Genomic DNA, 534118 nt, shown 5'->3' on the forward strand with positions numbered 1-534118 from the left:
AATATAAATAACAGCAACTAAAGTACTATACCAAGTACTTAACTTTTAAAATTAAAATCTCGTATTACGTATTTACAAGTTAAGTCAAGTACTATCTGTTATTTATTGGGCTGGTAGTATATTTTTAGTTTAAATATTTCCGGTATAGTAACATAATAATAGTACGACTAGTCCCACGTCTATTTTGTTTATCCGATCGGCTGATCACTAATTTTATTGTTCAAGTACATTTAAATAAATTCTCAAGATTTTAATGTTTTTAAACGCGTGCAAGAATCGACGACACGGTTCTTATTTATTTTACTCTTATTCTTAAGATCTTTACATCAGTAATAGCCGATAAATCACACCACCGTACGACCGGAGCACGTACTCAGAGTTTTTATTTCGCCGCTCCAATTCTTAACGACAATCATTTTTTTTTCTTTACTTATTTTTTCCCTGCACCGGCTATGTTATGCTGTTACGCTACGACAAAACAAACTTTGTTGGGTTATTCTTGTTTTTAGATTTAAAACATTTACGGTATAGCGTTAAGATGTTTTACTTCCAGTTGTAAACTAGACCGAGTCTAATCAAAAGTATTATTACTAAATCTAAGGACTAAATTATTTTTTTTTTAATACTAAAATTAGATAATATTTTTTTAAGTGATTGTTTAGGTTCACGGTCGCTTGATTTTTTTTTTTTTAGCAGAAAAATTGAAAAATGAATATTTAAAAAAGAATTTTTTTTTTTTTTTTAATATATCTCACGGTAGACGGAAAGAACAAAATGACACTGGATATTATCCCAGAATATACTCAGTGATATCTGTGAAGAAAAAAAATTTCAGATAGTAGCTAGTATAATCCAGATTATACTGGGTGATATCTGGATTATACTCATTGTAATCTGAATTATAATGGGTGATATCTGGATTATACTCATTGTAATCTGGATTATACTAGTTACTATCTGAATTTTTTTTTCACTCGGTGTAATCTGGGATGATATTTAGTGTCATCTTGTTCTTTTGGTGTAGACTTACAATAACAATCACAAAAATTTTTCAATGAGTTTTCGAGCTTTTAATATTGACACAAATTTTGTGGTTAAATGAGTCTAATAAGCCAATTAAATAATTAATAAATTAAAAATAAAATTTTTAAATTAAATTTGTATGGTTTAACTTTTGTGAATTATTAAAGTGAAAAATTACCATTTTTTGTTTTTTTTTTATCAAAAAATAAATTAGTAAATATGCGATAAAATATTTTTTAAACATTGCGCGGAAAGTTTTTTAAAATTTCTATTTTAAAAAAATTTTTTTTGGTTTAAAATTAATTAATAAAAAGTGTTTGCATAAATTTAGAAATATTTTTTTAAGAAGAAATAATTTTAAAAATGTCAATTTTTTTAATAATTCGACTTTTGATGAACTTTAAAAAAAAACCCAATTTTTAATCATAAAACAAAATAATTTCTAATTTTTTTTTTTTAATCAATTACTATATGCTAAAAAATGTTTAAAAAAAATTGCAATTATACTTTTTAAAAATTTTTTTACATTAAAAAAAATTTTTTTTGTCGAAAAGTATTCTAAATATTGTTAATAATTACAAATTGACTAAATTCTCAGTGATTTCCTGAAAACTCACTAAAAATTGTTGCCTTTTAATTTCGATCTGGATCTTGTATTTCTTCGTGCACTCCGAAGAGTGTAAGAACATTCGGGGAAAGGAAACCTATAAATTAAAAGTCCGCTGGCAAATGAGACAGGAATAAATGGAAGAAAAGAAGAAACAAGTCTGAGAGAGAGGGGAGGATAAAATTGAAGAGAGAAAAAAGCACGGCTTGGATTTTGGAGTTAGTATAACGGATAGGAGCGATAAAGATTATATTTCTTAGCTGTGACTCTGACCCGTAAACTACGAAATCACTTCTAATTTATTGGACAGTGGAATTGTTTGCGTGTGTATTTATTATTTATTAATAAATTCTCATATAAATATATCCATACATATATATCTATGTAGACGGAGATGTGTTAAGTGTTTATTACGAAATGACTAGCCTTTTTAGAGATGAAGATGAAGATGAAGAATGGGACGAGTTTATTTCGCCAATAGACTCTGCAATTACTCGCGTCGATTCTCTCCCGAGAGTTATTATTTATCTCGTAATATGTTATTGCTGATAACTGATAATTGATAATGTGAGAATGTGTTTCATGTATTTAATTTATTTAATGTAAGTTTCCGGAATTCACGTCCGTTTTATCCGCTTTATCGTTTTGCTTTTAATTAATTATTAATTATCTGTTTAAATTTTTTTGTGATTTTTTCCCTCAACATTTAAGTGAATATTATTCGCAACAAAATTTTTTTTAAATCATTATTTTGGTAAAAAGATAGTGTTTATAGTTTTCTTCTTTTTTGTGATTGTTAGAATTAATTTATTATTAATTATTGGTAAAGATATTCATAAATTATCACGATGCTAAAATTGACAAATTTTTAGGATTTTTTTTTTGATAAATAAATTATTGTCTAGAAATTTTTTATAATTCATGCAATTTTTTAAAATATTTTAATTAAGAGATATTTGTACTTAAAAATAAATTATGGACAAATTTTAATATTAATTATTATTTAAGAATATTTTATATTAAATATTAACAAAAAGTTGTATTTTCACTATGAAAAAATATAAAATTAAATATTTGTGGTGTATTTTTCTTGGTTCAACTTAATTTTACTTAAGTCAAGAATTTTTAGCCTTGAAACTCTTCAAAATTATTTTCTTGATATAAGAATTTTTTTCTTATTGATTCAAGTTAATTTTTTTTTCAGTAAGGTTCAGGCTCGGGCAATTATTGGGCCAGCAAAGGCTTGATTGTCCAGTCTTGGCTCAAGCTTGGGTCGCTAATGAATGGCCTAGGCTAGATTAGCCAGTCTTGGCCCAGACATGGGCCAATACAGGTACGCCGAAGCTAGGTTTGCCTGTACTGGCCTAAGCTTGGCCCCTTTGTCAACTCTGGGAATTTCCTGCATGGGATTAATGGATATTTACTAAATTTTTAAAAATCTTACACAAAAATTTTTTTTATTAAAAATATTGTTTCCAGGATTAAATCAAAAAAGTTTATTAAAAAACCAGTAAATTATATAAACATTTGTAAAAATAAATATGCGACTCGACAATATCATAAACTGTCGGTGAATACCTACCGCGTAGTTAAAAATAAACTCAACTGATGGTTCAATTTGTTCGTTAACGAGCCGCGTCGGTTCCCGTTGCTAGTATATGTATATATGTATATTTTATTTTTTATTTTTCAAAAGTATCATCTTTCTCTCTTTAACGTCGCGGTAATTATAATATGAAAGAGCGATAATTCAGCATCGGGAGGTAGAGTAACAACAGACACAAGTTAAAGAGAAGTAAAGACTCTAAAGAAGAAAGAGAAATAGAATAATAACTATAATAACAACAACTACAATAATAATAAGAAGAAAAGGAAGAATTGATGAAGAGGCGCGGTAAAATTCATCGTGGAAGCGACGAAGCGTCTCAATCGTCTACCGGCACGCTGCCTCTTACTTTAGTGAGGATAAAAACCAAAGAAAAACAAAATGAGAAAGACAGGAGGCCGAGGAGGAAGCCCGAGGTTGAGAGGAGGGTGTGCAAGATGGAAACAAGATTAAAAAAAAAATAACGAGAGAGTAAGAAGCCCCTTCCTCCTTCGCGGGCGGTCCGTCTTTTCTCTTTGGGCTTGGGTATACACTATCGACCTCCGGGTCTTCACTAACCGGGATCTTTCTGTCGTTTACTTTAATATAACTTACATTAGCTGCTCTGCTGCCCGATATTCATACGCTGATTGTCTGTCCGCTCTACAGTACAAGTCGAGGTTGTACTTCATTGTACACTCTATACTTTTATCCATTACTCTTACTTTTATTATGTCGATACTTTGTATGCAATCTCTTCAGTTAGGCTTTATATTACTACGTACTGTTTGCCTCTCTTCAATTACTGTGAAACCACATAAGAGAAATTATACTGCTTCATTATATGCTAGTGTTATTTTTAATAATTATTCCTGACTAATGGAAATTTTTGGTTACAGATACAATTACACTGTTGATCTTCTTCTGGACTGTGACTAATTAAAAACACTTTTGTAAGGAATCGAGCGGCTTTGGGTAAACTCGAGATTTTGTTACAGAGTTTGTCATATTTTTGTAATTTTGTTTATTTTTGCTGTTTTAAAGGTCTGTAGGTTTGATATTAACAAAAAAAAATCAAATTTGTCAGTAATATGTTCAAGAAGTTGGAAGAAAATCAATTTTAGAGAAAGTACTATCTATGTTTGACAAAATGGAGGCTTGAAAGACAAAATGGTGGCACGCATGCGCAAACTAGGCTAGTTATAGTTCCATTTTTCACAATTTTAAGAGTAGAAAGGCAACAATTGAGTATCCCGTACACTGAAAAAAAAAAATTAACTTGAATTAAGAGTAAAATTTTTGAACCAAGAAAATAATTTTGAAGACGCTCATTGTCTTGGATCAAGACAAAAAATTCTTAAATCAAATAAAATGTACTTAAATCAAGTGAAATTTCTTAATTGAAGAATTTTTTAACTCGAACCAAGAAGATGAAATTCTTCAAAATTATTTACTTGATTCAAGTAAATTTTTTTTCTGTGTATTAAATGAAATTATTGAATCCTTCAAATGTAAATTTATTTTTAATAAAGGAAGTAATTTTAGTAAATTTTTTTATTGCTGTATTCTTGATTAAAAAAAAATAATTAAAAAATATTGAAGGTAAAGAAATTTGAATTCTTCTTAATACTTCTGAATAATTTAATAATTTTGAAGTTCTTCTTTTCTGGAAATTTTTTTATAATTATAATTCGATTAACATTAATTTTAAAAAAATCTCCTAAAATATAAGATTTTTTTTTAAGAAGAAATTTAATAATAAAAAAAAATTTACAAATGTTTAAAATTGAATAAAATAGTAAAATTATTAATAAATATTTTTTAAACAAAATTTATAAATTAGAATTATTTTCCATTATATACATTAACATTAACTGCTTAACTATTTTTTTTTCCAGGTTAATAGTCACCTGGAATGAATCCCGTATTAACATAAAAACTAATTGTAGTCAATTACGATTCTAGGGAGATCAAGCAATAATTGTCGACTCAATATTACAAAATGTGTTATTACAATACATGAAAAAAGTTTCCTCTAGTCAAGTCGTTTCGTTACACGTAGAATTAATTACGCAATAATGTTGACAAAACTTGCGTAAATGAAACAGCAAGAGGGCAATATCAAGCATTTAATAATAGAATGCAAGTCATAGTACTCCTACTTTTTTTCTCTTTCTTATTCACTATATTGGAGTGAGTCCGTTCATTATTGAACCGACGAGGGCGGGTTCCCAGAACTGCTCGGGGGCGTTCGATAAAAACACCTATACCTGCTGCATCTGAGTTACTCATCGGCTACGAAACCACTGAAAATAGTCCTGGTGTCATCGGGATTCGACGGCTCACTTGTTGCAGTTTAAATCCATGGAATGAGTAAGAGATTTCAAATGCCGATTCAGAAAGATACGCAACTGCCAAGATTGAAGATGTAAACTTAAAGATGCCATTCCTTATATTTATAATGGAAAAGGGGGCGTTTTGTTATTATTATTCTAGTAAACTCACTAATTCAAATTCCGGCGAAGTTTATAAATATTATGCATATTTTTATTTTTGTACTTTTTTATGTCCTTTGGGATCTGATTTAATCTTTAACATGATAATAATAAAATTAATTTCAATTTTTCGAAATTTTAAGTTCATTTTTTCAATTAGAGATTTTAGTTAAGTATTATAAAAATACTGTTGCACAGTAAAAAATTTTACGTCAAAAGATTTTTTGGTAAAGATTTTAATGTTAAATATTTAACACTTTTTTAAGACTTTTTAAGACAGTAAAAAGTTTGGACAAAATACTTTCCATTTTTTCCTGGAGGAAATCCATTTAACCCTTTAACTTAGAATTTGAAGTTAAAAATTTCAAAAATTATATTTTTAGCTAAATAGATTATAAAATTTTTTTTTTCTTATAGTTTTGCTTGTCTTCTGTCTTGAAAATCAAAAAATATAAAAAGATCGATAAGAATATTGTTTGTATGAATTAAATTTTCAACAAGAAAACTTTCTTATAACTTTTTCGTATTTTTTATCTTTATCCCAGAATTTGAAGTTTGAAATTATCGAAATTTAATTTTTTGTTGAATATATTATGCAAAATTTATTTTTTTTTTTATTGAAAATAAAGAATGCAAAACAATTAATGAGAAAATTTTTTGTAGGAAATTAAATTTCCAACTACAAAAGTATAGTTTTTACATATCTTCAATTCTTTATCTGGAATTTAAAGTTTAAAATAAAGAAAATTATATTTTTAGTTAATTTTAGGATAAAAATTTTTTTTTGTTCAGTTTTATTAGTCTTTCGTCTTTATAATTATCGTTAAAAAAATTATTATTATCATTGACTTTTGTATACCATACTATTAAACGGAATTTTCAATTATTTTATTTTATAAAAATAAATTATCGATAATTTGTACATGAGTTTTTTTTTTATTATCCATTAAACACTCGTGGAATATTTTTTCCTAATAAGTGGAAAGGTCTAACATTATGATAAACTTATAAAACACAATTATCTAATATAAATGCATTAAATTAATCTTTATTTATTTTATTGCTTTTATAAATTATTTATAAATAATATATTAAAACTATCAAACATTAAAAGTACACATACATTTTTTCAATTAAAAAAAAAAATTATTATCTGAATGAATTAAAATTTTTTAAAATACTATCACTATATTTTTTTTATTATTACATAAAAATGTATGAGAATTATCAGGAATTCAAACTGACATGAAGGATACACAGTTGTTTGTTTACATTATATTATACAATATAATAAAATAAAAAAAAAATATATTTAACAATTTAAATAAATAAATATTAGATTTTAATTATTAGGAGAACATCACGTGTAGTGGAGTGCAAGTTCAACGACTCCGGAACGATCGATGAGAAAAGTGAGGAAAAAAAAATGTTAAGAGGACGCTCCCTCTACTAACTCAATACTAAAGTGTTAAGTAGAGTACACTTGATGCCGATCAGCTAAATTATTTTTTGCTTTGCTCGTAAACTGTCTTGTAAAAAAATTTTCAGTTCTGGGACTGCAAATTTGTTTAAAAACTGTTTTAATTACTCCAAATCAGGTAAATTATTTATTTCAATAAACAATAGTAATTAATTTACTTTTTTTTTTTTTTTTTTTTTAAATTCAGGTTATTGAATTTCACCAATATTAATTATTTCATTTTTTAGCGGGTACAATGCGGACAATTGGCCTGATCTTCTTGTGCGGTCTGACTTGTGCGACCTTGGAAAAATCACCCCACATTGTTTTCATCATTGCGGATGACTTGGTACTAGTATAAGCTTCACATAATTATCAATAAGTACTATTGCAATTATACTAGCTTAACTATGCATTGTGTTCCGCATAATAATTTAAATAGTTATGAAAAATTGTAATTATCAAATTTAAAAGTTTTTTTTAATAATATAAATTTGATAATTTTAGTTATTGTAAGTAGTAATTATTCAGGTGTAATTGCAATAATATTTACAAAATATTACTTATCAAATTTTTATACTAGAGTTTAAGATTAAAATTAATTTATTCGATGATTAAGTTATTATTTTATTATATAATCTTTAATTAAAATTATTATGTCAGTCATTAAATGGCAGGAGATTTGGTATTGAATAATTATTCGCGGAAGAAGTTTAATTTATGTAAAATAAAATTTACTTATTGCTAATTTATTAAATTTTTATTATTTCAGAATTTTTATGCTAACTTTGAGAAGTTAATTAAATAATGAGTTGGTATTAATTAAATTTAATTAAAAAATAAATTTCTTCGCCTTTTTGTTATTTCTTCCTTGTGAAAATTTTTTTTTTGGAAAATCAAATTAAAAAATGACAACTTATAATTATAAAAGAAGAAAAGTTTAATTAATAAAAAAAAACTTCATAAAATTGAAAAAGTTAAAATAAAAATTTTAATTGTGTTTTTATTTTTATATTATTGATGACAAAATTTCTTCACTAGCTTTATAAATAAATTAAACAATAAATATGTGATCAATTGAAAAATCAATATCTTCCTAAAATTTTGTTATTTCTTCATTCTAATATTTTTAAGACTTGAAAAATTAATTGTATTTTAAAAATTATTTTATTATAATGTATTATAGTATTTTATTGAATTAATAAAAGTATAATTGCTAAAAAGTAACGCAATAAAATTAAACAAATAAATGTTAAAAGAAAAAAAAAAGGAAATTAATATTTCACTTTTATAATTTAGATGAAAAATATAAAAATATATCATGTAAGCAAACTATTCGTAACGTGATTGGTCAAATATATATCATAAGCATGAAAATATATATAATGTTATTTAAGCGCGCGTTTGCGCGCGTAAATTTAAATTCTAGTCGTAATTTTAATTATTATACAATTCTTTTACGAAGCTCAAAAAAAGAATAAGTCAATAATGAATCAAAATGATAAAAAATTTTGTCATTTCTTCCTTGTCAATTTTTATAAACTTAAAAATAAATAAATTATTAAAAAAACAACTTATAATTTATTGTAGAAATTATAAAAACAAAAAAAAATTAATATGCAGTTTAAATGTTCTATAAATAAATAAAAATTGATTGAATTTTAATATTTCTTCTTATAGGGATGGTACGACGTAGGATTCCATGGCTCAGGAGACATAAAAACGCCTAATATAGACGCCCTGGCTTACACAGGAGTAATTCTCGACAGATACTACGTAGCTCCAATATGTACGCCATCCCGAAGTGCGCTAATGACTGGAAAATATCCAATTCACACTGGAATGCAGCACGGAGTGAGTTAAAATATTTATATTTAACAATTGTAGCATTTAATTTAACAGTTACCAAGAAGAAAACTAAAAAACAATTTAAAAAACGCAATACAAAGGTAATCATGGCAGCCGAGCCGTGGGGATTGTCTTTGACGGAAAAAATTCTCCCGGAATACCTGAAAGACCTTGGGTATAAAAATCATATTGTTGGTAAATGGCACTTGGGTCATTACATGAGAAATTATACGCCGACGTATCGCGGCTTCGAAAGTCATCTCGGTTATTGGACTGGTCATCAAGATTACTTTGATCACACGGCTGTTGAATGGGTACGTATTATAAAACAATAAAAACAAAGTTACGATCATCATCTTGATCTTTTATTACGTATATATTCTTCACCATACCATTGTTCGGATGAATTTACAGCCAGACTGGGGCCTGGACATGCGAAGAAATTTGGAGCCGGCCTGGGATCTGCACGGCAAGTACTCAACAGACCTTTTCACTGAGGAGACTGTCAAAATAATTAACAATCACAACCAAAGTGATCCGTTATTCTTGTACCTTGCACACGCGGCAGTTCATTCCGCAAATCCGTACAATCCTCTCCCGGCACCTGATCAAGACGTCGCTAAATTTCAACACATCAAGGATTACAAGCGCAGAAGGTTCGCGGCGATGCTGAATAAATTGGATGACTCTGTCGGTGCGGTTGTTTCCGCTTTGAAGAAACAGTCTATGTTGCAAGATACCGTTATTGTCTTTACGACAGACAATGGGGGTCCTGCTGCGGGGTTCAATGATAATTCTGCCTCCAATTTTCCGCTTCGTGGCGTTAAAAATACTTATTGGGAAGGTAAATATTGCTTGTATTTATTTTTTATTTTATTCAATGCAGGAAGTTTTTTTTTTTACCAATTTTAACCTTGAAACAATGTTAAATATTTTATAGTTAGTCATCGTACCATTATTGACATTGTTTCAAATTTATTGTATACATTAATAACTTTATAGTAATGTAAAATTATATTGTATTGTTTTAAATATTAAATTTAACTTTAAAATAGAAAAAAAAAATTTTTATCCATACTTTATATATATTAGATGAGTTTTAAATATATATCTTCAACTTCAAAACAATGTAAAATATTGTACAGTATAGTCTTCTTAAAATATTTAAACCATAATTAAATTTTTGATCGGTCATCCCCAAATTTCAATTTTTACTATTCTTAAAAAATTCAGAAAAATCAAAACAAGTAGTAAAAAAAATGTTTCTTTTCTTTTTTTTTTTTTCAGGCAGTCGCTATTCTATGAAAAATTTTTTTTTAATTTTTCCGTAGTTCCAACTATAGCGACATTACTCTAGATTAATAATCTTTTTAATTTTTTTTTTATTTGCGATTGTTAGGAGGGTTGTAATCGTGGGTATAGTCAAGTGCCAATTTTTTAAGATCTCTCCCCACTTAATCAGCGGCTGATTTTTTAAATTTTCAATTTTTAAAATTTTTTTCTGTATTCTTATAATGTCAACAAACAATTTATAAAAAAATGCAAGTAAAAATATTGATTGCCTTATTTTTTACGGCACATCAAAAATTACCTGAAATTTAATGCTTCTAAACCAGAATACCGCCTTAATAATACAATATTTTATGCTCCAATGCATTGATTTATTTTAAAACATTATCAAATATAATGATATTAAAGTTAGCTGTCACTTGATCATTTTTTAATTTTATTTAACAAAAAAATTTGTTCCGAAAAATTCTTTTTAAAAAATTGGATTTTTAATTTATTAAAATTTTAAAATATCCATTTTTTATGCAGCAATTTATTTATTGGAAAAATTATTCAAATGATTAAATATCGGCTAAGTGAATTTTTATTCAAATATAATTCAAACGCAATTGTTAAAGTTAGCTACAAATTTATTTGATAAAAAATGTTTGATTAAATTGAACAGGTGGAGTTCGAGGCACAGGATTAATATGGTCAAAAAAATTATCAGAACCCGGAAGAGTTTCCCGAGAGCTGATGGACATCACAGACTGGCTACCAACATTATTAACAGTAGCAGGTGGTAATAATTCAATTCTACCCACAGCTATTGATGGTATTGACATGTGGGAGTCATTGAATAATAAAGGACCGTCACCGCGGCGAGTCGTTGTTCACAATATCGACGATATATACGGCGCAGCAGCGATAACTGTTGACGACTGGAAGCTAGTGAAAGGTATATCATATATTATCGTCTAGACTTTCGTCTCGTATTTAGAACAACTGTCTATCCCAACAAACGTTTGTCGAATAACAAACCATCGTTATTGTAATTACTAATTACATACTTTTCAGGTACGACTTACCGCGGAACTTGGGACGACTGGTATGGATCTTCTAGTTGGGACATACCTTACAATACCCACGAGGTTATAGAGAGTTCCGCAGGCTCTGCTGTCACCGATCTGGGACTCCCACTTACTCTTAATTTAATTATCAACTTACGGGAAGAGTCCCAGGTCGATTGCGGTAAGAAGAATACCACGCTGGCTAAATGTCGACCTCTTGTCAAGCCTTGTCTCTTTAATATCCGCAGCGACCCTTGCGAGTTCAACAACCTCGCAGAAGCGTAAGTCGCTTATCTCAAGGATTTATTAAGCTTAAGATTTTCATCAATCGTTATTACCAATAAAATTTAAATGAGTTAATGCTTTTCTTCTTTTATTTTTAGGGATAATGAAATGCTTGTTAATTTAATGGATGTATTGAACAAAGTTAATAAAACTGCAGTGCCACCCAGGAAAGTTGATTCTGATCCTCGGTCAAAACCTTCGCTTTGGGATCACACTTGGACCAATTTTGGTGACTATACTTCGTGATTATTTCTTCAGGGAATTTTGTTGTCCATAAGTACTTTGCCGCATCTGAAAGATAAATTATATTTTAGTTAAATATTAATAAAAAAAAATAGTAAACTATATTTTTTAAAAATTATTTTTGAATTTTTTAAATATTTTCATAATTAAGAAATGACCTTGTATCTTGTGAACTATTGACATTTTCAAAGATATAAGCTCATCCCGATGTTACACTCATCGAGACCTTTCATTTGAGTACCCACATGCATTTTGATATATTTTTGATATATATATATATATATCAAAAATATATCAAAATGCATGTGGGTACTCAAATGAAAGCTCTTGATGAGTGTAACATCGGAATGAGTTTATATCTTTGAAAATGTCAATAGTTAAAAAAATACAATGCAATTTAACAAAAGTCATTATTTAATAAAGCAAAATTTAATTTATTTATAGTTCATAATTCACGGCAGTCACATAGTGACTGCAAGGTTGCTAGTGATAATAATAATTATCATATAGATTATTTTTCAAACGTATTTTTATGTTACGATTTTCTTTTAATTATTTAGCAAATTTAAAAATCAAATACTTCATCAAAGCTTATATTTTTCTCAATTCATTAAAAATATACAAAAAAAAATTTTGTTAAAAAAATTAACAAATAAAATTAAAAAAAAAAAATTAACAAATGTTACTTTTCTTAGGAAAATTAACACAATAAATTATTGTTAAAAAAATTAATGAATAAAACTTTTATTAAAAAAAAGTATTGTTAATAAATTGAACTATTTATTTTTTTTTTTACATATAAAGTATATACTATGGCGTTAGGATCGGTCAAATGGTGCCAAAACTTAACTATAGTAAAATTAGTACAATAAAAGAATAAAATTTAATAAAATTAAAATATCAATAGAAAAAATTAACATATTTCTCATAAATGTAATACAAATTGTTATTTATAATCTATCGTAATGGTATATTAAGTATACTGCGAGAGTGGAGGGGGTATTAGACTATGAGAAGGTTGGCGCAATGAGCAGAGTGTGTGCGCTGACACACGAGTAATGAAAATCTCTTTTACTCAATTTATAAAAATAAATTTAATTAATACAACATTGAAAATAATATTGTGATTAAAAAATAAGTAAATGCAAATATTTATTAACGAAAAATTACTTTTAAATGAAATAAAAATTAATTACTTGATCACAATATTGTGTGAAATAATAACAGGAAGAAGATATTAAAAATAATTAAAAAAAAGTCTAATTACCTGCAAAGTGAAGGAATCCAAATAAGTCCCGCAGTACAAATTTCTTCTTCAATCCAACAAGAACAACGACAAGTTTCAAGATTCCAGTACATATTTTCTTTAAGCGAACAATCGTACATCTCGTCCATATTAGTGCACTGACACAGACAGTCGTCTGGGTTGTACTTCTGCCGGGAATTGCAATCAGACGCCATAAGTTCGCAATCGCATCTGCAATTATAATATCAATTATAATATAACATAAAATAATAATAAAATGTTGGTAATATTCCGGGAAAAAAGGAAGGCGATAAATAGAAGCCACTAAACCACATCCTCTACTATTTATTATCTTATAAAAGAAAACATCTATATTTATCCTCGAAATAATAAAAAGTTGAATAACTTACTTGCATCTTGTGTGTTTATCAACATCGAGTTCCCAGCAAGGAGAGTGTAAAGACCCAATTTGCATTCTCTGTACCAGCACTCGGATACTAACTGTCTCTATAGGCATACAGGACTGACTCTCATGACCGCATCGTCCGTCGCACCGATCTATTAAGATCACGTCGGGAATATAAATGTATCCCGGGTCTGGAGTCAATTTAACCAGCGTCTTCCGGGGCTTGCAGATTACTTCTTTCCCCATTTTGCTTAACGTTTTAGTCATCCCACGGCACTCTATTATATCCAGGGTACAGGTAATATTTTTTATTGAGCACAGAAAAAAAATTTTAGAATATTTTTAACTTTCAAAATTTTTACTTCGGTCAAAAAAAGTTAAAATTGAATGTTTTAAATTTTTGGCTATAAAAATTGAATTAATAGAAAAAAAATTTTTTTTAGCATTAGTTTTTTAGCAATTTATTCAAAAATAATTCAACTTTACCCAGTAATATATAAATTCAAAATCAAAATTTTCAATCTCAATAAAATAATTTTTTTTCATAAATTTTCCACTCTCAAAAATATTTTTTTAAAGCCAAGATATTTTTCTTCTGTGCATTTATTTATTATTCAAATTATTTATTTATTATTTATTATTTATTTATATATTTATTTATTATTAAAATAAAATTATCAAGAGATTTTAATTGACATCATCAAATCAAGTCTGCTGATACTTAACTTCAATTGAAATTAAATAAATTAGTGAATAAGAAAAATGAATAAACATACCTACTTCTCTCCCAGGTTTGCTCTTAATTTTCTCCGTACTGGGTTTATCATTTCTAATAGTAACATTAGTTTCCGGTTTCTTGGCCGCTGATCTTACTTGGTCTGTATTAAATAATATAAATAGACATATCTCGTTTAATATATTTAGTTCGACTATAAAATTGAGCTTAGAGATAAGCATAAATTAAGTTATAATTATTGATAAAAATGTGAAACTTACTGTTATACCTCGGCTGTTCATTCATAATTTCAAAGTAATCTTGTCCCCATACAGCATCGAGGTCATTGATTAAGATTAAACTCAAGAGGAAAATCATATTCATTGTTTAATACGTTTAATAATATATAAACTATATATATATATATATATATATATATATATATATATATATATATATATATATATATATATATATATATATATATAGATATATTTATTTGTAAATTATGAATATTGTTATAACATGCAATGAATATCACTGTAATTATTGTTTTTAAGCTTTCAAAGTTACTTAGCGGTACTAAAACCGCGAATTTTTTCACTCGTATTTATACTGTTGGCTATCAACTATTTTTTTTTTTTTTTTTTTATATTATTATTTGGTGAGGAAATGGATAAGGAACGTAAAAGAAATATTTTATCATTCAAATCCAGTGTATTATTATTAATCAAGTTTATACATAAAGTTATTTTATGTTTCAATTTGTAGATTGGTAGAAAAACAAATAAATTATCAGACGGTGGCTAAAATGTGAGAATTGGATCTTCTCTGTGATCCAGTATGTCTGGAAAAAAATTGCAATTATTGATTATAAATTATCAATTATGTAATTAATATAATTAAGAGAGTAAAAAAAATTTTGTTGCGAAAAACAATTATTTATACGATAAAGTGATTTTTTTTTAGTTAAATTTTTAAATTTTAAATAAATAATAAAGTTTTTGAAAAAAAAAAAAAAAAAAAAAAAAAAAAAAATGTTAAAAAATTAGATAAAAATAAAATATTGAAGAAATAAGAAAGTTTTTATAAGATTATTAAAAAAAATATTATAAAATTAAAAAGAATGAAATTTTTAACAAAAAATTGATTTATTTAAAAATTTTCTCTTCAGCGTATTTATTTAGTATAATTGATATGTTAAGTAAAATTTATTATTATTGAAAAAGTTTTAACCTAAATTTATGCCTATTCAAAGTTTCATATCCTTTTCTAGGATAGTTAATTTATTACGACAAGTTTAAGGAGCCGTTATAAATGGATTAGAATTTCGCGCTTTATAAATTTTGTTCATTTATTTATTTTTTTTGTGCATCGACACTGCCATTCTAATGTATCGTATCTCACAAAATTTAACAAATTGCCTTTTTTTAAAAAATAGAATCATAACAATATTGTGAAAGTCATATTAAAAATTTATTAGTTAAACAGTTTAGTAACTATTTTTAAAAAATTATTTTCAATCGTCGGATCTCATTTAATCATTGTTAAAAATGAACCGTTTTTACTTTCTGCAGTAAAACTTTATAGATGTGGAATATGACGCATTAGAATGGCAGTATCGACATATAAATAAGCTTTTATATCGTATATTAATCCAAATAACTCAGAGAATAAGTAAAATTTTGCGTATAAGTAATAAGTAAAACTGCTATTTATTTATTATAAAATAAGTTTCTATTGTTAAATATTATTAAATTTGGTACAATTGTAAAATTCGGATCTTTAATTTATGTTTTTTCTTGGTTTAATATTTTTTTGACGATAGTCAACTTGTTATCTAAATAATTTAAAGTAAAAGCGAAATTTTGTTGGCATATTTTTTTTTTTTATTTAAAACGGGATTTTTATAGTTAAATTTGATACCATTAATATTTTTACCTAATTTAATTTTTTATATTAAGTTTTGGAAGAAATTTTGAAGTTTGTTAGCTTTAAAAATTTTTTCCTTGACATTTTTTTATTAAATTATTAATAATTAATTTTTTAGTAACAATATTATTTTCAAAATTTATTTTAAAAGTCTCCAAACTATTAATGTAACAATTTGTAATTTTTTAAAATTAATAATTACATATTTAATATTTAAATTATAAAATTTTTTTAAAACTTTGACCTATTTTTTAACAATAACATTTTGAAATTAATAAATACCTTTAGCGATACTCCACCACGGCAAAGTAATATATGTAAGGAATGCATTGAGAGGAACGGATTGCGCTCTGCGAGTTTCCTTCCAAAAGTGGAACGTCTGAGTAAATCCCCGCATTGTCCAGAGCGGATTATAGGCGCCATCATCCAGTTCTGCCAAATGAGACCAAAACAAATCAATAAATAATTTAGACTTGAGTAAATAAATTAATGAGAAACAAAAAAATAAAATTGACCTAGGTCAATCCCTCGTAATTCCCGCAAACGTAAAGTCGTATCAGTTTGAACAGTTAATAAGCATTGCAGAAACATTTTAATGAAAGAAGAAATATAAAGCATTAGTGAAAATGGTGGAAGCAATGGCAATGATGTAGAAAAGAAGCAGCGAGTATTGATTTTATGCATTGAATAATAAATTCTTCATTTAATTTCAACGCATTCTCTTAAACTGATCATTAATTAGACAAAGTAATTAATAATTTATAATTTATAATTAATAATTAGCGATTAACTAAACCGGACGAGTGACGATGAGGGAATCAGAGAGGGATATCGCCCATAGGTCAATAAATATTTATTTTTTCGTTAATTTCTTCATCAGACTGCTAAAAATTTAAGGTGTAAGATTTAACCATCCGTTATTCGCGTTAGTGAAGGAGTTTCTGGATATTTACTTTTATTTTAAATAATAATAAAAAAAAAATTAACAGAATTATTGAAAAATTTATTTATTATTCATCAAAAAATAATCTCAGATCTGAATTTTTAATTTATATTTTGTTTTATTGATTTTAAATCAAGATTTAATTAAATTTCTGTAAAAAATTCACTTTTGAAACTGAAATCAACTTTTTCCACGGCAATTTTTATGATTTTTTAATAAATCAATTATTATAAAGAAAATTTATCAAAAAATACTTCTTACAAAAATTAAAAATAAATATTGATGTAATTTTTTATTTCATTTGTTATATCAAACTAAAAAAAAATTATTGTAATCTTTAAATCCGCATTTTTTAATTTCTTAACAATTAAAAACCATTTTTTTATTTTTATTCAATAAATAATTCACTTCGCGGAGTTTTTTTATAAATAATATAAACAAAATTTTTTACGGTGTAATTTAAGTCTTTTTATTATTTAATTATAAAAATTTTGATGAAAATAAAAAATTGTTCAACCAACAAACTATCAGAATTAATTTTTTTTATAATTTGAATTTTCTATAACAATTTGAGCGCTTAAAATAAATTTAGCAAAAAAGCATTATGGCATTTTTCTTAAAATTTTTTTTTTTAATTAAAAGTTTTCTTAAAAACGTTTTCTTAAAATTTTTTTGAAATTTTGAGTGTACAGAAAAAAATGTTCTTGAATCAAGTATATAATTTTGAAGAACTTAATCTTCTTGATTTAAGTAGAAAAATTCTTGAACTAATAAATTTTTCTTGTTTTAAGGAAATTTTACTTGATTCAAGAATTTTTCGTCTTGATTCAAAGAGGCAGCACTGGTGCGTGAGAAAGAAACCAATAGCCATAACCTATTGGTGTCTTTTTCTTGCCGACGAACGTCCTTAACAATATCCAAATTTTCCACGCATGTGAGGGAAGGTTAAAATCAATATCAGACACCTTAAATTTTTCCAGTGCAGGGTAAATGTTTTCAGAAATAAAATTTACCCTGAGAGCCGGGGCGACGCGGGAGCTCGCACCAATAGTAGATCGCGGTGCCATCTGGAGTGACCCGATGAGGTGGAAGAGGGTGATTCCCAATAACACTGCCAGACAACGCGCGTCTTCGCCGTCTTCTTGGTAAAGTCGCGCTCTGTTTATGCGAAATGTTAAACACTTTAGTAATTTTAGCGTTTGCATTTTTGTCTTTCAGAGGCTCGCTGCGACAGCTCTGTTCATTGTCATCCTGATCTTCCAAGTGTTCTTTATCGAGACTGTCGTCATCTCCGTTGGCTTTAACACCATTGGTTCCATTAGTCTTCCCGTTAACGTCCTCGCGGCCATTAATCAGCCCGTGCTTCCGTATGGCGCCCAGAATCTCATCGTCGCTGAAGTAGCGCCGCGCGCGATGGCGTCTCGAAGCTTCGCGAAAGTTCTCATCACCGTCAAAGTCTTGGTGATTATTCCGACGCTCAATGTTCATAGGGTAGCTCGTTATCCGATGATTGTCGTTATTACTGGAGTAACCCAGAGGAAGTTCTTCTTTTCCGTGGACTAATATCGCTCCAGTGTCAAGTTTTTGCATTACATCATCAGTCAAATGCTCGGGGGTAGATGCTGCCACCACTGACTCACTGCCTACTTCGATATTGTGGTGACGACGGTGTCGACGCTTTGGAGTTCCTACATCGTGATTATTACCACAAAATATTGTTTTTTTATGAGCCTATTACTCAGTTATTTTCACTTTATGATTGTTATTATTATTATTGTTTTTATATAATGGTAAAAAAATTAATTTGAGTTAAGAAAAAATTTTTGAACCAAAAAAATAATTTTGAAAAATTTAATCACTTTAAAAAAAAAAATTTTTTTTTGGTTCAATATTTTTTTTCTTAAATCAAATTAATTCTTTTATCAGTTTAGCAGCCATCCGTCAATTATGTTACTTAATATTTATTTATTATTAATATATATAAATCAATTTTATATTAAAAATTCAAAAGTAATTTTTTAGCTTCACGATTACTTTTTTTTTTTAGCATGAAAAATTGAATAATTAATAATGAAACTTTTTTTTCAATTAATTCTAATATATAATAATCAAAATTTATAGAAATAAATTCTTTAATTAGAGTATTTTTTTTCCATATTTGAAGTGTAAAAAATAAATTTAAAAAAACGTCAATTTTTTTCCAAAAATTTTTTTTATTTAAATTTTAAATTGTCTTTTATCGAAAAATTGACATTGAAAAAAAAATTTTCTTTCATTTAATTACTTTATTCTTGAAAAATTTTTAAATAAAAATTTTCAATTATAAAGAAGAAAATTCTGATTTTAATTTTTACGAATTCAAACTTATAACCACGTTGTACTGTATTACAGACCGTGAAATTAAATCATTACCAAAAAAAAAAAAAAAAAAAAAATTAAATATATTAATGTAAAAAGAAAAAAAAATAATTAATAAAATAAGTAGAAAAAAGTAAAATTCATACCATAATTTCAAGATGGCCTAAGAGTAAAATAACAATAGTAATAACAACAATAAGTAACAACCCCGAGTAATAAACTCACCGATAGACCTTCTAGGAGAAGAGCGTTTATCATTTTCACGTGAATTGGCCGAAGAAACTTTGTCTTTAGTTATCGGCTTTGAAGAGTCGCTTCGGTCTCTGGAAGAGGATGAACGACGTCGCCTGGAGCGAGGGCTTCTATTCTCTTTCTGGCAAACCGGGGACGCGACCCGGCCGCCCCAGCTGCTAGCTTGATTCTCAGCTACAAAGTAAACTCTTATTTTCTTATTCAGTTCTTTCTTCCTTGATTGACAGGATCCTCAATTTCTATTTCAATTTCAATCGTACCACGTGTGTGTTTGCCAAGGACTAATATTCGGTCGGGCCAGGAGGTGAGGGTACGAGAGAGAAGAAGAGAGAAATTCAACAAAAACAAACTTTAAAATAATAAAAAAAAAAAATTGTTAGATTAAATTGAATGTTTTTTCTTAGATTAATTAATAAATCCCGATAAAACGAAACTCGTCACTCGTTCGTTAGTTTTCTGCCTTCTCCGCTGCCGCAGGATTGGAATCATGCAGCTTTGCATGCAGTGTGATCGAATTTATGTCTAATTATATTGTTTTTATAGTTGTTATTGCACTTATAAAAATAATTTCGTTGAATAACAAAATACGGGAGTACAGAAAAATATGTTTTAGTAACAAATAAGTTTACTTGTAGTGATAAATTGATACTTTTTTTAACAAAAAATTTTTTTAAGTGTGTAGTTGTGATTGTAATTGTAAATAATTTATGTACAAACATAAGAACTACCGGGAACTAAGGAAGCGTAAGTGTAAATCTTGATGGATAATTTCATTGCTTCTTCTCTGACATCTGCTCAATTAAAAAAAAAAAAAAAAAAAAAAAAAAAAAAAAAAAAAATGTCGGTCAATAATTACCGTCTCGAACATCCCCAGCCTCGATTTCATTCAGTCCGTTGGCCATAGAGTCGAGTCCTTCGTTCTCGGAACGAGCTTTGGTGCTCACTGCGTCCGGCTTGGTTCTCCAGCCACCGCGAACAAAGTTATTCAGGTTAGAACTCGGGTCCGAAAGACGGCGCTGGTGGCGGTACATGAAGATTTCTTCGGCGTCGTCCCAGTCTGCATCCCAAAGGGCGTCGGTTACCGAGTAACCTGGTTCTGAGGTCGGAGTTTCTGCGCCAGAACCTTTTGGCTTCGTCACTGCCATTTCAGCGTGACCTTTCCCTGAAAATCATTTTTATCTATAGAAATTACCAATTTAGAAAATTAAAGGGGAAGATTAGTTTGTTTGTAAATTATAAATAATTTTCGGAACTGTTGATAACAGCTTTTAATTATTAATCAGATTATTTGATTATTAGAAAATGTAGGAATAAAAATAAAATGACGGGTTGAAGAATATGATTGAGAGAATAATTGTAGTACCTTGAGGGCCTTTCATACGAACAAATTCAATTCTTTGTGAAGAAGCTCCGGAAAAAAGTCCGAATGTCATTCTTTGCGCCATTTTTGTACTGAGGCTTGACTGTAATCATTAATCATTTAATTAATATTTTTTATTTGTAATTATAGGTTATTTTTTTTTTAATTTTAGAAGACTAAAAATGAAGAAATGACAAAAAAACAAAAAATTAATTCTAAAATTAATTATCGGCTCACTATTTAATTTTTTTTTTTTAAAGTTAATATAACATTTCTGTGCGGGTAAAAATTAATTACTAAATTTTATAAATTAGCAATAAATTTTATTTTGCATAAATTAAAATTGTTCAACCAATAATTATGTTAACTTATATTTTCTTAGAAAATCGAACGCGCTTTGCGCGCTTCTGTCAAAATGTTTATCATCGTTAATTTAATTAAGAGCGGTTTATAGTTAATTTTTAAACGTGTTCTGCTCATGTATAAGACAAAATTTCGAAAAAAACGCTTCACTTTTCGATAAATATTTAAATTATCTATCGATAAAAAAGTGTAAACCCTTTTTAATCAATAATTTTACAAATTTTACTCATTAATATTTAACCGTTGCTATGGTGACCGTTGCCACACAAAAAAAAATTAATTTGAATCAAGAGAAAAATTCTTAAACCAAGAAAATAATTTTGAAGAGTTTCATTGTCTTGGATCAAGACGAAAAATTTTTGAATAAAGTAAAATTTATTTAAATCAATAAAAATTTCTTAGTTTAAGAATTTTTCTACTCAAATCAAGAAGATGAAATTCTTCAAATTTATTTACTTGATTCAAGTTAATTTTTTTTTTCTGTGCATGGTAACCATTGTCAAAGTTGTCACCATAGCAACAAAAAGCGACTACAATGAAAACGTTACATCAACTTTTTAATAAAGGATTTTATTACGATGATATTGTGATTAATTATCCAAAAAAATTAATAAAAACATACCCGAGCATCATAGACTTTCTTCAAAGCGTCATATCTGATAGATCCAAGAAAAATAACACCTTGAATAGCGCCTTTGCGATCGGAAGCTACCAACTCGACACAAACCATTTCTCCATCTCTAACTAATATATCACAGAATACTTCGTCAAAATTATCAACCATGAAGCATATATGTGGATAGGTCATTTCTTCGAGGTCGCCTTTGGCGTCCATGCGACGGCGACTTGGACTGGCATATACTTTTTGCGAATGTCTCCTGAGTACCTTCAATCAAATTCAATTCTAATAATTATATTCCTCAATATTTCTGCAATTAAAAATTCACCGAAAAGCTTACTTGCAATTCCTTGGGGCTAGTGCGAGTGCAAATCGCCAAAGTGAGCGTATAATTGAACTGGTGGACCACCAAATTAAGATAAACAGTTTCTTCCCAGTCAATATCTGGATCTCCGATCGGCAGTTTCTTGCTGTCCTTACGAAAGACCTCAACTTCAGTTTCAAATTTCGGCATATAACGCGATGAAGTTTTGATGTGCTTCTTCCTCACAAAGAAGAGAAGGTCGTCATCGTCGATTCTGTGCTCGCCTTGGAAGAGAAAGTACCTGACGAAGAGGTCCATCCAGTAAGTCGTGTTTGGAAGAACCACGAACCCAGAATCTGCGAGGTAACCATTTATCATTAATTTTTATCAAAATACATTATCGAAAGTACAATTAAAATTAATCAATACACAGAAAGGATTAAATTAAATTATATTATCTACAATACGAAATTTTGAGCGCTAATCATCTAAAATAGTAGTACAATTTGTCCAAATATTTTTTGAAAAATATGGGCAATCTTATAACAAGAAATTCATTTTTTATAAACTTTAAATAATTTTATTTTTTATTTAAAGAGATGAAAATTTTTTTCACAGTAACTTTTTCATTAGAAAAAAATTTTTTAGATTTGAAAAAAAATCAATTTTTGTTAAACAACTTGAAAATTTCGATTCAAAATTATTTTTTTGGATCTTGAAAACTTTTTTTCAAAAAGAAAGTTACTGTGAAAACAATTTTGATTTTTTCAGCTAAGAAATTTATACTAAAATTTCCAACAAATTACTTTCTTGTCACAAAAATGTTCATTTTTTTCAAAACAAATTTTTTCTCTCAATTTAGCTGATTTTGTTATTATAACAAAATTTATTCGTTGCCTGAACAAAATTTACTTGTTGCCTTGATTATTATTTATTTCAACAAAATAATTTAGCTAGTTTAACAACAATTATTTATTACAACTTACGATTTGTTATCAAAACATATAATTTGTACCTATACTAATACAACAATTGATTTTTACATTTTTTCTTAAATTATTCTAACAAAAAAATTTTTTAGTACTTAAATAAAAGTACAATTAAAGTCAATCGACAGTTTATACATAAATAAGCCTAAAATTTACCATCTTTCAGCAGCTGCCTCATCTCCTTGGTCCTCTGAAAGTTTATCTCTTCAAGCAACAACTCGAGCATAGTCGGTGGCCTCGGAACACCCTCGGAACTTCCAGAACTCGCCATGATTTTAACAAACAGCGGGTTGTTTCTTGTAATTCTCTTTCACTTCATCTCAACTCTTTTTTTCTTCCTCGCATATATTTATATTGTTCTTATCACATGATATCACAAAACTTCAACATCTATTATCATTATTTTTATTTATTAGCACACATATGTATCATGCTTATTGCGCTTGCGTGTTACCTGGACGCCAAGCCCTTGATGAGCAATAAAAACTAGAATATAAACCGGGTGTTTTGTTTTATAAACAATTCCTGGACATTTTCAACGTGTTTTTAATTAACTTGTTATGGACACTGAAGGAATGGTTCCACTTCCCGATCACGTATATGCCTCATCGCCGAGAATATTAGATAATTGATGTAACTGGTTTTAAACGGGTGCCACAAAGTTTCTCTGTGCTTTTAGTATTATCCAGTTGTTTATCCTTCTCGCGTTCACATCATTCCTCTCTTCCTCTTTCAATTCGTAGATTATTAAATTTACCCGCGATCAATATGCGCGCGCAGGTTCTATCGCTTCAGAGCGCGCCACCGATCAATGTCGCTTTATCGTTTATCATTACGGGAAGTCCCTTTAGGTATTTTGTTACCTTTCGTCGTTAATAATATTCCTACAATTATTTTGTTGGTGATTTTATCATTTATTTATTGTATTTTATTGAGAGTATAAAATTTAATGATTGTTATTTTGAACTATGGTAAAATTAGATTTAATAAATCGTAAAATAATTTGTTTGTACAAAATTGATATGAAAATTATCAATTAATACAAGAAAATTTTAATTTTTAATAATTATAATACAAATTACTTAGTACACAAAAAGAAATAAGTATTTTTTGCTTAACAATTACAACTTAGGAAAGTTTTGATAAAAATTGATAATATTGGATAGAAAAGAATTTTTTTTTAATACTTTTTAATTTTTATAAATTTTTAATGAAAATTAAAAATTATTTTAAGCGATTAAAAACTGAGTGATTTTTAATTGTTGAAATTCTCTTTATGAATTATAATTTTCTTATAATTTAGCGATTAAAAAAATTGGAAAATTCTAATTTTTTTGAATCTTTTTGAAGATTCAATAGAATTTAATTATTATTAAATGATTGAAAAATATTTGAGTGTATTTTAAGAAATTTAAAATTTTTTAATGATCCCAAGTCTTTCATCAAAAAACTAATTTGTCTATTAGTGATTAAAAATTATTATAAATTATAAAGAAAAATTTTTTTTGTATTTTTAAAAAATTCTGAACGGCAGAAAAACAGGGGAAAAAAACAAAAAGTATTTTTTAAACCGCCGCTATTTTGTAAAAAAATTTTTTTTTTTAAAACGTTTCGTAGTGCGATAACTAAATCCTTCCTCTTTAATGATTATTAATTGTTTTATATTTAAGGTCCCTGGAAGAATTAATATCCTGCTCACCAAAATATGCCATTTTTTCTTCAGTCTTCACTTTGCCGGTCTGCAGTTTTTTGAAATTTGATTTTTTTTTTAATTTTTTAATGTTTTGTACTTTTTAAATATCAATAAAAAATTTATAAAAAAATGTACTGTAAAAATATTTTTTTTTTTTTTTTATCGCAACCGAAAAAATACCTAAAATTCGGGCTTCTATGCGAGAATACCCCTTAATTAGTCATGAATTTTATATCGTAATTTTTCTTTCGCGATTTAGTTAAAATTGCAATGTAAAATACAGTAAGAATTCTTACATAATGTTTATAAGAATAATAGATAATTTAACATTCAAATAAAATAACAATTTAATTCTTATGGGTTTAAAGAAACATTTTTCTATGCTAATATTGAAATAACTCTTATGTAAATGATAAAATCATTTCAGTGTCAACACAGAAAAAAATGTTTTTTTTTTTCATAAAATATTCTTATGAAAAAAGATTTCTTTCCTAATTTCCCATCGGTATAATTTCTATATTGTCATAGCAAGTTAAAATTGAACATAAAAATTATCGTAGAAAATAAAAAAAATATCTATTTTTTCTTCTTAAAAAATAAAAAAAAAATTCATAAAATTAATTGCAAAAATTGTAAAGAATTATTAAAACACTAAAAATTAAAAAATAATTTACTTATACAAGGAAATAAATAAAAGTAAGCAGTTTATAAGCAACTGTTTACAATCGAAAAATATTAAAATTTATCTCGGGTCAACAGTTACAAGATACACTGTGACCTAAACTAGTTCCACTTTTAGAAAGTATCTCCATCGATTACACCCATAAAATAAAAATAAAAATTCAAATATTTATAAAAAAATAAAATAAAATAATTTATTAAGATGATTGTTAATCAGTCAATAAATCTATATCTAGGAGATAGCCACCAGAAACGGCTTTTTGTTGATACTTGGCCTACGCATCCGTTTCATTATCGCACCCACGTGACTGATAATTCACGAAGAAGCAAGCTTATGCTCCAGTCTCTCGTCTTCTTTCAACAGACTTCGACGCTCCTAACTCTGCGAATAAATAACAAAGTTACTTAATTATCAACAAACAGCTTTAAAGTTTCAAGCAAAATGTCTTGGATATTAATTTCGGTATTGTTATTGTTACCTTGCTTTGTTAATTTTATAAGCGCATCCTGTCTGCTGCAACCAGCTCCATTTATTACGACCTCACCTCGCACTCCTGGAGATGGCGGCTTCAAGATATCATTAAGTGGAAACAATTCCAAGTATATTCCTAATACTATTTATTCTGTCAGCATTCGAAGTAAGTTAATCATTTTTTTCTAAGAAGAAAACTTCATAAATAAATATAATAATAATAATATTAGTTAAAAAAGAAATTGAGAAAATAATTTTTTATAATATTTTGAATAAAAATACAATTTTTGAAATTTTAATCGTCAAATTTTGGGGTAAGGATTGTTGAAAATTAAATTTTCTACAAACAAAAAATTATCATTTAATTCTTTATATCTCTCATCCTTTAATGAAAAACAAACAAAACTTTAAAGGCATTCCATGGTGATTGCTGGGACGTTTGACTCTAGAATTCCATCAATTATAATCTATAATTATGTGACTGAAATTTACACTAAAGTAAAATTTATCTTATAATACAGAAGAATAGCTAATTAACAGCATCCCTTTGTGAAAAACCTCGCCTACTTTTTAAGTTTCTCGTAATTATCATTTGACTGCACAGTAAAAAATTTTGCGTCATTGCTTCAAAAAATTTTGTGTTAAAAATCTTTGTCTTAAATATTTAACACTTTTATGGGTAAATTTAACATTTATGATCTTAAATTAACACAAAAAAGTGTTAAATACTTAACACAAAAATTTTTACTGTGTGAGTGTGACTGGTGGGACATTGAAAAATCCTTCTCTCTTACCGCGGAATGCTTAAAGTTGAATTTCAATTCAACCACTAAACTTTTAAAAAATACTTTCCTCTCAATATGAAATTAATCCTACAAATATTCAATATTGTGAATAATTAGACTGATTACCTACGTAGAAACAATAAAAAAAATTTGACAGTGAGACAGGCATTTGTGACTGGTGGGACAAGTACAAAATGTGTACATGAAGTTGTTTATTAAATAGACTTTTATATTATTTCAATGTTAGAAACATTATTGTTTATATATTTAAATATAATTTATTTGGGATAATTAAAAAATAGAAATACAGGATTTAACATGCTGATAACACGATCTGGAAAAACATAGGTGTTTATTAATAACGAACATAAAAAAATTAGAATTTTCCCATTTCGCATGGAACGCCCCAAAACTCATAATTAAAAGAGTTGACAAAATAAAAAAAAAATAAAAATCACTGTTGTTGAATAAAAAAAATGTAATTGATTAATAATAACAATTCCAGGTAATCCAGCTCTACTGTTAACAAATCCCACAGCAAACATCCCATCATTTTCCCGCTTCCGGCTGATAGTAGACTCCCAGCATTCTCCAAATAGCCCGGTATCAAAAGTGGGTTCATTCCAGCTCTACCCAGATGGCTTAACGTCATTTGACGAGGATTGCATCAACACAGTTATAGAGTCCGTCGATTACCCGAAGTCAGAGGTCCAGGTGATGTGGAGATCGCCTGCAGTGGGCTCGGGGTGCGTAATTTTTACAGCGATGGTGATGACAAGTCCTTCTGTTTGGCACGCCGCGGATGGAAAACTTGTGAAGCATTTCTGCGAAGCAAGTAGTGATGACATTGCTAGCTCCGACGACCAACTTTGCTGTGCTTGCGATGAGGCCAAGTATTCTGTAAGATAATTGAAGCTAAATTACAATGTTTTAAAATTGTCTTTTAAAATTTTGCATTTTAAAAGACAATCCAAAAAAAAAAAAAAAAAATTAACTGGACAAAAAAAATTTTCTTGAATCAAGTAAACATTTCTTTAGATTATTTGTGTATTTTAAAATCGAACTGCTGATTATCCAATTGGTGGCTTTAACTAGAACTTGAAGGAGTAAAAGAATGAGAGTAAGATAAGTTAATTGTGGCTTATCATTTATAACATTATAACTCACACTCTTGATAGTCAACCTACACTTATCTCAGACAACTTACTTGGACTTGCATATGTGATATTACAGCTAATCATGGAGGGAATTTGGTCGAAAACAACGCATCCCAAGGACTTCCCCTTCTCGGCCTGGCTGACGCACTTTAGTGACCTAATTGGAGCTTCTCACGAGCCTTCTTTTTCATTCTGGGGAGCTGATCACATCGCAACTGACGGATTCCGGCAATTGGCAGAGTGGGGCTCAGCTTCTGGATTAGAGGCAGAGTTGAGGGCCAAGTCCCAGTACTTGAGGACTCTGGTTAAAGCTGCGGGACTTTGGTATCCAAATGTCAACACCAACACTTCCACTAGTTTTCGGTAATCAATTGGTTATTTTTAAAATTATCGCATCTATATAATTAAAAAAGTTGAAATAATTAAGAGATTAAAAAAAATTTTATTTTTGGACAATTTATCCAATTAAAATTTTTTTTCATAGTTAAATTTAGTATCATTGATAAAATGATAAGGTATTGACATTAATTTGTGAAATTTCAAATTTTCGGAGTAGTTATAAATAGATTAAAATTTTGCGCTACACAGTAAAAAATTTTGCGTCAATGCGTCAAAAAAATTTGTGTTAAAAATTTTTGTGTCAAATATTTAACACTTTTTTTTGTTAATTTAATACAATAAATGTTAAATTTACTCATAAAAGTGTTAAATAATTAACACAAAAATTTTTAACACAAAATTTTTTGACGCAATGACGCAAAATTTTTTGCTGTGTATTTGTTAGGACAAATTAATTTTTCTATGACAAAAAATAAATTCTAGTTGTTATTTGAATTTTATAAAATTGATTGTATTAGGGTTGACAAAAAGCACCCGTTGTTGTCAGTTGCTTCAATGCTGGGACCAAGTCCTGACTGGGTGGTAGGAGTAAGCAAGTTGAACCTCTGCGAGCGCGACTGCAGCTGGAAAAAAAGTGTCATCATAGACTTGTACCCCTGGGATGCGGGAACAGACAACGGAATCTCCTATATGTCGCCCAATTCCGAAACAAAACCCAGGGAGAAGATGAAGCCTATCACAACTTTATACCCCGAGGATCCCAGAAGCCCGTTTTATGACGCGACCGGAAAACCAATGCTGCCCCTTGCTAGATTATACATCAAGAGAGAAAAAATAATTGAAAGGAGGTGTGATGAAAAACTCAAGGAACAGATTGCTGAGTTTGAAGTCGCTGAGAACACCGAAGACACTTCGCGACGTAAGAGATCTATTTAGAAGTAGTTATTGTTATTATTATTATTATTAGTGAAGAAATTAGTATTATAGAAAGTATTATAGAAAGCAAAGAGAATGTTATTTATTTACAAATAAATATTATTGTTAATCAAATAATTAATTTATTTATTTATTGCTTAGCTGAATGCGCGACAACGGATTACTCTGCATGGTCTTCTTGTTCAGTAACTTGCGGTAAAGGGCTGAGGATGAGGACGCGCTCGTACTTAATGCCGGAAAAAGCTCAAATGTTTAATTGTAATAGACAATTAGTTTCTAAAGAAATGTGTGTTGCTAGTGTTCCAGAGTGTTCGTAAGTATTTATTCTTATTATTATTTTAATACTAAATTAATTTTCTGCTAAAAAGACTATATTGCGAAACAAATATCATTAAAGCGGATAAAAAAATTTTTGTTTTTCCGTTAATAATAATACAAATTTATTTTAAGCCTAAATATGAAAAAATAAATTTTTTTAATGATAACTTCGCGGCAAATTATTGTACAGGCTTTCTGATTCCGTCAAATTTAAGGGCATTAAATTTTTTAAAAGAGCATTTGAGTGAAACAATTGAAAAAAATTTTTTTGAAGCCCGTAGACCTTTTTTTAGACGAAAAAAAATTTTTTAGGATTTTTTTAGACCCAAACATGATAAAAAATTTCCATGGTCGTATCTGAAAAATAGATACTTAGAGCTACAATTTGCTTTTATTGTGTTGTACAATCATTTTTCTCGGACTTACATCTCGTTAAAAGTCACCAAAAAATTTAGAATTTTTTATGAAGGTGAATTCAGCAGACAGCTAATTTTTAGATAAATGTTAACTTGATGATTGTAAAAAAAATCAAAAAAATTGTGAAAATGTCCATATGAATTTTTTTTATACTATTTCTTCTGTAAGAAATAAATTATTAAAAAATGATCAGATATCTATTAAATTCACACTTAATTTTTGTGACTAGTGTATAATAAAAATAATTAAATTCCAGAGATGAAGAAGACGAAAATGACAACGACAACTTAGCGGGAGTAGACCCAGTCCTTTGTGAAGTAACTGACTGGTCCGAATGGTCAGAATGTTCATCTACCTGCGGCATAGGCTTCAGAATGAAGACCAGGAAGTTCCTTAACAAAATGGGCCGCAAGAAGTGCCCCCTTGTTCCGGTAGTTGACAAGGAAAAATGTATGGGTCCACCATGTCCTTCTGGAGGCGAACTAGTTGACCCGACGTGTCCAGTCACCGATTGGTCGGACTGGTCGCCCTGCAGCGCTAGTTGCGGTAAGGGAGTCAAAATTAGAACGCGGCTTCTGATGGTCGACCCGTCGCGCCAAGAAGAGTGTTCTGCTAAGGTGGAGCACATCCAGCAGCGCTCTTGTCTGGTGCAGGCTGATTGTACCTTCGATATGGCCACCGCGAAGGTCGTTTGCATGGAAGAAGCCGATGTTGGTCCTTGTCGCGGATATTTCCAGCGCTGGGCTTTCGATCCAAAGAAACTCACTTGTATGTCTTTTGGCTACGGAGGCTGTCGGGGAAATCGCAACAACTTCTTGACTTTTGAAGAGTGCTCCAGCACTTGTGGAATTGTCAAAGCTGCACTGACTGGCCAGGAACCATCTGGGCAATCTGTGAATTCTCAGCCTCCGCCGATTGACTGCATGGTTTCTGAGTGGTCCCCTTGGTCACCTTGTAGTGTTACCTGTGGATCTGGAAAATTAACGAGCTTTAGAATGATAAAGGTAGCGCTTTTTTTTTTTTTTTAAGTTCTTCCATCGGGAAGCGAAGGAACTTATTAATTAAAATTTAAAAAATTATAATTGTTTAGTTTTGATTTGAAAAAAAAATTTAATTAGTAAAAATCGGAAAATTTTTTAGATTTTTTTGACAAAAAAAAAATTATTGTCGTGAATTTGCCGTAAAATAGAAAAATTTGAAAAAATGAAATTTTAAATTGTTAATTTTTCAGTTTTTTTTATTTAAAAAAACCAATTGACCGTGAAGCTAAAAAATTATCTAAATTTTATTAATATCTTGTTTAACTTTACAGAGACAACCAGAAAATGGCGGGCGTCCGTGTCCAAGAAAGCTCAATCGGCGCGCAAGATGTCAGCTTGCTCCTTGTGAATAATTATAATCAATAAACAGCAACAACAATTAGTTAATAACTTAAATTACAAATTTCTGCTCAAATACTTAATTTTCCACAAAATAAATAAGCCATAATTACTTTTAAATAATTAATAATAATTTTTTATTGTAATAATAATAATTACAATTCTTTATGATATTAATATAATAAAACGCGACAATCTGCGGTTCGATATTGTGCGTTGGTTTGTATTTTTTTTAGATAACTAATTTAAATCTAATTGGAATACAATTAATATATCTGGCGGTTCTTGGTCGCGACGACAACGTCTCACCCACCAGACTTAAATAAGTATCTGTTATTTTATTTCTATTTAATTGATTTTTCAACAATTCTTACATCATCGTCTAACTCATTCTACTCGACGTTAATCTAGTAATCGACAATTATTTTCTTCGGTAATTTTTAACAATAAAATTTTAAGTCAATTGGTAAAACTATTGTCTGTAATAAAATCAATATTAATAATAATAACAATAATAAATATTTTTTTTAAACAAAAAAGGTAAAGGGAAAACTTAACAATAATTATCGCAATGAAAAAAATTTTTTTTAGGATTACATAAGACAAATTGTGGTAAAAAATTATCATGCTGAAGGAATGAAAATTGTTTTTAGAGTAATTTTCTTGATGAAAAAAAGGTTGGTAAATATTTTCAAGTGCACGGACAGAACAAGATGATACAGGATATCATCCCAGATTATGCGGAATGAAAAAAAAATTTCAGATAGCAGCTAGAATAATCCAGATTACAATGAGTATAATCCAGATTACAATGAGTATAATCCAGATATCACGCAGTATAATCCAGATTACAATGAGTACAATCCAGATATCACGCAGTATAATCTGGATTATACTAGCTACTATTTGGAATTTTTTTTCACTACAGATATCACTGAGTATAATCTGGGATGATATACAGTATCGTCTTGTTCTTTCCGAATGGGGTCAACCATTTTAAAATTCATTTTCTTTAACGAAATTTTTATCTGATTTTATTAATATAGTTTTTTTGAAAAATAAATAAAAAAATGAACAATTAAAAAAAAAGTTGATTATTGGAATTTAAACAAATTTTCAAAAAAATTTATAAATTTTTTAGAAAATTGTGATATTCAATTTTGTTTTTTTTTAATTTTTCGTTTTTTTATGTACTTTACAAAAAAAAATATATCAAAAAAAGGTAAAATAGAAATTTTATCCAAAAAGATGAGAGTCAAAATTTTTTCCAATTATTATAATTTTTAAATGATATTGTTATAATAAAAAATTGATCGTTATTAAAACAACAGATTGATTTAGCGGTATTACAAACTAAATTGTTATTGCAGTTTGACTCATTCTGTTAAAAAAACTAATCAATTTATTACTAAAAAAGTAAACTAATTTTTTTATAATATTACAACAAAATCATTTTAAACAGTGCGATCATAATTAGTTTAATAATTAATAGTGATTTATCGAGTTACAGCATTAGCAGTCGTCATTAATAAACTGGCAGTTGTAAACGCTTGTGATGCTCGAATGCCATCACTACAATGATAGATAATACATTTACAGCGTGCTGGTGAAAAAATACGTATTAAATATGTTTTTATTAAACAATCGCGCGATTTAATTAATACATTTATTTGTTTACTCTGAATTGATTTTATTAAATTTAATTTAAATGGCGAATTATTGATAATGTATAAGATAAATTTAATCTTTAAACCTTAATAACTTATTACTTTTAAAAAATGGAACGGCGCCTGCGCGCTTATTAATTAATATTCTTCTTTATCATTAATAATAACCTTAACTATAATTATATTTATAATTTATAATTTATAATATAATATAATATAAATCCATTTTGTTTGAATTCAATAAATCATTATTATGTTAATACTTATATATTTATAAATAAATAATGGTATTTTGTTTTGTAATTTTTTTTATTTAAGTTAATATTGATTTATTTATATGGATTAAAAGCACCGAGTCAATTTGATTGTATCGAAGCCTCAGAGCCAGCCGGAGGTGACATCACGAATTGTCTCAATGCCTGGTAGTCGCTGCAATTGTGTCGCAGAACCATTTCTTTTTACGCTTGTAGTAAGACTTTGAACTGGTACTGCATCCCTGGAGGTTGTCGGGTGACCTACAAAACTTTCTTCGGTTGTTGAAGGACTCATCGGTTCGACGTTTATTCGCACATCATCGTTTTCTTCAGCAAAAAAAATAAATAAAATTGTTACATTGGTTTTTCTTATGGCTTATATAAATAAGCCTAATTAAAAATATTACTTCAATTCAAAAAGAATATCTATATATTTTTCAAAAAAAATCTTTTTGAATTTTTTTTTAAATCCTTTGACTCATATTTTAAATCTTTTGTTTTAATCAGGGATTAGTGTTGCAGTGTCAATCACAAAAGTTTTATTTTAGATGCACGGAAAAAAATTTTCTTGAAAATTTACTATTAAATTATTAACGAGAAAAATTATCGGACTGTATTTTATAATCGTGGGACGCTAAGACACTGCTTTACGATTTACTAGTGACAAAAATACTTTTTACAGTTTTGTTAATAAAATTTACCGGAGTTTCCGGTGAAAAAAAATTTTTTGCAGCTTGCCGCACACATGGAATATAATCATTATTGGACAAATTGTTATAAATTAATTGTAAGCCTACGAAAGAATCACCAGTGAAATAATTATGGGACTACCATAAAATTGCAGCTTGAAATAACATTTTTAAAATTGAATTTTTAGTTTTATATACAATATTTACATTTTACAATGTAATTTTTACAAAAAGTCGAAAAGTAAAAAAAAAAAAAAAGGAGTTTAGATCAAAGTAAAATTTAAATATTCAAATTTTCTTAAAGAACCTTAATACAATTTTCAATTTTTTAATATTTTTATATTAAACGTCGATAGAAAGAAAAATTTTTTTCTGCACTCGACAAAAATAATTTTAATAGTCATAAATTATTTTTATTTAGAATTTTAAACAATAGAATTTATAAAATTCTAATTTATACAATTTTATAAAATGGATTATTTTTTCATATAAATAAAAAAAAATTGACAAATTCATTATAAAAGCCACATTTTTCCTGAAATATGAATTTAAGGACCAAATTCATAAAAAGAAATTTTTTGTACGCCTATTTATCTAAATTAAAATAAATTCAAAAATTTTTTAATTGACAGCTATTATTTACCATTGATTTTTAATTATCTTATAATATTATCAATAATTTATTATTTAAAGCAAGAGTAGGCAATTCTGGCATTAAATTTACGCGCCTCTATCGGAACCGCTCCAAAGTATTTTGTAATTTAAGCAACTGAATTTCTCCTATTAACGTTTGTTGATAGGAAGCGTTCCTAGGTCAAGACTGCTTACGAGTAGCTACAGCACGAGGCTACGATAGATCTATATATATAGATCTATATAAGTAAAGAGTATTAATCATCTAAAATTAGGATTATTAGTGAAAGATAAGAACCTGTTAGGAGCTTTTGGATGTTTTGAATGTTATGAACGTTATGATGATCTATATTATTTTAGAAATTTCTGTAAAATAAGGATAAGAACAGCAAAGGTAAGAGTTAAGCTCTTAGAAGAATTAAAAAAACTTTCAAGGCTTAGGGAGGCTATTCCTTTGCCTTACGAATGTGTTTTAGAAATAGTTGAGTTCTTGAGTAACGAAAACTTGGAAAGTTTCATCAGTTCGTTTTATACTGAGTTTTCTATCAATTTTAGATAGTTTACTTAAATTTTATAATATATTTACTTGTAATTATTTGTAAGAAACATTTTTTTTTGTTTTTATATAAATTAATAACTAGTTTTTAATTGTTTGTCTCATCATTTTTAGATAATACTGCTTTTTTGTTTTCATTAGAAATAAAAGCACGATTTTTTAAATTAAGAGTCACAAGTTTTTTTCTGGTGGAAAATTTTTCCAACTAGCATCCGGAGAAAACTCATTATAATTTTGTAATAATTAATTGTAATTCTGCAACAATTGATCCACTAACAAATGTAATTTTTTTACAGCTGAGAAATCTTCAAAAATATTTTATTTTATCGGACGGTTTTTTTCACTATCATGAGATTTCAATTTTTTTTCAATAATTTCAATTTCTTCACATTAAAAAAAATTATTGTTTATCAAGCTAGAGCTCCGGAAGTTGAGACTTTTCTTTAGAAATTTCCTCCTCTTTAAGGAACTTTTTTCCGATTTTTAATATCACCAACAGTTATTGAGTTATCTACGAAAAACTGAGATTTTTTATTTTGGCTATGTTTTTTGTTAATAACAAATTGAAATTTTCATCAAAAAAATTAAAAAACAACATTATTTTCAGAATTTAATTCCGCATCGACTGAGTGATTGTTCATATTTTTATCACAATTTATAAAATTTTTACTAGCAAATTTACACAGGGTTCTCACTAAAATTTCTGTTACTATTTAACATGGTAATGGTTACCATTCTACATAGTAATAAGTTCTATTTTTTTTTCTCCGTGTATATATATATATATATATATATATATATATATATATATATATATATATATATATATATATAATTTGTATAGAGTGAATTTTTTTAATTTTTTTTAATGGAGATTTTCAAATAGGGGTAGTTTTTAATATTAAGTAACAAAAAAAAATTATTCTTATTAATTTTTACCGGTAAAAATTAATGGTACTTTTCTTTATTTTTTTGGGTGTTGTTTGTAAATAATTATTCAAAAAATTTAAATTTAATCAAGCATTTCGAAATGTCGTACAAATATTGCTATTAGCGAGATAAATTTTTCCAGTGTTAAAATCGAGCTAATTTTTTAGAGTACAATAAAATATTCTAATAGGCGTATTGAAAAAAAAAAAAAAAAAAAAAAACTTTAAAATTCCCTTGATTTATTTTTTTAGTGAAGTGATTTGTTGACTTATTGAAGCAATATGTACAGACTTGTGATGTAGATTTTAAGTAAAACCTCCATTAAATTAAATCTTGACAAAAAAGAGCGTTTTTGTCTTTTTTAGATATAAAATATCTTTAAAAAATTTTGAAAAACTCACCGAGTCGTTCACTAACACTAACAATCTCGATAGTATCAAGACTGGGTTGCTGACTCTGAGTAGAATCGTGCCTTCGGGATAAATTATGCGCAGAAAGATCTGGACTGCGAGCCGGAACACTGCTGGCTCGATGGAGCTGGTTTTTGGAGGTGGTCTTCCTGATCGCCGAGGAGGCCGAGGAGTTCCTCACAGGAAGCGTCGACAGGCTGTCGACGGTGCTCGCGTTTTCGCTGGTGATCGCGGGGGTAGAAGCGCGGGAGGCGGAAAACTTTTTGCGCTTTTTCCGGAGCGCTGCCAGGGCTGGGCCCAGACCGTGGGAAAACACGTGGTGGTTTTCGGAGCGACCGTTTGTGTTCTGCTGACTCGCCGTCTGGGAGTGCTCGTGAGCAGATGGAAGCTGTGGGCCGCCGTCCAAGGATGACTTTGAGTCTGATGATCCCTCGGAACGGAACCCGCCGTCTTCGGAAGCTGGTGGGTACATTGAGTCTTCTGATCGCGATCTTCCGGCTGAAAAATATCGTAAATTTTATCGACTCTACACTTTTAAAATTATTTTTAATTTATTTAATTTTTTCAAAGTTAAATTAACTTTACATTTATTCCCAAATTTTCACAGTGTAATTATAGGCAAGCGGTATTTTCTCGGTAAGTAAGTTATTAGATCATTAATAATCCTCCTTGAAGTATCATTAATGATACTCTTGGTATGTTATATGTTGCATGTTAACTTCACAGAATTAAAATTCAAATTATTAAAACGAACTTCCGAGCCAGTTATTTTAAAAATTAAACCTTATGAACCGGAAAGTAACTTGTAAGCTTGTTAAGTCCCTACTAGAAAAGTTAGCAAAAGCAAGTTCACTGGGTAGCATATTAATGAGTTGTTATTTATTATTAAAAATAACGCGTTGTTGTTAATAAAAAAAAAAAAATTCTAAAATTCGTATTTTTAATAAAGAATTCAATTTTCAGAAGAAAATTGCTATCCAAAGAATTGAATTTCTTTTTTTTTTTTTTCATACTCTGAAAATATAACATTCCGATTAACTTTTTAATAATAAACTAAAGAAAAAAAATTTGTTGGATATTAAAAATTTCGAAAACTATATTAATCTCGCTTATCAAAGTTTACATAAAGAAAAAAAAATATTTCTATTTAATATCAACAGATTCGGTAGAATCTGGCGCCAAGTTCCGTTCTCAAGCCAGACTACCGAGTGTGTATATACCGTAAGCAGAACGGTTTTTTGAGGTTACAAGTTTTTTTTTCAAATTTAATTTGATTTTTTTTTTTATATGATATTTTACTTGGTGTGCGTTATTGTGTACTTGAATTTTTTTTAAGTGTCCTAGTAGATACATTTTAGGAATTTCATAAAAAGTGAAATATTTCGTAACTACGCACACTAAATACGTTCCAAAATTGTTTCTTTTAATTTTTAAATTTACAAAAAAATTTTTTTTAATTTTCGAAAATCATATACAACCATATCGGTTACTTTGATTTTTTAATTTTTTATTTTATATCTTTTTGTAAGAAAATAAAATTTTTTTTCTTAATAGTCTTATGAACGTGGACTTGGCGCGATTTTTTTTTACAGTGAAACTGTTTTTGTTCGGATTTATTAATTCGCAATGATATATTTTTTTTAACTTCTTAATTCATTTTAAGATTATTAAGATTATACAATAACTATAATGTACTTAAAAAAGTATGTACATAAACTTGTATCTTGTGAAATATTGACATTTTTAAAGATATAAGCTCATCCCGACATTACACTCATCGAGACCTTTTATTTGAGTACCCACATCAATTTTTCATATATTTATATAAATTATATATATGTATATATGAAAAATATATCAAAATGCATGTGGCTACTCAAATGAAAGCTCTTGATGAGTGTGACATCGGGATGAGCTTATATCTTCAAAAACGTCAATATTTGAGAAATTACAGAGCAATTTAAAAAAAGTCTTAATTATTTAATAAAACAAAATTTTAATTTTTTATAGTTCACAAGTTACGGCAGTCACATAGTGACTGCAAGGTTTCTAGTTATTATTAAAAATGAAATAAAATTTACCAATGAGGCGCGAACGTGCTTTGGCAGCTTCAATTAAAGTTCCCCATCGCCGCTTGCGAGATCCGTTGCGTGTGCATCGATTTTGACGATTGCTAGTGGTCAGCCCCGGAACGCTGTTGGTGCTGATGTGATGAGGGTTCTTCCTGGGGGTGGTGGTCGGCCCGAATATGCTGCTGAGGGTGCTGCCAAAGAGTTCCTGGTTCTCGGATTCATCTGGAGTTTGCTGGAGGGAGGCGATGAATTCAGCGACCGGCGCCAAAGTTCCGCTGCCACTGGGTGGCTGAGGCGCAATATTGAATCCTTTCATCAGCCTCCGCTCTTTCTGGCGGTTCTTTTTACCCCCGGCGCCTTTAACAGTCAGTTTAACAATTCGCTGGTACCTCTTTTGGTATCGACACAAGCGACATATTTAAAGACATCATGCAGGTCATAAAAGCGAGGGTTTGAATAGTGAGTGCTATGCTACAGGATGAATACAAATAAAGTATTTATATTGATACTCTTTTTACTTGACAGAGAATTGTTATTTGTCATTATTTTATAAGTATATTAGATATTAATATTGAGTGTTTAAAGAAAGAAAAAATAAAATTTTTTTCTTTTTGATGAGATCGAAAAATTGAAAGTAAGAATAAAAATAAAAATTTTGGTCTTCACGGAAAGAACAAGATGACATTGGATATCATTACAGATTATACTCAATGATATCTGTGGTGAAAAAAATTTTCAGATAGTAGCTAGTATAATCCAGATTATACTGGCTGATATCTGGATTATACTCATTGTAATCTGGATTATACTAGTTACTATCTGAAATTTTTTTTTACTCGAGATAATCTGGGATGATATTCAGTATCATCTTGTTCTTTCCGTGTTAATTTGATAATATGAATTTTAATTCGAAAAAAAATTCCAGTTGTCAAAAAAATAGTTGTCATATCGTCAATTAATGAGTCTCAGTTTTTTTTAAAACAATCCTGGGAAAAGTACGATTGGTATTTAATAAAACGTTCGTTTGAACGTCGGTCAGTACTGGGTTTGTATGTAAAATATACAAATTTTAAATGGTAATATTTCAAAATTTAGTGCTGCAAGGACTATTCAAAAAAATTCCTGCATATAAAGGCTACTTATTAGTATAAGTACTTAAAATTTCAAAAAAATTTTAACAAAATGGTTTTTTTTACGGAATGTCCTTAATATTGATAGTTCTTATTTTTACCAAAATTTTCATTTTTGAACCCCGTCAAAAAAAGAAAAAAATTACTTTTTTATTTTTAACCACCCTTAAAAATATAAAATAAAAAAAAAGTGAAGATGAAGGAGTGCAGGAGGGATACTGGGGCTCACCGGTACCGGTTCCAGAGGACGTAGACGTGTTCATCCCCGACTTCTTGAGGATCTCGATGAGCTCGCATCTGAACGCACTTATGTCTTGCTTGATTTCGTTGACATCGTCTTCGGTGACCCCCTCGCCCTCGGTCTTCCTTTGTTCGACTGTTACATATCTTCTAACCAGATTTCGCATGATACTTTGATACCTCAGATCCCGCTCCGACGCCTGTTTCGCCTTACGCTAATGGAACGAAATTAAAACTCTCCTGTTATGGCTCATCAGACAGTTCTGGATCACATGACTTTTATTGATCTAATAAACTACGCTTTTTCATTATTTTTTTTTTAATTTTTTCATCATTACCGACTTTTATCTTCAAGTATTTTTATTTCAAGCTCTTTATTCTCCGCACGTCGGGATATCGATTTTAGATATCACCGCTTAAAACCTTTTTTACTTTTTTACTATCTCCGGGAACATTTTTAGTTAAAGTTATACGAATTACTCTTGTATTTATCTCTTTGGTACTTTTTAATAATATTTTTACTTTTTTTTTTTTTCATTATTTATTGCTCACATAAATTTTTATGTGTTTTTCAATCATCTCTTCAAACATCAATCATCATACATACAAAGAAGTAAGAGAAACAATTGTGATTTTTATTCCACTATTATTATTTATGAGTTAAGTTTCTAAAATTTAATAATAATAATAATTACAAATTTTTAAGTAAATTTTTTAGATAAGGATTAAATTTCTAGTTAAGAATTTAAAAAAAATTCTTATAAAAAATTTTGCTCCTTTTCTGTTTAAAAAATAAGCCTTAACTCAAAATTTGAAATCAAAAATTATAGAAATTTTATTTTTAGTTGAAAATTTAATGAAAAATTTCTTCTTATGGAATTTCGCTTGTTTCTTATTTAAAGATGAGAGATACGAAAAAATTGATGACTTTTTTTGTAAAAAATTAAATTTTCTACAAAAAAGATTTTTTTATCATTTTTCCATATCTTCAATCCTTAGTTCACAATTTAAATATTAAATTTCAGAAATTATATTTCTAATTAAATGTTATAAAAAATTTTTCTTTGAGAAGTTTTGCTCATTTTCTGCCTCAGTAATTAATAAAAATAATGCTTATTATAATAAGATTTTTAATTTAATTAATTTAAATTGAAAAACTGAACAAAAAAAAATTTACCCGAATAGTTCTCATATGTTCTTTCTTAGCAGCCCTGCTGTGTCCACAGAACTTTCTGTAAATCCACTGTCCTATGTACCACATGCTTTTAGGTGTCGGTATGATATTGAACGGCGGTGGTACAGTTCCCCCTTCTTCGAAGTAACTGATCCATAATTTGCTCCGCGCAAACTTCCATTCAACGTCCGCACGCTCCTATTGGCAATAAGAAGACGGAACAAAAAATGCATTAGAGAGATGTGAGATGGATTACAATTTTTATCCACTAAAGTCTTCTCTACCACACATATATATACTGGATAATATAATACTCAAGCTACATAATAGTCTCGTTCTGTAGCAAAAAATAAAATTGCCGTGTCACCGTACCACAAAGAAACATTACCAAGTACTATTTTCACTCATAATATTTCATGTAATAATACCGAATATTAATATCAAATGAAAAATTTATTCATACTCACGGATATCAGCTGATACGAGTGATTCATCATAGCGATCAGCAGATTTAATAATACAACTATATTTATAACCGAGTAAGTACCAAACATCAGCATGCCCCAGAACCGCGTGAACACTTTAATTCCGTCCAGTTCAAAACTTTCGAGGTCAATTAGACCAAATACTGCCCAGAACAGAGTTTGTATTGTTTCAAAAAGGCTGAAAATAATTATAAATCATTTATTTTATTATTCATCTGTTTATTTTATTTATTTTCCTTTTTATTAAAAATCCGAGATACTCTTAATATATTTTTTTTATTCATGAACTAATGAACAGTCTTCAGTTTGTAAATCTAATTCTCTTCATTGCTTGCATTGAATATAACAAACTTCATTTTACAGATAAATTCTTTTACAATCAGAAAATTGAAGTAAAAAAATAAAATTTATTATTGCAAAATTTATAAAAATTATTTTTTGAAATTAGTGTACACTGTTAAAAATTTATTAAAAAATTAAAGAATTTAAAAGTCTAAAATTTTTGATAATTTTTTTTGAAGTGAAATTCACCCCAAGAAAAATTTTATTTATATTATTCGTTTGAAAAATTACAAAAAGTGTCTTTAGAGATTTTAAAAATTAATTGAGCTTCTTTTATTTCAATTTGAAAAAACAAATAATTTTTTTAATTAAAAAAAAAGTTGCTGTTTCTTCATTTCAGATTTTTTTACAATGTATCAATTTAATTCACATATATATTAAAAAAAAAATAAATAATGGTTTCCGAAAAATTATTTTCGAAAGTCGTATATACAACCAAAAACCATTAGTGTGTTAAAAGAAAAAAAAACTAATCCTCAACTAAAATAAATGATGTTTATTTTAAAAAAGCTCGAGCTTAAAGCTAATCGCGTTCACTTAAAATCGATTATCTGAGTAAATACTAAGTTCTTTTATAGGAAACTTCAACGGTATTGAAAATGTCTAAAAAAAAAAGAAAAAAAAAAAAAAAAACATTGAAACATTTTAAACTGTTGTTGGGAGAAAATTAAAAAAATCATTGAAACTTTAATAATGTTTTTCTGTAAATATTTAATTTATATGAGTAAAAAAAAAATATTTACTTGGCAAATCGTCTCCAGACGATACAAGCATTGGAATCAGTGGTGGTGTTATTATTACTGTAAGGATAGTTTGCCGTAGGGCATCTTTTTTTCTCCATGTCCGCGTAGTACCAGAGCAGCTGATTGAGCCCTGATATAAATATAATAAAATAGAAATCGGATTAATTATAACCTTGGGTTAATGCTATAAACTCCTTAATTAACGTACCACTCACCACAGGAGAATGCAAATAGGACGAGTACGTACAGGAAGAAAAACTTCATAATATCCATAACCATCCTTGAAAGTGATACCTGAAGTGGACCCAAGTGGGGATTTACTGAGAAAATGTACACCAGCTTTAGCGAGCTGAAAAAAAATAACCAAGTTTTATAATTATAATTAATAATTAGTGTCTTTAATGCCGAGAATTAATCGCTTAGCCAGACTTATTATTTATAAACACAAAAAGACGTAATATCTTTTTGATTATGCAGTATATATATAATAGAACTTTGATAAAATTAAAGTTCAAGGGAAATACTAACAAAATTTAAGCTGTAAAGTTTTCAACTCCGAAGTTTGGGAGGATTTAAAAGTTCTAATTTTGATTTAATAAAATTTATCGAAGTTTTATTGCATTGGAAAAATTAACTTGATACAATAAATCTTGAACCAAAAAGCTCACTCTAAGAAATTGAATATTTTGAATCAGAAATTGAAAAATTTTTGATCGAGATTATTTTGAAAAATGTTTTTTTCTAAAATTAAACACAAAAATTCTTGAAAAAAAAATAATATTCTTGGCTTAAGTAAATTTTAAGTAAATTTTTTTTTGGTTAAAAATTGTTCCTTTCAAATCAAGTAAATTTCTTTATCAGTATATCCCTTACCATAATTGAACGTATGTCCTACAAAATATTTTTTTTTTTTTTAAATAAATTGATATGATCACCTGAAAATATTAGCAGCCGAAAAAAGACCTTCTGAGATAAGCATAGGATCCCAAGTGTCCCATTGCTCTCTCTGAAGTTCAATGATCTCTCCTAACTGCCCCTCATTTTCTTTTTGCACTCGGTAGTAAGCAACGACCCTGAGAGCGACCGTGGCAACGTACAAGGAATTAGTGACAAAGTCAATGACATTCCACATGTCATTAACGTACTCCTCCAGTCCGACGTCCCACAATTGTTTAACTTCTGACCAAATAAGCCCTGACACCCACGCCAGGATGAACCTGTTACACAACACATAATTGCGTAATTTAGTGAATAGCTTACGAACAATCGATAAAAAATTTGAGCATAAATTTTTTCCCTGCAATACTTGCCATTCAACGAGAGAAGGCGCTGCTCCTCTTTTCGTCGGGGGTATTTTTTCGGGCTCATGCTCTGAGTAGTCGTCACTGCTCCAAAGTCCGAGACCACTTTCTATCCTTTGGCTAGCGAGTATCAGCATGACTGTTAATAATAATAATAATAAGCAATGTTTGAGTTCAGGGTTGAGCTAAAGTTTTATTATATTTAAACTCCAAGAATTCATTTTTGGAAAAAAAAAATCTTGGTAAATTTATTAGGGCTTGCTTACAGAGAAACGTGAAGTAGGAAGCCGAGTGGCAGATAAATTTAATAAAAGGCTTCCTCATTGTTTGACCGAATGTGCTGTGAGGCGCAATTATGTATGCAACGCTGAAAAACGGAAACAAAATTCCGATTCGGACTATTTCTAATACTTGGAGCACCATGTTCTTTCGCCGAAAACCTGGGAGCCCTTCGTACCAGATTGATGCTAGGAGCTGTTGCACGTTCGGGTGAGCAACGAACTGAAAATAAATAACTGTTTACTTGGATACTCAAAATAAACTTTTTTATTCGAGAAATTTTTTTTTTTTTTTTTTTTGTAAATGAAATAATCAAATTTTGTATTTAAGTTTTTTTTTTTTTTTATTATCAATAAAAGTCTTGAATAAGGCACTCAGGGGTATAAAAAATTTTTTTTGATAAATTTAGATGTTATTTTATTTTATTTCTAGCCAATTCTTTATTTTTCGGAATACATTAAAGAGATAAGTTAATTTTTAAATAAAAAAATTAATTTTTTTATTTTGACTGGAGATTTCTTGAACCAAAAATTTAAAATTTTTGTTAGAAGAAAAAATTGATTTTTAATATTCGAAAATTATTGTTTAAATGTTTTTTGTATTCTAGAGAGAAAATTTTTCTAAAGAGTATCGACTGAAGATACTAATCTTTTGAGCCAAGAAGTCGGAATTCAAGGTAAGAAATTTTTTAATAAAAATAACTTTATTAGTTTTGTTTAAAATAATTGTTTTTAGATTGAAAAATATTTTCTAGTGTTGCAATTTCATAAATTTCTTCTAAAAAAATTAAAAATTAAAAAAAAAATGCTCTGTCATTCGATAAATTATTTATAAATTTATTTCTTAGCAGAGCTTTTTTTTAATAATAATAACAATTCTTTTTTGCACTTCAAGGTAGTAGAGAGATTAATCAGCTATTACATCAATTTTTTTTCTTTTTTATATGAAATTGATTCAATAGCGGTCTCTCTCCCTTAAGAGCGTTTTTTTAAGAAAATTTCTCTTGAATCAAGAAAGTTATTTTTTTTTCTTTTTATCAGGAGAGGTTTCATCGCAGCCTATTACCTTAATTACTTAAAAATAAAATACCTTTTTTTGACGGAGTTTAATAGCTAACTTCAATCGATTCAAGTGCATACGCTCGCCGTGTTCGAACGCTGGTCCCGTGGGGTCGTGATTCAGAAGAACTTCCAGCTCGTGAGAACTCCTCGTGTGATCTAGGAGTGCAGTAGCAAAATCTTGACACTGACGTCGAAGTTCCTGGAAATAAAGATCCGGATAAAGGAATCGGGATAAATTATACCCGATTGTTGGTGATGCTGCAACGGCGTAAGAGGATGAGAACTTTGACAAGTCAATTTAGATTCATAGAATCCTCGATATTCTCGGTTTATATATTATGTCATAAATAACGATAATGACAATAGTCGTTAAATTTTATTCACACCTGGTACTCGCATTTGAACTCGTGCTCAAGAAAAGACAGCCGTCGTAACTCCCACGACAATTCGAAGGCTGTTAGAATAGGATCTTTGGAAGACAAAGCTATCAGCGAGGGTGATGCCAGCGCTCTGTATGCATTTATTCGGCTCCGAGAGTGTCGCAGCGAATCCTCCATTCTTGAGGTTACACATTCGTCACATCTAAGTACATTTATTATTTATCAGACCAATTCCTTCGGGGATTTTACTTTTATTTATTATTCATATCACTTTGTATAATTGAAAATAGTTTTTAGAGTAATTGTTTAAAGTATTAGCCCATGAAAATTTTAAAGTAAATGTAGTTACATTTTCTTTAATTAAAAAAAAAATTTGGAGAACATTTTTTAAAGTTAATTTTTGACCTTTGAAATATTATTTATTTTTTGGGATTATTTTATTCTTGATAAAGTTTAAGAAAAAAAATTTATAATTTTATAATTTAAACATTTTTATTTTGATAATTAATTGAGGAATATAATACGATACAAGAGGAATTGTAGAATGATTATTTTTTCATTGAAAAATTTTTTTTAAAGGTCGAATACTGTGAAAAATTGAAAGTAAATTAAATAAGAAAATAAATAAGCAAAACAAATTAAAAAAAAAAGTTTTATTGGCAAAATTACTAATAATTACATTAAACAATTTATCATTTTTTTTTTAACGTACATTTATATTTTTATTAAATTAAATTTATTTTTTTTAATTATATTTTTCTTAAAAATACTATTTTCTATTTTTAATCAATGAAATTTAAAAATAATTGTTGACAAAAATTAATTTTTATTTGGAAAAAAATATAATTAAAATTTCAAGCAAAAGCGTAAAATTTTAAAGCATAAATTTTAATTTATTTTAAGAAATTGTGAAGAACTTTTGAAAATTTTTTAGACATTTGTGACTTTAAACAATTTCTCTTTTTTATTAAATTTAAAATTAAAAAAAAATTATGATTAAATTTAAAATTTTAAATTAAAAAAAAATTTATGATTACTACTTATAAGTAAAAAATCTTACCCACAACGAACATCATGTGGCATCGGCAAAACCGAGCCACGATCCAAAAGTATTTTAATGATTTCATAATTATCCCGATGAGCCGATAGAATAAGTGGTGTGATATCTGGCGTAAAAGTTGCCGTGTCTGGATGAAGAGCTTCCCAACTCTGTTGTTGATGTTATTGTTGTTATCATAAACAAAGACAAGTGTAAGTTTAATGCCAGGGTTAGAACGTGGAAAAAAGTCGGGTAAAGTTAGGTAAGCTTGCAGTAGCAGTAAGTTTATATCAGAAAGTTTAAAGTATAAATGCATAAGTATAAATAAAATTAGTATAAAATAATAAATGATAACTAAAAGTTGATAAGTAAAAGACATAGATAGTATACTGTATAAGCACCAGTGATGAAGTGATTGTGCTGCATGACAAACAAGTTTTTTATTGTTTATTATTGTTTTCTTCTTTTTATAATAAAAAAGTAATTAAACAATAAGTGAAAAGAACAAGCTACGAACGGGCATATGACAAGCAGATGACACAGCCGAGCCGCTTACGTGGGGATCGCCTTTTCTGTGGAGAGTCTCTTCGTGCTCGAGAAGTACCTCAACAGCTTCCACAAATTCCTCGGATATTGCGTGTAATAAAGCATCTTTAGTGTCGACCTTGTATTCTATAAGAAGTTCTACCATCTCCAGATTTTCGTTGTCTATCGCCATCAGCAGTGCCGATCTTCCCAAAGGGTCCACGCAGTTTATTTTTATCCATTGGTCATGTTGAGCTCGAGTTAACATTCTGTTATCATTGTCGATATAATTATCATTATTATTATCCATCATTCATTAAATCAGGTCCAAAAGGAATTAATTAAATAAAAAATCAGGTTGAAAATTATTTCACACTTTACTGCAACGTTTCACCAACATGTAAGTGTTATCCACACATGTTTGTAAATTAATTTAATAAAAAAAAAAAATTAATTAAAAAAAAATTAATTTATTAAAAAATTAATTTTATAAAAAAATTAATTTAATAAAAAAATTTCTTAAACAAAATAAAAAAAATTTTTTTTTTTTTGTTAAATTAAGTTGACAATGTGTATTTTGACATGGTTTATTTAAACAATTTATTTATTTAATGTATGTATTTTAGATTGCCTGAAAAAGTCGGGATGTCCGACGAAACGTTGCAATAAAGTGTGAAATAATTGTCAACAATGCGTTTGCGATCTGATCAACCTGATTTTTTATTTAATCATTATATTTAAAATTATAAAACAAAAATTGGTTTATGTGCTCTAATTCAAGTTTTGGATCTTTAACTTTCAATTCAAAATACTGGGTTAAATATTGAAGATAGAAATATAAAAATAGTTTAACCCCTGAGCCCGAATTTTAAGAATAAACACTCAAAGTTCAAATAATACTTTTAAAAAGCAAAACTAAGTCAATAATAAAAACTACCCAATGAATTTTCCCGCGAGCATTATTTTAATGACAGCATTACCTTCTTACAGAAGCGACATCCCCTCGCTCGACGGCCAGAAGATACTTTTTTTCAGCCAAAGAAAGACTCTCCATTTCCTGATGGGGCCGCACTACATTCTCTTCTTCCATCATCCCATGGATGCTGTGCCGCTAATAATGTAGATAAAATTTTTATAGTACACAGTAAAAGATCCGAACCGTAACATTCTTTAAAATATTATTACAATTTAATCATAAATTTTTTTTCTTTTCATTGTATACTGCACAGAAAAAAAAGTTCATTTGAGCCAAGAAAATATTTTTCTTTCTAATTATTTTCTTGAGTGAAAAAATTTTTTCACTCAATTTTTAGGGCGGCGCTGCTTCCCTAAAGTATTTAAAAATCTTGATCAAATATAAAAATTTATCGTATCAAATATTTATGATAATTTGAATTAAGAAAAAATTACTTTTACCACGAATAGAATTTAAAGAAAAATTTTTACTTCGGTCAACACAACTTCGGTCTTCCTTCAGGCACCCGAAAATTTTTTTGAGCCAAGAATTTCGTTCTTTAGTCAAAAAATTTTTCTTTCTGTGTTATGGTATAAAAAAACTATGAAAATTTAACGACTTGGGACAAAAGGAAGTAATATAAGAACTACTAAAATTTAGATTCTATACGGGTAATATTTTATAGGCTGTATTGACCAAATGATATCAACAAAGACAAAGTACCCGTATAGAGTATCTCTATAGCTTATTAACGAAATTGTATTAATTAAGATTGAGATCGATAGATATGGCTATTTACTATTTTAGTGATAAAATAAAAGATGATTCAAACAAAAAAAAAATTTTATTGCCAAAAAGTATATAACATTATTGAAAAAAATTATTAACAAATAATATCAATATAATAATCATTGACTCCAGATAATTAAAATGTATGAAACATATGTGTGAGTATGTCACACAATGTATACATACTATAGGAATTGAGAATCGCGGGGTGTGGGTGTGGCAATTCTCGACAATCATCGGGAGCGGCAGAGTAAACACTCGTCAGTGGCCTTGAAGAAATTCTTCCTCACCCTCACCCTTTATTCTCATCTCTCATTTTGTCTTATTCTTATCCTTGTGCTTTGTTTCGTCCAGTGTAGTCTCTTATGCTTACTCATACCCTCTTGGCAACCAGTAACGGGGTGTCCAGACACTCTCAAGGGGTTTAATCGTGCCACGCCTCGTCCTCCCTTACCGCCCTACCACCCATCGTGTAACGATTGACAGTTAAATTGTCAAGATTAAGATCTTTATAAGCTCAAGTGGCTATTTGACATTTTTATTAATTTTGTTTTAACAACAGTTACAGGAAATTTATTTTACGCATTAATAATAAAAATAATTAGTGATAAATAATTTTTACAATTGGTGTAAAATTTATTTTTGTTTCGAATTTGAATTATGAGTTGAATATTGGAGATATGAAAAAATTTAAAGAGCTTTCTTGTAGGGAATTTCATTTTCTATAAGAAAGTTTTAGATCAATTTTTTTTATTTATTAAAAAACGTTTAATTTTTTTCTTCAAAAATTTTACTGTGTATTCTCAAAATATGTACAAATATAGCCTTCAAATTTTAAAACAATTAACACAGTAGTTTTTTTTTAATTCCCAAAAATTTAATTCATAATTTCGAGTGAAATATTGAAGATATAAAAAAAAATAATAAAAAACCATTTTTGTGGAAAATTAAATTTTACACGAGGAAAATCCTTGTTAATTTTTTTTATCTCGAATATTTTATTAAAAATTTTGAATTTTATTTCAAAATTGAAAAAAATTATTTAGAATGAAGTAAAATAATTATTTTTAATTAATTAATTTACGATTACCGGTGTAATACCGGAGGTATAAAAAAATGAGACCTTTTTTGTAGCTCATTTAATTTCCGACAAGAAAAATCCTTATCAATTTGTCCTTATCTCCAATATTTAACCCAGAATTTTGAATTAAATTAAAAGAGTAAGAAAAATGTTTCAGAGAAAAGTAAAAAAAATTATTTACAATTCCGAATGAAATATTGAAGATTACGATTTTTTGCTTCGCGAGTAGATTGCAAGGGGACAAAATAACCCGGAAAGAAAAATAGGGTAGCAAAAACAAGAGAAATGACTGTAAGGTTCGCTAAGACTCGGAGAAAGCAGTGGCAAGAACCCGAGATAAATTCGTCATATTTTTTGCTTGTAATCTGTAGGCTTATTTTTTTCCGATGATAACGAGACGGGGATTGGGGTTAGCGGTAACGGAAGTCTAGCTCGGTTCCGAGATAATATCAAGGAGTCAATGAGAGGCAATAGAGCGAATAAAGGAAGGGGAGAAAATGGGGTACAAGTAGAGCGTAAATTATCCTATTCATATAATATGTGACCAAATGTTGAGAAAAAAAGAAGAAGCGACTGTCTGTATAACAAATTACGTACCTTGACCTTTTTATCGACATCGGGTTTCTCGAGGAAATTCGATGTCTGGTGATGATGATACTGTGGCATGGGAGGTGGAGGTGGTGGCTCTGGAGCTTCCGGGTCAAAGCTCACATGCTGCTGATGATGGTGGTGGTGAAGCTGGTGGTGTTGGCTCCCCATGCCGCGGAAGAATCCTCCCGGGCGGCCACTCAGGCTCATACGGGGTGTTCTCGTTGTCATCCCCAGATTCCCGATTGTTTCCTCACCTCCAACGCTCTCTTCATCTTCTCCCGCGCTTTCTAGTTTGTTTTATTGCAATTATATTATTATTTTCTCTTTGTTAACTTATTTATTTATTTTATTCTAAGAGAAAGTACACAGTAAAAAATTTTGCCTCATTGTGTCAAAAAATTTTTGTGTTAAATATTTAACACTTTTATTTGTAGATTTAACATTTATGGTGTTAAATTAACACAAAAAAATGTTAATTATTTAACTTAAAAATTTTTTGACGCATTGACGCAAAATTTTTTACTGTGTATGAGGAATAATTTTTTTAGGAACAGAAAAAAAATTTTATTATTTTATTGAAAAAAATTTTTCTACTTTATTATTATTATATATATTATTAAGAGAATAAGCAAAATTTTGTGGCAAGTGTATTTATATGATAAAATGGGTTTTTACGGTTGAATTTGATATCGTTGGCAAAATCTTGACCTGGAGTCGTGCCTTTTCATAGTTTCATATCATTTTCACCAATAGTCAATTTATGATGATAAGTATTCAAGCTGCATCCGATAATGCTCTATTTCTAGATAGATAATTAAAATGAGCTCATCCCTATATTACACTCATCAATACCTTTCATTTAAGTACCCACATCAATTTTTCATATATTGATATATATTATATATATAAATATATGAAAAATATATGAAAATGCATGTGGGTGCTCAAATGAAAGCTCTTGATGAATGTAACATCGGAATGAGCTTATATTGTTAAAAATGTCAATATTTAAAAAAGTATAGTGGAATTTTTTTTTGCTAGGATAGAAAGAAAAATTTAATTATTCTATTGATAAAAATAATTCATTTAGACACGATTGACGATAAATTTTATTTAGAACAAAAATCATCGACTTTATAATTTTTCTAACAGATAAAGCGAAGGTGCGATAAATTTTACGCTGCTAATAAACTAACTGCAATCATTGGGTACTTGATAACCCCGAACGACTGTTTGAAGGTACTCAAAATGTTATATGGAGGAATAAATATCGTGAATGTATATATATGCCCCATCTGATTCATCAATCTAGATCCTGGATACCGGAGGGGACACTTGTCACGAGACTAAAACCTAATCTACGTCCGATATGTCTTGATCAACTTTAGATAATATGTCTCGATAAACAAAAAATTAGTACTTTTTCCAGAAAAATTAGTTTCTTTTCGATCTCGATTACAGGATTATTGGCGATTATTTATTTGTAGTTTTTGAATCCTCACATTGAGCAACACGCAAAAAAACTACTTGACTCTTACATAAAAAAATATTCTTCTTAAAATTTTATTTTTCGGTTAATTGTCTCATTATAAAAAATAGTAACTAAAATTTCTCTAATTTTCTTTAATTTATCTTGCAAGAAAAAAATAGCAAGCTTTAAATTAATAATCAGTTAGATTTTTTTCTCAATTGAATTAATTTAAATTTATTCAATGACATTTCAAATTCGCTATTCGTTGGAAGTAATAGGTCAAAGGTTAATTATAAATGTCAAACTAAATCTTCTTTAATGGAATATTTTGTAAATATTGATAAGATTAATAAACAAGTAAATTTTAAACGATTCTTAACTTATTAATGTGACTATTAAACGATCCATTAAACAATTCGGTCTTTAGCAAAATAATTACTCAATGGATTGAAAGTTGCTGCGGCAAAATTTCGGATTATTTATTCAGGGTTTTAGTCCAGATTTAGGATCTATAATTTATAATTATCTGGATCAGTGTGTCAAAGTACTTCATGCATATATTTATAAAACATTCTAAAATTATAAAATTTTTAACGCAAACCATTCCAAAATTTTTTAATTCTTGAATTAATAATAATTGATAATACTTGTCATTAACTTTCAAGGGAAATCAATTCAAGATTAATTTTTATTAATTTACAAATTTAAAAATATCAATCTCCAAGTTCTTGATAAAAATTTTCTACAATAATTTATTTAATGAATTAATTAAAAACTTTTCTATATTAATAGTTCACAAAATCCAAGTTCATTTCTTAATTATTGACATTTTTAAAGATATAAGCTCATCCTGATGTTACTCTCATCAAGACCTTTCATTTAAGTACCCACATCAATTTTTCATATATTTATATATATTATATATATGTATATATGAAAAATATATCAAAAATGCATGTGGGTACTCAAATGAAAGCTCTTGATGAGTGCAACATCGGGATGAGCTTATATCTTTAAAAACGTCAATATTTAATAAAGTACAGTGCAATTTAACCAAAGTCATTATTTAATAAAACAATATTTTATTTATTTATTGTAACTGCAAGGTTGCTAGTAATTATTCTTTTATTATTAATGATGTACAAAAATAAAAAAATGATCATATTTTAAAAGTTAAATTTTTATAAAAAAAAATCTAGAAAGATTTGTAAAAAAAAAAATTGAGGGCAGATGCATTGTCATCAATAATAATATCAAAATTAGGAGGTCATAATTTTGGGGAACTTTCCTGACTTTGAGGGTGAATGCATTAAAATTGAAGTTTCTCTCCATACTTTCTATTTCTTCTCATACATATTTAATTTCATAGTTTGAACATATATAAGATCGTTTTGGCTGTCGCGCGATTATAGTCACGTAGAAATAGCTTATCGATGTGTCATGGATTCAGAGAAGCTATAATAATGTGAAAGCAGTATTTGAGTGTTGTTAAACTGGATCGTCGATCAATGCCTGCACTGAGGTTACAGTGCCCTGAGGTCATTGTTCCAAAGTTGCATGTCTATGACTATGACCTGCAAGGAGGAACGTCCTAACGTATAAATCGATACATATATACATACATACACAAGCAGTTGTGTACAACCACACCTGCCATTTTTCTCACAAGCTTCAACAACAAAATACGCTATTCTTAAAATATTGTAGTTTTAAGTTATAATATTCCCATAAATCTTCTCAAGTAGGACGTGCTCGCGTTCCAATTGAAATGTTATTTGTTTTTTTTTCTTTTATTTTTTTTTTAAGAATCTTTTTAAGTAGGCGGTTTGTCTGCGAGCCGATAATTTTTGCCGAAAAAAACTAGAAAAAAAAGTCGAATTCACAAAATTTTGAAATTTGTAATAAAATTTTACTAATTTTTTGTTTATAACTTTTCAAATATTGAATTTTGGAACATTTCATAAATTACCAAAATTTTGAATAACTAAACTCTCTCTCTAATGATTACTTACTCGAAGGAATTAATGCAGTCATTATTCTTGCAAGCGCAAAAATCAAAAATACAATGTCCAAAATTTAGTAAGATCTTTAGATTTTACATGTTTATTTTAACGGCTCTCACTTGTAAACTATTGAACTTAGGAAGATTTTATAAGATACCAAAATTGTAAAGAATTAAATTTTCTTTCTAATAAGCCAATAGTTATCATTCAAATAATTATTCTTAGTAATTAAAAAATAATTTAAAAGATTATAAATGATAAAATTTTTTCAAAAAATTTGTTTTGAATTTTAAGAAGTTATTTTCTTAAAAATAATTTTATAAAAAACACTTCAGTCTCCATAAACTCCAATAGAGGTTCATTTGGTCTTTGTAAGCATGTAAATTAAATTTTCTAAGCAAAAAAGCAGAAATTAATCAAATTTTTCTTGTAAGTAACAACTCAAAGACGGAAATATGAAAAATCTTGATACTTAGTGAATTAATTTAAATAATTTAGCATTTAAAAAAATTTCCAATGAATATTTTATTTATGAAAAAGCAGATAAGAAAATAAATCGAATCTCCAATCGAATTAGATAAATAACAACAAAGAGCGGTAGATAATTTGAAATTTAAAATTCTTAAGGAACGAATTGTGAAGATCGATAGATATTTATTTATAGTGTTGTTGGAAATATCGCAGGGAAATGAGAAGTTGGTTGACCCCTTGCACCTACAAACCTGTTGCTGGACGAACAATTTGAATCGTTCTAGTGCCGGTAGTCTTAACAACATGTATGTTGTGTGTGTCGTGTATTGTACCTGTCATATACCAATACGAATATTTGTGACGTATCTCTATTTGCTGTATAGAGGGTAAAGTAATGTATAAATAAATGGCAGTAGGCGCCCGCGAGTCGATCGTGATGCCGATTTAATCCGTCCCTTATTGCCTCTGCTTCTGTTTCTTATTTGATTTTATATATTGTGTATTGTAGGTTGTATGTTGTATTGCACTTTTAGATTTATTTCCTCCGCTGCTGGCTATAAGTACAATGGCAAGTACCGTGGAATAGAGTACGGAGTGCTGTAACCGGTCTCGCGAGGAAACAGCACAGAGCAAGTGTAAAACACGCGATCCAGAGCTTGCGGTTCTCGCTGGCGGAACCGATTACCCTCGCGTGCTTCACCGTATCAATCGATCCTTTTCTCCAGGTCAGTAATCCTGCTGACGGGCTTGCGACCTGAATAATCCCAACTCCTACATCCTACTCAGCCCAACTACCTCTAATTTAAGTTACATTATTTTTAGTTTTCGGCGAGAGGGAGGTTACATTTACAATCGTTAATCATACTTCTAATTAACATCAGTGTTTTATGTTTTGATAGAAAATAACAGATTTTTTCGTGGAAAATCGGCCAAAGTTTCTGTACGTAAATTTTATCGCTATCCTAAAAAAATTGTTTAAAATTTAGGGAGAAAAATTTGTAAGAGCTTTTAAATTTTAAAAGTGTAGGGGAATATTTTTTAATTTTTTTATGACAATTTCAATGGAAATTTTGATTTTGCCTTGAAATTTTGAGAGAAATTTTTTGATATTGCCATACACAGAAAAAAAAATTTACTTGAATCAAGTAAATAATTTTAAAGAATTTAATCTTCTTGGTTTGAGTTGAAAAATTCTTAAACTAAGAAATTTCACTTGGTTTAAGTACATTTTATTTGATTTAAGAATTTTTCGATATTGCTATATACATAATGTAGGTGTCTAAAAGATAATTATCAAATTCGTAACTTTTCAATTTCTTCAAAATTTCTATAGCGTCTTAATCATCAATACTTTTTTTATTCTTATCATTCTTTATATATTTTAATTACATTATTTATATAATTAAAATATTTATTACATTAAATTAGATCATAAATTCTAGATAAATTTTTCATACACACTCTATTTATTTCGCATATATTTCTTATATAATCTGAGTATATTTCACGTGAAACTCCGTACTCATAGATTTATTAAATTTCAATTATATATTGTTGATAATATTTTTTTTTTTTATTAATTAAGTATATTTAATATATACACATAAAGAAAGAAAATCTTAAAGAAGATCGAAAATTTCTTGAGCGAAGTTAAATTTTTTTAAGCCAAAAAAATTTTTTCTTGCTCCAAAATAACTTCGGTCTTCCTTAAAACTTTCTTGGTTCAAGAAATTTTTTTTTTTTGTGTATTTACATTTTATTTCCTTTATATAAAGTTAATATATTTTTTATCAACTTCATTGACTTCACTTTTGTCCTTGCAAAATATATTTTACATATACTTTAGATGGTGACAGGCGTTATTATCCTCGGACAAAATATTTTTAGATAAACACACACAAAATCCATGATAAAAAGACACAAGACAGTAACAAGCTTATGTGTTGGTTTACTGTCGACTATCATACTTCTTTTAATTATTGAATATGTCAGTTGATTACTTAGTGACAGAAATATTTCGTAAAGTAGAAAATTTTTTATTAAAAATCCGTATAAAGTAGAAAAAAATTAAGATTATAATACCAAAGTAAAATCAGCGAGAGATTGGAATAAGTTGAAAAAAGAAAACTTATTAAAAATTTCCATAGAAATATTTTCATTAAAAAATAATTAAATTGCTCAGAAAAATCGACGCAACATATTAACGCGTCTCATTTTATTAAATTACCTGGAAATAAATTCCCCGAGAAAATTTCTAGCTGCTCGACTACAAATGACATAAAATACTGTACTTAAGTACACGATGTTATATTATAAAGATTTCAAATTAAACACCGCGTTTCGGTTTAGAAGCATCTGGTGCGCTCAGTATAATGTCGCATCGACTCTAGTAAAATAAATTTATTAATTTATTACCAATAAATATTTTTAAAAAATCAACCGCAATAAAAAATAAAAAAATAAAAATGAATTTTATTTTTTTCTCAAAAGCTTACTTATTATTTATCTTTATTAAATTTTATTATGCAGATAAAATACCTCGAATGACTGATTCTTAGGAGGATAATAAACACGGCAGTAAAATGTCTGTTGAGTATCAAAGCTAAAAAAACAAGAGCTGCGAAAAAAGATAGTTTAATAACCGGATGCAGGAGAATCTAAAAAAATAATAAAATATTTTTTATTTACATTCAAAAATATGAGAATTTACAAGCGCCCATGAGTAGTTACAGCTCTTGTTGATCAGACATTGCCGTGAGCAGTTTTTCATCCATGCAAAATTTTTAGAATCTCTTTTTTTTCTTTTTTTGTTTATGCTCTCGTATATTATATATAAATGAGTAATAACAAAACTTATATCACGGATTCATTTGGAGCATCGGTTCCTTTAAACTTTTAACTGTTTTTGCCGGATAGAATACTTTGTACTTTTTATTTATTAAATATTATTTATGCTCTCTGTACTATATATATGACCATTTCGGTTGGTATATTAGCGGTTGGATCGCTTCAAGCGTAAATTAGTACCAGAAGCACAGGATCCAAACATTTAAGACTGCAGTTGACTTTTAAATGTTTTCAGGACTTATGACTTTTAAAAAGAGAACTTTTTCTTATTCTGATAAATAACTCCGTTTATTTTATTTTTTTTTCTTTACTTTTTCTTGTTAACCTAAATTTGAATTTAGTACGCTGATAAAAGGACTTTTTAGCATTGGAAAAGAGTTTTTAACATTCCACGATTATTTAATAAATATTTCTTAATAGTTAAAAATTTCTTAAGCTCCATTTCAATCGTGTACCCAAACTGCAGAACTTTTTACGATATAATTCTTTCCGTATATAAACGTAGAAAATAATATGCAATAAATCATAATATAAATAATCCTTTCGCGAAAATATGAGTTCAACGTCTGAATTGAGTGACATCCGGATTTTTATATGAATGTGTCTAAGCAAAGATGTGAATACCAGGATGGAAGGATTTGAGTAAAAGCTTTACCGGCGCTTGACACTTACTCCGGAGCTTTTTCTATGCCCGGTTTCCCGGGCAACCGGATACACACTTTCGTTCGCTCAATCCGAGGAAACTCATATCGTAGCTACACCGAATAGGACTATTATGTGTTTTTTTTAATTTTTACACAAATGGAAACACATCCTGAATATGTATAGAAAGTATGAAAGAACGAAAAAAAAAATTGTTCCATATTATAAAGTCGAGGATTTTCGCGCCATTTGATTGTCCATTTGGTGAAATGACGCTAAATGCTTCCATTTTTATAATGAATCCTCGAGGAGTCTTAAAATAAAATCCCCCGTTAGTCTTCATTATTTTTCTTGCATCGAGGGCGGGGTTTTGCTTATTTTTCGGCGAGCAAATATTTATTTTAGTAGTTAAGCATTCGGTCGTTAAATGTTTTAGAGCACCAACTGATAACGTGGCGACTAGACCAAAAATCTCATTAACTGAAGTGATAATAATTGAATTTCTCTTTCTCGGCATGAAATGCTTTAGAGGTACTCTGACTGGTCGCTTTAGCGATAACGCCTTTTATTTTGTCACCTTTGTTTTCGTTTACTTTTCGCTTTTGTTTTGTATGACATTTTATTTCCTTAATCTCGTTTGTTAAACTTGCTGTTTCTTCGTGCGGAATAACGTTTGCTCGATAATATTTTCATGGATTTATTTGAATAGTGAAAGGAATTACGGATTCATTTATTATTATTTGAATTCAGAAAAATATTTTTCGTAATTTGGAGATTAATAATAATAACTAGCAATCTTGCAATCTAAATAAATAAAATTTTGTTTTATTAAAGAATGACTTTTGGTAAATTGCACTGTACTTTTTTAACTATTGACGTTTTTAAAGATGTAAGCTCATCCCGATGTTACACTTACCAAGAGCTTTCATTTGAGTACCCACATGCATTTTGATATATTTTTCATATATAGATATATATAATTTATATAAATATATGAAAAATTGATGTGGGTACTCAAATGAAAGGTCTCGATGAGTGTAATCTCGGGGTGAGCTTATATCTTTAAAAATGTCAATATTTCACAAGATACAAGGTCATTTCTTAATTATGTATCTAGAGATAGAGCATTTTCGAATGCAGTCTAAATACTTGGCATAATAAATTGACTATTGGTGAAAATGATATGAAACCTTGAAAAGGCACAAATTTAAATCAAGACCTTTGCACTGACACTAAATTTCACTAAAAAAATCGATTTTATCATACGACTATCCTGGATACAAAATTTTTCTTATTCTCTCAATTATATAGATAATATTTCAGATATTTTTTCCTGTTTAATATTAATCTTTAACCTGTAAAAACTTACTTTTATAAAATATAATTACTGAAGATTAATAGAAAAATAAATTGTAGCATAGTTTTAAAAATTTCCGCAAGGTGGCGCATAGTAGTCAAAATTCTCGCATTTGGAAACTTATTTATTTATTTATTGAAATGCACGCTTATCAGAAATATAAATCTAGATTGAAAACTTTGACTATTAAGAATGATAATTTTAAAAAGAAAATTTTTTCTGTGTAGGTTTATCATTTTCTTTATAATCGTAACTCACAATACTACTATTCAACAAAAGTATTATTCCGAGATTTCATACATTATCATCTTCTCAAACGTTCAATAATTCGGTATTACGAGCACGTATTAAAATATTGCAATGTCCGCATTCTTACATCAGCAATGTCGCCAAAACTCCTCCTCTGACCCAGTGTATATTGAAGGGTCGGCTTTTAGAATATACGATGTGCAAGCTAAGAAAACACAAGAAAAATAAAGTTAACATAAAAACTTTTCTCAAACTTTATAACTGCTATACTTTTTTCATATTATTGTTTTTATATTGTGGGAGCATAAAATTTTTGTTAAATTAAATTTTTTATTACTGCACAAAATATACCGAGTTCACTGATCTATTACTGGTTGAAAAAATGAGTACAAGGATTCTCAAGTTTGAAGAAACAATTTTATTATTCACTAGACTTTTCTTGAAAGTTTTCATCAAATGAAAGGGAGCAGTAACGCTTTAGTCAATTTTACTCATTTATATTGTCAAAAAAAAAAAAAAAGAAATTTACTGAGTCTTATATTATACACTGATAAAAACATTTTTTCGCGAGTAGAAAATTCACTTTTCTCTTAATTTTTTAAAATGACTTATTACAAAAAAAAAAATGTTTTTTATTAATTAAAAATATTTATAATAAAATAAATAAATCTTTTGATACAAATAAATATTTCAATTCTAAAAATGCTATAATATATTTAAATAAAAATTTAGTATTTGTTCCCACCCTCAATAATTACTACTACAATTAAAATGAAAAATATTGGGATACTTTATTAAAAATTACTAAATTATTAATTAATTATTTTAACACTAGACAAATTTTACTATCTCATATGATTAACACTAAAAATATAGTATTGTAGATCATATAATTTAATTCTCTCCGTTTAGTACTGCACATGATATCACGGAATTTTTTTATTTCAAATTTTATATTTTATGTTAAACTTTTTCAAGCGCGAATTTTATATTAAATGTTTCCATACAAGAGTACACAATATATATATATATATATATATATATATATATATATATATATATATATATATATATATATGTACGAATATTACTATAATATATTGCATACATGGAAAAATATGATTCACCACTTTTGTATAAAGCACTGTGTTTATGTCTCCTATCTTATGTCTATGTCTGTGCTTTTTTTTTTATATCAGTTGTAAAATGAAAGCGGACAATGAGTAAAAAATAACGATGTCGTTTCATCTCTATGAAAAATTTACAAATATGAGTGATATAAAAACAAATAATGGGATTTTTTACAAGTGACAAGGACAATTGGATTTTTATCAACTTGTAGATCGTACCTGATCTTCTTTAAATTGATTAAATGTACCCTTGTCTTTTTAAACTTTGATTGTTTTAGAGTAGTTTATTTTTGTGAACCGTACAAAAGTGAAATTGAAAGGAAGAAGAAGTTTCTGACATTTCTCTTGTTTCCTTTGAGTTCTTTAGACTTAAATCGGAAATACGTGAGATTTTTCGCAAATTGGATCAACAGACTCGGTTTAAAAAAAGTTTACTTTTTTTCTGGTTGAAATTTTGCACTAAATATTTTTACAGTAAAAATTGTAAATAGAATCTTTATTAGGTACCATTTATAGAATTTTCTAATATTTTATTAAATTTCAATATTTATGACTACAAAACTAGTATTGATACATTTAGCAATGATTTTATAAGTTAAATGTTTTGATGTGGATTGATATGGCTTGTTTATAAACATCAGCAGATTTCTCGTTATTAAAATTATATCTTTTGCTGAAAGTTTTGGATTTTCATTTCAAAATTTTAATTTATCGATTTGCTATCATCTGAATTGAAAGTAAAATTTTTATTAAAACGTTCTTCTAAAATTATCCTATAGTAAAATTAAGATGAAAAATATGTATTGCAATATAATTTAAAATTTCATTCATTTTTTATTATGTAAAAAACAGATTAAGGTTTCTAAAAAAGAGAAGTTTATTTAATTTGAATGAGTACGAGATAAAATATAAAATAATAATTGTCAATACGTTCCAAAAATTCTAATTTTGTTTAATTTAAAAATAATTTAATTTGATTTAAAAAACAAATTCTTGAAATAATTGAATAAATTTTACTTAATTCAAGAATTTTTGGTCTTAATTAAATTCAACAAAATTATTTTTTTGGTTCGAAAAATTTTTTTTTCAATATTTTTTTTTTTCAAACTAAAAATTTTTAAGACAATTTTAAGCTGCAAATTATAACTTTAGAAAAAGTTTTACAAAATTTCCAGTTTTACTTTATGTACTATAAGTGAATTTAACTATTAATTTTCTAAATTAAAGCTTTTAATGACAACTATTTTTTTTTAAAATAACTTAAAAAATAATTTATCAATAAAGTTCCAGGTGATTGTTTACATTAATCAATTAAAAAACCTTTGCAAAAAAATTATTGACAAATCTATTTTGTTGGGCCCTTAAGTGCATACAAACTCTTTAACCCTTAAAAAAAATTATCTTCAAACTTTTCATCCAAAAAGAGCTTTCTACATGATAAATAATTTTTTGATAATCAAAATAAAAAAAAAAAATAGAAGAAAATTAATGGATAAACTTTAAACAAAACGTAAACTTTTAATTACAAGCTGATTAAAATATCAAAAGATCCGGATCTAAAAGCGAGGGTTAAAAATAGTCTTATCAAAAGCAAGGTTCGGCACTTGCAAATATTTAGTTTAACCTTTAACACCTAGACCAAGCACTGAACATTGAACATTGAAGAGTGCATGAATAGAACTGAACACGACTCAGCCCGAGAGTTTCCTTTATCATACTCGACAGCTAGGAAAACCACAAAGTTCTGGGAACTGATGCAATAGAAAGCGCTCCGGGCACCCGTACCTAATTCAAAACCCCATTTTCATTGACTAGACTCCCATCAAACGTTATCGCTCCCTATTTGAGCCGTCGCACAAATAATCCCGAACATTTTATATGCATCATAATTTATAATTTATATTTTATGACGATATCATAATGATAGATAACATTTTTAAAGAGGAAAATCCGAAAATTTATTTATGGGGATTTTCTTTATTAGAATCTCCGTGGGATAGATGAAGATAAACGAAGGAAAGACAAAAGTTAAATATATTGCAGTAATCGGAAAAATATATGGTTTTTTTTATCATTCTTATCGCACGCTTGTTATTATTTGGCGCTTGCATGCTAATGGATGGGAGTATTTATCATGATTATTAGGTTAACTTGATAAGAGTGTGTGTGTGTCACATTGTGAATCCCAGATTGCATATTAAGTTTTTAAATTGGATTCGCTGCAGCGGTGGCTAAGTACTATATTATAGTACAGATATGTGATGATAAATTATAAATGTTTATTGAGAGTAATTACTCGAAAGATATTTATTGTTATATTCGTGAGAGAAATTACCGGAGTGCATTGTAATCGGAAGCACTGCCTTACCATTTATTAGTAACAGCGATGTTTTTTAAAGTTTATGACAGTTAAATTTACCGGACTCGACCGTAAAATAAAAATAAATTTTTAATGTAACTTACCGCACACAAAAATAGAAATACTATTGGGCAGATTGTTTAATCGAATATTATTATTGTTTTTATAGGTTTTATATTTTGCAAAAAGTAAATTTTCATTTGAGATTAAAATGTTTAATATTAAAGTAGCAAACAATAATTATTATTTTTGATAAATGAATAAATTCTTTCCAAAAAAAAAATTGAATTTATTAACACTTAATAAATCTTTCTATCTACGTGATTAATTAAATAAAACACCGGCAGACTTTTTGGCGCTGACATTTTTTAGTTGAACATTTTTTTCTGACACAAGTGGTCTTTCATCTGGACCGTTACCAAATGTAATTACCAAATTAGCAATCAGTAATTAGAGAGAGCTTTTACTTAAGATTGTCTTAACATAAAAACTTAGATAATTGTTTAGTTTCACGGTCACTAGATTTTTGGTAATTATTTATAAGTTGGATCAACACCATTTTGGGCCATAACTAGGTGAAAAATTAACATGTTTTAATTTTTTTTGATTCTGTTTTTACGGCCTATTTATGATAAAAATTTGAAAGGAAGCCGTTTAAAAGTTATACCAAAAAAACTACATTAAAAAAAAATTTTTTCTGTAGTTTTTTTGAGATTTCTCAAAATCTACCGGTTCAAATCAGTCTAAACTGTATTCAAAATTTAAGTTTGGTCAAGCCCCTTTGAATGGCGCCAACTTCGATAAAATCCGTCTAGTTGTTAAAAAGTTATAAGAGATGAAAACTCAATTTTCGAAAATCGGGGTAAAACCAATAATTTCCCGGTTTTTGAAAATTTTCAATTTTCTTAGCGGGAAGTTCAAATAATCTAAATATTATTTTTACAGGTTTAAATATTTTGAACTATGATACCAAACAAATTCCCAAAAAATCAATCAATTTTATTTTTTATAAATAAATTAATGAATGAAAAACTTTGAAATAATTACTGACAATAAAACGACTCTACCTGTACTCACCGATCTCCGGTACGTTCCTGTCATGACTGGTCCTCGATAAAAACTGAAACCGATAAAAATAACGAAATTCAATGCCATTGCTTCTAACATTAAAGACTTAACATTAAACTTGAATAAAATAAAGCTGGAAGTTAAAATAGAAAATTTAAAATCTAAGTGAAACATTATTATTATCATTAATTCCGATGATTCAATCTCAAAAACAATTTATTAATTTATTGATTTACATTATAGCGTGAGTAATTTGTTTTCGTTTTTTTCCTGCGCACAATAATCGAGAGTATGATTTTTTTAAAATAGAATCAATTCCAAGCGATTGAATCTCATTGGTGAAAACAATGCGGCGTGTAATCGGTTGCCCGGAAGTACTCCCACGACGGTCAACAGTCGTTTATTTCAAAATAGAAATCGATTTCCCCTGGAATTTCCGCTGTAGTGATACGATTCCAAAGAGATGCCTGAAGATAATTTATTATCCTGACTATTATAGCCTATTTTCCTGTCCCACCAACTCCGCGAGAACCGAGTACACTCCTAACAAATCACATTTTTTATTTATTTTTTTTTCCGCCGATTAATTATGCAGTTAAATTCACACGGGAAAATTTAAACAAAATTCATTTTAATTTTGAACAAAATTCAACATTATTATTATTATTATTATTATTATTATTATTATTATTATTATTATTATATTTCACCCAGTTAATTGCTGTTATTCAACTCGCGTTGGAAAAATGCCCAAAATCACTTACTCCATTTTAAAACAAATATTATATATTACCTAAGAGCACAATCCATCAAAATTAAAGCTGCAGAAAATTTTTTTCACTCACCCTTACTTACATCTGTCACATTTCTACATACATACATACATTAATCCAAACAAATACATAATAAAAAAAGCGCCATTCGGCCACATCCGACATGGATGAGTAAATTTCTTGTTTGAATATTGACAAAAACACTATTTAAAAAATAGAAATTGTAATATATGAAAATTATTTTACGATAAAGCCAAAAATTATTATTTTTTTTTTTTTAATTTATCCGACTACGAATTAAATTGAAAAAAATTATCAAAAAGCGACGAATAATAGCTTAAATTGAAGATAACTGTGTGAATTTTAACATAAATTTAATAGATTTAAGCTATCTTCTACGGTTTAAAAATTATTTGAAGAAAAAAGGCCGAAATATATTCATTAAAAAATTTAAAAAAATACGGATTTATTTAAAGACATAATCAAAACTAGACAAATGATAGTTTGAATTAAAGGTAATTAAATGAAGCTTAAGATAAATTTGATAGTTATTATCTATCTTTTACACCTAGAAAATTATTTTTACAAAATATACGAAATTCAAAATTTTTTGAAAATGAAAAAAATTTTTAAACACCTACAACTCGTAAACTAACCGGCCGATTTTGCTCATCTTTGAACTGGATTTTGGTATTGATCCATAGAATGATCTCACAAAATTTCATAAAGATCGGTTGAAAACTGTGGGCGCAATCTTGCTTTCGAGCCAATCCCATTTTTCGACAAGATGAAATGAAACATATTGTGAAAAAATTTTCTAAAGAAATTTTCTAAAGAAATCTACCTAAAAATATATGAGATACAAGTCACACCTAAAAAGCTTTTACGACTTATAAGATTTAACCGAAGTTACCAATTTAAATGAACTCAACTCGGCATCAAGAGATATTAAACTCTAAAATTTATTGGATAATTTCATATTCACTTAATACTACATAATTTAATAATAAATATAATCCAATATACATCTTCGAATTTAATAGCAAAAAAATCAGGCTAAAAATAAAATTATATATTATAACTTTCAAGACTCAACTTAAACTTTTGTAAAAAATAATAAAAAACTTTTTTATGAAATATCTACAAAACTCTAAAGTATTTTTTGGCTCTCCACATAAATCAATACCGCCGGCTGCCCATAAAACAATTTTTTTTTTTTTTTTTTTCAGTACTTTCAGTTGGTAGCGAACCAAAACTAAATAAATAAAATTATAAACTTGTTTTAAATCTGATATTCTACTCAGTATATAAAAATATGCAGAATATTTTTATTCGCGGAAAAATATCCGCGGGGTCGTGAGTTATCAAAATAATTTTCATGAAAAAAAAAAAATTTTTTTTTCTGAGATTTCGCAGATAGTAAAAACCAGAAAAAGTAAACTGAAATGTTGATACGAATAATCCGAGCTTTAGTTCTCTTCAGAAAGAGGCTAGCGAACTTTATTGGGTTATCGTACAGAAGAGAGCAGAATAAGAATAAAAATAAAAATAAGAATGGAAAAACTAAGAAGATCTTAACTTAACTGAGGCCAGATGTGATCTCCAATAGAGCTTTTTGCTCCCCTCAACGACCGCAAGTTCAATCGTCATTTTTATTTCATTTATTCTTCTTATCCAGTCTTTTGTCCCACACCGAGCCATCGCACATTCTTTCACCCGTTAAAAATCAAAGTAACCCAAACGGCAATATCCGGTCCCTTTCAGCCAGTTGTCTTCTATTTTGTTGTTTATTCCTATTTTTTCTGCGAGGATTGAAATTTAACGCTGCATTTATCGAACGTGTTTATCTTTTCACTCGTCCTCGGCTATTTGCATACACATGTATATTGTTTTCCTCTTCTCTCGAGAAGTATTCTTTTACATTACATTAACTTTTTAATTTTTTCTCCACCCCCAAGACTATCTACTTGTCAAGTTGTCTTTTTTTTCTTTATAAATTATTTATTGAAATTAATTAAAATTACACGTCAAATTTTTTGAATAAATTAGAATTTAAAAAAGTAAAAAACAAGCTTCAAAATCGGGCTAAATTAAAAATTTTTAAATAAGAATAAAGTTGATTAATAAATAAAAATTCAAATGTCGAATGTTTTAATTTCAATTCAAAATTCTAGGATAAATATTGAGGATACGAAAAAATTATATTCAACCTTTGTTGTAGAAAATTGCACGCCTCATAAGCGAAGCGGATGAGGTTGTGCTCTACACTCGCCTTACAAAATTCAAGCGATTTCTTGAATTAAAATTGTCTCTATTTTGTATCGCATTTGTAGAAAAATATTTACCTATAAATGTAAAGAAAAAACACTAGTTTCAACACTGATGACATTTTTTAAAGACATTTTATTTTTTTTTGCACACCTCATTCCAAAATTTGGAAAATAAAGTTATAATTTTTTATCACGCAAAAAGTTAATAATGATTATTTTTATAATTATTATCATGATAGCAAGCTTCTTTCTATAATAAAACAATGGAAAAAAAAATGAAAGGAGTGGGTGAAATTACAGTTCATTAACGTCAATGTCATTCGCGTACTAAATGTTAGAATGAATGTGTTTCACCTTAACTTCTATTCCGCCGTCATTATTATTTTCTTTTAGCTTCCCTAGCTGGACAGACACTTCACCTACACTCCATTTAATTTGGCGCCGCAGAGTCTTGTCACTCTCCAGTCCTATCCAGCAATCTATCTCAATTTTCATCTTCATTATTATATTTATTTATTATTCATAATCCATCAAAACCATAATAATATTCATCTCCGCTAAAATAATTTTTAAACTTTCTTGATTTTAATTCAGAGCTCGTACTCAAACAATTACACGTTTAAATCCTCCCTTATACGCTACTATATAACTAAAGTACTTTTTTATTCTCAATCTCTTTCTGTAATTGCAGTAATTACTGTTAATTCAGTGTTTACATCAACCACTTACTTTGTGCTAAAAAAAAAAGCTCCTTTTGAGTCTAAATCCTTTTACAAAAAAAAAAAAAAAAAAAAATCTATTTTATAAATTGAGCAAACATTTTTAAAATTAATTCATCGAATAAAAAATAACTCCTGAGTGCACTATTGTTATTTCTGATACCGAGTGACGAGTTAATTATTTATTGAAAAATAATTCAATAAAAAAAAAAGTTTTGTCTTAAACAATAGAGACTAATTTTTAGCTGGTGTCTCTTCGACCTACTATAAGCCTCGACCTTGCTATTATCCGCGGATGCAAGTGTATTATGTTACTCTTACATATGTATATAAATGCAGTTTAGTATAAATGTAGCGTGAGATGGAATGAAGCACTTGGCAAGTTAGTGTGAGTACTCTGGAAGTAAAGTGTGAGGGCGTGTTATAATTAGGCCACAATTAAACGCACAACGGGTGGTGTGCTCGAGACTACTCTCTTTCTACTCTATTCTATTTTATTATATACATATCTTTGTCTTATATATGTGGATACAGCTTGTACATATGTACAAATGTACATACGTGTTAGTGATAATGGTAATATACGTATATATAGAAGTAAGCTTCGGGATTGTTTGGATTAAAGATAATGAAAAGCGTTTTGTTCTTAGCTTTTCGGGTCCATTATATTATATTATATTGAATTTCATGTCTCCTGCAAACATATCTTATTATTTATGCTTAAGCTTCTATAGCTGTGACATTTAAGCTTTTGTACACTGCATTTTGATTTTTAGTTTCAGTTTAGTAATTCATGATTATTTTTAAGAATTGATTATTCTTGTGTAAAGTTTATTCTAGAGTTTTCGACACAGTAAAAAGTTTTGTGACATGCGTGTACAAAAAAAATTTGTTTCATGGTAGACTTTTCACTGTAAAATATTTTGCATCATTACGAGAAAAAATATTGTGTTAAATATTTACCACTTTTATTTGTAAGTTTAATAATTTTTTTAAATCAACACAATAAAAAATGTTAAATATTACACACAAAATTTTTTGATGCACAGAAAAAAAGTTCACTTAACGGAAAAAATAAGATAACACTAAATATCATCCGAGATTATACTCAGTGATATCTGTGATGAAAAAAAAATTCAGATAGTAGCTAGCATAATCCAGCTTATACTGGGTGATATCTAGATTATACTCATTGTAATCTGGATTATACTCATTGTAATCTGGATTATACTAGCTACTATCTGAAATTTTTTTTCACTCCGTATAATCTGGGATGAGCTAAGAATTTTGTTCTTCAGTCAAGAAATTTTTTTTTCTGTGTGCAATAACGGAAAATTTTTTACTTTGTAAATTTTACTTTTATAGAATATTTGTAGAAAAATTTACAAAAAATTGTATCTTAAAATGACTTGAGTTCAAAAAAGAGTTTTTTTTTTTAATTAATTTTATTTTATTTTGTTCATGCGTTTCATAATTTTTTTTAATTATTATAATTTAAATCTAAAACTTCAAATTAAGTCATTTTTTCAGTGAGTAATAATTTAATTTAATATCTATGTCTATATGTTAATCATTAAAATTAATTAAAATATCAAAACATACCCACGAATATATGACTTAATTAAAAAAAAAAAAATAAATCCCGGCTTTGTAAGTAGCTGACGTGTAAATTCACCAGCTCATAAAACGAAATGACGAGTATAAAACGTAAAAAAGCATCGATGGATTTGATATTAGTGGAGTGAGTCTTGAGATTTAGATTTAGGGCAACTCCATCCGCCTCTCTACAAAGATGATGACTACCCCCTTCATTGACATCTTAAACGTTCCCAGCGATTTCTTTTTTTTTAAACTTTTTTCAATACCAGCGTTACATCGATTCCCCCGATTCAGGTCTCGGCTCACAGATCACTCAGCGACAGATCACTGAGTCAGCTCCTGAAATTTAAAATGACCTATATCTGTTGTAAAATCTGTGCAGACGGAGGGTGACTGACGGAAAGAGACAACGAATTAAAAAATTCTGTTGATTGAAAGCAAAGTTGAGAAAGTAATATAAAAAAGTCCAAAATCAACATTTCATCTCTTTGAGTGTCTAACTACAAAGCTTTTTATTGTAAAGATCGATCGATTATTTGTCTCTCGGCTTTTGTTTCGCGGGAATAATACCTCTGATGAATTATATATGAATACATAACAGGTCTGTACACAGCATAAACAAATTCCATTTAAAAGTTATTTATTTTTCGGAAAAGGGTTTCTCGAAGACAAATTTATGTTAGCATTTTTGTTTTTCATTAAAGTTTACTTTTTTAAAAGAACAGGGAGAAAATTAAATAGTTAAGATGATCATTTACGCAGAAAAAACAAAATTTTTCGCCAAGAAAATTTTAAGAAAAACAAAAATTATTTAAGAGCAAAAGGAAATTTTCTTGGCTCAAAAAACTTTGACTTAATTCAAGAAATTTTCAATCTTCCTTAATGTGTTCTTAAGTCAAGAATTTTTTTCCGCGTATTTATTGTAGTTTTTTTTTTTAATTAACTCTATTTAAAAAAAAAAAATTTTTTTGTGTATAAATTTATGAAATAATAATTTCTCCAGTCTCCTATTAATATTCAACCTGTTAAAACTTATCTAAAAGATATGAATATTAAGAAAAAAAATCGCCGTAGTTTTTAAAGCTTCCGCTAGGCGGCGCATGATCGGTAAAAATTCTCGCTTTTGGAGAGTTGATTCCGAAGTAATGTTATAAATTTCAAATCAAGTTCTTCATTATTTTTTGAAGATGATTTTTTCTTAATAAATGTTGAATGTGTTAATAGTTTTACTGAAAGTTAATTATGAAAAATTTTTAGCTAATTTATTTGAATTTTTTTTTTTAAAAACCAAGTTTTGGAGTCTACTTTCAAGTTATTAACTCAAATTTTTAACAGTGCTGTCTAGTGCTTGTATAATTTAAAAATAAAATTAATTGATTTATTTTTATCTCTTCTTGACTAATTTTTAACATTTTTCTTTATTATAATTTTATATTTCCTATCAAAAGTTTTATTATTAAGTTTTCGAAGTTCAATACACTAAAAAGGGAAAAGGGGAAGTGCGATGTTATTATAATCGTGATTAAATTTTTTTTGGTTAACAGTTTAATCGGAAAGTCAGGAAGAATTTATCTTCCAAAAATGTTAATTCGAGGCAATAAATAAATGCTAAGAGGGCATTATATCAAAGATACCCTAACGGATAATGTAATAAGGATAGACGAAGAAAGTTTCAACAAATTTTTGCAGATCCCAATGTTAAACATCTTAAGGGATGTCGCGGTTTCATAACTTATTTCTGTTATTTTTTGCTTAAGCTGAAGCAATTGATCACACGGTTTCTTGTTGACGTTATTTTAACGAAAAGTCAACACAATTTTCTACAACAAATTAATTACTATTGTTTTCATTTAATTTTTGTAGAACTAAATTTTGTTTACAATAATTAGTCTCACTGTGAATAATTGGTATGTTATTGTACGATAGACGCTCTAAAAAAATTTTAAATTATGAAAGTTAAAAACTATCAATATTGCTTGAAAAAGTACTAGATAGATTTCAAGCCGGAAAGGTTTTTGTCAAAGTGCCAGGGCATGAAAAATATTTTTTGTCCCCATTTTACTCAGACACGTGGTTTTTATGTTACCGATTTATCAGATATGGACGTGCTTTATAGATCAAGTTTATTGTTTACGAAGGGTTTAATACCCATTAACCATTTACAAGCGTTCAACTTTTTTTATAAAATCATTTAATTTTTAAAACTTTTTTTTTTTAACTAAAAAAAAAATACTTGCTCTTTCGATTGATTGAAATAAATTAAGGGGGATAGCCACTGTAAAATTTCGGAAAAAAAATTTTTTTTTTTTTTTCATTAAACTGAAGTTTATATATTCAAAATTATGTATTTCAAATTTTATAGAAAAATTCCGAATAGTTTTCGAGTTATAGTCATTTTTATAAGAGCGCGTCGATTGACCGTTTTACGCGCGGCGCTTCGACGAAAACGTCGCCTGCTCGCTCCGTCTTTGATTCGTACGGGTTGGCGATTGTTTTCCCTCACGATTGTCAACCGTTACAATTATTTGACTTTTAACGTATATTTTTTCTTATTGTTGAGATACTGTACCTCATAGTTTAGTTGTTTTGTATGAATACACACTCGTTCTTTAATTTATTGAGTTTCTTAGTGTACTCGTTATTGTTTACTTACTTATTTTTTTAAATCTTCTGATCTTTTTTTTTTTGTTTATTTAACAAAAAAATTTGTTAAATAATGGATCGTAAACAAAGTAAAGTTATTAAAAACGAAAGAAAACTGCCAAACGACAGGAAAAATTTAATCGACCGCTCAACAGATATGAAACTGAAAAAATACTGGCTCTCAACGACGTGATAGTGCTTCCAAGAGGAAATTATCACAAAAATCTGATTGTACAATTGATTCGAGTATTAGCTACAAAATTATAAATTTTTTTTCGATATTTAATTTACTAAGTGGCTGTGTATCGTGTAAAAAGTGTGGTGGTGATGTAAACTTTACTGAGACAAGTATTCGAGGATTAGGTTTTAAACTAGTTGTGAATTGCAAAAAATGTGATCCAGTTTTGATAAATTCATGTCCACTCATCAAGAATGCGTATGAAATTAATCGCCGTTTCATCTTTGCAATGCGGATAATTGGTATTGGGTTATCTGGAGCTGAAAGATTTTGTGCTTTCATGGATTTACCACGACCAATGTTCCATAGCTTTTACGATCGTCTGGTCACACAAATCAGAAATGCAGCTAGAAACTGTTGTGATTTAGTGTTGAAAAAAGCTGCTAAAGAAGAAATCCAAGAAACCTGCAAGCATTTAAAATCCAATGACATTCCTGGAATTTCTGTCTCCGGTGACGGTAGTTGGAAGAAAAGAGGGTTTAAATCTTCATTTGGTATATCTTCTCTAATTGGTTACTTCACTGGCAAAATCGTAGATGTAAGTATGAAATCCAGTTATTGTAAGATGTGTGCGCTAATGAGCTCAAAAAAGGAACAGCTGAATACGATCAATTTATGCAAGACCATGCTCTAGACTGTCCAATAAACCATGAAAATTCTTCTGGACAAATGGAGGTAGATGGAATAAAAGAGATGTTTATGCGATCAGAGTTATTACATAACGTTAAGTATGTAAACTATATAGGTGATGGTGACACTAAAACGTATAAAAATATTTGTGATGCTAAACCGTATGGGGACATGGTGAAGATAAAAAAAAGGAATGTATTAATCACGTGCAAAAACGAATGGGCAGTCGACTAAGGGCTTTGAAGAAGCAACGAACTAACAAGAAGACAAAAACAGGAAAAGAAGAAAATACACAGAAAAGTTTAGGTGGGAAAGGTCGATTAACGGACAAAGCAATTAATGAATTTACAAAGTATTATGGTTTAGCAATCAGACGTCATTCTAATGATGTTGATGAGATGTATAATGCTATTTGGCAAACATTTTATCACAAGTTTTCATCACCCGAAGATCCGCAGCATTTTCTTTGTCCTGAAGGTGCAAATTCGTGGTGTCAATTTCAAAAAGCTGTGGCAACAAATACTTTGGACTCATTAGTTGAAAAACCACCACTTCCTGCAGATATTGCGGAAGCTTTAATACCGATTTATGAAGATCTATCGAATCCAGAGTTATTGGAACGATGTGTCGGTGGGTTTACACAAAATAATAATGAAAGCTTCAATGCATTAGTGTGGCAGCTCGCCCCAAAAACAAATTCTTCTTATTCCCTTATTGTTGAAATAGCTTTATATATTTCAACAATTACATTCAATGATGGGGCTCTAGCAACTCTGAAGATATTAGAGAATCTCGATGTTAAAGTAGGACCAACACTCTACTCATACTGCGCTGAGCGCGACGCTACTCGGGTTAAAGCTGCTGAAAGCCGCATGGAAACGGCCAGTAAAAAATAAAAAAGTCAAGGTCAATACTAAAGATAAGGAGGAAGAACCCTCATATGGCCCAGGACTTGATAGTTTGATGTGAGTATGAATATTTTGTGAAAGACTAGATTTTAAAGTTGCGAGAATCTTCTTAAAACTTTACTCGCGTTTTTCTCAAAACGACTTTTTCAAACTTTCCGGTACTGTAACTTTCGTAAATATGAACCGATTCTCAATTTTTTGTTTCCCCGTATTCGTCTACTTAGTGGCTATCGTCGCACGTAGGGGATTTTGAAAATTTTAATTTTTAAGATTTTTAAGGCTGTTTGAGTCCAAAAAATGAGGAAAAAGACGAAAAAATTTTCAATATGGCGCCATTTTTTCTCAAATCAAAATTTTCAAAATCCCCTACGTGCGACGATAGCGACATTCCTATAGATTAAAATGCCGTTTGGTTTTTTTGTTTCAGATAATCCGTTTTTGAGTTACAGTACCGGCAATGGAGGGGGAAATTTTTTTGGTGCTCTACAAAAATGTTTATAACTTTGTGATAACAAAATATTTTTGAATAAAAATTTAGGAGAATTATCCTCAACATATACTTTATAAAACAAAAAAAACCCGATCCCCAAATTCCTTTATTATCCTAGTAAAAAAAATTCCCGAAAATTGCCTATTTTTTCCAGCGTCACAGTGGCTATCCCCCTTAATTAAGTACAAAAAAAATTTTTTCACAAAAAAATTTGACTTCATTCACAAAATTTCATATTTTTTTGAGCTCAATTATTCTTTTATTAATATAAATTATTTTTGAAAATAATTACCTTGAATCAAAAATATTTCATTTGATCAAACAATTTTTTTTATAACGTCTATAAGAAAAAAAGGCTGTCTTTTTTCTCTTTTTAATATTATTTCGCAGTAGATCTGCTCTTCTACCCCCATAACGCTCTAGCCTCTAAGCCAGAAAAATAAAATAATAGAAACTTTAAACAACAGTTTCCATACCTGACTCACCCAGCATAAAAAGTAAAGCTCCGGTAAATAAAAAGCTAATAAAAGCAAAATGTACAAACAATCGAATCGAAAATAAAATCAAGTATGTATCTACATAAAATTTTTTACAGCTAAAAGAAGTGCAATAAAATTAAAAACGTTGAAATAAAAAAATTTTACAGGGAAATTGCGACATAAAGCGAAGCGAAGAGAGCAGTGAGGGTTCGATATGAGAAAGAAAAGCAATGAAATCGTACAACTTCCACTGGTCTCGTAATACGACGAAGCAATTACACGGCTTGGAGATGAATCGGTAGTCGAATGCCCGAATGAGAGAGAAGTTTTCAATCCCTCAACAACTTTTCCCAATAGCCTATCCTCTATTTCTGTTCCTTCTGTTCCTTTACACATGGTTTATATAACTTGTACCGTACATGTGTTGGCATTGCTGACGGATTTCAAGCTGGAACTGCCAAGGGTAATGCTGTTCTGTTCCCGTGTCGCTAGAGTTTTAGTTCGCTGTTTGTGTTTGTATTGCAGTATCTAGATTCAGGATCTTCGTCGGTGTGGGTTATTTATTTTGTAGGTGAATCGAAGTACGTCAAGTAGAACTTAAAATAGGAGTTAGTTTTCTCCTTAAGCCTTATATTGTATTATATATTTTATTTTAAATTATATTGAGTGGATAGGTAAGGAAAATAACAAAGAAAGTCAAGAGGGAATGACGTCATTCGATAACACTATAGACAATTTTTAAATAATTGCGCATAAATATGTGAATTAAGTTTATCTAGTGAATTCAATTTTTTAATGTTTTTTTTTTTTTTTTTTTTTTTGTTAAATTTGATTTTTGCTTGAAATTTTTTGATAAATTAAAAATTAATTTTATTCGATTTGAATATGTGAAAGTATATTTTATTTGAAAGTAGTTATTGTTTAATAGCTTAAATATTTAAATTCATAAAAATCTTTAATTACATAAATTCGTTGGATAAAATAAATCTTTGCCTCCCAGTACATGAAAAAATACGATTGTTACATCGTAATCTAGGAATAGACTTTGATTTTTGATGATTAAAATTTTCTGGAGTGAATTTTTTAGATTTTTATTTAATAAAAATTAAAAAATTGTTTTTATTTATCTAAAAATTAGGAAATGCAAATTTAAAAATTTTAGTATGATAAAATTTAATATTTAAAAAAAAATTGTATCAAAATTTTTTTTTTAATTTTTATAAATTGCATTTCTTGATAAATTCTCTCTATAATAATTTATTTGTTCAAATTTCAGCCTTTATACCTTATCAGTCTCTATGTAAATCGATTAATTCTTGAAAGTAATTTGTTATAACATACTTAGTAATTTCCATTTAAAATGCTATAAATTGTAACAGTTATATGTTTATAAACTTATCTAGATTTATATATAAATACAGTATATATTTATCTGTAACAACTTTATTCCAAGTTACAAGTTATGAGTGTGATACGATAATGTAATATAAATGAAAATAAATTAATAGCGACTATAACTACAATTGACACATTTGCGATCAATAGTTGATCGAGGTCAAAATTTATTAGATGACTCTTATCCACGTGAGCCGCGACGTTAAATTTCCCACGTTTTAAAATTAAAACAATAATCGGATTCCCCAATAAGCCGTGACACGGTAATAAAGTCATCATATTTCAACGCAGGCTCTTGATGTCTATGAATATTTAACACTAAAACAAAGTCTAAAAAATAAAATAGTGAAAAGCTGAATGTCGAACTCGAATCATTTCCAATCAAGTCGCACTTGTCACGTTATTCTATTTATTAATCGTAAATGCACGAGGAGACAAGTATTAATTAGCACGTCGAAGAATTGATGGTCAAATCATAAATCAACTCAATAATTATCACATTAATACAACATAAATAATTAAAGAATTAATTAATAAACATGTTAATATGTATCTGTAGGAAATTTTAATTTTGGCCATAATTATGAATTTCATTTTCTCGTTCATGCTTTTGGGAATTAAAACATGATTAGAGATTTGATGGAAAAATGACGAAAAAATATCCAGAGCATTCGGGGATTTGATTTTTATATGATATGACTTCAACGCTTCTGATTGACACCAGGCACTAATTGCTAAAAAAATTAATCTTTGTTCAAAAGCAAATTGAGTTGGAGAAAGTCAATTTTAGTTGGAATCACTCGGGATATTCAATAAAAAAAAAAAAGTTTGGAAAATTTTAAAGTGCACGCCTCATAATCTCATTTTTCATCGTAAAATTGATTAAAATAACACATTTTTACAAAATTATTAAACAACAAGAAAATTTAGAAAACCTTTCAAAATTATTTCAAAATTCTTATTTAGAAATTACCAAAAAAAAAAATTTTTTTTTTAATTTTCAAAAAATCTTTCCAAAAGAAATTTTAACGAAATTAAAAAAATTTTTTTTAAATTCTTAAAAATTAAAAAAAAATTTTTTTAAAAATTTTTCAAAAAATTTAAATAGATATAGATATACAAACAATTACTGGATTTTTAGTTTATTGCTAATTATAAATAAACTACATTCAATTAGACCATGATCTTTAAAAAGACTTAGTTTTTAATCAAACTGAAGCGAATAAAAAAACTGAACTTGATCAGTTAAGTTTTTCGACAGTTATCGTGATCACTCCAGTTTCCATACATACATTTGACAGCCGGACGTCCAGGAAATAATTAAAAAAAAAAAATTTTTTTTATTTATTCAAAAAGCCAAATTTCTTTTAAAAATGTCACAAGTGTTGGAACTAGTATTTTTCCATGACATTTATGTGTAAATATTGTTCTACAAGTGCGATAGAAAATAAATAGAGACAATTTTAGTCCAAGAAATCTCTTGATTTTTGTATGGCGAGTGTTGAGCACAACCAATCAATAATATAAATAAAATCAATTAAAAACTATCCAAGTTTTTTTGCAGTCTAAAAGTTGAAGTAAAAAATTATTTTTCTACTAAAAAATAAAGTAATGTCAGTAATTTTTTAAGGTCAGCTACTGTCAGTCTGTTATTGTAAGGAGAGAAAGCCGAATTTAAGCTTTAAGTGTCCGTCGGATCTATGAAAGGACTCAAGCTTAATCCCGGACCGTTCTAATGCTCCGATTTTTTAGCGACTCTATTTAATTAAATTTCTAATTAAGATATTCTTGATAAGCCTTATCTCTGTCTTTTCATAAAAAATCATTTTTTACGCAAAAGTAATTTAATGAAATAAAATTGCTGAGTTTTTTTAGGGATTCTGTGGGATTTATATCACACCTTTCAGTAATTTATTTAACTTCAAGTGAGTGATGACAAAATTAATTATGATAACTGATAACATTCATTTGAATTTCGAAACAAATATGAGGGTAATCTGTATTTTAGAGTTAATTATTTGAGCTGTGTGGCAAACAATAATGTCAATTTAATACATATGACTATAATTGTTATTATTTTTATCATTATATAAAAGTCAATATTGAAAATAAAGGATTAAAAGTAGAATTAAAAAATTCTTTTCAAAATTCATAGCGTATAAAATTGAAAGGAATTAAATTATCTTTTTTATTTTTTTTTTAAATGTCTATGATGGAGATAATTGACTTTAAAGACTTTTAACTTTTTTTACGAGCCGCAGAATCGAACGAAATTTCCCCGAGAATTGGTTTAGTTACGAGAATGCATTCAAGCGTAAAATTGTCCTGAAATATCTAGACGTTCTAAAAATTTTCCCCTTGAAAAATATATTTAAAAAGCTCTACGATATTTTTTTTAGAAAATTTTATTTTATTAATTAAAAATAAATTTTTGATTATTTTCTGAGCTTTTAAAGTTGACTAAAAATTTTATAACTTTTTAAAAATTTTTTTAACAAAAAAATTAGCATTAAAAATTTTTTTCATGTAGAAAAATTGATTTTTAATATTTTTAAAAAATTTTTATATTTTTAATGAATAAAAAAAAAATCTTAATTGTTTGAAAAAATTTCAAATATAATTTTTGAGTAAAAAGACAATTGCCAAATAATTTTAAAAATATTAAAAATTTTTCCTTATTGAAAAAAATAAACAAAATTATATTTAAAATAAAAAAATGAGGTTGAGTAAACAAATGAATATTTATAAAATAATATTTAAAAAGTAAAATCATCGGCCATAAATATTATTTTTCAGCAGAGTATTTACGAGTTAATAATAAATTAGTGAGGAAACATTAAATCAGGGTATTGAAAACAAATCAGTAGGAAATAAGTCCAGTAGACATGTTTTGAGATAATCAGACAGCTCTCACGATTTTATATTTTATGACGCATGACCATTCAAATTCCTGTATATACCACATCATAATTATAATCTTGGATTTGAGACATAGACAGCCACAGCATCAGCAAATCAACTGGCAGAGCCTGAGCTTTGAAGTTAAACGTGTAGCTATCGGGGAGATTCTCATCGCACCTTTCACTTTACTTGACTTCCATCGCACACCCGCATCCTGGATCAGCTATCGACTATCCTCATCTGCTCTAGAAATAGCCAAGAGCGCACTACATAAATATGTAAATGTATGTATATGTGTGTGTATTTATCGAGGGCCGAGGGGCCAAAATTGAGGTCAAAAATTAATGCAACCCCAGCGCTCGATCAACCAAACGGCAACTATTCAACTCGACCTATCGACACGAGCTCTTGTGCTCTTCGTCTCACACTTACTTTCTATTTCTTATATTTTATCAGCAAACTCGGCAGTCTTTGCTGACTTTGTCTATTTATTTATTTATCAATTTTTAAATCAATTATCGCTTGTTAAAAAATGCTACTGTGCTGTTTTTTAATTACATCCAGCCAATTTTTTATACATATTTTCATATAAAACTAAATATGACAAAAAAAAATTATTTATTGTAATTTTTCAGTTTTATTTAGTAAAAATTTAATCTTAATCTATATTACAATGTCCAATAAGCTTCTAAGAAAAATAAAAAAAAATAATTTTTAATTTAAAACTTAAATTTTGAAAATTAAATCTCTTCTAACAAGATGGTTCAGTGACTATGCGCCACCTGTTGGAATTTTTTAAAACTAACATCGGTCAAAAAATGATATGTAAGCATTCTGCAGAGATTAAATCAATTAAAAAACATTCGAGAATTTTTTTGTAGTATATATTATTAAAAAAAAAAAAATCTATTTGGTAGTTAATTAAGCTAAAGCTTAATGTCAAATGAAATTCTTCAAAATTATTTACTTGAAGTAAATTTTTTTTTCTGTGTACATTATAAATAGTAATAAGTGTCCCGTCGTATTTAAAACTAGAAAAATTTGTGGCTAATTTTTATATCAAGCCACGTATGGCTACATGAAATTTTTTTCCCTCCGGGACGTCATTAATCATCAATTATTGTTGTCAGTAATACAAACAAGAATTTATTAGTCACCTGACATTGTCATCTTGATTCATATAATCCTGTTAATTTCTATGATTTAATTAATCTCCGGACGGTGGAAATATATAACAGGCGAGAGCCGAGATGATTGATATTAGACTAGACCCCGTGCATCCGTTTCATCAAAACTCTGACTTCCGCGCTGTGCTACCGAATTACCCGATTAATTTACTTAGAATATATCAGCTAATCTATTGCCCCAAGTTATTTGTTCATGTATTACATTTATATAAATCTAGATATACATCAATTAAACCACACAAAACGATACCAACCACCTGACCGCTAATTATTACATCAAATAATTTGTACTCTTTAATATTCATTATCAACATATTATATTATAATAAAAATAATTTATTTTGGAATTGAATTTTCTGTAAAAAATCAAACAAAAAAAAATTTGCTCTATCTCAGATGCACAGTGATTCAACTTACCCCGAAAATTAACAAACTCACAAAAAAGACAGTTAAGCTACTCAGGGCATGCGTTAAATATCTCTTGTACAGTGACAATGGCAGAAATTTAAACCCGTGAGAGATATTGTGCGAAGCATGCAGACCACAAGGAACGTACCCCTAATCTGCGTGCTTGCCTTCTTGTTGGGTGGGCAATTATACACGTGGGTTGGAATGCCCTACTTTGGTTCCCGGACTACAATCCACGATGTGCTATGTACTGTGCACTATAAATGCACTTTTATTTCTTGTAAAAAGTTCTAGCAATTCATGATCCAATCAGTCATACTGTCGAAGACGATATTAATGAGCTTGCAAGCATGAATTAATACCGAAAATTTCATAATTATTTGCACCTTGGTATTTAACAACTAAAATTTAAGAATTGAGTTGCTGATAAAAAATTTATTTTAGAATAAAAAATTAAAAAATTTTATTTAGTTTAAATAAAGTTTACTTAATTAAAAATCTCTGATAGATGGCGCATGATCTCTGAATCGTCTCGTTACATAAAAGTTAAGTTTAAGAGATTAAGTTATAAAATAAAATTTAATATCTTACTCTTCTAAGAAGTTTATTTAACTTTGCTTTTTAGTTTAATCACTTATTAAACTAATTTTTATCTGATAAAAATTAATATGACGTGTTAATTGACGATTACGCTTATAAAAAAAATTGTAATGAATTATTTTTTTTATATTCATATCCTCATGAAAAAAATTTATAAAAAAATGTAAATCGCTATTTTTGGTCGATTTTCTTCAATCTCATTTAAATACATTACAAATATTTTTTAATATATATATTATTCTTATTTTTTTTTCAAATGCATGTCGTCGATATTTTTAATACACAGAAAAAAAAATTAACTTGATTCAAGAGAAAAATTCTTGAATTAAGTAAAATTTTCTTAAATAAAATAAAATAATAAAATAAATTTTCTTGAATCAATAATTCTTCTACTCAAATCAAGAATATTGAGCCGTTCAAAAATATATACTTGATTCAAGAACATTTTTTTTTCTGTGTATGTTTAAATTACATTTAAAATATTTAAATCATTTATAAAATTCAGTTCAAAAGTAGCTACTAAAAATAAATTTTTTAAATATTTATAATTGATGTTTAATCTCTTTTCTCCAATTCAAAATTTTTTTTAAATTTTTCTCATTGCAGTATATGTCCATATTTGCCCATATTACAAAATCAGTCCATAAAAAATTAATAAAAAAAAAAAAGACAAGTCGAAGCTATAATTTAAAGTATATAAAGTGTATAGTATGAGTATTAATACCCGAAAATAATGAATACAAGGATCTGGTAGTTGAATTAATAGATTATTGGTATTGATGAGCACGAGCGAGTCTGATCAAACAACGAGATCAACCACTAGGGTACACAGCACTCGACTACCCAGTACAGATTGGCAATGCTGAAGCTACATACATAGTATCTAGTCCCTCTACTACTATTATACTATTATATACTTTCCTTATACTATTTTCACAAGCTCTATCACTATTACTATAACTATTACTATGACTATATAGATTGTACATGGATGTGATTGTGACTGTACAAGTGCTCGACTATTAATACAATACTGATACCGTAGTGGCGGTGCAGGCAGATGCAACCAACCAGGTCTCGAATGTAAATTTGAGGATCCTCTATCAGGATGGCGAGCGAGAGAGATAGTTAAATTAAACTCACAATTGGGGTAGCTGCTGAGATTCACTTCCCGATGTTCGATCGCATGCAAATACACAGGAACCAAGTCGAGGAACAAGAACGGGGAAAAGAGGGAAGGAAGAAGAAGAGGAACCAAGATGATTCAAGACTCAACTTGTCTTGGCATATAATATATATTATACAGCAGAACAAGATTAAGGATAAGCGACGCACTGAATAACTAAAGCTCAATAATATAACAGGGAATATATTTGTCAAAGTCAAACGAAAGAAAAGACAGACGTTACAATTTTTATCAAGAGTATTTATCGGACGATCTAAAATCTTAAATCTGGATTTTATTTTTTGAGAGAATTTGTAATTGTTGTCTCAAGTGGTTTTTTAATAATTGTTGTAAATTATTGAGTTAAAAGGTTAATTTATACAATTTTGCGGTATATATTTTTGGTTTTAATGACGCTTCGATGTAAATTAATCCCCGTTGACAGTTAAATTAAATTTATGTTTGGAACTCTTGTTTAATTGCTAAAACAATTTATATTACCAGTCAAAAAGTTTGTTATTGTAGTTTGTCAAAGTTTAACGTGGTACTAAAATAGATTGGATTAGATAATATTATGTACGCTCGATTTGCTTTGATGAGCGAAAGGAAATTTCAAATTAGTTTGTTAGCTTTTAAGATTATAAAATTGTTTTTTTTTAATACTGATATTTTTTTTAATTTATTACAATTATTATTAAATAATTAAAAAAAAAAAAATTATGTTTTTAATATTCATTGATGATTTTTTTAATTTTGAAACTTTATAAAAATAATTTTTTTATATAGTTAAAAATTAGGGTAAGTTCTGTCAAAAATTATAATTTTTCTCTTAATTGAATTATTATAAATTTATTCAATGACTTTTTGAATTCGCGATTTGTTGGAAGCAATAAGTCAAAGGTTAATCATAAATGTTAAAATAAATCTTCTTTAATTGAATATTTGATAAATATTGATAAAATTAATAAACACGCAAATTTTGAACTATTCTTAACTTATTAATGCGACTATTAAAAGATCCATTAAACAATTTGATCTTTAGCACTATAATTACTCGATGGATTGAAAGCTGGTGCGGTAAAATTTCGGATTATTTATTTAGGATTGTAGTCCACATTTAGGATCTATAATTTATAATTATCCAGATCAGTGTGTCAAAGTACTTCATGCATATATTTATAAAACATTCTAAAAATATAAAATTTTTAACGCAAACCAGTCCAAAATTTTTTAATTCTTAAATTAATAATAATTGATAATACTTGTCATTAACTTTCAAGGGAAATCAATTTCAGATTAATTTTTATGTGATTATTCAAGGTGATAACTGAGCACATAATACTTTAATTATCCAATTTATTAATTACTCGTAACGTACATTTATAATTAACTGATATTTATTTTCACTAATTTAGAGCAAAAATTTTTTAATAAATTTAAAAGTTCGAAAATACAAATTTCCAAATTCTCGATTAAATTTTTCTACATTAATGTATTTAATAAATGAATTCAAAATTTTTTTATAAAAATAAAATTTCAAACTAAATTTAATTCACTCGATTTTTGGCGGGAAATTTTTTTTAAAAGATCAAATATTTAAAAATTCATAATTTTAAAAAAAATTGTATAATTTTTAAACTAAAAAAAAAAAATTATTTTTACTTTAAAAAAAAAAAATTCTTCCCTTAGAAAAAATTTCACCAATTAACAATAAAAATTACCTTGTCGTCTCGACATTTTCGCGCAGCGATTGATCTTGACTGTTTTCTTAACGCCTCCAGAGGTACGATTAACTGGCGCTTTTAGTTTTCTCAGCTAACACCCAAGATACCACACACTTATCACACGATTAACTGATCCAGAAAGTTGTCATCTTACTAAGCTATTTAACTTTAATTCTTTTTATTTATTTATTTTTTTTTTCCAATAAAATTTACAAAATATCGCAGCCAACAATTTGTATAAAATCTAAATAAAAATCTCTCCCCAATACCAAAAAAAAAAAAAAAAAACAAATTTAAATATCCAGAAAAATAACTAACGATTTAAATAGAAAGGAGACAATTGGCGGTTTTTTTTATTTTCGAAAGACAGAGCTTGCAGACGCAGGTTAATGCGATGCCGGTTGGGCGGAGACTGAGAAAACTGAGGCGTCGCGACGCTGACCGTCTCTCCCACCCTTCGCTCGTCTTTTTCGGCTCATCACAGTTTTATATCATTACATACATCACATATGATATCCATATCTATTCCACATATGTGATATGTGATATGTGACATATATAATATATACAATACCATATATACTTCCACTAATCTTTCAGTGTACACCATCATTGGATTTCTCTCAAGTTTACTTCTATATACATAATATATATGTATATATAATATACTACTCTTTACTCTGGTACTCTCTGTGATCACTTGTCAACACAACGCTCTTACTCTCTTCTATTCTACTTACTATTACTATCACTATCGCTATCACTAGACATGGAACGTGACGAATATAAAATTTAAAGTGAGATTACTATTTCAAATCTTTTAGTGCTAAAATTTCTTCTGACAATATTCCAGATATTGAATAAATTTTTGTATTATAGGCAAAGAAGAAATTTAATTTTTTTTCTTTGAGAATTTTATCACCATTATTATTTTATTTAAAAATTAAATTAGGACTAAAAATATATTTTTAAAAAATTACTTTTTTTTTTTTTTTTTTAAGTTTTCACTATAGTTATTTGATTGTAAAAAATAATCCTAAAAATTCTTAAATGTCTGTAGGATTCAATATCATGAAATTTAACTATTTTTTAATATTCAATTATAATTAATTAGTGAATAAAAGTTGAGGCGAAAATAAAATGGTTTATGAGCTTAATAATTATAATCACAAAAGAATGGACTTTTATTTGTCGAGTTTGATGGTCTCGAGAGAATTTTTATATGACAGCGCAAAAAAAAAAAAAATGTTAATGCTTTTTTTTGTGTAATTAAATAAGATGACGAGAATTTTATTATCAATGTTATTTAATTATATTATTTTATTCATTTATTTATTTGAGTATAAGAATTCAGTTGTAGCAAACGAAAATGTTACTTACAAAAATAATTTATGAATGTATTATGGTATTATTGTAAATATTAATTTTTTTTTAGTTAATTAATTAAAAAATCATAAAAAAAAATTACCAAATACGAGAAAAAGTATTTGAATTGTATTCTTAAAATTTATGAGATTGAAATTTTCGGGCATAGGACCAAAAAAAATATTATTCAAATTTTATAATGCAACTATCAAACGCATCTTAATTCCGGATCATTGAAGTCGGCCAGCGTTGTTCCTACCGATGCTGAAATCAGTAAAAATACTATCAATTTTTAGTTGGAATAATTCAAAAGACCCGTTCTTAATTTATTTAAAAAAATTGATTTTGTTTAATTAAAAAAAAAAAAATTGTTTATCAAATAATTAGTTAGTTATTTATGTGTCAGTTTGAAAAGAAGATTATTGTATGACATATTATATATTTGTCTGATTTATTACAAAACTACAAAATAACTGCGCTTAAATTATTCATTACAATAATTTTACATATAATTGCTAAAATTAGTCACTTTTAATTAATAAAAATTATTGATAAAATTTCTGGCCACTACAGATACATTTTCAAGTAATATGCCTGAAAGATTTACAAAAATAAATCAATGAGCTGTATTGTCAGTCATTTGATTTAAAATTGAATTTTCGGTAGCAGTTTAGAAATAATAATTCTATTAAAATTATTGTGACTCGTCTGCTTTAGAAAAATTTTTCAGACAAGTTCTATCTTGTAGAACAAAGACCGCATCATTTAAAATTTATGAATTTTTTATTAAGATTTGTATAGTAAAAAAAAATCGTGTAAGTTATCTCTATTGAATATTTAATGAATAAATCTAATCAGAGATATAAAGCTCTTAATCAGTTTTGCGAATGGTTTAAATTTCACAGGATCACAAGGTCTAGTCAATTATTCTGCCGTGCTATTTAGTAGTTGTAATTGAGTATGATACAATTAAATTCTTCGCAAAACCCCGTACCTACTATTAGGAATTAGATTTAGAAAGAGCTTAGCAATGGGTTGTCCTCAGCTGTGGATGTAGGTTTAATATTAAAGCTCAAATAGAGCTAGAGGGATTTAAATTTTCGCTCATAAGTGCGCTGGTAAAAAAATTAACTTGATTTAAGAGATAAATGGTTGAATCAAGTAAATTTACTTGAATTATCAAAATTTTTCATTTTATGATTGATTTTTCTATTTGCGTTAAGACGATCTAATTCTTCAAAATATTTTTAGACTGAAAAAAAAAAAAAAAAAAGAAAAAAAAAATTTAATTTGAATTGAGAAAAAAAATTCTTGAATTCAATAAAATTACTTTTCTTTCATCTTATTAAATACCGCTGCCGTCTCAGAGCTTTTTGTCTATGTGAATAACTTAGTAATTGATTTTATACATATTTAATAATTTCACTGTTTATTTTTAATTGATAATTTAACTATTTTTAATTTAAATCTCAGCAGAATATTTATAAATGATTATTAAATGTTTTTGTGGATATTTTCTAACCAATTATACAAATAAGGGATGTTTTCTTGAAACAATAAATAAATTATCTACTATCTAATTTTCTTATCAATGTAACTAAAAAAGTTAAAAATTTATTTGAATATTTAGACTAATTATTTAGATTGTCAATGTCATTGAATAAAAATAATTGCTCTGGACTTTATCTGTCAATAAAAAAGTCCAATGAATCTTGATAAAATTTGACAATGTCATTTCTATCTCTGCGGGTAATCCCAGTTGCAAAATATCGAACATTTTGTTTCCATTTTTTTTTTTTTTTTCAATTAAAAGTGATCATAATTTTTTTTTTTTTTATGAAGATTATTATTTTTTCATTATTACACAAATGTTAATAATAAATAAATAAAATATATGTTTGTAAAAAAAAAAACATAAATAAGAGGATCCTATATTTCCAACTGCAGTACTCACTAAAATTTATTTTACCGCTTACCGCAATCAGCTTGTGCTACGGTATATGACATATCGGTAGCGTAAGAATCGTGACCCATTTCATTACCAGCCCCAACAAACTCGTTTTATTATACCATGTGTTATAAAGTAATAATATCTCAACATCTGCCAAAATATAACCCAAATAAAACTGTTTATTTTTTTACATAATTCATTAAATTATGTGATAATAGTTCGTTTTAAAATTACTTAATGAACAAATCAAAGTAACCGGCGTATCGGTAAGTTTAAACCTAAATAATATTTTAATAATATAAAATATAATACTAATTAACATTATTTCTTAAATATTAAAATATAATCTAACAATTTTTAGTTATTTTTTTTTTTAATGAACAAATAAAAAAAAATTTTAATTAATACTAAAAACGTTAATTTTTGGAATCTGACCTTAAAAAAAATGTATTAACTTATTTTAATAATTACAGAAATGGATTCCAAAAAATTGTGTCCTTTCAAGGAAAAATGTTACCGTAAAAATCCAATCCACTTTGAAGAAATGTCACACCCTCACTGTGAGTATAAAAATTTCTATTTAATATTAATTCAATCATTTACTCCTTAGAAATTTCAACAAAAATGAAATAATTTGTTTCAGTGGAAAAATTACTGAACGGCCAAACAACAGGCGCGATAACTCTCCCAGCAAGCCTAGACTTCGACTGTCCAGACCGATCGGAGCTTCTGGAGCAGCTGAAAGTCCTCCAAGTGACTCTCCGCCGTAAAACTCCCATCGAGCCGACAACCCAGCCGGCAAAAAGAGTCTCCTCGCCGTCGTCCAGCAGTTTTTCGTCCAAAAAACCCAAAGACAGCCCAAAGAAAAGCGAGTCGATCTTTGAGAGCTTCAACAACGCGATGGACAGCTCCCGCTTGGAAGTGCGCAACAGCGCGATCAAGAAAATGCAAGACGCTGGCCAGCAACTACCGCATCTTGAACCTCCAGGTCAGTTTGGCATGAAGTACGCTTTGTCAGCGCCCTACCACGTGTTCCTAGCTTGCGTGCAAAAGGTCCCCGAGACCTGGAGCCAGCCCTTCAGCGTGACCTTCCCGGAGCTGCTGGACATCAGCTTGGGAGTGATAGAGGAAAGCCTCCACTTCAACTTCATGGTGGACGTCAGCTGGCTCTGTCTCCAGTACCTCTTCGCAGGACAGAAGGCGGACAGCCTCATTTTCCTGGGATCTCGGTGCGACGACTATCCACTGCCTTCCAACATCAAGACCATCAAAATCGACATGCCAACAGCTTTCGGGACCCACCACAGCAAAGTTTCCGTCTTGAAGTACGCTAACGGGGCGAGGATCATCATTTCGACTGCTAATTTGTACAGTGATGACTGGGACAACAGGACCCAGATGGTCTGGGTCTCTCCTCACCTTCCTAAGCTTGCTGAAGGGTCCAGCGAAGCCTCAGGCGAAGCTCCAACTGGGTTTAAGCGCGATTTCTTGGACTACCTCAAATTCTACAAGCATTCAGCCTTGGAAAAGTGGATAGACCTGCTCAAAACTTTGGACTTTTCCGAGGTAAACGTCTGCTTTGTAGCCTCAGTGCCTGGAACCCACAAAAACGAGGCGCGAAATCGGTGGGGGCTCCGCAGATTGGGCGCCATTCTTTCGGAACACGCGGAAACTCTTCCAGAAGCTTCTCAGTGGCCGGTTGTCGCCCAAGCTTCGAGTATTGGAAGCTTGGGGCCTAGTTACGAGGCCTGGCTGACCCGCGAATTCATTCCTGCGATGGCGAGCTTGAAGACTGAAAACCGCGGACTGAGATCGGCGCCAAATTTCAGGTTCATTTTTCCTTCTTTGAAGAATTTTAGAGAGTCCTTTGATATGAAAGCTGGTTGCTGTTGTCTTCCGTACTCCAAGAAGGTGCATGATAAGCAGCCTTGGTTGAACAAGTACTTGTACCAGTGGAAATCTGGGAATAAACATCGCAATCGGGCCATTCCTCACTCGAAGACTTACATCAGGTTGGCTCCAGATTTGAAAAAGGTACCTTGGGCTGTTGTTACCAGTGGGAATTTGAGCAAAGCTGCTTGGGGGTATGGTCAGAATTCCACGACCATTTTGAACTATGAAGCGGGAGTTGTTTTTTTGCCAATGTTTTTGATAAATGCGAAAACTATTCCTATTGGAGAGGAGGATGGCAAAGGAAATCCGGCATTTCCGTTGCCTTACGATCTTCCTTTAACTCCTTATGCTAGTGATGATGGTCCTTTTGTGATGGAGTTTTTTAATGATGTTTAAGTCAAACTTTTTTTTGATCCTTTGAGGAAGTTTTTATTTTTATAAATGTCATAAGTTATTATTATTTATAGCTGGATTTTCTTTTCTGATGTATTTGATTGATGTAAAACTGTCAAATAAGTTTAAATTTAAATAAAAATATTTTTTGACTATATCTTTATTTTATTGATTGCAATTATTTTTTATAAAATAAGTTAATTAAGTAAATTTATAATTTTACACATAATTTTTTTTTTCTTTTTTTAGTAAACATGGAAAAATACAGATGGCTCTGGAAAATTATCTATTGAGCTCAAGATTGCCAAACATAATTTTTTATGGGTAGACATCAGTAGCCCACAATCCGATTACCCAGATCCAACATTGGACAGAATAATTTTACCAGAATTGCGCTTACCCAGATTTCTGAAATACAGTACATCGTTTACCCAGACATCCATTTACCCAGAGTTTATCTTACCCAGGTATCCGTTAGCGCAGAAGATCGTTTACACAGGCATCCATTCACACAGGTTTCTTTTGCCCAGACTTTTGAATTTTATCTTGGTAGTTCAATACAATTATAGTAGATGGCGACAACATGATCAATTTATAGTTATTTTTAACTAAATAATAAAAATCAAATGAATTAACCTTTAATAAATGTATATTTAATTATTAAGATAATAAGAGTACACCTCAATAATATTAATCTGATAAATAAATAAATAATGCACAGTATTTTTCTCGTGGCGGTTGAGATGGAAAATTATAATAATAATTAAGTTAAAGTTTGCCATCCACATGTTCCATTGATAGCTGGTAGAGGCGTGACCGAGTTTGTAGAACCGCCATAAATTATGATTTAAAATTCATAAATGCTGAAAAATTTTTAAATCAACACTGGTTGCTGGGACAATGGAAAAACTTGATTTCAAGGTTAGGACCGATGTGCCAGTGCAATCAACTCATTATAATATCAACTCAGAAGGGAATGACATTTATGTTGAACAATTATCACAAGAAAATGAAAATAATTAATCGTTAATTATATCTAAAAATTTCAATTTGGACTACTTGTTTTATTTGTTCAATTAATTTGTTTAATTTGTTCAATTAATTTCTTTTCTGTGTTATTGATAATGAATAAAAAAAATTATAACATTATAATATAATAATAATGATAATAATAATAATAATAATAATAATAATAATAATTACTTACCGATTTTATTGTGGTTCAATTTTAAATTATCCTCTAAATAATTAGTTCGCTCTATTTAATAAAAACTTTAACTAACACACTTTATTGTCACTGTGGTAACCGTGACATTACCCAAACGCTCTCTGAGATTCGGCTCCTCTTTTGGCTACCAACCTATTTCATAATTTTAAATCATAATTGATCATATTGTCGTCATCTACTATAATTGTATTGAACTACCAAGATAAAATTCAAAAGTCTGGGCAAAAGAAACCTGTGTGAATGGATGCCTGTGTAAACGATCTTCTGCCCTAACGGATGCCTGGGTAAGAGAAACTCTGGGTAAATGGATGTCTGGGTAAACGATGTACTGTATTTCAGAAATCTGGGTAAACGCAATTCTGGTAAAATTATTCTGTCCAATGTTAAATCTGGGTAATCGGATTGTGGGCTACTGATGTCTACCCCAGGTTTCTGAAAGAAAAAAAAGACCAATCTACTGTATTTGTACGATGTAAAATTGTAAATTTAAAAATGTAAAATTATCAAAGTAAAGATATCAAAATTCTGGTCCTGGATTTTACAAAATGACAATTTTATAATAATTGTAATTATTTCAACAATTTTTCTAATTGACACAAATCCTTGAACAGCAATTTTTGCATTACAATTTCGGTAATAAAATTATAAACTTAAATAATATAAATTAAAAAAATCTAAATTTGAATAAGGACAACTGCGATGATAATAAATATGACTTCCGTGTAGTCGTACATACATTTTAATTGTAATTGTAAAAAAATACTCTAAAAGTCAAGCATCTACTACCTGATTTGTTTTTATAATTTGCACAGCAGAATAAGCGAATAAATTTTATAAACACATAACATATTACATTGCGGTGTCTGCCCGAGTGAAATCAAAATCGTTTTTATTTTCATTTCGCAATAACCTGTTACTTATTTTCTTCACTACATTGTTTAATTGTTGTTAAATTGTTACATATTGTAATTGCTCGAAGCATGTCAAGTTCAACCTTAGAATTCGCTTAGTCTTCTTAATTCACTATATATCATTTTTTTTAGTCACCTTTCTTTTTCGATTTATAAACTCTAATTTATCGCCAACGTTAATCAAATCTTCTTTCAGACAGCTTCTAAAACGGGTTTCAGTTTTTAGCACGAATAAATTAATTGAGTGGAATTTTTTGAATTAAATCAGCCAGACGTAACTGCAAAAATAGACTCCTTTGTCAATATAAGCTTTTTTTTATAGATGCGCCCTAATGAATACTGATGTCGCTTGATAATGAATTTATTATTTATGAGCGTCAATAATAATAAAAAAAAAAATCATAATAACATTAAAGTGGAGGATTAAATTTCCGACAAAAAAAGTTTTTCATAATTTTTTTATATCTTCAATTTTTAACCCAAAATTTGAAGCTTGAAATTTTAGAAATTATTTTTTAGTTAAAAATATTATAAAAAATTTTTCAAAAATTGTTATTATTATTATTATATACACGGAAAGAATAAGATGACTGGATATCATCCCAGATTATACTGAGTGAAAAAATTTTTTAGATAGTAGCTAGTATAATCCAGATTACAATGAGTATAATCTAGATATCACTGAGTATAATCTTGGATTATATCCAGTGTCATTTTGTTTTTTCCGGGTAGAGTATCAAATTTTTAAAATTCAATAATAATAATAATAAAATTAAAAAAATTTTTTTTTAACTTTGAAATTAACTTTAACTATTTTACACAATTAAAATCAAATTTTAATTCACCAACAAACAAACTGAATTCCTCTCAAAGCATCAAATAAAAATAACAAAATTAAAAGATGAGATATTAGTCACAGAAAGTAGGACGTGATTTAAATATTTGATCAATTCTTGGGAGAACCCAGCATAAAATATCCTGAACAGGAGTAAGATCACTAGAATTGACGTCAACCCCTCATCTAGTTCCCCTTCCAGGATCAGTACCCCTCGCGAATTGCGCAAGTCCAGTCATCTCCTCAACCTCGCGGGCTGACACTCTGATAACACCCTGATATAACTCAGACAATACTAGACCAGAGAACGGAAAGTGACAGATTAGACGCTTATTTTATAACATAAAACTTTATTAGATTGCAGTACACACTCATACTCATTACTAACAATAATAATAATAATACTCATACTATTGGCTCCAATTGTAGAGTATAGACCCGTAGACCTGTAGACCTTCATCAGACATGTCGTCAGGCATAACTTGTTTGGACTTCGGTGAGTTCACATCGTTCTGCGAGTTCCACTCCCATAATTATCCGCGATTTTAAATTTAGAACTGTAAATATCGCGTATTTTAGTGTGTCGCAGTGGAAAAACGAAAAATGTGTGTGACCAGTTTTTGATGAATATTACTTTATTTTTTAATTAAATAAAGATTAATTAGTTTGAGTTAGTATCGCGGTAATCTTAAAGATTTTCACGGTACAGTGCGTTAAATCATTTTCTTAAAATTCGGGTCAATAAATCAACCGAAAATTGACGGATGATAAGTTCCGTGTTTACTTTTGCGTACAAAGTAAAAGACAAAAAATCGAATTGTTTATGATCGACAAGTGGTAGCCCGATGCAATGATTGGTACGTGCCCTCATACTCAGTGAATTTGTTGCTCAGTTACTTTCACTATCGTGTAAGGAATTTAGAACGAGAATTTACTTGGATTTGTGTAAGCTCGAAATTTGCCGCACTTTAGTTGTCAGTCGTTGATTTGATTTTTTTACAACTGAAAAAATTTTCTTCACATTTACTTCAACAGATTTTTTTATAATTTTTTGTGTAATTATTTGTTTTGATTAAAAAAAAATATAATATAGTAAATATTGTTAATTGATAATTTTACATTCATTATTTTAAGAGATAAGTTAAGATAAAAATTATTTTTACACAAATTTTTAGACTCGTTCATTTTTTTAACTTTACATTGTTTGCTTGTTAAAGTTTGTATTATAATTTTTTTGTTTGGTTGTTCTGAATAAAATCAAAATGTCAAATCGGAGATTTAAAGTTCCACAAAAATAATTGGTAATTTTTTAGTTGATGAAAAAATTTTAATTTTTTAATTTTCTTTAATAATTATTTTAATTTATGATAAAAATGATCATTAAAATTTGTAAAATTAAATTTTTAATTAGTTTTAGAGATTTTTATTTTAACAAAAATTTCTATATCGACTAAAAATTATTTTCTAATTTTTTTCCTAATAGTTAAAATAATCCATTAGAACAAATTTGTATCCAAAAATCTATTTTTTTTTCATAAATCTAAATTAATTATTTTTAAATGATTCAAATAATTTTTTTTTTCATTATTTTATTATTAATAAACTTTAATAAAAAAATTCTAAGCTTTATTTTTATAAGTTGAAATATATACTGAGAAACTAAGCTATTATCAAATTTTTATGATAATAAATTTTTTCTCTCACTTCAGCCTTCTTATAAAAAATTAATTAAAATTTCTGTAAATAATGAATGAATTACTATTCATAGGAAAGTGAATATTTTATTTTTATCTTGAATGAAAAAAAGTTAATTAAAACTTCAACAATATAAACTTTTAATTAATAATTATCTGACTAAAAAAAAATATATATATATATAAATTAAATTAATCAAATAAAAGTATAGTATAAATATTAGTATTGATTTATTTTATTTCAGTGTTGGTAAACAGTGTCTGCTGAAGAAGAATTGACGAAAGCTTGACAGGATGCCGGCATCTCCAGGCGGTGTTATTTTCGGAATAATAATAATAACAAGAATAACTAACGAGATACTGTTGCCGCGAATCGATATCTATGCCACGCACAGACTCATCCGCTCAACTCAGACGCTAGATATTTAATTGCGGTCACATCGTCGTCGTACATCATTAAACAGCGCAGTACCACTGATATATGTATATTAAAAAGTACTGTACCGCATCTGGGTATTTTGGTCCAAATATAAAAGTTATTTCTAAGGAGAAAAAGAAGATAATTATAGAAAAAAAGCGCCTGTGAAAAGGTGCGATGAAGAGAAGAGATTTTAATTGAAAGCGGAATAATTAATAAACAAATAAAAATGATAGCCTGCTGGGTACTTGTCGGCGTATTTGGTACAGTGGTACTTCTATATGCCCTCATAGAGGTGCACTACTTTCTGAGGATGTTTTTAACTGTTCTTCTGGCGAGGTTTTGCAAAAAACCGGTCCACATTTTAGACGAGACTACTGTTTATGGTAAGGATCATTTTATTTTGTTTTTAGATGGTTTTATTGTCGCATGTTCGTTGGCTTCTTGTCTAATATTGTGCACAGCGATTACTTAATACATTGTAGAAAAATTGCAAAATAAAACTCATCAATTTTAACTCATTAAATCTCTTCAGAACAAATTTTACTCCAAAAAGGATTTTATTTATATTATTGATAAAAAAAAATTTATTAATTTATTTAATAAATAAAAATATAAAATAGTTGTTCATTTAGAAATTACGACATGCGTATTTAGAGATATTTAAATTAATACAACCTTTCTATTTAATTTAATACATTAAATAAATTTTAGTCATTAAAAAAAAATTGCATCGATATTTTTAAAAAATTTTTGAATAAATTCTCTTCAAAGTAATTAATTTGTTAAGAAATCATAGAAATTGCGATATGTTAGTTAATGTCGGTAATGTTAAAGTAATTAATTTTATTTAATCAAACGCAGTATGTTAAGAATTTATTATTTATTACTTTTTTATTATGATTTATCAACAAGACTCGAGTGGTACGGAAGGTTTCATACTAACTTTACCAATTCTCTATACCTATACATGTTAAAAATGCAATTTCAAAAATTAATTACTCAAAAACGGTGCAGTGAATTGATCTGAAATTTTGGTGGTGAATTATTAATAAATTTATCTTTCGATAAAAAAAAATCCATAAGTTTTTTAAAATATACTTTTTGCGGAGGTACTACCGTATTTCGTCAGTTATCGTGACCACGCTAGTTTTTGACAGTGTGGGACAATTAATGACAGCTGGACGTCCAAGGAATAGTTTTTTAAAAAATTTTTTTATTTATTCAAATTGCAAAATGTCTTTTAAAAACGTGAAAAAATTTTGTGTTAAATATTTAACACTTTTATATGTAGATTTAATATTCATGGTGTTAAATTAACACAAAAAAATGTTAAATATTTAACATAAAAATTTTTAACACAAAATTTTTTACTGTGTAGTTTTTCTATGACATTTATATGTAAATATTGTTCTACAAGTGCGATAGAAAATAAATAGAAACAATTTTACTTCAATAAATCGCTTGATTTTTGTCAGGGGAGTGTAGAGCACAACCTCATCCGCTTCGTTTATGAGGCGTGCAATAAAATAATCTCTGTAAAATTTAGTTCAATGTTCCAAAAGTCAAATTTTTATAAAAATTCAATTAATATTTATAAAATTAAATTTAAGAATTTTTTCAATTAATAATTTATTAAATGAAACTTATTTTAGCTAAATAAAAAAATTTTTTAGATCAAAAACTCCGTATCCGGATTAAAATTTATATACACTCCGTTAAAAAAAATTCTAGACTTTTTAAAAAATTAGGAGTGTACAGTGTACACTGTACACAACATTTGTATTTTTTTTAATCTGTTGTATGTGTACAAGAATCCTTATAACTTGTAAGTATAAGTCGATAGCCTTGACCCTAACGAGGAAGTGATGAAAGTATTATTGCGATCAATATAATTACACGCAAGTCTTTGATAAATAATTATAAATTATATAAACATAAGGATTAAATGAATGTGTTATTGTTATTATTTATTACTGGCTATATGAGTGCTCACCGCTGAGGACACAATTAACGATATTGCGAAATAGTTAATCCGTGAAAAAATTTGTAATTTGGAAAATTGGTTTTACATTTACATTAACACTTCCTTAAGCTCATAATTTTAAAAAATAATTTATTGCAATTATTTGTCGATATTTTTTCCTAGCGGAAATTCCAATAATTTTTTTAAATTATTTATCAATTTTCTAACTTTATTATCTTGAAAAATAATTAACAATTACAATTGATTTTTTAATGCAATCATAAATATTAAACATACACTTCCTTTGATCACAATCAGATAATAATAATTATTTATGATTGATGTTTGTATTTAATAAAAAATAACTCAATTCAAACTGTAAGTTCTTTAGATATTCGTCAATGTAAATGTCAATCGAACGTCCTCGATTAATTTTTTACATAATACTTAATCGTTTCTTTTTTACAAACTACTTAATCAGCTTTTAAATCACTGGAGAAAAAAGAGTAATTTATATTGAAACTGTCTAATCGAAATTCTATTTGAAGTGAAGGTGAAAGTGAATTTTTTATTTTAGATTAGTTGCATTAGAAGTTAGAAGAAAGTTTTTTTGTTTTGACACCTTGATCAGGGTACTAATTGTAATTGTAATTGTATGTATTTATCCTATTGTGTATGTATACAGAAAAAATTAAATTATATGATTTACAATACAAAATTTTGAGTGCTAATCATCTAATATAATAGTAATTTTTGTTCAGTGTAGAAATAATTAGTTTTAAAATTTTGTAATCGGAATCGATAATCATTTAATGAAACTTTCTATAATAAGTATTCTAAAATTTTTTATTTTAATTGTAGTAGTTATGATTGAGGATGATAATAATTACTATTGAGTACACAGAAAAAAAAATTTCTTGAATCAAGAAATTTTTAAGGAAGACCAAAGTTATTTTGGAGCAAGAAGAAATTTACTTGGCTTAAAAAAATTAAACTTCGTTCAAGAAATTTTCAATCTTCCTTAAGATTTTCTTGAGGATGATTTTTTATATGAAATTTAAATTAACTTAAATAATAACTACACTGAAAAAAAAAGATTCTTGATTGGAGTGTAAATTTTCTTGGCTCAAGAAAATATCAAGGAAGATTGAAAATTTCTTGAATGAAGTCAAAGTTTCTTAAGCTAAGAAAATTTCTCTTTGCTCCAAAATAAATTTGTTTTTTTTTTTTTTGTGTATATTATAGTTTGTAATGGTCACTGTTACCATCCCTCAACTATTCCTATTATAAATATTTTTTTCAAGATTTAAAAGTCTACAGTAAATTTAACAATAGTAAATTTTAAATTTAACGAGTAAATTATGATAAATATTATTAATATTAAATAACAACATTTATCGTATTAATGATATTTATAAATATTTTGAAAAATAAAATTAGACAACTGTTATTAATACAAATAATTATAAATAAAATGATATGGTTGGTAGATACTTTAATAGAAAATGTTTATTTAATAACTTGAGTAGTATCAATTCTTATCGAGTTAAATTAAAAAACCCGAGTCGAAAAAATGAATTTAGATGAGTTTAAGGTCATCAGCAGTAATTAATATAAATAAAATGATAGAGATGGTAAATACTTAAATAGATTATTTATTTAATAACTTAATTTCTAATTAGTGTAAGTATAATTATCGTCGGAACTAAAATGAAAAAAAAAAAAAAAATATTCGAAAAAATGGCGCGAATTTCAGATTCGTCCTTTTAACTACGTCAAGAAATTACTGAATATTTTATAAATCATTTTTTTATTATATCTTAATAATTTTTTATTTTTACAGGACTCTGTACAACAACAGACTTAGATACTCTGCTCTATCACATGAACAATTCACGGTATTTACGAGAGTTGGATTTTGCTCGCGCAGATTTTTATGAGAGGACGAGTTTGTACCGCGAAATTTGCTCCCAAGGCAAAGGAGTAGTCCAAGGAGCTGTGACTATTCGCTACAGGAGATTTTTAAAGCCTTTATCCTTATTCAAAATAAAATCCAAGGTTAGTTTTTTATTTTTTCATGGATTGTAAATTTTGAATTTTTTTGGAATTTTTATTATTTTTTATTCTCTTAAAAAAAAAATGGATATTTCACTAATTCAGTAAACCTCGCAAAAGTTTACATAAGTGTAAGATAAAAGGCAAATTGATAAACTAAATAAGTAAACAATAACGCACGTTAAAAGTTAAACCAATGCGTCATACTCTTTACCCGGAATAAAGAATCAGTTTATCGCGAAATAAATTTCTGTATACTTAAAATCCTGTAGAATGTTTCGACCTTGAGCCTACGGAAATCGACGATAATATTTCTTTTTTACTTCTATGTTTATCTTTATTTTTTATTCGATACTTTTTTTAATACCAATGATAAGTTGACATCATTATTTATTTTTTATAACTTATAAATGTCTTTAATTATAATGCTTCGTTTTATTCATACTTACAACTATACTCAAGGCTTAAACGTTTACATTCTTACACTTTTAGACTCGTGTGAATATGTGGGATGTGTTTTTGCAAAATCACATTTATATTATTGATTAGCATGATTCGCTCATTATGATTCTTATCTGAGTAAGTTCTGATACTTTATATTAATCCGAGTCCTTGATTTTTATTACGTTGACGATGCACTTTAATGTGAGGAGGAATCGCTCAATTTTAATAAAAATCTTAGTCTTTTATAGTCATACATTTTTTTTTTTTCTAACAATTTATTGTCTGGTGACAGAACTTTAAACTTTGCAATGAAAAGTCACGAGTGACTCAGAATTATTTTATAGCTGATTATTATTATTATCATTAATTCTTATTACCTTATTAACTATTGTATCTATTAGTAATTAAAATTTCCTATATTGTTATTTTAATTGAAGAAATTTTCCAATTGAGTCATTTTCCATTTAAAGTAAATAATTATTACACAATGTTGTTATTTATTTAAAAGTGTTGAGTGGGCAATTTTATTTTCATTTTTTATTGTGTAATTATAACTCATTCTAAATATTTCACGATTAAAAATTAAAACAAAGATTATATAATAATCATATAAAATATTGGAACATTTTTTTAAGTGACAAAATTTTTAATTAAAGAAACAGTTTTTTTTTTTTCCAAATTGAATGGCATTATTTGTTTTTGTCTTATTTTGTTGTACCAAAAATTTTTTTCAGTACAAAAAGGCACAAATTCAGATTAAGACTTTTAAACTCATTTTAAGTATAATTAAAAACAAATTTCTTAACTATAAATCAATTTTTTTGTTGAAAATTTTATAATTTCTTAAAAACTTTTTTTTTTGTGATTTTCTAACTTTTTTTTTAAAAACTTCCTTTTTTTTTTTATTTCATTTTTTTTCCTAATTTAAAAAATTTTTTTTTAACTTTGTTAAGAACTCCGTAATTTCTTCAAAATTCAAAAATAATACAAAATCTAAATAAATATAAACCATTTAAAATGCTCAAATTTTGGTTCAGATCTTTTTTATAATACTAAATTAAACCAAAAAAAAAAAATGCCATTCGGTAGCCGAAATGGAAGTAGATTCCTTACTTATTTATTCATTTATATACATTTTTTTATAGATTATATACTGGGATGATAAATCGATATTTATGGAACACAAATTCGTAACACCTCATGACGATTTCGTCCGAGCGATAGCAGTATGCCGGCAGCGATTATTGGACTGCAGTGCTGAAGCTGTTATGTCGACGCTGTTAGATCGCGAGGTCAAACAGAACGGAAGCGTCGAGGGTGGAGTTCCCCAGGTACTAAATTTCTACCTTTATCCACACTTTACTCATAACGTCACAATCTTTATTGCATCGCTTTAGTCATTATCATTATCATAACATAGCCACCTTCCCTCTATTCATAGAACAAGCATGATTAGATCGTATATCATCATAAATGGACTATATCGACAATCTATATCGAGCATTATAGAGTTCCTTTTATTTCACGACCTCGATGGTAACAATTACCATCGCAAATTATAATAGTTATCATCTAAACTAACTTAAATTTTACATAAAAAATCATTATCGTCGATAGTAATTGTTACCATTCTCAATTATAATTACAATTAAAATTAAAAATATTAGAAAACTTTATAATAGAAAGTTCTATTAGATCCACTTTTATAATTTAGATGAAAAATATAAAAATATATCATGTAAGCAAACTATTCGTAACGTGATTGGTCAAATATATCAAAGACATAAAAATATATGCAAACTTTAAATTCATGCGCGCGCTTGCGCGCGCAAATTCAAATTCTAGTAATTATTCATTTTAATTCCAAAATTATAAAATTAATTATTTAAAAAGGGGACAAATTTTAGTACTATTTTAAATGATTAGCACTGAAAATTTTGTATTGTAAAAAATATAATTTAATTTTGTCCTTGGAAATATAATTTATAAAATCAAGTTCATCCTACACTACCTAGAAAAAAAAAAAAAAAAGTAAGATTAAAATCCGTCATTAATTTTCTAGTTAGTGGTATCGATTTGTATAAATAAAGGGTCTTTTACCCTCGCTGCTTGCTAAAAGCTTTTTTCTAACGAAATGACATTTCATTTTTTTTTGTGATTGTAATGATGAAATATTAATGATGTGTTGTTTATTTCAGACACATGTGAGACCGGAAATGCCGTTAGAAGTAGCCAAATGGCTGGAGAGTAATGACATCTCTTCGGCAATTTTGAGAGGAACTGAGACCAGCTCTGTTGTCACGGCAACTTAATTTAATAATTGTTTACATTGATAAATAATAAAATTATTTATTGACCGATCTCTCGCAAAAGCGGTTTAATTATCAAACTATACATATTAAATATTGCATATTGATAATATTTTAATAAATGAATTGTAAATTATTTTTAATGTGAGACCGTTTAAAAACGACCATTATTAATCTTGTGTAATTTTATTATGTACATATGGTTATGTATTATATATTAAAGTACTTGTATGTTAAATATCAATGATAATTTTTCTTTATTTTTCTAATGAAATGTTCTCTGATGGCTAGCTTTTTTTTGCAAGTCTTTGACTACCGTTAGTTGCAATTAATTTAAAATTATCTTTGCAATAAGTCTTTCTGCTGTTTTATGTGAAAAATAATTGCTGTAAATTTTACGTAATGTCGTTCTAAATCAAAGTTGTATACAATTTGAAGAAAATTTACTACAAGAATTGGAAACAAAGTTAACATTAAGTTTTCAGTCAACCCTTTTACTACAATTTTACTGAAAGAACTTGCAATTAAGTCTTGATTCAAAATTGTAGAGCAACTTATTATCAATTTTACTGAAACTCTTGCTTTTTTAACTCTTAAATAATTAACTTTATTAAAATTTATAATAAAATAATAATCAATGTCCTCTTTTAGATATAAATTTAATTTCATTTTAAATATCTTAAATCGATTTTCAAAAATTAATTCGGTGCTTAAACTATGAAATTCTTTGTAATTCTCAAATCTGCAAGAAATAAGCAAGCATACCTTAACATCAACTTTATGATAATTTTTCACTGATCAACAGTTGTCATCAAAATGACAAAAATTTACACAGGGAAAAAAATTTACTTAAATCAAGTAAATAATTTCGAAAAAATTCATCTTCTTTATTCGCGTAGAAAAATTCTAAAATTAAGAAATTTTTCTTGGTTTGAGTAAATTTTACTTGATTCAAGAATTTTACATCTTAATTCAAGTTAATTTATTTTTGTGGCTTAAGAATTTTTCTTTGGATACAAGTTAATTTTTTCTTTCATTGTACGGCCGCAATTTAAATGAAATTTACCAATCAAACTTGTAATTAAATTTTCTTTTAACTTTACTACAACTTGACTGAAATACTTTCACAGCAAGTCTTGACGTCAAATTAAGTAACTTAATTGAAACCGCTTACTTTTCCAACTCTTTCCGATAAGTTGGCTTCAAATTGCGGGGGTAGATTAACAAGTTTCAGTTAAGGTGGAAATTAGGGTGTTATCTTACCAATAGTCGGGGAAGTTGAGACGAAAATTATCCAACAATAATCAAATAGTTTACATTACAATCCCCCCAAGTCATAAATCATTATTTAACTATATATTTAATGATTTCCAGATGGCGTTCATATGGACTTGAAATTAATTCTAAACGAACTACACGGAAAGAACAAGATGACACTGAATATCATCCCAGATTATACTCAGTGATATCTGTAGTAAAAAAAAATTTCAGATAGTAACTAGTATAATCCAGATTACAATGAGTATAATCCAGATATCACCCAGTATAATCTGGATTATACTAGCTACTATTTGAAAAAATTTTTCACTACAGATATCACTGAGTATAATCTGGGATGATATTCAGTGTCATCTTGTTCTTGCCGTGTAACTCATAAAATAGAAAAAAAAGTAAATGTCAGCTCGATTGAAGTTAAATAAATAACTAAATTAAAATTTTTTAAAATTAATTTATTTTTTCATTTAATTTACAGAGTAAATTCCACCAATAAAGTCAAGGCAATTTTATATTGCCAAAATAAAAAAAAAAATCTTTAGTTTACTTATGCAATATTAGAAATGCATTATCCACAAAAATTTATTTTTATAATAATTTCAAACTATAATTACTTTACTTATCATTATTACATTATTGTAATAATGAAAATCAATGCACATTATTTTTGTTTCCAAAAAACCCAATATTTTATACAGCGTCGTGTGAGCGATTTATTTATTATTGTATTGAAAAGTATAAAAAAAAATAACAATAATTATAATAATAAATAGACATTTAAAAACAAAGTGTGACACATTTATCTTTGTACTTTTAATCGTACATATTAATAATATTTTTAAATAGTTTGTTACTTGGTATTATCTTTATTATTATTATTATTTGAAAGTCTTCGGCAATGGTAAACATAACGACAGCAAGTATTCAATAGATTTAAAGACTTAATTTATAAAAAGCAAAGCAAAAAAATTAAAAAATTCTAAAATTAATTTAAAACAAATTTCTTCTAATTAAATTCTATTGATTACGCTGCCATTACGTAAAAATTCACTTGATTAATAATTAAAAATCTAGATTCTTCTTATGGCCATTCTTCATTTATATCATTTAAATATTATTACTAATATTAAATTAATGTTATTATAATAGATTAAATAGCTTTTTAATTTATCAATCATTATGCAATTCACGCTAACAATTCCGCACACTCAAACATCAACAAAAAAAAAATTATTAGACGAAATTGTTTAAATAAAATTCAATAATTCTTGTCAATAAACGCAATATTGTACACACTAAAATCTCTGTTAAATTATTACAATATATTTTTAATTTTCAGTCGTTTAAATCATTTAGTTATTCAATCGTTCTTTAATATTATTTTTTTATTATTATTATATTCATTATTATTATTTTAAAAAAATTCAGCAACCCAGCAATTAAGACTTTTAAATTTAAGTAGATTGTTAAAAATTTGAGAATCTGTCCAGAGACACAGCAGTGTCTTGCGCCAAGTACACGCGTAAGTAGCGGGTAAAATTTTCAGCGTATTTTTTTTTTTGTTTAGAATGTGTGCGCGTTACGACAAATTCCACAGCCAAGAGCAAATTCTTCGCCTGTTGGTGGATGTTTCACATGAAGCGGACATTCATCGCCTTCTAGTTGTTTCCCTCGTGGACCTGTTAAAATAAATGATTTTAATTTACAAATTAAATTCAAATAGGGCAAAAATATCAGATATTGAATTTGATAAATTTACCAGCTGGACATGAAGGCAATTCGCTTTTGGAAATATTGGTAACCCGTTGGAAGTCGTCGTGGCATGGATTACAGAAATGTGTGGTTCCAAAGCAGAAGAAGACGGCCGTCGAACAGCAGTACCGACATTTGTACTCGAGGAAGTCAGCTCCATGCTTGGGACACATCTGAGCCCTTGCCACGTCGCTGCAACCCCCGCAAACCAATTCCGTGGGGTCGAAGGTTTCGCCACCTAGTTGAGTGTCACAACGTGCTTCACCTCCATAGTAAGCCTTCTGACACTTGTAACACACGTAGTAAGCATACCGGTCCATAGCATACGCTGCTGGGTCCTTGTGGTAACGTCCTCCAGGTGCAGTCACGGCTTCAGCTCTGAAAATTATCAGTCATAAGTAAACGAATCAACTATTTTTTTTTTTTTTAATTAACACCACTGTGTTTATGCAGAAAATTTTGTTAATTTTTTTTAAAGTAATTTTTTATATCAAATCGTTTGGTAATTAATTTTTAAAATTCACGAATTAGTTTATTGATATTAAAAATTAAAATCGATAAGTTTTTTTTTTTTTTTTTTTTTTTTTTTTTTTATTATCCTAAGTAACAGATCCTTTAATGAATTAAAAAACTTACTTATGTAGCCCTTCATACTCCAGCCGCATGAGCGCCTTCCTCTTGACATCCGTGTAGAGTTCCTTGATACTGGTCAGTTGGTCCACCAGGGTGGGATGCTCGATTGGAACTTTACAAATAGGACAAAAAGAAAAGCCAAAAGTAATCCTTGGTCCAACCCACCTCTTCATCAAAACATTGCGACAGCAATGTAAATGAAAAACATGCCCGCATTGGAGCTGAATAGCCGGCGCACACGACAAAGCCTCAGTGAAACATATCATGCACATGTCATCAGCATCCTGCTTCAAATCACTAGTCGCCTGACAACGATGCAAGCATGGCAAACAATTTTTTTCATTTCTGACTCCGCCACAAATGTGACCACACGAATGAATCTTACTGCAGGCATTTTTGGCGTGCTCCTGACAATCATGATCCGAGCAAACATTTCCAATAGCCAGTAGCCCAGAATTTCCCGTAGTTCCACAAAAACGGCAGACCCCAGAAGTGCCGACGGGTTTTGTTGGTGTGCCATCGCGGAATTCCACCAGCGCTTTCAGCGTCCGACTGTCAGCGAGGGCGAGAATCCAAAAGAGCTTAGTTCTGCCGCACCCCTCGTGAAGATCCACCCGGATAGCTTCCTCCTCTTCTTTGCATACCTGCCGGATATGCATCCTAGTTCGCCGATGCAAATGCAGCACGCGATCACAGTCTGCGCACAAATTACCGCAAACATTGCACTGAATTATCGCAGTGGTTTCCTCATCGTCGTGGTTACTGCAGGTGGGGCGAGGTGGTGGCGGTTGTCCGTCCATGCCGGCATTCCATTGCCCCGAAGACAGACGCTCGACGTGGTCAGAATCTAATACACAGAGGGAAGACAGTGCGAGCCACAGTGTGGGTGTGTGCAGACACTCACTGGGCTCACGACGTTTCTCGTCCAACCGCGTCAAGTTCAATATATTTTCAGCTATCGCGGCTTTTGTCACCGCTGCCCACGTGTCTGATAATTTACCCGTCGCCATGTCTTTCAGCAGCTGGATAATAACTTCCGCGAGTTTTCTAGTCATACATCCACGCAGCCACCATCTGGAACCGACGTAGCTCTTTGGGTGGATGCTAGTGGCCAGTGAAACTGTTTGCAAAGCCTTGCCGTTGTTCTCCTTTCCTTTAATCTTAACTTGGACCGCCAAGGTTTTGGCAATGCAGCTCAAAAACACATCCAGGATACCCGCGGCGTGTTCATCGAAGTTAGAAGCGCTCGCGTTTCCGCTATTCGTCACTGAAACTATGCTGAAGTCCGACGGAGGCAGTCGTTCGACTCCCAGTACATTCGCAAAATGCTCTGGCTTTATTTCTGGCAAGATTCTGCGCAATAATGAAGTAACTTGGCGTTGAACGCGCGCTGATCCAGTGTGAAGAAGACTCAGTATGTCTTTTATCAAGCCGTACTGGTGCGAAAGATAGTTTCTGCCCACCGCGCTACCACTCAACGCCAGAACCATTGACAGCATTTCAAAGCAGTAAGTGTCTGAAGCTTTAGGAACATCACTTGATTCGCTAAGAATACTGTTTGCTGGAGTCGGCGAGCAAAGAAGTAGCTCCCACTCTTCACGCAGCCTGATAGTTTCCTTCCTGATCGCTTGGACAATGTGGCTGCAAACTTGCTTCTGCAAATGGGTCAACTTACTGCGGCTGAATAAAATTCCTACCATGTGCTCACGAAGGTCATTGCTCTCCTCTAATTCATCATTAGCTTCAGACTCTTGCTGCTGCCGTCTTTGAGGCATCATTTCACCCTGAATTAACTTTCCAAAAACTTGAGAAGTTATCAGCCGGAATACTTTGAGAGTTTCGGCTTCGCAGTTATGCTGCTGAATCGTCTGGGTGCTCAATTGCTTCCCAATTTTCAAAGGCTCACCTTCAGTTTCTCCTAGCACGCGAATCTGCCTTACTCTCAGTGAATTATCGGGACCTTTGAACTCCAGGCCGATGATTATATGGCGAGGATCGGTGATAGGACAGCTGACCCACCCAGCAGACCGGCTTTCAATCTCCACTGTCTTCAACTTAATCATTTCGTCGACATTGACCCCCAACTGGAATGTCACACTGGAGACTTTGTGAGTCAAGTCGCGGCAATTGTCAATGTGGATGTAAATCATCCTTGGGAATGTATGGGCACTGCAAATAATACTGATTGTCTTGGTCTTGTTCCTGTCCTCATCTCCAGACTCCCAGAATGTCTCGGTTGAGTTATCAGTCAAGTGTCCTATCATCGCTTGCCTGCTAGAGCCTTTTATTTCCACTCCAGCAGTCAAATCCTTCAACGCCTCAACCAACGCAGTTATCGGCTGAGAAAACGTAGACTGGTGGCTTTCATGCATGCTCATAGTTACGTCTTCCTCCTCCTCGGACCTTGAAAGAATCTTGCTGATGTTACTGAAGACGTGGCTCCGGTGCAGAAACATGTGATCCGCCGCAGTGAATTTGATCCCCCAGCATTGAACCGCGGCCTGTTGAAGAGGCGATCCGGGAGGAGGCAGCAGCATCAAGTCAGCGATTGTCTGCAGCAAAGTGTGGAAGACATTGGGCAGCGGATTAATCGCTTCTCCAGCGATCGCCAGGTCGCTCAAAGGATGCTCGTAGACTCCCGTCATATCAAGATCCTCTTTGCGTTCCACGTGGTTGTCTACTTCTACGTCCAAGTCCGGAGTGGCGGGTGTCAAAAATGCCATAAACCACCACAGCAGATCATGTAGGCCCATTGGCTGCGTCACGCTCCTCAAGAGCCAATTGAACGCTTGCATGGCATAAATCCTACAGGCAGACCGACGTAGCGCTTGTTTCATAGCAAGCTGCAAGTGTTGGAGGTTGTGCTGCTGCAAAACGAACAACATAACGGGTCTTGTTAGCATCTCAACGCGGTCTACGCTGGAAATTTCTTCCTGATTGACTGCAACGATTGCTGATTGGTCCATCGACGGAACTAACTTTTGCAGCGCCGCTGACGGATAGCAAAGCAACGACGAACCAGCCTCGGTGTTCATTTCACTGCTGCTGTTGTTGCGCTTTCGCATCATTACTACGCGTCCGTCATTGCTGTTTCGTGCCCAAGGAGCGCCAGTTGACATTGAAACTGACCTGTGAAACGCTCCAACGCCTGTTCCGCGTCTTGTACCTTCACTGTCGCTGTCACTCATCGGACATTCGGATAACGGACGACCATTGCTGCCGTAGTTGCAGCTGTAATTATTGTAATTAGCCTCATAATTTCCTTGACTGTTTTGCCGGCGCAGCGTTTCTTCGTAGTAGCGCTCTTCATTCAACGCGCTTGAGGAGTGATGGACACCCAGCGCCTGCAAGCATTGGAACGGTCCAGTAGGCGGAAACGGTCCGGCCGCAACCTCTGGCGGACTGTAATTCTCAGCTACTGACGTCAGTGTTTGCGACGGCCTGCGTTGCTGCTTGGGAATACTGACGCCTGCAGCGCTAGAGAGGTCCAACAAAAACATCGCGTTGTTCTTCATCACGATATGCGCGTCATTGCTACTGGGACTGTTTATCGGTGATAAAAATGTCTTGATACCTTTGCGCCTTGCCGTAGCGGGTAAATTCGTTCCGTTTAGAAGTTTTTTATTACCCATTTTGTTCCTCCGTATTTGCAAGTAATTATCGCGACACTCATCGCAAATTAAATACCAGCATGTACCACCAAAATCACTATCACCGCAGTTTCCCGCCCACCCAGAACAGTAATTACCGACATTATTGTATCCCATACCACCGGAATGCCATCCACAACCTGGATGCATTGTCTTCATATGATAAGTTATCGGGTGGGGAAACATTTGTCCGCAAAGCTCGCATGTTGTTTCCAATTCTCCGGTATTTTCTCCAGCAGAAAATCCAAATTTGTTCATTATTTTGTTCAAGTCTTTTTTCTTTTTAGTCATTTTTTTATATTTATCCTTAGCATTAGGAATATTTACACTAGACATTTTATCATCTTTGATTTCTTTATTATCCCTATCTCTATCCTTATCCTTCTCTTTATCAACACTAGACTTCTTTGGCGTCTTGAGCAGCTGAAAATGTGAAATAGGACTCGGAAACATAGTTTGTTCTTCAATAGCTTGAATGCAATTGCCACTCAGTTCTTCCCAGAGAAACACGAGACTCTTCAACGCCGGGGGAAGAACAGCAACCGTATGAGTTTCAGGCAAAGCCATAAGTTTGTTGCTCGAAACTTCTTCTTTGATCGTCACTGCGGGGTTTGTTATTGCCTCCTGCTTTTTGTTACGATTGCGATTGGCGTTTGCATTGGCAGCAGACCGAGTCAATGCCTCGAGAGTGCTTGGCTGGATGTGGAGATAATTTCCCGCTGTGGTGACTTCAACAGAATGCCTTTGTCTCGCCCGTTGTTCTTTCGTAAGCTCGTCTTTGTTCTTATCCGTTTTGTCGTGGATAACCGGCTGCCGGGTGACCACCAGCGCTCCGTTTTTGGGCAAAGCCGGGTGGAACTTCAGGAAACTTGCGCAGGCCATTGCGTCATGAACAATGCCCTCGTGCCAAAGAAAAGCTGCGAAAACGGCACGAAGACACTCGGCTACTGACGGACTCATCGCTTCTTTCACTTTGTCATTGTTCAGATTCAACATTCGCGCGGTGCTGGGTGATGATTGTTGGGACTGAACGTTTGCTGAAGATATGGCACGTTTCGTCCGCGTTTTTGCAATTTTCATGTGACTGCGACGCGTCACTTTCGGAGAGTGACGGTCGTCTTTTCCTGAGGCCCCGATGCTGAAGTGGCCCTTCATTGTCATCGCGTTTTCAGGACTAGTTTGGGTTTGAGCTTGAGATACTTTCTTTGTAGGCGTCTCGTTTGAATTTTGATTTTGATATTGGTTCTGATGGTGGTGGGGCGTTTGAGGAACCGGTTCCTGGGTTGGTTCTTTTCGTGGCGTATCGGGGGGACTCGCGATACTGCCCTCTGAGCGCATTTGAAGGGAACTACAGCTGGGACTGGGTGAAATATCGCGGGTATTTGCTGCGCTGCTTATTCCGCTTGGTGACGCTGATGGATCACGTGTCAGGCTACTGACTAAGGCACTTGTGTCACTTTGGGTTGAGCCTCGACGGTGGGACGCTCCGCTGTCCAACATTCCACCTGATACTTTGAAACAGAAAAATTTTCATCATTTTTTTTTTGACCTGATTTTTTTGTACAAATAAAAATTTATTGTCTCGATATTTTTTTTTTTTTTTTTATGAAATTTCAAATCATTTAAATGGACTTTGTCTATCGGCTTGTTTAGTTAGTTCGTAGTTTCTTTTTTATTTCAATATAAAATTTTTTTTACAGCGTATTGACCGAAAAAAATTCATCTACAAATATAAATTGAAGGGGACGTTTTTTTTTAACAAAAAAAAATTTTTTTTTTATACTTTTATAAAAATTTTTTGTAAAAAAAATAAAGTCATATTTTTTTCTCAGACTTAAAAATTTTTTTTTAAATCATTGCTTGATAGCAGAATTTTTTTTTTTATTTTCTTTTTAACTAGAATGAGAATAAATGCCAAAAACTATTTGGAAAATATATTCTACTTTTGAGCTGATTTTAAAAGAATAATTTACATGTTTAAAAAAAAATATATTAATATATTTTGACCGATAAACGCCTGGAGGATTTCATCGGTTTTAAAGTCAGCGTTCTTTTGAGTGAAAGTAGAAAGGAAGGAGATATAAAAGATTGATTATCAAAATAAAAGTATTGGCATCTCGGATAAAATATATATAAAAAAAAATGTTTACAAGGTCCTTGTGAGGCATCAAATTCCTTTATAATGGTCATTTAAGTTTAATCGATTGTAGAAATCTTAACAGCTGCAAAATTATATGTAAATTTACAAAATATTCATTTTTATTCATTCTAAATTGTTTTTTTTTTACATAACTTATTAACATGCACTTATATATTATAAAATTATGTAGAATTAAAATCTTGTAATTTAAAAATTTTACAATAGATGCTAATTATTGCATGCTTCAAAACGTGAAACTCTAAGTTGCTTTGTGATTGTATACAATAATTTAACTTTTAATATTAATCATAATACTAGCAAAAAAATTTTAATCGATAAAAGTTCTTTGGTATAATAAATCTGCGTAACTTTATAAAACTGATAAATAGAAAAAGTTAATAAGAAAAAAACATTTATTCGATAACTTTATTCACTGGTTTTTACTTTTTTATTTATAATTTTAGTGACTTATTTAAGTAATTCACTTTTTATAAACTTTTTAACAATACATTCATAACTTTTCTCCAGTATCCTCATTTTATTTTAATCAAATTGATCTTAGTAAAAAAAAAAAAAAAAATCGTCTCAAAATTTTAATGTGTGTGTGTTAAAGAGTAATTTATATTCATTTCAAGACTTATAATTGAAATCAAAAAATTTTTTTGTTTTTGATATATTTTTTTTTGAAAAGTACATAAAAAATCGAACGATTTAAAAAAAAAAAAAAAAAGTTAAAAATCACAATTTTTCAAAGAATTTATAAATATTTTTGAAAATTTGTTAAAATTGTGAAAATCAACTTTTTTTTTAAATTGTTCATTTTTTTTCTATAAAAAAAATATATCAAAATAAAAAATAATTTTTCATTCAAAAAAATTAAAAATTAAAGTGGTAGACGCCACTTTTAAATAATTACCAAAAAAACTACTATCTTTAACAAAAAATTATTTACTTATACAAACTTTTGTTCAACAAACTAACTTTTTAAAGCTGATAAACTCTTTTTAAATGATAATAACACATGAATAAACATGCATTAAAAATATAAAATGATCAATAATAATAATAAAAAGTATTAAAATACACAAAAGAAGCAAATAGCACCCTCAAAGCATATCGCGCTTTGGATGTGCGATACTTTGATACAAATCCGTGGAAAAAAGTTTTATAAATTAAATACAAATGAATAAATATTGAAAAACAATATCTCTTTGAATTTCGCAACGTTATTTTATTTATTTAAAATAATATTTTCGGACTAGTAAATATTTTTTTTTTTTTTACAATAAACAAAAGTAAAAAAAGACGCGTATCATACGGATTACACGAAATTTAAATACAGGTATATGATATGTATGGAATAATCACAGTACAAACAGAGAGAATATAGACAATATATTCTATATTGTACAGGCATGGACAAGTATAACGTAGAACGTAATTATTGGAGTCTAAATAATGCAATTGGTACATTGGATTTAACAAGAGGAACCACTTTACATAATACCGTGATGATGTTGTCATGTTTATGTGGATATATATAACTAACTCTGGGTTAAGTTTGTTCGGTACATGTTACACGGTATAGTACTGTATAGAGATAACATAGTGATAGTATTAGTATTGGTATTAGTATTAGTTTAACGTTAGTGATCTTACCTAAAGGGGAGAGCCCGACACTTCGGGGGGAGCCGCAGTGCAAGGGGCTGCTACCAGCACTCCCTCCCCCTTCAATCAAACTTCTCCCACCTAGTAAGTTGTTAATTAATTTTCAGTGTTGATAAGTGTCATGATCATGAATGTTCATAAGCACTATTTTATATTATGTATGCAATATTATATTAGTATTAATTACGTATTAGGAAATTCGATTACCTAAGTTATTATCCCAAGACAAAATATCTCTCACGGCTAATTGGATCATCGTAATTTATTATTATAATTATCAAATTCTAAATATGTTGTCTATGCTAATAAACTTCATCCCGTTGATTAATGATTATTTATTGTTGAGTAAACTTCATTATCTTTGAATAATTAATAATTAATTTATTGGAAATTAATGAAACAGGTATGTCGTATCGTACATTTATAAATCACAGATAAATTTAACAAACGATTTTTTTTAATCTTTTCAATTTATCTCGTTAATTAATGTATGCTGATGAAAAAAAAAAAAAAAATTAACTTGATTCAAGAAAGTAGAGCTCAGTTTAAAAAAAATTTTTTAAGGAGTAGATCTCATCTCAAATAAAGTATTAAAAGTTTTAAATAAAGAAATTTTTTTGACTAAAATAAATATTCTCGGTTAAAAATTTTTTTTTCTTTTATACGGAAAGAACAAGATGATACTGGATATCATCCCAGATTATACCCAAATAACAAAAAAATTATTAAATAATTAGACTTTGAGAAAAAAAATTTTTTAAATAAATTCAAATCTTTTTTTTTGACATTCATTTTTTTAATAGAGATATTTTAGTTTTTTTTGACTAAAAATAAGTAAAAAATTTCTTTTTTTACACAAAACTAACTAGTTTTTTTTTTTTCATTTGCTTCAAAATTCTTTAATTTAAACTTAAACTTCTTCAGTCAGTATATCAATTGAACAAAATAATAATTAAAAAAAAAAAAGGAACTATATTTCTTCATAATAGTTAATAAAAATTCAATAAAACATTTTTTTTAATTTAAAATACCAATATAAATTGCTTTTGATTTAAAATAATGAATAAATTCTTTCTATCTATAATTAATTTTTGTAAAATATTTCTTAATTAAAACCATATCAAGTTAATATTTCATAAAAATGTATTGGACAAAAGATAAATTAATGTCAACAATAAATAAAAATTCAAAACCTTGTTTTATGGGGGATAGCCACTGTAAAATTTCGGAAAAAAAATTTTTTTTTTTTTTTCATTAAACTGAAGTTTATATATTCAAAATTATGTATTTCAAATTTTATAGAAAAATTCCGAATAGTTTTCGAGTTATAGTCATTTTTATAAGAGCGCGTCGATTGACCGTTTTACGCGCGGCGCTTCGACGAAAACGTCGCCTGCTCGCTCCGTCTTTGATTCGTACGGGTTGGCGATTGTTTTCCCTCACGATTGTCAACCGTTACAATTATTTGACTTTTAACGTATATTTTTTCTTATTGTTGAGATACTGTACCTCATAGTTTAGTTGTTTTGTATGAATACACACTCGTTCTTTAATTTATTGAGTTTCTTAGTGTACTCGTTATTGTTTACTTACTTATTTTTTTTAAATCTTCTGATCTTTTTTTTTTGTTTATTTAACAAAAAAATTTGTTAAATAATGGATCGTAAACAAAGTAAAGTTATTAAAAACGAAAGAAAACTGCCAAACGACAGGAAAAAATTTAATCGACCGCTCAACAGATATGAAACTGAAAAAATACTGGCTCTCAACGACGTGATAGTGCTTCCAAGAGGAAATTATCACAAAAATCTGATTATACAATTGATTCGAGTATTAGCTACAAAATTATAAATTTTTTTCGATATTTAATTTACTAAGTGGCTGTGTATCGTGTAAAAAGTGTGGTGGTGATGTAAACTTTACTGAGACAAGTATTCGAGGATTAGGTTTTAAACTAGTTGTGAATTGCAAAAATGTGATCCAGTTTTGATAAATTCATGTCCACTCATCAAGAATGCATATGAAATTAATCGCCGTTTCATCTTTGCAATGCGGATAATTGGTATTGGGTTATCTGGAGCTGAAAGATTTTGTGCTTTCATGGATTTACCACGACCAATGTTCCATAGCTTTTACGATCGTCTGGTCACACAAATCAGAAATGCAGCTAGAAACTGTTGTGATTTAGTGTTGAAAAAAGCTGCTAAAGAAGAAATCCAAGAAACCTGCAAGCATTTAAAATCCAATGACATTCCTGGAATTTCTGTCTCCGGTGACGGTAGTTGGAAGAAAAGAGGGTTTAAATCTTCATTTGGTATATCTTCTCTAATTGGTTACTTCACTGGCAAAATCGTAGATGTAAGTATGAAATCCAGTTATTGTAAGATGTGTGCGCTAATGAGCTCAAAAAAGGAACAGCTGAATACGATCAATTTATGCAAGACCATGCTCTAGACTGTCCAATAAACCATGAAAATTCTTCTGGACAAATGGAGGTAGATGGAATAAAAGAGATGTTTATGCGATCAGAGTTATTACATAACGTTAAGTATGTAAACTATATAGGTGATGGTGACACTAAAACGTATAAAAATATTTGTGATGCTAAACCGTATGGGGACATGGTGAAGATAAAAAAAAGGAATGTATTAATCACGTGCAAAAACGAATGGGCAGTCGACTAAGGGCTTTGAAGAAGCAACGAACTAACAAGAAGACAAAAACAGGAAAAGAAGAAAATACACAGAAAAGTTTAGGTGGGAAAGGTCGATTAACGGACAAAGCAATTAATGAATTTACAAAGTATTATGGTTTAGCAATCAGACGTCATTCTAATGATGTTGATGAGATGTATAATGCTATTTGGCAAACATTTTATCACAAGTTTTCATCACCCGAAGATCCGCAGCATTTTCTTTGTCCTGAAGGTGCAAATTCGTGGTGTCAATTTCAAAAAGCTGTGGCAACAAATACTTTGGACTCATTAGTTGAAAAACCACCACTTCCTGCAGATATTGCGGAAGCTTTAATACCGATTTATGAAGATCTATCGAATCCAGAGTTATTGGAACGATGTGTCGGTGGGTTTACACAAAATAATAATGAAAGCTTCAATGCATTAGTGTGGCAGCTCGCCCCAAAAACAAATTCTTCTTATTCCCTTATTGTTGAAATAGCTTTATATATTTCAACAATTACATTCAATGATGGGGCTCTAGCAACTCTGAAGATATTAGAGAATCTCGATGTTAAAGTAGGACCAACACTCTACTCATACTGCGCTGAGCGCGACGCTACTCGGGTTAAAGCTGCTGAAAGCCGCATGGAAACGGCCAGTAAAAAATAAAAAAGTCAAGGTCAATACTAAAGATAAGGAGGAAGAACCCTCATATGGCCCAGGACTTGATAGTTTGATGTGAGTATGAATATTTTGTGAAAGACTAGATTTTAAAGTTGCGAGAATCTTCTTAAAACTTTACTCGCGTTTTTCTCAAAACGACTTTTTCAAACTTTCCGGTACTGTAACTTTCGTAAATATGAACCGATTCTCAATTTTTTTGTTTCCCCGTATTCGTCTACTTAGTGGCTATCGTCGCACGTAGGGGATTTTGAAAATTTTAATTTTTAAGATTTTTAAGGCTGTTTGAGTCCAAAAATGAGGAAAAAAAGACGAAAAAATTTTCAATATGGCGCCATTTTTTCTCAAATCAAAATTTTCAAAATCCCCTACGTGCGACGATAGCGACATTCCTATAGATTAAAATGCCGTTTGGTTTTTTTGTTTCAGATAATCCGTTTTTGAGTTACAGTACCGGCAATGGAGGGGGAAATTTTTTTGGTGCTCTACAAAAATGTTTATAACTTTGTGATAACAAAATATTTTTGAATAAAAATTTAGGAGAATTATCCTCAACATATACTTTATAAAACAAAAAAAACCCGATCCCCAAATTCCTTTATTATCCTAGTAAAAAAAATTCCCGAAAATTGCCTATTTTTTCCAGCGTCACAGTGGCTATCCCCCTTATATCTCGGAAACAAATGTGTAAAAGCTTTTGTTATTAAAAATTGTTTTAGAATTTTCATTTTTTTTTTTTTTTCCCAATATTATAGAATTTTTTTAAAAAATATTTTGTCTGAGGATAAAACATTACTCTAATTAATGTGTAAAAATGATAATCAATGATTTTCAAAGTACCTAGTGAATAATGAATAATGAAATTTCTACTCAAAGGACTTGAACCTTAAATCAGGATTTTGTCTCACAAAAAAACCGAAACTCAAACTAAAATAAAAAAAAAAAAAGTAGTGATAATTATTAATTTATTTTTGTTGTCAAAAAGCAAATCAAGTACCTGGAGCATTAGCGACAGGAGGAATGAGACAATTGCCAGAACCAGCAGGCTGACGACTGGGTCCAGCTAATTATAAAATCAATATTTAAACTTGTTTTTAAATAACAAAAAGCTACACTTTTTTGTTAATAATAAATCTAGTACTAATATTATGGATAGTTCAATTAAGTAGTAATAATTAATAAAATAAAAAAACAAGCAGTAAACAAAAATATATACGTTGTACATACCAGGTATCGCAACCGGACTAGAAGACCTGCTGTGCAATCTCGGAGACCCACCTTGAGGGTTTTTAGGCGATGAACTTCTTGATAACCTTCGAGGAGTTTCTGGCGGGGTTGCGCCGTTACCATTAGCGCGGCTTTCGCCCATTGCTTTTACCAATTCTTTTACCGATACGCCGACAAATTCAGAAAAATCCCTGTAATTTTTTTAATTTATACTTATTTTATTAATTTATAAACTTATTATATTAAATTACAGATATTACAAGGGCGTAGACTAGTAAAATTCAAAGGTACACGGAAAGAACAAGATGACACTGTATATCATCCCAGATTATACTCAGTGATATCTATGGTGAAAAAAAATTTCAGATAGTAGCTAGTATAATCCAGATTATACTGGGTGATATCTGGATTATACTAATTGTAATCTGGATTATACTAGCTACTATCTGAAATTTTTTTTTCACTCAGTATAATCTGGGATGATATTCAGTGTCATCTTGTTCTTTCCGTGTAAGGTCAAAAGTTATAAATGAAAATAAAAAATTATTTGATTTTAGAAAAATAATTTTTGAAATTTAAGGTCATTTTTCTCAAAGAAAATTTTGTTTTTACCTAAAAATTCATAAATTTTATCATAGTAGCAGCCGACTCTTGCTTTAAAATTATTTGTTTATTTTTTTTAACAAAAATTTTAAAATCATTTCAAATTATTCATTGATTTTTTTTTAACGATCAAAATAGATCTAGACTTAAGGGGTTACATGGGTTTCCTCCGGGAAGAAATGGTTTATTTTTAACAATTTCAGTTAATAGAAAAAATCAAATATTTAATTCAAACTTTTTACTGTCTTAAAGATATATATTTAATAACAAATTACTGAAAAAAGAAAATCATAATTGGATTTTTGGCAGAAGAAATTAAGCCTGTAATTGTTCAAAATTTATAGAAAAAAACATTTAAACATTTTAATACGCCCTTACAGTATCTGCATGCGATTATCAATATCTCTCAACAATTTTTTACCTTCCGGAACTTCTCTTGTCCCCTTTATCATCACCCCTGAGCCATTTCTGCAATGCACTAAACTTACCGCTGCCCTCGCGTTCTCTATCTTTAGCAACGCGATCTTTCGAATGGACTTTGCTGTATTTTGGAGAAACGTCGTTTTTCTCTAAATTATATTTATCGCTCCCTAAAAAAATAAAAATGAAATTTATCAGACTTTGCGCATTGAATTTTTCACGTAAACGCGAATGTGGATGCGAAAAATAAACTAAAAAGTCACCTGGCGAGCTTTGGCTCCGAGATTTAAAGACAAATGGATTAATACTTTCCCCGGGATCGCTGTTGCCAGCGATAGTGGCTGAAAAATTGGGCGTCGAGAATGCGAATCCGTCGTGACTGCCGGAAGGAATTGAAAAATCAAACCCTTTGTTTACGGGTGATTTTGTTGTAGTTTCAACGGTAATTGGAGTACGTTTTTCCGGTGGCTCATTTTCACTATCGTGTTTAGCTTTCATGTGTATTGTCCCGTGCTTGTCAATAGCCAGCGACCAAGCCTCGCCGGGATTGAAGCAGTACTTTGAGGCTGAGTCTTCGTCAATGCGAATCCACGTTCCATCACCGTTCACCCACTTAATTTATCATTATTAATAAGTAATAAGATATAAAAAGTAATTTAAAAAAACTCAATATTTTAATCAATGTACTTACATATTCCTCGATATTAATAGAGTCTCCAAGAGCTAACATACCAACAGGAGCAGCTTTTAAACTTGGCCTACTTCTTATATTGTGTCCAGAAGCGCCAGCTTTTGTAACAACCATTATCCTTTCTCCGTTTATCGCCGTCCAGCCCCAATCGCTTATTCCAATATTCTTCCTTTTGCTTCAATAATTCATTCATTGTTTCATAATTATAAAAATTTTGGTAAATCCTAATGTACATGTCTTAAGCGCTCGTGTCATACCCGAATGATTTAATACAATTTTTTATTAAAACCCTAAATACCATTTAAAATTTTTTAGACATTCTAAATTTCGTTAAATTTTTTTTAAACTAATTTTTTACATCAAATTATTCAGTAATTAATTAAAAAATTTATGAAATTAGTTTATTAATGTTTATCTTTAATTGAGTTGAAATCAATGAGTTTTTATTTTTAAATGACAGTTTTTTGCACTTATGGCATGCAACATCAAATATTAGAATTTTCTTACTCTTCTGAAGACTCTAAACGCTTTCGTAAAGATACTTCTTTACGAACTTGGTCGAGAATTGACTTTGGCTCATCTATTGGTACTAAAAAACTTTTTCCTAAATGCTGATTGTAACCAAGACACCAGGCTTCTGTGTAACCTTTGCTACAGTAGTTTTTAATCGTCTCCGAATTTAATCGCAACCATACTCCATCGTCATTGTGAATCTGAATATTTATTAATTAGTTATTTTTTATCAGAAATTATTTTGTCAGAATTTTTAACAAAATTCATATTATTTTTGATAATAGTATTTGATAAAAATTTAAATATCAAAAATAAAACGGAAATGCTGATAATTTAAAAAAAATTCATTTTTTTATGATTTCTTTCTTTTAAATAATAGTAAACGAGTAACCACACAATTTTTTCGATTATAGTGATTTTAAAGGTAATTTAAGAAAAAAATTTCTTTTCATGAATTAATAAAAAATATGCAACTTTATATATATAAAAAAAAAAAAAAAGGTCATTATTTAATGTTAATTGTTTTTATTTTTTTTATCAAATTGATCAATTTTTTTTCAATTGTTCTTTTTTTTTTTTATGCTTTTCAAAAACACAAAATAGAAATTTTACCCAAAAACATGAGAGTCCCAATTTTTTTTTCAATTTTCAAAGGCAAGAAAGCTATCAAAATTTTTATTTTTTCCTTTCACGACATTTTTTTATTATAAATAAAGAGGAAAATTTTTTAATCAAGTAAAATGAACTTAAACCAATAAAAATTGTTTAGTTTAAGAATTTTTTTACTTAAATCAAAAAAATGAAATTTTTTTTAATTATTTTCTTGATGCAAGTAAATTTTTTTTTCTGTGTACGATAAATAAAAACACAATTTAATACCAACATAGTTATAAAAGTAAGAATAACAATACCTCTTCTATAAATGTAATAGTATCGTTGATAGATATAATCCCAATTTGTTCGCTTTGCAAAGACGGATGCGCTCTTATTCTCAATCCTGCGCTATTTTTCATAACAAATTTTCTAAGTCTACTTGGTTGATGTTGAGGTTTCTTAACAATACTCTGTGAGGGTGGATGCATTCCCTGAGGTGGTTCTTTTATTTCTACTTTATAACTCTAAAATAAATTTCGATAATTAAACATTCGATTATCAGCACAAGAAAAAAAAAAAATATAATTTTATTGTGACTGATCTTCATAATTGATCTGTTAATCTTACATTTTCCATATTATATCCATCAATAGTGATCATAAGCGAGTACCAGCCAACAGAGGAAGGTGTCCAAGTTGCGCTGTAACTGCCATCGCCATTAGGTCTGACTAGCATGCTCTCACTCGAGCGTTTAACTGCGGGTGACATGAACCTCAGTTCTTCGAACGAGTAGTTTTGGTAGGCCTTCATTATTGTTATCGCGTAAAAACACATTTTATTATTAACAGTTACTTCGTAGGGTATATCTAATGAGGGCTGTGGGTGCCCTCCAAATGTCATGGGGTCAGGTTGAGAAATACGACGAATTTTTCTCCCCTGGTCCGCATCAGTTATGTCTTTTTTATCTATTGGAACAGCTTTCACTTCAATCTGAAATGGATATAATATATCTATTTCATTTAATTACTTTCAATTAGTTATTAATTTGCTAGCCAATAAGGTATGAAGTGGTAGTAATTAAATATAAATGATCCCTTGGGAAGTGTCTCTAATAGTATCTCACTGGAGGTTTTTAATCAACCTGTACAATCAATAAAATAATTGCTCTATAAATGAGAGAAATTATTTTAATTTATTCTATTTTTTATTGAGAATTTACTTTTTTTTTATTTATTTATATAAAAGTACATTTTTAATTTAATTTAAACTAAATTGTTTTTCGCATTTTTGTTCTGGTCATTTTTTATCACCGGAAGTTGAGGGATTGGTAAAAATTTGAATTATTTTTTATTTGAACAAAGAAACTGCTAGTCTAGATTTGTAAATAGCCAGTGCAGACTCGCAAGTTTTATTATAAATTATAACAATGAAGCTGAAACTGGAGAGCGTGGAGATACAGAAATTGCAAGTCTGCAATTAGTAATCAAAACTGATAAGTTATGGTTGAAGGATCATCTAATTATTCATTAGATTTCCGGAGTGATGAATGAAAAGTCTAAATCATGTGAAAAGTGAGTAGTTATGAAAATAAAAATCATTTTTCTTGCCACTTTTTTACTTTTATTGGAAATTAAAACATAATAAATTAGAAATTAATCGAAAATTATTTAGCACTCATTTCGAAAATTTTACTATTTATAAAATATAAATATATATTTATAAATAGTAAATTTTTTTTTTTTATTTATTAAATTATTTTATTGGAGTACAGATTGCACAAAACTGAGAAATTTTGAATAAAGTTTTGTTTTTGCCGAATAAAATATTATTAAACAAAAAAAATATTGAATAAGGATTTTTAAAAGCGCGTCAACCGGACAAAAAAACCGGCTCTTCATTTATTAGTATAGATTTTTTTATTTAAATTATAAGAGTGGATTAAAAGTTATGAAATGAGGTTTAGTTTCAATTTCCGACTCAATATTTTCACTTTTTCTTTTTATTTTTACCATAAATAAAAAATTTTATTTGTTCTCAATTTTAAAGTAAATTAAATCTAAAAATCAGGCCATAATCACAATGTAAATTAAATATTTCAGTAAAGTTTAAAGTTACGGATATCGATACTCAAAGTTCTAAAACCAAACTCGTATCAAGTAGCTCGTATCGAGCTCCATCAACAAGCTGAAGAAATAATATTAATATCAAAACATGATTCATAGGCAAAAGTTTAAGGTATTCAATAATCACCTAAAAAAATAAGAAAAAAATTATTTTCCTTGTTAGGATTCAAAGTATTATTTTTTAATAGATATTATTTACACTAGGAGGGTACTTGGATCTCTTTAAAACAAGAAATATATCTAACAAAGTAAAAAATTTTGCGTTATTGCGTCAAAAAATTTTGTGTTAAATATTTAACACTTTGATGTATAAATTTAACATTTATTGTGTTAAATTATCACGAAATTTTTTGACGCATTGACGCAAAATTTTTTACTGCGTAGTTTAAGAGATTTTCTGGTAAAATCAAGAAGATTGAATTCTTCAAAATTATTAATTTGACTCAAGTGAATTTTTTTTTTCCGTGTATAAATTTAAATTATCAATAGCTGTATAGTATTAGTAAGAATGATATTAACCTTTAAGCCAGGTACATGAACAACTTCTCCATACTGATCTCTCGTGAGAATAGTAACAATTGCAGGCCAACCACATTTCATATCTTCCTTGGCATAAATCGCTTCGCATTTCGATGGATCCACAAAACTGTCAGGCTGGAGCCATCGTGCAAGCCTGCCGCCGCTCGTTCCAGCCGAGCAAACAACAAAATCCCTGAGGAATAATCTCTCATTTGAGTGACAACTGAAATGAAAAAATAAAACATTTATAAATTTATAAATATAAATAAATACAAATATAAACCGGCTTTTTATAATAAGTTGATATAAATAATAAGGAAAAATTGGCTGTTATCTTTTTATCGGATAATGGATAATTAATTGTTAATGAGTTTTTACCGAGTCGATGGCCCGATTGGTCAAATAGATCAGGTGTCTCCTGTCTATAGTCTATAATCTATAAGTTATGAGTAAGAAGAAGATAGAAAATTAAAGAGTTCGTTAAAAACGAGTTCTCTTCCGATTTCTGCCCCTAATTGGTACTCGTGCAGATCTCTCAGTACACTGATGTCTGATGGACAGTAACTGGGTTCATAACTGTATGTGCGCTGCACACTGCACAGATACAAGTATACTTCACCAGTGATATCATATATAAAGAGAGCAAAGTATCATCTCTTGGTAACAAACAATCGCGAGTTGAGGTTTTCATCGTATCCAGCATTCCTAATAAGGCCCAATCACGTCTAGTCAGCGATTTCCGGTTAAGAGAAAATTCTAGGAATAGCTACAATATAATATACTCTTTATATTTACTTTATATTTATACACTTGATAATTGTTTTATTGTCCATGATTGTGATAAATATTTAGGTTAATTGATTATTTTAATTTTTTTTTTTTTTTACTAAAAACATTAATGAGTTTTTAGATGAAATAATAAATCGTGAATTTCCAAATTTTTTAATTTTGATTTTCTGTACATGCTCCCTGATATTTTTAATCCAGTAAAAAATTTTTACTAAAAACCTTGTTTTGAAATTCGCACAATAAACAACAATATTTTTTGTTGATTATTGATTGTTATAATTAATTAAATTCCAATACCAAATATTTAAATAAAAATAGAAATACGCCGTCTATTACTAAAAAAAATAATAAAGTATTTTACGGCGGAAATTGTAAGTGTACACTCACGCTTCAGTATTTTTCTATCTTTGTAAACGGTAACAAGTTTATGTCAAAATTAACATAAACCGAGAGTAAAATGTAAAATACGATTCACACGAATTTCTATGTTATTCTAACATACGTGTAAAAGAAATATCAGAGGCGTTGGTTAAAATTTTTTGTAATGGACCCATAAATTTTTCTCTATTTTTTAAATAATTAAAAAAAAATTATAAATATTTAAATAGTATCACGACGTTATATAATTAAATGTAAAAGTATAAATAATATTTTTTACCATTATTGCACAAAATTTTTCGAAAAAAAAGGTTATCATTTTTTTAAGAAAATTCCAATCTCTGCAGATGAACGAATTAAAGATACTTATAAAAAAATCCTATTCACAATTATTCCAGCACGCATGTATAAAATACTTGAAGTTTGGTGTACACGCCCAACCGATTTGTGCAGCTTAAAAAGGAAGCGGTACCCTTAATTGCGCAATTTTCAGTGCCGATTTAATGGAACTAAAAAAATACCTCGATCGATTCGTATTTCCAATAAAATTCAACTCAATTACCTTGTTAAATCAACTTATCATCATCAATCCCAGAGTCGTAATTACATATTGCAAAAATATTATGAGCACAAAAAATTCTAATTGCAATAGCAAAAAATTTGTTTCAAATTACATTTGAATAATCATATTTTATTAAAATTCATCATTTTTTTTCTTTAATCTGGTCATCTACAACACAATAAATTCTCCAAGACTCAAAAGGAAAACTAACGTTAATTTAATAAGTACAAAACGCACGAACAATTCAAGTATAAATAAATTGCTTGATGAAGAGATCTTGATGCTTCTAGAATCCACAAACTTAACGTTAATATGTGTGAGATCTAAAATGCTGCAACCGGATACAGTGTTAGGTTCTTACCTCGCATCTGTATCGACTTTAGATATTATCTCATACTAGTACAATAAATTTTGCATCGATGAAAATATAAATATGAGCAAGAGTAACATAAGGTGGTCTTGCACCACTATCATAAGTGATAAAGGTATTGGGTTTATGTAACAGATTGTCAAGCTGGACCCAGTACCAGTCGTCAACCTTGACCAACTTGTCAGTGTGCCACTGAATCGATAAAATCACTGCGTAATTTTTTGATTATTATTATATTAGATTCTATGTGTAATCAGAGAGGTTGCGTGTTGCTTTCAATTTATTTAGATTTTTTTCCGGGTTTTTATGCGTTATACAATTGATCTATATACTTTATACTGATTTTTATAAAATTTAATTGATAAAATTTTATGAAAAAATTTCAAATAGTTGAATTAAAAATACTTAGAATTCTACGTTGATAAAAGAATTTATTAATTATTTTAAGGAATTCATTTATTTGGAAACAATATAATCAGTTATTAAATAAAACTTATTCTAGTATCATTTTTTTTTTTAAGAAAAGTACATTTATTAATAATTAATAATTTTTTTTTATCGTGAATATGTTTTATTTACAAGAAAAAAAAATTTTTTTAATTTATATTAACAATTGTTTTGTTATTCCTTCATTATATTTTTGTTTTATTTTTTAATCTATTTATCTACCTGGTCAAAAAAAATTTTAATATCTATTGAAAAAATTGGATTATTAAAAGAGTAAAAGTAGAATTTTTATTTTCACGGGTTTAAACAAACTTTAATTATCAATTATTAAAAATTTCTTAACATTTAATAAATTATGCTTGACAAACGATTTTTAAATAATTCGAAAACATTTTTTAACTAATCAAATATTTATTAAATCATTTAATGTTAAAAAATCATTTATTAACAGTTTATAAAGCTTCTAAAATATTAGCAATTTTTTCTATCAATTAATTGTAATTTTTCTTTACTGTAATATAATTTTTAAGATGAGTAGAGAGTATCCTCAATTTAATATTAAGAGTCAATTTTATATAAGAGGCTGAGAAGATGAGAAATTTTCAAAACCAAGACGAAGAAGCAAAAACAGAAGTCGAAGAAGAAGAAGATGAACATGAAGTTAAAGAAGAAGAAGAAGAGAACATAGACAAGACAAGTAAAGGTCTCTCTACACTTGCTTAGCCTCTTTATCTCAAGTTGTTCCTCTTCTTGTTCTTATTCCTTGGGAGTCCGACTAAAGCACAACATACAAGCAAGTAAAATGTAAGTGTAAGTATAAGTGTTCCCAACAAAACCGAACCGATGCCAGTATATACAGTAATAACTTCTCTACTACTTATACCATACATTATTTCTTCTTCTTCTTGCTTATACATTAGATCCTCGTCTCTTTTATCTCTTAAACGCTCTGGAGGGAGACTTTACGTTAAAGAAGGTGGGGGACCCTTGATCGTATGCTACTCTCGCCAGTTTGAAAGCAACCTTCGTTACTACCGCGTCCATTTAAAATTACAAAACTTTTTTTAATTCATATTTTTTACACAACTCCATGTTATAAATTCCCGACTCCATACGCGATATCTTCAACTCACTCGGGCTATTTTTGATAATTTCTATCAAAACCATTGCAATGGATTCATCCGTGGATTTTTAAATTTATTTAAACCCAACCTGTGTTTATGTTTTTTACTCCAATTCACTCACACATACATTACTATGTATTTTTGAAACATGTGGTTACATAAAATAAGAATGAAAAATTTACTCAACTCCATTTTGTAGATTTGTTAATTGTTTTATGTTTCATGTTGGTTTTGGAAATTATAATTTTTTTTTTTTAATTAATAATGAAGTTCCTTAAAGTGTTTGGTGTGAAATACGTCAGTGTTGTGAATTTATTCTTGGTGTTTGTGTTTTTAACAGTCTTAGGACAAGTTTATCATGCTAACGGAGAACCCGAAAAAGTTGGAATATGCGCTATGGCTGGATGCAATTGTACCATTGTTGCCAAACATTGGGTTAATGTTAAATGTATTTTTACAGATTATGAGGTGATTTTACTTTTTTTTTTTTTTTTTCGTTTTTTTATTAACAGCTATTACTCATACTAACATTTAAGAACTGGGGAAGGGGGCAAAGGTTAATCAAAACATTGTATTTTAAGAAATATTCTTTATCTAAATTTTTTTACTTTAAATTAATTTTTTAATTCTTATTAAGACAATTTTAAAATAAAATTGTACTCATATTTTTATTAATTTTTCTACGTGCATATTTATAATTTTTTTAAATTAATTATTGCGTTAAAAAATCAAAAACTGTTTAAATATCTGCTAAAACTGCAGGAAAATATATTTAAAACATTTTTTTTTGTTAATTTGTAAATTTTTTTTTATGAAAAAATTTCCAACATTATTATAATTTATTTTAAACTTCAAAAACTAATTTTTTTTGTTTTTTTTCTGAAAAAGTAAGCTCACTTATTATACCTCAGTTACTTCAATGAAAATTTTGTTTTTAATTGATTTATTTGCAATTAAAAAAAATTAATTTTTGTCAATATTGCTGAAGCTTATTAATAGCAATGAATTAAAAAATTTTTTTTAAAAAAACAAAATAAAAATTTGTCTGTTTTTATACTTGAGAATTTTTTCCATTATCTTCACTATCAAATATTATTTTTTTTTATCTTCTTTTATTAAAATTTTCATTATTGCGGTTATCCCTTTTATTGTTCGAGTTTATAACTCCAATTCTTACCTTTATTTAATTTCATCATTCTAAATCCAAATAAAATCTGTCATAATTTAAAATTTAAAAATTAAAAATAATTAGGTCAATTTCAAACTAATAAATCATTAGTAAGGAAAAAATAAACCAATAAAACCGTCAAGGGCTCGAAATGCGACTTACTTTCTTTACAAAATTTGTTACAATTGCGTCGTAAATTTTTCCCATAAATCCACTAAATTTATGTTCCTCCAAATGCTCCAAAATTTTTTCTATTAAAGTCAAAAAGTACTTAAATTCATATTAGAAGTAAAAAAAAAATGTATTCAAAAATTTCTTTTATTTTGAGTTTAACCCATTTACTTTACAAAAATAAAATTATTTATCCGATGTTTTCCTAAAAGACATTCACATGTTAATATGTATCATTGTGTACCATCGAGCCCCAGAGATGAAAAAAGTAAAAAAGTGATAATAAATATCCCCGAAAACTCAAAACAGGTTCCGAGATGATTTACAGCAGGTATTTTTGAATAAAAACCTTTTTATTTCTTTACATCTTAACATCGCGGTTATAGTTATACTTATATAAATAAATATAACTAACTCTTCTCCGTTCGTTTGAAATATAGGATTAGTTCTACGGACAGAATAACAATTATTAATGATAGTACCGATGACGAGGCCGGTGACAATAAAAGAAAAAGTTAAAGCATTTTTTTTTTAAATTGAATGAAGAATATTTGGGAGTTAAATATATAATTCAATTCATAAGACATGTATTTTTATTAAAGTACGAAGAGTGTGTATGTAGAGATGCCAAGAATTCACAGTAAAGTTAAGTTGGTTGATATGAAGAGAGAACAGTTGTTACAACCCGTCCCATTTGATGCTCGATTCGCCTCGCTGGTTATCCAGCATTAATTTCAGAACTGAAACATTATTTTAAAATTTCTTTCCCAGGGTTTCATTCTTAACTCTATTTATTGCGCTTTAACAATTAATTTTAAGCTATGATTAATGCTTTCAGTAATTATTTTAAATGATTCACCTTATTATTTCTATTTGTCCAATAAACTTTATCTGTCCAGAATTTTTCTTTATCTACTTAATGACTGCTTATCGCTTTGTCATACGCCGCACAGATGGTTTAACAATCTTTTGGTTCTTTTTTTATTTTATGTTAATGCTTTTTCACATTATATCCGTCAATTTTGTTAAGATAACTGAACAAGTAACGAGCATAATTATGATTAGCTGTTTTTCGATGAGAAAATTTGAAAAATTTGTGTATCACGTTTTCATGGAAATATAAATTGGTATTTTCGTTAATGGTTATTTGTAACTTTTAGACAATTGAAAATTATGAGTATTTAATAAATCATATTGTGAAAATAATTGGTTCCAGGTAGGGAGTTAATGTTTTAGTGTGCAATGCGTCAACTGGGTTATTTTTTTCTAATTTTATTATTATTATCATCATTATTAGAAAATGTTTTTTCTATATTTGAGTAGTAAAAAATGTATGTCTGCTAATTTTTCGTTATAATTATTATAAAAAAAAATTTTTAGTGGAAATTTTGAAAAATTATAGATAAAAAAATTAAAAAAAATTTTTTTTAATTACTGATTTATTTAAAAAAAAATTTAGAATTATAGAAATTGTAATAATTTTTTGTATGAAATTTAAACCTCTAAAGAATTAAAAAAATTTATCATTTGAAAGTTATGACAGTTTAATAATAAAATAAAAAAAGGTGTGAAAAATTTTGGGCATTAAATTATTGGTATAAATAATGAAGATATGAAAAAATAATAAAAATTTTTTTTTTTTAGAAAATTTTTCTCATAAAAAAAGTCCTTATCAATTTTACCGGATCTGTTGTATTTTAGATAAAATAATAATATAATGTAGAACTATAAAATATTAAAAGAATTATAAAAACTTTTAATATTCCTGGAATTCATGAAAAATAAAAAAAAACTCCTTTGACAGTATTGTATTAAAGCATTCTGTCGAAAATGATCTTTTAATAGGCATAACTTCGGTGAAAAAGTTAAAATAAAAGTTACATAGAGATTTAAATAAAGTTCGGAATTTCTGAAGCTTAAAATTTATTTTTACTTTATATCATACGATAAAAAATATTTATGCAATAGTAGTAACGAATAAAAGTATATTTTTATGTCAATCAAAATTTTAATACAAAACAATTTTTTAAAATTTAGTAGTTAAAATTTTTCTGTTTGACTTTGAAATTAACTCTACTTAATTTATTATTCAATACTTATAAAGTTTTGCACAGCTTAGAAGATCTTGGGGCGAATTAAGCTACCATAAAATTTCAGAATGTCTGGGACGGAATTAGATATTATTTTAAGACAAAAATTGTTTTATTGTAAAAGCAGTCTTTATTTTTGTGTCTATTTTTGCACCAAGTTCCTTTTCTATAAACTACAAAAATACAAAAATGAATAATTGATCAACCTATAAACTTTATTTAAAAATTTTTTATGTCAATACTTTTGACAAAAAAAAATGTCCTGTAGCCATAAAAAAATTATAAACTTAATTAAAATACAAAAAAATTTTTAAATCATATCAGCCATTATTGTCCTATCGGGGATTCGAACTCGCGTCCTGTAGCTAACATGTTACGTATTCTAACCGCTAACATATCAAATTCACAATTCATATGTAACACTTCTCAGCTTGTAATTATTTCAATTACTATAATTACTACTATTTTGTTTTTGTTTTTTTTTCTCTTCTTTGTTGATTCATCGTTATATTTACATAATACTCTACTAGCAACTTTGCAGTCACTATGTGACTGCCGTGACTTGTGAACTATAAATAAATAAAATTTTGCTTTATTAAATTAATGCATTTCATTAAATTGCAGTGTACTTTTTTAACTATCGAAGTTTTTAAAGATATAAGCTCATCCCGATGTTACACTCATCAAGAGCTTTCATTTGAGTACCCACATGGATTTTCATATATTTTTCATACATACATATACATAATATATATAAATATATGAAAAATTGATGTGGGTACTCAAATGAAAGGTCTTGATGAGTGTAACATCAAAATGAGTTCATATCTTTAAAAATGTTAATTTTTCACAAAATACAAGGTAATTATTTAATTATGTGTCTATCTTTAGACACATAAAATACTCTTTTAATTTTCGAATGCAGTCTAAATACTTATCATCATAAATTGACTATTGGTGAGAATGATATGAAACCTTGAAAAGGCACAACTCAAGGTCAAGGTCTATCCAACGATATCAAATTTAACCATAAAAATTAATTTTATAATATAAATACACTGGTCACAAAATTTTGCTTATTCTCTTAATAATATAGACAATGAGCCATTCGACATTAAACATTACCATACATTTTTTGCGGCATAATCAATACTAAAATCAAATTTTATATTCAAGATAATCTTTTTGTACGTAAAATTTTGTTTCTAAAAATTTTATTAAATATTTAATAATCATTGGATTTACTATAATTATATAATAAATACAAAAATACTTCATAATAAAATCAGAAAATAAAAAGCGACACACGACGTGTTGATTTAATTCAGTTAAATAAAATTTTTTACAATGGACAATTTAAATCTTTAATAAAATAATTTTTTTTTTACACAAAATTGCAATCAAGGTCAAAGTGAAATCATTAAAATAATTAAAATTGCTAACACAACTCGGATAGTAAAATATGAATCAGATAGTCAATTAAAACGTGATAAACACAATAAACATGTGTGTATATTCGCATACACGTGTCAATATAAATTCAAATGTAAATGTCTATATTATATTATATTATTCTATAAAATGATTTTTTTTTTTTTTTTTTTTTTTTTTCATTCATTAAATCAGTAAATAAAATATTGTTGGTTGCGGTTTATGCATTATCGGGGGAGAGTTTATTTAAAGAAAGCTTTTTTTGTATGGAGCCACCAATTTTATTCTCATGGAACGTAAACGGGGGCCAAACCTAGTTGGGCTTCCGTTCAACGGGACTTCCGGTGGAGCCAGTACGGCACAGGGGCCACTAGACCATGGGAGAATTAAATGGACTGAGAGTATAAGTTTTGTATTTATATGTCGAGGAAAGACGCATTGTACTTTACACATAACAGCAATAGCCGATACTTTACTTATTGTGTATAAAACTCAATGTTCAATTTAGTATTTTAGATTTTATATCATATATAGTAAACTTTTCTTTATTACTAGTCTATCGTATTTTACTTTTTATTCAATTGTGTGTCACCAATGGCGCTGAACAATTGCTTGGGAAAATTGTCAGTTTCAGTAACAGTAAACAATAATATAAACGGTCATGTTACTTTTTCAATAAATTATTTATCGTTACTTGTTATTTGGTCTGGAGGAATTGAACTTGCTAATAAAAAATGTAAGAGTAATTTTTTAACTTGATAAAACAATTGAATAATTAAATATCATAAATAATAAAATGATTCATTTAAATCTAGAGCGGGTAAGATAATTTAATCAATCATTTTTAATATAAATCTGTGGGTGATTAGATAAATAATATACCGAATAATCAGTGGAATAAATATATATGTAAAAATTTTAACTGAGATATTGGAGTTTTTTTTTTTTTTTTAATTAATTTATTGCTAGCTAACTTAATGGAAAAACAATTTTTGTAAGTGAAATTTTTATAAAAGTCAATATAGCAATTATTTTTAAATTTGATAGTTTTTAATTATTATAGTTTTAATTTTATTTTTTACTAGAAACTAATTTTTTTTCAAATTGATAAAGAATTTAAAATGTAAATAAAATTAAGATTTAAACTAAAAATTAATTGCAAATAATTTTCTACTGTTAATATATTTCTTAAAGAAATAAAAATAATCTATGTTATCAAGAGAATAAGCAAAATTTTGTGGTCAGTGTATTTGTGTGATAAAATGGATTTTTATGGTTAAATTTGATATCGTTGGATAGGCCTTGACCTAGAGTTGTGCCTTTTCAAGGCTTCATATCATTCTCACCAATAGTCAATTTACAATGATAAGTCATTAGGCTGTATTCGAAAATCCTCTATCTCTAGATACATAATTAAGAAATGACCTTGTATCTTGTGAACTATGGACATTTCTAAAGATATAAGCTCATTCTGATGTTATACTCATCAAGACTGTTCATTTAAGTACCCACATCAATTTTTCATATATTTATATATGTTACATATATGTATATATGAAAAATATATGAAAATCCATGTGGGTACTTAAATGAAAGCTCTTGATGAGTGTAACATCGGGATGAGCTTATATCTTTAAAAACGTTAATAATTAAAAAAGTACAGTGCAATTTAACAAAAGGCATTAATTTAATAAAGCAAAATTTTAATTATTTATGATTCACAAGTCACATAGTGACTGCAAGGTTGCTAGTTAAAAATTAATTTTTAAATAAATTATAAATCATTCTGTGTTTTAGAAAAACAATTCTAACAAAAAAAACTAAACCTTTTTACTTAAACTCTTTTTTTGTATATTATTAAATTATTTCTAAGCAAGTGGACTTTAATTCTCAAAATGAATCATCAAATCTACTGGCATTCAGTCTACACTAAAAATAAGCAAGAAACTAAATCCTGTTGATTAAAAAAAACTCGTATATGTACAAACATAAAAAAAAAAAAAAAAAGAAAAAAAGAGACATGAGAAAAGGAAGGATAAAAAAATTGAATAGAATATTCAGTGTAAGCGTGACTAATTTCCACAGATAGTACCAAAGGCATGTATTAGTTCTGGCTGACAAGTAGCTGCTAGTATTTACGTTTGGTTAAGCTTGTGTGTTATGTATATATATGTAATATCATATCTTACAGAACCGATCTGATGTATGTCGTGTATAGTGCGAATAGCCTCGAAGCACCTAACCGATCGAGTCGATTGTTGCGACATTTCCTCTTTGCTTATATCTATCACAACAGCTATTATAGTACACCGTTGTGCTAAGATATTTACATTGAATTGTTAAAATTGTCAACTGAATAGTTTTTTTTTTTTTTTATTTTAATGAATAAATGCGACCGATACACTTTTATTTAGGAATTATTAAAAACTTACACAGTAAAAAATTTTAAGTCATTGCGTAAAAAATTTTGTGTTAAATATTTAACACTTTTATGTGTAAATTTAACATTTATTGTGTTAAATATTTAACATAGAAATTTTTAACACAAAATTTTTTACTGTGTAGAAGTAAAAATAAAAATTAACTAGCTGAAAGGAGAAATAGATGAAAAAAATTGATGATATAATTTGAACTTTAGAGTTTTGAGTAGATAGGATGATTTTATCAACATTGCAGCTTGCAGTCCAGGATGTAACGTTACATTTATACGCCTCCGTTAGAACCTAGAGAATTTAAACATGAGAATATTGCATACTGCATACTATATTTATACTTATGTTTATATTTATTAAAATAGTAACTGTTTAGTCGGAAAAACAAATTGGAAGATACTCATGGATTATATTACTGCCATAAAAGCTTGATAATAGCAGTGAGAAAATTCAACTACGGCCTACTAAAACAAGGTAGTTCATGTAGGAGATAAATAGGAGCATTAATAATAAAAAATAAAAAATAATACTTTATAGTAGCAACAAAAAAAAATAATAATAATGGAGTATTATTAAATCGAGGAATAAAGTAATAAAATATTCTTAGAGTAGAAGCTAAGACTGATCCAATCTCTTGAAGCCCGCATGAGGACCGCGAGTAGAGTGATGAGGATGAGAGTGACGACTTATCGAGTACGAGGGTGTTTACAGCTCATTGAGGGTCTATTGTTGGATAGATTAGATCCAAAGAGCCGAGCAATCTGAATTACACTCTTTATCATTTTTTATTTCTTATTCTATTGAGTTAATTATTTTTAGTACAATTGGACTCGTCATTTTAAACACGTTATGATATGATGGTATAACATGTATAATAATAGTGTAAATTTAGTGTTGAGTTTTATTCAGTATTTTTTTTGAAAAATTATGTGGGCTCGTTGCACGATTAATGGTTTCTAATAAAAACAAGTAATGATGTGATGAGCAATTTTTTAAGGTTGCAATAATTTATTATTATGATTAATATTTATTAGAAAAATTAAAAAAAAATTTTTTTCCGAATTTTTCTATAAATTTAATAATTTTTAATAAAAAAAATTTTGGACTGGACTGTTTATTAAAAAATAAAAAAATTCAAAAAAGCGCTTTCTACTTAGATAATTATTTATTTATTATAAATTATTTTGATTGAAGAAAAAAAATTTTAAATTATCTCCACTCTTTTCGAAAATTTTCTTTGTTCATTTAAAAATTTTCTAAGAAAATTTTCAAGAAAAAAACAGTTAAAAACGGTTTTTTTTGGAATGTCCTTAGACTAAAAAATCTTTAATTTTTGTAATAATTTTTAATTATTGGTTAAAAGTGGATAAAAGGAAGTTTAAATTATCTAAAATAAAAAAAAAAAAAAACTTGAGTTAGTTACTAAATCAGACAAGCTTTGTCTCTAAACAACTTTCAAGAAAAATTTAAGTGGACCACTCTTAACTACTAGATCTTTTTGGACACCCACGTAACATCTTATGATCTAGTCTTGAGGTCAATTACATTTATTTAACCATTATTTATGGCTTAATAACTTCTTAACTTAATTTTTTTTTTTACTATAAAAATACATTAAAAAATATGACGACTTTTCCAATGAATTGTCATCAGGGTGCTTCTTCATAATTCAAAGTATTTAATTAAAAAAATACCGATTTTAACATGTCAGAAATATGAATAAGAATTTTATAAAATAATGTGAGTAATTGAGTCTAAATGAAGTAATTTTAAATTTTTTATTGTATAAATAATCCACGTAATACGTATAGTGGTGTACTCATAAAATTGCACGGCATCTCTGAGCTGTTGTGTATCCCAATTAACCGAATTATCGCAAGCACGTCCTGACCCGTCGGGTTCACACATATACAAGCATTAAAGTTAAAGACTGAGAGAGACGGCTGATAGTAATCAGACTAGTAAAGAAAGATATAATACAGTATAATATGATGTATGTAATACAATGAAATGATTCAATGAGAAAAAAGAAGAGAGTGAATAATGTATAATTTAATCGGCGACCTCGGGTGCGTGCGCATGACATTTCTTCTGTCAACTTCCGGTATCCAGTGATGTGTTATTGTATATGTTATATTGTGTCTCTTTGCCCGTTGTTAATTAGGAAAGAGAGAAAGATAATTGTATTTTATTGTAAAGCTTGAAACGTTACTTTATTTTCAATTTTTATTAGGTTTCCATGCATTTTCATTTTCAAGATGTTTCATTTTTTTTTTTTTATTTTATCTTTAGACAGTCTAGGGGTTTCCGGGCTAGAAATAGTTTTTTCACAGCATAACACAGAATAGATCATGTTTATTTTTTTTTGATAATTCGTTTCAAGCGACCGTGAATCGTTAAATTTATCTTTGGGTTTGTGTTTATCGACGTTGATTTCGAAGCTTGTGTGGAGATTTTATGGGTTCACATGATGAGTCATTACATTTGGAATTCTTTGGGAGTTGGAGATTATTTCAAAGGGGTTATTATGAAATTCTTTGTACTAAAATTCAGGGAGATTATTTTAAATATGCAAAGCTATTTATGCTTTTTTCCCAATTTTCACTTTTAATAATTATCAACATTTGTATGAATTTTTGAAAAATAAATAAATTAACATTTAGTTCGAATAAACATTTACTTACTTCGATAAGTTTTAACAAAAAGTCAGAAGACAAGATCAAAAGGGAACATTGCCAAATTTAATTTCAACAATTGTATTTAATAAATTTTTACTTTTAAAAATTTTTTTAATTTTCTTTACACTTGTTCGTGTTTTTTTAAGTTTTAAAGTAAAAAAAATTGACTTTATCATTTTTTTGACCTATGTCTAAAAAGATTCTTTGAAGAATTACGTAAATAATTTGAATTCATTGAAGTTAAAAAAGTAGAAAAGTTGAATAAAAATTTATAATAGAACTTTTTAGTCAAAGAAAAAAAATTGGACAGTTTCAAATTTATTGTAAAATTTGCTATTGATTTTTGTAAGCACTAACCAATTTTTGTTTGATTTTATTAGTTATTAAATAATTCAACTCCGATATTTTTTTAATACTTTACGTCTTTAATTCTTTAAATATATTTCAATAATTCTTTAACATCTTAAAAAAATTTAATTTTTTATTAAAACTTGTCCCTGTTAAAAAATGTTTTACAAATTTAAAAAATTTAACATCCATTAAAAATTAAAAAAATTCTTACATTAAAAACGATAAAAATTTTAACTACATTCTCGGAATTTTCGGTAGTTTCTCACAAAAATTTTCAAACTTTTATTACTCTCATTTCCAGAAAAGCCACTTCCTCTGCACTGATTAAATATTTTAATGTTATTCAGTACATTTAAGCATGCTTCAACTTTCAAAATTTTATAAAATTATTTTTTTTTTTTTTCAATTGTAATTCAAACGCGCAAAACTGTTTGAATTTCAAATTCATCAGTCAGTTCTTTAAAATAATTTTATCCATGAAATTCTATTGTAACAAATGTAAAAATTTCGAGAAAATAAGTGTCTATTTAACTCCAGTATTTTAAATCTCAGGCTTAACTGTGTGAAAATTTCAGTGGTGAGAGTTCATTGCCTCGAAAATTTAAAATTTGAACCAAAGGATATATCTGGGGAGTTTTTTTTTTCACTCAATGAATAAATTTGTACAAAGCATAAAAGAGACGGTCGCTGCAGAATGACCCAAATATATGCACATAAAATGTTCACTTATTTAATGAACTGCTAAATTTTCAAAAATTTCAGTGAAAAAAAATTTGTATAAATTATTTTTCTTGTTACTTGTCGTGTTAAATAATTTTTTCCCAGCGTATCTAAACATATAAATGTTTAATGTTTTTCTGTAACTAAATTCATGTAATTTACATGATAATAGGACGTGACTCTTAACTACATTTATTACATTCCGGTCTTAGTTCCATCAGTAAATTACTATTTACATTTTTAGTTTTCAAATTTTAAAACATGAATGTAACTTTTTTTTTTTTTTTTTATTGAGATTTAAAAAATATAATTTATAAGAACGTGTAACATGGTTTAGTGTCAATTTTCTTTCGTGGTTAAAACCTGTAATATGAGTAGTTGGTTCTATGACAACGTCACATGGCCCCCACAGTATTTATCCATAGTATCTGTTTCTTTGTTATATTATGTTTATCACATTCATATTCAAGAGTCATATGTCTCAAGTCCACTCGATTTTCAAGCCATGGCGTGTTTACCTTGAGCTTACTTCAGGTATTAAATTTAAGATAAATTTTTTTTCTATCGATTATGAAATTTACTGACATGATTTTAAAAATTTTTTTTTTCCCCTCCGGGTGTAAAGCGTCAACTTTAGCCCCGCTGCGCTAAACAAAGTTTCCGCTTTACACCTTCGTCAGGGAAAAAAATAGTATACACTCCTCGGGAAGTAAATAAGAAAGCCTCAGATCACATGTTTGTTGACCTCGGCTTCGCCTCGGCCAACAATTACATGTGATCTGAGACATTTCTTACTTTACTTCCCTCGGTGTGTAATATACTATTTAATTTTTTAATTTTCACTTTCATTTTCCATAGAACTCTCAGAAAAAAGAGCTAGAAATTATTTTTTATAAATTTCTAAGTGCAATATTAAAAATCTAAAAAAACCATGGGGCAATTTTTTTTTAGAAAATTAAATTCTCTAGAAAAAAAAGGTTTCTGTCATTTTTTTTGTAACTTCCATCATTGAGACAGAATTAAAATATTTAGTAATTAAAAATTTTTTCTATTATTTAATTAAAAATGTCATTTATTTTCATCGAAATATAAAATCAAAATCCTGAGTAAAATATTAAAAATATATAAAAATAAGACAATTTTTTTTGTCTTCAAGTTCTCTAGAAAAAAGATTTTTATCAATTTTCTCGTAACTCCTATCCTTATACAAAATTTAATTAAAAGTACTAAAACGCTCGAAATAGCCGAAATAAATATACCGACAAACATTTAAGTTAAAATAAAAGCGATTGGAGTTATTATAAAGTAAAGATACATGAATATGAAAATACCTAAGAGAGTTATTTGATTTCTCTTTAACAGAGCTTGACTCTCGTATTTGTACTCGCATCTTTCCTGTCTCGCAACTCAACATTTTAGTGTGACTCAGGGGGTTGGGGTGGCCCCGAACTATTTCTGCACTTACTTGGCTTTCAGCACAAAGAACATCTTGACTTGTAGTTTATAGAGTGCAAATGCTTAGCTTAACCTCATTGGCGATCGTAAATATTTGTAAAACAATTTTTGTTATTCCTTAACATTAATAGTTTATTCATTCCATCTTTTATTTTTATAAAAAATAATATGAGTAAATTTAACTTTATGTAAAAATATGTCAATGTACGATTATTTTACACGCTTTTTATTAGCTTCATCTGTGTATATGTTTGTATGTTTGTTACCGCGATTTTGACCCACTTTAAATGGCCAGATTCGTTCGAACTTTGTAGATTTATCGAGGACCGATGATAGTACACTAATTTGATAAATTATTCCATTTTTCGATTTGGAAAGTAAGATTTTTGTTAATTTATGTAATTTTCATCTTTAGTCGATAAGACAGGAAGAGGAATTGATGTTAATTTTAATTTCCAACCATCATCTTTTGCCGATTTATTTAATGTTAAAAAATTTTTGAATAGCAAAGAGAATTTTAATTCAACGAACCAGATAATAGTTTAAAAAAACACGCTTTTATAAATAAACCAAATTAAAAAGTAAAAAAAAAAATAATAGTTTAAAAAAAACTAAAAAACACACTTTTCATAGAAAATCAAACTAAAAAATAGAAAATAAATTTTAATAAATATTAATTAATAATAGTGTAAGTAAAAAAAAATCAAATACATTTTTTTCTTATTCAGAAAGAAAGAAAGTCTCGAGTCAAGCGTAAATTTTCTTAAACCAAGAAAATTTTAAGGGAGAATGAAAATTTCTTGAACCAAATTAAATTTTTTTAAGCCAAGAAAATTTCTTCTTGCTCCAAAATAACTTCAGTCTTCCTTACAATTTTTTTGGTTCAAGAAATTTTTTTTTCTGTGTATTTATACTTCTGTTAATTAATATTTATTAAAATTCAATTTCCATTTTTTAGTTTGGTTTTCTATAAAGAGCGTGTTTTTTCATTTTTTTAAACTATTATTTATTGTCTTATATTTCTAATATTCATCTCACATACTACACACATATAACAGCAAGACAGTATAGACATATTATATACGAGCTTAGAAAAACATAAAGATATCTGGTCTTTAAAGCGACAAATATAAAAAGAGACCGTGGGATAATATTACAAGCCTGATTGTGACTGGTGATGCACACCAGTGTTATGTATCTTATCCTGTATATGTATTATATAGCATACAGGTCTTGAGGGTTTCTCTGCTGCCCTCTTAGGGGCTTCTCCCCCGCATTATTCACTAAATAAATAAAAAAAAAGGAATCCTAAAATTAATTTTACAACTGGAAGTTTTTTAACGGTTGCATCAAGTGTCACATGTCCTTGGTATAAATTTATAAACTTTAAAATTTACTGTGGATGAAGGAAACTGTTAACGAATTTTCTGTCTTCTGAAAAAATTCATTTAAGGAAAATGTTTTTTTTTTTTTTTTTTTTTAATTTAAAATCAAGTGAACTCGAGTTGTGAAGAAGATGAGAAGTAAATAAATAAGTACAGTAGGATGTAGGATGGCAAAAGAGACCGGCCTCGAATTATGCAGGAACTGATCGAAGACCCGACAGTGGATAAATAATTGAGCAGGAAGGTGTGACGTGCATTGAATCGTTAAAACCAATCCCCAATCCTATCCCATCATTTTCACACTGACTCTTTTATTCTTATGCTTCTCTTTAGTTTCATTCCACTCTGCTGTTTCATTCGGGTTTTCTTTTGACTGTTATTTAGCTTACCAGTCACGAATCGAGGCTAGATCTTTCATTAAATACCTTTTTTCTTTAATTAAGCCTTCATGTACACTGTACACTGTTTATGTTTTCGTTCCTTATTCAATCGGTAAAGGATTTTTAGTTTTATTTGAATGAAAATTATTGTAATTTTTTAAAGTCTCCAGTTATTTGGAAAAAAAAAAAAAAAAAAAAAAAAAAAAAATATCTAGATCAGGACATCCTCGTAAAAATAGTCAAAATAGCTTCCTAGGACGGCTCCAATATCTAGATAATATTTATAACTTTTCAATTTATAAAAATCATTAATTTTCATAGCGAGAAATCAAAAAATTATATTTAATAAATTTATAATTGATATAAGTATTTTTTTTATAATTATAAATCTTATTCAAAATTTTATAATGTGAAGTAAGTAAGTAAGAAAGAAAAGTGAGTCCATAAAGAAAGAGTGTGTCTAATTCTGTTTTCTTCCTTTCACCATCGTTTAGTCAACAAAAAATAAATTCAGGGGGTCTTCTTCACTCCACGGGGTCTCTTTGTCCCACGGAGCAGTGTCCCACGGGTCAATTCTAAATCTCTCGTCCTCTACTTACAATTTTCTAAAATCAATAAGTTAATTTGTATAATTGAGAGAATAAAAAAATTTTTATTCGGCGTATGTACACCATAAAATGATTTTTTTTAATTAAATTTAGTATCATCAAATAGGTTTTTATCTAAATTTGAATCTTTCTAAGATTTTATGCTCTTCAGCAAAACGTTTATTTTAAAAAACACTTTTATAGTTAAATTTGATATCACTCAATTATTCTATACTATTTTTGTGGGAGTTTTAAATAGTTTGTTGGTATGCTATCAATTTTGTTTCGGGAAATGTTCATTAATTTGTTGGTACTTGATGGTAATATTTTTTTTCTAATTTATTTCAAAAGTATCCAATCTATGTATATTAAAGTTAAAAATATCGAATATCATTAAGCTTAAGTTTTTTTATTCATAATTTGTAATTATAAGTCACATAGTTATTGCGGGTTGGTAGTTTCATAATTAAGTTTTATAAATAAACTTTATAATTAAGTAAAATTTTTTGTACTCGAAATTCTAAAAACTTAAAAAAAGAAATTATTGTGGCGTCAGATTAATTTTACAAAAGTTTTTAGATTTTATTTTTATGTTGATGGAAATTGAAAACATATGTGACACCGATTTCGTGAATATTTGCCCTGTCTTACGTTGAAATAAATGATTTTTGGTTCTTCAATCAACTCAAAAAAAGTGTTAAATATTAAACACAAATTTTTTGGAAGCAAAGACGCAAAATTCTTCATTGTATATATAGCCACAAAAAAAGAAGCAAAATTATTTTAGATATCTCTTAATCTCGAGACTTCTCCAAAACTTATTTCTGTCCCTATTAGATTTAAATCCAATACAGGTTTAATTTATAGCATTAAGTCTTTGTAACTTCATTGCAAGAAGATTAAGTTGAATACAAGTTTATTATATCGACTCACACAATGTTGTTGGTAACTCCAGAATTTAATGCAATACACAATTATCAAACACGGCTGTCAAATCATATCTTCATAATGCATAAATTTTCTCATATCAGTTTATTTTAATATTTTTTCATTGTGATTTATTTCTTTAAAGAACAAATGCAAAACTTGAATTTGTGATAAAATGATTTAAACAATGAAGTTTATAATAACAATAATGATAATAATAATTGATAACGTAAATATATGGTTAATGTTTAGAGAATAGTATTTACTTTCAGTATGATATAAATTTATAGTCATGCAAGAAAATAGGAGATATAACTTTGTTGGCGCTTATGCAAAAGTATAAATATAAAGTACATAATTGGGTCGTCGCCATTACCGGAAGTTATTTCGAAAGGTATTACTGTCGTCTGGAAGTCAATAAGAAACAGATGATGACACTTTTATTCCCTTTGAAAAGTTAATATGACTTATGTTATCTATATTAAATTTTGATGACCACAAATATCAATTCATTTAAAATTTTTAATTCATCATCGTCTAATATATTTATTTATTGATAATCTATGTTAATACTGACGTTTATTGACCTTTTGAGATCGACGGCTGGAAACTAAATATAGTATTTGATTTTATTAGCAATATTGATGATAATCTTTTCTATTGCAGGAAGTAGAATTACATGAAGGGTCAATTCCAGCTGACGCATCAGATGTCTCAGTGTCTCGTTGTCGCGAATTGAGGATCCACTCAGGAGCTTTTACAGGCGGTCCTCAACTAAAACGAGTTCACGTGACGGGAATACACAGCGTTGTCGCTAAAACTCAGGCATTTCACAATATTAGCGCTCCGAATCCGCTTTTGGAAGTTACCGAATGCAATCGAGTTGTATTGGAGTCTCAGGCGTTCAAAAACGCACGTGGAACGCTTTCAGTGTCTATATCAAGATGCAAGCACGTTGAGATAAAGCCAAATGCCTTTTCTTGGTTACTCAGATTCTCGATTAGCCAAGTTCCTGATCTTGAATTATCGAGCAACGCTTTTAAATTCGATGCACCTCCTCACGGTCGTCATGGACCAGCGACTAAGGTAATTTTTTATTTTTATTCATAAGCATAAAATATTTTACTCGGTAGACATTTTCACAGGATACTTTTTAATTATTGCCCGATAAGAAAATGTCAAAAAAGTTTAATTTTTTTATATGTAATCGTAAAATGAAGATATAATAATTTTATTTAAGGTAGTTTCTCCATCCAACCACTTTTCGACAGATTTTGTTAATTTTTTCGAGTTATAATAATTTAAAAATTTTTTTGGTCATTCTGATAAAGTATTTCTATTGTAAATAATGATTTAATAATAGTATGCATATTCTAACAATAGTAAACTCTCTTTGACCACATTTAACCATGGAAAAACAACGTTAGCTATCTTTGTATACGAAAAAAATTTATACTAACAAAATTGAAAAAGAAAATGAATTAGTAACGTAAAAAAAGAACAAAGTGCTTCGTTAGAATAAAATTTTTGAATAAAAAACTCTTTTGTAATAAAAAAGTTATAATTTATTACTTAATAAATTAATATCTCAAATTAATGAAAGTAAACAATTTTAAACAAGATTTTTTTACAGTTAAATAATACGAAATTATTATTCACAGATAATGTTCCAAAGTGTCAAAATAACGGAGTTGCCAAGTTCAGTATTTCCGTCAGCAGCTGCTGAGATTCGTATGGACGACGTTTGGACAAAAGTTATTCGCAAGGATGCTTTCTGCGCGTTGCTATTTCTCGGAGTTAGAATAAGCAATGCGTCAATAAACGACATCGAGTATGGAGCGTTCAATGACAAAACTCTAATTCACAATTTCGAGTTAATCGACGTGTCACTACGAAACATCAAGAACGGATCTTTCAGAGGTGCATTTAACAACTTTACTATTCAATATTCGAGGTAAAAATAATTCATTAATCATTATAATTAATTATTTATATTTTAACCGACGAACAATGTGTATGATTAATTCAAAATAACATTACAGGGTAGACTCGATCGAAAGCGGAGCAATAGACATTTCAGCAGCAGAGATAACCTTCAATAACAACGAATTCCACCTTCTCGAAAAGAAGTCAATAACCTTGAAACAATGGAGCAAGATCATCGTTGACCACAACCACTTTATCGACATAGCCGAGGATGGAATCGTCGCGGATGAAATCGCTGAAAAAACTCCGGAACAGCAGCTCGAATTCTCGTTCCGCGGCAACAGAATTAACAAAGCTAAGAAAAATTCGCTACGATTCGCGTCAATTAGTGAGAAGTCCAACATAAACAATGCGACTGTCGGCAACAACTACTTCGAAAAAATGTGCAATTGCTTCATCGAGAACTACATCCGTGAAATAACCGGGAGGAACTCCTCCGTCGAGTGGATAATGAAGTCTAGTTACTGCATCGCCGGAGACTGGTTAGGAAAATGTTTGAAAATCCCTCAGGGTTATTTAGAAATGGGGAATTTCACTTCAACGATCTGCAGTCCGGAGGACAACGTAGTTTGCCGAGAGCCTTCCGAAAAGCCTACATCCAGTGTGAGTCCACCCAGCGTAGGACCACACGTTTATCCTCGACAGAACAGTTTCTTCGACGTCGAAATGAGCGACTCGGAACAATTGGAACGGGAAAAACGGTTGATAGTAATCGTCTGCGTAGCAGCAGTTTTTGTGATAATCGCAATTATTCTGACATCTGGAATTTTATACATGCGACGACGCGGTGTCTGCCCAAAACTAACCTCAGGCCATCTAATGAACTTGACGAATTCGTGCCTCTCGCCTACCAGCGGAATGGCCGCAGCGACATCTGCCCGTTCGATTTCGCGGCTCAGTATTAATGAATACGCTGGATTGAGGCCAGAAACGCGGATTTTGAACGATAATGAACAAAATGATAACCTTCAAGAAAATGCAGACGGCTCTACAGAAGAAGACTTCACCTATACAGAGAACAAAGCTTCTCAAACGTTGCCAGAGGAACTGACCGAGGAATATTTAAGAGAACTACGTGACCGACTTAACGACCCGGATAATTACAGCCAGGCGCGTGACATGATTGAGCACCTCTATGATCTCATAAAGGTTGAGGAAAGTTGCAATAATAATAACGAAAGGCCGGCATCTTGTGGTCTCAATGATGAAGAGAATACTTACGATATAATTGCTCCGCGAATTCGCAGACCGCGAAACCAAAAGCCTACTATGGATATGGGAACAAAAGTGCCTTCTTTGGAGAAATTGTTGCCAAGCGAGCATTCTATTGTCAATAGACCGGCCATTGCTGAGTATACTGAGCCAAGAGACCTGAGAACTAGTGATCAAAATCATCTTTACGCAGAATTACCCGGAGATGAAACTGTGCCAAGCACTAGCAGACTTTCACAGCCGATTTTGGCGGCTACTTTGGCTGCCGCTCGAGCACCATTACCACTGCCACCAGATGTTGTTAACGATCATCTTATTAATAATAATAATAGTTGTAGTAGTAGTAGTAAGAGTAATAATAAAGATAGGAGTTGTAGGAGTAATGATAACCATGAAAGACAGTATTTAGATCTGGATGTAGAGCATCCTTATCAGGAAGCAATTACCGATAAAAGGCACCAGTCAAAGTCGTTGTTCTTCTTCAAGACACTTGGCGATAGTTTGAAGGGTAATAAAACAAGTAATAATAATAATAGTAAAGGCATAAGTCTGTTTGCGGAGTACGCTGATCCGAATGACGTTACGGCACATCTTTATTCAGAACTGCCGGAACCACCGGGCTCCTCAACGCCCGCTAGTAAAATGGCAAATCGACCGCTTCCGATAAAACCAGACCAAGAGAATGTTACTATTAATTTGGCCAGGACGTGAGAGTTTAAACTACCGACATGTGTGCCAAGCTTTATTGTCTGTGATAAAATCGCTTTTTTTATCTTGATTACTTTATCGTTTATTGTAATTAAAAGTTTTCACCGAGCAGTGCGTTGTGCGGTTTTTCGTTTAAATAAATAAAATTAATCTGTTGGATCGATTGATTGATAGATTTATTGATTAAGGGACAAGTGTATGATTAGTGTTAATTTCAAATGATTTGTGAACTCGATTTATTTATCGGTTGAGTGATTTATTTGTAGAGGTTATTGATTTATTTTTATTGTGTATAATTGAATATTTGGAAGATTATTTTTTTTTCTTTTTTTTTTTTTTTATTATTAATAAAGTTGTATTCTATATCGATGTAGTAGAACGGCTTTCGAACTGATTTTCTAACGAACGAAATAATAATTATAAATATATGATATGATAGTATAATATAATGATTTTTTTATAACGAATTACAGTGTATGTATATTGTATATATTTTTATTTATGTATATTTGCTTCGTGAATTTATTATTAAAAGGATAATGTTAATAGCAAAAGTCTTTTTTTTTTTTTTTCAATATCCCAAATTTTTTAGAAAATAGTTTACTCAAATTGGATTTTCTGGAAATTTGAAAGTCTCTGTAAATTTAATTACTTAATTTTTTAAGTCATTTTCTATTACCTAAAAAAATTTTGGCAAATTAATTTTTGAGCAACTTCTAACATAATTTTTGGGTAAATTCTAAAATAGTTTATTAAATTAATAAACCAAGCCATCAATTTTTTTTTTTTAATAGTCAGAATGACTTTCTAGAATGTATACCCTCAAATAATTGATCCTTGATGAAAATTCAATATTTAAAAATTCAACTAATTAGACTAACATTCCCAATTTAAAAAAAATTGTCAATTGTCCCAACGAAAAATTGAAATAAATAATAATAAAAAAAAAAAAAATGAAGCATCATAGAGAATATAACGAACGGAAGTGGACAAGTTAACGCCCGAGATGATCGTCACCCAGGAGTAATGGATAAGAGAAAGAGATGGAGGCCCATCAGATTTTATTAATGCGACCAATCATCCTATCATACGGGCTGGACACAGCATAGAGTGAATGTACGAGTTAGTATCCATCCCAATTCATCGGGTTGAATGATTTCTCCAGCTGTGCTGAATGCTCATGTCTGTATGGAGACTAACTCTCTGCTCATATTGATTGGGAAGTCAATTCGAGACTCAACGACCCGAATATTCTTGGTTGTTTTCGTCCTCTCATGTCTACGTTCCACCAATTTTATTTTATTCTTCAATACTTTTTACATTTTTTATTTCTTCTATCTTCCTTTTTTTTTATCTTTTACTTTACTCCAGCTCTCTTTGAGCTACATTTTTCACTAACAAATGTGCTCAGCATATTTTTAAATATATCCGGTGTCTAGCGGCTTTATAAGCTTCCTTTAATGCGGCTGCGACGAATTGGAAAAATTCGAGAGATGATTGAAAAGACTACTACTTGGTATAAAGGTGGGTGCTCTTACTCTGTAAGGACCGACTCAATGCTGCGAAAGAGTAATATAACTCATACACGAAAATATGTGTAAAGGTATTTTTTAAAAATTTTGGATTTATGTCTTTAATAGTGTACGTGTGCGGTATCTTACTGGCACTACGACGAAAGATGTAAAAAGCTTTTGGAAGTCATCTGTTCAGACGTAAAAACGCCTCGGAAGTTACTTCAGACCACGAAACAGGATGTAATGAAGACGACATAAATTCTATGAGATTAATATGGATATACTTACTAAAATTTTTGTCTATTCAAACAATTTGTTATTTTTTTCATAACATAGCTATTTGGAATTTACGATTAATTTCGATTTGTTTTAATATAAAAAAAATGACAAAAAAAAAATTTAATTCTATAATTCGAACTTTTTTGTTCCGAAGTCAATTAAAAATCCAATTTTCAAAATTTTTTTTTTGATAGTACTCTACTTTTCGTATTTAAGTATACAGAATAAATTCCCGCCGGGTTTTTTTGTTTCAGATTAGCCAATCAACTGATATCATGGAGAAAGTTAGCGTTAATTTTTTTTTTTGAGGCGGGTGTCTTTAGACCACTATAACTTTAATTCTACTAAATGTTTTTAGCTAAAAATTTAACTGTATTTTCTTGAAATATGTATAAATAAATGGTAGAAAGTTCAAAGTTCTATCTCTTGATTAGTATCTACAAAAAAATGATCAAAAGTCAGGGCGTTAGACCAGAGGACCCGCTTAAAGTAATTAAATTTTTTTTTTTTTTTTTTTTTTTTTTTTTTTCAATTTACAGAAATATTTACACTTTAAAAAAAAAAATTTTTTTTTGATCAGAAAAAATGAATTATGGAGCAGAATAAAAATTTTCTTGATACTACTAGGTCGATCGTGACTCGTGACCTTGGCTTAATACAATACTACCGTTCCTTAAAAGATAAGAAACAAATAATTTATAATTGTGAATAAAAATGTAAATAAGAATGAAGATAAATGATATAGAATGATGATGATAATAAACATAGCCAAAGCAAATTGTGGTGATTACTGACCTGCGCTGATTTCGACGAAATAAAATTGATAAAAATTATAAACGCCGTAGTATTTAATATTTAGCTTTGTTCAGTGATTGAAGAAATTCTGTTTTTTTTTTTTTAATTAATTCTTTGACAATAACCAAAATTTAAAGATAATGAGTAGGTAAAAATTTGTGCTTTGTTACAAAATTATTGTATTTTTAGATTTTCTGATGAGTAAAGAAACATAATGAATAATTAAAAAAATAACAGAATTAATTAAATAATTAATGTAAAGCAAAATGTACTATTTAAGCAAATTTTTTGTCTTTATAAATATATAGATATGTAATATAAAATAAATTAAAATTTTGTCAGAAAGATGACTTCATATATGTGAAATTTTCATTATTTTTCAAGTTATGTTTAAATTCGTTTAATTTTTATGATTATTGTTACAATTTCTACTTTTTTTATATTATGCTGCACAAAAACATTAAAATTACTTATTAAAAAATAAATCTATTAAAAAAAAATTTTGAAATAAAAACTAAAAATGAATTAAAATATTGAAAAATTCAAGAATTATTGAATGATTGCTGTTAAATTAAGATATTTTGTACAAAGTGCTGATGTCTCGTGCCCTCGTGTCTCGTCTTTCTCTACTTCAGCTCCATTGAACTCTAATTTTACCCATTTATATTAATAGCCACTCTCACATCAACACCCTAGAGGGGAGAATGCTCGATACATATAAAATATACAATATACAAAACAAGTAAAAGTACGCCCGCTACTATACCCTAAAATCCGTCTATTTGTATTCGTACTTTATACAGAGAAAAAGGACTCGTAAATAGTAATACAAAAAAAAAAAAAAAAAAAAAAAAAATTTTAGAGACTAAACAAAATATTATTTTATTTCATCTATTTTTAGGAGATCGATGTATCGATAGTGACACACGCGAAGGGTTGTTCTATTTTACATTGTGTAAAAATCCAGCATTCCGACATCCAACATGTGGATGTATAAAATACATATCGTGAACGGAATCTCGCCTTTAAACTTCACCCTTTTTTTGTTTATTTTTGTATTCTGCTGCTTAGTGAGTATAACAGTAGGCATTTTTTTTTATCACCGTTAAGATTTCCGGGATTTTTGTACTAGCGTTTCCTGTTTAATTCACATTTGATAGACGAAAAGCGTAATATAAAGTAATGGTAGCCATTGTTGTGACGAGAAATAAGAAATATGAAATAATAAACCGTCATATGAAATAATATGGTATCCGAGTGTCTATGTGGTGGTAGATGAGGGGCAGGTGACTCATTGTTCGGAATGCGATAACTGAGACGAAGCACAGACATGTTTAACGCACGTGTAAACTAAGAGGGGACGTGAGTTCGAGCCCAAGTCCGATTAAAACTGAGTGAAATAATAATTTTGTTGATTATATCGTGTATTATTTCTAGACCTCCGTGCACGGCCCAATATAAATAAGAATGAATTTCATACCCCATTGTATTGTTATTGCGATTATCATCTCTTGTGTTTTGTATTACGCTCACATCGCCCATCACCGCGTACCAGAATATTTCATTTAATTTGAATGAAATTAATTTAAATATTCAAATCTACTTCAATCAAAGGTTTTATTTTTTTAGGTCGGGGCTTAATGGCCGTAGAAAAAAAAAAGTAATTATTAAATTGGGAAGAGAGCAGATAAATTAAAAGAAAAAAATTTTAGAGGTTTTAAAAAAAATATGAAGTTGTCCAATAAATTATTTTTATTGTATTAATAATTTATTGGCCGTTCAAAATTTAATAATTGTAGGAAAGTGACGTCGAGTATCATAAAAAATGTTTATGGGCTAAAATTCAGCTACGAATTTTTTTAGTTTATTGAGAAACTGGGGAGGCGAGGAGAATCGTATTAAAATTATGTAATTGCTATAAAATTGTGGTGTAATATGTTTTACATTAAAATGTATTCATTTTAACAAATTTTTCAGCCAAGAAATTCTTGTCTGAACAAAATTTTTTTTCTCTGAAAAAATTTGACTATGTTCAAAAAATTTTGACTTCATTAAAGAAATGAATTTTTATTTGCTAAAGAGAGGGTTTAATACGTATTACTTTGAAACCTATTTAACGACTCGGTTCTCTACCAAAAAAAGGCAAAATAGTATATTACACCCCTTGGGAAGGAAAATAAGAAAAGCCTCAGATCACATGTAATTGTTGGCCGAGGCGAAGCCGAGGTCGACAAACATGTGATCTGAGGTTTTCTTTTTTACTTTCCAAGGGCTGTATACTATTTTTTTGTCCGACGAAGGCGGAAAGCGGCAACTTTGTTTAGCGTAGCGGGACGAAAGTTGCCACTTTCCGCCCGGAGGGCTAAAAAAAAATTTTTAGTTCCTAAAAATGAAATATTATTGTGACAGAAAAGAATAATAATGCTTTATCTAAAAAAATGTCCACAAAACAGAATTATATTTTAAAAAATGTGAAAAAAAAATTTTATATAACATAAGTGTATTATTGTTAGTTAAATAATTGATTAAATAAATAAAGGAAGAAATCAAATAAATTTCAAGGATAAACACTGACAGCGACATTAAATTTCCGAGCTCGTTTGATAACTGCTAAGAGTGAAGAGAAATTCTGTTAGATGTCGCCAAGCTGCAGTCAATCGCACGAAACGGAAAATCTACTGCGTTGAGTTTCCCAAGTCTATGAACATTGGAATAAAAAAAAAAAAAAAAAAAAATGAAGAGAAATATTATGCGATTAAAAATTCTCGAGTAACAAAAAATCCTGTAAATACTTTTTACAGATAAAATGATTATTTGACATAAAAACAAAAAATAATAATTGAATTTTCTGGCATATTTGTGCGTAAATTAACGAGGGTTGATATCCCATTTGGTCGGCGAGTTGAAAACAAACTTGCGGCGGGTAAAGCAGGCGCATAACAGAGAAAGAGAAAGAGAATGACGGGATTTATAATTCACGTACTTAGGGCCATGGGGGCTGGCACAGTAAGCTGACGGGATTCCTAATGAAAGATAAACATAATCAATCCTCAACGCGATAGTTGAAAGAGAGAATATTATATAGCTAGCAAACTTGCGTAATTTAGGCGAGGTTATATGTACTTTACCCTACAATTTTGCACACCCTCGAACTCTCTGGTATGCTAGTAGAGCTCTTTACCTTTTTTTTTATTCTTCTTTTCTTCTCCTGGACCGACTAACCCCCTCGGGCAACATCTCGCCCTGTTTTCGTTTCATTATCCCCGCGTTGCAATGAGGCACATCACTCCTCTAATTATCACAGGTTGAGACAAATTCATCCTGATTTACAATTCAAAAGATCAAAAATTTTTATTTTTTTAATCATTTTACTAGAAGTTTTATTATTGATTTATATATTAACTTCTTATTATAACAGCTCTCAATTCATTTAGTTTATTCATTCATACTTAATTAAATAATATAGTAAGTACTCAGATGAATAATCAAAGATGATTAATGACTACAAAAATCTATACTTTGGAATCGATTAATTGAGATGTTTTGATAATTTTTTACGTTAATTATTTTAACAGGTTATGGGCCTGATAACGTAATAGGCCTGAATAAATATAATAACTAGACTCGATTTGTTTTCTAATACTTTGACATGGTTTTTAGTAGATTTAATAGAAATCTAATTGCATTTGTCCTCACAGAAAAATTTTGCAATTTTCGGATTCAGTTCGTCGAGCTGATAGCACGATAGCGTCTCTAATTCATAATAGATCTTTTCTAAATTCAACATACTTAATTTCTAAACGAATACCAAGCTCAAGTTGAAAGATGAGGTCAATTGGTCAAGTAGTTCAGAAATTACAAGGTTTCAAAATTTTCAAAATCGTAAAAATTCATATTGTGACAGTTTCTTTCGCGAATAACTTTTTAATTAAATAACTTATCAAATTTTTCTAAGTTGCATTTTTAAGCCCATTAATATAAACAAGCTTTAATTTTCATGTTATTTTATATTCGTTTCCATAATTTATAATTGACCTGTTGCAACGCAGGAGGGCGTTCAATTCGTAAGATAATTTTTATTTGCGGGAAAATTTAAACAAACATCAAAAGTGAACTGTAGAGAAAGTTAGAATTTACTCATCAACATAAATACCTATTATTATTATTATTATTATTATTATTTGTTATTAATTGCTCAGGGGGGTTTTCCCCGGAGTCCGACGCTCCGAGGGCCCAGCCTGAGCGCCATCCATTACTGCTGCACCACTCCACACAACAAGGCGGTTAGTGAGTGCAGCAGGCCAAATTCATTTGCCTAAGTAGACGCAGGGATCCCAAAATGACAGCCTTTTGCATCCGCACTGCTAGAGACACGGCTGCTGAACTGCAAGCCGGTATCTTCGCAAGTGAAGACACAAAAGACTGTTTCATCCCTCCAAGGACGCCGACAACCAAAACGACGAGCTTGACACGGTAACCTGGGTACAGTTTGCCAATTTCAAACAGGAGATCCTGATATATCTGGTGTTTGTGCTCTTCTTTGGCCGAGATATTGTATTCGGCTGGGGCCGAAAACTCAATGACATAAATGTCACGAGTAGCCTTGTCAAAGAGCACAATATCAGGTTTGTTGTGGTCAATCCGCCGGGTTGTTGCGAATGGTATGTTCCAATAAATTTTGGAACTGTCATTCTCAACAACCTGCGGAATATTTCCTGGCAGATAAGGCAGCACTGGTGTCTCATCGATACCGCAGCTATATCTGAGATGATAATAGAGTACTCGCAGGGCAGCATTGTGACGCTGTATGTAGGCACCTCTTGCCAGCACAGGACATGCCGACAAAAGGTGCATCAGCGTCTCCGGATGTTGTTTACACGTCCGACAGGACGTGTCCGGAAGCTGCGCCTGGAGCACCTTGCTACGGTATTCGAGAGTGTTGATAACACCATCTTGGCAGGCAAATATAAACCCTTCGGTCTCGGACATCAGGCCAGCTGACTTCAAGAAGGAGAATGTCAGCTGGGTGGACAAGCCATGGTCACGGACGTATTTGAAATACACGCTGTGCATGGACTTGTCCATGTGTTCACCGAGGAGTTTTTTTCCTCGGCTATCCTGACGACGCTCTTGAACTCCTTTTTCGGGAGTTCAATGAGAGCGTTTATTTCTCCGAGACCTAAGGTATTTGCCGCGTAGATTGCTGCCTTATACAAGAACGACCCCTTCCGCGCATTTTCATGACTATGAACAAATTGCATCAGGAAGTCGTCCTCGTCTGCTGTGAAATTGGCAACCTCGTATGTTAAACCCAGAACCAAACGATCGTGAAGCCGCTCCAAGCTCTGCAATCCTCTCCCTCAGATGTTCCGGGAGAGGTACATCCTGGCGACTGATGAGTTAGGGTGCATGCTCTGATTCATATTGATGACTTTACGGGTTTTGATGTCGAGATCTTTCAACTCATTTCGAGGCCATTTCAGGATTCCAAAAGAGTAAAGTAGGACCGGGACAGCGAGCATGTTAGTAGCTGAGACTTTGTTCTTGCCGGAAAGTTCTGATGACCAGATCTTCCGGAGTCTCCTAACATACTCACTGCGAAGAGTTGTTCGGACTTCAGAGACGGCATGCATTTGCCGCTCTTCAATCCCTAGATATCTGTACAACTCTCCGGCGTCTAATTCTCTTAAGACGCTCCCATCCACTAATTCGACATCTCCACCCGTATCAGAGCACTTACCCTTCGCCAGGTGTACGACCGCACACTTGTCCAACCCAAAAGACATTCCGACATCTCGTGTGTACTCTGCTACGATGTTGATGGCCGTTTGTAGATGATCTTTGTTGGCACTGTATATCTTTAGATCATCCATAAACAGTTGGTGAGTGATCGAGTATACTCGATCACTCGGTAGCCCCGCAGAGTACCCACGAGTTTGTCGGAGGGCAACAGATATTGGCAGCAGTGAGATGCAAAACAACAGAGGGCTCAGAGAATCTCCCTGAAAGACGCCTCTCTTGTACTGAACAGTTCCGGTTACGTGCAATGCATTTCCACTTCCTATGTGAAAACGCGTTCGCCAGAGCTGCATCGTACGTTGTATGCATCCCACTGTTTGGCGATTGATTCCGAGGCATTTGAGCAGATAGAGAATCAACTCATGTGAAGTTGAGTCAAATGCCTTACGGTAGTCAATCCAGGCCATAGACAGGTTGCGTTGGTAGTAGATTGCGTCTTGAATGACGCATCTATCTACCAACAAGTTGATCTTGCAACCTGACACGCCCTGTTTACTGCCACGTTGTTCGTATATCTGTTGCCACACAGGCTCTATCTCCTGCAAGATACGGTTATTTAAGATTTTTGTAAAAATCTTGTAAACCGCATTCAAGCAAGTGATAGGCCTGTAGTTCTTTGGGTCGGACAAGTCACCCTTTTTAGGGATGAGTACGGTTCGCCCTTCTACCAGCCAGTCTGGAATTGGTTCGTCGCCCTGAATGTATGATGTAAAAATCCGGGCCAGATGAGCATGTGTAGAAGAAAATTTCTTCCACCAGAAGATGTTTATGCCATCTGGACCCGGGGCAGCCCAGTTCTTGCTGCCATTCAGGGCTTTACGAACCTCTTGCACACTGACTGCAGGGCTCTCTTCGGCGATATCCTGCCGTCGGTGTTCTCGACAGAATGCCTCGAAGTCGTGCAGAGCTGGAGTATCCGGGTTGACGTTTGGTTGATCTCCGTACAATTCACTCCAAAAGGCTTCCACTCGCTCAGATGATGGATAATTCTCGGGAACAGCGGTCTTAGGTGACAGAAAGCGTGAAGGGTTGGATCGAAACAAAGAGTTGTCGATCAACCGCTTCAGCCTTTTCTCTAGTGACTTTTGGAAGCCACCAGAGCCCGCAACCTGTTAAGAGACTCTTCTTTGATGACAAGAAGAGTACTCTTGTTCAGTGTGTGATGTCGCCTTCGAAGTTCTGCCGCCAGGCGACGAACTTTTGGCGTGTACGGTCTTTGAGTACTAACATACTCTATCACACACTGAATGCGGGAGACTTGTTTCCGAGAAATGTCAATTTTGTGTCCAAGTTGAGCGATGCGCAGCTTCAACTTCGCCTCGAAGGAGAGAGAATGTCTTCTCTCTATCGGCAGAAGCGAAGCCGCGGCACCGTAGACAACTTGGTTGACAGTGAGCAGAGTGGAGTCCTCTTGAAGCTGTGTGGGGAGATCTTCGTTCACCGTGTCGAGCTGTTGTTTTGAGTGAGTCATCTTTTTGGAGATGCTCACTTGTCGACCTGTAAAGAGGTTGTCGTTGTCCTCGGAGAAACGGTGCCGTTCTTGATGTAGCGGTGCTGGAAATGAAGGCCGATTAGACTGCCTTCTATTTGGCAGCAGCGATCGTCGATTATGCCGAAGGTATGAGGCAATAATAATGGTATGAGGTAATAATAATAATAATAATAATAATAATAATAATTATTATTATTATTATTATTATTATTTCTAGTTTTTTTTTAATACATAGTAATTAATTTCTACTCCAATTGATGTTTAATTTCACATGATTAAAAGTCAAAAATAAAAGTGTTAATTTTAATAATTAGGACATGGCATGAGAGCTAAAGGCATCCACATTTGAATTTACCAAACTTTTTATTTAATTTTTAAATTTTTTTACAGTGAATACTTCTAATTGATTGCAATCTCTTTTAATGATAATTAAAATTCTTTTAACTTGATTGACACGTCAGAATAAAAAATATAATTTATCTTGTCATGAAAAAAAAAAAATTGTAATTTATCTTTTGATAAATTAAGCTCACCCGGAAATCTTATAATTCAATTCATGAAATCTCTGTAATTTTTTTAATTAAAAAAGTAAAATAAAAAAAAAGGACAACTTGACAAATTGAAAGAGACAACTCATTAAATTACTTGCAAATAATATGACGTGATAAAGTTTGTTATTTTTGATAGATGAAAACGAGAGAAAAGCATCTCGATGTATGCAGCGGACGACTAGACGAGAGTAACTGAGTCGAGGAAAACTGAAAAGCAAAACGCGGTTGTTAAATCGCGCCAGCGGCAAATTCGGACAGGGTTGTGTGTGACGTTCCCATATTATATATACATATCATGAATGTACCTACTGTATATACGAGTGCACAAAGAGCGACAAAAAGAGACAGGTTAACGGATAATGCATGTACCAGTAGAAGAGAGAGTGCGTTAGTTTCAGGATTAAAAGCAAAAGCTCTGGATACATCCCTGTTATATGAGTATATATGAAAATATGCCGAAATATTTCTCTTGTCAGTTTTGGAGGATCCACCAACGCCACTTCTACCATTACTACTACTAATACTACTGTTACTACCACCCCCACCTGTTTTTCCATCATCACCGTGAGCACAACAGGGGAAATAATGTTGCAGTGAGAGCATTTTCGCGCATTAATTTGCGTATTTAATATCATACGTGAATTAAACAAGACCAGATAAATTAAAGCCACGTCATTGTGTAATGTTTCCAAATTCATTTCATACTTATGTTTTACTTTTTGAATGTTAATATTTAATATTCAAATTCCACTTATAATGTTGAGTGTTCATAAACCAGAAAAATAAAATCATGCATGGTCATACTTGAATTTTTGGTCATAGTAGAACATTTGTGATGAAACAGGATAAAGGTTTTTTGGCTTGACTAAATTTTATTTGATTTAAGAATTTTTCGTCTTAACTCGAGACAATGAAACTCGTCAAAATTATTGTCTTGGTTCAAGAATTTTTCTTTTAATTCAATTTAATTTTTTTCTTAATGTATGTTTAAAAATTTTTATTTTGACTTGTTATAATGTTCTTTTCTCAACCCCAGATTTGTCGATTATAATAATCATTTACTTTAGATATTTGTTATACTGTTGATAGGGTTTTAAAACTGGATATCGATGAATTTTCAAAATGTGATGAACATTCAATAAACTTACCAGTTATCAGCTATTACTCAACTCAAACGAAAGAAAATTTTTTTAGAACGAATACTGATTTGAAAATTGTCACTTACCTAAAACAGAAAAATAAGTAATCATTAATATTAAAATCTTGAGAACATTTAATGATTTTTATTTAATAATTTTTAATTGAGAATATCAAATAATATTTTTAATATGGTTCAAAAAAGTTGTTATTTTTCGTTCATAAAAATAACAAAAATTTGTCTTACAAACAATAGTTTGATTCGTAAAAATTCATCATAGTTTTGCGGTTTAACAAAAATTTGTCTCAGTTTTGACAAATTTTATTTATAAAAATTTTTGAAATGATTTTTACGAAAAATTTTCATAAATTTAGAAAATGAATAAATTATTTTTATTTTTATTAGAATCAAACAAAATATCTAAAATGATTCATTTTTCAACTTATCGAAATTCTACTTTGAAAAATAATTTAATCGTCTACTCTCAATTGAATGCCGAGTTAAGTGGCCGTACAGTACTTAATACATTCTCAGAATTAATCATAAATAAATAAAGATGCACTTAAGTATCTCATGACTTCTCGACTTAAAACGATTTCGAAATCTTTCAAGAAATAAATGGACATAAAAATGCGGAGACCATTAGAGATAAAACTTGAAACAAATTGGTTGAAAATAAAATGATAATTTATCCATTAACTTTTTATAAAAAGAAAAAGTTCGACAAAATTAAAAAAAAAAAAAAATAAACAAAAAAAGTAGTGAATTATTAATGCGTGAAAAAAATCGAGATTAAACAGTTTAATGCTTTCAGCTTTTGATAAACATCTAACGGCAAAATCGGGATTAATTTTAGAGGAGATCTGCCTGCATTTAAACGGGAGCGAAACGGAGCTTCCATTAGGTTATCATCTGTCCTGTGTCAACTATCCGTGGGGGATACAGGATCCAGGAGAGAGAAAATAGAATCTGTTGGACGGTTTAAACCCGTCAGCTTTGGCTATTATGTCGCAATATGAAATATTGACTCTGTATTTTATCTGCATAAACATTTAATTTAATAATTTTGTCATTATTGAGTGATTATTTCAGCTACTATTTTTATTTCAATATCCAATAGACTTGCGAACAGATTTATCATTTGAAATTTACTTTTATGAGTTATTTTGTTCTACTAGGAGAAAATTTAATTTTGATAATATTATTATTGTGTTACATTAATAATTTATAGTGGATTATATTAATGATATTTATTTTTCATATAAATTCGTTTTATGTACTTTAAATAGAGTTTAATTAAATTTTATTTTAATAATCGAATATTTGAGATAAACTTTTTGAAATAACATCTACTAAATTATTATTAACTAACTGAGAAATTTTTAAAATTGAGTATTGATTTAAAATTTTTGGCTTAAAATTATTAAAATTATTTCTATTAAATTAAAAGTATCAACATTGATATTAATTTGGATTAATATAAATCTGTGTATGAATATGTACCATCAAGTATATTCAATGTGTTTATATATGTATATATATAAAAATTAAAAATATCCATCGTGTCATATTTCAAAAACTAAAACATTATTTTTATAAGCACATTAAGATATCCATTCAACTAATATATTTTTTATCAATTTATTACTACCTGAGAAACTTAACCAATCATTAGGTAATATGTCGAAATATTTAACAGCTGTATAACTCGAATTTTCATGAGATATAGCTTCATAAATTCTAGATAGAGTAATTGATCTGTTTATAGTGTTTACAGCAATTTTAAATTTCAAAGAAAAAAATTTTTTTCGACAAAGAACAATTTAAAAACTTGCTTTTCATTAAAATAAAATCCTGCAAATATTAATTCAATTATTTTTTCATTACAGAAAAATAATTTGACTCATTAGTATTTTATCGAAAACAATATTCACGTACTATGTAGTTAATTAATTATGATAATGATTTTCGATTACATGTGAAACCTTTCGTAGTCTGTTCTGTTGCCAAAACTTGACTTCGTCGTCTAGTTACTCGTTACCGCTATTACGACGAACAAATATTTAATATACAATAAGGCATTATATTTAAGACTTTTGTAAATTTGTGTAAAGTATCATCTGACAAAAGGAACGATTAAATAATTAATGAATAATGGAGTAATAAGAATCAACATTTAATTAACATCACAATAGAGTATCTACTCAAAGCTCAAGACCTTTGTTGCGACTACCTTAGAAGTGCTTTAATAATACACGGGTTACGTTTGTTAAAAATTCTGTGCTTAATAAATTTAGAATAAATATTAAATAAGGGTTAAAATGTTTTTGCAAATGACGCTCAATAAAAATCGAATTAATATTTAAAAACCTATTGAAGTCGAGTTTTTGCTCACGCGAAAAAATCGTATTGAAAATAACTCGACTCTAGGGTCCTCGAAACCTCACGTGGCTAATTATAGTTTGGCAAACCCAATAAATATTTAATTACTATTCATTTAAATGACCAGCACGTGCACATAAATAAACAACTTTGTCACAAGTCAGATATTTATAGACAATTTTAATGACTTGTGTTTGTATCTTCAAAAATTCGGTCATTTTTGTGAAGACAAATCTATTTTCTAACTTCCTTAATTATTTTTTTTTTCTGCTAAGAAATCATTATTAAAGCGAATTGTTAGCATTGAATTAAGTAAAAGTTTTAGGAGTTAGTTATCTGTATTAAAAATTAACAAATCGTAAATGTCAGACTGTCTAACTTTCCGCAATGACAGTTTCCGCTCAAGCCACGATATATTTAATGCTTAATTTAATTGTGAAAAACGACAGTTATTATGATTTAATGGACCTGATGAATTGTCGAGTTGAGTTTTATAACTTTTATCGATTAATTAAATATTTATAAATTCTCTCATATCTGGATTTGTACAGAAGAATTTTGATGAAATTTAAAATTTGTAATTCATAATTTATTCAAAGGGAAATTGTACAGTTCAATTAAAATTTTACCATACGCCTCTAGCGTAAACCCAAAACAAGAAAGAAGTACCTATACAATTGCAGATAATTAATTAACGATGAACAATCTGATCCATTTTCATCTATGACCGTACCATATTTTTAGAAATGTGTATGTAAATTAACATGTGTTAATAAAAATAAAAAAAATAGTTCTTTAAGCTCAAAAATAAGGTCAGATAATCTTAAGAAAATAAAAAAAAATTTTTTTTTATTTTATAACTTATCACCTCAAACTTAAATCTCTTGTAACGAGACAATTGAGCGATCATGCGCCACCTATCGAAGATTTTTAGTACTACTTTTGGTTGAAAAATTACACATAGGAAAATCAAGTTATGTTAAGATATATTAAGCTAGATTAGTATTGCTGAGGCCTAACATAAATAATTTTTTTATCAGGCCATTTTAAAAAATTATGAGCAAATCAAGACATTGCAAAAATGATATATCTGTTTTAAATAATCATAAATTTTTTTTTTTTACATATTTTCAATCTCTATCTAACCGAAAAAAATCGTAGGTGGAAAAATTACTGCAATTACATCTAGAGTCATGTATTCTTGTTTGCAAGCGTATTATCCTTTCTGGTGCTAGTGTCAAAGGCACCAAATTTAAATTTCTTTCTCACGCATTTTTTTTTATGAAATTCTTATAATGAAAGTAGTCTATTTGTGTGATTTAGGATCTTTTATTTTCATTATATACTGTTATAAGAGGCATAATTTAAAAAAAAAGTCGAAATTTATTCCAGCAAAGCGGATGTGAATACTACTAATATGTACACGTTTATTTTGTTTTACAAAGCTCCTCTAAAAACTCATATGTACAGGGTATTTTTCATCAACAATGTACAGTGTAAAGTTTAAAACCAAACGAATATCCCGAGAAATCTCATGTTATTTCACGGATGGGATTCCTTGTCAAGAATCTCACCGGGATGGAGGATTGTAAAATACATTAAGGTTTCTCTACAGTATTACAGTCTTTTTCATTCTCTTTATATGTATATATATATTAAGTTGGTACATCGGTCGACATAAGAAGGTGCGATAACGTAAGGAATATATCGTTCTTGCTCGTCTACAACGAATCGCGAAACCCATAATCGAGGAGAGAAATATTTCTCGTAGTCAGAGCGTACCGCCCTTGAGTAAAAAGGATCTATCCTGGTGCTTGCGCCCCTTCCGGCCTTACAGGGGTAGAACGAGGAGAAAAGGTACTCCTTTTCTGGATTGATCGCTTCGTCGATGCTTATATACGAATATTCTAGACAAGTCGAGATTTCAATTTCAAATGCTTGTTTGAGAGTTTAAATCCGATTCCATTTATTCAACTTATCTGCATTGTTTCATTTATTATTAATAGCTTAGTCATCTCTGAGTCTTATCTTACTCAAATACTAAATAAAATAACAACTACTTAATTGTTATTACCTTTGTGAATCAAACATAATACTGAAAGGTTTCGTCTTTTATTTTTTTTTTAACGGATTGAAAAATAATATATATAAGTATATTCTTTTTTATTTTGCTGGACAAATAATTGAATTGCGTTTTGAAGGACAGACTTGAAATTTGGGTAAATTATTTCTCACACAGTTCTGCAGTTTAACATTTGATTTTAATGAGAAAGGTCATGAGAATTTAACAAAAGTTTCTTCATCTTCAGATAAAAATATTAAAGAAGTTATGAAACTTGAACAATAAATTAATTATCTGCAGATGAAGATATTTAGATAAAAAATAATTTCATTAGTAAATGGCTATTTTAATTTAAGAAAAACAAACATGCCGCAACGACTAAAAATTACATTAAAATGTAATTATTTAAGTAAATATAAAAATCACACTACTTCGTTTTTGCTAATAAGAAAATATAATGAAAAAATTTCTCGAGCCTTTGAAAAAACTATTTAAACCTCAACGAGATTATAAACTCTATTATATCCTTGTAACTTCGAGTCTCTAGCTCTTCATATTCATAAAAACTAAAAAACCGAGATTTGGTGAGAAGATTAAACTTTAATTTTTTGTCGATAAAACAAAATTAAAAAATTGAAGATTGAAATAAAAAAATACCCGTTATGTATTATGTAATCCAAGTGTGTTAAAAATATTTTTTTTCGGATCATTGGACATAGAACGTAAAAAATTTTCTTTCGTTTTATTTTTATGGAAGTATACTGCTAAGAAATAAAAATAAACAGATGAAGAATTGGATTTTATTATCGAATGAAAGACTCCCTAGCGTCTTAGGAACGTCACGCGTATGGTGGCCGTTCTTTCCGCAAAATTGAGCGCTTGAAATTCGCGGCGCGCCTGAGATTCACAATGACGTCGTTGTGTAAGGATGAAGCTAAAAAATAAGAAGAGAAGCACAGAGTCTCTGACAAGGCAAGAGAACCTGGAATTTGAGAAGAATAATAACAATACTACAAAAAAAAAAAATAACGAGACTTTAGTAGAGATTGACGTAGATGAGGCTACAGTGCGAGTCTAGAATTTGAAACTACTAAACGTGTACAATAATATCGTGAGTTCTTTGAACTTATTATACGAAATCCTATCTTTAATCTGATATATCGCTTACTTTTATATTCTCAGGAAGGAGCTGCCTTTTTTATTTATTATAGTTATAGGTTTAACACCTTCTATCCTTTGATCTTCTGATATAAGAAACCCTGTTTTATAAATTAAATTAATATTTTTTTAATTGACATTTCAATCTGATAATTTACATAAAAGGAATTCGCTTATACAGCGCGCAGAAATTCCCACCATTGGTTTCAGAATTGGACAATAGATTTTTTTATTTTTCTAACTTTAAGTTACGATACAGATAAAATAAAAAACTAAAGTTGTTTTATAAGTTTAAACATTAAAGAATTCAAAATCTTTACGCAGTTACAACTTACAAGTTGAGTTAGAAAGCGTAAAGAAGTATTTTGAAGTTTTGAAGCCTCACTTCACATATTTATTAAAAATTCAAGTCGAAAAATTTAAGAACAAAATGTTATATTAAAGTTGATTGATATTTCATAATTTCTAAAAAATTTCTTTAAATTTAGGAAAATATCGGTTTCAATTTAGATAAAATTAATTTATCCGTTTGTTGGAAGATTAGCAAATTCATAAAATTATTCTTTTAGTTTCACAAGAAAAAAGTCTAAGTGAATTTCTTCTCGTTGAATAGGATAGAAACTTAAACTTTTGGTGCAGATATGGCGAACAAACTTTTTTTAGTTAATTTATTGCTTCAGGTTCGGCGAGTTTACGTCTTTCAAATTCATCGTTCACATGATATGATTTTTTACTCCTGTACGGGCTCATTTTATAAAATAATTCATTCATGGTTGAACGTCTATGAAAATTTAATAAGTGATATTTTGGGTACATTGATCATTGTTTCACAAGAAAGTTAAGATATTTATGCTGGATTATTGTTCAAAAAATTAAACTAAAAAAAAAGATCATTATTTTTCAAATTTTAATTGTTTCCAATCAAGCAGAAAATAATTCAAAGCCAGAAATATCCAAATTAAAATTAACATGAATTTTTTTGGTAAAAATTTTTTCTGCTTGATTCAAAATAATTTTTTCGATTGAAAATTTTTCCTCGTTGATCATATTAATTTTTAAATCACTAACTTGAACTAATACGTTCATATATTATGTTTGATATCTCCAAATTAGGACTGACGTGGTCATATATGCCCAAATATAATTTTCAGACCAAAATTAGTATCAAAAATCTCCGACAGGTGGCGCATGGTCGCTGAATCCTCTCATTGTAAGAGAATTAAGTTTGCGATATACTTTTTTAAGAGTTTATCTGAAATTCGTGATTAAGCTACACACTCGATAATTATTACCCTGATAGTGAGAACAACCAAACAAAAAGTGATAATTGTTCCTTCAAAAAGGACACAGATAGGGTATCCAAGTTTAAAGGGTTCGAGGCTTGAAATCAGTATGACAACTTAGCTCTTACCTAATGAAAGTTAGCTTGAGAGACAAGTATAAAGATCTTGAGGAATGATATTAGTCGTCAGAGTCGTGTATAAGTTGCCACTTGGTACAGCAGTCTCGACGTCTACTCTTGACTTGCGTCACTTACGATCCTCGCAGCCGTTTCACCAAGACGAGGACGAGGATGACGACGACTCGACGTGGTGGTAGACCAAGTGGCACTTTCTGAAAACGCCTTTGCACCACCCACATACTACTAAAACTAAACTTCCAGCTATTTCTTACTCCTTCTCTTTATCTTTCTCTATCTCGATCTTTGACTAAAACTTATTGTCGTTCTCATTTTATCTCACTAACTTACACTAGTCATACCACGTATATCTTCATTTTACCCGCAAGTCAACACCACCAACTAAACTCCAAAGTCACCTTCTTATTATTCTTATTTTATTTCTCCACTACTTCTCATCGCGAGAAACTTTTGAGACTAAAGAGTACACCTAGTACTTTACATCTTTAAATTTATTCACATCTCCGAGATTCGTTTGTACAAATAGCTTTATTGACATTTATAACTTGTAATATTTATTCTCGTACTCTCTTTTCTCCTCCTCCTCCTCCTCCTCTTATTTCATTTTTGGGTTAATTTTAATAAATTAATTAAATATTAAATGTATACAAGGAACAAACTCTGTGGATAGTAAAAGGAAAAAAATATTAAAGCTCTTTTTTTTTATCCTTTTTCCAGTCTCGTATTATATCTTATCGGTTAACGAGGCTAACCGAGATAAGTCCCTCGTTATCCACTAATTCCATTACCATCAAAGCTAATTTAATGTCACTTTTCTTGACCTAAATAGGTTGTTATATTTATACAAAAATAAATGTCAATATTTATGACTTGATTTGTAAACGCTTTCAGAAATTTGATTTTGGTGGAAAATGTTTTAGGGAAATGTTTACATCTGGCCGTATGTGGTTTGGTCTCGTCTCGATAATTCTAATAAGGTCTCGATAATTCTGCAATGATTGCAGTAATAACATAATGACAATAAGAAAGCAATCAATCAATGTCACTGAAACTTTATAATAGATTTATTGAATAGAATTTTTTCGCATTAAAATAATGTAACTATTCCATTAAAGATTGAATAACTTTTCTTTGCATTATGGTTAATCGATAGTTATAAAATGATAAAGTGTTTCTTTGAACCGGCGTAACTTGTAACTTGAAAATTCATTGAATATATTGTAAGAAAGTTTGATTGACGTAACGTCGGTATGAAAATTCCGACTTATTATTTATTATTATCAACATGAAGGACGTATTAAGGTTTAGCTTCTCTGTTAGTCACATATTTAAAATCATAAATATTGAAAAAAAATCTTTAACATTCCAAACATATACATAAAAATTGGCAAATTTTTTTTATCGTATTTTGAGACGTGAAATATTATTTTTAAAATACTTTTCTAGAATTTTTAATGATGCTTCAAAAAATTTTAATCTAAATTTTTTTAATACCAAAACAATGTTTTACTTTAAAAAAAGATAAATAAAAATAACCATGTTACAATAATAGAGCAGTGATAAATAATAATAAAAAAGTAAACCACAATATGGCAGGCAGACCGCACCGGAAAATTAATTCACGCCTTGGGAAAATTTTTCATTGTGATGTTAAGGAATAAAAATAAATAATAATAAAATATAAATAGAAATATAATAAAATAAAATAAAATAAAAATAGATGGAAGAGAGATGGCCAAGGTAGCGAAGAGAGGGTGGAGCGAAAAATAGAACAATTGATTTTCTCAAGAAATACGATGATATCTGAGAAAAATGGCTGGTTGAAGATTTTCACGAGCTGAATGAGAAGCGAAAAGTGTATTTTTCTTTCTCACTTATTATTATTCTATCTTGCTCGCATTTCATTTCGTTTCATTTCCCTTTTATTATATATCTGTACCAGTGATAATTTAAAGGCAAGTTAATGAATTCGGATAGACGTTAAATGTCTGGGAATAAATAGCTAAAAAAAAAAAGATATTTAAATAAATTAAAAACGAACGAGACGAACTAGAGAGATAATAAAAATGTTTTAAAGTCATGCGAACAAAAATGGTAATTATGCTATAAAAAAATCTTTTCAAGATAAGAATAGGTTTTTGTACTATGGGGATGTAAAATTATTTAAGAGACAATTTGCATTGAATTTTAAATACATAGGTAGTTACCTTAAAAGCTATGTATAGAGATGGACTAAATATATACTGAATGAGAAAAATTAGTCTTGTAAAAATAACACTTGTTTTCGTACCAATTTCTACGGGTGATTCTTTTAAGAAAAATTCGCTCATTTATTTCTTTTGCACTTTAATGTTTAAGTACATATTTTATTTGCAGTATTGTATAGTTCAGTTGTTAAGTAAACTCTAGAAATGTAAAAAATTTTTTTAATAGATTATTCCACCAATTTTAGAATGTACAAAGTAAAAAGTATGATATCAAACTAAATATACTAAGCAATAATTTGAATAAAAATTATATGCAAAAAAACGTCTTACGATTACCGTGAATTTAAGGCCAATTTTTAAAGAAAATTTCTTTTAGTATAGAAAGTAACTTGAAGTATATTTAATTACCCGTAATAGGCATTTTTGGTACTTATTTCGTTTTATAAATTTTTACTAAAATTACACTGAGGGAAAAAAATTCTTTTGAAAGAAATGAACAATATTATAATAAGAATTTAACTTGTTGAAAGTTTTTAACGATTTTATTTCGTAGTTAAAGAATTAAAATTTTTTTTTCACGGTAACTTTCTTGTTAAAAAAAAATTTTCCAAGTTTGGGAAAAAAACAATTTTAAATGGAAATTCGCAAGTTTTTTATCTACAATTTTTTTTTTTTCAAATCAAGAAATTTCTTTTTAATAAAAAAGTTACTGTGAGAAAAATTTTAATTTCTTCTGCTAAGAAATGAAATTGTTGAAAATTTCTAACAAATTAATTTTTTTTTCACAAAAATGCCAATTTAAAAAAAAAAATAAATTTTAATAGAAGTTTACATTGAATAATAAGTTGTCTTTTAAAATGAGCTATCATCAGTTTCTCTATTTAAAATGTCATGAGCTCAAGGCAAAAAAAGATCTTCATTTAAAAAAATTGCTATAAATAATTCATAAAAAACAATTTTTTTCTTTCTAATCGCTGTAGCCATACACAACAACAATATTATTTTAGAGGCTATAAATTAAATTTAACGATAACAAATATGTATGCATAATATATGTAATATGTAATGATAAAATGATTATCCTGTGTACATGGTAGATAAACCATCAGAAGTAATGAAATTTGATACTCGTATCAATGATAAAAACCATCATAAGATCATCTCTCTATCCTCTATCCGGGAGAGTCTAGCTGAGCTTGGCTGGTGAAAAGGGAGTGATAGTTGATCATGAAAGCATCAGAAGCATCAAGAGGGCGAATATTCGTGGTACTTATTACAGTTGAGATTGGATTAACTCACGAGAGAGCTTCTGTTTATCCCAGGTCCTCGATGGGTTATACCACTACGACTCTGAAAAGGGGATTTCCCCACCGAGTCCACAAGCACTGACAGTTTAGTCCGTGTATACATATATATTTATCTTTCTCTTTCTCTCTCTCTCTCTCTCTCTCTCTGCTCGTACTGTGCGTATCCAGTGTAATTGCTTCAAAGGGTATACGTACGGCTACAATAACGGCAACGACTACATACACCTATAAAGTGCCTCCTGACCCCTCTCACTCGCATCGCAAAAGCATTATGTCAAAGGACTCTCCTGTGTATATATCCATTTTCAAAACAATTTGAAATTATGGAAAAGGGACTTGGGATTTGGGACGCGTAAAATATACCAAACTAGCTATACGCTCTGCAGAATGCTCTCGGAGGGTCGTATATCTGTATTGTATTAAGGGACAAGATAATGGGAATCTTTGTAAATAAATTATTCCATACTTTGATATCATGATTTACATGTACTAAAGGCCATTATTCAAATATTCTATTGATGTTTTTATGAAATCCAATTGGTGGAATAAATCTCTTTTTTGCACAACTTGTCAAAGTACATATTAAAATTATTTTTCTCATTTCGATCACTTCTGCTATAATACTGCACTTGCAGAATAATCCAGTGTATGATTATCAAGAAAATATAAAGCTTAAACACGTCTCGTGTTTCAAAAAAATATTTCATTTTGTTGATTGTTATAAAAAAAAAAAAAAAAGAAATAACATAAAAGTAAATGACAACTAGCAGTTATTTGATCGCGATATTGTGCGAAATATTCGCACGGGTCAATTAGTACAATTTATTTTTCATTAAAATTTGAATGAACGTTGCAAACTTTTAATTATTATTTAAATTTAAATTAATTGTTCAGAGTATTTCTATAGAGATTCTATTAACATTTAAATGTTTTTAACGTTTGATATTAATTGGCAAAAACATTTTATTCATAACAAACTATAAGAAGAGATAGAATAGTGGAAAAAAAATCAATGATAAAAAAAAACTAGTAAAGAATAAAGAAGGAGTATAAATAATAGCCCCCCAGTGGGAGTAAAAAAAACATTAAATTTGCTGTGCACAACTGAGTCGTATTTTCCCTTGTGTATCCACTTTCCTAAATGCGCTCGGGGAGAATTCGCGGGCATCGCAAGTGGCATCCTTATTTTTGGCCGACTCTCTCGAGGAATACCCTCACCTTGTCATCTACTTTTTTTTTTATTCCTGAAAATAAAGAGGAGAAGCACCGAGGAAAAATATAAGAACAGGTATATTTGCAATGACGATGCGAGTGCTTGGCAGAAGTTATACCAAAATATGTATACGTGGAGCACGGAGAAACGAAAGAGAGTAGAGTGGAAGAAGCAAAGGGGGTTGAATAAAATGTGCAGGTTGAGAGCAAAGAGACCTGAAAAAGTGGAGAGTGTCATGTGCACATATGTATCATGTTAGTCTTGATTTTTCTATTCATATATTTTCGTGTCATATTTACATGCTTATTTTTGAATACGTATTTCACATATGAGCTCCTATATAATGTAAAATAAAATTAATATGTCGAAAAAATTTGTGTAAATATTTTAATTTGAAATGCTGAACGCATAGCATAAATTTTTCCGAAACTAATATTCCTTTTTCTATTACGTTTTTCTTCCATGAAAAATCGCGATTGTTTTGCGCACATCAACCTCTATACTAAAAACGTCAGTATGTTTTAGTATTTTAGAAAAATGTTCAACTGATTCATCCACGCACCATTAATCATTTCTGCAACTTTTACAATCATAAAAATCGAAGAAAAACTTTTTTATTTAAATGTTTTGTTGGTGGATTTAGTTAAAGAGAAAATTCATTAATTGAGTAATTTTTTTACAGATTTATTTCGTCGAAAAGAGAAAAAAAATTTTTTAATCAAGAAAATTATTCTGAAGAATAAGTAGAAAAAAATTGGACTCAATTTAAAAATTTTTGAATTAAATCAAGACGATGAAAATCTCAAAAATGATTTTCATGGTTCCGAAGAATTTTCTGATTATATCATGTTCATATTATCGTTTAAAAATTTATTAAACGAGACTAAATGTAAAAGATAAACTAATAAGAGAATTTGATTCTCTATTTGATAAAAAAATAAGAGAATTCCAAGTATTTAAAGTTGATAATTTTTGAAAATAGTCAATAGGCAATAATGTCGAGGCATAACCAATAAATATCTAAATTTATCAATCTACATTTTGAAACTTATCTGAGCGCAGTTTAAAATGAATAGAAACAGCCTGAGTAGAGTGATTTAATGTTAACACACATACTAAAAAAAATTAGGTTAATATTAAAAGGTATTAAGGGATATATAGGTCTCTATCCTAAAAGTAAGCATCTTTGAACGAGCACTTTGCAGCAGCCGTGTAAGAGACATTTGGATTAATTTTTGATGTCCTTTAATGGGACATTAAACATCTGTATTTTATTTTCTTTAAAAGTTTTATTTTCTTTATATTTTCGAATATACTTTCATGCTTTTAAACTTGATTGTAATGATCTACCACTATCTTTAAATTGAAAAATTGCAAAAAACTTTATCTAAAAAAAAAGGTAAATTATTTTTTACTTTAAAATGAAATTAATTAAAACTTTTCATTAATTATTAACATTAATAATTCCATAAGATAAAAGAAACCTTTTTTCAGCTTAAGATCCAATTTTAACTTCAAAACTCGAGTAAGTATTCAAGAAGTATTTCAACCACTGCGAGCGAAGTTAAAGTCCACTAATAATTTATAATTAAAGTAATTAAAGTACGTATACACGGGCCTTTGCTCTTTGATCTTTCGTGATTGTATCCCGATGTTAAAAGTAGCTTACTAAATTTCTCAATCAAAGCAATAATGAATGAAAATTGAACCCGAGTATCAATGTTTATGTGAAGCATTTATTTTATCATAAAATTAATTTAAAAGTTTGTTTCCGGCGGAATCAGTTTGACCTGGTTTGGCACATAAAGTGCATCCTTTAAACTCAAGGGCACCTCGGGCATGTATTTAGTAGTACAAAGAGAACTGAGAAGCTGATTATTCGCAGAACAGTGAGATAAAGCAAACTATTATAGGTATTGTTCAATCACAGATGAGCTGGTTGTGAAGAGGGAGATAGAGTTATTTGAAATACACTTGAAACCAAGAGGTAAAGAGCTAGGTAAAGCGTATTTTGCCACCGGCCTCTTCAACTGTTTCCAAGTGATCTAATTGCGTAACAACTACCCATCTATCTAGCTACCTTCCTATCTTATATCCACTTCAATCTGTTATTTCATGCTAACATTAACACAACGCTCATCGATTTTTGTCTGTTCTATTACTGAAAGGTCTTTTCCAAATTATATATTCCCATCTACAAACGGATTTCGTATCAGTCTATTGCCTTTTACGCTTATAATTTATCAATCGATTTGTGTTAGTCTATTTATAATGCCTTTGTAGTTAAACACTTATGAAATCTGCCTTTTTTTTTTTTTTTTTTAAGAATTTATTCGCTTTACACAATCGGTCGATTCTTGTGAAATTTCAAGAATATACACCTTATCTTCTTTTTTGAAAAAAAAATTTTTTTCTTGAATCGAAAAAAAATTTTCAACAAGAAAAATAATTTTTAATCTAGATGTTTTACAGGTTAACCCATCGTTAAAAATTATAAATAAATTATAACTCCGACTGGAGAAGCCACATTTAAAGTTTTTTCATTTTATTTATTTATTGAACTTATTAGAAGCGTAAAGAAACCTACTTTTTTATTATCTTAATCGAAGCTTATTATTTTTTCAATCAAAATCAGTGAAAATAAATTTTTTTTTTAATTTTATTGGATATCCAGGAAATCTACTGTTTTTTAATTTTTTTAGTAATTATTAGGCAACGTCCATTGAATTTACAAATTTTCAGAAAGTTTTAAAATTTTTTAAAATTTGTAGAATTTTAAAATTGGTTAAAAAATATATGATGAGTTAAATAGTTACAGATCTCAGTAAATTTAAAAATTTTTTTTTCCAGATATTATTTTTTGGTTTTTTTCTGAATCACAATAAAATTTAGTAAAAAATTGTAATCTTTATAGACTTTTGTTGTAAATGAATGTAATTTTTTTTTTTAATTCTAAATTTTTAAATGCAACATTTGGATAACTTTTTAAAAAAATTTCCAAGGCCATAAAATAACCTACACTGAAAAAAAAAAAAAAAAAAATTGACTTGAATCAATAGAAAAATTCTTGAACCAAAAAAATAACTTTAAAGATCATTATTGTCTCGACTCAAGACAAATAATTCTTAAATCTGACTTGAACTAAAAATTGTACAATATACAGAAAATCGGCTTACACAATAAAAGCTTTAAGAATTGAAATTTAAAAACCTTTCAACAAGCTCATTACGACAAATAAATTATTAATACAAAACAAAATCATATAAAGCTCTAAGTAAAAGAGATAAAATCGATTTTATAAAGTATTCAGAGAATTCCAATCGGGAAATTCCGGGGTTTCGTCGTAACTGGCCTTGATGAAATCAGGAATGTCTAGCGGTGTGGTTTTCATTGGCTAACTGAGCTTCTGAAGGCATACGTTGATGACAGAGCTCGGTAAAATAATAATAAGTAATGTAATAAGCACACCCGTTAAATCAAATAAAATTTAATTAAAAACTTGGTGCATTACTAAAATAAAATTCCAATACGCTATAAATTTAAACTTTAAAACTGTAAGTGTTAACAAAGATTTCCTAAAGTACGTGTCCGATAGCACTTAAGCCAAAGCTTACGTCTCAGAAGTAATTCCAGTGGATAAGTTGTCCGGCAGTTGACCTGAGGTCTAAGTCTTCTGGGATGTTTAGCAATCACACCAAGACAATACGATGAAACTAGACAAGACACAACACACAAGACACAAGACCAGAAATGAAGTTTAAAAAACAAAAACAACTTTGGAGTACGAGCTGCAGTCGAGAGTAAGAGAGAAATAAAAGCAAGAAAATAAAAAAATCTACAAGTAGTCAAGAGTTAAGAGTAAAGAGGAAATATCATGAAGCGGCTGCAGTGCAGTAGTTAGTCGGAAGTTCCGGGTCAGTTGGTATGCCCGCCACATCCCAAGGAAAATAATGCACCTGCTGTGCGACAATCGCCAACAAAACTTTACTTTACATTACAATTCTTTTCTTTATTATTATTTTTATTTTCCCGACTAATTATCCGTAGAAAAATCGATAATTTGATGCATTAATTTTGTTTAATTAGCCAACATAATAACTAATTACAATCACAATTATTGTGGGGTTTATTGAATATGTATCGAAACTTTTGGCTTGTAGAATATATCCCGGGTGCTGCAATGTAAATTTAGGGTTTATTTTGTATAGATGCATTTTGGATGCACAAATAAATAATATTAATATGGAAGGTAGATATTATATATATATATATATATATATATATATATATATATATATATATATATATATATATATATATATTATAAATATGTATCCACTGAATCGTTTATATTATTTGGTTATTCCTCCACTCATATAGTTAATTAATCATGGCAATTAATTTATAGTCTCTCACGCGTGTACCATCAAAATTATATTGAATCATTGAGGATTATTTTGAATCGTGGAGTGAATTTATTCGGTGAGCTAGTCACAAGAATAATGCACCCATTATACACACTAATTTAGATTGTGTTCCCAATTGAGATTTTAATGTATTATGTTATGTTGTGTTGTGTTATATATGTTGTTGGTTGTAATCATTTTGGTTGGGGAGCTAATTTTTAAAAATCACTTTACACGCTCGTTAAAACCAGCCGAGGGTGCACGGTTCACGATTAATAGACGTACTAATTTTTATAAAATGACGATTTTTTATTTCCTTAGGGGGAACTTTATTAGTTCTAAAGCAATTCTTCATTATTAATATTAATTAATTATGTAATTATTAATGTCTAATGCTGATTTAATTTTTCGACAGTTCTGCATGAATTATTTGGGAAACAAATAGTAAAACGAGAATTTAATATTCAATTTTGGGATAAATTTGCAAAAATAATGAAATTTAAAATTTTTTTCTTTAAATTTATCAAAAATAAAATAATTGAATAAAAAAATAATAAAATTTTTTAAATAAATTTTCTTTCCCCTGATTACTATGGAAATCTATATAAGATCTTACCCTGGATTTCTATAAAAGAAATCATAAAAGAATCTATCCGAAAACGACATGTGGGAATCCAGGTCGGTATCTCATATGGATTTTTTTTTTGACAGAGATGGCATTTTTTTAACAATAATATTCTCATTAAAAGTGTATATTTTAATGACGAAAAAAAGTAACATCGACAGTAAATCGATTTCATATTTAATTACACTTATTTTCAATGCTAACCCAGTTTCACGAGGAAATAGTACCTTCAATATGTAATTTAATATTTTATTAATAAAAAGAATACTTCATCATTTAGAATTTTTTATCTTGCTCAAAAAAAGAGTAATGCTACATTTGCAAGGAACAATTTTCAGCGAATAAAGTGAGGTCAAATTACGATTGTGCCATCACAACATTCCTTCAAGGGTTATGTTGCAGTCACATGAAAACGCGCATATAAACCTTAAGTCCATTCCGTAACGACGTTATTGTCAAATAAATCACCGTTGTAGCATAAAAACCTCCGCAATAAATTATTACATTATTTTTTCAAAAAATATAAATATGAAAAAGTAACAAATTAAATGTACACAAAAAAAATTTTACAAAGATTTTTAATGATGAAAAACTTTTTATGAGTTAATTACTGAAATTTATTCATTAAAGTTAAAGTAATTATGTATGTACAAGAAATTTATGTTGATACCGTTACATAAAGTTTGTATTGAGTTACATGTTACATGGAACCGTAATACCTTTGTTGTTACATCAGTTAGAATTACATCAGTTAGTACCAATAGACTGAATGAGTATCGCGTATCGTCTATTACTATTATTATACGTTTACATGAATTTTATACCTGTGAATGTTGCTAGCAAAGATATTTCACAAAGTTGAGATTTATCTTGGGATGCGAATTCATTATTTTTTGTTGAAAAATAAACTATGGTGAAAATCGCGGCTTTATGGTAGACCAAATTAAAAAAGGTGAAGAATAAAAAAACATTAAAAAGAACACAGACGAAAGAAAAAAATTAAATAGTAATAATAGCAATATAAATGGAATAAAATAGTATGACTAGGTAAAAAAGGTGATGGTAAAATTATGATTATTAATCGCTAACTTCTGCAGTTGGTAGCAATGTTAGTACACTCTCTTTATTTTATTTAACTTTTTTAATTTGTCTCTTGCTCTTTTTTCCTGACCTTTGGACTAGGGAAAATTCAAATAATCGCCGAAACACTTTTTTACATTAGTTACGCCTCGCAGAGTACTCCGTTACTCTTCTCTTGACCGTACTCATGACTCGGTAACGTTTATTAAAATAAAAATAATAATAATAGTTTATAATAATACCAAAGTTTACGTTCCATTAAATTTAATTCATTTTTATTAATTAAATTAACAACTAACTTCGTTATAATATTAGTTCAATTTTAAAGTAATTATCGTTCTGCAAATTTATTATCAAAAATCTAAAAATACAATTTTCTCAAATGCAATAATTAATAATAGTACTCGTTGCAATTAACTTAATTTGATTACCGAAATTTAGTTTAGATTAAAACCTTCCAAATATGATGCATTAGACGGATTGGCTGCAAGATATCGTAAAGTTTAAGTTTAAACATGACAATAATCAACTGCTAGCGCTAAAGATAAATTTATAATGATATCCATTTCTATTTTGGTTGAAACTTGCAACCTTGATCGAATATTGTCAGACGATGAAGTTTTAAAGTTTGATTTTTGTTAACTATAAATTTTCTCCTAGATACAAGAATAAACGGAGCCTAGCAACTAATCTACTAGACATTTCTATTCTGATCGAATTTAATTCGATAAATAAATCGGTAGATACGTCAAGTATTTTTTATGATTGAAGGAATAAAATATCTTTTGTTGATCTTATTTAAAATAAGATCTTTTAACCTTTTAAAATATTTCTTCCAGTTCAAACTGCCGCGAACAGGTACCGTGTTCCATAGAATGGAACTGACATGCTTACATATTTTTAAACGTGTACTTGGCGCGAAACACCACCGTGCCTCCGGATATTTTATGGTAAGTAGTGACTATCTAAACTTTGTCATTATGTACTATGTGTATTTTGCGTGAAAAAGTTATGCAAAGAGGCATAAATAAGCAGCAAAACTTTGCATTAATTAATTGTTAATTAATTTGTAACCTTTTAGCGAAAATTTTGAGTTTATCATTAATGTCAAGTGCTAACAAAGTTACTGAAGATCTCAGTAAAATTAATCTTCTAGAAGATAATTTAAGAATTTTTTCTCAATGAATCTCCTCAACTCATACATGCTCGTTGAAAATTTCTTTCAGGGGTTACATGGATTTTTTCCGGAAAAAATGGCCTATTTTCATTCATTTTTTTTTAATTGAAAAAAATGAAATATTTTATTCAAACTTTGTACTATCTTAAAAATACATGTTTAATAAGGGATTACTGAAATTAAAAAAAAAAATTTAAGAAACTCTGCTCATTAGCAAATGTGACGTCATTTTTGGCGAGCCCTCGGAAAAAAAATGCGTCCGCGTGATCAGCAGAACTCCTAGCAGGATTATTTGAAATAAAAAAAAATATGTGCTATAGTTAAGACATCAAACTAGGTCTTGAACGGGAAAAAAAAAAAAAAAAAAAAAAAAAAAAAAAAAAATGAAAATTGAATTTCTGGCAGAGGTTTTTACAAAAAAATTAAAAATTTGGCTAAAATTTCGCGGCATTTTTTTTTTAAATAGTTGTAATTGAATAAAAAAAAATCTTTCGTGTAAGACCTTGTAAATTATATCTCGAAAACCTGTCTAAAATTTCATCAAGATCTTCGAAAACATAACTTTAAACTAAGTTTAAAGTTTTGAGTGACATTACGACAGCGCCTTGAGCGCGCAATTTTTTAAAACTGTATCTCCGAAACTATTATTCGGATCGATTTGAAAGTTTAGCACAATATTCTGGAGATTTTATAGAATTTAATGAGACAAAAAAAATCGATTTTTTGAAACCGTGACCCATTTAACCTCTTAATATACTCTAATAAGTTCATAAATGTCGATATATAATTTTTTGACCAAAATAGTGTGGAAAACGATCGACGGAGGGAGCGTGATCGCTGCATTTTATCCTTACAAGAGAGTTAACTCTGAGATATGAAGTTATAAAATAAAAATCATGCTTTGACTCTTTTTAGAAGCTTACAGGAAATTGGGATGTAATTTAATCAACTAGTAAACCATTTTGTTTAATAAATCATATTTTCATAAACAGTCTGATGGAGCCCTATGAGGCCAGATGTACAAAAATGCGTCAGAAGAAAATTGTTTCACGAGCGGTGTGACATTTGAAGGGTAAAACTACACAAATGTCTGTAATTAATGAATAAACGTTACGTAAAATTTAATATCGCTAGATTATTACAAGTCATTAGTCAAAATCTATAGTAAATTGGCCAAGACGTAGATGTTCATAAGAGCAAGCCAAAAAGAGTCAATTTTGATCGTTAAATTGATGAATTACACTTGACATAATTTTTTGTCGATTAAGCAGTAATTAATATAACTTAAGTTGCTTTATTTGACAAGCTCGTCATAAGTTTTGGACACTTTATAAGAATTAATCGATGTTCTAATAGTGCTTCGATCGGATATTACATCAAATGTAGCTTTTAGTGAGTCATTGCCTTAAGAAATCGATTGAATTGGTTCGAAAAAATATTTCGTGGAATCTATAGCTCATGTTATGTATCATATGGAGTATTTTAATCTCTACAAATCTATAGGTCCGTAATGAAAATAATTAAACGGTACTTCGATAATGAAATACGGGAAAAGTATTGTCACTGCCGCATCTTCTACTTCATTTTCGGAATAATTCACTCATGAATTCACTTGAGATGAATAATCATCGATTTTCATGTTTTAATATACTTATCTCCGACCAGTCATTTTCGCTTTATTAAATTAATATTTTGATTCAAAAGAGGGTCGCTGTACTCACATTTTTTTTTTTTTAAAGAATTTAATCATTTTGATGTGTGATTACTTTTATGAATAAAAGCGAATGTAAAAAATCGCTCAAATGCGTGGTTTACGTATTTTTAATCATAAATATATCAGTCAGGCAATCGAGTCATCAGAAGTAATTATGATATTAAAAAAAATGGCAGAACTCCCAGGAAAATAAAACAAAATCAAGTTTATAGACCTGAGTATGTAAATTTATGTATGATAAATCATGAAATATCAATTCAATGATTTGTTTGCATACATAAAAAATTGATTTGAGTATTTTTTCGTGGTAATATGATCATATGTGTGTCCTTATATGATTGAATCGGTTTTGGTATGGTAAAAAATTCATATGTGATCACTGATAATTATTTAAGGCTACGAATGATTATTTATGTGCATATTTGATCATGTGCAATCATATTTATGACCATATATGTCCACAAATAATCATTTGTGACCAGAAATAATTAATACTAGTAACCTTGCAGTCATTATGTGACTGTCGTGACTTGTAAACTATAAATGACTAAAATTTCGCTTTATTAAATAATAACTTTTGTAAAATTGCACTGTACTTTTTTAACTATTGACATTTTTAAAGGTATAAGCTCATCCCGATGTTACACTCATCAAGAGCTTTCATTTGAGTACCCACATGCATTTTCATATATTTTTCATATATACATATATATAATATATATAAATATATGAAAAAATGGTGTGGATACTTAAATGAAAGGTCTTAATGAGTGTAACATTGGGATGAAGTTAGACCTTTAAAAATATCAATAGTTCACAAGATACAAGGTCATTTCTTAATCACTTCTCACGATTTAATCGAATAATTTCTACTTAACAACTGATACGAGTGCAGTAATGAGAAAAAAAAAAACATTAAAACCAAAATGTCCCAACAATTCATAATAAATATTTTTCACAATTATTTCTGTTGTGAATTATGAAGAATTTTCCATTTTTTTCACTAGTCTTTTTTTCCCACTACATTATTACATCATAAAACCATTCTCATAATCTTCGTCAAAAAAAAGAAGATGAATAAATAAAATAGTCACAATGATAGAAATGATGAAAATATTCTCAACATTTTATGAGAAAATATTTTGTATTTTTTCATCCCAAAAAAAAAAAAAACCGAATAAACAAATTGCAATTGCAAACGCATTTTAATAATGATAGACGACGAGCGGTGGAAAGACATAAAAATTTATAAAAATGAATGCTAATAAACAGTATAACGCGAGCGAGCAAGCAAGAGAGAGAAAAAGCGAGAGGGATGTAGATGTAGAGATAGAGAGATAAATTTTGCCGAAGAGAGACGGAGAGATAGAGAAAGGGCTATCGGTCGTGTATCTTGTATAGGACGGTCGGGTGTTATTTGCGTTATTTATACGTCCCTGGAGCATCGCGCGGGTTATAATCGAGCGTGCCTGCTCGACGGCCGTGATTACACATCGTTATCCCGGTTAAGCCACCGGAAATGACGGCCTGATGCTCGTGTTGCCATACCTACCAGATCGGGTCCTGGTTGTGCTTGTGCTTGTGCTTGGTGCCTCACTTGCCGATGGTGATGGTGATGGTAATGGTGATTCTGATTCCACGTGCACGTGTTATGTGTATGCACAAGAGGTACTGGCTGAAGCTTCGAGAATAGAGGTGACTCCCTGGAGAATTTACGCTTCTCGACAGTCCACAGTACTATACCCAGTTTGGTCGGTGGCTTGGCTCTGCTGGTCATACAGCTTGACTGGATCTGTATAGCTGGATGCTTGGCACGTCGATCCTCTCTGGAACCCGTCGACAGCCGCCGGATAAGCTATGCTGCCTCAATTGATCGATTTCACATCATCCTGCCAGGCTCCGGCTCCGACTCCAGGATTATCCTTTTACCGCAAACATTCCTCATTGCAACAGATCTGTATTTTATAGAACGGGAGTAGTCGAGCAGTGAAGTAGTAGAATATCCAAATCCACCAGTCATCAATCACCGTATTTATGGCACTGCACCATACCACACGTAATACTTCCCCCCTTTTCCCCTTCTTTTATTTATTTACTCATAAATTTTCACCTTTTTGCTTGGTCTAACCGATAAATTTACTTTATTTTTACTAATCAAAATTTGTTTATGCATTTTTTGGTCGTTGATGTTTACTGACTAACATAAAGTGACGCAAAATATTCCACCTCAGTGAACAAGTCATTTGTGCTTCGTGGATAATTTGATATTAATTAATATCCAGGCCGAAGCATTTTTAATTGATATCTAATATCGAGTATGCTGCTTGTTATTGCTAAATTATGGAGCATTGATTACATACTATTTCGCATCAATACCGAAGTAGAAATTCACCATCATTACAATATTTCATCATAAAAACTCTTACTTTTGTAGTTGGAATTTTTTTATTTTGTCAATTCGCAGAAAAAAGAAGATTTGTTTAAGTAAAGTCGTATTGAGTAATTACTACAGTTTCAGATACTGGAGAAAGTCTTTTACTTCGAAACTGTAATTTACAGTAAATGTACGTCACCCAAATTTGAAAATTTTATCAATTTTTAATTGTAATTTATGAGTAACAATCTCAAGCTGTAATTTATTGTGAAGAAGTTTTCGAATCCTACATTGTAATTTTTTTTACGAATTTCTTAAACCTCACCAATTAAGTCGTTATTTTTTTATTTTTTCACTAGAGGAAATTTTTATTTAAACTAACTTTTAAAGCGTTCAAATAGAAAATAGTTAAATAGTTATAATAAAAATAGGGATAATTTTTGCATCCTTGTTGGCTGACTTCTTATTTCGATAAATTTTCTTCTATGAGAATTATTTAATTTTAAAGTTTAAAGTATTGTAAATTTTTGAAGTTTTTTTTCCAGAAAAATTATTTTTTTATAAGGAAATTATTTTTTATTTGGGTAAAAATTTAATATGGTTATATAGATACTGAAAAATTCCTCAATATATCTATCAAATGAATTAATTATTGTGATAATTAAATTGAAATCATACACTGAAAAAATAAAATTAACTTAAATCACAAAAAAAATTCTTGATCCAAAAAAATAATAATTTCTTAGTTTAAGAATTTTTCTAATTAAATTATAAAAATGGAATTCTTCAAAATTATTTACTTGATTCAAGTAAATTTTTTTTCTGTGTTATTGTATAAATTATATGATAAATAACAAATCGATAAACTTACCAGGACTACAATTCATACATTAAGTCGAAGAAACCTTGTGAACTAAATACAATTCCAGAGATAGTCACTTACCTAAAACAGAAAAATAAAAACCAAGTTAGTATAAGCTATAAATTATAGAAATATTTTGAATAATAATAATCATGATAAGTGAAATTGTTAATATTCAATGGCTGCACTTATAATAAAGCTCTAAGCTGGTATCTTCAAACCGAATTTATAGAATCCGGCGATAATAGAATTTAAATAATATAACGTATAACACTGAGATACGTAACTGCGGCATTATTTAAAGCCGGAATTTTTCAGGATAAAATATCTCGAAATCCAACTTTATTCAACGACCATTAGAGAAATGGATTTCCAACTGATCGAAGGTCATCCTGGAATCGATAAGAAAGAATTGATAACCTCCAGGCAGAAGCAGAGGCAGCGAGTCTTGGCCGGAGGACTTCCTGAGCACAGACGAGTCAGAGAATAAAAAAATGAATAAGAATAAAAATAAAGCTGAAATTTTGAAGAGAAAAATGTCCTCGAAGCATATGTGCTTGCACACACGAGCGCTCGTACGTGGAATGAAAAAAATTTTTCACGTCAAGAGTATTGCAGCCAGTCTGAGTTAGACTGGATAGGTCAACTTAGAGGGTTGACCACGTTCAATTCTATTTTCATGAGGGTCACGTTGTCACGTACCTACAGCCTGTCTTCGTATACACATAGTGTTCGGTAGGTAACCATGAAAGCTATATACAGCTTACATATACGTCATATATATATATTGAACTTACTTCGTTTCAGAATTACTGAATGATACATATATCTACACATATGTAGTCGCATGCACAGGTGTATACGTATTAAGTTAAGACACATGTACTGATATCAACACAAACATCGATACATATGAACACATACCTACTCACATGTACGTATTGCATGCCTTAAACTCAAGCAAAAGAGTATGCTCTGTTATAACTTCAAAATAAAAATTCTTTTCCAAAGTAAAAATATTTTTTTAATTGATCAGTTGCTCTTTTCATTCAAATAAAATAATCTAAACGGTATGGTATGGATTTTTAATTTCTTTATGAGGGAGTAAACCTCAATTAATTTTAAATTATTAATTTTTCGATTGATTTTATTTTTTAATCTCATCTGAGTTATAGGAAATTCTCGAAAGAAAATTGCAATTTTATCGTTAAATTTAGTATCATTAGAAAGGTCTTGACCTGGAGTTGTGCCTTTTCAAGGTTACATATCATTCTCACCAATAATCAATTTATGATGATGATTATTTAGGCTGCATTCGAAAATGCTCTAGATATATAATAAAGAAATGATCTTCTATCTCGTGAACTCTCAACATTTTTAAAGATATAAGCTCATCACGATGTTACACTCATCAATACCTTTCATTTGAGTACCCACATCAATTTTTTATATATTATATATATATATATATATATATATATATATATATATATATATATATATATATATATATATATATATATATGTATATATGAAAAATATATCAAAATGCATGTGGGTACTCAAATGAAAGCTCTTGATGAGTGTAACATCAGAATGAGCTTATATCGTTGAAACCGTCAATAGTTAAAAAAGTACAGTGCAATTTAACAAAAGTCATTATTTAATAAAGCAAAATTTTATTTATTTATCATTAAAATTATCTTTTTAATTTATTATTATAATGTACAGTAGATAATTATTTTTTTTCGATCAATTTTTGATATATAATGATTAAACAATTGTATTAAGGTAATTAATAAAAACTTGTATATTTAAAATTTATTTGATCAATTTACGAAAAACACAAGCACTTCAGGCATGAACATTTGGATTTACCAAACCTTTTGAATATGTTAATGTGTTAACCTATGTACGAACATTAATGTATATAACACATCAACACACATGTATATATCTCACATAAAAATGCACACGTGTGTGTACGAACACATGAGTGTATCTATGTACACTTACATGCATTTACAAGTGTAGAATGTGGTATGTACTATGTAGTACATAGTATTACATAGAACTATACTAGTGACATAGATATTGCTATCGGATCAGTATCTATACAGTTAATGCAGCATTATGTCTCGCATGATTGTATGAGGTCACATCGAAGAAACGTCGCACTACATGGTGTAGGGGAGCCCTTTTAGAATCCACCATTCACCGAGCTGGTAATCAGCGCTTTATTGCCCATAGCCAATTAACGGCTGCGATTGGCACGCGGACAAAGCTCCGGGCCCGTCCGCGGTATATGGTACCAGTCCCTATGACTATAACTATAACTATCCGGTAGTCATCCTAGTATATTTCCAGCTATCTCATACATCCGCGGGGATATATATATATATATATATATATATATATATATATATATATATATATATATATATATATATCTCTGTGAAAAAGCTGAGGAAATAATACCACAAAGGACGGAGGCTACGGATATTTGGGTTAAGCGTTCACTTAATCGAATTCACGTTGTGCTTTTGCTTTTTAACGGGCTTTTTGGTGATCCAAGTGTGTACGGCAAAACATTTTAATTGCCGATTTGTGTGCTAATTCGCTTATGGTAAAATAATTTTTATTTCACTTCAAATTTAAAAGAAATATAATGTGTCACGTTGATAAAAATGTGATAGTTTCAATAGAAATGAGCAATTATTATCCGAAAGACCTCCAAAGTTTTCTATTGTACAAAAAATTCTTAATTAAAATTTGAAAAATTGTTCTTCGGAATTTTTTGATCATAGAGCGATCTTTAATGCTTCGGATTAAGGGTCTTGCAAAAAGGAAAATTTCTGTTAAAGTAAATCTATAACATAGGTAAGTTTAAAAATTCGATTTAGTCTTAGGTACTCTAGTCTTGACAAATATCTATAAAAATATATATTGGATATAAAATATAGCAAGGAGCAAACATCGCTGACACTAAAATAGATTTTATGATCCAACTTTAACATTATATACCTTTGTTAAATAAGCTGCACGTTTATTGTTATAACACGATATTTTTTATAATTTAGCGATTTTTACTTACAACTCGCCATTATTAGTAAATTGATAATATACAATATAATTTTTTATTGTGACTTCGTTTTTTACTTAGTTTTTTACTTTAAGAAATACGTATCTTGATCCAAGAAAATTTATTTAAGTCAAGAAAATCTTCTTTGACTTTAATCGAATTTTTTTACTAATATGATTCTTTGAAAGTACAATATATCATTAAAAATATCATCATAAATCCATCGCTTGAATTGTTTCTTGTATTGCGGGGTCAAGCGCACGTTCTTTGGCTACTAAACTATCTCAGAGCTAAATCATATTCAAATGAAAGAAAGTTTTTGCATGATTTTCTTCCGACTATTTTTTTCTCGGTAAGTAATACCGTTAATCAATGCTCACCAAGTTTGTTAATAAATATTTGTAGACTATAAACGCATTAAATATTGAATGTAAAATTAACAAAACAAGTTTAAGTTTAAAACTACAAAGAAGTATGGATACTGTATAAATAAAGTCTTTCAACAAAACTTTTAGAGTTTAATTAAATTGATAACTACGATACTAAACTATACTCGTGCACACTCCCCGGCGAATTTATTTAGCAAACTTTATTAAAATTTAATTCGATAAACCTCGTGTATACTTTATACAAACAATATAAATAAACTTTTCATTCTTATTCGACTTTATTTTTATTTCTATCACTTTTTACTCCCGTTGTTTAAAAACTCGTAATGTCAATTGAGTACAAACGAATACTTTGTCAGTTATTTTTATATTTTTTTACGCTGTATAGTTGAGTCAAGTTTACATTTTTTATATCGCAGATAAACAACTTTTGTCGTCTTCATCAAGTGAGCTTAAAGGAGCTGTTTCACGGCAATACAGTGCACTAGGTACTAGCTCCTTTTCGTAATTTCTTGGCAACATAAAAAAAATATATATATATATATATATATTTTTTTTACTCCACCATTCAAGAAGGGACCTTCAGTATAAAAAATAACAACGACACTAACGCTGAAGTTGACATTTTTTATTTATAAATATTTTTTATTGCCGGTATTTTTATTATTATTTACGCCCTTACAAAAGGATTTAGACATGGAAAAAAGACTAGAGAGGAAAAGCTGGTGTTATTTTCGGGCTCGTTTTTTACGACTTTCATGTTTCTTATACTCAGCTTCTTATACTTCTATTCGTTTATTTTTTTTATTATTTTTTCGTACCACGGTTTTCATCTAGTTGATCTGGCTAGCTGCGCATTCTAGGACTAGGGATGATCTGAGGTTTTGAGGGGTTCAACGTGATCCCTTACTCGACATGTTAGAACTTGGCCTCTTGATCTCGGGATTAATCGTGCTTTAAGGGTGAAGACTAGCAAAAGAAAAATAGAACGAAAATATCGAAAATTATGGGTAAAATGGGAAAAATCGTAGATGAAAGAACTAAATCTTCGGGGATGATGGAACAAAAATTCAAGGTTCATTTATTGATATGATGGAGAACTTAAGTCAATAATATCACTTTATTTATCCTAACATAGATTTTTTCACTATGAGAATGACATTATTACTGAAATAACAAGTAATTTTTTTATGATTGCTTAAATCCATCAAAGACATAAATTATTAGTTTCAATTTGTGGGGTATCATGGTCGGTTAAAAAGAATGTGGATTATTACTACAGTTCGCCATTTATCAGATCTGTGTGTCTTTGAAGTTCCAAAAAACTTCAATTTCACATTTTTTTCAACTGACTTTTCAAAATTTTTTAAACATAATTTTAAAATCGCGGTTAGATGGACGGCGGACTGGAAAGAAAGATCTTAAATTCACATTATAGTGTAGTAACTTAGTATCCAAAAGCACAAACTTTGATATTGCAGTTTTAAGATAACGGATTTGATGGAGATGATCTTGGTCGGTGTTGCACACTTTTGAGTGAGCATAGTATGGGGCCTATATACACTAGATCCTTTCTACATGAATACTTCTTATAATTAAGAACGGTTTGTGCCAGAGGCGACACTAGTCACTTCCACTGACGAGCCCTGTAGTGTTTCTCGAGACAAAACCGCAGTAATCCAATTGTGTTTTTTTTTTTATATTTTAACACATCATTGAAAAAGTGAGGCTTTTGTGTTAATTAATAAAATTGTCATTGTTGTTTTATAGGTCACTGTGGATCTAAAAATGCCTTCATTTTGATAAAATATAGTTACAAGCAAAAAATTTGTGGAAAAATATGAAAAATAGAATTAAATTCGTACTCAAAGTACGAAATTAATAAGTTTTTAAGCTAAAAAAAAAAATTCATTGTACAAATAGTGTCTGGTTTAGTCAGAGTATATTTTGCAGTAAATTAAATTAAGTCAAAAAAAAAAAAAAAGAAAATATCATTAGTTATTCTAGAGTTGAAAATGAACTAGACAAAAAAATAAATAACAAGATAAAGTTGCCGATAGAGGTTGGAAACAATTTAGTGTTGGTCTAAAGACGGTAGATCGAGAGGAGTAATAGTGAAAAGGACATTTTCCACAAGCACTTTCCGGTTCTAAGCTCTTCCCACTTACAGTGAATGCTCTTTTTATCATTCTATCTTTCAGTCTCTCTTGTTCTTCTTCTTATATTCCTTCATACTGGAGTCTTGAGGTTATCTGGATTCTTAAAACCATAACTCTGTGGTTCTGCCGAGTGGGACGAATCCTATATAAAATTTTACCGTGCTCTTACTTCACCACGGGCTAAATAAATCTTATAGAATTGCTATAAGCGAAAAAACGACCTTTGACCTCATATTCTTGTAAATTTTTTATATTTTTATTTCATTTCCTTCTTTAAAGAACAATGCTTGTTTAGGACTTTGTTTCAACAGCAAAAACATACAGTCTCTACTCTCTGAAATAACAAATACATAAAACTAGCCCTCCAGGTACTTATACAAAAATAAACATATTTTCTTTTTCATCAAAATTCACCCTTCATATCAACTACCTTAATTAGAATTCACTAAGAAAAAAAATTCTATGAGTAAAAATTAACCGACATATTTACAAACATATAAAGCTAATCAAACTTATTTTTTTCTCTACCCGTGTACTCTATCTCTAGATACATAATTAAAAAATGATCTTGTATCTTGTGAACTATTGACATTTTTAAAGATATAAGCTCATCCCGATGTTACACTGATCAAGACCTTTCATTTGCGTACCCACATCAATTTTTCATATATTTATATATATTATATATATGTATATATGAAAAATTTATCAAAATGCATGTGGGTACTCAAATGAAAGCTCTTGATAAGTGTAACATCAGAAATTCTATTATACTGTCTTTTTTTTTTTTTTTTTTTTTTCCCCAAAAACTCATGTTCAATAAAAAAAAAATCTTTTCTTTTTTAGTTTGTTAAGAAAATTCTTCTTTCTTTTCTCGTGATATAATCAGCAATGTAAATAACAGTTGATATATATATATATATATATATTCCGTAAACTCGAACATTTACATTCCCTAAAATCTAGATCCCCATCATCGACATACACACACATACTCCACAAGAATCATCTATGTAAACGTATAAATATTTGATCTCATTTGAAGCAGACTACAGAGGGTGTGCGTTCAATCTCGACGACAACGTTGATGGTGACTTGGATGCTGACATTCTCTCGCATAATATCTATACATATACATGGATGTACATCCAGAAATCTCCGAATTAGGGGGATTCGCCAAAAGAGGTAGAGACGGAGGTAGATTGGTTTAAGGGATGTAGTTATAGCAGTTAGCCGCGTAGCAGGGGAATGTAATAGAAAGAGGAGAGTTGCGACGGGGGGGGGGGGTACCCTAGCGCGAGACGGACACTCGGAATAATTATTCCCCGAATTTGCATCCTGATTCTGAGGTCACGTTTGCTACGTAGCAGTCCCAATCCCATCCGAGGTAGTTGAACATCAACCCACCCTCTTTCAGCTTTCAGTTCTCCTCACTCTATCTCTAGCTACCTCGTTACACTCATGGTCAGACGTACGTACACAATACACATTTACATGGAATACAGCGAGACCATCACCATCATCAGCATCCCCTTGAATTCCCATGTTAACAGTCGCCAGGTAGCCTATTTGCCAACTGCTCCTGCTTCTGCTCTTGTTTCTACTGTACGGCTTAGTCATTTCTCTCAGTTTCGATCTCACTCTCGCTTTCATTATCATCAGTGTGTATAGATTAACAGCAATTATTGAAGAAGGATTTGTGTCAACTGTAGTTACATGTCAAGCGGTGGTTTATCGCAGTATACTGTCCACTGATGTATTAAATATAGGTTATTATTGTAGTTTCAGTTTTAGTCATCCGGCTGGGGAATATTGTTGTCTACATCTGGGGCAAGTATCGGAATTTAGGGATTATCGACCGAGCAAATGTCATTTCTCATTTCATCCACGGCAATTAGATTTGGTAATAACAAATGAACAGAATGACGATGTTAAGGCCAGCTGGGAAAATTAAACGATAGGGGATAGATATAGTTATCGTTACGAGATTCGCGGAATCCAATAGCCGTTGAACACCGGTGAGAGCGGAGACCGACACTAATTGCCCGGAAATCGAGCAAGAAAATTAGTTGATTCGGGTTGAGGATCGCAAAAAAGGAGATAAAGATAGCCTTTAAATCTTTATTGGATTTCACCAAATTAGTTGATACGGAGGGTTGTTTTCGTTTTTTTACCGGAAAAAAAAATTCTGTTAAAATTGCAGAAAAATCTGTTAAATTTACAGTTTTATTCCTGTCAAAACATCTTTTAAATTCGCGTTAGTAAAAATTTAAATTTTACTAAAAATTTATAATTCTGTTTCTTTATAAATATAACATAAAATGATTGTGTCATATTAAAATAACTATTTCTGTTATCTTCAAAATCTATACGTTTTTCTGTACTGATGGCTTATTATCGGTATTTTTTTCAAATGTTAGATAATTCTTTTTCAAAATTTCAGGATTGATTAAGAAAAAAATTTTTTCAACTATTCAATTCAAAGTTCTTGTACCTACGAAGTTTTTTTAGGTTTAAATAAATTTCACTCGCTTAAAGAAATTATCTGATTAAAAAAAAAATCATCGAAATGATTCTGATTAAAAATTTTTTCTCTAGATTCAAATTAATATTTATCAGTGCAAAAAATTTTCCATTTACCTTATTCATTAATCGACCATGGTGTTGATAAGAATTTTTAATGGTTCACTCAATATATTTAATTATCAGTGGTTTAGTTTAAAATAATTTTAGATAATATTATACGTATTTTTGGTAGATATTTTTCATGATTTTTTGCGTTAAAATTTCTTTAAAAATGAAATTTTTCACAAGATTATCAGAACAGTAGCTTCCTGAAAGAAACTTTAACAGATTTGAATGATTGAATGTGAGAATGGACTACATATGTGTAATATATAACTTTCCATGATTAAATACATCATTTCTCAGGTCTAAACTTAGTATATCAAAAGTTTGGCCTAGAATTTTATTAAATGTAATATAAAACACTACTTCCATTTTATTATTATTAATTTGTATTAAATAAACAACTTGTTATTTGATAAATCATTAAATAAATATGATTGATAAATAATAAATATAATTCACATAAATTAAATCAATCAAAATATTTCGACTCGTAAATAATAATGTTATAATTAAATTTGTTTTTGTGTCAACAAGTATGATTGATATTTCTTCCTTTGAATTATTTATACAGAATGAAAAATGACAAGAATATTAGTTGCGAGAATAAACATATTATTTATATACGTAGGTATGTGACAAAGTGGACGAGACTAGACCAAGAAAACAATTTATCATTCCGTGATACCGTACGTTTTTTAAATATTTTTCTTCTATCAAATACAAAGCAATGATAGAACGAAATAAAAAAAATTAAAAATAACCTTTCGCTTTTATTTTTACCACGTCTCGCTCGTCTTCACCGTCACCACCCCCTTCACTCTCTTTTTCTCTGGTTGTACTCTTCTTATACTCTACACATTTTTTTACAGTAGGTTTTTTTTTTTGTTGCGGTTGCGGTAAGTGAGGTAGATCGATCGAACGGTCGGACGACAGAAGGATTACCTGTCGAGTTCGAGAAGATAACCAGCTGGAAAATCGCTCACCGATAACATCTTTTCAAGTGAAAAAAATGTATATGTATCGTTATTTATAATTTTATCTATAAACTTAATCACATTATAGATAATATGATAATAGAGTAACAAGGAAGATAATTTCATTACTGCAAGGTTTTTTTTTTATTAAATTGTTAGCATTTTTCGCTATTCTTATTTCGATACTCAATTGTAATTGATTAATCACGCCTTTGGTAAATACCTAAGAAAAAATTTCACACAAAAAAAAATATTTCTAAATCATTATAAAATTTTTTATAAATTTCAAAATTTTCGGTAATTACTTGGAATTAAAATTTACAGTATTTTAATCCATAAAAAAAATTTTTTTTAACAATCAAATATTTTATTCTTTAACGTTCATTAAAAATAGGATAATTTAAAATATGTCGATTTAAAAAAAAAAAAAAACTTTTTGTTTTATTATAAAAAATCAAAAAAATAAATTTTTTTCTATAAATGCAGGGAAAGAACAAAATAACACTGGATATCATCCCAGATTATATTCAGTGATATCTTTGGTGAAAAAAAAATTTAGATAGTTGCTAGAAAAATCCAGATTATACTGCGTGATATCTGGATTATACTCATTGTAATCTGGATTATATCCATTGTAATCTGGATAATACCAGCTACTATCTGAAAATTTATCTTCACTCAGTATAATATTTTTTCTGTGTGGAGAATAAGAAAGATAAACTAGAAATAATTAAACCTATCTCGGTTATTATATGAACGATTTTCAGTCGTCATAGAATTTTCGTTAACACTTTACAAGCTTCAAAACTGATCAAAATTTTTGTTTTACTATTTTGATTATTAGTATCTTAAATTTGCTGCAAAATAGAATAATTTAAATATATTCGTTTATCGATAATTTATTCTTAAAATAGATAACCCAATTTTCAAACAATGAACTTGTTTGAATCTTCAATTTGAATATAGCATCGAAATTTTGTGTTTTTTCAAATTTTTGAACTAATCAAAATAATTTTTTACACTTTTAGGCTTTGATATTTTTCGATCGGGTGGTTTGATTTTAATCAATTATATATGTAAGATTAAAAACTAAAAATAAGAATTGTAACATTGCGAAATATAAAACTTGGTAAAATTTCAAGACAATTAAAAGTATTATAATAAAAATGGGAAGGAAAATTTCAGAGAGATATTTGATAAAAAAAAACTGTAAATTTAAAAAAAATTCCCATTTGATAACGAGGCAAAACATAAACACGGATCAACAAGGATATGCCAGTAGAATAAGCCGAGTCAGGTCAGACTCAAAGGCGGGGTAAATTTTGGTTATAAAGGGATAAAGCATCAGTCAACACCGGGAAACACGTCACACACATAGACGCTTATATACTCATATGACATGCGTGTGGTACTAAAACGATGCTAATGTTCCGGACCAGGAGCGCTAGGTTCTTGTCGCCGGGTTGTTTTGGGTAGCTAAAGATGTGTGATGTCGGATATATTCAAGAGGGTGTGAAAACCCGATGAGATCCAGTTGGGATCCAAGGTATACCCGGCTAACCTAACCGGTATCCTGCAAGAGTAGAGGGAATCACTAGAGCTGATAGAGAGAGGTGTACGCAAATATGTATGCTAACAAGGAGGTGAATCCTCGACGTTGATACATAACAGCCGAGGTAGTTAAAGCCAAACCAATGTTGCTGAGTGACGTTATATCATACATTGATACACATCTAAAATATTGTCACTGAGGACTATCGATATTTCCTCACACTGGAATAACTGACAAATATTATATCTATATCAGATTTATGGCTTTTATTTTTCTCCAAAGATTTATAAGAATTTTTTTTATCAAAATTTTATAACGAGTCGATAAAAACATTTGAAAATGTTTCTAAATGTGACTTGGATTATTTCAAAAGTTTGAAATTTCCAAGGTTGATATAAACATCAGTCTATAAATCACTTAGTCCAAGATGGTGGTGGTATAGCTCTAGTTTTATAAATTTGAGTCACTAAGTCAGTAGACCACATTTTAGGCGTTCGCGGGCGCTGAGGATTTGTAAAATGAACTGAATAAAGTCCGTACTTTTGTGTGTAACCCGCAGTCCATTCAAAAACATCAATAAGAGACCAAGCGAACAATCCCTTTATTTTAGAGCCTTGGCTTATTAACTTCAATATTTCAGTGAAATGAAGGCGAAAGTATTCAGCGCGTTGTTTGTCGTCCAATTGGCCATCATCTCTGAAGCCGTTTTCAGTGATTAGCATCTGTGGATTGTTGTACTTTTTGTTCAAGTCATTTATCAGCGCTGAAAAGGCCCATGGAGTACACTAAGTAATAAACGAAAAAAATATTTTATATTCAATTAAATTTAGATCGTCATAAATGGAGCAATTAATCGATCGAATGGTGAACAAAGATGATTTAATTAAAGATTAGACATTTAAAATTGATTGGTTTATTTTTGCGCAGTAAGTCATCGATTTACTTACTCTGATGCTGCAAAGTGGGCCATAATGTTTCAGAGAATCATCCTCAGTATCGAAGCTAACTTTGGCGCCAATGTCAGCGAAGAATGAGATAGTAGATTTAATATCTTTATCCAGCCATTCAACGTACCTCAAACTGCGGTAAAAATTTATTGCTAAGTAGTCGGATGAGTTTTTTATCAAATCAATTTGCTCGTTTGTAAAACTAGGCAGTCTTGAGGAACGAAATCCTTGGACAGAACTGTGCATTAAAATTCTGTCTTTCATTATTTTGGAATAGCCGCCTTTTTTTGAAAATATCGGATTTAAAAACCAGCTGTTCCAGAAATCTGTTGCTTGCATTGCTGCTTTAGATTCGTTAGTATCATTTAAATTTCCCGGATGAAACCACATTAATGAAACCACTAATGAGACCGTACCTGTTATAACAGAATGTCATTAAAAAAAAAAGTCAATATGTTGACCATAAAGAAATTGAATAACGGATAAATGTCCTTCCAAACCTCGTTGTTTGTTCCGAAATTGTTCATTATACAATTTGTATGTTTTTGCGTGGGCCAGTAATGCATTGTGACCACAAATGTAACTGGCAATTCCAGATTGGTTGATTCGGGGTGGAAATAATCCATCATAACCGAACATACAGTAGAAATTCGGTTCATTGAATGTAAACCAATTTTTGACCTGAGCGTATTTATCTATTGACCTGAGTGTATTTATTTATTATCAATTTTTTATTTTATTGATGAATATGCATTTTATCAAGTAATATATATTGAGTTATGACTATACTTTTTATTTACTAGCAATTTCATGAAAACCATTTTGATGAAATAATTTTGATGTTGCATGGTAATTTACAATTAATATCTCACCCTGTCTCCAAAAGCATCAAAAACGACTTTAGCGTAGTCAACAAACCAGTCAACCATCAAAGGATTAGTCCATCCACCTAGTTCTTGTAATTTTTGAGGCAAGTCCCAATGAAACAACGTTATATAGGGCGTGATATTCTGCTTTAACATTTGATTAATCATATCACTATAGAAGTCAATGCCGTCTTGATTGATTTCATTGCTAAAACCACTAGGTAAAATTCTGGGCCAAGATATTGATATTCTGTACGCATTGGCCTATAAATTTTTAAAATTATCTTCAATTACTGAGTTCTAATGTATCTATGTAATATTTTTACTTTTAATAATTGTTAACGTTTTTCGTAATACTCTTGTTTCATCGGAAGATGCACAGTATAGATCATTTTAATCTAATAAGTAGAGTTAAAGATAGCACAAATCGAGTTATTCATTTAGCATAATATATATACTGAGAAATATAAACTGTCGCTAAGTTATTATTAGATCGATAATTAAATATGCAGTTAGTTATCAAGCAAATTGCATAATTAACGTTTTAATTTAGATAAATTGAATAGCGGTTTTAATTGAATTATAAAATGCCATTGATTTTTTCTTTTTATTTAAAGATTCTAATATAAAAATAAAGACTTCAAATTTGAAAAAACTTTTTTTTTTTAGTTATGGAGTAATTTTGGATTGAATACCGATTTTGATGATTAAAACGATCATGATTCATGATGATTAAAGTGATGATGAAGGGGAATGGTCATGGTCCATTGTTATACAAAAATCAATTCGTTTTTGCATTCCCTACAAGGTTCTTAGGCCAAACAATTGATTAGTTTATTATTTTTTTAGAAATTTAGAATTTTTTATTTTACTTATTCGCATTTTCGTACTGCAGCGTGCTAGGCTTCAAATTAAGTGTCAATAAATTTATTTATAATCATGATGATCATGACCATGATCATCATGATGATTATGATGATCATGACCATGATGATGATAATTATGACGGTGATAATCGAGATCACCTTAGTCATGATCATGATAGCATGATTATGACCGTTATAATATTAATGATGGATCATAATGATAACACTGGTGATCAAAGTCATTCTAGTTATCATGATAAGAACTATGACCATGGTTATGATCACAATATAATGATTATGAACATGGTGTAATCAATGATGATCGTAGTGATGACGATGACACTATTAATTATGGCCATAGCCTTTTAATTATCATAATAACAAGTATCATTATGGTTATGATTATAATGATGATAATGACGATAAAATTTTTCATAGACTACCATTACGTGATAACAATAAATAAATTCTAAAAAATGTCAACAATCTAGTGACCAACGAATAAAAATGACTTACTCCAATTTGTTTAGCAAGATCGATATCAATTTTATACATATAGTAAGAATTAGTGGCAATATCAGCATTACTTCGATCATCGATAGTGTACGAATGCTCGTGGATCATCTTATCCCAAATCGATTCACCTTTATCTAAACAATAGACACAATGAAGATAAATTTATCAAATGAATTTTAAAGCATTATTTTAGAGACAATGAATATTTCACGTACTTGAAACATTCCAGGCCCCTTTAGTCTGATAAGTGGATGTAGCCACGCCAAATATAAAGTCGCTTGGAAATTTATTCATTCCATTAACGAAATTTTTATTCAAATCCATAAAACTTGATGAAAAAATTACCATGAAATGTAGAACACGATATTCTTTCAACCACATAATGTATGCTTGAATGACTAATCACTTAGATATATACATATATCTATATATTTGATAAAATTCCATGGTATTTTATCGATGGATATTTGTGGGAATAGTATTGAGCTTCAATTATTCATGGAGAGTACACAAACAAATGCGCACGCGTCTTTATTAATATTTCTGAAACTGGAAATAATTATTCTAATGGTTGAACGGACAAAGATTGTAGTAAATTTTTATTAAACTAAGAAAAACAAATGGAGTCTACTTATAGATCGTTATGAAAATAAACAACAGATAGGAAATACATAGTTTTAAATTAAATGAGACCTAGAAAGATTAAACTGAAAGGATTTTATTCAATGGAATTTAAAGTCTCTTTCTAAAAACCAATTACTTAATTTCAAATAAAAACTACAATTTCATTTTTTTGATTAATCACTTCAAAGAATATTTATCAAAAAGGTGAAAAAAAAAATTTGTAAAAACTTTTTTTACAGAGAATTGATTCAGAAATTTTCACAACAGATTTAATTTAAATTATAAACAATTTATAAACAACACTCAATCTTAATTACGGCGGAAAAATAAAATATATGCATCTTCTATAAGATTGTGTACAAGCAGTCAAATTGTTACTGTAATCACTTGGACTGAATTACTATGTAAAATATATATATTTGCCGATTGGCCAGCTGGGCTTGGGAATGAATAAATTTATCTATCTATTAACCATTTACATTTGCAAATATTTTAGCTTTTATAACATACCGCTGAACCGTACTTTGAAATTCTGAAAATAATATTATATCGAATTAACTTATCAGCAAAAGTTAATTAAAAACTCGAAATTTTTCAAATGATAACTGAATAAAAATTTTAATTCCTTAGAAAGAGAATTTATTAATTGAATAAAATTTTGAAGGTTTGTTTTTACAATTGTTTAAATTTTTACATTAAAATATTTCAAATTTTTAATTTCCAAAATTCAACTTTTTGTAGCTTAAAAATTTTTTTAAAAGTTCAACTTAAATTTTTTTAAATTTCTTCTAATAATTATAAAATCTCAAAATTTTTAAAATTCTCTTATGCAACAGATAAAAGTCAAATAATTTTTTCTTTATAATAATTTAAAAATCAATTTTTATAAATTAAAACAACTAATAATTGAGCGACCGAATCAAACGAAAACTATAATAACCGCAATCTATTTACTGCTTCTAATTTATCGATAAATTCGCTCTATAAATGACGATAATATTTAACAGGTCATTGCTTTCAACTCCACCAGTATGTCACTTAATCCAAATGTTGACATTATTAATATATATATAACTCATTCATTCAACAAACAAGAAATTTTTTATTTTAAACACATATTAGATTTTTCAGTTTTCTATTAACTAGTTATCAGCATAAGAGCCAATGACATAATTAACTTTATAAAAAAAGAGTCTGCTTATCTGAAGGCTAAATTACGTAACGTTCTGAATCTTGCAGCATGCAAGAGACAATACATATCAGCCCCTTAATTTAACGGGAGACACTTAAGTTATTTACTCTGGCAGCGAGGCTGTGGCGAAATAAACGATCGAAGATGGATGAAGGTACGTAAGATGGATTCAATTAATCGACTCTACTTACTCCTAGACTTGATAACTATTTTAGCGATGTAACATATAATTAACTCTTTCTTTTTACACATTTATAAAAATTGTAATATTTCGGAATTTCCGCTCCGTACAGTAGATACTTTCAAACTATCGTCGAGATGCTGTTAACCCATATTTATACCAAGTTTTTCACTTATCAGAAAATTATAAATACTTTGTGCAGGTGCATTAAACTTTGCAAATTATAATTTTTCGATTAAAAATCTAATTGAGCTCTTTGTAAATATTTAAATAAATTCATTTTTCACGTTATGGAGTATGTTATGCATAATTCTTCAATAAATTAGCCATAGCACTAACTCTTTATCAACGCTTACATGTTTAACAACCAGAGTTGATACTCGAGTCTTGTCTTAGGTGTGCAAAGACTTATTATTGTTTGTGCGTTACGACTGATAAATAAGAATTTAAATGATACTGATAATGATAAGGAATAATAAAGTTGTGAACAGTAAATGCCTGCTCAATGATTTTAGATTAGCTGATTTTTTTTAAATTAACCATAACATTAAGCCAAGATAATCGAGTAATATTTTCTAGATATGATTTTACGTAAATAATTATTAAGATTTCGTAATTAATTAGTTAATATATTTATTTTCAACTCTCTACACGGAAAGAACAAGATGACACTGGATATCATCCCAGATTATACTTAATGAAAAAAAATTTAGGATAGCAGCTAGTATAATCCAGATTACACTGAGTATAATCTAGATATCAGCCAGTATAATCTGGATTATACTAGCTACTATCCTAAATTTTTTTTCATTAAGTATAATCTGGGATGATATCCAGTGTCATCTTGTTCTTTCCGTGTAACTTTGTTTGTAATTTTTTCAAGTAATTTCAGGATAAAAAAATAATTAAATAAATTGAAACATTATTGTAACAGAAATTTTTCGAAATTTTTACTTTTTTTACTTAGCCTTAATAAAATAAAACAAGAATGAAATTAATAACGTGTTTTATATTTTTCAGGACGTATTATAACAGTAGCAAGTCATAGTCGATATTGCGCACTAGTTTACACGACCGAGCATGCATTTTATGAGAGATAGATAGACAGTAACTTTACATTCAAGCGGGAAGTTGAGTGTAAGCGGGAATAGACACAGTATAAAGAAAACAAGGTCCTTATTGAAACTTTTAAAGTGGCAATAAAGCACGTTCATGATAAGCGCGAGCTCAATATTTTTAACTATTTTGTAAACGTGAAAAATTTGAGCATAAAAAAGATGTTTAATAAATTTAAAATAAACACTGATTTTTTTGAATTTTGAAATCTTCCAAATTGCGCCAGTTAATTATTTAAAAATTTTTTTCAAAATTGAAAAAGAATTTTGGTCAATTTTTTTAGACTGTCATAATTTTGGAAATTAGAAAATAAATTTTTGACAAACTGGAAAAATATTGAAATTTTTAATTTTGGATATTTTTTAAAAAAAATAAAAAAAAATGTAAGACTTATTGATTAAATTATGAAAAAAAAAAAAAAAAAAATATTTGTAGCTAGTCATTGCAGGTTTGGTCTGAAATATATATATTTCAAAGTTATATAAACTGAGGTCTCTTACAGGAGTCTCTGGAGAACATGTTCTATATCCAAAGTCTATTCTTGTAGATACAAGGCATCGATCTCCAGAGAATTCGCAAGTTATACTTTTACTCTTCATCTAAAATTTTTTCTCTGTCCATACTATTCTGGTATGTGTGTACATTTATATACAAGAGAATAAAAGAAGAGTTCAGTATCTCGGGTCTCCAGAGTAACCATGAGCCGAAAACTCCCATGTCAGGTGGCACATCTCGAGACAATTGTAAAAGAGGGTAAATAAAGTATATGCTTCCTGTGTAAAGTATAGATATATTATGTTTCAGTTTTTGTCCTTTATGTTCTGTTATGTATACAAGTTAAGAGTGAGAGTATGAAACGGTCCTCGATTAGATATTGTTGTAGTTAAGTTTTCGAGATTGTGTGTCAGATGCTTTATCAATGTTATAACGAGCTGTCGCCTTTATTGCCAACCGTATCACTGCATACTACCCCTCAAACTGCTGACTTCGCGTCTCTCGTAATAATAAAACGATCTACATTCTGCTACGCTAGTAACACGACGTTCTTGGAAACCACTAACCTCAACATTGCGTTTATAACTTTTCCGGTAATGAATGTTGATGCTGAAATAATAACATTTTTTACTCTATTCTATTCATCCTTTTTTTTATATTTTTTTATGAAAATCCTTTTTTTTTTCTTTTACATATTCAATTTTTTTCAGAAGCTTTCTATGTAAAAATCGACAAGCTAAACGAAAAATGACACCAATACATGTCACTGTATATTATTTTTACGTTCGCAATTTGGATTTTAAGTATATTTTGGTCTTATCCTTATAATACGATCAAAATCCGTAAACCTCAAAACGGTGTTCTATTTTGATATCAAGATAATTAAAAAAAATCTTAAATAAAAGTTCCAAGTTGAGAAAATTGTGGTAAAGTTTCATAATTTCAGAATTTCACTGCTCAATATCTTTAGAATGAATTGATTGTGTTTGCAATCTAGGACGTTCATTGAGATCATGCTTGAGGCAATCTAAATTTACAGCTTTTCAGGTTGGGTTAGTTCGCTTTTGAGCGCCAGTCTGTCTAAAAGTTATTTTTATGGATTAATACATAGTAATGCGTATATTCTACCACTGATTTTTTTTTAATTCCAAAGTTACACGAATTACAAAAAAAATCAAATTTTTTCATCTTTAACACCGCAGCAATATTCCCGAAATATTTTTTTTCTGTTGAATTTTTGGAGAAATTTGGAATGGTTTCTTAGTTCTATAGATTTGGTACGTGGCATTTTATTTTTTGAGGACCCAAAATATATACATTGTGATTAAAAATATCAAAAAATCATTAAGCAAAAAATGTTCTCTTTATATTTCGTAATTTTCGACAGTCACACAATGACTGTACACCGATTAGGGTGGGTCAAAAAAATCGAATAATTTATGTTTGACTTTATACTCTGAAAAATAGGTTCGTAGACACCTAAAAAGAATTCTCTCCAAGTATAAGCTCTTAATTATAACGGGAAGGTCCTCCGCTTTGCGGGTTTCTATTTTTTTCGAATAATCAGATAAAAAAATTTATATCTCGCTTCCAACTGCTTGGAAAAATATTCCGTGGCATAGATTTTGTGAGAAATTGAATGCTTTACAAAAAAGGTCTCTTATGACTTTTTCAAAAACTCAACCGATTAAAAGATATTCATAGTTGAAGTTTGGCTATTTTAAGGAAAATATTCGTTTTTATTATGAATTTTATAAGTCGATGAAAAAAATTATTTCGGATTGCGGAACTCATGATTTTGTAGGAAATTTACTGCTCTACAAAAATGGTCTCTTATGATTTTTTGATTAAGTGAAGCCGTTACGAGATATTCATCGTCAAACATTAACGAATATCAATATTTCCAGTTTTTGATCAATAATTCGATAAATTTTAATTTAAACTATGAGTTTCAGGAAAATTTACATAAATTTGAGTTTCGATCGATAAAGAAATGTTATAAACAATTTTTTTAATATTGTTTTCAGTCTTGAGCTTGTTTGATTGCATTAAAACAAGAAATTAGAGCATTTTTTTCGACATATAGCCAATGATTAGTTTAATTTGAAGTGAATAACATATTTCTTTGTCAAATTTAATATGAAAAGTATTGAATCAAGTGAGAAACAACCAGTATTTAACTTTTTTATAGATAAATTTTTTATTGAATTATCAATTGCAATATAATTGTCTATATTTTTAACATAACAGTACGCTATTACTATAAATAATTTCTTTTATTACAATTTGGGAATGTTTTTGATGTTCTTTGACAACTTGCAATAAGTACTGGAATTGTTCTTCATTTTTGTCAAGCATTGATTATATTCACTGACTAATGCAACAGCTCGCTCTGCTGAATCATTGACAACTTTTAGTTGTTGAAAGTATTCTTTATTTTCGAGATAACTCTCATTAGTAGGCCATAATTCAACATCGACATCAAGAAAGTCATACGGTAGATCGAAGATTTTGAAAAGATTTAATGACTTTTTAGACACAAAGTCACTCAGAGTTCTCTGCGCCAATGAATTCAAATCTTTTTAGCAATTACAAATCTTTTAGCTTTAGAATCTGTACCTTCACGAGTATTAACAGCTTCAACAATTCTTTTTTTACTTCTAATGGAACGCCATCGTCAAACAGTGATAAAATGGCAAGTTCATCGCTCAAATACCATAAGTGCGAAATCATTTTTTCACACGTAGCTGAAGAAATCAAAGGATTGATATGTTTGTACTCCAATAAATTTTTCATAAACTGCAAGTCATGATAAGCAGCAGTTGTTGCAGAAGTTGATGAAAACCAAGCTTTTAAATACAATGTGACTATAAAAATACAGAAATGACGAAGACCATGCAATTCTTTCTGAGAGAGTTTGAATTCATCTCTGAATAGATACATTTTCAAACTATAAATGGCCTTAGCCATCCATCTAGCATGATGAACAGCACCAGGACGTTTGAAAGAAATCTTTTCTTGAGGCATTTCTCCAAGGAAAATCAATGATAATTCCAATAATTCTTTATCTAACTTATTATAACATTTCTTTATCGATCGAAACTCAAATTTATGTAAATTTTCCTGAAACTCATAGTTTAAATTAAAATTTATCGAATTATTGATCAAAAACTGGAAATATTGATATTCGTTAATGTTTGACGATGAATATCTCGTAACGGCTTCACTTAATCAAAAACTCATAAGAGACCATTTTTGTAGAGCAGTAAATTTCCTACAAAATCATGAGTTCCGCAATCCGAAATAATTTTTTTCATCGACTTATAAAATTCATAATAAAAACGAATATTTTCCTTAAAATAGCCAAACTTCAACTATGAATATCTTTTAATCGGTTGAGTTTTTGAAAAAGTCATAAGAGACCTTTTTGTAAAGCATTCAATTTCTCACAAAATCTATGCCACGGAATATTTTTCCAAGCAGTTGGAAGCGAGATATAAATTTTTTTATCTGATTATTCGAAAAAAATAGAAACCCGCAAAGCGGAGGACCTTCCCGTTATAATTAAGAGCTTATACTTGGAGAGAATTCTTTTTAGGTGTCTACGAACCTATTTTTCAGAGTATAAAATCAAAAATAAATTATTCGATTTTTTTGACCCACCCTAACACCGATAGAAAGGTTAGCTTGAGCTAAGACAAAATTCTTGAATCAAAAATACTAAATGAAAAGCAACAAATTTCATGAAACAAGAAAAAAAATTCTTGAACCAAGAATTTTATCTTAATTTAAGAATTTTTTCTTTCGACTTAAAAAATTTATTGTTTTCCTCATCATTATAAAATTTTTCCTTTTGAATCAAACTACTTCTGTCTATGTAGATTGCTAAAATAATTATGAAAAATAAAAAAGAATAATTTACCAATTTTCATTGTGTCATTAAAATATCAATTGCTAAAGGTCTATTGATTCCAGAACAGTTACTAAATAATTAGTTATAATTTATGATTAAAAACGATTAAAACAAAATAATTTGATTCATATTTAATAGGTTGGAATAACAATCTACTGTTAAACAGTTAGAGTTATAAAATAGAAATTAAATTGACTAAACGATTGTCAGTAGTGGATAAATTTAATGGAAATGCTTTTGTATGCTATTGAAAAGCTAATTTCAGAAAGTACGTTATTAAGCAGATAATTCCATTGCATATGTCATAAATTATAAATCAATATTCCCAGTTTCAATGATCCTGAAGTTGAATTCGTAAATAATTATGTTGTAAAAAAGAATGATAAGTGAATTTAAAAAAAAATAAAGCAATTTTGGGAACAATCGAACGTCAATTAAGCAGTTGATTACTAATGAAAGAAATAAAAAGGCGAAAGAGAGACAATGAAAAATCGTGGTGGTATCTCTAGCTTGACAATCGGTACTGTAACAATCCTCATACTCTCGATGCACCCTTTACTCGACAACCCCACAACACATTGACAATGCTGCACATTGAATATAGTACCTCGTACTGTGCAGTACAGTAGTACGAAAGGTATAAACTCGATTTAAAACGAACCCGACACGCACAACCGATATACATATACATATATATATATAACTTCATGGATAACGACGTTTTCCCGTTGGCGCGTCGAGCATCGGTTAACTCGATTTTACGACAGACAAAAAGGGATGAAAAACTATTGCGGGTGGGAGCATTTTGTTGGTTGTAGTTTTAGAATCAAGACAAGAATAGGCTTATACTGATAAAACTACTTGTAGTAGTTCTAGTTGTAATAGTAGTGGTGCGGTTCTGCAGTGGTGGCTAAATTTTACGGTAGACCACCAGAATGGCTGCTAGTTCTGTTCCTCGATATATGTAACCATCCGCTTTTTCAAATGCTTCGGTTAGAGAATTGAGATAATATTGACACCGCTCTAAACCACCGATTTTTTTTTGTTAATAATTATTTTTCGTTCATAGGAACACGACGACGATGAATTTTCGGTTTCAGTCTCTAAACCTCGAAACGACATACAATACACGATCATATTATTCAATGTTCATTTCTTCGTTTAACTACGAAGGTAAAAATAATTTTTCTCATATTTTTAATTACTTTTTACGATATGAAATATTTGATTGACTTACCCGCCATTGCAACTATAATTAAATAGATTTTTTAAACTGAGTAGGAAGCAAAGATCACTTACCTAGAACAGAAAAAAAAAATTAAAAACATTAAGACAAAATTTTTTTAAAGAATTGTAAATAATTTTAGTTATAAAATTGAACAATTGCTGATTATATTAGAAGTTATTAGTTTTGATCCAATTTTTGATAAAATTATCAACTTTCGATCAATTTGAAATAGTTTTTTTCAGTCTACATCTTTGCTGAAGAAAAAAACATTTATAATATCAAAAATATTTAAAAAATTCCGTTGTTCCAAAAAATTATAATTTAAAAGTTTTTCCGTGTAATTAAAAGTCAAGTTTTGATAAATGGAACGAAAAGATTGAGCTTGAAGATAAATATTTCGGGAATAGCCTGCAGAAATAATTAATTTCAGATTACTTTTTTCAGTTCTAAAACCAGACGACCCACTTTCAATAGAAAAAATTCTATAAAAATTAAATTCTTACAATTATTTATTCAGGTTGATAAAATATTATCATAACTTTAAATACATTTTAAACTTCTTGTCAAAAATTAATTACACTCGAAATTGAAAATTTAAGAAAAATACTTCTAAATTTAACGAATCGAATTCAGCTTCTGATATGACGAAAATAAAAACAAAAAAGGGAATACAATTTTGTAATAGAAATAAAATTGGATCACTGCAGAACGGACTAAGGGTTGATATAAAAGAAAAAGACTTGAGGGCTGGCCTGCAGTCAGAAAATCCAATGTCATAAAGAGGAAAAACTAAAGCCGGATTTGACACGGAAAAAAAGAAACGCTCTTCTAAAACTACGTTTTTTGACTCGCCGAAATGAAAACATACTAATAAAAGTTCATTTCCCGAAAATGATTACTTAGTTAGTGTTCATGTTTGATGTCGCTATTTTTTATTATATCGGAAAAATTCCATTAAGATCTCGGGTATTTTTATTCTTATTTATTTTACACTGCATTGAAAATCTCGTAAAATATCTAATTTAAAATTTAAAATTAAATAATAAAAAGATTATAACTTTTTTTCTGGGAAAAGTTGAGGCTGTCAGTGGCCCGATAATCGAAAGCGCCTTAAGTATGATCAAGGCGTCCCAAAAAAAAAAAAAACGATGAAGCGAATGAGATCTCAAGTACAAATGCAATTAAATGAGAAAAAATTGAGCGTGAATAGTTGGAACATCATTACTATTTTCCGGCATAATATTTTATAAAATTTATTTAACAATCTCTCAATTTAATTTCTTTTATTCACAGAATTAAACTTCTTTGATGTATTTTCATGAACTACATTAGATGCCGATCAACTGAATTGAAGCAATTACGTATCGTAAAGGCACTTTAACGCTTAGCCCATCTTTCGGTACAACCTCAGAACCTCGGTCTTATTCTTCTACTTTTTTTTTAAACTTGTTCTTTCTTCCGTCATTTTTTTTTTTTACTTTTTTTTAAAACTGTCGTTGGTTCTTTCGCGCCAACACACAATCCGCGACCATTCAAACGTTCGAGTCTCCTTACATTTTATTCTCAGTCTCATCTTTTGCTTGAGTGGCACGGACTTATAGACTAAGACCAGCTGAGTGGAAATTTCGAGCCAACTCCGCAACGTCATGTGAACGAATCTCCATTTATTTTTATTACTTCGAATGTCCACCAGTTACTCAACTAGTCAATTTGATAACTTCAATACTGAAAGTTTTTTTACTTTTTAAAAATTTGATTTAAATAAATTCATTCGCTGACCGGAATAAATTGATTATATTTTATGTACTTTATTTTTTTATTTTTATTTATTTATAATCTGAGTTGAGGAAAATGTACAGGGGTATCGATTCTGTATTTTATGTACTTTAAAAAAACAGATTCAAAAAATAAAATCATATATTTGATAAGAAAGGACAATGATTTATTTTAATTATTTATAAATAAATAGTTTTTAATTAATAAAAAAACTAAAGTCAAATGTTTTTTTTTTTCTGTATCTGTGCCTACAATTAAAAATGAAATTTAGTTTTAAACTGCTCATGGGCATTAAATCAGAAAATTTTTTGTTTTTGCTTAATTTTTCTTGTCAGTTATCAAAGATTATTTTTTACAGGTCAGCAATATTCAAAAGTGATTTTCTTGATTTGAGTAAAAAAATTTTTAAACTTAGAAATTTTTCTTAGTTTAAGTAAATTTTACTTGATTCAAGAATCTTTTGTCTTGATTTAAATCAAGACAATGAAATTTAAGGCAATGAAATTTTTTAAAATGATCTTCTTGGTTCAAGAATTTTTTTTTTGATTCAATATAATTTTTTTTTCTTTGAACTTTTAGATTTTTCAATAAATTTTATTTATTTCGATTTTTAAATTAAGTTTATTTCTTTCTGTTGCTATGATTCATTTCTTATAAATAAAATATTGACCAGCTATAAATTTTCGCTTACTTGATAGTATAATCACTGGCAATATATTAATTTGCGTGATTAAATTACCACACATAAATTTCAAGCAAGATCTTTGATTATTTTAAATTAAAGAAAAGTTCAATGAAATTATGCCATTATAATCTTTTTCAGTTCTTTTCTGAATAAAATCAATCGAAAAATGCAGAAATATCAGAGATCGATTTGCAATACACTAGCCGTTACTTTAAATCCATGAATAGATATATAGATATATTTTTCGGTTAAATGTAAAAAGTTTCGTTGAACATATTCGTACGTTTCAACTCAACTCGTTGAAGTAAACGTATCATACACGTACAGATATATCTATAACATTAGTATTGTACATATATGTATGTATGTATATATATGTATATTGAAACTGCACTACCGGATGCTTTGATTTCCATCCAATTTCCATGAATTTCTCGTATCGCTGGACTCACTCTCGAGTGCTCGGACCCGATCTTGACGAAATTTTTCACCATACCTCTTTTATATGTATATCTTTTACTCCCAAGCTTTTGTCGCTCATACAAAAAACGCTAAATCTCAAACGAGAATTCAATTAAATTGAAAATGAAAATAAAAATAAAAGTGAAATTAATAAAAATAAAAAAATTTTGTCATGATACCGCACCACTCTTCCTAGTTCTCCTACCTAACAGCATGAAACTATTCAGACGAATTCTAATCTATTTTTTTTTATTTTTCAATTAATTTTCAATGAACTCTATCTCCGACTTTATGTCATCCCATCAAAAGGATCTTAAAACTCTCGACTCTCATTCGGCGCTAAACTGATTCGATTTAAATTTTCAAACGCTTCAATTTAACAGACTGGTTTTTCTTTTTATTTTTATTTATCAGTTTCCTATTTGTCGGCTCATGTCGTGTCCTCCCTCCCTTTTAATCTCATCTAATAAACTTTCAAACGGACTACTTCTATCTGAAGTTTATTCTTTCTATTCCGTGAACAGTTCGGTACTCAAACTCTGCCGACAATTGCTCCATCGGTACGATAAATTACAGTGCCACTGCTTCATTTTTGGCATGTTTTATGTTTCAATTCTTTATCATTTTTAATAAAAAATTTTTTTAGAATTAATTAAATTTTTTATTAAGGTAGTACGAGCACCAAGGCTACTTTTGATAAAAGGCTTGATTTTTTTTTAATATGAAGTTTAAATATGTCTAAATAAATTCCAAAAATTTAAAGGAAATTGCCCGATTATTTTAATAAATAATTAACTTTGAAAAATTTTTTGATGAAAGTAAATATATTAGTGATAAATTTAATTCAAAAAAATGTACACTTGCCCGACTAATTAAAGTGTATTAAATAAAAGAAAATTTGAGAAATTTTTATTTCTGTAGTCTTAAATGGAACAAAAATAAATTTGGAAAATCCAAACATTTTTTAGTTTATTTAAATAATTTTTTCGTTTTTATTGCACTAAATAAATTAAAGAAAATTGTAGAATTAATTTTCATTGAATTATTTTTTTAATAGTGCACAAATTATGTTAGTTGTATCAAATAACAAGAAAGTAATTACTAAATAATAAAAATAATTGCAACAAAAAATTTTTTAATTGTAGAGCACTTCCCCAAGACTTCGCATTATGTCGTGCAATTTATTTATTAAATCACGACTTAAAACTGGTTCAAATATCGTGTTGCATTTTTCCGAAACTTTTAACTAGTGAAACTATTGTTATTATAGAAACTTAAATAAAAAAAAAAAAAAATCTGAAATATCGAGAACTTTATTTTTCCGCAAAGTTAACTCCAAATTAAATTATAAAGAAAATGACGTTGCACTGAGTAAAAATATAAACGTCAAATAAACAAGTATAAGTCCAAAGTGAAAGAGACATTTTTAGAGGAAATAACGTCAAATATCCTCATGTTTCTCTGGGTTCAAGTGACCTCAGCACGTCGATATTCCGTGTCCTAACCGATTAGCCACATCGTCGTGCGAGATTTAATAATGTTTTAACCAGCCGAAGGAGAATTTACTTACCACAAAAAATATATTACACACATAAATTTTTATATTTATATATGTTATACTATTTAGAGTACAGTAAGCTAACGAGTAATGAAGTTAAGTGAATAGTGTAAGTAAAAGAGCTAATGTTAAATGTAATGTAACGTAATGTAAGACCCGAGAAAAGAGTTAACGCCGTAGAATTGCATGCACGCGGGGTCACGACTGTAAGCATTCACTTGCATTCCTTCTCACGTTCTTTTACAGTCATCCAAGTACTTTGTTTTCATAAAAATTCTTTGACATTTTTTTTTGTTCTTTTTTATAAAATTATTCGGTTTATTAATCGGCTGAATTTTTAGAATTTTATTAAAGTTTGATTTTCGAAGAAAAATTAATAATTCAATCGTTTGGAAACAAATTTTTTTCAATTTTTAGGATTCTTGGTCGCTGTTAAAATTTAGGAAGAGTTTTCTGTGATAAATGTATTTAAATTAATAGATTAATTAATCTAGTAATTATTGGAGCTACTTTGTGTAAGAAATAATTGTAAAAAAATTTAACAGTAATTAAAAAGAAAAATTTTAATTTTTCTTAAGTATAGTTTTAATTTTTTTTTTATATTTGTAGAATTAAATGTACAGAAATTAGACCTTTTGCGATAACTCTATTGCAAATAAAAATTCTTAATGTAAAGATAATTGAGTACTAGCTGAGATTTTAATGCATTAGACATTCTCATCCGTTATGTCTCTTATTATTTTATTTCTTCAGCATCACTGGCGATAATTAATTTTAGCGCTCCGTCTAATTGAAACATCGTACCATCGATAATTAACCCTCTTTTAATTCACAAGAGAACGTGACCTGCTTGACTTTTCATTTTCCTCAGTTCCTCCACCGTCCGTCATATTTTATCCTTCTCAATTAATTAACAAAATTAACGGAGACATTTTAAGCTCACGAAAATTAACAACATCACTCTATTAATTTTTTAATTTAATTATTTTTAGTATGAGGGTAATAGAGCGCTCATCAGATTACTTGGAATGCGACAGTCGTTTTTAATCCAACTTGAGTATTTTTTTTTAAATATTCAGATTATTATTGTTTTAATTTATACAAGCGTTAACTTCACCCCTCCTTAGTCCGAAAATTTATGAACGACTATATCCGAGTGATTGTATCATCCCAAAAAGATTAAGTGAAGTGACTCTACAAAGGTTCAAAAAATGACTTTCAACATTGAAGACACAATCATGTCAACTTACGTTAAGAACTTTTTCCGCTTTGTAAACCACCTTATAAATAATTAATTTTGATACACTCGTATTCGTGAAGTTTGTTTCAATTTTTTTTTTTGTATTCATGAGAGCTTCTAAGTGCCTAAGCCTTTAAGTTTTTTTGCATCATACTAAACTTCTGTTATATAGAAAAAAAAAAAAAAAAAAAAAAAACATAAAGTGAATTTTATTCGTGAGATATTTCAGTAGTTTTTTATTCTAGAAGTGGAGACAAACTTCTTACGTTTCATAGCGGATTTTTTACTGATGTAAGAGCACCCTTGCTCTATCTCTACTTTCTAAGAATATTTTATTACATGTTATACTCTGGAAAAAAATGTTCTGATATGGTCTATATCATATATGGCTATATTAATAAACTAAAATAAAAAAATTAGTTATAATTTATTTTTTGTAAAGATGTGGACGTCAATTGACATGTTTTATTGAACAAAAATTAGCTCAGAAGATTAAACTAACTAATAATGTCAGCTAAGCTTCGTAAGAAAGTAAAAAATAATAACTATCCATTTTTTCATTACTATATAGTAGGGATTTTTATGTTAATTATTATTTAAACTCATTAAAAAAAATTCATATGATGAAAGAAAAAAATTCTTAAACCAAAAATATGATTTTGAAGATAATTGTCTTGAATCAAGTAAAAAAATTCAAGTAAAAAAATTGAAAGTTTTTTTTTTATTGTTGATTAACAATTTAAAAGTGATCAATTAAATTTTTAATATTTACATAGTTTATTTTATTAATATTCCATTTTTTGATTTATTGAGTATTTATTTTTATTTTAGCTTCTATACACGGAAAGAACAAGATGCCACTGGATATCATCCCAGATTATACTTAGTGATATCTGTAGTGAAAAAAAAAATTTCAGATAGTAGCTAGTATAATCCAGATTATACTGGGTGATATCTGGATTATACTCATTATAATCTGGATTATACTAGCTACTATCTGAAATTTTTTTTCATTCAGTATAATCTGGGATGATTTCCAGTGTCATCTTGTTCTTTCCGTGTACAGGACCAAAATGACACTTTAAAATGTAATTTTTTACTACTTATAAAAATTTATATTTAAGACAGTGTTTTCATTCTCTAATTGTTCTGTCCGTGCACTTTTTCATTATCACAACCCTTAAAATTAAAAATAACTATAATTGTTTTTACATTCTGAAATATAATTTCATGTACAACTCCATAAAATTCTCCACAGTACATGACTAAAACTTATTCATTAGTTTATGTAGTCATAGAGTAATTTATGCACTAAAATAAAAAATGGGTTATAATTTCTCAGAGTGCTATTCGTCTGAGCATAACCTTCAGTCAATGTATACACGTGCACTCGATTAATTAGTCGTCTCTTTACGGCCGGACTATAATAAATGCAAACGAGACTCCAGGGCCGCTGAAGCTGTTGGGATACCTACGACATGATGGGAGTAAAGGCGGGAAGAAATGAATAAAAAAGAACAAAATAAACTAAAATAAAATGAAATAGAATAAAAAATACAGAAGCTACGTGAAACAGACGTAATTTACGAGGCCGTTAAGCCACCCCAACTCTAAAAACCTAAACGGAGAACGATGTTACCCTCCTAAATCTTCAAACTGGCGGCAGTCACTCACTTTACTACTTTCTCTTTGTTTCTCAACGCAAAACCTTTATCTTTCTATATAAATTATTTTACTGGACCCTTTGTTGACCTTATAATTCAATCACTATTTCAAACAATTTTTTTATTTCTTTAATACCCACTTTAGGTGGATTACATTAAAATCTAGCCATTTGTAGAAACTCTGACACGATTATATGAAAGTTTTTCAGTAATTTACATACTCATACTCGAATTTGTTAGGATAATAGTAACGAATTTATAAGCTAATCAAAATTTAACTTTTTCTAAACCATTTACTTTCAAAAAAAACAGACATAATTTTTTTCATTTAATTTAAACAATAATTCTATTAAAATTTTAAATTTTTAATCATAACACTTATTAATTTAGAAGGACGAAATTTTTCAAGCTTTTTATTTTTGGGACAGCAATTAAAATTCTTTGAGTCTATTCAAAAACTTAGACGATTTATTTAAATCATGATTTTACTTTCTAATGATTTTTTGAACGTTCCAAAATTTAGTGAAAATTTTTTAAATATGGAGAACTGACTTTATTCTCAAATAAGTTTTCACTAAAATATCGGTCGTTAAATTCGCGAGATTTCTATTCTAGCTTATAAATGAGCTTTATTTCACGCTCCTACAAACTTAAATTGTAACAAATCCTTTGAATGCAGTTCAAATTGTAATGTCTCCAAGTACAAGAGATTAATAAAAGGTAATTAAGTTAAAAGGAATCTTAGTAAAATAGTGTCAGGATTTTAAAAAAATAAAAGAATATATTAATTTTAGAATTTTAATTAATTCTAAATATTATTGTAATTTAATAATCACTAAAAAATTGATTCAATTTTAATATCTAAATTTGTTAAATAAATTTTATATTAATGAAAAACTTTATTAATTGTTTAGAAAAATTGGTAACTAGCGAAAATATTGTTTCTAGAAAATTAATAATTAGTCACAAAATATTTATAGTTTGTGAATTATTAATATTCATAAAATTTGTAATATTTTGTATTTTTGATTACATCATTTTAAGTAAAGAAATTAAAAAAATTCTTTATAATTTACGATTCAATTCATCAGAAAAATTATTGAAGTTTTTTACAAAAAAATCAAAATCTGAAAAATTTCAAATGCTCTTCATCTTCACTTTCTATGCTCAGTAATTATTAATTATATAATTATAATTATTTTTTTTTTTTTTTTACAGAAGTAATTTTTTTTTCCAGCCATGAACTAAAAATCCGACTTATTTATCTGGTTATTTATGATTTTTTTTTTTTTTTTTAAGAAATCCAGCATTTATTCCAGTTAGCAGATGTCAACTTTTTATGTTTTCCTTGAGACCCAAAACTCTGGTGGATATCCACCTTTCTTAAGGTAATTTAAAATTTTATTAAGAATTTACATTCATGAGAATCCCAGAGGGCCGATGATTGAAGAGAAAGAAAAATCTTTTTCTCTTTAAATTTATTTTTATTTATATTTATATTTATTTTTTTTGTTTATTTTCACGAGGATCTATATCCGAGGAAAAGTAGGGCGAAGGAGTTGAGCCGAGTGAATAAAAGGGAAAACACGTGACAAAAGTACGCGAAAAGTTTACCGCATCTTCCCATTGAACGCCCTACACCCCCATCCGCATTCGTGAGTTCGCTTCTGGTGAAATAAGCAGGGAACCGCGCAATAGGAACAGAACAAGAAAACGGAGAAAGAAAGGGAGAGAATTATACGAGTAAGTAAGAGATGAGAGGAGTGAGAGTGAGCAGTATCGAATGCGTAAAACATTTAGGAGCTCAACCAGCTGGTGAATAATGCATTGCTAAAGAAATGGACCGCTTAGACGATTTAAATCTCATAAACGTTTTCTTTTGTATCACTCTCTTTATAACAAGAAAAATCTTTTTCGTATTCAAAAGTAATAAATATAATCCTTATTGTTTTATTTTTTTTTTTTTGCTAGATGATTCTTTTCATGGAAAACTTCTTATGATTGTATAATTTTAATTTTTTTTTTTTATATAAATAATGTTTCATTATTTTTTTTTTTAATATTTAAGAAATACTATGATGAAAAAAGTCTGGCAATAAGTTGAATTCAGGATTGATTAATTTTTAAACTTTTAAAAAATACAGCAACTCAACAATATGATGATAACTAAAATTTATACAAGTGACCCTTGATAAATCTTTCATTAGCAATTCAATGCTCAGATTTTAAATTATTTTTGTAAAAATCCCCATATAAATGACTAAAGTTGTAAAAATTTTACTGCTCAGATGTAATAAACTGAATATTGCGGAATTTCTTAGACTTAATTAACTCCGTTGTTCTAAATAAGTCCATTATTAAGACATAAAGTTGCTATCGTAAAAAACAAATATTCATAAAAGTAATTGTTGGAATTATTACATAGTCTATTTAAATTCCGTAGATAAAAAAAAGTTTTTTCTGTCTCATTCTAATTTTTTTAATTATGGACGATCTAATTTGTATAAAATTGAGCAAAATTAAATCTATCATCTATAATAAAAGAGATAAGATTTGTTTTATTAAAAAAAAAATTAATATCGGTGTCCATAGCTTGTTAATAAAATAATACAAATGTAAAATAGCAGTAATAACAATAAAATTTATCAGGTCTAATAAAAGTTTAATTAAACATACCATTCGATCGTTAGTGCTTATTAGATTTAAGCAAATCTGACAGGAGTACTTAAATTTAACGAGCTGTACTTGGATTCATAAGTACAAACGTTTGAATAAAATATATTAAACTATTTAACTTTAAGCAGATTAAATTTTTAATATCATTATTTTAACATCGTCTATTTATCTTTATTCCTCACAGTGATAAATTTTAATTAAAAAATAAAGGAATACAGTGATGTGATGAATTGTTGTTAGCTATTAATCTTAAATACTTAAGCGCTTTAATGAATTTTTTTTACCCGGGTTTTTTTAAACTTAAAAAATACATTTTAAGCTGGACGCCGGGAAAAAGCACCAAGAAAAATGTCGAGCAATTAAAGTTGTTTGGTCTGGACCTCAGAGGGAGTAAGGTAATCGATCTTAAAATGTGTCGGTTTCTACAAGTTGATTAATCTTGTCGATTTAAAGAAATGTTCTTAGTTTTTTTTTTTTTTTTTTTTTTTTTAAATCAAGTAAACTCTTTACAAAGCAATTTATTTTTTTCTTAACATTTATTAAAGCAAATTCTTTCATAAATTTTTTCTAATGCGTTTTTAAGCCACACGGAAAAATATCTTGTATAAATTATATACTCCATTGTATCAAAAAATTGGTGTTATGAAAAAAAAAAAATGCTATTACACCGATTTTTGTGTTAATTCTTCCAAATAAATCTGCCAACTCATTTCTGACGCAATACATTAAAATAAATGTTCAAATATAGTTATAGCGGTATACCATTTATTTTATTTATGAGACTCTCCCGGTTTATTGCTTTATTTAGTATACTATACTATACTATTTTATACTAAACTATACACGGTATGCTCTGTCGGTAATTGCGTAGATGGTATTGCAGATTATCTAGCCTAGTGGCATGGCGTTAGATTTTAGATAACCGAACTCAAAAATACGCATAAAAGTTGATGTAAGTACTTTATTTGAGGTAAATAACGAATAAATTACAACAAAAAAATATCATGTTGTTTAGAACGAAAAATATCAAAACATAAAATTAGTCAAAAAAATTTTTCAATTACATTGATGGGTTCTTTTTAATACTAGCCAATCTATGCGAATATTTTGGACAATAATATGACGCTCAAAGAACGACTATTCATTGATTGATCACAATATGGTGCGAAATATTATCTTAATTTCATTAGTTGATTACATTTGTTTGTGTGAAAACTGAGTGGGTGTGGCTTTCGGCATCACTCTAGTGTGAGTGACATTTGTGTATTACCACACACACTTTGCTCGTTGTGGTAACACACTTGTAGTCGAAAAGCTCATCCACTCGGTTAGATAATGTACTTTTATCTAGAATTGTAAATAACAATCTATATCACATTTATAAAAAATTTATTTTGACATTGAGTTAAATTTTTGAATTTGGTAAAGAATTAAAGTAAATTAAGCTCATCATGTTATGAGATATTTCCAAGACGGATAAACAATAAATAGTTATTACAATCTATATTTTACACAGTGAAAAAAAAATTAATTTGAATCAAGAGTAAAATTCTTGAATCAAGAAAATAATTTTGAAGAAGCTTAAACTAAGACGATGAAATTCTTCAAATTTATTTACTTGATCAAAGTAAATTTTTTTTTCTGTGCATGGTCGATCTATCTGAGAATGAAAAAAAAGTGTTTTCATCTAATAAATTTGTAATTTTTGTGAATTAGATTAAAAAGAAAATATTTTGTGAATAAATTCAGGAAGATTAATGTTTCTTGTTTTTGCAAATTGAACATTCGTAATAAATAAAAAATAATTAAGAAAACAATGTTAGGTAATGCAATAAATAAATATAAATATAACCAATGAACGAAACATAAATAAGGCAGAAACAGAAGTAATTTATGCAGTTACTTAAATGTTGACGTGAGTTTGCGGAGAAATTTCCGCTTGAAATATGGAGCAGAGCTGGTCAACGGGGAGTCCCAGTCCAGAGCAGTGGGTATAGTACGGGAAAATAAGACTAAGAGGTATAAGGAGTGTACGATGAAATGAGGAAAAGAGGGAAAGAGGAGTGAAGTGGAAAATGGGCTAGGTTTCAACCGTTTGTCAGATGAGAATGAAATTCTGCGGCGTCTATGAACGCGAGTTTCCAGGAATTGTGGAGTACGGCCCGAGCTGGATCTAACGCTTTTCTCTCTTTACTCCTTTCCTCTCTTTCACGTGTATACCACTACACAGCATTTCGCTTTTTCTCTTCCTCTTTTTCATTCCCTTCTCACCAGTAACCAGCATCCACCAACTCAACTCGACTCAACCGAGCGACCAAGCAGCCAGCCAAACTCACCCTCACCCTCGTCCTCGTCCTCCGGCACTCACTCTTACTCTCATCCTCACCCCACGGTGTGGTTCGTTAACGTTAATTAAGCCAGGCGGAAATACAGGCTAAACTCAACGTTTTCTCATTCCACACGACTTAGGTTTATCTCTTTTACAAATCGATCTGACCGATTTATCACGATTCGTTTTTTAATAAAAAATTCACCCGAAGATTTAAATGTTAATTGCATATGTGTGTCTGTTTTTTTTTATTGTCAAGGAATTATAAATTGAATGTTTTTTTTTACATTTTTTTTAAATCAATATACAGCGAGGATTTGCACAAACGATTGCTATGTATATTTGATTAAATATTTACGCTTTGCTAAAATCAACATGCGAATCAATAATTACGAGTCGAGATTAAAAGCATACGGGCGTCAAATCAGAGGGATTTGAATAAAAATAATATGATACATTATTACCAAATAATAATACTAAAATTGATTGATTTTTGTTATTATTTTAAATAATAATAATAAAAATTATCCGGGTGAAAATTAGTGGCTTAAATTTTGAAGCACTTGATGTGTAATCTGAAAATCCACGTTCAATTACCGGCTTGGTACCGGTTTGCTTTCAATAAGTAAAAATAAGAATAAAAAATTGATAGATCCAAATGTGCATGCCTCAAGTGTTACAGTCATCCGTAAATTGATCAAAGTGAAGTTCAAAAATATAAAAAATTTTTACTCATAACTGTTATACTTTTTTAATAATTTTATAGAAAACGTCGATAGAAAAGACATAATAATTAGAAAAAAATTTTTAATAATGCAATACGTGAATTTAAAAAAAAAAAAAAAAAAAAAGTCAATTAAATACTGTATTAATGGCAGGCAGCCAGCTTCATACTCAAGTATAGTATCAACTGTTATCACGCTGTATTTGAAATAAATTTTTATACATGGCTTCTTAAAAATTGTAAAATTTATCCATCAGCCAAAAAAAAAAAAAATAATAATTATTAACCAAAATTATATTAAACTGCAATTTTCATTCAACAACTTCCTATAACTCAGATGAGGAGATTACAAAATTATTTAAGTTGAAAATTTAATTTTTTCAATTTCAGAGTTTCCTTATTTTCCTTCCATCAAGTCTTGAACAATGAACGCAATAAGCCATTAAAATTACTTTTTCTATAAAACTATAGAAATTTGTCGATTAAAAAATTTTTTTTTAAGATTAGCGATCATTTTTTTGTTAGAGTATTTTATCAAATTATTATTTATAACTTTTTTTTTTCGTATCATTGTAATTGTCAGTGTTAATATGAAAGTGGAATAATTATGAAAATAAATGTCTCGGTATTAAATTAAACGGCAAGACATAAATAGCTTTGAAATTAATAGCATGAATAAGGCAACTGTAATGCGGTTGTTGGCTTGTAAATTTTGCCAAGATATTTATTCTAGATAGAGAGGAACTAGAGGAAGACAATGAGGTATACAAGATATAACTTTAGGGAATAATTCTGTAGCACACTATTCGTGCATTGCTTATTTCCTACTTGTTGTCTGTGTTGCTCATATACACGGCAACATCAAGGGAATATACTTGCATTCTGGGTCACGGAGCTTAATTGAAGCATTAATTTAGTGTCGAGACAACCCGGTTAATCGAGATGAGAATCATCGCCTTGGTTAAAAGACATTTTTTAATAACCACTTCCGTACGACATCCCTGTTTTAACACAACAATTTACTCACGCCAACAAACAATTTTTTCCAAGGCTTTCAAAGTTTGAAGAGACATTAAGACCCATTACTTCCACAAAAAATACAGATTACAAAATTATTAAATAATTCAAAATGTCACAGTAAAATTTGTTTTAATTTGTAACACATTAAATTTAATTAATTTCTTTCGTTAAAATTAACAAAGTCAGAATTAAAGATTTTTTTTTTTAGAACAAATTTTACGATGATTCATTAATTTTTAACTGTACGGTTTTGTAATTAGAAATTATCAATTATTAATTCATCATAATTTATGAGATCTAAAAGCGATATGTAAGCTATAAAATCGTATGAAACTTTAAATTAAGTGTAATTTAAAGCTTTTTTAACTAAAAAATTCATCAGTAATTTATTTCGGATTTACTTTTTTGTCATACTCGCTTAATAAGTTCAATTTCTGAGCAGTAACTGAAAAGCATCTGCAATACTAGTAATTTTTAAAAACCCTAGAAACTAGTTCAATGCTTATTTTTCCCAATCTAGACCACAAAATATACCTCTTCTCTTACTTTTTAACGACATACTTCAGTAAAGTGCTTCAGTAAAGTAAAATTTTTTGCTTTTCTCGAATTGAAAAAATTAGTTTAACTGCTATACTAAAACAATTGATTTAAGCTTATCTAAGTTCATTTTTTCGACTCGGGTTTTTCCAATAATTAAAATTTTTTAGACTTGGGAATTAATTTTTTAATTTTTTAAATTAAGAATGCAAGACATTTTTATAAGAGTTCGAAATAACTCAACATTTCGATTTTTTTCATATGTGACTAATAAATTCAAAATTTTTTTTTATTTATATCAGACTTTAACCAATAAAAGTACATTTGCATAATTTTCAATTTAAATTGAAGATAAAATATACTTTTTTGCATATATTAAATACAAATTCGCGTTAAAGTGTACTAATTTCGGGAATCAATGATATCTATCATCGTTTTTAAATGCTTAATTCGCATTATTACATACTCATTTTGCGAACAAAATAAAATTTATCTAAAAATGGCTATTCCGTGAAAATGTCGATGTTAGGGCTGTCACGGACTTATAACAACATATCAAGTAATATGTGTCCTGACACGGCTATTTTTTATATCAGACCATATGGGTGTAACAGAATATACTACAAATTGCAATATGGACATTAGGGTGTGCCAAAATTCAATTTCCGTGAGGAATCTTTTAAAATTGGAATTTTAAGTTCCGCTTCTAACAGGAGCTGCACAGAAGGAAAAAAAGTCTTGGGTCAAGTGTACATTTTTTTAAATCAAGAAAATCTTAAGGAAGACTGAAAATTTTTTGAATAAAGTTAAAATTTCTTGAGCAAAGTTAAATTTTTTTAAGCTAAGAAAATTTCTTCTTGCTCCAAAATAACTTCGATATTCCTTATAATTTTCTTAGATCAAGAAATTTTTTTTTTGTGTGTGTTTTGGCATTTTTTGAGATATTTTGGGAAGAAGGGATATTTTTGATTTTCATAGAACTTTTTAACAGGAGCTTTGTTTGGGTATTTCCGCTGAAATTTAAAACCTGGCCGAAAGTGCCCAAAGCTCCTGTTAAAAATTCTATAAAAATCAAATAAATCCCTTCCCCGTCAAATATTTCAAAAAATGCCCAAACACAGTTGCTATTAAAAGCAGAACTCAAAATTAAAATTTTAAAAGATTCCTCACCGAAATTATATTCTGACACACCCTAATGGACATTTTTGGGATACCAGATTGAATTAAAAATTTTTTACGGGTTACCATAAGAATTTCTCAAGTATTAAAATTTCAACAAATAAAAATTACTAAACTCGAGACGTATTGTGGTTGTCAACAATTGAAAGTCTTTCTAAATACTTTCCAGTATTTTTATTTGAATTCCATCTTCATTTACATTTCGACTCAATGCAATTTTTATTGTCACTCTTTCATGTAAATACACCGGCATAAAAAGTCTCTAATTTGATGCAAAAATGAAAATGAATGAACATAAAGAAGTAGAATGGAAAAGAGACAGCAATAGCAAGAGACAGTATTTATCCATGAAAGGGAGGGAGAAGAGTAAGGGGGGGGGGGTTAAATTTAATTGCAACGTCAATTCAAAGTCACAGCTGGCGTCGTTATTGCAAAAGCAAATGCGGGTCGAAGCTGACTACAGTACACATACCGGATAGAGGTGGAGTGGAGGCTGGATTCTAGGGGATGCTTCTGGGGTACGCGTCTCTGATTCTGTGTGTGTTTTACGTTTTCCCTCTAGGCTAAGACTTGTGTAGAAACACGAACTGTATATAGGTATAGGACGACATTCGACATGCTCAACGACGGCAGGTTTCTGTCAACCAACTTGTCCGTAATTCCTCAGGCGAGTCTTCACAACGAACGTGACGTTTTTTGACGAGTACTATAAGACGTCTACACGTCGACTTGACAAGATTGACAAGCCTTCAGATAAATTGGTTTGTTTTCTTATAACATTTCTCGTACTAGTCGATCCGAAATAAAAAAAAAAACCTCATATATATGTATTATTACCCAATCACTTATCGAATTTCTTTATACGACAGTGATTAGCAATAAAAAACATTGATTAGATTTTCTTCATTTACTTTTTCGTAAAAAAATTTCATTCCATTTTTATTTTCTTGTTCGAACATAAAACAACTTTATTCGATTAATTATTATGATTATTATTACGATTAAATCAGCTAACAAAAATGTAGAAACCGAAATAGTCACAATTATTTAATTGAATGTTAAGAAAAAGGAAGAATTTATCGAATTATTTTTTAACTAGAAAAAATCTGTTGTAAATGTTACAACAAATGCTAGTCAATTTTTATGACATAAATTGTGGTAAAATTTGCTACTTTAACTAACAAAAATTACTCTATCATAAATAAAGACAACTACTTTTCAAAAAAAAAATTTTTCACTTATTATTGCTATTATATCATAATTATCATCTTAGACAATGATTATCAATGAGCAAATACCCTGTCTTTCATTTTGTAATATTAAGCAATACTTTTCTTCTGTTAAATACGAAAAGTGTAATTTATAAAAATTAATATTTAATTTTAATGAAAAAAAATTATTGTTCAAATGAGAAATTGTTTTTTTTTTTTTTATTATTTCATCTAGCGCATGCAAAGTAACCCACAAATTTTCTCCATGGCCAGAAAAAAAAAAATGAGCAGTTACAAAAGAAACCTTTTTTTTTTTTTTTTTTGAGCAATAAAAAGTCTCCCCTAAAGTGAGTTAATAAAACAAAAATATCTTGAAGTAAAGATAAAACTAAAATTTTATCCATTCCGACAGACCATTTAATAGAAGTCGTCTGGACTAGAAATAATTAATATGTAGTCAAAAGGGCAGTAATATTAAAGTTAATAATAGGGAGATGAAAATGAAAAAAGTTTTGTAATTTAAAGATTGGTTTGGTAACAATCTTTTTATATTTCGAAGGATTGTTTCATTTTCCACAACATTAACTCTTATTGACCGAAAGCTATGTTATTACTAGTAGGACGGATGAAGAGCACCATCGAGAACTACCCATTCGCTTATCGTAACCGTTTCTCGATAGCAATAACCGACCGCCTTGCGGGCAGTCCTTTGCAACAGCCGGCAGACAAACTTATACTTCTTTCCTTTCGATCTCTGCCTTTTTACATCCTTACCCTTTTCTCCTCCATATTCTTAAACTTTTTTCCCATATTTTTATTCTTCGTGTCTTTTAGTTATTTTACTGTCGGTTCTCAAAGTTCTTTATGGGCAGAGAAGTAAAGCAAGACAGCTCTTTTACTTCTTCTCCTTCTTCTTCTTATTCTTGGAGCAGCCACACTCTGCACTCTTAAAAAACTCGTTGCGAGGGTGCTTTATAGCTGACGAACGAGAAAATCGACATCTTGTTCCTTCGAGTATTGGAGAAACATTATGATAGAAATATTATTAGAGAGTTAAAAAAAGTTAAAGTGATAAAAGTTAACCAATATCAAACTCAATTTAAACATCTGGATCATGTGGATATGGAGAAGAAAGGAGATAAAGAAGAAAAAGAAGAAAAAAATTTCAGATCAAAATTTGAGTTTCTCAGTATGTCCGTAATGGAACACTTGGAAGATAGCTTGGATCATCGTCTCTCATTTTCAATAAAAGTTCAATGTCTTTTAAAATATACGGTCTGGGATAATGAAAATTAGCATAGAAATAAAATTCATCTTGTCAAAGACTTACGGAGTTATCATTTTTATGGCATATAAAGTCTGAGAAGTCGAATAAAGTTCACTTCAAATGCTCTGTTAATTATTAATTGAAAAATTGTCTTACTGGATAGAAAAAAAAAAATACAAAATCTTTATTTATGATATAGGGTAGAAGTACCGTTTTTGGCCACTGTACCGTTTATGGCTATTTATTGTCCAAATAAACGATAGAAATGAATTTATATTAATAAACCATTACAAACTCAATTTGTTTTAATATAAATTTTTTAAAACTAAAAAAAAAATATGGTTACAATATTATAATTTTTTTATAAATTAATTCAAATGTTAACTGGCCAAAAACGGTGCTAAGGTGGCCAAAAACGCTACTTCTACCTAATATATTTAAAAATTTGTTCAAATACTGAAAATTGCACGCCTCATAGAGCGAAACGCATGAGGTAGTGCTCTACTCTTGCCTCACCGAAATCAAGCAATTTTCTGAAGTAAAAATGTCTCTATTTTATTTATATTGCACTATAGAATAATATAAATATCAAGAAAAAATGCTCATTTTAACGTATTTGATATTTTTAAAAAATTTAGGTTTGTTTATTAACATTGAGATTTGTTTATAAACAAATCTAAATTTTTAAAAGATATTTATTTTATTTAGTGTGAAAAAAAATGATGAAAAAAATTTTTGAACCTGTCTAAAAAAATTCAAAAAATCAACTAGTCTGGTATATCTCAAACTCAAGCAACGCATTGGGGCTCAGTCATCTGTTCAGTAGTGCGGTTGCGCCTTATTTTTTTTTTCTCAGTTGAAAACGAGGTAAAATAGTTGAATTTATAATTAAAGAATAATTTGTGGCAGTTTTGAATTTTCCAAAATTTTTTCAAGACTTTCTTTCCTAAAATTTGATCATTCATTTTTTTCGACAGATTTAATTTGCTAAATTGGAAATTAATTATAACAATAGTGAAAGTTTTAAAATATTTCTTTGAATATCGATGTACATTGTAAACTGATAAATACAATGCTGATTTATAATAATAGAGATGATTCAATGCAATGGCATATCTCGTATTTGCTATTTCTCGATAATGAAGCACATCCGCCGCTTCGCGTTCAGGCGTACAAGATTCAAAAGGCAACAAAGCGAACGACCAAATAATTGGGAATAAGTACTGCAGTATTCCAGATGTTATGTTTATAATTAATCACTCTTTGATTGATATCGACACTTGAATTAGAATTAGAAATAATTTGTCAACATTAACGATATTTATAAAATCTTGTCACTCAATTTTCTTGATCAATATCATTATTTAATATTAAATTGAAAATTGCCATTGAATTATTCTGATAGAATTTTTGAAACAAAACATCTGTTTTATTTTTTTTTTTTTTTTTTTTTTTTTTTTCAAGATAATTTCTGCGGTAAAAAATCATGTAATGAGTGAATCAAGTAGCAAGTTAATGTTTCAATTAGGGTAAATTATTTTAATAAAGCACAAACGCTAATTAAATGTGTAGATAATGAAATTAAGGTGCATTATTGAAAAAGAATAGAATAACTGAATTAAAAAAAAAGATAATATGGTTTAAAAATAAATAAATAGGTATGCAAGTAGTATAAAAAATACCGGAAGCTGATGCCGCTCGGTCAAGAAGGAGATACTGGAAAACTACAAACGTTAAATCCTCGGGTATTATTCCTATCCAGGACGGCGGTGCGCACTCGAGATTTACTCGAGCGAGAGAGTAAAGAAGACTACTCTGGAAAAGATGAGACAGACCAAGTAGAAGATTCGGTCCACGGGCTCGAGATAAAAGTGGATAAAAGAGAGATACATATATGGAAGTCGAGGACAAAAGAATAAAAATAAAAATAAAAATAAAAATAAAAATGATAAAAAAGGCTGAGTTATATAAGAAAAAAAAAAAAAAAAAGATGATAAAAAATAAATAAAATGAAAAAGAAGAAATATAAGTTTGAAAAAAGACAACAGTTGGCAGTTTTATCGGGTGAATTGTATCGGTTTCAAACGTGTCGACAGACTGAATTCTGTGGCTCGTGAAAATTACATTCTCCAGCCACGTGCAAGAAAAAAAAACATATAGAACAATAAAGTAATTCCAAGAATTTAATTCTTCATCAAAGGTTGTAATTGAAATAAAATAAATTCAACCTCTATCTCTAACTACTTCTGTGGTAAAAATTAATTCATCGGACTATTTTTTCAATTTAATAATATTTTTTTCTTTTACAGTCCAGTGATTTTTAGAACTTATTTCATTGCCCGAATAAAAGTGTCAGCTGAAAAAAATAGGTCTAATAAATTTTTCGTTATTTAAAAAGGCAAAACAGATCGATGCGAATTGGTATCAATTAAAAATTGTAATTCACACGGTCTCCAATAAAATATTAGCCAGCGGCGTTGTGACATTGAAACAGATTAAATTAAAACAATTTACCTGTTTCGTTTCAGTCGAGACCGCCACAAATTATTCGTCATGTGTAAATTAATAAAAAAACCCGCGAAAAATTAATTGTCTACCAATCGATAATTTTAATCCGAAAGTGTGTCAGACTATTAAAATTAATTACTCAATTCATCGGTAGTTGTATTTATAAACCAATTGCTTCTGAACTGATATTTTTATATTTTATATGAATCAAATTGTCAATGACAACGTAGTTAAATTTTAATTATTCTTATTAAAATCTTTAAAATTGTAGACAATTTAGTTTTAAAAAAATGAATGTTTAAATTCAAAAAATTTTTAAATATTAGAAATTATTAATTTCTTCGTATTTTAATTCTCCGGAAACATCATCCCGATGTTACACTCATCAAAACCTTTCATTTAAGTATCCACATCAATTTTTCATATATTTATATTATATATATGTATATATGGAAAATATATCAAAATGCATGTGGGTACTCAAATGAAAGTTCTTGATGAGTGTAACATCGAGATGAGCTTATATCTTTAAAAACGTCAATAGTTAAAAAAGTACAGTGCAATTTTACAGAAGTCATTATTTAATAAAGCAAAATTTTAATTATTTATATTTCACAAGTCACGGCAGTCACATATTGACGGCAAGGTTGCTTGTCAATTTTTTTGTTTATCACTAGGCATTAAGCCTATCTCTTCATCCTTTCCATATGTACAGACAACCGTTTATCTCTATAGGGATTATATGTAATTTTGAGAAGTAAATAAATAAACAAATAAATATATGAACATATCAGGAAATTTTCACATGCACAACTTGAAATTTTTTACGAATTCTATGTGCAATTTTATTTTATTCTATAAAATTTGCATTGAATAATATAAATTAATTAAATGACACATGGGCTTTTATAAATGTGCATTCGAACAGTTAAATAATAAAGTTATGTTGAGGAAAAAAATAGTGGAAAATAGTAAAAAAACGAAGTTGGCTTAATAAAGTTAAAACTGTATGCAAATTGAACATGTATTCATAGGGGTAAATAGAATAAAATAAAAAATAAAAACTAAAAAAGAGGAATGACCTGTGTAGTGAATTTGTTTGTCGATTCTCAAGCTCGTGAGGATTTTATAAATCAGCTACCACGAGAACATGAAATAGGAAAAGGGGATTTAAAGTTCTCGTAGTTTAAATCTGTCGATCCGATATACAACGTCGAGCCTCATTTACATACATTATTTTATACAAAGTCGAAACCCATTGAAACTCATCTGGTATGTAGTATGTATCTCTTTTTATCTATCTGTTCCCAGCAGTCGCGTATCGCATTCAACTTAGTACACGAGAATACCATAGCAGTTGTTCTTTCTCGTTCTAAAATTCTCTAAAACTCTTTCGCTGTCCCTTATCCTTTTTGTGCCTGTCGTAATGTTCTTCCACCATAAATTGAGAGCTTCCGGTTGGTCGGACTCAGTCTGAACTTTGATCACTTGACTCTCAGAACTACATGAGGCTTTTCCACAAAACCGTACCATTCATGTGTGCTTAAGAGAAAGATAGGAAGTTTGCTCACTGACTTTAGAGTCGAACCCCACAATTAAACAAACTAATAATATTTTTTTTTCTTTTTTCAATAAACCGCGACAAGAACTTTCGATTTTTAATTAAAAATTTTTTTTTCAACTTTTGCCTTTGATTTTTTATCGACTATTTGATTTAAATAATGAAGTTTTTTGAGTATGAAAAAAATAAAAAAAAATACAGAGAACATCTAAAGAACAAAAGTATGGGGATTAATTGAAAAGAGGATCGAGGAGATATCTGCAAGCGACGAGAAATTATCCCGAGAGAAAGTTTGAAGTTTTCGATTGAATAGAAAAAAAGAAAAATATATTTAATAATAATAATGAAAAAAAAAAAAATTATAAGTTCACGGCGAGAAAAAATGGAACGAGAAGAAGGTACGTTTAAACGATTGGTCGACGCCAGAACGATCCTCCGCTATATCATTTCAATTTTACGGGAGACCGACCACGACGCCATCAACTTGGAAAACCTCACTGAACTTTTCAATGATTTGTACGACACCACTCCTTTTTTTAGCTCCCCCTTTTAGCCTTGTGCCTCGAGAGTTCCTTTTTACCCTGTCTATTTCATAATGCGGAAATATGTACGTCGCATTCTATGTCTACTCCGCAAGGGGACCGAATATCGAGAAATAAATATACTTCAAAACAACTTTTTAATTTTAAACTTTCAGAAAATTTAACTGACATAACACTGTCAAAAAAAAAAGATAAAATGAATAAAATCGGTATCTAGCTCTACTCGGGAGGGAAAAATTGAATTTATATTTTTAAGTACAATGCGGAAATTAAAATCAAATGTCTGCATATATTGAATATTTCTTCGTATTAATATTATAGTGATCTTACTGTAGATAAAAAAAAATCAAGAAAAAAAATCTTGAACACAGAAAATTATTTTTAAGAAATAATTATTTTTAAAAAGAAAATTTTTTTAGTAACAAATTATTTTTGAATTGATTAAAGGGATCCATACGAAGTAGTCAAAATTTTAAAACTTCCTGAAAATTCATCTACAAAGCCTAATAATTAATAAAAAAAAAAAAAAAAAAAAAGTAGATTTCCGGAATATTTAATTAAATAATTAGTCAAGTGTATACCGGCAATTTAGAGCGCTATATTTTTAATTAGTCAATTAAATGTTAATAATTATTTAATGAGTAAATTTTTCGAAAATTCCCTCAAAAATGTTATTAATTAATTTTAAGATTTATAACAAAAGTATTTCTACGTATTATTTTTTTATAGACATTTTTTACACTAGGAGGGTACTTGGATCTCCTCAAATTTTATTACAGAATTCAGAATTTTTTTTTTAATTCAAAATAATTTAAATACTTTCGTTTATAAATTTTAAAAAATCGAAAATTTAATTGGATTAAAAAACATTGCCAAAATTTTTCTATAGAATATTCATAAAAAAATCATCTATGTCTAATATATCATTAATAAAATTTATTATTATATAGCTATTAAATTTAAAAAAAAATTCTTAAGTCAGCCGTAAAAAATAACGCTTAAAATTACGAGCAGTTTATTTTTGAAAATTGTTATACTTATAATATATTATGTTGAAAATATTTGAACGGTATGATAATATTAGCAGGGAAAGAATTCGCGAGTGCATTATTTCCGACACTTTAATCATAAAAATGAAAGTCGAAGCGTTAAAAAAGAAGAGTAAGCAGGAAAGATGAAAAAGGGGGAAGAAATCTCAGCAAAAGGAGAATAGTCTCGTATATTAGTTCTACTAGTGGGAGACAGGCGAGGGGCTGAAGAAGCCAGGGGAGAATAACCGAGGGGATGAGGTGGTTGCAGAGGAATAATGTACAGAATATAGTGTAGTATAGCATGGTGAGGAAAAGAAGATTTTGTGTCGGAACTCTGAACGGGGTCCAAGGTAATATCGTTCCTCGTGTGCTTGCTACCATAATCCGGCATAACGATACGCGGTGTAAATATTAAAACGTGATGGCTAGGGTGTGAGAAAAGTAAAGAGGGTATATATATATAAGCTCAGCAGTCAAAGCTCGCTTGGATCGACTTATAAACTGGCTGACCAAACTGAGCTGAAAAATAAATTTAAAACAACAATTTATTGCGCTCTGCTATTTTTATTATACACTAAAACAAATAATTCTCTGGTAGCCTCTGGTAGCACAAAAGAAAAGGATAGAGGAAAATAAAATAGTGGGTTGTTATTGGAGTTAAAGCTACCGCAAATGGCCGTTGAATTTACTGGGTGATGTGTCACCACCCAGTCATCAGAGGAAATAATCTCTTCGGCTCGCTACCGATAATATCTGAATAACGATTGAATGTTAAACATTCTTCGGATTATAGTTAGATTTTTTATGGCTAGGGGTAATCGTTAATATTGATTAACCATTAGTTTTGTCATTTTTAAACGAAAAAGGCTTGGGTCATACAAAGAAAAAAAATTAACGAGCCAAGAAAATAATTTTGAAGAACTTTATCGTTTTAATTTTAGTAGAAAAATTCTTAAATCCAAGAATTCTTCGTCTTGATTTAAAACTACTAAAATTCTTCTAAATTATTTTATTCATTCAAAAATTTTTCTTTTAATTTAAATTAATTTTTTTTTAACTTAGAAAAATTTTTTGCTACTAATAATTTATGCTCAATAATTTTCGGAAAATTAATGAATGTTTTTTTTTTTTTTTTTTTTTTATTTTATTCGATTTATAATGAGAAAAATTTACGTACTCTTTTCTTATACTATACTATTTTTACTACTAGATGCTTCTTCAAGATAACTGATTGTTAGTCTAAAAATTGTAATTGAATTTGACATTTTATCCAGAATAAAAGCGAAATATTGAGAAATTTAGCTGTGTAACTGGGTTATCAATAACTAATCAAGCAATCAATATTGATTATTATCGATATTGATGAGTAAGCAACTTTAGAGCTAAGTTTAGAAAAATTGAACTAGTTTTTGGAAATATTTTAGTTTTTTTATTCTAAAAAATTACAGAAAAAGAAAGTTCTCTTTATTTTTTTCAATAAGATTTGAACTGTTGATTAAGAAAAAAATAAGAAACTCAAATTGAAATAGTTTTGATAAGTATTTAAATGAAAATGTAGACCAAATCAACGAAAAGTAATTTATTTTGTGTGAATTTATGAAGTTAATTATAGTTCGCAACACTTTCATTCTAACATCGTACTCAGCAAAACAAAGAAAGAGATTTGTTATTTTCTGCACACTACTGAGAACATAAACATTTTTTCACTAATACATTTTAAAGCTTGATAAAATCGTATCTGAGTGAAAACTAGTATAAACTTTTACGGAGCAATAAAATTTATCTCTTAAAATTTGATAATCTCAAAAACATAAAATTCCTTTTTAAATACTCCGCATTTTTCATCTTTACCTGAACTTACTAAGATTCAACTTTTAATGTAACAACTTTTTATAAAGCTACTATTATTTTTTGTGTCCACTTAAACGGCTTAATTATAAGCATAAACTTAAAATTCCATAGTGTTGGCTAAAGCTACAAAAAATTATAATGTTTTAAGTGAAAAATTGTATAAAATTTTATGGGGTGATAAAATATTTCTCTTTAAACTGATAATAATCTAAGAGATAAAAAAATTTATCACCAGATATTTGATTGTGAATTTAGAGTCGAATGTATCTTTATGCAAGTAACGTTGTTTTACGATTTTTTGCGCCCCTAACGGCTTCCCTAGATCGGGTTAACATTTTTTTAAAGTTTCGTCACGTCAAACTATTTACATGTTATGCAATTTAATTAATGTCATTTATTCACGTGACGTAAATTCAATATATTTTTACGCGAGTTCTACTTAATAATTTTGATTTTACAAGAAAAATTAAAAAATTTCTTTGAGAACAAAATTAAATTTCACACAGAAAAAAAAGGTTCTTTCCGCACGGAAAGAACAAGATGACCTGGATATAATTCCAGATTATACTCAGTGATATCTGTGAAGAAAATTTTTTTTAGATAGTAGCTAGTATAATCCAGATTATACTGGGTGATATCTGGATTATACTAACTACCATCTGAAATTTTTTTACCCGGTATAATCTGGCATGATATTCAGTGCCATTTTGTTTTTTCTGTGCACCAAGAAAATTTTTATTTTTCAAAAACTTTTTTTTGGTTGAAATAAAAAATTTTTTTTTTTTAATTAATAAAAATAGAAAATTAAATTGAAAAAAATTACTTTTCCATTGAAAAAGAATTTATTCCTGAATTAAGCTAAAAAAACATCTAAACAAAAAATTAATTTACTTTATTAAATTATTTTGAACTTTTGAATCGAAGTATTCAATGTCAAAAAAATAATTTACCTTCGTCATTTTTCTAAAAATGTTTTTAAACCAAGGCATCTTATTATTTTGTAACGCATTTGTAATGCAAAGAAGTTCAATTAAAATAGAATAAAATACTTTCCGAGTAAATTTTCAGAATTTCTCTACTTTCATGTCAAATAAAATTTGATTAAACTTCGGTACTTTGATAATGGAATCTCAGTAGTCTCACCGGTACCGAAGTTCCGTGATTTGACAAATGGTAATTCTAAGCCGGTAAATTAGTCCGTGTATACAATGTTTATTATTATTTTTCCGTGAGATCATTTTTGTTCTTTGGTAACGTTATAGGGATATATCGGTATAAAAGCATATTTGAAAGTTTAGTATAGCTTTAAAAGCCAACGAGGATAAGTTTGAATTGCACTACTACCTCGTTTTAGCTTCGTCGTAATTCAGTTCCGAAGCTCGTCAGTTTCCAGCCACGAGATTGCCCTTAGTCAACCGGGAGATGAAGGGGATGAGACTTTAAAGGAGGTTCTAGAGGATGAGAGTGAGGGTAAACCGCGACCACTATGAGTTTTAGTAACTCTGACCCGAATCTAGAATTAAACGCTCGTATTAGAAACTTTCCAATTGGGACAAAATTACGTCGGGACTTGACATATCTAAAAAAGTTCGTCTCGTTTGTTTTAAATAAACTATTTTTTGTTTCATTGTTCGGCTATACATACTTAACTACGCAATTTGTCTATTGATTCAATTTTCAGTGTTTTCATACAAAATTTATTATGAAGATAATTGATATTATTTAAGCTTATAAAACTAATATCAATTTATAAAACTAATAGAGTGGATTAAAAATTACTTTATACTTAACTAGAAATAATTTTATTCACTTTGTTGGGATATAAATTATTTAAATTTCAAATTTAGAGATAGCTCAAAAATTTTTTCACATAAGCGAAGCGGATGAGGTTGTGTTCTACACTTGCCTTACAAAAATCAAGCGACTTCTTGAATTAAAATTATCTCTATTCGTTTTTTAAAACAATATTGGAAAAAAATATGAGTCTCTGCAAAGTTACGGTATCTTGATCATTTTTAAAATTGTAATTATTTTCGAAATCTTTTTTTTTTTTTTTTTTTTTTTTTTAAATAATTTAGATATAAGTTACGATAAAAAAAGTCTAAGATTTTCTTTACAATTTTTTGATTCTACAATTTCGTTTTATTAACTATAGATTTTTTTTTTTAGGTCAAAAGCAGAATTATCGATCAAAAATACAAAGATCTACTTGCAAGAAAATAAATTTCAGAAACAAGATACATTCAATGGAAAGAATTTATCAACATTACTTCTCTGTAATTATTATTGTTTATTCTTCCTTTGGTATATTTCAATAAGACTCGACTCTAATAATAATAAACACGATAAAATATTTTCAAACAATACAAAATTGATCAACAATCGGTTTATTTCAAAAAAAGTAATATCTAAGTCGTTAAATTGTTTTATGGTTTTTAATTCCAACACGAAAACCAATTCTTTACAAGCTCGAGCTTAAAGTTTAAAGCACAAAGATAAAATAAAATGTTCCTTACTTATAAATTGCAAGTAAGAGTTTAGCAAGTATGAGATTGAAAAAGGGTAAAACAAATCATTAAAAAACATAAACCAGTAATGAAAGTCAAGTTAAATGGTATCTATAATACAAGAAGAGACAGTTGATGATCGATGTGAGAGATGAACCGTGTTAAAACGAAAGTAGATACCGATTCACCAGTATAACAGTGGTGTGGCAACTGAAAGTGCTCCGTAAGATTCAGAGGCTGAGGTTAAGAATTCAATCTCGCCGTTGGCAAACATTTTAACTTTCAACAGGACCCTTCCCTAGTTTTCCGACATCACAAGTCGAACGATAGAAACCAGTAGACGGAGAACGGTTTTAGTTGCTTTCTTCCTTCAAAAAGGAGTGCATTTATCCGATTTCCCTCTGCTAGCAGAGTCCCAGTAGAACTTACTTCCACCCTTGCTTTTTTAACCACTTTTTATTATTCTTCTTCTTCTTATTCTCTTATTTTATATCTCCATAGAGTAGTCATACTGAAATGGAAAGCAACGTTTAAGAGACTACAGAAACCCCTAAGAAGATAAAGATGTAGCCTTCGATGTAGTAAAAAAACATGAAAAAAATAACTGTCTCATAGAAATGTAACTCTCTAATTCATATGAATACGGGTGAGTTAATAAAAGTTTTTTTTTTTTTTTTTTTTTTTTTTACGGTCAAATAAAAATTTTTTTAATGAAGTAAAAAAATAATTTTCATAGAAATTCTCACCTGACATATATGCTAACACGAGTTCAAATGAATAGGACAAGTTGCTTTGCCAGCAAGAGTCGTTAAAGAGGCCAACAAGAAACAAGACTGCTGCGAATGGAGGTTGAAGCGTATGTTGCATATGCATTCACAACTTTTTCTTTTGTTCGCGACATGTGTGTGTACAAGTGTGTAAAGTTACTTTATGCGCTAAACAAACACGCTGCCCCGATTTGCATAAAAAGAATTCAAGTAATTGTAAACTTCAAAATCGATATGTGTTACCAAACTCGGACAAAAAATCACAATCTGTTGTGTGTTGAAACCACAAAAAATCAAGCATTTGTCTCTAGTAAATCTGTATTTTCAAAGTTTTTTTTTTTTAGAAAGAAATAATAAAATAGTTTATTTTTTATGGAAATTAATTTTTTTTGCTTACTTTAATGCTTATGCATTATTTACTGTTGATATTTTATTGTCCTACTAAAATTACAATATAAATATCAGAAATTGTAATGATCACAAGTTTCTTTTATCAAAAATGAAAACAATAGAAGTCTAAGCCAGGATTATGATACTAATATCGTAAGTTTTACTGTAATTTCCTTTCCGTGTAGTATAAACATTAATAACAAATTTAAGTCTAGAGACTAGAGACCGTCTTTAGTACTTTTATTAGAACATAAAATCTTATCCGGAGGCACATTATTATTTTATAAAGTAAAAGTCAATCCTTTTATACCAAATGTTTAACATGAATCCATTGTTTGAGATCACACGGTCCTTTTCAAAAGCATTGTGTTAAATCCGATAGAAGATAGAGTGAAGCAATTTGGAGGTTGGTAATCCCCTCGTAAAGCCCAAGACATCGTCAAGCATTTCAAGTTCCCTCCTCTATCTTTTTCCACCAAAGCTTCATGCAGACTCGTATTACGTTCCCTTTTTTTTAAACTTTTTCACTCACTTCTTACCTTGATTCATTTTTCCTGGGTTCCTTCCCTCCAACACTATCATTCTCTCTTTCTCATTCAGCTATTCCACTTTTTTGTTTTATTACTTTATTTTATATCCTCTTTCTTCGCATTTCGTGTGTTATATACCATCAGTATGCTTTTTCCACTAATTGGATCAGAGATTCGTTACTACCACCTCGCAATAATTAGTTTAAATCCTGCCATTAATATGCCGTGTTTTATTTTTTGTTACACCGTATGTATTCACTTTTTGTTCTTTTTTGATTCATTAAAACTCAGCATTTTGTATTAATGCTGAAAAAGCGTTTGTTTTTATACATTTTTATGTCCTTTAATTACCAAGTAGTTTGACTAATAACTTTTTTATTTATGGTTTATTACCTCTAATTATAAATTCTTATACGCCTGTATTTATACTTTTGCTTATCGCTTTTTTTTCACTTTTATTTTTTTAAATCGAATCAACAACTACAAACGCGCCAATTAAATTCAAGATCATTTTAACTTAACACGCAGCCATTTATTCAATTTTACAGATTCTTTTAAATTAATTGAGTTTCAATATTTTGAATTATTTTTAATTTACACGAATTTTTTTTTTTATCTATCATAATTTATCCATTAAAAAATCTGAGAATGGTCACATGTCTGCTTATTTCAGTTCCATGTATTTATAGAAAACTTTTGGACTTCGTCAAAATATTTCAATATTTTTTTTACCAAGCTAAAAATTTTTTTTTTTTTCAATTTAAAAAAAAATGTACCATATTAAAATTTCCACCTTTATTTTTCAATGTAGCAATGATAATTGATAAAAATTGAAAAACTTTTTAAAATATCAAAAAATGTCAACTTCAAACATTTTTTGTAAAAAAATTTATTTGTATAGGGGATACTTGAAAGTACGCGTATTCAAACATTGAAGAATATTGTGATAAAAGTGATTTTGCACAGTACCTCCTTAAATCAAGCAGAAATAGTTTTGAATTGAAAAATTTTCTGTTTCATTCAACACCGATGAATTCTTTAAAATACCTCTCTTCCTCAAGATTTATTAACTTTTTTAATAACTATCAATTTTCAAAACGAGAAGTTAAAAATTGATAACGATTTATTTTTATTTCGGACAAAGATAGCTTAAAAACAAAAAAAATTTTTATCTGTTATCAAGTTTCACGCATGAACACTCTCGAAATAATAAAGGCTTGTAATTGGAAAATAAATGAAAACTTCACTCTACTCTCAGTAGAGATACACAACGTGTGAATATTTATAAACAGTAAAAAAGTGTAACCACTCGAGTATTATTTAAATAAATAAAAACCATAAGATCATTTTAATTACGATGAAGCTGGCCGGTCATTAGTATGAATAAGCAAAGACCTTTTATCCCGTCTGGTGGCTATTACGGATTAAAGTCTTTTGATCAAAAGCCTTTTTCTATATTTACTTTCCCTTGAATTTTTTTCGTCCAGTTAAACTTTTTCATTATTATTTTATTTAAAATTTTACTTCTTATTCTTTTTGCAGCATTTAAATTGCCTGATTCTATCCCTTACATTTAGACGTACTTCTTAGAGGTAGAGGTACTTTTCCTTCTGTACTTTGTAACCTTTTTTATGTTATTTACTCTTTTTTCCTCAACTCTTTCTCTCTCTTTCTCCTCTTATACGTAATACTGTATAAAATCTACGGAATCTTATCGTCTTATTTCCCGTCATCAAGAAGAAGAGAATACACACTTGCATTTAGTATAAATTAAAGTGGAAATCCGTATACACTAAAGCTCGAGAATAACTGGGGATAAAAAAATGATGGTAATGAAGGGAACAAAAGACTTAATGAATTTAATGTCATTAACTTTGAACTAAGGTAAATTATTTCGGAGTCTTTGCTAATGTCTTTCACTTTTTTACTAAATAAAATACTATTTTCATTTTTTCCTTTTAAAAGAATGAGTACGTTAGAATTAAAATAATTTTACTCGGATCACTTATTCGTTGAAAAATTAATGCTCAAAAATAAACAAGTAATATTTAAATATTTCAAAGTTTTTTGCGAGAAGAAAAATCTTTATTTGCCGATAAAATATTTTTAATAATAGCTGTATCAACAAACAACTTTCAAGTATTTAAAATAATAATTTATTTTATATATATATATATATATATATATATATATATATATATATATATATATATATATATAAAACACGCTCGATTACTAAGTAAACAAACTCGTTTGTTGACCAGAAATTTTTTCACTTATTTTTATGTAAATATATTATATTTTATTTTATTTGATAATTGCCTTTTGAAGTAATTATGGCGTTGTTTCGCTTAAAAATGGTATTTTCTTTATTCATGTGCCGTAAAATTTTTAATTGATATTTTTGGATTTTTTACAGAACTTTAATTTCCGAGAGTTGAGTTTAACTTGATTTTTAATTACAAATTTTATGAAAAAATTTTTTTTTAATTCTGCGTTTTTTGAAGAGATAAAAAAACTCATGAGGCAGTTGATAATTAAATATGGGAGTGTTTTCACAATAAATAAGTTGAAATTTGCTTGTAAAAAAAAAAAAATGACAAAGTCATCTCTTAAAAAATTAATTTATTGTAAAAATGCGGCAAAGATATTTTTTTTTTTTTAATAAAAAAATGTAAAGGGTTAATAGAAAAATTACAAAAAAACGTGAGAGTATTGAATTATAGTCTAATTATATAATAGTAAATTTAATTAATTAAAAAAAAAATTATAATTTTTTTTTTGAAGAAAAATTATGGATAACTTGATCCGGAAATGAATATTCAAATAAAAAAATAACCAGGAAGAATATATGACCTGTGAGTGTTCTAATTTAAAAAGCGCAGAACCGAAAAAAATTTTTTTGAATTGAATCAGTAGTATGGCAGTATTTAGAGCATCCGGTTTTTTTTCAGCATCTCGATAATTAGTGTATTTGAGCGATCAGTTTTATTTCGGTAAAATTATTATTTAATTTGACAAATGCTCAATAAAAACCATTGACTGTCAGTAAAAATATCAATAACGTTATGAGTGGCGTAAAAAAAATTTGAGCTTAAAATACACATGATGAATTAATTCATCAGCAATACCTTTTATTTATTTTATAATAGTAATGGTCAGGATTTTATTTGAATCTCGATATTTTTTGTGAACAAATATTTGCATTCTCACAAAAAAAAAAAAAAATATCTATTTTTAAAAATCGAGTCATTAAAATGAATACAATGTCATTTCTTAATTACGTATTTAGAGATAGAGCATTTTTGAATGCAGCCTAAATACTGATCATAATAAATTGACTACTGATGAGAATGATATGAAACCTTGAAAAGGCACAACTCCAGGTCAAGACTTTTCCAACGTTACTAACTTTAACCAAAAAAACCCATTTTATCATATAAATACACTGGCCAGAAAACTTCGCTTATTTTCTCAATAATGGAGATTAATTTTTTCATCTCTAAAAAGTTATTCAATGTTATAGCAAAGAAAAAAAAATAAAAATGGAAAATTTTCCACAATTATGTCGCTAATGACTTTGTAAACATAACTCACAAAAATTTACACACAAAAAAAAAATTTCTTGAGCTAAGAAAATTTTAAGGAAAACAAAAGTTATTTTCTTGGCTCAAAAAATTTATCTTGTCTCAAGAGACTTTGACTTCATTCAAGAAATTTTCAATCTTCCTTGATATTTTCTTGAGCCAAGAAAATTTACACTCCAGTCAAAAATTTTTTTTTTCAGTGTACCAGCAAGTAAATTGATTTTTTAAAAAATAAATCTGTTTCATCTACACTTTCTCTCAATTGAATAATGATTAATCCCTCAGTCTGTCTGAAAAATAACCGCCCCTTCAAAAATACTTTACACATCAAAGCCATACATAAAAGTAGAACGATAAAAATTCACTCGAAAGAACTTGAATTGAGTTAAATATTAAAGAAAACGGAAAAATGGAACGCAATGCGTCTGAACAAAGTAGGTTATTGACGTAAATAATTAATGATATTGATTGAACGACAATTGATATAATCGATTATATCAAGAACAATAAATTGAATAGAACTAACCCCCAATCGGGTCTGTTAACTCAGCTTCTCGAATTTCACCTAGCAATTCGAATACATAACATTATATTATATACATAACATACAGCACAGATATATACAAAACACCAACAGTCAACAGTCAACAGCCTGCAATTCCATGCACGGAGCACAATAAAACCCGGAGATCGATAAGAGCGTAATTAAATCGGAATAGCACTGCAACTCTCCCGACACTCTCCAATATCTATATCTTCCCCTCGAAATTCTATCACTCTACTTTTTCTCTTTCTCTCTCTTATACTTTACACCTTACACTCCTGTGGCGTTTGTCACCATAAAGGTGACGTGATACGCACGTGGGCATGAAATCGGTTAAAGTCAACTCCACAGTCTAACCAGTCGTGGGTCACGTACTTGTGTATGTAATCCCCGAATTCGTTGATTGTGGCTTTTGAATCGAGCAGTGAAAACCAAGTACTTCTAGCTCTTTATTCTATATTAATTTAATATTTTTATTTTTGATAAATAATAGAACTCTGAATGATAAAATATTTATCTGAGTGATATTGGTAATAATACAGGAATTTTGATAAAAATTGAGGATCAAAGTCGAAAGGATCAGAATTCTCAGTTCTAACGAATAACGCTTTTTTACTAGTTCTATACGAACCGATTAAAAAAATAAATTAAACTTACCAATAACAACTCGAAACGAATTTTTTTAATCGAATAGTAGATTGAAGATTGTCACTTACCTAAAACATACAAAAAATAAAAATAATTAGTATAAATTTGAAAAATTGCGATGATTTGAATGACAAAAGAATAACAATTTTTGAATAAAACAACAATGACCCAGAAACTTTGTACGATAATAAAAAAAAAATTTAATGAAAAAATATTTTATTGTTGCGAATAGTTTTTCCTCAATATAAAAAATTGCATCCATGTCCGTGTCATTCATTTTCAATAAAAGTAGTATACGCTTCTACATATTTGAATGATTATAAAGCAATTTGACATTGAAATGAACGGTACTAAAAAAAAAAAAAAACGAAGAATTTCAATTTTCAAAGTAAAAAATTTTTTCATTTTTATCGGAATTTTGTTTGAGTGAAATAATTCATAATAAAGTTTACTATCAATTGACTGGTAGAACAATTTTTTTATGCGATAGAATAAAATCAATTGTATATATTTTACTTTAAAAAAAAAAAAAATAAATATATGTCTAATACGCTGAAAAAAATTGACTTAAATCAAGAAAAAAATTCCTGAACTAAAAAATAATTTTGAAGAGTTACGTTGTCTTAAATCAAGACAATTCAGTTCTTATATTTTAAAAAAATTTTTTTTACTTTCAATAATTTTCACAATACAATAAATCCAATAAGTTTTTAAAAAATAATGCTAATTCGCATAGAACCCGAAATATTTATAAATTTGTTGAAATAAATTCCGAAGCTACAGTGAAATTTTCAATAAATTTTTTTTAGTATCGGACAATTTTTTTTTTTTTTTTTTTAAGCGAAATAATAATTTTTAAAATAATATCTGGTCAAATGTGTGAATTCTTTCTTTGAACTGCGTTCATTTGATAAAAAATAAAAAATAGAAGGATAAAAAAGACGAAATTAAACTTTTTGCTATAATAGTGGCTACACAGTATTAATATCGCCAGCAATATTAATATAATAAATAACCCCATTATTAAATTAATAAAATGTACCGTTAAAGAATTTAAAGAGTGAAATAAATAAGGATTACAAGGATATTATCAAGTTAATATATCTTCTTATGTACTTGATAATCCTCGACATCCACTAAGAGTTTCACTCGTTCTATCTCTCTCGCTCTCTCTTATCATCTTTGTTCTTTTTTCTGGTACCCGACACGCGTCCTCTGCCAACGAGAAAACTTTCAAGAGTAAAATGAAACTTACAGAGAATGGAAATTCACTCAACATGTACAGCAAAAGTATAAAAGTACCAAAAAAAGATGTAGAAAACAAGTCGACGTAAAGCGATAAAGTTTTTATTTCATGTTTTTTACTTTTTATTCATTTATTCTTTTGAATCATACTAAACGGTTACAAAAATTTTTCATACTCGTTCTATATCCATATCAATATCCATATGTGTGTTATATGCATACAATACACTCAATACTTTGTACGTTATAACTATAACAGAGGAAATAATATTGAATATTCAATCTTTGATAGCCAGAGAATAAAAGGAGTAGGTAATATTGGAGCTCAATATCTGTCGAGTTTATTATCTGACAGCAAGTTAAGATGAACCATGCTCGCATCTGGATGCTGAATTTACCGCTTGGCGACATATTCGATTAACGGAATGTCCCACATTCCCAACCATAGCCATCACATGTAGCCTTGGGTGCCCTACTGCCAGATAATTCGATGGCTTATCGTTGTCTGTGCCGACGTTAAATTACTGCGCTTATGTGTATACCATACAACAATGCAATAACCCATATTAACACACACACCTACATGCCTGTATATTCTTTATATCCCAATTGACTTTTTACGATACAGATCTCTTATTTATTTTATTTCAAATGGAAAAGGTTATTAGATTTCAGTCCTCACTTGAGGAGTGCTCTATCAAAAATTCTTCAGGTCTGTAATATTATTTGAGCTTAAGGTTTATGTCCTTTAAGTTTTGATAAAACTTTATGTCCCATTTATACAAAAGTATGGTGACAGGAGCCGGAGGGAAATGGACAGCCGAGTTTTTAGGGAAATTGAGTAAAATATTATCCCTGAAGCAAATGTTGTGAAATCATGAATGTCATGTCGGATTATATTTTCAACTAAAGGTCTAAATATTTTTATTAATTTTTGTTAATCATTTAAAAAATATTTCAACCCAACAAAAATTCCAAAAATTTAGTTAATCTAAATGTGCATACTTTAAGCCCTGACGCTATACTCAAATTATTCAAATTAACGCTCATACACGTTTTCATTGAAAATCTGCATACTATTTTGACTTTCAGTCAGTTTAAATTAAACGTCAAACAGAACATAAACGATTTTTTATATATTTAATAAAAAATACTTCTTTTAATCAGTTTATTTCAAAACAATTAAATCTCTTCAAAATTCAATTTTTATATTTGTTTAAATTTTCCCGCGAATAGCAATTATTTTAAGAGTGAAACGCCTATATTTTTTACTCAATTTTTTTTAAATTAATTATTTACATGAAACGTTCATCAATCAACTTAAAAATTTACGAAATTAGTCACCTTTGGTTTTGTAGGTATTCTTTCACAATTAAAACGCACACAATTAATTTAAAAACATATTAAAATTTGAAATCAACGATTTTTTATTTTCAGGCGAGATTTCAGGCGTATAATTGTTAAAAAAAATCATTAAAGAAGTTTATAATAGAATTAAATTTAAATATTATTTCTATACACTTCATATCATTGATGAAAATTCAAAATTTTACATTTAGGATTACGAAAGTCAATAATTTTTATTAAATTTAATTTTTTGGAAATTAACTCATTTTTTATTTGAGATTTGCCGAAAATTCGAAGGAAATTTGTGAATAGTTATGAAAGAAAAATTTGTTGTGGTAAAATTTTGTAGGAATTAATTTTCAAAAAATATTTCATACGAAAATCATTGTACTGGGTTTTAAAAATACTTTTTTTTTAGACAAAGTCATTCGGACAAAAACTTATATAATCTAAAGTAAATATTCAATTAGTACAAATTAAACACGTTGATTCAAATATCTGAGTCACTTATATCAATATACAGTTATTAATACAAGTTGACAATACGTTTCCGTCTGCGAGAAGATTATTGTCATTCGCCACCTAGAGTTTACTTTGCAAAGCAAATATTGTTTTACTCAGTAACATCATATTCGAGTTTATAACTCATATATACTCACTAATCTGCATGATTTCATGCTTCAAAAGTATTGATTTATAATTTTGATAATAAAAGACGAAATTTAATTTGCAATTCAATAGTTTCTTAACTTCCATTTCATAATTTGCTTAAAAGAGTAACTTATGGAGAATTTCAAACAGATAAAGTGGAAGAGTCAAAAATATAACTAAATGGATATGAAATATATGTATTTGATATGATAATGGTAAAGTGAAGCCAGCGACATGGAGAATGTGGTCTGAAATATCTTTGGTACTTTAACTTCCTCTTCTTATCATTCTCTTGTTCGGTGTTATACGTATATATATTATATTATATGTATATATGTGTGTATTATACTTAAACTGAAGATCTCAGTGACGCAGTCATCCGAGGTTGGTTCTAACGTAATCGCATTTCTGAATTAGACCCGCGAAGCGCGATATTGCCCTGCCATCGCGTGTCCGGAGGATCCGCAAAAGCCTTTAATTATTTCCTTTCTCGTCCTCAGGGAAAAATAATTCTTATATTTATATCCAACGCAAGATCTATTACCACAAAGTTTGAATATTTACAGGAAGTAAAGACATACATTTTATTTTTGTGAATCAACTTACACGAAAAATAAAAAGGAAATTTTTTCCATTCTTTTGAAAGATAAATTTCTGTTTCATACATGAAATTTTTTAAAAGTTAATATGACTACTTTTCCTAAAAAAAGATATTTTATACGAATTACATCTCTATAATATCATACTGTTAATATAATAATTTCAACTATACGTCAGTAAAAATTTTCTCTATATTATCACAAAAATATTTTAATTATTCTACAGACATTTCTTCGATGCTAGCAAAACAAAAATTACAATGTTAGTAAAGAAGTGGAAAAGGTCTCTTTTGTGAAAAATTTTAATACTTTTTGAAGAAAATGATTTTTTTGAGTCAAGAGAATAAATTCTTGAGGTAAGAAATTATTCTTGGTCTAAGAAAATTTTCTTGTTTCAAGAATTTATTCTATTGACTCAAGAAAATCATTTTCTTCAAAACGGAATTCTTGGTTCAAGAGTTTGGCTCTTGAGTCAAGTCAATTTTTTTATCAGTGCATCCTGATAGTGACTGTTATCATCCTGAATATAACTGTTACTAAAAAAAATGGTAACTTAAATGATATGGATTATCATACTAAATTCGTAGCTCTAATCATCTAGGATGATTGAAATATTTTTCAATGCAAAAATGGTTAGTGTTATTATTTTTTTATGATAACAGTTACCATTTTTTTTTTAATTATTTTATCATTATGTTATCATGAAAAAATAATAACACTAACCATCTTTGCATTGAAAAATGTTTTAATCATTTCATTTTTTCCGTGTATGCTATCACGAGAAGAAAAATTACACTTCAAATAAATAGTTTGAGTACATAAGTAATAAATAGCAAAATCAGTGATAATTATAAAATAATAACGAATGAAAATTAGCATATTAACTTTCAGCTTGCATAGCGAGAGAGTACCGAGGGACTTTAAATTATTCTCCGGTTGGTTTTCATTCCATCCTCTGTCATGATTGCCCGGTCTCTGGTCAAAGTTAATTCGTCGAATATCCCAACGAAGTTGGTCTTTGCGGGCTGCCCGTCGGGGGACAATTAATGTCGCAAAGGGTTGGTAAACGTGAAGCCCAGAAGCGATGAGAAGGCAGGAAATTTCTATCTCATATAATCGAGAGTTCAATCACTAACGATATTCTCCTCCTCATCGTTAGAAAGTTTATCCAAGTAATTACTTAATGAATAAATGCTAATTCCATACAATTACCCTCATTCAATTACCCCTTTTTTTCCCGCGTTTTTACTTCAAAACTCCGTTCTACCATCCACCATCCACCATCTAACGTCAACTTCTATGCGCCATATTTTTCTATCCACGTTAATTTAATCTAAACTCCAACAGACTGTCTAAGCAAATAAACAATAATACATGTTCAGCAACAGTTAGCGATACAAGTAGAGAGTAGAGTGTCAAGCAATGTGGGCGCCATTATTTATTTTAACAAAAGTGTATAGTAAAGAACGATAGACAGACAGACAAGTGTAAACACCAAGATTATTTATCCCGAAGCAATTCAGACACCCAGCCAACAATCCTTCCATTACTGATCTTCCTTCTCTTTGCGTTTAGGGCTACTTCACACCCACACGTAAGAGTTGGTAAAAAGAAAAAAAAATGAAAAAGAAGACTAACAAAAATAGTTGAAAGGTTTTTGGCAGATTAAACGGTACGAGTGAGGGAGAATTTAAAGTTGTACACAGGACTTTTGGCAATTTCCCACTACGGAAGTCAATACAATCTACCCTTCTTTACCCATCAGTTCACTTTCACTTTAATCTACCGTACAGTGTCTCTCTGATTCTGATGCAAACTCTGACTCACAAGTCCACAACTAAACAGTGTAGATATCGACCGAAAGTCGCCTTTTGCCGGTCAAACGTTGCACTGGTCAAACGGTTTACCGCTGGTATATGCTATGAGCTAGATGGTAGATGGACGATGTAACAATGAAGTAAATGGAAAATGGAATAGGAAATAAAAGGAAGTGATAGTTTGAAATGATACTACGCTAGCAAGTCTGGATGGAGCCAAGCACAAACACACGGTGAAATGCTACCACCAATGAATCTAAGTTAGATCACACTCTGTTACTTTTACCCTCGTCGCTCAACTCAATAAATCGCCGTATCACCAATCGAAACGGATTCCCGACAATTTCCAACCAATTTTTCCAACTTAAACTAGGCATTTGTCGTCCGCTTTAAGGAGCTTATCGAAAGAGGGAAAATAAATAAATTGTTGGAGGTAAATTTTTTTATGAGATTTATACTTTTTTGATAAAGATTATTTAAGAGTTGAGGGGTTATTGAGTTGGGTACAATGAAAAGAGCTTTATTTTATGAGAGATAAGTTTTGTTATCCTGAAAATTCTTAGGGGTGGAAGGTTGAAGGAAAATCGGGAGTTTCTTTAACGAGATTTGATTCTTCTTTGAATTTTTTATCTTTGATTGAGGAAAAAAGTTTGGAGAATCCTAATATGCTTCGGTAAATGAGTTAAGCAACTTTGAAATTTTCAAAAAATCGAAAATTTGAAAAATTCTTAAGCTAAGAAAACTCTTCGAACTTATTTTCTTGTCTCAAGAATTTTTCTCTTAATTCAAATTAATTTTTTTTTTTTTTTCAATATAGAGTTGCACGATATAAATGACACGATTCCTCAAAATCCACTTAATAAATTTGGATTAAGTTTGTAAAACTTTTTCTTTGTAATATTCAGAGAGAAAAAAATATCTTTTGATATAAATGGTCATTTTTATGAGGAAAATGTAATTTGTTGAAAGTTTTTTAACATAATTTTATTTCTTGGCTGAAAATGAGAAAATTTTTATTTTTTCAGCTAAGAAATAAAATTGTTGAAAATTTTAAACAAATTAATTTCTTATTCCAAAATTGCTCATTTTTTTCACAAAAAAATTTTTTCTCTCAGTGTATTACCTAAAATCTCAGACATGATTAGAAATCCATTAATTAGATGTCATTATAAAAAAAACAGACTCAAAATTTCGATGCAAACTAGAGGAAAAAAATTTTTTTAAGAAACTTCATTTCTTGGTTTAGTATTTTATTTATATAAACTTTGGTGTAGACGGTCGATCAATCGAGATTGTACTTGTCGAGTTAAGAGTTATGGAGATAAACAAACGTAAGTAAATTCAGGAAAGTGATGTCAAGTTAGGGGTTGAGAAGGAGTCAATTGAAGAAACCACGTAAACATCCGGTGCTTGCTGTTACTCACGATGTTGCTTAACAACTCATCAAGTTTGTGTAAACATGGAATAGTACACCGACAGTATGTCTCGCGCTAGCTCCTATTCTATCAAGTAAATTGCTACTGCTTTATGTATTGAAAGTAATTAAAGTGAGTGGTTAAATATTGAAGGAAAAATTATTCCAGACAGGGATATAAAGTTAAACAAGTCCATCAAATTAGTGTCGGTGCTTAACAGCGAAGTTAATCTGCTGATCGTTACGTTTATTTGTTTTAAAAGAAGTTTCTTTTTGTATGTTACCGCATCAATTGTGATGGTCTAACTAGATCGCTAAAAATTGTAAAAAAAAGTAGGAAAGAATTGTCTAACCACACGCCATCTGTTAGAATTAATTGATACTAAACATATTTTAGTCCACGAATTTACAATTAGAATTTTTGAGTATTCTCAGTTTTTAATAGATAGTTTTTTCAGAGAATTATTACCACAAGGATAGACAATAGTTTATAAAAATTTCAAAACCCTAACCTAAATTTTCAATAGTTGTAGTTCTAGTTTCGACCTCAAACGTAAAATCGCGCCCGTCACTAAAACACTGGGATCTAAACTTGAATGACTTTCTACACAACTGTCAACCTTGGAATTCTGAATTTACTCGCAAATACTTCTCTTAGAACTTTGAAGTTCCAATTGGAATTTGCATTTGATTTGAGGAAATAAATTGCTGTGGCTTTTAAATTTAAATGTTAAAAACATCTCAATAAAATAGCAATCTCTAATGCTTTGCATTATGAGTCATCCAGTTATATTGAAAAAATTAATGACTCTAAATTAAAATTATAACTATGTAAAACAAATTAAATTGTAAACAACAATTAACATCTAAATTTACATGTCATCCAATAGCTTTATTGCTCTCTCTGGATATACACGTTAGTTATCTATTTATCACCGTTGGTCGTTAATCAAATTTATAGCAGAGTCAATAATTATTTAAAAGCATCACTAATTGCCTATTAAAATAATTATGCTTTAATTACACACCGTACAAAATAAAATGTTAAATAAACAAATTTAAATGTTTAATCTCTGTTGTCATTTATTATATTGTGCTATTTTTTATGTTAAATTATTTTTTTTTTTGTTGATCAACTCGGTCAGAAACAAATTAATTAACTTTTTAAGTTCCGTAAGTAAAGAAACTAATAAACTTTTTTCTTAAACACTTTTTGTATCAACTTCGAGAAAAAATAATCCGGGAATTCTAACGTATTCCGAGAGATTTTTTACAGTTTAATTATGAGAAACTGAAGTAGCAGTTAAAGTTGCAATTTATTGCTACTATTGCGGCTGTTTGCTTTGTATTATTTAAATTGAAATATATATAAATTTTTTGCTTTAGCTAGTACAAACGTATAAAAACATGTATTGTCGATATTATATTGTACAAAGGCCTTTGAACCGGTAAAAACGTGAACATAATAACAGTAATATGTTATATGTATTTAAAACTTTTCATAAAATTCATAACTCAGAAGAACAGAATGTTAAAATTCAATTAAATATAATTGTGCATTTTTTGCAAAAGACAAAAATTAAGCTTATCATTAATTGAAAAATACGGAGCCTTTCGCTGGTTAAAAGTATTTCTTCAGTTTAATTAAATAGTTTTGCAAAAATATATTATCGAAAACTTTTAAAAATATTGGTTGAGACGTTTATTGCTTATTCTTGTTCTTGTCAAATTTTTTTTTTCCTTCAAATAAACATTTTTTTTAACTTATTTACGATACACTATACATTGACAAAATCAAAAAAAAAATTTTGTCAAAACAAAAATTTTAAGGACGTTCCGAGAAAAAAATATACTTCCGAGGAAGTATATTATCTATTGAAGTTATGGGGTTTAAAAAATTCCAAAGTAGAATTTTTATATCCACTTTTTGTTAAATATTCTGAAAAATTGTTTATTAGCAGCTGATAAATTTTCATCAACTGTCTAGACTTTGTGTTTAATAAACGATTTTTTAGCTGTTGATAAATTTTATTTAAAAAATCATTTCACAGTTAATGGAGCTCATTATATATTATATTTTTTTTTTTCAATGTACTAATGATTTAGAGGATTGATTAACGAATTAATATCTTATTTGTATTAATTCCCACAACACATTCCGCACTTAAAATATTCCAAACATGAATCACAAAATTCAAAGATTTAAATGATATAACGCCGAAAGTATTTGATATATTCCCTCATTTGCAGCAGTAAATTATCCTCTCCACCACTAAAACGGTTCAATTTTTTAATGGAAGTAAAGTTTGTCTCATAAATCATGTGCCAAGCATGAAAAAATTTCTGAATTAATAATTGTATTGGTGAATTATTCAACGTTTTATCCTATTGAATATGCATCACCATTAATTACTTGACCCAATCATTAAATCAATTACCTTCCAATTTAAACATCTGGTTCAAAATTTTTCAAAATACCTCCACTGTGTGTCTGTGCAATGAGCACATTAAACCAAATGGATTCCAACATATAGACATTCAGATAAATACATCTTTGAAATTAGCATTTAGGAAACTAACACGCGTGCGTGTCCGTCCCGATTGCACGTTGTTCCACAGCAGGCTAATTACCTCAACGGCACCTCGTTTTAATTCCATTACGTACTGCGTCGTGTAGATGCAAATTTGCTCGTAGTCTAGCACCTACCAGTCCCATCACTCTGACTCTCTCTTATTCCACCCCATACTTGAGCAATCCCAGTGGTGCAGGAGCAGGAGTACCTTCCAGCGGCAACACCCCAAACTCCTCTCTCACATCTCACAGCATCCTTACACCCTGCAGGCAACCAACTTTCTGAATTATCCTGTAATGCCATACACCCACTCTAAATATACTTGCACTTACTCGAGCACATCTCCACGCCGTAGTTATAACTAGACAAGTATAATGTAGACAAGTCTTGGCGACAACTACACACCTTTAAATTACTACTTATGTCTCAAAAGCACTCAAAATGCATAACTAGTACAGCTCTTGCATTACATTTCGGCATTTCGGTTTCTCAATTCATTTTATCTCCTCAACTATTCATGTATGCGAAAAATTTCATCACGTCTCCCCTTCCCCCCCTCAAAAAATCCCTAAAAAATCTCCCCAGCTTTTAGTTTAATGCACACCCGTAATCAAAATTGAACAGACTTTTGAAGCAAGACCCTCCTTAGCCTTTGCATAGTAATAATTATAGTATTCGACTCTCGAAATTCCATTAACTAAGATCCCTTAATGAATTTAGAGTCACTAGAGAGTTGAAGTTTTACTTGATCTCTGATAAATTAAATCAGCAAATTTAGCATTGTGTTAAATCTTAACTTTAAATGAGTCTCATCTGGTTGTTAGTTTTGTGCTATATTGTGTTGCAATCTTAAATCTTGATGAAGATAATATAGCAGTCCTTAAGCTAGTGTAATTACAACGATATTGTCCAACCCAAGGGAGACTAACCGAAGGTGTGTGCCGTATAGTTACAATCTACAGTATCATCTCACGTTTTCATGTCCCTGAGGATTTCTGTTGATGTTGATGATGATGATGATGATGATGATGATGATGTCAATGATGACGATAATGATGATGATAGCACCTTGGAACCCTTCAAGTCCCTTATGGTTTAGTTTGCCCCAAAGTCTTCTAATGACACGGTAATATTCCTCAGGCGGTCTATCAACGCCCAGTTCTGTTCGAGTGCATTACATTTACCTTGAGCCGAATGATCCTGAGTACTTCCTATAACCATTGGGCTTTCTATCAGTAGGTATTGCCGGTGTGCACTGATCATGATGATACAATCATTCAACAGCTAGTCAATACAGTGTATACTTCCGCAGGGTAAATGCATGTTTGTTGATGTGTCTTGTCTTGTATGTAGGAACAGATAGATGGAATGGGGGTTGGAATATATGAGGAAGAATGGAGCTATCTAGAGTAGGCGTTGCAATGTCTATTGAAGCATTATCACTTGGAAGGATGATGCAAGTTTAATGTAATGGTGATGGCCTCAGCCGATGGTTAAAGTGAAATACACATCACATCAGATCGCTATGGTAGTATGGAATCCCACTAAAATAGAGAATAAAGACTATTGTAGGGGTTGAAAGGCGTTGTGGAACCACCTGGGAAAGCACATTAGCATTAAGCTCTTGTTCTTCCTTCCTTCCTTCCTTTTATAGTTGTGTTGCTTACTTGTTAGTACCGGGTCTCACTACTACATTAAATAAATATTCGTAGGACCCAAGGTGTTGAGAGTTTTTCGTACAATGGAACCTCGTGAAAGGAGCTTTAATCCTTTTTTTTTTCTTACTTTAAAGCCTAATGATGCTTTTTAGAACTCTTGAGAAATTTTTACTGCTGAGTAAACGGTATTTTAATATATTATTTTCATGCTTCATGAACAAATATTTTTTTTTAGTGTAAATCAGAATAAATTTTGTGGTGTAAGTGCACTTTGTTTTAATATTTTTCTTTTGTTTAGGGTTTATGGGATTTGAAGTAGAATTCTTTGATTATTAAGTGGATGAAAAGTTTTCCAGAATGTTACGGAGATTGAAGTATCTTAATTTAATTTCTCGACATTATGAAGTTTTGGTAAATAATTAATTAGAGCATAGATTAAGTTAATTAATTTTTCAGACCAATTAAATTGAGAATAATTTATTTTTGGACTCAAGTTTAGGGTAAATATTATAAAACCAATATAACTATTTTAATAATGAAGTTAGACGGGTAATTAATGGAGTTATTATTAAATTTCCAATTAAGTTAGTTTGTTTCAATTGATGTGGAAAATAGACATATTTCAGAGTTATCGATTTTGTACATTTATACATTAATTCAAAGTTGATGTTGAGAGTAGAACTAATAACTTTACATAAAAAAAAAAATTTCTTTTGTTAAAATTCATGAACACAAATAGTTCCAATTTATTTCATTATTTTTGTCGACATTAAATAAATTTTGATGCGAAATTTAAATTACATTTCTGAAGTATTGAAAAGCGTCTCAACAAACATGACAGTAAATGTTCAAAAAATAAATTAGTCTCTGATTAATTTATTGCGAAAATTTTTTAGCCTAACCAAAATTCCAGATTAAATTGAACCTCAAAGATAATTATTAACAACTTCAAAGTTCTACCAAAATCTTAATTGATTTTGTTATCGCAAAGGAATTAACTATAGCCTGGATAATCCCCAAACTTGTAACGAAAACCTAAGACACGATAACTTAGTGATTGAACATTGATTCAAATCATGTGATCAACAAATAAAATCGAACTGAAGTTTTAATTGATATCAATAATCTCAAAAAATTGAAATTAGCCAACATGCTTTAAGAGATAGAATTAAAAAAGCATCTATATTTTCCCACATTTTGTAAAAATCAATTAATCAAAATTATATCATTCTACAACAATTGAATAACAAAAAATAGAAAAAATTATTATTGAAAACTGTTTTTTTTTTTTTTTTTTTTTTTTTTTTTCAGGAATTTTTAATTAATTTTTCTACAAAGAGAAAATTGAGAGTTTATACGCCGTCTTTCGAAGATTCTAAGCTAGTACAAGCCGTATTCATACAGTTGATAAAAATTTAGAAAATTTATAATAAATTCATTTATTTAATAGATTTTCTATTTATTAATTGTTTTTGATCTTGAAATGTTTTACATTGGATCGAATACTCCAAAATATTGTCTTTTTATTTCAGTTTAACCCTATAGTAGGCGCTGCGATCGAATTCAAGAACATTCTAAGTTATTGTGGTAAAATCTATTAAGTCGAATTGAAAAATTACATTATACTAACGTTTTAATAATAATTTTCATCTAAACTGTAATAAGTTTAAAATTTCTAAATTTAAGACTTGTGTACAAAACAACGTCTGTCGGGTTCGCTAGTTTTATATAAAATTGCAAGAAATAATTGCTAAATTAAGTAACAATAAAATACCCATAATTGCGTACTTCAATTATTTTTGTAACTCAATAAAAGAAAGCACCAATTATGTGAAAAAATAATGAAATAAATCCGTATGATAAAAGCAAATAAATAAATCTCCTTTTATTTATTTTCCAATTCAACATTTCGATCATTTGACTGAAAGAATGCTAAAGTCTACTAGCCGTTTGTGGAATTGCTCAAAGGAAAACATGAGAGTGCCTTTCTGCACATTTTTCTTCATCATTCTTTGGTTATGCAGCAACAGCAGTAGCAGAGGAATATACAATACAACATCAGCAACAGCAGTATAGTTAAGCTAAGAATAGCTAAGCAGCATCATACGAGACACGAGGAAACGAGGAAAACGAGATGGAAAAAGGGAAAAAAGTGAGAAGAAACAAACGAAAGAAAAAAGTAGAGAAAAGATCTCTATACAGTAATAGCTTTGTTTGTGTTTGTTTGTTATTGTATGGATGTTAAGATGTGAGGATGTGTGTGTTGTAGATGTCCTGGGGGACATTTACTTGAATACACAAACATTACTGTATGTACGGATACCAATAGAGGCTGTTGTGTACGATGTCTTCAAGTATTTTACCGGTTGTGTAAGCCGCGTCACGTTGACAGCGAGAATGCAATTTCGCGAATTCGCGGGCAACGAGGCGAACGACTCGTTTTGTATGCACTTTATGCATCCTACTGCATAATCTACCAACCCGGGAGAACAGACACAGACTGACATTGATACGGTATTCGATTGTTTCAGAGACGATTTGGAATTTCAATGAAACATTTTTAGTGGTAATAATTTATTGACATTTTATTTTCTTTCCGAGTTTTACTGTTTATTTTACCGATATAAGGACTATTCAAGTTCATTTGTTCTTTCAATTGATCATTTTAAGCTCTACAATATTATTGGTTAACAGCTTTTTATTGTAAGAAAGTGAAGATTTAATTATACGATAAAAAAAAGTAGAAAAAATATTTATTATTAAGAAAATAATCAAAATTTTGTGGCCAGTGTATTTATATAATAAAATGGGTTGTTATGGTTAAATTTGGTATCGTTGGAAAAGCTCTAAAGTTGTTGTGCCTTTTTAAGGTTTCATATCATTTTCACCAACAGTCAATTTATTGATATTTTTAAAGATATAAGCTCACCCCGACATTACACTCAGCAAGACCTTTCATTTAAGCACCCACATCAATTTTTCATATATTTATATATATTATATATATGTATATATGAAAAATATGTCAAAATGCATGTGGGTACTCAAATGAAAGCTCTTGACGAGTATAACATCGAGATGAGCTTATATCTTTAAAAACGTCAATAATTAAAAAATCACAGTGCAATTTAACAAAATTTATTATTTAATAAAGCAAAATTTTATTTATTTATAGTTCATAAGTCACGGCAGTCACATAGCGACTTTACTTTCTGGTTAAGAGACAATTCAACGACTATGCGCCCTCTATCAAATTTTTTCTATAAGATTAGACAGCTAAATTAAAAAAAAAAAATTTTTTTTCTTGCCCGCAAAAGTGCTATTTAATTGATTTCGTAAATTTATAACTAAATATTTTGCAAGAAAAGTTAAATTTTTGAGAAAAATTTTTATAACTCCAAACTTGACCCTTAAATCTACCATCGCTCTTTAACGGCAAAAAAAATTCCTATCAGCTCTAAATAATAATTCACCTGTCAATGGACACACAATTGAAAATATTTTTGATTAATTTACATCGATCAAAAATATATTTTATTTATATTCATACGGCGAAACCGATTACGTGATTATCGACTAGCAATGATGGTTCCAGGGTGAGAATCAGCGATCCGTGAACACGAGTAACCTCTCTTCCTCTCCGATGAATATTGGGAATTAAAATAGAAGCATTGAGGCCACGTTCACTCGATCATATTTCGAGTGCGCGGCATTTGGCTCGCAAAATCACTCTCTCCATATATCCATTTCTCTTTGATTCTCTCGCATTCTCTTTCTCGTTCCCTCGCTGTCTATTTATCTTTTATCTCACTTGTACTCTTTGCAACCGATTTCCAAATACCTGATCAATCGAAACACTCTGGGTTCAATGCGCTCGATATGACCCAGTCGATGCTCATATCACCCGAGATATATTGATCCATCCATCAGTGGAAGAGTGCAAGAGGCCCTTTCAAGTGTTATTTTTTTTTTTTTTTTTTTTTTTTTTTTTCGTTTTTCCGATTACCAAAACATACTCCGTTCTATTTTATACGTTTCATCCAATTAAACCGTGTAATACTCAAAATATTTTATCATCCTCAAGTTTACTGAAATTTACAAACCTCTTTTAAATTACTAATGCCCGAACTTTGATACCGAACCTGGGATGTCATTCATAGTTTCGTTTGGAAAATTTTACCCAATTTACATTTGTGATGCATCATTGATGAGAAGAGTTGCTCAGCTATTTATAGGTCAAACCGATATAAACCATTTACAGATTGATTTTAAATTTCATGAAATCTCCATCTGTCTAGCTTTCCATTCTCCTTTCAATGTATTCCATACACCGAATTATTTTTACGATACATTCTTCAATGCTAAATTAAAATGGGCTTATATTTGTGAAACAAATCTTTATAAAAGTTTTTATATAACTATTAGGGTGTGCCAAAATTCAATTTCTGTAGAGGAATTTTTAAAATTGGAATTTTAAAGCTCCGCTTTCAACAGGAGCTATGTTTGGGCACTTCCTTAGATATTTTTGGGTGAGACGATTTATTTAATTTTCATAGAATTTTTTAACAGGAGCTTTGTTTGGGGTTTTTCTGCAAAAATTTTCAAAATTCGGCCGGTAGTGCCTTGCTAAAACTCCTGTTAAAAATTCTACAAAAATCAAATAAATCGTCTCGACCTAAAATATCTTAGGTAACGTCCAAACACAGCTGATAGGAAAATATGATGATATATGCCTACATATTTTCGACCTAAGATAGGGTTAAAAACATTTCAACGATGGCGCATGCCCATGCAGGAAACCCCCAGAGTTGACAAAGGGGCCAGGCTTGGGTCAGTACTGGGAAACCTAGCTTTGGCGTACCTATATTGGCCCATGCCTGGGCCAGGATGCTTAACCCAGCCTCGGCCATGCCAATGATTATCCAAGTTTGAGCCAAGACTGGCTAACCTAGTCTTGGCCATTCATTGGTGACCCAAGCTTGGGCCAAGACTTGCTAACCTAGCCTTGGCCATTCATTGGCGACCCACGCTTGGGCCAAGGCTGTTTAACCCAGCCTCGGCCATGCCAATGATTACTCAAGCTTGGGCTAAGACTGGCTAACCTAGCCTTGGCCATTCATTGGCGACCCAAGCTTGGGCCAAGACTGGGCAACCAAGCCTTGGCCGGCCCAATGATTGCTCGAGCCTGAGTCAGAATTAGATTCCCCAGCCACGGCCATTCAATGGGAAATCCAAAGTTAATTAATCATTAAACAATAGAATTTTAAACAGTAAATATTTATTGTTCAACGAATATTTGTTAGCAAACGTTAAAATTGAAAATTCATTATTCAACCAAAACATTTGCGTACCGTCAAAATTGATATAGTCTTTAGAAAATTAAAATATAAAATTTACAGTTGAATTTTTAATATTGATAATTACCGAAAGTTAGATTTAAATCAAGAGTCACGGTCTGAATTTGCGCTAGCTCTACATCAAAATTAAAATAAAAAAATAACACTTACAAAATTCTTTTTTTATCATTTTTTATCAAATGGCATAAACCAGACTTGAAAATGAACTATTATCCAGTTCTGGTAACTAGGCATGGGCCAGTAGTGACAATCAAACGTGGCGCAGTTTTGATTACCTAGCCTGGGCCAAGATAGGCTGACAAGCTTGGGACAGCCTTGGTTAGCAAGCATGGCCCAGATTTGGCTACCACGCATGGACCAGCCTAGGCGATCATACCTGGGCCAATGATAACAACCAAGCCTGGCACCCTGTTATCATCCCAGACTTTTATCAAAGCTGGGCCAAAGCGGGTTTACGAGCATGGGCCAGAGATTGACAGCATTGCGCCAAGCGAGGCCCATACCTGGCCCCGTCGTATTTTCCTGTATGGGTGATTGCCGAATCGTCACCTTACAAAAGAGTCAAGTTTGAAATATTGAGTTTCTAAAAAAAAATCATTCATCCTTTTTACTTTTTTGTGAGGAGCTTAGCTGAAATTAGTTTTTTGTTGAATCGACTGTTAAGCCAATTGTTGTTTAATACGAAATATGAACTGATGCATATCATTAGAAAAAAAAAAATTATTTTTTGATTTCTACTTATTTTTTATGAAATTTCAATACTGTATTTATGTTATTTTGCTGTATGCTATCGCGAAATAAGCTATACAAATGAAATTAAATATTAACTTTCGGTAATGTAGATATGTATCCTTGAGCTTTCAAACTTTACTATCATTTTTTTTTTTTTTTTCATTAAGTACTGAATGGGAGTAGTTTGGATTATCTATTTTAAGCTTTTTAAAACTTGTTAAATTGACAAAATTATACAAAATTGACAATATTCATGAAAAAAATAGATTCACTTGAAAAACGTAAAATTACCTCTAAAAATAATACTTTAAAATCTAATGATATTAATTAAGCATAATAACAAACTCAATGAATAATATAAAAGTTAGTAAAAAAGTTTTTTAGCGAATAAAAAAAAATTTGTTTCCGCTCTAATTATTCTATAATTAATATTTTCATAGTATATAGAAAAAGTCATAGAGCAGAGAGTACCTATTGCCTAAAAACCTACGAGTTTAATTATTCGTTTTTTAATTTCGAAAGTTTTCGGAAAAAAAACTTTTTATTCAATTGAATAAATTCATAATGGAGGTTTGTTAGAAGAAGTTATTTATACAGATTAAAATTTTATGAATCATTAAAATATAATAAACGTAATTTATAAAGAAGATTATTAACTAATTATAAAAAAATATTTTTTTTTGTACCGATAATTATTAGCACTAGCAACCTTGCAGTCACTATTGCTTTATTAAATAATAAATTTTGTGAAATTGCACTGTACTTTTTTAACTATTGATGTTTTTAAAGATATGAGCTCATCCCGATGTTACACTCGTCAAGAGCTTTCATTTGAGTACCCACATGGATTTTTCATATGTTTTTCTTATATACATATATATAATATATATAAATATTTGAAAAATTGATGTGGGTACTCAAATGAAAAGTCTCAATGAGTGTAACATCGGGATGAACTTATATCTTCAAAAATGTCAATCGTTCACGAGATACAAGGTCATTTCTTAATTATACACTGGCCAAAAAATTTTGCTTATTCTCTTAATAATAAATATTAAAATAAAATTTTCACCTTTAAAAAAATACATAAACTTTTAAAAAGTTTATAAAACGAACTTTATAAATAATTATATTCACTGATATTCGATATGAATAAAAAGTTCATAGGGATGAGAATCATGAAGCAGTTAATTTAAAAACGGAAAAGGCTCGATATCGATCCAACTTAAAGCTCGTAATTCCGATGACGTGTTTCTCAACGGCTCAAGAAGCCGTCACGAAGGCTTTTGAAGACTAATAGAGACTAGACTACTGAATAAAAAAAATTTTGAAAGAAAAATAAATAAAATATTTAAAATAAAAAGTGTTGCAGAAGAAAAAAATAGCCGCTGAAAGCAGACTCCGACTACTCTTCTGCAGAGCTTTAAAAAGTTTCTTACGGAACTGTGTTATTAGTTACTTGATCATAGTGCTAACTTTTGAAAACTCTTTGCGTCGTGAATATTATCGTGGCACCCCCTACGAATAACCCATCAGCTATTTTATAATTTTATCTTAAACTTTTGCTTCATTTATATATTATTTATTATTTATCATTATTACTAGCTTGAGATTTTTTTATACTGACTTATATTGGATACTACGATTTTACTCAACTGCATTCTCAAAGGCCGTAACCAATTCTTTGCAATAAACGCGAGACACTCGCCTAAAAAGCGACGTTAAGAGAATTAAAAAAAAAAAAAAAAAAAAAAAAAAAAAAAAAAAAAGACAATAAAGGAAGAAGAGGATGAGCTTTGAGGAATTTAATCGAAAATTTTTCACAAGACCACGTATTCTGGAAATGAGCAATATTTTTCATATAATTTTTATTATTAAAAATAATAAAGCAATTTGATGACATTGTGACGTTTTTTTTTACTTTAAAATTTAAATAACGGGAAATAAATTCAAAGATTGTTCCAGTGTTAAGATTAAATAAATTCATCGACATTCAATTGCTCTCAATTAATCATTTTAGAATATTATTATGTAAATGAAAGTTTATTTATAATTTACGAGTGTTAAAAGTTATTTTCAAAGCGGCTAACAATAACCAGCTAACCGAATATGTTCCGCGATGATCAACCTCCAAAAATGAAAGAGAAATTAAATAAAATAACAACGCTTTGTACTACCACTGCGTGATAAAAACGAAATATAAAACAATGCGTATGTGCTCTTCAATTTATTTTAATGGACAATCAATAGAAATAGTGTGGAGGAAAAAGCTTGTGCACGTGACTGTTTCGACTACAAACGATTAATTTTTGTACGTGTCTCTATTGACGCCTATTGTGGTGGGAAAAAAAAAAAAAAAAAAAAAAAACCCGACTTTCAGAATCAGAATTTAACATGGAATATCATGTATTTACAATACAGATGCATTTTTTTTATTATGTACTTCAATGCGATTATTTATGAGCACGATAAAAGTTTACGCTTCAGCTTCTGTGATTTTGTATCGATAATATTACTAATTGATTGATTGGAAAAAGTTTTTTTAGTGTTTAAGTTTTTATTTTCATGTTTGCAAAGGTTTTGATTTATTGTTTATTTTAGTTTTTGATTTTTGGTAAAGTCAGATTTCAATGAACTAGAAAAAAATCAATTAAATTTGTTAAAATTTTTTTTTGATTTCAACAATGTGTCAGCTGTATAACATACAATTTTTCAACATAATTTTATGCTCTACTTATATGAGTAATATTAAAAAAAGTATTAAATAATATTTAAGTTTATTATTAGGATAAAAAATTGAGTTTTTAAATTAAGCGAAATTTAACATCGAAGATTTTAGTATTTTTAGCATAAATCTATAACACAGTGAATAATAAAACAAGCTTTTTCCTTTAAACATTTAGAGTTAAGGCAATGTCAAGTCTTTTGAAATCACTTTCATTTTTAACGACATTAAACTTTTACTGAAAAGAACAGACTGTTATTCCAATAATTAAATAACTTTTTAATATGACACAGAAAATATACAGTCATTGCTTTATAATATGATAAGAATCGTAGTTTTAATAACAATAGACATTTGACATTAACTAAAATACAGCACGTCGTCTTCGATAAAATTTCTTTCTATATTATATTAAATTATAACACGGGTGTAACTATGCGTTTATTACTCAAAGTAAAAAATTAATAAATTACTCTTTTATTTTTAAGTAACGATCTTAATTTTGTGGCAACATAAATCTTTTTCATGGGTTGACAACGGCATTGTTAGAGCTAAGTATGAAAGCATTAATGTCTAGGACAGACCGGGAAAGATTTTTTATAAATCCTTACCAAAAATAGTTTTTCCATAGAATGTCGGAACCTTAAAAAAATTTTTTTTAAACAACTTTTCTGAAGTTCTGACCGTAGTTTATAACTTCTTCACTAACTGACAGGATAATCGAAATAACTTGGTAGTAATCTCATAAAATGCTTATTTTTCAATAGTCCAGTAATTTCAGTTTCATTTATCGAATACTGGATATTATATGATAAAATTAATTTTTATGGTTAAATTTGGTATCATTGGAAAAGTCTTGACCTGGAGTTGTGCCTTTTTATGGTTTCATATCATTTTCACTAATAGTCAATTTATGATGATAAGTATTTAGACTGTGTCCGAAAATGCTCTATCTCTAGATAGATAATTAAGAAAGGGCCTTGTATCTTGTGAACTATTGACGTTTTTGAAGATATAAGCTCATCCCGATGTAATACTCATCAAGACCTTTCATTTGAGTACCCACATCAATTTTTCATATATTTATATATATTATATATATGTATATATGAAAAATATATCAAAATGCATGTGGGCACTCAAATGAAAGCTCTTAATGAGTGTAACATCGAGATGAGCTTATATCTTTAAAAACGTTAATAGTTAAAAAAGTACAGTGCGATTTAACAAAAGTCATTATTTAAGAAAGTAAAATAATAATGAACCTTTTTATTTGATTTTATCACTTTTGTTCCATTATTAACAAAATTTAATAATATTTTCAATTAAAACTCCGCATTTAATTGTGTTGAGAAAAATACAATAATTACACCTGGGTGTATACTCAGGTAATAATGAAACGTAGAATTAATATCAAAACAGTATAGAATAAAAATTCCGGTAAAAAGAATTAATTAAAAAAAAAAAAAAACGTGCAAACAAAATTACCATTAAAAATGCATGATATGCAAATTGAATAATAATTAGATAATCAGCATTAATACAACGCGGAAATGATAAATTTACAGGAAATTTAAACCGGAAGCTTTTGAAAGCATTGTCCTTTTCATTCTCTCCTCTCACTCCCCTTTATTCTAACCATAGGACCGCGGCCAAGGGTTTATATTATTAACACAATACACAAAGCTGCAATGCAAAGAAAAAGCTTTATACTCTTCTCTGCAGCTTTGTCGTCACCGCTATACTATTTCGCAAAGCATTGTTATCATCGTTATCATAATCATCTACCGCTCAACTCAACTCAAGAGAAAAAGATCGGCCGTAAGAGACGCCAAGAAATAAAATAAAATAAGTATTAAACTTAAAAAATGATAATAAAATAAATTCAAGAGCAATAAAAAAAAATATTAAAAATCGAGACGTTTCCGAACATCCCTCAGGCAATGCGCGTTCTAGAGATGAACGCTTTTTTTTTTTTTTTATCACCAAAAGAAATCCATATTACTTTGGATGTTAGGTTATGTGCCATTCACTGAAAACTCCCATAAAATCCTTTTATTATATCATATACTATACCATTTTTCTTATTCTTATATTATTTGCTTTCTTGGGTTCATAATGTTTGATTTCTGCTTACTTTGACCGCCAAACCACGTTCTCGCGTTGAATTATTTGAATTTTTATCTTAACATCAAGATTCACTGAATATTCATCGTCTAAGAAATAAACGGAATTTTTAAAAAATATTCAATTACTGAAAAAATAACTTTTTTATTAAAATTAACACCCAGACCTTTTTTAAAGACGAATATATTAATTAAAATTCATGAGATAGTTTTAATAAAAAATTATACGAGTTTTTTCTCTCAGTACGATAGAACTTTTGATTCACTTTTTGTTAAAAAACTCAAGATAATTCAACGAAAAAATTTTTTTTGTCTTCAGTATTTATTACCAGAAATATTATTGTTTTTTAGATATCATTTTTGACGGACTATCATTAGAGGTCATTATAAAAATAACGACAGGATGCTAGTAATTCAGTGATCCTAATAACTTGATTTTTACGACAGTTATTTATAATTGATGAATCAAGAGTAAGGAGACATTAATAGTTATAATTATGGAATTTTATCTCGGACAATTTCTACTAAGTAGAGTCGGAATGATTATTTACGTTTCATATCGCTAATTTTCATCATAATTGTAGGTTTTGTAATTTTTTTTTTAACTCAACTTATAACAACTTTTCTTGCAAGTAAAAATTATGACTTAATTTTTTTTTCCTAGTATAAATGATAAAAAGTTACGTAAGTATTTATTTAATGCAATTTTTTAATATAAAATAAATTTGCAAATATTAATAAATATTTATTAACTGTTAATGAATATTTATTTAGATTCTTAAATAAAAAGTGCGTATCGAAATTCTTCTTTGACACTTTTTATAACCCCATAACTTTAAAAGATAATAAAATTTCATTAAATCAGGTAGATAGATCGTTTTTTTAATAGAGGCAATAAAACAATGATTGCAATGAATCAAACAGATTTTTTTTTTGTGAGGAAAATTATTGGTGCATCGTATTTTTATGATAAAAGAGTATAAGCTATAAACAAAACTTTTTTTTTTTTTTTTTTTTCAAGTCACATAAATTACTAAGATCATGAGCGACTTCGGTAGGGGATTAATTTTTTGTGATTGGACCCGTTTAATTTTTTGGTAAGTAAGGGCCGGGTCTGATAGACTACTGCGCGTCTTAATATTTTGTTTATAAATATATTTATGTAAAAAATAAATTAACGTTTCTTTTAAAGAATATTCATAAAAAATTAAAAAGCAGTTATTTAAAATTTATAAAAGAATAAATTGTTCATAAATAAATAAATTTATCAACACTGAATAAATTCTTTTGAAAGTGAACTTGCAAGTAGTTAAATAATTAAAAATATGATATATTTTTATCCTGAGCTTTGAATTAAGATCCAACATGTAATTTGAGTAAAATAATTCATTTTATCTCTCAAATAAAAATTTGAGATGATAAATAATGAATAAAGATTTAAATCCTTAAAACCACTAGAAAATTTATAAAATTGTAGTTACAAAGATAATTGGTATTAGTGGTAAGTAAAGGGTTGACAACTGAGTGATCTTATAAGAATCCTATTACAGCCACGCTCTAAATGAATATTTTAAAAAAGTAACACCACGAAGACTATTATCCTCAGTGTAACTGACAGCGATATAACCCACGTATTTAAATAAATGTAATATGTGATAAAGTAGTATTATATAAAAGCTTATTTAAATGCAGCCGAGATACGATTTAGCCCGTAAGTATATGCTCACTACTCTTGATTCAACTAAATATAAAATATCTTTTGATGTTGTAGCCAGTTATCGACAGCAAACTGGACTCGCTTTAGCAATAAAATTCTAGGCGAATAAATCCAAGTTCAAACAACGAAATAGTGAGTAGTAAAAAATGGTTTTTATTTTTTATGTGTTAAAATTATGACTTTTTGAATTGATAAATCAGTTAATTTGATCTTTATGCCGAAGTTCAAAAATAGATATCACATAATGGAAATGAATGACGAGATAGCATAAAGTTAAAAGAGAAGTGAACAAAGAATAAAATAGAGAAATGACAGTAAAATAAGCTTTGAGTTTATTTGAATTGAAGCGTATACTCAATGCTCGTTTCGACTTCCTCCATCTCCCCTTTCTCTTCCTCTTCATCCCCGATTGAACTCACAGCATACTATACTACAGAGCATATTTTGATTTTTTCCAATTTCTCTTTAGCAATCTCTCACCGTGTCACCTTTTTCCTTTACTGCTGTTCCACTGTATCGTTAGTGCTTCTGTTTTATTTATCAACATATATATTACGTATTTCTCTTTTAAAAAGTGAAAAGCTACCCGTAGGGCGTACGTACTTTTATTGAGTACCAGGAAGCCTCGAGCAATACCAACTTTAATTAGTTGAAACTCATCGACGACTGGGCGTCCTTACAGTCCACAAAATATAGACTACAGAGTACAGACTACAGACTACAGGCCAGTAAAAAGGACAGCGTTATATGTAATCGTTCGCTTGAACCTCTACTCACTCTTGCACTCACTCTTACCCAGTCTACTGATAAATTCTCCGTTCGATTCCAATACCACATCTTTCTTCACAACTTTTTATCTCGGCAAAGTCCGAGATTAACTGCCCTCAAACTACATTCCTGTTAATTAACTATTCCCAATTAAAAACTTTTTTATTTTTTCGCCTTCTTCAAAAGCTTCTATGAAAATGTATATAAGATAGATCAAACCACCCGCTGTTTCATTAAACTATCTATTTACATTCACTCTAATTAGTCTACGCTAATTATTTTCATTGACTTATCGTCAATTTTTGATACTTTCAAGAATACATAATTGATCACGTGAATTTATTAATTAGTTAACTTTAGTGATAAGTTTTTAATTTCAGGAATTTTTTTAGTAAACTTAGATTAAACTTACGATTACTTACATTGAGCTTGAGTAAAATTAATCGACTACTATCGAAACTGTAATGACTTTTCGGTTTTAGTGATGACTCAATGTTACGGAAGTTTTGTTAGAATTAAAATAAATGATAAAATTAGGAAATTTTTATTTATAGAATTTTGGTGAAAAATTTTTTACTTGTCACTAGTCACTATGTGACTACAGTGACTTGTAAACTATAAATAAATAAAATTTTGATTTATTAAATAATGACTTTTGTTAAATTGCGCTGTACTATTTTAACTATTGACTTTTTTAAAGATATAAGCTCATCCCGATGTTACACTTATAAAGAGCTTTCATTTGAATACCCACATGCATTTTTGATATATTTTTCATATATACATATATGTAATATATATAAATATATGAAAAATTGATGTGGGTACTCAAATGAAAGGTCTTAATGAGTGTAACATCAAGATGAACTTATATATTTAATAATGTCAATAGTTCACGAGATACAAGGTCATTTCTTGATACAAGGGACTAGGACTAATATAATTTTGAATAAAATGACCGAAATTATCGACTAACAGTACGAAAATTCTATTCAAATTTTTATTTTTTTTAAAAATAAGTTACTCTTTTCATCAATGTAAATATATACTTCCAATCAAATTTACTTTGAGTAAAAAAACCAAAACTTCATATAAAAAGTACAAAAATAAATACTTGGTCATTAAAATAATAACTCAAACATTTGCATGATAATGACGATATTTGGAATATTTATCACAAATATAACCTATTAAATAAAAATAAAGAATTTACTTCATCAAAATATTATCAATATTACCCGTATTCAGTTTAAATAAATAAATCGACCTACACTGATAGAAAAACAATCTTGATTCAAGAAACTTTTTTTCTTCAAAATTTGAACTCTTGAAACTAGATATAGATGTATTTCTTTCAAGAATTTTTGTCTCTTGGTTCAAGATAGGCGATAACATTGATTCAAGATGTTACCGACTTGTGTTAAGAATGGCTTTTTTTTTGAGTCATTAATTTACTTATTTCCAAGAAATAATTTTTTTTCGGTATAACAATTAAATACTATTTAGTTTTTGAAATATACTTTGATGAATTGTTTTAAGTTTTTTAAACGATAATGTTATTTTGGTTGAAAAACTAAATGTATCGATTGAAGATAATATAGCTCTTAAGCCAAGAAAATCTAAATCAAGACAAGAAATTCTTAAAGCAAAATAATCATTTGTCTTCCAAAATAAATTCTTAGATCAAGAAAATATCTCTTGAGTCAATATAAATTTTCTATCAGTGTATCAAACAAGAATATTTTATTTTTCCGAATAAATATTTACCATGTGAATCACTTTATGTATATTTTTAATAATTATTTTGTTGTCAATAATATCGAAGACATGAAAACGTGTAATGTATTGAAAAAATAACGTCTGTAAAGTTAGTATTGTCTTTCTATGCTGCATTGTCGTCAATATTTCGCAAACTATCCAAGCTACAAAATTTGTTTATGGTGGTAATTTTAGGGCTCTTTTGGCCGTAAATTTTGACTCTAACCAGGATTTTGTGGCCTAAATAGTTTACGAGATATCGTTGACAATGCGTGGCAGACAATGCTAATTTTAAATACAAGAATAACTTTAAATATTCTCAACTTTTTCCAATATATATTTATGTAATAAATGTTCCATATCATTTGAAATGAATAAAAAAAAAAAATAAGTTTCTTTTGATCTGTAATAGCTTAATAAAATTTATTAGGGTAAATTTTTTTTTAATTACGTATAAATACAGCGCCGAAAATGTTTGCACGGTCTATCGCTCGTTTTCAGGCTTATTCTCGACACGTTAAAAACATCAAACGCCTCTACTCGCGATTCTGCACGCCTGTATGCTCATCCATTAATGCTAGCAAGGGTGCATGTATGTACCGACAGCACATAGTCGCAAATCGGATGGTGATGGTGATGGTACAGGTAAAATGCAAGGGTAAATGAAAGAGTACTATACTGACTGAGCTCTATAGAAGAGATCAATTCACATGGTATCGGCTCGTTTATGTGTTTGTGTGCTCGCGTAAATTATTTATAAACACATGTCGATTCTAAAAACAAACCCTTTTTTGTCTGGATTCTTCCGTATCATATAAAAGTATATTCTTCCGTATCATACTCTATATAAAAGTTTGTTGTAATAAAACAAAATTTATTATAAATATTTAAATGACCTAAATTTTTTATCACGCTCAACGTCAATTTACGTATAAATTAAATTTTCTATTTTTTGGTTTTTTACACGCACTAATATTTAGACTTCAGCTCAAAGAGTAATTGGAGGTTGAAAAAATAAAAAAAAGAAAGTCTTTCAAACTACTTTGATATAAAATCCATTAAATCATAAAATTTATCGTTTTATTTTTATTTATTCATATAAGTGTAAATATTTTTTATTTTTAAGAAAAAATTTTTTATTTAAGGTAGTTCCTCCAGGGTATAGTATGGTCGGAGAACATTTACTATTTTCGGATAGTTAATACTCTTATCAAATCATTATTTACTAGCAACCTTACAGTCACTATGTGACTGCCGTGACGTATAAACTATAAATAAATAAAATTTTGTCCATTTTATCCATTTTATTATATAAATACACTGGCCACAAAATTTTTCTTATTCTCTTAACAATATAGATTAGAGAAATACTATATAAAAATGACCCAAAGAAATTTTTAATTATTATTACTCGACAAAAAAGAGATCAAGTGCTACTTTTTTAAATTAATTAATCAAAAAAATTTCTTTTTATTCTACTAGTTTTTTTTCCAATTCTGTCGAAGAATTTTTTTCATATAACAGAGAATCTTTCAGTAGTCATAAAATTTTACATAATTTTGTTTTATTAAATATCTTGCTTCCTAATTAGTCAAAAATTCTGAAACTTCGAGATTCATTAGTAAACTTTATTCTTAAACCGTGAAATAAAATAAAATCAACAAAATCTGTCGAAAAGTGGTTGGATGGAAGAACTACCTTAAGCTAAATTTTTTTTTCTGTGTACAAAAAAAATTTATTTGAAAATATAAAAAAAATTTTTTAATTTTCCAAGCTAGCATATTAATAACTGGACGGAAAATAATGTCAGGGTTGTTGAAAATAAATTTCATGATGCACACTTAAATTTGCTAGCAAATACTAGGAAAATCACTGAAATAACTCAACTTGAGTGAATCACCGTAACATTTTCGAATGACTGAAGTACTAGAGCAGCTCAATACTCGGCAATTGAGGCACACGAAGTAAAATAACATTTTTCCGCGCAGCAATTCAGCGGTTTAGCTGTCTACTTAGAATTTCACGAAAACAATGATATAAAATTTGCACGCAAACATCTGTTATGTAATTTAGTACAGCGTGTAGTGTTCGTTCGTGAAATAGACGAGAACAGTGTAGCGCATTACTATTAGAATAAAGGATAAAACGAGAATAAGAATAAGAATTGGAGTCGTTTCTTCGAAGCATATGAAGTATCACGTAAAAGTGGATGAAATGTGAGTCAGTGTTAGTGGTAGAGCCTTACTACAATGAAACGCAATGGAAAGCATACAGGTACAAAGCGTTGTATTTTATAAAACGCACATAAAGTATAGTAAGCCAACTCAGGGCGAGGGGCGGTAGTTTATAAACAACCGGAGACAAGAGACAAGAGACAAGAAAAATAGAAAAATAAAAACAGTGGAAAAGTCGTATAAATAGTAGTGGAAAGGGAAGTCTAAGGCGCGAGAGCAAAAGCCCCTGTTAAAGACAAAAGCGTTAGAGCACGTGCACTCTTTATATTCATTTTACTTAAATTATGTTTAAAACCAAATTTCTTGACAGTTCCTTCCTACACTCGATCTTTATCACTCTTTTAAACTTTTATTTATGTTTTATAAATAAAAATTGCGTGTATGCTCAAAAATTAACGCAGTTAAATTAATGCTTTCAGAGTAGAGTTTTACAACTTTTAATTACTTTGCAGGAAGTATATATGCGACTTTTATTATTGTTATTATTATTATTATCATGAAAACTCCTTTATTTTTACTCTCGCATATTACTGTTATCATTGTAATTATATTATTCGTTTTCTTAACTTTTTTTACGGTTTTAATGTCGTCTTATTTCTGGTTTTATGTCCCTATGTGCACCTCCAACTATACTACTAGATTTCAATTCCCAGAGAACGAGACTTCCGGCTTAAATGCAAGGGAAATGTAATCTTGATACTTCCTCTCGGGATTAATATAGTCTGCTGATTTTTAAGAGTATAAGTTCAACTAACAATAAGAGAAAAGTAGACGTATACATATTTATAATATCGTTAAAACTTTTCTTAGGTTAGATCCTGACTTATAGTACTGCTTATGTATACTTATATCCATTTTGCTATGCGAATGTCTTGGAGTCTCCTTTTGTATAAATCTTGTTTGTTAAAACTTTTTTATAAAATTAAATTTAGCGAATTTTTAATTAATTTATAAGATTAGAAATTATAAAAAAATTATAGTCCTGTTAATAGTTATTATCGATATGTATATGCAAGGATATTCTGATAGGCTCTGATTGTGAGTGACGTCACTAGTCTATCGCTATCGTACACGGAAAAAAGTAAACTGTAATATTCACTCGGATTCCGGTTAGTTTTTATAGTTTCAAACAGTAAAGCGGACATCGGGGTGGCAAAAAAGTAAATATTACAGAACTTAATGTAGAAAATATAAAAGCCACAATTTATAATTTAATATCCAAAATAAGTAATTAGTAGTTGTCACTATAGTTAATAACGACTCTTTTATCTTTAAAAATTACAGTTTCAAACAGTAAAAATTGCCATTTCAATATATAGTCCATATTATGAAGAGAAGGGGAACTCAGATGAAAGAGAAGGGAGTCTCACTCTGGGAAAATTTAATATTTCAAACAGTAAAAATTATACTTTTAATATATACATTTTACTAGTCTAAGCAAGTCAATAATTACAATTTGATTTTTAGCGTTGCGTTTAAAATTTACCATTTTACTTTGTAAATATTGACGTTGCTTGTATTAGAAATTTACTAACTTTATTCTATACTTTTTACATATCATAACATAATTTTTTAGGTACGAAATGATAAATATTAGAGTCTGAATTCTTAATTATTATACTTTAACATTTTAGACATTTACATGGCGAATATTACTGTTTGAAATAGTATTTTCTTCCATGTAAAGAGTAAATTGTAAGGTTTAAATTGTAAATATTACAATGTGAATAGTAGAATCATGATTTTACTGTTTGAAAAGGTAATTTTTAGCAGTTGATCATTACTTATTATAAATCGACTGTTATTTATTACAGTTTACTTTTTTCCGTGTACGTTCGAAAAAAAGCGGATTACGCTGATATACGCAAAAAAAAGATAGCGCATTTTAAAAAAAATATTGTCGATTTTATTGTCAAAATTTGATTAATAATCAACACGTAAATGAAATCTTGATTTTTTTTAATTTCAATGCAAAATTATGGCTTATATGTGTATTAAAAAATGTCAAATATTGGAATGAATGATTGAGAGTTCTATATACCATAAATTCAACAAGCAAATGATGAATTTTTTGCGCCTATTTTCGATCGAATAATTCAATACTGTTCGACTGAGCTAATTATATTAAATTAAAAACCAAATTGATGAAAATAGATTTTGTGCATTTTATAATTAAATATATTAAACATTCTCTTTACAATTAAAATATAACTAAAAACCTGGAAGTACTAAAGCGAATCAATGGCCTCCAGTAATTACTTTGTAATTTAACTTTGGCTGCTAATAATTATCATATTCATATTTGAACTCTTTTAAACTAAAAATTTGTCAGCATATTACACGGGCAAAAAAATATTTTCTTGGCTCAAGTGAACCTTTTTTTCTGTTAAATAAAAAAAAATGTAATTTTTCTCACAGTAATTTTTTGTCGAAAAAAAGGTTTTTCTTTTCAACAAAAACAATTTTAGATAGACAACTTACGAATTTTTATCGAAAATTATTTTTTCTGAAATTTAGAAAAATTTTTTTTTCATCAAAAAAGTTACTGTGATAAAAATTTTTATTTCTTCAGCGAAGAAATGAAATTATTTCAAATTTTCAACAAATTAATATCTTATTACAACATTGCTGATTTATTTCAAAAAAAATTTTTTCTCTCAGTGTATTGATTAAAAAAATTTGTTGAGTCAAATAATTCATAGTGAACTTTATTGAATTTTATATTTATGCATGATGGACTTAACCGCACTGGCAATTTCGAATTTATAGAGCGTTCTGTAAATTAAAAAAATTTTTTTTCCATATGAATATAAATCAATAGAACTCACGCGGCGTATGCGTTTTAATAGTTGTTTTCTCAGGCTCAATTTAAGCCCATGTGAAGATTTATGCTCGACTTTTTTTCGAATTTAAATTTAGCAATAAAAATAATTTCTGTATATCTCAAAATAAAATCATTAAAATGATCGCGTACAATTCATAATTTTAATTGATGTCAATATTCAAATTTTATGAATTTCGGGCACCATTAAAACCATAATTATTCTATAAAAAAATCAATTAATCTTTACTCATTATAGGACAATGTTTAATATACAGTAGAGTACATAACTACTGAATAATGTTAATGATAAAAAAATAATTGAATTTATTATATAGTATGAATTAACACGAGTCATGCATAATTAATCACTTTTAATTCTTAACCATGCATCAATTAATCATCAAATGTACTTTAATGTTTAATTGAGTTAGTTATCAATTAAATTATAAACAACTTTATAATTAATAGCTTGTAACCCTGGAAATTGGATAAAAAATAACTTGCATCTATAAAAAATTAATTCATGCTGCAACAAAGCTTGTATTTTATCAAATGTTCGCTAACAATGATGGATTTTATCAAGAATTTTTTCCATTAACCTACATATTCTCCGGCGTTGATAAGAATATTGTTTAAATTATTCACCGATAATATATCATTGGTGAGTGTGAATCCGCACAAAAACATTCTTTTTAATTAAACGAGCAAGAGTTACTTCACGAACGAAAAGAAACAATGAAGACAACTAAAAAAAATAATTTATGGAAAAAAAAAACTAAAAAATCTTATAGAGTGTATGTCTCAGATCTCGTCATATTTATGCACAATAAATATACGCAGAAAAGAGTTGGAAGTTGTTCTTTTCCATATACTTTAAAATATATACTTACATGTATACGTTATGTCATATTATATGTCCGTTATACATGTACGGTTAAATACACTCAACATTTTTTCCCAACGGGTACAGTGAGTCACATTTAAAAATTTAATATTCCCAGAAAATGTTTCCTCTAGTAAGACCCGAGCGAAACCGACCACATTGTTTATAAATTTTATTTTTTTTTTGTTTGCTAATATTTAAATTATTCATTTATTTTGTTTCTTATTGTGCGCCGTTTATTATGTTTGTCCCGGTCAGTTTTTTTCTCTTTGACATACGAAGCGGTACGGAATTAAAAAAATTTTTTATAACGCTAATAAAAATTACATAAATTAATTATATTACAGTTAAATAAGTCAAGTTGAGTTTGCGTATAATTATGTCTTTTTGTGTTGACTGAGATTGTGGAAGATTTTACGAAAAATTTAGACTGTGTGTTCACTGTTAGACAAGTTTAAGTGTTTGAAGATGAAGGAGGTCAGACCATCATGAAATTGTGTGGACTGAGGGAATGTTACGAGGATTATAGCTGGATAAATATTTACGCACTTGACATCGTTGTATGGAGTACGGTAAGTGAGTAGCCCTCTATATTACGAATATCCTACATTATACTTTCAGCGTATGGCACACATACTATAATAATAGCTATTTTATGTTATTTTATGAAATATAAATGAAATGTCAACAGAGCAATAAATTTTAAAACTATACTGAATTTTATAGTTTGTTCTTTAATTTTTAAAACTGATAACTTGGTATTCGTCACGAAAGTTATAAAAATGAAAAAAATAATAATGACTAAAAAAATTTTTTAATTATCTTTTTTGAATTTAAGATAAATATTTTTTTTTAATTTTAAAACGTAACAAAGCTCAACATTTTGAATGTTGGGTAAAAATTTAACAGAATTAATTAGAAAAATTTAACATGGAAAATAAATTGAAGAGAGAACCACAAATGTAGTTCAATTCGCCACACGTTGGAAATCTTCATTGAAGTCTCTATACTTTATTACATTTTGTGGTAAATTGAACAATACTTGTTGTTGTTTTCACTACAATTGATTTTCCGCGTAGGCAATAACTGTATTAAATTTATTAGTTTATAATAATCGAATTAACATCCAATAAGATGCCTACTACTGCATTGAGATTAAAACATTTTAGTACATAAATCTATTTTATTAAGAGAATAAGAAAAATTTTGTGGCCAGTGTATTTATATGATAAAATCGGTTTTTTTTTTTGGAGAAATTTAGTATCATTGTAAAGGTCTTGACTTGAATTCATGCCTTTTCAAGGTTTCATATCATTCTCACCGATAGTCAATTTATTAGGACAAGTATTTAGACTGCATTCGAAAATGTTCTATCTCTAAATACATAATTAAGAAATCACCTTGTATCTCGTGAACTATTGACATTTTTAAAGATATGAACTCATCCCGATGTGATACTCATCGAGACCTTTCATTTGAGTACCCACATCAATTTTTCATATATATATATATATATGTATATATGAAAAATATATCAAAAATGCATGTGGGTATTCAAATGAAAGCTCTTGACGAGTGTAACATCGGGATGAGCTTATATCTTTAAAAACGTCAATATTTAAGAAAGTACAGTGCAATTTAACAAAAGTCATTATTCAATAAAGTAAAATTTTATTCATTTATAGTTCACAAGTCACGGCAGTCACATCGTGACTGCAAGGTTGCTAATAGAAGTATTAATTTTGTGCAAATATAAAATTTTAAGTTATTTTACTATTTGCGATCTCTAGAGTGACTAAATTTACAAATTTCTCAAAAACTTAAAATTTTGTATTAAGAAAATTCGTACACCACAAGTAACCTAGGATGATCAATGTCTTTGATAGTGACTATCTACTGCCTATCCCATACAGGAAAATACGACGGGGCCAGGTATGGGCCTCGCTTGGCGCAATGCTGTCAATCTCTGGCCCATGCTCGTAAACCCGCTTTGGCCCAGCTTTGGTAAAAGTCTGGGATGATAACAGGGTGCCAGGCTTGGTTGTTATCATTGGCCCAGGTATGATCGCCTAGGCTGATCCATGCGTGGTAGCCAAATCTGGGCCATGCTTGCTAACCAAGGCTGTCCCAAGCTTGTCAGCCTATCTTGGCCCAGGCTAGGTAATCAAAACTGCGCCACGTTTGATTGTCACTACTGGCCCATGCCTAGTTACCAGAACTGGATAATAGTTCATTTTCAAGTCTGGTTTATGCCATTTGATAAAAAATGATAAAAAAAGAATTTTGTAAGTGTTATTTTTTTATTTTAATTTTGTTGTAGAGCTAGCGCAAATTCAGACCGTGACTCTTGATTTAAATCTAACTTTCGGTAATTATAGAAATAAAGTGAAAATCGCGTCCGTTCTAACCGAGATTCGAACCCGAGCCGTGCGCTTCCCAGACCGATGACTAACCTCTACACCATACGACCGGTGAGTTGATGAACATCTCATCATTCTTATAAGCTAAATCTATATGGTGACCAAGTGTGACGGTTTATTATTTATATAATTTATGTTATTTAATATTGTGTTTGGATGAAAATTAACTATTTTTTACAAATGTTTATTAGTTATTAAAAAATGCAAGCGTCACGTTCTTATATTACTTTAGATTTCGTACATCGTTCTGTATATTTTTAATATCTTATTATAAATTTTAATGTTTAAAATTATCAATATTAAAAATTCAACTGTAAATTTTATATTTTAATTTTCTAAAGACTATATCAATTTTGACGGTACGCAAATGTTTTGGTTGAATAATGAATTTTCAATTTTAACGTTTGCTAACAAATATTCGTTGAGCAATAAATATTTACTGTTTAAAATTCTATTGTTTAATGATTAATTAACTTTGGATTTCCCATTGAATGGCCGTGGCTGGGGAATCTAATTCTGACTCAGGCTCGAGCAATCATTGGGCCGGCCAAGGCTTGGTTGCCCAGTCTTGGCCCAAGCTTGGGTCGCCAATGAATGGCCAAGGCTAGGTTAGCCAGTCTTAGCCCAAGCTTGAGTAATCATTGGCATGGCCGAGGCTGGGTTAAACAGCCTTGACCCAAGCGTGGGTCGCCAATGAATGGCCAAGGCTAGGTTAGCAAGTCTTGGCCCAAGCTTGGGTCACCAATGAATGGCCAAGACTAGGTTAGCCAGTCTTGGCTCAAACTTGGATAATCATTGGCATGGCCGAGGCTGGGTGAGCCAGTCTTGGCCCAAGGTTTGGTGATCATTGGCATGGCCGAGGCTGGGTTAAGCATCCTGGCCCAGGCATGGGCCAATATAGGTACGCCAAAGCTAGGTTTCCCAGTACTGACCCAAGCCTGGCCCCTTTGTCAACTCTGGGGGTTTCCTGCATGGGTAAGTAAATATCTACATTAATATGAGGGTCGACAAGTAAATATGAACCATCAGTAACTACTGTATTCGTTCAAAATTTTGTGATAAGATATAGTAAGTCTACTTCAAATGAGGACGGCCTTGATTTATTGAATAACATCATGGTAAAATTTTTAAACAATCGGCAACAAAATAGTTCACAGTGACGAATCAATTTGAAATTAGAGACATTTATTCAACAGTGAAAATAACTTTATGATTTTTTATTGTTTGATGAAACATAAAAAAAAAGAAGAAACATTATTTTTTTCTACTTTTCAACTCTCGACTGTGAAAATTAAAAAATTTTCTTCACTTTTTCTATTCAAATTTATAAAAAAAATCAATCCTCTATTCTAGAGTAATAAAGGATTAAAAAGTGAAAAAATAGATTAAAGAAAATTTTATTTTTATATTAGTTCATCTATAAGAATAGTAAGCGGAAAAAATTAAGCCACTAAAGCCACAGCGTAATTTTTACGAGTATAATAGGCGAATCCGCACTTACACATATTATATCTACCGATATCTATTACCTTGGTTCCGAAAGAGTAAATAAAAGAACAATGAAAGAATGACAACAAACTTTTCTTGAAAAATCAATCAGTTTTTCGGACAAGAATAAATTTTTTGTGTAGAATGAGATGTAATAAAAGAATAACAAATTTTTCTTTTAATATCGATTATAGCTGAATTAACAATGGACATTTAACAAAATTTTTAATAATAAAAAAGAAGTTAATGAAAAATTTTTCAATAAAGTTGCAATTATTCAATCTATAAAATTCACCAGCCAGAAATTAAAAAATAGCATCAAGCACTCAAGGGTACATAAAAGTTCAATTAAGGAAAAGTAAATAATATTAAAATTTAAATGTCGCCAAAAATATCAATACTCCAACAATAAAAAGTAATTAAAAATTTTCTAGTAATGAAACGTATTCATTAAAACTTTTGTAGAGAGTAATTAAATTATTTATCAGAAGTAAAAATTCAATTATTGTTTGTTAAATGGAAAGAAAAAATATTTATAAAACAAGATAAGTTAATAAAATATTCATTTCTAAGCCCACCAATAACTAATCTATTAAATGCAAAACAAAAAATGAGTAGATTAACTTTAATAATTGATATAAAAAAAAAATTCGAGTAAATATTCTCTCTATTATATTATTCTATACATTTGACAATAAAAGGACGCGCATTTCACAATGAATTCAGCAAGGCCCATTATACTCATCGAATCGGAAAAGCACAAAGCTCGAAAGTTAAAGTCGAGTTAGAGAAAGAAAGAGACAAGACGCGGGTAATAAAAAAAATTTAATAAAATAAAATATATAACAAAAAGATTAAAAAAATTTTTTATATGTATCTAAGTAAAAAGAAAAGTATATAATGTCGAAAGGCACAAAAAGTGAAAGAAATGTATGACAGTGAACATGGAACTGCAGAAACTCCAGTCGCTGCTTTACGGAAATACGAATCCAACAACCCTGCCAGGTTACGCGCTTCCGGTGTAAAATGTATCTACACGAATAAATTCGATATAGAATACAATTCTCTTATATAAAATATAAATATATAACATATATGTGATATGATTTAATGTTAAGTACCTACACTCTTTATACGGAAAAAAAATTATATGAAAAATTACAATAGTAATATCGTAATCCAGGACTATACTTTTAGTATCTTGATTTTTACGATGCTGCCGTCTACAGAATACAATTTGAATTATTGAAAATTACGATGTTATTTAGTAAATTTTTTTTCTGTAAGAGCAAGTGAATAAGGACGCATACTATATGTTTTAATAAAAGAAAGACAGAGTCCAGTAGTTTGCGGTGCCACCATCAAAAGATGACCAATTACTGTATGGAGGGTCTTATTATGTGACTGAACATAAAATTTAGATATGCCTCTGATAGCGTGAGGGGATAAACCTTGGACTTGTGGCGGGGAGGTCTCCGGGTTCGATTCCTCGGTAATGCAGAATTATTTTTTCCGGTAACCTAAGCTTCTTTTTAATTTAAGTGATAGAAATTTACGATACTGCATCGTAAAAATTACGATGTTTGAGTTTAGGTCCGGCACTACAATATTCTATACTAAAAATTATGATGTTTTTACCGTAGTTTTTCATACAGTTTTCTTTCCGTGTAGATCAATACAACAGACACAAATTTATCGATATGAAACTTGAAACAAATAATTTTATTAAATTCCTTGTTAGTAAAGGAGGTAATTTACTAATTAATTAAACACTTACAATTAATTTAACTAACTGTAATAATTTTAAGATTAAATTAAATTTTATAACAAAAGGTCTTAACTTATTTACTCTCTGCTTGTTGATTCGTTCAAAATAATAACGATGCTTTTAAAATAATAAGATTAATGCAGAAGATGAAAAACTCAAGTTTTCATTTTTTATCATTTTTTTTTCTCTGAAAGTTTAAGAATAATAAATAAAAAATAAAAAATGATAAATCTTGTGTTGTAATAATTTTGTGTAAAATAAAATTACTCAAAAGTTTTACGAGCTTGCAAGTAAGTGCAAGGGTCAGTCAATGGTCACGATTGTTCGCGTGAGATTTGTGTGGTTAGTGAAATGGAAAAAAATAAAATAAATAAGTAAAAAAATTCTTTAAATGATTCTGATCTGAAACTCGACACGCTCTTATAACACTACACCTATACTTTTAGTTCCGACGTTTGAGCTGTCACGTGTCGACGATTAGCCCAGCACGTAAATTACTAATTCCTCAAGAATAAAATGTTTTTCAAATAACTAGTCTTTGTTTTAAAAACCCATTTATTATTTTTTTTATTACGTGTTCATATTTATAATTGTTATTGAGATTTACCGACATTTCGCTGTTGTGAGAATATTTAATTATTATGAAGTTTAGGTATGTTTGAATTACTTATCCCACATTTTAAACACGGAATAGAATTATTTAAGTAATAGAAAAACTTTATCAAAAAAATTTGTCGTGAACTCAATTTTTTTGCGCTCTTTTTTTTAATTTTTTCGTACACTTTCCACTTTCAGGTCACTGATTTTATTAATTATCGCATTTTATATAATTTTGATTAAATTATTTGTAAATCGCATTAATATTTATTCAATTTGTAAAAATAATTAATAACAGAATAAAAATTTAACACCCAGTCTCAAACGAAACACTAATATAAACTATTATTTATACTTATTTAAAAATTTAGAAAGACGGCTAAAGTTAAAGTTATAAAAGATAAATAAAAAAAAATTTTTTCTCACATCAAATACTTCTTTTTTTTTTTTTTGCCATTAGAGGGAATTGAGAACAAAATTTTCTTTTAATATTAAATAGTCTATACTCGCTCTAGATTATAAAGGTTACTTTTGCGAAAAAAAATTTGTCTACAAGAATTTTTTCCTACAACATAGATAACATTCTAGACAGTTTCCCAAGATTTTTCGAGCTTAGTTTCAGAAGTAGCAAAAACATTGTCTTACAAACACCGTAAGGGTATTATATATACGCCCATATGCCAGTTATAACTGTATACTGAATACAAGAGTGTAGATATTTTTTTTTTCGTTAAAGTATGTTTTATCTTGTTTATAAAAAAAAATTAATTTATTAAAAATGTCAATTTAATTCTCAAATAAAATAAAAAAATTGTTAATTTAAAGTTTTCCGAGCGCTTAGGGCAATTTTTTTTTTAATATCTGCAAACCATTTATTGATTTATAAAAAAAAAAAATAAATAAATAAAAAAATAAAACCATGTGAAGTTTTAGGATAAAAATACGAGTTTTTAAAAATCTACTTTCTGTTCTTGAATATTGAATTTCAGGAAATTGAATATTTTATAAATCCAAAAAAAAAAAATTTATAAAAAAAGCTTTCGGTAATTTTTTTATCGGGCTTTTCACGTGATTAATCACAAGTTAATTAATGCCTGCCCTTTCCTTCTCTTTTGCGTACAACTCAGTATAAAAAAAGAGAACAATAAAACTCTAAACTGTGAAACTTTTAAAAATAATAAAAAAATCTTTCATTTCCAACAAATTCGTATATTAAAAAGCAATTCAAGTCAACTTAAAAATTAAATTCTAGATTTTAACGAAAAAGAAAAAAAATGGGTAAATTAAAAAAAAAAAAAAAGAAACCCGAGTAAATAAATAAAAAATACAAGTAAAATAACATGCCTTTTTTAATGTTTACTCTCGAATAAATTTAGTCGCACAGATGCAATGCAGAGGAATAATAAAACGAGTATAAAAAATAAAACAAATAGAGATGAAATAAAAAGGGTAAAGCAAAGTAAAGACCTAGAAAAAGTAGAGGATAGTACACATCGGATAAATAGCATCTAAACTCAACTGTACTGTAGCAGTGTAAGCGCACAGCATCCTAGTACTTATACATATATGTATTAAACTGCATCTTCTGTCGGTGTAATTCACATCACAGATTTCGGCGCATGTGTGCTCTATGTAGATGATAATAATGCCGTACTTGTACTAGTATTAGTTGTAGTAAAAGTAGTAGTGCCAGCAAAAGTGGGGGTGCTTGACTAACGGGTAAATATATATAACTACACATATCCATCTATTCATATATACATCTATATAAAACACACACATTAAATCCAGTTGAGAAAAGTGGGGGAGTACACTTGCGTCGCGGGATAACAGTCTGTACTATACTTCGAGGTGCAAACCCAACGCGAATTCGAAAGACCGCCAGTCAGTGTCCGCGCGCCGGCCAAGTATGTTCATATATATTTGTTGAACTACAAGTACAAGACCCTTATGGTGTAATTGTAATTGTGGTGGTCTTTTTAAATTTATTATTATTATTATTAATCCGTCGTATTTCATGGAGGTAAAGACCACACACGCGATGCCAATCAAACTTTATAACTTTTTAGCAATTAATTTTTTTTTTTTAGTTTTTATTTTGAGAAAGTAGTCAGTGCTCATGATACAAAAGGATTTATTTTATTTTTACTTTATTATTACTGATATGAGGAATAATAGTGAGTGGGAATTATAAATCTTATCTTGGGGAAATAATCTTATCAAAATAAATACTGTGACTGCGTTTATCAGGCGAATAATAGGCGACATCTGATAAATTTGTTAAAAAAAAAAAAAATTATTGAAATTTTAACAAACGTGAATTTAAGAAAAAATAAAAAATTTATTTTTTTTTTTTAGAAAAATTTAACTCAATTTTTTTTTTTCATAACTAATTATGAAAAAATATTATTTTTTGATACAAATAGAGCAGAAAAATTATTTATCAAATACTCAAAATCGCGACATCATTTCTCACAACGATAATTTAGAACAGAGCAACTGTATGATAATTTTTATCAAACACTCGTGCAATGAAAATTAAAAAAAGAAAAAGAGAGTCAGATGTCGAGAAAAAATATTTAATAAAACGTGAAAAATGTACATCATGATTAATCGAGTCAGCATCTGCCCTTACGCTCAACGCTTTCGGAGTTTTAATTTCTTTATCGTCGACTGTATTTATATCATTACTATTACTTTTATTTAACATTAACATTACGTCAAGTAATCTTACGCTCATTATTCAGAAAGTAGCTGTGGCACGTCGATATGCACCTTTGCTAAAAAATTAAAATCTTCCTTTAAATTTCATCACCTGCCAGCTATGAATTCAAAATTCCCGTTTTACTTTACCAATTTAAATATTTAACATAAAAATAAATAGAGCTAAACTATTATTTATTTAAAAAAAAAAAAACAAAGAGATGTATCGATTAAAACTTGTTATTTATTTATCACGATAAAAAAGTAAACTGTGAATACGTAGAAGCTGTTAATGTTGTAAGTGGGAAACGATGAGATTAAACAGAAGATCAAGTTTATCGAGATATATTTCAGTACTATATAATAACAAATAAAATATCCTATCGCAGTTAAGTTAAAACATAAACATCTTAATTTTATTTTATCCTGGTTAATGTTAAACTAAACTCTGGTGATAAATAAAATAATAAATAACCATTATTATCCATTTCGGTCTAATCACATTCCCTATCTAAGAAACCGGGGAGGCTGCACAGTGTCTACCTTACTACTAACGGAATACATTTTCAGGCCATTAGGAAAAACGTCCGATAACGCAAAGCGTGATAAAAAAAAAAAAAAAAACACCGTCAGTAAGAAAAAGAAAGAAAATACGAAAAGTACTATTCGAAATGAAATTTAAGGACATTTTTTATTTTCTTTGGCTTTCACCGAGGGTGTTACCTTTTTTATTCGCTTCACTCAACTCCGTCTTTCACTTTAAATCATGAATGAAAAATTGACGACATTGGATAAATGGGATCTACTTTTTTTTTCGATACGTGCAATAAATAAAGTGCAATTATCTGATGAACTTTAAGAGTGCTGTTATTATATTATATCAATCTCGATAATAATAATAATTAATATCCATTAGAGTGTCAGAGGTGGTAATCACTCAGAAATATTTTATTTTATGGAATGAAAGCTGGAATAAAAATAAAAATAACTTGTCAATTAAATTATCTTCTCACCGGTAGACACAGATATTGAAGACAATTACTGGGTAACAAGATTAGGGAATAATCCGTTGATTGCACGGAGCATAAAGACTCTAGAACTTGCGTTAATTACAGCGTTAATCAGCTTCGAGATGAGATAACGATTATCATTCTTATGGATGATATTTTTTTGTCCCCTCAGGCGGTAAAGAAAATTGCGAAGGTTAAAAAAAATAATAATAATATTGCTGGCAAAAATAATAAAAATGGGTTTAAAAGCCAAGTCATGTTGTATGTTAAAAGTAAAAATAACTCGACTCATTTAGTGAACCCTAATGGATTAAAAGCGCGTATTTAAAATATTTTAACTCAACTCGAATTGGCAAAGTGTAAAATCGCGTGATTAACGACTAGGGCTGTGACTACTGTTGGAATGAAAGCCCAAAAATCAGTCGAGTAGATCAGGAGGTAACCATTTACGTCTCTGGAGAAACGAACAAGTTTCTTGGGCTTGAGCTTGAGAGAAATTTCAATAATTACGCGGTCTGAAGTTTCCGGCGAGCCATGAACTTCGACCTCACTACTCGACAGCAACACTGAGATTCTCCGTCCCACTTACTCTCCCGAGGCTTCTCCCTTTCTATGCATACCTTTGTATAGATTTAATATATATTCTATTAAAATTAAATATTAATTATTGTTTGCTTTTATGCCCGAGTATAACTTGGTATTTTCTTTTTTTTTTTTTTTTTTTTTTGTAAAATTTTTAATTACCAGTTAATTTATGATAGTTTTTGAATAAAATAATAAAAATTTAAAAATTCAAAAGAAAGCACAAGTCCGATAAAACAAACTACAAGTTAGGTAATTCTATATAGTATGCTCTTGTGATTCAAGTATGAAGAGTTTTGCGTGTTGAAAAGTTGGAGGTTGCATTTCAGAGTCTCCGAGCGATACTCAGAATACAAATTAGTACATAGACTCAACACTACTCTATATAGTTATTCTTTACAAGTTACAAGACACTTTGTACTTCTCGTACATACTTACAAGCATATAAACAAACAAAAATAAAAATAACGGTATTAACTTTTTTATATTTCAGGAAAATTTACTTGATTTGAAAATAAAAATAATGAAATAAACTATTGAGGATTTGTGATGCATAATGTCAAAACCAGTTACTTAATCATCAAAGAAAATATTTAAGTGTATCCGCCGGATGAAATATGAAATTATTCGAGCTCCGACAAATGGATTCGCCGATGAAAATAACAGCAAGAGAATGCGAGTTTTTAGTATTAATTAACACAAAAAATTATCGACAAGAACGGACTATTTGAGGATAAAACAAAAAATGTAGAAGATAATCCTCTTGGCGAGGAAATAATAAAATCTTTGGGAAAAAAATCAGACGAAAATGGGAGCAGCGAGACTGGTCCTTGGTGGTGCAATACTTGGTCTTTTTTGGGGTGGTATACCGCAGACAATTGGTTCGGATGCTCTCGATGGAATCTGTAAATCATCGACCTGTGTTTGTGATCTTCAGGGACGGCTCACCTGCGATTGTAAAAATAGACCCGAGGTATGTTTTTTATTTAAAAAAAAAAAAAAAAAAGATGTATATTGTGATGAATAGAAAGGCATCACGTATGTGATGAGTTAAAATGTCCGAACGACAAAATGCTGGATGTCAAATCGAGGAGTTTAGTATTATCAACCTACATTTTCTGACACATATGCTGAATTTTTTTCGACAACCACAAACACGCGTTACTCACCCCTCACCACATGAGAATTTCTCACAACTTTTGTCCGTACATATATACACACAAGTTCATTTTATGAAAAAAATCATTTGTGTTTTTTTAATTTTATTATACTAGGTCTCAAATAAAAATTTTTCTTTTTTCTATTTTATGTGATTGCCACTCGCAAAAACTCAATTGCCTCGTTTGCCGTTGTTACTTTAATAAAAAGCAAAACAACTGCAGGCCAATACCGACAGGACGAAAAAAAAAAAAAAGTATTCACACCACCGCATCATGTTCGGGTAAAATAAATTGCCAATAATTGATTAAAAAAACAACAATACCGTCAATAATTTATTTTTCTTTATGAAAAAAGACAGCCAAATTAAAATTTTGGAAACTATCCGACAAATATTGCCAAAAGCTTCCACTAAATCATAAAGCTGTCCGCCTTATAAAATCTCAAGTTCTCATAAATAACATTGTGTTTACGTAAACCGCCAGGGGTGTGTAAATATTTGAATTATGATTGTTGTTTACACGAAATTTTTATTAAAAATAATAATAATTTTAAATAAATTAGATTCTTTAAAAAACATATATCTTATATCAAATAGGATATATATTTTTAGGTTTTATTTGACTTGAAATATCCTTTCAACTCACTTATACCCGTCAAAAGATAAAGACCGGACTTTGAAAGAGAGTCGGTCGTTTATTTTCTTAGGGGTCGTTTGACGGGCATGATGGGGGTAGCAAAGTAGTCATACTCGTATAGTAGTTTTACCCGTACCGACGTAACGTCTACCTTTCGCGGTTCCGTGACGAGTGACGCTATAAAACATCATATCAACCGTAAAAGTTCCACCGTGACGGAATAAACCCATAACTACGTGACATTCGTTGTGTATTCCTCAGGTAATCGAAGTATCAAGCACCTGCTTTCATAATAATAATTTTCAAAAATAATGATAATAAGCCTACAATATTTACTTGAATAAATTTTATAGTTAACACTGAAACGTCAATTTCCTTTCAACTTGAGCTTATTACTGTTTTCGATGTCCAATTAAATTTATTGGCACTTTCATGATTTTTTAATCAAGTTTGATAAGCGCCAATTAGCGAGTAAATAATAACTTTAATTAGAAATCTTGAATATTATATTTTTAAATATATATATATATATATATATATATATATATATATATATATATATTTTTTTTTTTTTTTTTAATAAAACACCCGAGGAGTGAACCTGAATAGCTAACTATATATAATGTATTAAGTAAAAAACAAAGAGAAGAGAGAACAAAGTTTAATATATGCGAGCTCGTAAAGCTCGATCGCTGAATTCCGCATAATGCGGTTCGTGTTTCACCAACACGCACGGCCAATTTGTCGCGACTACGACAAGGGTGATCGTGACTTGGAATACATTCTAAGTCAAACGCCTCATTTTTTTTCTTACCTAAACTTCACATTACTTTTATTTTAATAGTAAAAAAAAAAAAAAAAAAAAAAAAAGTAATTTTTAAAATCTCATTTTTCATGTTAAAATAATTATCCGCGTGTCAAAAATAAAAAAACTGATAGCGCGAAAGGTAAATTATCCGAGGTAAATGATTTAAATTAAACAAATGAAACCCCGTGAATAAATACAACAAACCAGGGCAAAGTGTGTAAAGCACCTGCACTTATAGTTTGTCGATACACAGATACAGATATATTAAATAAATACATACAAATGAACAGAACGGGGGTTAAAGTGTAGAGAAACACTACCGGGAAAATTGTTTCGCGTAAATCTTTTATGGATCGTAAAGTCTGCTATATTTTTATTTTATCTGCGCATTAAAAAATGAAGAAAATAAATAAAAGAGCATTATTCGCAGTATAGTACCGCGACCATTAGACTCAACTCTTCGGCTTTTTTACATTATTTTTCTCAGATCCTTTTACCCTTAACTCTATTTATCTGAAACTTAACGTCCTCAGTAATTTATTAAAACGCCATAATCCATAATATTAAATTTTTTCATTTATTCCCGACCGACGCGGTAATTATTATCAAATTATTCAAATTCTCAAGGTCTAAACACTGCTTACTCAATTACTTAGCACTCAGTGGAGTGTCGGAGGTCGGTTATTAAATTCTCGGACACTTGTGAAATAAAATACAGGCAGGTAAACCATAGGGTACCTGAATCAGAGTTTATATGAAAAAAATGATAAATAGTGAAACTGGATGGCAATAATATTCAGATTCTCGAGGTGGAACGTTTCACGAAAATTTATTGCACCGTCTGGACTTAGGATAGCAGAGGTTGTACGTGCCTGGAAGGCTTTGCCTGTTTCTATTCTCCTCTTCTCATTTCTTACGCCCAGTGCCTTAAGTCTCCGAGCTCAAGCTCCATCGTCTACTCCCAAGACCCCCAGGATCAGGATCCGAGACTTCTAAGACCCCGATACTGAAACCCGCGTCTTTACTTACTATTACTTTGTACTAGCGCTAGGATGGAGCATACCACGGACACTCCCAGCTTCTAGCTCAGACTCCAGACTCAACTCCTTTTCTCAGTGAGACTGCGACTAAGACATACTACACCAGCATCCTAATAAAAATTTAAACTACCTGAGGACATAATGCTGAACTAACTTTCAAACTTACTCGTCTAACTCTTTCATCAATCATTAAACTTTTTTATACATATAACACCTCGCTAAGACTCGGCAATTATATTTACTCTATACACATAAATATTCATTTTTTAACAATATATAAATATACAAATATAATTTTATTTTTTACTCAACGCAAGGCTTTACTTTATTTACTTATTAACTTATTCTATTCAAGACACTTTAAAAGCTATTACAATAAACGAGATAAAATTAATACGTGGAATCACGGCTATATATAAATATATTATAAGTATGAGTATATAAATTACCTCAACTGCAGATTACAAGCGCATGAGTCATTAAAATAATTGTTAACTTATTTCTTATCGTCTGTTGATCTCAATAGTAATGTTGAGAATAAAAATAATTTTATGAGAATTCAAGTCGCGAGTTTTTTTACTTTTTAATAATAATAAACTTTAGTAAATAATGAAAATTTTAAATTAAAAATTAGTATTGATAATAAAAAATTTAATTTCAAATGAATAAAAATAAAAAAACCTGCTAAATTTATCTAAAAACAAATTTTAAAAATTAAAATATCTAAAGCCATTATTACGATTCCAAAGTAAATTAGTTAAAACTTCCAAAGTATCGTAAAATAATAAAACATCCGACTCAGGGGACAAACAACCGAGTTTATCCATTTAACGAGAACCCTTGTCACTATCAAGAATTAAGGACTTGTAACCGAAACTCTATACACTCGAAACTTCAAATCCAACGAAATTAATCACTATTTGTTATTTACAGGAGCTGTTCCTGAAAGCAGAAGGAGAGCACCGTCTGAGCCAACATACCAGCCGAATAATAGTCAAGAACTGTCCATCAGTGATCTTAATGAACTCAAGCTTGGCACTGATGACCGGATTAAGATCAATCGACTTTATCAACATATCAAACCTAACTCTGTTCACGGAGTCCTTCGAGCTGTCACCAAAAACCCTGCGTGTAATAATATCAATCCACTCAGCGAGCATCGAGGTCCTGCCTAGCTTCGTCTTCCGAGGAGACATCGAGGCAATAAGTTTCGAGAGCGTAAATATCAGCACAGTGAGCGCGTTTGCGTTCGCAAACCTTGCGGGGACCGAAAAGCTTATCCTGGAAGACTGTCTGATAGGAACAATAGAGGAGCAAGCGTTCAAGAAGTTCGACGTGAACTTTTTACACATAATCGGCGGTTCTTTCGGGGATCAGGTCCCGAGCCGAGCGATGAACGATTTAGAAGTGTTCACGACTTTCCGCCTAGACGGGGTCTACATGGGGACCGTGAGATCCGCGGCGTTTGTCATAAAAAAACCAAAGACTGTCACCATACAGAACTGCATAATCGAGGGCCTGGAAGGCGAAGCTTTCGATATCAGCACACGTGGTCCAGTGCTGATAAAAAACAACAACTTCAACAGCTTGTCTGCCGGATCTTTTCTGGGGATTGGGATGGACAATGATGATCGTCTGCCTCCAATGGGCTCGAAATTGCAAGAAATAACTTTTACGAACAACACGCTCAATGATTTTGAAGAAGGCTCGGTTTTGTTCGACCGGGCGAGTTTTCGTCCTGTAATCGACAACATTCTTATAAATCGGACCTGTCAGTGTTCATTGTTAAACGAGTGGAAGAATAATATTTTAAACTACAGCAATGTTTACACGCGTTACTACTCCGTGAACTCGGTTATCCAGAACAACAATAATTTGCTGGAACCAATTGAGGAGGGAACGTTTTATTGCTTGGACACCAACGGTGAAGTTAGTGGTATCAATAGTATGAGTAGCATTAGTGGATTTAGCAGCAGTAGTGTTACCAGTTTTCGTGATTACGAGTTACGCAAGTGTACTATCGGTAATTCGACGATGTTACTGTTAGTTGTAATAACGATACTTATATTTTTATTAATAGTTGGGATAGTTCTGATAGTTTGGTGTTGTAAACGACACCGCGATAATGGACAAAAACAGTGGATAAGTGTACCGACCAGTGCGCCAGACGTTGTTACAAAAAAGAACGGGGTTATTGGACGTGGTGGTGTTAATGGTAGTGCTAGTGATGGTAACAATTCTAGCAGAACACCTGTCGACTCGAGGATAACTATGATTGTCCCGGATGGAAGGCTCTATCGTGAAACCGAGTTTCATGTTATTATTGAGAAAGCTGAACCACTTACTACAGAATTGTAACGAGAGCTTCCGCGCGCCTCAAGTTCTGGATCGAGTAATTATCGCTGTCGAGGTGATAATTTTGGTGTTAATACTCAGTTCAGGGCTGGGGAGCGCGAGTGTCGTGTTTACAAATTGTAAATTATGGATTAATATTTGTGTGATTTTTTATTCTAAACGGTATTTTTTGTATTTATTTTTAATAAATCATTTTATTTATATAGTTTTATTATTATTACACAATAAAATTGATTGAGGTGAAAAAAGACTTTGATATTAATTTTATGGGTCGTGATCATCGATTTTTAAATTACTTCATTATTGAGACTGTCATGATGTCATGAACAATAAAAATAAATTTAACCCGTTAGTACAACTACATTCTTAAACGCCTCTATGAATATCTGAGGTATATTATTAAATTATTGAGCTGAATTTTTTATTATTAATTGTCTAAGAATTTACTCTAATATGTATAATGTAATACTGATGGATAAGTGTAATTATTATGTAAATTAATAATTAAAAAAAAAAAGTTATTAAAAAGCAATCGAATGTCGCATGTGTAAAAAGAATACTTATTATTTTTATTATTTAATAATTTATGTGTATTAATTATTATTGATGTGTAAAATATTAAACATTCCGATTAATTTAACCAAAAATGTCGAAATTATTTTTAAATATTGTAAAAAATCAAACAAACTAATTCTTAGATGTTTCATGAGTTAATGGAGATTAAATGACTCTGATAGTTTGTACTCCTAATAATAATAATAATAATATTATTAATAATAATAATAATAATAATAATTGTAATAGTAAGCTCGTTACATTAGTAACAAATTAAGAACAATAAAATGAATAAAGCAAACAATACGATCTAAATAAAAATAACAATGAAATGATTATAAATACTTAATGTTTTTATTGTACGCTTCAATTGATGTTTCGGTTCGTTAAATTTTAATTTATCAGGAGTGTCTTTATTGTAATTGTAATAAAACTATTTAAATATAATAACTGGAAAAAAAATATAATAATAATAATAATAATAATAATAATAATAATAATAATAATAATAATAATAATAATAATAATAATAAAAAGTGTGCCACAAAAGTACGAAACATGAAATGGTAATTCTATAGCTTATAGATGAAAAAAAATCTATGTGTAAATGATTGATAAATTATCGGGTGGTTAAGTTAACCTTGGCCTTAAAAAACAAGCGAATATCAGGTCATTAGTGAATCTAACGGCTGACGGCAATTAACGTCCCTAAATAATAATAATAATAATAATAATAATAATAATAATAATAATAATAATAAACGAAGAGAGAATAAACGAGTTAGAGTAAAAATGTCTTATGAAATTGTTTTTTATAATAACTAATAAAAAAGCAGAACGTTTGATTTAGTCTTAAATATTTGTGAGACTGTGATATAAAAAACAGCCTGACTGTACAATTTGTTCAACATCGAGGCGGTGCATATATATATTATGTATGTATATGTATATAAATTGATAAACCGTTGAATAAAATGAACGTTAATTAAACGGTAATATTAACTATAACGTGTGTCTTATATTTAGATTAGTAAACCCTGTGCGCTTTGGTGTAAGTATTTGTGTAATTTACAGCATCGACTATCATATATTTTATCTATCTATATCCATATAGATGTAGTATCTGCACGATCATTAAACTATTATATGATACGTGAGGAATTGGCCGAGCGAGAAACGAACTGAGTCGATTACCAGACGAGTAAGTATGCAAATGCGGCAATGATTACCTAGCAAATACCAGAAACGCCCTGTGGATCTACGTGAGGGTATCTTCTATCTACTGTTCGCAAGATATGTACCATCAAGTTTTAAATTCACCGTATAGTTAAAGATTTTTTTTAACGTTTTATAATTCTCGGGTATTAGCGATAATTATTGCTTAAACGTAATCAATTTCTGTTCATGTTATTTTATCCTGTAAATTGTTGAGTTTATGACCTTTTGATCGGTGACAATTTTAAATAAAAAATATTACATGATTATAATGATGATAATAATAACTAATTAGAATCAGATAGGATAGCAATAGATTAATAATTTATGAGTGTGAATGTAGGTTTATAAGGTTGTTGAACGCGGCGACACACAATCACGTAAATTGTCGGATAGAGCGCCGTTCGACGACGATAAAGACAGAGGATGACGACAAGTATTATCGAGAGTTCAGGGCATTAATGTTCATCAGTTGGCTAGGTTAGGTGGATGGTTGGATGGTTGGTTGGTTGCTCGCTTGGTTGAGCGACGTCATCAAACTACGTCTGACACAATCAGTATATATATATATATATATATATATATATATATATATATATATATATATATATATATATATATATATATATATATATATATTTATTTATTTATTTATTTATTTATTTATTTATACATATATATGGTATATGCGGTACGTTGTATAATCGTGACTGTGCTTGACATTGTTCGTTCCCGACTATGTCACGAGGTTACACGATTAGCTCGACGCGACGGTTAACTATGATTAATTAAATCGAACTATTGTAGTGTGACAGTTTTTGATTAACTTTTAAAGTTAATTATTATAATTATCTTTGGTCATTTCAACGTCAGGATTCATTTATAACTTTTGAGATGGTGAATAGTTAAAACAGGGTTGCTTATTTTGATCATTTTCATTTTTAATTACTTTAATAATAATAACTAGCAATCTTGCAGTGACTATGTGACTGCCATGACTTGTGAACTATAAATAAATAAAAATTTTCTCTATTAAATAGTGATTTTTGTTAAATTGCACTGTACTTTCTTAACTTTTGACGTTTTTAAAGATATAAGCTCATCCCGATGTTACACTTATCAAGACCTTTCATTTGAGTACTCACATCAATTTTTCATATATTTTACATATATCATATATATGTATATATGAAAAATATATCAAAATGCATGTGGGTACTCAAATGAAAGCTCTTGATGAGTATAACGTCGAAATGAGCTTATATCTTTAAAAATATCAATAGTTCACGAGATACAAGGTGATTTCTTAATTATGTATCTAGAAATAGAGCATTTTCGAATGCAGTCGAAATACTTGTCATAATAAATTGACTAACTGTGAGAATGATATGAAACCTCGAAAAGGGATAAATTCAAGTCAAGACCCTTACAATGATACTAAATTTCTCTTAAAAAACCCATTTTATCATATAAATACACTGGCCACAAAATTATTCTTATCCTCTTAATAATATAGATAAGTAAAATTAGCTATTCTTTAGAAATAAAATTCTCTAATTAACTTTTTATTTTATTACGAGGTAATTTAAATAATTATTATTAATCATTAAGAATTAATCTACGAATAAAAAAAAAAATTTATCGAGATAAAAATGAATTTTTCGCAATCCTGTTTAACTTTTCGTTAAGAGAAAAAAAAAGTTGAAATGTTTAGATTGTAAATTTGACATTTAAATGAGAAAGATATTATGCAATCGATAAAAAATTAAAATAATTCAATTACAACTTGAACCATCAACTTTAGGCTGTCACTCATGACATCATTGTACATTTAAATTCCCGAGAAATAATTTATGTAGTTTTGTTTAAACTTTTCGAGAGTTTTAGTAATGCTCATTCGAAGCTCGTGTTTATTTATTATAAAAGAACTTTGGTACCGAAATTAAACAATTCTGTAAAAACTATAAATACCTTCAACGAAACGGTACTGCGGATAAATTAATTTTGCACGGGATTAAATTTTTTTAATGTTACCTAAAAAAGTTTGTAGAACAAATTTCATTTCAGTGTTTTGCATAAAAAAATACTTAAAAAAAATCACGTGGGTTGTTTTTTTTTTTGCAAACATGCAACTGTTATCCCCGCGTCCATTTGTCAGAATATTACCGCGATGAAAAATAATTAATCACTATCAAAATAATAGTACAGTAAAAAATAAATATTAATCACTCACCTAAACGGAAGAACGCCATCAAGAGCCTGGGTAACTGTAGGAGATGTAGCAAGAGCAAATCCTCTGCCTAGAAGTGATGAATGAGCAGCAAATATTTTTCGTGCCGTTTCTTGAGCAATCTTGACATTATCCTCCACTTCTTCCACTAAAATCAATTAATAACAGATAAATTAATTATATTATAATTTATAATATATAACTATATTTCGCGTGCCTAAAGGTAGAAGGGCGTATATTTTTGAAGTGAAAATCTTTATTGACGTATGAGAAAAATTTATACCAATGTAAAAAAAAAATCGTCACGATTTTAATTTTAATTTTATTTTTTTTTTTAAAGTTGAAACTGAACTACGCTGAAACCGTAGTGCGTGTGTATATCTATAGAGAATATAGTAACGAGATGACAATTAAGTTAGCCGACATCTAAAAATTTTCAGAATTTTTTTTTAATGAAAAATTATTTTAAAAAAAATAAAAGAAAAATTTCACATTTAGAAAATTTTAAAAATTACACATGCAATTTTTTTTAAATATTTTTTTGTTTTAATTTAAATATTGAAAAAAAAAATCAAAAAATTAAAAATGTCGGCTAACTTTAATGAAAATTAACTTAGCAGATAGTTGATAATTCTAAGAATTTTTGTAACAAATAAATTATGGCAAAAAAAATAGATAAAAAGATTTGACATTTAGAAATTTTAAAAAACTACAAATACAATTTTTTTAAAATAATTTTTCGGAGCAAATTTATTTATTAAAAAAAATTAAAAAATTGTCAAGTGACAGCTAACTTTAATGTCATCTAACTTTATTATTATGCGAAGAGTACAGTAACGTTAAAAAATCTTAACCTACAACCTTGACTCTGTCGAAATGTATAACATGGATAGTGAGCCAAAATTTTTTATTTGGACTATCGCAGAGGTACTACCTTAAGATAAAACCCTCTCGACTCCGGTAATCAAAAGTTTATGTTAAAGTGTACCGTACATATACTTGAGAGTATCTTTGAGAAACTGATCGTTTGAAAAGTCTGGCAACACTGCGCATGAGCGTTAAGATATAGTTACACTATAGTGTTTAGGACCGGTTGTAGACTAACCTTTGTTTTGATACATGTGTTTATTTATTTATTTACATAAATTTCTTCGGAAATAGAATTCTAATTTCTGAAAAAAATAATTGATAGAATTGTTTTGTTTTTTCAGAAAAATCAGTAATTAAATTTATTGTGTTGATGTATTAACTGATTTTAAATTTTACTGTTTTAAAATTTATAAAATTGATTGAACTGAAGTTAGTTTAGTATCGAAAATCTCGAAATAATGGTTACTGATTTCTTATTGGTTAGGATTAAAGCGCGCGCGCATGCGCGAAATTTGAATTCCTAGTACCTTATGAAAGATTAATATATAAATATATATGTTATTATATTAAAATTGTTAACTTTTTTAAATTTTTAATAAATATAAAAAAAATACTTATTTTCATAAAATAATCATTATTATATGTTTTTTAAATAAATAAAATTAATAACTATAATATTACACCTAACGCACATTAAATTTTCAAATTTTTCAGCGCATGCGCATCTCATATTTTTTTCGCAGCTCAAAAAACTTGCGTTGTTGCCATAGCTTTATTAACGTATCCCTTTCTCGGCTAAAGTCTGGTAAATTTTTCATTACTTATTAATAAATTTCTCTGAAACTGTGTGGTAATTATCAATGAAATTATTTTTAAAAATTTGTTTAATTGTTAGTTAACGTTACTCTAGTTTTTTAAAAAGATCCTAAGAAAAGTTTCTGAGATAGAATAACTTTTTTTTTTTTTCACAGGTTGTTACTTTTCAGACAATTTCAAACCGAATGGCAAGAAAAAATTTTTTTGTACTCCCTTTCAGCATAAATCCCTATTAATCCTTAACTGTACGCCCATTTACCTCTAGGCACGCGATTTGTTAAATAATTAATAATAAATATAACTCACTTGAAACAGCTGGCAGGATAAGATTTTTCTTCATAAGACTAGCAGCACACGCACCACCCAAAAACGATAATTCAATCTCTAAATTTTTGAGCCCATTGCCCGCGGTAATCCAGTCGTAACCAATAACCAAGCACTTAAATCCATAAGTAATTGACATATCATCTTTCATATAATCAGAAGCTGTCTCCAATGAAAATATAACTTCATTACCCGGTAATACAATAGCGTATTGGGGCCATTGACTCGCAACATTACTCATTTTATGCAGCACCGGCAAATAAATTGATGACCAATTATCCTCATTATTCTTATTAACCCCACCATTATTAAAATTACTATTATTATTGTTGCTATTACCAGTAAAATTATTACTATTAGGAATATAAAGCTGTAAATAATCTTCAGGCTGGGATGTCCCACATTCAGGTGTGAATTCAATGGTCATCCACTTAACAGTCTCAGGAAAGGTAACTTTGTAATGTGACACGCTGGCTGGTTTGTAAGGATGCTCACTTTCAACCCAGGTATAATGATGACTGGTGGTGGTCGGTGAGCTCGTATGTAACTGATTATCGCTTTCTTGGGATACTTGTGACATTCCCATGGCTGTTAATAGATTCAAACCAGCTACGTGCGGTAACATTTCTTGTATTAGAGTCAATACCTGGACGGCGCTACGTGGATCAGAGGTTGCAAGTGGCCCTAGATGGGCCATCACCAGTGGCAATAGTGTTATAACAAATGTTGCATTACCCAATACCTCCATAGTAACAATATCTTCAGCACATTCGCGTGCTAATGCTAAAATTTCATTGGCACGTGTTACTATTGTCATTGTCATTGCTAGCGTACATTTACGTGCCTGCATTTCAGCGATGGCCTTACTCGTGTGTGGACTTTCAGAGTCCTCAGGATTTGAATAATAAAGGATGTGAGGTATTTGTCCACGTGTTTGCGTTGTACCATTGAAACTCAATGAACAAGCGGTAAATGTAAAATTAGTACCATCTGGACCGCGTATTATATTCAAACCACCATCACCATTACTCGTTCTACCACCATGATTACGTAATCTTATTGCATATTTAATATTCTCCTTTATGCTTATTGGCTTTGAAAATTTAAGCTCGACAATATCATTGACACAATCATCAGGACCAAATGATCCACGCGTGAAATCTAAGCTACTCCATCTTTGTGTATGCGATGGATCGTTCCCGGTATTATTTTGATCATCAAGTAATTCAAGTTCATAATTATACATACCGACACCGCCGTAAATACCAACACCGGCAATTACAATACCCGGACGATCGACAATGAAACAAATAGCGTCTGGTGAACCATTACCCGTATTCCATGTACGCGTTTGATTGGTACGTGTAAATCTTGATGGTGTTGTATACATAAATTTACCGCATGCTGCTTGTAATTCATCCTCATTTCCGCTTGATTGTGCCGCTAATTCAGCAATAACACGAGCCAATAAATAACAGCAATGCAATATTACATTTTTCAATGAATAATTTTTTTCACGGCACAAAGAACGTTTAACTGGTATTAAAATAAGATCTAGAAGCCGATCAAGTACCTCACGAAATGACCAATTCAATACTTGACGTCCAATACTTTCAATTTGTGATTTATAACTCATTTGTTCTACCAAAATAGGATATTGATGGGGCTCTGATGAATTCATCATTGGCAATCCCGAGTTGTCTGACGGGCTCAGTTGACGTTTTATACCATCGCTACTGTCCATGACGTTGCTCAATATAGGAAATGTACAACGTAATCGTACCATAGAATTGCAGAGCGACGCTAGTACTGCCGATAACAATCTGTCCTTTGGTGAGGTTCCTTGCTCTTTATCAATCTCCGACAGCAATTCGCAGAGCGATGTCCATTTCAAGTATGCCGTTGGATAAAATGCATGATAACAAGCTACAAAAGTTTTGTGACACTCATCAAGAATAAGATCTATCATTTTATTACCAGCGCTACCGGTGACTCGATCTACCATTTTACTCCCCTTAGTTTTCCCCTTGCTCTTTGTGTTTAATGGCATTGCGTCAGCTAAAATTTGTCTTAGCAGTGCACGTACCTCACCAATACTCTCAGCCAGTCTCACCGATTCCTGCGGAGTCTTTTTACCCGGCTGATTTGGATAAATTTCATTGGTATACGTACGTAATAATCTCAAACTGGCATTACTTATGTAAACCAAGTGATCCATTTCTAATACCGAGTGATAAGAGGTGGTAGGTAATCTATGAGACGTATCCGATAATCCAGCTTTCAGAGTGTTCCAGCTCCACTGCAGCAGTGATATCAGCGACTGAAAGCAGTCTTTTGTGACAGTTCTACTGAACTCGCGACGTAAAATGTACACCGGTTCGATGTGGTCCCTCGGGCGATTTGTCGACTGATTATCCGGCGTTATCACACGGTAGAGTAATTGAGGTATTTGCCCGGCATTAACATCAGTTCCGTTGTTAGACTTTTTAGACGACTTGAAGTAAAACATTACTTGATCTTCGGCTGTCACAACAGCTTGTCCGCCAGAACCGCAGTCGCTTGACGGTCCACTTACTTTTACCCAGGCAACGTACCACCGGTTAGCTTGCAGTCCCACGGGTTCGTCGAATAATATAGAATATTTTTGTCTTGGCTCACATTCGTAAGGTATTTCATCAGTTTCAACCAACAATTCTCCATCACTTTCTAAATCACCGCCTTCGATCCCAATGTCGTACAATTTTATTTTAGCTGCATACTCCCCACGTCCACCAAATAAACCGTACCCACCTAATAAAATATCAGTGTCACTCATAAATCTTATTGCCTCGACGGAATGTCCAGAGTAACCCCACCCACCGCCATGATTTTCAAATCTGTTAACCGTGACAAAGTCTTCTCTGCTGTATATTTTATCATGATTCGATTGGCTTGTTTCATTCTCTTCAACGACTGTCAAACGCTCGTCTTGGGCTTGTGTTAGAGTATCAAGACAGCTCAAAAGATGCATTGCCGCTTGAGTACGTGTTACGAAACATGTTGACACAACTGGTAATGCCAAACCAGGGCTCAATATTGTCGCGTTTAACGTTGGTATGTTTCTTGACTCTGTTGTTATTATGTTATGCGGACTCAGTTCGTATGTCGACGAGTTAAATGTCCAAATAACGTTGTAAAGAGAATCTAAACACGCGGCACTATGAGAAAAATCAACTTGATCGTTGCCACTGTAACTAGTACAACTACCGTCGCGTTTATTTATCACTAGACTCTTGAATGTATTTGCGTGCTCGTAATGATGGGGTATTAAGATAATGCAGTTTTTATTGGCCATAACTGTACTTTTGGCTAAACTTATTGAATTTATTTCATCGACTTTTATGTAACTTTGGTCTCCGGCTGCTCCGATCCAGGTGGCTCGTCTACCCCATCGGGGGCCAATGTTTGGTACAATGTTTGGAAAACTGTGCCATGGTTGTGATCGTTCAGATCTACGTGCAGTATTCGATTCATTTTCGCCATTCCACCAATTCATACCCAATTGTCCTTTCTGAAATATTAATAATTGTAAGATTACGTTTTATTAATTGTTGTTAAATTTATTTCAGAGGGTATTCTACTCCAGAACTTTTAATTTCTGATGTTTTTTTATCATCATTATGATCAAAACAATTTTTTTCTAATTTAAGCATCAATAAATAAAAAAAGTTGGGAAAGCCCAAAAATAAATTTCGGCTCAAGAAAATAATAAGAAAGATTGAAAATTTCTTGAATGAAGTCAAAGTTTCTTGAGCCAAGAAAATTTATTTTAGCTCCAAAATAATTTTTGTTTTCCTTAAAATTTTCTTGGCGCAAGAAATTTGTTGTTTGCATGTAATCAAAATAGACGACCAGAGTAAAATACCTCTCTTAATATAATTAAGTAATTTTGTTCTACCTGATAAGCTCCGCATGAATAAACTTCTCCTTTGACAGTCAATACAACTGTATGATTACTACCAGCAGCAATTTGCGTAGCCGCAGTTGGTATTTTAACTTGAACTGGACCAGCATGAGCGATTAAATCGCCAACACCAAGTTGTCCGTAAATATTACTACCGAAACTAAAAACTTCCCCATTTTGAAGCAAAGCGACTGTGTGATGAAGACCACAGGTGACTTGAATGACTGGACTATCGCTGGGAATTGGTACACGTGCTGGTGGAATACTGGCAATACGCGTAGCATCACCTCGCTCAGCATCACTGCCACCGCTACCACTGATCCCGTCTTCTGTAAGGACGCTACTTAACGGGAGCTTTCCAGACACGGCTTTCCTGGCTACTACACTTGAACCGACTGTGCAGTGCGCATTTTTAGGTGCAAAAAAAAAAAAACAGTGCATAAATAATTAATCAAATAATATTAAATGACTGATTAAATGTACCTGGTCTTTGATTATTAGCTCCTTTCATTTTAATTCCCGACCACTGGACAACACTCGGGCCAGCTTTTATTCTCTGGCGTTGCTTACGTTCTTCGAGCCGTCGTTTCAGATATTCTTTGAAGTTAGAACCCGATCTCCCTAGTAATGAAAAATAAATAAATCAGTGCATTTGTCATCCGCAGTTACCTACCAGACCCTAGCAAGCTGTTCATCAATGTTTTTTTTTTATTTTATAAGCAAAAAAAAAAATTAAAAAAATATAAAATCTTAAAGGTTTATTAATTAGAAAAATAAAATAAAAAAAAAGTATCTTGCTGGAAGAATGACCCGTAACCAGCCAGCATTGGGTGGCTGGTAGGTTGAGACTACCTTCAAATAACATGTGCAATCTCATCATGCCTAAATCTCCACCACCCGATGGTCCAAATACAGCCATATCACCGCCGTTATCACAGCTTTCTCGTGCGCAAATTCTACAACAACCGCACTCGGCACAACCACTATCTCCTACACCACAGCCACACTCCCTAATAATAATTAATATCATTAATATTTACTAATATAATTATCTATTGCGTATTCATTAAAGCTGTACCATTTGGCTAATTAAAAAAATTACCCAGATTAATTATTAATGAGCTAAATTATCAGCTTTTCTGGATTAGTCGGTTATTTTGAATTAGTTCACCTAATCAGCTAAAAGTTTAAGCTGTTAAGTCGCGAATTAAGGGAGTATTCTGGTCTATAAGGATGAAATTTCAGGTAATTTTTTAAGTGCCGTAAAAAAAAGGCAATCAACATATTTAGTATCTATTTTTTTATAAGTTATTTATTAAAATTACGAGAATACAGAAAAAAAGTTGAAAATTCAAAAAATTAGCAGCTGATGAAGTGGGGGAATCTCAAAAAATTGACACAAAAAGTTAAAAAAAAAAAAATTTCTTCAAAAAAAAAAAAAAAAAAAAATTTACCAATTTTTTTGATTTTTTTAAAAATAGTAAAAATTGAAATTTGGGAATGACCGTAGTTCCAACCATAGCGACATTACTGCTAATTATCATCAGCTGCTAATTTTTTGAATTTTCAACTTTTTTTTATTTATTTCTGTATTCTTATAATTTTAATCAATAACTCATAAAAAATGTATAATAAAAATATTAATTGCCTTTTTTTTTACAGCACTTCAAAAATTAGCTGAAATTTCATGCTTCTAGGCCAGAACACCCTTTTAAACAGATTATAATGTCGCAGAAGAAAATAAATTCTATGTATTCATTCATTAATAATTGATAATGAATTAAAATTGTTATTAATTCGTTCAGTAATGATGATTTTTCTTCTTTAATTTTTTTATAGTAAATTTAAAGTAATAAAACCAATCATCCAGCTGGTAATCAGCTAAGTTAATATAATTAATCTGGTTAAAATTTCTCACGTAAAAAATTTCACAGCTTTAATATTAATTAAATAGTAAGTAAAAATGCTCACTGTCCAGGTCTTTTTGGATTTCGATTAGGTAAAATACTGCTCAAACATGATATACCAAAACCAGTGCATTCACGGCATATTGTACAGACCATGCAAGCACGATGTCTCCACTGATGCTGACCAGGTGGGCACATACCTCTTGCTTCTTCCCATTCTTCACTCTGATCACCCGCTTCTAGTGATTATAGAACAAACAAAACCCAATAAAATATACGAAAGAAAAGTAACTAATTCAAAGCGCATTCATTTAAACCTTAAGAAAATCCTAAAATACTTTCAAAAAAAAAAAAAAAAAAACGTACCATCTTCAGCAATTATTAATTCATCTTCTCCAGTTCCTGTTTCCATAGCCACCACCGTAACTTCTTTATTAATTGGTCGATTTACTGAAAAATCTCTTCCACACTGACCTTTATTATTTATCCCAAAAGTATACAAATGCCCTTTATTCGTTATAACAGCAGCGTGAGCTTTTCCTAGAGCAACTTTTTGGACAAATACGTCTTTGAGGTCATTAACGATACCCGTGGTTGGATCACTATGCAGTGTATCTTTACCGAACATAAACAACAATCCGTCTTTAGATACAAGAGCTGTTGAGCCATTATTGCAAGCAGCGTCGACTATGAAATGACCCTCAACTTTAAGCATTTTCTTTGGTTTCACTGGCTTCAAAGCGCGTCGCATTTTATTGCTATCGCCATCTTCACCACGTCTAGCTGTACCGGCAAAAAATACTGTACCATCTTCCATGACTAGAACAACATGCTGGCCATCGTGGCCAGCGACTATTTGCAAACATTTTGATCCTTTTCCCAAAGTAAATTCCAACCAGCGGTTTGGTCGCGTGTTACTTTTCATACCCAGACAACTGCCTTTGCCGGTATATAACAATTTTCCTGTTGTTGTTTTTAAAATACAAAACTCTTTACCCGCGCTAACTGATACTACTTCATCGTCACAACCTGGACTCAATGTATGAACAGCTTGTTCTTCGTCGAATAAAGCCCATCCAAATACGTCTACACACTTTCGTGCTAATTTTAATGGTAATTCAGATGTTACTGTTACTGGGTTGCTTAAAGTATTTATTGTCCGTACTACGAAACCTTCCTGTAAAATAAAAAATTTATTAATAAGAGTTATTAAATAATAATAATCACGGTAAAAATATCCAAAACAATACTCGATATAGTAATTCTTTATTAATATTTAAAATAATTATTTCAATGAAAAATAATTTTATTCTTTGAGTTTATGCTTTTAATTCATATTCTGAGGTAATAAATTATGAAATCTTTGTCAATAAATTACATCATTCTTAATTAATCAATACTAAAAAAAAATTTCTTAAATAAATATTTTCTGACTGCACTGAATAATTATTTTAATCATCTATATCATTAAGAGAATACGAAAAATTTTGTATCCAGGATAGTCGTATGATAAAATCGATTTTTTTAGTGAAATTTAGTGTCATTGCAAAGGTCTTGACTTGAATTTGTTCCTTTTAAAGGTTTTACATCATTCTCATCGATAGTCAATTTATTATGACAAGCATTTAGGCTGCATTTGAAAATTCTCTATTTTTAGATACATAATTAAGAAATGATCTTGTATCTCGTGAACTATTGACATTTTTAAAGATATAAGCTCATCCCGATGTTATACTTATCAAGACCTTTCATTTGAGTACCCACATCATTTTTTCATATATTTATATATATTTATGTATATATGTATATATGAAAAATATATCAAAATGCATGTGGGTACTTAAATGAAAGCTCTTGACAAGTATAACGTTGAAATGAGCTTATATCTTTAAAAACGTCAATAGTTAAAAGAGTACAGTGCAATTTAACAAGTCATTATTGAATAGAGCAAAATTAAAAAAAAAAAATTTTTTTCTACAAAATACTCATCAATATTTTGTGTTGAAGTTAAACTCCAACAATTCAAGCATTGATTGGATACTCTTAACCAATTATCATAATATATATATTAAAAAAAACTTACATCCTTTCCTGCAGTAATCATTCCCAAATTATCACCATCAGAAAACATAACAGAGGACGGCCAATCTTTACCTTCCAAAACAGCAATACCTCTAACGCTCAAAGTTTCAGAATCTAATTCCAATAATTCACATTGTTTTTTTGGCGCGCATTTAAAGTATAAAGCATTCTAAAATCCGAATAAAGATTAATTAATAAACAAAGTGGTTTTCCTTTCTAAATAAATATTTAAATAAAATACGTACATTAGCATAACCCAACCAGCCAATTTCAGCAGGATAAAAATCCGGTTTATGAGCATAAAGCTGACCACCGACAGAACCACCATACCCACTACCAATTTTCAGTAATCCTCTGTTAGTATGCAAGTATAAATATTTACCATCGCTGACAAAACTCTTTCCATTCAGCACTACATTATTAATTTCGGTAGTCAGTCTTAAATTAAAGGTGTAAATTTTTGAATTTTTTGGAACTCCGTAGGTGATCCAGTCAGGCCGCGTTATTTTACCCAAAAGTACAGCTTCTACGCTGCGTTGCAAGGATGTCAATACACAGGGCATGCGGATATTTTGCACAGCCAGTGCACGTGGGCACATCAACAACGCAGCGATTGCTGCCAATAATCGGCCAGTATCACCCCGAACTACCACGAGACTCAGTAAACAAGCACAAGCAACAGCAGTCAAATGTTTTCCATCGTTAGCAACCGTTGATTCTGGTCCATGAGAAGTTGCTAAGTCCAACAACAAATCAAACAGCGGTTCAATAACATCGTCAGGTTCAGACTTAAGACCTTCTGGCAACTGTCCTTGCAGTATATCCAACAAGGCACTCAACGACTTTGTACACAATTGCGAATCAACAGTTCTACTTTCACGCATCAATGTAAATACACTCCTCAATCCTATACCCACTATTTTAGGTAAATTTTGTATCGAAGAGATACGATCTTCATCGTCACTGTCAGTGTCTATCGTATCACTTAACTCTGGTGGTGGTGGAGATGTTGAGCTACAATTTGTTGATGACTTTATTGACAGTTCATGATTTGTGAGACGTGAATTTTTCTCAAGAATCGAGTCACGTACGCTTGCAAACACTGCAAATGCTGATGCATTACTAGATAATTCGATTTCTGGTGGTCCTGCACTATTTAAATCTCCACTAATGTCCAGCTGAAACAAAATATTGACATTAATTATTTTATTTATTTATTTATTACATTTTTATGTTTAGAATGTTTAGTAATAATGATTTTATACAATACATAGCATCTGCAAAGAAATTATAAATTAAAAAAATTTTTTAAATTTCAGAAATTACAAAAAATTTTTTTTTAATTTAAAAGAAAAAATTATAAAAAAATTTGAGAGAAAAGAAAAACATAATATGTCTGGTAGTTTATAATCACTATTTGTACATAATTATATTTTTAATCATGTTGAAATTAAGTGACAGAATAATACAAAAGTTAGCCGACGTTTTTAATTTTTTGGTTTTTTTTCATTGATTGAATTAGAACTAAGAAAAAAATTTTTTTTTAATTCCACTTATAGTTTTTCAAGTTTTTTACGAATGAAATTTTTTTTGTAACAATTTTGTCAATAAAAAACACTCTAAAAATTTTTAGATGTTGGCTAACTTAATTTTTATAGTGACAGATGATAATTTTAGGATTTAAAGAATTAAATTTATTTTTTTTATTAATTTATGTTTAAAAAAAAAAAAAAAAAAATTATTTACTGTCGTTTAGCCAAGATATAATTTTAAATCAACCAGTTTTATTTAATCGTTTAATAAACGACACTGAAGTTGACAAACAGTAGAAATTTTTTTAGAATTTTGGAGCAGTTAAATTATAAAAAAAAAATTAATTAAAAAATTCCACATGTGAAAACTAATAAAAATTACAATTGGAAATTTTCAGAAGAATTTTTTTGTTTGTAAGTGATCTGTTAAAAAAATTTTTAAAACTGACAGCTGACAGCTAACTTCAGTATTATTTTATTAATTATTATTTTATTTAATCAAACCTTTTTTTTCTCCCTCTTTTTACTGGCTCGAGTCTTTTTACATTTCTTCCAATCATTTTTTGACCTACAGACAGAAATAAATGATAAGTAAACAATAAACATACATTATTCTCCAATGAAAAACATTTGACAACCTGTATATAAATCAAAACCACTTTAGTTAAAAAAAATTCAACAGTTTGTTGAATTAATTTTTTTTAATTTTCAGTTAATTTTTAATCTACTTAAAAGCAGGAACTGTCAAATTACTCCATTTACGCAATTGAATATATTTACTCAATATGTATATTCATAAATTATACGATATTTAAAAAAAATTGTATTTATGTTTACAACTGTTTGATTGTAATTAAAAAAATTATTTTTTATACTTTAGTAATTGAAAAATAAAAACTCTTCAGGTGTCTGAAGTGAGTGTCATAAATAAACGGAGTTTTAATTGTTAAAAAATGAGAATATCTGTAAAATAAATGAACATATCATTATTAAGAAGCCAATTTATAATAAATTGATGGGTAAGTGTAAAGTCAAGCGGATTTTATTTCATAATTGAATTAAATATTAAAATAATGTCACGTAAACATATTATATTGCTTGAGGTTATATACCAAGTGTCAAATGTTTTGTATGCTCCAAAAATATATATATATATATATATATATATATATATATATATATATATATATATATATATATATATATATATATAACTAAACACAAAAATGTACCTTTGATTATCAGCGGTATTCTTGAATAATTCGTAAAAAGATTTAGCATAATTGATAGATTCTGATTGAAGCCTTTCATGATCAATGGATATCATGTTTAATAATATATATTAATTAAAATAATATAAATTATTTAAAATAAAATGTTATGTAGGTAAATGAATACGCAGTTGAACATAACATTCACCAATTCATTTTTGTATAATATTATTGATCGTCACTTTTATATATTAGGTTGTTGTCTCACTCACGGCGTACACACACACACACACTGTGTTGGCGCGGTGTTGAGTCTCACCGCCGATATGAGTCTGAGAGCTATACTAGCTGAGAATGAGAACTGACACTGACACTCACTGCCAGCTACCAGCTACTGCTCACCACAGCTCACCATATCTACACACCAACTAGCTCCTACAAGAGCAGGCATTGACCATACCTCCGTAAGTCCGTACCACCACCAGTTCCAACCAACAGCAGCCAAGATTCTGCTGGTAGACCAGCTGCTGCTATTCTCTCTCTATTCAACAAAACAACTTTGTATAAATATATGTATGTATTATGATACTGAAGTTAGCTGTCAGCTGTCAATTTAAAAAAATTTATAACAAATTAATTATAATAAAAAAATGCTTCAAAAAATTCTCACTTGTGACTTTTATTGATTTTCACATGTAGAAATTTTTAATTAAATATTTTTCATAATAATTTAATTGCTATAAAATTCTAAAAAAATTTTTAATGTCTGTCAACTTCAGTGTCATGTATGTTTTGTGTTTGATGGATGTATATGTATATGTACTTGTACCTGTCATAATATATTATGTATGCGGTATGATATATTTAGATTTTTTTCAGCGGATGTTTAATGTTACGCGATTGCGTTGAAGAATATATTTCCCGCTTTAGAGAATTTACGTTTTACATTTATCTGATAATGTGAGCTCTGACCCCCTTCGGGTTTTGACAACAAATAAATATCAACAATTACGTCATCTTTATTTTAAATTCTATTGGTTATCTCAGTTCAGATGAGATTATTCGTTGGTTAGTCGTCAGCCAATGAAAATTGATTTACGAGTTAAATTTGTTGTGATTGGATGATGAAAAGTGCGCAAAAATTTAAATTTTGTGATTTTTGCATCAGCATAAAATATTTGAATGTTTTTCAGTTAGTGTCACAAATAAAAAAATTTAATATTACCTAGCATGGGTTAACTCCACTTGTAAATAATTGCCAAAACAAATTATTATGTAAAAAATTAAAATATTAAATTAAATTTCTTAAAACAATCCAATTAAAAATGTAAATTAAGTTAGCGGACATCTGAAAAATTGTTAGAATTTTTTTTTACTGAAAAAATTATTACAAAAAAATAAAAAAAAAATTTAATTGTAAAAAACTTAAAAAACAATGCGTGAAATTTTTTAAAAATATTTTTTAGTTCTATTTTTATGATTAAAAGAAAATCAAAAAATTAAAAACGTTGACTAACTTAAGTATTATAATTAAAAAACTTTAAAAAAAAAAAAAATATATCAAAAACATAAAAAAAAAAATAAAATAAAAATTTTATCCAAAAACATAGAAGCCAATTTTTTTTTCCAACTTTTAAAGGCAAAAAAGCTATCGAAATCTTTATTTTTTTCTTTTACCACATTTTTTTATCATAAATGCACCGTAAAAACAAGCAGAATAAAAAAAAATTAAAGAATTTTATTTTTTTAAAATAAAAAATTTTACTCACAGTTTTTAAAATTTTAACATTTGAATATTTTTTAATAATTATTTATTTTTTATACTTAAATTTTACTCAATAGAATAATTTTTTTCTATACATAAATTAAACATGACATTTTAAAAAAATTTTTAATCAATAAAACATCAATATAGTCTCCATAAATAATAACAATGCCAGGTATAAAATTTCGGGGCAATATTTGCTTGGGGTGAGATATGTCTGTCAAGTAAAAGTGAAAAAAATATATGACTAATACACCCTTAGTAGCTTTAAAGTCACCTTGGTGATAAATTAATGGATTATTTATATTACTTTTATTACAAAAAAAAAAAAAATAAATAAATAAATAAAAATAAATAGAAAGTGTTTAAGTGATTTAAAAAATAAAAATAAGTCGAAAAACAATATTAAATAAGAATTGATATTTTTATGTATAATATTGAAGTTAGTCGTTAGCTGTCAATTGAAAAAATTTTAATAACAAATCAATTACAATAAAAAAATGCTTCTAAAAATTTTCACTTGTAATTTTTATTAAAATTTTCACATGTGGAATTTTTTAATTAAATTTTTTTTTATAATAATTTAGTTGTTATAGAATTCGAAACATTTTTTAATGTCTGTCAACTTCAGTGTCATTTTTAAGGTTATATATTTTCTATAAGCGTATTTTTTTTTTTTTTTTCAATTTTTTAAACTTCTTTATTGGTTCTCAAAATTCACTTCACGATCTAAAATTCAAAAACTTACTAAAAATGTTTTTAAAATTTTTCCCGCTTTTTCGAATTTTAAATATGGCGTAAGTAATTCTTATAAAGTTAGCGGTAATAAATTTCCGGTTGAAAAAAATATACATCAGCCGATAAGTTGAACATGTGAAAGAGATAACAGCTGAGCATCACGCGTCTCCCGCCAAAACCGCAGTAATCTCGTGCATTAACGCGCGCATTTACATCTGCTGTGCGTCATACTCTCCATTTGCAAACAACAAGCAGAGTGAAATTGTCAAATATATTTTTCGCTGACAATAAAAAAATTTTAATTTAACTTTTATAAACTAAATATCAACTGCTTACTAAAATGACCGGCAAAGATAAGAGAGAACGAATGTTTGTGGTTAAACGGAGTAAGTACTTACAAAATTACCAATCATCCCGCCTAACCAAATTATTGAATCCATTCATCAAACTAGTTTGATTTAACACAATAAAAAATTCATATAAATAATAATAATTTATTTATTTTTTTCAGATGGAGCGAAAGAGGAAGTTCATTTCGATAAAATCACTACCAGGATCGAAAAACTATGTTGTGGCTTGGACATGGATTATGTGGATCCGGTAAGTTAACAAAATTATAACAATTGTGTTATTACAGTTTGAAACAAAAATCTATAATCAATTTTTTATTCATTAATTGACAATGCTTAACGATGGGACTTAATAGTAATTATCCTAAAAAATATTTTATAAATTAAGCTAGATTATTCACCTTGAAATAAATATTTGTTAGATAAATTAATTGTTTTTTAGCCGGCGATAACATCAAAAGTAATCGATGGTCTTTATGCTGGAGTGACAACAGTTCAATTGGACAATTTAGCTGCTGAAATAGTTGCTACTATGACAACAAAGCATGCTGATTACGCTATATTAGCAGCTAGAATTGTTGTATCTAATCTTCACAAAGAAACTAAAGCTAGTTTCAGTGGTAAGTTCACTCGATATTTTGTTTTTTTATTTGTCATTTAAATTATTTTTAATTTTTCATTATTTTACACCTCAATTTTTTTATCACTTCCATAAAATAAATGTAAAATGTCTTATTTTTTTTAAGTATACACGGAAAGAACAAAATGACACTACTAATTCTCTCATATTATATTATGAAAACTAAACTAGCCGACATCTAAAAATTTTTAGAATTTGTTTTTTATTGAAAAATTAAAAAAAAATAAAATAAAAAATTTTTAGAATTTTTTTTTATTAAAAAATTAAAAAGAAAAAATTTTATCTGTAAAAAATTCAAAATTTTTTTTTATTCACAGAGGTAATGAACGATTTACACAATGCCATTGATGAGAAGACAAAAGAGCGCGTCCCTGTAATCAGTAAACATCATAACGACATAATTCAAAAGCACAAAGATGTTCTAGACGCAGCGATAAACTACGACCGTGATTTTCGTTACAATTACTTTGGTTTCAAGACACTGGAACGTAGTTATTTATTAAGAATAAACGACAAAATAGTTGAGCGTCCTCAGCAGATGTTGATGCGAGTTGCCGTCGGAATCCACGAAGAAGATATTGATAAGGTCCTTGAAACTTATGAGCACATGTCCCAGAAATACTTTACTCATGCATCACCAACTCTTTTCTCAGCTTGTACTATGACCCAACAAATGTCTAGGTAATTGAAATCTATATTATTAAGAAAATAAGAAAAATTTTGTCTCCAAGATAGTCGTATGATAAGAACGTCAATATTTAAGAAAGTACAGTGCAATTTAACAAAAGTCATTATTTAATAAAGCAAAATTTTATTTATTTATATTTTACAATTCACGGCAGTCACATAGTGACTGCAAGGTTGCTAGTAATTATTGATTTTAATAATATCATATTAATACTCCAATAATAAAATAACTTGATCTTCATAAAACTTTCAGTTGTTTCTTGCTGACCATGATCGATGACAGTATTGAGGGAATCTACGACACAATAACCAACTGCGCGTTAATAAGTAAATGTGGCGGTGGAATCGGTCTAAGCATACACTGCATCAGAGCTAAAAACACACCGATACAGAGTACCAATGGTGTATCGAATGGTTTAGTGCCAATGCTGCGTGTATTCAACAATACAGCGCGCCATGTCGAGCAATTTGGCAACAAAAGACCCGGCGCATTTGCTATTTACATTGAACCCTGGCATTCAGATATCTTGGACATCCTTGATTTGAAAAAGAACACCGGCAAAGAAGAGTACCGAGCACGGGAACTATTCTACGGGCTGTGGATCCCAGATTTGTTTATGCAACGTGTGAAAGACAACGGAAAGTGGAGCCTGATGTGTCCGCATCAATCCCCAGGTCTTCACGACTCATGGGGTGAAAAATTCGAAGAAATCTACACGAAATACGAAGAACAAGGTCGCTATGTTCGTCAAGTCGAGGCGCGTGATATCTGGATGGCGATACTCAAGTCACAAGTTGAAACAGGCACTCCATACATGGTCTACAAAGATCACTGCAATCGTAAGTCAAATCATCAGCATCTGGGTACTATAAAAAGCAGTAATTTGTGCACTGAAATAATTGAATACTCTAGTCCAGATGAAATTGCTGTCTGCAATTTAGCCTCTATTGCTGTCAATAAGTTTGTTGATACAACAAACTACACTTACGACTTTAAAAAATTAAAGGCTGTCACTAAAATAGTTACTAAAAATTTAGATCGCGTGATTGATGTCAATTCGTATCCTCTGCCTGCCGCTGAAAATTCTAATCGTAAGCACCGTCCGATGGGTATCGGTGTCCAAGGTCTTGCTGATGCTTTTATACTGATGCGCTATCCATTCGAGAGTGAAGAAGCACAGAAATTGAATGTACAGATCTTTGAAACGCTCTATTACGGCGCATTGGAAGCTAGCTGTGAAATGGCACAAGAAAAGGGTACTTATGAAACTTACAAAGGTTCTCCAGTTAGTCAAGGTATTTTGCAGTATGATATGTGGAATGTAAAGCCGACTGATTTGTGGGATTGGTCAGAGTTGAAAGCAAAAATTGCGCAACACGGCTTGAGAAATTCCCTTTTGTTGGCACCTATGCCCACTGCAAGTACTGCGCAAATTTTAGGAAACAATGAATCTATCGAACCGTACACCAGTAATGCTTACGTAAGGCGTGTTTTGTCTGGAGAGTTTCAAGTTGTTAATCCGCATTTACTTAAAGATTTAGTTAAGCACAATTTATGGAATGATGATATGAGAAATGAAATAATAGCTAATAATGGTTCTATTCAGGAGATAAAATCTATTCCGGATGATTTGAAAAAATTGTACAAAACTGTTTGGGAAATATCTCAGAAGACTGTCTTGAAGATGGCTGCTGACAGAGGTGCTTTTATTGATCAATCGCAGTCACTTAATGTTCACATGGCTGAACCAACTACCGGAAAATTAACTTCGATGCACTTTTATGGATGGGAAATTGGATTGAAAACTGGAATGTATTATTTACGTACGAAGCCAGCTGCCAGCGCGTTACAGTTTACTGTTGATAAAACGAGGCTGCCTAATTACCGTCCTAACAAATCGCTGAATGACAGCGTTTCTGCTGAACCTGTTGATAATGGTCAAGTTGAGAAACCAAAAGAAGAGGAGAAAGAACCAGAAGAAGAAGAAGAAGATCCAGTACTTGTTTGTTCACGGGAGAACGGTGATGCTTGTATGGCTTGCAGTGGATGATTGTTATTTTTATGTTCCATTTCTTTTCTTATTTTTTCATTTAATTTTAATCAATTAATACTTAAGATATGCGAGTACTTTGTTAAATAGTATTAATAAACATATCGATGTATATGGTATGAAGTTCAAAATAAATTAACAGCATTCATAATTCATCATACTTGAAAATTTTAATTATATGTGCAATTTTTTATCAAAGATAATGTGATTTGAGTCCATTTTGAACGGTATAAATTTATTTAATTTTTCAAGTAATTTAAATTTATAAAATTGAAAACCAAATTTTTTTTTTAAGCTTACAGTTAATTGTTCTTAATTTTATTGTCTTTATCTATAATTTGTGTTAGGTGTCAATTTAAAAATAAAATTATTTTGAAAAATCAAAATTTGAATGTAAAAAAATAATTAATTTCAGAAAAAATGTCCTATTGAAAAAATATTGTTTTTTAAACATTTATTTATTTATTTTTTTTTTTTTTTTTTTTTTCAATTTTTGAAACATTTTTTTAGAAAACAACAAATATTTTTTTAACAAATTAATTATAATACAAAAATGCTTCTAAAAATTTTCACTTGTAATTTTTATAAATTTTCACATGTGAAACTTTTTAATTAATTTTTTTTTAAATAGTTTATTGTTATAAAATTCTAAACAAATTTTTAATGTCTGCCAACTTCAGTGTTATAATTAATTGTGATAATTTCACTAATTTTTAATAGTTGAAATTAAAAATTTTCAAAAGACAAAACAAAAATTTAAAAATTGGCGGTAAAAAATAACCAATGAAAACGGAGCCTCAGCTGTTATTAAGGCAGTATTCAAGTACACACTTTTCCACATTGTTCGAGAAGGTCCGCCATGACAGCTGATGTATTCATCATCGCTTGACATTTTATCGGAACATGATATTTTGTAAAATTTATTTCATCAAATGGCAGACTCTTTTTTCGGATTTGATACTTCTGTACCAGTAAGTTAATAAAAATAATTTATTCAAATAAAAAGTTAAAAAAAAAATTATTTACATAACTCTCAAAGTAAATTTATTTTCCAGATAATTTTCTAGCCCAACACGCTCTTACTCCAAAATATTTTTCTATTTATTTTTTTTTTCCATAAATACATCACCTGGCTTAAAGTACTTCTGTATTAATTTTTATTTTTTTTACCAGTGACACACTAAATAATTTACATTGATACCATTCATTTATTATTTTTATTATCATTAAAATAATATAAAAATGAGGTCGATGACTTTTTGTCGTTACGATCGACAACCAAGATGCCAGACATAACCTGGAAAAATTTATATTAATAATAAAAATGAAATACTATATTTACATTCTTTATTTATTTTTATATTTATTAATAAATTTAATTTCAGGGTGGTGGTCTAGATGACGCTATAGAATGTCCGTTAGACGAGGACGATATCGTCGAAGAGGACGAGTACGATGCATTGAACGACGAGACATTTGGCTCGGCTACCGATGATGATTGGGAGAAAAATCATGAAAAATTAGCCCAAATTGCTGAATCTACAAGATTGCAAAAGCAATTAATAAATCACAAGGTAATTATCATTTTTCTTCAACTAATTTATGAGTGACTTATTTTGATATCCTACAGATAATGGACAATTATATTATCAGTTTCAACATTAACATATGGCTTTGATAAAAAATCTCGTCGTTTAATTACAACTTTCATTATAATTTATAATTTAATGATTTGAACTTCTTACAGGTTTTAAAAGAAAAAAAATAATTCACAGTTTCAATCAACATATCAGTAATTAATTTTCTTTAATATGACTCAAGCGCCTGAAATAATACCAATCAACGTAAAATCATCACATTAGTATTGTAAACAATTATCGAAGTAGTGATGTTGACATTATGCAGATTGTTCATTAATTTAATTTCTTTGGGAGTAATTTATTAATTACACTCATTTGCTGTTTAAATTATTATAATTTTGATTTAATTTTAATGGTTCTTTTTCTAATGAGATTTTTAAATTAATTTAAATTAAAGATAGTAAGCTTCGAATCCAAAAAATTATGAAATAATACCCCAAAAAATTTGACAAATTTACTTTTTTTGAAAAATTGAATCATAGCAATATTATGCAATTTATATTAAAATTTTAAATCCCATTCAATCAATGTTAAAAATGAATCATTTTTACTGTCTGCTGTAAAATTTTATAAAAGTGCGATACGACGTATTAGAATGGCAATATCGAAATGAAAAGAAATCAAAAAATTGAAAACATCGGCTAACTTTAGTATTATGAGGAAAAAGTGTAAACCCTTCTTAAAAAGATATATGATTGCATAAAAAAATTTATGTATACTGCAAAAAAGTTTTTATAGTAAAAAATTTTGCGTCAAAAAATTTTGTGTTAAATATTTAACACTTTTTTGTATTGATTTAACACAATAAATATTAAATTTACACACAAAAGTGTTGAATATTCAACACAAAATTTTTTGACGCAATGATACAAAATTTTTGACTGTGTATTATGTCACAAGACATATATGTCGATTTCATTTAATAAATTGAGCTAATAAAGAATCTAAATTTACAGAATGGCATTGACGTGGACATTGAAGGAAGTTTTCCGCATTTGGTCATGGACGAGAAAGATGGCATTGTCCCAAGACCAGGAGTCTGGGACAGTCCATCAAATTTTCCAGTGGTACCACCGAATCCATCTCTATCCGTGGCCTTGAAAAATGTTTGTACCGTAGAAGAATTGGAGCGTGGTTTAATGCGACCACCGCCAGGTCTGGTAAAGCCGTCGACACCACAGCCAACAAACATAAATATTGAAAACAATATCAACACAACGACTAACCAAACTCCGTCTGTACCACAGCAATTGCCCTTACCTAGACCCGACGGGCAATTTTCATTGGACTATCCAATGATAAATGATCTTACTGCTAATTTACGTGCTAACCTACTGAACAACATGCCGAGATTTCCACCGGGTCTGACCATGCCCGGTCAACATCCAGTAATCCTTCCACCAAACGTGCGACTGCCAAACGCACCACTGTTGCCAAATACTCGACCTTTGGCTGGGAATCCCGCAGCAGCTGCAGCGACCGCCGCAGCGGCTAATTTACTAAGATATCCTTTGCCGCCGCATTTAATGATACCTCACAATAATCAGAGGCAGCCCATGCACGGTAATTTCTCAGTCGGTAATTTTCCTCAGCAACCGCGACCTAATTTACCGCCGCCTCAATTTATGCGACCAGAGCACCCTCTGATGTCGGCGTTCCCTAACAATTTACCAAACCATCATCAACATCATCAACATCTTCAACAGCAGCAAAATCAACTTCAACAGCTTCATCTTCAACAGCACCAACAATCTGGTAATCAGCAGCGGAATCACAACAGACCAACTTACCAAACAAACGATCAATCTTCGTCTAACAATCATCAACCATTTTTCAAAAATAACCAAAATTGGAATCAGAATCGCAATAATCAAAGGTACCATCATCACAATAATTATCACAACGGATTGAATGAAAACGGAGAGTACGACGAATACGCCGGTATGATGAGCAATCGGGAAAAGCAATGGCTGATCAACATTCAGCTGATGCAGCATAACACCAATCAGCCATACTTTGACGACTATTACTTCACTGTATTTTGTGATCGTCAGAACAAAAAAAATAACGAGAGCTCGGATAATCATAAGGATAATAAAAAACAAAATAATAATAAAAATGGATACCGTGACAGAGACAACAAAGATCAGTCGCAGCATATTCTTACTAAAGTAGTCTACACACCAACGCAATTTGAAAATTCACTTGGTAAATTGCAGTGCGGAAGTGTAACTGCTCCGCGGAAAATAATAGACATGGATGTGGTGGCCAACAGCGACCCGCAGCAGAATCAGGCGTCGCAGCAAAAAGATATGAAGAAGGCGCGTCAAAGATTGTTGGAAATAGAACGTTTGTATACGGTACAGCTGAAACTTGAAGATGTCAACAATCCCTTGGCTTTGTTGGCTGAGCAGCAAGCTCTTCAGCAGCAGCAACAAGCGGACCAAGAGCCTGAGAGCAAGCCAGTTAAGAAAACAGCGCCAGAACTGATCAATATTATGCTTACATCGATACTCCAATTGTTGAAGGAAGATAAATTATCGAGTATTTTGTGCATTAGAAAAGGAAAAGCTTTGTTATTACGTTTTTTACCGTTTCTCAGTGTCACTGAGTACACTCAGCAACTCGGCGAATTTTGGGTTGGATTCATTCGTGGTTTCGCTGTTATAAGTCGTCGAGATGCCAATATTCTTATACGTTTTTTTCCTGAGTTTCATAGGTGGATTGAAACAGTCGGCGGCTTTGATATTTTACTACGCTTGGCTAAAGGCTTTTTAGATTCTGTCAATCAGCCGAATAAAAATAATAATAGTTTGGCACTAGCTGTTACAAATAAGGTATGTTTATGTTTACTTTATTTTATTAAATATAATAAACTCTTAATACTAAAAAATTTATAATTATTTAAACTAAAAATTTGATAATTTTTTTATAATTTTTTTCTAACTTAGAATAACTTGAAAAACCTAGACCTCAATGATTTTTAATTTTATATAAAAGATACTTGGAAAAAAAATTTTAATTTTTTATTTAAAAAAAAAAAAATTAATTATTATTTTTTTTTTTTTGTTTTATTTAATAAGAAACAAATTAGATATTTTTTTTTTATAAAAATGAATCTAATACTAAACGAAAATAATAATTTTTTTAGTTTGGGGTATCTGTGCTAGCCTCGCTATTGGAAAGAGCAGAAACTTTGTATCCTAATGAAGACAACGCATCATGTAGTGAATGGTCATCATTTATCGTAACACTTGCAGACACCATTGGATCATCACCACCAAGTATTGCACCCTGTCATCCGATTCCTGCAAACACACTCAATGAGCACTTGCAAAGAATTCGTGGTCTTACAATTGAAAGGTATGCGCCATTAGAATCTTTATTAACAGATGCTAATCTATCTCGATAGACTGATCTTATTAAACCTGTCGGTTAATAATTAACTTTAATCATTATTTTTTTTTCTTGTCTTACTCTCGCAATATATTTACTTTCTCACTCAAAAAGTTATTAACTTTGTTATTATTTTTTCATTTATTAATTTACAATAAAAGCGTTCTTCTATCCATGGGATGTAAATAGTAATTGTGATTTAAAAAAATGAAACCATGACTTTTTTGGTTGAACAATTGTAAGTTGGAAAATTTTTTTTTTTTTATTCAAGTAATAAGAACGAACGAAAAATTATGCAAACAGTCGAGTCGTATTATGAGTCCTATATTTGCAGGTCAGATTGTATTTAAACCTCCGAAATGTCATTCAATGATATATAAATACTATTAATTATTAATACCATTAAAAAAAAATGTGTAATAAGAGATTAAAAGTTAAAAAAAATAATTTTTTTTTAAGTAAGTGTTCCTATTTTTTTTTTAACCAAGTTCATAACGCGATTCGACTGTATCAACAATTAAAGTACGGAAAAAGTATAATTTACTACGAAAATAATATTTTTCATTGATTATATATAATATATTATGAATATTTTTTCGTCTTACGAAAAATTCCTTGCGCACATATTATTTCTTACATTAATTTCATTCATTTATATTTTTCATGATCGTAAGTTATTAATTATTATTATTATCATCATAGATGTAAATATATATAGACCTATGCATATTTTTATTTTATTAATATCAATAATTAATTATAAATAAATATAATTAACTAATACATATTATTTACTTCAGATGCTTAAATAATAATTAGAATTTATACTTTAAATTTATGAAAATAATAAAAAAATAGTTGATTGAAATGATGTATTTTCTTTGACCGGTTATTAATATACATTATATTATAAATAAATAAAATTGATCTTGTATATAGCATCGATTTGTTGTAAAAAAAAAATTCTGACATTTATGCACTGAATGTCTAAAAAAATTGTACCAAATTTTGAAAGCATGGATGCATGTATTATAAAAAATATCTGGTTAATTTTATTTGTTAATTTTTTTTACAAGATCAAATAATTATTGCGGCTTACAAAAAATATTTATTTTGCTACAATAAATCACTATTTGGCTGTAAATGTTAATAATGCGTTACTATAAATTAATTGATTGATTTTTTTTTTTTATAAATTATTTACGGGAATAAATTGTATTTACAGTAACTTCAATTCAACGACGATCTCCATGCCATTGAATTGACGATTTAATTCAATAAATGAATATTAATATTAACTATTAATTTAATTATTTTGAATAAAATAATCCGATTTTTGTAAATTAAAATTTATTTATAGTAATTGAATTTTAGCAATTGAAATATTATTAAATGTCATGTTAAAAATAATCTGTTTGGATAATATGATATTTGAAAAATAATATTTTGATTGGTAAAATTTAATAAATCACAAAAAATTGAATTTGTTTTTTTAGAGTTATTTATATATAAAAATTAAATAATTATTATTGAAATTAAAAATTATGTTCAGTTATATAATTTTTTTAAATTTAAATCCTTTTGTATTAATATTCATTTATTGTCGCGTTTATTCACTGACATATCACTTGAATAATTTTTATAATAAAAAACGAAAAAAAAAAAAACGTAAAAAAAAAAAAGTAATTATGAGAAGGGATTTTAAGTACTCTGAAGTGTAAATATTTATAAATTTACTTGTTGCATAGAACAAACATAATCGTCTGTATCGTTATTATTACAATAATAATATTTAATTATAATGAGTGAATAATAAATATGCTGATTTTTTTAGAAAACTATTTACTCAATAAAAGCCCACGGAGGTTGCGCTATATTCTTCTTAAAAATGTAACCGGGTACGAAATAATAAAATTTAAAAAGCGTGATCATTTATTTTGTTAATTAAACGCTTTAACTAATCAACAAGTATATTATTTGAAATAAAAAATTTTTAAATGCGTTTATTATATAATATAATAGTTAATATTGTTTAAATAGCACGCTTAAATGAATAATAATAAAATTTAAGCGTGCGATAAGACGAAAATATAATGATAATACTTATAATAATAACAACAATGATAATAATAAATAAAATCATTAATAATTAATTAAAACCTGCCTTAACTCAACCTATTAGAAATATGTTTTAAAAAAATAGGTCGTTAGGCATTGGTGATTAATTTTCATACAAATACTTACATAAATGCATAATAGTTTAATAGATATTAAATTTAAAAATCTTAATAACTTTTTCACTAAGATTGTTACTACTGAATAATAAAAAAATGGTTAAAAATAAATTATTGAAAGGAAAAAAAAAATATTAAAAAAAAATAAAAAACAAAAAAAAATATTAGCAGGAAAATTGTGAAAGTGCTTTTATTAATATTATCATTAATGTAATGGATAATGAGGGAAACAAGTTATTTTATAATTATAATTTTAATGTCAATTTAAATCAATAAATACTTTAATTGTAATGTAAAGTAAAAAATAAACTACACAGAGAAATAATAATAATAATAACAACAATAAATATTACTTAGAAGTAATAAAAATAAAATTTTTGTATAATTGTTGGCTGTATCATAAATATTTTGTGAGTTAAAAAGACAATGACAGATTTAATTTAATGTGATTAATTATTGATTTTTAAAATTTATAAATATAAATGTTTAAAAACAAATTGATGCTAAATAATGATAATATAAATTTCAGATATATATGCTTAACATTTTTAAGTAACACATTACTATATATTTTTGTATAGCTGCGATTATGTTTATTGTAATGATTAATAATATACATGTTTATATGTCACTGATTTATAATTATTTGGATTATTGTTATTCGAGGTTTATTATTTTATATTTTTCTTTTAATAAGTTTGTACGATTTTATGCTGATAAATATAGTTAATTATACTTTTTCCGTATTTTTAATGATTACAAATATGAATGAGTAAATGACAAAGTGATGGCGTTATAAAAAAAAAAAATAATAATAATAATGATAATGATAAATTATAATGATCCTAATTGATAAAAAAGGACTGTGTAAATTCTTAAAACGCTGCCAGTTAATAAATAGCAGTATCGTCGTTTAAATGTATATGTACAGAATTGATCGAATTTTCAAATCAAAGTCGCAAATAAAAATTTTTGCATCATAGATTATATCATTCGATTTATTCTAATTGCATTTATTTTTTTCCTTCACTTATCATAATAGTTATTAAAATAATTAATAAAATAAACAATTATATTAAATCTGTTATTTTATTTAAGTGAGAAATTAATTATAAAGTTTTATATTTTTATTTATTTTTGTAATTTTCCAATAATTTTACTACATAAAAAAGTTTCTTTACGCTTTTTATTAAAATGATAAAAAATAGTTTTTTATTTTTTAATAATTTTAAAAATAACAATTAAGTTAATCAATATCTAAAAATTTTTAGAATTCTTTTTTATTGAAAAAATTTTTACAAAAAAAAAAAAAAAATTAAAAACAAATTTCATTTGTAAAAAAAACTCGAAAAACTACAAATGCAATTTTTGAAAAATATTATTTCGTTCTCATTTATTAAATGAAAAAATTAAAAACGTTGGCTTTAAAGACGAAATTTAATTTTTTTTATAATAATTGCATTGTTGTAAAATTTTTACATAATTTTTAAGTGTCATAAATTTTCAAGAAGTTTTAAAAATTTAAATACTTCGCGCGGATTTCCTTAAGCGCTTTATTTCAAATAATATATTACAAGTTTCACCGGTAGAGGCGCGCGCATCTTAACTAAAATGGCTACTGCGCAGTCATCAGTAGTTTTAACGGAAATTTCGTTGCGACTTTTCATAAATTTTGTTTTATAATTGATATCAAAATGATTAGAACGAAAAATTAGGCAAAAATGTTCTATAATTAGTAATAATAAACGTTGAAATTATAAAATTCGTAATTTATTTCTTTAAAAAATGTAAAAAGTCAGTAAGAAAATTTGAGTGTTAGCCGGCAGACACTAAATGTGTTTTGACAAATGTACCGATTAGTGCAATTTCGCTCAAGTAAGAAATCTTTAAATATAAAACTGATATCAGTAGACATCTGACGAATTTTTAGAACAAATTAATTGTAATGATAAAAATGTTTCTGCAACTTATGACATTAAAGTTAGCAGATGAGAATTAACTTAGCACATATTTAATAATTTAAAAAATTTTATAACAAAGAAATTATGAAACTGAAGTTAGCAGACGTTTAAAAATTTTTAATTTTTTTTTATAATTAAATTACAACAAAAAAAATATTTCTAAAAAATTGCACTTATAGTTTTCCAAGTTTTTTACATGTGAATTTTTTTTTTTTTTAATTATTTAAGTAAAATTAAAAAAAAATTTCTAAAAATTTTGAAATGTCGGCTAACTTCATTTTCATAATAAATTATTGCAAAAAAAAAAATTGACATCTAGAAATTAGAAAAAATAAAAAATGTAATTTTTTAAAAATAATTATTTGGAACCAATTTTTTCGTTAAATAAAATTAAAAAATTGTCACTTGACCATTTTTTAATTTTTTTTTTTTTAACAAACAAATTTATCTCAAAATATTATTAAAAAAAAAAAATTGAACTTTTAATGCAAGACTAAAATTAGCCGACATTTTTAATTTTTTAATTTTTTTTTATTTATTAATTACAACGAAAAAATATTTTTGAAAAATTGCATGTGTAATTTTTAAAATTTTCTACATGTGAAATTTTTTTTTTAAATAATTTTTCAATAAAATAAATTATTAAAATTTTTAAAAGTTGGCTAACTTAATTTTCATACTTTTAATTTCTATACATGTCAATTTTTTGTTACAAAAATTATTAAATATCTGCTGAATTAATTTCAATTTAAAACTTGGCATTTATAATTTTTTTTTTTCATTTTTTAAATGTGAATTTTTAAAATTATTTCGAAGAATATTAAAAAAAATTTAATATATAGAATTAAAAATTTATTTAATGTTTTCTTAACTGATCAATTCATTTGATAAATTAAACTAAAAAATAGTCAGATGATTGATATCAGTATTATTAATGCTATCAATGTTACCAGTGTTATTAATAAGAGTGCAGGTTAATTATAAATAAAAAGTCGAAGTTTGTGGTGGTGTATTTCAAAAAGTGTGTTCCATTAAGAGTGTTACAAAAAAGTTTCATGCAAGACTTAAGAGACCTTTGATTTGTTTGAACAATGATGCGAGTTATGAGTCAACTAAATGTAAGTTTATTTTATTATTGTTAATATAATTACATTTGGAAAATTTTATACTTTAAATTAGGATCATACAATTTGGCCGTGTGGACCAGAAAAGTTAGCTAAGTTATTAAGACAACTAATCGATTAAGTTAAGATTATTACCCAATAGCTTTACCGGTTCAATGGACAATCAATTAACTGGTTAAATTACTTAAGGTAGTTGTCGTTGTTACGGCATATCTTCAGAAAATTCTAAATTTTTTAATATTTATTGAGGACATGATGATACAATTACCCTTAAAGTTAAAGTCAATTGACCACCTATAATCCGAGATGAATTCAATTACGCTCTGCAGTTCTGTACTAGTTTCTTAGTTATAAAAAAAAACTAACTGTCAGAAACTTTAAAAAAACTGACAGCTTTTTATTGTGTTTGTTGTGATTTTAAAAAAAATTTTTGACCGTCTAACTATTTATCAATAACGGATTAAAGTTCAACAATTTATGAAATAGTATACACAGAAAAAAAAAATTAACTTGATTAGAGAGAAAAATTCTTTAACCAAGAATATAATTTTGAAGAGGGGAATTGTCTTGAATCAAAAAGAAAAATTCTTGAATCAAGTAAAATTTCCTTAAATCAAGAACTTGACAATATTTTTAGTTTTAAAACATGTTATCAATTAGCGTTATCTGTGTAAACATCCTAGCCGGTTTACCGAGACATTATATTTCTTAACAGCTGGCTGTTTTGAATATTTTTTAAAAGATTTTCTGACTGACGATTCATCAAATCCTGAATAATATTATTTTTAAATATCAGATATCGGTAGTTAAATTCTGAACCCCGTGAAAGAATAAACTCCTTCAACTGAAATTAATAAGTATGGATTAAACAATTTAAAAAATTAATGAATATTACTAATAAACGTGAATTTGATTCTCACTTTTTCCCACTGCTTAATTCTGTCAATGAAACGATTCAAACGGAAAATCATCTTTGGAATCATTCTTTCGCTGTCTTCAAACCTGAATCAAGTAAATTGAGATTATATTTTTAATAATAGAAATCTAGAAAATGGTTGATTATAAATAGAACAACCCTGGAACTTCTTGCTATACTATTGTCGTATTAAAAATGTAGGGAAATAATTAAATTTGAGAATATTTGAGCTTGATCTATTTTATTAATAATAAATAATTATTATTTTTATTTAATAACACTTACTTTTCGAGTATCTTCGAATAATTTTCTATAAAATAGTCTAATATAAATTCAATATTGCCAATAAACTTATGATCCAACATAATAGAATCAACAAATTTTAAAAACTGATCCGAAGAAGTTATCCGGCCACTATTTATTATTTTAGGAAAGTATTTTTTAACGAGATCATGATTGTTTATGCAATGTAAATACATATGTTTCTCCAAGTTATCATTCCTAAACAATAAAAATTCTGGGGAAAAGAAATCGTTAATTTCTCTCTCTCCAAAATCTCTCATTACAGTGCATAGAACCCAAGAGTAATATTTAACAAAGTATCTAAAAAATGAAAAAAAAAAAAAAATTAATTAATCTTTAAATTTAATAATATCATTTTACGTATGAATTTATAATAAAAATAAAGAGACTTACTGTTCCTCTTTTCGATTTTCTACGACTGTTTTATAAATATTGCCAGCAATTATTTTACATTTTTCGTCATTTTGATTAATTGGACAGTATATCCGTAAAAAATTAAATCTCAGAGAAGCCGTGTAATAAAAATATGCACTATTATCATACTCACTATTGAGAGATTTAATAATCGGACCCAAAATCTTACTTATAAAATCATTGAGTATTCCTCTATTGATATTCACTAAATTTAGAATAGTATTTAACGGTCTAATCGCTTTCATCAATGGTAAATGATCTTGTTCTTGTCTAAGGTACCATAGTAATTTTAATAATTTATCAAGATAACCCTCGTCCTTACGATAGAGCTCTTCAATTTCACTGATAATCACTGCCCGATTTGTCGGATGAATTTTGTGGTAATTTTCTGAATTAAGATAATTGATAATAAAATTCCAATTCTCATCATCGTAGAAAACTCTATAGTAACCTAAAATTTTACTTTCGTTATTTATTTAAAAAAATTAAATTGATTTATACCTACCCAATTGTTGAATATTGAAAATAATCCATTCGTTCGAACCAAGACCAACTGGATAAGACGTCATTTCGTTATCATGCAGCCAAAACATATAATTGTTTAATGAAAAATCGGGTTTTGACTCAATTACATAATTTAAAGGTATATTCCAGGCACAATTTGACTTATTGATTGGATTAATTCGAGTAATTTTTACAAATCCAGTCTGATAGTTTCTTGTGACATTAATAATAGGATAACCAGGTTGCTTGGTCCAACAATCAACCATTGTTTTTACATTTAAGGACCTCCTCAAATTATTCTTTTGCGCATTTTCTAAGCTTGTCCATAAATCTTCTAAGGTTGTCGTTTTGAACAAACTAAAAAATAAAATTCATTCATTGTATTAGATTTTTTTCTTATAAATAATCAAAGGTCATTTTATGGCGGAAAATTAAAAATTAAATTTCATTGAAAAAACTTGTATTGTGACATGGAAGAAAAAGAACAATTGAAAAGTTACAATTTATAAAAACTGAGTATTTCAAACAAATAATTGAAAAAACTACAATTTGGAAGTCTAATTTTTTACGAACTTTACAAGAAATTTATTTCAAAGTTAGAAAATTCAATTCGGAACCGTAAAGATTAATATTTGGGATTTTAATATTTTGTGAGATATTATTTGAAACAGTAATTTTTTTAACGCTTTGATTGGAGCTTCTTTTATTATTACAAAAACTGTAATTAGTTCATTGTTTTTTTTTTTCTCTGAATAAACCTAATTGATTAAAATTATAGTTTGGATTGTATTTGACAAGAATTTACGAGTAGATACTTTGAAACAATGAAATTTTTCTTCTTTTGAAAAAAAGATTCAAAAATAAAATTACGAGTTAGAATTTTATAGAAATTCAGCAAATTTAGTATTAGTTAAAAAAAAATAAAACATTCTAATACAGCTATGAAAAATTAACAAAGTTTACTTTTTGCTGAGATATTGCTGTAAGCCATTTTGATAAACTTCTGGTTTAAAAACTACATATTCTAACATTTGCATTATTGAAGCGCCTCTCACATATTGTTTCACATTTTCGCTAACATATGTTTGGTTCCTAATAGATAACAGCGATACTGATGACAATTTTTTGAATTCTGGATCGAGCAGATAGTTGTATAGTTCCAAAGCTTGCATTTCTCTTCTACGTAATTTTTGATGGATCTAAAAAATAGATGATAATAGTCATAATTTATCTAAAATTTTTGTATTGGAAAAATATCATCCTAGCGCAAATCATCTATTAGACTCTAAAATATATAAGCTAATTTTGTCCATACTTGGTCATGTATCTTAGCAGCAAGATTATAAGCGATCCCATTATACAACCATAAATTATTAGAATCATTTGGCGTTACTACATCTGTAAACCATTGAAGAGTAATGGCTGTTATGGTTTTTAAGTCTCCAAATTCTTGGTTTCGGTAAAGAACAAGCGGAGATTTTAACGTTGAGAAATATTCATCCAATCTATTAAAAGATTGCAATAGTTTTTAAATAATGAATTTTTAAATTAGCACTGACAGAAAGATTTTTTATAAATTAAATTGTAAAAACAGATCAATGTTTTTATCGAGCATTCAATTTCCTTAAAAATTATGTGTCATTTAATTTTTTTTTCAATCGTTTCGAAACTTTCATTTATTAACAATTAATTCTTTTATCAGTGTGACCAATATAGTTTTAAAAAAACCCTAATTATTAAAAAGTAATTACCTGTAAAAAATAAGACCTGGATTGCTAATACATCCATCTTCGTTTCCTGAAATGATAACAGAATCTATTTTCGGTAGTGGATAAGAAATTCCGAAGTAATTTAAAATAGTGCGTAGAATTGAATTCAAATTGATTGCGTAACTTATGAACGAGGCCTGATCTTGTTTGATAGAATACATTGATATAGTCTTCAATTTAGTTGAAATTACAGGATAATTTGTTATTGCAAAACTTATTGAATGAGGTGACAGTAAAGGAGTTTTTTGAAAGTAAGTCAGATAGTTATCCTTGGGAGTAGTAATATTTCTTTTGGTCGGCATGTTTGACAATGCAGTAAAATTTTTCGGATGTTCTATCGATATTTCAAAATTAGCTCGAAAAATCGGTTCGTCCCAACACGGAAATAAATTACGAGCAGTAGACAATCTCAAATTTTTAGTTCCGATAAAAAAGTAACTAAAACAAAAATATTTCGATTTTTCAAATTTTTTGTTTTTGTTTTGAAAATTTAAAATTAGATACCTGTAATTCGATGAAATATCGTGACTAACAATTCGGAAAATTTTCTTATTTTCTGAAAAGTCATTACTCCAACTTAACATTAGGGTGTAGTTGCCCGTTTGAAGTTCTTCTTTTAGCTCAATTACGTAATGATTATTCAAAGGGTACCACCATTGACCGGTGACATCGTAAATGTGTCCATTTTGGGCACTTATTACTTTTGTGTACCACTTGTGCATAAATATATACCTACCTTTATGGATGATGAAGTAATTTGAAGGCTGTAACACTTGGAAAAGAATTGTACTGTTTCCGACAAATGTTGAATTTACATCGTTGTAACTATAAGGGTTTAATTGTATCGAATAAGAATGTGGGATGACATTTTTCACAAAATCTAAGTCAGATTTTATAACTACTGAAGTATTACAAAAATCTAATAATAAAACAGACAGTAACACTTTTAGAAACATGATCTTTCCTTGGTAATAACTAGTTGTGAAAAATACACTTTACTGTTGTTTAATTGCTAGAAATAACTGTAATCGGTTTCATCGATTGATAATTACGCCAATAAAAATAACGTTAAAATTAAGATTGTTATTTATCGTTTCACAATAAGCTGCTGTTATTTTATTTCTTTGTAATTAACAAGTTATTAATTAGTATTTAATTTCAATTAAATTATTTTTTTGCAAGTTTCGGCAAATTCGGCTGTATATTGCCATGTTAGAGAATTTTTCTACTGACACGTCTTACGGGTATGAAATCGTACGTTGTCATTAATTTAAAAAAAAAATTAATAATTTTTCAAAACTTGATAAAATCGTCCAATTTTTCTGTGGCATTATAAGATAGGAAAAAATAACAACAACAACAACATAAGACAATATCGATTTATATTTTTATTTTAATAACATTAATTCATTTATTGATTTTTTTTTTATTTCAATTGAGGTACTCTTCCATCGTTTATTTTTAACGTGTTCCATCATATCACGTATCTCACATTATAATTTAGACATGGTTGACTTAAATATTTAAATTTAAATACGACTAATATCCTAAATATCTCCTCAACTCTATAAATAATTTTCAATTATTTATTTTTTTATACATTAATTTTGAAAGTTTAAGATTTTAAAAGACATTAATTTGCTTTATTTAGACATATGAGTATCCTACGGTACTGCCCATTTGGTATTTTACAAATTAATTGTGCTTCTTATTATGTTGCTAAATTTAAAATAGTCACATTCCAACAACATAATTAAAAAAAAAAATTAAATTTAAATGTATTAAATAAAATTATTATCAAATTTGCATGTCCTCTTTAATATTACATAATAAGTTAATTGAAATCTCTTTTTATTTTTTATGAGCATTTGTTTTTGTTTAACGAGAGTTAAGTGTGCAGTGCACGTCTCTACAGACATTTCTGATTGTGCGTGTATTATTAGAGTGCCAATTAGCACGTACACTCTTAACAACAGAAATAAATTTTATTTTAGAGTATTAACTTATTTTTTATGCTTATGACTTTAAGTTAATTATTTCATTTATTTATTTATTTATTTATTTTTTTTTTTTTCATTTACCTCGCTAATTAATTAATATATTTTATTTTTATTTCTTTCTTATAATTATCCATTGCTCACCTGCAATTATTCGGCATAACAAAAAATATTTTCAATTTAAATTATTATCATCGTATGTACTAATATATATTGTATATTTATATTCATTCATTTTATATATTACGACCTTCCACTTCAGTATACGCGTTATTCCAATTTAATTGTTGCCTCGACTTTGTTTTCATTTTTTTTTTTTTTTTATTATTATTATTATCAATATGAGGATTTTTCAGGAGCTTCATTTTATTTTCAATTTAATGAAAAAGCAATCACGGCAGTGAGTAAATGATTGACAACAATAAAATTATTTCAATCAATCAAAAAAAATTATTTTATTTATCATACATGTATGATTTTAAAATTATTCATCCATTTATTATTAATTATTAATAAACATATTTATTTTTGTTATCGTTTTATTTTCAGTTTTCACTATATTTTATCATTTTTAATTATAAGTAACGGAACGGATAACATCGTGGTTTTTTTTCTGGCAGGTTGTAACATATTTATTATTTGGCACCTCAGATATTTTCAAATATATGTACTCAGTAATTTTTAATTTATTTTTTTGATGATATACAGTTTCAAAAATTTCTATCTGGAAAAAATTTTTTGATTAAAGAAAAACTTTTTCTTTGATCAAACATTTTTTTGATATAATAATTAACTCATTCAATTCAGTGAAATTAAAGTTTATTTTGGATTAAGATTTTGATTTTTTGGATTTAACTACTAACAATTTTAAAAGGGCGGTTGATAGTTTATTTTTAAACGTGTGTTGCTTATATATAAGATGAAATTCCGAAAAAAGCGCTTCACTCTTCAATAGATAATTTAATTATCTATTTATGCATAAAATGCGTTTTAAGATTTTATTTATTGTATAAGTGTAACAGAGATACTTCCAAAACTATTCTTGATAGCAAAAATATCACTTAAAGAGAATTTTTGAGTGAAGAATTCAATTTTATCGACTGACGTTAAAACTTATTCAAATCTAGTGACAGTTATCGGCCGGAGATAAAAGATTTTAGTAAAAGAATTGAAAAACCAAGAGAATAAATTTCTAAGCAAGGCAACTAATTTTTTTTTTTATTTTTTGCGGTTCGTTTTAATGAAGTTAATTTTTTTTTCACTACAGACTAAATTGAACTGTTTTGACTTTTCTATAAAAATTACTGAGTGCTTTATTAGTAGCTTCATCATCAATTTTACCCAAAAATATGTCACTTACTTTGTGACAAGAAGTCTCTAAAAATTCGGACGTCATAAAATAATCTTTTAAAGTTCATAGCTATTCAGAGCTGTGACTTGGAATTTTTATTGGAATTTAGTTGAAAGGTGAAACTCATTAAATTTTTATTTAAGCAAATAATTCAGACTTTAACGTTTGCAAAAAAAAAATATCTAAATAAAAATATTGGAAGAAAAAAATTTTTTTTGTCAAAACTTTAAGTTCGAAATTAATAATGAGCTTTGTAAAATTTTATTACCAGCAGTGTGAATAATAAAATTACGCATTGTTGTTGTACAAAAGAAAGGTAGTAATAATGAAAAACATCGATGTCGATAACTTTAAGAAATCCTTTCAGATTTTAAACTTTCATGATAGTATTTTTCAAAAAAGCTTTGTTGCAAGAGTACTCGAAACTTTTCCACTTCAAAACAAGTTCCTTCGAGAGTTTAACAACAAATATTATATCAACGACTCGAATAAACTTTGCTTTATAACGCTATTGTAAATTAAGTTTCTAATGAAAAGCTCTATTATTTATCGTTCGTAAAATTATTATAAGAAATCAATAAATATGTAAGTCAATAATTAATCATTGTTGATCTTTTAAAAATTTAAACACTTTATTTTCACCGAAGCCGCTAGTTAAACTTGAGTTAAGCCGTTGAAAATAAATTTTTCTACTAAATAAATAATCCGAATAACAAGAGAAAAATTTTTCAATACTTCTAATAGTTACAATTAATCTGATTGTTTTTCTTTTTTAGAATAATGAGCAGAATTTTGTAATTAATTTTAGTTCATAACTACAATAAGTGTGTGAAAAACGAATAATGAAATTGTGTGCAAGACAAACAGTTAATTTAAATTCAATTACTTTATTTATTACTACGTTATTCTCAAAATATCTTGTCCTAAATTTGCTTCTGCATAAATATATACAAGCATCTATTTATATTATATTTTCCTTTTTTTTTTTATTGTTCCATCAATAAATTTTATTTTTTTTCGTAGCACCGATTTTTATAGTAAAATATATCGATAAACAAAGAGAAAGTATAACAGTAATTGACACATATTATTGAAATTTCTCTAAATTTATTTATGAAAAATTTTTGAGAGAGCAACTTTTTGTTAAGTTGGTACAATAATTTAAATTATTTATTTTTAAGAATATTAATTTAAAAATAACAATTTAGTGAATAAACTTGACAATTTTTTTAAGGTCAACTTGTAAGTTTGTACGTTTTTGAAAAATTTTGGCACAATTATTTAGATAATAATAATAATGTACGGAAATATCGGCAGAAAAAGTTTTTAGAATTTTACATTAATAATTAGTTGTTAATAAATTGTTTCGGATAAAAAAAATTAGTAGTTATGTGATTTGAAAAATCAAAAAAAATCTCTGGTCTGTTATTTTTTTTATTGGGTAATAGGTTAATATCAATTGATTTAAAGTAGCACTGATCTAGTGCAAAACATGACAAGGAAGAATAATAATATTGACAGTACCTTGTCAAACACAAAACGTTGCGAAACAGCTGGAAAGAGAATGAAAATATTGACAGTATCTTCCGAGCATATATGACATACACCGATCGATACAGAGATACCTTCAAGTTTATGTACTTATAACTAGTATTGAGTTCTGATTTAAAGTTAACCGGAAAGAAATCAGGTTTTATTTCATTAACGCTCGAATAGTTTCAATTTTAGTGCTTTTTTTTAATGATTGAAGTTAAATTAATTAAAAAAATAATTTTCTAGAGAGTGACTAAGAATTCATTAACTGTTTTAATAAATTATTTATTTGTATATTTAATATAAATATTTTTTTAAAATTATTACTTTGTCTGATTTAATGGAATTTTATTATCCATTAAAGTTATGTAATTATAAAAAGTGTCAAAATAGAATTTTTATTCTCACTTTTTATTTAAGGGTCTAAATAGGTCTTGATTAAAAGTTAATAAATATTTATTTAATTATCTTAAGTAAAAAAATTCTTTTATCTCCGAAAAATGATTAAACTTGATAAATATCTCCTTTGTAATAAAACTATTTCTTTGTGGGTGAAAATATTTAGAAATGGATTTCACTGCGTCACATTTTATCACCGTCATTGTTCGGTAAAATTCTGTACAATAATCCCTAACAAATAGTTAAAAAATATCAAGTTTATCCGAATAAAATGTCATTATTAATTATTAATTTATCAAATAACAATTTTCAAAGTTTAACAATAAGTTGCGCCTTCAAATTATTTTTGAAAATAAAAATAAAGCACAATTTTCTCCATAAAAAATATTTAAAAAAAGTAATTATTAACAAAAATAGTATAAATATTGTTGATATTAATTGGCATTAAATTGAATTTTCTATAGAAAGAACCGCATGCTTTTGGTTCCATACATTCCATTGATCTAGATAGTTATAATAATTATAATCTATTATTCTTTAACAATCACCATTATACGTCAACAATTGTCTAAACATTTTTTTTTATATATTGCGTCATAAGAATATAAATTCACGTATATCTGACGTTTTTTTATTTTTATTTTTCATTATAATAATAATTTCAATTCAATTAAACGTATTGAACACGTTGATAAATTCTACACACTTGAGGGTGATTTTCGTTGGATTTGGGCTACCGATTTTCACCGTTAAAAAAACTCGTTAGTTATTACAATAAAACATTTTATACTTTTAGATATTAAATATCAAAATAATTTATCTCACACATAATAAAAATAAAAAAATAAATAGAAAAATAAAAAAAAGTACCTCCAAAAAATTAAACACTACTTGTAGCGTGGCAGTCATTCAAAGTTGCTAGACTGCTAGCTTTTAATGACGCCAAGCTCAATGAACTCTGATTCAAATCCTGAGAATCATCGCAATGTAAATATAAACGTGAGCTTACGGATTTATGACAATCGGGACAAAGTCGTTTTTTCTTTTTGTCACGTCTCTTCAGTATGTCGTACGCACATCTGTGAACATAAACAATGAAATAGAAAAGAAATAATAAAAATTGTTGTTATTATTATTATTATTATCTTACCGAGCATGGAGAATGTGTGAACACGGCAATGCTTCAAGAGTATCAGCTTCTAAGCCAAAAGACTCATTGCATCCACCACACCTCAGCTCCAAGTCCTCTTCAGTAGCAGCAGCCAGTCTTTCATGATGATTTTTCTGCTCTTCATCGCCTAGAGAACCGTAGATTCGCGATAGCCTGTATCGCACCGTCCTCACGAGTAACTGAAAGTGAGAGAATAAAACGCTATCACATTTCAAAGAGGAACAGAGAAAGAATATTTTATTTGAACATGCATGAGAAGACAATGAAGACAGCTATATGATTCGTATCTGTGATGTGGCCCTGGCATATATACTTTTTTATTTCTGAAAGCTTCTTTGGTATGGGTTATTCTTTTGTTTCAGACCTATTATATGCTTGCTATTACTCCAATTTTAATCTATGATTATCATTATTATTAATTATCTTTTCGTTTAATTATAAAAATGTTATTTTTTTTAATTGTGCTTTTCTTTCTTTTATCTTTTTGCTGGAGGTCTAAAAATACATTTTTTTTCGGGTTTAGAAATGAATGTTTAATGAAAATATACTGTTGAACAAATTTTTCAACGTTATTACTTAATTATTATAATCCATGATTGAGCTTTAAAATTTTTTTGTGATTACAATTTTCTTAATTTGATAAAATTTTTTAATTTTCTGTAAAAATTAGGCCTTTAAGAGAGTCATAAAATTGATTTTTATTTATTTATTCATTTGCCATGAAAAAAAAAAAAAATTAAAACCAAAGAAGTTTAAAGAAATTCAATTAAAGTCAATATTACTGAAAGTATAAAATCACCTTGGCACCAACAGAGCTTGCTACTTCAAGTAACCTTGTGTTAAATTCTAACGGTCGGCAATTACAGATTTTGTGCTGGAGCCGTAAAGCTTCCAGACACCTGGCAGCACCATCCATAGCTTCCATTTGACACAATCGATCTCCAGTCGCTGCTGCCGATCCCATAGCACTCTCGTACTGTCGAAAGGCTTTCTGCAAGACGTCAAACTTAGTCAACAACTATTATATGTTCGATCCACTGTTTCTGTGTCTATTCAACGCAGTAAATTATTCAAACTCTAATTTACTTAATGTCAAAGTGCAATTCATTCTAAACAACGACTAGATCCTGTATTGATTATCTTTCTGTCACTGCTAAAAAAATTAACTTGATTCAACAAAAAGAAAGTTTTAAGCTAAGAAAATCATTTTGTAGAGCTTTAATGTTTTATGTCAATCATATGATTTCTTAAATGAAGTTAAATTTAATCAATCAAAATCATACTCGGTTCTCTTTTTTCCATGATCGAAAATACCCAAATTATGAATGATTTAGTTAAAAATATTAAAAAATAAAGACAAAGATTTTTTATTCATAATTTCAACTCTCGGCAGTCAAATAGTGACTGCAGTTTGTTAGTAAGATGTCGTTGGATTACTTTGTTAATGAATTTCAACACACATTTTATTCCAACCGTATTAAAACCAAAAATTGTGTTGATTTTACAAAATATTTTCTACTGTGTGCTCTGAATTTTTAATCAAGTTCTTACACTTATTTCCGATTTTTTACGGTAGATATCTCCCATTATTCGTATACTTCGTGCATAACTGGCTTGATCCCCAGATACTAAAGACAATCGAGTTGCTTCCTGTAACACACAAAATTTGGTTAAATTAGGAAGGTAGAAATTGAAAGTGGAGAGTGGAAAGAATTTCAGCTTTTTTTTTTTTTTTTTTTTTTTTCATAACATTTTTATCGCTAAATGAGTATTTGATTTCAATAAGAGCCATTTATTAAAAAATTCAAAATAGATACTCCGGAATTATAAAAGCTCCAGTTGGATAAACACGATAGAAACGCCCCGGACTAATTAACCTAATTATTTTTGTGACAGCTTCTATTGACCCAGAGGTTGTAGTGCATTTTTGAATCGATATTTGCAACCACTGACGCAAAGTCATTGAAATGTAAAAAATATTTTTTCCTAAAAATAATTGATTGCATACTAGCATAAAAATTAACTTGATTCAAGATAAAAAACTTTGAACCAATGAAATTGTTTTGAAAAATTTCTTACTTTTGAATCTAGCAAAAGATTAATTAGTTCAAAAATTTTCTACTTCAATTTTTCTCTTGAATTGAGTTGTTTAGATCAATTTAATTGATTTGTAAAAATTACAATCAACTTATATTTCAATGTAGGGTCAGATAAAAATAAAAATATTAATTGTCATCAACTGATCACTTCGATTGTTAAAGTTAGCTCATCATTTACCACTACTGGCGTATTTGTTACTCAAAAGGTGATGAATTGAAATATAATATTATTTGTCAACTGCAATTATACCAAACAAGTGATTTAATGGCGTTTACAGAGTGACAGATTATTCAATATCAAATTATATGTTATCGCAGCCAGTTAAATTATCTGATCATCTAACAGTGGTATTATTTTATACACATTTTATCCTATCATAAATCCTTTAGTAATAATGTCCAATTTTGAAAATTAGTTAGATTCAAGTTTTACATTACTTTAAAGTAATTTTATAAAAACATAAAAAATTTTGCAATGATATTTATAGTTAACTAAATGAAAAAAAAACAGTTGAATTAGTAAAATCATACTAGTATTTATTACAGTATTAAATAATAGAGAAAATCGTCGTAAAAATTATATTATTTGCCTAAAAGTAAGAATTTTATTATTTTTTTAATTGTGATTTAAAAGTTACAACTTCACACTGTAATTTGTTCTTGAGAAAATTCTCAAATTTAAATAATACGATCTAACACATCGTATTTTTCTAGATAAATTTCTTAAAACTTATAAACTGTCGGTATTTTTTTCTTTTTTCACTTGCAGATCAAAAATTTCGAAATCTTTGTTTAAACTTAAAATTTTATCAAATGTACAATAGTTCAAATGAAAAAAAAAAAAAAAAAAAAAAAAAAATGACACTTGTATCCTTAGTGGTCATTGTTTTTGCATCTTTGTTGGTATCTTTTCTATATTTAATTTCATATCGGTTTTCTACTCCAATGTTCATATTTGTTTCAAAATCTGATCATCTGAATTTTATCATAAGCCAAATTTTTTTATACAAGAAGCTTGAGATTAATTTCTTACATTATAAATTTTCTAAAGCTGCTTCCTTCTAGGTAATTTTTATTATTAGATCAAATTCAAAAAATTTTGCGTCATTACGTCAAAAAATTTTTGTGGTAAATATTCAAGACTTTTATGTGTAAATTTAACATTTTTTTAAACCAATACAAAAAATTGATAAATTTTTTTACCTTGTATTTTTTCATGAAGCAACAATTACATTATCAGTGCGACTAAATGTTTTCAGATTCATTCATGAATTAATACATAGTTAGCAATACTTTCAAATTTCATATTTCTAAAATTACACTTTCAAACTGTTAACTTTGCAATTAATGAAAAAATTTTACTGCTACAAGTAATTTGACAATTAAAGTTTGACTTGTAAGCTTTATATTTTTTTTTCTGCAGCGTGTCTGTTACTGCTGTAGAAACTGTAATTATTCAACTGCTATCCGTATATCAAAATTTAAATGAATATTTAAAATACAATACTAAATAAACAAGTGGTAAAAAGCATACCGAACAGTAGTCATGAGCGTCACCGAGGTCGCCTTTCTTCCTCAACGCAGTTGCCATCTGCAATAAAGCTGCACGATGGTGTCTAGAATTTAAATCAGCGAGCTGTAAGCTTCTTGAGAGATCATACGCTCTTGCAGCGTATCTAGCACTTTTTTCAGCGTCCTGAAGGCGACAGAATAATTCAGACAATCCTACGTACACCTGAAAATTTATCACTGAGTTATTTCAACAACTTGTGGACTAAAAATACGATTTATCATTACACAGTGAAAAATATATAATTGTCAGGTTGCAACGACTAGTATAAATGTATAAGCGCTGAAAAAGTTAGCGACTTTTATCAAACTCTTGAATTTAAGATCTCCCGAATGTAAATTGAGTTTGAGAATGTAGAGATAAAAATTTATAGTTCAGCTATCGGAGTTTTAGAATTTATGTCTGCGTACCTGGAGTTCTAAAGAAGGATCTTGAATGGAATGAGCAATTTTGTGAGCCCTCTGAAAAGCTTCCAGCGCTTTGCAGAATCCAGCTAGTTCCAAATGTACTCTGCCTACAGTCAAGTGAACTAGTCCAGCTGTCGCACATTGGTCACACTCATTGTAGAGACTAAAATCATCAATTTAATTTTTTTTATTTCGAAAAAAAAAATATTAAAAATTTTTTTTTGTGATTATGGTTTTGAAAATAAATAAAATGTTAAGTGGGATAGCCGCTGTTACAGCTAAATCAAATAAGTGAACTTCGGGAATTTTTTTTTTGACCAGGAAAATAAAGGAACATTACTATTAGAATTGTTTTTATTTATTTTATTAAATTAAAATCTAAAAATAAGCGCGCAGTAGCCTATCGGATCCGGCATTTGTTTACCAAAGCATTGGACCGGGTTCGAATCTGGCGTACACTCATAAATACTGTCAAAAAAATTAAAAACGAGTTCGAACTTCAAAAGTTACCTTAGTACTTTATGCGACTTTAAGGAAATAAAGAAAAAAAAAATATCAAAAAATTTTTAAATAAATTTTTAATGAAAAAAATAGTTTTAACAATACGATCGTTTTTCTCCCGGATTTTCGGCAACACTAATATTTTTAAGAGTGCTTGATATTTTTTAATAAAAATTTATGTAAATATTGTGGGATATATATTTATTAAAACAATTAAAAAACAATCCTGACATTCCTTTATTTTCTTGGTTGAAGAAATTTTCTAAAATCGATAATTATTTTCAACCGTTAATAATGAACAGTAAACACTATTCTATAATAAATACATAAGTTCTAAATAAATTTACAATACCTGTGTCGAGCGTATCCTAAAGTCTTGTCAAGAAGACCAAGTCTCTCATGTGCCCTGGCTAAATTTAAATAAGCTTCAGCCCGCATGTTAGGCGAGTCCTGCTCGTCAGAGATACTCAACTGTCGGAGCGCAAAGTCTATGCTGTCCCTATTAAACAAATAATAAATATTTATGTAGTAAACGAGATAGAACTTAGATTGACACTCACAAATTGCTTTTCCACGACCTTTTTTCCACCGAAATAACCATTCTGCTGTTTACTAATTTTAATTAAAAGTAAATAGACAACCAAATCAAGTCAGATAATTTTTAAATGTTAATTTGTTTTTGTCATCATTTTAAATCTGGAAAGGTTAATACAATTGACAGCGACAGTGTTAAATTTAATGACATTCAAAATAAATTAACCACTCCAGTGGTTGCTTAAGATAGATTAGATTAATTTCGCGGGATCAGTAATTTAGCTGTTGTATCTGATTATTGTTGAGATTCATGAATATACATACAAACGTGCCTGATTCTGACCTTTTTTCATTATTAAATCTATCAAGCTTGACATAATATTTTGATAGGTAACTCGTATTAAATATTATTCTTACAGTAAAAAATTTTGCGTCATTCCGTCAACAAATTTTGTGTTAAATATTTAACATAAAAATCTTTAACACAAAATTTTTTGACGCATTGACGCAAAATTTTTTTCTGTGCTTTTTCTCCTAATTTTCTTGAAGTATATGGGTCAATTAGCTATTTATGTATCAAGAAGGTTAAGTGATTCACTACATGTGAAGCGCAATGTTTTTACCATAAGTCGAAGGTTTAGTGGATTACAAAGTGGCTTATATATTACACATGTAATTTCATTGATATGATTTGTGCAACAAGACACAGGGTATTTTAAAAACATTGGCTACTATGCTCTAGCATAAATTATCATTTTGGTTGTAATGGAAAAAATTTTTATTGCCTTTGAAAAGCTTTTTTTACGGGTAATTTTTACGCGTAATAATTTAAAAATTTCTTGTGGATAAAATGAATTTTATGTTAACAGTTAACAGAAAAATTTATTATTTGCATTTAATTAAATTCGCCTAACTTACTGATATAAATTAATTATAAGCATTTAAATAAAATTGATAATAAATTTTAAGAGTCTTTAAATTTAAATGCCCTAAATTTGTGTTAATAGTCTATTGTGTTGTGAGCATTTAATTCCTTTGTTAGTGGTCTATGCATTAAAACCAGAGATGAGAGATCCTGTAGGAGGGTTTGTAATTCCAAGGTATAAGGAATTTATGTATATGTGGTCTTACATGAAATTTCTAGAATGCTGTGAATATATAGTGAGGAATGCAATTGCAATACATTCATAAATATTTATAAACTGCAAAGGAGCGTAATTAAAATAATAAATATTAAAGTTTTTATAATAAAAAATAATTCTTCTGATGTGAATGTAAAATCAAGAGGATCACCATTGGCGTTGATTTTTTGGAGCTTATTGGTTCAGTAAATGTAAATGAAAGCTTGTCAACTCGACAAATAAACTGAGAGCGGTCTAACGAAGTTTAACGTTAGAATTTTTTTTTTTTTTTTTTTTTCAACCAAAAAAGACTGAGATAAAAGTAGAAATTTAAAAACGGAAGATTTTCTTTTTATTTTAGAGATTGAAATTTTTTAAATTAAAAGATTTTAATTTTTTTTTGTTCCAGTGTGGTAACTGAATAATATTTCAACGGGAACATAATAATGGAGGGAATGCGTTAAACATTTAACTCAGCCACTTAATGTAATGTGCTTAACGTTTGGAATGTGATCTGAAGGCATTCAACAGGACGACGGAAGGCGGTAAGTGCAGCACCATGTACTCTATTTGTCAATATCGGTCAGTGTTGGTCATTGGTATTCGTCATCAGGTATCTGTGATGTTCGAATACCTTTATTCAATCCAAGTTAAACCGAGTTCTCAGCTCAACACTCACCAGTGAAGTTGTTAATGTCTCTTTCAGAAGGAACTTCAATAAATGGAAAAAGTTTCAGAGTATGCGCATAGAAATCGGTTCTTGATGCATAAAATATAAGTTGAATCTTGAGAGCGGCATCAAAGTAAAGCTAAGTAAAGCCAGGTAGAACAATAGATATTGACTAAAAAATAATTTCAAATATAAGATCTGAGATTCCCACACAATGTATTCTATTTTGAGATATTTTGTCTTTTGATATGGAATATTGAAATTATATTGACGATCGAAACCTCTAAAATATGCATCGTGTACGTGTACGGAAGCCACACTCGATTAAATTCTAGAACTCTTTTTATCTTGGGATGGATTCCAAAAATAAAATTTTTCTTCGATGAAGCTGTGCTAGTTTTTTCTGGCGAAATGTCGGTGAAATATAGAGTAGAGTATAGCAACTATGTGTAGTTGTATCGGCCGACATAAACGGCAAATATTGATCAGTTTCGTGGAAAAAGAAAAATATGTTTCAATGATCGTACATGAGAAATCGCGAAGATAAAATGGAGCTCAGAATTTTTTATGGCATGCAACTTTTTATGTAAATAATATGTTTAGCTTCATGATAAACGGTATAGGTTGATGATTTTAGATAAAAGCGAATGGAAATTTTGATAGAGTCAATACCTTAACTGAGCAGAATTTTTGAGTGTGCATTTTAGTTTAAACTATCCAAATAGTAATACACAGTAAAACATTTTTCGTCATTGATTTTCATCAAATTTTTAACAGGGGCTTTAATTCAGCACTTCTGGCCGAATTTTGAATTTTCAGCGGAAATGTCCAAACTAAGCTCCTAGTAAAAAATTCTATGAAAATCAAATATATCGTCTCACCCCAAAATATCTCAGGAAATGGGCAAACACAGCTCCTGTTAAAAGCGGAACTCAAAATTAAAATTTTAAAGGTTCTCCACGGAGGTTACATTTTGGCGCATCCAGCTTAGAAGGACATATTAAAAACTATACATGGACTGTAGATCATATTAAAAAATTTTTTCACAAATATATTATTCACACCCGGCCAACATTCGTATTGGCCATAAGTTACTCACTTTTCTTAAAAAATAATGAGCAATATATAAGCAATAAAAATTTTTTCAAAATAAATTTTATTTTATTTACACAGAATTGATAATTAAATCAATTGTGATTCAAATTAAATTCCTAGTACATTTTAATTTATTTGATGTATACTTAAAAATTTTCCAGTGTGCGCATGATCATGTATTTTTAAATTCTATTATATACATACATTTGTAATTTATAAATGTATATTAATAGAAGTAATTACTATCATCATAAATTAATGGGTATTGAAGGGTATAAAAGATCGTTTGAATTAAAATCCATAATTATTACGTTGTGTTTGAAACTCATTTATGATAACGCAATAACAAAGTCTCTAGCAGCAAATAAAATTAAATTACCGAACAATAATTTAAAATGTAATTATTAAATACATAATTAAATCTATCGATCCATGAGCTTCGAGGCATCAATATTAATATTAATAATTATCATATTTTTTAATTATATTCGTTATTTAATGCATCGTGAAAAAAGTAATTTAATCAATTACACCATGGTAATTAGACTTTGCTTTTAATTAAACTTGAAAATTTTTAAGGATCTAATTAAAAGTTGACATTTCGTACTTAGCAAAGTAATAAATATAAACATGCCTGTATTTTCCCCAGTCCATATACGCTTGGTAAAGATATCCTAGTAGAGTAAATTTGTCTTCTCGTTGTCGGATATTTTTTAATGCACCTCGCCATTTCCGCACTGCCGCTTGCTGTTTGTGTGCTCGATATAATTTTAATCCTTGCTCCACCTGTAATTATTAATAATTCGTTAAATAATTTATGCCATATTTTTACATTTTAATTAATCCTGTACTAAGTAAAAGGGAGAAAATTTTTAAAAGAAAAATTTCTTGACTCAAAAATTTGATTTTTTAGTTAACAATTTAATTTATTTATTTTTTGATAAAATAGATGTACCGTGGATACAAGTTTTTCATATGTTTGCCTTTGTGTTGTCATCTATATTTTTTTGGGGGCCGTAGTGTAACAGTTTGCGAGTAATAGCTGTTTATAAACTTCTTTGATTTCCAAAAAAGTTTGAATTTAATCAATGGTAGAAAATTAATGTTTTTAGCTGTAGAAGATAGCTCAGATCTATTAAATTTCTCTTTAAGTTCATCTTTAATATAAAAAAAAAAAAAAAAAAACATTCGTTCTCTTTTAATGTTATAATTTTTTCAATTTATTTTCTGGCTTAAAAAAATTTTTTTAAAATGTTACATGAATACATTTTTAATTTTAATTTCTACCCTGAAAAAAATTAAAAAAAATTTTTATTCAAATCAAGACGATAATGTGTTTCAAAATTATTTTCTTGATTCAAGTTAACTTTTTTTTTTTTCGGGAATACCTCTCATGCATCGTTACAATTTTACATTTACATCAACAGAGAAAAAAATTATTCGTTAAAGAATTAATTTTCTAGGCTCAAGGAAATATTAAAAAAAAAAAAAAAAAAAATGTTTTTTTGACGAAATTAAATATTTACTGAGACAAAATATTCTTGTCTCAGAGAAATTTTTCGTTACTTTTAAAGAATTTGAGTCTTTTAAAAAATTTTTTTTGGTACAACAAAATTATTTTTTCTCTGTACCTATCCATGTAAAGCGAGAGAGAATGGAGCTTTTTTTTCCTTGAAAGTACGCATACTAAAAACAGATATAAAAGTACGAAAAAAAAAATTATGATAATCAATAGGACATAAAACATAAAAAACCTAAATGTGTATCGATTATTGGTAGGTATTCAGAGCACTAAAAAATTCTTTTGTCCATTTAGTTTCTTTTTATTCGTATTTATCCTTCAAACAAAAAAAATATTTGTATAAACTGAGATACAAAAAGGACAGAGTAGAGGTAAAAGGCAACAGTTTCATTGAAGTAAACATTTTCCGGAATTGCTTGACAAATATGTCATAGACTAAAAAAAAGTAATCGATCGTTAAAGAGATAAAATATGTCAAGGAATTCTCAGAGCTTGATTCATTCGGTATTTAAAATTTATAACATATTTAACCTGAATGATAACCGATCATTTTATTTTAAGGAAGAAAAACTCAATTATTGAGAAGTGATATATTCAGCTAATCATTTAATAAAGTATGGGGTCAAGTTGAACTCACGGAATGGCCAGATCACGCAAGGCTTAAAAAGCTTGGAAATAACGATACCGTTGAGGGAGAATGCCAAGTAAAAGAGAGCAGTATCGATTTAACCCTGAACTTTAGTTGGTCTTAGGAAATGCACGTGTTGGGGTCACGGAATAAATATATAATAACGAGAGTATAATTGAGTTTTTATAAACTACGCGTCGATAGGTGTCTATTCTCTTGTATTTATGTTTTATGATGATATTTTCGAGTTCATGAACGAATTCGAGAGGACAATTGACTCAAATTTTTATGCAAGATCAAGATTCTCATTTTAATGACAAGGTTCGGTTAATTGGAGCAAGGTGATTTTAAATAAATAAATAATTTATTGTATTTTTTAAAATTTTTATTGAGATGCATATAAAGATTTTCGATGTTATTACGAAAGTGGATTCATTTGCTTCTCAACAGTTCGCTTAATTGTTTTTTGACTCCTAACGAACTTACAGAAGTATTCTAGTCGAGAATTTTGAAAATATAATTTTTTTTTTTTATTATCAGTTAAAAACTTCAAGAATATGTTGTTAAAAGGATTTACCGAAATTCCGAGTGACATTATATCTCAAATTGTACCAAACTGATTCACATAAAAGTTGCTGTGAATCTTTATACATCTCTTTATCTTCTGAGTTGAATTTATAAAAAAATTTCAATCTTCACTAATTTTTAAAAATTCAGAAATGTCTAAAAAAAACTTTACGATTAATTTGGACTAGAAACCTGGCAGTCACTATGTGACTTCCGTGACTTGTAAACTATAAATAAATAAAATTATGCTATATTAAATAATAATTTTTGTTAAATTGCACTGTACTTTTTTAACTATTGATGTTTTTAAAGACATAAGGTCATTCTGATGTTGCACTCATCGAGAGCTTTCATTTGAGTACCCACACGCATTTTGATATATTTTTCATATATACAAATATATAAAATATATAAATATATAAAAAATTGATGTGGGTACTTAAATGAAAGTTCTTGATGAGTCTAACATCAGGATGAGCTTATATCTTTAAAAGTTTCAATAGTTCACAAGATACAAGGCCCTTTCTTAATTATCTATCTAGAGATAGAGCATTTTCGGACACAGCCTAAATACTTATCATCATAAATTGACTATTGGTAAAAATGATATGAAATCTTGAAAAGGTACAACTCCAGGTCAAGACTTTTCCAACGATATCAAATTTAACCATAAAAACCCATTTTATCATATAAATACCCGGACTACAAAATTTTGCTTATTCTCTCAATAATATAGATAATAACATCTTTGCGGATTACAAATTTACCATTTTTTTTTATTTCGAGTTAGTAGAAGAATTAAAATCATGTTAACGAGGACACGCAATTTTTTTGAGATCTCCAACTTCATTAAATGTATTCTTGAATTTTTTTTTTTTTTTTTTTTCCATTGCAATTGAAAGAATATCTTAAATTTGTGCCTCTCGACTAGAATGCGCCCTTAGACCTTTTTCATAAAATTTTTTCTCCTCTATTTTCTGGAAGAGCTTCTTCACATTTAAATTTATAAATTTTTCGAGATTAGGTAAAAAATACTCCAGTTAAAGTTTTTTACTTTCAGCGTGCTTCTCATAGTACACGGAAGGAAAAAATTTAATTTGACCAAAAGCTTCAAAAGCTAAAGTTTGTAAAAATTAGAAGTAGTCTTTTCAGCCTCTGAACTTTTCATCTAGTGTGGTATTCCCTGTGAAAATATGTCATGCGCATTTCGACAAAGATTTATTTCATCCCAGCGTTGCATCAAATTTCACTTGAAAATTTATAATATCCTCCATCTAAATTTCATGTAAAGCGAATAAAAACTTCAAAGTAACTCAATCATCGGAAAGTAGGAAAATAAACATAAAGTTTTTTCCGTCTATCCGTATAAAAAGAATTAATCCACTTTTTTCTTAAATCACAAAGAAATAACGGAGTCAGTTGCTATTTTTTGGAACTCTTAAGATAAAATTATACTCTCCATTTAACAATTTTATTATCAGCGTAACGCGTAATTACAATATCGTACTTAGTCGTCAGTATTTTCCATGAGCATTAGAGTTAATTTGCAGAGATATTAATCTTGAGTTTGACCTCAGCACCGGGAAAAAACTATTTACATCGATCCAACAACAGTTGAGCACGCACCCACCTAAACAAGTGGGCCAAGTTCGTACTTTATATCTCTGTGTTTTATCTTTGTCGTTGCCATTGTTTTTATCTGTCTATCTTTATTCGTATCCTCCTGATATCCGTTGTCGATATTTACCCTCAAAAGCTCGACCCTTTGTTTCTAGTACTTGAGTTGCCGTATAGGTAAGGGATTACTTTATCAACTTTTAGCCCACTTTTCATCTATTCCAACTAAAATAAAATAAAATACCTTTTTTTTTTTTCTTTTATTCTTACTTCCATTCCTACTTATATCAATAAAAAGCTTTTCTTCTTAATTCAACTTATTTCCGTAATAATATCATACCACGATAAAATATCTTGGAAATTAAATTACTTGGAATCTATTTGATCTGTAAGCATTCTATCAAATATAATAACAACAGCATTAAATTGTTTTCATCGCTTTTAGTATATTGATGCAGAATATTTATGCTTTTAATGAGCCAAGTCCCGAATTAAGTCCATGTTGACAGAATTTTAATTAACATCCACGACATTTTGAGCGTGAGTCTGAAAGCTGTCAACTTTAGGCTGGATCTAACGGAATAATTTATAGTTTCAACTATCAAATTTACATTTTGCTTTCGATAAAAATTAAAGTTTCATAACTTTGATCATTACTACAACTGCTTTGCTTAGAAAAGAATTTAAAAGTGGAAACAAAGTTCGGAAAAAAATTGTAGTGTAACATTCACAGAGTAAGCTAGTATAATTTTCACCACTTTTTGGGGTTACCGCATCAACAAATGTGGTTTAAATTGCACTGTGGATTTAGCAGCAGTAGTTTCATTAACTCCACGAAGTGCTTTGTGGTGTTCAATGAACAATTTTTGTCGTTTCTGTTACCACACAATTTCTCATATATGCTCGAATGCATTACTTTTTTTGTATACGACATTAAATTAATTGTATTTACTCCAACTGTCGTATATTTAGTCCAGAAATAAACATTAACGCCACTTGCAATTTATTTTATTACCGTCTCGTAACTATATAGAGACACAATAATGGTGATAGTGATTAATAAGCCCTCGCTGCACAGAAAGAAAAATTTCTTGACTGGAGATCAACATTCTTGGCTCAAGAAAATTTTTGGGTGCCTGAAGGAAGACCGAAGTTGGGTTGACTGAAGTAAAAATTTTTCTTGAAATTCTATTCTAGGTGGAAGTAATTTTTTGTTAATTCAAATTATTATAAATACTTGATACAATAAATTTTTATATCTGATTAAAATTTTTAGATACTTTAGGGAAGCAGTGCCACCTACTTCAGCTGAGAAAAAAATTTTCTCACCTTGAGAAAATTTTTCTCTTGAATATTTGATACCCATTTTATACTATTCAAGCGTGAAATTTTACATATCGAATGAAAAAAAATGATTTAATATTATTTGATCGTCCAATTTGACATGTTAGTCAATAAAATATTAATAAAAAGTTACTATCAAGATATTTAATTTTTTGGAGCAAAAGAGAAATTTTCTCAAGGCAAAAAAATTTACTTCTATCAAGAACAAAATTTTTTGGAGCAAGAGGCTAAATTTTCTTAAAACAAGAAGATTTTCTTGACTTAAATAAATTTTCTTGGATCAAGATACGTATTTCTTAAAGCAAGAAAATTAATTTTGTGGGAATAAGTGAAATTTCTTTAAAAAAAAATTTTTTTTCGTTCAAGAAAATAATTAGAAAGAAAAACATTTTCTCGACTCAAGTGAACCTTTTTTTCTGTGTGAGAGATATTTGAGATAAAATGAAGAATATCTATTTTAATTAATAACTCTTCATGTTAATTATTGTTCAAATATATAATAAGTATATATAATATAGTATATATATATAGTATATATATAGTAATAAGTATATATAATATATAATAAGTAAGTATAATTCAAAAATATATATTTTTATTAAAATATAGAAAAAATGAAAACTTTCATCTGTGTAAACTTGATTTAAGAATTTTTTATCTTAATTTAAAATGATGACATTCTTCAAAATGATTTTCTTGTTTCAAAAATTTTTCTCTTGAATGTAGTTAATTTTTTTTCAGTATATAAATATCTCTATACTAGTTTTTATTACCTGCAGGTATCTTAACACCGAAAATGTTATTAATTAATTTTTTCATAATTTCGTTGCACAAAAATATCTAATGTAGACATCTCTTGCTACTGTTTGTTCAAAATTACTTTTTCAAAAACATTAATTTATAAAATTTTATATTTTTTCTATGTCACACACGTAAAACAGGTCTAAAAATAGAAAAACTTAAAATAAAACCCGATCTGTAACTTTGATCACCAAAACTCGAGAATAAAAGCAGATTTAAGTAGACAAGAAATTTTTTTCTTTGTCTGTGAAGACAAATAAAGAACTTACTGTTAAGATCCGTCTCTCAGAGCAAAAATAGCCGTCAGTTCCTCAATATAAGCTTACTCTCAATCCCTCTCGATTCAGATAACTCGTTAAATATTTTTGCATCGTCATGTATAAACTCGACCCTCGGTTTGTCGGACCGAATTAAGTGCTCTATCCCTTATAAAATTTTAGCTTACTTTATACAATTAATTCTTTGTCTACGTACTGGAAAATTCTCTCATCAAAATATTAACAACAGAATTTTTTCATTGTTACTTCGATCGAAGATCAAGTGTTAGAGAGTGGAGTATTGATTCGATATAAATCTCCGTAAAGATAAAATATAAAACGCAGAAAGTAGGGATAAAAAAGTGAGTGCTATTTGTAGAAGCCACAAGATCTCTCTTGGGAGAGTAACTTACATTCTTTTTCCCCAACATTTTTTTCGCATTCGCCGGCCTAGCAAAGGGAAAAAAGTCCGAATAAAAGCAAGAATCGATTGGCTTTACGTTTAGCAGCCAACAGAATGATGCGAAGGAAAAGTTGATTAAATTTTAAATCCTTCCTAAGTATAACAATAAAAAAGAAAAGGAAGAAGCTAAAGCAAAAAAAATGTGTCTTCACAATGAACTTTTTATAACAACTTATCTAGTCATTTAAATTTTTTCTGCTTGAAAAATTCGTATCTTATTCTTCAGAACTGTAAGGTATAAATTAAACATTGCGGAATATTTTAATAAATTACTTTTGATATCAAAATTAATTAATATTTTTACTGTCACTCACGTTTATTTTTGTTATAATTTATCATAGAGATAATAAGTGATGATTGGTGCGGAAGAATAAGATTTCTGAGATAAATTACGATGAAAAATGTCTAGAGTTGTTTTACGGCTTCGAAGGGAAATAAAGTTATACGAAAGCAAAAAACAGTCTCCAATCGAGCATTTTATCGGCGTCTGTTATCGGCAACACTTCTTAAACCTTACAACAGTTTGGCAATTTTACTTTTTTTCTCTGCTCACTTCAATGTGTACATTTATTTTAACTTTTACGGCTTTGCTTTTAGTTATTTTTCAAAGATTTCATTTGTGAAAACAAATAAATAAATTCGTGCAAATTTTTTATTTAAAAAGTTAATATTATTGGAAAAATTCATCGTCTATTACAATTTGTTTGTACGGAAAAAAAAAAACCGACACGCGTTTTATATCTAATTTCTGACACGCTTTTTTATCTATAATTTTTAATACAATTCCAATATTGGTATTACACTTGTTATACAATGGACTGAAATATGTTTCAACGGGTGCTTTTCATGTATCATTTTTTTTTTTTTATTTTTACGATCTGTTTATTTCACAAGTACACATGGGGAAATTTAAGTCAATTTAATACAAAAAAAAATTAAATTTTCGTAAGTTTATTAAAAGTTTTTAGAAAATATTAACTCTCAAGTGGAGTATTATCACGGCATCCCAATTTATTTGCAAATTGATGTGGCATATCCGTTCGTCTTTATCTTATACCCTTACTCTGTTTCAGGGTTGACTTAATTAAGGCTTAATTGATTTTGACCTCAATTACTCCTATCCTCGAAAATGAAGTACTAGTCTACCGAGAAAAAATTCTTTATTGCAGAACTAATATTCTTTACTCAAAAAAGTATTTTGAAAAAAATAAGCATCATTTTAGTAAAAAATAAAATTATCTCGAACCAAAAAAATTTCTTCTTGTTCCAAACTGATTTAGGTTATTCTAAGAATTTTCTTGGTTCTACATAGAAAAAAAAATTATTTTGAATCAAGTAAATAATTTTGAAGAATTTCATCTTCTTGATTTGAGTAAAAAAATTCTTAAACTAAGAAATTTTTCTTGGTTTAAGTTAATTTTACTTGATTCAAGAATTTTTGGTCTTGAATCAAAACAATGAAACTCTTCAAAATTATTATCTTGGTTTAAGAATTTTTTTCTTGATTCGTTAATTTTTTTTTCAGTGTAGAAACCTTTTTCTCTGCATATTCTAAAACTAGTTTTTGGACCTACATATTGAAATATAATATTAAACATAAAACACAAGTAAAACTTACACGTCTCCTTGCTATTTGTTGATCAAATCGATGCCTACAACCGATAAGACACTCCCATATTCCAGCACCAGTTCTGCTATTTTTGTACTGGCTATCAGTACTCCCATTTTGATATTCACTTTGATAATCCTCTTCCGCAAATTGATAAACGTATCCACAATCATCTGGACTGCCGAGTAACGCTGTTGCCGATAGTTGATGACTCCCCGAACTCCTGAAAAGTTTATTATCAAATATATATTTTAATCGATCAATGATTAATGATTCATGATCGTAAGATTAATGATCAATGTAGTACTGTTGTACCAGAAAAAGGGAGCATGAAAAATTGTGTTGTGTAAAAAACAATAACCTAATGGGAAAACAAGGTTAATGGTTTAAATAAATCGATTATTGGCTGTGTTAGTTTTCTGCTTCTGACGAGAGAGGAATGTCTTGTAACGTGATTCTATTGACCATAAACCGATGTACAAGTTGCGGAGAACCCTCAATATTGATGTATTTGTATAGCATTGTGGTGGTAAAAAGAGACAGAAGTGAGATATTGATGAAAATAGAAAGGGACGTAATACTTTGAGATTTAGCACAATGCGATGGATTTCACTGACACACCCGGCATGTCTGTACCATCGAGCTCTTTGCATTGAAAATTATCACAACTTGCCACAATGTGGCTTGTTTCACACGGCCCGATTCTCTGGATGACTAGTTCTCTAAATCGGGCTGACTGTGTGTACTTATGCACCTCAATTTAGCGGAACGATCGTCTGTTTCATTATTAAATATACATTATTTTTGGTTCCATAATTGCAATTGAAATAAAGTTTGGAAAGTCTAAAAATGCACGCCTCATAATTTTATTTTTCGTAATAAAATTGATTAAAATAAAATAGAAAAAAAAAGTACTTTTAAATATTTTAAATATTTCGCGCCAATATATATCTTGAGATATATATTGAGATATATAAATATCTTGAGATATATTTAAGGTATTCTATCAAAAATTTTAGGGAAAAAAATAAATTTTTTTGAGTTGATCATTTTCGATGATTAGTACATTTTTATATCGACATCCTATTAATCTTTAAATCTGCGTGAAGAACAAAAATTCCGTGAAAAATTCCATTTAAATATTACGTTTTTTGAAAGTTTTACATTTTTTTTTTATTTTCACTCACTTCTAAAGTGTCTGAAAAAAGTTTTAGTATAAAAGTATGAAAAGAAACTTCTTTCTTTTCAAGTCTCATAAAAAAAAAAAATAAAAATAAAAAACCAGTAAATAAATTGACAAACATAAAAGGCATAAAAGTGTCATGTAATGTCTTAATCTAAAAGTTTGACAAATTTTACAGCAAAAAAAATTGTTAAAGTATTTCAGTTAAATTCCGGTTGTCTCTTATAGCCGAAGACATCTTGTTCACCACGTAACTTTTTGTCAAGAAACATGTCCGTATGACTATAGAAATATTTCTATGAATGAGATAAGGATTCTTGGCCGATGTCCCAGAGACCGAGTTTTCAAACTCGTGGCATCGGGTATTCCGAATTCGGGGATGGAATCACGCTCGAGCCTCTTCTCTTTCTTTAATTCCGTCTTTCTCAAGCCTCTGCAATGCGACTACTGCAGCATCACAAATATTTAATAAACGACATTACTGTTTGTGGTTTTACCACTAAAATCACCCAGGAGTCCTCTAGTTACCTATTAGCCATTAACCAAATACTTGGATAGAAATAGCTACACCGAAAAAGAAAAAAAATTGATTCAAGCAAAAAATCGTTTTATTTCCAGATGTTTAGTTCAAATTAATTTAAAAAATTTATCAAAAATAAGTATCAAATCATTGGATTTTCAGAAAGGGTTCAAGCAGAAAATATTTATAAACATTTATGTATTTTTGTTCTTTTAAACGAAGAAATTTTTTCTTCAATCAAGAATATAAAACTCTTAAAAAGAAAAAAAAAACAAAATTATTTTTAGTTAATACGAATAATGTTTCGATAAAAATGGTCGTTATTAAAACAGCAATATCTGAACAGTCTGAATTTGTAGTCAACTCGACTTCTATATAATTTTTTTAGAAGAAATATTTATCTTAAATTGAATAATAATTTTTTAGTTGCAATGAGACATCGACTGTTTTTTCTGATTATATAAAAAAAAAAAAAAAAAAAACTTCTTCATTGTAAAAAATAAATAACAACAACAAAAACTTGAAAATTAAACTAGAAGCAAGGCACGTTTTTTTTGCAAGGATTTATAATTAATCTGGTATTATAATTTAAGTCCTTGTGTTATTATGTAAGAAGAGAAGATTAATTAATAGTTTAATTGAAAGTTGATACAAACCCAAGGTAATGCTTGGACGCGACAGACTCCCATGACATGGCTGTATCGCTTCTGTTGTTGCTCCACTCCAACTCGTTCGTTTCCTTTTCTCCTGTCGTATCCCAGCTCCAGACTCATCTCTCCCTAGTGTCATTATCTCTAACACCACCACCGCACTTGCTTGCCACGCTTAAACAATACATGCCAACTTCACTTGTAACTTAACACCCGCTACCACAATTTTATACTTTATCTATCTATTAGATTACGCCACCCTTCAATTCACATTTGTTGCTCTCAAAAACTTGTTGTTATTATCTTTAACTTTAACTACAATTATTTTCATGTAAAAAAATATTACGATAATTTTTTAGTATAAAATACGATATATTTGAATCGCCGTTTACGTATTCTGTCTATTTTTTTTAAATGTTTTCAAATTTATCCAGGCAATGCGTGAGTTCTTGACGCCATTTTGTATTACGATGACGCCATCTTGATCTGTGATTCATCTAAAATTTTTATCTGAAACAATAAAAAAATATACAATTTAAATTAACTTAAAATTTTATTTGATTTATTTTCAAGGAAAATTACATAGAAGAAAAGGCTCACCTGAGCCAAGAAAATATTTCTTTTCTTAATTATTTTCTTGAGAGAAAAAAAATTTTTTTTTTTGGTACAAGAAATTTCATTTATTCCAACGAAATTTATTTAAGCCAAAAAAATCTTGTTTTAAGAAAATGCAACATCTTATTGCTCCAAAAAATTAAATATTTCGATAGAACTAAATTCTAATTAATATTTTTATTGATTAACATGTCAAATGGGAAGATCAAATAATATTGAATCATTTTTTTTCATTCAATATGTATTAAGTAGTATTTCGTTATATTTTAAAAAGAATTATAGCCATACATTTTTAGAAGAATTCTTTAATACAAACTTGAAAATTTTCATACGTGGCCAAACTCGAGAACAGTTCTTCGTGGGTTATCAAATGTTTTTTTTAAATATTGTAAAGTTATTTCTAAACGGGATGATAAAAATCATATAAAACATTTCATACGACGATAATTTTAATGTTGCATATCGGCTTGTTTCCATTTGGATAGTTGAAAAATTTACAATAAAAAAGAAATACATAAAAACACGTATAAATTCACTCGTTTGAAAGGAAAACTAGCAAAAAAAAAATATTCGAACGGATCAGTTTTCGGTTAATAAAAACATTTTAGGAATTCCAATTAAATTTATTGGAAATAAAATATTCAACGCGTATGAAATAAAAAATACGAAACTATAAAAAAATCCAACGCTCGTCGATGAATAAAAAATAAAGATTATTCCACGATAAAAGAGATAAAGTATAGCTAAAGGTGAATTTAATGTAAAACCGACGTAAAGTAAGATCTCGGGAAAAAAAATAAGGCGTCTGGAATTTCTTTAAGCCAAAATAGAGGGATAAACCGAATCAGAGGGAATATTTAAATAAATATTATAAAATTTCAACTTTTCAATTATAATTGACTCTAAAAATTTATACTTTCTAAAATCATTCCATGTTGCTATTTTGAAGAAAAAACGTTTTAAAAAAAATTTTACGTGGACGTCCTGATGTCATCCCATTTTGTACGTACCAACGATTACTCCCGAACAGGTTGATATTTTGAGGCCGGGCTTTTTTATTAGTTTACGAATTCGATAAACTGGGGTCGTATTTCATCTCAGTAGCCTAGTTTACGTATTTTTTTTTTAATTCAATTTTTATTAAAATTCACTATGATATACACGTACAAAAATAAACGAACTTTTCTTATTTCTCTGACGTGAAAACTATGGCACCACTTAATCAAGCTAGATGATTTTAAACTACGTGCACATATAACGAGAAAAACGAGCGCCGATAATTAAAAAAAAAAATAAAAAATACTCTGTAAGAAATTGCTTAATTGTTTATTTATTTATTTTTTTTTTTAATAAAATACACAATTAATTTTTTTCTTAAAAAATCAATCAGCTTTATAAGTGCACTTTTGGATTTTACAAACTTTTTTCATACGCATAAACATTTCTTGACGTTAAAAACTGTAGAATATACATATAAATTTTACTCTTGCAAAGTAAGATGAAAATATTCCATTCTGCAACGTACAAACAATGAATATAATGTATTTAATATTTTTGTTGTGAGAAATCATTGGAAAAGTTAAGGCTTAAATAGAGTGGAGTCTGTTCTTTGTCTGTCATGAACCGTGCAGGCAATGTAATGATAGTCGTGAAGGTACGCACACAGTTGAATATGTAAACGCTTTTAGCTAGGTAGCGCAAGAAGATAATAATTGTTTACTGCTTTATAAGCCGTACAATATACAATAGACATTATTCTGTCACTAACAAGAGTGTGTTGTACATTGTAGGTTTATTTTCATCATCCCTATAAACTTTTGCGCGTACAGTAGCTGAACTCGACTGTTGCGGTACGAATCACGTTCTACCTCATTACGGGGTGTACTAAACTTTAATTGCAATGCTTGTTATCATGTTTTATTTTATTTTCTCTTCTCTTTTAACCATTTTTGTCTTCCTCTTTATGCTAATAAACTATTTGGATCTTTTTTATTTGTCCACAGGCATCTTAAGCTCTAGTTTTTTCGTTAGGCGGCATTTTCTTACGTTTTTTACCGACGCGTTTCTTTACATTTAAAAACAAAAAAGATGCTACCAGCCCTGAGGAGCTTCCGTCTTATCTTTATGTTATAAGACGACGTAATCATCGCCTCTGCTTGAATACATTTATCCGATTTTACTTTTTTTAATGAAATTTTATTACACTTGGAATGAATAATTATCAAAGTTAGAAAATAATTTTATTTCGAATAAATTTAGAAGATATTTTAAGCGCTGTTACTTAAAAGGGAATTATGCTTTTAGTTTTGCGTTAACCTGAAATAATTCTGAGAGAAAATGAAGATTTAAATTAAATGATAAAGCTTGCGCAGAGGAAGATGATATTTTTATTAAATTCAAAAAAATTAAATGTGAAAATTAAATTTTTGTTTGTGATGAAAATTAAAAATTTCTATAATTTGATATTGAAACTTTTTAACGCGTCAAAAATTTTTCAAATAAATTTTGCTAGGTGGCTGCATAATTTACTCTTTAGTTTATTGAAGAAATACTGATTAATAGGTGTAGAAAATAAAAATAATAATCACTTTAACAAAATTGGTAAATAGATTTTCAATTTTTCTAATTGTTCGGACAAAATGTTTGCTTAAATTTTTATTAAGTTACAATCAATAAAAAAAAATTATTTCAAAGAATTACTTGACATTTTTGTAATTTTAAAAAGTTTAATTTTTAAATCAGAACAAATTTTTTTATGTTCTAACAATCAAAGTCAACTTTTTAAATTAATTTTTGGATTTATTGCAACCAATATTATGTTAAAGTCTCAAAATTAGTACTAGAAAATTTTGATTAATGTTTTTAAAATTAATAACTTTAAAAAATAATAAATTTTTTATTTAGATCTGATCAATTTTTAAAGCTCTAAGAAATATTCAAAAAATTAAAACAATATCATTTTTTTTTGGTCTCTTAGATAGTTTTCAAACTCCTGAACTATTTGAAACAATTTTGGGCTTAAAAAATTGTGTCTAATGTCGTAAAAATCGTCAAAATCGAACGACGCATTAAAAATAGTTTTTGCCATTTAAAAATTCCAAAAAAATTTTATTCTGAATCAATTTTCAATTTTTAAGAAATTTTCAGATTTTAAACCAATTAGTAAATTTTCGAACTTTTTTTAAATCAATAAACATAAATAAATTTTAGATCAAATATTACTTTGCCTCAACCTTCGGTTAGCCTGCTTATAATTAATGCAAAAAAGTCTCATATTTTTAATTCCTTTTTTATTGTACCCGAGACTCAACAGCAAAAAAAAACGAGTAATAATTTATACTTCTAATAAAAACAAGGGTCGTTTGTTGTAAAAATTCATAACTTTTATGTAAAGAAAGAAAATAAAATTTACGTTTAAAAAAAATATGTAAATATTCTGGAAAAAAAAAAACATTAAAATTCTTGCATATAGATGATAAACTAAAATAACAATTCCCAAAAGACAAATATTTCAGCGATACAGAATAAAATAAAAATAAAAAAATAATAAACTGTTCCCTATTTTTTTATTTAAAAATACCGAAAGAATAATAAATAAAAATTCTGTTGGCTTGATGAATTAATTTATTGTCTCTTGATTTTTCATCCCCCGGTTATTTTTATTCATAACAGTATCCGTTGAACAAAAAAATAAGAGGAGATAGAACGTGTGAAGAATAAAAGTGTAATAATTTCCATGACGTATTGCAATAAAACAGTTTATTGTAAAATTGCTGCAAACGAATGTTAATTCCCATTTACATAAAGCGACTTTGTTTGATCCAGAAAAATGTGCATTAAGGTCCTTTGAAACTCACTGGAGCCGTTATACACCAACTCATAGCAATTTAACATCCGTTTAAAAATTCATGAAGCTAAAATTGTGCTCTTACTACCTCTACGACTCTTTATAATGTAGATATACATATATTTATGTGACCGCAGAAAAAATCTTTACAACTTTTGAAAACTGAGAACTAAAATCGAAGCTTTGAAATTAAACGTCGAAAAACTTTAACGGTAATGCCGACTGAGTTTGAGATGAAAGAAAAAAATATAAAACTAAGACACTGAATCTGGGTAAATTTCACGAGAAACTTTGAAAAGAAGAATAATATTTAGAGTCGAGTAGAGAAAAAAAATTAAAATTTTTCTTTACTAATTAAGTCAGACAGTATTAAAATTTTTGTTAAATCATTTTTTCCATCATTAGAAAGATCGTGACCTGAATTCGTGCCTTTTTGATGTTGCATATGTTTTTCTAGGAAAGTTAATTTATTATGATAATTTTTTAGAGTAGTTTTAAATAGAAATTGAATTTCACGCTAGATAAAATGTGTTGATTTATTTAATTTGTCTATTCATGAATGTGTTTATGTTTGTATGTCAAATATTAATCCATGTAACATTGATGAATTGACATACTTTTATAATTAAATGTATTTTTAGAGCAAAAATAGATATCATCAGAAAGGTCGTATCTTTAATTTGTGTCTTTTCACTGCTCGATATTTTTTCGATGGCAGTCAATTTATTAAAAAGATTTTGATCTGAATTTTCTCCTTTTATTAATACATTTTCGTAAAATAATAAACATTAAAATTTAAGTATATAAATTTTTAAATACTCGGGGATTTTTTAAATTTTTACTGCTTTGATAATAAATAATATTCATCACCAGCTTATCATTTCTGATAAGGGAGTCATCGAGCTCTAGCTTAAACATCGTGAGAACTGGACTCCGAGGAACTTTTTATATTAGGTAACCTGAGATGCAACGTCGTCAATTTCATTAATTATTATAATTCTTTGTACTGTACAGACGACCGATTGATCACTCAATATTGAAGTTTTAGAGTGTAATTAAGTTATAATTATCCTTGGATGTTTATTATTTACTGAAAAAATCCTCTATTATAATCCTTTCAATTTTTAAGAGTAGCCAATTTTTTTGTTACCTTTCTAGAGGAGTTTTGAATAGTTTATTGGTTCTACATGTTTGCGTCTGTTACATTTTTTATTCAATTATTTATAATTGATCCTGTCGTAAAAATATTATTCCTTGAAGTTATTTCAAAAGTACCTAAATTATCTGCACTATAACTAAAATTATTTTTAAAGAATCATTAATCGAAAGTTATTTTAGTTAACTTATTTTTCAGAGTTTTTTTTACGTAAATTTCCAAATTTATAAAATTTTTTAAACAAAAAATTGGTAAATCAAAATTTAAAAAAGACTTTTATTATGTATATAATTTCTTCATACATCTAATCGCATGCAATTTTATAAGATTTTATAAAAACATTTTTTTTTAGTTAGCTCCGAATGAAATTTCTCAAAAAAACACAACCATTAGATACAAGTATCAGTCCTTACTGATTTGATATATTTTATCCAAATTTTTTTTAACAGCGAAAATTCTGAAACAAGCTTTTGTATCCAAAAATTAACTCCAATATTTTACACTTTTCATAAAAACAATAAGAACCGTTTTTTTACACATAAAATACAGGACAACATACTAGAAACTTTCAGATCTATGTAAACACATTTTAAGAAAAATTTCCAGTCGGCATAAAATTTTTGTTTACATTAAAATTCTTAAAATTGACTAAAAAATTTATTTTTAAAATTTAAAAAATTATTTATGCCAAATCATTCGAAAAAAAACAATATTCCAGGTAAATATAAAATTAAATAATAACCCAAAAATAATTTTAATATAAATCTGATTAATCAATCCTTTATTAGTAAACTGATAAAAAAATTAACTTGATTCAAGAGGAAAAATCTTGACCCAAGAATTTTTTCTCTTGACTCAAGAGAGTCAGTTTCTTCAAAATAGTATTCTTAGGAAAGGTTCAATTTTTGTTAGTGTATAAAACAAATGTTAATTGTGAAGTAAAAAAAAATTTGTTTTGATTCTTGCTAATCAGCTCACTTGGTATCAAATTAAAAAATTTTAGTAAACACTTTAAACTTCAAACATCCAACTATACTTTCCACTGAAAAAAACGTTTTTATCAGTAGTGGTAAAATTAATCCAGGTACTCACTTAAATAATGACTAAAAAACTTTTTGTTGTTATTAAATTCCTCTTAAACAAAACTCACTTGTCAATCACTTCACTGTTAAAAACAAAAATGGCAATCGATTCTCAAAGTAACGAGCATTCAAAAGCTTGCGGGTTCTATCTATAATCGGTCTACCGTAAATATGAGTAAGCTTTATAACGTACATATACGTCGAGATAGATGGATATAAATGTATAATAGTGATTGAGAACACGAGAATGCGAATAAGTCGGTGCGATGGCTGAGGGTGGACTGTCGCGCCCGAGCCGCAGCAGCCCGCAACAGAGCCACCCCTTCTCTGTCTAAATTCAGCCCCTCTTTTCATCATGGCCTTCTACTCGGTCAGCCAGAGCTTCGCCTACATCTCGTTATCCACCCCGGTTACTTCTTAAGCTGCATCTGAAAGCTAAAAACTTTTCCTTCAAGCTATAAACCCGAGATAAATTTTTTATTTATTATATTATTACATGATAATAATTGTAAACATTATTAGAAAATTTTATTAATAACTCGTGGTATTCTTTGACATTTAGGTGTCGACATTACTGCTAATGCGGAACTGCATGATCTAGTCATTGGGGACACGTGACCTTTATAGTAAATGCCCCGAGGGGGTTGGGTATCACAGTGATAGTAAGGTGAGCGTTACAAGCCACCGTTACTACTAATTTCAGACAGTTTGCTGTATATACGTATATAGACCAGTCGTGAGTATGTATGTCGCGTGGACTGAAGAGTAGAGTAAGTGGAACGAGTGTACAATTGGTCAGACAGATTTATTCAAACGTTTTAGGTCATATGTTTGGAGGTATGAAATAAAATATAATATTTAAGTCGTTTTTTAAATAAAAAAATTTTATATGGGAAATTTTTTGGGGAAAATTTTGGACAAAAAAATCGACAAATAGAGATTTTTTATTTTTTAAGTTTGAAAGTTAAAGAGATACTTCCTTGGCGCCTTTTTCATTGAAATTTTTGAAGGATCAGTTTTTAGAAGACTAATTTCTACTTTAAGGTAATTGTCGTGGTTAAGGCATACCGTCAGAAAATTCTAAATTTTTCTATACTTATTAAGGACATGATAATACAATTATACTTAAAATTTGGAATCGATTGACTACCTACAACCCGAGATGAATTCAATTAACAATTGGATATTTAACATTGATTGCATACGCTTTCTGCAGTTCTATACCAGTTTCTTAATCATAAAAAAAAAAAAAACTAACTGCCAGAAAATAAGAAAACTGTGATTCATATTTTTACACCAAGAGTTGGAGTTCGATTAAGATCTGCTCCTTGAATAATTATGGTTAGAAAAGTTGCAATAGTTTCAGAAGCCTGAAAAACATTATTAATTAATAAAGAAAATAATTTTCAGTATGAGAAAAATCAGAACTTGAAGCGTTAAACTTACAATTCCTAAGAGATTTCGGTCCAGTGGTAGAGCCCCAAAAGCAGAAAACTCTACTTGAAAATGCGAAAGATCATTGGAAAACTTATACAACTGAAATTACAAGTAAAAAGAAAATTTACTTTATTTAAATTAATTGTAATAAAAATTTTCATTTAGACAAATTTTTTTTCACCTGTTCTTTGACTTTCGGATTTATCGGACGTCGATTTGACAGTAAACTAATGATTTTTCCTGTTTTTTTACTCTGCAAATCATCACCAAAAATCAGTTGATCAATAAAATATATTAATGATAATAGATCCTACAAAACCATACCTGATAGGTCGTTTTGGAAACTGCCGAAGTTAGCACCAAGAATAAAAAAATTCCCCACGGGGCAATCATTCCTATCGAAATGTGAAAAAAAAGATTACCGATTACTTGTGAAGGCAGTATGAAAACCATGTGTAAATTGACAATGGCATCGAAGCCAAAGAGTAGAAGAGAAATCAAAATAGTTAGTCCATACAAATTGTTTATTTCTCCAGAAATTTCCCACAATTCAATGTAAATTCTCTTGATGTTATTGATTTCTCGACAAGCGGATTCATCCGTTAACAATATATTGACCCTCGATGCAAACGTTTGAGAGAGATCACTCCTGACATCGTTCATTTTATTAATAGATAAATTGATCGCTTCGATCTGCTTGCCAACAATGCCCAGAAACAGAGTGAATTGCACAATTACCCAACTGCAGACTACACTAGGAAAATTTCCAAACAGAACGGACATTATGGACGAATTTGGCTCTATCAAAATCTTCACAAGTGAAACTAAGAAGTTAGTAATGAAAATGAAGTAACTCAAAAAATCTTTTGAGTAAGAATCTGCACTTATGTTCAATTTTTGATTGACACTGATCAACCGATCAATAACGTTTATCATAGATTTTCGTGTGTAAACAAAGTACATCAAAATCCAGCAAATACTCACGGTTGTCATAAACGAAGTCACGTCCATGACCATTTTATAAGTCTGGTTATTAATGATACTAACACTATTTTCGTCGGGAAAAAATTTAACGTAAAATTGACGCAGCGCATATACTAATACCAAAAGAAAGTTGTAGCCAGATCCGATGTACGAAATTTTGCAGATTTTGTTTCGAGTTTGATTAATTCTGCTGTCTTGTTTTGATATTTTCGACACTTTCTAAGTCCAAGGTGACAACCCAACAGTTTTGTAGACAATATATTGAAATATCAAAAAGCATCGGTATACTTTGTTCAAATTTATATAATGCATTTTTTGAACTACATTCGACTGTCCTCTCAAGAGCCCTGATTACTACTGGGGAGGTGTCACATTAGTTGCGTGAGGATTGTTAATTATTTTTTTCCATTTCAACTGATAATATGATCAGCGGAAGATATGCTGTGGAAGCTTTAAATAATTTATGTGATAGTTATTATAATGTACTCTGCTGAGTAATTATAATGGATTTAATATCAATGCTTGCAATGTGGGGATTCGGGCGTTTAGTGCAATGGAGTTGGAAACTTATTAATTTGATCAGCTTGGATGCAAATTGTAATTTATGTCGCAACGGACTTACAATCTGACGAAATGATTTTGGGAAATGTTAAATTTAATTCGTGTGAAAATTTTTTGAAAACACTTAGCGTTGTGATTTTATAGGTAAAATTATAAATTAATAAGCAGAAAAAATTATCAACGTAATTAAAATATTATCGATAATTGTTGTTAAGTTTTTAATTAAATAATGGAATCTCATAGCCTAAATAATTTTATTTTTTATCAGATTTGAAAATATAGCATCACTGATTTCAATACTGCGCCACAACAGTACTGTACAACAGTGAGCTTAATTTTGGTCAGATTTATACGTTCAGTATTTGCGAGAGAGTTTGATTAAATTTTAATGAACGACCTAATGTCCTAATTAGATCAATTAGTTCACTAATTGGATATGTTGGTAGTTAGTTTCAACAAATAATTCAAAAAATTTAGAGCAATATAATTTTATAAAAGTTTGTATTTAACCGAAAGAATGCACTTTTACGTGGTAATCAATTGAATAGAAAGAAACGCTTGGAGCTCAAGACGTTTCTTCTTCAGCTCAGTAATTTTTCTATTTTCATTTTCATTTTTATTTTCTTACATGTAGTTGAATTCTATTGTTTTGTACTTTGATTTTATACTCATCCCAGAGACATGATGTCGTTTCCGTTATCGACGTCATTCATTTTTCTCAACGATAACGGATATATATCGGGTCGTTTGGGTTCTCACTGTGTATAGTGAGAGGATACACAGTAAAAATGAGAAAAATGAGGTGGAAAAGATATGAAACTCTAAAGGTACTACGATACAGACTTTCATATTCTTTCCTTGTTTCTTCTCTTCCATCTATTTAATTTTTCGTGCTAGAACAAATTGAAATGAAACTTTTTCCAAGATGACAACTTTAATCTTTATATCATTGTTTTTTCTGCTATTATTTTACTGACCTTAATGTTTGTAGTAATAAAATTAAAAAGATTTTAAAACTTTACTAATTAAAAAAATTTTTTTTTCATCGTATTAAAATATTAAAATAATGATAGTTTTGTTATGGCGTACATGGAAAGAACAAAATGACACTGGATATCATCCCAGATTATACTCAGTGATATCTGTAGTGAAAAAAATTTCAGATAGTAACTAGTATAATCCAGATTATACTGGCTGACATCTGGATTATACTCATTGTAATCTGGATTATACTCAATACAATCTGAATTATATTAGCTACTATCTAAAAAATTTTTTCACTCAGTATAATCTGGGATGATATTCAGTATCATCTTGTTCTTTCCGTGTAGGTCTAAGAAATTTAGATATGTTAAAAAAAAACATTTGGCAGCCGAAAGGGAAGTAGATTTCTTGAATAAAAAAACATATTTTTTACCAAATAATATTAATAATGATATAGACTTTCTGTTACACTCAAACAATGACATCAAAACGAATTCAAAAGTTAAATTTCATTAATTTTGTCTGAAAAAGTAGGTAGTTTTTTATCTAGACTGATGGTAAAGTATGCAAATTAAAATTTATTTAACAAGCTTTCAGATGCAATTTACAGAAATTTGATAGGATGTCGCGTTCAATTGTTATTGCACAGAAATACGATAAGAGTGACAACTTTTGCGATTTAAAAAAATTTGTATACTGCTGTGATTTCTAAACTATTTAATTTGGAAATACGATATTTTATTAAATTCTTATTTCACGTAAATACAGTGAAATTTTTGCGACTTTTGAAAATTTTTGAGGACCAATGCAATAATTAGATTATGGAATCTACTATAGATTAATTGATTCAAGAAAAAAGTTTTCCTCAAAAATTTACTTTTACTTCGAGATATTCAGTTTGAGCTGATTGAAGAAATTTATGAATTGAATGAAACAAATAAAACTTTGGATTGATGGAGTCGGAAAGTTCTTCATTCTAGAATCTTACAAATTCAATGAAGCTTCTAGAACTTTACTATTTTTTAACGTTTTATATTTTATTTTTATAAAACAAATAAAGGAAGCACTTTATATTTGAATCAGTTTATTACACCTTTTTTAAAATTAAATTTTGGGCTCGTTTTTTAATTTTTTAACACACAAAGGTACGGCAAATAATTTTTGTCACGCAATTCTCTTCCAATTCTCCTGGCGACACTCTGTTGTTATAGCCAACGATGATATCCTAAAGTGTATTACGTATTTGGATAGCTTATCATAAATGTAAATATTGCCTCCATCATATCTTTTTATCTCCTTCTATTATTTAACTACTATTTATTGAACGAGCCATGGAAAAAATTTATCTTATAAATTTTTTAATTTTTCTCATTTATTTGTAAATTTTTTTTACCCTTCCATAACTCTTCTGAATTAGTCAAATTATTTCAGTTTAGTTAAATCTTTTACAGTTGGTAATTAAACTTTAGTGCTGTCTTATTTAAAGATTCAACCGATTATTATCGAAGTTCGTAACGATGTAATAAAATTTTGCCTTGCAAAAGTTTTTCATTTTACGAGTGGAATTTCACCACTCTATTTAAAAAGAAAAAATAAAGATACTAGTAAGTAATCTGTTGTTTTAAAGTCATTTAATTTTTAAACTTGGAAGCGTAATTTCTTTTAAAATAAACCGAAAATTTGTTGCTGTATAAAAAATTAAAAAAAATATACTTCTTGTCTCGAGGTATATTTAATTTCTAAGCCCAAAATATTTTATGTTTAATTTAAGAAAAGTAAAAAATATTTATTAAAAAATAATTTAACTTTACCCATCTGATGTTTGAAATTTTTACATCCAAGTGAACATCAACAAAATAATTATCTTGAGTTAAGACATTTGTTGTCTTCCTTAAAATTTTTTTATGCAAAAAAATTATTTTTGAACTAAAATATTGTTCTCTGGTCGGATTAAAAAAATTTTTTATGGAAAGCCAATAAAACGACATTACAAGTATTGAATACTTTTGGCTTAAAAACTCTATTTTTAAAATAATATACTTACCGACGAAGTTATTATATAAATTTTGTATCAGTGTATTGGAATGGAAACACTATCTATAAAATATCTTCAGCGTAAAGCACTTTAACTGACCTCCAAAAATCTATTCGGAAATAGAATAAAACCCAAAAAAAAGTCCTAATTCTTTTTTATTTTATTTCAAATCCATTCAATCGATAAATTGTTACGTAACTGAAGGATTTCAAAGTCCTCTCAATCTCGACGTTCTTCAAAGTCTCTAAAGTGCTTTATATATACAACACACTATTTTTCTTAAAATAACAGTTGGCTGATCAAACTTTTGTGTTTAGTTCGATTGCACTAGCTTTTATTAAGTGGGTACAATTGGGCATGCTGTTGGTACAGAACAAAAAAAAAGTACAAACCTATTGTCGAAAAATGACCGATAGTACTATTGAGATATTTCACATTTTTACTCTCATAATTATCAATTAATCTAGAGCTTTTTTCTTTCTAGTGAGCTCACACTCGATCCATTAAAGTAATTAATTTACAAATGAGATTATATTTGATTTTATTTAACCGTGATATGGGAATTTCCGAGACCGGACTATTTTAATAATTACTGTGTTATTTTTCAAGTATTTATTTTTATTTTTAATCGGAAAGTATGATCGTCGATAGTGCATTAGTACAGCAAGTGATAAAGCAATTTAGCATGAGCATGAGCGCTACTGCTTGTGCTACAGGCAATTTTTAATTCGTTGATAATAACGTCAGGCCAGAAAAATTGAAAGCTATTAAAATCTGGCTCTTCATAAGTTCGTTAAATACTTTTCCTTTTATTATTTTCTGCTACATTTGTAATTAAGCCCGTTTATTGAATATTAATTAAAAAAATGAAATCAACTGTATTAAATGCTAACGTTATTTTATTTTTATTTATAATTAATTCGAAAATTTAATCTCTTTGATTTCATTATCGGTTAGTGAATTTTTATTTAATTTATTTTAAATGTGAATTGATATTTCACATTCATACACTGGGTCTGAGTCAATAACTTGTTGGAGTTCTTAATAGAAGAAACTGGTGAGTCAATATGATATAAACATAAAAAAAAAAAAAAAAAAAAAAAAAAAAAAATAAAACAAATAGGTAAACGGTTGACCCTAAAGGCCATCCCTGCAACTTTCCGCTAATTTCACACTCGAGCTGTATTTTTAAAGCTGAAAAATATAATTATCATGTAATTTTGATCTCTCTGAAAAGTACAATAGAATTTTAATAAAACGCTTTTTTTGTAATTTTCAAACTGCAATAACTTTTGAATGAATCAACCGATTTTAGACCTGATCAATTTTTGGATCCAATCATAAATCGATCATTATGCATGATTAGGTAAAAATTTTTTTTTATTAGATTGTTTACATTTTTACATTTGACACGTTTTTTTACAAATGCAATTAAAATTTTTATTTGTGATTTAAAGTCATAAAATATTATATACCTGAGTAGATCGAACTTTCGGCAAGACCTAAAGTTTTATCCACTAAATTCATAGATAAATAAATGTAATTGACTGCCGTGATTAATTTACTATTTTACAAAATGTATTCAAAAAATTGAATGGTTTTATAATGATGGGGAAACGGGAAAATGCTTATATTTATAAATGAATGACATTTTATTTTCAAGAGTTTAAATAAACTTAATATCAGTCTAATTTTTATATTGTATTATGACCATCCGTTATTTGATGACGATATTGTGCAGAATATTCACACAGGTCGGCTTGTGGACTAAAAAAGTTTTTAAATTATTTGTTTCAGAGAAGTTAAATTGAATTAATTTACTATGTTATTTATATGTACATTGAAAATATACCGAACATACGTATTCAAATGCAATAAATTAATCTCAAATTTTAGTTAGCAACCGTATTTTGTTGCTTGAACATAAATTAAAAAATTTAGTTATTTAATTTTGTAGAGTGAAATCCTATATATTTTAAATGTATCGAGGTGGAATTAGTGATACATGGTGAAGTATATTTTAGCTGTTCACTTGCTAGGTAAAAGCGTTCAATATGTAATTACATTATTTCCCTGCGGCAAACAAGATGATAACTTTTTTAAGTATAATAACTGTTTGGTATGTAGAGCTCATATCAGTTTGAAATAAAATATGTCAATTATAAATTTTATTTCGCTGTTTTTTGTCAATTAAGTACGGGAGGAAAATTAATAAATTTAATCGAAAAATGAATTTGGAAAATTATTTTTAAGTTTAGAAATTTTAAAGGAATTAAACAAGTAGAATTTTCTAATAAATTAATATTTTTATCACATCGAATTTATTCCTATTTTAAAATGGAAAATTTACTTCCGCCATTGAAGGCAAATCTAAAGGTAAAAAAAACGGATTTTGTTGAGCTCAATCTTATTTTTATAAATAAGATGCTAAAATGAAATTTATGATAATATTTTTTATTTAGTTCCAATTTGTACCACTATCTTTTTGACAAACAGAATGCGTTCAATATTTTGTACGTAAAGTATGCGACCTCTTATAAATTACTCACATCTCCATAAATTGTTATAAATTTACACATATTATTATTTTCTTAAACACTTAATGAAAAAAAAATGACGTACATTCGACAAAAAATTGTCCTAATTTTACTTAAAAAATAGTTAAATTATATAGTTTTTTTTTTTAAAGAAAAACTTTATCATCAGTAAACCTACATGTCTTTACGACCTTCATATAAAAAATCCATTGCTATAAAAATTAAAGATAAAGATAAAAAAATATTGCTCTTAAATTAAAATTATCATACGAACTTTCCTTCACACATGTTAACAACACATTCATTTCAAGTTACGTTCAGAAAAATCGATACTCTATAACAAAATCCCGCCTCAATTTCCTTCTGAGCCGATAAATTTTCAAAAATACTACGGTAAGATAACAATATACATACGAGATCGATACAACTATCATAAATGAAATTTTCCAAGAAACTCTGCCAGTATTTTTAAATTTATACGGAAAAAACCTTTCATTATTTCTTATCATGCTGATGAAATGGAAAATTTTTTCTTCAATTTTGAGAATTTATTAAAAATTTTTTTACTGACGTAAAAGTGGTCGTTGGGAAACGTTTCCGTTAATTAGGACTCTCTTGTGGTAAATACATAATTTAGCTTGTGTTATTAAATCATTGTGATTTATTGCTTTATGAGCATGAATTAATAATTATTTGGCCGTATACATTGTCCCCAGCCGTGGTAGCGTCTCGCGCCAAGTAGATATTCAGACATGTTAGACTACATGCAAGATGCATAAAAATTGTCTAAAATGAAACTTAATTAGGTAATCATAATCATATTTAAATAATTGAAATGATTATAGTCACTTATAAAATACAAATTTATCTGATAAAAATTTTGGTGATAATTTCTACCAAATTTTTCACCAATCACAAAAAAAGAGGAATAGTGACAGTTTTAACAGTAAAAATAGGTCGTTCGTATAAAAAAGTTTAAAGTTTACAGCTGAAATGGCAATTATTAAAATATTTGTATTGATAGAATTTTTTGATCAAAAGGAAGTACATTTTACAGCTTAAAAGTGTATTTTAAACATTACATAATTTTGTATAAAAAAAATTTGCGTTAAAACATTTTATTTTAAATTTACACATGAAAGCGGTAATATTTAGTACAAAAATTTTTCACACAAATTTTTTTGACGCAATGACGCAAAAGTTTGGAAAATCCAAAAGTGTACGCCTCATAATTTCATTTTTCATAATAAAATTGAGTAAATCCTTTAAATACGAGAATACACTATAGTTCAGTTTGCGTAGATTGGCTGTGTGTCGAGAGCACGTGTCTTTACATAACGAGGGTCGAGTGTTCGAGTTTATCGTTTGCCAAGATCATTAAAGTTTCCTTCTTTGCTAACAACGACGTGGTTCAAAAATTAACTAACGAGGATGCGAATGTCATTCGCACTTTTATTTTAACTATTTTCCATCGGGAATCGTAAAATTTAAGTTTAAACAAAAATTTTTGTTGCCAACCCGAAAAACCTCCTAGGCATTTTCCATTGTTACTCATCCAACCCCTCACTTATCATCCCGTTTCTTATCGGGGAGAAAAATGTCACTTTAATAGACGAGGCATAAAACCTGCAATAAATTCGTTACAAATTTTTTTATAAGTAATGCAATAACCGTTAAGTCTAGAGTCTCGCCGGAAAAAATTTCTATTCCGTCCGTAAGACAGCGTCACTCCTAGCTGTCGTAAAGCACTTGAGCGAAATAAAATTTAAGAAAGTTCGTAGTCGCCCAGCAGAGTATAAACTAAAGGGACATAAGGGATGTCCAGTGTCACGAGATAAAGATTAAAGGGTTAAGGGTTACGACTCCTGAGGTTCCGTCATAGATTCGATGGTAAATATAAACGGGACGAGGCTTTCACCCGTATAAACTTCGAGGTTCACCAGTACTAGATAGATATATAGAGTGAGAGTATCCCTGTTTGCCGAATATCCTGGAACTGGAATAAGTAGGATACGGTACAGGGTGTAGTAGCAACTAAGAGAGAACGAGCTACTGAATTTCGAGATAGGGCGTGTGACCTGTTTTCTATCTCTATCATCATCGGGTCGCCAGTTGGCGCAGTTGGGTTTACCTCTGCTAGATTCTCTACTCTCTACTCTCTACTTCAATCTCCCACGTACCAGTGCTAGTATTGGGTGTGTGTATGTGAGTGTGTATATCGCGAGGACACACGAACACAACCCGAATGGATCCGAAACCGTTCCAGTATGGATGTGATTGCAGGGTATGCAACTTCTCTAGTATGTGAAAAAGAGAACACCCTATTGTATGTTATAGATATGATATGCATGTGTGTAGATGGAGGTTGTTTCGTAGTGTATACATAGCTATTTGGCAAGTACCCCACCCTAAAACCTAGGACTGGTACTTATTCTGGGGAACACCCGGTGTTGAGCTGCCGAGCTAAACCGGAGACGAGCCCGACCACGACCAGACGACCTAGTGTAGCAGTTCATGCCAATGTGTTCTCGCGTCTTTATTTCTTGTTAGAAACTGATAAAGGGATGGCAAAGTTTACTTGAAAATATGGAGATTGTAATTCGAAAATGATATTGGCGTTATCTTCAGGAGTAAAGTGGAATTTGAAATTGGTCATTTTTAGTTTAGGAAATGCAAAAACAGGTAAATTTCATAAATAATTAATTTTATAAGTAGGATAGATAGGTATACTATTTTTAGATTAAAACGGAAGTTGGAAAGATCAAGCGTGATACCTACACAGAAAAAAAATTAACTTGAATCAAGTAAATAATTTTGAAGAACTTTATTTTCTTGATTTAAATAGAAAAATTCTTAAACTAGGTAATTCTTTTTGGTTTAAGTAAATTTTACTTTATTCAAAAATTTTTTCGTCTTGATTTAAGACAACGAAACTCTTCCAAATTTTTTCTTGGTTCAAGAATTTTTTTCTTGAATCAAGTTTATTTTTTTCTCTGTGTAGTACAAGTAAAGATTAATCAGTTTAAAAACAAAAAAAATCCTTAGTTTACCCGTCAATAAATTTTATGATATCGCCTAATATGGCCATATCAGATGATTTGATAGATTCTGATAAATCTATCAATAATCTGATATAAAAATTGACCATATTTACTCATAGATGAGCCTATCTGGCAGTATCTGGCTTGATAAGTTCTGATATAATTTGAAATGCCAATATATAATTTTTTGACCAAAGGTAGTGCTTAAAATCTCCGACAGTAGGCGCATAATCGCTGAATCGTCTCCTTACAAGAGAGTTAGGTTATAAAAAAAATTTCACTATTTTATCCTCTTTAGAAGCTTTTTTGAAATTCGTTTTTAATTAATTCCATTATGTTTAATTTCAAATTATATCAAAGGGCAAAATTTGGATAGTTACCAAATTATATCAAATATCGGTAGTTTAAATTAAGAATTATATGTCAAAAATATTTTGAATAAAATGGAAGAATTGTAATAAATTTTCGCGACCTATTCTTCTCATAGAGACTAAAGGCAGATGATAATGAAAGATTATAATGTACAAGAAGTTTCGAACGTTAACTATAACAAGAATTAAAAATAATAAAAAAAAATAAAAAATGACACGGGCTGACTTGGAAATAGTTGACATAAATTGAATACGATACTTAGTGACATAAAAAAAAATTTCCCCCCTATTTTGTCACCCCCCTGACCCACCCCTATACTGAAACATCACTATGCACCCTGTTAGCAGTTGTAATAAATTCTGAAAAAATTCAAGAGACCTTCCCTTATCTCTACCAACGCGTTCTACTAATTTACAGTGATGTTTCAGTATAGGGGTGGGTCAGGGGGGAAATTTTTTTTTATGTCACTAAGTATCATATTCAATTTATGTCAACCATTTCCAAGTCAGCCCGTGTCGTTTTTTATTTTTTTTTATTATTTTTAATTCTTGTTATAGTTAACGTTCGAAACTTCTTGTACATAGATTATAGCATTCAACCTCACTTACTCTTGTATTCTTCCAACTTTCAAGATAGCTTGTACCTTGTATTGAGGCTTAACCCATATATACGAGCGAAGCTTTGTGGTTTATTAGATGGCTGCAATAAAAAATGTACAAGTTTAGTATTATATCCGGGATTTCAAAAACTTTGACAAGCTTTATTTTCTATTTATAATTGGGTTAAGTAGAAATAAATTGAATTTCAATAGGTATTGAATTAAATTGCTGAAGATCTAAAGTTTGAATATTCGAAATAGAGGAAAATGTTGTAGTTTCATTGAATTTAGTGGCAGCTTCAAAATTTTTAATTGCAAACCGTTGACTTTTTTTTAATTATCCACTTCTGCGAAGCGTTAAATTTCTAGTGTATTCAGTCAATAAAAAATCGACGCAAGGGTCAGATTAAATGGAACCGCTGGAAAACATTGATGATTGGAAAAAATATGTGAAAATTCGGAGATATAAAGGAGACAGCGTTCCATTCGAGTTTTTTTATTTATGTGATTCATTCTACAAAGACTGAAAATTCGACTCTAAATATTTTTGTGGTTCATCATTAGAAAAAAAATATACAATAGCAGAATGGGGGTTTTTCAGGAAATGTTTTTAGAGAATCATATTGATAACTTTTTTAGTTTAAATGTTTCGTTATTATTTCCAAATTAAAAAAACATAGCAAAAAAAATAATTAAAAGGTGAATATTTCCAAAATTGATCGAAGAATAAAAAATCAATGAAATAATTCGTTTGTTATAATTTTGATTACAATTAGTGACTTTGTCAAAGAATTAACAGAATCACAAATTTCTTTAGAAATAAATTTTATACTATTAAAAAAAAAAAAAAATGTTTGACGTGGAGCTACTCAACCTTTCACCTCAAATATTATTTTTGTATCAGGACACTATTAAATAATACAACTATACAACCATGGAGGTCTAATTGCTGATGCGTTATCATAGCTGGCTTTTTTTAATGAACAGTTACTTTTCAAACTTTTTTTCCTGGATCAATATCAATAACTTTGAATATCAAATTTTCCTGTTATCAAAGATTGACATTGCACTTAGCGGCTAACGGTAAACGAGCGAGCAAATAACTATGCTCACCCCACCGCCATCCAAATTGCCTCAATACATTTTTATTCTAAATGAAATTTTTTTAGAATTGTACGTGACAATATTTGAAATATTCAATAAAACAAAGTAGCAAAAGAAATGAATGCATAATGTATAAACAAATGCTAAAAAATAAATATATAAAACAAGAGTCTCGAGTGAGCACAAATGTTTTATGGTCTGAACAAAATTTAACGTGCGACCCAGTTTTAAAAGGCAATGTATCTCGATATTTTCAATAACTCTGAAAAATTTTACTCTTCTGTCTCGCACTCATTCATGCGTTACTTTTATTCTATACAAGCTATCTTTCTCTTTTATTTTTATTTAAAGAATAATACTTGCATTTTCTTCTTAGTTTGTTTGCCATCATTTTCAATGCTGTGGCACTCCGCTTTTATACTAAAGAGTAACCACAGAAAATAAAATAGTACGAAAACAAGTAAAGAGTTTTCTGTGGCTGACATAAGACGATTCGGCGCCTCAATGATATTTGGCAGCTTAAAGTTATTACTTAAGTCGAACGACAGTTTAAAGTAAAAACTACTTTTTATTCACTTCAATTGTTTCTTTGTTCCGAATGTCAAAAACAATCATATTGATGTTATAGTACACGGAAAAAAATCATATGAAAAATTACATTTGTAACATCGTAATCCAGGACTAGTCTTTCAATATCTTACCTTCTATGATTTTATACTTCAAAAATTACTATTTACTCACGAATTTTTACGATGTTTACGTCGTAATTATCACAAATAATGTAAGTAATAAATAACATAAAAATTCTTACGATATTCTGCCGTCTACAGAATACAATTTGAATTATTGAAAATTACGATGTTTTTTAATAAATTTTTTTTCCGCAAGATCAAGTCAATAAGGACGCATACTATATACTCTAAATTAAAATATATGAAAGTCTTGAAGTTAGTCAAAGGTCGAAACTCGCAAAAAAACGGGCCACGATTCATTATTGGTTAAAGTTTAGCCGCGCGCTATTCAAATTTCTAGTGTTTTAATAAAAGAGAGACAGATTCTAGTAATTTAACCAATTACTGTATGGAGGGTCTTATTGTGTGACTGAACAGACCTTTTAGAATTTTCCTCTGATAGCGTAAAATTTTTCGTATAATTTTCATTCCGTGTAATTTTTTATATATTTTAACTAAAATCAGAATGGAAATTATTTATTCAGTATCTCATATTGTATTCTACTCTTTGTCGATATATATATATATATATATATATATATATATATATATATATATATATATATATATATATATATATATATATATGGATGGCTTGCCTTTAGTCTGATTGGGTACTGAAATAAATCAATGACTTTTCTGTTATCCGGGAAATTTATAATGAACATACGTACAGATAACTCGCTGTATTTATAATGTCAAAATAAAGTAAAATTTTTTTAACTAAATGCCTGGGAAATTTTTTATACGGCTGTATATGATCTAATATCGTCATACATAGTTTGATCTGGTCATTTGTGGAAATTAAAAAATGTTTTGCGATAAATTTTCAATTAATTATTTTTCCTAAAAAAAAAAATTTATCATCAATTGATTATTATTTATTATTATTAGTTAGTAACTAACTAACAAATTATTAGTAATGAATTATCCTTCAATAAAAATCGTTCAAATAGTTCAGTACAATTAAAACTAGTACGTTTTCTGCTCTTTTAACAATATGTTATAAAAGCAGCTTAATATTGCAAAACGGTTGTAGTAATAATTATAATAATAATTATTATGATCACACAAGTGTTCATATTTGGAATGGGTGTATATTTAAAATCACAGGGCCAGGGGTTAGAGCTAAATTCACGGTTGAATGCTAGTGTGTAGTGTGCTCATGTGAGCATAAGTAGATTAACCACACTCAAAGTACCTGAAAACCAGCGAGTGTTAAAAGTGGCCACATAATATTGCGGTTTACTTACGATGAGTACGTTCTATGATTATTCAAAATTAAAAAAAAACACCGATTTTTTTTTTTTTAAATTATCTGCTGATATTTAATGCAACACTGAGAAAATTAACCTGAATTTTTATGAAGAGAGTACTTCAATAACTGTCAAAATTAAGTTTGGAATTTCTTTAAAGTTTATTACAGTTGGCTTAAATTAAATTATTTAACTTCAAGCTCGTTACTTTCGTTTCACAAAGAATTTTACTTTTATTGCTTACTTCTGCTGCGCTGCAACTGGTTCTTCTATTGCCTCAAATACTCGTTACTTCAAATGTATGGATCTTCTTTGATGATAATGCTTTTCAGTAGTGCTGTACAAAAGCTTCATAATGTACTTTGTCGTATTGTACCGTAGCAGTACCTGACTCATTTTGAAATCGTGTAGTTTGTTAACTCGCAAAAAGTGATTGTCTGGAACTTCAATTATCAGCGAACGTTTTAGGTTTAAACTGTAGATGAATTATTGATTGATACTGTCAAATTACCTTCTCTAAACCACTGAAACTCGACGAACTTTCATATTATAAATAGCTGGAATATGCATAGAAATATTTGATACACTGTGTCTTAATTAATTTAAAAGGCAATTTTCAAGGGAAAAACTGTCAAGCTTAAATCGATCCTTGAGGTCGTTTACCTGCGGTAATTAAATTTTATTCTGAAGTTTAAATTATTAATTACCTTCGTGCAATCAATAAGTTCTGCCGCTAATATTTGTTAAATTTTTTATTATGATCTTTTAATACTTTCCAAAAAGTTATTATAAATTTTTGTAATCATTTTATCGAAGTAATTCTTGTATTGAAATCACAATAAATTAATCTATTTTCACTACGCGTTTTACAAAATTTGCTTTATAGTGAGTTTGAAATTTAATTGTAACTGTTAAAAAAAAAAAAAAAATACCCAATTAACAAAAAAAAAAAAATTGTCATTATTTTTCCAAAGAAAACCAGTACATGTAAATAATTCTTGGTGGTCTTTAACGTCCTGCAGGTTTTCACCACTGTTAGTAACATAGCGTGACGAGACTTCCGGAAACGAATGTAATGGGAAGCTTCACGGGTAGAATAAGCTGTAAAAAAATTAGTTAAAAGTACCGAGACAATTTGAGCCGGAAGGATCTCAGTAAAAGGTAATGATTTCCTCAGACTGCACATGACTTTTTTGTACCTTCAACTTTAATGCCAATAGATTGTGATAAAATTTTGAAGTAGAAGTATTTCAGTTTGTTCTATTTTTGTTTTCATTTTTCGTTTTTCTCTTTTTTCTTTCCGTACTTAAGTATTTTCTCTCCAAATCTTAATTTTCTTTTCCAATTTTTAGATTCCCATTTACGTTTAATAGTTTTCCATTTTCAAGAATAAGTTGTTCTTTATTTTTTTCATTTTTCTTTTTCTTTTCTGTATGTTAGTTTTCTTTTGATCTTTGTTAAGATTACTTTTTTCTCTTGTTATTGTTACTTTCTGTTTTTTTTTTTTTTTTTTAATATTTATTCGATCGAATCTCGATTGCTATTGCATTTGTTCAACTAAAAACTGCAAGTTTTTGAATATTCTAAGAAATTTACTTTACATTTGGATGTTCAATTGCTTTTTTTTTTTTTTTTTTAACGTTTAAATGATTGATAAAAGTACAATTCAATGATAGAAAAAAAAAAAATGGGAAAATGTGCCTTATAAATAAAAAAAAATTTGTCATTGATATTTTATTGAAAATTAAAAGAAATTAATCACAATAAACTTTCTAGTACAAAATAAAATAAAAAACAGTGCGAGTTGTTAATAAATATCCACACAATTATATTATATTTTGTCGATGGAAATAAATCACGAGTCCGTTCGTAGATAAGCTATCTAGAATAAATAAAATTTTAATTTTATTGACAGACCGGTAAAGTTTGTCGTATGAAAAATGAGATGTATAAATTTTCCCGTGATTGGCGTGTGACGATAACCAGCAATGTACAACCTCAAACTCGGTTTTCTGTGTCTGGTCTTCTGGATTATTGCCAAGATAATTTTAGATTTTATTCGACGCTCAATAGACCATTCTAATTCCCCGAATCTGCCATGCACACCTTCTCAATTGACGTACTCCCTACACGTTTTTAAACATTTTGTCGACAGACGTCAAGACCAAAAGAACACCCCAAAAGCCAAAATAAAACTTGTAAATTGCTACTCACATTTTACATACTTGCTAATATTAATTCATCACTTTAATAACCATCATCATTTTCATCAAAATTAATGTTCAAAAAAATGTCATTGTTTGATTTATTTTTGATACAAGCTTTTAACTCTTATAATAAAATTAAGATAGTCTTTTAATTATTCTGTTATTATATATAATTTCTAGAAAAAATAATTCATTTATGTCTTGCTATGAAAATTCGTCATTTTCAGCCATATATTTGACTTGATAAGTCCTGATATGACTCGAATTCCCGTATCAAGTTTCACACTGATAAAAAAATTAACTTGACTCAAGAGCCAAACTCTTGAACCAAGAATACCATTTTGAAGAAAATGATTTCCTTGAGTTAAGAAATTATTATATTCTTGATCTAAGAAAATTTTCTTGTTTAAAGAATTTATACTTTTAACTCAAGAAAGTCATTTTCTTCAAAACGGTATTCTTAGTTCAAGATTTTGGCTCTTGGGTAAAGTTAATTTTATTATCAGTGCATATGATCAATCCATATGCAATTTTTTAAATAAAGTTATTTTCAAAAATTTCCGACAGATGGCTCATGATCACTGAATCGTTTCTTTACAAGAGAGTTCAGTTTCTAAAGTAAAAATAACTTTTTCGTAAAAATGATTTTTTCTCACACTCTGAGAAGCATTACTTGTAAGTACTATTCATTTTCTTCTATCAACTGTTCAAATTTGAGTGAGTCAAAGAGCAGGGAAGGAAAACAAAACATTCTATAAATGGATTGTGATAATATAATGTATATATAAATGTTGTTTATATTAATGAAAACCTCTGAAACTAAAATTGACTTTTTTAATTCTAAGGAGCTTACCAGGCATTAGTTTTTAATTTTCTGAAATATTTTTTTTTTAATGTACTATGTTAATTGATGTGCACAATTCTACATCTAGATATGAAAGTCGGCTTTCTATAGTTTTATGGAGAAATTTTTTCCAGAAAAAAGATGATCCAAAAATAATAAATTAAAATGAATAAAATAAAATTTTTCTTTTCTTTAAAAAATAAAAAACTAAATTGGCAAGAAAACAGAAATAATTAGAGATTGGTAAAATGAATGTATCTGTTAGAATTGTTTGATCCATTCACTGAATTAAGTGAGGCTTGAGGGTAGGATGAATCAGTGAGTGGAAGAATGATGCGAATCGTAGTATAGCCAGACTATTAAAACGCCCGAATAACGAAAATCAAACGAGCTAAAAGATATAAACTTAAATTAATGATTAAGACCCAGCCCATGTAGGAAATTCTGGCAAACTAATGCATCTATGACAAGGTAGTAGGCGGGGCCTACGGTGGGTCTAAGTTAATTTTCAGAGTTTTCGATTGGCCGGGAATTTTAAAAATAGTCGGGACTGGGCTGTGACTGTGACACATGTAACACGTAAATATCCACACTTATGTATTCCCCCCCTTGGAGGAGCATCCAGGGTGCCAAAAGACGAGCATACGTCGGGTATGAGATCACGAGAGAGAAGAGAGACCTTCGCTCAAAGATCAGATGAGCACACTTAAAACTTAAAACTTTACTCAAGACTAAGAAGAAAACTAAGGCCATGTGCCTTAGACGGGGACATTACTCGAACTAGTGTCTTACTAGCGTAAGCTCGAGCTTTTACTCACGTTTCAGACTTGGCTTTTCGGTTTGTGTAAACATACACTAATAACTAATATTTCGGCTTTTTATAAAGCATAGACTTTGTTATTACTTTAATGTGTTGACCTTTAGTGAATTTTTTACAGTGTTATTTTATAAATTTTCAATTGCAGTGCAGTGATTGAATTTTACAAGTGATAAATTATTTGAAAAAAAAAAAAAAAAATTTCACCGTGAAATGATGACCCTGATGACAGACGTCGGGGGTTATGCGTACGACAGTCGGGCTTCTTATGATGGATACCACTCGCACCGTAGGCATTTTTACAACAATCCGGACAATGAGTTCTTGCAGGGCTACGTACCTGTCAGAAATGATGACTGTAATAGTCACCATACGAGGACAAGAAGTGCCGACAGTTCAACCTCCCCGGAAAGTGTTTCTTCTGGCCACTATCGGTATGACTATTTCATCGGGTTTCATGGTCTTATGTCAACTTGTGTCTCATCTATAATCATTTTTAATTATGCAATTAAGACGTCAAAGAAATTTTTTCCTCCAAATTAATTGTGACAAATTAAATTTTTTTAGTTAAATTTAGTATCATTAGAAAAGTCTCCTTAAATTTTTTGTCTTTTCAAGGTTTCATACAATGATAAAAAATTAACTTGATTCAAAAAAGTTAATTTGAACTGAGAAATTGTTCTTCGTTCAAAATTTTACTTGATTCAAAATTATTCTGCATTGTTCAAGATGATTAATTCCTTAAAATGATTTTCTTGGTACAAAATTTTTGCACTTGTATCAATTTCATTTTTTAATCCTTTTTAACAATAATTAATTTATTGCAATAAGTTTTTGAAGTAGTACTAAATAGATTTCAATTTTAAGCTAAATAAAATTTGTCTATTTATTTTTTTTGTTTTGAATATTTGAATGTTTTTATACGCCAAATATCAATCTATATAATTAAAAGAATAAGAAAAATTTTGTAACGGACAAATATTTATTATAAAATCGATATATATTATATATTTTTTGGTGATAGTAAATTTTTTGTTGTTTTTGGAGGAATTTAAAATAGTTTGTTAGTTCTATAAGTTTTTTTTGTGACATTTTTGGTTAAATTATTGACAATTGATTCTATCATAGCGATATCATTTTTTGAATTTATTTCAAAAGCACCCTAAGTATGTCTCCTGTGATTAAAAATATCAAAAAATAGCCAAGCCAAAATTTTTATATTTATAATTCGTGATTCTCGTCAGTCATAAAGTGACTTCAGGTGACTAATATTAATATCAGTAATTAAATAAAGAAAAATATCATTAAGATCGCAAGATCGCAGTGAATAATACTGAGATTTTTTATTTCTTGTTATAGTTTATTTATTTAGTTTTTTAGTGATGTTTAAGAAGATAATAAAGAAAAAATATTGTGAGGTTATTTTTCTTGGCCTTAGAATTGTCTAGCTGACACATTTATCGGTGCACCAGCGAAAGTAGGATCGAAAGTGTATTCAGTATCACGATGTCGAGTGGATATAAGTATAAGGATTAACTTGATCTCTGGTGTGTCAAGAGACTGACGATTGGTTTATTGGCCTTTAAACTGTTTTCACTTTATACACACACTCTTTAAGCATACTACATATCATTATTCTACTTATCGTATTAAAATATTGGTTTTATATTTTTAGTACAAATAATAAGCAGGGTTAGTGAGTATTCTCAATTTTTCGCGCAATTTTTAGGCCTAATTATTTTTTGTTTTTGCACTTGACAAATAATTAAAAATAATTTTATGTTTAATGCATTGAAAATTATAATGTAAGTTAAAAATTTATTATCATCACCTCCACAATAGTTTCTATCAAAATTAACGGTGTAAGAAACATTTTCCACAATGTTTACATCGTAATTTTTCGGGTACGCTGTAAATGTTTAGATTTGAAGCTACGGTTATTTTCATAGTTTCAAGTTATTAAATGTAATATAATTATAATTAATAAATATTCGTTAATAGTTAAAAAATATTTATTAAATATTAATGAATACTTATTAACTGTAAATTAACATTTTTTTAAACCCTTGAATGAAAAGTTAGAGTAAAAATTCTACTTTTACATCGCTACTAATGTTATAAATGTTCTTAGAGGTATTAGAAGTAACATAGGATACTTTTTATTAAAAAAAAAAAAAAATGATTTTTTACATTTATTATTTCCTTATGAAAAAAAAAAATTGTTAGTGCATCGTATCTTCATTATAAAAGGGTATGACATTATTTGGTTACGGAAGATCTTTACATTGTACCGTAAACAAGACACATACAGTCAAAAAAAAATTTATTAACTGTTACTAAATATTTAAAAAAAAATGAATTTATTAGCGATTGATAAATATTTTTATCGGTGTGAATGATAAGTTTTAATTTGAACGGTATCATAAAAGATTAGAGAGGATGTGGATAATTAGTCAAATTCGTCGCCATTTGTCAAATCGGTAAGCTTTTAACGCTCTAAAAAACTGCAATTTCACGTTTTTTTAATAGACTCTTAAAAATACTTAAAATATAATTTTAAAAGTGCCGACAGATGGGCAGGAAGATCTCAAGTTCACATAATAATGTATTAACTTATTATCCAAAAGCACAAACTTTGGTATTGCCGTTTTAGGACGGCAAATTTGATTGAGATGATTTTGGTGGGTGCTGCATATTTCTGAGTTAGCGTAGTATGGGGGTTTATGCACAGTATATCATTTTTACACTGATTGTTCTAACAATTAAGGACGATATGTGGCAGAGGTGACACTAGTCACTAACACTGACTAGCCCTGTAGTGGTTTTCGGGATTAAACCACTGTAATCCATAATTGTGGTTCGTTTTTGAACTTAAACAGATCAACAAAAAATTAAAGCTTTTTATTAATTAATGAAATAGTCGTTGTACGTTTTATACGCCACCGTGGATCTTGAAATGTCTGAACCTCTGATAAAATATAAACACAAGCAAAAATTTTGAGGAAAAATAGACTAAAATTAATACTTAAAGTATTAAATGGTTAAAAAAAATAAAACACTTTTTAAAGTAAAATTTCTGATATTTTATTTTAATGTTTGAAAATATTCTGAAGAATAAATGGATAAAATTTAAATTAAATGGTATCTCTATGTTAGATTATAATTTGAATTCTTGAAAGCAATCTAAATATTAACAAGATGTTATGGTAATTTTCTGTGCAGACCTCAATTTCGCTACATACCAGACTCCGACGATGCTTCGTCAGTGGTGTCAGCCGATGCGTCAGCAGATCCCGAATCGGCTTCGGCAGATGGCGATGAAACTAACGAAAGTGAGCAGGGTATTGAACATGTACCACATCCCCATGTATTAGACGCAACTTCACCCCACGGCGCCCGTAGATGTCTTCTGTGGGCGTGTAAAGCTTGCAAGAAAAAAACTGTTACTGTTGACAGGAGGAGAGCCGCCACATTACGCGAGAGAAGGCGCTTGAGAAAGGTTAGTTCCATCAAATATTAACGTTTTTTTCCGTTACATCCTAAAAACTACTCATGTTCCATGACATTTTTTTAAACTTATTAAAAATTAAAAATATCATTTCATTTTTGAATGAAAGTCTATTTTTACTAAAAATACGTTTTTAACTAAAGGGCTTTTGAAAATTATTTTGTAATTGAATACTTTGCTTACATTAGTCAATGAATTATTAAAATTTTAATTAGTAGTTTCATTAATTAATTTTTCCACAAAGTGGCTAACTTTCCAACGAATTTAATTTATTTTGTAATTAATTAAAAATCATAACTACAGAAGCCAATTTTCATTGAAATTTAATGACAGATAACTTTTAATGAAGTCCAATAATGAATATTGAGTACTTGTAGAAAAAATGTCAGACTATATTTGTGATAAAAAAAGTAATTTGTTATAAGTTTCAATTATTTATTTTTTCTAAATATTTGGACGACAATTAAAATTTTTAATTTAATAAAAATTTGTTTAGTGGTTGATTGAATTAAAAACCAATGATAAATAAGCTCTTTGTTAAAGTAAAACAATGGTTCTTATTTCAAAACTGAACTCCGGGAAATTTTAATTATTCAGAATAATTCTTATCCTTACAATTATGAACAGATTTAGAATTTAATTTATATTTCAATATTCGTTTTTCATTTTGTTACCGTCCACATGCTGATTAAAAAACTCGAATTATTTTATTCTATGTTTTTGTTTACGTTTCGTATTTGTATATTTGTGTCGTGTTAGCGCTCTGGCTAGTAATAAACGTTGTTACCAACAACAGTACACAATAGCGCGCTTTTGCCACCTTTCTTCGTTAATTTTTTAATTACTAATGTCAATAGAACAATATTTAATTAAAGAAAAATTTTTTTTGGATTAAATAAAATTGTAGCAAAAATTAATTTTTAAAAATAATATTATTCTATGGACATAAATATTTTGGTGTGTAAGAATTGGAATCTTGGGAAAATGTATTAGAAATTTGTTAAGATTTTCCAAGGAAGTGCTCAGTAGCAAATCATCTTAAAGTAAGACTGTTGATTAGAGAGTACTGTTAAGAATTTGATGAAACTTCAAAGAGCAACTACAGATAAACAAAAAAAAAAAAAAATAATCAATATTAAATTTTTGCTCTACTCTTAATCCGAAGCATTAAAGTGAGCTTTACGATCAAAAAATTCTGTTTGCCTCTTTTTTACCTTTATCATTAATGAATCTTATGACAAAAAATCGGTTATAGAGAAAGTTAAATACTGAATGAATTTAAAAATTTCCATTATTTTTCAAAAAAAAAAAAAAAAAAAAAAAAAAAATTAATTGAGTTAGACAGCTTCTAAAAACAGAAAAATTAGTGAAGAATTTCGTTAATTAAAAGAGAGCGCTGTGGAATTTAAAGGGAGTTATTCATAGAATAGCTGAGCTTGTGTAACATATGTCCGAGGTTCATTACCATGTATACCCATTTACGAGATAATAAACCGTTGAAAGCAACCATAAAGTTTAAAACATTAGTTTGAATACTTATTTAACAATTTATTTGCGAGCTGTTCAAGTCGGTAATTGTGCAAACTATAAAACTTGGCTATGGAAACAGTGTAAGCATAAAATTATTACCGATACTACTCGAATACAGTAATAGCTTCCATTAAATTTTATGTCTTCATTACGATTACAGTTTTTTATTGTCTACTTGGATCATTTTCTTTTAGAGCTCATTTTAAGTTGTTTATTATCTTTTTGTTCATTCGGTTAGTTGAACCAATGTTGATATCAGTGAGGACGGCGAAATTTGGTAATTTGTCATTTATATTCATGATATGCACGAAAAAAAAAAAAAAAAAAAAACAGCAAAGATTACTGTTTCGTGCAGTACTCCGTAGTGTTTTAAAATGTAATTAATGTGCAGAGAGCAGTTTTTACATAGCGCTCTGTACTGTCTCAAGCATTTCAACCTCATTTTTTTTTTTTCAAAATACTACTGAGTATAACGTACAAAAAGTAATCATTGCTGTTTTTTTCCGTGTGGTATTGGTTGATGTTTTTCTATTTTCAAATAATGGGTAGTTTTAAGAAGTAAATTTTCTTTAAAGTTGACCAACAAAACGAAGATAAAAGTTGCAAGTTCAATTACACAGCAAATATACTAAAAGATGATGGAATTAAAACGCGTCAGATTGGAACAGTCATTGTTTACGATTAAAAGTAATTTTGGAGCGACGTTGAGTTAAATTAAACTTGAGTTTAAGTAGTCAGAATCCCAATAAAATCTAGTTTGTATGCCGTTCCACATCCCTTATCATCCCATCAAACTTGATAATTAGATAGTATCTGAGTACTAGTTCGAAGGTTCGTGAACTTGTTAAATGTGTACTGCCATCGGTTGGGAATAGAATCTCATTTAGCTTGATTGGTGATGTGATGAAATTCGCTATAACTTAATATTCATTCAAATAGAAGCTTCCATTATTTGCATCCGTTTATTACTAAAATGTTAGTTATGAATTACTATTACTATTTTATAACAAAAAGGGTTTGATTTAACTTCAACATTAGGTTTGATATTTTAATAAATGCACATTGATATTTTCTTTATAAAACTTAGCATTTAAAATCTCCGACGGAGAGCGGATAATCGCTGAAACGTCTCTTTACAAAAGAGAAGAATATTGAAAACAATACACTGATAAAAAAATAACTTGACACCAGAGAAAAAATTTTTGAACAAAAAAAAATACCTCATCTTGTATTTTTGAATTAAGATTTTTAATTTTCCACTAAGAAAATTGATAATTTTCAAAAATATATTTCTTCACTTTCTAACTTGAATAACTTTGGAATGGGATAACTTATTGAATCTCTGGAAATTGCATCTGAAAGCTTTTCAAATAAGCTTCAATTTGAATACCATCTTATTTATGTAGTCTTAAAATTAAGTCCTATTTCGCTACGCCAAATGTGAAATTTGCTATTGCACTCGTTTTAGTAGATTTCATACGTAAACAACTTTTTATTTTTTTTTGTATACAATCCTAGTAGTTTTTTTTTTTTCTATTCATTATGAAATCTACTTCCATTTCGGCTGCCGAATGGTACTTTTTTTAAATTTATTAATATATTTACAGGTAAATGAAGCCTTTGAAGTGCTAAAAAGACGCACAAGTAACAATCCAAACCAGCGACTACCTAAAGTTGAAATATTAAGAAATGCGATTGAATACATCGAAAGCTTAGAAGCTCTTCTTCAAGGAAACCGGTCATCAGGAAACTCGGCGAGTCATATCGCTACGGATAATATGGTAAGGAAATTCATTATTTAGCTTACTTTTTTTTAGCGTGATTTTATTCGCTCTTTATAATCTTCAACTTTGACTAAGAAAATTAAAAGTGAGGCAGTACGCTCTTTTCTTTGAGCAAATAATCTTGTGAAAAAAGCAGTAACCCAACTATATTTAAACTTTACTCCGAGAACGACAAAAATCTAAATACATATATACGAGGATTTTTGATGAACTCGATAATGGGTTTAGTCATAGCATTAAAAATAAAAATATAATTCAAAAAAAAAAAAAAAAATCCGTGAAATTTAATCGTCAAATAAAGACCCGGAATTGCATTCACTCAACTGCAGACTTCCGTATTCGCATCACGACTCGATTATCGCAGTATAATAAACCAGAAATTCTCAATTGTACACCAGACTTTTGCGAAATTACACGGTTATTATATATAGATATCTGTATAAATACACTGAGACAGTTTTATTAAATTTTAATAAACGCTTATTTGTATTTAGTAAGCCACGTATTTGGTTCATGCGCAATTATAAAAATTTATTAAATTTTTATTTGGACCAACTTATTGAACTAACTTTTTTTTTTATTGAACATTGCGCTTATGATGATATTAAAAGCGAAAAAAATTTTTTGATCATAGAGCTTTCTCTAATACCTCGCATTGAGAGTCGTGCAAAAGTATAATCAGAATTTATTTTTATTTAAACGTTATTATTTTCATCCCAAACAATAGTCTTTTGAAATAAATCACTAGCGTTTATTATTGCAGTAAAAATCCCGATCATAAAAGTAAATCTTTATTAATCGCGCAAATTGTCTATTAAAAGAATGGTTCGACCTGATTTTCAAAATTTATCTTTCTGAATAAAATATATTTATATTTACATAAACCGGTAAAATATATAAAAATATATCTTGGGCTTAATCTATAAAATAAAAAAAAAACATAAAAAAATAATACTGGACTTAGCTGCGGATAAACGTCAAGTACAGATGACAGTGAAAGTTGACTACAGTAAACAACATTTTTATTTTTAATTCAACAAATTGAGCGTCAATTGGAAAAAAAAAATTGTTTAAAAAAAAAAAACAAAAAAAATTTTTTTTTAAGTATTCAACATAAAACTGCTTGTTGTAAATCGTCAAAAGCCAAGTATTTTTTGAACCGTCGAATGTGAGCGTTCAAAAGAATGATAAATCAAAGCGATATATTATAATTATCACCTGAATAAACAAAAAAAGAACGGTTAAGCTATACCTATTACATTTAAATAGAGTGAAACCACGACAGAAGATGAATCTGTTCATTTGTCGGTCCCCGACAATCTGGCTTTTGCGACAGGTTCATGTAAACAAAATACCACTTGCTGAATTCCCGAGTTTAAAATGTGTAATACTCCGGCGAGCGTCGAGCGTCGACCGTAGGGATTAGTTGAGTCTTGGTGGCAAATGAATATCTGTGACGATAATAAACAGAACCAAGTGTTATATTATGTTGGGAAGATGTTTAAGAAGATTTAAAAAAAAAGTACTCAAACTTCAGCTGCAATAAAGATACTTTATGTATAAATAAATATGTCCAAGTGTCTTGGCTTTCTTTATTTATATTTACACTACTTACTACTTTTTCTCTTTTTTTATGACCACAGTAGTGACCCCCACGACGCTTACTTCTCGAGGGATATTATTTTCCTGCTTATTTTTTTCTCGAAATTGATCCATGTGTCGAACATGTGCAGTGCATACTACACTTTCACTTACGGGAATTATATCCCCCACTGGTTAGTTTCCAAAGTATTTTTATAAAAAAATTATAATAAATTATTTTTTTATTTTCAAATCGGTACTGTCATTCTAATACGATGTATCCCACAAAATTTGACAAATTGATTTTTTTTAAAATAAAATCATAACAATATTATGTAAGCTACACGGAAAGAACAAGATGACACTGGATATCATCCCAGATTATACTCAGTGATATCTGTAGTGAAAAAAATTGTCAGATAGTAGATAGTATAATCCAGATTATACTGGGTGATATCTGGATTATGCTCAGTATAATCTGAATTATACTCAGTATAATCTGGGATGATATCCAGTGTCATCTTGTTCTTTCCGTACATATTTAAAATTTTAAGGTCAAATAGTTTAATAACTATTTTTAAATAAATATTTTCATCCGTTGAATCCCATTTAATCAATGTTAAATATTAACCATTTTTACCGTCTGCTGTAAAATTTTCTGAATGTGGGATATGACGTATTAGAATGACAGTATCGATATATAGCCTGACAGAAACATGTTTGACCGTATCAGAACAGATATGAATATTTGTCATATCAAAAAATTTTTTCAGGAGTACTTGATTCAAGGAAAATAGTCTCCTCAAAATTTAACTTACAAAAAATTTTTGAATCGAAGCAATTGGCTCTATTCGAAATAATTTTTTTATGAATCAAGAAGATTGCTCTTGAATCAATCAATTTTTTTATTTTTTCGTATATTAATATAAATTTCAAATTGAATGAAATATCTCGATTAACATTCAAAGAACATATCATGGATAGCTTAATACTAATCCATTAAAATTAATTTTTATTGCATTAAAACAAGATTAAACATGCATAACAATGTATCCTTTGATCTCTGGACTATAAAAAACATGTGTAATATAAAATGTAGAATTTAAAGTTTGAAGTACATCAGAAACATGAATTCAGCAAAATACAATAAAGAATCTAAATATTTTAGCATGAAACTCACACCGTTTCCCTTACATTTTCTTTTTCTTCTTCTTATTCTTCAGTGATCTCGCTTTGGGCGGGCGACGGACATCAGCACAACATTCTTCCTGTGGGGATTACACAATGAAATATATTTTCTTCTTCATATCCTTCTTTCTTATTTTATCTTCAAAACATTAAGCTCAACTTATCTTCTTTACTCTTATATTACTGTACCTCCACATAGACATATCACTACGCCCAACTTACACTTACTCTCTCATGTATTCGCTAAATATAACTTTTGCGATCCCGAAGATCCAAGACAAACAATAAATCACAATGCGACTGCGCGTAGAAAAATGCTTCTAATTTGTGCTGTTATGGCCTCATGACTTAAAAAAAAAAAAAATACTTTTTTAAAAAATAATAATACGATAATTCGCAAAATATCGTAATCAAATAACAAATGGTCATATCATAATATGAAAACATTATTTATTATTAGAATACTACTGATTTGTCATAAATAACTTTAGTTACAGTAGTAAACAAAAATGTGTTGACATGAGAACTAATATAAAATTTCTATTGAGCTGAAAAACGCGAGAAACAAAGTAAAAGAAAAGCTTTTTGGCCGTAAAAAATAATTTACTCAACAAAGTAAGAAACATATATTCTCATATGCTCAAAAGTTATATTTTTCTTGGTTGAATTCAGGCGTTTCTTTGGCTATATATCACTTCTGTGGACCTCAAAAGATTGTCAAGTATCTTATCCCTGGTTTCGACTCTGTTACTGAGTATGAGTATGAGATACCGAGTAACAAGTAACGAGCAAGACAAAAACGAACATTGAACTATATAATGTAACGTTACATACAAATGCAAACATTGTGCTTATTTAAAGTCGGTATCTCAACAGCGGTATCGTTAAGTCTGAAAGAGGTTTACGATAAAAGCTCAAAAATGACTTTCTTGAGTCAACTGACATTACAAAAACGACAGAAAAAAAATAAATAACGCAATAAAAATGAGATTTTTTGGATTCCTGATAGTTGCTCTGGTGTAACTATATGGCACGTGCTTGGTCACGCCTCAACTTTAAATGGTCTATTAAAAGTTAATTTCAAAATAAGTACAAGTTGTAAGGAGTGCTATTGAATTGCACTAGAGGAGATATAAAGAGCAGCAAATGTTAAAAAAGAAAAGATCTAATCGTCATCTCGTTTCGAAGGAATGTCTCAAGAATTTTTATTATATTAACTGATGATAACGGAAAAGTCATTGGGAACTTTATCACGTGCTACGTTTCCTCACGTACACGAAAAAGGTCCCTTGACTTTTATATCTGTATACAGATATAACTTTCTTATTTTTAGTTTGGAGCTTTTGTTAGAATAGTAACCTTCTTTCGCTCGACGACCATCCAGTTTCCGGACTGTTCGTATTTTTCACGTCCGACACCAAATAGGTGAATATAGACGGCAATCGTGGTCGCTTTCGGATTATTGAGAGAATTCACTGTGGATTTTATTAGCTTAATTATTTTCTTTTCGAAAGACATTGATACAACAGGGGACTATTTTTCTCTGTATAAAAATACTGATTAAAAATAATTGAAAAACATGAAATTTAAATTTTTTTCAATAATTTCAATTCTTTTGCTTGTATATTAGGGTGTGTCAAAATGTAATTTCCGTGAAGAATCTTTTAAAATTGGAATTTTGAGTTCTGCTGTTAACAGGGGCTGACTTTGAGCATTTCCTGAGATATTTTAGCGGGAGAGGATTTATTTGATTTTCATTGAATTTTTAACAGCAGATTTAATTGGGCGATTTCCGTCAAATTTTTAATTTTCAGCGGAAATGTCTAAACTAAGCTTCTGCTCAAAAATTCTATGAAAATCAAATAAATCCTCTCCCCCCAAAATATCTCAGAAAATGCCCAAACACAGCCCCTGTTAAAAGCGGAACTCAAAATTCCAATTTTAAAAGATTCCTTATTGCGGTTTTTCCTAAGGAACTTTTGAACCTATTGAAAAAAAATTAAGCTAATTCATGATGATAGCGAATAGAGTTATTGTGTTTACAAAAATTCACCACGTCAATTGTCAGCACCTTTTTTGATATAATTTTTTTTATTTATTATTTGTAAATAATTTTTATTGATTCTCTTAATTATTCTTAAAAAAAAAAAAAAAAAAAAAAAAAAAAACTGATTGTTTTAAAACAAGAATTTATCTTCATTCTTTTTCTTGGCAGACAGATATTTCTTAACTTCAGCGAAGAATATTATCTTCGTGGGATAAAATCAAACTTGACTTCGAAGAACATTATTTTTTTTTTTAATCAAATCAATTTTTTTTTTTTTCAAAGGTCTTGATATGCAAAAGCATCCAATTTGTAATTTCTAATCAACTGATAACTAAATTATTGCTTCTAGCAAATCCCAGTAATTGTAAGTTTATATTTCAATTGACGTAACTAACTCAATTTTTCATGTACGTAATACTGAAAGCGCAAATAATGAACTCCAGTAAAAAAAAAAAAAAAAAAAAAAAAAAAGAAGCCTACTTCGACTAAAATATGCCGTATTGACATGGTGTCCCATTTTGCTCTGACCTGCCCTCATAATTCCTGGATAAGAATTCATTAAGATCTCATTAATTTATTTTTTAAACTATGAACGATGAGGATGTTTTTCATCTTTCGGCATGTAGTAATTTCGTTAATAGTATTTATATCATAATAAAAGAATTGTAAAAAGTTAGAAAAATTAAAGGTAATTTCTTTCTTAATTATAACGAGTTTTTAAAACACTTTTATATTAAATTTAACCAGAATTAGCTTTTCTGGGCGAGTAGAGCAAAAGTATGCGTACCGGGCACACAAAAAGTATCTGGAGCGAAAAAATAAAATACATAAGTAAATTAGGTCGAGCACGTACAACGTTGAAAATATTTTATCGAAAATCCGAATTGTTAAATTTAAGTTATTAATGGCTCGTTATTTAATTGCCATGGATCGCAATATATTGCTTTTTTTAGCGCAATAAATTCGGAAGAGAAATTTTATTTTAGTGAATGACGTTGAAGTTTTCATGTTTGTTTTTTTTTTCAATTACAAAATAAATCATAACATTATTTTTACGGAGATTTTTCGGCAAAATTTGTTCAATTTTTCAAATGCATTATTAGCGTAAATAAAATATTCAACGATATTGATTGAGCACTTAGTCATTGTTATTTATTACTCATTTTTGATCGCAGTTGAGTCGCTTCGATTATTAAAATTACCGGTATTGTTATGAATCCTATTAATTATTGGTTGATAATTTTTTTACTCTCAAATCAATGAACGATTGTGGAAAATTCTTCAGTGGAATAATCGAGCTCGACAGTATTGTCCGAATTATTAAATATTCAAAATTGCTGATTGTTAATTATGAATAATGCGATAGAGAGAGTTTTCTTAGTTAAATTTTCATATTGAATATTATTTAATAGTTAATAATATTCACGCTGGTTCCTCTTTGAAACAGTATTTTTTTTTTAATTCCATTTAAGCACTATAGATTTTTTATAGGTGTTGTTTCATTTTGTACTTTTTGTTAAGCTGACGGATTACATGAAAAAAATTGTTTTTTGCAGTTTTAATTATTTTACAGCGATAAAAAGGAGAAAAATGACAGAACTTTTGAAAAAAAAACATTGAAAATTTTTTTTTGTTTTCAATAAATACAGTTTTTGAAAAAAAAATACAAGAACATTTTTCGAAACTGTCTTTATTTTTTCAAGAGTCATGTTTTGTGAAATAAGTCTAGTTGAACAAAGAAAATATTGTTTAATTGATGAATAAAAAATTAGAAAATTATTTACGTTGAATTATTTATAAATTTTTGGATATTTCAGAAAATTTGAACAAAAAATCATAAAGATAATTTTAAATATTTTTTTTTCAAAAGTATATGCAAACAAAAAAATTTTAAAAACAAACTATGCCAATTATCAATTTTAGGAAAAGTTATGGCTTAAAGAAAAAAAATATTTTTTTGAAAAATTTGTTTTTTTTTTTATTTAGGAAAAAAAATTTCTTGACAGACGTTTTTGATGTAATTCATAGAAAGTAGTTAATTTAACATGAAATCTCCTATGTCAATTTTTTTTGCATGCCTCATAAGCGAAGCAAATGATATTATGAGCCATGTACTTTTGGATTTTCTAAACTTTTTACCCAGTAATATTTTTTCTCAAGAAATGTTGAAAGATAATTCGCCAAAATAAATCTATCTTCTTATTGAGGACTATAAATGTTAATAGATTTACTCCACAAAGTATCTAACTTCAGAATTTTATAAACAAACATAATAATCTAAAAATATAAAACTAAATAAAAAACCCAAAGAAGTCAATGATCTATTGATTTACGATCCTTTTAACTAACTAGAGACAATTCAAATTAACTAATTTCATCACAATAATTTATATAACCTGGGTAAAACAAAAATAAGTAAATAATACAAAAATACCTTCCGGCCGGCGTAAAAATACTTTTGTATCTCCTACTACTTACCCGGCATCCGTAACTTTTTTTTAATTCTATAAATATCAATCACATACATAAATATAACCAAGTATAATAGTCATCGAGAAAAAGAAGTCAGATAAAAAAAAGACATCACTGAAAATCCCCCGTTGATCATTAGCGTCGGAAATAATTTTTGTTCAACAACCATTACATTTGGATGATGAGTACTAGTGAAGATATAATTTATATTGAGTGGGACATTAAATGGGGTCGCGCATTATCCTTCGAGGTTTATGATGTTTACCGGACGCAAGACACAAAGTTGACTCAAAAAAAAAAAAAAAAAAAAATCTGAAAAAAACAGTCGACAATCCGTCGCCTCTTTAATGCACATAGATTATAATTCATATTAAATAACAACATTTTATCTCGGTTTTATAAATTAAAATTCTTCCTTTGATATTTTTTTTTCACATCATATATGTATATATAATATACTGATATACAACCGAGAAAAAAATGATAAACACTTGAGTAGTGTCTAATAATAGCCCTTAGAATTAATGACCAAAGTATTTTATGTGAATGTAGATTGATTTGTTAATGTTGTTGACAATATGTTGTATTAATTTAAGAGATGGTTGTTAATTTATAACATTTTATATCATTTATGCTCAAGTATATTTTACCGTAACTAACCGCTACTAAATAGAGTGTCTAACGGATATATTTTATATAAAATTTAAGCTCAAGCGTAAATGTAAGTATAAGTTAGAGTTTATGTCGAGAGACTAGAATAAATTCTCCATAATTGTCTCTGTCCCCGAGGTATGAAGATGCACCACAGTAGATTCTAGTCGTTGTAAGACACAAGACATCTCAGTACCAGGGTTAGAGTATGCTTTTATTTGGAACAGTGTGTCCGTTTCGCCGGAATTTCAAACTCCGAGGAATCTCTGCGGCGAATTTAACTTTCCTATCTGTTAGATATTTCTCGACTATACTTTCTACCTGTGGGCAGAAATGTGTGAGTCTATGAAAATGTACTTAGGTTAATTAATGTCTTTGAATTTTGTAACCGAGAATGCTTCTGAAAATTATTTGTCATATGAACGACTTTTAACTGCTTTGTTATTAATTTATAAATCTGTTCTTACTTTGTAGATGATTAATTGTCGGCTTAGTTTATTAGAGAATTCAGGGTGGAGTTATGTGTACTATGAGGTATTTTTAGTCTTACGAAATTGTTTGTAAAGTATGTTTAGAATTTGGGACTCTAAAAGCTCGATTTCGATTATTACATCCTCAGTGATAACTTAATTTAACAAATATCGCATTTTATGTCTGAATGATGGTATGGTATTATATATATTTTTATGCTTATGATATATTTGACCGATCACATAACGAATAGTTTACTTACATGATATATTTTCATATTTTTCATCTAAATTACAAGAGTGGATGAGTTAAAAAATTTTGTGTTAAATATTTAATACTTTTTTGTGTTAATTTAACACAATAAATGTTAAATGATCTTGTTATTGACCAGCGGCTGTTGATGGGTCTATCATAAATAAATAAATAAGTAAATGAATTGATGTTTTATTGAGAATTATATTTTTTTTTAATAAGTTGTAAATAACTTTTTAAAATTTTGAATTATTGAACACAACTATTAAAATTTTCTTTCTTCAAGATATATTTTTCTATTTTATTTGATGTTTTAGAATCATAAAAAAATGTAAAATACCACCTCTAGTTGCACTGAAGCTAGAGATATGCGCATGCGCGAACAGTTCCTACGCATGCGCAAGATCTGTTCCCCAGTTTTACGAATCTGAATGATTTCTTTCGTGGATTTTGGTTACTTATAATGAAAAATCAATGAAATATAAATAGAAAATTTATTTTAATTAATTAAAAAAAAAAATCCTTTTTTTACCTCCCTGAAAGTATTTTTTTTTTATCAAAAATTGATTAAAACAAATTTCTTTTTTTTTAATATTCGCACTTTTGAAATTCAATAAAATTTAACAATTATAACTTAGCAGTGAATAGAAAATACATTTATTGAATCTTTGACCTTAAACATGAAAATTTATTGGGAGAAAGAACCTCATAAAAAAATATTGTTTATATCTCTCCCTTGTTCTAATATATCTATAAAGTATGCGGTAGAAAAAGTGGACGAGGTTATTTATTTATTTTTTTTTTTTTTTTTTTTTTTTTATACATATTCCGAACAGTGAAATGTTTTTGAAGGATAACAATTTATTGTGGACGGATTCAAAGAGATTAAAATAGTAATTCGCAAAATAGCTGATCGAAATTGGATGTATGTTCAATCGATCGAGTGTTTTAATCGTGTAAATCGCATCTACTCGAACCGACATCAAGCAGTATTCGTCGTGTTATATAACATATCCGACGGATGAACTTTCAGTATAGAATATGGAAATTACAGTACGAGTATGAGTTCAGCGTAATAGACAAAGAGTGAAAGAGAGACAGACAGGAATATCAACCGAGCAATTGCAATTCCGGAATAATCAGACCGAAATAAATTACTCGATGGAACCAGGGGCGTTAGATTAGTTCAATTGAACTATACTAAGTCTTTTGTACTTTTATATTGGTTCTGTGTTAAGTATTCTGTTCATGTCAGATTGGATTCATTGTTATTCTCGTTGTCTAATACATCCTCTACCTATTGTACAGAAATAAATATTGGACTTTTCATTAAATTAAGTTGATAAATTTATTAACTTTATTTTTTTTCTGCTAGTAAAAAATTTTTCAGGTTTATAAATAACTCAGATTTTTTTTTTTTACTTTTGAAAGTATTCAATAGTTTTTCATTAAAGATTTTTTTTTGCTTTTGGACATATCGGAAATTATTTCACGGGTTTTTTACTATTTAGAGAACAAGACAGCAGTAAAGTAAACAAAAAAAATTGACTTTTATATATTTTGTTTATAAGTAAATATATATATATATATATATATATATATATATATATATATATATATATATATATATATATATATATATATAAAAGGTACTATATAAGCTCTAACTTTTTTCTTTTATATACTTTATCGTTTTAAAAGTGACTGCATGTCTCTCATAAATATCGAACACGTTATATGTGATACTCACGATGTTTCATGAATTACTCATTTAATTTTGTTGACAGTGTTTTTATTGACCAGTTTCAACATAAAAATCAGTCGTGTAAAAATAATTTTATACTTTAATTGAAAACAAAATAATTAAAAAAAAGTATACAATATCTACTGAACAATTATATTCTCTTGTATTATTAATATTACGTATTAAAAAAAATTTTATCTTGAATAATTAAAAAAATATAATAACAAAAATACAATGTGTGAAAACAATTTTTTATGTGTCAGAAATGTTTTTATTCAAAGGTTTCTTATCCAAACTTTTTTACTAGCACGGTTTATTCGTGTATTTTTAACTCGGTGTCTTAGTCTTAAGAAAGAGATTTATTTTCTTAATATTCTGCACTTGTGACTAAAAAAGTTCTAGCCACATAAAAAATTCATTGAATTTATCCCTCATAAATAATATAAATTTTTTTTAACAATAGATGACAATTTTTTTTTATTAATAAGCTAAAAAAGATCATAAAGTTTTATTAAATAAATTTTTTTTCTTCTTATTTCAGAGTGCCGACTCAACGCAATATGTGACAGACAGACTTCGACAATTCTCAGACCCATTAGCAAGATTTCAACCCATTAATGGTAAGAAAAAACATATAATAATTATTATCATTAATTATACGGAAAAAATAATTAATTTCCTTTAATTATTTATCTTAAAAAAAAAATAATGGTTTATCATTAGTGTTATATTAATATTTAATGACGGATTAATTATTGAAGAAGTAAAATTGCATTGCCGTAAAAAACAAAAGAAAGACAATGTACATTTTCGTAAGAAAACTACGAAGAAAAAGCTTTTACCTTAACTCTCACGTTCTACGTTCGTTATCTTAGTTTGACGAATATTGATGATGCGACTCCTCTATTTCTCATTTTTTATTTTTTGGTCCTTATGTTTCTCAACTGCTGCTGAAAATTTAAAAACTTTTTTATTTTAGTTATCTCATTTTTCACTTTACTTTTTACAGTTTTTGTTATATCTTCACCCTTACTTTCATCACTATCCTCAACCATCTCACTTTAACTTATGGATAATTACTTTCGAATGATATTTTTTGGTGGTCTTGAATTTGCCATTTTAACGAGCCCTTCAGAATAACACGACCGACGTATTTATTCTATCGTTTCATTCTTTATACTCTCTTCACAAAAAGGGTTTTATTTTTAATCATTATACAATGCTAAAACTTATTATTTTTTAATTATGCTATTTAATAATTCACGGATAATTCTGGTCTAATGAATTTTCAAATGACTTCAAATTTAAGTTATGAAGAATTTTATCATTTTCCATGGGATTTATCTGGAAATTATTATAGTTATGATTCCTAATTGATATTAACCAACAAATTATTAATTATTGAACAATTATTTCGATAAACAATTTTTTTTCTAAACGTCTCACCTCCCAACTTATAAGATTTCACAAGCGTGAATAAATCGGGTAAATTATTCGATGTTTTATTAAAAAAATTAACGAATTACAAATCGACATTTTGTACGATTTGTTGATGACTGATTCTATAAAATTAAGTCAATACTCAATTAAAATAAAGGAACGAAAAAAATGGTCCGTAATTACTTAGCTCTCCATCTTTTAACTTAACTAAATGAGCCGCGATGAATCGAATAATCCCATGGGTATTAAATCGGGAACTAAAGGAAGGAAACATCTCTGAGATTTTAATTACTCTCTATTCTGAACCAAGCCTTGAATACATAAAACCGCGGAAATGAAAATCCCTTAATTCAATATCTGTAAGCTGCCAAATAATCCCGGGGTTTATTGATTTAAAAAGTTTATTTTCTTGACTGTCAGCGGTGAGTGCAAAAACATACCTTTGAATTATTTATCTTTGTCGACAGTCTTTTCATTAAGTTTTATTAAAGGTACTTAAAATTTTATCCAGACTAAACTTAACTTAGTTTTTAAAAGTCAACTTCTTCTTTATCATCATCCCACCCTGGAGCAATTATTCACTTCTCATTAAAAAGCACTCAAACCTAACTTACTTCTGAATAAATAATTTCACAGTAAGCGGATGTTTAATTTAATTATGATTGACGATGTTCATGAACTTTGTAATTGTGCTTGAAAACAAATTCAATCTTGTCCTTTACACAAGTTTTAATTAAAAGTGTTAGTTGTTCTTTTTATTTGATGTTCTTAATGTCGGTTTATTGTTACGCTACTTGAGTATTTGAATTATTACAATTTGTATAGCTTAAAAAAATCTCTTAAAAATTGTTCTTGATAATTAATATATTTTCTTACGTATTTCGTTGTGATTAGAGACAAAATATGATAATATTCTCCGCAAGTCAGAAACTTAAATCCTCCTTAAAACTAGGAGACTTTATTAAGTATAATTGAGACCGCTATAATCCCTTTTAGCTTTCATACAAACTTTTACTATATAATCTTATTACTTTAACCCGTAAAAAAAATATATGGTCATATAAGGCCATTATATCTTTAAAAATGTCAATAGTTCACAAGATACAAGGTCATTTATTAATTTTGCATGTAGAGATAGAGCATTTTCTAATGCAGCCTAAATACTTGTCATAATAAATTGACTATTGGTGAAAATAATATGAAACCTTGAAAAGGCACAACTCGAGGTCAAGACCTTTCCAACGATACCAAACTTAACCATAAAAACCCATTTTATCATATAAATACCCTGGCTACAAAATTTTGCTTATTCTCTTAACAATATAGATATTGCCTATTTTTGGTCTCTTAAAGTATTAGCTTAATTTTCTGTATGGAAAGGTAGAGGGTTCAAACTCGCCTCTCGACTGAAATTAAAAAAAAAAATATAAAAAAAAAAACCCGAGAGTGTAAACTCCTTTCTTAAAAAAAAAAAAAAAATAATAATAAATAAATTTTATTCATAATTCAAAAAAAAGTATCGAAAAAAATGTATACCAATTTTTTTTTGTATTAAATTATTACTGGATATAAACGTGATTGAAGTACTTTTGTTTGGATTACATGATTTGATTTGTAAAGATCTCCGTGTGAGAAAAACACGTTTGAATATTTATTCTATCAACAGTGACGTACACTTCTTTAAATTTATAATTTTTTTTTTTTTGTTACTTGTGAATAAACAAAAAGCTTAAAATTTGATAAATTTTTTTATTTACTATTCAAATAAATAATAAGATATAAATTTATGTAAAAAATTATAAATGAGCGTTAAATAGATTACAAAATTTTGCTACTTAGCGTCCATAAATAACCGACGATATAATATAAGTTTGTCATCAAACTTATGTACGGGTCAAAAATAGTAAATTAAAAGAGCAAAAATCTAAAATAGCTGGTAAATAGTCGAAAATAAATACAGACAAAAAAATCTAGTATAAGAGTTAAAAAAGTGGGGTTAGTGTTGATGTATCTCGGTACTAATGTAAGTCAATGGAATAATTTAATGTCACGTGCAGTGGTAGGTTGTGCCAGGGTCCGGATTACAATCGTCTTTTTTGCAAAGTGTTGCCTTTAGCAAAGGCCTTAGCCTTACTACCCTGCATGTGGTCTCGTTCATGTCTGCCGAGTCGGGTGGGAAAAAATAGTCAGCATCTGGCTATCAGAACTGCAAGTAAAAGCTTCTTAGCTTGTAAGTTGTTAATTCAGATGCATCTGCTGCAAAAAATAAATGACTCAACGAGAAGGGTTACTGACCGTTTTTACAATTACTTTTATTTTAGTGGATTTCTTTTTTTCCACTCATTTCGACTCTAAAAAATATCAAAAGGTTTACAGCAGAATATTTCATCCTTTATTAACGATAAAACAACTTTTCAAAAATTAACGGGCATTAAATTAATTACTCTCACTAATTCCTGAAGAGGTCTACTAATTTTCCACAGAACAGTAAACGAATAAATTAATTATTTCCTGGAAATTCTTAATTGAGTTGAGTTGAAATGGAGAAGCTACAAACAAAATTATCTATTAATTAACAAATCAATTTATTATTTATAATTTACTAGAGTATGTATAAATAAGTTGGGCTACTTGAACGGAACGTGACTCGTGACCGCGATTAGTGCGCGAATCCAGCATGTTCAAGTAGCTTTTAATTAAATAAACAAAAATTTATCGATTCTCATGTACGTGAACTACTTCTATCAATTATGATAATTATTTATTAATTTATTTTCTAAAATGAAGCATGTAAAATTTTTACTTTATGTACACGGAAAGAACACGAAGACACTGAATATCATCCCAGATTATACTGAGTGAAAAAAAATTTCAGATAGTAGCTAGTATAATCCAAATTACAATGAGTATAATCCAGATATCACCCAGTATAATCTGGATTATACTAGCTACTATCTGAAATTTTTTTTCACCACAGATATCACTGAATAAAATCTGACCGAACTACCTCAACATTTTAATTACATTTTTCGTGCATACTATATCAATAGACAGTATTTTTGACACACTGTTGAATTATTTGTACATATTATTTATGTTAATATTACACAAAAATTTTTACTGTATAATATTTACATTGAAAAAAAAAAAAACGAATTTATCTCACGTGAAAAAATTTCCTGATATCATCTAATATGTCCATACACGGAAAAAAATGTTCTTGAAAAATTGACGTTAAATTCACTGTAATCGCAGGAAATAATGCGGTCCTTTATTTATTAGCATTTTTGGAATAAAATTTATGAAAAAACTCATTTATTTTATGATAGACTAGATAAAATTGATAGAAAACCTAAAAAAATTTATAGTAAAATTAAAAAAAAAACAAACTCAAAAATTATCTTATTTTTCGACAAATGATGAGGCCCGGCCATCCGTCCCACGATTACTTTTAATTTAAAAAAATAATTTTAAATTAGTCCAAGCTTTTATTATTACGAGATATTTTCTAGTAGAAACCTAATGGATAGTTAACTGTAGTTAAAAAAAAAGAAGATTTTTTCAATCCATTTTGGAATGGATAAACCAATAAATCTAAATTTTATTATCCATTAAACTTTTTATCACCCTAAAAATCTAGAACGTCTAGAAGCGTAAAAACCTTGAATTTCCATCTCGGTTTAATGTTTATTAACTAAGAGAAAATTTTTCAATTTAATATTAAATTATTCAGCGCAGTCGAGAATCCGCAATCTCAGAATGCAGGAAAAAAATTTTCAAACTTCCGAGTTATTTTCAGAGGTTTTATAAAGTCTAATACTCTTATAATAACATATAAATTTTTAAAAGCAGAAATATATTAAAATATGCATTAAAGTGTCGCCGTAAGTTTTGTTTTCGCAATTTAATTTTATTTTTTACACTATACGATACGTATTATAGGATGTTATATTTTTAAGTAGATTAATGCTGGACATGAGACGAGGCATTAAGCAGATCGGTATTAATGAGTTTTGTCACCCCCGAGTGGCACTCTGTTCCTATTTGGTTACACTCATCTGTCTATAGATAGCCCACCCATGAGTTCCTAGCATTTATTTGCTTCGTGCACAAATTTACGCACACACGCACACACATACACACATAAATACATTCAATGAGAAATATATGTACTCAAGGATAATCCGCATAAAAAACAAAACTGCTGTTCGTGTTTGTAATTTATCTGAAAATATGTTAAAAAAAAATAAAAAAAAAAAGTTATAACAAATTTATGTTTTATAACTCACTTTATAATTTATTTATTTTTTTTTTATTATTATTCATAGTAATACCAACTTCCTGAAGTTATGATCATGATAAATTATTCCTGTCAAAAATATACTCGCTTTTATATTCGGTTGTTTATTTATTTCTCAACTTTCATTCACGATACATCGAAACAACCTTAAGGGACCTGGATATCTTTGCAGATTGTTCGAGTCTTATTGTTTTTTCTTATTCTATAGTACATTGAAAAAAGTTTAATTTACGAATACGAACTTTTGGTACAACACTCACAGTAAGGCTTAACAACAAATACTCGAGCACGGAAATAAATTATTCCGAGCGTTAAAAACCGGTAGTAGAAAAGCTGAGAGCTGACGTGCCCTGATTTTCTAGATTAGGAAGAAAATGGTGAATTTTAAGCTCGCTATTTGTTTTGCCTTATCGTCATTTATCCTCGGTGTGATAGAAATTCGAATGAAGAATTATTTTCATCGAAAAATAAATTAAAGAAAATTTCATAATATCAGTACTTTTTAAAAAAATTTTTACTCGTAGATGTAGGATAGATCACTAGCAAATGTCGACTGAGGTCAATTTACCACAGAAAATAAATTCTACTTCTAGATTATGCTAACGAGCTTCGATGAGACCATCAAAATTTGATTCTGAAGTACCGAACTTTAGGGAATGAGATTAAGTAAATTAAACTTGGTAGGTAATGATTACCAATATTGATCAATAGCCGTTGGATGGTTTATTCAACAATTATTTCTATAAATAATTCAAATTTTCACGGAATTAATAATTCATTATTGAATGAATAATTTTGTAAGAGTCCATAATCGAACAGTAAATGCGTCACTAAATACTTTGAATTAAGTTTGTGTAAATAATTTTTAAAAATATACCATGATTGATAATTTATGGAAAAATAAATATTTCTTTATAAATACAAAAATTAATACCTAAATAAATAAGGCTGGCAATAGCTTAATCGTCTCGGTAACTTCATTTCGAAAGAGTAGGACCAGGGTTCCCAGGGTGGATAATATTGGATCAAAAAATTTACTCCAAAAAGAATTTTATCTATGTTATTGATAAAAATAAATCCACGGAGATTTATTAAATAAAAATAAAAAAAGAATTGTTTTTTTTTTTGTTCAAAAATTACGAAATTCATATTCAAACACGGGTGTTTTTTTCATTAAAATCCGTAGTCACTCTGAAATCAAAAAAAAAAAAAAAAAAAAAAAAAAAAACTCCAGATTGACTTCACAAAATTTTTTCACAAGGTAGAAAAATAACAAAAAAAATTCAAATATCAATAAAGGTGAAAAATTGTCTATTGTGTAAATATGAATGTGATGAAGTACAAGCTTAGCTCTATCTAGTATGAGCATGCTAGTAAATAGAGAAACTTATTTGTATGAAAAGTTGTATTTGACTTCTGCATTGCTGCTCGTACTCGTACCTGAGGGTAAGAGAAATCTTCCAGTACAGTAATTCATGTATGGTATATATCAGGTTATAGAATATATAGAAATATTTAAATACCACAGAGGAATACGAAAATGTCATTTAAATTGTACAGGGAATAGAAGCGACGGTTTTATTGCCTCACGCCACGTTGGATTACATTTTGTCTATAATTTGACCTAAATATAAATGTAAACTCACATACATTTGTGATGAAAATGAAATACTTAAAATATATATGTAAAACATATAAATTAAACATTAGGCTGGCATAAAAAACGGCTATTTTTATTTTTAGAATTTATTATGAAGATATGTAAGTTTATTACTATCTAAGAGACCTTTCCAAAAATTAGCTCGGAAAAACAATTTTCCAACTTTCTAAGTAGAGTACTTGAAATATTTTTTAGCACTTCCTGAGTATCAATGTCGACAAACTTTTAATTTTGGACTATCAAGACAACATACTGAAGAATACAAATTAATTATTATTCAGTAGTTTGATTAACAAATATTTATCAGGCAAAAAAAATCCTTGAATTAATTTTTTATTTTTTATTTAAGAAATGATAAAATAACGAGAAAAAAATTTCAAACCCAAAAAAATTCAATTTTTGAAATTTTTAACAATCTTGAACAGCCCTTAAAATTTTTTTAGAGTGAATTTTTAAAAATTATTTTTTTAAAATATGATAAACTTTGCATAAAAGACTAGAAAAAAAATTGTCAGTTTTTTGCGCTGACCTATTAATTATACTTATATTTTTTGTCTCGAAAAAGTTCAGTGGATAATGCAATTTACATAAAATTATGAATTTGAAGTTTATGTGCTCAAATTCAGATTGAAAAATAAAATTGTCTTAATGTAATTAAATCCTTTTATTTTTTTTTACCGTAATGAATATTCAAATTTAAATTGAACCTAGAAAAAAAAACTAATATAAGGAAAATATTAAAATTTTTAATTATTCATTAAAAAATATTTAACATTCACAGAAGTACCCAATGAATATCACTCATAAAAGTTAGTAATGAATGAAACTTAACAACACATACAAGACCGAAAATTATTCTGCACTGGACTCTATTTATCACTGGTCCATAAATTTTGTGGACGCCCGGGGTCGTTTTAACAATTTATTTTGTTTTTCAATGCCATCATTTTCGGTCGAGTGCTACAATACTTTTTCCTACTGCTCTACTGAACATATATAGATATTAAATAAACATTAGCACAGACAACTGCACTGGGTCCTCTTCTGATTAAATATTTGTATATAGCACAGCAACAATGACAACTGCCCCTTGCTACTTTTCAGTTTATTGAGTATGAAGCTTCGATTTATTGTTGTCCCACGAGTATTTTCCTCGTTATCGCTTAATAATTCAATAGCGACTGGTTACACAACCGGTAAATTGGTTGTGCTTTTCGTTATCTTGTTAACGATTGATAAAGTATAATTTATTATTTTTTACTTACAAATTAAATAAAAAAATTCATTGCTTACATAAATTGATGTATTTTGATACATCGTTCGCTTTTTTTAATTAGCCTCAATTTTTTTAGCTTTAGAGTTAATTTTGTGTTGAATATCGCTGGTCTAATATTGATATAAATTAAATGATTTTTTTAATGCACCCGCTAACAAATTTAGGCACTGCAAATTTTTAACAAAATTCTCAACGCAAAATTTTGAGTAGAATTTTTGCAACAAAAATGTATCATTAATTAATATTATTCAAATTAATGACGTAATATTCAATGTTTTGACCAAGTATGGTTTTGAAAATTTCCGACAGAGGTCGCATAGTCGTTGAATCTTCTCCATTACAGAAGAGTTGAGTCTGACGGTCTTAAGTTCTGTAATAACAATCATATTTTTGACTCTACTAAGGAGCTTATTTAATATTGGTTTTTTATTCAATTAATTGTTAAATAAGTTTTTTTTTTTTTCATGAAAATGAAGTTAACCGACATTTAAAAATTTTAGAAATTTTTTATTGAAAAAAATTTCAATTGTACAATTAAAAAAAAAAAATTTCAAATGTAAAAAACTTGAAAAAGTACAAGTGCAATTTTTTAGAAATATCTTTTTAGTTGTAATTTAATTAATAAAAAAAAAATGAAAAATTTTTAGACGTCGGCTAACTTCAGTGTCATTTTTTTTCACACATGTTGACGTATGCATTTCTAGAAAGAGTAAAAAAAATTGAAAATTCATAATGAATTACTTTTTATTTTTATATATAGCCATATATGATCAGATCAAGGCATGTCGGAAAATTTTGCACGGAAAATTTCAATTTGAGTTGAATTTGTAATCTTTAATAATTAAGTTTTAAGTTAAATGATAAAATAGCAACAGATTGATCACAAAACTGATTGATGCATACTTTTTATTAAATTAGACTTTGCATTAATTTTGTTTGGCTCCGAGGAAATTTTTATTACAGGGCAAATGTTAATAAATAAACAAATAAATATATAAAATCAATGAATATGTAGAATGATTTTATAAATTGAAGAAACTCATAAAAAATGAAAAAAATAAATTTTGCCTATCAGCATTACAACACTTTAACTGAATAGCACTCAACAGAGCAGTTAAATTAAGCTCAAATATAACAGTGATGATTTATACAAACACTAAAATAATAAAATAAAGTGTTATCATAAATAAAATATTTATTTATCTCAAAAATTATTTATTTATACCAAAGTCATAATGATTTCCTTAAAGATAAATGTTACTAAGAAATTTATATGCATTGAGTAAGATCGTGGGTGGTTTTGGCTCTGCCAAAAAAAAATTAACCAGTGTAACATATAACATATAAGCGTGTAAGTCCCCAGTGTAGTCGCTCTGATGAGGAGAAGATAGAAACGGTAAAAAGGCAGGAAAGACGGAGAATATTTGAGTATCAGTCCGGTAATCGTGGATCCGTTCCAAAACAAGCCTCGTTCGCAAGCTGGTGGAACTACTCGCGGTTGTTTTCGACTCGACAAAGTGAAGTACTGCCGTGTTCCACACTTACTGAGTAGAGTAAGGAGACTGAATTGAAAAGAGTACAAAACATCGGGAGATGGAGTACACGACTATAGTACTACACCCATCTGAAAGAAAAGTCTACATACATTTGTTTTTACATTTTTTTTGTTTTTCTATATCTTTCATTCTGTGTTCGCTAAAATATACTTCTTTCCTTCTTCTACTCTGCTGCGGAATTGCCAGTGCAATAATATAACTCGTGGATTCGAGCCAAACCCAACAGCATGCGGGAGCATTCATCGCGGTGTTTGCATTACCATCCGATATGTGTAATTCTCGTGTCGCAAAACTCTTTCTTCCTTGTCAAGACTATTTTTTTAGTGTTTCAGTCCAAACAGGGATTAATCAGTCCCAATTTTTACATTAATTTAATAAAAACTGAAATTTTTAAATACTCGACAATTTTCAGCCATATCTTCAAGTTTTAATTAATGAAAATCAATATGGACAGATAATTTAATATTGAATTTAGATTAAAGCTTAATGAAATAAGAGAAGAAATTAATATTTTTTCACATTATATTGCTTATATCGGGCTTATAAAGAACATTTTACACTTGAAAGAAAAATTGTCTCAATTTGAAAGAATAAAGTTGATACTTTTTACTACTGCATTTGGCAAAGGAAGTGTGAACGTTAAAGGTTAAAAAACGAGGTCAGAACACTTTATGTCATAATATCCTGTGTGATATTGATATCGAACATTATTGACTTATTTAGTCAATGAATAATAAAAAAAATAATTTTTTTTTTAATTAAACAATCGACAACTTCGAAACTTTATCATTTTACTTATTTTATTTTTGATAAACTTCGAGAAAAAAATTTAAGTGGTCATTAAAATAATTTCAAGTATGATTTTTATAGGTCAGAATATCTAACTCTGCATATTAATTATCGTGAAATGATATTAAATAAGAAAATTTTCATTTATCTAGAAAATTGATTGACAAAGAAACTTCCAGGACAATGTTAATTGTAATAGTACACAGAAAAATTTACTTGAATCAAGTAAATAATTTTGAAGAATTTCACCTTCTTGATTTGAGTAGAAAAATTCTTTAACTAAAAAATTTTTCTTGGTTTAAGTAAATTTTACTTAGTTCTAAGTTTTTCTCTTGATTTAAGTTAATTTTTTTTTCATTATAATAATTTTAGATGTATCGTTGGATTTTAATCAATTTTATTATGAAAAATGAAATTATGAGACGTGCATTTTTGGATTTTCCAAATTTTTTTAATGAAATAATCCGTCTGTTTAATATTTTTGTACATGTCTTTCTATTTATCACCCTTATTAAAAAAAAGAATTAAAAATAATCTCAGATGTTAAATGCTCATAAGAAATAGTATTAAAACGGATTTGAAGAATTAGAATGTATTCAAAATGATTAAAAATCAAATTTTTTCTAATTTTTTTTTTAATGAAGGCATGCACTTTTCCATATTTTCTCTATTACCATTGTTACTACTTGAGAGAGTCAATAAAATAAAGCGTATATATAAAATAGTGAAATCTTAAAATATCCACGGGATTAATTAGCGTTAATGAACACTTGGCTATTGGCAAACCCGTTGAGCATAATTTAACTCAGAAGACAGTATTTACTGTGTAGCTGATGTATCTGATTTAACCTATAGTATAAGTTTGTACTCAAAGTAAGCTTCTATTATTATTTTTACAATTTTATTTTTAAATACGAAATACTGATGTACTCGGGTATAGAGTACAGAGTACAGTGTAGATTATAGAGTTTCTTGCGAAAATGTAATGACTGTATATCAGCAAAACGAAGCCTTGGTGCCAAGCGAATTACCGAAGCGTGTCGTACCGTGTGTGGATGCTGATTATTTTAATTAATGCTTAACCGTTTTGCCTCGACTCCCCTGAGAAATTTTAAAATGGCTCTCTTTGAATCTCGTTTTAATAAATTTTAATAAATATGTATGCTTAGATTTATTGTTTCGTTATGTATAATAGAACAAGTTAATTAATGTTTTGAATGATAGCAATTTTTTATACATTTTGGACGAGTAAGCTAAAAAAATAATGGGTATAAATATAACATACAATTATATTATCAAAAGTTACTAATGTTTTTTGGGTGAAAGTAACAATTTATTGTGCTTTCAAAAAAACTCACGTTAATTGTACGACGTGAGAAATATGGGATCGATTTAATGAAATGTTGAGGAGGTTGGTTTAGTTTAAATTGAAATTCGAATGCCACACTTCAAGTGCCATATATTGTCACGGGACATTAGCATGACGTATAGTTGCACTTTTGTATGCTCACGCCAAGATCTGTGTACTTTCAGAGAATTTTGTTATTATTTTCCAGAATAAATCAGCTTAAATAATTATAACATTTGGTTTAAAATTTAACATATTGAGAACAATTACTATGTAGCCTTATAATTATAATTAAAATTAGCAACCTGCAACTACATCGAGAAGTAAAAGCTGTAATTCAAAAACTTTGATTTGATGGTTTTTTTTTTTTACATTTTCAATCGGAGTGTACACAAGTTTGGGTACTTTTGAAATAGATTAAAAAAAATTTCACTTTAACAGGGTCAATTATCAATAGAAGAATAATTTAATGAAAGATTGAGGCGTGCAAAATCTATAGCCGTAAGAAAAAAAAATTTTTTAAGAAATGAGATATATGATAGATTATTGTTGCTCAAAGTCAACACAACTTATATCAAAACTTGTACAAACATTTTCAGCTTTATTTTCAAACTTCAAATTATTTTTTTTATTTCGCTTACATCAGAAAACTTTTTTATCAAAACTTCAAAAGTTATAATCATAATTGTTAAACATTAATGAATCTAAATAATCACCCTCTAAGGAAACATGCATTCGAAATTAGTTTGTAAAACTTTTCGACATTACTACTAGAATAATTATTATGCGCGGCCCAAATATATAAATATATACATTCATGAGCGTAGTCTTTTAGCACGTACTTAGAGAAACTAATTCAATTGAAAGTTTAGCAGCCCTAATGCGCACACACGTTTCAGAAGTAGCTAATGAGCGTTAAATAATCGCGACGTTGTATCCCTACTCATCAAAACATTTCTTCTCTCTCTTTCTTTCGGTTTATCTTTCATTTATTTTCCTTTAATTTCTGTCCTTTGCTCCTTCAAATTCGCGTAAATTAGCTCTTTGAAGTTGGTGTTGTAATTAACCCGTTTCCGATTTATATTTACAACGTTGATTGCTGAAAATGTCACGTGTGTAACTACATCAGTTTACTAAGTGTATAATGAGATAAGTTGTAGTTAAAGCTCACTTATGGTACTCATTACTTACTTAATTATTATTTTTACAAAAAAAAAAAAAAAAAAAAAAAGTTACATTAATTAAAACTTATTATTTTCTTCATTTAAGCAAAAAAATTTTTAATAGCTTAAAATTTATAATGACAAAAAGTCGAGCCCAACTTTTAGATAATTGACTAAATATTTATCACTTGAATCAAGTAATTTTTTTAACAGATATACACTTAAGAATTTTTTTCATTTATCTTGAAATTGATTAAACTTTGCTGCGAAATTTGAAAGTTTAATCAGATCACATGATATCTATCTATATAATACTAATGCAGTTTTATGGTCGATAAAATACGATCGTAAATATCCGTCATAAACAGCTGAAGTTTTAAGTGCCGTAAAGTTTATCGATTATGCTTTAAACTTGCTGTTAGATGGAAATCCAATGCTTTTAAAGACAAAGAAGAAAAAGATTGGTTTTATTTTAGAGTCACTTTTCAACGATTTCATTGAAATTTTTAGTCGATAGCTATGTTATTTTCAACATCTATAGTGTGTAGAATTTAACATTCTTATGTGTTGATTTAATAATTTAACACACTAGAGTGTAATATTTAACACACAAATTTTAACACTCTACACAATGACGAAAAATTTTTTACTGTGTAGCTTGAAAAAAATTTTACGTTGTACATTTAATTTTAATTTTTATTTGTTTTGTTAGTTTTATAAGAAAATCGATTTGTGCCAGTAAAATGAGGTTATCAGCATTTAATTGCCTTTTCATTCATCTGTATAGTAAATTAAAATTTAGTTATATTCAGTATACCTAGGTTTTGTGATAATCAGTAAACTCATTGTAATCATTAAAATATCACGTTTTTTGAGTAACACAATACCAATTTTTTTGATGATAAAAAAAAAATATTCTGAGTAAAAAAATACTTTTTTTTCAGTGTACAAAAATATTTTATACAGGAAGACAAAGATCCATATCAAATTTTAATAAAAATTTAAAATTCAATTTGTTTTGATTAGAACTTTTCTTAAAAAATAGAATAAATACAACACTTCTATATACCCTGAATGAAAGTTTTTTTTCTTAGTAAGCATTAAATTAAATTAACCACTGATATTTTAGATTTAAAAACAAAAGTAGAAAAAAATGAATGCGTAGCACATTAAATTAGTCCGTGAAACGAGCGTTTAATGTGGCAATGAATTATCGTGTCATGGTAAAGGGATGAATGATGAAAGACGATAGGAACAAGGACAACCTTGAATGATTAATTATTTCATTTAGAAATAAGAACATTACGGGTTATATGGTATGCAGAATGCAAAAGGTATGGTAATAAATCATAGGAATATGTTGATTGTGGGTTCGGCATTTGTATGTGTGAATTGATATTCTCTTCAAGGCAAAAACATATGACTTGATGCAACTATTCATAGACATCCCATTTCCGTCTTTAAATATTTGTATTTATGTATTTGTATGCATGGTACCCAAGTTATGCCGAAATCAGAAGTTAGTTATTTTTGTTTCAAACGTTGGCTTACGTTATTTATATATGACGATAGATTCAGGCAAAACGGACGATTAATCGCGCTGATTAGATGAAATCGCTACGTCGGTACACGTACAACGTATTGCCAAGTAGTTAAGCGACGTTATACTATAAACTATAACTTAAACTAGTTTAAAATAGTTACTTTTAGTTTAACTCTAATTATTTTGCTTTAATTTAGTTGCTCGATCTTAAATGTTTGGAGTTTGGGTAAAGCTTATGGGAAATGTTATCAAAGATTTCAAGCTTTTGGAAAAATAATTGCAAATATAAAAAACACAAAACAAACAGATTCACTGTAAAGTGCCAAATGTACATTTAAATATTTTTAAAAATATTAATTTGATTTTTATACAAAATTAAGAAGTGAAAAAAAAAAAAAAACAAGTAGGATAGAAGTACTGTTTATGGACCCTATACTGTTCTTGGACATTTAATGCCCAAATTATGGTATAAATAATTTATAAACCCAACAGCTCCGGAAATTCTGTTTGTATGAATGTAAGCCTTTAAAAATTCTATGAAAATATTATTTTAACATTGCAATTTTCTGTACAATCATTAAATTTCAAAATCTCGAAAAATAGCACTGAAAAGATCAAAAATAAAAAAATAAAATTATCATTAAAATCTTCACTTTATTTACGAAAATTATTTTCAGTGTAGAATATACTTAATTGTTATTATTAATTCCAACAATTCAAAACATTAAATAAAGTAACGTAATTATTAAATTGTTCGAAGATGAAATTGTGATGAAAATTTCAATACTCTGGTTCGTATGGTAAAGCAGTTATTTTAAATAATTTAGTTGTATGATCCTGAATTAAATATCTGACAACAATAATGGATAATATTAAGGCAATGTTCAAGTTATTGCGTTATAATATCAATTTATATTCAATATACAAAAAAGAGCTTATCGGATTCAAATTTTTCTATAACTTTCTAGTTATTATTTAAATTCACTGTTTATTCTTTTTATATTAAAAAAAAAAAAAAAATAAATAAATTATTCAAGGGCAATGTTTTCTTGAAATTTTAATTTCTTTATTTCCTTGATGATAATTAAAGTGGTAATTATCTTGTGAAAATCGATACATTTTATGTATATAATTTCATTTGTAAGGCAAGATTTATCAGCTACTTCTACAGTTTACTCTATTCCAAGTTAAATTTACTCGAAGTGGTTTCATTTACAGAAGATCTAGTTCTGGAGTTCTATGCTCTCGATTAAAATCAATAGTTTTTATTAGTTCTCATTGTATCAGATGAACCGTAAATATTAAATAGTTAAAACGATTAAAGAATGGATTCCTTGACTGAAAAAAATCATCTGTGGTTTGGATTTGAAACAAAAATTTTTAAAAATGAACCTCGCTGTGAAATTACTCTAATGCCAGGATTAAATTATGCTTTTTGTAACACCAAACTCTGCAAACGCTACCTTACATTTTTAAATTTCTCTTAAGAGTAATAGCACCAATTAATTAGACTTAGCTACTCTACAATAGCTTCAAATTATAATAAATAGTACAGCGAAGAATTTTTCATTAAAAATCCATTAAATGCAGCAGGAATGTACAAAAGAGCTATAATGAATTAAAAGCTGAAAAATGTCAACATCTTTTTAACACAGATGAGCGAATTCATTTTATTGTTAGTTGAGCGACTGGTACACTGGATCGGAATGAGAGTGAACAAGTGAATCGTCGATCAAGGTGAAAAGCAACGGATTCCACTTTTCTTTTTTTATAATATCCGTTTAGTTGTGAAACTTTTTGTCGGCTATTTGCATATTACGTGATTCTAGTTGCCCTTGAGTAAGAAATATCTGAGCTTCAAAATGCAAAAGGAATGAAAGGAGGTAAATAGTCTTTTAGGATCAAGATTTTATTTTTTTTTCTTTTTTGAGAAGTTTCGCTGTGCGCATCGCACTTTTTATAATGTAATTGGAATTTCTTGCTTGAGGTGATATTTTTTAAGCTATAGAGGAAAGATGACAATAAAATTAATCGAATAATAACAGGATTGGTATGCAAAGATAATTAGAAAATTTGGGATTGAAGATTAAAAAAATGTTCTTTTAAAAATAATAAAAAAGAAAAATCTATTATTCTCAGAAATTGTTGCAAAAAAAAAAACTATCTCTTGAGTAATCTTGTTTTATAAATAACTAACAGAACTTGAATTAAGTAAATAATTTTGAAAGAATTCATCTTTTTGATTTTATAAAAATACTAAAAACAAGCACTGAAAAAAAAAGTATTTACTTAACAAAACAAAAAAGAACAAATATTAAAAGTGTAACAATCAATTTTTTCAAGATAGAATCATGAAAATTAGTTGAATTCTATTTTCACCAATGCGTAAATCAAATGAACTGACTAACAGTGACAACGCATATATTACAGTATTACTGCGCGAGTATAGATCTTGGACTGATTCATGTTTTGATAATCATAATATGTGATATTTTGATTATCAAAATATCTGATATTCTGATTACCAAAATACTTTTTTTAAGTGAGAAGCTTAAGTAAATTTTAAAGTTAATTTTTTTTTCGACGCAGTATAATGAAATAGTGGAAATCATCAACTATTTGAATTTTTATGAGCGCTAAAGAGTTAAAAGAAATCAAACCGTAAAAAATAAACACTTTTAAAAATTAAGATTTATGATTATTTTAGAATTTTGAATGTATTATGCAAACTATACCAGTTGCATTTAATTGATTGGAATTCATGAAATTAATATTCTTCGAAAAATTAAGTTTTGGGCATATTCTGGAACGTTGAATAAATTTATTCAGTTTGTAAAATCGTTGGGATCAAAAGTTAAATTAAAATAAAATTTTTCTGTTGTTTTTGGAGGTTAAAATTAGTAAAAATTTAAAATCTTAGAGCCAAGGAAACATATTCAAAAATATTTTCAAAAAAATTTAAACATGTCAAGACGTGCAAAATATGGCATCAGTTTTTAGAAAACAACAAGTATGAAATTTATAAAATAAATTTAATTATTCCATTTGATTAAAGTTTAAAAAAATTTAAATAGGGATTACAAGCCTATAGAATAAGTTAGTATAATATCCGTGTATTTTGTCATATTTATTCGATACTTTATTGCAGATTAGCCATCAGAGCAAGACCCCTTCAAGCTCGAGAATCTCTTGAGTATATAATACAGTACATAAGAAACTTTAAAAGTAGCCTAAGAATAATCCGCCAGGGGATAGTCGATGAAAGCTTCCCATAGGCTTGTAGTTTTCGTTCTCTGCTTTTCCGATCCCTAAAAAGTTTAACTTTTAAATAATCTGCAGTCTGTAAAACCCGTTTTAAAAGTATAAATTACTTGCTATCGATCAAAAGTTTTTAAATTAAAAATGCACACCTCACACGATTGTGTTGATAGTTAAAGTTAGATCGGATAGAAATAATAATCAATTAAAATTCTCAAGTGACTTTTAAATGATGTTCTAGTTCGCAAAGTATTCTCATGTATTGTGAAAAGAAAATAAGTATGAGGCTCAGACTGTGTATGATATGTGTGAGCATTATTACAAATAGAAGTGAGGCTGAGTCTTGTTTGTGTCTGCAGATCATCAGAAATGTGTTGACATCTGTCATCACGCCTTGCTTTCAATATTATTTGTTTTCGCGTCACTGTGTAGTACTGTAGTACTGTCTGTCTGTTGAGAATGCTTCATGTTATATTAATATGATGTATGTGAGTCATGTGTTTTTATTGGTTTACTAGAACATTCCACTGAAGAAAGGAATAGGTCAGTTCATAAAAATCACATTCTTTTGCTTGGAATTTCGTTGTACTCGTATGAACTCTTACAGAAATTCTTTTTCATTGTGAAATAATTTATAAATTATCGAGTGACTTTAGTAAATTATTTTTCAATGGAAAAGATTTTATATATTTTCTTAAAAGCTTATTTTCTTTTTAGAAATTTATTTTATAAAATTACCCGTGATAAAATATTCTAAAATGGTTAGATATAAATAATATATAATTTTTTATTAGATATAAAATTTAAAATTCCTCATAAAAAGAAAATCGATTTTTTCACAGAAACAAAAAAAATTAAAACATACACTGTAAATTTTCTCTTGCGTGAAACAAGCTTTGAAGTATCTATTTAGCAGAATACATAAAGAGAAAAAAATATGATCTATCAAAACCTGCGAGTCGCCGGTAAAACCACCGAAGTAGCCGTTAAGTGGCCTGCAGTACAAACTCTTCATGTAGACATTAAATGTTAAAGACATCGTATGAAGTCAGCGGGTCGTAAGCAACGACACAGTTGTTAACTTAATTAATAAGCAACCTTATGACGACATTCATCTTTTCTTATCCTCATATGATACTATACCGCGTTTACACATACTTAATTCGATAATTTCTCGGAGACGATGATTGTCAACGATAATAGGGTTTATTTTATTTGCCGGCTTTTTATTTTCTCACTTTCATCTGCAATTTCAGCTTGGATGGGAAATATGGCTTATTTCACTGTTCATACTAGACCATGTCAATCTCGGTTGACTTTAAAACTCTCTTGTCTCTTGGTCTCTTGGTCTTTATATACTTGTCTTTGCCTTTACTCGACATTCGCTTTAACTGTTCCAGCTATTCCTCGTAATGATAATATGAAATAAAAATAGTATTACAATTAACTTATATGTACATGATCCACTTTGAGTCTTTAACACACCACCTATCACTGTATTTGACTGACGGCTCAAACTTATAACTCTATAATTCAACATATTTGCAGACGTCAGGAGCTGATGTTAAGTACCTTACTGCATATATATGGAAAATAATGATAATTATAAGTACAAACTGTTATCTACACTGTAAAAAATTCCGGTGTAAAAGTTGGACCCAGAAATTTTTACACCGTCGTGTAAGTGTAAAATTTCTTCTGTGTTAAATTTTCACTTGTGTAAATTTAACACGATGTAATTTAATGTTTTACACTATTCGGTGTTATTATTTATAACTTTGCAAATTTAATCACTATTACTAATCACTATATGACTGATGAACTATAAATAAATAAAATTTTGCTTTATTAAATAATGATTTTTGTTAAATTACCCTGTACTTTTTTAACTATTGACGTTTTTAAAGATATAAGCTCATCCCGATGTTACACTCATCAAGAGCTTTCATTTGAGTACCCACATGAATTTTGATAAATTTATCATATATACATATATATAATATATATAAATATATGAAAAATTGATGTGGGTACTCAAATGAAAGGTCTTGATGAGTGTAACATCAGGATGAGCTCATATCTTTAAAAATACCAATAATTCACAAGATACAAGGTCATTTCTTAAAATTTAGGATTTACACCGTTCAATTTTAACATTACTCTTAGTGTGATTGATACACCGTACGTATTAAAAATTTTTATACCGAATCATTTACACCACATCGAGTCCAAAAAATTTCTTAGATGAAGAAATTAAAATTTTTCTCACAATAACTTTCTTGCTCACGAAAAAAAGTGCAGTAAAAACAACTATACTTGGAATTTGATTTACTACACGTTAAAATCACCCGTAATAAAATATTTTGTAGTTAATGATACTCTAAGAAGAGTAATTGCCTTGCAATGTACATCCAAGTTAAATGAATCCATAAATCTAAAGACGTCAGAATCCCTTAAAGCCTAAGTTTCTTAAATGGGATTAAAAAGTAACATTTATTTTTATTAAAACATTTTCAACGAGTTAAAAAGATTTCATGAAATCAAGAGTTTACACAAAAGACAAACAAACTAAAAAGTAGCTTTACCTTTGTTTTTAATTGCCGGTTTTATACGCTGCTGTCATTTCTCGAGGGTTTTTGTTTAAAACTCTCTAGTCTCTAGACAGGGTATGACTTTTCTTCAGACGTTTTTTAGAACGCCAGAAAAAAAAGAAGAAGCTTTTGAAGTCGTTATTCTTGGCAATCGGGAGGCTCAAGCTGAATAAGCACTTTTCACCTCAACAGACAGTCACAATACACGTCTCAATTCCTCTTTTCTGTCTCTCCCCTTAATTTATTTAACTTTTTACGCGCCCCTTCTCAAAGTATTGTTTCACCGTTGTCGTTGCTTGTATTAGCGAGATTTTAATTATAGCTGGATGCTTCAGAGTGTCATTGTCCCTTGCAGTAACAGAAAGAAAAAAATTACATAAGTAACACTTGTAACAGCTTTACATTAAATTCACAGAAGTTAGATAATTAACTAATGTAATTATTCGGGGAGAAACAGTGAAAGAGTGAGACTGTGAAGTCAATTCTCGCACCCATTCCATTAAAGCGGTTCTGTGAGATGCAAATGGCTCTTAAGACCTTCCGGTCTGCTCAATAATCCTTTGTCCAAGACTTCACTGACGCCGAGTAAATTTACCATAAACTAATTGCCACTCCTCGGTGACATTTTTTAAATCCTTCATTTTTTTCTCTTCTTCACTCTGTTTATTTATTTTGTAAAAAAGCCAAGATAAGACTCTTTTAAACATAATTATTCAGATGTATAAAAAGTACAAAGACATATTTGTAGTTTTATTTTACTTTACACGAAGTTCGGTTTAATTAAAAAATTTCATTTTTTTTTTTTTTTTTTAACATAATTAATTTAAATTCTCTTGTACTCTTTACGTGAAAAAATTGATTTATACAGCTGTGTATTAAATTAAAAAAATTATTTATTGAAATTTTTCAATTTTATCTTCCTATATATGTGTACGTCAATTATATTCTTGTATTAAATCTTATAAACACAAATAGATACCTCGTAAGCTCAGATTTTGTGATGATAAGGCTTCACAATGTATAATATAGAATCCACACGTCTAATCGAAATGTCTAATAGAATTGATTACTTTTGAAGCCTCTCAGCGACAGATGAGAATTTAATTGATTATTGATCTTCCGTCGTTCTATTTGAAGTTGTTGATATCACAACACACCGCCATCCTGATTTAACTTTCGACACACTACTACGATATGCTGACTATAATCATGTTTGAATTCCTGGTGTCTTGTTTCAGGTTTCGAGCAAACAGACACAATAGTTACTTCAAATACTGGAAGTAGTTTGGATTGCCTCAGCATGATCGTGCAGAGCATCAGCGGAGAAGGCAACGAAAGTAATTTTTCGCCACATTAATAGAGGCCAAGTATTATTTGTAAACTATTATTAAAAATTATTATGTTTATAGTTAATATACATACTACCGGAACCAAAAAATTGTATAGAAAAATGCTTAGCAAATAGTGAATAATTTTTTAATATTTATATGACCAAATTAAAATATTCTTTTTACTGTGTAATTTTATATCTAAGACTTTTAATGTATACTCGTTGAGAGAAAAAAATTATTGTTTTGTGACAATATTTTATATAATAAGTGCCTTATCAAGGTTTTATATTATTCTCATTAATAGTTAATTTATGACTATAAGTATTTAGGCTGCATTCAAAAATGCCTCATCTCTAGATACATAATTAGGAATAACCTTGTATCTTGTGAATTATTGACATTTCTAAAGATATAAGCTCATCCCGATGTTACACTCATCAAGACCTTTCATTTGAGTACCCACATCAATTTTTCATATATTTATATATATTATATATATATATATATGAAAAATTTATCAAAGTTCATGTGGGTACTCAAATAAAAGCTCTTGATGAGTGTAACATCGGGATGAGCTTATATCTTTAATAACGTCAATAGTTAAAAAAGTACAGTGCAATTTAACAAAAGTCATTATTTAATGAAGCAAAAATTTTATTTATTTATAGCTCACAAGGTTGCTAGTTTATTATTATTGCTTTTGTTTATGCAAAATAATTAACTTATAAAATTATATGTCTAGATATACAATTAAAAATCTATATATAAAATATTCAATTCCAAAAATCTAAACCGTTAAATATTTTAACAGCGAAAAAAATTGTATAAGTTAATATCAAGGAAATTTATTTACAGGCCATTGAATTAACAAATTTAAAAATCAAAAGTTATATCTATAAATAGTACTTGAAAATTCAGTAGAAGAACTTTGCGTAGGAAAACTTTGAACTAGTTTGCAATCTATTAACTGTCACAAAAGCTTTTTTTCTTGACATAGTTAAGAAATGTAAAGGGAAACTTTGTTATTTTTATTTTTTTTTTTTTTCAATAATAAAAAAATGTGAAAATTGTTTAATAATTAAATTACTTCAACTCGCTTTTTATTATTATTATTATTACATCAAGCTTTCAGTGTTGTAATAAAGTTCAATAATAAAGCGAGTATAATTACTTAAAAATTTTTTTCTCTCAACGATATTTTTATTAAATTATAAAAGTAATTTATGATGATTATGTTTAAATTAGTTTAGTTTATTAGAAAAAAATATAAATAAAACTATAAAACGTGTGTAAATACCAAAATTAAATTATTAATCTAACGTTATAGAATAGTAATAAGTGTAATAATGATTTTCTCATTAAAATGTTAAATGCCTGTGATTAATAAAAGTAATTGCAAGCATTTGTCAGCTATTAATTCCAAATGTAAATTTATCACATTCTTTATATATTTAATTGTAACAAATTATCATTAGGTACATTTATACAGTTAGTGTATTCAATTACCTATAATTCAAATTGTTAATTAAATCGACAATAAATAACTTCAAAATATATACAATATAATTTATCTTCTTTTTACTTCAAGCCTTTCATTTCATTTAATTCATACAAAGTTTTCAATTTATTGATACAATAAATTTTAGTTATTGAATGTAAATTATAGGAACTAATAAATAAGAGCTTTGGAGAAACAAGCTCGTAGTCTATGACCGATGGGTAAACTGTCAGACTAGAATAATAAAAAAATTATATTTTAAAAATATAATAAATTTCAACGTTCAACAACTACAGTATTGCCATATAACTCATATAATTTTTTATTGATTAATAACAGTGAATATATCGGAGTAATTTAATTTTTTTTATTACTAACGATAATAAATTTAAGAAAAAATAAAAACGTGAAATTATTATCAATGAATGAAAATTTAAAAATTAATTTTGTAAATTTTGAACTGAAATCCAAAATAAATTCACTGTTGTATTTAAAAATATTTAATTTATCAATAATAGAAAAAATCGTAGAAATTTTGATAAAGATATGAACAATCATTCATTTGATGTGGAATTAAATTCTGAAAATAATTTTGTTGTTTTTTATTTTTTTGATGAAAATTTAATTTGTTATTAACAAAAAACATAACTAAAATGAAAAATCTTAGTTTTTCGTAAATAACTCAATAACTATTGGTGATATCAAAAATCGGAAAAAGATCCTTAAAGAGGAGGAAATCTCTGAAAAAAAGTCTTGACTCTCGGAACTCTAGCTTGAAAAACAATAATTTTTATTTAACGTTGAAAATAGGGTTCCACGCGACTTTTGTCTCACGACCGCGCCGATGCTAAAATACGACAGAAGAAATTAATGATAAAAATAAATTCGATTTCCAAAAAATCAATTATATTAAAGATTCTTAAATTCGAAAAATCCTTAAAATGATATTTCACTCATTGATCAACAATTTAAAAGTTAAGCATTGATTTTTCAACATTGCAACACTAATAGAAGGATTTTTTAATATTATATGAGCTTAATTTACTGTCAATAAAGATTTTTTTATTTTAAATGATTTAATAAATATTTATTGACTGTTAATTAATATTTTATTAATACATCGTTGAAAATTATTTGTCAACATTTAAAAATTGTATATTAAGCATAAATTATTGAAAATTAATAATTTAAAGTCAAAAATTCTTAAGAAGTTTTACTTTTTGAAGATCAAATCATTTTTTTTTTTTAAATCCGCCGGAGACTAAAAGACGTTGAAGAAATATTTTATTTTTATTTTTTTTTTTTAGGATCTTCATTGTTGTCCACATACATACCGTTTACCGGGTATCAAGTTCAGTCATTTGATTATCCATTTATATATGAATCTCAAATTATACACCATTATCAGACCTTGCACTGTCGTATGATTCAATTTCAGCATTATTTCCTCAACATACATTAGAGCAAAGCACTCCAGGCAATAAAATGAAAACATTAAGTTAAAATCATCATTAATCATCGAATAATTAACGAGACTCATCTGGCAAGTGGTTAGAAATATTAATGGAGTTGGGTATAACCAAGTTAATTTCATCAAGTTCTGACAAAAAGTTATTAATGATACCTATAAATGCCCTAACACTCATTGGACATCAAGGTTGTTACTTGGAGTTATTAGTCGGCAGTTAGTTATTTACGTTATACATTTACTAGAAATATCACATGAATGTCGAAAAAAAAAGTTATTTAAATTTTTTATAATTTGGACGGTAAAAAAATTGAGGAGAGTTCGTAGTTAAGGTAGTACGAACGCCAAGCAGGGTGGGGATAGGTATCAACTCTAACGCGGTAACGGGAGAGCAGTAACCATATGATTTTTCTCAATTAATATACTTTAATTAGTCGGGCAAGTGTCAATTTTTTTAAATTAATTTTTTCACAAATATATTTACTTTCATTCATAAATTTTTTAAAAATATTCACCGACAGTTTTATCAAAAGTTGCCTTAGTGCTCGTACTACCTTAAATAATTTTTTGGTTTGTATCTATAGACGTTTAGAACATATATCATCTTTATTGTATCGCTAACGTGAAATCTCACAGGAATCTTAAGGAAAAGAGGAAACACATTACTCTTATTCATATTTACATATCTATACATTCGCCATTACTTCTTTTGTCTTGGGCTCACTGATGAAACTAGACTTTGTGATATACTCCAGTTTCATCCCGGCAACGTCTCTTTACGGCAAGATTAAAAGCTACGGAAAACCCAGAAACTCATTCAAACTTCGTTCATACTAACTTCCCATTCACTGCGTAGTAATAAAAAACATAAGATTAGTTTTTTTTTCGTAATTAATTAAAAGAATTTTATCAAGGAAAATGCATGGTTGAGGATGAGTCCATTAAACTTAAATAAGAATAATTTAATCTGAACGAGTTAGAGATAAAGACAATTACTTTATTTGAAATTAAGTTTTCGTACAAGAATTATACAGTCTATAAGTCTATTAATAATTTGAGAGCTCAATTTATAAATTGCACAAGTTTTGTGATAAATTTGCAAAGTATTATTGCACAATTTATTGATACTGTAATAAGTTGACAAAAAATTTTATGGAATACCAAAAAAAACCTGGATAACTTGAATGTCGTCAAATATTATTTTCCATACCCCCTTAATACCCCCTCAAAAAATTAAAATTTTTAAATTCCGTACTATTCAGATAATCCATTTTTGAGTTATCGAACCGACCATGGAGAGGGAAATTTTTTCTAGTGCTCTACGAGATTGTTAATAACTTTGTTATAATTAAATATTTTTTTATAAAAATTTAGGATAACAATCTTTAACATACCCTCAATAAAATAAAAAAAATCCGATCCCCAAATTCTTTTATTTTCCTTGTCAAAAAAATTCCCGAAAATCACCTCTTTTTTTCGATTGTCACAGTGATGTTCCCCTTTAAGATATTGTGTCCACAAATATTCTGACAAAAAATATTTTATCCCAAGAATATGTTGTCTTAAGGATATTTTGTCCAATTACCGAAAGAGACTCGATAAGTTAAAAATACTAAAGTAATTATATAAAACCCTGGAAATTTTCTTTTCCCAATTCATACAATTGATTCTCCGTAAAATAAATCTTTAAAGAAATTTATTTTCAGAATAGTTTTGTACTGAGTCGGTTTTGAACTTTCGTCACATGATGAGCGGATTAGGTGCCTTAGTAAGTCAAACTTTTATCCGTAACAACCTTGGTATCTCGAAATACTTGCTAAGTTAAAAACTCAATAACTCAAAAATTTTTTATATCTTTTGAAAAGGGAGTTCTTAAAGTTCCAGCGTACTAAAATTATCGCGCAAACTCTTTTAAGTTCAAAAACATATTGCCGTCAGATAAAGATCGGAAGTCTTTAATTTGATGTAAGCTTTAAGAAAAAATTACTTGTGTCATTCTGTTTCTTTTTCCACTACAGAAATTTATTAAATTATTACTTAGCATAAATAAATTTTGAATAAAAAGTATGAAAGCAGATTGGAGCGTAAATATTACTAAAGATCAAAATTTGTAGAATAGAAGAAAAACCACACAAAATTACATCCATTCATTGATAACGTGGACTCGACGATTAAATATTACAATTTTTTGCTGCAATCGTAATCTTCTGCGTGGTCGAATTTTCTTTAGAAGCATTTCAAAGCCGAATACAACAAGAGCAATAGTTGTAGTCAGCAAAAGGAATATGTAGGCAAAGAGCATGTTTTCTAGTTTAAATTGATCGTATTCAGTTGAGCTGCTAATGGATTCATATTCTTTAATTTTCTTTAAAGGCCAATACAGTGTTTTTTTATCCCAATGATTGAAACGTCCGGCTGCTGCCATCCTCAACGCTATCTGATCAATCCTATCTTTGAGTGGCCAGTTCTTCCTTACCCAGAATGTCAAATAAAATTTGAGATCAAAAGTAGTTGTTACATGTAACTTGTACTTCAAAGCATCCGCAACTTGAAGCTCACTGTACGCCAAACATGCAGCAGAAGAATCATTTAAAACGAATTGTGAGCAGCCCCAGGCGGCGGAATATGTCGGATGTAAAAAGTTTCTGTCGGACAAGTCAACCCATAAGTTCATGTCAAGAATGTAAGGCAAGTAAAAAGAAGAAAAATACAAGTTATATTTTTGATCATAAACATCTTTCAAACTTTCGATGTTGCGCTGGTCTGGAGTTGACAAATAAGACGATATTTTTCCTTGAATTGCGGGACTTATGAATAAAATCATTAAAAATGACGCGACATAGCAAATCTTTATCGACAATCGTTGGAATTGCGTGAGAATTTCGGCGCCTAGTACCATTCGAAAAATATCTAGAGCCGCGTGAGCGTAGTCATTTTCAGTGTTCAATACAATTGTTATGAAAGTGACAACTAGTACTGCTACGAAGAGTGCAACAGCGGGACGGCTATCGTTAAAATCAGTAACTTCTTCAGCAGGTATCTCAAACGGCCGGTATTTCGACAATATAAAGTAACCATTCTGATAGGGAAGATTAATTCTATCAACGACTCCAAGAGCGGTCGCTCGATGTTGTGAAGAGACACCAATATCGTGCGAAGCATTTATCAGTAATTTAATATACCCTGTTGCGGTGTTATTTGCATAGATACCTGTGTCATCGTAGCTGATTCGTGGTGTTACATTCAATGCTAAGAATAAATTTTTCATAAGCGTTTTATCGGTATTCATCAATGATTCCTCAAAACTTGAAACATTGTAGGTTTCATTGCGAGTTATATGCTCCCATGACATAGTATCACTGGCAGCTTTCACTTCATAACCATCTAAAACCTTTGTTTTATCGTAATTAAGACTTTGACATACTTCTTTATCTGGAAATATGATTACTTGTTAGTCGCGGAATTATTTATTCCGCATTAAATTTACATGTTAATATATCTTTATTCAATCCTTCAAGAGTAAAATAAGAATGAAATAATTGATCTTACCATTTGGAATGTACAGTTGTTTATATAAAGTCCACCGATTGTTTAGCTTGTCATTTGTATTGACTTCGGTCCATGAATCAGGGGCTCTATTGGTGTACGGGTTGTAAGTGTAAAGCATAATTTCGTTGTTGGGTTCAATGCAAAAGTAGAAGGAAGATAACAGATCGAATTTCCAAAGCAATTGCAATACTTGCGATGCATTTTGACAATAGTTCCCTTCAGCTTCGATGAAGAAAAATATCGATACAATGTTCCAGGTCGGTGTCGATTTCAGTTCATTGAGGAGTCCTTGCAGTTGATCGGTTGAATCTGTTGATACGATGTACAGCGGGTAAGCTGGTATGAATATTTGTATGTTCTTGGCCTTGAAATCGCGGTCGATAGTCATCACTGAGAACTTTATATCTTCCACTCGGAGTTCGTCAATTATATCAATCAGATTGGTGGTAATTACAATTGGGTTCAGTCGGTCAGAATAGCATGATTTAAAAAATTGTCCCTGCTAAAAATAAAAACATCATTTATTGAAGAGAAAGGAAATAAAAGTAATGACTTTTGAAATATTTTAGCAATTTGTTCGATTTATGAATTTATAGTTACTAAAAACTCAACATCATTCAAATGTTGGTAAAATTTTCACAATTTTCAGTGATGATCAAAAAGCTTGGCTTATTCGAAACAATTATCTACGTTAATGATTATATTTAAATTAAAATACTAATTACCATTTGAGTTTGACGTGTCGAAGAACGTTTGTATAAAATGTTATGAAAAGCTGAATTTTCATTAAAAAAATAGACAGCAATGAACCACCAAATTATTTTATTCATCCACATTCTTCTCGTGTTCTTTCTACAATCTTGGTAGTGATTTATAAGTGAAGCAGCTTTTTACGTGAACATTTCTGTTGCAACTATGACTTTACAACCATAAACCTTCATGCAAATTCATGAATTTAACCCAATATTAAAAAATAATAATAATAATATACTACTATTATATTCATTTAAAAATATTTCCAAAAATTAATTCCTTACACTTATTACACTTATAATGACAGCGAATCTTGTTCACGTAACATCCAGATTGAGTGAAAAATTCAGCTCAGACATCCGCTCTGTTTTAAAGAACAATGTTAACTGATTTCGACGGGCGCATATCAGAACGTTAATAACAACTTTTATAAAAATAATTTCCAGGTTTTCAAAATCCTGGAATTCAGGCAGCTTTCAACCCTAGTAGGAGGATCCACAACACAATGCGTATTAGTCCATCGATTATCTCTTCAGTTCTCGGATTTTTTTTTATCTTCAAATCGATCTATCGTTTTGTCGGACACAATTTCATAGTCGTAAATTTTTAATCTAGTTGTAATAATATACTTTCAAAAATAAAAGGCTCGGGTCTAATGAGCAGTAGTGAGGACTGACAAGTTGAGAATCATGATGAGTAAGAGGCGACATTAACGATTTATAGATATAAATATGTGTGACAAATAAGAGATACGGGTATGCATTCAATAACACAACTATTTTTCCGAAGTATTTTAAAACTGATTACAATAAATGAATTACCTTTGATTTTTTCGAAAGGTCAATCAAGTTCTCCTTGTCAAGATCAATCACAGGTGTATTCATAAGGCCGTGATAAAATAACATATTTTACCACTGAATTTCGAACGCAGCAAATTGACAAACTTCATAATTTACACTACTTCAAAGGTCAAAGTCAATCGGTGCTGCCAAACACGCAAAACACACAATTGGCAGGTGTGAATTGAAACCACGTCATATCTAGGTCATTATTGTGTTAATAGAAGTCCAGAATTTATGCAGCGGTAAGTATAGTTATGTGGCACAAAGTAGGATGTGTCCGTAGATGGTATCGCTGTTATGCGAACAATAGTCTTGTCATTGCATCGATTTATTAAGTAGTCACAAATTTTTAGATTCTTGTAAACTGTATTTTAAATATGGAAAATAAAACATATTTCAATGATTAGAATATTTTCAGTGAGATGGATCAATTTTTTCGTTGTTGATATCTTTGGAGTCGAAGAAAAATTCCCATAAGTCATTTAGAAGTCGTCTTTAATAAATTTAACGTTGAAGAAAAAATTAGAAATGTTGAGCATGAATAGTTGATTAGACAGTAAATTTCAAACGACACAAAAGATTGTTGAGCAAAATAATATCTCAGTATGTCCAAAAGTATATTAAGATTTAATAGAAAATCTCTTAAAATATTTATGAAAATATTAAAAAATTATTCATCAAGTTTCATAGAATTTTTCTTAATACATATTTCTGTGTGTTAATTAATATTTAGATTTATTTAAGAGAAAATTTGTACAGTACAACATCATTACACAAAGTCTTGTATTTAGTATACTTGGTAATGTTTCCCTCCACTATCTCTTGATTCTTAATGAAGTATAGTGGAAGTATACTTAGTACTGAGAGTACTAGGTGTAACTAATATTTTTCTGTTATAGTTAGTTAAGCTGAAATCCTTCGCCATCAAGTGTCGATTGTCCAAATTTAGAGCCAATATTAATTAATATACTTATTTTCTCTTGTATTAATAAACAATAATTAAACAATACCTGAGTAGTTATTTCTAATAGAATTAATTAATTAAAAAATTCTTGACCAAGTTTGGTAGCTTTTTTCACAATAAATTCGCGATTGAGTATCAACAATAATTAGATTTTCCAAATCGAATAAAATTAACAAAATTCTTGATATTTTCCTATTTCATTTATTTTAATTGCCAAATACTGACCATATTTATTTATAACAATAATTAATAATAATATGAAGTAATAGATCATTATCATCATCCATTACAAGTAGAAGTGCAATGCAGACGTTCTGAAGCTGACACATTCTCTTTGTAGTTTTACGTTCTACGGCAAATTGCTTTTATAGCTGTTTAGACAGCCCCCATAACGCAAATGAATACAGAGAAATTACATCCAAGAAATCGACATCAACACTTTCGCTTCAGCGAATCTGCCACGTCGTTTATACATAGTAAGTCCAACTCCGTTCCAGATAATTGACCTAAAATATCATTAAACCACGAGCACTTGGAACTTCACACTCTCTATACATATACTATATATATAAATAACGATAACAACAATAACAATAAACATAAAAGTAGTTAGACGTTTTGTCAACTTAATATAAAGTGTACTCACAAATGACCGGAAGTTTCGACATGTTTTCTTTAAATGTGACCCTACTAACCCTCTATTTTCTTCTAAGAGCTTGGAATTCGAGATACCATGGACCCGCAAAGATAAATAAAACATTCGTCTATATTCAAATTCTCGTTAAACTTTGTCACATTTTATGGATTTATTTTTCTTCTTAAATAAACATCACGATATCTTATTATACATCTTATATTATTTATTATATTAATTAATCGTTTGACAGTTTAGTAAGGCTATTAATCATCTCAAAATATAACTTCCTGCACTTGAATTTTGAATAATGATGCTTCGGTAACAATACTTTTTCACCGAAAAGAAATAAAAATGAAGATAAGAGCAGAAGTATCTCTAATTTGTGCGCGTAAAAAATTAAATTCACATTAAGAATAATATAGTAGAGTAATAAATTAATTTTATGAATGATTTAAGCGCCAGTTTAAACGGAAATAAAAAACATTAATAGGAAAATTTTTTTAAGTATATCTTGTTTTAAGTGAATTTAATATTTAGTCTACTTGATGACTGAGAAGTAAAAATCTAGTGCTTTAAATTGATGGAATAATTAGATGAGAAAAAATTTTTGAGCTGAAATAATCTGAAATCAAGTTTTTTTTATTACACACCTCATAATGCGTGTTTGAAGCATAAAATGATTTATCTAAAGATTTGATTAATACTCACATGAATTGTTCACATATTTTTTAATGTTTGCGCCAGTGTATAGACTGATGCATACTGGAAATATATTTTTTTTCTAATTCCTATTTTTTTTTCTAAGTCCAAAAAAATTTTTAGTCTGGAGAAAAAAATTTTTTTTTTGAATTTCTTCACGTTTTATAGAAAAATAAAATTCAAACTCAAAATTTTTTGGTCTTGGAAAAAAAAAATTTAATTTTTATCATACGCCCTTATGGCATCCGAGGTGAGTCCCGGGAGCCATAAGGGCGTATAAAAATTTTTTTTTTGCATTTCTGCACATTTCAGACAAAAATCGAGATTTTTTATTTGAATACTCACATGAATTTTCATATATTTTATATATTTAACGAATATTGCATAAATAAAAAAAATATGAAAAATTCACAGATACACTTGAATTTACGAAACTCGCTTTTCAGGGTATATTTACATCCCTCGATTGATGTAAACATGAAAAAAAAATATTTAACACTGAATTTGACAGATATTAACATTTTTTTTTTGAATTTTATAGCTATTAAATTATTAAAAAAAAATTTAATTAAAAAGTTTTACATGTGAAAATTATTAAAAATTACAAGCGAAAATTTTGAGATGTATTTTTTTATTGTAATTAATTTGTTAAAAAAATTTTTAAAATTGACAGCTGACCGCTAACTTCAGTATTATATGAAATATTGGTAATGAAAAATAAATTGATCATCTTTAAATTGTTGATTAAAAGTAAAAGTTTGCATTGAGGGCTTTTTAAATCAAAAAATTTAATGAATGGACTATTTTTATCTTTACTCTACCGAGAAGTAAAAGTCCATTTTTCAAATTATTTTCATCGTTGAAAATTGGTAAAGCCCCACTTCTATTCAATAATCAAAACTATTTACAAAATTAAAAACTAAATATTTAACTATTCGACTTGTCGACAAAATTATTGTACTACTCAATCCCCGTGAGGGTAATATATCAGTGACAAATCACGCGAGAACGTGTCTCTTGAGTATCGCCGATGCAGTTAAAAGCACGAGACTCTCAAGTAGACCTCTTATAGGATTAAAAAAGCACTACTTTGGTATAAAAACTTTACTATATTAGCAGCTGTACTAGTGTAAGTGTAAGTGTTGGCTTCATCCTTAATCCGAAGAGTTCTAGTTTTTGTATGAAAATGAAAAAAGTTTAAATTTGCCGATAACACCCGACACAACATGATAAACGGCGGCAGATGCTTCATTACGATGCCTCTAAACATGAAAGCCCTTGTGAGGGCTAATAGAAAGGATGTTTTCAAAACGTGTGCCGAAAGTTCAACAAAGTGGAAACAGCACTACTTGACATTTAGTCTACATTCGGCTTTTTAATTTAATACCCTGAAAAATAGGATTAAATGTTTTTTTTTTGTTTTCCGGGGTGGGATCTTACTGAGAGTTATTAGTGCTTCATGGATCTCGGAGTCAAATCCCTTGGATCAATATTTAAGTAGCAGCTGCATTTTATTTAATATATGAGTTTACATATTAAATGCTTAGATCTTGGCTCGTTCCAAATAAAAACACTTATAAGGGAGTTTTTATTTGATAATGTATAACCAAAAATGGTTTGGTGATTTATTGATGCTAATTAATAATTTGGAATTTAAAGATATTAAATTTTTTATAAAAAAAGTTGTCTTTTTAATATCAACTTAAAACAAAAAAAAATTTTTTCAATTTTACTTCTACCTTTTTTTAGTAATTTTAATCATAAAAAAAATTATTCGCGATATAGAATGTCAAAGTATTTATTTGCGATATAGAATGTCAATATTAAATTCGGCCTGTAAAAAGAGCTAATAATTTTATACGATAAAATTCGATGCAAATTTTCTTACAGATATCATTTTAAAAAATATTCTCCTTACAAATTTCAAAGTCGCGTATCTTAATATAAAATTTACATATATATTATACGTTGCTTTATAAAATTGTACACTGATGAGAGAATTCCAAGCTACAACGTTGCATTGTTAAAATTTCAGTTAAGGTGTTCTGCGCTTTTCCCATTACTTTTCATGTTACAAGCAATTTGTTTATTTTTCGCAAGCTCAACGACGAGTTCCACAATGCACGTCATTTTTAAAATATCATGCATAACTATTTTTCATATTTAACTTCGCACTTAGAAAATTGAAGATTTTCAAAAATAACTCTTGAACGGCTCTACTAAAAAATTTCAAAAACTAATCAGCTTATAACATTAAAAAATGACGTTGATCGCTACCAAGCCAGTCAAAATCGGTGGGTTCGTTCGAGAGATATCATGAGCAAAAGAAAACCGCAAAAATTGTTTTTTCAGTGTTAATCCGAAATTTCTAGTTTGATCTAGTATGAAATTAGCGTAAAGTTGCAGGGATGGCTTTTAGGGTCAACCGTTTTTCTAATTTTTATAATTTAAAACAAGAAAATTTATGCATACCTAGGCATACATGATAAATTCGTAATACATGTCACGAATTCATCTCAGTCTATGCAGAATTATAGTCGCAATAATTTTGGCGCATTCCACAATTACGAAACATATCTAGCTCTATTAATTTACTATCTCCTGGGCCATTCTGTGGGCGTCCGACCGAAAGTAGTATGAGGATAAATTGACCGCGACACACTTAGAGATATGTCCGCCCCGGAAATATATGTACAACCGACTACGACATGTGTGTCATTGAAGGTACATGATATAGGCTGTGTAGATTATGCATGTATGGATAGACTTATGAATGTACGGATCTGTGTGTGCGAGATGGAAAAATTTGCGGACCACGCCTTGGCACCTACGAATTCCTCAAATACATGTATAACATTTATGATCAGAGTGAAAAATATTATGCTGTCAAATGTCAGATTGGGGTTGCAATTATTTTTATGCTTTTTGATACATTAGCTCATCTATTTTCTACTTTAAAAAATTGGAAAAACGGTCTTTTAAATAAAATTTGTGACGTAAAACATTAAAACTCAAAGATCAAAATTAAAAAAATTAAAAATAATTATATTAATTTAGTAGCGACGAAAAAAGAACAGCACCACACAGTACTGATAGTAGTTTTTTGGAAAAAAATTAGATCAAAATGCTTGGGACAGTACAGGGCGCCATGTAAAAATTACTAGCTGCTGTCTACACATTACTGAGTAGTGTGCTGGCACTAGCCAGTCGTGTATGTCACATAGTACCTCTACTTTCTAGTACCTCTCAAAGTTCGTGTGGAATTTAAAAAAATTTGGCCCGTTAAAAATGTCCAAAATATAAATTCAAAACGGAAAAAAGTAAACTGTAGTCAATAATAGTCGATTTATAATAAGTAATGATTAACTGGAAAAAATTACCATTTCAAACAGTAAAATCGTGATTTTAGCAATCACTTCATAATATTTATCATTTAAATGCTACAATTTATTATTTACATGGATGCAAATACTATTTCAAATAGTAATATTTGCTATGTTAAAGTATAACAATTAAGAATTTTGACTTTAATATTTATCAATTCGTACCTAAAAATCCAAAAGAAATTGAAGTCGAAAAAATTAAAAAGAAAAGTATACTTCCAACAACTACTAGATTTTTAAGCAGTAGGAGCTTAACACTTCATAAGAAAATTACCGAACGTTTTGAGCTCAAATATAGTTGGTAGTTCCCAGAATGATCTGCAAGATTAACTGTGTTTCAGATTTATGTATTTATATAATTAAAAAATAAATTGTATTCGACTGTTTAAATATTTGTAGAACGAATTTATTTCAAGAGACGGTAAATAAATTTTTATTTTAATAATAAATTACTATTATATAATATTGTGTCAGTAAATAAGTATTAAAAATAAAATATAATAAATAAAAAATATAATTTCATCTTCTATTACTAAGTTTAATATTTGCACCAATTATTGAGATGATATTTAATTTAACAGAATTTTAATATTATATTCAAATTAAAAAATTAAAATCTCACTAAAAAAATTTATTTAATTCTTAATTTATAATTTTTTTTATTAAAATCGCTATTTTTGTGGTACGAAATTCAAAAGCTAAAATAAAAATTTCAAAGAGGCTGCTTAATATTTAAATATCCAGAAAATAAAAGGGATCGCGTGTACGTAGCATAACTTCCGGGTTTGAATAGTCCACCCAAGAAATTTTCCTAGTGACACGCCCAAAGTAGCAGTTTCCGTTTTACAACGGCTAGGTCTCATCGAGTGAATTCCCGAGCTAAGAATGGAAATCGTGGATGGAATAAAAAATCAGAGTATAGTAGTTAAGTATATAAAATAAAATATAGAGCATGCGGACATGTAAATGTGGGTGTACACTGGCACCTTAGATGATACATCGTATTAGAAATAGCGATGTTGTAAGATGAAAGAGACCGCGAATGGTGTATGACGGTAGTTACTCTTAGCCAAGAGTACGTGATACATCCACTTAACGTCAAATGCACATTGTAAATAAAGTACTTTGAGATATGTTAAGTATTGCGAGGGCAAGAGTTAATGCCCAAAAGATTCAAAACTTTAACTTTGACGGTACGATTCCTACTCCCGCTCCTTATTCTAGGTGTTATTTTATAAATTGTAATAGATTATAGCGCTAACGTTCGTGCGGTATATTAATATGTGTTACACTAACTCATAAATACTAAAAATGCTTGATTTTGTTTTTTAGTAGGGAATAGATGAAATTTAGATAACAAATAAATTTTCATTTTACAAATATCAGTTCCATCGATATTGCAGGTGGAAATATAGCTTTTTAAGAAAATATAAAAGTTTTTTTTTAACGTCCTGCTAAAAAAAAATTTTTTTTTCTTTTGATAAATTGATGATGAACTCATTTATGGCCTAATAGAGTCTATACATAAAAATTGGTCATGTCTAGAAAAATGTGTAAATTTTTAAAATGACAATCAATTTTTTGACTCTATAGAACAAATCTATAGAACAAAATTAAAATCTATAAAAATAAATAATACCTATAATTAACACGAGTTAAATCTACAAGGATAAAAAATGAAAAACATTATTCATACTTATGTTATTATGTATTGTATTTTATGTCAATAATATATTATAAAAACTAAAAAAAAAACTTCCCTGACTTACCTACACGGTGAAAAATGTATGACAATAATTATCATCAAATTATGGCAAATTTCAGAATACTGGCATGATGTCAAATGCTAAAATTATGTTTTTGATGAACAAATAGTAGCCAAAAGTTCTGTATCTATCATATTGTGACAGGGAAAACTGAACTTCTCATGGTCGCTATCGACCACTTTATTGACGCCTCGATAAATGAGGGTTTTCCCTTACCGTTCGATTTTGACAAGTAGTTCAGACTTGTCACCGGGCGTGCAAATCGAAAGTCCCCACTGCTGTCCCCAAAAAACGAAGCGGGGTTGACAATAGGAAAGTTCGAGAACTCGGAGTCAAGGGTTATAAAAGATCCGACAAAAGAAACATCAAGGCTTTTTGAGCCTGCCCTTGGAACAAGTAACACCTTTTGAGCCAGTGACGCTTTGAGACAGTGAGGCTTTTGGCAAAACAGTGAGTCAGTGTAGTGCTGTGTAATAAATTCTGTCATCGAGATTCAGGACCATCAAGAAGGAAGTCAATCTACGATTCGGAATTGGGAACCCATTACTTGGAGCCGGAAAGTTTATTCGAGACGAGAGAGAGAGACCAACCAGCCGCTGATTTCGCTCGTTTCCACCAGGACTTCACTCAACGTTTGGAGAGTTGTAAAAGTTAAGTCAGGTATTATTATTACAATTATTTCAGGCCAAGCTTGAATTTGAAAATTGAGAGGCCGAATTAACTGTAATAAAATTTGTCAATTAATGATCGCTATTGTCTCAGATGTCACTTTTAATTTAGTAGATTCTTTTATAAGTAAATTATTTATAAACGTCAATTAATTAGTTTTGTTACAAGCCCTTTAGTTATGGGAAATTATTTAGTTAAAATTAATTGATTAAGTTGAAATAGTAGAAGCATTTGTGAAATTTAGATAGTCAAGGTTACTTGGAATATATGTAGTTTGAATATTTAATGAGGCTTGTTAAATTTGTAGAATTTGAAATTTGTAATTTTGTAAAAATAATTCTAGGCCGTTGGGCTAAATTCAATTAATTTAGTAAATTTAGTGAATTAATTTTTTGAGAAAACTGTTAATGAATTTAGTTGAGAAATTTTGGTAATGAATTAAATTAGTGAATTTGGTATTTTGTATTAAAGAAATGTTGAGCGTAAAATTCAAGGAATTTAGTTAATTAGTAATTCGAAGAAATTTGAGTAATTAGAGAAAGTGTGTATTAAGTTAGCGTCCGGTGGACGATTTTTGTATGGAATTTAGTGAGTATTTAGAAACGTTGTATAGACGCCCGAGTCGGGGTACAACGGATTAAGTTAGGAAACCGCTGCGTAGACGCCCGAGTCGGGGGCGCAGTCGGGAATAGGTTTTAACTGGTATTCCGTCAGGTTGACGAGGTAAATTATGTTAATTGGTATTCCGTCAGGTTGACGAGGTAATTAGTTGGTATTGTATGGTATTCCGTCAGGTTGACGAGGAAATTAAGATATTGGGATATTCCGTCGGAGTGACGAGGTTAAGAAAATTGGTTATTTATTTGTAAGAAGAATTGGCAAGGGCCAACGTAGGTGAGAGGTTCTCACGATTAAGTTAGTTTAAGTTGTAAGAATAAATTGGCAAGGGTCAACGTAGGTGAGAGGTTCTCACAATTAAGTTAGTTTTAAGGAAATTATTAAGTTTGTAGATTTGGTGAAATAAATCAATTTTATTTTTATAATTAGTTCTTTTCTCAGTTTATTTACAGCCTTTCTCGGACTTCTCACGACCCTGTCTTTATCCTCTCATGCTTCCCCGGTTTCTGGGACACCGTGTCTAAAATCCCAGTGGCGCCCTTTCTAAAGAGGAAAGGGGTAGCTAACTGGACCTGGGAAAACCCCACGGTTACAATATAATTTACTTCTATTTATCTTAAAATTATAATACGTTCATACGTAATTAAAATATATACATTTTATATTTATATCACATACTACATATAAATTATAATACATATTGTTTTTTTTAATATATATAAATAATTTTTATCGGGATATAAACAGTAACGAAAATCGGTCATATATAGCCGTATCAAAAAATATTTTCTGGGAACACAAAATATATTTTGCACAATAGACAACAGGTTTTTTCGTTTTAAAATTTTTTTCTTGATTCTTATCATTTTAATTTGAGTATTTACTATCGATATATTTTTCCAAAAAGTCTAAACAAATTTTACAACCATGTAAATAATTAAAGTAAAAAATTTATTAACATTCAAACAAATTTAACAATAGTTAAATTTGAAATTTGGAATAATATCAATTCTAAAAAAATGTTTGTCAAAAATTAGACGATTAGCTTCAGCCGTCTTTTTCGACGCAGAAATCTAGCATATGTATTTAGTCTTGTCTAGTAACTAGTCACATATAACATGTTAATATATATATATATATATATATATATATATATATATATATATATATATATATATATATATATATATATAACAGTATATAATATACCGTGGGATTCAGCACATGATCCACAGATTGACACAAAATTATGTTGACGCCGGGTCAGAGATATAGATGTCGGGAAAACATCTGGCTTAATGTAGTTGACCTCTCACAGAATATTCAGCTTTAAATCTACCAGTTGTCTCTGTCAGGTATCAAGTGTTTGCGTCTACGTCAAATACTTCTATAATTTAATTATTTATTGAAAACTTTAATCCGTTTTGCACCTACACAATAAAAAAAATTATCGTCGTAGTCTGAAAAATTGATTAAATTTAAGATTAAAGATATTAAACAAGCAAGATCAAAAAGTGAAAAGATATCAAATTAAAGTAAGTATCCGTGACTGCAGCAAGAGATTATACAAAGAAAATATATATAAATAAAAGAGATAAGAAATAACTTTGAAATTAAAGAGAAAAGATTTCCTTAGACTCTTTTAGTTTTTCAATTTGCCATTGGAGCCTGAAAAAGGAGATTTTTTTCTCGTATATCTCACTTTTTAGTTGTTTTTTTTTTTTTTTTATTTTATTTGTTCTCATTCTTATATAAAACGAGAAGCAAATTGCTCCTTGCCTCTCACCACTCCGACGGCTAGGTAGTTTATACTCAACTCCCATTCCGGATATAATAGAATCGCCGGTTTCAAAGAGACAAAGGCAATTCACCCAGAAGAGGTCATATTGGGCATGATGGAGGAAATCGATTAAATGCAAATGCGACCTACCACTGGACACAGGCATATTGCCTTTTCAATACTTCAAAAATTGGTTTTTAAACTTTTGAAAATTACATTTTTTTGTTTTCAAAAGTGGAGTCGGAAAATTTTTAATAAAAAAGTACGAGATTCATTTATTGAATTAAATTTTAAGTAAAAAAATTATTTCTTTGAAGAATATTAAAATTAAAAAAGACTGTCGAAAGTTTTGAAATTTTTAAATCATCTCATTTTCCCACGGCTAAACAGAATTATTTTTCTCATGTATAATTTACCATTTAAACCCAAAAATTTTCAAAATTTAACGTTAATTTTTTTTTAATTATAAATTTTAACGGTATCCCCTGGCGCCGAAATCTCCATATGTAAAAAAATATTTGACATCATATATGTATGATGGAAAAAGCAGTAATCGATTACGATTAATTGTCTGAGAATCGACAGAAAATATCTAGAAACTCTTTTCAACTGACACTTTGATTTCCTCAAAGCCGAGTCATTAGAAACAGTCCTTCTAAAATTTTGACACATTCCATCACTTTCACTATTTTGAATGTCACATGTTACTCTCTACTGTATCTTTTCAAGTTTTCAAATTTATACAGACTATTATCCGCTTTGGGTCTTTCATCATACCGACACTCTAAATTTGATACTCTCCCAGTTATAGAACTTGTTTTAAAAAAACAAAAAATATCGCGATTTGTTACAGCTGAAAAAAAAAGTTTAACGCTTGTTTTCATTCCTTGCTCCTCACGGTTGTAGAATTACGTTTTTCCTGGCTTCCCGAACGGAAATTGAAGGTTTCCGAAAATAGAAAAAAGTTATCAGCGGAAAAATGAATGGAATTGATTTTTTTTCACTTGCTTGGACTGTCGTCGTTATTAATAATCAAGCGGATAATTTGTGTCTATTCAATTGATATTTTTCTTTTTATTTAATAATAATAATAATAATCTCTGAAAAGATTAAAATAAATTAACAAGTTTTTTATTATAAAAAAATTAAGCAGATACAAAAAAATCTGAAGAGTAAAAAATCACAAGTGTAAAATATTTTAGAAAATTAACTAAAAACACTGTAAAAAATTTAATATTAAACAAAAAATAATTTAATATACTTGAAGATAAAATTTATGCAAAAATAGAATATAACTAAAAATCTAGTTAAGCATGTCAATTTTAGATTAGATTTAGCTCCATTTACTTAAAAAAAAAATAAATAAACAAGTAATAATAACCATAATAGTCTATTTTAGGATATTTCTGGTAAGTAGGCATGTAAATATATTTATAAGTACAAGCTTAGAGCTTTATAAAGAATTTCTGACCTACACGAAGAAAAATATTTCCTTAATTCCTTGGCACAAGGTATAATCCACAGTACGTGATGTCCGGAATCCACTTGGATTAACAAGATAAATGTGTAATGTTAAAAGAGACCTCACACGTGAACGGAAATATCATCAAAGATTAGTTATTCGGGGGGCGGAGGTAACTGTTTAATTTACTTTGGATTGATGACAAATTACTTGACAGATTTTAGAATTATTATCTATGTTTATAGGAATAGACGTAAGCCATAATACTATACATTCTATGGGTTTTTAACAATGTAACTATATATAATTATTTTACTCGATTGAAATAATATTTACACTTCTTTATGATTTATTATGGAAAGTTTTAATGAATCAATTTTCTTCACATGAATAAAGAATAAAATCATTCAATCATTTTTTACGGACATTATTTACAAGTGGGGTCAAACCACATGCTGGGTTATGTTAAATTTTTTTTTGATCAATTTTTTTTTAATTGTTCGTTTTTTTGTGTATTTTTCAAAAAAAAATATGTCAAAAAAAGATAATAGAAATTTTATCCAAAAACATAAAAGCCAATTTCTTCCAACTTTTCAAGGCAAAAAAGCTATCGAAATCTTTATTTTTTCTTTTCACGACATTTTTTATTATAAATGCGCCGTAAAAACAAGCAGAATAAAAAAAAATAAAAAATGTTAATTCTTCATTTAGTTATGGCCTAAAATGGGATTGACTCTACACGGAAAAAAGAAAAAATTGAAAAATTATATTATAAATAGTAATGAAAGTCGTTTCGTATAAAAAACTAGAAAAATTGCAGCTCGAAATAATATTTTTCTAAATTTAAACTTTGAATGTTAATTTGCAGAGCTTTCAATGTAATATTTATATTTTCCATTGTAATTCTTACAAAATCTGTAATAATTACAACCTGAAACATCTGACAATTTTTTAACTTTTATTACAAATCAATTACAAAAAAAAAAAAAATTTTTATAAAACTTTTGCATCTAATTTTTTTAAATTTCTAAATATAGAATTTTTTTTATTAAAATTTTTCCATCATAATTTAGTTGTAAAAATCCAAAAAATTAGCAGATGTCTATTAATTTCTGTACGATGATAAAAAATAGTGAACATTCGTCCTGGTAGCGCCATCTGTGTACAAACTGAAATATCTTTCCGCGGAAATTTTTTTTTTAAACGTTAACTTGTCTCGTCAACATCGTTTCAAAAAAAAACAAATCTGTGAATGTATATAATTGATTTTATGGATTATAAAAAACAAGATTGATTTATAATACGAATTATTAGTAATTAAAATTAATAATAGTAATAATATTAAATTAATTGGCTTAATTACTAATATTCTTAAGTGATACATGAAAGTATCATAAATTATATCTAAAGCTATCGACAAGTGAAACGCGAATGTAAATTAGTTTTTTGAATTAACAATCGGATAATTATAATCGGTTAATAGACAGTACAAATAATGGAGACGAATTACGCGACGGTAGGACAATACAGTGAATTAATTATTTACGATATTCTCATGTACGTGACCAATTGTCCGAGTTTCAATGAGTTGCCTGACAAGTTGCTATTGGTTGAGGTTAGACTTTTTCACAGAACAAAAACGTAATTTGCAATAATATGAAAACTAATTTATTGTCAATAATTAAAATGCAGAAATTACTAAAGTAATGTGAAGAATAATTATTAAATGTCAATCTGCAATCCGGTGTCATAGTGAATATTTAAAGTCCAGTCAAAGGTGAGTTGTTTAATATTTCTTTGAAAAAAAAAAAAAAAAAAAAAAAAAAAAAAAAAAATTATCACTTTTTATAAAATTTTTGATTAATTTTTCCAAATTTTTTTAACTCTTTTCATAAATGTTTTAAGAAATTTACGGTCAATTTTTAAAGATTTTTTGCTTATGACACTGAAGTTAGCAGACGTCTAAAAATTTTTAATTTTTTTTTATTAATTAAATTACAACTAAAAAAATATTTCTAAAAAATTGCACTTGGGTAGTTTTTCAAGTTTTTTACATGTGAAAAAATTTTTTTTAAAATTATTTAAATGAAATCTAAAAAAGAAAAATTTCTAAAAATTTTGAAATTTTGACTAACTTTATTTTAATTTTTCTTTATGTTCATCGAAATTATTTACTGAATTTCATAGATTTTTTTTCAATTTGTTTATATGCAAATCAATAAAAGTCTGATCAATTTTTATAATTATTTTTTTAATATCCTTATTTTTTATTTCAATTCTGTAAGAAGTAATACAATTTTTTTTTTCTTCAGATTTAGTTATAATGAAACTAGGAAAAAAGTTGACGCCACAATAAGTAAATAAAATAAATTTTTCTATTCGTTTATATAATTTCTTATTTATTTATTAAAAATTAATCTAATTACATACAATAAAAAATGAATAGGTACATTTATAAATTATAAACACCGACAAGTAATAAAATCGAAAGATAAATATTAGCGTGAAATTTATGATAAGAATTATAACCAGCACTTTTCGGACACTTACAATTTCCGGCAATGCATACAGTATTATTATTATTATGAAACAAAATAGAATTAGTGCGATTTTGCGTGTAAATTATTTCTGTCGGTAGCCTGTTACCAACACTGTAGACATACTTCGAGGATAATCTCATCGAACTTTTACCATCAGCACAATTATCTTTTAATTTAATGTTCTCACTAACAACTAAATTAACGCTGACGTTCAAAAACACGCAGTTAATAATTTGAGCGTTCAAACCTTCGATTGGTATGTCGCCAGGTTTTTCAAACTCAAATGTCGAGTTGATAATTTCAATTGACTCAAAGTACGCGAAATTCAAATCACCCGCCACATTGCGTATTATTGTGTCGATTATTTTCAACGTTTTGCCTTGCCCGGAAAAATTAATACCGATCATTTGCTTTATTGACACATTGTGCAAGATGAAATTATCGATGCTTATATGGGCAAATTGTTCGTCAAATTGGTCGATCCGTGTGTCTTCAATCATTAATGTTTCTATGCTCGATATGCTTGTGAATGTGTCGTGAGATATTATTGGTATTTTTTGGATATTTTTCAACTTGAATGTGTCTAATTTTTTGGATATCACAAAAGGTTCAAATTTCAAACTTCCGCTGATATTTTGGATCAATATATGCCGAATTATTTGTGCGTTTGGCAGACTTGAAAAGTGTATGTCAGCGAATTTGCATGATGTTATTGCTAAGAATGACACATTTTCGTAGTTTATGTTACTTGGAAGATTTAACTCCTGGAACAATATTAAAAAAAAAAAAAAAAATAACTTATTTGTTTTTAATATTTTTGTTTAAAAATTTTTAAACTGAATAATTAATAATTTTCACATTTTTTTCTCAATTATGTTTTTTAAAATATAAAGCTTACGTAAAATTTGGTAAAAATTCAATTTTTCAATGGAAAATACATCAATGCACCAATCAAAAAATTTTTATGTGCACAGAAAAAAAAATTACTTGAACCAAGAAAATTATAAGGAAGACCGAAGTTATTTTGGAGCAAGAAAAAATTTTCTTGGCTTAAAAAAATTTAACTTCGTTCTAGAAATTTTCAATCTTCCTCAAGATTTTCTTAATTTAAGAAAATTTACGCTTGACTCAAGACTTTCTTTCTTTCTGTGTGCAAGCTTCATTACTCTTTCAATTTTAAGTATAAAATTAATTTTAGAAAGCAACTTATTTAAAGAAATTAATCTTAAGATTTCATTCTAGTTCAAAAAATTGAATCATGCGAGAAAAATTCAAACTATAAATGCCATATTAAATATTAATTTTTTTCGTTTTTAAAACTGTTCAAAATCTCAAACTAATCTTATCAAAATAAATTCCTAAAATTAAGAAAAAATTTCAAATTATTTGATTCCAAAAACTATCCAAAAAGATTGACTCTAAGCTAGTATTAAAAAATTTGTAAAAATATTTGACAATTTTCTAAAATTTATTTGACGAAAATATTCTTAAATTATTTTAAATATAAAAAATTGTCTTTCTCAAAATTTGAAGTTATCACATAAAAATTTTTATTATTGTTCACTTTTTACATTTGCTTTATAATTCGCATTAATTAATCTAATATTAATAAAAAAATTTCTTGTCATTTATCATATGAATAAAAAAAAAATTATTGTCAAAAAATTTCTATAATTTTGAACTAAAAAATTCAATTAATTACCTCATTTCCATAACATTGACACTTAATAAGTTCTCCATGTTCATGAATACATGTCTCACTAATGCTTTCACTATTTATTAAACAAAAGCACGTTAAAATACTTAAAAAGACACTTAAAATTTTCATATTGCAATTTTTGAACTATTCAATCAGTAAACACAAATTATTGAATTAAGTATCAGTTATGTTTCCATAACAGTCCGCGTTTGCAGCAATAATAACTTATAAAAATTTTCACTTAGCTTAATAGCGCCTTGTATTAAAAAAAAATCTTCGATTAAAGAAAAAAAAGCACAGCCGATTCCTGTTGACTTGATAAACTTGTGAATCACAGTCGTTTTCCTTACTCCGTGCAGTATTTGTGGCTCGTGGTTTGAAGTAAATATTCGTGTCGGTTGATAAAGATTGTCGGTGAATAGAAAAATTATGATTGACAGTTTTTTTACTCCGCTGTTATGATAACAATGATTGACATGAACGGCGGCAGGATTCTATTGAGTGAATTAAAAAATATAAATACTAAGTATTATAAATTCTGTTGAGATGCTTACTACCGTTTAATTCTTCTGTAAATGGTTAATGGTGAATTATTTTTAAGTAAATGTTGTAGGGACCCGAGAGATGCCGCATTATTACACCGGAAAAAATTTTGTAGGACCGGAACTTGGGACTGCTAGAGATTTTATCTACATACACACGCACGCACACGTTTTTTATGTAATAATATAATTATTGCGATTTTTTCTATCGCAAGTGACATTCCCACCATACAAAAATGAAATAAAAATTATTCGTTCACGATGAAATTAATTTTATAAATAAAAAAGGGCTGTCATATATATTATTAAAAGAATAAGCAAAATAATACAGTTTTTATATGATAAAATGAGTTTTTATGGTTAAATTTGGTATCATTGGAAAGGTCTTGACCTGAGGTTGTGTCTTATCAAGGTTTCATATCATTCTCACCAATAGTCCATTTATAATGATAAGTATTTAGGCTGCATTCGAAAATGCTCTATCTCTAGATACATAATTAATAAATTACCTTATATCTCGTGAACTATTGACATTTTTAAAGATATAAGCTCATCCCGATGTTACACTCATCAAGAGCTTTCAATTGAGTACCCACATCAATTTTTCATATATTTATATATATTATATATATATATGAAAAATATATCAAAATACATGTGGGTACTCAAATGAAAGCTCTTGATGATTGTAACATCGGGATGAGCTTATATCTTTAAAAACGTCAATTTTTAAGAAAGTACAGTGCATTTGAACAAAAGTCATTATTTAATAAAGCAAGATTTTATTTATTTATAGTTCACAAGTCACAGCAGTTACGTAGTGACTGCAAGGCTACTACTTTTTATTATTCAAACATTTTCAATTAAAAACTATGAATTCAATTTTAAATTCAAGTAATTATATTGAAAATTAAAAATTTTATTTTTAGAATTGAAATTTAATATATTCATTTTTAAAGAACTATTCTTTAATGCGATAGAATTGAATTTTTTGAAGTGAATACGAAATAAAAATTTTTTAAATTGTGAAAAATCTGATTCAATTAAATATTTTGTTACCCTATTTTAATTTAAGTAAAATGTTAGTTAAAAAATTATGATCCGAATCTGTAACATACGTTTTATTGATCGCTAAAGCCCTGGGCAATCGAATTTCTCTAAATTCATGACTGGCAACATTTCGTCAAACTAAAGTTCAACCTTGCGAAATTCAAACTTACATCAGCTCTTTTTTTGTTTGAGTATTATTAGATTCAACTGAATAGGACAAATGTGGGTACTACCGAAAATGCTTGTACTAGTGAGGTTCAAATTTCCAGTTTGTTCTTTAGAAAATTTCTTTTTCGATTAGTTAAAATTTTTTGTATATTACATATTAATTTAAATTCTAAGTAGATACAATGCAAAAAAACTTTAGCACCACAAAATTTTGAAATTATAAAGCTCAAAATTTTTTACTAAATTTTTAAATCATTACAAATTTTTGTTAAATACCTGTTCAAAGCTGGGGCAGACTGCTAGTTTTCAATAAACATAATAATATAATTTTCAACTTAATAATTTTAACAAATAAATTTAAACAAAATTTTAAGTTTAATGTGTATGTACAAAAAGTATTTTATCAAATAACAGTATTTGCATTGTAAAAATTACAGTAAAGTATTTACATTTAAATATTACAATTCCTTATAAAATATTCTCTTTGGTGTTAATCGTTAGAAGCACTTATAAATCTAAAGTAATCAAGAAATTATGATATATCATTAAGCAATATAATGACATTAAATTTTTTTCGAGAAGATATCTTTGATATACTTTTTCCTACCGACTGGAACAAGAGCCAACGGCGTGCATCCATGTTGATTAATAATATTTGTTAATCCACCAGCTTTGATTAAATTACTGCATACATCCATTTGCTTGTCTAATTGAATGTTATTGGAAGCAGCTGCGGCCATATGTAGAGCGGTGTTGTTATTGCGATTTTGGATATTGACTGCTTCTCGCCCATTCTTCATTAACAGAACCTACCATCAATAATTAATTTAGATTAATAACCGTAATTGTAATTTATATAATTAAGAAAGTAAGAAAAATGTTGTTTCTGATGCATTACATTTTTTTCTAATATTTCTAGCATCTTTTAAAACTCTCTATTCTACTGCAATTAATTTGATGGAAACTTTCATTTTCAGTTAGATTGCAATATTATAAAAGATTCATATTACGAAAATTAAAAAAAATAATCCTCTAAGTAATTAAAATTTTTTCTCTGATGTATTTATATGACAAAATTGACTTTTTAGTTAAATTTAGTAGTATTGAAGTGATATTGATCTGTCTGAATTTGTATCTTTTCAAGGTTTCACACAGTTTCTATTGATAGTTAATTTATTGTAAGTCTTCGGACTAATTCTAACTAGATTTAAATATCACTTTAGATAAAATTTCTTAATTAATTTTTTTGTGTGTATGCGAATGTATGTTACATGTGAAATATTCTCTTCATAAAATGGAGAAAATAAAAAAAATTTTTGATGAGCATATTTTTTTTTTACAAAGTGGGTTTATATAATCAAATTTGATACCATCAAGAAAGGTCGTAAGTTAATTTTGTGTCTTTTAACAATTTAAATTCATTTTTCGCTGACAGTCATTTCTATATTTTTTTTTTGAGGAATTTTGAATAGTCTGTGACATTTTTATTCAATTATTAGTAAATTATTTTTTTTATTTAACTTAAAATTAATTAATCCTTTATTTTTTCAATTTATTTTATAACTACCCAAACTATGTACATTGTGATTGAAAATATCGAAAAATCATTGAGTCCAATTTTCTTTATTCATCATTTATAATTCACAATGTACGATGTAACATTGTAAAAAATTACATATAAATTGTAAATTAAGCAATGTAAAATTACGACAGGAAAAATGGTAATTATTTACAAGTAGGTTCAACCCCATTTTGACCTTTGTTTAGCCATAGAAATATTGGTTAATTTTTTTTTTAAATTGTTCGTTTTTTTATGTATTTAAAAAAAAAAAAAATATACAAAAAACATCAAAAAAAGATAAAATAGAAATTTTATCCAAAAACATGATAGCCAATATTTTTTCCAACTTTTAAAAACAAAAAAGCTATCTAAATTTTTATTTTTTTCTTTCAAGATATTTTTTATCATAAATACGCCGTAAAAACAAGCAGAATAAAAAAAAATTTAATTGTGACCCAAAATGGGGTTGACCCTACTTGTCGACGTTCTAATTAGCAAATTGTCCAACTCCATTTTAGAAAATCTTTTACTTGTACGAAAAAACAATTAGTTAAACATTTATTATTTTTTTAAAAAACGATTTAATATTTAATAGAGGTATAATATTTTGGTTTAGATTATTCAAATAATTTATAATTGGACTATTGCTATATCAAAATGTTAAAAAATCACCTTCTAAAAAATAAAGAGTTAGAACAATTGCTAATTAGACCGTCGTTGTAAATAATTACTAGAAAAATATTGAAAGTCTGGTCTTGGATTACAATCGTATTTCTAGTACAAAATTTTTTTTCCGTGTAGTGACTGCAGATTGCTAGTTTATATTAACTAATACCAACTCAGCAAAAAATAAACTTTTTTTTTTTTATATTTATACCTTCACAAGCACTGGATCACATGATACAGACACAGCTAAATGCAATGCCGTATTTCCACACGTGCTTTCTTTCATTTTCGGATCTGCTCCATTTGCCAGCAACAACCGAATAACATTGATAGAATTAATTCCTGATCCTTGAGGATCATGTACTTCTGCTGCTACATGCAGAGGAGTTTGCCCTTTTTACAAAAATACCTATTATTAATATTTATAAAATGAATTAAGAAAAAAAAAATTCTATTGACAATATTTACAGAAAAAAAATTAAGCATACCTTTTATCACCTTATTGATTAAAATAATATAACAGTTGGATACATATTTATGTTTTAACTAAACTGATGACTGTTTTGACAATCCTAACAATGAATACAAATAGTTTTACATGATTAATCATTGTACGTCTGTCTGTCGGCTAAAATTGTTTCATTGCGGCAAGCAAATAAATAATTTATTTATTTTTTTAAGTAAATAAATATTAAATGACATCTATTAACAAAATTAATAATTGCAATCTTTTTAATATAAAATTATCTTTAATTTGTGTTATTTAAACAGAGTTTTTTGACCTCATGAGAATTTGAAAAAAATTTTAAGAATTTATAAACATTTATTTAGTTTTAATCAAAAAATTAAAAATTTCAAAATTAACGTTGAAAATATCAAAATCAATTTTATTTAACATTTTTTAGTTGATTTGAATTCTAATGATATTTTAATGACCAAAAGTCTGATTATTTATTATGTAAGTTTCATAAAAAATTTTAATTGATAATTTTTATTTAATACTTTTGAAAATAAACACAAAATAAATGTTAAAAATTATTTAATACATACTACAAACTTAGTTTGCAATCGTTCAATAATAAGAAACATTATTTCTCATCACAGATATTTATATCGTAAGGTGATAAAAAGTATTGTGAACATTTTTTCTTTACTTTTTTATTATTTAATTTTTGAGATACTTCGTTTAAAAATCAAGAAAAAAATTTTTTGAGAAATACTAGTAAAAAAAATCTCTTTGGACTTTGTTTTTACTAGTCTGTGATTTAAAAAAAAATTTTGCCTTAAAGAACCAATGAGAAGTTCAGTTTAGTTTATAAAACTTTAATCTGTTTTTTTTTTTTTTTTCTTTGATTATCTTTATATGTTAATTTTTTCTGAGATATCTGACCTTCAGCAAAAAAGTATTCTTTTATTATTAATCATCGATCATAATTAATTTCCTAGTAGTTTTTTTATGACTTCTAAAAAAAAATTTATTTTTATTTTTAAAGAGGCAAATTTTGTGGTTCTGATTAAAAATTAAGCCATTTTCAAAAATTCAATCAAAATATCCAAAATTGACATTCATTGATCAAAATTATTCGTTAAAAAAAATTGTTGTGTTAAATTTTTTTTTTTAAGTCATATCGCGTTACAGATGCCATAACGGCGTATAAAAATTATACGCCTTTCTGGCACCCGGGAACCATAAGTGCGTATAATAAAAATTCTATTTTTTTTTCTAAGTTCAAGAAAATTTTTAGTTTCAAGAAAAAAATTTTTTTTGCATTTCTGCACGTTTCATACAAAAATGCGTTGATTCCCAAAAAAAAATTTTTTTTTGGTAACCGACGTATTTTTATATGAAACGTGTAGAAATTCAAAAAAAATTTTTTCTTCAAACTAAAAATTTTTTTGGACTTAGAAAAAAAAAATAGAATTTTTATTATACGCTCTTATGGCATCTGGAACGCGATATATTATCAGCATGTTGAAAGACTTGATTTTTAAGCAAAGTGTCCCAATTAAATAAGTAATTTCAAATAATTAATTTAAAAATGTACTTATTACTTTAAAAAGAAAATTAAAAAAATAAAATAGATATTATTTAAATAATTTACCAGCATAATTAGACTTGGATAAATCAAAAACTGAATTTCCTTGGGTTGTTTTCAAAGTCAACAATTCGGCAAGAATTGGCAAGTGTTTATCGCCATGTGCGACAACTGCGTGGATTAAAGTATCACCCTGATAAATCACATTAAAAATTATCATTATAACTTTTATAAAACAACAAACATTTAAATTAAAAATTTAAATGAACAAACCACACACTTACCCTTCTTCGATACAACTGTTGGCTTATATCAATGCCCGCTTGCATCATAACGGCAGCCAAATAACCTGTAACTTCAGGCATTTGCGGACAATTAATCGCCGCCAAATACAAGACATCTTCTTCGCGGTTATTTTTTAGCGACAGACCGTCGTCCAAAGTCCTGATTCTTTCTACCAGTGGTATTAAGTAAGCTTTCCATTTCTCCAATTCATGAGGGTTTCCAACCAGACACATCAATAACCTTTTAAGCCACAATTATTCAAATTATTTTGATTAAAAATATGAAATAATTCAATTCAGTGAACTGTATAATTATCATTGATTATACTTACGTATCTCCATCCTTATCTTGCGCTGAGAGGTATTCAGTTGATTTTTTTAAAAGATGCCTCATTGCTTTTTCAACGTCCCTCGGGTCTAATTGATCTTTCAATTTTTTAGTTGCTGCCGTCTGGGGAAGGTTTAACGACGGCCACGGGGCTATATTTCGTAGAGAATTCCTTTTAAAACAAACAAATTTTACATGCTCTAGTTAGTTTATGCTTTTTAGTAGTTTTTTATCTGCTCCTAATCGCAGATAAACTATTCTTTTGCTTGTATTTTATTTTTAATTGAAGTTTAATGTTAGATTGATTATTAAACTTATTAAATTTTGAGTGTTAAAAGTGATTTTAAATTTGGAACGTCAAAGATTTTGCAAATTGATCAAAGATTAATTTATCTACAGAAAAATTTAAACAAGCTTAATAATTGAATTATAAATCAAATTAATTTCTTGTAATTTATCTGCAATTAAATTATTATTCAAATTATTTGTAAATTTATTCTTGTGGTGTACAGAATATAATTTATTATTATTTTATTCTCTCCACATAAGATTATTTAAAAATTGAAAATGGTATTCAAGGTATTAGTGAAAACTCGTTGTAATTCTTAACTTTAATTTAATCAATTTACGTATAATACGAGTGCTCGAAGCATGCTCATTTGAATTTATAAAACTTTTGTTATTTTTATTTTTTGTGGCTAATGAGGAAGTCTCAATAAAGTCAACGAACTAAATAATTACGACAATATTAAGAACAGAAAAAAAAATTAACTTGATGCAAAAAAAAAATTTTTGAAATCGATAATGTTACACAGTAAAAAATTTTGCGTCAATGCGTTAAAAAATTTTGTGTAAAAATAAAAAAAAAAAAAATTTCGCATCCAAAAAATGATTTTGAAGAATTTTGCTGTTTTGATTTAAGTAGAAAAATTCTTGATCTGAAAACTGTTTCTAAATTTGAGTAAATTTTGCTGAATTTAAGAATTTTTCATCTTGATTCAGGACAATGAAATTCTTCAAAATAATCATCTCGATTACAAATTTTTCTCTTGAATCTAGTGAATTTTTTTTTTTTTAGTAAAAAAACTCAAATTACTGTTCATTTACCTTCGATAACGATTGTGTCTAAACGAAGAAACAGTTTCAGGGATTTGAAAGTCATTGAACGGTATATTTTGCTGGGAGCTCCATGAATTGTTAAAGCACTGTTCACCAACAGACGGAGAGGATTGGTTCTCTGTTCCATACATCGATGAAAAGTCATTATATTCCGGGCTGTAATTATTAACCGAACCAGATGTTGAAAGCGACTCATGAGAATAATGTTTATTATTATGAATATTATTTTCCCCAAAACTCGATAGCAAGTGCCTCTCCAATTCGTCCTCGAAATTCATTTCCTCTTCGGTATTCATCAAATTTTCTTGATAAATGTTCTGCGTTATATTGTAGCTGCTTACCACATGAGATTTGTTAAAATCAGCGTTCAGATCATTCTGAGCTGACGCAATGAGTGAAGCAGTGTTTCCAAGATTGATTCCTCCGTTATTAGGCACAGAGCAGAGATCATTTTTGTTTTCATTCAAATCATAGCGCCTTTTTTGATCCAGCGCTGATGGTGATGCCGTTTTCGAGTCGGGAGGTGTTACGACATTAAGTACGACTTGAATATTGTCATTAAGTACTCCAAACGGGTCAATATCATCGGGATGATCATTGCTATTTACTATCGTGCTAGATGACTCACAGTTACCGTACCAAGGGGAAAAATCAGCAAATTCAAATTCTAATTGATCTTCAACTCTCAGGTCCAGCGAATGTTGATAATTCGAAGGACTTGATGTGTCACCAAAGGAATGATTCGATGAAGATGACGAAGAAAATGATGTTGGTACTCGCCAATTGTTTAATCTCTGAAAAAATACCTGAATATTGTAATAAAAGTGTCGACTTTTATTTTTATTTCTACTTATAAGACATTCGCCATTATTTGCATTTGATTTAATTGTGCAGATAGCTCGAAGCTATGACTCTAATGTGATGGGTAACGACTGTTATCAACCAAAGACGGTATACTCCCACTAATCACTATCGCTGTAGTTATGCAGTAATTTGTTGAAGCAAATTGAAACTTTTTGCGCCAATTGCGTAATTGATACTCGATTGTGACGGTAATTAATGTGACCGGTTATCAGAACACAGTTATTTTTGTTATTTATTTCGAATGAAAAAATTGTTAGTGACCGAATTTTTCCGCTTTAAATTAATTGAAGTTTTTAACATATTCAACAAAAATGGTTGTATTGCTGACTATTAAATAAATTGGAACAAATTTCTCAACCATAAGCACTTTCTCTCTAATCTATACCATAATGTAAAAATTAAATTTTATATCAAAGAAATTTTTACACATAATTTTTATTTCAAAATTTTTATACTCGTCATGAACCAAGACGTTAATGTTTAAAGAAATCAAAGAATTAAAACAGCAATAAAATTGTCTATGATCTTCGGAACAAAGTTTAACCCTTCAGTACCCGCGCTATAAGATTTTTACTCATGCTCGGTTTCAATCTCAATTATTTATTTAATTTCAAATAGAAAGGCCACTTGAAAATTAATTTATTTTTCTATAACTTTATATTAAATAGATTATAGAACTTTTTATTAAATTTCTTTAGAAAGAACGGAAAAAAAATTATTTTTGGAGGAAATGAAATTTTGTCTCTTAGCGACAGTATTAAAGTAGTACGAATACTAGGCGGGGTGAGGATAGGTGAGGATAGGTGAGGACTCTAGCGCGGTAAGAGGAGAGCAGTAACAATATGATTTTTCTCAATATATAGATATACATTTAATATTGGCTAATTCCGGCATTTTTTTTTTTTTTTAATTAATACACTTTAATAAATCGAGCAAGTGTAAATTTTTTTAAATTAAATTTATTACTAATATATTTACTTTCATTTATAATTTTTTTAAAAATATTCACTGACAGTTTTACGAGAAAAATACAGAAATGTATCAATGTTTGGAGTTTACCCCACAAGACCAATGTTAAATTACTCAACTTCAAAGTTAATTATTTATTTAAATAATCGAGTAATCTTCAAATTTTCGGAATTTATTTGAACATATTTAAACTTTATAATAAAAAAAAATCAAGCCTTTTATCAAAAGTTGCCTTGATGCTCGTACTACTTTAAAGGTTAAAAATCGAGCTGTTAGACTTCCGGCTCTTTTCAGTACATATTTATTTAGATCGTATGTTAATTAAATGTTAGATTTTATCTCATGGCGAGAGTAAAGAAGGTGAGCCGAATAACGTGGGTACTGAAGGGTTAATAAATTTTTTCAATAGATATACCAAAGAAAAAATCACATGTGTAAATTTATCAATTTTACAAAGTAAAAAAAATTGAACTTTAATTATATGTAATCAGTTAATAAAATTTTAAAAGCATAATTCTCAAATTAAGAATGACGGCAAGTGGATCCATAATTAATTAAAAAAAAATTAGGGTTGAAATTTTTTTAAGCTTTTTACGTAAACGTTGATTTATTCTCCAGAGACAAGATAATATAAAAATCCGGTTTAGTATAAATGAAAATATGCTAAATGATTAATTTTTACGAGTGGACTTTTGACTTTTTTAAGGTTGAATTATACTAAAATGATCAAGCTTATATTCTAATACGGTAATCTATCTAAAAAAACTGTCACTTTTTTTCTAAAACAGTAAAAAAATAAAACAGTAAAACTAAAGGAAAAATGTACTTGAAATTAAGATTTTAATTCTAATTTTTGTGTCATTGTCATTGGATGTATGATAACGATTCTAGTCTAAGTACTTTAATGCAATTCTATGCTGTCTCTAGATAAAATAAACCGCCAAGATCCTAAACTAATCTTTGTACAGACTATTTTAAAAGAGTCAAATTAATTAATTGCATAATTTAGAATGCTATCACAATTATTCACACTAGAGGAAAATTCAATATAAAATAAAAAGTGTTCCAAATTTTTTGATGGAAGAATTTATTAATTATTAATAAATATTTATTAAATCATCTAATTAAAAAAAAATTTTGTTTACAGTTAGGAGACCTTAATAAAAAAAAAGATCGAATAATTTTATTGGTGTAATTTATAAAACTTACATTAGAAAAATCCGGAGGACTTTCACTGGTAAAATGATTAGGAATTGAAGGAGATCCAATATTAGCAGAAGAACCAGGTGACTGGGCTCGACTAGAAGCTCGACTGTGTGATCTAGAAGACATAACATTGTAACTATTGGCACTGGTAGGTGAATCCGGCCAATTCTCACTAAAAACCGGCGACGGATTAGTGTAACTCGAAACATCCGATTGCGCTGATTGGAAGCCTCGGAGATTCAACTTTTCAATAAGGGATTCTTCACTGGTAAGTGAATTTTCGTTGATGATAATCGCGGGGATCAGTTGCTTTTTCTAAAATCATCAAAACTACAAATTATCCACGGAATCTAAAGGAACTACTAAACGAAACAATAAAATCACTTTTAACTTACTTCACATAAATTATCACCAGTATTCGTCTCGTCACAGTCATAGTTGTTCAAGATCCACTCGCTGTCACTTACATTTGACGAATAATTATTCATCCCCTCTAGCTTGTCCAGACAAGGAATCAAGAGATCACTGTAATTACTGATGCTCATTATTTGCTGAGCTGTTGATTCAATGTCTAAGGAATAACTTTGTTGCATATCAGTTACGGAGTCAAAACTACCGCTGAATTGACAGTAAGGTTTTCTTTTAGGTTGATTAAATAGAGGTCTGACTGGTCCCCTAACTCTAAGATCGTCATCATTTTCTTCATTATTTTTATTCACATTTACCTTTTTCAATTCTTGCGCTTGCCACTTTTTTTTCTCCTCTCTAGTTAAATTACTTGCTAAAATTATGCAATTTTTATAAGTTGTATTTATGCCTTTATTTATTTTTTCATCAAAATTATTATTATTATTATTACTATTTAAATTTTTATTATTATTAATATCGCACAATTTTTTATTGTCATCAATATTATCCGACGAAAATTTAAGTTCGATTATTTTTTCAATAATGTCATTAAACTTATTACCAGAAATAAAAGTTTCATTTGAATTGATCGCTGATTTTTCTTCGGTTTCACCCAAATTCAATTTTATTTTATCACTATTGATAGTTATTTCACGGTCTTTTGGTAAAAGTTTCGTTTTTACAAATACAGACGCGTTATCACTGTCCACGATATCAGAAGGCACTGATTGTTCAGAAGAAATACTAGATTCTGAGCTCGAGTTATGTGAAAGTTTTGATGAATTTATTTTTAGCGATGAATCCATTGACGGACTGAAAGAATGGATAAATTTTTATATTTTATTTGGTATAAAGATTGATAAATATTCATTTATTGATAGTCCGGAATGTTTTGTTTTATTTTTAGTTTAAAAAAAATTTTATTAATGTTTATTGGAGCTTGAAATAAAAATCCTGATTTTGTAGCTAAAATAATAATATACAAATTAATTTTTAAGAAAAATGTTTTTTAATTAAAATTATATTAGTCGACATGAATTAAAAAAATTATTTTTTTTTGTCATAAATCCTCTGGAAAATAAAAATATTGAAAGAAAAAATAGTTAAAAAATTTACTAATTATTCAGTTGGGAAAAAAATTAATTTTCAGAGAAAATTATTTAAATGAAAATGTATTTGTTAAAATTAAAAATTTTATTCTCAAAGCACATAATAAATATGGCGACAATTACACATTAACCTTTCAAAATGTATCTAAAAGCTTTTTCCAAATTCTAAAAAAAAAAATCACATACCTATTAGGCTGATAATTATTTTCAACATCACTCGAACAATTCCAGTGACAATCTTCAACTTCTTGTCGCATCTTAAATATTTAAAATCATTATAACAATTATTAATTTGCAATCTAATTATAAATAAAATTCAAGTCACCGATAAATATACGTATATAAATTTTATATTGAAAAAAAAAATATATATAAAATCACTGTTGAATACAAACATATAAAATTAACTTACAATAATGAAAAACAACTGCATAAATTGCTTACTTATTTATTACTTCTTATTTAAAAATTCTCATATATAAGCGTTTAAAAAATTTTAAATTAAATTCTTGATAAAGTGATACGACTGCAGCATTACTTTTTTATGCTAATTTTCCTACTTAGTTACAAATAAATTGTTTATCGATGAAACTTATCATATCTAGTGATAATTAGTCATGTCAATTATTTACCAACAATATACAATATTACTTATTTATCATAATTATCATTTAAATGTTATTTCAAACAAACAAAAGATTACATATACGTATGCATACGCGTTTATTTACTCATAAAAAATATTTTCTATGTTATACTAATAACTAGATAAAATATAAATAATGAGTTTATTTCGTTTGGATAAATGCATAAAAATTACCATTTAAGCCATTAAAATAGATAAAAATAAATTAAAGAATAAGTGCTACTTAATTTTATTCTTATAAAAATAAATATAATTTATATATAAATTCAAAATATTTTTCTCTCCATGTGTTTTTATTAAGTCCAAGATTTAACTGACGCGAAAAAAAATATTTGTTTTTGATAAGAAATGTAAACCGAGTTTCACAAATTTAATAACTAATAATGCATAAATAATGTTATTACCTTATATATTTATCATTGATATCCAGATAATTTTTTTAATTCAATTAATAAAAAATATAAACGTTGTTCTTTTTAATGAGTAAAGACAAATTTTTGTTTATTTAACACGCGTTGTTTTTTGTCATTCAAAATCAATCGGAAATAAATATTTCGGAGGCCAGATTTTTTTATAAAAATTTTATGATAAAGCATAATTTATTTAACAACTATATTTTATTATTATTATTATAAAAATTAATGAGATCAATGGTCACACTTTGTACACGTGACACTGCGAGATCCCGCAAATGTTGTTAACTTAACTATAGATCGCGTTCAACTGTCTAACTCGCGGACTTCAGATTGCGTCGAGGACAATCTGAATTATTATTATTTTTAATTTGCATTTACAGCGTTGTGATATCGCATTATATTTATCATTTAACTTTGGATCTTTTTTATCTTTTGCGCTCAGTGTGGCAACCTCGCGTTTACACTTTTTTAATGAAAAAAAAAAAAAAATAAATAAATAAAATATTTTTTTGAATTGTTATCAAGTCGATTTTTATCTAAAAAACTTTTGAAATAAATATGCAGACATTTAATTTTAACTCGAATCAGATAAAAAATTTTTCATAAACAATAAATTGTTTATTAATGCGAAAGATTTTTTAAATTAATAATCAATAATGAAATGTTAAAAAAAAAAATTATATTTTAAATGATATTAAATATCGACGTTAGCGATGGTAGATCTACTGCGCATGCGCAGACCTATTAAGCCGCGATGACGCAAACGCGCTAAGTTGAATAAAAAGTCAAAACAGGTTTATTTAAATTTTAAATAAAATGTATACAATTATAAATGCAAATATTGTAAAAAAAATTTTTTTTTACGTACCACAAAACCTTCTGATGTAGTTAAATTTCAGACATTAGGAAGTGACAATCTCTTAGCTTAATCTCAGCTTCCGATTTATAAGTATTAATTACCGGCAGTCGTGGTTTTCCGCAAATCCTCATCCTTTGATGAATTTTTTTTTTTTCTTATTATAATAGAAGGATGTATTCGCACATTGTGTTTGTTATCTAGATTAAATATTAAAATAATTATGTATATAGTTTTTATATTGCAAAATTGGTAATTTTAATTGCAATTGTGATCATAGATTTGTTCGTATGTTTGTAAACAAACTGAAGTATCATAACAAAACTCATCACCTGCATTTACAGATTTTATCGATTAAAAAATGTGAGGATAACTATCATGAAGTTATTTCTAGTCAGCAATTACTTCGTCGAATCATTTATTATGAATCACTCATTGTTAAGCGTCATTATATTAAAAATAATGAGTTTTTTTTTTTTTTTTTTTTTTTTTTATAAAAAAAAAATCATTATCTTGATTTATTTATTTTTTGATTTATGATAGTACTCAATTGACAGTAACTCAATACATAACTAAATACACGTGTAGCTAACGTAACTATCGTCTGATTTATCTTGAAAATTTTATACGTCTATATTTTGTCTGATAAAGTCTGATTTGTTTTGCAAAACCAAAAGAGCAAATAAAAAATTTTATTTTTTATTTAATTACTATAGAAATTTTAGATCTGTAAAAAATTTACTTAAAACATGAAAAAATTTTTTGAGCTAAGCCCTTTTAGATTTAACAGCCGGTCCCTATGATTGTAGCTTTATATTTTTCTCCTAGACAAAGAAGTTTGAAAACAACATTCTGCTACGTTATAAATTTTTTAATTATTTATTTAGTAGCAGAGCGTTTCTTTTTTTTAATTCTCGTTTGTTTAAAAAAAAAAAAACATAAAACTGCAAGAAGTAACGCATTATGTTCTTATATATATCCGTAAATGGCCAGGTCCAAGAATTTTTTATTAAGGAGCACAACCAGTGTAAAGTTTTCAAAAAATCAATTTTGTTTCATATTTCGATCGTTTATACCTATTTATAATTTTTTTTGGCGGGGCTATATTTCTTCAAGTGTCTAGATGACACTCTAATTTATTCAGATTTTTTAATTAATATTGAGTGTTATAAAAAAATTATTTTATGTTGCATACTTTGCTTAGCGGCGACGCTAAAGCACCGAAACGGCCGCATAGAGCCCAATTTTCAACTATAAATTAAAATTATAAATAATGGAACTACAACTCCGAAAGTTAAGACTTATTTCACTAAAATTCTCCTTTTTTAGGATATTTTTCAAATTTAAGATATCTTTAATATTTTTGAAGTTATAGCTACAAAATGGAGAATACCTTTTTTGTCTCTTCGTTTTTTGTTTGTAACAAATGAAATTTTTAATGGCGTATAAAATAAAAAATATTCTTTTTTCAGAATTAAATTCTAAATCCAATGCACCAATCGCCATATTTTTAAGAGCGCTGTAACGATTTTCCGCAGAAAACTCACTTCTCGACTAGACTATTTTTTTTAGGCTATCACACTGGTAGATTTGTTACAAATTATTAAAAAATAATTTCAAAACTGCACTTACATTTTTATTCATTTAATAGAAATGAATATTTTTCACTTTTTTAAGTAAATTAATTCATAATGGAAAAAAAAAAAAAAATTCTTAAGAGTCTACAAATCTTCCGAGTCTTTACTCTAAAATGTACTTTTTTTGGATATCATAACAGAACTTTCAATCTTTATAAGTTTGTAAAAAAGTTTATGAAAAACTTGCAGAATTGATTAATAATAAACGATTATATCATTATTACTTTATAAATAAAAATTCTAATTATTAAGCAGTCTAACTTACCTTATTGACGTCAAAGTTACTGGTTATATTCTTAGAAATAAAAATAGCAAGCGATGATATCCCAGGATTTAATAATAAAACTCGCAATTGAACAGGATTCTTATTTTATTACTAATTGATGAAATACACTTGTGCGTCAGTAGACTTCGCCGATATCTGCGGTTTTTAGTAGAATATCACTGCACAGCACACAAGTTATTACGTTACTAGTAAATAATTATCTTGTTCGTAGATACTATACGCGACCTAGACCAACGTGTGTATTTCAAATTATTTAATTACTTATTTATCGTATGGTTATTTTTTACCTGGATAACTTTCAACTTTAATAATTTATTTTAAATATTATCTTTTAAATTTTATTTTAACGTGATTTCATTTTTTCCGAATTTCTCGATAATTATTATTTCAAAAGCTAAAAGTTAAAATTAACACAACAATTTTTTACAATATTATATACTTTTATTATTAATACTAATACAATGAAAATAAATTTGATACAAACTTTAAGTCCAAAGATTAGAATTAAAAATTTTAAACTAAGAAATTTATAAAACAATCTTAATTAAGGACTTTTTAATCAATGCAGTAAGAATTAAATATAGACATATCAGGCTATGACAGAAATTTTTTTCACGGGATATTTTTTAAATATGTATTGTAGAAATACGTTTTTAATTTATTTAATTATTATTGAAATTTAAATATTAAATCAAAACAGAGTTTATGACGTAGGAATAAAAATCAAATGCATAAAAGAGCCAGATGAAAAATAAAAGCAGCAATCCTTTGAAAATCTTGTCGATCCATATCATTCTGAAAAGAAAAGTAAAATAGAAAATTAATAAAACTAAAAATGTAATTCATTATAAAACTAGTCATCGGACGATAAATTATATTAGTATTGTGAAGAATTTTCCACATTAACTGATAAAAATGACTACAATTTTTCATGTCATATCAGACACTCCGTCTTGATTGATTATCTCGCCGAGAACTTCCTTATTTATACTTAGAATATAATGCAAATATTGCAAATATTGCGAATTTTCTAATCGAATGACTTCTTGGTTGTCATAAAATTTCTCGGTACAATATTAAATAACTTTAAACCAATTATTTAATACAACAAAATTTTATTTTATAAAATAGAAAAAAAATTTTTTTCACTTCAAACGAAGTAGTAAAATTAGTCATTAACGATTGTCTTAATAGAAGTATGCCGCAATTAACTAATTAATGACTTGAGTTGTGTATTGACGCATTTAACGATCATTATCATGATAAACAGTTATATTATAATGCAAGGTCAATAATAAATAAGTGATTGCATATATCTAAAATAATATATTTTTTAAGCACATTATTTCGATAGTAATACCGTTTGGAAAGAAATGTAAAAGAATAATGACAATAAGTGAGACTACACATAAAAAACAAGAAATGCAGAATTATGTAAGGTAGATATTATGCAGGGGATTCCCGAAGAGAGACAGATAAAATGAGAGTATAGAAGATAAAAGATATGTTTTTTTTTTTTTAATATGCTTTATTACTTATTAGACATTTTTTTGTAAAAATAATAAATAAGTGAAATTTTAACTTTCATGAAAATTTTTCATTTATTTTTGAAAATTCTCTTTCTTACTTAAATTAATTCGATGACAAATTTAATTTATAATTATCAAGAATTCAGTAATTGTGATATGTATTTATTTTTTGTGAAAGTGTTCTTCAATTTTTTCGTCTAATTGGTTTCTAATTTGTGAAAAATAATTTTTGTCGAATCATTAATTTATTACAAAGTTTTGATTTGAATTAATTTAATTTGTGTGTCTAGCTTAAAAAAAAAAAGGTCAAGTTTTCTCTTTAAAGTAGTTCTTTCAATATTGTCATTGCAATATTATTTTCGATAAATTTATTCCAAAAGTACTCAAAAGATAAAAACCAAAGTAATTGTATCGTCCTGTATTTTGACAAACGTTTACTTGGCGCAAAACAGCCATGTCATTTGATTCCGTCAAAAAAGATAACCTTTTTTAAAAATTCATCGTATTTCATCTTGTTTTTATCCAATCACATAAAAGCGCTATTCTATTCGTAGGTCATAATTTTCGTACTAAATGTAAAAACAATCCACCCTAATCCATCAATTATCATATCACTAACATAAATCTATGTCATCAAAGGATTTCCCACTTAAACTGGGTATTTCCATAATTATAAATTACGATCATAAAAAAGGTCCAATTGTAATAAGTAATAAGAATAAACATCAGCTTTATAAGCGATAGTAATTTTATAAATTATATTTTTTTTTTCCATTATTATTATTATTTTATTATTATTAGTCTATTTCTGTACGGGATTTCCCGAGCGAGAAGTTGCGAGTTGCGAGGCCATCACCTCTAATTTATAATCAAATGTATCGCGTTTTATGCATCCGACACGTAGACGACAAAAAAAAAAAAAAAAAAACATTATTATGCATACGCAAAAAAACTTTTATTATAAAAACTTTTTTTCTGATGCAAAAGTGCAGTGACCTCAAAAATTAGCATGAGTATTTGACCCAGTTTTGTTTGTTGACGGCACGACCGCGATCGATCAAACATGTTATCAAAACGCCAAGGGACAAAATTCTATTGTCAACCCTTTGGTATTCTTAGTCACAGACAGATCTCTCATTTATAATAATCCTGAGATTTTATATTTTTTATTATTTATTGTTATAGTTACAATCATCAATGTTTTTTGAATTTTCCATCGCATCTTGATACTGAACCAGTCTCATATTTGAAATGTAAGTTACAAGCTCTTCCAGTCACTGATTCACATCTAATAAAGTCTTGCTTTTCTTATTCACTGCACGTAAATATTTATATATTTTAAGAGAAGCTTGGATTTCCCTTTCAATGCAGTGCTTATCATTTAAATGTATTTTTTTTTTTTTTCAAGAATTTTTTATTCATGAATTAGAAATAAAAAAGTTGTTAAGGTCAATGACTGATGGATTATCGCATCGTGAATAATGAGATTGGTTTTGTTATAAAATATTCAATTGATATTTTTAAAAGTCAGTAGATGAATAAAGTTATCAGATTACTAATAAAAAAGTCTTTTGATGCAAAAATTTTGGTCAATTTTTATCCTCTTAATTTATATTATATAAATTTTCGCCGAATTATGAAAACAATTTTTTTCATGCCAATACAATTATTTTCGATGCTTGAAAAATTACATAAAACAACATTTAAATATTATTAGCTTCACCTTGGCAGTTTCTTACTGCATAATTGACTATCTCACGAGTAAAATTTTAATCATAGATCATTAATTTAATTTAATAAAATAAAATTTCAATCTCTCGAAATTCTAAATAGACTTCTAATCTCAATTCATTCATAGAAAAATTTATTAATTGTTAATAAATGTAAAAAATCACTGATTAACATTTAATAAAGCTCATTAAATATTAAAAAAATTTTTCAATCAATGTAGAAGTTATATAGTAATCCAAATATTATTAATTAAAGCTATTCGGTTGTAAATTATTAAGTAAAATTTTTCACCGACAGATGTCACGACTCAATTGATCGGTTCCCGATAATCATGAGACGCGTCGTAACGAATATAATCATAATCATAGTATACAAGTTTTCTACGTTATCGATAGTTAATAGGGTGGGTCAAAAAAATCGAATAATTTATTTTTGACTTTATACTCTGAAAAATAGGTTCGTAGACACCTAAAAAGAATTCTCTCCAAGTATAAGCTCTTAATTATAACGGGAAGGTCCTCCGCTTTGCGGGTTTCTATTTTTTTCGAATAATCAGATAAAAAAATTTATATCTCGCTTCCAACTGCTTGGAAAAATATTCCGTGGCATAGATTTTGTGAGAAATTGAATGCTTTACAAAAAAGGTCTCTTATGACTTTTTCAAATACTCAACCGATTAAAAGATATTCATAGTTGAAGTTTGGCTATTTTAAGGAAAATATTCGTTTTTATTATGAATTTTATAAGTCGATGAAAAAAATTATTTCGGATTGCGGAACTCATGATTTTGTAGGAAATTTACTGCTCTACAAAAATGGTCTCTTATGATTTTTGATTAAGTGAAGCCGTTACGAGATATTCATCGTCAAACATTAACGAATATCAATATTTCCAGTTTTTGATCAATAATTCGATAAATTTTAATTTAAACTATGAGTTTCAGGAAAATTTACATAAATTTGAGTTTCGATCGATAAAGAAATGTTATAAACAATTTTTTTAATATTGTTTTCAGTCTTGAGCTTGTTTGATTGCATTAAAACAAGAAATTAGAGCATTTTTTCGACATATAGCCAATGATTAGTTTAATTTGAAGTGAATGACATATTTCTTTGTCAAATTTAATATGAAAAGTATTGAATCAAGTGAGAAACAACCAGTATTTAACTTTTTTATAGATAAATTTTTTATTGAATTATCAATTGCAATATAATTGTCTATATTTTTAACATAACAGTACGCTATTACTATAAATAATTTCTTTTATTACAATTTGGGAATGTTTTTGATGTTCTTTGACAACTTGCAATAAGTACTGGAATTGTTCTTCATTTTTGTCAAGCATTGATTATATTCACTGACTAATGCAACAGCTCGCTCTGCTGAATCATTGACAACTTTTAGTTGTTGAAAGTATTCTTTATTTTCGAGATAACTCTCATTAGTAGGCCGAAATTCAACATCGACATCAAGAAAGTCATACGGTAGATCGAAGATTTTGAAAAGATTTAATGACTTTTTAGACACAAAGTCACTCAGAGTTCTCTGCGCCAATGAATTCAAATCTTTTTAGCAATTACAAATCTTTTAGCTTTAGAATCTGTACCTTCACGAGTATTAACAGCTTCAACAATACTTTTTTACTTCTAATGGAACGCCATCGTCAAACAGTGATAAAATGGCAAGTTCATCGCTCAAATACCATAAGTGCGAAATCATTTTTTCACACGTAGCTGAAGAAATCAAAGGATTGATATGTTTGTACTCCAATAAATTTTTCATAAACTGCAAGTCATGATAAGCAGCAGTTGTTGCAGAAGTTGATGAAAACCAAGCTTTTAAATACAATGTGACTATAAAAATACAGAAATGACGAAGACCATGCAATTCTTTCTGAGAGAGTTTGAATTCATCTCTGAATAGATACATTTTCAAACTATAAATGGCCTTAGCCATCCATCTAGCATGATGAACAGCACCAGGACGTTTGAAAGAAATCTTTTCTTGAGGCATTTCTCCAAGGAAAATCAATGATAATTCCAATAATTCTTTATCTAACTTATTATAACATTTCTTTATCGATCGAAACTCAAATTTATGTAAATTTTCCTGAAACTCATAGTTTAAATTAAAATTTATCGAATTATTGATCAAAAACTGGAAATATTGATATTCGTTAATGTTTGACGATGAATATCTCGTAACGGCTTCACTTAATCAAAAAATCATAAGAGACCATTTTTGTAGAGCAGTAAATTTCCTACAAAATCATGAGTTCCGCAATCCGAAATAATTTTTTTTCATCGACTTATAAAATTCATAATAAAAACGAATATTTTCCTTAAAATAGCCAAACTTCAACTATGAATATCTTTTAATCGGTTGAGTATTTGAAAAAGTCATAAGAGACCTTTTTTGTAAAGCATTCAATTTCTCACAAAATCTATGCCACGGAATATTTTTCCAAGCAGTTGGAAGCGAGATATAAATTTTTTTATCTGATTATTCGAAAAAAATAGAAACCCGCAAAGCGGAGGACCTTCCCGTTATAATTAAGAGCTTATACTTGGAGAGAATTCTTTTTAGGTGTCTACGAACCTATTTTTCAGAGTATAAAGTCAAAAATAAATTATTCGATTTTTTTGACCCACCCTAATAGTTAATTTATCAAATTCATTTTTTTTACGGTTCGGTATGTCAAGGAATTTTGTGAAGGTAAAAAAATTTTCAAATTTTGAACCTTGAACCATTTCAGTGTCTTCTTTTATGAATCGCGACGTGCATGCAAATGAATGAACATAAAGTAAGTCCGGAAAATAACGTTTAGTATTTTTTAAATTGACAAGATCACAAAAATTTAAAATAAAATTTATATTAAAATGGTAACTGGAGTCTATATCCTCGGACAAAATATTCTCGTCAAAATGTCCTCGAACAAAATATCCTTAAGACAAAATATCCACAAGAAAAAATATTTTTTGTCAATTTAATTCTTTAAATCATATATATTTTGTCCAAGGATTTTCCGTCTATGGATATTATGGCTGCAGGATTTTTTGTCGTATGGATATTTTATTCAAGAATGTAGAATCATAGAACCATTAAAATTACCTGGTTAAGTGTTTCTTTGCAGCTGAAGAGTCGGTCGTCTTTTCATTGAGAAGATATTTTTTTGCACCGATCAAACAATTTCTGCAACGTTAGAGAAAATAGTAAAATTTTATCAAAAATAATTATTATTTGAATTTATAAATGCTTACTCAAAGTAATATGACACGTCAATAGAAGCAAAATCAAATAGGAAATTTTTAGCATCAACTTCTGGGACTTCTGCTAATAATCCAAATAAATTTGCATTTTTGAATTCCCATTCATGAGTCAAAAAATACGACAGAGCGGTGTTAGCAATGTAAACACGTCTTTGTAATTTAGCCAGCCTGGTTAAAAAACAATTGACCAATAAATATACTACTAGTAATTTAATTATTAAATATTGTAAAATCCAGTTAAAATTTTGATGCACTTACATTGGTTTGTGTCCGCTTAAATAAAGAATAAAATCAAGAACTAGCCCTGGCAAAAGATGAAACAGTAATACCGATGCAAAGTAATATAAATTATTAGTAGTGTACGTAATAGATGGCGCCCAAATTATTCCTTCAAGTGGGTTCTTCGATGCACAAACTAAAGCCATGCGCTTTATTTCTTCAACTGATACATTTTTCATATCTGCTGAAGAACAGTTGTACACGTGGACTGATGGATCCTTTGTTATGCTATAAAATCAAATTGTAATCGTCAATACTCAAGACCAGATTATTTTTTCTTACTAAATTTCAATTGCATGCCTCAAACGTCATCTATGATAATATTAATAGTTTGGATAGAGTAATCATTTAAATAAATATTAACGAGCATCAAAATCATACACAGAAAAAAAGGTTTACTTGAGCCAAGAAAATAATTTTCTTTCTATTAATTTTCTTGAGTGAAAATAAATTTTTTTTGACAAGAAATTTCACTTATTGCAGCAAAATTAATTCTCTTGCTTTAAGAAATATGTATCTTGATCCAAGAAAATTTTCTTGAGCCAAGAATTTTGTTCTCCAGTCAAGAAATTTTTCTTTCTGTGTATTTTATTAGCGTTTATCGAAACGTAGAATGAATTCACCCGTCATCAATTACGGACTTTAATTTTTCAAAAAATCAGCAAATCAAAGTAATTTAATATTGAAATGTGCGATTAGAAATTAATGTAATAAAATGACATAGAAGTACGTTCTAATTCCTCGTTTCCAACTGGCAATGATCATGGCTTTAATAGCAACATCTACTGGAATGAAATCAGCTCTCAATTTAGGATCACCGTAAACAGTCCTCAAAACTCCTTTGCCCCCTCCAACCATCAGTCCTGTTGGACCATTAAAGTTATCGATCCATCCCGGCATTGGTTCATCCATCGTTGCTATCACTGACAAAAAAAAAAACAAAATTTTGAAATAAACCAACTTAATTAGAAATTTTTACTGAAAAGAATTACCGATTGAAGGTCGAAAAACAATAACTGGAATCACGTGCGAGTAATCACTGACTACTTGCTCGGCCATTCGCTTCGTAAAAGTATACGTATTGGGAAAGCTCCCCAGATATCTAGAGCAAACGAATACATCAATATAATCACCATTTTTACCTAAATTTGTTATATTTTACATAATTGAAATCAAGCATTTGATTACTTAGGTGTAAAAGTTTTGAGCAGCTCTTCATTTACAGTCTCCACTATTTTGATAGTTTTCTTCCAATCGACGTCACAAGGGTACAGTTTTTCTTCAACGACCGGTTTGTCAGCTTGATTGTAAGTCGTACTGACGTGCATGAAAATCTTGTAGATATTAAAGAAGATCATAATTAAACATAATAATAAATAGACCAACCCTGTTTGAAAAAATTAAATTAAAAAGAATTCAAAAGAGATTGCCGAATGCAATTGTATATCTATATTGTGAATGGCCAATTCTTTTTAATTTATTTCAATTTAAATTGTTTTTTTTTTTTTTTTTTCAACCACGAAAGTAGCTAAAAGCTATGGATCGTTTCAGCAAAGCGAATTTAAAATATTTACAAATCTTCACTAATAAATTTAGTATTCCTTTGAATTTTTTAATAATTTTATGTCGAAGACTCGTAAAAAAAAATCAATAATAATTATCTAGTGTACAGTACAGAAAATAAATTCAGAATGTAATTTTAATAGTAAATTAATTAAAAATAAATGACAAAAAATTGATTTTATTTACAATTCAATTTTAAAGTTAATTCCAATTTATTCCGCGAATAGTATTTATTTTAATACGAGTTGAATGTCCTCTTACATTTTAAGTGAGTGAATCATGAAAATAACTAATTCATAAAAAGTTTGGAAAATCCAAAAGTGCACGCCTCATAATCTCACTTTCAATAATAAAATTAATTAAAATAAAATACAAATATTTTTTAATCTTTCGCGTCATTGTCCACCCAGAAAAGCATTTTTTTTTCTGTCTTCTAAATTCAAATGAATCAAGATGACTATTAAGCCCATATTTAACTAAAAATAGTTTGAGTAACTATGAATTGAGGTTCAATATAATAAATAATTTTAGGTGTAAGAACTTCTATTAAATTTTGGTGGTGTTATTTAGTTAAATTTTCCTAATTCAGAGAACCATATTTTTCTCTCAGTGCAATATGCATACTTATACTTTTTAACTTACAACAAGTTTCTTCATTTGCGCTGCGAGAATACACATGTCTCTAGTAGATCTGGTATTCGTGAAAACGGCAGTTTTCAGCGGATCATCAAACCTAACACTAGCGGCCACATGAAAGACAACAGACACCCTTTCGATCAGAACTTTGCGTTCAAAATCAGGAATTCCTAGGCCTTCTTTGGTAGTATCGCCTTCAATAGGAATAACTTTGTCCAGCGCAGAAGGGTTTTCTTGTTTCAATCTGTCAAAAAGCTAAATCACGGAACTTTGAATACACAAAACCCAATAGGAAATTAAAAAACATTTTTGGACTTACCGGCAGATTCAATAATTGGCGGACTCGGTTATCAATTGATATTCCCTTCTTAGGTCTCATTAAAACAAATATTTCACGCACATCTGGGCAAGATCTTAATAATTTTTCAACAAGAACTTTTCCCATAAATCCAGTAGCTCCTGTTATAAAAACACTCCTTCCGACATAAAATGTTGGAATCGATTTTGTTTGATCCATTTTTACTATCTAGTTTTTTTTTTTTTTTTAAGAATAATACTGCCCAATTCAAAAAATGAGTTTTTGAAAATAAATATATTTTTTAATTAAGATTAAAATGGCGTGAAGTATTTTTGATTCACTTAATATTTGTGAAAACTTACACTGATTTTTAGAAAAAAACTTAAAAAAATCAATCCATAGAGCCTCACGACAAACTAAAACACTGAATGAAGTTAAATTGTTCACTGAAGTAACAATACCGATTATAACTAACCGGAAGTGATAAGAAATAAATTTAAATATACTGAATATGAGATCAGAGTTCACCGAGGATTAACAATAAGTCTTAATAGTAATACAATATGTGACTACCTATATATGTTCAGTGTCGATCTTTTGTGCTGTTTTTTTTTTATTTTTATTCATTTTATTACAATATTGCTAAACTTCCTTGTTTTAATGAAATCGCCAATATATTAACGATGAAAATCTTTACTTAACATTATTTAATTTGTATTTTGAAATTCGATAAAATTTTGTTATTCAAAGCAATTGAAAATTTTCTATTTAAAATTTTAATCATTTCTGCTATTTTTTTGAAATGATTGGTAAAATCAATATAGTGAATTTAAAATGTTAATGTTAGGTTCCGTCAAATTTAAAAAGGCATTTAAATATAATAGAAATTAAAAAAAAAAAACTGAGAGATTCATTGGACATTTTTTATCTTTTTAACTTAAAAATATGAATACATAAAATTATAAAAATTTTTAATTTCTTTGATAAAAAAAAAATTTTTTTTTAAATATTATTCTAGCAATATTTAGTCTACACGGAAAGAACAAGATGACACTGGATATCATCCCAAATTATACTAGGTAAAAAAAATTTCAGATGATAGCTAGTATAATCCAGATGTCACCCAGTATAATATGGATTATACTAGCTACTATCTGAAAATTTTTTTCACCATAGATATCACTGAGTATAATCTGGGATGATATCCAGTGTCATCTTGTTCTTTCCGTGTAGTTGAATAATAATTCTTTAATAATGTTGGGACATATATTTTAAATAAAATAACCGATTTTTATGGATTCAGGGATTTATTCCAATATTTTTAGCTCAAAAATAATAACATTAAAAAAAGGGTCTTGTCAAAAAAATTTTAAATTATTTTTTTTAAGGATCGAAAAAAATCCTTAAAATTGAAATAATAAATTATTTATTATTAAATCAAAGTATTGAAACTCGCATTATAAATACAAGTGACTGCAAACAATAGTGTATTTTGTTTTTAGAGCTAACCTAGAAAAGTCAAATAAAAATTATTCAAAATATTAATGATTTGCGTTTGTAGTATAAATTAAAAAAATGTAAAACTTTTCTGATTTCCTAATTGAAGACCTATCCATGTTAGTTGTAAATAAATTACCATTGATAAAAACAAATCAATGATTCATAAGATTACGTATTATTTAGAAGTGTCTTTACCGAGAATGAAAATGAATTAAATGCACACCGACTATCCTCACACGACTCACGTGAATTTAGTTTATTATTTTGCCTTGACACTTTAAAGCTGAAATTCGATTAAATTCACGCTTGGAATAAATCCTCAGCACATAATTCCCGGATTTACTAATTAAAAGTTGTTTGGAACTGACATCACGGGAATTTGAATTTTTTTCTGAACCCAGTTATACAAAGAGAGATAATTATACAATGGAGAATTTTAATATTCATAAAAATAACGAAGATAACAAAAAAAAGCAGAATGAAGAAGAAAAAGAGGAGAGGAGAGACATTAATAATTCAAATTCATCGATTTCATACGACGAATACAACGAAGATTTTAACAAAAAATCGGCTAAGGCTCCTCGTAGCACAAAATTTTCAAAAATTGTATTCTTATTTTGAAATTTTGAAATTTTTGGTTTATAAATTTATTAATTACAATTAATAATCGTAATCATTAAATTTTTGTTCTAGGAAAGGGATTGGATGAACGATGAGGTAACTTAATTGAAATACAATATGATACCGTATTTAAATATAAATTTAAATTGAAATATCTAAATATTTCAAAGCCAGCGAAAAGAAAAAGTAAAAAGAAAAAGGGAAAAAAAAAGAAAAAAAAATCAATGAAAGAGCAAGAAAAATCACGCGCTGCTGCAACTGCAGAAACAGAAAAGCAAAAGTAAGCGATATACTTATTTACTTATTCAATTATCGTATAATTGTATAAATTTTAGACGTAAACAAGAAAATGAATCAAAAATAACTTGAAATTAGTTTTGAATAATAATTGATATTTTTATAAAAGTTTGTAATTATCTTTTCTCGAAGTTTGAACTAGAATCTAGATCAAAACAATCACCATTTCGTGCACGTCTCTCATTCACCCTATCAGTTTTTCCCACCCTCGGCTAGAGTTCACCACCTCGAAAATAGACTACTGGAGTCTCAATGCCTTCAGTCGTTGTTTAAGCATCCTTTCATGCTGCAATATTAAATTTATTGCTGTTTCTTATAAACTAAACATCTAAATAAGTAAAAGACTTGATTGGTTTGAATTTAATAAATAAAAAGGAAAAATGTACACAGATCCGCTGGCAGAAATAACGTTTTTCAAAAGTTACGCTGAATCGGCTAAAGAAAAAGTAAAACGAATTGAAGAACGGTATAATTTGAAGATCAAAAAGAAATTAATTTTTAAGAAACATTGATATTGTAATTATAATTAACACTAATGGTTTATTGTGTCCATAGAAATGTGTTGATTAAGGATATGCTTGAAGAGATACGGGTCGAGACATTCAAATCAGAGACAGAAGCCCTGATTGATGAAGATGAAGCGAAGAAACGAAAAGTTCAGTTGGAAAAAACCTGGCATGTGATAACTACAAATGAAAAGTTGTTTATGGATGATGCTCTGCTTAATAAACAAGAAGACGAGGTGATTGATCTTTGTTTAGACTTTAGACGACGTAATAATATGATTATTAATTTTGTTTAAGGATTAATTTATGGAATGTTATTTTTTTATGAACAATTTTTCGTTGATTCTTTCAAGAATCTTATGAAAATAATTTATTTTAAAAAAAGTTTGGAAAGTTTATTTTCATTGAAGAGTTAAGGCTGTAAAATATGAAAGTAATGTTTATTTTTTTTTTTCCAAAAAAATAATTTTTAAATAGAAAATTTTTTTGCAAAAAAATTTTTTCTGCAATTTAGCTCTTTCTCTGTTAATTTAAATTTAATTTTTTTTTTTTTTACTTTCTTCAGTAAGTTGAAATATTTTAATTAAAAATTCTTATTGATGTAATTATACTTATTATCTATACTAATCATCGAATATAATTTTTTCTATTTAGTATACACAATTATGGCATTGAAAATTAAAAAAAAATGACAGTTATCTTCGACATTGAGAGAAAAAACCACCTTAAAAATCAAAACGGTCAAAAATGAAATAAATGATCAAAACTATATTTATTTTTAGTGGATCCAATATATGATTTGTGATGGTCTACCAAACCCTGGGATTTTGTCGGAGTTGAATACGTTTTTATTTCTCTGGGATTTGCAGGATGAAGAAGCTTCAATGATAAATATCTCTGATAAATGCCAAGTTGTGATTTATGTAAGATAAAGTAATTGAAAGAACGATAAAAACTTAGTTATTTTTATGAGTTCTTTAATCATTTTTATTTTTATTGTTATTAGCTATTGCTGAAACTAGACAACATCATTGATTTCAGTCTGATGGAATCCCCTGAGTACATTGAGGATTGCAAGAAAGTGCGAAAGATTTTTCGCGATAAGCTTAAGTACTGGATCGACTTGGCTACTTATCGGCTTCTCCGTCAAATTGAAAGAGACATGGTCAGAGAGAATTTGAGAAATGCAAGGTTTGTCAAGGAAGCCAACGAGATGATTTGCTGCATTTGGGCTTTGATAAGATTGCCGATCAGTATTAAACAATTTTCGGAACGTGATAGGTAAATGATTTTTTAAATTATGAATTTTACACGAAAAAAACCAATAATAAATAATAATAAATACCATTGCAAATAATAATTAACGCTACGTGAATGTCTAAAATGTCAAAGTATGATAAATAACAATTCCAGCTTCAATGTTTACCATTTTGCAAATTAATTTTATAAATTACCGCTAATATTTAGCAGGAAACCAATAGAAATAATATTCAAAGAGCTAGATTTGAGTGTTAAAATGCCACTTGACCTTGACTGTTACGCGATGTCAATACGAGGCCTTTGGATTCAATATGACCATTATTCAGATCAAGGTTCATCATTTTTTATGCCTGATGTACCACAAGAATACCGTATGAATGAAGGTATCAATCACAATAATCAAATTGATGATGAATAATCAATTAAAGCCAATAAACTCCTAAAATTATTGTTAATGCTTACTCCACAAAATTTTTCAACAGATCTGTTGACCTTCTGTCAAAACGCGTATGATACAAAAGTTAAAACTCGTGAGGAACAGGTTGAGGGTCGAAGATTAAGGCTCGAGGAAAAAAAATTAATGGTCGAACGTCTTTCGAATCCGTCACAATTCACGGCCGCAAAAACGGAGAAAAAAGGAAAACAAGCTAAAAAAGCATCGCCGCAAGCTGGAAAAGCTAAAAAAACAGAACCTGAACCTGAACCTGAACCTCTGCCTTACTTGCCTACCCCGGAAGAAATTATTTTGCAAAAAGAAGGTTAGAGTAAGAAAAATAACGCGTTGTTAAATTTAATAATCATGATTTCGTTAAGGTAGTTGTCGTGGTTAAGGCATACCGTCAGAAAATTCTAAATTTTTGTATAATTAAGGACATGATGATACAATTAGCTGTAAAATTTGAAGTGGATTGACCACCTATGGCCCAAAATTGATTCAATTAAAAATTGGATATTTAATATTGATTGCATACGCTCTTTGCAGTTCTGTACTAGTTTCTTAGTTATAAAAAAAAACTAACTGTCAGAAACTTTAAAAAAAACTGACAGTCTTTTAATGTATTTGTTGTGAGTTGAAAAAAAAATAATAAAAAATTTTGGCTGTCTAATTATTTATAAATAACGGATTAAAGTTCAACAATTTATAAAAAAATATAAATCTATAAAGTCAGATAGAAACAATTGTATAATCTTGCGTAAAAATTATGGATTACTTAGCTACAAGCTCATATACTTTTGCGGAACGTATAAATCTCTAATTTTTTGACAATATTGTACCATCACAACTACCTTAATATGAATGATTTATTTTTCCAGAGGAAAATAGGAAGGAATTAAGAAAATTATTATTTACTCGGTGCGAAAAAACGGAAATAAATTTACGAAAGTACAGAATACTCGGTGGAGTTCATCACATTGATTTGATTTATCAACCACCTCAGCCTAAAGATATGAGAGGAGACATATTTTTAACAACAAGTCAGTATAATTACTTATTAATTTTTAATTTTGGTGGTAACGTTACATTGTGAACTAATATTTTTTCCGATTATATATTTGAAAAAAAAAAAAAAAATCAATTTCGTGATTATATTTAAGAAAAAATCTTTAAAAATTAATAAAATTGATCAGCATCTAAAATAAATTACATGAAACGATTTTAAAAATGTTGTTAAATTGAAATAAATTTACAGTTCAGCTTCCAAAGGAACTGAGATATGTACCTTTTTTGCGGCCATACAAAGCACCGCCGCCTGCGCCAGACGCAGAAAGAACTCCAGAAGTGATTGAAGCCGAGATGAAAGCCCTCGAAGCTGCGATGGAAGCTTTAGTGCTCGTCACTTTCAAGTAAGACCACCAAAATAAAAATATTTACAAAACCTCTTTACATTTATAAACAATATACTTTTTTTCTCAAAAATACTAAAGCTAAAAAAAATATATACACTTAACAGGCTTCCTGAGTCAGTTCTGTGGTTTGAACCACCTTTAGTCGCTCACTGGATCTCTGATAAAAAAATTTGGTCAACCCAAGACGTTCATGATATAAAGTACAATGAAGAAAAACAAATAATCACATTTAGAACCGGCCGATTGGGTATTCATGGTCTTGCGGCATTCAAGTTTATAAATTTGCCATTTCAAAGTTGGGAGTTGAAACCAGAAGCTGGGAAGACTGGTGGTGTAACACTTAGTATTTCTGCTGCTATTGTTCAAGTTGAATTTGTTGTAAGAGTAAGTTTGCTAATTTATAATTCAATTTATTATTCAAATAATAAAAAAATTTACTTTTTTTAAAGGAAAACTCGGTATCTTTAAATTCTTTAATTGGTGGAACAACTACAGCTCTTCAATACCTCATTGGAAGTTACATGAATCTAAATTTACTAATTCGAGTAAGTTAAATTTTTTTTTTTATTTATTGGAGCTATCGAGTTTTCATTATACGTCGCTGTCAGATTAGTATTTCAAATTGAATTATTTATTTTTATGCTCGGATATAATTTGTTTCTTGCTCTGGTAAAATTTTCGATGGCCCTTGTCTAATTAAAGTTCTACTCTCCACTATGTTCAATTAATTAATTTATCCATACTTGCACAGCTTTTAAAGTTTTATATACTCTGAAAAAAAAAAAAAATTAATTTGATTCAAGAGAAAAATTCTTGAATTAAGTAAAATTTATTCAAACCAAGAAAAATTTTTTAGTTTAAGAATTTTTTTACTTAAATCAAGAAGAAATTCTTCAAAATTATTTACTTGATTCAAATAAATTTTTTTTTTCCGTGTAGAAGTCTAAAAATTCTTCAAAAAGTTCATTCCAAAAGTGCTCATCAATTTTTTCTGCCTCTTGTAATTTTTATTGAAGTCGATGCTTCCCTCCTTGTAATTAATGGTAATTGAATACACCATGTTCTTGCATATTTTCCTTCACACTTTTTCCAGGCTTAGGACTGGCAGTCAGAAATTTCTGCTGGCGTGTTTAAAAATATGTAGAACACCGTGTTCTATTAAGCTGAAAAAAAAAAAAAGAAATTAATTAATAAAGTATTCTAAAAAAAAATATTATAATTAAAAATACATATACTAATACAACTAAATATAAATAAAATTATCCTATTTATAACTAAATCCTTATTAATTAAATAAATATAAAATTCTTATTTAATGAAATCTTTTCGACTTCTTTGTTGGCCGATTTTCATTCTCCTTATCGGAATCCACACGTCTCCTTTTTTTTAATTTGTCGCTCTTCTTGTGATGTTCAGGATGTTCAGGATCCAATACATCTTCATCATGGATCATCTTGGCATGTAAACTGTCGAATATTTGCCGAAATTCCTTAGTCCGTTTTCTCCAACTGGATGTTTCGGGAGTAATTGTAGCCATCTTATACGCCGAGGAAATGATGAATCGCATATCCTTTACGAATTCATCTACCTCCAAATATTCCTCGGCCTTCAATTTACTCCAGACTGTCTTCAAGTTCATGGGTCGCTTGGATTCTGGATTTACAAATTCCGCGTCAAAACGTGCAAAGAATGGCCATACTACTTCTGCGTTCTCCTCTGAAAGTATTTCTATCATTACTTCCATGCAAACACACATCCCCTTCTTTGACATCACTTTCTTTGATGAAGCCATCTTAACTATCTGAAAAAATACTTTAATCACAAATTTAAAATATGTATATATATAAAAATTACTACTTGGCACTTTAAATATTTTAATAGTTTTAGGTTAGAAAAATTTGGAAGGAAAGGTTATTAATTTTTTTTTTTAATTTGGAATTGAAGATGCAATAAATAAAACACAATGTATTGATGTATATATTTGAACACAAAAATTTATTGAGCACAAAAATTTATTTGATCACAAAAATTTATTGAGATTTATTTAAAGGTTAGATTTTGATTTCGCAAAATTTATCGTTTTGATCACTTCGAGAAGTAACTTCAAACAATGGCTGCTTTGAGTAAAGGTCGCCTTTTTACAAGCTTTCTTGTCGTAGCTAGCGAAATTGAGTGGGGGGATGTTTCTTTCTGTCTATTGGTCTATGAGGCCCTTTTGCTTATTGGTCCTACAATACCGATCGAAGCGCCATCTGATGGAAATTCAATAACAACATTTTAATCATAGCTTATAGATTACAGCAAATTTATAAAATCAATTATTACAAAATGTTTTATCATTTTTCTGAAGATCCATACATAAATATTTCTACACGGAAAAAGCAAAATTACATTGCATTTCCTTTCATATTATACTCAGTGATATTTGAGGTGAAAAAAAATTTCAGATAATATCAAATATAATTCAGATTATACTAAATTATTTTTGTACTATACTCAGTGTAGTCTTCAATTTGACCAAGTAATTTTTCTAGATATACCGCGTAAGATTACACTGGATATGATTCAAAAAATATCCCGTATAACTTGAATTATACTCAGTAAAATCTTGGATTATACAATTTTTTCGAAAATTATAATATTCAAATTTTTTCTTTGTTAATTTGGAAATTTGGAAATTTTTTTGGAAACTTCTTAATTTGTAAACTGTTAATAAATTCTTTTTTTATTACAAGATCCAAGAAGATACTAAAATTTTCACTATCAGTCATATATATTTACAATTGATAATCCTTATGTGTCAATTTACCTTCAATTTTTCAATTTATCTAATCATTCCTTGAATATTTTATTCTTTAAACATTAAAAATTACTCATTGCTATTTTGTTTGTTTGTCAACAGTTAATTAGATCTGATTTTTTTCTTAAAAAAAAATTTAAGCAATCATATATCAATTTTTTTCTGGTTTCTATGCACAGGTGTAATGCACCTCAATAAAATTTACGTCCAGGAGTAAATAAATCAAAAATTTTTTAAGAGATAATTAATATTAAACTTTAAATTATTTGTAGAAAATGCGAGCTGCTGGCTGTGACTTATTTCCCGAAAGAGACGCCTTTAGCTACATCAAAGGCCTTCCAGTGAAGCACCCGATCGCCGAAAAGCACCTCCAAGCTTGTATGGGATTACTCAGCACCGCGTACATGTTCTCCTGGTCAAGATGGAATTCGGCAGTGTCAGCTCGTCAAATAATAATGCAAATAAAAGAATTACACGGGTGTGTTGCTAAAGAACAAACAAATAAGATGCTGATGGTGACTCCGCTTCGAACAAATTTTATTGATTGTACTGAAGTTGGCTCTGAGTTTAGTGACAAACTCATTCCAGGGGAAGAAACTAAGGTATTTTTAAATTTATACTCATAAAAATGTATATATTTAAATAAGTAAAAATTAAACAAATTATTTTAAGTGTAAAAAATAAAAATTACAGTTCTTCGCAGATGTTTACCATCTAGCGTTACATACCGCTGGAATAAAAAGCCGACTGCTGATGAAAAAGGTATCTTTCAAACTAGCAACGACGGTTACTAAATTACTGTTAGCTACTAATGTAATAAGCATGTCTTCGTAGAATGTGATATATCTAATTAATTAAAATTTTGCAGATAATATTTATTTTATAAATAATATGTATTTTATGAAAAGCTTTTTTTATTAAATGTTATATATTTTAAATAAAAATATACGCGAGTTACTCAACAGTCGGTGCTGTAAATTATTGAAACTATAATCTGTTTAAGGTAAAAGACCCAGTTATTGACACTTGCCATTTTATTTTTATTAAAAAACAACAATTTATCAACTCCAATAAATTAATAAATATAATTTTTTAATCATAAATTTTAAGAAATTATTCTAGTCTAGAAACATGAATTTCAGGTCATTTTTTGAAGTGCCGTAAAAAAAAGGCAATCAATATTTTTACTATACATTTTTTTATTAGTTATTTATTAACATTACAAGAATACAGAAAAAAATAAAAAAAATTCAAAATTCAAAAAATTAGCAGCTAATAAAGTGGGGAAGTCAAAAAATTGGCAAGTGACGTGAATTTTCTGTTTCAAGGTTTTATATTTTTTTCCAAAATCGTTTATTTATTTTGATAAATTTTCGGAGTAATTTTAAATACATTTACGCGCCAAATTTATAAAAAATTTGATTTATGAATAAAAAATACTTGAATATAAATATTTTAAAGAAAAATTACTTGAAATTAAGGTCTAAAAGTTATAATAAATGCTGCAATACTGAAAAAAATTTTGCAGTTACTGTGTTTTAAAATTAGGCAGTCGTGCAAGTTGCTAGGAAAAGATGAATTTTTAGTTTTAAATCCTGGAATCTTGACTACGACTGCAAAATTACAACAAATTTAATTATAGAACTAGTGACTAGTAAGTAAGTTGTAATACATAATACATTCTACGAGTCAACATTCCGACTGACTCAACTGTAAGTATTAAGTATTTGAGTTATCGAACAGATCTACACAAACTTTCAAATCCGGTAAATCTTAATGAGACATTTATTAGTGAGTTTTTAACTCAAATCACTTCGAAGAATTCAGTCATTACTCATTACATAACTACATTATTACTTTGAAGACATAAATATTTTTTAAGTGTTTGATAACTTGCAACGAACTGATAACATTTTTTTTTTATTTATCATTGTCGAAATAATCAAAAATATTTTTTTAAAATAAATTGTCGAGTTTACATACAATGTGAAAGTGTGTCATTGGTTGGCTAGATTAATTTTAATAACGAGTATTTTTTTCAAATACATAAGCTTCAGTAGCAATTTTCTTCTATTATATTTCTAACGTTGAATATTAGTTGTATGTTACTAGTAACAAGTTTTAATGTAATTGCATGATTATATATATTTTTTGCAGAAGTAGATCCCAGGTGAAAATCCACTTTTTATTTCTTAACTTAGAAGTTTATGTTAGAAGAAGAAGTGAAAAAGAAGAATTTTTTTTTTTTGAGATATTTATTCTAATGGAAGTTTTATGCAGTAAAAAAAAAAATTATGGGAAAAATTTTCGAAAATTTCTAAGCGTAATAAATAATTTTTGTTAAAAAGAAATTATTGAATTTATGAAAAAATTAATAAAGTTTAAAAATTTTTGCATATCTTTTTTACAGCTACTTAATTTTTTTGCTAAGAACAAAAAGTTGTCGCAAACAAAATATTTTAAACAAAATTGGTTATTTGTTAAAATAACTTATTTATCACGGTGAATAACAGTTACGAAATTAGCAGTATTATTTTTTTATTTAAATTGCACTAGAATTACAGATGGCAAGTCGACTTCTACATAATATATTAAAACGTTACCTAAGTACCGGAAATCGATCGTACATTGAAAAAGACTGATTATATACTAATGATAGTAGTCATCCGGTGACTCCGGTGTGTTTATAAATAATTAATTTGCTAGGTTTCAAATAAAATTATACACAAAAAAATTACTTAATTTATTCGCGGGTACTGATGATAGCTAACATTTTGATGTCTAGTTAAAAGTTTATGAACAGGATTGAAATTGTTATGATTTTGTCTGTTCAAGAATTTTTCTCTTGAATCAAGTTAATTTTTTTCAGTATATTTTATTATAATTGAAGGTGTTAAAAGATAAACAGGGAAAAATCCGAAATATAGAGAACAATTCACTCTTACAATTTAAAATGAAAAATATAAAAATATATCATGTAAGCAAGCTATTCGTAACGTGATTGGTCAAATATATCAAAGCATGAAAATATATGCAAATTCTAAACTCATGCGCGCGCTTTTTGAATTTTGGCGCGCAAATTTGAATTCTAGTCCACTCTTATAATTTAGATGATGAAAAATATGAAAATATATCATGTAAGCAAACTATTCGTAGCCTGATTGGTCAAATATATCATAAGCATGAAAATATATGCAAATTCTATAGTCAGGCGCGCGCTTGCGCGTGCAAATTTAAATTCTAGTTTGAATTGTAAAAAATCGCAAACCAATTTTTTAATTCAGACAAACATGAAGGGTGAGTATTTTATTTTCTATTATTTATTTGTTTATTTTATTTATTTAATTTAAATGCCGAGGCAGTGGCCGAATGGCAAAAAATAGAAAATAAAAAAGTAAAAATTACATACAAGAATGTAAACAGATCTAGATAGATAATTTAACAGTATTTGGATTATGGCTAATAGAACAATAAAAACAATCAAAAGTTTGAGTAATGTAACCAGCTATTTACAATCTGAAAAATAAGGTGAATGAAAGTAAGCAAGAAATTGTAAGTTGAGTGTCAGACTATGTTTAAATTTAAAGACCTGCAAATAACACAAATTTCAACGATTTGAGTCATCGTGACTCAAGGTCATGATGATTAGTAGAACCTATTAATTATTCTACTCAATTTTATATCAAGTATTAATTAATCGTAGTATTGGAAATTTAATCAATATTAAATATCAAGATAATAATAATATAGTCTGGTTCTTTCAATGATAATTGCAATATTTATTATTAAATTAATCAGAATTCCAACCAGCTCAATCTCAAACTCACTGGTTGATTGCGCTGATCAATCTGATAATAAAACCTGCCTTGAATTGTATCCGACTTTAATATCTTGTCCTGCCAATGTTCGCTATAATTCGGTTGAAAACGTCTGCACATGATATGATTCAATGTTGACTATTTAATTGTATTCAACGCTACATATTATGATAGAGCAAAGAAAAGGGTTCAATGTAAGTTTACTTATAAATTTTATAATTGTCGTGTGTAAACTAAAAAAGTCGCGATAAGCCGCTTTCAAAATAATGACCCATATAAGTTATACTTTACAAACAATCACTTTAATTTCATTTTAAAGAGTTTTATAATACACTATTTAATAACAAGTAATATTAATCATAATTATACTCATTATAAAATCTTTCTAGCATGAACATTTATTTCCTTAATTTAAAAACATTAAATATATAAATAGGAAAAAATATTCTTCTAATGAATATTTAACTTAAAACACTTAAATATTATAATGAAATTGGATAATAATTTTTTTTTTTAATTATTCACGCATGAAAAATGCTTCGATCGATTAATATGAATTATAATCGAAACTAAAAACAATAAAAAAGTATGTTATTTTTAATAAATTATTTTTGATGAAAGATGCGATGAAAATTATTGATAAAATAATATTATTATTGATAAACATTTAAAGTTATTAGTTTGTCATTGATGATCGATAAGTTTAATTTTTTTTTCATAATTTGTTTTTTCCAAAAAATAAGAGTTTTGTTAAAAATAATGACTTGTTTTAACGAAAATTGTAAACTTCATAAAATGAATTTATTTATTGTTTTAAATTATTAATTGTTTTAATAAAGAAAATTACTCACTTTTTTTAAGAAATCATTCGTTTATTTAAAAATACATCATTTCCTGAAAGTGAATTACTCATTTTCTATTTTTAATATTAATTTCATTGATAAAAAAAATTTATTTTTACAAAAATTATAAATTTTATTGCATAAAAATCATTCGATTTTATAAAAATTATCAAATTTATTTAAAAAATAATTCATTTTCATAAAAATTAATAATTTCATAAATTCAAATTACTGATTTTTTTAATTATTCATTTATCAGCCAAAATCATTAATTTAATCACAGAAAATCATCAAGTTTCTTGTAGAAAAAAATTTATAATTTTATAAAAATAAATAATTCATTTTTTTCCAAATTAAAAATATATTTTAATGAATTTACTAATATAAAAATAACAATGATCTTGCAACTGAAATTTAGCTAAATTTTTCAAAATTACTATCATATTTCTTCAAATTTTCGACGGATATAAAAATCTTCAAGATAATTTGTTTCTATTTAGTAAAAAAAAAAATATCTTCACTAAAAAAAAAATTTACCTAAAAACTTCAAAATTAAAAAAAATTTTATTGAAAAAAGATAAAAAATCAATGATAAAATATACAATATAAAAATTTACACTATCATACCTCCAACCTACAATAATTAATAAAACGTCTCGTTCTACTGACGTAAGATGACGTCACCGCGATAAGCCGACATACGACTCGCGAATTATATTATCGTAATAATACCAATAATTAAATTACTATCTTAATCGTGCCTAGATTTCGCTCATAGAGCAAAAACTGACCGTTTACTCTTAATCCTATCAAGAATAAAAAATGAAAAATGAAACGCAATAATTAGTAAAGACTTCTCTAGAAATAATCCATCAGATCCGAACAATAAATTTATTTAATAACGCATTTAAATATAATGGATAATGGATATATTAAGGTGAATCCTGCTCAATATAATATTAAATGTTTAATACCTGTTTCATCGACGCGCTCGAAAAGCCACCACCTCCACCTCCACCTCCACCACTACCACTACCATTATAAGATACATCATATATTATAATATAGTAGGTGAGCAGAGGTATATTTCAAGGTATTCGGACACTGTTGAGTGTTGAGTTGTATTGAGTTTACCTGTACCCACACACATACACACACACACACACACGCGCGCACACACCTATCTACTATAATATCTACCCACACTCAAAAAATCCCATCTGCTGTAGTCTGTAGTACTATATTACAGTATGTGTGGTATCACGTGTATTACATACACCATCAAGTAAGGCTAACTCGAGAGAGTACGTTTTGTCGGATAGGAGCCAGGCTGCCAGAGTTTGAGACTTACCTGTATTATATAGTACTGGTTGTACTGCACAAACGCCGGACGCTCGTTCACTAACTGACACAACAAACAGTGCTCCAAAAGATTTTTGATTTTTGCTATTTATTAATTGTTATTTTAATTAATAAAATAAATAAATAAAAAGTTTAATGAATGAAGTGTAAATTTAAAAATAGTGGAAATAAAATTCGCGCGTTACGGCCCTAGTGACCTGTTTTGAGATCAGGTTTTTATTAAATTCATTGCATTCGGCCTTGCACCTGCCTTGTCCGTTGGTTTTGATTTAAACTTCGGCAAATAAATTATTTATTTGTTAGTAAGTTTGCAAGTCACTGGAATAATTGTTGTTTAGTTTGTTTTTAAGTGAGCGCGATTAGAAAGTAGCGATTCGGGTCACACGTGCATTCTACAATTCGAATTTTTTAAATAATTATTATTTATTGTTTACGTCAATTTTGTTGTTTCATTTGTGCAAACGGTATTTTTTATACCAAAATATTAGTGCGCCTGTTTAATAAGTTTTGTTGTTTTAAAGAGTTCTAAGGAAAAATAATTGGATTAATTTTTGTTTTGTGAAAGAACAAGTGATTAAAGTTTTATTTTTTTATATTATTTTACTGATTAAGTGAAAAATATAATGAAGAAATGAATTCCCCAATTGTTTCTGGTGATATTTTGGATGACGAAGGATATAAACCGCGTTTTGTTAGGGTATGTTTTATTTTTTCAAATTTAATCATCTGAAATTTTTATTTTTATTTTTGAAATTAAAAAAATATTTTTCTAATTGTTGAAAATTTATTTTTTTTAATTAATAATTATAATTGAAGTCATTGATATTTTTTCAATGCATACATTGCATATTTATGCTCGACATGCACCCATTCTGAAATATTATTATGGATGCAGTGAAATTAGTACCAACGGTGTTCATATAATATGAAATATATTAAAATTCCTCGTGTTATTCTTATAAATTTACAGAGTCTCGATAATTGTTTTAAATTATTTATTTATTACTTATTACATTACACTAATAACAATCTGGGTTTTACATTACAATGGTAACCTTCTTCATTGTCTGAAAAATGAGTTATTAAGTGCTATTTCAAGACGATAATTTCCCGTAATTACATTTTTTTTTAATGTCGAATTATGTCACTCTGTTATTATATTTTAATGTTTTTTATAATTTATGTTGTTCCTCCAGAGAATTATTATTATTTAATCTATTTAATATTCTTCACATTTATTCAAATTTTAATTAATAAAGTGTACACATAAAAAAAGATTCACTTGAGGCAAGAAAATATTTTTCTTCCTCTTGCTCCAAAAAATTAAATATCTCGATAGAAGTAAATTTTTATTAATATTTTGATTGATCAACATGTCAAATGAGAAGATCAAATAATATTGTTATTTTTAATTGCACAATTGTATAATTGCACGCTAAAATAATAAAAAATGGACATCAAATATTCAAGAGAAAAATTTTCTCAAGGTGAGAAAATTTTTTTCTCAGCTGAAATACCCGGTAAGAACAAGATTACACTGGATATCATCCTAGATTATATTGAATGAAAAAAAATTTCAGATAGTAGCTAGTATAATCCAGATTATACTTAGTTTAATCCAGATTATACTGAGTATAATCCAGATTATACTGAGTATAATCCAGATTATACTGAGTATAATCTAGATATCACGCAGTATAATCTGGATTACAGAAAAATTATCACAGAAAAATTAGCTACTACTATTTTTTAATTAATTTCTTTGCTTTTTAAAATACGATAGAAATCTGATAGTTTATCGGATTTAGGAAATTGTCAGCATGATATTCATTATCATTAAAAATATAATCAGTAATTTAGAATCTACTTAAGGAGATTTAAAAATATTTAAAGAGCCAACTAATGAATTATCAGTATAGATATTGACAGTAATCTTTATTTAAGATAAAAATACTGAATAGGGCCTATTAGAGATACTTTGAACATAAGATTAGCATTTTTATGTTTGATGTTTTGAGAGAGTTAATTATAAATAACTGGACAGTGAGGTCCATGCTTCTGAGTCATAGAAAGTTACATAGTTGCATGGAAGAAATAAATATTTACTATTAACGAACATAGTTTTATTTTAAACTAAAATTTTTTACATTTATTTTTATTATTAAAGTAAAAATAATATTTCTAATAGAATTCATGATCTAAAACGAGTTAAATTTTATTTATCATAATTTATTAATTAAAAACCTCGAAAAAAAAAATACCTAAAACCTTTCCGTTCTTGAAATTAAAAGACCCGAAAAATAAAAAAAAATTCAAGGTCTAAATTTTAACAGGAATTTATTTAAAGGTCACTTAATATTCACAAAAAATTTATTTAAAAAATGATAACGTCTTTTAATTTGAAGTAATCTATAAATAAATTTAAAAACACAATTTACTAACTATTTCCTCTTATAATTTATAAGTTACGACTAAACAATTACTTAAACGCATATATTTTATCCTTCTGGAATGTCAAAGTACGTCATGCAAAAGTTATTCAACAAATAACTTGTTGCAATAAATTTAAAATCATAAACTACAAGTATTTGAAATTTCTGTTTATTAAAAATAACATCCTACAATTATTTATTCGCGATCCAAAGTCTAAAGTTTTTTCATCCTTCGGCCTTTGATTCACCTCAAGACTCATGATTTTTATTGCGTACACATTTTTTGTTTATTAACATTTATCCTTATTTGTTTAATATTATGCCTATAAAATTTTTTATTTATATGTTGTAATACTTTTGCTTCTCATGGCATTTTATTCATATCAGTCGAATCCTAATTAGATATTTCTATCCAGCGAGAACTCGTATTACCCGTATTACGAGTTATTAATCTCAAAAAAACTAAATAAATAAATATCAATGGTAAACTTTCAACATTAATTACAGAAAAAAAAATCTTTACACACTTACATATAAGCAAATAAAAGTAAAAAATTTTATATATCTTAAACTGGAATGATAAAGCGAGAAATTATAATTAGAACGACTTAAAAAAATTTATTGTCATAGAAAGTGAGCTAACCTCATATTTCACCATTGTATATTGTATATATATACAATATATATATATATATATATATATATATATATATATATATATATATATATATATATATATATATATATATATAATTCTACTTTTTAGTCTAAGCTTAAATTAAATATAATGTAAGCCAAAGTACGATGGCATTGTCTGTAGATTCTACTGCCGAGATTATTCGAGTTGATTATAAAATTTAAAAATGACGAAAGAAAAGTAATAGTGAACTAAACCATTTATGTTGTTTACGGTCAACTGTGGCTTATCATTATCATCCAGAAGCCTTTTTTTTTTGGTAAAAGGATCGCTTATATACATACATATAAGTACTTACGTCCATGGATATCAAGAAAATATTAAGGAAGATTACAAATTTCTTGAGCCAAGAAAATTTCTTCTTACTCCAAAATAATTTTTGTCTTCCTTAAAATTTTCTTGGTGTAAGAAAATTTTTTTTCTGTCTATGTTAACGACTTTTTTTACACAATCTGTATGTAACGATAAAGTAAGACAACTCTGTTTTTATAATTTTTATAATAATGCAATTATTATAAAAAAAAAAATAAATTAAAAAATTTCACATGTGAAAATTAATAAAAATTACCAGTGAAAATTTTTAGAAGCATTTTTTTCTTGTAATTGATTTGTAATTAAAATTTTTAAAATTGACAGCTGAAGGCTAACTTCAGAATTATAAAAAAGTGTTATTTAAATATCGAGTATATTTTTTTGTGTTAAAAAATGGATCGATTTAATAATACAAAAGATTGTGTTAAATCAATACACAAAAATATTAAAATTTAACACACAAATAACATTTTACATAATTACACAATGAAAAATTTTTCACTGTATACATATGAGGAAAATTATTAATTATTATTAGTATTGTGAAATTATTGTCACAAGCCATTTCCCAATCGAATGGAAGTATTTTGATAGCTTGTCATATATTTGATGTCTTTTAGTATAATATATAAGGTTGTGTACATTTCGATGTTCTTCACCTCATCCTTAGGCCAAATCCATCATGTAGTTAATAGAAAACAAAATTGAATTTCATTAGCATAAACTCATTTATATTGAAGAATTTCATTTCATAATTCATAAATAATTATCAATAACATTAATTTTTATATGGTTGATTATTTAAAATAATACAAGAATAATAATAACAATAACAATGAAATAAAATGACATAATCTTTTGAAAGGAATACATCCAGAAGCCGTATTCATCTTCATATTATATATACATGATATAACAAAAATAATTATATAACAATCATAATTTAAATAAATAGACAAAGAACATATTTGAGCTCATAATTTATCCGATTTTTTTAAAGTTCACATTACATTAAATTAATTTTTAAAAAGTTTTCTTGTAAGGAATAAAATAAATAATCATTTAAAATAGTTTGCTATAAAAATAAGAATTTCCTGGTTTCGAAATAAACTTTTATCAGCATAAAAAGTTTACGTATAATATTTAAATATTCACAAAGCCATTTGACATTTATCGAAATCGAAAGTGAGAGGAGCATCTTCGGAGTATTCTTATTTATTTTGTATTCGACTTCTATTCAGGGTTCAGACTAAAGACATAACACTTGAAAAAAATAAATTAACATACCTTTCGAATGATAAATCTCAAATAAATATCAATACACTCACTATTTAAAATTAAAATACGACAATTTATATCGATGTGTGAGAACAAAAAAAAAACTTTTGTTAATAATACTCCACAAATTTATTACGCGGTATTTCAAAATAGATTAAGAAATTTACTGTCGACAGTCTTAAGTGTGAATATAAAATCAAAGACGGGAAACTCTGAGCAAAAAAAACGGAAGAATAATAAACACAAAAACAGACAAATACAAATGAAATTCTCAAGGGTACTTTAAATAGTGTGAACAAGTTATTTTTTATAAAACGTAACGTGGAAATAACACCCGAGTTTCGCTAACTAAAACGACACTTTGGTATGTGTACCACTCATACAGTTAAGTACGAAATCAACTTAGATTATACGGATGTTCTTATGCATTTATACGTATATGATACCTTCTACACATGCACAATGCAAAAACAAATGAAATGTATAGTGCAATATTTAGTACAAAAGTACAATCTACTTTAGAAATTCTCTCGACTATGGAAACTATTATTCCAACTTATACCTTAAGACCATTGTTTTTTAATACCTTATATATATATACAAATATATGCATACATGTGTCTGGCACGAGACGGAACAAAATTATGTTCTAAACCGATAAAAAACCGTCATTGTCATCTGGCCATTTAGTTTTCTAAATAACTAATAAAGTGAGTTGAAGTAAGCATTAATTAGCGGCGGTATATATTTTTTTTTGTTCTTATAAAAAGAAGAAGAAACGAAAGTGTATGCAGATTAAGGAAAAAATATTGTTTTGTATTGTTGTACGATAATATAATATATTATATGATGTTACATTGTGCTGTTACTTATGATGGTGACTAATTGCAAAGAGCTATTGATTTTGACGTCATTGAGACAGGTGTTATCCAGACGAAGCACTTCCGGTAGCCATCGAGCTCGATGATGTGGATTGCATCATGCTTGCTAATTTTTCCTACCCTGAATTTAATTTTAAACTGATATTTCTCACCTGCCTCGCTTTAATTTATTGTGTATTATATTTGTACGTATGCAGACGGAAGAGGGGAGTATACGTTTATATATATATTTTTTTTTGCGAGTGTTGGGGTTTTTAAATTTGAGATATGGTAATCTCGATACGCTAGGTTGAATTTGAGTGCTTTAATTTGCAGAAAAGAAATAATTCTTAGTAACTATTGTTATCAAGAAAAAGATGCTTATGATAAATTATTTTATTATTATTATTAAGTTTACTCAAGAAACTATAGTCCAACTATGAATTCAAATTTTGAACATAATTGAAAGTCTTACTATTAATATTAGGTTTTTTTTTCCTAAAATTTTTTCACTTTCCATTGAAATAAATGGAAAAAAAATTTTGGAAAATTTACCTGGAAACTTCAATCGTAGGAAAATTTATAAAATAGATTTTGAAAAAAATTTTATAACTTACTAAAAAGGGATTTTAAATAAAATTTTGAATATTGAAAAATTACAATTCAAGTAAATTTTGGTCCTTTGGTTTGAAAGAGAAATTTTTGTTTATCTACATTTTTAAAAATTTTATTGTGCGATTTTTTTTTCAACCAATAAATTCAAATTTATTAAAAACTTGTGGGCATATAAAATTATATCAGGACATTTAAAATTAATTTGTGAACATAAGGGTGTGCCAAAATTCAATTTCAGTGAGGAACTTTTTAGAATTGGACTTTTGAGTTGCGCTTTTAACAGGAGGTGTGTTCGGGCATTTTTTGATATATTTTGGGGGTAAGGGATTTATTTGATTTTCCTAGAATTTTTGGTTTCAAATTTTTCTGCTTGATACAAAATGATTAGAATACAAATTCTTTAAAATTATGTTCTTGATTCTAGATTTTTTTTTTGAATCAAATTAATTTTTTTTATTGAAATTCATTTCGAAAAATTGTTCTTTTAACTAGTTAATAATTTTATTCAAAAACATACAACTTCAACAATCCATGACTTCCAACAGGTTATGGGCCTGGTACATGTTGTGCATTAAATATCTCGAAAATAAAATTTGATACTAATTGATTTTCCACGATATTAAAAAAATCGCAAGTTTTTAAGTGGATAAAACTTTATCGCTGATAAAAATAAATAACTTCAAGTTAAGTCTAATTGAGCCTATTGATAATGAAAATAAATACGTTGAAGCGAAGATAAATGATAAATCCTAATCCTAATAACCCTGTACAGTATAATAGCAATACAATAATAGCAATTTAATAATATGTATTAAGTATATGTTTACTCGAATGGAAATTCCTGCAACTGGCCATTGATCCAAAGAACAAGAAGCGGAAGTACCGAGTACTAAAAGTAATGCTTGGATTACCACTGAGTTCAAGGTACCTGATTTTGTTATTTTTAAGGTCATCGTCTCAGCGCTTTTAAAATCCGCTGATAAATACTAAGATTTACCTTCCATTACGTACCATCATCATCATCACGTGTCTTTATGTTACTTTGTTTCCGAAACATAAGTGTCTTTTAAAACCTCAACAATATCCTCTTCATTGTGTCACTCACCGGACTTACGCGTGAGTCATGCACCTGCGATGAATACTTTTGTGAAGAAAAGTCGGCTCTTGCCTTGAATATCAATTGGATTCGAACCCTACAGTTTATAGTTGTTCAGTTAATTATTCTATAAATATTATCTACGAGAAGTTAAGGAACACACGTCGCACCCACGCGGACGCCAAATGAATTAATCTAACGTTGTTTTCTATTCGAAGAAAATGAAAGCTTATTTCTTCTTTACCTTATTTATTTATTCTCCATTGGAATACGTAACAGTACAACTCTATTTGGCTTACGCGACTGGAGTTTATTAATAAGAATAATCACCCATCAATTTTCATTTTTTCTATTCAATTATGAAAATTAAATTAGCTGAAAGATCATTTTTAGAAATTTTGCAAATCAATAAAAATTTTGTGGTTTCGAAATAATTTAAAAAATCCCACAGTAAAAACTTTTGAAGAGTACCAATTTCTTTTGTCATCATTTTTTTTTTTTTTTTTATTTTTTTTTTTTTAATTAAAATTAACAATAAATAATAGTAAAAAAGGAAAATCCAGAAAACTATACTTCATAATATTCATTTAATTTTAAAAATAAAAATTTATTGGCAGTAAAGTAAGACCGAAAAAAAAAAATTTATTTTCAGAAGCTGATAGTAAAAAAGAATCAATAAATTTTATCAGAAATAAAAAAAAATGTGTCTTAACTACTAGTGTTTTACAATAAAAAAAAAAAAAATTAACGCGAATCAAGAGAAAAATTTTTGAATTGTATAAAATTTACTCAAAAAAAATTTCTTAGTTTAAGAATTTTTCTTCTTAAATCAAAAAGATGAAATTTTTCAAAATTAAAAAAAAAAATGAAATTTCTTTTTAAAACTTTAAACAAATTTATGTTTCATATTTTCTGAAAATTCATACATTTTTAATCTTATGTAAGCACAAAATTAATAAGAAAAAAAATTGAAAAAGGAAAATTATTTGACCTTGGCAAGTCGAAAGCAATTCCCAATTTTAAACGCTTTTTAACGTAAAAACTTTTCCTATCTATTCCCAAAAAATTTATCTTACATCCAATAAAAAAAAAAAAAAAAATACAACTTTTTAATTACATCCACGAGCATGTTTACATTGACATTTCTAAAAAGTAAAATATTTCTTATCACGCGGACGAAATATTCGACATTCTCATCGTGGTGAAAGGTGAGTAAAACGCCATGGCGCTTATGGTGTGTCTCCTGTGTATATAACCATACTTGCGCTTCTGGACTGCATAGTAGTTTCTAGAGACATCACACACACAATTTTACCCACGAGGCATGAGGACAAGGATGCTCTCCTACTCCAGAACTTTTTTCCGGCGTTCATATATATACTTGTGTATTTGTATACCCTTACCTTATGTACAACCAGTTAGTACACCTTCTATCCGCAATTCTCATACTATATCCCTCCATACTACACCCATCAACAACAACAACAACATAACATTTCCCGTTCCCCACTTCAGTTGCCTTAAACAAGTCGTCTCTTTCTTTATTTTCTTTCATACCTTAACTTCTCCCTACTGCGTAGCATCCTCTACCCAGTGGATAGGAGCATTCATGCTATAAACGCTCCTCGGCTCCTCGAGTCCAGCTCTAGCTATTGAACTCGACGTATACAACCGGTTGTCTTACAACAATATCTTCATAAACAATCCGCACCACATAATACGTAATACCCAGTACATAATACTTCTTTACAACCAACACCAACATCAATCAATACCTTTCATTCACAATTAAGTGCATGTGGCATTCAAAATTTGAAACCAAACATCAACAATTGGCGCCCAATTCTGTGCAGTGATTCAAATTTTGTGAATATCTATTATTTTGTGATTGGAACTTAACATTGTAAGCATGCTGATCCTGCCGGACATAAAGCTACAGGTAACCATAATTATAACTTCCGGTTCATTGCCTCGTATCTAGTTATAAGCTAATGTTGTCATTAGACCCTTTAGACATCTACATCAGTCGTTAAAGTTTACTCCAATCCCTCAAAAACAGATCATTTAAGTTGTACGATAGTTTGTAATAAATGTGTTTGATTTTATTGTTAACTATGAGCTGAGTTTAAGTTAAAGTTGTGTAAATTCTTCGGTTGGTGCCCAGCCGTTACGCCGTTGATTACTTGAGTTCGCTGACTAGCCAGAGTAACGTCGTTCATTTATATGAGCCTAGAAGAAAAAGAAAACCAAAGAAGATATATATACTTTAAGTATTAAGTATTAGAACTAACCTTACTTGTACTGCATAACACGCATATTACACGATAGCTTTTGTATAAAATCGCCGCCTTCATAACCATGCAATTTAAATCTCTTTATAATAACTGTTGCTATAAATGTCCCAAGATCTGAGATCTTTAATTAGTGACCATTCGGTTGCGACACTACTAGTAGATTGTTTACTGTCGATTACATGATGGAAAAAGTAGTGCGAGAATACACTTAGTAGCCATGCTGATGAGTCTAGTGGGTATTAGAAATTTAGTTAGGTTGATATTGATCACTTTGAAGCTTAAATAATAATCATTATTGGTGTTAAATTAATATAAAAAAGTGTTAAATATTTAACATAAAAATTTTTAACACAAAATTTTTTGACGCATTGACGCAAAATTTTTTACTGTGTGAATGAAGTCAAAGTTTCTTCAGCCAAGAAAATTTCTTCTTGCTTCAAAATAACTTTTGTCTTTCTTAAAATTTTCTTGGTGCAAAAATTTTATTTTTCTGTTTATTAAAAAAAAAGAAAAAGGAAATTTTTCTAAAATGTTTAACTATTAACTCGCTCAGTTTGATCTGTTTTCAAAAGAAACAATTTATGTTTTTTTAAAAAATACAATACTTAAAAAAATTTTTTTACTTAGGAATTAAATTTTTAAATGTATTTATATATATACGTTTGCCAATACGTTTTAATGTAAATTTTTTTGTGAGGGTTGGCATAAATATATTTCTGAATTAAAATGACTAGTTCAGAAGTATCATGTTTAATTGAGTAATAAAACTATTATTAATTTTTATTATGACACATTTTTATGTTCTTAATTTTTCTAAATCTTAACTCAATTTTTCAATTTAATAACAATAATTATAACATTAATAAGGTTTAAAAAAATTTTTTTAAGCATAATAAAGCATTCTAATTAACGCTCGGATGATTTTAAACGCAACGCATGTTGTATATATACATAGTAAGTCAATGTAACTCTTTATTTCTTGAAACACTGATTGCGTGGTGTATTATTCAAGGTCGAGGAACTTGAAAGGTTCATGGTGATTACGAAGCCGTTGTACTCTTTGATAAATTATTAAATTATATATGTGCAATACATTTTAATATAAATATCAAAAACAATAATAATAATGCTTAAGACTGGCGATAGTAATTAATGAAGAGAAAAATAATAGTTAATGAATCTATAAAAACCGAATTAATGAGAGTAGATGTTTTGCTGATTACTGATTCTTGATTAGGAAATTGATTTATCCGCGACGGTTATTACTGCACTATAGTTAGACTTTGCGGTGGGCATAAGAGCGTTACAGCACTGAGATATTGAGAAGTATGCTGTGAAAAACAACCCGGATAATTACTAGTGGCTTTGTGATCCTAAAGATCATAATAATGACTTATTTTGATTTTTATTTATGTTTAAATGCTAAGGGGTTTAAATTATTGCTTATTCAAGGATGCAATTTAATAACATAATGCCGGTTTTCGTTTGTAATTACAATTACAATTACCTGATAATACAGAGTAATACAATATTGTGGATCGTTTATTTTTAAAGTGAAATCGGCGGGAGAATTTTTCGATTTAATTCGGCATTTAAATTTATTGAAGAATTAGAAGAACGGAATGAATTCTTTTGGTGTGGAAACAATCTTAATGGTGTTAATTTTATTGCCTGTAATCCGGTTAATGAAAATTCTTTGTTTACTTTGTTAACTTTGTCCACATTGAAATTTTTTTATTAACTCGCAATTTCTGAACAATGAAATTACAAAGGTAATTGCAAGCCTTCGTTATTGATGTTATAAAAAGTATTATTTTTGCACCGTATTTTATATATATTTGAAGTTAATCTCATTGTTTTTGAATACTTTATCTTTGTTGATGTATTTACACTAATTAAAATTAATTTTTTTTATTTTAATTCAATCACATGCACGGAGAGTTCAATTATTGACATTGACATTGCGAAAAATCTGTCGAACCAGCTGACAGCTGAAATCTTTAATATATTAAGCCAATATAAATTTAACAGCTGATAATAATTTTTTGAATTGTCAAAAACAACTTTTAAGATATTACATTTTTTTTTCAATCGAAAAATTTTTTAAAATAATTATTTGATTTTCAAATTTCAAGCAAATATTATTTTATTGTTTGTTTATTTCAAAAGACAGTTGTTCATTCTAAAATAGAATTTTAACTATGCACGTTATGTAGGAGCGATATGAAGCAAGATTAGTTACATTGACCAAGAATTAACTTTAATATGTATGGCAACTTGCAATATTCATTTTCATAACATAAGAATATTAATATAATTATGAATAATGGTTTACATATATCATAAATTTCAATATATAAAATTTACTAAAAAAACCTTTAACCTTTTAGCCATAAACAGTTTCGTAAAGCAGATAATTGATAATTTCAACAAACTACCGATTACTTTTACTAATAATATTTATATTCTTCATTGAATATAAACTTTGTCACCAGAGTTATAATTTGTGTTTAACGACCAGTCGATTCCTTTTCCATTGTATCCGATAAACTTCCGCAATTACTCAATACAATTCGATGGAGTTAACGTTTCTCTTCAATAATTTGTGACTATTTTATCATAAAATTTTATTTCTAAAGTATTAATTTCCGATTTCACTTCTTCCGCGATTGCTTTAACTTTTAAGTTTTATCCCGAAAAGAACAATGTAATATTCTTTTCGTTTCATAAGAAACAAAACTTGCCGATAAAAAATTTTCTGTCATGTAAGGCCATATCAAGCTATATATGACAGTAAAAAAAAAATTAAATATTAGAAATTTTTATTCTATATATTTAATATTTAACTAGCAACCTTACAATCACTGTGTGACTGCCGTGACTTGTGAACTATAAGTAAATAAAATTTTGCTTTATTAAATAATGACTTTGGTTAAATTGCACTGTACCTTTTCAACTATTGATGTTTTTAAAGATACAAGCTCATCCCGATGTTACATTCATCAAGAGCTTTCATTTGAGTACCCACATGCATTTTGATATATTTTTCATATTTACATATATATAAATATATGAAAAATTGATGTGGGTACTCAAATGATAGGTCTTAATGAGAGTAACATCGGGATGAACTTATATTTTTTAAAATGTAAGTTTTGGTCACAAAATTTTGCTTATTTCCTTAATAATATCCATTACACTAAAAATCAATGTTAGATAAGATCCCTAGTAAGGTAAAAAAATTTTTTTTTTTTTTTTATGATATAACATAAGATTGAACTCTCCTGTAAGGAGACGATTCAGCGATCATACGCCATCTGTCGGTGAATTCAAGTACTATTTTTGGTTGAAAAATTAAATATAGACATATGAGGCCATACTAGAAAATTTTTTTTTTACGGACATTAGAAATGTCAACAGACGTTAGACTAAGACTTACCGGATTTTCTCAAACCACTTTCCATGGTTTAAAATATGCATGACCCTATAACTTGCCGAGACTTTTACAACTTCTAAACTTTCTTGTCGGTAATTATTTCAAGTACCTGATAGATTTACATATGGAATCTCAAATTGACCGATCAAGGATAGAATCATAGATAAAACTTTCGAATGCATTACTACTGATTCGATAAGTATAAAAAAAAAATAAAAAGAAACATAAGGAAGCTAGGTTATTGTTTTTAAAATCTTTTAATCTTTATAGAGTATTGACTATACTATTTTTATTATTTTACGGTTGTCTCCTTTGTTGTAGTTACTACGCTTTTCTTATCTATATTTACCTTGAGGTTGTTGAACTACTGATGCTTGACGAAAGTGTTTTGGCTCAATGATTTTACAATATTTTTTTCGACGAAAGTGAAATTTTATTATTTACAATTTTTACGAATCAATCGAAAATAATTTAATTCTAATAATTGAAATAAACAAAAAATCACCTGGAAAATTTAAAGAGTCATGATTCATATTTAAATCGCTTGGACTTTAAATTTAAAAAATGCTCAATCATTCTTGATGTAGTCTTCTTCATGAATGATTTCAAGGACACCCTACTATTAACAATAAATTTTTTTCATCTACTTAATGAAACATATAATTTCATTTATGTGTTATATTATCCATTAACAACAATAAACATTAAACATTTGTGAGTATAAATAACAATTTACTCAAGAGATATTCTTTCTTAAAAACTTTCAAGTATGTATAATATAATAGTTTAACTATTTTATGAAAGTTACGTTTTCTTCATTCTTCTGATTTCTTAATGTATTTTATTTCCGTAAATGTTAATATTTACAATGACAAATCGAAAAAAATTTTACCACCATTACTTACCCTCAAATTTTACCACAAATATTCTGTCATTACTTCGAAATATTTCAAATAAAATACTTTTACATTTCACAACTATTCAAATTCAATTGATCAAAAATTTATTGAAAATCGTGCGAGTCAATAATTAAAAAAATTTTTTTGCAGTAATTTTTGAAAAAAAGTAAAGTTTTTATTGACCTACATTCCGTTGTTGGTATCAAAAATTCAATATTTAAGTTAAAATCGTGAGAGCAGTTCCTTGTTTGATTGCAATTTTCTCTATTATATTGAATAGCTACAATGAGAGAAAGAACATTAACAAACGGTATATCGTCCTCTTAAAAATTCATTTAATCGACAATAGAGAGCGTACCATATTTTTTATTCTCACATACAAACTATGAGAATCCTGAAAATAATTACATAATACATATCCCCGGAATTATGACCCGCTCGGTTTTGTTTTGTTATAATATTATTCGTCTGTAGTTAAGTCGCTGTATACTGTATATTCGTCCTGTCTACACACGCTTGTGTAAGTCATTTATATATTATTATTTGCATTTATTTATACACCAACAGTTATGAAAATTCATCATTCATTCAATGCATACCATCCGTTTTTTTATTCTCAAGGATTTCATGTAACATACATTTATCCTATTTATAAATTTATAACAATATTATTATTATATTTGTTATTATTATTATTATTATTATTATTATTATTATTATTATTATTAGTAATAATAATAAAGATATAAAAAATAATTGAAATTTATTTCGACAATTTTTGTTGAAAAATGTGTAAAGATGTAATTTTTTACTCAGTGTAAATTTTTTCGGTAAATGAAAAAATAATTTGGACAGCCCAGAACAGGATTCGAACCTGGACCTTTTTGTTACGTGCCAAATGCTCTACCAATTGAGCCATTAGTAATAATAATAATTATTGGAATAATAATAATTATTATTATTATTAATTTTTTTTTTTAATTAAATTCCGTTATTTTCACACATTTCTCTTTCGTCGCTGATCATCAACAATAATCTTACACGACGTTCCAGTTGAACAATAAATTGCAAAAATAAACTGGGTAATCGGTCAAGTTTTTATATAAGAAAATAAGTGGAGACAGTTGGCGGAGCAGAGAACAAACTTTCGATCAGCTATTTCCCGTATACCAATAGTATACAGCAAGTGTACGTGTAATACCTCTATCTTACTCCACTCTTTCTCTTTTTATTTTATTCTTTTTTTTTTTTTTTTTCAGTTAGTATAACTACGTAATGCGTACACGTATGTGTGTGGACACGCGCGACATTGCTCAAAGAATGATTGGCACGTTTTCCTTATGTTGACATTACTCTTTATACGTAGAGAAGGGAATTGAAAGTCCAGAATACAAATTAAATTAAATTTCTTGCTAACGAATTTCTTCAAATAAATTACTAATCTTCTCACTTTGATTCTTGGATATTACTTGTATCCCTTTTTCAGAAAACTTTCAATCAACTTTTGATTCTCATTATCATTTCTCTTTCCCATCACTTTTTTGTTAATAAAAAAAATTATATTGATTCTCAGTACACTTAAAAGATGATTCATTGTCAATATACGTCATTTAATGTGTCGAATGATTAAAGATAATTGATTGATTTATTTGTTTGTACACAGAGATCATAGCAGACTGTAAAAATTATACGTCAGTCGACATTAAAGATGAGTAATAGGTAAAAGTCTCTTAAAAACTATCAAATATAATTTTTTTATGTCCTGATATGTTTAATATGTCCATACGTTGCTTGACATGGCTTGACGTGGTGGATGATTTTTAATCGATTAAATCCTTCCAAAGTGAAATTTACTTCAAGAAGGATAAATAAAAATAAGAAAATATTTGCTATAGTTTGATGTAACAAATAAATTTCATTATTTGAAAAAAATTTAATTCATAGACTTATTCATTTCTACAAGTAGAATTTTTTGATAAATTTTTCCGGTAATAATTTATTTGTGTAGAAATTTTGAAAATTTCTATATCAAGTAATTTAATTAACATCAGGGTAATTTTTTCTAATTAAACGTAGTAATGTTAATGATTGATGATTTCTTAATTTTCACGTAAAGATTTTTCAGCAAGACTTAAAAACAAAAAAGTTTGGAAAATCCAAAAGTGCGCGCCTTATAATATCATTTTTTATCATAAAATTGATTAAAATAAAATACAAATACTTTCAAATCTTTTGCGCTATTGTCCACCTAGAAAAAAAGGTACTGTACATGTATTGTAAATAATAGTTTTAAATAATACTGAAGCGAACAAAAAAAATTGACTTGATCAGCTAAGTTTTTCGGCACACTGATAAAAAAATTAACTTGACTCAAGAGCCAAAATTTTTAACCAAGAATACTATTCTTGAAACAAGAAAATTTTCTTAGATCAAGAATAATTACTTAACTCAAGAATTTATTCTCTTGACTCAAGAAAATCATTTTCTTCAAAATAGTATTCTTGGTTCAAAATTTTGACTCTTGGTTTTTTAACATTTTTTTAAATTTATTTAAAAAGTAAAATGTCATAAGTATTTTTCCGTGACATTTATGTGTAAATATTGTTCTACAATCGCGATAGAAAATAAATGGAGACAATTTTAGTTCAAGAAATCGCTTGATTCTTGTAAGGCGAGTATAGAGCATAACTTCATCCGCTTCGCTTATGAGGCGTGCAATAATCTTTATAAAAATTCAGTTTAATATTGTCAAGTCGAAATTTACAAAAAAAATAAAATTTTGTTTCAATTGGTAATCCGGAGTAATTGGAACAAAATTCACTCCCAATTTTTTTAGACTATATGGGCTAATATGGCCATATATTGCTATTTAAAAATTTTTTTCTTGGCCAATGTATTAATTTTTAAATGAATGAAAATTAACGAAGAAAGGTTGAGGACCTATTAAGGAGTGCCGTGACCGCATAATTCCGATGAGATTTCTTTCTTTTCTCATTTGTGTACACATATCATATATATAAATGTCTCTTACAGATATGTTTGTATATGATACTCTCCAGCTTAAGACTCAACATCAACCTCTTCCTTTAGCTCTGCCTCTGCTTTGCCTACACGACGTAGATGACCGCATTCCATCTCGGTAATATACACCTATATATTAACAACACAACATGTCTCACACTTGATTTGTCAAATCCAACATATGTCCAATATATGAAGCATTGTGTATTATGTAAAAAGTATTAAAAAATTATGCCCGATCACTGCGAATAATTGTATGGACAAACTGTCATTTTGTAAAGAGAATAAATAACACGCGTATTTACAATACGTCTCGTTCATTATGTTATTCTATTCTCTGTCTGTGTCTGGCGGATTATAATTATATATGTAATTAGATATCTAATCTCTACATCCACGGTTATGTATTCCTCATTTGTATTATACGCTTGTGTGTATTTTATGTCTAGCTAATTAAATTCAACATTTTGTATATGGAAATTATTTTTTATCTATGAAAGATCTAATTCTGTTAATAATTATTATTAGATTTTGTAATCCCGCAGTCGATATCCTCAATACATAATTTTAATCCTTGTGCTTCAGCTCGTATATTATAAAATAATAACTTGCATGATTACTTTCAATTTAAACAAGTAAGTAAGTGAGGTTAAATGTATTACATTGAACATTGAAATCTCAATAAATTTAACCAGTAAAAACACGGCTATCAAATCAACAAATGTATTGTTATTGGATTAAGGTTCTTGTTTTTTATTATTCTTGCGGTCGTGTTTCATTGTCATCCAGCGATTGTTTTTTTTTTATTTATATTTATTGAACGATATTTTTCTTTTAATATTCTTATGTGTATCAAGTCTGATAATAACTTTTAAACAATATTAACTCATAAATTCATATTCATTTGTTACCGTGATTTCAAGGTTGTAATGATTTGATATTCCCATAGAAGGCTTGAAATGATTATGTATGCTCATGTGTAATTTTTCGACCAAAATAGTACTAAAAACTTCCGACAGGTGGCGTATAGTCGTTGAATCTGCTCCCTACAGGAGGGTTAAGTCTTGAAAAATAAATTACAAAGTATAAATTATTTTTTTGAACCTCTCAAGGAGCTTATTTGACATTGGATTTTTATTCAATTAAGGAGATCCATGCGAAGTAGTCAAATTTTCAAAAATTCCTGAAAATTTGTAAATTCTATTTACGTAGCCTTATAATTAATAAAAAAATTAAAAAACAGGAGGTTTGAAAATTGTAATTTTTGCATGTAGGTAAATGGAAATTCTACTTAACTACTAAATCAATATTTGCTTTATAAAACATGATTCTTAATATAATAAAATGCTTAATAAAACAAAGTTAATTCACGTAACTACTTTTGAAAAAAAAATAATCAATTACAATGTAATAAATAAATACTTATTTTATTTTAATAGATGAGCATAAAAAATTTTTCCATGGGTATAATGGGTCTTTCCTATATTAACTTCTTATTTTACTTTATGCTTCAATTTAATGATGCCATAATTAAGCGACGTAAATCAATTTATTGGTTATTAATTTTCCAATGACTGTCTATAAAATTTCTCTAGCTTAGAAAAAACGTCACTCATTATTTGATACCACTCACGAATGGTAATTTATAATAATTTCTAAATAATTTTTTGATTGTTTCTTAATCTCAACACCTTACGATATCAATCATTGATTAATTATGCATAAAAAACTTGAAATATTTACATCATTATCGTAAAATTCATCAATTAATGATCAGTATGTTTATTTTGATTATTTTAACAGCTATTACTCCAATCTATGATGACTTGGCAGTAAATTTATAAACATGTTAAGTGTATAAGATTTTTTGTTAAGATATACTCTCGATATCGGACAAAACGAATCAAAAACCAGTAGACACAGTAGAACGTAAAAAATCTTACAAAAAAAAATAATAATAATTTACAAATATAGAAAGCTAATCAGCAAATATTAAATAAATTAATAATGAAAAGGCCAACGCCTATTTTCTATTTCTAAAAAAAGAAATTTAACCACAAAATGGCTCTTACACGTGAGATGGCCGGCCTCAATCCTCAATTGATACTTAGTTTCTACGAACTCGTCTTATATGAGGTCACAAACATAAGTTAAATACGGTGCGCGGCATGTTATCTTAAATACGTCCTTATGATTTCCAACGCAACCTTGCATCGCTTTCCAATCTTAATTAGCAACAGCCTTGACACGTCACGGTACCTGTTAAGTGAGACATTTTGTCTCGTTCACATTGTACACATTCAGCGACACCGTCATTCATATTATTCTTATTAAATTTGTTTCAATTTGTTTCATTGTTACGGCATCAAATCTACGTCAACTTTCGCACTCATCGTTTCTCAACTTGAGTTACACGGCGAAACAAACATAAGGATTTTCCTATTTTTTCAATGTTAACATGGGAATTTTTCTCTATTAACATGATAGAAATATCCATGTGACATAGGAAAAATTCATTTGTCAATAAAATTTATGTAACTTAATTTAATAATTATAAATTTACATAACAATTTTCTCATTCGAGCACTTTTAGATAATTTAAAAGTAAAACAGTGATATACAGTCGATTTGTGATAAGAAAATTCGAGGAAATTTTTTTCAAATTTTGCTTTACATTCCGAAAAAATTAAAAATCCAGCAGATTATAGACGGTGTGGCTTAAATTGCCATAACTTTTTCAAAAATTGACTTATCGGGACGTTTTTTTTTTCGAAATTTTTTTATTAAATGTTCTTTTTGGGAAAAAATAGAAAAAAATTATTCGAACCTATCTTTATTGTTATTTTTTAGATTTTCCGAAAAAACTCCGAATTTCTCGATGATAAACATTTTTAATTTCTTTTTTCTTTCTTTCATATGAAACTTTGACATTTTCTACAAATATCCTGAAAATTTCAGAATGGGGTTTTTTCGATTTCTATTTTTTTCTAACTGAAAAAAAAATTTTTTTGTCAAAATTTTTATGTCAACATTGGAAAAATAGGAAAAATTCCTATGTTTTTTTCGCTGTGTAGTAAATACCAAGAATAAAAAAATGAAAATTATTAACGATCGAAGCTATCATTATATTTTCAAATTATGAATTGATGATAGCAATGTATAAAGAATAATGAGTGGATGATGATGGATAAATGAGCACCGATACTTCCGAAAGAAGATATAGATAAGAAACAACACTTGTCTTTATAGAAGAGAAGAGGGCCACTAACGGTTATCTACATGTTATATTAAGATAGGCCTTCACTCATTTTACTATTCTCTATCGTATTTCTCCTGGCGGTACGTTTAGTCGCTATGATATTTTTTATTTGCTCATACACGATCGCTAAATTACTAACGGACTAGGTGAGCTGTGTTACTTTTTATTTTTTAATCATTACTATACTCACAAAATTTTTTTTTTCTTGTACTCATTTTGTTACACCGTAACGCGCGAAAAATGTGGAAACAAAAATTACTATCAAGTTTAACCGGTTTATCGAGAGAATATGTAAATTATTCAGATTTTTATACAAAACTGGATTGATTTATATTTAGCAGTAATAAAGCGTAACATTTGAAATATACTGGTAATTAAGAGTGAAGTTTTTTTTTTTTATTTGGTATCAATTTCATCGGATATGGGTGTATCATTTGCACTTACATTTATAGAAAATGAAAATAAACAATTTAAGTATAACAAGTAATGAAAGTATTGGTATAGATTAACTGATAAAAAAATTTATTTAATGTCAATTTATTAATCTATTTAAAGCAATTTATGCATTTATTGAATATAACTAATTGTTTTTTTTTACAGTTAATAACTGTATGAAAAAAGCTTATTAAATATTAATTAATGATTATCATATCAGTATAATTCTTGACATTTAAATAAAGTAAAATATATTGATAAATTTTATTTATTCTCATTATTTTGTGAAAGTGGGAAATTTATTATACTTAAAATTTTTTTGTCAAGCATCGTAATTTTTCATTGCAATAGAAAAAACTTTTATTGACAATTTAATATTATTATCAATAAAACTTTTACTCTTTTTATATTCAAAAAAAAAAATTAATCTTTGACAGTTCGTAAATTTAAACGCGTTCCGATTTAATTATTATTGCAAACTTTTAAATTAATCTATATTTTTTTATTTATTAATATCCAAGAGATTAAGCAAAATTTCCGATATTAGCATTCGAAAATAATGTCAAGAGTAAATAGAGGTTAGGAAGTATGGAACGTGAAAGTATGTCATATTTTTTAAAGAAATTGTGCTTGGTTCAATGAAAGCCGGATTTCTATAAATATATGTACATTCAATCTGTTAAGGATGAAAAGTCGGTGTTTAATTGATACCTTTCAAATAAATCGATAAAAAATTATTTTACATGTTTCTTTGACCAGCCAAAATAAAATAAAAGAAGCCAGCAGGTCTTCTGGCGTAAGACAGGCTTACTAAGCCTCTTATGAGATAGAATTTGGTGATTACGCAGAACTATAAATAGTAAAAAAAAATCTCGCTAATCGAGCTTCCTTGAGCAAATTTCATTTTTTTCTTTTATTTATTATTTTTTTTATATGCATATGAACGTAAAAGATACTCTTCTATGTACTTATGATAACTACCTCTATATTGCTCGCTTAAGCTATTATTATTCACTTAACAATTTGTGACAATTATTTCTAATTTTCATAACTAACAGAATAACAAACCGTTATTTAGTTTTACAAAAAAGTAGTTCTGCGACTAAATTAGTGTAAGATACCAACTGAGCAATGTCACACAATCTGATAATTTATATAAATATCCATAGACGCGTAAGCGAAGCAAAAAAACTATCTGATAAAATGATGTAAATTTTTTTGCATTTTATTTTTAAGAAATAAAAAAACAACCCTTTCAAGTCAACCGTTTTAAAATTGCAGCCTCTTTCTATAGAGATTCTTTTAACCTTGAAGATCCACGGTTCCCGTTGCTTGTCATTCAATAAAATAACCCAAAAACAGAAAAAAAATTTTTTGCTTTGAATTCGTCCGTTTTAGCTGAAGTGGTCAATCAGTTTTTTCTTTCTCCAGACATCGTAAATAATTTTTTTTTAAACCACATTTTTTCACGCAAGATAAATCTTTGTGTTTGTAACATTCAAATAACAACTTATTATTTTATTTAACAATTTTAAATTATTTCTATAGTTTAAAGTTGAATTTTAAATAAAAAACTTTAACTCAATAGCTTCTTGATATTTTTAATGATAGAATACATAATTAAGGTATTTTTGAAATAAATCTCAAGAATAAGCATAGCTCACAGTAATATTACAGGGTATGACTAATTAATTGCGCATAAATCCATATAATCAAGTCAAATTGAGGAAAATAATTGAAAGATTATATTATGCATATATCACCTTAGCTTAAAAAATAAAAGGTTCAATTAAAAATAGTCTTAATAAATCACTGTAATTGTGATACATTCAGTAATGCATGATAAAAAAGAAAACAGACAAAATGTGCCAATGAAGAATACAATTAATTAATGATGTGATACGGGGAGGAGGATAGTACTTTGCAATTATTCATCGAGGCAGGAAGCTCAGACAAAACAAAATAAATAAACAAATTTTATTTAGCTTAAAAATTAAATCTAATGATTACTCTAAAAAAAATTTCATAGTAAATTAATTATTGTTAGAAAGCATTAAAGACCTTTAAAAGGCACAAATTTAAATTTAAATATTTCTAAGAAAATTAAATTTCATTTAAAAAATAAATTTTATCATTTTAATACGCCGAAGGCAATGTTTTCTTTATTTTCTTCATTAGATAGATGATTTTTTTTTATAATAAAATAAAAATTATCAAATATGACTCAATTTGACGAAATATATGAAAGTGTAACATGTTCATGGATTCTAGGCCCTTTCAAATCAATCTGGAGTGCTTCGAAGATCCACTCTTTTAATTTAGATGAAAAATATGAAAATATATCATGTAAGCAAACTATTCGTAACGTGATTGGTCAAATATATCATAAGCATAAAAATATATGCAAACCTTAAACTCGCGCGCAAATTTGAATTCTAGTGTAAGAAATAATAGAGAAAAAAAACTATCCTTCTAAATCTAATCATAAATAAATAAATCAAAATTTTTAATTATTGATTTAAAATTTATTCTTCGATATCGATCTAAAAATTCAGCTATCAACTAATTTCAACGTTTAAAAAGCTTCATTATCATTCTTATCTCTAACTCGTCAAAATAATCGCGCTATCTCTTAAAATGAGTATTATTTACTTAAATTTCTAACTTCTATCTTCAATAAGAAGATAAAAGGAAGGAATCGTGTAAAAAATTATGAATAATTATGATGAGTGTCTTTAAAAATATCATCCGAGGATAAAACAGAGCACTTTAGATCAGATCTATCGTGGATGATGCTGATGCAACCAAATATAGTTTGTTCTATACGTACGCATGATATACACTTACGACACAATATCTTGTCCGTTTTCTGGATCCGTGTACAGTAAGGTAGAGACGCGGTTGCGCTCAGATGGTGGGAGCTACACATGTTTAAAATAAACAGATGTTTCTTTTGTATTCTACCTACAACTGCATCCTTTAACTCTTTAAGTTTCTCTTTTCTTCTTTCGTTTTCGTCTTGGAAGTATTGTTTATAAATAAAATATTCACGTGAAATTTCGCCGACAACAAACGGTATTGAGTTCTCAGTGAGTAAATATTTAAAAGTGTTTGTTTATTATATTTAGGAAATAATATAATATTTAATTCTCGAGTTTTATTTAAATAAGACTGTAAGATTAATTCAAAACAAAACATACTGTGCGTCGTGATGTGCACTGTATAATGCGTTACATACGTTGTTTCTCTGCATTCCATTAAACCGCCATTTTTGAATTTTATAATAAGATCACGACAAGGTTTTTTATTAAATAAATAAATGTTTCATGAGAATTACATTGTGAATGCTTTTTTATTTGTAAAATTATATTTTCTTTATGCGTTTTTGACTAAAAAATTTTCTTTTGAAAACTTATGAAGTAAGAAGCTTATGAATTTTAAAAATGTGGAAAAAAGTTTTTGGAGCGGTAAAAATGATGACTGTAATATTAATCATTATTTTAAAATATTTATTTAAATGAATTTAAATGAACAAACTAAAAAAATAGCAATTTTAATTCCCGTGTGAATTTTTTTTTTGTAAATATTTTGATTATAAAATTATAGAAAATATGTAAATTTACTTTTTTAAATAAAATGCGACTGAAGATGAAATAAAAATGTATCAAGTTAAAGAATCACGATTTATAGCACTAGTTTAATTTTTTTTCCAATTTTTCGCGGTGTCTGATTCCGCGACAAAATATCTCCGACAAAATCTTATTCAGAAAAAATATCACAATACTTAAGCTTGTGACCATATTGTGCCCTTTTATCATGGATTTTGTGTGTGTTTATTCGAAGGTAGACTAACACCGAAGATATTATGTCGGGGGATGTTTTCTCGGGAGCTGAAATGTCGCGGCACCGTCTGAATTTGTTAATTTACAAGTACGTAAAAAAATGATACGGCCTTTAGATTGTAAAAAATTTTTTTTCGAGGCAAAAAGAGCTTAAAAAATGTAATTTTTTATTTCTTAGTAAATTTTGACATTGTTAAAATTTCTTCGTTGATTGTCAAAAAAATTTTTTTAACGCAAAATAATTTAACTAATTTTTTTTATTGTAAGAAGATATTTTTTTTTATTAAGAAGATGTTTTTTTTTTTAATGTTAATGTTGCAGAGATAAAAAATCGATTAACAAATATGGCTGTATGGTTATTAACGAAGATTAAAATCATTTGATTGAAGATAACTTTTGAGTAATTGTTATGGATAAAAACTTTAGCAATTACACATTGGACTTTAATTACCCGAGTAAGAGTAGGACTGAAGATGGTATCAAGGGTATCAAAGACGAAAGCGACGAAGAAGAAATATTCTTATTAAAATGCTGCCAACCGCGGATAGGCGACCCATGGTACAAATTGTACAAAAAATTATCGGACAGTCAGATAGATTACCAGTATAAAAAAAATGCAGTGAGATACTGGCGATCCTGCAAGAGTCTTAGGACGAGAAAAGTATCTGTCGTTAAGAATGCATTTAAGTTGGTAACCACCGAAGGTCAATTACAACGATGGGAAAAAGAAATCGTTAATAGTAAGCGTTGCCTCGAAAAAATGGATAAAATATCTGAGATAACTTTAAAAAAATTTTTAAACGCTCTCTACAAAAAACAGTTCCCTATTAGAGACCAAGATATACGAAGGTTGGCTCTAGGAGCTCAGAATATCATTGGGTTCTATTTTACGGTTGAAGATTCTTGGATTAAAGAGTTTCAAGAGTCATATGGAATTGTTAAAAAGTTTATTGACATTGAAGATCAACAATGATTTTTTTGGTGGTGCTCTGTTTGCGCAGCGTCAATAATTACTTGTAATGATTTAAGTAGCTGAATTAAATCTAAATATAATAAATAATAAGATAATAAATAATCAGGTGATAAAACGTGTCGAATAATAAGTAATTAATACTCAAAATAAGGTTAATAAAAATGATTCTGCCGTTACTTTCATTAATAATAGTCTATTAAAGTAATCAATGTTTAAAAAAATTAGCCACTGAATAAAGTTAACCCAAATGGATCTTAATGTTTTAGTTTGAATGCTCATTACACTTGACAAAAAAACTATTTATTTATTTAAAAACAAACATATGTTTTGCTGCAATTTCCAAAACATTTCAGAATGGAAAAAAATCATGAAATATAAAATAATTGAATTTTTTAATTATAGAGAATTTCACTCTAATATTAGATGAATTTTTTATTGAGTAAAAAACTATCGTAAATTTACAAGTGGGGTCTGCCATTTTAATTTTCGTTCTTTTGAACAAAATTTTTCTTTGAAAAAAATTTTTTTTTAATTACATAAAAAAATGAACAATTTAAAGAAACAAAAAAGTGATTGCCACAATTTTAACAAATTTTCAAAAAAATTTGTAAATTTTTTAAAAAATTAGGATATTTAACTTTTTTTTTTAATTGTTCGTTCTTAAAAAAAAAAATATATAAAAAAAAATGAAATAGAAATTTTATCCAAAAACATGTGAGCCAACATTTTTTCCAACTTTTGAAGGCAAAAAAGCTATCTAAATATTAATTTTTTTTTTGGAAAAAATTATTAAACATAAAATAATTTTCAGAGATAAAAAAGAATATTTTTATAAATTTAATGCCTACGGATATTGTCAAGTTTGAAATAGATTCTAAGCGATAAATTCCGGCGAAATATTTAACGACTTCGCAATCAAAGATAACATGATTTAGTGAAATAATAATCATAATAAAAGCCGTTAAAGGCAATAAATTAGTCTCTAAACACAACTGATAATTATAAAATATTTTATACTCGCTACTGTAATAAATTAACTATTAATTAGGTATTGCTATTGCTATTACTGTAACCATACGAGATTGAAATGAAAGTATTAAATATTTTTAAATATTTAATTTACTAAAAAAATTAATATTGTTAAATACATTTATTTATTGGTTGAAACATATTTTTTGTAGTCAAAAAAATATTCAAGAGTTAATTGTTTTAGATAAATATTGAAGGATTAAATAACTGAATTGAAATTATGATTTCGCAAAAAAGTCTTTTGTGAGTGCTAAATATTTCTGCTATGACTAGTATAAATAAAACACGATTCATTTAATTAGCCTTGAGTGATTTTATGAGTAATTGTTAATGTTAATGGTGAGGATACACGGTATATGTAAAAAAAAAAAGTAGTTTATAAAAACTTCTAAATGAAACGATATTTATTGACTGAAACACGCACAAAAAATACCAGTAAATAACTAGTGTGCTTGCTACCGAAAAAAATTTAATGATAGTGATTAAAGTATAAGTATAAATACTAATGTATAAAATAATATAAAAACACGGCATTTAATAGTCGTAATTTATAATTTATAGTTTAATTTATGTATTGGTATGAAAATAATTCATAATTGTTTATGATTAATCATCAAACTACAAAATTATAGTGAGAAAATTTTTGTTTTAATAATTGTGATTACTGATAATTATTATTTAATTTTAAGAATTGAAATTATCAATGTATTCATGAAATTTTGTTATTATAAAAATATATTTTTTTCTGGGAATCATATGTGTATTTACTCATGAATATACTTACTTATATAATAAAACACGCATAAAATTCAAATATAGAATAAAATACGATTGTCGTCATCTGAATAAACATGCTATAGAAAAAATTTTCAATTAAAGGTTGAAGAAATTTTTTTCAACGAAATTTATTCTGTATTTTTCGAATAGTTGATGTTTAATTAAAAAAGCAATAAAAATTTCCTCCAATTTATAAAAAACTTTTTTTTAATTTGCGCTTACGAAAAACAAAAAAGTTAATTTTATTTACATAAAATTCGATGTAAAAATACGAAAATTAATCGGAAGCTTAATTAGAAAATGATGCTTGGAATAAAATTAACTAAATATCCGAAGATAATAACCGCGAGGCAATAACTAAAGGCTGTGGAATTGATAATAAAATAACCACGCGATAAAATACGTGATTTATTGATTTTTAATATCTATTAATAATAAGTATTCATTAAAAAATAGTAAATCACTTTTATAACTATGGAAATTATATTTTTAAAATCCTGCTAAGAAAATTAAAATATTTTTTTTTAAAGAAAAAAAATTGTTTTGTACAGTAGGAAACTATTAAAAATACACAATTTTTTTTAAATTTAATGTTCCGTAAATTATTTTAATCAATGATAAGAATTCTAGTTCTGTTTAGAGTGGTAAAAAATTTGTATCACTAATATAAATTATATATTTAAATATTGCAAGACATGTTTAATCTCGATATGTTTTATATTTATTTTTAATGCAATTTCCTATAAATTTATCTAAGCGTTTAGACATTTATAATCTATAAATATTGTTTTATTTTTGTTGAATGTTATATAAGAAACATAACACACGAGATCCAAATTTTATTTATTATATTATTGCCGAAAGTATAAATTTTATTGACCGCATTCTTCGAATGAATAAAAATGAAAGTGAAAATAAAAAAGAAGTATAAGAATGAATAAATCGTTCGAAATTATAGTGTCTTAATTTGACAGGTTATAAAAATGGTTGATTCACGTAAAATGTACGTAAACTGATGCGAATTCCTTTATCACAACCTCTATACAACCAAATTGCACTTATAAAATAATATAAGTAGATGTACACCGAGAAAACACTGAAATTAAACTATCTTATACTTTCTAAAGTTTTTTAATGTCGCCATTTAAAAAAAAAAAGTTTTGAAAAAAATTTTCGTGGATGTCCTGATGTCACCCTTATTTTGCATCTACCAACGATTACTCCGAAATAAATTGATATTTCGAGACCGGGCTTTTTTTATTAGTTTAAGAGTTCGATGAACTTGCGCTACATTTTATATCAGTAACCTAGTTTACGTATTTTTTTTTTAATTTAATTTTTATTAAAATTCATTTTGATACACAGGTTCAAAAACAAGTGAATTTTTCTTTTTTCTCTCACGTGAAAACTATGGCGCTACTTGATCAAGCTAGATTTTTTTGGACTGCGTACGCATATAACAAGAAAAACGGGTGTCGATATTAAAAAAAAAAAAAAATAAAAAATTTCTTAATTATTATTTTTTTTTTTTTTTTAATTAGACAATTTATTTTTTTCTTAAAAAATTAATAAGCCTTATGAGGCGTGCTCTTTTTGATTTTCCAAATTTTTTTTCAATTTTTTACATTTAACAATATTATTTTATCCAGTTCTGTGTTTGTTTAAGTAATCTTTCAAGAGTTATTTTTGTTGTGGCTCATAATTTCCTGTTTCTCTGATTATTTTTTGTTGATTAGCCACTTAGGCTAATAATAAACTCCGACAAAAACTATTCATTGTTAATGAAAAAAAAAAAATTTCTTTTGTTTAAAAACAGTCTTGATGTTCTTGTCGTATTTCCAATAGATCATTATTATTACTGCTTAATTTTGCGTCTGCGGCCGTCTTACACCTCCTTCTATTCTACCCATATTTACCTGTGTCCTACCCTAACAAAATAACCTTGGAGAAACCACGGAAAATCCGGTCAAGGTACAGCCGGCTATCGGTCAAAGTGCTGAGCCTCAGAGATTACATTTTAAATATTTGCAAAAACCCAGCCTCCCTTTTTTTAAAATTGTCTATAATTTTTGCCAACGGGAATTTTTTTTTTAATTTTTTCCAAACGCTAGTACAAATTGAGAGACACCTTACTCATAATTTTCAGTTTCTATAGAAAAATAACCCCCACTAATTTTTTCCGAGCCATCACCGATAAAAAATACATTAAAAATTCCCAATTTATAATTAAAAATGCAAACTAAATAAACCATTCAATTCTAAGGAGCAATTATCGGCTCTTAAAGCAATTACCAATGATTAACGTCATTACTTCTTAACTATAACGATCTTGGCATCAGTATGCACGATCGACAACCGGACCGAATTGTCTATTCAAATAGCTCGGCAATAAAAATTCATTCAACACAAGCTTACTTACAATATAATACAATTAAATGAAAAACTGACCCATTTTGAAGGTATTGTACCCGAACAAACATTTAAGCAGCTTACAATACGCATTATTTATTGTTAAAATTAACATTATGTTAATATGTATCATTATTATATCGAAGTTTGATACATATTTGAGTATACCCCCACTATAATTTGACAAAACTCAGAACAAGCTGACTCCTTTCACCAGTGTACAACAGAACATTGAGCCGCGCTGCAATATCGAACAGAAAGAACGGGCCTTACCATACTACTGTGCAGAGGACCACGGGGTCTGTGGGGTCTCTTGTGCTGACCGCAACCAACATCAACTCAGTTACTATCGCGGTCCAGCAAGTGACGGATCTGTTCTGTTATCTGACACTTTGTTCTAATCCAAGTGAAAATATCAATAATCGGTCAATCAACCATCAACATTTTATTAATTTATCAATTAGTCAACGATCAACGATCTTTTATAAGTAATTTTCTTTTTTTTTAACAAGTTTAAGTGTTTTATGAGAATGAGTTTATCAGACAATGAATCCAGAGGTTTAATTAATTTAGTTTATTAATCGTCAATTAACACAATTGTGTTTCTCGGATTACTATTTAGTTTTTGAATAATTATGTTAATAAATTAATATATTTATTTATTTGAACGGATCGCGTGTTACATTAATGGGGTTTGCTGATAGAATACAGTGGAGTTAGATCTTGAGAAAATTCTTGTAATCCCATAGATGTCCCCAAGAAATTCTTTATACAAACGCATTCGATACAGAGAGCAACCGGTTGCCTACTTTCTTGTTCGCTCGTGCGAGTGCGCTTATGCTTTAACCGGAAGTTAACTCACGCAGTTGTCAACTTGTAAGACATTGTATTTGTATTTGTATTTATTCTAATATTTAAATTGTTGCTGTGTTATGGAAAACATGACCCATAGGAAACAAAAACAACAGTTACAGATAGGGAATTTCAATTGTCATAGTTATCGTAGCGTTTGATCTCACTGAACTTAACTTGTCGCAGTTAAAAAATTTTTAAATAATATTTATTTTTGAGGATAGTTTAACACTTTTGTGTTAAACTGTGGTATTTAGAAGCATAATTTAAAATTATATGTATTTTTTTTTAATTTAAATAATTTAGTCTTTTTGAAAAATGTGGAAAAAATTTTTTTTTCGTCAAAATTAATTTTCTTGCTTTAAGAAATACGTATCTTGATCCCAGAAAATTTATTTAAGTCAAGAAAACCTTCTTGTTTTGAGAAAATTCAGCCTCTTGCTCCAATAAATTTAGTTCTTGATAGAAGTCAATTTTCTTGTCTTGAGAAAATTTCTCTTTTGCTCCAAAAAATTAAATATCTCGATAGAAGTAAATTTTTATTGATTAACATGTCAAATGGGAAGATTAAATAATGTTAAATTATTTTTTTTTTCATTCAATTTGTATAATTGCACGCTAAAATAATATAAAATGGATATCAAATATTTAAGAGAAAAATTTTCTCTAGGTGAGAATTTCAAGAAAAATTTTCTTGAGCCAAGAATTTTGTTCTCCAGTCAAGAAATTTTTCTTTCTGTGTAATTATTGTCATGGCTTCGCTATTTGCTAAAAACTTAATTATTAAATTTTAATACAAAAAAAAAAAAACATAAAATTTGATTGTGCGTTAAAAGAGTCAAATTTAATTTCAATGAAAAATTTTATATAAAAATTGAAAAATAAAATTTAATGATAGTTTTTGATATTCCATGAAGTTTTTTTAAAACTATTGGTTTTACTAATTCTCTCTTTGCTTGCCAAAATAAAAAGTTAAGTACTTACTTAATTTTATGTTATTACGATAAATGCCCAGTTTCGGTAGTTACATAAAAAAAAAAAAAAAAAGTTATTGTTTTCGTACTGTCGCGGGTTCCACTCGAGCAACGACAGTCCTTCCTGATCATTAAAGTAAACATTGCTCTGGGATAAAAATCGGAATGGGCGTGAAATGAAATCGAGCTTGGATCGTATCGGCATTGTGCTTTGCGAATCTGAAGTAAAATTCTATGTAATTTAATGTATTGATTGTATTGTAATGTGGATCGAGAGGAGGAAAAAGTTAATCCGGAGGACGAGTATTTGAGCGAGCAATAAGGCACGGTTTCCTGTGTGTAGAAAGCGTGTAACCAGTGACAGAAAGACCATCCGCTAAAATAATAATCATTAATGCCAATTCCAATCTCTTCCTATTTATATTTGAATTATTCTTTTAAATCACAACTATTGTGTTTTCATTAATTGTGCGACGTGATACCGTTGTTTAACAAATCCGATAAATGTGGTCAATGATAATAATAATCAGTGCCCGTATTGATTGTTTTGGTAAACGTATTTTTAAATTCAGTTCACTCACTAATGATTGTCATTTTGTTTTCTTCACGTCTTGTGATGGGAAAAAAGAGTTGATTATTATCGAATCACATGTTATTTATTAACGGTTATGAAAAGTATAGGTTTTATTTAAAAATTACTGTTCTTACTGTTTCTTCTCTTTGGTAGAAATTTAAGTACATTAAGTTGTTAAATATCACTACATACGCCGGAATATTCTAAAAATTTTAACGAAAATAGTATGAACACTGTACCAAGTACGGCACTTAATTTTTAAAACTATTACATTAAAAAATTGATATTCCTAATTACCCAAAAATTTTCTGTTCTTTTGTGTGAATTTTTTTTTCAAAATTTAATTTTATGTTTCTACTTATAATTTTCCTAAATTTGGACTTAAGTTACACGAAGTTAGTTCTGGGACGACCGATAGGTGGCGAAAGAAAGTCCGAAATTTTCACTTGCAAATAGCATCAAACAAAACATTACTAACCTTTGTAAGTATCGATTAAGGCACTCCTCCGAATGCAAATATGATAATTTGATGATCAAATTAATGGAAAATATTTTACGATCTATGTATAGAATTATTTTGTTACTCCTGCTACTGCAGTTGAACTATTTATTTCCAATGCAAATGTACTAATCCTTAAAAGTATAATATTTGCGATTGTGAAAAATTTGTGACGGATTTTTATATAAAATCTGTGAATGGTTGAAAAATTTCTTACTTCCTCACATAAATTTCGTGCAAGACATGCTACAAGAGTACAATCTATTGAATTTAATGTTCAAATTACTCATAAAAAAAAAATGCTTAAACCCAAAAAAAAATTTAGATAAAATTTTCTTTCAATTAGTGAATTATTTTTGCTAAAATTTTATCCTTAATAGATTTTTTTATAATAAGAACTCTTAAATAGTTTGATATGTAAAAGCACTAAAAAAAGTATTCAGTAGATAAAAAATATCAAATTTTTATTTATTAAATGAAACAAATACAACACTAACAAAATAAAAATTTTATCTCGCTCTAAATTTTTAATCATTAGTGTTATTAATTATTTTTATCTTGTTTAGTATTTGGATAGTAAATCTGGATTTGATTGTCTGATAAGCTTTAAAAGACTACATTAATGAGGGCACGTGTGAAAACTGATACTAAGAAAGTAATGAAATGAAGTAGATATTTAATCACCTTCTCCATACTGTGATTTATGATGATTGTTTGTTATAAAAAAATTCATGATTTTTGGGAGAATATAATGATTATGTGATAATTATGCTCAAGTGGGTGCATCACACGCCTTCACTGCCGAAAAATCACACGACAGTGATTACCAGAGACTCTCTTAAATCGAACGAAGAAGAAGAAGAAGAGGAGGAAGAAAAAATAGTTAATAATGTGCCTGATAAAATTGAATATGATAATACGGACAGTGAAGATGAGTGTAAATATTTAGGAAAAGATGAACATATTATGATTGATATTTCATTGAAAAGACGTTTAGGGGTAAGAATAATTCACGAATATAACTGTTTGTTCACCGATTTTTCATGGTTCATGTAATTTTTATGATCAATTAGGAAAATTTTAATTGTGGTATAATTTAAAGTGTTATAGGATGATTTTGAATAATTGAGTTTTTCATATGGATAATTAAAATTTCCAAGGATAATAATTATCTAATTTGATAGGATAATTTAAACTAATTAATAGTGTTCTTGAAAAATTAAGTCAAAGTTAATTGAGCAGTTCGTTTTGTAATTTAAATTTCATTCAAGTTCATATTAAATATTTTTTTTAATTCGTACTTAAACATTTGAACTAAAAATAATTGGAATTTTTATTATTTTTATCTTAATAAAAGTAAATATACCTTATTTTGCAGTTTTTGTCGTGAAATTTATGAACGTAAAATATCAAAATTTTAAATAAATTTTTTGAATGATTTTAGTTTGAAAATTGAATGCGCTCTTTTAATTTTGACTTCTAAAATTTTATTTTATTGCTCATTTCATCAAAAAAATTTTTTTATTTTTCTCACCAAATTACTGAAATAATTAATACTTTCTATAAACAGAGTTACAAAAAAATTATTTTTGCTTCACTCTTAATGCGATGCATCAGAGAGTGTTTTACAATTGAAAAATTCGATTCATTTTTTTTCTACTACTATTTTTTTTTATTTAATTTTTCATTTTATGAAAAATGAATTAGTTAAATTTTTTTAATTATTAATTAATAAGTTTCTAAGTAATTAATAATTAAAAGAATTTAATGTGTGCATGTGTCAACAAATTAATAATTAAAAATTTTAATCAATGCATTTTTATTAAATTAATCATTAGAATAAATTAAACTAGTTATATTAATAAATCGATAATTTACTAAATCATAAGTAATAAATTTAATTCGAATGAAAAATGTAAAATTTTCAAATGAAATGTATTGCAACCTTGTCTATAACCCATTAATTTTCCATTATAAATGAAAAAAAAAAAAAAAAAAAAAAACCTGCGTTTCTTTGCAAACATTTACGCAATAATTTTTATTAAAACAACTAAACGACCTTTCGAATAAATTTTATCACCAGCATTAACGTCTCAGATTTTCCTATATCACATAAATTTAACTGCCTGAAAGCTACACACTTAAGAAAGATTGTAATTATTCAAAGTTATATAAACAATCTATGCATTATTTTGTACCTGATCGATAATTTTGAGCACTATTATACGATATTATTTTATAATATTTTATAGCGAACGGGTCAACTGGAATGTGTTATTCCCTTCACTTTTACTGCGTTACATTTAATGTCATGCACCTGTGCACACTGTGATAACAGTTACCTCAACTGTAACATTATTATTAGAATAATGATTTAATATTAAAAAAAAAAAAAATCATCTCTACAATCCAGCAAGTCATTATCATTAGAGCTATATGATTAATGAACTTAAAAAGATTAACTCGAAAAAAGCATTATAGCGATACAAAAAAAACGTTTTCTTGATGACTCGTTACTCTCATAAACTCATCGCATCGTGCGTCCTTGTTTTTTAATCTATTACCATACATGTACTTCTACGCACTAGTACATATACTATTCCAATATAGTAATATATAACGAGAAATAGTAACTAGGGAGTATTAGTGTATAGTAGTGTAAAGTAAGTCCATTACTGACTCGTCTTCTTAATAGCTTTCGAATGTCGATCGGTGACAGCTCTTCAAGACTAACATTATTATCTGAAGAGACTTATAGTTTCTAGATTCAATTTATATCCTACAGTAAGCCTAAATGTTCTCTGTAATTTCATCATACGACCAAATTGGTAAAAGAAATTTTTTTTTTTTTTTTTTGTAATTTTCTTGAGAAGTTAAAAAAGTGGTTCTTAATATAGAAGAAAGATAATTTATTTATTTATTTTTTTTTTCAAAAAATAATTCGGAAATTTCCGTAAATATTCATGATTTCCGTTGTAAGATTGAAACATTACAAAGAAAATCTTATAAAACAGCAACTATATTTTGTTTTTATTTTATATACCACGTGCAGAGATAATAGCGCCACTTTATCAGACTACAAACGAGAAAAAAACTAATCGGTAAAGAAATAAGTTCATTATCGATAATGTAGATCTTTTATTGTTTTTATTAGTAAGGGCCAGTTTTTTATTTTAAGATTAGCCATAATCTTATGCAATGATTAAATATATCTATATATTTCTCATGTTTATAGTATACAGATATACTGAATAATTCCTTACCTCGAGAATTAAATCCCAGATTAAAAAACTAGCCCGGAGAATTCTAATTTGCAATATTCTTCGTATCGTTTATGTAGCGCTATGGAAAATGTAAATTTTTTCTTTCTTGTCTATTACAGATTTTTCACTCACTAATTACATTGTAAATCTCTTTCTCATAGCCTATTTTATACGAATAACTTTTGTAAAGTAAAATTGTACCTGGTAGACATAGAAAAAATTTTTATGTAAAGCATAAAATCATAAAACATTTAAATCTTAAAGGTGGAAATTTTTTTGTGTACAGAAAATTTTCTACTTTAGTGTGAATAAGTATCTATATTATTAAGAGAATAAGCAAAATTTAGTGATAAATGTACATCGTTGGAAAAGTCTTGAACTGGAGTTGTGCTTTTTTAAGATTTCATATTATTTTCACCGATTGTCAATTTTTAATGATAAGTATTTAGATTGCATTCGAAAATGCTCTATCTCTAGATACATAATTAAGAAATGATCTTGTATCTCGTGAACTATTGACGTTTTTGAAGATATAAGCTCATCCCGATGTTACACTCATCAAGACCTTTTATTTAAGTACCCACATCAATTTTTCATATATTTATATATATTATATAGGTATATATGAAAAATATATCAAAAATCCGTGTGGGTACTCAAATGAAAGGTCTTGATGAGTGTAACATCGGGATGAGCTTAGATCTTTAAAAACATCAATAATTAAAAAATTCCAGTGCAATTTAACAAAATAAAAAAAAATTATTTTTTAAAAAATCAAAATTTGATTTATTTATTATAGTTATTGTTATAGTTACGGCAGTCGCATCGTGACTGCAAGAGAGCTAGTTATTGCTAAAAGTATTGTATAATTGATAATAAGTCTTTCATTGAACTTCTAGACAGTTCAACAAAAAACCTAAAAAAATAAAAAAAACCAAACTGAATCCTGATTAAAATTGAAACCGTTACGAACATAAAATGAATTTAAAATTTAATGTCATGTAAAAAAATGGAATTTTTCATACAAACCCAGAATTAATACTCGGAAATTAAAATTTTTCTCATTCTCATAAATGTATTTGCATCTGTCTACCGTTAATATATATTAATAACTAAAACAGGTAGAGCTTATATTCACGAAGAAAATGCACATGTGTAATCAAGAACATATCGCTCTCTAAATAACTTGAACGGTACTTATATGGTTTTAATTTTAAACGTTTTAACAACCTCAAGTTATTTTGCATTTAGCCATTAAACAACACAGTTAACACGGTTTACTTTTTATAACATATTATACTCTTATAATTAATATTAAAATGCTAAATATTTATTTATCCTTTGTTTTGTTAAAGGGTTCGGATCCCAGAGTAGCAACATGTCGGGGAAAACTTCAAAACAGACGCAGCAAACTAAACCAGGAAATAAACAAAGAGCTGAGACTACGTGCTGGCGCAGAAAATCTCTTCAAGTAAGTTCATATTTGCAAAAAGAAAAAAAATAATGTAAATCGCGAGTCTCGAAACTCGAGTTGTATAATATCAGACTGGCAAACTAATTTTCTTAATAAAAATAAAAATAATCCGTGACTTTCAGAGCAACCACAAACCGGAAATTAAAAGAAACAGTTGCGCTGGAGCTCAGTTTTGTTAATTCGAATCTTCAGTTGCTGAAAGAGCAGCTTGCCGAGCTTAATAGTTCCGTTGAGCTCTATCAAAATGTCGATGGGTAATTATTTATTTATTTTTTTATTTCAATTTTTTTTTAAGTTGTTTGTGTCTAAGAACCGGAGCAAATCCAATAACTTAATAACATAATTCTGTTAATAGTATAATATTGTATTATTCTGTAATCGTATTAACTAGGGAGTATAAGCGTAAAGGCATAGAATTCGCGGTCACGTATGAATGGGAGAATAAATAAACTGTCTTTACTAATTTGGTTTATCGAAGCTTTAAAAGTCTTCTAGCTTATAGGGATTCTGATTAGTTAAACAATAAAATGGTCATTTTTAATGTATTTTAAATTATTTTAAATTTCTTGATAATTTTATATGAAATATCGATAGAAAAAAGTATTTATTTACACTAGAAGAATTATTTTAATAATAAGTTTATTAAAAATTTATTGCTAAAAATAAATTGTATATATATACTTCAATCTTAAAGGACACTTAAGAACGTTCATCGGAAAGAAAAAGACACCAATAGATTATGGCTATGCTGCCTCTCTTTACAGACTATCGCTCACTTACTTCCACTCACGTAAAAGATCGAAAGTCAGTAACTTCAAACATTTTTTATAAAAAAATGAATACCACTTGTTTATGTTATTTTTGATAAAAAAAATACCTGTTGTATCTTTAATTAATGATTCTCAGTTTTTTAAAAAAATCTTAAGGAAAGTACGATTGATATTTAATAAAATGTTCGATTGAACGTTGGTCAGCATAGAGTTTTTAAGTAAAATATACAAATTTTAAATGCTAATATTTAAAAAAAAAAATTCTCTCATATTGTCCTATTAAAAAAATTGATTATAATTTTTTTTTTTTTTCATTTTTTGTGCAAATTGATTCAACTTTAAATTAAAAAATAATTCCCTTTCATAAAGCTAAAAAACCTTGTCAATCTTAAAAAAAAAATCAAACTCTATTTTCAAGTTCAAACTTATTATTTTAACAAAAAATAAATTTCTCCTATCCAAACCATTTATATAATAGATTGTCTGATTGTCTGAGTGGAAATAAAAAAATGTATGTTACCCACGATAGTTTCGTTGACTGAATTGAATTGCATTAAAAAAAATATAGCTTCTTGGTGAAGTTACGTGGATTATATTAAGGATCGAGCAGATACTTACTCGCATTTCTTATAAACACGTAATGACGTTGAGCGTATAAAAGGCGCGAGAACGTTCCTCAGAATGAACGTAATGCTTGAGCACTTCCTCATCACTGCACCTCAACAAGTTAAGCTTAAGTAAAGCTAAGCGAACTCAACTTAAGAGTTTTCTCGTACTATATGTATACTACTGGACGATCCATAGTTACGAGTTTGCCGGTCCATCCGCTATGCTTCGGTTCCTGGGTCACTGTCCGCCTACAATAACATCTAACATCCTTCAGCGGATACTTTACACTTCTCTGCATTCTCCATCATACATGTTCCCTTTATCCAGTGCTCTGCCATACCACAAATTATTTTATCCTTACCGGCCACGCCATATTGCTAATCCATTTTCTTCTTATTCTTCTTCTACTTGTTTTTCCTTATACTTATATTAAGTACGCTTGGTAGCACCAGTTGATCTCATCATCGCCTCATATTATCTTCCTCGGCATTATTAATATAACTAGACTTCTTAATACACGTATTACTGTTATTAATATTTATCAAATAAAAACATCATACAGGATGTAATTATGAGCGCGTGCTATAATACGTTTTTATCTATTTCAATATTATCTAATTTATCTCTACATATATTCATAGCTTACATATATTTTTCCATAAATTAACTGATAATTTGTTGATAAAAAATTTCTCAATAAAACAATTTTTTTTTCTTTTTCGTATCGCTAATACATTTCTCGTCAATTTCGTGCCGACAAGAGTATATTTTGTAACGGGAAGTCGAACATACGGGACCGGACAATGATTTATTGATCGTTAAAACCAACACTAAATTTTAACGGGCCAACTTTAAATTTTAGTAAATAAAAATAATTACTAAGATAAACTTTAAATGTTTTTTTTATATTTTTAGACAAGAACCCGTTATGCCAATGATCCCATTGGGGTTAAAGGAGACCAAGGACATTGATTTTCAAGACCCCTTCAAGGTAAAATTTACTATTAATTATTCTAGCGGAGGTACATCTGGATCGTCGATAAAATTCGAACGATCTTTATCATTAAAATTATTTTCCTTATAAATTTTTGAAAAATCCATTTCTTCATTTCTGGGCCCGATTTCTAAAAATTCTCGCCTAGAAACGACAGGTGCAGATCGGACAATCTTTCTTGATCTTGGTTTGTTGCAAGATTTAGTTGCGTAACTCAGAGGCTTAACGAGAGACGGCAAGGGGGCTAACCGCGGCATGGTTACCACTAAATTCCCTGTTGCGACATTTCTTTTTGCGACACTTGAGTCTGTGGATACTTCACACGGAAGTGATAGTTGGAGGATTTTTCCTTTTATTGTCGCTCGCACGTAGTTTGGTTGGACGTCTATATCTACATACGATGTATCCAAGTGTCTGAAAGAAGAAAATTTAGTTGTTCATTTACTTATAAGGAAAATCAAGAATTTTTTTAAGCCCGTGCAAAAATTTTCTAGTGTAATTACAGCCAATCCCTATAGATGGCTATCTGTAACCTGATGTGGTTTTGTATGGCATAATTTGATCATATATGGCCAAGCTATATACACAGTAAAAAATTTTGCGCCAAAAAATTTTGTGTTAAATATTTAACACTTTTATGTGTTAAATTTAATATTTATTGTGTTTAGTAACAAACCTTTTATTACCAAATATTTAATAATAAATACTAAATCATTTATTAAAGCCCATTTAGTTCCACTAAATAAATATTTCGTAGTATTTAACAATTGATTTATTGCTAAATAAATAAATCGTTTATTGGTATCAAAGAAATAAATTTTTTAACTAATTTTAATCCAACTTTTTGACTTGAAACAAATCAAAATAATTAAAATAAATAATTTTTAGTAAAAATATAAAGTATTGTAAAGAAAAGAAACTCATTAAATTATATTTTTTTGTTTGAGACATTTATAAAATTTTAAATTAAACAAGTTTTTAACATACCACTAATAGACAAATTGAAAAATGTAAATTAAACTCCACTAAGAAAAAACATAAATAAAAGCCATTTAGTGGGAGTATATATGTTTTGATAAATCTCCTAAAAGCTGAATAAAATAATCTGAGTCAGTGAATAGGTCATGTATTACATAAACATTGGAATTAAAGCATAGCCATCTACTGACAATACTTATCAAATAAACATTTAGTACCCGTTACTAAATATTATTTAATGGAATTTTGTTAATAAATTATATTTAATAAAAATTTTGTTAATAAATCAGTTTAGTAATCCGTACTAAATGCTATCACACGAGAAAAAAAATAAATTCATACCTGTAAAGAGAAATTTCAAGGACAATATTATCCCGATCATCATCATTGAGCGTGAAACTAACCTTGGCTTGATTAATATTGTAAGCGTGTCCTTCAGAATTAAATAACTTCGGAATGTATTTATTTTTGTCCAATTTATTATCTTTTTTCTTATTTTTCTTCTCGGCTGTTTCAATTGTTTTATTCGCAATAGCAACCCGATCTTCTGGCGTGTGATAACTTTTACTGTTCCAGAATTTCGAATTTTCATCTTGGTCTTGATCTTGATATTCCTCATTAGCATCTTGAAGATTGCTCGGAACTTCAGTAATCACCAATTTTTCTCGCTGATTAAAAGAGTCAATTTGCTTTTTTCTAATTTTGCAATAATTCCAGTAGCCTCTAATGACATCTCCTTCAATTTCCGCGTACTTTTGAAGTGCTTTAATCCGATCAGATCGAGTTATTTCTGTCATGTCGAGTTCTTTTAATTGCGGCAGTGTTGCTATTACATAATCACGGTAACCCAAGTATTCTGTACAAGGATTTCCGGTTAGAAATAGTTCTTTCAAATGTTCATTACACCTAAAAATCCCACAACAAACATAAATATCAAACATAATACGTAATACATCATACGCCGTTAGAAGATTTTATTTTATTTATTAACTGTTCATAAATTCATTCAAACATATGCAAACAGTTGATTCATTATATTTATTATATCTAACTAATTTTTTTTTAACTTTATCAATAAATCGCGTTAATAATGCCAAAAGGGCACATCTCAATATCTACGCGAACAAAAAAAATTTTTTTTGTATACGCCCTTTTGGCTCTAAGACAAAAAAATTTGTAAGCCAACAGAGCGTATCATTTTTTTTAATCATAATTAATTAGTAGCCTTAAAAAAAATTTTAACACCGATAAAAATAATGATTTTTCAACTCATTTTATTTGAAAATAATATAGATTTGAATTAAAAAAAAAAATAACAGTAACATTCTATTTGAAGAAAAATTTGACTCAATTACAAAATTTTCATTTCTATTGACCCAATAATCAGGTCTCCACTGATAAAGTGTAATGAATTATGTTTAATTGTATAAATTACAAAATCATATCAGATTAAAGTATTTTTTCAAAGTTTAGATTTACAAGCAATATATATTTATTATTTTTTACTTTCAGAAGCAAAAGATAATGATAATGGAGACGGCATCGGAGTAGTTCCTAGCTAAATTGATATTTTAGTTTCTTCTTTAATCAAATACACATTCTCTTCAAATAAAAAGAGTAGAAGAGTCATTTTTTTTACCAGCGTTGTAACTTTTCTTTTTTTTTTAAGGCTAATAATTAATTGTGATTAAAAAAAATGATTCGCCCTTTTGGCTTTAGAATTTTTTTGTCTTAGAGACAAAAGGGTGTATGCAAAAAAAATTTTTTTATTTACTTTTCTTACAGATCTAAATTTTATAAACATTGTTAGGTTAGTTGGAGTGAAAAAAAATTTATTTACAGTCCCTTTTGGCATTAACAACGCGAAATATTCTATAATCATCAGAATATTAAAATTACCGTAATTTTTTGACACCTCGCAAGTCTCCAATGAAATTAACAGTCAGGTCTAATTTAACCAAACTTTCAAGTCCTTCGAGGTTTTCAATAACTTCAATGTTGTTGATAGCCAGATTTAAATACTCGAGTTTTTTTAACATATTTAAATTTTCAATTTTGCTTATTATGTTGTTTTGCATCAAAAGAATTTTGAGGCTACGCGAAAGTTTATCGACAAGTTCAATTTTTTCAATGTTTTCTTGGTGAAGGGCTATTTCTTCTAGAGTTGAAATCTCACCTTCGTTGTGCTCAGAACGTTTTCGAATAAGATCCACAGTTATTCTCACCATTTTAAATAATTATTTTGACTCAAGAAAATATACGCGCGTAAGGTTACTTTACGAGTGTAAATAGTAAATATTGATTAAGCGCTTGTAGAAGTAACCCATGGTTACGAATTAAGTACTTATATATCTGTATATTTAGTATATTGTATAGAAAAAGATTGACAAAAGCTATCTTGTTTGTTTTAGGATTTTATTTTAGAACATTACAGTGAAGATGGTGAAAATTATGAAGAAGCTATTGCTGATCTCATGGAAACACGACAGGTGATAAATTTAAAAAAATTTTTTATTATTGAAATTAAAAATAACTTTTTTCAATTGAGATTGTTTGAATTTTTAATATGTTATTAAATTCTCCAAAATTTAATGACTCATCGCAATTTTATTCTAATTAAAATAACTAAAATGTTCTCAAAAAACCAATTATCTCAAAATTTATAATTAAAAAATTATATTTATAAATTTATTAGAGTTAACTTGTTTTATTTAATTAAAATAAAGTTGCATGTGTCAATAATTGGATCTTTTATCTTACACTGATAAAAAAATAAACTCAATTCAAGAGAAAATGAGAATTTTCCTTAAATTAAGTAAATTTTCATTTAATTTCATTTAATTAAAAATTTATTTGTCCTAATTCAAGACTGTACAACTCTTCAAAATAATATTCTTGGTTCAAAAATTTCCCTCTTGAATCAAATTAAATTTTTTTCAGTGTAACTATAAATATTAGTTTTATTTTTACGTGATAATATAATAAATTTTCATTTGATCACGCAACTGCAAAATATTCTTACGGATCGTTTAGTTATCAATTATTAACAATGAATATTTTAATTTTTAGGCGACAAGAACCCCAACGCGAGACGCAACCGGCATAGCTTTATTATTTCGCTACTACAACCAGCTATACTTTATCGAAAGACGATTCTTTCCACCGGATCGAAGTCTTGGGATATATTTCGAGTGGTTCGATTCATTAACAGGAGTGCCAAGCTGCCAAAGAACGGTAGCATTCGAAAAGGCCTCGATTCTATTCAACGCGGGTGCTTTGTACACGCAATTGGGAGCAAAGCAAGACAGAAGAAGTACTAAAGGACTCGACCAGGCAGTAGATGCATTTCTAAGAGCTGCGGGTACCTTTCGATACATCCATGAAAACTTTACGAACGCACCGAGCATGGATCTTGGTCCTGACATGCTGGACATGTTGGTGCAGTTGATGCTGGCTCAGGCTCGTGAGTGTTTGTTCGAAAAACTCGAATTGCAGTCACGTGAATCGAGAAACGTTGACATTTGCTTGGATCTTGCTCAAGAAGCTGCTCAAGTAGCTGCTGTTTACAATGACGTTCATGGGTTAATATCACGTGAACCTGTTCGTGATTACGTACCTGAATCCTGGGTGTCGTTGGTCCTTGTCAAGCGTGAGCATCATTTAGCATTAGCGCATAAACACTGCGCGGCTGGATTGCTTACTAAGCCTATTGCAGAATTCAGGATGGAAACTAAACTTACGCTTGAACATATCCAAGAAAGTGACGGGAAAACTCAAATGGATAATGTTATTCCCAAAGATGATAATGAACGAAGAGCTCTAGGTAATTTTATTTTGCTAAGTGTTATTTTTACTTTAATTTGAAGCAGATGAAAGGACTAATTGTTCAAATTTTACAGAGTCTACTTTCTCTACATATCTAAAAGTAGTATTTTTCTGATAGTTAAAGGATACATTCGTTTAAAATCCGCGGATATTTTCTTACCGTGAGTCTTAAATAACATATCAGAATCAAGAGATTAATTTTGAAGTGTGTAAAAACTTATATTTCGAGCGTGTTTCCCGGAATTTATTAATTTTTATTCAAATTATAGAATTTCAACAATCTGTTAATTAACTGTGATATTTATAGCACAGTCTATTATAGCTGTCGCATTTCAAAACATGAGACCTGTGTAAAAAATTTCTGATTACGTCCGAAATGTCAATACATGGACATTTCAGAAAATTTAATGATCCAAAAAAAAAAAAAGTCTTGTCAAATTACAGAAAAACTTTTCTTCTGTTCCTGTCAAATTAAAATTTTTAGAAATGTCATTTTTACTTGATAAAAATTGTCAATTTTACATTAGATAAAATGTAAATTTACCATTAGACAATTTTGAAATTTTACATAAAAAGAATGCATTATATAAAACTATATAAAATTATATACGGTCAAAACTCTTACATGATTTCATAAAAAAATTCCTGTATAATCTTATATAATTATATCAAATTTTTTCTCGGATATGTTATTTTTATAGATGCACTTATGTAAATGCAACTATTATTTTTTTGTGAATATAAAATTATTAAAAATTTTAACGAGCTTTGATTTTCACAAATAATGAATCGTGGCCCGGTTTTTGCGAGTTTTAACCTATGACCTTCAAGACTTTCATGTATTTTAATTTAGAGGATTTAAACAATACAATTTTTCCATGTTTATATCTGTAAATTTAAATTTTTTTACGAGACATTTAATTTATTAATAAATTTAATATTTTATCAATAGGAAGAGCACATCTACGCGAAAGTTTAGTCCTGCATGAAGAAAGCCAGAGATTACAAAGAATGTGCAGAGAACTAAAGGGCAAACAGGCGTTAGCAAAAGTATTAAAAAGAGCCCATGACGCTACTTTGAAAAATTATAACGACGCGGGAGATGAAGATGATTTACGAGAACTTCTTGACCCGCCACATATAGTTGGTAATATATTTTTATTAAACTGTTTCTTTAATAAAAATAAAAACTAACTTAATAAGAACAATATAAAATAAAATTAAATATTTCAGCGTCAACAAAGTTTCAATTGAGCATCACGCATCCAGATTTCGGTCAGCACGGAGTTGATGATCTTTTTAAATCACTCGGTCCTGTAGCCATATTTTCAGCTAAAAGACACTGGACAGCTCCCCGATCTATTCAACTACAACGTGGACCCGGTGGCGAGGGTTTCGGATTCAGTGTACGAGGAGATGCTCCCGTTATTATTGCTGCTGTTGACCACAATTCGTTGGCAGATGTAAGATTTATTTAAACATGATAAATATATTAATTAATGCAATAAAGAGTCTAGTAAATTATATTTTAATTCAACAGCTTGGTGGGATGAAGGAAGGTGATTTCATTGTGAACATCGATGACAAAGATGTCAAATGGGCCTCCCATGAACAAGTTGTGCGCTTGATCAAACAATGCGGAGATTCTATTAGTTTAAAACTCGTTACACCTATGGATAGAAATTATTTAAAGGTAATTATTGTTTTATTATTCATTTTAGTAATTTATTTTTATTAAAGAAGAAATTTAACAGAAAAATTCAACAGAAACAGTCATTTTAATAAGGGTTTGATTATTCTAATTATTTATTCTCAATTTCTTATAATTATTTATCAAAAAAAAATTTTGATTAGTTGTAAACTTCATAAGAAAATTTAGAATTCCAAATGAATATTTGACTGTGAATTTATCACAAAATAATTCTAATTTTCTTAATTTAAGAAAATGTAGATAAATACAATAAGCTGAGTTTCATGTTTTTTTTTTTTTTTTCTAATTCAATAAATGAGGATTTCAATTTATATAAAAATTTCATTTAAAACTGGCAAAACTGGATTTATCAAAAGCATTTTTTGTTGTTCATTTAACGATTATTTTTATGCCAATATCCTAACGTAAAATAAATGATTATTTATTAAAAATAGTATGAAGCGTCAATTGATATATTGAGCTAGTTGTCAATAAATTATAGATTATACGCGGCGCACAAGTATATGAACTTGTATCTAAGTAATCCATCATTTTTACACAACCCTAATTAATAAAAAATTTTGAGAAAAGGGAAAAATTTCGAAAAGAATTTGATTGACTAGAAAATCCATTTTTTTCAATACTTTTTTCTTTATCTCAATACTTTTTTTTAAATTAGGGAAGACTGTACCCGTTGAGACGCAACCCATACAATTGTTTCTGTTCAACTGTGTAGATATATACTTTTTCAAAAATTGTTGAACTTTAATCCGTTATTTATAAATAATTAGACGGTCAAAAAAATTTTTTTATACTCACAACAAATGCATTAAAAAAAAAATAAAATAATAATAATAATAATAATAATAATAATAATAATAATAATAATAATATTTTATAGAAACCTGTGAAGACTAGTCATCATGATAAAGGTAGCGTGTCAGCAAGTAGTTCTTCAGGAGTGTCTTCCGGTCAACCAAGTCCAGCTGGATCTGTCACAACAGCTCATGTTTCTCGACGTATTCCTTGGAACCCATTTAAAAAATCAACTCAACGAGATAGTAGAGATCTTACATTTGACAACGTTATTCTCAGATGATCTCTGCACCAGATCTTAATATAATAAACAAATACTATGAAAATACTTACTATAACTACTATACTCTCACTGGACCGTAATTTTGCAAATATTTTTTATTTTTATCTTACACTTTGAGTGAAAATAAAAAAAAATTTGCATTTAACGGATTATTATTGTTCTTGCCACAATGATCCATTATTTAAAATTTTTTTTTAAGATTAAGGATAAGAATAGATCTATTATATAAATACTATTGTGTACATAACTTTGAAGATATTTTTATACACTATATAAAAATGGATCATTGATGGCAATTAAATAATTAACTAAAATTATTAAACGCTAAATTTTTTAAGCCAAATTTTAATCAATGAAAATTCGTTTTTTCGATATTGAATGTATGTTTTGTGTAATTTTTTAAGCTACCGCTGAAATATGCATACAAAGCCATATGTTATGTTAATTTACTGTAAACTGTAAGAGTAGAAGAAATTATGTAAGTAAAATAAGTAAGAATTACGATTCAAGTTCGAATTTTGCGATAAAGATATTTAATTTTAAAAAAAGTGTAATTAAATAAAAAAAAAAATTGTTTAATATTATTGATAATAATATTTAATGTTTTTATAAATGTGCCAATTTTAAGTGAACGATTTCAAAATGATTAAATTTCATACATTTATTAACACTTGAATGCTTTGCAGTTTTTTTTTATGACCGCTTTACTCTTCAGAATTATTTACACTAAAAAATCTATTACGATCTTAAAATTTCTCGATTTTTTAGTTTTCTATAAAAATATGGAAGTAATAGTGTATTTATAATAATACGTATTTAGACAGCATTTGAAATTGCTCTATCTCTAGATACATTATTAATAAATGACCTTGTATCTTATGAAGTATTGACATTTTTAAAGATATAAGCTCATCCCGATGTTATACTCATCAAGACCTTCCTCTGAGTACCCACATCAATTTTTCATATATTTATATATTATATATATATATATATATATATATATATATATATATATATATATATATATATATATGTATATATGAAAAATATATCAAAATTGATGTGGGTACTCAAATGAAAGCTCTAGATAAGTGTAACATCGGGATGAGCTTATATCTTTAAAAACGTCAATAGTTAAAAAGTACAGTGCAATTCAACAAAATTCATTTATTTAATAAAGCAAAATTTTGTTTATTTATAGTACAAAGAAAGAATTTTCTCATTAAAAATGATTTGTACTGTTTTTGATGTACAAAATTTATAACAAGAACACTAATTAATTAATTATTATTTCACTTACCAGCAGACGGTAAAATTATGCCATGGGATATTTTTTTACGATTGCCATGATTTCAACGGTACAATTTAAGAAAAAATTTTTTTCACATATAAATTAAATTATAAATTTTCATTCGCAATAATTTGATTTGAAATTTTTTTATCATCAAATTTGAACTTCTAATACTAATAAAAATATCACCTTCAAAATTCAGATAAAAATAAACTGCAAACATTTCGCAATAAAATAACAATTTTTTAATGCGGAAAGTTTGTGATTTTTAATTGAAAATACTAAAAAAAAAAAAAGCTCAGACTTTCTTAAAAATATCTTTAAATCAATCAATAGAAGTTTATTTAATTACTTACAATTTATTGTAACATTATTATACTTTTAAGAGCGGTTGATTGTTAATTTTCAAACGTGTTTTGCTCATGTATAAGATAAACTTTCGAAAAAAGGGCTTTGCTCTTCGATAGATAATTAAATTATCTATCGAAACGCGAAGAGTTTTTTTGGAAAATTTTCATTTATTTAAGCATAAAATGGGTTTTAAGATTCATTGTACAAGTATGACAGAAATATACTTCCGTTTGACCAATAGAGGGTAAGAGAGAAAAAAGTGTAAACTCTTCTTAAATGAAATTTTCTAAAAATTTCTTCTTTTAATTATCAGAATCAAAAATAACTATTTCAAAAAACTTATTACAGTAAAGGTATTCTTTACAGTTTATAACTTTTGTCAAATTAAAAATAAAGTCGGATATACAGAATTTTTAAAAGTTAAAAAAGAAAAACTGCAAACTGAAAGGTACATAAAATTATCGAATTATTTAATTAGACTACAAAATATAGTTTTGATTTGTAACATAAAAAAAGGCCTAACATTAAGAAAAGTGTAAATATTAAAAAATTTATCATTGTATAAAATAAATAAAAATAAGATTATATAAAGAAAGTATTTTTTTTGAACCTTAAAAATGATCCATTATGCAATTTTTGAGATAAAGTAATCAAATATGAAGTTGAAAATACGTAAATAATGAATGATTTTAATGAGTATCTTTTACCGGTCAATAAAAAAAAAGGATGTATCTTACACGATACTACTTATAGGGGGACGATGCACTTTCTTTACAGTTCGGGTAACTTTGTACCGGTTTTAAGGTCACTGAAGAAAGTTCAGCTGACGTTTTATTCAACAAAAAATGTTGCGAGTTTTTACTGAACAATGAGTACTGAGACTTTTGCATTTACAAGTTTGCTGGGACCAAAATACTCTTCACTGGATTGAGATCGTTAAGAATTTGATTGAGTCCGGTAGATGAATAGTTTCCTTTTGAAATGATAGAGAAAAAAAATGAAGCAAAAATAATAGTGGCAATGAATTAAAAATTTATTTTCTAAATAAATATGTTTCAAGAGTTTTTGAATGTATACTCTTCTTCCAAAGTTATCAAATTTTTCCATCAATGGAGGGCAATTATATTTGGAAGTAGATTGAAATTTTTTAAATTTGATATCATATACGTCATAAATAACCGGTAGTTATTAAATATTCAAATTTATATTTACGGATGTCTGCAATCGATTAAAAGCTTTATTACTCATAACCTGAGGCATTATTTCATTTTTGGGTTCTTTTTCTCATACTTTTTCAGGGTAATATTTGAAGATTATATAATTATTTAAATTCATATTTTTATGTAGTTATTATGAAAAATTTTTTTTTATGATTAGTTTCATTTTTTTAAAAGAGAAAATGTTTATTTAGCTAATTGTAAAATTTATAATAATTTTTTCTTAAGGTATGTTAATATTTTGAAAAATGAAAACTGTCATTGCATTACTTAAGACTTTTTTTTTTAAAGTAATTTATGTTAAATGCCGATAATAACAGATACGATTGTTAAGTCGTTTCATTATACTGCACATTGTAAATATGTATAAAGAAATAATTTACGTGGGCTGATAAGGTTCTATAACAAATAAATGATCAAAGAGTTGTCATCGCAGCGTAATTAGAATGTTTGGTAAATATAGAGTAACGAGAAAAAAATTCGAACCAAAAAAGATTTATTCTAGAATCGAGCAAGAGTTTTTGAATTAAGAAATTTTTTTTTAACTAATTAAGAAATCTTCTGTTAATTAATGTCGCAAAATTTCTAAAAAGTTTCAACTATAATAATTATTTTCGTAATATTTAGAAGATATGCAAGCCCAAATTGTTTCTTTACAAAATTTTTTTTTGTAAAAGTTGCGAGTTTTTAAAGAAATGCCTGATTTTTGTTTTAATAAGCTAGAACTCATTAAAAAGTACCACGTTGTAATTTTTTGATATTTAGTTGAAATTTGTAATTAAAGTATTTTTTCAGAACTTTGAAACTGTTTCATCAAGGAAAGTGATATCCAACAAGGGTAAGAATAATATTGATGATTATATTAACAGCTTCAAAAATTATACCCTCAAAAGAAAATAAACTGGATTGAAGAAAAAAATTCTTACGGATATTTAATACTGACAATGCAATCATGGACATGAAAAAAAAAAAATTGTTAATATTTTCACTGAATATTAATCCCCTAATGTTACAATTTAAATTTAAACAAGTTAAAAAAATTCATGAAAAATACTGATAGAAAACAAATACACCTCTTTGTTTAATGGCGCGACTCAGATAAGAGGTACATACATTTAATCTCAATCTGACATTGAAACATAATACTATCTTTGAACCTCAATAAACGTTCGTATCCTTTCAGTTGCTTGCTTCTTTCTATTACATTGCAATTGAGGTCTTACTTACATTCATGTCTCATATCTCGTTACTATTACAATATTGAGGTTATACAAATGATACTGTTGTAATCGTCAAGAAAGTGTCGAGTAATTTTAAGAATTTTTTTTCTATGAATTTAAGGGACTCTTCGACATATTAAAATTATTAAATTTGTGGTCTGCAAATTTCTATATAGAACCGTTTTCCTAATTTTTTTACAGTGACTCAACTTGCATATTACCTTTCTGACCTAATAAACCTCATTGAAAAAAATATAAATCAAATTTTGTATTTATTACAGTTTCTTTTGTAAATTTTTTTTCTCGAAAAAAATAATAAAAATTTTCTAAATTAAACATTTTTAATAATTTATTAATTAATTTTTAATAATAAAATAATAAGCTTTTATAAAGAAAAAAAATTTTTAAAAAGTAAACGAACAAATTTTAATCAATGGAATACTACAATTACTACAAAAAGGCGCATGTGAATATAAAAGAACTCGAGTTACCTCTCAACTCCTCATGTTCTCTTACTAAAAAAATTCAAAAGAAAAACATTTTGTTAAATATTTATTAACATTTCTTTTTTTATTATAAAACAACTAAATTTTATTTTTTCACGATTGGCATTAAGCTTACAAGTAACTCACAAATTCTTTATTAATTATAATTATCTAACAAAAAAAAAATTATGCAATAAGAATTGAATGATTTTAAGTATCAGCATAATTACAATTATTTCTCTCAAAATTATTACTTTGAGTGTATTTAATGTCTTATATAAATTTTAGGCGAGATAAACGCATGTATATTGTGAAAAAATTTAAAAAGTCAAAATGGATTGTGTAACTTATTGGAAAGAGTGAGGACGACTGTGAAAGTTGCTATACCAGTTGGTGAACTCAACAAACGGAACTTGATTCGAACTTCCTTTTATTTAAAAATCATTTCTTTATCATTTCACTCACTTGCGTCAATTTAGACTTTTTTATTATTTACTTGTGAGAAAATTTAATTGATA

General features: G+C 28.5%; 26 protein-coding genes and 1 long non-coding RNA gene across 45 annotated transcripts; 14 read left to right on the top strand and 13 right to left on the bottom strand.

The window, feature by feature from the left end:
* Positions 1 to 7180: 7180 nt before the first annotated feature.
* Positions 7181 to 11887, top strand: LOC141528547 (arylsulfatase B). Its single transcript, XM_074244648.1, has 8 exons — positions 7181 to 7308; positions 7418 to 7518; positions 8850 to 9023; positions 9119 to 9331; positions 9432 to 9861; positions 10972 to 11244; positions 11364 to 11637; positions 11740 to 11887. The coding sequence occupies exons 2-8, from the start codon at positions 7426 to 7428 to the stop codon at positions 11885 to 11887; spliced, it is 1605 nt and encodes a 534-aa protein (XP_074100749.1). The 5' UTR covers positions 7181 to 7308; positions 7418 to 7425.
* Positions 11713 to 14634, bottom strand: LOC141528548 (vascular endothelial growth factor A-like). Its single transcript, XM_074244649.1, has 5 exons — positions 14533 to 14634; positions 14313 to 14414; positions 13541 to 13814; positions 13152 to 13361; positions 11713 to 11932 (listed from the first exon to the last, which is right to left on the bottom strand). Exons 1-5 carry the CDS (start codon positions 14627 to 14629, stop codon positions 11896 to 11898), a joined length of 720 nt encoding a protein of 239 aa, XP_074100750.1. The 5' UTR covers positions 14630 to 14634; the 3' UTR covers positions 11713 to 11895.
* A 321-nt stretch (positions 14635 to 14955) lies between these two features.
* On the bottom strand, positions 14956 to 24280 carry LOC141528584 (uncharacterized protein KIAA0930 homolog). Of its 2 annotated transcripts, XM_074244718.1 has the most exons (9): positions 23528 to 24280; positions 22419 to 22738; positions 22082 to 22345; positions 21100 to 21199; positions 20593 to 20898; positions 19710 to 19910; positions 18140 to 18814; positions 16466 to 16615; positions 14956 to 15098 (listed from the first exon to the last, which is right to left on the bottom strand). In XM_074244718.1, the coding sequence occupies exons 1-9, from the start codon at positions 23640 to 23642 to the stop codon at positions 15058 to 15060; spliced, it is 2172 nt and encodes a 723-aa protein (XP_074100819.1). In that variant the 5' UTR covers positions 23643 to 24280; the 3' UTR covers positions 14956 to 15057. The 2 variants fall into 2 exon arrangements, with proteins under 2 accessions (XP_074100819.1, XP_074100820.1); XM_074244719.1 differs by lacking the exons at positions 18140 to 18814; positions 19710 to 19910 and having other exon boundaries at positions 23528 to 24267.
* Positions 24281 to 26096: 1816 nt separating this feature from the next.
* Positions 26097 to 31755, top strand: Fat-spondin (extracellular matrix protein f-spondin). Its single transcript, XM_074244785.1, has 7 exons — positions 26097 to 26383; positions 27508 to 27902; positions 28236 to 28522; positions 29017 to 29417; positions 29576 to 29747; positions 30426 to 31173; positions 31482 to 31755. The coding sequence occupies exons 1-7, from the start codon at positions 26188 to 26190 to the stop codon at positions 31560 to 31562; spliced, it is 2280 nt and encodes a 759-aa protein (XP_074100886.1). The 5' UTR covers positions 26097 to 26187; the 3' UTR covers positions 31563 to 31755.
* On the bottom strand, positions 31658 to 84994 carry Trpgamma (Transient receptor potential cation channel gamma). 5 transcript variants are annotated; one of them, XM_074244784.1, is made up of 20 exons: positions 84598 to 84994; positions 64481 to 64523; positions 60042 to 60119; positions 50881 to 51161; positions 48439 to 48569; positions 47490 to 47727; positions 46955 to 47103; positions 45901 to 46096; positions 45543 to 45713; positions 44441 to 44675; positions 44184 to 44313; positions 43809 to 44090; positions 43089 to 43222; positions 42874 to 43003; positions 41771 to 41966; positions 41307 to 41501; positions 40119 to 40344; positions 38769 to 39116; positions 36679 to 37185; positions 31658 to 33796 (listed from the first exon to the last, which is right to left on the bottom strand). In XM_074244784.1, exons 4-20 carry the CDS (start codon positions 51100 to 51102, stop codon positions 33594 to 33596), a joined length of 3693 nt encoding a protein of 1230 aa, XP_074100885.1. In that variant the 5' UTR covers positions 51103 to 51161; positions 60042 to 60119; positions 64481 to 64523; positions 84598 to 84994; the 3' UTR covers positions 31658 to 33593. The 5 variants fall into 5 exon arrangements, with proteins under 5 accessions (XP_074100885.1, XP_074100884.1, XP_074100883.1 ...); XM_074244783.1 differs by having other exon boundaries at positions 64471 to 64523; XM_074244782.1 differs by lacking the exon at positions 60042 to 60119.
* On the top strand, positions 73545 to 74797 carry LOC141528985 (uncharacterized). The gene is made up of 2 exons (XM_074245299.1): positions 73545 to 74308; positions 74679 to 74797. Exon 1 carries the CDS (start codon positions 73562 to 73564, stop codon positions 74237 to 74239), a length of 678 nt encoding a protein of 225 aa, XP_074101400.1. The 5' UTR covers positions 73545 to 73561; the 3' UTR covers positions 74240 to 74308; positions 74679 to 74797.
* A 3041-nt stretch (positions 84995 to 88035) lies between the features above and the next one.
* Positions 88036 to 90339, top strand: Gkt (tyrosyl-DNA phosphodiesterase glaikit). The gene is made up of 3 exons (XM_074244882.1): positions 88036 to 88182; positions 88390 to 88476; positions 88560 to 90339. Exons 2-3 carry the CDS (start codon positions 88392 to 88394, stop codon positions 90203 to 90205), a joined length of 1731 nt encoding a protein of 576 aa, XP_074100983.1. The 5' UTR covers positions 88036 to 88182; positions 88390 to 88391; the 3' UTR covers positions 90206 to 90339.
* Positions 90340 to 90484: 145 nt separating this feature from the next.
* On the bottom strand, positions 90485 to 92834 carry LOC141528699 (uncharacterized). The gene is made up of 3 exons (XR_012479436.1): positions 92217 to 92834; positions 91410 to 91862; positions 90485 to 91065 (listed from the first exon to the last, which is right to left on the bottom strand). It is a non-coding gene; the product is annotated as an uncharacterized LOC141528699 (long non-coding RNA).
* Positions 92835 to 93481: 647 nt separating this feature from the next.
* LOC141528698 (protein THEM6) lies at positions 93482 to 102306 on the top strand. Of its 4 annotated transcripts, none has more exons than XM_074244883.1 (5): positions 93482 to 94121; positions 95116 to 95674; positions 99098 to 99312; positions 100899 to 101084; positions 101952 to 102306. In XM_074244883.1, exons 2-5 carry the CDS (start codon positions 95518 to 95520, stop codon positions 102063 to 102065), a joined length of 672 nt encoding a protein of 223 aa, XP_074100984.1. In that variant the 5' UTR covers positions 93482 to 94121; positions 95116 to 95517; the 3' UTR covers positions 102066 to 102306. The 4 variants fall into 4 exon arrangements, with proteins under 4 accessions (XP_074100984.1, XP_074100985.1, XP_074100988.1 ...); XM_074244884.1 differs by having other exon boundaries at positions 93482 to 94033; XM_074244887.1 differs by having other exon boundaries at positions 93482 to 93672.
* A 2397-nt stretch (positions 102307 to 104703) lies between these two features.
* Hiw (MYC binding protein highwire) lies at positions 104704 to 305615 on the bottom strand. Of its 3 annotated transcripts, none has more exons than XM_074245238.1 (23): positions 305361 to 305615; positions 304633 to 304696; positions 302842 to 303774; positions 302598 to 302765; positions 300881 to 301691; positions 300579 to 300753; positions 299490 to 299617; positions 299091 to 299228; positions 298602 to 299002; positions 294647 to 298214; positions 292658 to 292802; positions 123229 to 123451; positions 121214 to 121576; positions 120904 to 121110; positions 119987 to 120192; positions 119480 to 119654; positions 119052 to 119400; positions 118790 to 118958; positions 117766 to 117956; positions 117536 to 117601; positions 105726 to 110883; positions 105097 to 105467; positions 104704 to 105016 (listed from the first exon to the last, which is right to left on the bottom strand). In XM_074245238.1, exons 1-23 carry the CDS (start codon positions 305453 to 305455, stop codon positions 104901 to 104903), a joined length of 14220 nt encoding a protein of 4739 aa, XP_074101339.1. In that variant the 5' UTR covers positions 305456 to 305615; the 3' UTR covers positions 104704 to 104900. The 3 variants fall into 3 exon arrangements, with proteins under 3 accessions (XP_074101339.1, XP_074101338.1, XP_074101340.1); XM_074245237.1 differs by having other exon boundaries at positions 299460 to 299617; positions 305361 to 305614; XM_074245239.1 differs by lacking the exon at positions 117536 to 117601 and having other exon boundaries at positions 299460 to 299617; positions 305361 to 305610.
* On the top strand, positions 115822 to 117287 carry LOC141528945 (uncharacterized). Its single transcript, XM_074245244.1, has 2 exons — positions 115822 to 116595; positions 116968 to 117287. Exon 1 carries the CDS (start codon positions 115849 to 115851, stop codon positions 116524 to 116526), a length of 678 nt encoding a protein of 225 aa, XP_074101345.1. The 5' UTR covers positions 115822 to 115848; the 3' UTR covers positions 116527 to 116595; positions 116968 to 117287.
* Positions 126797 to 147125, top strand: LOC141528943 (uncharacterized). Its single transcript, XM_074245240.1, has 4 exons — positions 126797 to 127366; positions 143340 to 143759; positions 144335 to 144627; positions 144716 to 147125. Exons 1-4 carry the CDS (start codon positions 127163 to 127165, stop codon positions 146580 to 146582), a joined length of 2784 nt encoding a protein of 927 aa, XP_074101341.1. The 5' UTR covers positions 126797 to 127162; the 3' UTR covers positions 146583 to 147125.
* Positions 193179 to 198497, bottom strand: LOC141528946 (myrosinase 1-like). Its single transcript, XM_074245245.1, has 7 exons — positions 198124 to 198497; positions 196332 to 196665; positions 196117 to 196250; positions 194741 to 194998; positions 194369 to 194549; positions 193869 to 194284; positions 193179 to 193706 (listed from the first exon to the last, which is right to left on the bottom strand). Exons 2-7 carry the CDS (start codon positions 196495 to 196497, stop codon positions 193335 to 193337), a joined length of 1527 nt encoding a protein of 508 aa, XP_074101346.1. The 5' UTR covers positions 196498 to 196665; positions 198124 to 198497; the 3' UTR covers positions 193179 to 193334.
* LOC141528944 (uncharacterized) lies at positions 280246 to 290217 on the top strand. 2 transcript variants are annotated; one of them, XM_074245241.1, is made up of 3 exons: positions 280246 to 280383; positions 283149 to 283628; positions 287233 to 290217. In XM_074245241.1, the coding sequence occupies exons 2-3, from the start codon at positions 283464 to 283466 to the stop codon at positions 288655 to 288657; spliced, it is 1590 nt and encodes a 529-aa protein (XP_074101342.1). In that variant the 5' UTR covers positions 280246 to 280383; positions 283149 to 283463; the 3' UTR covers positions 288658 to 290217. The 2 variants fall into 2 exon arrangements, with proteins under 2 accessions (XP_074101342.1, XP_074101343.1); XM_074245242.1 differs by having other exon boundaries at positions 280255 to 280537.
* A 2416-nt stretch (positions 305616 to 308031) lies between the features above and the next one.
* LOC141528695 (ribonucleoside-diphosphate reductase large subunit-like) lies at positions 308032 to 311726 on the top strand. Its single transcript, XM_074244881.1, has 5 exons — positions 308032 to 308228; positions 308354 to 308442; positions 308635 to 308812; positions 309150 to 309513; positions 309773 to 311726. Exons 1-5 carry the CDS (start codon positions 308183 to 308185, stop codon positions 311568 to 311570), a joined length of 2475 nt encoding a protein of 824 aa, XP_074100982.1. The 5' UTR covers positions 308032 to 308182; the 3' UTR covers positions 311571 to 311726.
* Positions 311727 to 312379: 653 nt separating this feature from the next.
* Patr-1 (Protein associated with topo II related - 1) lies at positions 312380 to 319827 on the top strand. The gene is made up of 4 exons (XM_074244905.1): positions 312380 to 312541; positions 312956 to 313144; positions 314167 to 316047; positions 316362 to 319827. The coding sequence occupies exons 1-4, from the start codon at positions 312503 to 312505 to the stop codon at positions 316620 to 316622; spliced, it is 2370 nt and encodes a 789-aa protein (XP_074101006.1). The 5' UTR covers positions 312380 to 312502; the 3' UTR covers positions 316623 to 319827.
* A 3077-nt stretch (positions 319828 to 322904) lies between these two features.
* LOC141528874 (aminopeptidase N-like) lies at positions 322905 to 326553 on the bottom strand. Its single transcript, XM_074245155.1, has 7 exons — positions 326336 to 326553; positions 325814 to 326269; positions 325378 to 325567; positions 325026 to 325261; positions 324064 to 324419; positions 323728 to 324009; positions 322905 to 322927 (listed from the first exon to the last, which is right to left on the bottom strand). The coding sequence occupies exons 1-7, from the start codon at positions 326551 to 326553 to the stop codon at positions 322905 to 322907; spliced, it is 1761 nt and encodes a 586-aa protein (XP_074101256.1).
* Positions 326554 to 327206: 653 nt separating this feature from the next.
* Positions 327207 to 358182, bottom strand: LOC141528809 (43 kDa receptor-associated protein of the synapse homolog). 2 transcript variants are annotated; one of them, XM_074245041.1, is made up of 12 exons: positions 358151 to 358182; positions 351447 to 351950; positions 349097 to 349310; positions 340914 to 341065; positions 337212 to 337358; positions 336362 to 336521; positions 335916 to 336116; positions 333834 to 333932; positions 333082 to 333273; positions 332262 to 332461; positions 331982 to 332190; positions 331835 to 331844 (listed from the first exon to the last, which is right to left on the bottom strand). In XM_074245041.1, the coding sequence occupies exons 2-11, from the start codon at positions 351482 to 351484 to the stop codon at positions 331992 to 331994; spliced, it is 1602 nt and encodes a 533-aa protein (XP_074101142.1). In that variant the 5' UTR covers positions 351485 to 351950; positions 358151 to 358182; the 3' UTR covers positions 331835 to 331844; positions 331982 to 331991. The 2 variants fall into 2 exon arrangements, with proteins under 2 accessions (XP_074101141.1, XP_074101142.1); XM_074245040.1 differs by having other exon boundaries at positions 327207 to 332190.
* A 19470-nt stretch (positions 358183 to 377652) lies between these two features.
* Nau (myogenic-determination protein nautilus) lies at positions 377653 to 417586 on the top strand. Its single transcript, XM_074245042.1, has 5 exons — positions 377653 to 378082; positions 380871 to 381147; positions 384294 to 384467; positions 395418 to 395496; positions 417039 to 417586. The coding sequence occupies exons 1-5, from the start codon at positions 377862 to 377864 to the stop codon at positions 417155 to 417157; spliced, it is 870 nt and encodes a 289-aa protein (XP_074101143.1). The 5' UTR covers positions 377653 to 377861; the 3' UTR covers positions 417158 to 417586.
* A 22017-nt stretch (positions 417587 to 439603) lies between these two features.
* LOC141528712 (uncharacterized) lies at positions 439604 to 442362 on the bottom strand. The gene is made up of 2 exons (XM_074244902.1): positions 441462 to 442362; positions 439604 to 440523 (listed from the first exon to the last, which is right to left on the bottom strand). The coding sequence occupies exons 1-2, from the start codon at positions 441585 to 441587 to the stop codon at positions 439672 to 439674; spliced, it is 978 nt and encodes a 325-aa protein (XP_074101003.1). The 5' UTR covers positions 441588 to 442362; the 3' UTR covers positions 439604 to 439671.
* Positions 442363 to 443574: 1212 nt separating this feature from the next.
* Positions 443575 to 455875, bottom strand: LOC141529024 (uncharacterized). 3 transcript variants are annotated; one of them, XM_074245360.1, is made up of 10 exons: positions 455699 to 455875; positions 453955 to 454025; positions 452647 to 453472; positions 452255 to 452566; positions 449201 to 450006; positions 448098 to 448265; positions 447766 to 448006; positions 447548 to 447674; positions 445657 to 445838; positions 443575 to 444027 (listed from the first exon to the last, which is right to left on the bottom strand). In XM_074245360.1, the coding sequence occupies exons 2-10, from the start codon at positions 454023 to 454025 to the stop codon at positions 443782 to 443784; spliced, it is 2979 nt and encodes a 992-aa protein (XP_074101461.1). In that variant the 5' UTR covers positions 455699 to 455875; the 3' UTR covers positions 443575 to 443781. The 3 variants fall into 3 exon arrangements, with proteins under 3 accessions (XP_074101461.1, XP_074101460.1, XP_074101462.1); XM_074245359.1 differs by lacking the exon at positions 455699 to 455875 and adding an exon at positions 454819 to 455138; XM_074245361.1 differs by lacking the exons at positions 443575 to 444027; positions 455699 to 455875 and adding an exon at positions 454819 to 455147 and having other exon boundaries at positions 445663 to 445854.
* A 2153-nt stretch (positions 455876 to 458028) lies between these two features.
* Positions 458029 to 467332, bottom strand: LOC141529028 (putative fatty acyl-CoA reductase CG5065). The gene is made up of 9 exons (XM_074245366.1): positions 466936 to 467332; positions 466623 to 466871; positions 465606 to 465751; positions 465410 to 465519; positions 465148 to 465340; positions 464397 to 464645; positions 464130 to 464306; positions 463981 to 464061; positions 458029 to 458404 (listed from the first exon to the last, which is right to left on the bottom strand). The coding sequence occupies exons 1-9, from the start codon at positions 467131 to 467133 to the stop codon at positions 458296 to 458298; spliced, it is 1512 nt and encodes a 503-aa protein (XP_074101467.1). The 5' UTR covers positions 467134 to 467332; the 3' UTR covers positions 458029 to 458295.
* Positions 467333 to 468611: 1279 nt separating this feature from the next.
* Positions 468612 to 476730, top strand: LOC141529025 (dynein axonemal intermediate chain 7 homolog). 2 transcript variants are annotated; one of them, XM_074245363.1, is made up of 14 exons: positions 468612 to 469020; positions 469108 to 469131; positions 469206 to 469315; positions 469888 to 470074; positions 470621 to 470761; positions 470845 to 471119; positions 471309 to 471481; positions 471581 to 471856; positions 472413 to 472574; positions 472790 to 472943; positions 473051 to 473330; positions 473396 to 473491; positions 476019 to 476348; positions 476440 to 476730. In XM_074245363.1, the coding sequence occupies exons 1-14, from the start codon at positions 468841 to 468843 to the stop codon at positions 476578 to 476580; spliced, it is 2529 nt and encodes an 842-aa protein (XP_074101464.1). In that variant the 5' UTR covers positions 468612 to 468840; the 3' UTR covers positions 476581 to 476730. The 2 variants fall into 2 exon arrangements, with proteins under 2 accessions (XP_074101464.1, XP_074101463.1); XM_074245362.1 differs by having other exon boundaries at positions 471306 to 471481; positions 476440 to 476729.
* On the bottom strand, positions 474259 to 481516 carry LOC141528814 (bromodomain testis-specific protein-like). The gene is made up of 2 exons (XM_074245049.1): positions 481381 to 481516; positions 474259 to 475198 (listed from the first exon to the last, which is right to left on the bottom strand). The coding sequence occupies exon 2, from the start codon at positions 474736 to 474738 to the stop codon at positions 474259 to 474261; it is 480 nt and encodes a 159-aa protein (XP_074101150.1). The 5' UTR covers positions 474739 to 475198; positions 481381 to 481516.
* Positions 481517 to 481794: 278 nt separating this feature from the next.
* Rhp (GTP-Rho-binding protein rhophilin) lies at positions 481795 to 529978 on the top strand. 2 transcript variants are annotated; one of them, XM_074245364.1, is made up of 11 exons: positions 511784 to 511920; positions 514898 to 515330; positions 518950 to 519065; positions 519191 to 519322; positions 521363 to 521438; positions 524831 to 524908; positions 525489 to 526242; positions 527197 to 527391; positions 527478 to 527707; positions 527785 to 527937; positions 528836 to 529978. In XM_074245364.1, the coding sequence occupies exons 2-11, from the start codon at positions 515100 to 515102 to the stop codon at positions 529031 to 529033; spliced, it is 2163 nt and encodes a 720-aa protein (XP_074101465.1). In that variant the 5' UTR covers positions 511784 to 511920; positions 514898 to 515099; the 3' UTR covers positions 529034 to 529978. The 2 variants fall into 2 exon arrangements, with proteins under 2 accessions (XP_074101466.1, XP_074101465.1); XM_074245365.1 differs by lacking the exons at positions 511784 to 511920; positions 514898 to 515330 and adding an exon at positions 481795 to 482465.
* LOC141529030 (uncharacterized) lies at positions 502065 to 509471 on the top strand. Of its 3 annotated transcripts, XM_074245370.1 has the most exons (3): positions 505252 to 505491; positions 506246 to 506332; positions 506566 to 509471. In XM_074245370.1, exon 3 carries the CDS (start codon positions 506654 to 506656, stop codon positions 507215 to 507217), a length of 564 nt encoding a protein of 187 aa, XP_074101471.1. In that variant the 5' UTR covers positions 505252 to 505491; positions 506246 to 506332; positions 506566 to 506653; the 3' UTR covers positions 507218 to 509471. The 3 variants fall into 3 exon arrangements, with proteins under 3 accessions (XP_074101472.1, XP_074101471.1, XP_074101470.1); XM_074245371.1 differs by lacking the exons at positions 505252 to 505491; positions 506246 to 506332 and adding an exon at positions 502065 to 502113; XM_074245369.1 differs by lacking the exon at positions 506246 to 506332 and having other exon boundaries at positions 505253 to 505491.
* Positions 521448 to 524815, bottom strand: Tilb (touch insensitive larva B). The gene is made up of 3 exons (XM_074245367.1): positions 524319 to 524815; positions 522762 to 523325; positions 521448 to 521855 (listed from the first exon to the last, which is right to left on the bottom strand). The coding sequence occupies exons 1-3, from the start codon at positions 524645 to 524647 to the stop codon at positions 521456 to 521458; spliced, it is 1293 nt and encodes a 430-aa protein (XP_074101468.1). The 5' UTR covers positions 524648 to 524815; the 3' UTR covers positions 521448 to 521455.
* Positions 529979 to 534118: the final 4140 nt, after the last annotated feature.

The sequence above is a fragment of the Cotesia typhae genome, unplaced genomic scaffold (assembly GCF_013202065.1).
Source record: "Cotesia typhae breed Kobodo isofemale line unplaced genomic scaffold, CoteBio_Ctyphae contig_44, whole genome shotgun sequence".
NCBI classification, from domain to species: domain Eukaryota; kingdom Metazoa; phylum Arthropoda; class Insecta; order Hymenoptera; family Braconidae; genus Cotesia; species Cotesia typhae.

Excerpts from the sequence above, each read along its gene's own strand:
- LOC141528698 (XM_074244883.1), top strand. The coding sequence starts at position 95,518 with ATGATAGCCTGCTGGGTACTTGTCGGCGTATTTGGTACAGTGGTACTT. Across the intron at positions 95,675-99,097 it reads AGACGAGACTACTGTTTATG|GACTCTGTACAACAACAGAC; the intron begins GTAAGGATCATT and ends TTATTTTTACAG. Across the intron at positions 99,313-100,898 it reads TATTCAAAATAAAATCCAAG|ATTATATACTGGGATGATAA; the intron begins GTTAGTTTTTTA and ends ATTTTTTTATAG.
- LOC141528809 (XM_074245040.1), bottom strand. The coding sequence starts at position 351,484 with ATGTCATGGGAGTCTGTCGCGTCCAAGCATTACCTTGG. Across the intron at positions 341,066-349,096 it reads AACAAATAGCAAGGAGACGT|GTGGAGCAAGGATTAAAATT; the intron begins GTAAGTTTTACT and ends TAATAATTACAG. Across the intron at positions 336,522-337,211 it reads TTAGGATACGCTCGACACAG|TCTCTACAATGAGTGTGACC; the intron begins GTATTGTAAATT and ends TGATGATTTTAG.
- Tilb (XM_074245367.1), bottom strand. The coding sequence starts at position 524,647 with ATGGTGAGAATAACTGTGGATCTTATTCGAAAACGTTCTGAGCACAAC. Across the intron at positions 523,326-524,318 it reads CGAGGTGTCAAAAAATTACG|GTGTAATGAACATTTGAAAG; the intron begins GTAATTTTAATA and ends TGGGATTTTTAG. Across the intron at positions 521,856-522,761 it reads CTTGAAATTTCTCTTTACAG|ACACTTGGATACATCGTATG; the intron begins GTATGAATTTAT and ends TTCTTCTTTCAG.
- Hiw (XM_074245237.1), bottom strand. The coding sequence starts at position 305,455 with ATGATATCCATTGATCATGAAAGGCTTCAATCAGAATCTATCAATTAT. Across the intron at positions 299,229-299,459 it reads ATTGCACATGTTATTTGAAG|GGAGATCGGGTTCTAACTTC; the intron begins GTAGTCTCAACC and ends TTTCATTACTAG. Across the intron at positions 123,452-292,657 it reads GATGGCGTTCTTCCGTTTAG|TTGTCACTCAAATGAGAGAT; the intron begins GTGAGTGATTAA and ends TTTTCATTTCAG.
- LOC141528944 (XM_074245241.1), top strand. The coding sequence starts at position 283,464 with ATGGGAGCAGCGAGACTGGTCCTTGGTGGTGCAATACTTGGTCTTTTT. Across the intron at positions 283,629-287,232 it reads ATTGTAAAAATAGACCCGAG|GAGCTGTTCCTGAAAGCAGA; the intron begins GTATGTTTTTTA and ends TGTTATTTACAG.
- LOC141528945 (XM_074245244.1), top strand. The coding sequence starts at position 115,849 with ATGGGCAGTCGACTAAGGGCTTTGAAGAAGCAACGAACTAACAAGAAG.
- LOC141528695 (XM_074244881.1), top strand. The coding sequence starts at position 308,183 with ATGACCGGCAAAGATAAGAGAGAACGAATGTTTGTGGTTAAACGGA. Across the intron at positions 308,229-308,353 it reads AATGTTTGTGGTTAAACGGA|ATGGAGCGAAAGAGGAAGTT; the intron begins GTAAGTACTTAC and ends TATTTTTTTCAG. Across the intron at positions 308,813-309,149 it reads AACTAAAGCTAGTTTCAGTG|AGGTAATGAACGATTTACAC; the intron begins GTAAGTTCACTC and ends TTTTATTCACAG.
- Rhp (XM_074245364.1), top strand. The coding sequence starts at position 515,100 with ATGCTCAAGTGGGTGCATCACACGCCTTCACTGCCGAAAAATCACACG. Across the intron at positions 519,323-521,362 it reads CTCTATCAAAATGTCGATGG|ACAAGAACCCGTTATGCCAA; the intron begins GTAATTATTTAT and ends TTATATTTTTAG. Across the intron at positions 526,243-527,196 it reads TAATGAACGAAGAGCTCTAG|GAAGAGCACATCTACGCGAA; the intron begins GTAATTTTATTT and ends TTTTATCAATAG.
- LOC141528712 (XM_074244902.1), bottom strand. The coding sequence starts at position 441,587 with ATGAAAATTTTAAGTGTCTTTTTAAGTATTTTAACGTGCTTTTGTTTA. Across the intron at positions 440,524-441,461 it reads GTCAATGTTATGGAAATGAG|GAGTTAAATCTTCCAAGTAA; the intron begins GTAATTAATTGA and ends ATATTGTTCCAG.
- LOC141528946 (XM_074245245.1), bottom strand. The coding sequence starts at position 196,497 with ATGTGGTTGAAAGAATATCGTGTTCTACATTTCATGGTAATTTTTTCA. Across the intron at positions 196,251-196,331 it reads AGGGGCCTGGAATGTTTCAA|ATAAAGGTGAATCGATTTGG; the intron begins GTACGTGAAATA and ends TCTATTGTTTAG. Across the intron at positions 194,285-194,368 it reads ATTTCGGAACAAACAACGAG|GTACGGTCTCATTAGTGGTT; the intron begins GTTTGGAAGGAC and ends CTGTTATAACAG.
- LOC141528548 (XM_074244649.1), bottom strand. The coding sequence starts at position 14,629 with ATGATTTTCCTCTTGAGTTTAATCTTAATCAATGACCTCGATGCTGTA. Across the intron at positions 14,415-14,532 it reads TGAACAGCCGAGGTATAACA|ACCAAGTAAGATCAGCGGCC; the intron begins GTAAGTTTCACA and ends TATTTAATACAG. Across the intron at positions 13,815-14,312 it reads CAAACCTGGGAGAGAAGTAG|AGTGCCGTGGGATGACTAAA; the intron begins GTATGTTTATTC and ends TGGATATAATAG.
- LOC141529024 (XM_074245360.1), bottom strand. The coding sequence starts at position 454,025 with ATGCGACAAGAAGTTGAAGATTGTCACTGGAATTGTTCGAGTGATGTT. Across the intron at positions 450,007-452,254 it reads GTCCTCCGGATTTTTCTAAT|AGATTAAACAATTGGCGAGT; the intron begins GTAAGTTTTATA and ends GTATTTTTTCAG. Across the intron at positions 444,028-445,656 it reads GTGATCCAGTGCTTGTGAAG|GTTCTGTTAATGAAGAATGG; the intron begins GTATAAATATAA and ends TATTGATGGTAG.
- LOC141528547 (XM_074244648.1), top strand. The coding sequence starts at position 7,426 with ATGCGGACAATTGGCCTGATCTTCTTGTGCGGTCTGACTTGTGCGACC. Across the intron at positions 9,024-9,118 it reads ACACTGGAATGCAGCACGGA|GTAATCATGGCAGCCGAGCC; the intron begins GTGAGTTAAAAT and ends CGCAATACAAAG. Across the intron at positions 9,862-10,971 it reads TAAAAATACTTATTGGGAAG|GTGGAGTTCGAGGCACAGGA; the intron begins GTAAATATTGCT and ends TAAATTGAACAG.
- LOC141528874 (XM_074245155.1), bottom strand. The coding sequence starts at position 326,553 with ATGCACAAGTGGTACACAAAAGTAATAAGTGCCCAAAATGGACACATT. Across the intron at positions 324,420-325,025 it reads CAGCAATATCTCAGCAAAAA|TTTGTTCAAAACGACAACCT; the intron begins GTAAACTTTGTT and ends TTTATTTTTTAG. Across the intron at positions 322,928-323,727 it reads AATACTCAATGATTTTATAA|GTTTGAAGACAGCGAAAGAA; the intron begins GTAAGATTTTGG and ends TACTTGATTCAG.
- LOC141529028 (XM_074245366.1), bottom strand. The coding sequence starts at position 467,133 with ATGGATCAAACAAAATCGATTCCAACATTTTATGTCGGAAGGAGTGTT. Across the intron at positions 465,752-466,622 it reads CGCAAATGAAGAAACTTGTT|ATTTTCATGCACGTCAGTAC; the intron begins GTAAGTTAAAAA and ends AATATCTACAAG. Across the intron at positions 464,062-464,129 it reads GACGTGTCATATTACTTTGA|AAATTGTTTGATCGGTGCAA; the intron begins GTAAGCATTTAT and ends CTAACGTTGCAG.
- LOC141528814 (XM_074245049.1), bottom strand. The coding sequence starts at position 474,738 with ATGGCTTCATCAAAGAAAGTGATGTCAAAGAAGGGGATGTGTGTTTGC.
- Fat-spondin (XM_074244785.1), top strand. The coding sequence starts at position 26,188 with ATGTCTTGGATATTAATTTCGGTATTGTTATTGTTACCTTGCTTTGTT. Across the intron at positions 27,903-28,235 it reads GCGATGAGGCCAAGTATTCT|CTAATCATGGAGGGAATTTG; the intron begins GTAAGATAATTG and ends GTGATATTACAG. Across the intron at positions 29,418-29,575 it reads CACCGAAGACACTTCGCGAC|CTGAATGCGCGACAACGGAT; the intron begins GTAAGAGATCTA and ends TTTATTGCTTAG.
- Patr-1 (XM_074244905.1), top strand. The coding sequence starts at position 312,503 with ATGGCAGACTCTTTTTTCGGATTTGATACTTCTGTACCA. Across the intron at positions 313,145-314,166 it reads AGCAATTAATAAATCACAAG|AATGGCATTGACGTGGACAT; the intron begins GTAATTATCATT and ends CTAAATTTACAG. Across the intron at positions 316,048-316,361 it reads CACTAGCTGTTACAAATAAG|TTTGGGGTATCTGTGCTAGC; the intron begins GTATGTTTATGT and ends TAATTTTTTTAG.
- LOC141528943 (XM_074245240.1), top strand. The coding sequence starts at position 127,163 with ATGAAGTTCCTTAAAGTGTTTGGTGTGAAATACGTCAGTGTTGTGAAT. Across the intron at positions 127,367-143,339 it reads GTATTTTTACAGATTATGAG|GAAGTAGAATTACATGAAGG; the intron begins GTGATTTTACTT and ends TTTCTATTGCAG. Across the intron at positions 144,628-144,715 it reads TTTACTATTCAATATTCGAG|GGTAGACTCGATCGAAAGCG; the intron begins GTAAAAATAATT and ends ATAACATTACAG.
- Nau (XM_074245042.1), top strand. The coding sequence starts at position 377,862 with ATGATGACCCTGATGACAGACGTCGGGGGTTATGCGTACGACAGTCGG. Across the intron at positions 378,083-380,870 it reads GTTTCTTCTGGCCACTATCG|ACCTCAATTTCGCTACATAC; the intron begins GTATGACTATTT and ends TTTTCTGTGCAG. Across the intron at positions 381,148-384,293 it reads AGAGAAGGCGCTTGAGAAAG|GTAAATGAAGCCTTTGAAGT; the intron begins GTTAGTTCCATC and ends ATATATTTACAG.
- LOC141528985 (XM_074245299.1), top strand. The coding sequence starts at position 73,562 with ATGGGCAGTCGACTAAGGGCTTTGAAGAAGCAACGAACTAACAAGAAG.
- Gkt (XM_074244882.1), top strand. The coding sequence starts at position 88,392 with ATGGATTCCAAAAAATTGTGTCCTTTCAAGGAAAAATGTTACCGTAAA. Across the intron at positions 88,477-88,559 it reads AGAAATGTCACACCCTCACT|TGGAAAAATTACTGAACGGC; the intron begins GTGAGTATAAAA and ends AATTTGTTTCAG.
- Trpgamma (XM_074244780.1), bottom strand. The coding sequence starts at position 64,504 with ATGACAGGAACGTACCGGAGATCGGTGAGTACAG. Across the intron at positions 46,097-46,954 it reads CCACATGATGTTCGTTGTGG|ATGTGACGAATGTGTAACCT; the intron begins GTAAGATTTTTT and ends AAATGTACTTAG. Across the intron at positions 40,345-41,306 it reads AACATATGAGAACTATTCGG|CGTAAGGCGAAACAGGCGTC; the intron begins GTAAATTTTTTT and ends TCGTTCCATTAG.
- LOC141529025 (XM_074245362.1), top strand. The coding sequence starts at position 468,841 with ATGGAGAATTTTAATATTCATAAAAATAACGAAGATAACAAAAAAAAG. Across the intron at positions 469,021-469,107 it reads GCACAAAATTTTCAAAAATT|GAAAGGGATTGGATGAACGA; the intron begins GTATTCTTATTT and ends TTTTTGTTCTAG. Across the intron at positions 469,316-469,887 it reads GCAGAAACAGAAAAGCAAAA|AAATGTGTTGATTAAGGATA; the intron begins GTAAGCGATATA and ends TTGTGTCCATAG.
- LOC141529030 (XM_074245371.1), top strand. The coding sequence starts at position 506,654 with ATGGATAAAAACTTTAGCAATTACACATTGGACTTTAATTACCCGAGT.
- LOC141528584 (XM_074244718.1), bottom strand. The coding sequence starts at position 23,642 with ATGGCGAGTTCTGGAAGTTCCGAGGGTGTTCCGAGGCCACCGACTATG. Across the intron at positions 20,899-21,099 it reads TCGTATGAAAGGCCCTCAAG|GGAAAGGTCACGCTGAAATG; the intron begins GTACTACAATTA and ends AATGATTTTCAG. Across the intron at positions 15,099-16,465 it reads GTGGTGGAGTATCGCTAAAG|ACATACTGGATCACAGAGAA; the intron begins GTATTTATTAAT and ends ATTTTTTTCCAG.